At 40.3% G+C, this 571,668-nt stretch overlaps 22 protein-coding genes, 1 long non-coding RNA gene and 1 other non-coding gene across 39 annotated transcripts; 14 read left to right on the forward strand and 10 right to left on the reverse strand.

The window, feature by feature from the left end:
* Positions 1–53,604: 53,604 nt before the first annotated feature.
* On the reverse strand, positions 53,605–69,453 carry GPR139 (G protein-coupled receptor 139). The gene is made up of 2 exons (XM_062588505.1): positions 69,333–69,453; positions 53,605–54,539 (listed from the first exon to the last, which is right to left on the reverse strand). The coding sequence occupies exons 1-2, from the start codon at positions 69,451–69,453 to the stop codon at positions 53,605–53,607; spliced, it is 1,056 nt and encodes a 351-aa protein (XP_062444489.1).
* A 95,968-nt stretch (positions 69,454–165,421) lies between these two features.
* Positions 165,422–194,236, reverse strand: PDILT (protein disulfide isomerase like, testis expressed). The gene is given in 10 exon segments (XM_062588604.1): positions 165,422–165,535; positions 169,492–169,673; positions 170,550–170,670; positions 172,040–172,237; positions 173,229–173,354; positions 176,004–176,141; positions 178,417–178,550; positions 181,541–181,747; positions 192,726–192,878; positions 194,197–194,236. Coding segments are annotated over 10 exon segments (1,413 nt in total).
* A 2,113-nt stretch (positions 194,237–196,349) lies between these two features.
* LOC134147162 (acyl-coenzyme A synthetase ACSM3, mitochondrial-like) lies at positions 196,350–207,258 on the forward strand. Its single transcript, XM_062587999.1, has 13 exons — positions 196,350–196,550; positions 196,786–196,996; positions 198,767–198,974; positions 199,769–199,912; positions 200,908–201,064; positions 201,962–202,041; positions 203,038–203,161; positions 203,704–203,784; positions 203,940–204,041; positions 205,382–205,509; positions 205,639–205,738; positions 206,194–206,313; positions 206,962–207,258. Exons 1-13 carry the CDS (start codon positions 196,350–196,352, stop codon positions 207,046–207,048), a joined length of 1,743 nt encoding a protein of 580 aa, XP_062443983.1. The 3' UTR covers positions 207,049–207,258.
* A 4,612-nt stretch (positions 207,259–211,870) lies between these two features.
* Positions 211,871–220,658, forward strand: LOC134147174 (acyl-coenzyme A synthetase ACSM4, mitochondrial-like). Its single transcript, XM_062588047.1, has 13 exons — positions 211,871–212,071; positions 212,659–212,869; positions 213,291–213,498; positions 213,852–213,995; positions 214,709–214,865; positions 215,511–215,590; positions 216,251–216,374; positions 216,902–216,982; positions 217,084–217,185; positions 217,838–217,965; positions 218,643–218,742; positions 219,453–219,572; positions 220,408–220,658. The coding sequence occupies exons 1-13, from the start codon at positions 211,871–211,873 to the stop codon at positions 220,492–220,494; spliced, it is 1,743 nt and encodes a 580-aa protein (XP_062444031.1). The 3' UTR covers positions 220,495–220,658.
* A 15,100-nt stretch (positions 220,659–235,758) lies between these two features.
* LOC134147177 (acyl-coenzyme A synthetase ACSM4, mitochondrial-like) lies at positions 235,759–244,401 on the forward strand. Its single transcript, XM_062588050.1, has 13 exons — positions 235,759–235,959; positions 236,412–236,622; positions 237,167–237,374; positions 238,485–238,628; positions 239,072–239,228; positions 240,592–240,671; positions 241,300–241,423; positions 241,818–241,898; positions 242,102–242,203; positions 243,227–243,354; positions 243,430–243,529; positions 243,868–243,987; positions 244,315–244,401. Exons 1-13 carry the CDS (start codon positions 235,759–235,761, stop codon positions 244,399–244,401), a joined length of 1,743 nt encoding a protein of 580 aa, XP_062444034.1.
* An 815-nt stretch (positions 244,402–245,216) lies between these two features.
* THUMPD1 (THUMP domain containing 1) lies at positions 245,217–248,755 on the reverse strand. The gene is made up of 4 exons (XM_062588132.1): positions 248,546–248,755; positions 248,095–248,278; positions 247,500–247,748; positions 245,217–246,997 (listed from the first exon to the last, which is right to left on the reverse strand). The coding sequence occupies exons 1-4, from the start codon at positions 248,753–248,755 to the stop codon at positions 246,669–246,671; spliced, it is 972 nt and encodes a 323-aa protein (XP_062444116.1). The 3' UTR covers positions 245,217–246,668.
* A 3,662-nt stretch (positions 248,756–252,417) lies between these two features.
* Positions 252,418–263,044, forward strand: LOC134147113 (acyl-coenzyme A synthetase ACSM3, mitochondrial-like). The gene is made up of 13 exons (XM_062587907.1): positions 252,418–252,618; positions 254,051–254,261; positions 254,984–255,191; positions 255,429–255,572; positions 256,460–256,616; positions 257,543–257,622; positions 258,343–258,466; positions 259,613–259,693; positions 260,394–260,495; positions 261,530–261,657; positions 261,767–261,866; positions 262,313–262,432; positions 262,577–263,044. Exons 1-13 carry the CDS (start codon positions 252,442–252,444, stop codon positions 262,661–262,663), a joined length of 1,719 nt encoding a protein of 572 aa, XP_062443891.1. The 5' UTR covers positions 252,418–252,441; the 3' UTR covers positions 262,664–263,044.
* A 77-nt stretch (positions 263,045–263,121) lies between these two features.
* Positions 263,122–268,716, reverse strand: ERI2 (ERI1 exoribonuclease family member 2). Its single transcript, XM_062588411.1, has 8 exons — positions 268,694–268,716; positions 268,398–268,537; positions 268,065–268,192; positions 267,693–267,849; positions 266,892–266,992; positions 265,604–265,685; positions 264,906–264,994; positions 263,122–264,726 (listed from the first exon to the last, which is right to left on the reverse strand). The coding sequence occupies exons 1-8, from the start codon at positions 268,714–268,716 to the stop codon at positions 263,419–263,421; spliced, it is 2,028 nt and encodes a 675-aa protein (XP_062444395.1). The 3' UTR covers positions 263,122–263,418.
* Positions 268,717–268,935: 219 nt separating this feature from the next.
* REXO5 (RNA exonuclease 5) lies at positions 268,936–292,723 on the forward strand. Of its 2 annotated transcripts, none has more exons than XM_062588812.1 (19): positions 268,936–269,256; positions 271,015–271,136; positions 272,024–272,150; positions 272,983–273,070; positions 274,217–274,366; positions 274,531–274,619; positions 275,436–275,551; positions 276,395–276,533; positions 277,110–277,204; positions 278,029–278,131; positions 278,749–278,885; positions 279,184–279,292; positions 279,647–279,757; positions 279,889–280,026; positions 280,591–280,683; positions 281,120–281,339; positions 281,810–282,003; positions 282,591–282,694; positions 291,601–292,723. In XM_062588812.1, exons 1-19 carry the CDS (start codon positions 269,119–269,121, stop codon positions 291,776–291,778), a joined length of 2,451 nt encoding a protein of 816 aa, XP_062444796.1. In that variant the 5' UTR covers positions 268,936–269,118; the 3' UTR covers positions 291,779–292,723. The 2 variants fall into 2 exon arrangements, with proteins under 2 accessions (XP_062444796.1, XP_062444797.1); XM_062588813.1 differs by lacking the exon at positions 291,601–292,723 and adding an exon at positions 284,683–284,901.
* Positions 286,561–312,070, reverse strand: DCUN1D3 (defective in cullin neddylation 1 domain containing 3). Of its 2 annotated transcripts, XM_062588815.1 has the most exons (5): positions 312,033–312,070; positions 311,375–311,502; positions 301,757–301,833; positions 296,334–296,866; positions 286,561–294,240 (listed from the first exon to the last, which is right to left on the reverse strand). In XM_062588815.1, exons 4-5 carry the CDS (start codon positions 296,762–296,764, stop codon positions 293,754–293,756), a joined length of 918 nt encoding a protein of 305 aa, XP_062444799.1. In that variant the 5' UTR covers positions 296,765–296,866; positions 301,757–301,833; positions 311,375–311,502; positions 312,033–312,070; the 3' UTR covers positions 286,561–293,753. The 2 variants fall into 2 exon arrangements, with proteins under 2 accessions (XP_062444799.1, XP_062444800.1); XM_062588816.1 differs by lacking the exons at positions 311,375–311,502; positions 312,033–312,070 and adding an exon at positions 304,610–304,747.
* A 69-nt stretch (positions 312,071–312,139) lies between these two features.
* LYRM1 (LYR motif containing 1) lies at positions 312,140–329,308 on the forward strand. Of its 3 annotated transcripts, none has more exons than XM_062588811.1 (6): positions 312,140–312,319; positions 317,402–317,490; positions 319,575–319,733; positions 320,810–320,902; positions 322,595–322,854; positions 324,835–329,308. In XM_062588811.1, the coding sequence occupies exons 3-5, from the start codon at positions 319,575–319,577 to the stop codon at positions 322,709–322,711; spliced, it is 369 nt and encodes a 122-aa protein (XP_062444795.1). In that variant the 5' UTR covers positions 312,140–312,319; positions 317,402–317,490; the 3' UTR covers positions 322,712–322,854; positions 324,835–329,308. The 3 variants fall into 3 exon arrangements, with proteins under 3 accessions (XP_062444795.1, XP_062444793.1, XP_062444794.1); XM_062588809.1 differs by having other exon boundaries at positions 322,595–322,707; XM_062588810.1 differs by lacking the exon at positions 317,402–317,490 and having other exon boundaries at positions 322,595–322,707.
* A 199-nt stretch (positions 329,309–329,507) lies between these two features.
* On the reverse strand, positions 329,508–396,660 carry DNAH3 (dynein axonemal heavy chain 3). Its single transcript, XM_062588605.1, has 61 exons — positions 396,628–396,660; positions 395,033–395,134; positions 392,240–392,465; positions 390,622–390,691; positions 389,428–389,617; positions 388,700–388,889; positions 386,486–386,681; positions 385,255–385,380; positions 383,380–383,575; positions 382,013–382,192; positions 381,067–381,203; positions 380,799–380,904; positions 380,012–380,190; positions 378,496–378,680; positions 376,329–376,452; positions 375,585–375,738; positions 373,732–373,876; positions 373,225–373,436; positions 372,826–372,917; positions 372,332–372,446; positions 371,612–371,728; positions 369,114–369,293; positions 367,777–367,913; positions 366,898–367,099; positions 365,576–365,668; positions 365,152–365,262; positions 362,918–363,032; positions 360,829–361,027; positions 359,419–359,527; positions 359,030–359,143; positions 358,518–358,694; positions 357,698–357,789; positions 357,057–357,276; positions 355,966–356,100; positions 354,492–354,603; positions 353,646–353,887; positions 352,950–353,050; positions 352,766–352,871; positions 351,327–351,456; positions 350,576–350,812; positions 350,019–350,122; positions 348,871–349,165; positions 348,234–348,413; positions 347,055–347,178; positions 346,805–346,961; positions 345,726–345,869; positions 344,446–345,112; positions 344,192–344,357; positions 343,632–343,848; positions 342,556–342,738; positions 341,491–341,689; positions 338,416–340,557; positions 337,313–337,538; positions 336,733–336,977; positions 335,780–335,896; positions 334,519–334,673; positions 333,298–333,465; positions 332,233–332,375; positions 331,461–331,665; positions 330,026–330,163; positions 329,508–329,861 (listed from the first exon to the last, which is right to left on the reverse strand). Exons 1-61 carry the CDS (start codon positions 396,658–396,660, stop codon positions 329,508–329,510), a joined length of 12,216 nt encoding a protein of 4,071 aa, XP_062444589.1.
* A 2,658-nt stretch (positions 396,661–399,318) lies between these two features.
* LDAF1 (lipid droplet assembly factor 1) lies at positions 399,319–404,934 on the forward strand. 7 transcript variants are annotated; one of them, XM_062588582.1, is made up of 6 exons: positions 399,581–399,825; positions 399,911–400,037; positions 400,427–400,565; positions 401,430–401,598; positions 402,046–402,184; positions 403,403–404,934. In XM_062588582.1, the coding sequence occupies exons 3-6, from the start codon at positions 400,494–400,496 to the stop codon at positions 403,494–403,496; spliced, it is 474 nt and encodes a 157-aa protein (XP_062444566.1). In that variant the 5' UTR covers positions 399,581–399,825; positions 399,911–400,037; positions 400,427–400,493; the 3' UTR covers positions 403,497–404,934. The 7 variants fall into 7 exon arrangements, with proteins under 7 accessions (XP_062444565.1, XP_062444570.1, XP_062444566.1 ...); XM_062588581.1 differs by lacking the exons at positions 399,581–399,825; positions 399,911–400,037 and adding an exon at positions 399,319–399,408; XM_062588586.1 differs by lacking the exons at positions 399,581–399,825; positions 399,911–400,037 and adding an exon at positions 399,326–399,408 and having other exon boundaries at positions 400,431–400,565.
* Positions 404,935–405,457: 523 nt separating this feature from the next.
* ZP2 (zona pellucida glycoprotein 2) lies at positions 405,458–411,148 on the reverse strand. The gene is made up of 18 exons (XM_062588236.1): positions 411,077–411,148; positions 410,920–410,993; positions 410,686–410,769; positions 410,503–410,597; positions 409,728–409,886; positions 409,325–409,369; positions 408,929–409,093; positions 408,404–408,500; positions 408,146–408,327; positions 407,604–407,733; positions 407,276–407,457; positions 407,105–407,196; positions 406,899–407,023; positions 406,406–406,595; positions 406,028–406,163; positions 405,854–405,950; positions 405,685–405,768; positions 405,458–405,603 (listed from the first exon to the last, which is right to left on the reverse strand). The coding sequence occupies exons 1-18, from the start codon at positions 411,121–411,123 to the stop codon at positions 405,458–405,460; spliced, it is 2,130 nt and encodes a 709-aa protein (XP_062444220.1). The 5' UTR covers positions 411,124–411,148.
* Positions 411,149–415,034: 3,886 nt separating this feature from the next.
* On the forward strand, positions 415,035–418,918 carry ANKS4B (ankyrin repeat and sterile alpha motif domain containing 4B). Its single transcript, XM_062588389.1, has 2 exons — positions 415,035–415,198; positions 417,844–418,918. The coding sequence occupies exons 1-2, from the start codon at positions 415,035–415,037 to the stop codon at positions 418,916–418,918; spliced, it is 1,239 nt and encodes a 412-aa protein (XP_062444373.1).
* Positions 418,395–432,871, reverse strand: CRYM (crystallin mu). Of its 3 annotated transcripts, none has more exons than XM_062588392.1 (8): positions 432,668–432,871; positions 432,320–432,470; positions 431,740–431,802; positions 428,576–428,677; positions 427,854–428,037; positions 425,311–425,432; positions 424,390–424,474; positions 418,395–418,856 (listed from the first exon to the last, which is right to left on the reverse strand). In XM_062588392.1, the coding sequence occupies exons 1-8, from the start codon at positions 432,838–432,840 to the stop codon at positions 418,819–418,821; spliced, it is 918 nt and encodes a 305-aa protein (XP_062444376.1). In that variant the 5' UTR covers positions 432,841–432,871; the 3' UTR covers positions 418,395–418,818. The 3 variants fall into 3 exon arrangements, with proteins under 3 accessions (XP_062444376.1, XP_062444375.1, XP_062444377.1); XM_062588391.1 differs by lacking the exon at positions 418,395–418,856 and adding an exon at positions 421,271–423,716 and having other exon boundaries at positions 432,668–432,867; XM_062588393.1 differs by lacking the exons at positions 418,395–418,856; positions 428,576–428,677 and adding an exon at positions 421,271–423,716 and having other exon boundaries at positions 432,668–432,868.
* Positions 432,872–433,151: 280 nt separating this feature from the next.
* Positions 433,152–444,866, forward strand: LOC134147375 (cytochrome b-c1 complex subunit 2, mitochondrial). Its single transcript, XM_062588479.1, has 14 exons — positions 433,152–433,259; positions 434,446–434,538; positions 434,668–434,817; positions 436,180–436,244; positions 437,237–437,293; positions 437,678–437,802; positions 438,945–439,042; positions 439,463–439,520; positions 439,620–439,715; positions 440,742–440,941; positions 441,214–441,294; positions 441,862–441,938; positions 443,612–443,765; positions 444,616–444,866. The coding sequence occupies exons 1-14, from the start codon at positions 433,224–433,226 to the stop codon at positions 444,697–444,699; spliced, it is 1,374 nt and encodes a 457-aa protein (XP_062444463.1). The 5' UTR covers positions 433,152–433,223; the 3' UTR covers positions 444,700–444,866.
* A 573-nt stretch (positions 444,867–445,439) lies between these two features.
* PDZD9 (PDZ domain containing 9) lies at positions 445,440–454,829 on the reverse strand. The gene is made up of 4 exons (XM_062588607.1): positions 454,706–454,829; positions 450,931–451,107; positions 446,867–447,059; positions 445,440–445,818 (listed from the first exon to the last, which is right to left on the reverse strand). The coding sequence occupies exons 1-4, from the start codon at positions 454,827–454,829 to the stop codon at positions 445,440–445,442; spliced, it is 873 nt and encodes a 290-aa protein (XP_062444591.1).
* Positions 454,830–455,735: 906 nt separating this feature from the next.
* MOSMO (modulator of smoothened) lies at positions 455,736–487,306 on the forward strand. 4 transcript variants are annotated; one of them, XR_009960008.1, is made up of 3 exons: positions 455,736–456,044; positions 468,119–468,500; positions 468,745–469,223. XR_009960008.1 is itself a non-coding variant. In XM_062588555.1 (3 exons), exons 1-3 carry the CDS (start codon positions 455,939–455,941, stop codon positions 487,119–487,121), a joined length of 504 nt encoding a protein of 167 aa, XP_062444539.1. In that variant the 5' UTR covers positions 455,736–455,938; the 3' UTR covers positions 487,122–487,306. The 4 variants fall into 4 exon arrangements, 1 of the variants encoding a protein (XP_062444539.1); XM_062588555.1 differs by lacking the exons at positions 468,119–468,500; positions 468,745–469,223 and adding exons at positions 477,942–478,154; positions 486,937–487,306; XR_009960006.1 differs by having other exon boundaries at positions 468,119–469,223.
* Positions 487,307–491,482: 4,176 nt separating this feature from the next.
* On the forward strand, positions 491,483–526,361 carry VWA3A (von Willebrand factor A domain containing 3A). The gene is made up of 33 exons (XM_062588208.1): positions 491,483–491,677; positions 491,914–492,034; positions 492,276–492,400; positions 492,479–492,553; positions 493,955–494,009; positions 494,815–494,913; positions 495,931–496,037; positions 496,334–496,459; positions 497,779–497,887; positions 499,101–499,166; positions 499,630–499,755; positions 501,491–501,629; positions 501,731–501,834; positions 502,018–502,098; positions 506,180–506,274; positions 507,688–507,807; positions 508,601–508,675; positions 509,412–509,556; positions 510,515–510,713; positions 511,120–511,190; positions 512,172–512,330; positions 513,751–513,838; positions 514,999–515,109; positions 515,525–515,622; positions 515,774–515,926; positions 516,651–516,759; positions 518,052–518,196; positions 518,620–518,764; positions 519,833–519,984; positions 521,686–521,812; positions 521,951–522,048; positions 523,539–523,603; positions 524,813–526,361. The coding sequence occupies exons 1-33, from the start codon at positions 491,610–491,612 to the stop codon at positions 524,893–524,895; spliced, it is 3,639 nt and encodes a 1,212-aa protein (XP_062444192.1). The 5' UTR covers positions 491,483–491,609; the 3' UTR covers positions 524,896–526,361.
* Positions 526,362–537,550: 11,189 nt separating this feature from the next.
* Positions 537,551–554,270, forward strand: SDR42E2 (short chain dehydrogenase/reductase family 42E, member 2). The gene is made up of 12 exons (XM_062588409.1): positions 537,551–537,633; positions 539,855–540,090; positions 542,696–542,791; positions 543,587–543,647; positions 545,647–545,765; positions 547,422–547,497; positions 548,710–548,792; positions 549,356–549,493; positions 550,748–550,813; positions 551,655–551,718; positions 552,234–552,307; positions 553,514–554,270. Exons 2-12 carry the CDS (start codon positions 539,860–539,862, stop codon positions 553,718–553,720), a joined length of 1,215 nt encoding a protein of 404 aa, XP_062444393.1. The 5' UTR covers positions 537,551–537,633; positions 539,855–539,859; the 3' UTR covers positions 553,721–554,270.
* Positions 554,271–557,606: 3,336 nt separating this feature from the next.
* LOC134147345 (putative short-chain dehydrogenase/reductase family 42E member 2) lies at positions 557,607–568,550 on the forward strand. Its single transcript, XM_062588412.1, is given in 12 exon segments — positions 557,607–557,708; positions 557,710–557,958; positions 558,512–558,607; positions 559,598–559,655; positions 560,319–560,437; positions 561,367–561,442; positions 562,969–563,051; positions 564,993–565,130; positions 566,125–566,190; positions 566,897–566,960; positions 567,692–567,765; positions 568,302–568,550. Coding segments are annotated over 12 exon segments (1,374 nt in total).
* Positions 568,551–569,280: 730 nt separating this feature from the next.
* On the reverse strand, positions 569,281–569,362 carry TRNAL-UAG (transfer RNA leucine (anticodon UAG)). Its single transcript has one exon. It is a non-coding gene; the product is annotated as a tRNA-Leu (tRNA).
* Positions 569,363–569,738: 376 nt separating this feature from the next.
* On the forward strand, positions 569,739–571,087 carry LOC134147387 (uncharacterized). Its single transcript, XR_009960000.1, has 2 exons — positions 569,739–570,096; positions 570,250–571,087. It is a non-coding gene; the product is annotated as an uncharacterized LOC134147387 (long non-coding RNA).
* The last annotated feature ends 581 nt before the right edge of the window (positions 571,088–571,668 follow it).

Here is a 571,668-nt window from a genome sequence, read left to right on the forward strand (position 1 = left end):
AGGCTCCCTGCCTGCCTCCAGAACAGGAGCTGTGCCTGTCCCTTCTGCCTGTGGCTGTCACTTCTGTGCAGCCGTCAAGTATTCCAGGGAGGCAGAACATCCAAACGGAGCCAGCCCCGTGCTGTGCAGGTGAATGCATCCTACTCAGACATGCAAAGACTATTTTACTCTGGGGTAGCAAACAAGTAATTTCACTTATGGAAATGCAGCAGCTTAAACATCCCAGAGAGGAGGGAAGAGAGAGGCTCAGCCCTTCTGAGCTTTACGAGCTGTGGCTGCAAGCCTTTCCGCCCAGGAACTGCTGATCTCTGCCACACCTCCCCACCTTCTAGGTGCTGAGCACCCTTTTCTGATTGCTAGATGGAGCCCACCTAAACCTTCTGCTTATGGATCTGTTCAGATATCAGAGAAGGGCAAGATGCAGAGGGAGTTACGGGTCTGTTTTAACTGTGTCACCATAACAAGGACAGGACTGCAGGGGATACTCACCTCGGTTTAGCTCAGGGTAATGAATGAGGTGGTGTGAGTCTGATGGGCATGCTGCCATTCTTCTCTGTGTCCATGACCCCAGCAACAAGGAGGTGATGCAATTTGCCTGCTTAACTTTTTGTGCTGGCAGGTGGTAGAGAGCAGGGGTTTGGCAGAGTCCGGATTTTGGCAATCCTGTATTCTGTTGATCTGCAAAGCTAATATGGACAAATCGGTGAGTGAAATAGCCTTACCTCTATGGTATGTGAAGTGGAGGAAAATGCAACTGAATCTAGCGTGCATTGGTGGGAAACACTCCCACCTATGAGCTATGTGAGATCATGTTTGGTGATATATGGGCAAACACATCAAAAACCAACAAAATTATGAATATCAAAAAAAAAAAAAAAAAAAAAGGAATAGTCAAATAGTAGAGAAAGATAAGCCTTGGATTTGTCAGGAACCAATATATTTAAAACAGCTGCACCCCTACAAGGAATTTGTAGATATCTGGAAAAAAGTTTTGCCTAAGTATTTTTTTCTTTACAAGGTGCACAGAGGGCTGGAGCATTGAGTTAGCTCTGCACTTGTATCTTCCCTTTCACGGCAAGTTTAACAAGAGTCCCAAAGCTACACTTTACAGCTGGGCTTAGAGTGCTGTGTTGTGCATGCCTGGACACACAGAGGGGCACCATCCTCACAAAGGTTATAAATGCTTCTCAGCTGGACAGCCTCAGCCTCATGGCTGATTGTAGAAGGGTCTGGGGAAGGTAATCCCAGATACTGGCCTGATGCAAGCTGGCAGCGGCATTTACAATGTTTGTCTCTTGAAAGAAAAAAGAGGAAAGCAGTGCACTTTAAGCTCCAAGGGTTGCTTTGCTGCTGATGTTTGCATGGATGTCCCATGGATGGCAGGGTCAAGGACAGGCTGAGCATCCTCTTCGCGCTGCCTGAAACCCTGCAGTCAGTACGTGTAGCTGCTTGACACTGGTGGTGCTGCAGAGAGAGGGACTAGTGCCACCTTGTGGCACTTGACAGTGGGGACAATATATATCTTCAAGAATGAAATTAAACTGCTGCATCTTGGACAATAAACAACCACGTTGTGTTTAATCTCTGAGATACCGAGATTGCAGGTTGGCCAAAATTACCCCTGTTCTAGGAATGGGTGCAAAGACCTTCCCATCCTTACTTCCTTGCAGCAAGGCTCAGATGTTTCCTTGCCTTGTCTGTGCCGAATCATTGGGTGCTTGTCACAGGGAAGCTGTTCTGCAGTCTCCACTCATGCACTATTTGTGTTTGGGTAGAAAAAGAGGGGACAGGAGGGAAGGGGGATTTCAGTGTTGCATGTGCTAGGGCAGGGCTGATGGCATTGGGAGTCAGTGGGTGACATTTCTCCTTGCACACGGAAATCAGGCCTGCTTATGGTACCGACTTTGCTCCAGCGTAGCTGCAGCCTGATGATCACTCTGGGAGGAGGGTAGCAGAGTGGCTGCCCAGGTAGCACATTTTGATTGACATTGTGTAGCAGGAGGGATTTGGGTGAAGTCTGTGCCTAAACAGGGTCTGGAGCTGTTGGCTAGGGGTGTGTGGCTGCACACTGTCCTGTGACTTCCACTTTTTCCTGGTCTTTCAGTATGTGGGACTGAGAGATCCATTCCCCCTGCCTCTATCCCCAAATGCATGTTGGGAACATGGTATTTATTCTCGCTGTGCTGTGATACTGAGGTATGGTGACACTTGTCCTAAGGAGGAGGTGATGCAGAGACAGCAGATCTAGAGTGAAGGAAGGAGCAGGAGAGTTAGAACGGGGTGGCTGAAGCTGGGGCAGAGCTACATTTTCTGCCGTGGTCAGGTCACTATTAAGCTGAGTGCAGAAGTGCACAAACACATCTAGCCAGCTCACATGGCCTCCTCATGCTTGCCGCGTGCCATTTTTATGTGAGCACTAGGTCCTTGTAGTCTGCATACGCTGCAAGATGAATTTGCCATTCCTGAATAGTAACGGTGTTTCAAGATGACAATGGGAAAAGCATGAAATATAAAAATATATCCAACTAATGAATTTTATATTCAAATTTACTTTACAGTGCTTGCTTCTGTCACTAGCCAGCCCCTTGTAAAACATATGTGACTCCTGTCACCAGAAAACATTGTTGGGGTTCAGTGTGCTAGTCATGAACTGCCTCTCAAAGTGCTGATCAAATCCCGCTGTTAAAATAGATCCAAGATCTATGTTAAGACAGCAGCCAAGAGCTGATCTCTGAGCTGATAATCCTGCACTGGTTGGCCAGGACATTGATCTAAATGAGCACCCCATCTTTCAGATCCAGTTCCCTTCTCTTATCCAAAGACTGAACTTGCCGTCTTGTATCTCAAAGCTATGAAATGAAATGATTCCTTTTTAGGTCATTTACACCCCTGAAAAGCAGAGACTGGGCTGAATTTTTAGAAACCCAGGAGAGCTCTCTAATGAATGCACCATTAAGTGACCAGTTCCCTTAATAAATGCTGACAGTAAAAATCGATCCCCTCTCCATATAGAGAATGTGACGCCAAGATTAATTCACCCTAAATTAGTTGAAATTACCTAGATATATGTGTAATAGCACTTTGGAATATTAGGAACATTTTGGCTTAGTTTATTTTCACATGAAAATGTTCCTAGTAGATGCATTCATATTACATTCAGAAAAAAAAGTTTTGAATACTGTATCCCCATTAAGTAAATGTCATGTAAAATTGTCCTTAATACTTTGGGCTGGATGGCAGAGCCCTAGCAGCAGTGATGCTTTTACTGTACCTTTTGGGGACAGGTGAAAGAAGCTCGGAAGGCAAACAGACTCCTTTCTTCCGTTCTTTTGAATTTGCCCTTTGAACTCCAGCTTGTAGTACAATATGAGACCAGCAGAAAATACCTGCTTAGCTGGGTATAAAGCAGTACCTTATGCCTAAGACAACCTTGCCACATATTGCAGCTTTCAGGAGAGCCAGACTGCCTGATCTTAGCTTGTCTTGTATCTTGCTCTTACAGAAGCAGCATTGGGCCACAGCTCACACCGGGGTGGGACTGAGGTTTCCCTCTGCCTCCTGGTTTTCAGGATTTGGCCCCGCACTTGTACAGGCACAGGCAAACACTGAGCTCCAGTGGGTCTCCACACAGGGGCCCACTCACACGGAAGCCCCAAATCTGCAGGACTCTTTCCTGCACACCCTGGTGCTCCATGTAGGCTTCTTAATGATTGGGATCTTGGCTAATTCAGACAGGACTGATGCTGTTTACAGTTCTGCAGCAACTGTGTCATTATTCTTGTAGTTCTGCTGCTGCAGTCATCTGAGCAGATGACTCCATTTGTCACATGCAGCCTCCCACGGCAGGGCCCATCAGACGGGCTCATCTCCACTGGCGGTGGCATCGTGAACTCATTTCCTTTCTTCCCAGCACGCCTGCATGGGCCCCCAAATTCCAGCCCTGTAGCCCTTGTTAAAGATGTTAAACCTCTGATTCAGGGAAGTCTGACAGCTAAATTGCATTTTTAGTTTTTTAGGTCCATAGTTATCTTTCGTGTCTGGTCTGGTTTCTGGACACTCCTGAGCTGCAACAGTACTGGAGGGCTGTGAGCACTGGCTGGCCCTTGCGTGAGCACGAGGGTCTGTAGGAGCGTGTCTGGCTGAGAAAACGTGGCTGAGTCACGGTGGTGGAGGATGATGCCTCTCTCCTCCTCTGGAGAAAATGGGATGAACTCAGACAACCTAAAGTCAAGTTAAAGTCAGTCCATGCTCACCTGGTACTGAGCAGGAACCTCTCCACAGCTACCCACTCAAGAGCAAGAAGTCCCCATTTCCACGGCTGTTGAAGCTCAGATTTACCCCCTTGCTTGCGCTCCGCTTTCCCCGGAGCGACAGTGTGCAAGAGGCCGCTCCGCCGAGGGCAGGCCTGCCAGGAGGGTGCGGGCAACGCGATGCTTCGCGTCCCGAGCCAGGCCCGGTGGCACTAGGTGGCACCGTTGGACTGGGAGCAAGACGAGGGATGAGCTGGGCTCGGGAGCAGGCCAAGGGAGCAGAGCCCTTGGTGAGACCACCCTTCTCCTCTGCCACAGCTTTAGTCCCTGCTTCTTTCCCAGCAGCGAGAGCACGTGTTTGAGGAGGAAACCTCTCGTGCCCAGGATGGGGCACCAGAGCCACGCTCACCTCTGCCCCCTGTGCCGCCCTGCCCCCGGGCAGCCCCCCTCTGCTCTCCCCGCGGACCTCGGGGGCTCCCGGCTCCCAGCGAGGCTGCGGGAGCTGCACCGCTGCCTGAGCAAACACGTACCTGACGGCTGAATGTTGCTGCCTCCGCGCTCGCCCCACCAGCACCCCAGCACCCCCATGCTGTGTAATTGGCTCTTCTGACAGCAGCCTGTGCCAGCGGGAGGGACAGGTTTTCCTTACACCTTTCTTACTTTTTCATCTTCCCGTTTCTGGCCTTTTATCATATTCTTATCTTACAGCATTAGAAGCACTTTGCTATAAATTGTGTTTAAACTGGCTTTACTCAAAGCCAGTGTGTACCCAGGGAACTTGCTGTGGTCATATGTACGATAATACAAGCAATATTAGCAATAAGAGCTGCTCCAAAAAGTATTTTTGGATAATAAAACCAGGTGTTTTTATTAGAATATAAGTTTAATCAAAGCATTCACTGGAACATTTAATTTTTTGAAATTGTAAACCAATACATTTTTGGGTTATTTTGGCTGCAGATATTCAACATCATATCTTTCCCCTATGGAAATCAACTTTAAAGTAATAGAAATACAGTGTTGGGGTAAGGAGAGATAATAGATTACACACAGAAAATTCAACAGTAATTATCAAGACTAATGAAAATAAGAAGTTGTTATAACTGAATAGGAATTGATTAGAATTTGCTATTATATTATGAGGACAAACATACTTAAAACTTTCTTTTGTCATAAGAAAAATGATTGAATATAAGTTGCATTATGCTTCTGCTGCGAAGATGTAGAGGATGATACTATTGACAGGCTGGCGGACTTCAGCCGGGGTCACTGGGCCAGTATTGGCTTTCTCTTGTGCTCCGGGGAGGCCCCGGCAGTAACACAAGTCGTGTCGTGGTGGCGTGTGAACAGGGGAGACGCGGGGCTTGGGCAGGCGCCTCGGCTCTCCGCTCCCTCTCCTGATCCGTCCCTCTTGCAGGTGGACACCGGTGAGCCCTTGCCTGCGGAGAGGTGGAGCAGCACGGCCAGGGACGAGCAGGGGCAGCCGGGCGAGGAAGAGCTTTGCAAGGGGCTGCAGCAGCAGCTGGGCACAGCCCCCTTGCCCCGAGCCAGGGGGAGCAGGAGGTAGGACCTCCGGGGGACCTGCGGGGCGGCAGTCAGGGCACCTCCCTCCGGGCTGCTCCGCACCTCCACCCTGCCGTCGGGTCTGTCTGCTGGCACCCTGGCGCCCGCGGGGTCCCTCTCGCCACGCTCTGGCGATCGTGAGCAACCTGAGCAGCGCGGCGTTGCGCGAGCCTGGTGCTACAGGGGAGTGGGGCTCCGGGTTTTGGTGGGTGTCGGTGCCTTCGGATTAGTTGCCGATCCTTCGGGAAGCACACGCAGCCCACAGTGAGCGCTGGAAGCTGCTGCAAGCTGGCTGCGGGCACAACATGCATATCGCAGAGAGGCCTTGCAGCTCTGCGCGTTGCTGGTGAGCACCGTTATTTGGGAGTCAGCTACAGCTTCTTTATGTTTCTGTGTAAACACTTGTCTTTAAAAAGAGAAAAGCTGCTCTTCAGTGCTGACTCATCAAAGATTGTGCTGATGCAGAGCCTGTCCGCTGGTGTGGCTCAGTGTCCTCTGAGTCCTGCTGGTGGACTCCAAGAACAGCTTTCCAGGCCTGGAGAAAATCCCAGCCTAAGAAGGGTGGGACAGCGTGCATCGTGCAGGGGCTAGCAGTCATGGAAACAGCCAGTGAGTCTGTCCTGCTCTATTGCAGTTTGTACTGATGCTTGAGGGTACACGTGGGGCTGATACAAATATATGTGGTGGCCTCTAAGCTAGTGAGAAGGGTGCCGGTGTCTCAGGATTGCAGAGGAGGCTCTACATTGAAAACTCAGGTGGAAACGATCTGTGCTCCAGCGAGTATAGCAGTCAGATTTACACAGTGTGTTCCACCAAGCAGAATGTGGCATCTGATAAAAGTGCTGGTGTCCAGTGTCACAGGCCCTGTTAGACTGTCTCACCGAGAGCAGTTCTTTCACGGTGGAAATTCGGGGTTTCTAAACCATGCTGAGGCTTAGTTGCTCTTGGCTTCCATGTGGTAGGAAAGACTCCAGCGATGGGAGTGACAGTGAGGTGATGGCATGTATAGGTGTTTCCTTGGTGGATCCAAAAAGTTATGTTTGTGTCTAGCTGCACAGAGATACTGCTTGCAGCAGGGCTGACTGGTCTTAAAGCTAGGAAACCTAAGGTGACCTGAAGTAAAGCTGTACCTGTCTTTTCCGTAGAAGCTGTTGGCTGCTGTGCCTTTACTGGACCAGTCCCAGAGCTGCCCAGGGCAGATGTTGGACTGACTCAGAGAATGCAATATAAAAACCCCTATGGCTACTGGTAATACATTACTCTAAGCTTAAGTTATTATTACATTTATTATATAAATACATTATCCTATTACACATTACAATGCTGTAAGTATATATTAATGATATACTAGCATTATATGCTTAGGTAAGGCTTTTTTCAATAGAGAGAGAAGCTTGAATCAGAGGTAAATCACATCGAGCTGTTCCCTCCCTGTCTGTCTGCTGTCTGCTCCGGTCTGCTGCAGTGATGACCCCAGCCTTGTCTGATTCCTCTCCTGATTCCTCTTCCTGGGAACCGCACCAAGTGCAATACAGTGCGAAAGAACTCATTTCCCCCCAAAGTATGAAACACGTCAGTGATTTAGAACAGTTGCTGCGGTTGATGTCTATGCATGATTATTTATATTAAAATGTGTTAAGCATTTTGATTTTTAATTCAGAAAATGTCTGACTGGGAATGATAATAGAGGAGTAAGCGTAAAGTTTTGGTGGTTTGTAGTTAAAAATGTCGAGTGACAAGATTTGGCATCAGGAGTTTTTTAAAAAAGCCTTGCACTATCTTTTTATTGCCATAAAGCATCAGTTAATGCATTGACTAGTCTGCTATATAGGGTATCAGGGCCATGATTAGGTGATTTCTCAGACTTCATCCATCTGCAGAAAGATATGCTCTTGGCATCTCTTCCCAAATAGCTCACTGAGAGATTTCATTTCAGGGAGAGACAGATAAAGTTTTCACTGATTAGAGGAGGGGGTTTGGGAAACCAAATGGTAGGAGTGATAAAAAGTGATGTGTGATGGTGGAGAAAATGCTAAAAGCTGCTAGAAGCAGAACTAGAGACCCAACCAGGGATGGAGAGAATCTGAAGCAAGTTAAAAAAAAAATGGCACAGTACATTTATCCTTGCTTCCTATTTTACTTTTTGCCTAACACAGAATTTATCAAACAGGCTGACCTATCCTAGTACCAAAAGGTATTTAATCACCTTGAAAGTGCAGAAGAGGAATGAAATTTGAAGTCATTGCTCATTTGTGCTTATTGGCAGCAGTATTTAATGCTGCCTGGTGTCAATGATGTTGGCTAGTGAGTCTCGTAATCTGTTATCGTAACGCTTCTTCCTATGGCTTTCACTTTTTAAACGAATTTCTGCTTGCCTGATTGTTGCCTCCTTGTCTGAGCTTTCCTGGCTGCTGTGCAGCTCCTCTTTTCTGTGCAAATGTATTTCTAGGTATAAACCTTAGCCTCCGAGTAGCCAAGTGTTCAGATGAGACTCAGAGGAATGAGGCTGTCACTGAGGATTACTCTCTTGTCACTGTGTTTTCTGAGAAGTGAGGGCAGGGGGTGAGCTCAGCAGAGGACAGGCCAGTAGCCTGTCCTCTTCCCTGTAGGCATCCGTGCTGCGTGTGCTGCTTTGGTTTCCAAGCTTTCCAGGTGCTTGGTGCAAAACACGGCTAACATCAGTCATTGCCTGGTTTTCTTTCATCCATTTCTTGGGAGAAGCACAGGCAGTGCACGAGTGCCTTGCGATGGTGAACTGCTGCTGTTTTTCAATGCATGTGTTGTTATTTATTAGCAAAGGCAAAGCTCAGGAGAGCACCTGCCTCCCTGTTTCCCTTTCAGTGAAAAGCTTTCTGCCAGTACCGAAGACCAAAGGAGCGTATCTCCCCATCTCAGCCTCTGTCCCGGGGCTGAAGGGGAGCTTTCCTAGGCCACGGAGCACATGAAAGACGCAGCTCTTGAACCGAATCCTTAGGAAGCCCACGGACCCAGTGGGTTTGTGTTGCTAGAGAGGTGCACTGCAGCATTCCGCGCTAAAAAGGCTTTAGTGAAATGAACTGATACTGAGATACCTGGGAACTTGCTTGAGGGTGGCAGGCGTGACAGCAGGTAGTAGTTTACCAAAACCAAGTGAACACCAAGTGCTTGTCACAGAGTGGCAATGGAGGCTGCTGCGGAGAGCACAAACAGATCAGCTTCCGCGCGGCGCCCTGGAGTCGGTGTCTGGCAGCTGCATTAACCTCAGCAGGACGTTGCACAGCAAGTATGTCCCAAAGTGTCAGGGTTAAGGAAGAAAGGAATAATGAATGGTCCTGTCATGGCCACTGGCTCGGAAATATTCAGTCTTCCTCCACTTAGGTTCTTTGCTGCACTGAAACAGGTAGTTTGGCAGGCACATTAATATACCCAGAAAAAATCTGAGCCACTGAAAGCCTCACCAGTCTCATTTTAAGTAAATGTTCCCCATTCTCTGCATTAAGATGCTGCACCATTTTTACCTCCTTCCCTTTTGAAAAGGGTCTGTTTTCAGAGCAGAAGGATGAGAAATGGGTGAAAAGAGCTTACTATATGTAAGTGCTGCACTAACAGCTTACGAAGCTGGTCCGAACTAAAACAAAGCTTGGCGCTTGGCGTGTGAGACAGGCTGCCCGTTTTGGGGGGAACAGTAGTCCATCGAGAGGCTGCGCCTAATTCATTTTTTTTTCACAGTTGGCAGAAAAGTCTTTTTAATCTAGCTTGGTTAGACTTTCCATAGTTATAATGCACACCAATTTGCTATGTGTTGTTGCATGTTGTACAATGCATCCAATTTTGCAGTGTTGCCTTATTTTTATTTATTTATTTATTTATTTTTATGGAAATATTCTTTCTAGGATGCTACAGTGCAAATGATTTGATTGTACTTTTTAAAATTCAGCCCTGGCCTTCTAGCCAGAACTCAGTAGAAGCTTTGCTGTTGCCCCAGGCTAGCTTAAAGCTACAGGAAATCTTGCAGATGAGAGCATACTGCTGGGCTTGGTCCTAGTACAGAGAGTGCCTGCCCCAGGTGTCTATATTCTTTTCCTGTTGCGATGCTGGTCAGATAACTAGCAAGTGCTTCTCAGCTTAGACAACAGTGTAGCTGTGTTAACTTGCTCTGTTTCCACAAATCTGAGGCAGAATGTGGTGCTACAAGAGTTTCGCTGCACTGCCATGAAATGCTTCCAGAGAAGGAGTAATGGCTGAGCCCTCCCTTGGAATACCTAGCAGGAGTGTTTTCTTCAAGCTTAATTCAAGCAGGTGTTTTATTCTGGTAATGAACTACACATTTACCTAAAGAAGGCAATGACTTGAAGAACAGTGAGGTAGGGAAGGAAATGCCTAGAAGGAAGAAGGCAAAGGGTCCTGTTGAAGACATTGTGTGCTGGAGGGCAGTTGCTGGCAGAAATCATTAAGGGCTGATCTTGATGATATTAAATCATTCATTAATGAAGCTGGCACAATATGTTATGCTAATGAAGTTTGCTGATAGAACAAGAGAGGAAGGCATTGTCATTACAAAGGGTGACTGGGAAATCTCACCAGAAGGACTGGATGGCCTTGGGGTCTGGAGTGATAAAAATGAGGGAAGATTTTATCAGTGCAAGGTTCTGCACTGAGATAAAATAGCAAGCAGTTCTGCTGGCAGCCAGGAGAGCAGTGGTTCGAAACAGAGGAGAAAGGCAAAGAGCTGGCTGTGTTAGCGGCAGGGTGGCGTGAGCGGTGGCGAGAAGGGCCTGTGGTCCGTGGGGTTTGAGGTGAGGTGTTGCTGCTGATGGAGGGAGCTGTCACCCTGGGTACGCAGCACTGTGCATGGTTTGGGGCACCCTGTCCTTGAAACAGCCACTCAAATGGAGTGGGAGAGGGCTTCTGGCTAGGAGGGAAGAAGATCATACCAGAGGAGACTGTGAAGGTTTTTTTCCCAAATCTCAGAACACAAGGTCTGAGAAGAGAATTTCTCTCCTTTGCAGCTGTATGAGGTGAAGTGGGGTAAGTGCAAGGCTGAGGAGAAGCGTGCCTGCGCTGGGTAAAGCACTGCTCCGCAGGGAGCTGGGCTTACGCAGCTCGGCAGCTTTGGTGGAGTGAGCCGGGATGCTTAGAGCTGCCTTGGGTATCTCTGCCCACCGCTGCTTTGTGCCAGGTGGACGAGGCGCGTGTGACTGAAAAAGAGCTATGCTGACACGCAAACAAATGGTATAAAGTGATTGCAAATACCTCAGAGTGGGAAAGGGAAGGTTGTTGCTGGGTACCCAGATCTGTGAGTCACTAGAACAGCTTCTCAGGAATAGCTAGAAGCAAAAACCTAACAAATGTTATGATGGAGTATGATCAGGTTATGAAGGGGATTGTGTGAAACAGCAGTAACGGGAGACTAACGACTCAGGAGTGCCTGCTTCCCGATCCCACCTTTATCCTGCCTGCCTGCTGGCTTCTAGGGCAGGAGGGACTCTTCCCTGGCTGCGCTGCCATGAGCTGGGCTCCTGCAGCAGACGCTTTGGAGATAGTGGGTGACTTAGGTCTAGGAACAGATCCTAGACTAAGGTCTAGGAACAGAGCCTTACTCTGAGCTCTCCAGCCAAGGTTCAGCTTAAGCTAAGCTAAGCAGCGGCATGACTTTCCCAACATTTCCTTCTCTGGTCAGTCAACAGTGGAAGAGCTGAAATGGAGGAGCTGGTTCTGAGTGGACAGATGGACGCCTGGCACTGAAGACCTGGAGGACCAAATGGGCACCCAGGTAGAAGGCAAAGGGAAGTTGGTCTATGCAGCTGCTCTCCACACTGCTGGAGATATGTAGAGGTATTCAGCAGCTCTCACAATAAAGTCCTTGAAGCATCCACCTCCCTCTGCAGTGTGTAAGCTTCCCCATAGGTGCATAAGTAATAAAAATTGGATGGGCTTTCTTGTAATATTGTTTTGACCTATATATCTAAGGAACTCTAGTGTTCTAGTCCAGATGCCTTGGCCTAGCTGCAGGGTACACGGACCCTGCTGGGCCATGGACCCTGCTATTCTGCAGTTCACCCTGAAGGATGCTAATTTCCTCACACCACTCGCTCCTCTTCCTCTTCCAGAGCATGACAGGCCTGAGACACCCATTCATTCCTGTGAACTGTGTCATCGTAAACCCTGCTCTCTCAGTCTCAGCTAACTGCATCCCAGCTGCAGCTTACAGGACATTTAACACAGGCATTGCCAGGCTCCAGAAGGGTTTCTGGTGGTGGTGCTTGAGCTCTCGGAGGAGTTGTGTTACTGCTGCCGCCGCCCTGGGCAGAGATGCCTCTCTAGGCTGAAGCAGCTCCTTGTCGCTCCGAGAGCCTTCCCCTCCGGGGCTGCCGGGACCCCCGCCAGCTCTGCCGCTTTCTTTATTCACTCTGTGGCCTCAAATCACAAAGGGGCAAGGGAAGCCGAATCCTTTGTGAAAGTGGCCCACAAAGCCAGGCCACCTGAAGTGCTTAAGTGCGGTTTAGAAGGGAGCTAACCTTTAGACTGCAGGTTAGAGCTTTATTAAAACAGCTGGAGCTGTTCTGACAGTTGGCTCCCCTGGGCACTGGAGACAGATGAAACCGATGTGTGCTGCTAATTGCAGATGCTCATCTTGCACTGAGAACCACTATCTTTTAAGGGATCAAGCCACCCCGCTGTCTTCAACATGGGCCAGGCATTGCAGGTCACCAGCAGAACGATGGAGATGCAATTAAGCAGAAGGTTTCTGCATTCGTATTCTCCTTGTTTAGCAAACAGTGCTGAAGGAGCTCTGGCTATTGCTTGTTACAGTGTAGTGCGTTGCTTTATTTTTGTAATATGGAAGAGTTCAGTGCAAATGTAGAGTGGCCTTGAATGCTTCGGGTGCTGAGATTGGGAAGTAAGCCACTTGTAGGTCTGCTAGCCAGAAGTTCAGCTCCACGTCCTCGCAGTGCTTCTGAGACCTTGCAGGAGCTGCAGAGAGCTCCAAGCTCAGGCTGCCACAGCAGAGAGCACTGGGTCACCTTGCAGAGGAGGAAAGGGAAATGGGGAGCCCACAAACTGCCAGAGCATGAATGAGAACTGTGGTGTATTTCTGGGTTTACTTCTCTATTGTTCAGCCTAAGTGGCTGAAATATAAAACAACTCATACTTATTACCAGTAATATCTAATTTTCCCCATCCCTTCCCAAATTCACCCTGCTGCAGTGTGAACCCCATTGCATGGTTAATTAGGAACGGGCCAGTGCCTCCCTTTTATTACATTTTTTTCTGCTTTTTGCCTTTTGACTAGCTACAGTGTCTTTGGGTTCGTGCCAAGTTTGGTTTTAAACCTTTGAAGGATCTTTAATCTGTACAACATAGACTAGCCAATTAGTTTCCTTTCTAAACAATATATATCCATTGAACATAGATCTCTCTTTTTGTTGTTATGAGGATGCTCCCTAAAATGAGATCCATCTTTTTTCCCAATTTTGCTAGGGTGAAAAAATACCTAGGAAATGCACCTCCGTCAGCCTCAGACCAAGTGGGTGGGAGGAAAGATGATAGAAAGGCAGCTGCTTGAGACAGGTCTTTTGGCTGATTGCATCCGGTGTAGAGGTTTACGTTGAGTCCCTGTCAGAATAGTTTCTCTGGAGAGGGCAGATGCTGTGCGTTGTTTTCCCCATTGTACGCACTGGGAATACGGAGCAGAGCAGGGTTGTGACAGGACCAGTAAAGGTATCCCTGTCGGAGCGGCGGGGTCAGGCCCTGCGGGCCATGACTATTCCTGCTGAAAAATGGAACTCTGTGGGGTTGTCCCACACTTGCTCCTTTACTGGGTAGGATTTTCTTTTGTTGTAATTATGCAAGAGCAGAGCCATTTCAGGTGAAAATTTCCATGCTCATCTCTGCATTTTGGTAAAGGTATTATGCTTCTGCTTGGAGGAGAAAGAATTGAGATTAAAGTAAAATCATGTCTGTCCTGGATGAGTGTGGCCACCTGATGGTATGTCACATTTATTTAAGCTGTGGAAGATTCTGTAGCTTTGGCCCCAAACTTAGTCTTTCAGGACATTATTTTCTTAGTGGAAAAGGCAACTTTGTTTTCTTGTATATTTGATGTAGGCAGGTCTGTCCTTGTTACTGCAGAGTTCTTATTTTACTCTCAGCGAGTCCTGTGCTATATCAAAACATTAGCTATGGAATAGGTTCATGCAGATAAAGAACACAAAAGCTCAGATATAACCCAGAGGAAAGAGCAGAGAGAATCTATGAAAAGGTATTTTTTTAGTCGTACGTATTAACATATATAAAACATTATATATATACATATATATAAAAACATATATATATTTACATATAACATACATGTAACATTCCTCTGTTATATATATTATTGAGAAGCAATGACCTAGCAAAATTCCTGAGTCTGGAGCCTCAGAAAAACTCTAATGGCACTCCTCAAAAATTTATAAAGATGCAGGCTTTGCTCTGTTTTGTTCTTCCCTGTTCTGATGTAACATCACATCAAGAAACAGCAGTTCCAGTGACTGTCCAGCCCACTTACAAAAAGGTAAAGAAAGTGCATTAAATAAAAAATAAGACAAATAAAATAAAATAAAATAAATAAATAAATAAATAAAAACTGCGAAGTGGGAAGTCAGAGGGTGCAATATCATCCCTGGTCTTCTCTACCTGCCTCCAAACTAATGGCACTAATATGCTTTCCTCTGGTCCTGCCACAGAACAGTAGCACTGTGCTCGTACGAGGGTGTCAATCAAAGTGCTTTTCTTGCAATAAACAATAACTCTAGTTATCTTGGCAGCTGGTGGCAAGAGTTAGGAGGTTCAGAACTTTCCCAAGGGAGTAGGTAAGATGGGAGTGAGCAAACAGTGCTAATACAGTCTGCTGTCCAGCTGCCTTCGTGAATGGAGAGTTGACAAAATGAATCAGTATGGTGCGTCTGAGGGCGAATCAGAAGAGGTGTCAACACAGGGCCTGCTGAGTCTGTCATGCACGGTGTAAGTGCAGCGTGTGCTGTCCTCCTTGAGCAGACTGTATCTGGGCCAACCAATTTATTGTCAGCAGTATGATTGCAGCAGCCCAGAGATCAGCATAAGGTAACTGTCAAGTATCTCCTCCACTTCCTGGGTGGGCTTTGATTGCCAGGCTCCGTGCTGCTCCGGCTGTGCTGTAATAATTTCAGCTCAGGGTAATTTGAAACTAGCTCAGGTACCGTGAGCTAGTGTCTCTGTTAACCTGAGCGATATGTAGCATTCCCCTGGCCATTAAAGAAAATGGTAAAGAGGTTAAAGAGCTACGTTTGCAATAGCACCTTGAATGTATGCTGCTTACTTAGCCTTTCTTATCAGCAGAGGTATTTACTGATTCATAGAAGTTAAATCCCCAAATAAGTCCTTGCTGATGTTATACTGTGTGTAGTAAAACAGCAGGACTCAGTTGTGAGATGTGTTCCTGTTTGCTCCGCTAATCTTTTCTGTGCTGTACGGATATTCACATAAACCATCAAATCCCTCCCAGAAGTGAAGTCATTCTTGGTAGTGGTCATCTGAGGAAGCTGAGAAGACACAATTAACAAGGTGACTTTAGTACTCTTCAAAAATAGGTCTGTGAAAATGCTTTTAAGGTCTTGAAAAGACTTATGTCATCTTGCTTGGGCATTGTAGGGGAAAGAAAGCTATATGGAAAGGTAAAATGGAAAGTAAAATGGAGGATAGTTCTTATTTAGCTGCTACTGATTGTTTTAAGTGTTTTGGGGTCAGCAGAGATCCGGGCTTTTCATTTGATTATGGCACTGAACAGGTTGTTAATCACACAAATGAGCACCTTATGATGCTTTTAAATAAACAATATATGCAATTTAATGTTTGTGGCTTATAAGCTCTACAAGTTTTGTTACTGTCTTTAGAGCATGGAGATGTGGTTTATGGATTGGTGGTCAGTGCTGCTCTTAAGTGAACGGGGACTTGTGCTAATGAAATCTGGATGTTCCTATGGCATGAAGGCTATTCTCAAGCCCCAGAACAAAATGTTCTGATGATTTTTTTTTTATTTTGGCTTTTTGAAAGCCCCTTATGTGTACAGCCCTGGAGAAGTCCAGGTTTGTATTAAGAAGTGTTTCTAGGGACCTAACGACTTTGAAAAAGACAGTTAGTTTTAATTGGAAGGTTGTTCCTGACCATGTGTTTTTGAAGGAGAGACCCCATTCCCATAGTCTTTACATGCAAGTGATCACAGCTCAGGAGTCTCTGCTACAGAACAACTTTTTAAAAAAGTTTGTTTAAGGTACATGATATGCAGGTAAAATACAGATATTTAACTTTATTTGTGGTGTACTGCATGTGTTTGATGCCTAACCCAAGAGCACGTGCCTTGTACAAAACTGCTAGTTCATGGCACATGGAAGGCTGCATATAAACTTACAGTCTAGTGCAACAGCGTGGCTCCTCTTGTTAGAAGTAGGCCCTTGTCAGCTGGGAGACAGACGGGAGTCAGGGAAGCAGAAGCAGCTGGACAGTGCTAGGTGGTTGGTGAGTTGATTTGCAGGGATCTGTCTGCAGAGGTTGCCATCCTGGGGGTTAGGATATGGTTGTCCTTGAAGCTGGTGGCATCAGCAATGCTTCTGTCCTCATTAAGGCATGCTGTTGCATGCTTGGTGGCTCCTGCCTCCCCCCTTCCCTCCTCTCCCCAACACTCATGGTTTTTAGGTCAGCAGCAGGAACTGGCTCAGGCAGAGATAAGCTGAGACTTCTTTTGCCAGTCTTTTGTCTTCTTTGTCTGACTTCTCCAAACTCCAGTGCTGTTCTCTGCAGCTTTTTACTTTCCCTGCTCTCCTGCCTCTCAGTGCATTCAGTCCCCCAAGCTCCTTCGGAAGAGATGGGCTTTTGTTGCCACAGCAAATGGAGCCAACTACTTTGAGAAGTGATTTTTGGCCCAGACTTGCTGGAGCTCTCTGGTGGGGTTGCCTTTCCCTCTGTTTCAGGGGCTCTGCAGGAAAAGACTAACTGGCAGGGTTGTGGGCAGAGGATGAGCAGCAGAGGGCTTGCACACTTACCACATAGGCAGCACGAAAGGAGGAATCGAATGAGCTGAAGATGATTCTTACAAACAAAGTCTGAGTCTGATTCTTCCTCCTTTCCCTGAATCCTTGCCCTGCTAAGAGCAGACGGGTCAACCACGCTGCCTCCGGCCCTGGTGGGCTCTGTGCTTCACCCTGGCCTGTAAGCCGAGGTGGGACTGCAGTGCAGCACCTCTTTGAGATGGTTTGGTACTGTGGACCTACTGGCTCTGGATGGGGAAGGATTTTTGGTAAGCCAGAACGCTTCTTAATTTTTCTTTGCTCAGGAAGCCGATGCTACTCTGCTTTGCCTTTAGTTCCCTTCAGCCGCTCCCCAGTGCCGCAGGCCCGGCGCAGGCGGGAGGAGCGTGCGGCACGGGGCCGGAGCGCCCGCAGGGGCCGGCGCGCCCGCGGGCTTCCCTGCTGCGCCCCGGCAGACACCCGCGCGAGCCCGGCTGCAGAGCTGCGCGCATCGACGGCAATTCCTCAAGTCAATAATCATTAGGCAACTGCTGCAGAGGTCTGACAAAAAGTCAGATGAGTCTCTTCTCCCTCCCTTTCCTTCCCCCGCTCAGGCCCTTTTGCAGTAGTTTGTGATTTATAGTGCCGACTGGATGTGCCTCAGGAGGATGTCTTTGCCCAAGATGTATGGTACCCGGCGTGCCTTGCCGTGTCGCTGCTTTACAGTATGAGGTAGACCCCGAGAATGGGGGAGATATTCCAGCACAATATTTAGTTTTCCCAGAGATATGGAAGGTAGCAAATGAGACAATAAAGCATATTTCTTACCAGCATAAAAAGAGCGCAAAATGGAGGGGAAAAAAAGTGTGTGTGTGTGTGTGTGTGTGTGTGTGGAAAGGGAATTAAGAAATTCAGCACCTCCCTAATGCTTTAAGTGAAAGTGATGCTTATTTAAAACGAAGTTAATGGTGCTGCCGTCTGGCTCCTCCTTCCCCTGGGGACAGGCAGTGGGCTGCTAGGGCTGCCTGGGAAGGTGCACAGCAGGTCCAGGTAACTCCTTCATAGCAGCGGTGCTAGTGGCAAATGTGTAACTGTGAAACTGAGCTGGGACCAAAAATGCTCCCTCCCGCTCCTGTCCCCACTGCTGCATGGAACAAAGTCTCTGCAGCTGCCCTGATTCCAGCCTTTTTCCAGAGGCAAAGGTTGCTGCGTCCTGTTCCTCCCCCCGCAGCCTCTGCCAAGTCCCTGTTCCTTGCTTCCTTGCTCTCAGGGATGAGCAAGGCAAGAGGAGTCAAATTTACAGCCTGCAATCCTCGTGCAGAAGACCTTCCACCTTTGGGGTTTTATTCTTTCCCATTTATTCTCCTTTCAATTTCAGGCACTTACTGCTGCCAGTAAAACTCATGCTGTCAGAGCGCCTAGCTGTGCCAGATGTAGCATTTTATTTCCAAAATGTTTTTAAAAATCTAGTTTGTTTTATTCTCCATTAAAGATAATTTTCCTTGATAAGGAGGACACAGTAAATTATGATTTGGGGATAAAGAGGTCATGCAAAGGAAGGCAGAAGTTTTGCCTTTCCTGGTAACATCACACAGGAAATAGCCAAGTGCTCTCTGTATTTCTGCTGGGCCATTAGAGGAATAGCAGTAAGTCTCAGCCCATGTTACCTCATTCTCTTGCCTGGACATCAAATCAATGTGTCTTCTCTTGAGCTAGTTTCCATTGATCTGGGTATATTCTCCCCCTCCACATTTTGGGTTTAATGAGATGAGCCTGGAGAACTTTTAGCTACACCATTTCAAGGGGAGCTTTATTTTCCAAGCTGTACTCAGCTGTCTCTTCTGGGTTTAAGAGTGGGTTGCAGATGGGATGGACCACGGTCGCCTGGTTCTGCTGTGCCAGGAGCTCCCTCCCTGGTGCTGAGATGGGCTCCAGCAGGCTGTGGGCACCAGGTGCCCTGACAGAGCTCACGAGCCAGCGCTGGGGCTGGGGAGTACCACCACGAACCTGGACTCCTCAGCACTTCACCTCAACAAGGTTAGGACAAAAGGCTCTCTGGATTTTCATTTTCCAAGCAACCTGCAAGAATATCATTACATGAGTATTTTGTGTACTATGAGAAGAAATAGACAGGTCATGTGAGTAAATCTGAAGCAACCACTTGCTTCACCACCATTAAGCTATCTTATCTTTTCGGGCACTTCCCCCTCACTCTTTATCAGACAAAAGTCTTCATCGAACTGTCTGGTCCTGTCTTAGTCAGTTAAATTTGAAATTGAATTTCATCTCCCTAGAAATCGGGTAGAAATCCACACAAGTTATAAATTGGGGCCATATAACTGAATTAACTTTCTAAGTAGAATCAGTAAGATTACTTTTCATTGGAAAGGGTGACTTGATTGCTCTTTCGTTTGTTTATTTTTGTAATGGAAATTCAAGTGCTGGTGTGAACAAGGCTGACTTGCAGATGAAAACTAATGAGTAAAATTGCTGCATTAATGAAGGAAATGCTACTACCAGCTTCTGAAAAATACTTTAATCATAATTAGTAAGACAAAAAAAAACTGTTAAGTCTTTTCTGGAGTTTTATTTAAAAATTAAGTTTGAAATAAGTCCATGTATGGCACATATGGGCATGCTTTGAAGTACCCATGACAGGTAGCCAGGAGAATGTAACAGTTCTAGTAACTCCTACAGGAAAAAATGAAAAATCCGTGAATTTGTGAAGCTGGAGGGACCATTATGATCAGCTTATCTCATCCGCTATAAATGACCAGTTCCATAAGAGATATGGACTGAAATGTAACATGGAGTGTTCAGGTCCAACCTGTTGTTATACATAGTATAGTTAAATCTGATGGGGCAGATAGCAGAGTTGCTTCAGAAGCTGTTTCTTCTGCTGTTCAGCTACCCTGTTGTTGTGTTAAAGGTGCAGGCTCTTTCTTTGAGGTTCATTTGTCATCTCCTCAGAGCACTACATATCTCCTGCAGAATATATGCCAATGAATGTTGTCCAGTATTTTTTTTAAATCTAGCTTTAGCTACAGTCTAGTTTCCAGAAATCTTTGATTGCAAGATACTGTCATTGCCTGCGGAGGCTCAGAATCCGCAGCGTGGTCCTGAATAGTTTGCCGTGCCTGTGCTTTCTCTTAATACTCAGCTTCTTGATCCCAGACAGAGCACTTAGTTCTTTTGCCTGCTCTCTGCTCCACAGGAATATGTTGAAAGCTCTTCTCCTGGGGTGCTTGTCTTATGTTTATGAAGCTTCCTTCAGAACATATGTGAGAAGTAAAAGGGAGTATGTGAAGATGTACCCAAAGCTGATGGGTGGCTGTAATTTGCAAGCAGCTCTGCAGCATTTGACATTGTCATGACCAAGTTCTACAATGCAGTTTGAGGATGGATGTGAAGCACATGAGCAAAAGCCTGTGGTCTATCCTGTCAAGGGAAAAACACTTAGAAGGAATAGCAGCCTAGACTTCTAATTGCTCTGCTCCAAAACTCTGACAACACGTAGACTAACTGATGTTAGTACATTACAAAGTGAAGTTTATCTGATGGCCACAATCTACATGGTCACAAAGTAAAATGTCAGCTTCATCTCAGTCCAAATGTCGCTCTCAATTTGTCTGCCTCTGCTTCAGAAGTCCAGCATATACTGGGCAGATAGGGCTGGGGCTTGGTTGTCGCATGCAGGCCCATATGCCATAACTTGCCTCTTCTGCACTACCTAAACTTATACAGACATCATGGTTTAACATGTGTTTTGTGGGTGTGTATGGGGGGGGGGGTGCTGGGACTGCAAAGCAGGATGGTATTAGAGATGTGCAGTTGGAGTTATAGCCAGTGATCTGAAAGGTGCGGAGGGGTGAGGGGCAGAGGGTATAGCTAGTATTGCTTTATTGCCAGAGGGGGGATGTAGGACCTGAGATCACCAACAGAGCTTAATTGCCTTGATGAGCCTCACCTGAGGCCTCCCCACACCCTCTGCCAACAGGCCCAGCAGCTCCATTTAAGCTCAGCATTCAGCCTTGCCTGAGCTCTGCTGCAGGTGTACTTCTCCCCTGGTCTGCCTTATGGACTGGCCTTGGACTTGTGTTACAGGGAGCTTGTTTCCTGGACAGATTTCCTTGCACAGATGCTGTTATTTATCTCTGGTCCTGTCTTTCGCCCTGTCTCCTGGAGTGACTTTGGACCAATGTTGCAACCTTGTCTTTGGCCCTGTCTCCTTCTGCTCCTGACTGGACTCCCTGGATGGCTTCTAAATTTGGTTCATTGCTTTCCTTGTTTGGGGCTGTTGATGGACCTTGTTACCAGCACCCAGCTCTGCCTGGCATGTTTGGACTCTCTGGGTGGTTGGAGCACTGCCTGCCTGGGGTCGCGCTCGGCTTTTGTCTCACCTTCCCTGCTCTGGCTGCTTCCTGATATGGAGTTAACTATGGCAAAATCAGAAAGTTGTTTTAGCAAGGGGCCATTCAGAAAGACTGATTGCAGAAGTTGTAGTGGCCTTTGTCCTGTTGTCAATGCTGTCTTGAAATTTCCATTGGAGCCTTATTGAGAGAGAGAGAGCAAATGCTGTTAACAAAGATCACCAAAGAGGAAAAAGGTCAAGTCTAGAAATTCAGGAGGTAAGAAATAAAGTTCTTGCATAGCGCTGGGTGGAACTGAGAGGAGGATGGCAAAAGGGAGACATCCCATGTTGACCTGAAAGGGGCTTACAGCAGAGGGGAGGAAGTTGTCTCTTTTGGCTCATGATGTGTTAACCTCTCTCTCAAAATGTGGGCTTGGGCCCAAACAGCCTTGGAGACTGTAGAAAATTTCCTCTTTGACCTCAGTGAGCTTCCTGTTGTGTGATTATGCCTTGTTTACATATGCTATGCTCTGAAATACATTCACCTTCAAAATGAAATCCATGTGTGTTATGGAGGTTAAAAGCCTGGAGATATGTAAAGAAGCTTGAGCTCCACAGCAGTGAACCATATGCATATGGCTCCTTATGCAATTAGTGCTTCCTCTTAATGAGGACATTCTTATGCACAAAGCTGATGTAACTGCAGGAAGAAGGCTGTGAGATGAAGAGTGTTGAGAACAGTTGTTTTTAGAAGGTCTCTGCCTTTGTCCACATGTGCTTCTGAAGGTTTTTTCTGAAGATGCAGCAAACTGTAAGTAACCACCAAAAATTGGTAGAAAATGAGCTTTGAGCTTGCAGATGCAAATATTCCACCTGAAGTGGTGATTCTGTGTTGCTGTTATCTAGTCAGGGAATAAACAGCTATTCTGAGCTGCACGTCAAATGCAAACTCCACAGCAAAGATTTGAATTTCGGCTCTCACACGCTTGTAGTGTAGTGCTCATAAACAAGTTCCAGATCAGGTCTTAGTCACCAAAACCATTGTGACTACTTCTAAATAAAAAGTTAGATGGGGGGGGGGGGGGAAAGGTTATCTCCTCACGGATCATTTGCAAGCTGAAGAAAATGGTCTAAATGTTATTTATCAAGCTTTATTCTTGCGTAATGTGTCACCACTAGCAGGTGGTAGAAAACAGCACAGCATACCATAATTAGTAATAGCCGTGTATTTTGACATTAGTTTCTGTGTGATTTACTTCCAGATAATTTGAAAATGGAATCAAGGTAAGATACAACTTCCATTCAGAATTTTCTTTCTAGTTAAATTAATTCAAAGTTTATTTTAAAAAAAGAGTAACAAGGAGTAGTATTAAATGTAGGGAGTCATTCCAACTCTATCATCTAATTCACCCAGAGAACAGTCATTACTGAAAGAAATCGTCTATTGCCAAAACCCAGCCATATTTGAGGTAAGAGGGCTTAAAAACAATTAGTGAGACAAAAATACCTTATGCATCTGGTTTAAGTTGCAAAAAAAAATCCCGGTAAGAATGTTTTGCAGCTTGTGGTCAGACTTGTACAGGTTCTGAAAGTTAGCATCCTCACGCACTAAAGGAGGATGTTATGCTTTCATTTCACAGCTCTCTTACAACGCAGTACCTTTGGGCACAGGGCCACCCTGTGGTGCCACCGCTCGGGTCAGAGCAGGGGAAGAGGGACCTGTGCCAAAATCTACCTGTTGCTTCCTGTACTTTCCCTGCAGGCTTGCTGCTCCATGTCCTGACTTGGTCTCACTGTGGTTTGGGAGCACTGACTTAGCAGGGCTCTAGACAGAGGACGACTAGAGTTCATAGGCTAGTAAAGGTCTATCTGGAGAATAAATATGCAGTCTCTTTCCTCTGCCAAGATAAGAAGGAAATTAATTAAACCAAATGGGAAGAAGCACTTGCTGTAGATGAGCTCTTTTGGTCCATATTCCTCAAACCTTCCCTCATGAGAACAGTGCCAAGATCCAGGAGCAGACCAGGTATTGCAAGACACTGCTCTGAGAATTGATTTCCCCCCACCCCTAAAGGTAAGCTGATATCTTCCTCCTCCCTTGGTACTGTGTAGTTGAACTGCTTCTAGTCCCTGATGTTTAGCTGGTTCAAGTTTCTCTGCAGTCACGTGCGATATAGATACGTGCTCAGATACAGGTGAGGCTACTGACCTTCCAACCATGGCGCGCGTGATTATGGAGCCCCGGGATGTTATCTTTTTGCCTTGAGACCTCAGAAAGGGATCTAGTAATGAATGTGTGACCTTTCCCAAATGAACTCAGTAAAGTTTGTTCACAGGAATTTAAAGCTCTGAATAGCTTGCTCCTAGACAGAAGAGGAGCAAAGTAGAAATAACTGGAGAATGTCCTCCTGAGACACAGGCAAATGAGCAAGCCACCTCCCTGGAAACAATTAAAATCGTAGCAAAGGAGGTGTTACCATCTGGTATTTAATGGAGCTAGCAAATGTCAGCTTGCAAATTGCCTTAGTGGGCAGCATGAAAAATGTCTGTGTCAGATTGGGTTGTGGTTTTGCTAGATTTGTTTGATTGAGCTAATGTTTCTATTTCTAGAGATTGTGATATAAGTAATGTTGTCATATTGTCTAGCAGAACTGAGAGTAGGTGTGATAAAACTACACTTAGGAGAGGTAGATAGGCTAGAGACAGGAAATGGGGAGAAATAAAGAACAACTCTGTCCTGGGGTTGGGCACTGGTGGGAAGGAATCACTATGCCTATCAATTCTGGGCCTGAATTTTGAAAGCAACAACCCCCAGCTGCTCATAAAGCTTTTACTTCAGCACCAGTTGCTTTCAGCTGAGCTGTTTGTCAAAGGTGGGATGTTTGAAAGCTGATTAGTAGAAATTAATACAGATATGACAGAAGCCTGTGTAAAACATCTGCTTTATTTTTACATTAATTTAATGAATCAACAAAGATGAGCTTGAAAGAAATATGTAATCAATTATTCAAAAACTTCCTATGCTTTTGAAATGCTAACAACTCAAATCCTTTGAGACTGCTCAATCAGATTAGCGTATCGTACGGCAAATCTAATCGGTTATATCCAGTCCTGAATTATCAGATTTACTAGCTTGACCAAACTAATTTAAGCAGGGCATATAATATGGGTGCTTTGTGTAGCTGAAGTAATGCCAAGTGATTTTAATTAAAAATGCACTCCTATAAAATAGGGAATTCTGCCCAGATTCTCTTCAGTTTTTGGGGAACTTGATATGTTTATTGTATTAGATCTCTGCTTAGCAGCAGTGCTCAAGGTTTCCTTCTGCCCAGCTTGAGACTGTAAATGCCATGATTTATCGAGTGAGCGTCTGGTACTTCCTGACACTCCTTTTAAGGAAAACTTGCATCCACAGTCAAGACAGACAAATTGAAACTCCATTTGAATTTTTAAACTTCGTTGCTTCTCTCAAGCTTCAGGAGTATTTACACTAAAATAGCTGGCTTTGGGAACAGCCAAATGGGGGATGAGGGACAAGAGAAGCAAGTCTGCTGTGAGACCTAAACCTTAGCATCTCCTAAATATTTTGAGTTAGGACAGACTCTTGAAAAAAGTACGTTAATGTTTAGGTATGTGAATCACATTAAGAACGATCCAAACTGGCAAAATATTTAGGTGCTTATCTAAGTACCTTACTGAAATAAAGCTGATAACAGCACAAAGGTCCTTCTCTGCAATATATAGGCTCTGCTCTCTTCAGCAAGAGTTTTGGGATGCAACTTCCAACCAAAGTCACTCACCAGTAACAGTTGTTTCATGCTGGCGGGGGAAACCCCCAGTGAGCATGTTTTTTTCAAGGGATGTGCATATGCTACTTGGGGCTCACAGAGATGTGTTCTCATTGGGATATTTTCCAGGCTTAGGAGAACATGTAAAACACATTGTTTCCAGAACTCTTTGGCTGCTCAGGAGATTTCTTTCAAAGGCTTTAGCTGTGTGTAAGTGGTTGGGATAGTATAGTCTGGCAAGGGGATCCCTGGCGGTACTCATCGCTTTTGGTTTTCATCTCAAAGTACCTCTGGGATAGGCCAACAAGGAAGAAAGCCTCCAGGCCTGCTAGACTAGGCACAGACAGATCTGTGACTATCTGCGGGTTCTTTGTTCTGCCCAGCAGGATGCTGAGATCCAGTTTGAGCTGCTGAGCTAGTGTGGACATGCCTGTCTGCCTTGCACGTACTTCTGCCCTGCTGCAGGGTCAGCAGAGGAGCCCAGACCCGCCATCTCTGCAGAAGCTGAAGTTGTTCTTTCCATGGTGGGGGGAGACTTGGTGCTGTCAGGGAGGCTGCACGGTGGTGCTTAGCAGCCCGATGTTTCCAACAAGATGCCTATTGCAGCTCACCAGATGCTCGAAGCATCTCAGAGAGAAACTTTAATTATCTCTTTGCTTTCTAAAGCAAATAACAAAGAATAGCAAATAGCAAGGAGTCTTAAGAGCCTCTTTTATGCTTTTGAAGACTCTTTACAGGATCCTCTGGCTACTTCTGTGTGCCTGAAGAAATAAGGCTTGAACAGTAAAAACATTCCCCTTTAAAAATGTATTTTCCAGTGCATGACCTGTGCAGATTGATAATACATTTGCGGAGTGAACAAATTCTTTACCAGCTGCAGCAATCCCAATGCCAACTGTGTTTGTTATTCAGGAGCACTTGACACTGACCAGTGCTCTTATCTCATTGCTTGGTGAAGGGGAAGAACGAATGAATCAGTCACCTTTATGGGTAGTAAATGTTCAGACGCAGAGAACAAACAGGGGAGCCGGTGTCCTCTCTGCCTAGGCTGGTCTTTCCACAGAGGGACAGGGATCAGGCCTCTCTCGCAACTTGTGAATGGAGGGAGGGGACAATGCAAACCACAGCTAAACCCAGAAATACTGCTTTCCTCCTTTGCCATCCCTCGTTGAAACCCTCTGGGTAAGTTGTGCTGTATTAGTGTGCTTAGGCAGCAAATCTATGTTGCTTTTGTGTCGATTGCAGAACATGTGAGCAATTCAGATAACTCAAGTGCAGGGTAGTCCTTGGATGATTAGAAGGTGTGACATGAAAATAATCATTTTGTGCTGACCTCTCAGCTCCTCAAACTTCTGTTGTAAGGAATGTGGTACTGAAAGGAAACCGAGATAAACTTGCTTTTGGTTAGAGCCAGTTGTCTACTGGTGATGCTCATTCCTGTGGGGAAGCTGTGGCTGTAATGCAAGCAGTAAGTTACTTCTATACCTCTGCAGTTTGCTGTGCCAGTCTTGACAAAGATTGGCAAGCCAGGCTGGCCCCGCGCCTCTGCGGTCACCCTCATCTATCGATGCAGCAGGGTTGCACTCCAGGATGGTTCTCCCACACCCTGGCTCTGAACTCCTCCTGGGATTGTTTTGCCTGATTAATCTTTTCCTTAAGATTAAGTCCAATGCAAACAATGGCAAATGCTGGTATAAAGGTGGTGCAATAAGATCATCTGGGCCTGAATAAGTCTCTGCCTTTGCAGATGATGGGGCAATGCATGATACTGAAGGTGGAAACAAAAAGTGATGTAAACCAGAGACAATTCCTATGATGTGCTTGAATCCACAGAGGGCAGGCTCTGCAAAGACAGCGCAGGCAGCATGAAGAACTAACAGCCTGTGTTTAAACAGGGTAATGTGTAATGAGATGGCTAGACGGAGAGAGGCACAAGCAGTGCAGTGGAAGACGCGACGGGGTGCTAAAGGCAAATATTGTGATGAGCACTAACTCAGTACAGGGAGTGCTCTAGTACAGTCCACACTTAACGGCAAACAGACCTTCAGCAGAGGGGTCTGCAATTCCTCCTGCTATTTTGGGGCCAGGAGAGACAGATTTGGACAAATACAGGAGGAAAAAAAATCTACTGTTTTGCTGCCCTTGGGTGGGTATGTTCTGAGTACTTATTACTCAGAAGCATCATGCAGTCCTGTTAAGTCCCTGACATAGATCTAGCTAGGTCTGCTGCCCAGTGCAGCAGGGCCACTGAAGCTTGTGCTGCCCACATTTGGCTGGAAAACTAGCTATGTGTGAAGGGGATGCCGCCTGAACCCTGCGGAGTACAGCTTGTCCCTAGAGCAGTCGCATGTTATGCTTCCAGCTGCACCACGACTGAGCCTCCCACCTCAAGGTACCTCTCCACCTCTTTCATCTGCTGTTGTGAGCAAGCTAAGATAGGGCCCAGGCGCTGACTTTAATACACTGATGTTCAGCACATGGACAGTCTTGTTAGCCTGAATTGATTTTTTTCATTTTTAAATGAGACTAGGGACAACTTTGGTCCTTGGATGCAACCAGATGCTGCTGCAGTTCTACTAGTGTGAGCTCTAGCCTGCATCCACAGCTACCTGGCAGCAAAGCCAGGCAGGGCTAGTGCTGCAGCTAGAGACTGCTATCTTATTCCTGCATGTTTGTCCCTTTTGCAGTTAACTTTTTAAAAGTATGAGATGCTTATAAGGCTATCTTGTGAAACAGGAGAGAGGGGAAAAAAAAAGCACGTTGCAGTGTTTGGATGATGTCTTAAGTACCAGCTGGAGAGACAAGCCATTCTCCCATCTTCAGAGCTAGTCGTGGTTAAAAGCTGACCATCTGCAGTGAATAGCAGGCAAGTGGGTGCGCACCTGGCAGATGTTTAATCATTTTGTGGATTCTACCCTTTCCACTTAATTAAAAATCTGCCTACTTGCAAACCTCCGCTGGAGAATATAGCTCCTTCTGCACTTCCGTTGGAGAGAAGTTTGTTTTTTGCCATGATGGATACTCTGATAGTAGGATAATGCTTCAGTCAGAAACAATGGAGCACAGAAGTCTGACTTTTACAAATACCAAATATTACTGTTGAATGTTGAACCAGCCTCGCGGGGCTGGCTGTCCCTACTGCTGTGAATGCTCAGTGTCTGCAAGGAAGTGCTACCCATATATGTGCTATTACTTTCTCTGTGAAAGGGCCTGTGAAATGTTTATCTGTCAGGATGAGAGACTGATCCTGCCTGAGTGCATGGGGTAGTTGAGAGTGGAGGTGGGTGGCACGGGGGATGGGATCAGGCAGTCTGTCCAGAGCCAGCAGGCTGTTACATGGGCTGGCTCACTTGGCTTCCCTGTTTGGCTTTCAGATACAGGTGTACTTGGCTTTTCCATCGCTTCCTATCCAAAATACAGCAGCTGTAACAGTATCTGTTTCTTCAAATGCGCACTTAAACCATTTTGCCAGTTTGGAAAAGGAATTAAATGCATCAAATCTGCTAGAAGCTCATAAATCCTTAGGCTATTTCAACCTGTCTCCAAAGAGCTGTAAAATCCATGGAGGACTCCAGGGGAAGAACGATATACATAATCAGATTAAAGCTCAATGTGCCAAGATCCAATTTGTTGGGAATCATGGCAAAGGTGTTATGTGCTGTCTGGCCAGGGTAACTGCTGGAGATGAGGCTTGCCAGAGCAGGAAAGGAGTGTCCTTCTGCCTTTTCTATTTTTCTGCCAAAAGTTCGTTTAGATCATTGTTTAACTTTGTCATTCAGCCTCAGTTTCTATTTTGAGCAGACAGGTAAGAGAATTCTTTCACTTTTTTCTTTTTTAAAAAAGTAGTAAAGGCTGAACTTCTTTCTTGCTCCACATGATGGCACAGGGATGTAGAGGGCCCAGGGCTGTGCTGTACCTCTCGCCCACCACGGGTGCTGGTGTGAGTGGGAAGGCTTGTAAAGCAGTAGGCTTTCCTCTCTGCCCAAGGTGGTGAGAAGTACTTGGCTGTGCTGTCTGCATGACTCCTACCTGCCAGTGCGGCCCCCTTGCTAATAAGGGGCAGTGTAGTGCCTCTCGGCAGGCTGCTGGTGGCTACCCGTGATGCCCACTTCTGCTCTGAGGGAGCACTGTGGAGGGGGAAGGACCATCCTGAAGTGGGGATGGACTTGGAGGCAATATTGTGTTGACCTCTGTGGGCCTGGCTGAAATGCCAGCTGCAATTTCCCTAATACCACCCTCTTAATCAAGAGATGGTTTCACTTTACAACCCTGTCTACTGTGGGAAATGGACATTAGTAATTTTGGTTTAAATTTAAATCCAAGTCGTCAAAGACAACGCAGTAAACCTGCTGTGAGCGTGTCCCTGCATCCCTCTGCCCTCTTGATGCCGGGTCAGTCCAAGGCAGAGCTCTGACTCTGGTTCAGGAGTCTTGATTAGGGCACTGGCTTCCCACCTTTCTCAGCACTGCCCTGTACCCCCTCCCTCACCTTTGCGTGTTCACTTCCATGCAACCAGCCAAGTTGTGTGGGGCTTTTAATCGATATTCGTATAGCTGGGGATTGCGCCTGTCGCTCACTACTTATCCCAAGTAGTAACTGCTGTACATGCAGGCCATCCTCCCAGATACAAGCTGCTTGCCTTAGTGCTCTCCTCCAGTGCTTAGCAAGCTGCTTCTAGCACATCCCATCCTGCTTGCTGCTTGGCAAGCATTAAAGGCAAGCTGTTTTGTCATATCAAGCATCCTCCTCTCCTTGTTTCGGTCTGAAGTGCCTGGCATGCTCAGCGTGCGTGAATGACTCCTGAAGCAGCAAGGATCTCCCTAAACTGAGGGCAGGTCAGGGTGGGATCGAGTGCTCCTTGCTGCACGCTGCTGTGCGTTAGAGCAAAGCCTTGTGTAGGTGCAGGTGAAGGAGCACGGTCCCTGGCAGAGGAGAGGCTGGTGCTGCCCTCGCCAGCAGGGTTCAGCTGTGAAGGAGCTTGGTTACTCTGCTGAGAGCATGTGAAGTTGTAAATCATGCTGCAAGTGCACTCCACCTTCTCTACTTACTCCTGTGGTGTGTCCAGAGCAGGGTCTCTGTTTCAGGTAATTTGTACTGGTTTGATGCCTGTTATCTAAGGCTTCAACCTTGTTTCTTTCTACTTCCAGGGATTTGATTAGTTCCTGTTTTTCCCAAATAACCATATTAACATCACATCAGAACTAATGGACACATAGTAATGCAGCATAGTACAATTTTTTTTGTGGGCTACTGTTCTAAAATAATTTTTCTGACACTATAAAGTAACACAAGCTCTTAATTCCACCAAGAGTCTTTTCCTTACCTTTATGAAAATTGTCTCTAAACATAAGTTTTGGTTCAGATGCTCAGCCAACTTCATCAACTGTATTAGAGCTTTGATAGAGTTCCTGTGATTATACCAGCAAAGGATGTGGTGTCTTGTCACAGCCCTATCTTTATTGTTGGCTGACTGTGCATAACAGACTAACTAGCTCACACTTTAATTTCACAGGCATCCGTTAGTTCTAACTTTCATTATATTATCTCTTACAGCAGCAAATTTATGCTACAGTGAATCCTTTTGTTGTTAAAATATGCTAGAACTTCTGAACTTTACTTAAATGACACTAAGAACTCCAATGGCTACAGACAAAACACATGCAGTCTTGCTGACATCAGCAGGGTTTCAGTGTGTTTGGAGAGATGCTCCTGTCTCTGCACTGACACTGTTGATGATAAATAGGTATCACCAGAATAGCTGCTGATCATGCACCATGTGCATGGAAATCGTATTTGGTGTGGGGAAAGCATGCATTAATTCTACCACCTCAGCTAGCATGTGCAGTGCTAGCTTGTATTCCCTTGGACTGTATGCAGTGCAGGTTGTGCCAGCTGAGAGCTGTTGCCTTGTAATTAGTCCTCTGATGTGAAGATGTTTGTGAAGACTTGAATTTGGCACATGGGGGAATTGAGATGTGCCTGAATAGGGGGAGACTGTGCACAAGACTACTTGTCATTGCATGAATTAGGTGTCTGGCTATAGAAAGAACATATATATGCATATGTGTGCATGCACACACATACATGCATCAGCCATGAATGTTTCCCTATGCCCTCTAACAAACTTAAAAACTCAACCCCCCATAGCTATTTCAAACCACTGGAGGAAAGCAGAGTACAGCTGATGTTCAAGGTCCTTGCTAGAGCAGGGAATCTGTTAAACAAAAACAAAAAAAAAAATCTTTTCCTAGGAAAAGATCATACTCGACACAGTATTTGATTTCTTTGTGTGATACCACCCTATGCATTATGAACCATAGCCACCAGTTTTAAATGTCTCCCTGTGATTATGTTGAGTGTGTGTATGTATGTGTATATACATGTTTTCCTGGAAGTCTGTGACTGGCCTCAGCATGTAGCTGCAATTTTTACTGATCTTGTATTTTTTGTAGAGGTTACTGTGCTGGATCACGCCAAAAGGCCATGTCTCTTGGCATCCTGTTTCTGGCACTGGCTAGATGGTTAAGAGTCATTAGCTGCTGCTTTTGTTACTTGTTTTCTGTATCTTTTTTTTCAGGAAATAGGTTATCAAAGCCCATGTTTTGCATTTGAAGTAGTCTCTTGGTAAATGGAGATAGTGTTTCTTCAAAGCCCCATTATTGATTCTGTGCCATTCACAAAGGTGTATTTTCAGTTTTCAATCTTTTATTATGTTTTTTGCCTTTTTCCCTTTAAACATGTCCTCTCTATACACAGAGCAACAAAAGGAGTTGTGTAAGTGCAGAATGTGAGTCTTCTGAATGTAAGCACTAAATATACATATTTTTTTCCTTTGTCTTCTGGTTTCACACATGTACACACACTCCTTGGCTGCTGTTTCATTATTCCTTGTTTGGTTTTATTTTTCCCTAGATCCTGACAGTAATTGGTTTGGGACTATTTGTTTCCTTCTGCAGATGTGGTAATTTTCCCCTTTCCAATGATCTGTATTATTGATCTTATATGGTCTGCTTCAGTTTAGTAAATGTCTGTATTCGTATTCCAGTTGGATTGACTTTGGTTTGCTGGTCAGCTGGAGAGCTGGCAAGCTTATAAGTGACTCCTGGTGTCTGCGTAATACAGTGAAAAGCAAGATTCAGTTGTAATGAATCCAAAAGGGGCTATTTATTAAGACTACTAGGTGTTCAGAGGATCTTATGCTATTCTCTGACTTTCTAGCCTTGGGCAAATTAAATTGTTGACTATTGTCAGTTTTCCATAGTTTCCTTAGTCTGGGCTGGGTCTTAAGGGACTATTTAAGTTACACAACCAGCCCTGTGTCCTTAGAGCAAGAGCTTAGCCTGAAAATCAGAAAAAGCTTCCTGGTGGTAACTATATAAAATTGTTATGAAATCCTTATGTAAGGCCCATTTGTGCCAATAAGAGTTCCTATACAAGATTTGTCTTTTTCTGTTAAAAGAAAAAGGGGAAGAAAGAGTGCTATTGCATTTAGTAATAGTTGTAGTGAAAATGATGTGATTGGATCTTTCCCATGTCAAAGGATGCCTCAGAAGAGGTATTGGACAAAAGAGATCTTGGCATGCCAGGGAGAACAGTCCCCTTCTGGCAGACAGGTGCCTCCAACAAGCTACTGAATGGCAAATACTTTAATTTCTACTCCTAAGTCACCTTTTGGGGGTTCTCATCCTGAATTTACATTCCTGTTTAGCTTAACTAGCAATCTCTTCTGATTCAGAATGGGGAAAGCTGACTTAATTTCCTGTTCTTGAAGATGAGCAGTTCTGCTAAGGGGAACTGCATCCAATCAACATCCCTACAAAGTTGCAACTAGGGTCCATTGAACTTGTCTGTATTTTTCCAGAAGAAGCATCAAGATCAAAGTCTCAGAAAACCATTTGATCTTCCAGCTGTAAACAACTACTAAGAGAGAACATATGCCATATTTAATTACTACCAAATAGAGTGCTTGTATCCAAGCTCTGACAAGCTGGTTGAGCAGCTTAACTACCCACTACTTAAAACAAGGGAGAAGGGAAGGAAATGGCATTGCAAAAGGTCGATGAAGAAGGAGTCAAACAAGCTTGTCATTCTGTCCTTCACATTGGACTGGAACTGTTAGAGTGTAGCTGGGGCACTTGTTTTGCTTTGGGAATACACCTGTGAGTGCTTGCTATCCCATTCTTGTACCCTTTGGCTATTCTTTAAAGAGCATCATCCAGAAAGCACGTGTTAACGAGTCCTTGCTCTCACATGTTTTCTTTTATGTGCAGCCTCCTCCAATAATAACCTAAACAGATGGCTAGATCTGTTTAGAACAGCAAAGTTCCCAATTTTATAGTGAATTACCAGAAAGACATTGCTTTTCTTCTCTCCTCCTCTCCCCACACTCATCCAATACTTGAACAAAATGAAATGGCAACTTGAGAACACCATAACTGATGGGAGTTCTGTAGTGAAGATGGAGTCAGGCCTTTCCCATAGAGCACTTGCATGTGTTGAACTATCAGCGTATCGATCTCTGACCTTAATGGAATTATTTGTATACCCAGGTTCATCTCTGTACATTTTGGAGCAGCACCCAGATGTCAAAATTCAGCAGACAGCAGTGGATTTCCTAGATGTGTGAATTACTGTTATGAGGAGTAACTACTCAGTAATAATTGATGTTGTCTTGGAAGGTTGATTCACTGGATAATGAAACTTATCAATCTCGAATATTTTTAATAGCTGCAAACATTAAAAAAGAGAAGGAAGACTTGGCAAGTGAATAAAGGTCCAACACAACAAACATGCATATCTTCCTCATGTGAGGAGGCCTGCTGGATTATTCACTGGATTGAAATCAACCACGCGAATAAACATTTGCAAGATTCAGAGTTTGATGAATTCTGCTTAAGCATTTAATACTCATGAAAAGCAATAGTAAGTGTTTAGGCTAAATTATATCCCAGTAAACCTCTTTCTTCCTCATTCCCCCCTCTCCTAACCTTCCTAGGTATGACTTTTGTTCCAAAACAGTGATGAATAGCCACAAAATGGCTTTGCCCTTTATCACTGCAGCATAGGAGAAAATAAACTGAACAGATCTGTTTATTCATTTTAGAGAAAAAACAAAATTAAAAGGCTTCTGTGTATTGCGGTAATGTAATTCCTAATCAATGACAGTGGGGTTAACAGAGATTTATGGGTTTTTAACTTCTAAGATTAATGGCTACATACATTGATGCTGTCAAAATGACAGTATCACGGTCACGTACTTCATGAAACAGATAGTGACCTCCTGCCAGACACATCCTTAAGGAAATGCAATTATTGCTGCCCATTTTACAGTGCTTAACTTTTTTTTCCTTGGTAAGTGACAACAGAATGGGTTTTGAGAATAAATTAATCTTTCTAGATGAACTGTTAACCCTTCACGTCTAGCAGCTAGTTTTATTAACTCAATGCCTGCATAATGATTTTAGGGATGGGCATGGCAAATAAAATAAAATACCGTCAGAAGTACCATCCGGACCCTTTCTCTAGATCACAAAGCTCCAAGAGGCATGTGAAAGGATCAAATACAGTGTGACTGTTTCAAATTGGACTGCCTTAGTAGTAGTCACTGACAATGACCTAGACACCACAGCTTTTTCTAGTGTGTATTTATGTAAATGAATATATGTGCATGTAGCTTGTAACAAAGTTTGTCATGCATGGAGTAAAACATTTTAGCTTAAACCTCTCTCATTGATGCTGCAAGCCAGCGCAGCTGATACTATATTAAAAGAGGGCTGGGGCTAAGCATGCAGTCAAATGACAGCTGGTTATTTGTTGAGCTGTGGAAACTTGGTGGTGCTTTTGTTTTGGGGTTATGTGTGATGATGAGATGACCTGGGTGCTTGTGTCCTGAGTATTTTCTGCTGGCTGAGAGCTGACCCTGGTTCGCTGCTCTGCTCCAGGTAGCTGAGATGTCCCCTGTGCATGTTCATGGATCACTCACCTCATACTGGGCTGCAAGATGTGCCAGCACAGTCCCTTGTTGGGATTGATAGTGACTTTCTGATAAAATGTGTGCAAAGCATGATGAAGGGACATGCAGGGAGCAAAGAGGGCTTAGAAATCCCAATGGACACCTTAGATTTGTACAGGAGATCAATTGATAGGTAGTGCTGATCCCAGAGCGTGGTGTCCCAGACTCCGATGGGAAGCCTTGTGCTATCCTTTTTTTCTGAGCTAATCTAGCTAATCTAATCTAACTCCTCTCACTTTTGCTTCTCCTATTGATATGACTCCCGAGTACTTAAACTGCAACTCTGTCACTTGGTTTCATAGGATGCTAGCGCATTTAATTTTTGGGGAAGGATCCAGTTAATGACAGCAGGCTTTGTATAGCGTAACAGTTTTCAGATATCTACACGTCTCATTAGAAATCAGTCAACAAGTTCTCATGTTGGGAAGCAGACTCTGCTCTGTAGGTAGTTCATCAAATTATTATAACTTATGGGGAAATCTACTGAGAAAACAGTCAGGGATTTGGTGATAAGTAACAACACTAGAGCTCTTTAAACACCCTGAGAAGCCAGGAAGCTAAGTCACTGATGATCAAGAGACTTAATTCAACATAATTTCCTGCCTGTATCTCATATCTATGGTACTTAACTCTCAAAAGTGAAATACTTGAATATGTGGAAAAAATGTTCATGTCCTAATCTCAACTGCTGCTTCACAGCAGCCTTTTAGATCCTGTTTATAGAGCTGAGGAAGAGAGAGATTAAGGCAAGCTTACATAAGAAATCTGTGGCAGAGTGGAGACCCGAGATTGGAAACCTAACTTCCCTGGCTCACGCCTTTACGTTGGTGTTCCTTTATCATTTCTCACAATACTACAGAGAATTTGCTGCAGTTCCTGTTACCAACACCTGGCAAACTCGCTGCGGAATGTGGCTTTTCTTCTCCACGTGAGTTGTTCGTACTGGTGTAATTACACTAAGGTTAAGCATCAGTGCCTGCAATTGGGCAAATTTCTATTGTACCCAGAAGCAGAGATTTTTTTCAAAAAGAAGGGGGGGAATTAGATGCTGAGTCACCTCCTTTTTGATAGCAGAGTAGTCACCTAAGGGCAACTGGTCTTCGTAATTCACTTAGAATTTTGTCATCTTTACCACTGGTAAGGAAGCAGCAGCAGGAGGGGATTGCAGCACGCTGTATGCCAAGAGAGCTGAGATCTCTCTCAGTGCTTTTATCTGGGGTGCAATAAAAATCAAGCACTCTACTAACAAGTGTGAGATCTAATAATTACCCTATTAACTTGTTAAAAACTGCAGTTAATGTCCTTGCCTTTCTTTACGAGCATAGAGATGTGTTAATATATTTAGCATCGTAAACCTTATTTTTGTGCTTGAATGTTATGTTTGTTCAGAACTTGATATCCCTGAAAAAAAAAACCTTACAGGATGGTAGGAATTCTTACCAATGTGTTAATAGCCATCTTTGAAAAGTACACAGTGTCATAGGCTCTGAGATTTTACAGTCCTGGATCCCTTTCACGGTCAGTAGCCTTCTGTCAGTTTGTAAATTCTAGTAGTGTTTCATATTCACCTTTCACGTGTATTCAGTGCAAAAATTGTAGCACAAAGCTCTTGGCCTCTTCCTATTATTGACCTGGTTTGCTGCATATTGAGGCCCCAGTGCTCTGGAGCTGGCTTCTCATTACAGATTAGAGGAGAGCAATGCAACAAGGCCAGCGTGACCTAAATTGCTGACCTGGATGTCAGCACATGTTCCTTGAAGATATGCAGATTTCTTGTTCCGAAGTCCTTAAATCACTGAAGAATGTGACTTCTTTCTTCTGCAGTTAAGCTACAGGATTGAATGCTGTTGTCACAGAAACTTGTCCCAGGTGAGCCAGATTCATGGCTGGAGCCTTGTTCAGCCTGGTACAGCTCTCTCAAATAGCGTGGATATTAGCACAGCTGTCTCTGTGTGTAAGGCCTGTATTTTTTGTGGCTTCCTGATTAAAAAAGATAGCAGATTCTTCTGGAAATCATGTGTTTACTTTAAAGTGGTGGTTTAATGTGGCTTCATCTATTTGCAGTAATATTTACTGCAAATTTCCAGATGAATTTGCCTCTTAAAGCAGAGTATTCATAAAATGTCAAGGCAGCATTCCTGGGGGGTAACTACATATATGAAGAGCAACTATCTCTCTCAATCCGAAGTCAAGTAAATCTCCATACCTGCTGAGCGACTAACCTGGCCAACTAAACCACAATAGTGTGTGTGGTTCACTATAAACTTTCTTCACAAAGCATTATTGTGGCTGCGGATGTCAGTGTGTCCTTTGTTTGGTTTTGTACTAATTCAACCTTCAGTTCCTTTTTATTTATTTATGTGAAAGCAAGGTTGGGTTTTGAAACTGTAAAGTCCAGATGTCTTGGCAAAGGCAATGCATGTGAGTTAAAGGGCTGATCCAGAAGAGCTGCTTCTGAGATATATTTTTGACCAATAGATATTCTTCTGATCATCTGCTGCTTTTCTGAGAGTTTACTGGAAATCAGTTTATGCTTCTGAAGCCTTGCATATTTAAACTAGATCACAAATTTCATCAATGAGCGTGAGGTGGCAGATGAGACTGTAATATTGCTGAGTGCGGAGACAAGGAGTTGCAGGTGCAACTGGGAGGGAATGGCCTCCTTGGGAGTCTCAGTCAGGGTTGTGGCCCTTCAACGGGCAAGAGGTTGGTATGTTGTTTCCAGAATCTGCCACAAAATTAATTTTCCACCCACTTTCTCCGTAATGTGAGGACTGTGAGACCTCTATATCCTCATAGTCTATGAGGCTTATTCTTCTTCATCAACTTGCCGTAAAAGGCATGTCTGGCTCAAAGTAAGGCTGATGGATGCTCACTAGAGTTCCGAATACACAAATCAACTCTTTAATGACAAGACTAGAGTATCTTTTGTAGGACTACAAAAGGTAGTTGGATTTGCCTCATCTGAAACTACTGAGATAAGTGATTGATTAACAGGAAAAGGATTTGCATTTCTCCTTGTGGACTGGTGATGCATCAGAGAAATGGACACCAGGAATGCGTTGCGGTCCTAGTGTAGTTGTAGGTTAGATGTGTGGCTTGTTGATTGAGAAGGATGTCTGACGGGCTAGGGAGGATGATGATGGCCACAGACACAGGAAGAAAATGTGATGAAAACTAGCCACACACGGAGCTTTGCTTGTTAGACAAAGGAAAGTATAAGAAAGTCTTTTAAACTAAAATTTATACTGATAAGTTTTCCAGAAAGCTACTAGAATACAAATATGCAATGTAAGTTTAAATGTTCAACCTCTTGTTGTACACATGCAAATGAAGAGTTTTGTTGAATACATTTAGTAATTGTTCCTGGAGATGAAAATGTTAAAGCTATAAAACCAGGTATCAGACATTATAAAGGCTAGAAGAGAAAGAGCAAAACTGCTTTTCTTCCAAGCCCAACTTGCAATTTCATCTTTTGAAAAGAGTTAGTAACCTGAATGTATTCGATATAGGAATAGAGAGAGATTTTTTTTCCTCCTGGTGAAAATTCAATTGGACTATGGCTACCTTGTAAGTATGGAAGCCCAAATGTTAGCAGTGACATTAACATAATAAATGATGTAAACACGGTGCAATTTCACTGGGAATGCTTATGGTAAGGGATGGTTTAACAAAAGTCTTGTCTGCAAGGCCTTGAGTCAATGCCTGTTGTTCAGCCACCACCCCGAAATCTGGGCTGTGGTCGTTTCTCCACGGTGCTGAACACCCACAGCAGTGCCTGCGAGGGCTGTGCGTGCTCGGATTTGAGAGTTTGCTGTAAAGGAGCACTTAGAGACTCGGGTCAGGTCTGGACCCACATCATTTTGTGGGTTATGCCAGCATATGTGCTGGTTCTGAAAATGAGAGGTTTTTTGGCAGTCTGCTGCATGAACAGAAAGCACTGGTGTGTTAGGACAGGACCATGGCTACAGTCTGTGCTTTTAGAAGCTTATAAACCTGAGATGAGCAAACTATAAAGGGCAGGTAGGGGATACAATCCATTATATGAAGTTTTTATATACTTTTTGTCATAAAAGAAGTATTAAAATTCTCCAGCTGCCCCTCAGTCTAGCCATTACATGTGACTGATTTCTTAGAGGCACCCAAGCATGAGTGGGGCTGGAGAAGCAATTTCCTTTCACAATTAGGTTTATGAATGTTTTCAATATAGAGTGAAGCACCATCAAACTCAGACTCCAAAGGCAAGTCTTCATTGAGTCAGCAGCATTTCCTCTCTCTCTCTGAACCTGAGGGAGGAGTGAAATGTGCCAGGATTTTTTTTTTTTTTTTTTTTTTTTTTTTTTTGAGACTCCCTGGACACGTGGTACAGATCAAACTTTTCACTGATGTTCCTGACTCCTTAGGACTTATTGTCAGGGAAATAGCCATGAGTTTAGTTTGCAATGGGATCTAAAAGAATACATATCTTAGCTGCCCTGGTCCTTGCAGTAAAGTTAAAGTGCAGCACTTTGGTGGTCTGCGGTACCCACCTGCACAGGTGATTGAGCTCTCCTGCATGAGGACTGCTATTGACTACAGTTGTATTTTATCTGTTGAGTGAGCCTGGCAGAGAGCTGGGAAAGGGGTTATGGGAGCAGAGCCAGGCAGTTTCTTTGTGTTTGGAAACGTAACCCTGGGTCTCTCCAGGCAAATTCGTAGCCTTGTACTGGACTCTCTCCAGTAGTGCCACATCTTTCTTGTACTGGTGAGCCTGGAACTGGACACAGTACTCCAGATGTGGCCTCAGCAGGGCTGAGTAAAAGGGCAGGATCACCTCCCTTGACTGCTGGCAACACTTCCTAATGTACCCCAGGATACCGTTGGCCTTCTTGGCCACAGGGGCACATTGCTGGCTCATGGTCAACTTGTCCACCAGGATTCCCAGCTCCTTCTCCATAGAGCTGCTTTCCTGCAGGTCAATCCCTAACCTCTACTGGGGCATGGGGTTATTCCTCCCTAAGTGCAGGACCCTGCACTTGCGTTCGTTGAACTTCATGAGGTTCCCCTCCAGCCCAGCTCTCCAGCCTGTTCAGGTGTCTCTGAATGGCAGCACAGCCGTCAAGTGTATCAGCCACACTTCCCACTTTGGTATCATCAGCAAACTCACTGAGGAGGCACTCTGTCCCCTCATCCAGGTCACTGATAACTATATTGAACAAGACTGGACCCAGTACTGACACTCTGGGGGACCCCGCTAGCTACAGGCCTCCAACTAGACTGCATTGCTTGCTGATGACAACTCTCTGAGCTCTGCCTTTCAGCCAGTTCTCAATCCACCTCATTGTCCACTCATCTAACCTGCACTTCCTGAGCTTGCCTATGAGAATGTTATGGGAGACGGTGTCGAAAGCCTTGCTGAAGTCAAGGGAGACAACATCCACTGCTCTCCCCTCATCTACCCAAGCAGTCATTCCATCATAAAAAGCTATCAGATTTGTTAAGGATGATTTCCCCTTGGTGAATCCATGCTGACTACTACTCTTTTCCTCCACTTGCTTAGAGATGACATCCACCCACCTTCCATCATCTTTCCAGGGACAGAGGTAGGGCTGACTGGCCTGTAGTTTCCTAGGTCCTCCTCCTTGCTCTTTCTGAAGACTGGACTGACACTGGCTTTCTTCCAGTCCTGAGGCACCTCTCCTGTTCTCCACGATCTTTCAAAGATGATGGAGAGCGGCCTGGCAATAACATCCGCCAGCTCCCCCAGTACTTGTGGATGCATCCAGTTGAGGCCCATGGATTTATGGGTGTCATATTTACCTAAATGATTTCTAACCCAGTCCTCCTCAACCAAGGAAGAGTTTTCTCTTCTCCAGACTTTCTCTCTTGTCTCTAGGCTCTGGGATTCCTGAGAGCTGGTCTTAGCAATAAAGACTGAAACAAAGAAGGCATCCAGTAACTCTGCCTTCTCTGTATCCTTTGTCGCCAGGGTACCCATCCCACTTAGCAGCAGACCCACGTATAACTTGTCCTCATACTTTTACCTCAAACTTTGAGATGGAAAAGATGATGATAAACCTAGCTGTAAAAAACGGAAGCCTATTAGACATTTCTCCTTGCTGCTTCATGGAGGATAACTAGTGCAGAGAGATCTGAATGGAGAATGACTTATTGTCCCCCTTTTGCTTAAATACTTCAGCAGCACTGATTAACTGTCATCTCTGGCATTGCCTTTACCTATCGTTCTGTGGCAGAATCATTCTCTGGGGGTAGATCAGCTTGGCACGCTGCAGTAATTATGCCATTTGCTCCAGCCTTGGCAAACACAGAATGGCTACAGAATAAGGTTTAGTTTCTCTCTTTATATTGAGTGATGCGCTTAATGCCTTTGATTAAATACAGACCCTTTAAATTAATATGACAATATGTGTTTCTCCTGGAGGTTGTGTAGCCTAGGCAGCTCCCTTTCCCTTGGGAGATGAGCAGGGTTTGGATCGGCAGCAGGTGCCTGGGCCAGATAATGGCCGTACTGGCCGTCCGCAGCGAGGTAGGTGGTGTGTTAAGGGATGCAGCAGAAGAGAAACACTCATTCCTCTTCCTCGCTCTCTGCAGAAGCTGATAGCGCTGCTGTTAGGCAGACTCATGCTACCCTTGCTCAGGGCCTGTTTTGTGGAAGGGAGGGGCTTGGGGTGCGTAAGAGCAATGTGCTGAGACTGGGACAGGAATTCAAGATGCAGCCCACACTTCTCTTTGTTAGTGTCCAACACTGCTGTCCCTTCATGAGATTTCCTCCGGCTTGGAGAAGAGCAGCACCTCTCTTGGAACATCTCTCCCTGGTGATCACATCAGTGAGATGTATGTCTGTCTGGTCCTAGTATTTTCCTTTTGACACACAGTTTAGATTCTTTTTCTTTTTATAATTAATTAAACAGACTAGAGAAACACTGATAATTCAGGGGAGGAAGGGGCTCTCAGTCCTTCAGGCCACTGGCCACAGGTTGGTCTCTACTAGGGCAGTTTGTCCTAAGCATAAGGAGATACGCCTGTAAAGGCTTTCCCGAGAGTAACTGCTCCAGAAGAGGAGTGGGAGTGCCACGAGGGCTCCCATGGGACACGCGGGCAGTGTGTGCTACGCTGAGCTCCAGCCATGCTGCCCAAGAGAGCGGGGCACCACGCATTGCTGTGTGCAGTTCCAGGCCAGGACAACAGAGCTGAGGAGGATTTTGCATTGCTTTCTTCCTTTTTGGCTGAGTGCTGGGGCTGCCTGCTCAGTATTTGTGCCAGCAGAGACAGTACCCAATGTTTGCCTGACTGATAGCCTTGCTTGACACCTATTTAACAGCCCTTTTCCAAACAGGACAGGTTGTGTGGCAGTAAAGTTGTAAGAAACTGGCAGTTGTCCTACTCTGTTGCTGGTTGTGGAGCTGTTTGCAAGAGAAAGCTGCCTAAAACTCCCAGTGCACACAAAACTCCTGCCTAGAAGATGCTGAAAAGGGGCTGATCAGGTATTAAAGGACTTGATACTATATTACTCACTTGCCAGAGCTCCTGGTGAGGTATTTTAATGCATCTGCTCTTTTCTGAACTTATGATTTTCTTACCTCTTTCTGCCACGCTTTGAGTGGGTTTTTGGGTTAGGCGTTAGACTGATCCTATCACACCCCAGGATGGACCAGAGGACTTTGGCCAGAGTCTAACTAGGATGCATGAAGCTGAACAAGCATTAATGCCACTGCATGAAGGTAGAGCTGATGAATATGAACCAGAAAAATGGAAGGAGTTTAGCTGTAAGTATAGAGCAGCAATCCCAAGGTGACCTGGAAAGCCCTGCAAGGCAAGAGCTTGAGATCTTGAATTGTGCAAGGATATTAATTTGATAACAGCTGGGGTGCCTATTTCCAGCACTTTCTAAACCAGACACTTGCTATGCCCATGTATATCCAGAGTTTGTGGAGCATGAGCTCAGTCAAACAGAAGGGAAGTAAAAGATCTGAAGTCAGAATAAAGATGGGAATAAATAAACAAACAAACAGACACCTGCCTTCCCAAGCAGCAAAAGGAACAGCAGCAGCAGATACCAAACTCCAATCTTAGGACCATCTGGTTAACTCCAGTAGTTTTATTCATTGTAATTACACCTATTGATTCTTCAGTTCATTCATTGCTATAGCTACCAAACTGTGGTAGCTTAGGTAACTACCTCGGTGCAACCCATGTGTGAGCTTCTAAGGCAGTGCCCTGCTGAGTGATGTAGTACCGGGCGGTTGGCGGCATCCAACTTGCCGAGGAGTGGAAGCCATTGAGATGCCTCCTGGGCACTGTGCGGACATGCGTGGAAGAAATATTTCTTCCTCCGTGATGCAGCTGTCTGAGCTCCCATCTGACAGGTGCTGGGTTGTGCGCAGGATGCTGCCCTGTCCTCGCTGCGTGGGATGCTCTTCCTATCCCCTCTGGCCTTGTTCAAGTTTGACTTGCTAAAGTGCTTTCTTTGCCATTGCCTCTTGGCCAATCCTTTCTCCCTTCAGCCTGGTTAGGATGCTTTCCAGATCTGATTTCAGAGAGCTTATTTCATTTGCTGTCCTTCCAATCCCAGAATATTTGGGTTTTTTTCCTGCTGTATCAATCATCTGGGGCTGCAGCTGCAAGAAGCCTTTTCTGGGACTGTGAGCCTCCTGCAAGCCACCACATCCTGCTGCAGTGCTGTGATCAGCCGTGTGCTTGTGTGGCGAAGGTGCGTTATGAGGCAGCCCCTCATGGACAGCCCCTTGGGGTCTCCATCTGTACATTGCCCTGAATCTGCAGGGATCTGATAGGATCCCTTTGAGCTTGTCATCTAGAGGGAAAAAACGGCCTGATGCTCTGTACCATGGTAGCTCAGTTCTTGCTGTTGTGCCTGTTGGATTTCTCCCTCCCACAGACCCAAACTGAGGCTTTTGAGATACGACGTCTATTATTTATGTTCGTGTGCTACTATATTAGCTTCAGTTCAGCAAAACGGCTGTTTTCTTCCCATGGATTCCCTTATGCTGTTCTTGTTTTCTTGAATCTTGATAATTCCTAGTAGTTTAATTAAACTGCAAATTTTATCCCTTCCCTATTCATTCTCCCTTCTCAATCACTTCTGCATTTGTTTGTATAGAGCATAATGGTTTTGCCTGTTAAGCAGATCTCTTCTTCAGCTAATCTGCAGGTGTATCCTTATCTTCACCCTCTGAGCATTGCTCCTCCTCAGTGCTTCCAGCCTCATATTTGAGGTGCTGCTTTTCCTCATCAGTGTGAGCAAGGCTCGGCTTTTGAGATGTACATTGCTGGGCACGAGCCTTCCCACATGTGGCTGCTGAGCTTTAATGCTGTCGATTGCTGGAGTCTGCACATACGCACTCATAGGAAAGGTCATACCAGTGCGATAGTGGCTTAAATGAAAACTGGTTTATTATGCATGTGTCTGTAACTGCAGGCAGCTGATTAGCCAGCCAGCTGTGGCCAGCTGTCTCTCAGAGATGCTCCAGGGTAAACACATCTTTAAGAGATTGTTTGGATGACTTTTAGTTGAGCTTGTTTGCCAGCTCGGTCGGACTTGTATTGCTTTTTAACGGTCAGACTTGCTTTTTAATGCACTCCTGCACAGCGCTTCTCAGCGGTGCGTGCAGAAGGACTGCTTGTCGTTCACGCTTCTGGCTCGCGGTGCAGCTACCTCCGTGGTTCATTTGCGTGATGCCAGAGCAATGGGCTGTGCTGAGCGCTGAAGGCATTTGTCATTTTAAACACTTTTATATATCTGGATATATCAGGAGAAAGAGACTAGAAGGACCTCTGTTCTCTTTACTCAGTCTATTCCTTGTCTAAGTGGAGTCAGGTGTGATCTATAAAGCAGCTTTCAGCTATTTTTTCCCCAAGTAACTACTGTTAATACTTGTGATAAATAACAATCAATGCCATTTAAAAAGACTGTTTGACCAGATAGATGATGTGATTCATCTGACATCTACAATTTATCATAAAGGTGGTGGCATTCTCTGATCTTGATTTCTGCACACTCTGTCACACCACCAGAGCTGTTTTCCGCCCTGTACTTTAAATCTTCAAGACAAGAGATTGCTCTTAGCAGCACCTCTCCAAACTTTCAGGTTTTTCCCTGCTTGGCCTCTGGCTCCCGCATGCAGCCAGAGAGGGAATGGGTGCGCGGCGTGAACACCGGGTGTTGCACGGAGAAGGCAAAGGAGGAAAGCGGGGAAAGCAGGCGGCCAGGAGCAAGCCATGTGGTAGGAGCAGGGCTCGAGGCTCAGAGAAAGCGTGTTGCTGGTGAGGGCTGGGCTCTGGCGAGCCAGGGCTTGTGTACGTTATGGTTCAGCTTTACTGACGTGGATTTCTTGTCTTACAGAAAATGTGCACAAAGCATTTATCATCTAATGTCACCCAACCTCAGTTCAGCAGGGCCTGTTTAGGATTCACAGCATTATAGAGGGGGTTGTTTTGTTTTTGTTTAAATTGAGCCCCCCAGCGATACAGCTAAAAGATATACAATTCCTTTTCTGTTGCTCCTATATTATCATGCGTAATTATCCCTTCCTCGAAACAGCCTGCAATTCAATTAGATAAAGCTTTTTGCTGAAGTGCTAAGTAGATTAAAAAAGGGGGGGAGATAAAAGGAGGGTAACAAGCAGTATGTGTTTTCTTTTTCTTCATTGAAGGGCATGGGGGGGGGGTTTCCCTCACAAGCATGTAAAAGAAATCAGGGAAGATGTTTTCTGTTGAAGGCCATTCTGAGCAATGTTCGCTAAAAGGAACAATTTGGTTTGGTTGCATCCATGTATGAATTTTGTGTCATGCCTGATCCTAAGTACCCCAGTCACCTGTGATTTATTGTTGGCAGTCACAAGCTCTGATGAATTTGCTCATGAACCCAGTGCCTTAGATTTCAGCTTTTATTTATTTGTCAGTGCCAGAAGCATAGCAGCAGTGATGGAGGTCCATACTAGTGGGACAGAAAGGTGCGAGAGGTCAGTCCAGCTGCATTAGCTGCACTTAAAAAATGAGCATGACAAATGAGTGAGAAGGTACTGCTGGAAACCACCTATCATAGTATTCATAATGATGTTCATTCTTGAAGGCTGAATGCCTCCTAATCCTCTTGCTGTTGTTGGAAAGTCAGGCTCTCCTGAGGCTGCTAACTGTGTCTTGGTTATGAAGTCCAGCAGGGAAAAGTCACAGAATCACAGAATGGTTGAGGTCGGAAGGGACCTCTGGAGATCATCTAGTCCAACCCCTCTGCTCAAGCAGGGTCACCTAGAGCATGTTGGACAGGATCACATCCAGGCAGGTTTTGAATATCTCCAGAGGAGACTCCACAACCTCTCTGGGCAACCTTTTCCCACGTTCTGTCACCCTCACAGTAAAGAAGCTTTTCCACATGTTTAGGTGGAACTTCCTGTATTTCACTTTGTGCCCGTTGCCTCTTATCCTGTTGCTGGGCTCCACTGAAGCGAGTTTGGCCCCATCCTCTTGACATTCTCCCTTAAGGTTTTGTAGACCTTGATAAGATCCACTCAGTCTTCTCTTCTCCAGGCTAAACAGGCCCAGCCCTTGCTGCCTTTCCTCGTAACAGAGATGTTCCAGTCCCCTAATCATCTTCATAGCTGCACTCTATCCAGTAGTGCCACATCTCTCTTGCACTGAAGAGCCCAGAACTGGGCACAGTGCTGCTCCAAACGTGGCTTCATCGCTGTGACTGTGCCCCAGTGAAGTCCCCCACTTCGGGACTTTAGCAGAGCGAATTAATAGCTCTCGGTTCTCATTATGTAAAATGGGGATGGTATGAGTACACTTTCCCTCCTATTCCATGCCTGTCTTGCCTGGCCGTGTTGCCAGATCTTCAGGCTAGTGGCTGTCTCATTATGTTTTTGTACAGCACCAGTATAAGCTGCCCTGCTCAGCTGAAGGCTGTGGTACTGCAGTGTTGCAGGAAACTAGTCTTCTCACTATAATATTCAATGTCATATTTTTAGCAGACTAAGTGGAGAAGATGAACTGAAGGCAAAAGGAGCTGTTGAGGGTGAAATGCATGGAGCACGAATTCTTGCCTGTCTATAATGCAGGAGAACATAATAAGCTTTTTATTTTTTGACACAATTTTGTAATTATAATAAATATTTACATTTCTTTGGTCCACTGTGGCAGGCTAATAGTAAATTCATTTGCAATGCCTATATATTACCAAAGGCTGAGCCTTTCCACCCCCTTGTTGTGTCTGGTAGCTCAGGGGATTAATTGCATGCTACCATAATGGCAGGTCTCACAAAGCCAGCCCAGCCTGCTAATAGGGGGATTATTATTTAACAGCTCAAGTCTCTGTGAGGCCACTTTTTATTCTACTTCACTTGGTGAGTTTAAAGAGATTTTTAAAGAACTGAACAGCTAAAGCAGAAGTCAGTGCGAGTTCAACAGGGAATGCATTAGCAGTGGTCCCCCCTGTTGGTACCGTTCCCAGTGATTGCTTCCAAATTAATTTGTGCATGCATGAATCACTCTTACAAGCAGCTAGTGGATTTCAAGACTCTTGTTGTGACTATTTCCCCCTCAGCAGCAGCCCAAGTGGGCTGAAGGGACTCAGAGGCCACCTCTGCTGCCCTTAGAGCTGATTAGGAAGTACAGGAGGGACCCAAGGCAGGTCAGGGCCATGGGACTATCATTGCTGAGGAGAGATGGTCCCATCCCATTCTGCTGGCAGCTTCATCCCATAAGCCCGTTCATAAATGGAGTGAACTCCATTTAAAACCACTGGGGAGTGGTTTAAAAGAGCCCTGCCACAAAGGCCTTGGCAGATCCTCCCCGCTTTGGTAGTTAGAGACCATCTTCTAATTTTCAGCCTAGATTTACCTGTAGCAAGCTCATAAGCACTTACTTCTGTTTCAGTTCTGTTTCATTATCAAGTACTTCTCAACTATTGCTGTTTACCCCTTGGTATATATGCATATTTCAGATGAAATCTTGCAAAATACTAATACCAACACTATGCTATATCTTTAGAAGTGTTTCTGTGATTAAATTCTAGGATTTTTCTCAGCTGCATTATGTTGGTGACTCATCACTGAAGTCCAGCAAGCCCAGCTGGGTTCTCAATTGTTTCTAGCTGCTGAGGTTTCATAGCAAATGTATTGTTACAGACAGACAAGTGGAGAAACTTGCATTTAATGCTGTTGAATTCATCCCATTTTTATCATGTGAATCTTCAAGGTCATCCAGTTCTTTCTTTGAAATAACTTTCCTTCAGTCCTCTGGCAGTACAAAGTCTTTCGTTTTTTCTTTTTTAATAATTTCTACATTTCATCAGTTTTCATGCTATAGCCATTAATGACAATATTGAGACAGGCAGACCCCAAGCTCCCTCTGTAAGGAATGTCTCTCCAATAACCTCCCTCAAATCTAATGCTGTTCATTTCAACACTGCCCTCTTCCTACTGTTTTTTCTTGTTTTAATTGTGTTCTTCAGAATTTGTTCTGAAATCTTTGATACTGCTGAGGTCTGATGAAGAAGCCTGAAATTATCTGGCTCACTCTCTTCTTTCTTAAATACACGAGTGTTCTGGCTGTTCTGGGGCAGCCTGGTTCCCATGTGGTTCATCAACAGCTCCCTGTGGGAGATGGTTCAGTATTGGGGAAGGGGCTGGACGGGCTCCAGGCTCAGCTGCTTGGGCGCTGTGTTGGATTGACTGCTCTAGCTTCTCTCACCGTGCCCTCATCCTTACTAACCTTTCCGTCTTTGTCTTGGAGGTGCTATGATGGTCTCTATTAAACACTGTGACAGAAGATTCACCAGCTTTAAAAACATCTAATTCATTCTTAATTTCTTACCTTGTCACTAAACAGTAAACTTCAATTTTTATATCTTTGTTCCTGTTTTGTATGATCAAAGAACCTTTTGCTATGTGGTATCTTGCACAAGCTGTAGCTGAACTTGTTTAATGGCAATTTCTTCTTAATCTCTGCCTTTATTGATCTCTAAGACATAGGTCTTTTCTAATCAGTCCTTTCTCTATTTCACTCTACTTACTTTTAACTTTTTAAAATATTCTTTTAATATACTATTACTTCTCCAGGGAAGCAAGGAGTTTGATCTCACAATGTTTTTGCATTTCCTTGGGGTACAAATTTTATGTAGTGTTGTTATTTTTCACTTGGGGCAATTCTGAGCTTTCTCCACTTGCAATCCCTTAAGGTCCTGAATGCAAATTCACTTCACTCAGTTTATCAAATGTCTTTTTGGAAATGAAAACCTTAGTTATAGATTAGTTTTACAGACAAAATAATTTAACTTGTGGTCACTTGAGCTAAAATTATTCTGAGTGTTAGCCAAGAAAGCCAAGTTGAGAATACTGTCATTTCCTTTTGGCTTGGTCCTTATTTGGTGAAGAAATCTGCTTTGTGTGGAATGTGAAATGTTGGAGCCTTACCATTAGGAGCAACGATGGTGTTTTATTTGGAGGTAAGACCTGTCAGCTGCTGAAGAGCTGTTAGCAGTGCGTCTCCTGGTTGAGATGGTAAAAGCTGGTTCAAAGCCGTTAGCTTCTGCAACTGCAGGATGTGATACCACTGCTGAGGCAAGAAGTCATTCTTCTGCTTTGCCCTTATGTAAAAGTTTAACACAGCCTATTCATATCTACGGGGAGGTTCATGCTGCTAATTTTGTCTTTTAACTGCAGTCTGTTAGGGCTCCGTGTCTTGCTCGTTTGGGACTAATTGTGTAGATATTTCATTGTTTTTGATATCTGGGGACAGCAGACCTGATTTCTTAGTGTCTTGGAGGCTCATTTGCACTGTTGGCATCTGCAGGGTGTCACGTCCACGTCAGAGAGGAGTCAGTGATTTCTGTGGGTCGAGCCTTGCACCGATGTTTGGGACAGGGATTATTGACTTCAAAGGCTAAATTTAATTTACAGCACCAGAAGCTTTGGTTCAGAATGAAGAACTGGGCCAGTAATCACTTATGCATCTTGTATTTTAGAGATTGTTTGGACAAATGAGTGAAGACCCACATTTCAAGGTCTTGTTTTACTGAGTAATGATCGCAAAGGCAGGTCCTATTTGTAGTATATCATAAAAATCTATAAAACAAACACAATAGCTCCAAACACTGTAATAAGTTATGCATCATCTCATAATTTATTATAATACAAACAAGTCTGTCAAACACAATATATTGTCTACTTATGAAAATATCAATTTCACAATTTAAATAGGTGATAGGTCTCGTAATTTTATATACCAACAACTCATCTAAAAAGTACTTTGTTCCTAGCTGTGGTCTTCAAGGACATACACCTATAAGTAATTGTAAGACAGTCCACTCACAGCTTATTTTTTCTAATTGTAGATATTTGAAATATAAATTAAATAGAGTACAAAAGACCATCTCTCCAACAAAGATGGTTTTGTCTCCAGGATATTTTCCCCTAAATAATGTTACTGCATGTGCTTGGTTGTTTTTAACTATTGGAAATTTAGGAGGTACAAATAATAACAGCAAGACATTGGCTAGTTAGCAACAGTCATTGCAAGATGCTTCACAAAACCAAAAATAAGGCAAGTATTATCAACAGCAGCTCCCATATGGCAGACTAAAAAGTCCAGGCTTTATTTTCCAGACTGGTCTCTAAGAATGCTTCAAATGTTTGTTAACAAGATATGACTTTATACAAAGCCCTCTTAAATTGATGGTGGTTGGAAAAACAAACCACAGAACCCACAAGCAACCTTCCCTTTGACTCCAAGGGGCTTTAGAAGCAGGCTCTTAACACCCTAAATGATCAGGAATGAAATGACCAATTCACTGTACATGAAAATTGCACCATGTCATTTCTAAAATGATAATGAGAAAGGTTGCAAGTTCTTTTTCAAATGAAGTTGAAATAATTCAATGGGTTATTTTTAGTTGGAAATAAAATATTCACACAAAAAGGTTTAATTTTTAAATACGGTAATTTACAAAAATACATAATCAGAACAGGAAAAATCAGATGATGCTGCTAGTTTACAGGATAAATATTGTGTTACAAAAACTAATAAATCATACTATGTGTATGGCACCATATGCCATGCACTTAATTGATTTTTCTTTTTAATAAATAAAAGCCCTAAACATTCACTGTTTTCTGTAAGGTTACTATTATGTTAAGTAGAATAGTGAATTTCTTTTATAAATAATTTTTTCAATAGATACATTCTCAAAAATGAACCACTTATATAGATATATTGCACTTCAGACTCATTCACATATAACTTAGACTAGCATTCCTCATAACAAATTTAGAATAAAAATAAGATATAAATACAGTATTTTCCTCAAAATGAAACATACAGTACCTTTTTCTTAAGCTAACTTTGGTTATTGTCAATTTACAAAGAAAGAATAGAGAGAGGTTTCTGAGAGTAGGGTAGAAGGCATGGCCACCAAACTAAATCTATCTAAAAGAATAGTGAGGGGAGTAATAGTTTTACCCTTGCAGTGATAAATACAGAAAGGCTGAGCATCCCTTTTACGCCTTATTATTGCAAGTAATTGTGACGTTTTGTTGAGATTACAGGACAAGCAGCCTAGGAGATGAGGGCGTTCTTCATTTCCCTTTGCATCGAGGGAGATTTAGGTGCGTTACGTTCCCTTGGTAGGCCACGCTGGAAAGGGTCAGCTCTTGCCCTCGGCTCGCCCGTTCTTCCAGCCATGCCCCGCTCCTCCGCGGAGAAGCCGGCACGGTCCGCGGGGTGCGTTAGCCCCTTGCACCTCGTGGTGGAAGAGGAGCCCGGCAGCGCGGGCTGCCGAGGCACGGGGCATGCCGCCACAGCAGCTCCTCACGCCCCTGAGTTGTCTTGCTCTCTCCCGAGAAAGCCCTTCCATGCGCGAGCTGACATGTGCGTTGGGCCCGGCTCTTCGGTGTCTTGCACCTCACGTTGCCCTTTCCTCCGGCACAGGGTGGGCTCGGATTTGGCATGGGTTTTACTCTTGTGTTATGCCAGTACAAGTAGTTTTGCAAATACAACCTTCATGGCAGAAGGAAATCAGGCTGTTGTCCTCAGCAGCACTTGTGCAGACTTGGCATTTCTTAAGAGGTGATAATGCACCAAAGCTGAGCCGTCCGTGGGTTTGAGAGATGCTTTCAGCCCTCAGATCCCACCAAAGTGGGACCAATTGGATCTGTTCTAGGAGACCTCAGTACACTAGTCCTAGATGCACCGTGAGTTCCCCATTGGTAATGGAGATGTGCACAGGCACAAACACAGCACTGGCACCAGGCTGTGTTTTGTTTGCAGTTACCGAGGAGCCACTGTGCTCGCTGTCCAGATTGTGCTTGTGTTCACATGCAAGTCTACTCTCGCATTTAGTAAGGCTGCATTAAGTGCCCAACAAGTAAGTAAAACAGCTGTGATACACGTTTTGAGAGACCACATACCAAGATCTAAAAAGAGAGAAAGCAAATGAAGTGCACTCTCAGCCTTGCTGTAAATCTCTTCTCCCTGTTTTCTACACTCAGCGTTACTGAGATGCTATTTTTGAGTGTGATGGAAGAGAATTTAAGCTACTTTAGAAAAGATAAATATTTAAAAGGCTTGGTTCAAGATGGTCAATGTTTTTGCTGTTGTTGGGTATTTAATGTGTTTCCTTCACAAATAGCTTTTTATCAACTAAATGTCAAATCTGCTATAGAATGGCATAATCTGTCAGGAGAAAATCTTAGGTTGAGGGGTTTTTTTTACAAATATTTCCTAAAGGCTGGAACATGTGGGGTGACTGAGTATCTTTACTGATTAAAAAGGGATCTGAAGGCTGTAATCACTCCAAAGCTCACAGGACTAGGTTCAGTGGGGCAGGACTTGGCCTCACACTTGAAAGTCTTTAGACACCATAATTGAAATAGCTGGGAAAATATGTTGCTTTTGTTCTTGGCTCTAGAAACTTCCCTGCCTCCCTCAAGCTCCCCTGTCTTGGTCTCAATCTTAGATAACTAACAGCTTAAAATACATAAATATTGGCAGCTTGCAGGATTGCTTTCCATGCCAAGGCTATAACAGGTAAAATATCAGTCCCTGAGCCTTGTTCAAATGAGCCAAAAAGGTCTTGTCTCAGTTCCAGTGTCTTATAGACTGCCTGCTGCAAAAAGCTCTTGACAGCAGTCTCTGTGTGGTAATATTTCATGTCAGAAACAGGACGATTTTCAGCAAGTGCACACAACAGAAATGGCACCTTCCACAGTACATAAAAGCGTCTGTTTACTCTGTAAATAATGAACATGGTCAAGTACGATTTTTCTGATTCAGTTTTTGGTCTTTTAAGTGGTTGTAATTAAACACTGCTGTGGCTTCCCTCCTCTAATGACTCTGGACTGCACTGGTGCTTGAATCCAAAACATTTGAGTGTGACTGAACACTAAGACTTGAACTCTGAAGCATATTCAAAATGCTGTGTAAGAGACGGAGGCACCTGCCTTCTCACTTTTGCTTCTAAAATCAAGTGCTCCCATTCCCTTCTAACAGTCTGATCCTACCTTAGTCTCCTCAGGAAATGAAATAAAATGACCACTCTTTAAAACAGCCATTTCAGCAAATTACATCCTGAAGATATAACCACTTGAAAAGTAATTGCACTCAGAAACTCCAACAGTTGCCCTTTTCATGGTGATATTTTTATAGGCTTTCCATTCTTATCATACTGGTAAACAAGCATTTTGATGCAATGAGAATTGGCAGGGGAAATCCAAGGGCTGCTTGTTATTGAAAAGTTATGGTTTGTATAGAATTGCACAGGTTGCTTTTGACACTTAAAGAAGGCTTTCAGTGTGGCAGCTGCCATTGTGCGAAACCTTTTGCTAATAAAACAGTAGAGGAAGAAATTAATTGCAGTGTTCAGCAATGCTAGCATATTGGCAATGTCCGACACAATATGTACCACCCAGCTGTTGTTTATAGGCGATACATAGAGGTGATACAGTATCATGATTATTCTTGGTGCCCAAAGTATGGCAAAAATAGAAGTTATAGTAAACAAAATGGCTGTTGTTTTCCCTGTGGAGTACCCTCGCAGTCGGAAATTGCTCTTTCGCCGCAGCTTGTACACAATGATAGAATTCAGAATGAAGAAGATGGAGCAGGGCACTAAGTAAACAGTAAAGCAGTGGATCCAAATAAGGACATGATGCATTGATGTGCTTATGTAGTCTTCAATCCAAATATTGGGCCACCAGTAGTAGGGAATGCTGGTCAAAAAGCAGGTGATATAGACACTTACAATGACCTTTCGAGTACGAGCAGGGTAGGAGACTGTGTGATACTTCAGCGGATGGCACACGGCTATATACCTATCAATTGTTAATGGAACAGTAATCCAAATGGAGGTATGGATGGAAGAAAATTCCAAGACCTCGATTATTTTGTCCAGTACCTGAGGCATCTGTTTGTTTAAGATAAAGTCTTCCATGAGAAAGTCAACAAAGACAATGAAGAACAGAACCAGGATGTCAGCAGCGGCTAGAGCTAGAAGATAGTTATAGGAGGACTTCTGCCTGCGAGCAACGAGCTGGGAAAGGATGATGACTGTCAAGATGTTTGCTGTGGAGACAGAAAAACACAGGTCATTAAGATGTAACATCGGCTTTCTCTGAGCATTTGTTCGGAGCAGCAGCTCCTTTTCAAGCACTTTTCAAGCACTTGGCAACATGATTTCCTCTAACAGAGTACAAGAAACCGAAAGGGAAACACTGGAGCTGGGTCCCTCAAAGAAGCTCTTGTACTGAGAGGAGTATGTGGCCCTGCTCCTAGCTATGGGATATGCTGTCAACCAGGGCCCCCGTGCACCAGAACTGGGGATAGAGAGGAAGTCAGGTCCTTGAATCCAGACATATGGGGTTATGCGGCTTCTGGCAACCCTTTGCCATCTCCTCAGAGCAGATGTACAGAAGAGCTACTGCCCTCAATTTTGATAGGAAATGGTCTTATTTTCATATGTATACTTTTAATAAGAAAAAAATAAATTTGAGGGAAACCTGAATACCTCCCATGCTCCCCACCTCCTTATTTTCCTCTTTACTTTTTTTTCGCTTTTCTGTCTCAGTGACAAATGAGAGAGAAGGGTGAGATGGGATTTGGAGAAGTTTTGTTCCCTGTCCGAGCTTGTGGTGCCTGCGTGTTTTAATTTTGAACTGCAGCTAAAAAAAGCTGAAATGAAAGTGGTCTGGATTAGGTAATTTTCTCTTTACTAAGTGGGATCCCAGCCCAGAGAAGGACTTCTTGGGAAGACAGCATTCTCGGATCTTATGGAGAGCTGGATGTGCTTCTTGGAAGTCTATGGAATTTTCAGATATGCCCAGAATGGGGCTCCTGTAATTAGTCCTGCCTGTTTGACTCGCTTTCCTCTTTCTGACTCTGGAGAACTATCTCTTTTCCTACCACTAGAAGCACTTGCTCCATGAAGAACTGCTTGTTTATGCAGGGCTGCTGTTTAGAAGCAGGTCCTTCTCCAACTGCAAGGGATTTTTCCCCTGGAGTGCTGCCAGCAAGCCTTTAAGGAAATGTGGCTTGTCAAATTAGATATGATGGATGTTCTGATTCAGCAAAACTGTTAACATCCTTGAATTTCCTGAAAACCCCTTTGCTTGCAACTCTGGCCATGGGTACAAACCCATCACCTAAACTATGCCTGGAAGTGTTGCATTACAGTTTAATAAGTGGTAAATGGCTAAAGTATTGTTTCTGTCTTGTCTTGTCTCTGCTATTCTCACTGTCCATTTTGTTTTGGTCTTCTAAATTCAACTTAAGAACGTGCATTACCAGCTGGTTGAACCAGGGCTCTAAAGGATGTTGTACAAGGGCTCGATCCTGCAATCCCAGACTGAGAGAGTTCCCCACAGTGGCTACGAACAGCCCTAGCAGTCCTCAAGTGCCTTCCTGAAGGGTCAAGGTTTAGCCTCATTTAACTTGTTCTACAATTTACCATATAGCTTAACTCAGGAAAAAAATTCTATTGTTCCTAGTAGAAATATGGCTGGAATAAGATAGGTTAGATTGTTCTCATTAGAAGTTTGAATCAGTTGGCTAGAATACCTGAAATAGCAGTTAAAAATCAAAGATCTGATTTACTGTATAACAGACTCTCAAATATTTGTATGTGGCATTTTTTGTAAATGTTCTGTGCATCTAGTGCTTCAAATGTTTCTGCCAGCTTTGATGGATTTTCCAAATCAAATCAAAAATAATTGTAAGGTTTCCTTTAAATTAGAGAGGAAAATACTGGCATTAAAGTAGTAGTGACCTAGGACATACACCCTATCACTGAAAATGTGTATTATTTAATGTTTTACTCACTACTGGAGAAAATCTCCTTGTTCATAAATGCCTTTCAAGCCTGCTTTCTGGGAGCAGAATTTCTGCTCTCAGGGATATGAACTGCAGCAGAACGACTGGCCTGAGTAATAGCCCTTTTAAGTGTCACCTATTTTTGTATTAACTGATTTTTTTAATTTTGTATCTTGGAGGAAAACTAAACATGACAATCAACTTACTGAATCCTCCTGTATATAGAAAAGTATATTCTTTCCAACAGTATTGTCTCAAATCACCTTTAGAGGAATTTTCCTGATTCTGCCTTCTGTTAACATGAGTGGAATTGCATCAGTTTCAGCTTAGAGGGGACCTGGAGGTGATATACTTAGAAGTGCTGTGTCATTTTTCACTTACTTGCTTACGAAATGCCTCTGCTGTGCCTGCTGATGAGCCCTAGAGGTACAGCGAGTGATGTACTGTCAAGGAAATCCTGGAGCTGGAACATTTAACACAGCTGTGCAGTCACTGTTGGTTTTGGCCAGCCGGGCTGAATGGCTTGGCTTCTCGCATGTTGGATGTGACCCATGGCGTTCATCTTCTCTTTAAATTCTTTGGATCTGATTCACTCCAGCAGCAACAGCTGGGGCAAGCATGCAGTGTGTTGGGGGGGGGGGGGTTGTCTGGGGATGCTGGCCCCTGCTAGAGATTTTGGCCTCAATTCTAGGGGAGCTTTAAAGAAGATGATGAATTTGCATCACACCCAGGCATACCAGCAGCTACACCCTCCATGTTCTCCATCCCTTCTGCCCATCCTGGTGGTACTGTTGTTTGGTTCAAAATCCCTCTTTCCTTTTTTGTCTAAAGGAGCAGATTTACGAGCAGTCCCTTTCTCTGTACTTCCCTCCTCCCTTTCTCAGGGTTTCTAGCAAGAGCATTACCAGCCTGTATTGAAGTGCAAGTTATTCCTCTAATGCCAGCTAACTTTGCTTGGTAAGCCGGATTAGAAAATTGATCTGACAGAGTACATGCAAGCTCTATCCAATTTTTCTGCAAGGGTTACAGTATCTTGTATTGGAAATGCCTTCCCTGGAATCACATTAGGGCTTTGCTGCCTGGATGATATGAAATATAGTAATATCATTTACTTAGTGAAAACAGATACATACTGGGGTACAGCAGAAAGCTGCCAGTATGACAGTATCTTAGCACAAGCGTTTGGGAATATTTTTCCTGCTGCAGGCTGTACGGGCAGACTAACAAGCAGCTATGGATAAATTTCTTTCAGTCCTTCACTCATTTCCTAGCCAGCATTAAGTTATTCCTTGGTGTGTCCTCAGACGATGTCTAATGCTCAGCAAAATGGGACATGCGCGAGAAGGCTGTTCCATGCAAGCCTCTGCATCCTTGTGCCATCGTGACAAGGGCTCCTAGATGCCTAGTCTCAGGGCCCAGAGAGCTCTCCTTGGGCAAAAATGACCTACTGGGGCTGAAAGGGGAAGGAAAAGCATTTACCACATTTCAATGCTTTTTAACCTGTTTCTTACACTAATATTGTAGTCCAGGTGGGGAGTATGGCAAGGATGATGATGATGGAGCTATAAAAATATCTGTCTCTACTATAATTTATGTGCAGCTACAACTGCTGGACAGATCAGTGTGCTTAGATTGCCTATTTCTTGCTGTGTTTTTTCTAGGTACAAATCTAGTTAAGATCTTTTGAATTTGAAAAAAATGGATCTCTGTGTTGGGAGTGGATTAGGGGATGACAGGGAATTTATGCCAGCATTGCTTGCTGCAGTGCAGTATTCTGAGTTTATAAATATCTGGTTGAGAACTGAGGCTTGATTAGGGACTACCTGGCTGAAGCCTCAAGAGATGCCACTGGCAGATTATGAGAAACAACTGTAAGAAAAGGCAGTCTCAGTTCTTCCCCTTCAGTCATGAGGTTCTGTTGCCTCTGATATCCAAATACTGCTGGTCTCCAGGAGAACATTTTTCTTTATTGGGCATTTGTTCTTTCAGCTCCAGGTCTTTAGTTCATTCACTGTGGGACTGCAGCTGAATAGGGCGCCCTTCTAGCTCAGTCGGGCTTTGCCCTTGGAGGCTACTACATCTCTCCTTTGACATCTCCAACTTTATCAGCTCCCAGGTACAGGCCGCAGTACTGAAATTCATGTGTTTAGAGGCCCTAGGTATCTGAGAGGGTTCACCCTTTAGTAGTGACCTTAGTTCTTGGTGGATTTGGTTTTGTTTCCCATGCCAAGTTCTTCAAGGTTTGCTGGGTCTCCTGCAGAGCCTGGGCAGCTGGCATGAGACCTTGGTGACAGCTCCAGAAGACAGGAGCCTGATGGGGCTCAGGAGCTAAGCACAACGATTTCCCCCCAAAAGGCTGTGTCTCCTTCATCTCTGCAAGCTTAGCAGTGCACCAGGCCTCAGGGAAAAGGGAGAACGCACCAGGGAGCACAGGCAAATGGACTCTGTGCCCCGGCAAAGGGCAATGAAATGTTCTTCCCTTCTGCCTTCAGAAATGTCATCCGTGCCTCTCAAAAGCAGTGCCTCTGACCTAAAGGCACGATGTATTCCCCAGTGTCTTGGTTTTTGGATTACAATCATAGCTTAAATAGTATCTAACTATGGCCTTTGTGGGGATTTACAGAACTCCTTCCATTGCCTATTATCACTGCATGTGAGCTTGAACAGGAGCAATTGTATGAGTCTAAACAAGAAGGTGGCTTTTTTTCTTTTTCTTTTTTTTTATTATTGAGAGCATTTTGCATGTACGCTGCAGACTCTGCAGTGAAATAGCCTTTATAACGTAAGTGGTAGTACTGCTGCGTTGTGAATAAGGCACACTGTGTGGTTCAGTAGTTCAGTATCATAAACTAGCTAAATGAAGTAGCCGTGAGTGTTGCTTACTGAGTGTGATAAACATTAGGTCACTGAATATAATGGACACCTTTTACCAAATACAGTTGTTGCTAGGATCCCTAAGAACTATTGTGCAATGCATAAAACTACTTTACAGGCCATGCATTAGTCACCTGACTATAACATAGTAGAGAGATTGTTTACGAACATGAAACTTTAAATTGCTTTAAAAATACTTTAGATACAGGGCCTTCATAGATTTAGAAATCCAGCAACTGTAAGTACAATACAGTAAAAATATATGCTAAAAAGGAATGTTCGTGCTTGATGGGAGTAGATGATTTCCTCTAAACTAGCAGGCAATATTAAAATGTAAACATGTACCATGTTCAGTGGTCAAATCTGACTGTGGTTACTAATACAGTCATTTGCCAATAGTTACCAGATTTGAGATCACCATGGCTTTTATGCTTTGTGCGAGTGCGCTCTGGAGAAACTGATGACAACTGGTGATTTCTCACAGATGCTGCATAATAGAAAACATTTTATAAAACAAATGCTGTGGCAAAGTAAACAGCTGTCTATTAATGATGTTGGTTAGAGCAGGTTAGAAGGTCTTTTAAAATGACACGTGGATCCTATTTGGCATTAAAGAAGATGAGGCAGTTCCCTTTTTTTCCCTCTTACAGCCAGTCTAGGTCAAACTCAATGCAGCAGCAAATGGGAACGACCTTTAGGAGCTCTCTGCCTGTTTGTGGCAAATGTAATTTGTTCTTCTCTCATTATAATATCTTGAGATCCTTTCTTAAACACTTGCCAAGTGTAAAGAGCTATTTTGCAGAATATTATTAGGGGAATACAAGTTTTCCCTTCTCTGAGAGTTTCTGTGAGAACTGATTTAAAAGACAATTTTATTTGTGGCTTGGTTCTTCAAGCATCACCGAAGGGGCACCCACCCGCTCACCCCTGGGAGGGCAGAGCAGTCGACCTGCGCTGCCGGTGCGCAGCACATCGCCTCTTGGTGCGCACAGCAGCCCAGAGCCTGAGCCAGGCCTAGGCCACGTGGAGATCTAAGCCCCAAAAATGAGCAGCACAAAAGCTGTAGCATGACTGGATGCAAGACTGCAACTGGAGGAGGCTTCACGCTTTGTAGAAAGGCTCCCGGGTGATTTACACGTAGAAATCCACGTGCACTGACTGGCTATATACAATCTGAGGGTAAAAGGGGAAACGGGAGGTAGGGAACCATTAAACTTCTACCGTGCTGCCTAGGATGACCTAAACTCCCCTTTACGCATGGGCTTGCAGGACGCAAGCCTGCACTCGGGAGTCGCAGGTGAACTGATGAATCGGCGTCGCAGGCTGGAGCCTGACGACGAGATCTGGCCTTCGGGGTCATTTTTCTCATTGACAGCAGTTATTAGCGGAGGCACCTCTGGAAGAACACTGTGAATGGTGTGCTCTTCTCAGTGGCTGGTACTGGCCGTAATTGGGTCATTGAGGCCAGGGGAAGGTTTTAACCAAGCCAAAGCACTTCCTCAGCTGTTCAAGGACACAGATACAGTATTACTGTGGAGAAACCGATGGCCCGTATTCATTTTCTGCCTTGCCAACCACTCAGGGCTGCCTGCGAAGTGCAGTAACTTGTCTGGCAGACAGGTGTAATTACATTGCACTTGCTTCTGGTTTTCCTAGACAGTTGGAGTATGCTTTTTTTTCATATTCTTCACAAAACAGGGCTATTTTTGCAATATGAAAACTGCCCAGAAGGAACACTAGACTAAGACCAAGCAGAGGGTCCAGTCCATACTGACCGGTGGGCACGTGAATGAATATAACAGGGATCTGATTCTCCTCTCACTCTCTTTCCCCTGCTCACCTATGTGAGGGGTCTGCCCTTAATTCATCTGACCTTCTTTGATCGAGAACATGACTTCCATGCTATGTTTTTCACTGCAGCCTCCAGAGCAGCACCATAAGCTCTTCCCAAGAGGTACAATCTCGCCAAGGCTATTTTGGGGGAACGTTCCTTCCCTTTTCTCTGTGTTTACAGGTGACCACAGTGAGACAGGTGTAAGGTTCCAGAAAAAAAAAAAACAGAAGAGGGCACCAATAAGGCTGTTCTCTTCGTTTTTAGCTCTGTAACAATAAATGTAATTCTAGTACACCTTACCACACTGCAAAAGTATATTTGTATATTTTATTTCAAAAGGCTGGCTTTTAATGCAGTCTTCAAGCACATACAGAAACATGAACAGAAATAAGTCTCAAGAGGTGTTACGTCCCTGTGCATTTTTATAGAAGTCAGATGAATACCGAGACAGGATAGACGGAAACACGGATTCACTTGGGCCTGCAATGCAGAAAGCCTATCAAGACTTCTGGACATGCCTCCCCATGAGGCCTTTCTTAGACGTACCCGTGCCTCACACCTTGCTACCAGAGCAATAAAGCTTTTCATTAGAAATCAGTGTTGGGAGGCAAAAAGACAATCTGCAAAATAACACAGAAATCAAAAATAGATTTTATCATTCATCCAACATCTCTGGACAGACTGAGGTTTTCAAGGTGATCCAGATGTCTCATTTGGCAGGTGTCTGTAGGGACTCATGCTCAGGAAAGTTTAAGACATCTTGAATAACCAGAGCTTGAGGATGACAAAATCGTTCGTCCCCTTTAACACTGACGGTCAAAGCACCAAGGTGAGTACTGAAGACATTTGACAGAACGGCTATGATGGAGGCAAGACATGATTTCATAAGGGCAATAGCGTGAATCCTTTACTAAACATGAATAATTAAGAGGATTTTGCCTTTGATTGTGGATTTGCTAAACAAAGTCTTTTGTCTCTCTAAAGCATTAGCTAGAGTTCATGCTTGCAAATCCCATGGTCAAGCTTTCTCATGAGAGGATGCCAATTTTACACAATAGGGAGCAAATTGCAGACTACATAAAAGCATCAGGATTTGGCTTTGTTTCCCCAACTAAGAATATCCACACTAGATATCTGTCCTTTTTCAATGTGGCAGTCTGGATACTGAATGAAACATAACTGTTATCAACAAGGGTCTGCAACATCCCGTTTTGAAGTAACTAACTGAAGTAATTTTACTTGAAACCAAAAGCAACCTCTAGTGGAATGATCCATACAGCCCATGCACCATACGACTATAACGATGGTGAAGGTAAATGAGTGTATGTTCCAGGGACTCTGTGTTTCAGATGATGCAAAAAGAACAATTTCAGTGAAGAAAATGTGTTCAGTGTGTTAACAGGGAGACTTCTTTTCCATAGACAAAGGGATAAAACTCCTTCTGGTCCTCTTCTGTACTGCTAATCCTGGTCCTGCTCGATTGCCTCTCCTTCATTCGTTCCTTTGTCCTCTGCACAGCCAAACCAACATCCTGGGAGGCAACCCAAGAGAATTACAGTCTCTTCCAGTCACATCTCTCTCAGAAATGGCACACAGTGCTCCACACTTTGGGTTTTAGGATTCTTCCATATGTTTGCATCTTTGTGGAATGAAAGTGGAATTGTGTGCAAGGTCTCCTGTGCCAAGGAGTTATTGTGGCTTTGTTTCCCTTTCTTGTATCTTAAAGTTAGTGGGAAAACAGATTAAGGGTTAGGAAAGACCACCTGAAACAGAAGACAAAAGCTTTTGTGGCCAGGGATTGTTTTGCACCTGAGTATGTGACCGCAGAGAGAGCATCAGGTCAGGAAATCTCCCCATTTTGTTTGTTTGCCTGATGGTGAATTGTTTCGACACATGCGGATGAAGACTTGCTCCTTCTGGCTTCTCACTGCTGAGTCACCCCTGTTTTACTGAGGGGAGTGGAAAGAGAGGAGGAGGAGAGAACTGAGTAATGGGGTAGATGAAGAACAGCAGGATATTAGACTGCCTAGTGCTTTTGAATGGCCTGACTTCTTAACAACTCCTGGGGGCTCCGCATTTCCCACCTACCGTGAAAACTGACTGTGCTCTCTCTTTTGTATCGTTGTCATTTCAAAGAAAAATCTCCTTTGGAGCTTTCCCTTCCCAATCCATTTTAGCAGCCTGCCATACAAGGTTGTGCACTTCATAGTCTATTGAACCTTCCAAATATCGCACCTCGTTATCATTACAGCCCTGCCAGTGTTGTTTCCTACTGATCTAGTAGAACCAGACCAAAGTTAGCACTTGTGCTCTGCAGTGGCTTTCACACATGCACAATCAAGTCCTCTTCTGCATTAGCATGGGTTCTGCCATACGCTTCCTTTCAGGCTGCAGGGCCTTAACAGACACATTCTCCAGATGTACTGACAAAAACTAAACAGCTCCCATATGCATGCCTTGCTGTCACTGTTTCTGTGCAGGAACATTGTAATGAATCTATCATTTTTACACAAAGTTTTTTCTTTCCTTAAAGAAAAAGCATTCATTTTACAATAGAAAGTGACTCATTTTAAGCGTGTTAGTAGCAGTTTTGTTCCTCTCTGTCCACTAGTGCTACAGTGTGCTGCAGTACCCTTCAATAGCTCTGTTAGCTGAGCTAGTCATCTGCCAATTCTACTCTTACTCTTGCACAAGTCACAAGTTCTGCCAAATGATTCGTCCTCCTCTAAGCAGGTTGCAATGTACTGGCTTTGGGTCCAGTTCATATTTTCTTAAAGAAAGCATGGAGGCTGAATCAAGCCTCAGATGAGTTCAGAGCTTATTTATTGTGTGAACTTTATCTAATGGACAAGAGCCTAAGTATGCTGTTTTTCCAAGGTCTTAACTCTGCATGTAACAATTCTCTCACTCGTATGTTCAGAATTTCCTTCAGTACTTCTGTTGTTCAGGTGTGATGTTATGAGGCAGGCTACACTATGATTTATTCAGGTGTTGAAAAAGCTCTCTTTAATCAGAAACCTTTATCGTGGTTGGAGAAGAATATGCTATGCAGTAGATGGTAGGAATCCAAAATAGGTCAGACACTTCTGAACAAGTGTGCAGTATGTACACCTACCTATTCCCTGCTTTGGTATTTACTGGGTATTACTTGCCAAGTGGATCAACAAAAATTGCTACTTGTCCCCCTTCCCACTTGTCACACTAACAAGGTCATGGCTGTAAGCAGAGAGATTGCAAAGACACTAAAGCTCTTCAGGTCTTGTTTCCTCTACACCACCAAGGAGCAGAGGGAAGAAGGCTGGGCTGTGAACACACTTGTTCCTTGTACGCTGCTACCCCATTTCCACCTTCTTTTCTTTTACTTACAAGTTCACATCATTTCATATTTCTTGCCCTTAGCCTCACCATCTGGTAAAGCTTTGCTACTATTGACTCCTATGCATTCCCTCCTGCCAGTGGTAACAGCCTTGAGGGATGATTCAAAAGCTTCTCCCACAACCATCTCCATCACCTCTCCTTGCTGCAGTCTTCTGTAAAAACTGTCCATTCTCTCCTCCAGTCCTCTTTGTCTGCCTCTTCCTCCTCCTTCAAATTCTCCTAGAAATCAGCCGGCTAACAATGACTTGGACAATACCCACATCTTTTGCATGTACTTGTGCAATGCATACAAAAGCTGTGAACAGACTGAAAGTCTCTTACCCCGTGTATGTACGGTGTTGTCCTCTTAGTTCAGGAATGCTCAGCCTGCATCCCACTTGGCAGTACGTGCTCTGCCAGAACAACTACCTTGGCTTGCACACCTCTCTGAATAGCTCACTCTTCTCTAAGAAGCACATGGGGAGAAGGCTGCAGGCTATGTGAATTGCTCTGGCAGTGGCAGAAGCCAGCTCCCAGCTGCCATCTTTCTTGAGGGAAGAGGACCTTGTTCTCCATCATTTCATTTTGCCTGTGGCTACATGGCAGTTCTTACAGACAGAGTGCAAGTGTTACACACCAGGTTTGCTGTGTGAGGACAGTTGGTCTGTCACTTGATAGAAGAAGGCTCAGATCATGTAACCCTCCCTTGAGGGTAAAAAGAAGTATGAGGCCTACTGTGTTTGAAAGGTTGGGCAACCTACTGAGCTTACATGCTCTTCTAGACAAGGACTGTTGCTTCCTTCTCGCTGCATGGAGCCCACTGAGTATGCTCCACATATGGCTAGGGTTTGAATGCTATGGCTTGCCCCCACCTCCGTGACACCTTGTTCAGCAGCAGGTTTGACACAAAAGCTGTCTATTCACACCCTCCACTGGAAACACCCATCTGCCAAGCGTGCCCAGGCCTCTTTCCCAAGCCTATGGAGTCCTGAATCTGTGTTTGTGTGTGTGTGTGTTTGTTTGTTTTGTTTGTTTTTAAGCAGAAGCCCAAAACATGAGTAGAAGTAAACTTGTGGACCCTTAAACTGGCTCTGAAAACCACCCGTTTGGAGTGGTATTTCTCTGGGGCATCTGTGTGAGCTTTATCTGCTAGAGGGCTGCTGTAGGGGTGCTGAGTATGTGCTTTTACTTTTTCTCACTGGTATGTGGTCATCCCTCAAGCTGAGACACTTCCTAGGCTGCCTGAGGAGCAAAGTGAAACCAGAGATCAAGCAAATAAGAAAGCCAGATTTTATTCGCTTTCTTAGCACTGCCGCTGGAAGCATAGACCAGGTCAGGCCAAGGCCTAGGAAACGCTGACACTTTTTCCTTTTAGCAGCAGTACGCTATACCCCTAAAAGGGGAAGGTGATTGTATACAAGACATTGCTGCTGCATCTTCTGATAAGGCAGAAATCAGGGTCAAAGCCAGCTCTCTGCAGTGAGCACTACAGCTTCTGTACCTGACCTTCCTAGCTGTGTTTGGTGGCGCTACCAAAACAGGAGCTCTTTGGTGCAGCTGCTTATGCAGCTCTCTGAAAAAGAAACAGACTGGGAGTTGATAACTTGGGAGCCTTGTTGCTCTTTGCTTCCTCACTGTACCAGCCCCTTCTTTGAATCAGAGCAATTTCTTTCCTCCCTCTCATCCAACAACACCTTTTCTCTGACATTTTCTCTTGATAAATCAAGAAATGCTTCCATTAAGCCTTTCTGCACCCCTCTCTTACCCCCTAGCTAACTGGAGATGCTTTAGAAGTCCTCTCCAACTGACAGAAAAAGGCTGAGTACAGGAATGGCAGAGTAGGGACTGCAGAAATTTCAGAACCCACCTCTAACTGTCAGATGCTGAGAGTACGATCCCACTTCTAGTGCTGCTCCCTCCCTCTGCTCCTCACAGATGCACATGCAGTTTCTTATTCTGTCCCGCGTAGCCTGCTCCCTGGACACCCCATTGCTCCTGCCTGTGGGACTAAACGCTTGTGGGCCACCTCTCCAAATGGGAATTGGCACATCTGAACTCCAAAGGACTAACTCACAGAAAGACATTTCAGAAAACAATCTCTCTCTTGTCAGCTTTATATATAGAGGGAAAAAAAGAAACCTCATGCCTCAGCTGAGCATAAGGCACAGTTATGTCTGGAGGAGATTGTAGCCACCCTGGCCTGCAATATCTGACTGAGGTGAGGTTATGGTGCAGTGCTTCAGCTGTCATTGCCCTGCTTGTAGGGTACAGGCTGAGTCTGCTGCTGCTGTTTCAGTGAAAGGGTAGAGAGAGCTCACTTTTCTCTCTTTCCTCCCTGCCTTTTTCGGACTTTCTGGAGCCTGGTTGAACCGGGAAGGAGAAAGAGTCACTGCTGCAAAAAGATTCTGCTCAGATGCCTGCGTTATACAAGCGAGGGGAAATGATGCTTTCTCTGCATACACAATCAGGCCTGGCACAACTTGGCCTCAAAGTGGAGTTGTTGAGTTAGTGAAAATTTCCTTTAGACACAAGAGCAGAAAAGGCAAAAACAGTTAAATGTTTTCCCCTCTCATCAGTCTTCTAAGATTTGTGGCAAGGAGTTAACCATTTCCATTTCAACAAAACATTGTGCTAATGCTGCATTTGAGGATAGATCCTAGATGATGTTTCTTTCACATTTTTTTGCATCACACAAAGCTAATTACTCAGATCCCACAGACTTTAGAGCTCTTTGTCTAACAGATAGATGTTACCTTTACAAATTTCTAACATAAAACTGAAAAGCAATGTCAAATTAAAACATAAGGAAATCTTTCTAAAACTGTTTGCACTCTGTACCACATGCTTGATAAAGCCTGACTCTGTGAGTCTTCCCCTAAAACCTATCATCTTGCTCTCATCTCTGTGCAGTCTCAGAATGAGAGTCAGAAACTTCCCATCCACTACACTTTCCCATACTATTGCATTTACTCAACATACTGTGCATGAACGGTGTTTTCAGGTGCTAGTGCCAATGTTATCCTCAGATAACAAGCACTGAACAAGCTGACACAAATTAACACCTGAGGTAAATCTACTGAACTCAGCAGTGTTACACCACCAAATGTTTTGGCTAGTCCTGTCGAGCACTGTTGTAGGTGCCATTACTGTAATCAAACGGATGTCTGATCTCTTGAGAAATGCATGTCACCATTGCTAATTTGGATCATGCACCACTTTTAACCATGTTCTTAGAGTGACAGTGTTAGGTCTGTAATTACAATGTAGTGTCCTTAGGGAACAAGTACAAGTATGTACAGAACCCTCGTTCATTAACTGATTTTTCTTGCCTGTACATGTAAGACTTTCCCTCGTGTCAGAGACATAGAGGCAAACTTAGCCACAGACTCCTTCATAACAACTTCTTCCCTGGATAATCTTGAGAGGGTCTTGGTCAGTTCCTGGAGAACAGACATTGAAATTGGAGCCTATTATTACTTTGGAGATGTAAGCAGCCCCAGGGAACAGAAAACTACCTTTCCATCCCTGTGGTTGGGTCCTCTCAGGTCAGGGCCGATACTCAATGATGCTGCTGGGCATCCTGGGTCAGGGCTGATACTCAAAGACACTTGCCTATGCCCTGCACGTTCGGTGGGTAAAAACAGGCTTAACTTTCCAGTTCTCTGAGCTGTTAGCCAATCTTCAAAATTTAATTATAAACCAGAGAGGGGAAAAAGAATAACACAAAGAACATCAATTCATATGCAGAGTGGTAATTGCATATGTTCTGCTGAGACAGGGTTCTCTGATTAATTTTTTTTCTATTAATTAATTGCTTGAAGAATATTGTTTTCTAAGCCAAAGGAATTAAGGTGAACAAAACATCCACAAATTGTTGACCTATTAACTATCACTGCTGCTTGCCATTTATATGACACTTTAAGTGTGCAGCCACAGTTATACATAAATACAACCAAGCTCCTGTGCTGCATCCTCAGAATACAGATTCAGCTGAACAAGTCGGACTGCTCCAACTTTTCCCCAGCCCGTTCTCCCTGTCCTCGGGAGCGCTGCGATTGCCGCGAGGCGGGAGGCTCGAGGCCGGGCGCGAGCCGCGACCTGCCCCTGCGCGGGCCGGTGGCTCTGCCTGCTGAAGCCCCCGCGGCAGCCGCAGAGGGGGGCGGCGCGGGCAGCGCCCTGCAGCCCCCCCTGCCACCCCGACCCCCTCGGAGAGCCCCTCCAGGAGGAAAGCCTGCCCAGTCCCCCGCCGAGGCCCGGACGAGGCTGCCGGCGTGACGCTCCGGTGTGCCGGCAAGGCGCCTCGCGGGTGTCTGCGCCCCGGCCCGAAACTCCCCTTCCTTCCCGTTTGGGGTCTCTTTTGCTCTTCTCGCTCCCTGCTTTCCCCAGCATCTCTGGGCTGCCCCTCTCCCCTTTCCAGGTAGAGAATTTGGCTGGCGGTTGCCCAGCCTGGAGGCTGCTGCCTGCGCGCTGGGCACCTCCTTCCAAGGCTCCTACCTGCACTCGGCGAGCGGAGGGCGAACGCTGCGCGCGGCCCCCGGCCGCGCTTCCCGACACCGAGCCTCTCCGGCGCGGCGGGGAAGGCTCCCGGGCCAGCCGCCTCCCCGGCCGGGCCAGCGCCTCGCACGGGGGGCTCCTCGGGCAGAGCCGCCGCCACGCTGCCGCCCGCCCCGGCGGAGCCGCGCGGCGGGCACAGAGCCCGCGCCCGGCCGGCCCCGGCGCTACTTCGTCTTCCAGCGGGCAAACCGATCGCATCAGAAACTCCACTCGCGACCGCGACTTCCGCGTGTCGAGCTCGCAGCGCCCGCGCGGGGAAGCGGCTGCACCTGCGGCAGGGAATGGAAACGCGGGAGCGAGCGGCGGCGGCGAGGACGCGGTCCGGGAAGCGAGCGGGCTCCCGGCGGCGGCACCGGCACCTGCGCGCCGCCGCCGCCGCCGCGCGGGAGCCGGGGCGGGCGAGCAGCCGCCGCCCCCGGGGCGGCACTCACCTGGCAGCCCGAGGCAGAGCAGCAGGCTGTAGTAGACGACGGGGGCATATCCCAGGCCACAGCCATACTGGTGGTGCGCCAGGAGCGAGCCGTTGTGGAGGTGGAGGTGGTTGTGCTCCATGGACCTGCTCGCTCCGCGCCGCCCCGCCGCTCCCGCCGCTCGCTGCGCCGCACGGGCCGCCCCGGCCCCGGCTCCGGCTCCGGCTCCGGCCGCGCCGCCCGCCCCTCGCGCGCTCAGCGGCGCCGAGCGCGGCGCGGCCCCCGCGGCGGGCGGCGGCGGCAGCACATGGCGCGGCCCCCGGCGGCGCGGAGCGGTGAGGTGCCGAGGGGGGCGGCGCCGCCGCGGCCGCTCCAGCCCGGGCTCCCGCCGCCGCCGCCGCCGAGGCGGGGCAGGGCGGGGCGGGGCGGGGGCAGCCGCTGCCGCCGCGCCGCGCCCGCGCCCTCGCCGCGGCCCCTCGGCGCCCCTCGCGTAATGGCGCCGGCCGAGGCGAGGCCGCGCCCGCGGCCCCGCGCGAGGAAGGGCGCGGGCGGCCTCGGCTGCGGGCCGGCCCTTCGCGCCCGCCGAGCCCGCGTCCACGCGTGCCGGCTCCGCCTGCCGAGGGTCTTTGTGGCCTGGCCCCCGCGGGGGGAGCGAGGCCGAGGCGGCAGCGACCCGCTGTTTGCCCGGGGAAGGGCGCCGCGCGTGAAACTCTCCACGTTTAGCCCGCGAGTCAACAGCATGAAAAAGTGCAAGCCGGGTTTACTACCGCTCTGCCCGCCGGTCAGCATCGAAACGGGCTAGGAAGGAAGTAGTAAATCCAAAAACGAGGGCAAATTTTATTTCTGTAAAATTATAAAGCCAGGGTTCAGGGCGCTGCCGCCGGTGCCCGCGAGGCGCCCTGAGGTGCGTGCATTGGCAGGAGCGAGGTACGCCGCGCCGGCGCGGAGCTAGGCGCGCACGCGGCGGCGTGGTGGCAAAGCGCCGGGGGAGCTGGGGCGCCGGGCGGCTCTCCAGCAGTCCCTCGACATTGGCGTGCTTTGGTGGGTAGTCTCGCGGGGAGTTGCAGGGGATTTACGCCGAGGTGGCTGGGCTACGCTGGTGGCGTCCTGCGCTTCACGAGGAAGGTGCTGCTGCCTGTTCGCGGGCTGGGTAAAGGATGGCGTATTGATGTGCTCAGGGGGGTCGTGGCTTAGTAATGAGCTGGATCCTTGATAACAGGGTTTTCTTTCAGCAGAAAACAAGACTTTGATTCAGCAGAAACGTATAGGACTGAGTGCACAACTCAGCCCTGAGTCCTGAACGATTTACACTGGCTTCTGTGGCTGCCAGAGCGGGCCGTGAGGTACGTATGTAGTTAACCTATGTGGCTGCTCATTGAAACGGTTCTAGTGGTATACACACAAGAATATACTAGATGGTTTACAAAACTAAGCAAAGATGTGACCCTTGCACTCTGAAAACACCTGACCGTTTAGTATAAATAACAAAATAGCATAAAAAATGTATTACAGATGGGAAGGTACCATCAGGGCAAGTGTTGTAACAGATCATCAGGTTACTAAGCAAAGACATGCATCTCTGTGTTTCCATGATTTTGTTTGAAAAGTAGCTTAGCTTCTGTTTTATAACACAAACAAGGAGCAGACAAGGCTCTGATCCTGCAAAGACTTGAGGAAGTTACTTTACCAAGAGACTTAAGTGAGTTTATTCACATGCTTAAATCTTTACTAGAAGAGGACTTTGTGAACTATATCTGAATTGCTGTCAGGTTGTACAGGTTAAACATGCTGGAAAAACATGCATCCTTCCTCTGCTTTTTCTTGATGTAAATGTAGACTAAAAGACAGTTAGAGTTTGCTATTACGGTCTTTAAGTTGGACGTGTTCCTTTTAAAAAGAAATCTTTTTAAACAGTTCTTTCAAATACCTGACAGAATTAAATTACATAAAACACTGTCAGGACGTGTAAAGTACAAAGCTCTGTGAATTCAACTGTGCCTGTTTCTTCTAAATTTGCATCCTAAATGTTTTTGTCTTGTTATTTTAAAAAGTGTAATTTCTGATGCTCCTGCAAGAGAGCTGATGAGGAAAGAGAGCTTTTATTGGCTACTGAGCGAGCAGGGGTAGTTCCTGGAATCCTTTCTCAGGCAGCGTAAACACATCGGGAGGGCTGAAAGCATGACTCACCATTTCAAATCTGAGCGAAGTTTATCAGCAAAGAAACGTGCAAAAGAAGGAGATGATGGTGGAGCAGTGGCTCGGCACTGCTACAGTGGTGCCTAAAAAGCCTGACACGCTCCGTTTGCAGCACCCTGACTCTGTCAACTAACTGATTAACGAAAGTGAGATTCCATAGAAGTTAGAGGCTAGGAAAACGTCTCTGTCATCCATTTTCTATTGTGTTTCTGCCCCTGTTCTCTCTGGCCTAGTTTTAAACATCCTGAGCAGTGAGACTTCCCTGGAGAAGTTCCTGTAATAGTTACATTAGTTTCCTCAGAGTTAGAAGTTGTCTCCAGGGCACAGTTCAGGTAGCTGGCAGTGTGCTGGGAAGAACTGTTGGTCATAAGAGAAGGAATCTTATCTTTATGCTTTGAGCTCTCTCTAGAGCCTCCAAGCTGTATTAGACTCTGTTGCACCTGATGCATTTCCTCTGTGTGAAGGGGAAAACTGGAAAACCTGTACAGCAGTGCGTTCACTAACACCTTCTCTAGCCTGCCCTGCAAATGGAGAGACAAGGGCAAATGCATTTGCACTAAATGCAGTGCTCTGGAGCTGAACTGCTCCTGGTACCTCAGTTAGTGTGTTTAAAGCCAGCTGAGGAACTTCATTGCCTCTTCATGTGCAAATCTACTCAAAAAAGATCCATTTCATAGTGAACCAAGAGCTAATACAGAATGGACCAAGTTTCCAGCTCTGATTTGCTTTTATTTCACTAAAGTCAAGTTAATGAAATACTTTGCAATATATCAGAATGACAGGCCCAATATGAGTGTGAAGATTGCTCTTGTATTCAATGTGTAAAATAGATTTGAGGGGGTTTTTTGCCCTCCAGACTGCTTTTTAACTTAAAAATGAAATGACTTTTGCTATACAAGCTTTCTGTATTTTACAGTAAGAGAATCCTGAATATAAATAAATCCAGTTCAAAAATAACCACCATGCTTGCATCTACCTTAAAATGCTTATTTTTAAACTTCTCACTCATTTTATAGCCTATTTCTAAAGAGAAGGCATTTATGAGTAACAGCGGGACTCCAGTGAGAAGAGCTTTGGTCTCCTCCTCAATTAACAGTGATACTGGAACACCTCTGAAATTTATGGGATGATGGTTTCTGAGTCTAGTTGTATCTCATAAAAAGTCACATGCTCAGAACGTGAATGACATTTATTCTTTTCCGAAGAGCCATTTGTTCTTGGTATGATATGCTACATAAGAGATGGGTGTAGTTTGCTTTTAAAATTCCAGAGCCACTTGAACTTTGTTAGTTTTCTGTTGTTCAGAGGAACTGAACCGTCCTGTAAATCGAGGGGCAGTGATCATGGGGGAAGGAAGCATGAGTGACACGAGTTGCATTACACCCCCGCCCCGTCAGATGGTGGAACAAAGCAGTGGGGCTTCAGGAGAGGAGAGCAGTTGACTGGAGGAATCTAGAAAAACTGAATGTCTTGTTCTTGAGACTTGCATGGGTAACAGGCCTGGCAGATAGCAAAGGTGCAGCTGAAAGACTAAGATGGAGTTTGTGTAAGGGATTAGGAGAGGGAACATGAAAGGTGGAGAAAAGTCTCACGAAGGAAGAGAGGTCCTCTGGCCCAAAAAAGGGGAGGTGACAGTTGCAAGAGGCAGGGAACACTGGCGAGAGAACTGGTGTACATCCTGATCAGGGTTTCCTTATCTGTGTAGCACTGCTGAAGGAACCATCTCAGAGCTACTACAGGGAAAATGATAGCTGTTAGATTGACAATTCTTAGATTATGGTTTAGTAGTTTTATTAGATGCTTGTCTGTAATTTTTCTACAATGAAGCCTTTCTCTTTAAAACAACATTTTTGGTTTTCCTTACTGTTACACTTACAGAAGAATTGAGTCAAGTTCTCCTCATTTTGAGTTAAAGGACTGTCGTTGCCAATACTGTTCTGCAGGTCTCTCCAGGCATGCGAGGAGAGGGAGACCTTCCTGCATTCTCATAAAAGTCATTAGGAAAAAAATCTGATTATAATAGTTCTTTACTGAGGCTCCATCAGTGCCTCTGAATCATCAGATTTTAAGAGAGTAGTGAAGATTTTTTTTTTTTTTTTAAGGCATGAAGTTGTGCTGTTGCTTGTTGCTGGGAGGGGCTGAGAGGCCAAAATGCCAATGCATCATGACTTTCTCAAATTGTGCTATAAATTCATAGCCTGAACCCTAAAGCTTCATACTACTACTGACTCCTGTTCCTTCTTTCTTCCTTTGGCCTTGTGTCTGCTTAGAGGGTAACCTCATGAAGGTTATGGTAGATATCAAACAGTGGCTGCAATGGAGCTTTGCCAAATTGAGCCATCTGAAAACATGTTTGAAGCTTTTAAATAACCTTTTTCTTTTTTTCTTTTTTTTTCTAAAATTAAATGTTTATTCCCTGAACTCCCCTTTTGGTTTCAATTGACGAATCTCATTGTAATTCATTTGAGCGCTGTTATGAGTATACTTTTCCAAGGGAACAGAAAACAGATGTGATAAATGCCTGAACATGAGATTTAAGCTAGCGTCTGTTGTTTTAAAGAAGTGTATTGCAAAACAGGAGAGGGTAACCATGTTTTGTTTGGATTTAATTGGTAGATAATACACCTGATTTTCCATAGTATTCTTTTCAGGTTACATTGAAAACATGTAGCAGAAGTGTGGATTGAGATAAACTCGTTTGACCCAGGTGGTTAGCAATGGTTATGGCAAGCTTGCACTATTTTGCAATAGCGTATCAGAAGTGTAAGGTAAAGTTAATCCACTATTCATGATAGAAATGAGACTCTCTTCTGTAAGACAAGGAAGTAAAGAAAATAAAAGATAACAGACAATATTACTGTATAGAACTGGAATCCGGTAGAGCTTACTTGCATGATACTTAACTTTTAAGTTAATGGACTAATTCATATGTTTAGCATAAGCATATGCTTAAGTGCTTTGCTGGATTTAGGCATAAATAAATTAGGATTAAAATGTAACTACTTGACAAATCCTTCAAAAGACAGAGGTTAATTTATCTTTCCTCAAGGTGAAAGAAAAACACATGAGATTCAAGTCACAGAGATTCTTTGCATTTCATCTATTGGAATTTTAGAAGTTGAACAATAAAGTACTTGAATACTTATCTTTTTACTTCAGCTGAAAATTCCGTATGGTTTACCTGTGAAAATGTAGCATGTGCACAAAGCTACCCTGGAATGCTGACAAACACAAGGGAAACTGTATTATTCCATTACTTAGAAAAAGTGAAGTTCGACCTATAAATATCAAAAATAAAAGAATGAAAAATAGGTGAGATTATCTCCTATTTTAAAATAAACACACCAGTTATTTGTACTAATTACTGCAAAAACTGATACATGCATTTTAAAGAAATATTAGGATTTTACTTCAGAGTTTGCAGTTGATGCAAAGCATATCTAGGTTAGCAAGTCATTTTTTCAACCCTTCTTTTTAGCTTCCTCCAAAGGAGAGAATGCTGTGAAGTAAGTGCAAACACTCAGTCTCTTGTCTCTTTGCACTCTTCAGTGCAAAGGACATTTCAGATCAAGTGCTGCCTGTTAACGACACAACAAAGTATTCATGTTCTGTCATGCTAAATCCCATCTCAGGATCCAGTCACAAAGTTATGTATTATGTTCTGTAGTTTTCAGTTTCTCATGCAAAAGAGTTGCTTAGTTGATTTGGTTAAATTCTCCCAGTGTATGTGAAGACAAAGCTACATGATTTTTTGTTTAAGTTTGGACCTCGTCTTCAGTTTAAGAGAATACATAATCATTGCCCACATTCGCTTGTTGATGCCTTTGCGTTGCTGGAAAGCAGCGAGTGCCAGCAGAATCAATGCGCCTCTTCATGCGAGTAGAGCAGGGTTTCTCCGTGGAGAAGTCGTCAGTGCCTGGTAACGAGGCAGACAGAGAGCGTCTTGTCGGCAGCTGTGGCTCTGCCACGCGCGTGCTCGTCACGGGCGGGCGCCGGGGCCGCCCGTGCCGCTGCGGGCAGCCTCTCCACCAGCTCGCGTGGGGCTCCCCGCTGCGAGCCCAAGCGGCCTGTCCCAGGATCGCCGCCGCTGCGGAGGCGGAGAAGAGCCCGGCTGCGTGGAAGTTCAGGCTAATGCAGACTCTGATCTTGTGGCCAGTTAAAGAGATGGTGAGGCCCCTTGTTAACTTCTGCCCATCTACCAGATGAGCAGCCAGCCTGAGCAGAATAAGATTACTTTCTCATTTTACATAAGGCTTTCACATGCTATTCCCCCTATTAATTAACTAGATTAAAGGTTCTGGCTTCCTCAAACTCCTCTTTTCTTGTCTGGTACGCTTTGAATTAGATATAACCATTATAAAACATATATCAAAAGCAAAAGATTAACTTTTTCTCACTTTCTGTGTCTTGCCGGTATTTTTAGGCATTACACCTAGCAAATACAGAAAAAGTACCTTCCTGCAGGTGAAGGTTTTAAATGCCATAAAACCCACTGTCTATCTCACTTTATTTCCTTGAATTAACAATTCTTATTTGAAATTTTCAGTAGGAGTAATCTGGGTGTCAATGGAGGTGTATTTTCCTGCTGTGGACTTGTCTTTCTTTCTTTTTTTTTTTTTTTTTTTTTGTTCTAGATAAGATTTTTTTATTCAAAAAGCAGTGCCATTAAAAAGGTAATACAGGTTCTGAGCTTTGCACCCAGCTTTACATTCATATAGTTCTACTGACTGTGCCTCAATTTCTCTTGATTTACTTTGGCATAAGTAAGAGCAGAGTCAGGGTTGGTTTAGCAAAAGCTATGCTGTAATCTATAAGGCCAGTGAGAACACAAAAATAGCGAATTTGTACATTATCAGAAATCAAATAATGCAGTTTCTATAACTCTCCTGTTACTTGTTTGCTGGTGATATCAAACATATGTCCAAGCCTACAGCAGAGGCAAAACAAGCAGTTGCCTAGGGGAAGTCCAACAAGACCAGCAGTGTGTGTGAGTCCTGAGACTAGAAATGATTTTGATTAAATTCATTTCATTTTATAGGCAGGTGCAGCACTGATATCCTTATGCTTATTCTACAGCTCACCTAGTGCTGTCTAGCAGGAGGAAAAGATGTTGGAACGCATCCCTGATGGGGAGGGGAAGAAAACAAACAAAATTGAACTTGTCAGTATTACCAGGGGAAGTGGTGTAACTGCAAAATAACTGATGCAGTTCAGCTCAACGGGGACGATCTAACAACTCTCTGTGCAGGGACAGAGCTGTAGTAGGCCTATCTTCTGTATGGGGACCGATTTCATTAGCTTCAATAACATCGCTTCACTGAGTAGGATGGGCAGGATTTGGCTTTTAGAAAACTGCAGAGAGTATTATTGCAGGGTTCTCAGATTTTTTCCCCTTCTTAAATTGGCTCAGCAGGCCTTGCAAAAATCCCTGTGGGTTTGAGCAAAAAAAATGATTTGCAGTTTCCTAGTGGCTGACAACTGTTTCTCCTCTAATCAGATATTGCCCTGAAGGAAGATTTGGTTTCCCTGTGGATCAGGCAGCTGTAATCTAAAGTTACTTACATGGGGCCAAATCCTTCTTGCCAGTGTATTTTAAAGACAGTTTTGTGGTTTATTTTACGTTTAAGTCCACAAAGGTACTGGATGATATACAGAGTATGGTAAGATTACATGGCAAAAGTGGCAGTCCTTGATGATACTAGTGCCTGGGCACGCTTTGGACAAAGACATATGGCTGTGATTTTCTTACCTTGAGCTTGAAAGAGAAGTCAGGATTTAATTTTGTGTCAGCACCCGGAGGCTCTTTATTTCTTGCCTTTGCTCTTTATTGCTCCCACACTGCAAACACACACATGAAACTAAGTCGCCAATAATGCAGTCTATGGAAATCAGAAGTGCAAGGTCACACAGTGCTTGTATTGGCCCCTGAAGTCCAACTTGGGCTCTGCTAAAAAAGCAGAGCCTCTTCTACCATTGACTCTTCTCTCTTCCACTGCTGTTGTCTGCGAACACTAGAGCACTTACTGGACCACAGAGCTTTTCTTCCAGATATTTGACGAACAGAATAGTGTTTTCTGAAGGGGCTGCTGATTTTCACCTGGAGTCAGTGGATGCTTTCAGGGATCAGGACTTTCAATATGAGGCCTGAAGTTAATAGAGAGCCAAGCTCCCGCTCTAGACGGTTGATATGCAAGGGCTTTGTTAGACCAGTGGCAAAATTATATTCAGAATCAGACTGGGCTTTAATCTTTTCAGTAGATTTGGGTTTCTATGAGATGGACGTAGCAGACAAGCAGAAGAACCTCATTCCATTTTCCTCTGCTTATGCTGTTCAGTGCCCCTGTGTCAGATAATGCAGATAATCCACCTCCTGTGGATGGAAGTACTGGCAAAGTATTGTGCTGGCAACAGGCTGCCTGCAGCCCATGGTTGGATACTCTTATTTTAGTCTTTGAATGAACCTGCATCTTTCTGAACTTTACTTCTGCTGCATGATACTGGCATCAGATCTTAAAATATGCGTTGGATCAGACAACACAGTGTTTCTTTGTTTGCAGAGATTTGTTTTGTGATGGTTGTACAATGACAGATGAAATGGGCATTTGTTTTTCAGTTTGAGGTAGCTAATGGATTTCAAAGCTATTTGCTATTGTAGTTTTTTGCCTAATTGTTTTCTCATTGTAACTGTATGCCTCCACTTCTAGGATTTACTCTTACATTCCCATGTCATTACATCGATGCAGATTCTGGGCACTTCCACAAAGTGACTTTCTGTTCAGTAGAAATCAGGGATGCAGACAGAGAAGACAGAGGCTGCAAGAGGATTATTTTCATCTGCCACTTGAAATGTAATTTCCAATCTGCTTTGGGAAAAAAATGACACCCCAATATCAGAAAGCGGGTAACGTATCATTTTATGTGGGTGATCATTTAAAACTGCTGGGCAGCTGACTTAACGAGAGTGACAAACAAGCTGTACATGAGTCAAATTTCTGACTCTGTTTTACAAAGGCTTATTTTGCTCTGGTACTGATTTATAGCCAATGTGTTTTGTGAAATCCTTGATTTGGTAAGGCATGTAGGAAGGTTCTTGCAGGTCGTCACCGCATCTAACATTAGTGTGGTATCCAGTTTCTGTAAATATTGATTTCTCTTTAAACAGGTTGTCTTTAACTTGTTTTTAATTAGTAATGGCAGATGTTCAGCTGGAAGAACATCTAGGGATCATTATTCTAATAATATCCTATTAGCTTTTAAACCTTCCTCTTAATGTAAATCTGTAATTAGAGAGCTCTGTCTATCTGCTGTATCCTACTACAGATTCTATCTGTAAGCCAACATACTGGGATGCCAAAAAGCTGCAGGGATTGTAAATTGTGTCTGATGACTCTGTGTTTTGGGTAATTGCACTCTGAGGACAAAGCAGAGTAACACAGCAGAGCTGCAGAAGCAGCCCCTTCCTTCTCCAAGTCCATAGGAAGACATTCCCGTGTGATTCGAGAAGGCTGCCTTGACAGCAAGGAAGGACTGGAGAAGTGAAGCAGTGACTGTAGGCACTGTATCCCAAAGATGCAAACAGAACCAGGTACTGCAAAGCCCTTGAGGCTGGTAGTGGTATCCTCTGAAACACTCTCCTCCCTGCTGGGAGAGGGAGGTTGCAGGGAGGATTTGGTGATGGGATCATCATGTTTCGTGGGAGGGCAGGGAAGGGAATCCCTTGGGAGGATCTCTGAGTTTGGCTGAGGATCTCTGAGACTTCAGAGATCTGAGGCTTTGCATCAGTCCCTGGCTACATGACTGATGCAGTATGTGGTATATGGAAGCCTCTGAGGAGGCTTTCCCTCTGCTGGAAGATTTTTGCTTTGTGCGTGTATTTAGGTGAAGATTTTTTTTTCCCCCTAAGTCATTGTTTTACTGCTTCACGCATTTTCATGGCTCAATTTCCAACAAAACGGTATTGACTCATCATTTCTTCAAAACAATTTTATATCAGTGCAACTGCAGTGACTCACAGCAAGCCATACCACCACCAAAATAGTGTAAAACAGCATTGATTTCAACCATGTGATGTGCCTGTACATGTGTATTCGTAGAATTTATCTTGTTTGGTTGTTTCACCCTTTTAACTTGTGTCTTACAAACAAAAAACAACCTGTTTCATTCACTGCCCTCTGGTGGCATATTCACTCTTGCTGATATATAACCTTTGTGCGTACAAATACAGCATCCATTTCATTTGTTGATCCCAAAAGAAAAGTTAATATCATTATTTGCACGTGGTGAAAATAGATGTGCAGACCTCATTAGTCACCTACAGTAACATCAGCAATGTGCAGACCTTTGGTGGCCCCAGGGACTCAGGAATAGCATGGCAGACCCCTCGCTCCTGCCTCTTCTACCGTGAAAGGTACTGCTCAGTGTATTGCTCCTGAAAGACTAATCCAGTTTTCATTTTCCATCACAACAGAAAATGTGAGTTCTTGCCATCAGGGCATATGTTAGAAGGGTGTATGTGATTGTGTCTATATATTTAATGTTTCCCCAGAGAATACAGTGTCATAAAACTCTTTCAGTATTGAGTCTTAATCATGTATCCACACCAAAATAAAAATGACATGCTAAAAGCTCATTTCATTCCAACTTTCCAGCCTTCTAGAGTTAAACCTAGAGTGGCATAAATCTGCCATGCTATCTGTAAAAAGAGTAGTTTTTATTCTAGCAGTTACATATTCTTTTTGACTTGATATTTGCAAAGATTTCCTTCCTTGCTGTCTTCCCATCATGATCACCATTTCTTTCTTTTCTCTTCCTGCGGGCAGAATGCTAAGTTACTGGTGCAATTTAAAATAAATAAATAATGTTCTAATACATCAGTCAGACTCTTCTGGATCACTCTTGAGAGGTCTCTGCATGCTTACTGGGCGTGTTGAAGTTATCAGACTGAGTCTGCTGGCCTATTTCTCCTCTGCTTTATCCTAGTGTAAAGCAGAAGTAATATCACTTCTGTCAGATTCTCTGACTCAAATCTCAGTCAGCTAATTTTGATAAGGTACTGTCTGCTTATACTATTAGATATCAAATGGACTTAATGGGCAACTGATTTTATACTGATGTAAGATGAGAAAGAGATCCATATCCTTCTTTACATTTCTTTTGCAAGAGAAAGATACTTAGTACTTTTGAAAACCTGAAGGTCTGTTGGTAGTGATAGCTTACGAATTGCCGTAATGATATCCCTGCTGATAGGTCTCTGCTCCCTCTCAGTACACCTTGTGATTTTACTCAGAGACTATCCCATGTGTTACCTCTTGCTGTTTTAGGGAAGAAACTGTTAGGGATATTTTTTGATTGCATTGTATTTCTCAGTGTTTAAGTTCATTCTTTCTTTCAGCCTGTGCTTGAAGCATATCCTGCCTGATATGACTAAGCTGTTGACTCACTTCTTTTATGGCCATAATAAAATTAGACCTAATGACCAATGTCTGGATATCAACCACCAAGAGCATCTGCAAAAAAATCCAGATTGTTCCTTCTCAAGATTTTATTCCTTGGGTATTTACTTTAACATAGGCAGTGAACATGGCCTTGTTGTAATCACAGGATCACAGAATGGTTGAGGTTGGAAGGGACCTCTGGAGATCATCTAGTCCAACCCCTCTGCTCACGCAGAGTCACCTACAGCATGTTAGACAGGATTGTGTCCTGGCGGGTTTTGAATATCTCTGGAGAAGGAGACTCCACAACCTCTCTGGGCAACCTGTTCCAGTGCTCTGTCACTCTCACAGGAAGGAAGTTTTTCCTTATACTCAGGTGGAACTTCCTGTGTTTCAGTTCACAGCTTTATTTTTTTCTTTTCTAGAGATCATCTAGGTGGTTTTAGAATTATTCCAAGTTCTCCAGTTCAGAAAGTGTCAAATAACATTCTTTCAGAGTCTGTCTCAGCAACCATTAGCTCTGATAATTGTGCTCAAAGACTCACTGTAGACAATTGGATTTACGCTGGGCCATAGGGATTCTGTAATTTTATGGTTAGCATCTTGCCTCAATTCTGCCATCAGTTTGGTGTAATTTGAGTGCCTCTCAGCCCCTGCTGTCATCTCAGGTGGGCTATTCCCTGTGATTCCAATCTGCCCGTGCCACGTGAGCTGAGGAATGGTAAACTTATAGCTTCTGTTTGCAGGTCAATCTCCATGAATTTCCTGTTCTGCAGGTCAGAAACTTTCTGTGAATTCAGATGATATTCAGCAAATACTTTGGGCTAGAGAATTGGAGACATTTGCTTTGGAGAAGCTGAGTTACCTTTCTCAAATATCCTAGCTTTTACTTTGATATGGTGTTTGCATTCCAGAATTGAGCTGTTATTAAAAAGAAAAAAAAAGTAAATTAAACAAGGAAGATAAATGAAACCATGCAGGATAATTAAAAAATGTGGAAGGTGCGGGAAGTTTGAATTGTCAAACTAAAATGGCCATATATGCACAACTCTTAATCTAGAAACCTGATTGGAAAGTTTTTGATCTTTGGGGGATGAATGCTGCAGGCAAAGCTGCCCCGTAGAAGTAAATTCAGGCTGGACTTTAAACATACTGCACTGGATTGTGCCTTAGTACCACAGGAGATAAAATCAGCTCTTCTCTCGGTCTGGCCTCTTCCTTCTTAAGGAGAGCAGAGACTTTTTGTGTACATGCGTGCTGTATTGCATGCAGCTTCATTTGTGGCTCATCTGCCACAAACTGAGTTAATGCGAATGCCTCACTGTCCTAGGTCTGGCCAGCAGGGTGTTAAAATATGCATCTAAAGCCTTTCCTCTCTTGGTTGTGGTGGGTGCATGGTGTGGAAGGTCCTTGGGGCAGAGTCCTCTTCTCTTTTTGTACGGTGCCCAGTGCCAGTGAGGGACTTCAGACCCTGCGGGTGTTGACTGGTGGCATTATTCATCTTAGTAACATAACAGGAATGTTTTCAGTGCCTACATGTTGCTCCAACTGTTAGCCCAGGCTGTCGGGAAATATCTGACAGCAGAGGAACCCCTCCATATACCAAGCCTATTTGGAGAAGAGTGCTTATGCTTTATCTGCAGTATTTCATGTAAAAGGTCTGCCTCTGAGTTTCATTAAAGGAAGAGAATGCCTGAGAGAAAAACAGCCTCTTGGAAGTTGCAGGGAAGAAACTGAACCTCACTTTCCTCTGATAAAATGAGCAATGGCTCTGACTAAATTTGAGGCCCTGATCCCACTTTCTGCATGTCTGCGGTTCCTTTTTGATTTCACTGGTGGCACCAAGAAGGTAGCTCTGGGTCCCATCAGGGCCTGTCTGTGCTGGGCGTTGCTCAGACCGAACCTGCGTTTGGGCTGAGACGTGCTGCAGCCAGGCGTTAGTTCCTCCACTGCCTCTGCTGGGAGGCCTAAGGATGTCTCCTGACGTTCGTATTTCTGCAGTTCCTGCAGAGTCCAGATTCCCTGGAAAAAACACACACTTTGCAATGTAGCTCAGTGAGAAGTTTTTATGCTCAGCTGTAAGCAGAAGCACTGGCTTTTGATAAGTGGTTGAGTGGTTTTAAACAACGAAAAATTAAAACAATCATTCAATTAAATGCGAGCAGATGCCCTGAAGTGAACTGGTATGGCTAACTTTACAGTTTTATTGATGATAAGGCTTGGAAGTATTTGATCATTCTTATTTCATGACTCTCTTAATATTATCCTTTTTTATAGCTGGGGTGCTTTTAAAACTAGAGATAATATTTTGCAGCAGCAATACATTTTCTAAAAAAAAATGCAAATCTCTGGGTACAGATTATTTAGCATATACTAAGCCAGAGGGAGTCTTACTCAGTTTTTACTTAGAGCAAGATTTTAAAAGATACTTAGGTGTCTATAGAGGAGACTGTCACCCAGGATTTTCAGAATCACTTAGGCAACAGCCGCCCCATAAGTACATTTGAAAGCTGGCCATTGTACCATATGGAGACACAAATCACTATTAGCAACACAGCCACAGCCTCTTTGCTCCCCTGAGGACAGGAGCAGATCCATCTTAGCACCTGCAGAGACTGGCATTGCATGAAAACAGGATCTAAAGCAATTTGAAAGAAAAATGCCCCTTTTGAAATAAACATTTTATTTGCCTATTTTATGTAAAAATAGAAAACTTCTCAAGAGCCTTCCTCCTAAGCCCCTAACCTCCTTGAATGTAATATATTAATTGATATCCAAATACTTCTTGAGGGTTTGGGTTTTTTAGTTTAGTTTTATTTGTTCAAACTCTGTAAGCTTTATGAGTCCTTATCTGTGGATACGTAGTTGAGCAGTTAGAGGAAAATGATGGGGAGGAAAGAAGGCAGCTCAAGTCTTGGGATCGGTCACGTTATTGCATTCAGAACAGGGAGGAGGGAATATATTCCTTTACTCTGAAGATTAGTATAAAAACAGCTTGGCAAAGATTTCCCAAGTGCGGGAAACTGCCATATTTCATTAACCTGTGAAGTGGAAACTGCAAAGTCTACACTTTCGAGTGTGGTGATTTTGTCAATTTAATTCTTACCAGCTCTACTGTAGACCCATTTCACCTCTCTTGCTTCCCTTCTTCCGCACTTCCGTACTGTGTTCCTCCAGGCCGTTGGAGCAGTGGAGCTAAGCAGGTCCGTCTGAGCATGGCAGCTCTGCACTGCACTTACAGGCACGCTTGTCCCTTGAGTCATCTCTGCCTGCCTGCCCAAGGAGCGCAGGGTTCGCTGAGTGAAGTGAGCTGGAGATGCCTATGTCGAGGTCAGTATGCAGAGTGCCTCAGGGACAGCTGGGGCTGTGTCCAAGGGATCAGAGGGCAGCAGAGCAGGCTCCTCACTGCCATTGCTGGGTCATAGCACACAGGGAGGTGACATTTCTTAAAAGCGGTTTCTCTTGTCACTGGATTTGACCCTTTGCGTACTTCTGATCCATTTTGTTTTGTGTAGCATATCCTCATTATTGCTCTTTCTTTATATGCTGTACTATTTCTGCTGCATTTCTGAATAACCAGACAGTGGCTTCACCCCCATTGCAACTGATGAAGGTGGTGCAAGTACTGAAAAGCAGGAACAGTGCAAATAATGACTTCCTTGGAAAGGTGAAGCGTGGTTTACCTCATTACAGTAAACTAATTGAAGCTGGACTTAAATCTTATCCTTGAGGCTACACATTGATATCTAGTGATAATTATGCTAAGTAAACATAAGTCAGCGGCTAATAAAAGTCCCTTTTCATATTAATATAGCAGAATGAGCTATATGCCTTCCTTTTGGGTTTCCAAGAGTGACTATTAACAATTAGTGGGAAAACCATGTTCTAATGCTTCTACCCGACATTTTACAGCAGTGCACAGCAGTGCGGGATCAGGAAGGAAACACACAGATCTGTGCAAGTATTTGGTGTTCGGGAAGAGACGCCTATAAGGCCACTGCTTCCTAAAGGGGGACTAAGGTGCTATTTCTCTCTGAAGCTACCTCACGCCACAACATGCTCTGAGCTGCTTCCTTGAAGCAGGCTGTCCCTAAGAGGCCTGCGTTCCCCTTCACTAGATGAGGCAACGATTATAGGAAGCTGAAGAGACTTCCCAATCTCTTCCATATTTTCTTGCCTTCTTTTTCGTAATCCAGTACCACAAAGATGCCAGAGATGCTTCAACTGAAGTTCCCTGCACAAGTTGCACTGGGTCCTCAGGGCACAAATTACTCATAGTGCCTCTTTCTCTCTTGGCTCTTGATTCCAGTGGAGTTGTATTTTGAGTTGAACCAGTCTCTAATTATCCGTGTGTCCACACTGTAACACTTCTGGCTCCCAACAAGATTTTCTCATCTGGGATGCAATTGCTTATTATTTAGTAGTAATAAACTAGAAAAGCCCACCTGACCGTACAAGTGTAGAAAAGTAAATGAGATGCTGAATGCCAACAAAGCTAGCCAGCAGGTTGCATTTTTCAGAGCTGTGTGGCATGTGAAACTCAGCTGTAGTCTGAGTAAAAAGAGCAACTGAGAAGCTCTTGCATGCCTGGAAGTGTCGTTTCAAAGGTACTGCTGATATTACTGGCTTTCTAGCCATGCCACTGCTTAGCAACTGCACAGTACAATGTCCAAAATCTCAGTGGCAAGTTGAAAGAGGAGAGACAGAGATGATAACTCCAAAGCAGGAGGCATCAATGCCAGTTTGAAAACCCTGTGGGAATGATCATATGTGATGCTCCAGTCATCTAAGGCCAAATTATCAGCCCGGTGGCCATCTCTTGCAGCTAAGCTGGATTCTTAACAGATGGCAGTGACGAATCCGCCTTCTCATGCAGCTGCTGAGCATTTGCAGGGCTGGTCCGTGGCAGCTGTGGCACTGCCTTTTCCCTGGCTGGTGTGGAGTCATCTGGGGCTCTGAGAAACTAGCTTAGCTGATAGCAGACCTTGAGCTGCTCTGATCCATGCCAAGCCCAGAGGAAAATAAACTAGCAGTCTGAGGAGCTATAATGTTAGTGCAAACAGGGATCAGGGCTGACTGCTATGGACTTAACAGGAGGGGTTATTTTGGCCTTGTGCTCTTCCTCTCTACTAAGCTCAATGTAGAACTCAGTGCATATTGCAGAGCAGCAAATCCTGAAAAAACTTCTGTGAGGGCTACTAACGTGCAGATGAACTGGGGGTCCCTTGCTCTGTCCACTAGACATATCCCCAAGAGATCTAATTTGCAGCATTAATCCTTTGGTTAGCCTTTCTCCAGATAGAAAGGTGATAAAATCATAGATGACATGACGTATGTCATACTGACATTCTGTATTTGCGAATTATATGGGAACATTATTAAAATCATTTGGGATCTGATCCTGCAAGGAACTGAAACACTCCTCTAAGGCAAAGTGAAAAAAAGTCAACATGAAATGTAGAGTCTGAAATTAAATATTCCAATTTGTTTCTGAAACCTTAAACAATTCTTTTTAAAACATCAATCAGAATTTTGATTTTGACAGAGCATTTTCTCATAGAAAATTACTCAGTATAGAATTGTTCAACAAATTCAAGTAGGAGTGCTTTGTTTAAAAAATTCTTTTCAGAGATGCCTAAAGCAGAGGTATTCCTACATCTTCGTCAAGTGGGCACAGTTTGATGTTCATGATAGGACTAAGAGATCGTCTGTTACATATATTCAAGTTATTTTATCAAAGACTCTTAAAATGGAAGGACTATCTATGAAAGAACATAAATCTGTGGAACTGGTTAAATGAAAAAAGCAACATCTGTAAGGTGGAAGTGTGCCTTCATTCCAACAAAGACTAATTGTCAAAAAGACCAGTAGCCATGAACTACATTGTGATAAATTGGGAGCTTCTAAAAATACTGTGTGAAGAGATTGAGTGGTGAGAAAATTGCCAAATGGTAGACAGTGAAAACTTACAGTGAAATGAAGGTGAGCATCACAAGTGCACAGTGTAAACCAGTACTCTTTCTGAGCAGAAATACTCCAGTTAAATAAGCTTAAGAAACCTCACTTGTCTGAGACAGAATCTGAAGAGGCTGTAAGGACGAATCATTTCAAAATGATTACAAACCGCAGGGGAATGTAAGTTTGCCTTGAGATATATAAGCTCAGAGACACTGCTTTGGACTCACATTTTTGTGAAAATTTTTGTGCATATTTTCATGATGTCCCATACTTCCCCCCCCCCTTTTTTCTTGGAATGGTGGCACTAATTTCTGTTGCCACAAAGCTGCAGGTTTTGTCACTGATTATCAGTCCACATCAGAAGGCATTCTCTGGCTTAAATATATGGGAATTTTGCAGAAATCTGGATAAGCAGAGATTTCTTTCATTCAAATTTGACCATGCTACAGATCAACCTATGTCCTTAAGTATTTCTTGTTGTTCTGAAAAAAGTTCTTTAAAAGTAAAAAGGTAAGTTACTAAAGAAGGAAGCATTTTGGTATCTTGGGAGAGGTTAGATAACAACAAAGTCCCAAACCTTTCTCATGTTCATGATGTCTTATATATAATTAACAGGAATGATGAAGAGACCGGAGGCAGAATCCTCTTGAGCGGAGTGTAAGGTGAAATGGTCTCTGTGTACTTTTTGAATCTAATAATTTACATCTCATTGAATCCAATCAAGTTAGCAGTTTATCACATTAGGATTGCATTAAGCTGGCTGTCTCCAGCGAGGCTGAATTATTGCTGGAAGGGACCCTACAGCTCTGTGTCTCAGGCTTTTATAGTCCCCAAGTAAAGAGCAAGACTTTGGCTGGGACACATGCAGCAAGAAGAAAAAAAGCCTTTGGAGTAGCTGACTTGCCTGATGTTCGAAGTCCTGTTTGCTAGTGAGGGAAGAAAGCTGTGAACCATCAGAAAGGGCATGGCTCCACACTCCCCTCTGGTTTTCAGTCATCAAAATGTCACTGAGATTAGTAGGATTGTTTCTTATTTTCATTCTTATGGATGAGATTTGGTCAAGTCGCTTAAATGTGACTGCTGTGGTTTGATGATAGTAGACTTTTGTTAGCCAGGTGTGGAGGTGGATGCAGCTATAGTTGTGTAATGCCACTTTAATGTGTCGAATTCATACAGACTGATATGTTAGCAGGATATTTTGAAAACAAAATTCTTAAATTGATCAGCTGCAGTCAGAAAGAAAAGAAACAAATTGTCCAGTTTCAAAGTGATTAAGAAATGGCCTGGTTGTCAAAGATAACCGTAAAACAAGAGTAAGGGACGCACTTAATCTTAACTGTGAGAATTGGAAGTTAGAAAACAAGGTATTTTGTGTATTTTTTTTACACCTGATCCCCAAGTATTTTTGTAACAAACTCTAACTTTTGAGACAAAACAAAATTACTGTGATCCGTATTTTTGTCTGTAAGAACCAAACCTGTAAAATGGAACAATCTTGAAGAGAATTGGATTCTATAGAAATGACTTTAATGCCATATAGATTTCTATAGAGAATTCCGTCTTTACACTGGAATTCTATCAGATGGTTTTACAGTTCTGTGGAAAAATTACTGTTATTTCTTTGAGAAAGTCATGTAAATGAATAAACAAATGCCTAACTCCTGCTGATGCTGCTGGTAATTAAGTGTGTATAGAGCAAAGTTTATGATGCAGAACTTTAAAGGACAGATGTAGGGTAGCCGAGCTGGGTATGTGCAAATGAATCTTAGAGCATTTTCTTTTAATCTCCTGTTTTTTCTGTCTTGTGCAAGGATTGTCTGCTATAGGATCGACACTGTTTAACCTTACGGAACTGCTGGTATTGTCCTGACCTTATCATTTTGAGTACAATTATTGCTACTTGCGTTGCCTCGAAGGGAGACTGAGCCATGCATTTCCCAAATTCCACTCCTGAACAATTTTTTTCCCACACTATACCCTATTTTACTTAGAGATAGATTGAAGGGAGAGGTATTCCTTTGGAATTGAAACCTGTACCTTTCAGCCAGAAGAGAAAAAAACAAAGGAAGAACATAGTGTGAGAAAGCTAGTTACCATCCATAGTTTACAGGTCTAAGGACAAATATCTACATTGGAAGCAGATTTCTAAATAGCTCTTTTTTTTTGGGGGGGGGGGGAATTATAGCTGCTCGATGAATAATATCATAAAGTTCATTGATCTGAATCTGTTTTCTCTCTGCTCTGCCATTTTCTCACTGCTTTGCAGGCCACTCACATTCTGCTGACTAGTGTGCAGAGAAGGGTTTGTAATATATTTTTAAAACAGCTTGTGGGCAGTTGATGTAAGGTTACAAGTATCCTGCAAATTGGTTATCATTATTTGAACATCAGATAGTGAATTTCTGCCCTAGGGCTGGGGCCAAATAGATATAGTTTTGCTTGAAGATGGTTTTATAATAATTTGAACATGTGCTGGGGAGAGGAGAGGGTCTTCATCTCACTGCCCATATCTCATTAGAATTTAGCCTCGTGCAATGGCTTGGGAGTCATGGGAAAAGACAGCTCTATTTCTTTCAAACACTTGGTGTTATTTCTCTTAGCACTCACAGTTGCTGTAACCCAATTAGATTTGTTTTGGACTGGCTGGATAAAATAGGATTCCACAAAGGCTAAATAAAAATCCAAATATTCCTAAAATTACAGTTCTGGGGTTTGGAAAGGCATTTAAGTATATGCTGTATTTTCAGAAAGGATTTTTGGTAATTCCCTATTTCAGTACTGGAGCTACTAGCGCTCAATGGAATCGCCTTTCAGTAGTGCCTCACTGTTCGTGTCCGCACTTAGTCCAGTGTGAGGAATTAAGGAGCACACTGTGTCTGACCACTTTTTCCAGAGCGCTCTGGACAGCCAGGCTTCCGTTCAGAACCTGCAAGCCTTATATCAGCTGTATTTTCTTCTCAGCTGACATCATATTTGCAATCAAGTACTGCTGTTCGTTCTTATGCGGGCCTTTCAAGCTTTCCAAAGGGTACTCACCTATTCTAACTCAGCCAAATTTTGGTGCAGAACCTGGACCTCAGGGTTCTGGGCTCCCCAGTACAAGAGGGATATGGAGCTACTGGACAGAATCCAGCATAGGGCTATGAAGATGATCAGAGGGCTGGAGCACCTGCCCTATGAGGAACGGCTGCAAGAGCTGGGCCTGTTTAGCCTGGGGAAGAGAAGCCTGAGGGGGGATCTTCTCAATGTGTACAAGTACTTGAAGGGAGGGTGTCAAGGGGATGGGGACAAACTCTTCTCAGTTGACCCATGTGACAGGACAAGAGGCAATGGGCAGAAATTGAAGCACAGGAAGTTCTGCCTGACTGTGAGGGGGAATTTCTTCCCTGGGAGAGTGACGGAGCACTGGAACAGGTCGCCCAGAGAGGCTGTGGAGTCTCCTTCTCTGGAGATCTTCAAGGCCTGCCTGGACACAACCCTGTCTAACATGCTAACATGCAGGTCTAGGTGACCCTGCTGAGCGGGGAGGTTGGACTAGGTGGTCTCCAGAGGTCCCTTCCTACCTTTGTGATTCTATGACATGCGTGTATTGAAGCTTGGCTGGTTTAACAAAAGTGACTTTGAACTGTGAATATATGCTCCTGTAATTGTAAGGTGGTGAGCTCTGAAGGAAAACTGGAAGGGACCAGCTTATATCTGACTGTGACACCTTTCCGTGGCCACCAGTGCTTTGGAGACAGGGGAACCATTAATCCACTGATGTTATGCAAAAAAGGCTTGTAAGGTAGCCATGCTATTTTTAAGTCTGACTTTTACTGACACAGAAGAGGTTTAATGCAGTAGTGAATGGAGTCAGTGTGTCTTAAGATTTGGCCAATGAGCAGCTGGAGAGAAAAGACTTTAAGAAGTCATCCTGTAGGTAATAATGACTTTACTCTGCTGTTCTTTCTATTTGGTTTTGCTTTATACGATAATAAGCACAATTAATTCGGTGGCTGTATTCCAAATCATCTACGTGTTCCTTGCAGCGAAATAATGTGAAATGCTCAGAAGTGTTGTTTCTTTGATTTCTCTTGGAGAGCAATTCAGAAAGGCTGCTGCATTTGGAATAGAGAGAAAAACCAATTTGCAAGGCTGAAAAGATACTGTTTTTTTTTTTTTAAATCAGGCATATTTATTAAACTCATAAAAGTGAATAGAAATAACAAAAAGCCAATAGAATCTGGGGAGGAAGTAACAAAACTCCATTTGCTGGAATAGCATTTTATATTGCTCTCCACGGGGAGCTGGCCAGCCCCTGACCCCGGAGGGAGGCAGGCAGGCTCGGTGGCAGGACGTGCAGGTATGCTTCAGGACAGAATAACTCTGAAAAACATCTCAAAAGACGTGAGCAGCTGCTTGCCACTTGAGTCAGTAATTCGTACAGTCAGCAGAGAGGTGCTGTAAAGCGTAACTGAGCAGCGAGCGCAAGGCGCTTCCCTGGGTTCAGACAAGCAGCCTCCTCCGGCAGGGCGCGAGCCGGTTTGGTAGTCCTGCTGCCTTCGGGTCTGCTGAAGCACCTTCCTGAACCAGGGCTTTCCGGTGGGATTTTCAGCAGAGCTGCCTTGGCTCTGCTCGCATGAGAATCTCATGGACCTCGAAGGGAACAGAGTGAGGTCAGCCTGTTCCGTCTGGAGAGAGCTGCTGTCCTGGCACGGCAGCAAGCGAGGGAGGACCTGGGCTCAGCAGGACCACGGCTGGATCCCCCTCCTGCGTCGTCTCTGCTGAGATGCTTCTTAGTGTCGCTTTAGCTCTAGTCCATGGCTAAGGGCCGGATTATCTCAAAGACAGAGAGCAAACCAAAGTTTCAACGTGTTTCCAAGCCTGAAACTGTATTTTGTCGAAGTGGATTCCATGTTCTTGTTGAACCATTAGCCTTCCAGAAAGTTTAGCAAGTACAACTCCTGCTTCTCTCTGAACCCACTGTAGAGACAATAATTTGCTGGTTATTTACTCTGCTTTGGTTTTTGGGTGTTCTTTCTAGCACTCCGTACTCACCGCAAACTTGGCACCTAATCCAGCAAACAGAACGTGTGGGGCGGCTCGGCTGTAGTAACGGAGGTGGCAGCAGGCAGGCTCAAGGGGAGCAGCTCTCCTGCTTTTCTGAAGTGTAGCAGTGGTCTGGATTCCAAAGCGGAAGTGCGTCCTCTCTTGGGAGTATAAAGATGACATTTACCATTTGGGTCACAAGAAGCAAGGCAAGACCTGTACTTTGTGCCTCTCTGAGATCTGTAGAAGATTAATAGATTCCTGGGAAACAGCTGGCGCCGGGGTGAGAGCACCCTTCACCGAAGGGGCCAGCCGTGACCCTGCTTCTCTGTGCGGCTGTGCCCCTTGCCAGGTGCCTGCCCCGCGGGAGAGGAGCTTCTGCTGGGCTGCTAGTCAGGCTGCCCTGCAGGATGTTCAGTAAGGCCCAGTTGTTAGGAGAATTTATTTCTTTCCAATTAACGTCATCGGGTATAAATCTGCTGTGGGACTCCAGTGATAAAGAAAACTGACATGCACCACTGCAGGGCAATAAATACTTGGGCTCCGGCTCTGGGGATGCCAAATCCGCTCGGCAGCTTGTTATTCTTGAGCCCATCAATTGTGTAGCAGTTGTGCGAAAGACTAAACAGCGATGCTCTGTGCAGAGGCTGGGCACTGCTGGGGAACCAGGAAAATCCTCCAAGCGTGAAGCTTGTGCTTTGCCTCTCTGCACGTTCTCTGTTTTCTCTCATGGAATATGTCCTTTAAAGTCATTTTAAGATCCTGTAATTCACTTACGGGCCTCCATGTCTCAGTATTGACAATTCTAGATTTCAGTTGTCAACACAGGGGTGCGTAAGCATGTACGCACTGCACGTGTGTCTGCACACCCCGCAGTCACGCTGCTGCCTCCCCGAAGGAACTGTGTTTCACAGGTAGCTCAAAGAGGAGACCTGAACACATGAGTGCACCTCTGGGCATCGCTGCGCTGCGCGGCGGGTTGCCACTGCTCGCACGGTGCCTTTGGGGAGACCTTATTCAGCAGCAGCGTTCGAATGCCGTCACACAACTTCCCAGCATGAATGGTCAGTTACATGCTGGGTTTGCACCAGCGTTTCTGGTTTGAGGGCTAGTGTGGGCAGAACTGGCTCAGGTCTTTCTGCCCTCTATGTATTTTGATGGGTCCTACTATGTGAAGTAGCTGTACTGCATTCCTGGGCTCCTGTGTATTCCCAGGCACCTTCTGGGACACCTGGGTATCCCCAGGCTATAGGTAGGAACAGTTTGAACACATCCACTCATGGGTTGTGGTGCAGCTCACAGAAGCAAAGTCTCTCAGCCTTGGGTGCTCTGAAACTTTCTGATATGGGAGAAGTTGAACGTTACTTTCCTTTAAATAAATCACGTTGTTCTCCCTGAGATCCTGGTATTTTGTCCAGCTGGAGTCAGGTTTAATCCAGCACATTAGGCTAGCTAACTAAAGCAATTGCAAAAGCCATGCAGTTCCTAGTGATGGACCATTTGGGGCTTATTCTCATTATAAGCTTTTTTATCATTATTCTTAAAGTAGAAGCCTGCCACAAATAATGTATGTAGTGTCTGGCATGAGCTAACTAATGGCCTGCTGGCAGGGTGACTGTTTTGCTGCCTTCAGTACTTTCTACTTGAATATTCTAGTGGGAAGGGAACTGTCTAAAGTTAACTGTAGTAATGATGGGCTACCTGCACAAGCCTATATATATTTCCCGGAAAACTGCTCCCTTTGGTACTCATTTGTTCGTTAAATACCTTATATTGCCTGTACTTTAGTAGCACCATGATCTGATATTAGAAAAATTAGGAGAAAATTCAAAACAGCCCCTTCAAAGACATGATAAAACTGCACATAAATCATATTATTCATTTCTTCAGAACCACCATTATTTCTTGAAAAGAAGGTGAGGGGCTTTGAGATTTGAAATTTCTTTTCCCAGCAATCCTTATAATTATTTTTATTACATCATGACAGCAGTCCCACCCAAATAAAAATAATTATTTTTATTACATCATGACAGATATCTTTATGGTGGTTGCATTGTGGCATGAAAGATGATGTACCAATACAGGAGAGCTATGACAAAGTATTATTATACTTGGAGAGCTAGAAAAATGAACTGGGTTTTGTGAAGCTTCTGAAAATGCTGTAGTAAGGAAAAAAAAATCCAGGAAAATACAGTTTTAGGAAAGTGGATTTTTTTAACATTTCTTTATCAGCTATTTAGATTTTTTTTTAAATAATATGATTGCTCAAAATTTTCAGCTAACTCTATTGGTGAGCAAACAACTCCAAAATGTTCAGTACAGTTTGTCATTAGGACTGTTGGATCTTTGTCTTTTCCTCCCCTACTTCTCCATCAGCTGTAATAGTGGAAAAATTTTACAAAATTTGAACCCCCACAGGGCAGAGTTTTTACTGAAATTGCCCATTGCTACCTCTATAGGAATGGTGCTATGTCTCAGAAAGCATTTTTGTATTTAAAAGGGAAATCTGAGTTTAATTTTTGAGTGAGAGTATATGCTTGTAAGAGAAAGGTTTGTATTCTGCACGTGCATTATAATTCACATTGGTTTATTTTTGTGTGGCGAGGAGACATGAAGGTATACACAGGATTAACAGTAAAGCACATAGCTTCTTTGAGAGCAAGAGAGGTTCCTAGTTTCTTTAATAAGCATGAGACCAAGCTGCGGAGTAACCGAATAGCAAGTTATCAGTGTTGATTATGTTTCTTCCTTGTTCCTTCCGTCAGAGAATCCTGCCCATGGTCCTTCTTTTTCCTTTCAAAGTAAGGTCCAAAGGAAATATGACTGAACAATTCATGTAGGATATTTGCACACTGAATTGAGACTGTTCAAGCTTATGATATGCAAGAAATGCAGGATCAGGTTCATAAACTGGGATTTTTCTGTTACTTTCTGTCTGTATTTAGGCCACTTAGCTTAGAATCCTCGTATATGTATATGCTTCGGGAGCTACCAGTGCTGTGTAATATGTCAAAAGACTGGAATTTTCCAATTTTTGTTTAATTACTGAAGTCACTTTTTAATAAATTAGGACATTGTTTCACTTCTTGTAAATATGTCTATTTGCTCCTTTTAATTCAAGGAAACCTGTCAAACCGTCTTTATTGCTTGAATTTTGGTTATAACTTTTTATCACTTTCAAGATCATGGAATTTAAATTGGTGATTAAAAAAGGCACCCTCATTTGCTTTTAAGAGCTCTGAAAATACAAGTGGTTCAATTCAGACTTGCCAGTTAAGATAAAGTTGTAATAGTTTCTGGAAATGTGATAGGCACTGCTAATCAGAATAACGCATCCTAATCCTGCATGACTTACATTTAGATTTCCTTTGACTTCAAACACACAGTGGGGATCTTCTGAGCAGAGTCAGATTTGTTTGGGAGGGCTGTACTTAGAAAGTTAGCAGCAAGAGGTGTGAAATGTATGGGTGTCTTTATGAAAAAGCCCTGTATTTTATGAAGCCTTTTTGCCCCCTAGAATAAGATATCGTGTCACTGCTCTCCAATATCATGGAAATCGGTTTAGCTCTTTGGAAATGCACTGGAAATACTCTCTTTATAAGGTATACAGTAGGCAGGAGGGAGAGAGAAGCTGCAGACACTGTTTCAGACACATTTTGTTTTCACTCATTTCTGCATCTTTTTGGTTAATATTTATTTTTATTTTTAGCTGTTATAATAATTCCATACTTCATAAGTACCTAGATAACTAAATACATGTGTAAACAGAGATAAATAGAATTTGATGTTATCTGGACATACTATGCTCTTGCAAGAATAAAGTAAACTATTTATACTGCTCTGAATAACAGCATAAATTATAGATCAGCTAATTATACTATGTGACTGTGGGAAATAATAAGATAAAACTGAACCAAAAAAACAGATGTGGTAGAGGATATAGTTTAAGATCTCTGCTAGTTTTAGGTGGCATAGCTACAGACTCAAGGGGAAGGCTCAGGTATTGTTGATGCCAACTATTCAAATAATATTTATTGCCTTGGATGCCTCTAATCATAGCTGGTGATGAGAGCATGTAGTTTGGATGCAACCCAGACTGACAGCTTTAAAGAGAGTTCTAGCTCCAGAGATCTTAATTCAACTTCCTCCAGATTTCTAGAAAATCTGGAAAAGTCATGTTAGTTTTAAGTTTCTGTGTAGAGATTTCAGTAACGCATCTGTATATAATTTTCTTATCATGGATGTGTTCTTTCAAAACAATGAATTGCCTTTTGGCAATATTTTAATGAAAACTTTCTTACATTTGGCAGGTTTTAAGTGAAAATGAACTTCAAAACCTTCCTAAGGTAACACATTACTGATTCTTCTTCCTTGTCCTTAAATGACCAACTCTCCAAAATGCCTGAGAGAAAATTTGAGTGTTACAGCATGCCAAGAAAGTCCTTTTTCTGCTCTGGCAGAAAAAGGAGAAAATCATTGTCAGAAGGTGAAGAGTTTTCCCTGGTAATTCCTTATCACTGAGCAGGCTTGATTACACCCGTGCGGCTCCAGCACTCCTCCCGCTTGCAGCAATGTAAGGGTGGTCTGATGGCTCTCGGAGGTCTTTCCTGACTTTGTTGTATTTTGGATGAGTTTGGGAAGAAAGACCACCTTTCAGGTCCCAGCCCACCTGTACCGCAGAGCTTCAGGCCTGCTTTTATCCCACCGATGGGAGGGCTCCGGGAGCCGGCGTGAGAGAGCTACATCTTCAGTAAGCCCGGCCAGCGACGCAGATCGTTGCACCTCAGCTTCTCTAGTCATGTTCACACTGATTTTCACTTTAAACTTAAAACCAGCATTTGGTAGCTGATCTTGCCTGCCAAATGTAGAGAGAACTGAGAAGCCTGAAACACCGGAGCTCTTTGAAGTGGTGGCAGAGACACTCGTTGAACGCCGTTGTTAGGTTCCTGTCCTTCCTCGGGACCTTTGGCTGGAATTGCTCTGTTGTTTCCATTTCTGCCAGATGCCCTATTTCATTACGATGCCTCCTGGATTAGAGCGAAGAGCAGTAATAAGTTTAATTATTTAATCATTGATGAGGTTAGGCTAAATTAGACATGAATTCTGTTATGTAATTCTGAATATAGTATTTCGAGATGGAACTGAGAACAGAGCTCGTCCAAAGCCCAGGCAGAGAAGGCAGCAGCCCGGGCTGGCAGGCCGTGGAGGGCATGTCTCCTTGCACTGGACTGGTGGGAATTAGCTCTGGGGAGGGCTAGGAAGAGCCCAGCCTTGCTCCCCAGATCCCACAGCTCTCAGCGGCTGTCACCAGGGGAGGAGTGAGGGGTGGGAGGCTGCCCGGCACCCCCAGAACTGGCTTCATCCCTTTCGCCCTCCTCTCCGGCAGATGGAGCAGAAATTTCTGTTCTCTGTCCTCTCACTGTAGCTGCCCCTTCCTGGTTGTGCCCGTTCCCTAGGACAAAGAGTTGAGATCACAACACCTACCTAAGCAAATCAATCCCTCCCGGTGGGTTATTCCCTAGTGCAGATACAAATAAGTGAGCTGGCAGCATTATAACGGAACAAAAGAAGTCGACATAGACCAGCATAATAATGTAGGCATAGATTTACGTATATTTATTAATTTGATTCATAAGAGCCTTCTGTATTCTGCTCCCCATTTTTATTGACTCATACGCTTGAGTTTGCTTTGCTATGAAGGAAAAATAAAAGATGAGCCGCCAGATATTTTCCTTGTTTATAGTTCTCATATATCTTAGCAAAGCAAAACTGTTACTAGAAAGCCTAGCTACAGAGTGACATTATCTGCAGACTGTTAGATGCTTTTCCAAACAGTGTAATAAATACCCAGAATTGTCACATCCCAGACATTTCCTGGCATTAATAAACTAATACAAAGCTAAGAAGCTAGCCAATCTGAAAATCTAATGTATACAATCTTGATGATTTACAGTATAACTTTTGAAATAATTGAGCAATGCCCTGGGATGTTTTTGTCTGGAGCCTTTTAGTCAACAGTTTTACAACCCTAAGTCTCTGCAGTGAGTGGCTGCTTCAGCTGGTGTAGCTCAGGACAGCTCCACTGAAAGCAGTAAAATAACTCCTGTGTTAGAATAGTCCATTTATTTGTAGGAATTAATTCTTGATTCACTCTATACAGATTTAAGTGTAAATTAAGTGTGTTCATGTATCATGAAGATATTCTGTAGTTGGTAACCTAGCAGTGATCTAGTAACATCTAGGCATCTTTATGTGTCTTTATGTTAATATATTTACCGTTTTGGCTGGAAGAGTGCTAGTGGAGTGCTGCTAGTTGGATGCTGAATATTGTTTTGGGACATAAGGAGTTACATCATATCAGCAAATGTGCAGAAGAATGAGTAAACCAGGATGTAAAAGTGGATGTATTCTTCTCCCACTAGCTAGGAATGCAGTCTAATTTTAATTTGAGAAACCTATCTAGATGGAGGACCCCAAAGACCAATGATAGGGACTGTGATTGCTGGATTGCTGGATTAGAGTAGTGCAAAGACATTGAATTCAAGATCAGTCTGTGCCATGTGACAAAGGTATCTGGTTTTTTAGAGTCACGTATCTGTAGCTCTCAAGCATTGCTATATATACAGCACTATGAAAAAATGAGAATCATGTATAAAGAAGACCTCTTAGATATATATTCTTTGCTGAGGGTTGTGGGGTTGCAGCCTGCCCGCCGGCATGGTGCAGCATGGAGCACACTCCACGCAGTGCCATGCTGCAGCATGTGCTGTCTCAGGCAGAGTCGCGGCTGTATCATAGCTGTTGCTTCTCTCGATCAGTAACAGTTATGTAAACCTTTGCAAATTTGAACTCACTTGTCCTTGCATCACCCCTGAAGTAATATCATATCCATTTTACAAATGGGAAGATGAAGCACAGAAAAACTAGATGACTGTCTCTAGCCTTATCCTCAATCAATGTGTATCAAATTAGTTTAATGTTCATCTGAGTGCACAGATTTGTCTAGGAGAAAGTGTGATCATCACCAGATAATGTCATTCACTTGTCATTATGGTCAAAATGACTAGACAGCATAAAGATCCATTGCTGCTTGTCCTGAGAGCCATGTCACTCAAGCTGTATTTTTCAATGATAAAATTATACTTCCGATCAAGTTCCGATGAGGTTCAGCAGTGATCAGCTCCTCGGCTTTCAGCTGGGACATTATCTGCCGCATCTGCCCACCGCCCCCATTAAGTGTGATTAATGCAGTTTAATATAAGCGTGATAAGACCTTTTTTTGGATGATAAATGCTATTTTCTGTAAAACCAAATGCAGGCTCCCTCTTATATCCTCTATGACAGATAGATAAGTAAATGCGGTCATGCCCAGAAGGTTACCTCTGGCGAATACATGACTTTGCCTACTGGGACAAGGATTAGGGTGTGTCCTAATAAAAGGATGGATGAAATGAGAAAAAAAAAAACCCTCTCATTTTCAAGTCAGAGATTCTGGCTACAAAGCAATTATTCCACATGCTTAGAGAAAAGTAACTCCCTACAGGCTGGCTTTTTTTATTTATTATTTGCAAAACTTTGGACCACAGAAGCACTGTATACCTTCATGGCTCTGTGCTTATAAAGGAAAGATATTAGCTAATCTCATTCCTTAACTTAGAGTACGTGAGTGCACCAGAGGCACCAAAAATGCAGCGACTGAAAGTGCATATGGCTGCTTTCAGCATCAGCAAACTGGCTGCTTCCAGCAATGTTTAGATGGAAAGTGGTTTCCTTTCACCTTTTATCATCCTACACAGACTCTCCCAAAGACCACTGTTTGAAAGCTGCATATAAAGAAGGAAGGGCCAGGAATATATCTGAGTTAGACTGTAATCATTTAGAGACCTAGCGAAGTTTGTAGGGCTGCCTGTAATACTGCATGTTTTGCCTGCAGATTTGTTATGAGCTTGTTTTTTTTTTTTTTTTTTTTTTTTTTATGACAACAGCCTTGCTGTTTACACTTGGAGCAGAAGAGAGACTAGGCAAGTCCCCTGTTCAGCAGTGGAAGGTTTCATTCCTCTGCAAGTGTTAGCTCTGACTAAGCTGTGTTCTGCAGCGGAGCTCGTACCTGCAAATGGGAGAGCTGGAGTGAGAGAAAATTGGAACAAAGAATTTATGAATGCCTAAAAAAAACTGCCAGGGCAGAGGGTGAGGCAAAAATTCAGTCAGAAGCTACTGAGAAGCAGACTGAAATCTAGTTGCCAGAGCGTAGGTTCCTGGATTTCTGCTGGACTTTCTGAATGTGCAGCCAAGACAGCCGTTCCCTCAGGCTTTGTATAACATTCGTGATCTTTTGTTCTGTGTTGTTTCCACTGCTGTGTTTAAGCTTTTTTTTTTTTTTTGTTAATCTGTTATGAGTCCTCTGAAATGTGAAATGTCATGATTTCAAATGGGAAGATGTGGAGGAGGACAAACCCAACCTGACATATCTGTGTAGCTGAGGACCAGGAAGGCAAGAATCATGATAAACGCTCATGAAGAGATTGGGGAAGAGAAAGGTGCTGCTAGCCTTGACATGTAGACTACGAGTGTCTTTTTAAAAGAGTATTTTAGGACTTGTTCTAGTTGAGGACTCTGCTTATTGATTTCTGTGTACATTACTGTCTCTACATGGAGCTGCATGCTTGATATTCCCCTTTGTAAAAGTCAGCGAATGCTCTGTAGTAGGTTTGTGATCCCAGTGAAGTGAGCAGAAGGCAACCTAACATATTCACCTATCTCTTGGTGAATCATTTTAAATCAAATTCTGAAATGACCCCCTTCTCAGTGCTACCTGAAGACTAACACCTGAACTCATTAGTCACATTAAACAGAGGTGCAGAGGTCTACAACTTTCTATGAATTGTATTATTTTTCTCTGCAGTTAGGTTCTGCCCAGCAATCATCTAGGGGACTCATCAGTTCAGCTTGGTCATGGGGATTTCATATTCACAGTTAAGTCCTCAGTGTGACAAAAAGGTTGTAGTCAAGTTTGGATTATAGCAAACAGACTGCAGTAGTCTTGAAGAAAGTGGAGTTTGTGTCTTTCATTAACTTCACTATTGGAGCGTTACCTCAACTGCTAAATATGTAAGTCCAGATTTGGTGTAATTCTCAGTCTCCTGAACTCTATTGCTTTCTTTCTACTCTATTGCTGTATCTTTTGCTTTTTCCCCAGTAAACAGCTTTGAATAATATACTTAGTATGCACAGGCCTACAGGTAGCTGGCTTTGCTGCACAGATGTAAGATGGGTGAGTAGGCTGCGTTTACACCATCGCTCTCGCTGGGTTTTGGATAGCTGCTGAACTACAGCACACGGGGAGCATCACTTCAGTGCTCAAACCTGTCCTGTGAGAGACGGATATCACAGCTATTTCCTGGCTCCACAAGGTGGACTATGTCTTATACTGTATTTCTGACCCAAAGAATTGCTTTGATATGTATTCTGGGAGTACAAATTAGATTCAAGTCTACAAAGTGACTTTGAATATATACGGGAGTTAGTCTCTCTGGAGAAAAGCCCTAGTGATGAGCAGAAGGGAGAAGTAAGTAAGCCGCCAGCCTTCTTCTGGGGAGGAGCATTTGGTGCAGCAGTTTAACACATAGCACAAGCAGGAGGAGACTGTGCCTCTGAGATTAGAAAATATTTTAACCCTGGGATTGCTGGTCAAGAATAGAAGAAAGAAACATCAATGCTACAATGTAAAGCACAAGGTTTGGCAGCCATGCAAGAATACAACAAACACTGACTCAGAAATGAAATCCAATGGCAAGGAACAATATATGCCTTAAAATAAATAAAAGACACTGCATTTACACCCAAAGTGCTGATCTGCACTCTGATTGTATTTATGCTGCCAAATCATGTTTAAAGAACACAGAATAGCTGAAGAACTTTCAAATGCAGTAAGGCGGACTGCAGATGTGCCTTGTAATTGCTGTTACATATCCTGCTTGAGTTTCTCTGCATTGAGACATATGCCTATAGATTTTAAAAGGGCTGCAGTAACATCTGGATGTGTGATGGCATAATGCATTGGTGAAGAGTGTTACTGAAAGTGAGAAACGATGGTCTGCATATCTTTCATCTGTGATTCCAATCTAGCAGTAGTTTTCAAATCATGTTAAAAGAAAGATATCTGATTAATGGTCGTCCAGGCTCTTGTATCAGATTTGCAGTGGAGTTCTCAAGGGGAAAATTCATTAATAACTATGTGTTCTATAAAACTGTGTGTTCTATAATATTTCCTAGATTAAAGTCTGACTGAGTTGTTGGAAACCCAACTCCTGAGCAAGAGTACTGCTACTTTTCAAACAGATTTTACAGCCTTGGCGATATATTGCTAGCTACAAGTGAGATTTTAGAAGCAGCAAAAGAAGTGGAAGCATTCACTTTACTTAATGCTGTCCCATATTAATGAGGTGAAGCTCAGTGTTTGGATATATAAGATGGAAATTTCAAAGGGCACCTATCCAGACTTCTATATACAGGGCTCAGTTGGTGTAAATCAGTACTTTCTACTGCAGTCAGTTGAATTATACCAATTTATACTGGATGCAAGCTGGGTCCTATACTCTAGCAGACTGTATATGTCAGCTTCTTATTTGCAGAAATATGAAATACGGAGCACTATTTTGATGTGTTGCATGATTTTTATCCCTTAGTCTACTTAATTAAGCAGAAATAATAGAAGTATCTTTGCCATTCCTTTCTTGGGAAGTGTGCTGACTCTTTCAGAGATCCCAGTACTAATGAATTTTTACAATATGACTAACGGGAAAAACAATTTACTGTGGGTTTGTTATCTAAATATGTTTTCCTATCACAGAACATGAAGATAGTCCTACTTGTGTAAAGATATAGTCTTGTCTCCAATTACTTCACTGCATCATTTTACTAGCTTTCTACTGAAACATTTTTCCTACGTAGTCCAGGACTACTTTATAGTTATTGACAATGAGAGGGCCTTAAACTTTTCTTTTAACTAGATGTAAGAAAGGTTCAGTAATCTATTTACAAAACAGTAAGTGAAACTCCACCTACTCCAGTTTATTTCATTCCATGTGTATTTTCTTCTATTCATTATGCTCCTGCAATACAACGGCCAGTATTCCTCTCTCTTATCTGTAATATAGGCCTTGACACTGGTATTATTTCTTTTTCTACGCTATCTCAAAATCCCACTGAGAGCCAAGCACCACAGTTGGGATCCTCCAAATGGAGCTTTGAAGAGAATTTTTTCCTCTCAATTTTTATTTACTCACCTTAATGTTCAATACTGACATATAGGGAAGGGGAAGAGCAGCTCTTTCGGACACTAAAGACTGTACACATACCCAGTGCAGTGAACATAAACTTTCTGGAATGTGTCTTTGGTCCATGGAGAGAGCTGTGCCTGTAGAATTCATAGGGAGCTTTGGCCTAGACAGATGTGAGAGGGAGCAAAAAATCTACAAAAATCATCCTAATCATGCCGTGGTGAGCTTTTAAAAGGAAAGAGGGCAGACAGTTGGGTGGAGAGCTTCCTGAGGTGACAGAGCAGCATGTTGCTTTGGCAGAAATGTCCCTAGTTATCTTTTGAACCAGATAGTACCACACCAAACTCACGTTTTTAAAAATTTGTGCCTACCCTATCCTAGAGGTCCTATCTAAATGTTTCTAAATATGGCTCTTGAGGTTGCATATTTTCTGATTCTAATACAGAAGCAGATACAATCAGTGGAAGCTCTGGCACACGTCATTAGTGAGCCAATCAGGTAGATTTTATGCAAACACAATTAGGGCTTGCATGACTCAGTAGCTGGTGTTCTTGCTATCTCCTTCCAGCATTTATTGAGAACCCACTTTTAGTGCAGCTGAGCATATACCAGATACTGAGGCATGCGGACGCTGACTTTGTTTGTGTAAAGTCACTTTTTGGCAAATTGGTTTCACATGCCGTGTTGTGCATTGATAGTTTTCGTCTCTGTATTCAAGCTAAACCCTTAGTACAAAGACAGATAATCTATTTTAAATTAAAAGATTATTGAGAGAGATGACACAGGTAAGCTTAGAGATGTTTCATTAATAAGGCATAGATTTTGTTGAAGTTATAAAATGCTGATGTAGCTGCTCTGGTAGTAACAAATGTTTCCTAGTATCAGTTCCAGAGCTACAGCATGTAAGTGAGAGAGAAATTTGTTTGGCAGGTACCCTGCCAGCATTTAGGAGCTGAGGCTTTCTTGAAAGGTAAATGACTGAAGGAAAAGATCAAGAGTGGCTCTAATTTAGTATCAAATCGCTGTGTTTATAGGCTTCTTTAAGTTTGCTCATCACAATACATCCTGTCAGTGTACTCCAGAGGACGCTGCAGCTGGTCTCCAGCTTAGGAGAAGAACCAAAACAGCATCTGTGTAACTTGGCAATACCCCACCCATTCAGTTCTCTGCACCTTTAATGCTCCTCTGGGTGCCAATGTCACACCCAGCCCTTTCACAGCATTTTGGTCTAGGTCTTCTCACATGGTATGGATGGCCCTGTTCTTCCCATACTTTAGCACGTGCCTTATGGAGAGCTTACCCTCAACTCTTTCCTGTTACTGATATGTTTGCAGGGACTGGTGCAAGTACAGGTGTCAGGAGGAGAGCTAGGCTAAGGAAAGTCAAAGACAAAAGCTTTTTTTGGCTTTCTCTGCTTGTCAGCTGTGTTAGGTAGGAGCTCAGCTGGCTTTGAGGGCAAGGAGGAACTTCTGGTTGTGTCCCAGTATAGTCAGGGTTATCATATTAATCATATGCAAAAGGAAGACCTATGTTCCTTCAGAAAAGCTCAGTGAGGATGAGCGAGTGGCCAAGCAGAAAGATCAAGTGTCTCTAATACAATATTCTCATAAATGCTCACATGCAGAATAGAAACATCATTGTGCTAATGACTTTCAAATCTTCTCCTGCTCCTTAAGACATCCATACCCTCCTTTGAAATGAGAGGGTATGAAGTCTTCTGTTCTATATGAAGACTCTAACAAATTGGATATCCAGGACCATTTTGGAGCAAGAATCACACCAGACTCAGCAAGACTTCTTTGGGTTAATGAAGCCCTTGTTAAACTATAAAAATGAAGATGATACTAGAGAAGTCAAAGGATCAGGATGCTGGATTTGCAAACTGTTTTGCAAGACATACAAAGGGACTGCAGAAAGCCTGGTATAATCTTGCAGCAGGTTGAGATGCTGGCTAGCTAGGGAGCTTTTGCTGTTCTGAGTGTAGTAGTCTCAAATCTTCAAATGGGAGCTTTAGTAACAGATGAGGTAAATAGATTGTATCAGGTATAAATTAGGCATTAGAAGTATAAGATATTCTAATTTTAACTAATTGTTTTGAAATATGGTATCCACTATAAAGGAAGACTCTTAAATTGCATGTGTTTAGTGGACATGCTTTGAAACTCAGTTGAATTTTGCAGTTTTTTTCCAGAGTACCATCGGTGTCATATGATGTTATTTATATAAAGTTTGCTTGGGTTTGGCATTTCTCCATTTCCAAACTCTTAGTTTTATATTCAGGGAAACTGCATCAAATGTATTTACAGCTCATGTAATCTGAGTCTTAAAACTGTAATGATTCAAGAAGCTATGAGATAAGTGACGTGGGATGTGATGAAAGACTGAGTGCAGCTAGAACAGTTGAATGACCCTATAGCAATAGGGCTTCATAGAGAGGTACAGGAACCTCTCTGTGGGCTAAAGCTTTCATTTTTGCTGGCATCTACAGGGCCAGATTCAGAAGGAATGATCAGACCATGAAATCAATTTTTTAAAAATCTATGTCTCTAACTCTAGTTTAAGGTGAAACAGATTTTACATTTCAGAAATCTCTTTCTGACACTGCCAATGGCTAGCAAAGCCAGTTGAAGTATCTATTGATACTGGCAAAATTGGTGCAGGAGATGGCAACTAAGGGATGGAGCGTGGTGAGGGATGAATGGTGAGCATGAGGGTCTCTCCGAAACAGGGCATGAGGATGTGTCCCAGCCATTGACATCAGATGGACAGAGAATGAGAGACTGCAGCAACTTTTGCTGTAAACTGCAGACTTACCGGTTGGAGACAGTAAATCTGAGTATGTTGGTCAACAATAAAATGACAAAGAACTACCAACGTGTCCAGGCTGAAAAGAGCTGACATAATGCTCAGGTGCATCCGTTGTTAAAATATCTTTGTTGACAGTGGGGAAGTGTTTGTACTAATGTATAAGGGCACTGGCAAGATCTCATTTAGAATAGTTGCCAATATGAGAAAAACTGTAAATAAGATGAGACTTAAAAACATCAATGTTTTTAATAAACTAAGAATATTTCAAGTCTGTTAGATTCTTGTACATCAAGGACAAGGTCCATTCATTAGGCTTCTATCCAAAAATCCACAATTCTCCCTTATTAAAGAACATTTCTCAGCTCCTGTGAATTATCCTCTAATTAGAGGTCTACCTTTTATAAACTAAACATACTTCAAAAAAAAAAAAAAAAGGCAACCTACAGTAAGTCATCTTGAAGAGACAAACTTGAAGGAAAAAATAAATGTTTCTCTTTGTGCAGAAAATATTACAACAATTTATCTTTCTATGTTGTGAACCTCTAGGAAGGATGTAAAGCAAGAAAAAATAATGGAGATGCCAGATATTAAGTTTAGAGTTGTAGCACTTCATTTATAAAATGACAGAAATCAAAATGTTCCAAAAAGTCTATTTTGTCATGAGGCAAATGACTGAAAACAATCCCTGTAATGAACTTTTGCACTGGTAAACATTTTGGGAAACTATATGGAGAATTTTCTAAGGCGATTAGTTAAGTTAAATTTAATTTAAAGAATTCATCACTTAATGACTCTCAGAGGTTCTATACATGATGGAATTTTAACAAACGTGAAAAACAGATTTTTAAATTTCTGCTGATCACTCAGCACCTGACACATTGCTAATAAGTAAAAGTTGTGCTAATGGGAGACTTGCCTTTTAAGGAAAGTAAAAGAGGCCACAGAGTCAACTTTTCCTAGGCATGTATTACCATAGAGGAACAACAGATGAATGCACCTGTACAGCATGTCCCCAGGTCCCTCACAGTTCATGTAAACCATCTGCATAGATTGTTCATGCATGTCAGTTTAGTATTGTTTATAACTATTTGCGTACAGCTTTTAAGAGTAAAAGTGAGCACAAAAGTGCATTGTTAAACTGTGCATTTGTTTGCATTCAGAAATGACTATTTGCATGGGAAATTCCCAGTTTTGCATATATTTATGTGTGTGTGAGTATGTACATCAAGAATATTAAGTAAATGCTTAGACTCTTCATTTATCAGGATAAAAAGAACCAATGTGGCCACATGGTGTCACATCCAGTACGACACAGCCTGTAAAACCTTGTCTAGCGGAGGAAATGTTCTTCTGTGCTGCTTAAGAGAACTCAGTTTGCACACACCCAAGATGTGTTTTTGTGTGTGTAATTGCACAGTTGCACTTATACAGATTAGGCTTACTGTTTTGCAGATCTCCCCTCCTTTCAGCCCAAAAACCATTATCAGCTTCAGGTCAAGAAAGTGTACTAGAGAAGATTTCCTATTCTCAGGCCTGATAATCAGTTGGAGCATGTACAACAAAAATACTACAAAAATCATTTGGAATCAAGAGCTATAATAGAAATCTGTGTGTATGCAATTGCATGAATGCTTCCTCGGAAAAGGAGGAGAGGCAGAGGAAGCCAACCAGAACTGTTTTAATAGTATAATATCCAGTTATCACAGTTAATGGAAAAGGCATCATACACAGCATTTAAGAGGAGTAAAGGCATGGACCATAAAGTGAAATTCAGAGTTATAAGTGCAACTTCCAAGTTTAAAACATGTTGGACTTACCTTCTGCAGGTGTAAATCAGCCTTGCTGTACTGCTGTCAATGGAGCCGTACCCGTTTACAGCAGCCAAGGATCTCTCTCATTAGGTTCATCTGACATGCTGTGTTGGAAACTATGTCTTTTGCAAACTTTACAGTTTTTGTTGCCAAAAGCTTTTCAACCTTGAGAGAGTAAAAGAAATGTGTGACAAAACAATTGTACTTTGGGGATAAAGCATCTCCTTAAAAAATCTGTTTTTCTCTGTCCAGTTGCCAAATGCTTCCTCCCACGTAAGCAATTGAAGTCTCATTTGAGCAACTTACCATGAATAGTATAACTGTTGTAAAAATGTGTAGTCTGAAAACCCATCATAAGTATTTAAAACAGCCGTTTCTCAGACCCAAGGGTAATAGCTGCTGACCTTCTCTCAAAGACAAGTTCTAGCCAAATGCGAGGCTGCCAGGAAGTCAGGCAGCCACTTTGAAAATAAACTTTTGTCCTTTCTCTTTCTTCAAACACCCAAACACCTGAACTCTTAAACATACTACAAAATTGATCATGAGATTTTTTTCCCTTTCTGTGTTCAGTAAAAGGATATTCATAAGAATACAGAGTATTTCCTTACTACAGCAGAGGCTGACAGTGATCACGAGGATAATGAGCATCAATAGTACTCTCAGTTTCTAGAAGGAGATAATATACTCTACTCTTCAAAATTTAGAATGACAGATAACTGATATTTTACTTTGTCTTCTAAAATTGAAGTAAAAAGTAAATTTAAACTTTTTTTTTGTCATCTGCTGCATAGGATTTTTATGCATGGAAGGCTTTGTTATTGCAACATTTATGTAGCAGAAAAAGTCCTAATTTATCCATATTGATTTTAACTTTGCCTTACATTTTACACTGTGAGCAAGCATCTTCAAAAATCAATATCTTTACATTTGACAAATGTGTTTCACATGGATGGTTCTACCTATCAATCCCTGGCTTTTGAGCAGCAATAAAATATAAGCAAAAAGGAAAACTAGTCAGCATAAAACCTTCCTCCATGTTAATGTTGGTCACAGTAAGCCTCATTGACCGTATATGGTTTATGCTTTCTGTTAAATGATCAATATTTGAATTTAAGGGCTCATTTGAAGTTATGACATTGTAGGATATCTCACATCTCAATTCACATAATTTAACAATAACAGGAGGGAGAAGCTTTCCAAGTGTATTAAACTTTAAAAGTATATTAAAAATACAGATGACCACTAGCATCCTTGTTTTACAGACAGAGAAATAAAGGTATGTTGAAGTGATAGGAAGGCCATATAACAGATTAGTGACTTTTCTTCAAGTGGATGTGTAGCTTCTGCTTTCGGCACTATATAGTAGAGCACAGGTCTGTGAAAGGAACAGATTGCTTGTATGGGATCAAAATTCTTCCTGGTGAAAGTCCCCAAATCAGCACCATTGCACCAGGTTTCTAATAGTTCTGCTTCATTGCTGCCATTGATAGCCATGGGCTTTTGCCATTGAATTCAACAGCTGCAAAGAGAGCTCCAAAATATTTTGAAATTATGTTAAAAAAAATGGGCTGCTTCCATTAAAACTTCCATAAGACAACATTAACTTTTGTTACCAGCATTTAGCAGGTCATCCTGGGTCCCACTAAAATTGACAGGATTAAGCAAGTCTTAATTTTAATAATGAGAAGCTTGTCAGAAAAGTAATTTCTACTGCTGTTTATTCACAAATGTAAATTCCTCTAACAGCCATTCAGGACTCTGAAGGACATCTGCTGTTGTTTAATTGCATCCAGCAAATGCATATATTATGGTTATGTGGTTCTGCAAGTGAGGAGCATCTCCCTGTGTTCTCCTACAGGGGCCTGAGGAGGAAGGAGGACAGGGACCTTCATGGAAACTTCAGGAAGCCTTGCCTGAGCCACTTAAATTTGCCCAGGAGGCAAATATCTGAGGGTGATGCACACATACCTGCTCAGGACAGACTCATTGGCCAGTTTAGAGAGAGGTAGAGACCAGGATCCAGTATCACAGTTCCCACTGATTTCAGCTGGAAAAAAATGCCCTTTAGTTCACAACATTCCTCAGACGATTTCTGCCAAGCCAATTCCCAAATCCAGAAAGCTGCCCTAGTGAGGCCAACATTAAAGAAAGAAAGAAAGACTGCTGCAGTCGCTGAAGGTAGTCTGAAGTGGCCTGCTCTGCTCCGCATAGTGGTAAGCAGTGGCTGCAGGCGCAGGAGCAATGACATACCAGCAGAGCAAGGGAGACTTCTTGTCTCCAAGGAAATGCGAAGGGGTACCGGTCAGTGCAGCAGCCTTGCCAGGTTTAGCAAGGAACTGTTCTCCTAGAAAAAAATGATAATGTCAGCTGAACTTCCCTGTGAAATCTTTCATGTTTTTCCCAGAAGCCCTACTGGCAGGGTTGTGGCACAAGGGAACGCAGGAAGTGTGCAAAGGAAGAAACTGTCTTTCACCCAGAATGAATGCTGATGGCACATAATGTTTATTGCTAAATCCACGCTGTGTCTGATGGCATCACGCTAGGTAGCTGCACTCAGTTGTCCATTATTCCTCACCCTTAACCAGCAGGAGCAGGAGTGTTCAAGAACCAAATATGCAGTAGCACAGGATACAGGCTTAAGGAGAAAGTGAATCAAGAGCACAAAATGAATTCTGGAGCCGTGCAAAATGAGACTCTGAAATACATATTGCTATTATTTAATGACAGCATTAATCCTCGTATACAACCAACAGTTTATTGCTTCCTGCTCTTACCCCCGCCCTGTAAGGCATCAACTATTCTATTTCCTTATCTGCTCACTGGGTCAGCTGCTTTGGAAAAGTTTCTTAAGCCAACACAGAAAACAGGAAGAACAGCTACAGACAACTCTGTTCTTCCTCAGACCCCTCGCAGTGTCAGTCACTTCACTGGCATGTCCCCAGGAATCGAGGATCTGACTCTGTATCTGCAGAGGAACCAGTCCTGACCCTTTCCTCGGTTCACCTAGAGACAGCGCTGGCCGAGGAACTCACCAGGCTGCTTAAAATACCTGTGATTCTCTGTCAGGTTTGAGATACTCTCAGTAAGTTATGGTGTTTTTCTGATAAAAAAAAATCCCTTTTTCTTTTGAGATTACAGGACAATAGCCTGATTTCTTGTTTGAGAAAGGTGCCCAAGGTGCCCCCAGGCTGTGTTTCAATGCCAAAAAAGAGCACTAGTTCTGACAGCTAAGAGTGGAGAGAGCTTTTCTAATTTGTAGTGCTTCAGTTTCTCTGTGTCCAGTTAGAGGCAAAGGACACCCAAAGGCATGGGTTACGCTTGAAAATCTTGCTCCTGGCATTTTCTTCATCCAGGCTTCAAAACTATTCCTGTGTCCCTGTGCTTTGCTGTTCCTCTTTGTCATTTATCCTAATTGGTAGGCTACATGAAATCTGCTGCCTCTCTGATGTAAGGGATGAGGATCATTTGTCTATGGTGCAGTACTACCCTCTTAATTGTTAATAATATTCATTAATATATAAAAAATGATAACAAGACACTGATTGGATTGCCTTAGTGTGAACTATGTATCCATGGAAAAGATCAACAGATCTTGCTTGCATCTAATTTCATTGTATTTTTTGCAGACTCTCATTTTCTTTTTGTGTTTAGATCAAGCCAAAGAGACCTTGCTTTGCATAGATGTTAAGTAACTTCTTTTTTTTAAATAAAAGGGCTCAGCTAAGTAATTCTGATCATTTAATTGGAAAATACTCTGTATTGCCCTGGCTGACCCCTCTAAGCAAGGCAATATTATCATCAGCATGCAGAAAAGCTCCTGAGAGAAAGCATGCATTCAGCATATCTTTAATACAGTACTAATAACGGGGTAGAAGTGAACTTTGGGGTGCTCCTGCAGTCAAGGCACCGATTTCTCTGAAAGTGCATGCCCTCCTGCCTGCTTCCAGGGAAACACCAAATTGCGTTACCAGCTGCCTTGAATGCACATAGCTGGTGCAGAAATTAAGAGCACCTGACAGCATCGAATGTTTGTTCTGCATTCAAGAGTATCATTCTGCATGGATGTCCCTTATCGGTAATAATGTATGTTTGGTCAGTACGCTCAAATAAGGCCACAGAAGTAGAATACCTGAGGTGGAATCCAGGCTGGGAAGCACTTGGCACAGGCTGAATCACAACAGAGCTATAAAGAGATCTTTTCTGCAGTTCTGGACAGTGAAGACAGACAGAAGACAACTAGTGTGATATAAAATTCACCAGTTTCTGCTCAGTGTCTTGAAACTTACTGTAAGCTTTCTCTGGGTTTTCATCCTAACTTTGTCACTAGGACTAAATGCTGATTTTGTCTCCCTTTGGCTCAGATGTCAGTACCTGAAGACAGCTGGGCTGGTGGTGCTTTGCTCGTGCAGTGCCTGCGGGTGCTCCTCTCCCCTGCCCCCTGCCCACACCGCCGCAATGCTGCCGCCGGGCAAGACCCCGTGAACTGACGTCCTCAATGCAAATACCACCAGTGCTTTACAAGAATGGTCCAGTCCTGAAACACATTCATTTCTGCTGAAGAAAGGTTTTGCTGTTTTGTCAAAATGCTTTGTATTTCTTTTAGATTCACAAATTCTTCCCTAGTAACATTTTTAAATCTAGAATGCAAAAACAACACTTTGGATGTTGGTAGCTTTGTATGTTGCCATGAATATCTTACTCGATGGTTAATACTATGGACCACTGCTCTTCTGTGTTCTCAGGGGTATGAGGCATCACTTCTGTTATAAATAGGAAACATGCAGTTATTTTCTATGCATAGGGGAAGCACTCTGTTCTCAGAGAAAGATGAATTATGTAGTCCAAACAGGTGACACATAGTAGATGTTGTTGCTTTCCATAACCTGAGATGTAACCCAGCTGTGCCCTTTGCTTTTGCAGATGTCAGCTGTACCATCTGCTGATGAAAAAAATTGTGCATCACTGTGGAAACACTAAGCAGTTCTGTGGTCTTTTCTGCACTCTGATCAGGCTGAGCATTTTTAAATAACATGACCTTTATTGATTCTTACAAAAATGAACTGTGCAAGATGGAAAACTTGAAACAAATACTGTCACAGTTTCTTTTTAGTCTAAAGAAAACAATTATATTGCAGAAGTGTTATAACTAGGATGAAAATGGTTCAGTTCATTTGAGAACACTTAGGAGACCCTCAAAAAAAAAAAAAAAAAAAAAAGCAGCAGCAACTGAAAGCAGAGATCTGATAAGAGAGGCAGTGATGGGATGAGAAAAAAACTTTTTCCATTGAAGTCAGTTTTGGCATAGCCTTCCATGGAATGAGGATTTCAACAAATTTGATGTTTAATACACCAGAATTTTATTGCTTTCTGCCGTAAGAATGCTGTGCTCTGAAACTCTTCTCTTTCTGGTAGCCATTAGCTGACTCTTGGTAGGTAGATGCTGTTGAGCACTGACAGGGAAACAGTGAAGAGGCAGTGGAAGTCTGTGGAGTTGTCTGAGCCTTGCTGCCTAGCAGTCTTCCCATTTTAAGCATTTAGGCCAGCTGTTTTCTTCCTCTTCTCAAGAAGGCTACAGAAATGTTTTCTTTGTGCACGAGGCCCTCTGGCTCTGCCATTTCCAGGCACCCCTAGGATGGGGTCTCTCACTCCTGAGGGCTACCAGACCTTCCCACCCTCTATATGTTACTGTTTCCCTGCTTTTTTAATAGCGAGAAGACAGATCAGAAAACATAAGTCTTTTCTCAGCCTCTAGCCTTGTTCATATCCTCCCCTTGCTCCCAGCTGAATCATATCACTTATAGTCTTATTAGTCTCCAGTGACTGACAAACCTAGGAGGTCATGTATGTAAAACACCAGAGCAATTGCTTGATAGTATAAAGGCCATATCAAGGTTTCTTCTTGTTCATTCAATCATGGCTCCAGAAGGAACACAAGTGTCACGTGGATTAGCAGATAACTGGATAGTGCAATGTGCTAGAGAGCACCATAAGTGGTTTTAGTTCTGCAGTCCTGTGCCATTGCTAGCTGTGGATAGCATGAAGTACCAAAAAAGCGTGTAAGTACTCAAATGAAATCACTCGCATGTAACTCTGGAAAATGTGACTGTTCTTTCTGGTTCTGGGATTTTCAGTGTCTCTGTTATTCTGAAGCTAATAGCAAGACCTGCTTCTGCTCTTGCATAGCTTTTAGGTGCAAACTGCATTTGACTAAGTACCCCAAAGTCAAGTCAAGTCTTAACCAACTATCTTTCCTAATTGAAAGGAGATGCAAGACAAATTTAGGAAGTAGTGTGCTGCTTTGTGTCAATGCAAAAAAACAGGCATTCTTCAAACAGCCACAAACAACATCAAGCTCTTCAGACTCCCTGAAGAAAGATAAAAATTGGAAGATCCTCCTAAAAATAGAAAATAGGGACTTGTACATTTAGGCTGGTACTCCAAATAGTCTGAGATAGGCTAGCTAGTGGTAGAGCCAGCTGCTGCATTATTCATCTGCTTTCCTGGCAGCCTGAATGTTCCTAATGACTGACACAGAATCAGGACAATTTCCTACATCTGGTTAGGTAAAGGCTGCTCATGGAAGTTATGACACATTTGTGACAGATATTTCTGAGACTGTTTCTGGGAGATGACATACCATTATGGTAGGTGAAACTATAGACTCTTCCAGAAAAGAATGTTTGATGTCTGACACAGATGCTGATGTAAATGTTTAAGAAGAGTTTGCTGAACTATGTGACATTGCCTGTATGTTAAGGCAGAAATTATATTGCTACATAAAGATATGGTATAGTATAAAAATCAATAGGTGAGGAATGGATGGGGATGGTGCCAAAACAGGGCCACTTCTGTGACAAATGTACTGCCAAGCAAGTGTAGCAAGAACAAAACCTGTCAACTACATATATTCATTCTTAGTGGCTTATATTGAATTCATCACTTTAAGATGCTATTAAAATTAATGCTGTCCTAAGAGGTGCTCTTGCAACTAAGTATGAAATTGCCCAATTAATTAAAAAAAACTCCAACAAGATGATAGATTTTGTGAGAGAAACTGAGCTGTTAAGTACACCACCAGGCACCCATAAAATGGACTCTCTCTGCAGAAGAATTTATTGTCTTTCATTTCTGAAAGCTGCCTTGCATTAGGAACTGAACCAAAGTAGGGACTGCAGGAACTGAAGATCACATCTGCAAATCTTTCACATTTCAGAAGTATTCTTTTTACTTATGTTATTAAAAGAGCCTTTTAATGAATAGATTCCTACCATATACCAGTGGTTTTAATTATGTGAAATAAATTACTTTCCTATTGAAACATGCTTTCATTTACAGATGCAGACCCTGAAGTCACCAGTGTCCATATCTGTGATTTAGATTGACAGTGAAACATGGGGAATCACTGAGATGTTCACCCTTGCACAAAAAAAGTGCAAACATTTTTGAGATCTCTTCTTTTTCTTCCCATTCCAATCCAGTGTAGGACTCAAAACATTTAATGATGAACAAGATCAGTAATATAATCAGAATAATGAAACCTTTGGCCCTATTGGGCTAGCAGCTGATAGGAAAAATCACACATTTGGGAATATCTTAATTTTTCTGTAGGGTAGAATAATCTATGCCCATTTTCATCTGAAGCACAGGGGAAGGTCTTGAGACAGATTAACATTAGAAATAAAGCAATAAGCACTAGACAGGTGCAGGAGTTGACATGGAGCATTCTGCATATTAAGTAATGGAGGGAAATGTTAAAAAGACCAGAAGATGCCTGCGGAGGGATTTATGAGAATGAGAAGGAGACTTCTGTAGGTCTAAGCTCTGATTACTGGGCTTGTGTCAGCTGAGCTTGTTGTCTGACTCGTCACTAAGGTGAGCTCACCAGCCTAGGCTTGCTCCTTCCCCTACCTTTTATGAGTTTTGAGTGTGAGTGATGGTGATGGGGAAATAGATTGAGCATCTCTACAACACAGCCTCTGGTGTTCCTGTACCTCAGCTCCCCAGGTATGAAAATGGAGATTTATTTATCCTTATGACTATCAGTGCTTGTGAGGTATTTGTATTTTATGGCAAAAAGCACTACAGCAAGGCCTATATCTATAATCTTTTCTACTGTAGCAGTACCCAAAGTCAGTAAGTGAAATCACAGCCTTGTATTGATTTTATGTTCTGCTGATAATGAATTTGGGAATCCTCTGGGATTAGGTAAACGTGCTGACATAGAAGTAGGCTGTATGGGGTAGGCTCATATATTTCTTCTTCACAGCAGCTAGCTGCTATCAACACACACGTTTTGTTACAATGATGTATTAAAATTCAATGTGTGTCTTATTTAAAACAAAGCAGAGGAGAGGGCGGAGAGATGTGGTGGGGGAAAAAGATTGGCCTGCTAATCCTAATAAAAGGAAGCCATTCAAATGAATAATTTTATAAACTCCTGTGTACTTGTGCTGAATAAGAAGTGAAGCCTCTTGTTATTAGCTTTGGCAATAACAGAGCTGCTTTGATTATTGAAGCTGCTGTGAGGAAACACCTAGCATCAGAAAGCTGCCAGTGAACCACGTAGTCACTGGTCAAGAGATTCTCTCAGTATATAAATGTGGGGAAACATCTCCTTTAATAAAACAGAAGAAAACTAAATTCCTGTTATATTCAAAGCAAAATTGTGCTGCAAAATGTTAATGTTCCTATCTATTGAATAATCTAAAAGATGCAGTTTTTATACTAGGAGGTATACCTTGCATGGTATGAACACACACACATCAGCACCACTGTGTAGTGCTCGAAATACAAGCAGCAGAGAGAGATAAGGAGAGGGGTGCGCACCAGAAAACCTGGAAGCAGTTCTCTGAGTGGTAGACCCTGCATCAAGCAGACACCGATACAGTCCTCTCTGTGTAAATCAGAAGGACATGGAGCAGCAACCCCAAATGAAGAGCTACAGTAGATATTCAGAACCGTTTGAGAACTGACTTTACTAGTTAAAATCTGATTTTGGTACTTCAGTGATTTGTGTATTAATTCCTGCTTATGGAAGGCAGGGCTTGTAACATTTACAAAGCTCACACAATCTTCAGAATTTGCTGAGACAATGATTTTGAAGGCATGTGCTGCTAATCAATGTGTTAATGATTTCTCCCATGTTGTAATCCATCATTTTATCACAGCACACAGTTTAGCAATTTGCTTATGCTAATTATTACAACACCCAGAACAGTTCTGAGTACAGCTCTAGGCTATGGCTAGAGAAATGTTTGCCGTGCTATTTACATTTCTCTTATTTACCACAAGGAAGGCTCGGAATCCTAGAAGCACTAAGAAAAATTTACTTAGATATTAGAGGTATATATTTTGCAGTCAGCACGTTTCCCTTGGTCATCACTGCAAAGAAGGCTTACAAAGAAAGTTGTTCTTTCTCCAGAATCCATTGCTCTCCTAGATGAAGATGTGGAAGTGAGGCAACTAGGTATCCAATAGAACTTCTTGCACTGATGCTTATACCACAGCGTTGAGGGACCTGGACTGTTAATCACTAGTGCAAAGTAGTCAAAAGAGAGGAGTTAAGCAGATAGAGCACTACGTGGCTCAGATTTAGGCTTTATTTTCTAGCGAAACATCTGATACTGGTGCAGGTTGCTTTCCCATTCTGCATTTTTGCTTTCCTTGTGTTGCCTGTTCAGGCTGTTTTGATCATTTAGGAAGCAGGAAGCATTACCAGAGTGTTCTGTTTTAGTGGGGATGTCCCTAAAGGAAAGATGTCTTCTATTTTGCTACTTATGGCCATTCAGCCTTCCCTATGCAAAAGATCTTTAATAGACTACATTTTGCAAAGGCACGTGAGTGTTTGTGGCATGTAAATGATACTTACATGTTAAGTCTTAGATCTGCAAAGTATTTCATCTACCGTTGCCGGTGTGGTCAGCTGTGCGGGTGAATGAGTGTGTGAGCGTACCTCTGCAGATTTTTGTGCGCATGTAGCTGTTTGTTGAGGAAAACAGAGTTTGTCTCCTTCCCATCTGTACATATAAATTTTACCCACTCTTTATGCACAAGAAGAGAATTTGTTATATCAAACCATTTGTGCAGCCTCCCCATACAGTGACTGCCAGTGAGGAGGAGCTTTCAGGGTGGCGCAATTCAGTAATGGGATTTTAGTCGGCAAGGGTTGATAGCACTGGGCAGGTGTTTTCAGCCAGATGTGGCTGGATGGCTTTTCAACTTACTGATGTGCCCATGGCTTTGCTGAAAACCTGAAGGCAATGTTGAAATTGCAGTCCGTCACAGAACAGTAGTTTTCAACCTCCATCATAATTGCCCTCTTAAAAGTAGCACAGAAGACTTTCCTGACAAGGCCACTACTGCTGAAAGGACAAAGGGAAAGTAGTTAGTTGGCGGTGTTCAGAACTGGGTTATCAAATTAGCTTCAGCCACTTTCAATTACAGAATCTCATGGTTTCGAAATGAGTTCTAAATGAGGGGCTATAATTCTTTGTCTGCAGTGAGCAAAAGAACATAATCATCATTATTTAACAGGGGCCTACAGTCTAGCTCGCTCCAGGATAAGTTTCGTCCAAAAGAAAGGATTCAATTGGCATGAGCAAGGCAAAAGATTATCAGCTGGCCAGACTTCAGTGCATTTCTCCGTCCTGCAGCTATAGAAGTGACCTTGGGACTCATCCAGGAGGGATTTACTCCCAGAGTCATTCTGAACCACTAGCTAATGAAACATAAATACCAAAAAATTAGAGCAGTTCCAGCTTACGTTAGGGTTTTCTTCTGCAGTGACTTCTACTCTGTCTGAAGAGTGTTGTTATGGTAATGGTGGTGGTAAATCCAACTGTCTGGTGACTTTTTGGTGTTACTGTCACATTGTATCACAGTAACAAGTAGGCTCATGCCAATAAAAAAAGATGGTTCATTTTTCTGATCAGGCAGCCTTCCACCTGTTGTTCTCCCTGATGAAGCAGAGAGGAGGAGTGGGTTCTTGCTAGACCTTGCTTCTACAGCTGCTTTGCCCCAGTCAACCAGAGGTTCTGGGCCAGGAGACAAGCTTGGCTGGGGAAGACTGCATTATTCATCACATACGGGATGACCAGCAGCGGATGCAAAACTTCTAGAAATTCAAGGACACAATATACGCTCCGTGCAGGAAGCTCATACCGCACTGTCACCATCCTCAGAGGTATGCAGTCCTGAAGTGTCCTAAATTCAGAAGAGTGGCTGTCCCTATACAGCCTCCAACCCTATGCTGTCAGCAGATAGCCTGTTTGGGGTGTGCAAATCCACTGGTGTCAAGGCAGTGACTAAGATCTCTGAGGCTATCTCCCAAACGCCCTCCTTGAAACAATGTGCATGGGCAACACCAATGAAATCATCCTAGCTTCTTAGTCTCTGAGGGATCTGTTGATGGCATCCACACTGTTACTCGCTGCGTGGTCCATGGCAGCTACAGCTACATAAATTGCAAGAACATGTCATGAAGGCCTTGGTGGGCCACAGGGGAGATCAACAGATAGTTTGGCAGGGATCATCACACAGTTAATGATGCCTATGTGCTCTGTAACTCAGGCTCTGAAACTAGTTTTATTCTGGCCTTTTTTTTCCTCTTATTCACTGGATTTCAAGGGTCAAACTTACTACTTCCTGGCTGTTGCTGTTTGGCCCAAATATCTGGGGGAGGGGGGGAGTTCTGTCTCCACTGAAATCATGGGGACATTCCTATTTATTTCAACGGGTCATTGGTTCTTTAGTTGTTGTTCTCACTGCTGTGTTTCTGAATCAACATTGCCCTCAGGCTTACAAATGTATTTAGATTTACCTGCAGTCATGAATACACACCCAAGTGAAAGTGATGGAGAAAGAAACTGTTTTGTTTCAGGTCCAACAGCTTTTATTAATTTGTTCAGTCCTAGCTCTGTGCACTGATTTTATTTTCAACTAAATTTCTATTCTATACATGTCACAAAATGGCTCTCTGGGAAAAACTCATGCCATTTCACACTAAGCATGTTGTTACTGATGCTGTCAGGAATTTAGACAATGGCTTTTTTAATTTTCCTTGACAGTTTGGTTGGGTTTATTCTGTTCTTTACCATAAATGGAGGTTAGCTGACAACATCTAATAGCTGCTGAAACTGCTTATAAATTTTCCTCAGAAAATACCATAGTATTATCTATGCAAATTAGATTATTGTAAACAGTGGGAATATAAAGGTCAGTCAGTTGTGCAGTAACACATGAAAAGATGCAAAATGTCTTCTTAATGGATGTGTTGCCTGACTAAGGATTATAGCATTTGCCCTCAACTTGCTGGTCAAAATGGCAAGGAACTCTCATTTAAAAAAAAAAAAAAAAAAGTTGTCAGAAAATTAATTTTTCGATTAGCCCTGGACAAAAAGGAGCATTAGTCTCATCACAGAGAGTGACGTAGAACAGCGTTTGGGTACACTGGGATAGGATCTTAGGAAGGCCATCAGAAAAGGAGCTTCACTGAGGCATTGAGTGAACGAGCTGGCCTAGGGTTGATTCCTGGGTCCGTTGGCAGGGTCACATGCTCTTCGCATAATCTTCCCATGCCTCAGTATTACTTCCATGAAATGTATCTTGGCCCTTCTGCTTCCTCGTGTTTTTTCTTTTTTTTTTTTCTGTTTTATCACTTAGATTTTAGGCATTTCATAGGAGACAGAGGGGGTCTTGGGGCCTTAATTTTGTTGGGTCCACTTGGCATTGCTATGAATCAAAACATTATTAATTAAAGACAGTTCTGTATACACCTGGCATGTCCCTAAATGCTAGTTGGCTAATGGAGGACGACCTGTTTTCAACACTCTTAGTACAGGCAAGCTAGTTCCAGTTTTGAACTCTAAACACTGTGGAAACCATTAGCAAACAAGGGATCTGTGAAATTCCCTGCAGTTTCCCTTTCTCTTTGCTCAGAGAGGAATCCCACTACCTCCTTATGCCTCCATGAGCACAGTGCATGCATACTCTCGTGAGCATGCACATGTGCTCATAATCTGTAAGAAGAATCAGCACCTCAGAGGGCAAAAGAAAGGGGCAATTGGTGTGTAGCTGTGTTGTGTTTACACACTTCATCCATGCAAACCTCTGTTAAATAGTATAATGAAACAAGGTGCTTTGAGAAAAAAGCCTATTTAACAGAGTAACAAATCCTATTATGTTCAGTGGAGCTGGAAGTCTATTGGATAATAAATTAACTCTGAATTCATGGCTTTGAACATAAATTTTCAGGTCTAGATTGTTTGATACATTTTTAAGCTTGCATGTAACTTGGCTAATAACCTCGGCATTGTTTCTCCCTCAGATACATTTTACTGGCAGTTCTTCTCCCTTTTTGTTTCTATATGGGCAGCAGTTTTATTGCCCTGTTGTCCTTTTCCAGAAGGAACAGCTGTCATTATTCACACTGCAGGAGCACTCATGCACTTGTGTCAACAGTGAGGCCACAAGATGGAAGGCACCACCCAGACTCGTAAGCAAAGGACTGTCCCTGTCCCAAAGACCTTGCAGTCTGAGGCACTGTAATGCAGTGCACGCATCCATTGATCAGGGAGAGGAGAAATGCTGTCTCTGAGTGACACAATCAACTGTACACAAGCCATTTTAGGCAGGGAGACACTATGGCTGTATATGACTTGGTACTGGGCCCAAACTCGTAAGTCAAGAGATAGGATTTACTAATTTGGATGTAAAACAGCACAAATGTGGCTATACAACTTCCAGGCCTGATTTGGTATGCCCACTGCACTGTGGGAACCCACCTACTTGAGGCTGGTCCAAGTAACACAGCTATGGGCTGTCATGCAGCGTAAGCATATGTTGTCTCCAGTGCAGCAGGCAGCAACTCTTGTCTTGAAATGGTGTTGCTGGCATGTGAAATAGACACCTAAGGGATACAGAGTATTCAGCATGGTAAAATCCTGCTGGAAGAATTCGTCTGAGGAACCTTCCTTTCAGTTATTGTTTCTAATTGATCACAGCATTTACATGCATAAAACAGTGCAGTCACCAAATCAAACCACTTGAATAAAAACTGAATTTCCATCCCGTGAAGCCAGAATGCATCTTCTACTGACAAGACAACTTAGGATATATAATTGGCACCCTCTCAAGCTTTTCATCTTTGTCTGAATGGTACTTGAAAAGGAGTGAAATTCTTTCCTACTCTTGAAAATATCAATGAAACTCGAAGAAAGTGCTTGCTTCTAAATGTCCCACTGATCAGAAGAAGCCAAGGGCACACTGCCTCACTACCAGACAGAGTGAAGTTCTGGGAAGTCAAAAACAAAGCTTCCTTCCTTTTGTTTTTTTTTTTTAATCAATGACTCTCAGAAGCAGACCCACCAAAATTACTGAGATTCCTTGGGTAACTAATTTCTACTCTATGTGATAAAAGAGCTCCAGATCTGATGCAGGGTCTATTTATTTGCAGCGCTTACAAGTGCGGTCTCAGGGACAGCTGAAAAACACACCTCACACACTCATCGTTTGATGTGCTGATGACTTTGTGTAGCCCGTCCGGACATGTTTAGTGGTGGTTTTTGAGCTCTGAACACGATGTTGACAACCTCCCCAGGCCCCAGGTGAGTCTGGGCAGAAGCTTCGCAACAGATCCGGGTGGGGCAGTGCTGCCTGTGCACAGAGGCACGCTTTGGGGGGTGAGTTTGAACAGGCAGTGGGTCCGTCCTTGGGGCAGGCTGGGCACACTCTTCTGAAGGGCAGCAAGGATGCAGACAGTGTGCTACAGTCTGACTTACTGAGGTAAATCAATTCTGGTGCAACTTCATGCATGTCAGTATAATTGCACTCGGTCCCGGATCTGTATGTGCCGAGTACGTCACTGAATTTATTGCTGTCTCATATAGAGGCCACGAGACGCGTGTGCGAGGGGACCTTTCAAGGACAGAACACCCACCCTCCTCCGGGTACAGCAGGAAGGTCCGCAGGAAGGTGCCGTTAAATCTCCATTAAGGTCAGCAAACCCTTTGCAGCCAATAAACAGGCTGAAGAGGCCCCTCTGCTAAGATCTTCTTTTTTATCCTTTTTAAAAAAGCAGTGCACTGCTGCCTGGGGATTCGTTCAACACGTACGCGTCTCCGCTCCCGCCTTCCAGCCGGCCTGGGGCTCGGGCTGTTCGCTGCGCTGGCGGTCGGCCAGCAGGGGTCGGGAAGGAGCGCCAGGAAGTTCGGGAGCTGAGGGCAAGCTGCTACACAGCAGCACACACGTGCTTATGTATGTATAAGGCAGAGCCACCAGGCGCCACCCCGCCCGCGCCCCGCGACGCGCCGCCACGGCCGCATGCTGGGAGGGGCCCGGCCGTTAGGGCGGTGCCCGGGCCGCGGCGGGGGCGGGGCCGCAGCGGTGCATGCTGGGAGGGGCCCGGCCGTTAGGGCGGTGCCCGGGCCGCGGCGGGGGCGGGGCCGCAGCGGTGCATGCTGGGAGGGGCCCGGCCGTCAGGGCGGTGCCCGGGCCGCGGCGGGGGCGGGGCCGCAGCGGTGCATGCTGGGAGGGGCCCGGCCGTCAGGGCGCTGCCCGGGCCTCGGCGGGGGCGGGGCCGCAGCGGTGCATGCTGGGAGGGGCCCGGCCGTCAGGGCGCTGCCCGGGCCTCGGCGGGGGCGGGGCCGCAGCGGTGCATGCTGGGAGGGGCCCGGCCGTTAGGGCGTCGCCCGGGCCGCGACCGGGGAGGCCGGCGGTGCTACGTGGTGGGAGGGCGGCCCTGCCCTGCCCTGCCCTGCCCTGCCCTGCCCTGGAGCAGGGACCCAGGAAAGCGCGGCTGTGTTGTCGCTGAGGCACAGGAGGGAGGTAAGGCCAGTCTGTCGCGGCAGTGTGGGCCGCATGCGCGCGTGGGGCAGCCGATGGCGGCCGCTGCCGTCCTGGCCCGGCACGTGGAGGTCGCTCCCTCTGGGAGCCTCCTGGCCTGCTGTGCGGGTGCCCAGGGAAGCAGGCCTTCCCGGAAAGCTCCCCTTGTTTGAGTGTGCGCTTTGGTACGTTCAACTTCCAGGGTAATGTAAGTTGGTTCCTGCTCTATTTGCCACATTTGGTTGGACTGAAACAAGAAGCTAGAATTAGATCCCCTGGTGGAGAAGGGGTTGAGTTGCTGGTAGAGCATTTTTTTTGCAGGAAAAAAAAGAGAAGGAATTAATAACTAAGTACTTTAGAAAAATCCATGAACAGTATTTCTGCTGTGGTGTAATTCCAATTTGTCAAGTATCCTGCTCAAGAAAAGAGGAGGAAGGTGCCGAGGGATACTTGAGAGATTAAGGCATGATCGGGGGCCTGCAGCTCTGCTCAAGCCACAGTTCCCAGTGCCACGTTAGGGGAGTTAGGAGCTGAGATGGGAAGGAGGAAGGGGGGCTGGATTGCAGAAGTCTCTGTTTTGTGAAGTGAAATGGTTGCTGGCTAAATAGAATTTATTCTTTTCCCTGGTGCTTTAGGCTATGGAGAGCTCTTCAGTATCTGAGTTGAGTATGAGTTACTTCTGTCCCGAAGTCACATAACTGGTGTGATGAACTTGTGTTAACCTTGTCTTCTTTAGCAAGAGCTGATTCATTGTGCCAGCTAGCCTCAATGTCACAGAGAATTGATGCTTGTGAAGTTTAATATTCCTAAAAATGACTATCACCATCTCCCATGAAGTTCACTGCATCTTACTAAGTGTTTCTGCTCTTCTACCATTTGGCAACTTCTGTATTGACATTTTCACTAGTGAATACTATCAACTCCAAACCAATTAAGGTGCATTCTCTTGCTTATTAAAGAGAAGAAAAATTCATGGAGATTATTTTTTTCTTCTTAGTGTGCATATAAGAGCCATATGGGCATCTCCAACCATTGGCATTAAAATTAGTACAATCTTAGGGTAAGCAGAATCAGGACCATGTTTCTAAATACATGAAGTAGAGGTGGGATATCTCTGCTATTCTCACACAGGTTGTCCTTTCAGCTTTGCGGTAAGAAACTCAGTAGCTCTTGGTGAGCATCATGTTGATTATTTTTTAAAAAGTATAACAAGGCATTGAAATGCATGATGTACTTTAAGAGTTGATGGCTGACTCCTGTGGTCCCCCCACGTTTTTTTTTTTTTTAAGGCAAAGTTCAGACAGGGAAAAGCATCTCTCTTACTTTCTTCTGTGTGCATTTCTGTATAGTAGCTTCTCAAAAGACTCCTAAAACAAAACTGTTTACAGTAAGCATTTTAGATGAAAACACTTCTAGGATTGAGCACAACAATTTCAGTATGTCTTATACTTCAGCTCTTGTATGCCTTGCTCTCCTGTTTTGCCCAGAGGCTTGATTATTGTTCCATTGCTGATATAAGCAGAAGAGCTTTTGTTTCAGTTCAAGCTCTTCAGGTAAACTCTTTTCAAGTCATCTTGATCTAGCCATATACTCCTTTAATATCTAGATCTAACTGTGTTGCTTTTTTCTATTTACTACTTCAAATCTGTTTTTTCTGCTCACTCGTTTGAAAACTTGAATATGATAGTATTTCTTCTCTTTTCATCACTGTTCTCCTTGCTTACCATCTTTCTTGCTTTGCCATAGCCTTATGATAGTGTGTGTTACTGGAATTCTCTGCAGTCCAGTTTATACACTGGAGTGTTAACAAGTGTGTTTGAAGAAAGATGCAAGAGAACAGCTTTATAATGCTGGCAGGTTTTTGCTAGATACTACAGAATAGAGTATGCATTACCTTATGCAATTGTTATGATGGCTTATCTGCTTGTTTGGTGTTTCAGTATTGCAAATTTATTGTTCTACAAGTTGCCTCAGTGCACTTTTAAATGAACATGAAGAATTGCCTATTTCCCTGCACTAGATGCAAACGAATCAAGTACTTCTTCTGACAAAAAATTCGTAATAGTAGCAAAAAATGAAAGTGTCATGTCCCTTCTTCACCATAAACTTAGCAGACTTTCTTCTTGGCATTTCTATACATCTATACTGTAGCACACACAAATTACAGCTCTGATTAAAAATTATCAAGAGCATTCTAAAACTCAGTGCTGTTGCAATATCTTCTTGCTTTTACTTAGAATGTAAAATTCACATTAGCTATATTTGTGTATGTCAGAGTCTAGTGAAGTGAAAGTGTCATTTTCCTAATGGAGTTTTGGCCTGTGAGTGCAATACTAATGGCTTGTTCACCCTGCTTCCCAGGAAGGGCCTAATTAAAGATTTGACATTGAAAAAGTGATTAAAATTTGCATGAAGAGATATCCAAGTGGTTTTTTTTTTTGGGGGGTGGGGGGGAAACAGTGGAATAGGAGGTGGAATGGGTGAGTCAATAAGTAATAAAATGCATCTTGGTAAATATTAAGGCTCTGATCCAGAAAACTTACTGAACAGAAGCATCTATTCAAAGGACAACATTTAAATCTCACTAATTTAATTGAGACTTAAGCATGCATTTAAACTTAAGCAGGTATCACAAGGTTTATATCTTGAGTAGGGAGTAAAATGTATACACCAGTTTTATGCAGGATCATATCCATAATTCTCTATTTGTATTTACTTTAAAATGTGCCTTTGGCACTTTAAAGGATAGACCTTCACATAATTTGATGTGTGAATAACTAATATAGGGCTAGATTCTGGATAGCCTTACTTGTACTGAGTAGTACATTCTCCACAAAAGCCTGAAGTAATACAGTATCGAAAACATTTCAGTAAAGCTACCAGAATCCGTCTCATTATTAATATTCTGTGCCAGCCAATAGTAGTCCATGTGCCTAATCTGAAATCACCAATACATGTTAAGAAGGCACTTGTTTTTGCAACAAGCAGTGAATAGGCCTTTGTATGGACACAGTGGTGTAATTTTTCTCTCGGTCCAACTGTATTGGCTTAAGTGAAGTTACAGTAGTCCAAATTAGTCACTGATGTATGTAATAGAAGCTACAGGACTACTGGAGGGAACCTTCTTCCTGCTGTTATATTGTCAGAGAACCGTTTCAGCTACCTCCTCAGCCATGATATACAATGTTTTCAAAAGGATTCAAACCTGCAGGCAACTTCTCTCATCTCTAGTGTTTAAAACACAGCATGTAAATCAGGAGTGCTGCAAACACATGACTAGTTGCTTGTAGGCAAGGACATGCTGTGTGTTGAATGTCCATGGAATTCAACAGTTTAATGTAAATTGTTGCACTGGTACCTCTCTCTGCTCACTGATCTCCTTCTCCAGAGATATTCAAGGCCCGTCTGGATGCAACCCTGTGTAATATGCTCTAGGTGACCCTGCTGAGCAGGGAGGTTGGACTAGATAATCTCCAGAGGTCCCTTCCAGCCTTACTGATTCTATGATTCTATGAAGGAAAAGACTGTTGCTGTTTGTCACAGTTCTGGTTTGGGGCCATCTATGAGCAAAATAAAGTAGAATTATATGATACTTTAAGAAGAGATTCTTTCTATATTCATTTTCTTAATTTCTGTTCCTTTGAAGTATGCCTGAAACATGTGGCTTTAAGAATCTGTAGCAGGTATTTATGTTTTAATGTATCAGGTTTGAGTGGAGACTCTGGTCTCCTGTTGCTGTGTCTCACGTTTCATGTTCTGGTGAGGTGGCATCTTACGAAGACTTGAATACCAGATTTCTAGAAATACAAAATGCAAACATCTGAGGAGCCACTATCTAGCTGAGGCAAACTTCCAAGGCAAAGGTTCCTGTTATTGGAGATATAGTGAGGTAAAATCTGGGTAGTATAATTCTTTTGAGAATTCAAACTTCTGCTGAGAAATTCTCTGTAGAAACATAAAACCTTTTACACAAAGATCTGACCCACTTCAGGCAGTAAAAGCCTTAAATCAGAGTTTCACAAAGGCAAGTAACCAGAATGTAACAAGAATCATTTGGGAGTTAGAAAATTTAAATCTTGTAAACTCGGCTACGGAAAAGTTTTCTTAAATGAACTGGGAAGGTCTCCAGCAATTCTCTGCATTTCCTGGAAACCATCTATCCGGTTACCGGCTGTCCTATTTTCTGACCCCCCTGTTGTCCCATTTAGTCACAATTTATTGAAGCATGTAGTTCAGGACTAGAGGGGGCCACTTACCATAGTGCATACAGGTCTGTACTAGCCCATTGCTGTACGTGGGGCCTCAGGAGCAATCATTTCAGTTGCAGGTAGCCAGAGCAATGAGAGTGGACTTTGGTGGACGTGTGGCACGGATTTTCCACTGCAGCTATAAGGGCTGCTTGTCTTGCGGGGCTGACTGTCCTGAGTTTTGTCTTTGCATCCAGACTGCAAAGAAATGGCCCTTTAGCAGTGCCCTTCCCCACTCTTGCAGCAGGGACCTCATGTGTCAGTGTCCCCAAGCAGAAAACCAAGCCTACACATTCCTGCAGGGAAACTATAATACCATATGCTGTTCTAAAGCTTGTTAAATATTCAGCCTTCCTTCCTTCTCCTCCCCTGCTTCTCTGTGCATGAAAACAAGAAGCAAATGTGGTGGGGGGGTGTGGGAGGGAGGGGGTTCTTTTTTAGTGGACTGCCATCAGACTTTTTATAATTTGTGCTAATAAAACACATGGTAGAAAGTCATCCTTACAATAAATATTTCTCCCGAACATAAAGTAAAAAACGATATAAAAACCTCCCTGTGAGATTGGATTATGAGCTCACTGGTTGGTGATGTTGTTCTTGAGCTGTTTGGGTAGGAAGGCCTTACTTAATCAGTGACAGCTTTTAGGGCTACTACAATGCAAATAAATGCAAACTCTTACTTTCTTTTTTTCTTCCACACACCCAGGTAGACCAAACACTATAGCTGCTCAATCAGAGTGCAAGAGTGAATTAATTTAATTTCTGTAAAAGAAAAAAAAATCATTACATTCAAATGCAACTGAACAGAAATACCCATTTTTTCCAGAGACTTATTAAACTTCCAAAAAGCATAGTACACAACAGAAAGAGGATGTGCTGTGTGTATGTAATTACTGAGCCTCAAATGCTCTGTCTGGGCATGGCTAAGGAAAAGGAAGAAATCTGCACACCAGAACTGCAGTGAGGTGCAGTACACACAATGGCCATGCCTGTCCCATGGGCTCTTACAAAAGTGAGTACTGCGGAAGGTATGGAGCCCTTACATATTTTTGGATTAACAGTGGTTGGTACAGCTGAAAAGTTAGCAAGTGATGAGCTTTTTGGCGTGGGAAATAACTTTGGTTTAGTGGCATGTGGATTCTCCACTCCTACCCTGCATGCATGTATTCAATAGCTGTCCTTGCCTGTAAATAATGATGATAGCGCCTTGAAATTCAGGCTGAGCTGCTTGGCCTTGATATGTCTCTTGTGTGTCACAGCAGTGTTTCCCTCAGCTTGCTCCTCAGTGCTGCACACAACTGTTCCTCTGTGAGGTGCAAGTCTAAAATGCTCTTTGGGCTTGTGTTTGGGCTTGACTCAGTCTCCCTGATGGCCATAGTAAATGAGCAGACGTGGGAGACAGAGCCTGGCAATGGCAATTCATTTGAAATGAATGATGATAAATATGTATAAATAATTCACTTTCTGCAACTCTTACCTCATCCCACACTACACTGTGTACCCCTAAAACCTAACTTCTCCAGCATTTTCAAACATGAATGTGGGAGCCAACCTTGTCTGTTCAGTATTTTACTACCTGGCAAAAATGTTGTGCGTATTAAACAAATGAAAGATGGTGGTGGTTTTAATGATGGTGTTGAGTGCCCCTCACTGTTGGCTGGGACCCAGTATACTAGGCAGTGTACAAATGCGAATAGTCTTGCCCGGAAGAGCTTCCAGTCAGACTATGGATGCTAAATGAATTAGGGCAATGAGAGGGGGAATACTATGATAATAGTTGCGTTGGGTGTCCCAGCCACCTGCCTAGTCATTTTCTCTTGTAGATATCCCAGCAAGAGAGGGATCATCTGAAGAAGAGCAAAGCTGATCTTTGCACATGCCGAGACTAACAATTACTGTTAGATATGAATGCCTATGCAAGAGGAAGAAATGTCTCTGCTTCTCACTGACATGTTCTTTCTGTGCACCCATACTTAAACAGAAAGTGACTGGTAGTAATTACACTGTGGAAAAGAATCATCATAAATAATGAAGGAAGAACTAGCTTTAGGTGACCTAATTAAAAACCTGTACAAAACTCCCTCTATTAGTTAGCAAGGTAATCTAAGTCAACCTCTAGCTCTAAAGATTTTCATTGTACTGCAAAGGAAGTTAAAAGCAAAGGAAATTAATCATCTGTTAAAGAGTATTTTCCTTAACTCTCCACCTTAGCAAAAGAGTGTTGGCTTAGAGTGGACTTGGAAGAAAACAAACAGGTGCAGCTGCAACTATTTCTTTTCTTCTTTTTTTGGATTCAGTGGTTCATTCTTTATTAAAAAGAAACGCCGTGCATGTTGTCTCTTGTGTGGATGGCTGCTAGTACTTCACACTGCATAACCTATATCCAGGGCAAACTCTTCTCATGTGTCCTTTCCCTCTTGAAAAATAAGACAGAAGAACGTTTTTACCAGGTGAATTTTCTACCTGGGAGGCCAAGAAGTAGTTACATGTTTTAAATAGTTATTCTTGTGTTTAAATAGTAGCCCCCACTGGGAAATGTGGGGAAAGAGGAGAAAGCTAATTCTTTAGATGTATTCATGTTTTCAAACTCTCTCTTCTACTGAATGAAGTAGATCTTCATCAAAATTACCACATGCAAACACGTAAGATCCAAATAGTAGAGATATCCCAATGTGTTAAATCTCTGCTGCCTTCCAGCTAGTTGACTTGGATTTAGTAATACCTGTCTTGAGTAGCTTTTTGAATATTTCTCTAATATGAGGATGTTTAAGTGAATAAATGTGTTTAAGAGAATAAATCTCTTCCACATCTTAGCCGACTCCTTGACAGGCTTGCTCTGTCAAAGTGTGTAGGATTTTTATATAAGTTTCCACCAACTGAAAATCTAACCTAGTATGTTCTCTGTGTGTTGAAAGGGCTTTGCAGTTGCAAGTTTTTCTACTACATTTACCTTTGATGTTTCCAGAATAGTTTTTATTTATTGTGTGTAACGTGGGGTTTTTTTTTTTTTTGGGGGGGGGGGAGAAGAAGAGAAGGAGAAAGATAATTAGCATTTACATAGCTAATCAAGCATACCAGGTTCTCTTGAATTATTAAACTTAATTAGTTTCATTTATTATTCCTGTGGGCTACAGTATCTGTATTAAATGCCAATTTAAAGTGTGGAATGTTTAATTTAGTGGAAACATGGATTTGGTAATACACTGCAATTGCCACTAAACCTCCAAATAAACCAGTGGTTCTGCTGTGCTCTTGTTTCATGAATAGCGTGTGTGTGTTTTCATGCAATGCTGATTAAATAATAATAATAATAATAAGATAACGTATTTAGCAATGTGTGATACATCAGTAATCTAGTGAGTGTTTCAGTCTGTGAAACAAGTTGTTTAGGTCCTGGTTTCACAAATATCTTACATAGGTCTAGAACTGTATTCGCTGATTGCAAATACCAGTGCAAAGCCTCTCTGCAGACAGCATTTCTACCAGCAAAGCCTACCTTCCGAAAATTATTTTCTCTTTGGCTTGCAGTCGGTATGTTGTCACCTATCAGGGTCTCAGTTGTGTCACAGTGAATAGCATAGCTATGGCTTTAAGTTGACGAAATACTTCCTCTTGCTTTTACTACATAGATGATTTGATCCTTGCCCCATGTTAACTACATTCCTGGAATAGAAAAAGGAGAAAATACTCTCTTCTAGTTCCTTACCTTTTTGTGATGGGTAAGGAAAAGCCTCTATAGAGAGCAGAGAGCTGGCACAGAGCTTGCCGGTTAGTGGAATGAAGAATTTTCGCCTATAAGAAGCTGGTCTTGACAACTGGGGAGATGTGAGGAAGCAGTAGAAATTAAAAGTTGGCTACAGTCCCTCTGATCATTACCATGGTAGCTAATAATGGCTTCCAGGTGCAGTTTCCTTGGAGACAGATGTTCATGATGCCACTTCTAACATACCACCTCCAACCTTGTTAGTCTGCAACTATGGTATAAGTCCAGGACCATAAAAGGCTTCATCAGGTGGTATCAAGTACTGTAAAAGATGTTGCAAAACGTATGTATGCAACTAGGTAAGTAATTGGCTAATTGGATGTGACATTGTACACTGACTTCACAGGTAACCGTTTCCAACAAGCCATGAAACACATTCAAAGAAGTGGGAGGAGCTCTATAAAGGAATATGGACTGGAAAGGCAGAACTGTGTTAGTTACTTTAAAATTCATTGAAGCCTACAATGATTTAATTTTGCAGTGAACAAAATCTCTCAGTCCAGCTGACATTTTAGTATATTATCTTCATTTTGTAACTCAGGTGATATTTTTCTAACCTTGATAAAAACAAGTTAGTGATTTGGTTCGGATTCCTGCTTCTGACCAAATCCAGGTTAAAATACTGTGTCTTTGGCTCTGTTTTATATTGCAGTAAGTAGATACGGTTGCTTAAAAAAGGAATGGTAACAAAAATTGCTTTAAAGCATGGGCGTATCCCTGGCCATATCAGATGATCCTCATCCTCACTATTAGCTCATCATTTGGCAAGCTGGCATGCACTGCATCTTTTCTGTATAGTAGTTGCAGATTAATTTGTTTGCTTTCAAATATTATTAAAATCAGTGAAAAAGAGAATTCAATTCTTGTTCTGAGGAGTTAGTGCTAGCTAAAAGAGACAGTAATGCATTTAAATGGAAGAAGATACGAATTTTGCCAGAAAATTGAAAGTCTGCCATTAGTTGGGAAGGGAAGTGGTAAGAATATAATGAAATAAATGACAGGGGGCATTGCTACTGGTCAGCTTTTCAGCATTATTTGTATCTGCAGCCCTATTCAGTAAGTGCTGATTTTCAGCCGTATCAGTTGGCTTTTAAATTCTTCTCACATTTCAGGGTTTTCAGTATTCCCATATGACTGCACTGAATTAGTGTTGCAATAATGTTGCAGTCTGCTATTAATTACCCTCCTATATCATTTCAGTCATGTGACTGATTTAGAGTTAGACTTTAATTGGTCATCCTTCTTAATCATCTGTTAGTAATGGTGTATGATTCCCTGTTGTTGTGGGATTTTTTTTTTTTTTCCTAATTTCATACTGGAGTATGCCAAGAGGTTATCAACAGGCTATTTAGCAAGAAACTCTGTCATGAAACCAAAACAGAGTGGAAAGGTGAGTGAGCAACAGTGTCAGACATCTAGGAACATCCTAGAGCAGTAAAAGCTGTGTGCTTTATTCACGTTTATGTCTCCTGAGACATGGGTGCCATACCGTAAGCAAAGGCTATCTGTACTGGGCAGAATTTTGAGGACCAGGGGTTTGGAGAAGAGACTCTTTCCAAGCTTTTCTCACAAACAGTGATCTGTCCTGCTTGGATTGTCTTACTGAATGTGTCCTAAATAGTTTCTGGAATTTCTTAGATCAACAAGGACCTAGTTAGCAATGACACTTCAAATCATCAATATGCTTGACAGCTAATGAGTTCAGATAAGCAGCACAGTTAGCGTGGTGCTTTGATCTGGAACACCAGGCTGTCTGCAGACTCAGGTATACGTTGCAGAGCTGGTCTCCCTTAAAGACAGATTTTTCCCTTCCTGTGCTTTAGATGATGGTCTGAAATGAAATTTTCGATAATTTTGGAATAAGAAGCCTGTATTGACTGAGGACCTGGCCCTTATACCTTTCTAAAGAACAAATCTTGCATGAAGCATTGTTAAGTCCCTTGTATATCAAATATATATATTGCCATAAAGATCTATTTATCAATGAATTATCTGTACTAAAAAGCTGTGTTTCCTTAAACTGTCTTCCAAGTACCATTCATGAATAGAATTGTGCTTTTTCTATAAGGCATGTCAAGACATTTCCTCCTTGGAGGTGAGAGAGAGGATTGACTATGCACAATCTCAGAGTCCCTTTAATGACTTGGTTGACTTAGGCTGGAGGACATCTTTAATATAGGATGAAAGCATAAAGATGATTTTGCAAGGAATTTACTGATATAAACTATAGAGAGGTGAGATGACAGGTAAGTCACAGCTGAGCAATGGCAAATATTTCAGTAAATGAAAGACTAAGGAAAGTTGCTTCTAATGAGTCACAGAGCTAAATCCCTGAGAATTGCACTGAAAACTTACCCGAACAATTTAATTTTTATCTTGACAAGAAAATAAATTCTGTTATGAAACAGCTGCATTTAACCATAATTGCTATATTCTCAGCTATTAGAGTAAATGTTATGCGATACTATAAAATATCCTGAGCCCTTCATGAAAACTGGGCATGGTACAGAGGGTTACTGCTAAAGGGCAGCTCCTACTTTCTCAGAAGTTGTGCCAAACTCTTTAGCACTAATGCTGTGCTGTTAGGGTATATGTGAAAAAGCTGTTTACAGCAGAGTTAACTCTGAACATCTTTAATATCTCTTTGCATTTAAGTTAGAACACAGTGGTCTGATCCTGAATGGTTTTGAGTGCCTACAATGTCCTGTTGATTTTGTTTAGGGTTTGATCCAACTCTGATTCTTGTGGCAATAAATCTGTGTGCTTATCAGTTGCTCAGTTTCTGTCAGGAATTGAACCCTAATTAATGCGTATTTCCATTTTCGTTTTTCTTCTGTGAATGTTTTTCCAGTCTGGATGAAGCTTTTGCATTTAAAAACATTTTCAGTGATTCTGTCTTGTAAATGTGCTTCTTAAAATGCAGTTACTATGTGAATCAGCACTAGTCTCCAAAAGTAAAATTAGATTTTAAATAAAAATGGGTCTGTGATAATTGGCCAGATTTATGTTCCTTCCCAAATCCGTACTGAAAGCCAGACTTCTGTAAGTTGAATGTAATACTATCCAAATCTAAATAGAAGTTAAATATACAGTAAACATATATGAGCTGTTGGAGAAAAAAAAAACATGCTATTCTTCTGTTTTGACTTCTGTTTTAAAAATGGCTCAATTGTTTCAAGAAATCAGGCCAACTTTGGAGAAAAATACTATAGGAAATGTTGTAGGATATCTCACTATGTTCTTGGTTCCGAATTCTGTCATCCAGCATTGAGATGTCTTAGCAGTTACTCTTCCTCGGTCACCTTGGCGTAAGTGAGTGTGGATTTCTGATCAAGGGCCTGGATGTGCTTATTTAATATGAAGTCCAAACAGAACATGACGGCTCTCCCAGCCCCAAAAGCACTCCGCAGTCCAAGCGCTCAGTTTTGCACAACTGTAGTTTTGAGCTCTCGTGCTCTGCAGGAGCAGAGAATCACTTCAGTATCTTTCTGCTTTCTTAACGGAGACCCCTCAGAAGAGCAGCGTTCTGTTTTAGATTGAACGGTGTATCCTGACTAGGCAAAATATGGACTTTATGAAATACTTAGCTGTGGAAAATGTAATACTTGGTATTTCTTTCTAACAAAATGGTAGATGTAACCAGGTAAAATGTAGAGTCAAAAGGGACTTATGCTATACTTATTTGCAATAAAAGTATGAATATAGTGGGACTGAATTGAACTTTCCTCTTAAAAATAGTTGTCTAAGTGTCAAAAAATACCAGAGCTGCTTTTTTTCCAAAGGACTTGATTTCCATCCTTAATGAGAGTAAAAACAACCAAACAAGGAGGATAGGCTATGGAGAAAATAGGCTGGCAGAGAGTGACAAATCTGCTCACTGCAGCCTAATAACTGTTGATTATATCTTATTAGAGGTAATGAGCTTGTATGCAAAACGAGCAACTCTCAGATGACTTTTGGCAGAGGGTAGAGAGAAGAATCCCCAGTCTGCCCTCCTGCTACAAAGCAAGGGGAAGTACTGGATGCTACCTACATGTGTAGATTCACAAGTCAGCACAAGCCTTCTCTTTTTTATTAAAGTGCTAAACACCTCTCCACCATTTCTTATCTGACAAAGCACATCAATACCCTGTTTCATTTCCGCTAATGCAAATGAAATAATAAATGGCGAATTCAGTCAACTGATGCGCTAGTGTGAGAGAAGAGAGGGACTGTATCTTCTAGTACTGTGCACTGATTTTCTGTGCGGGAAAGCAGGCCTCCTACACAATCCCCCACTGTTGCTTTATTTTCTTCATTTTTTAAAATAGATTGAAATAACAAGGAAACTGTATGTTCTGGACTATGTATGATTTTAAAATAAGTTAAGCAAAATCTTGTAATACTACTGTATTGGCAACTGTGTTTTGGAGAGATGCTATTGTTAGCTGCGGAGCTGTCTCTTTTATTATTATGTTATTTTTATTTTTTAACAGTACTTGACAGTCAACAAATGCAGTTGGTATTATGCCTGGGTTTTAGGCAGCATTTATGCCTGGTATTAGGCAGCACAGAAGCATCAAGAAATAAGTCTAAAGAGTAGTACCAACCTACAGCTGATATGGCTAGGATGAAAAAAAAGTCATTAAGAAACCAGTAACACAGGGAGCAAAATTCTTCATTCCAACCTAACTTCACTCTGTTTTCCAGTCTTTTCCACATCTTTTGGTTTATGTTTTGTAAGCTTCAGTCCCACTAGCACTCTGAAGTAGGTAAATTTCGTGGAGAAATCAATTCTGTTAAGAGACAGACCGTGTCTTAGCAGAACATCGGGAAGTGTCTGCAAGTTTTTATAAACCTTTCATGGCAAACACAGTCCTCCCTTTCTCCTTTCTTTCCCCCCTAATAAGCAATTCCTATGAATGCAATACAAGTATAGGTATCACAGAAGCAAAGGTGTATGTCTAGGAAATATAGTGCAGGCAATGGGAACAATCCAGTTCATGCTGGGTTCACAGGTGCTGACTTAGATACGCTTTTCAGTTGTTTGTGCAGCTATAAAACAATTAGAAGTAGAAAACTGTTTGAGTGGTATGTTCAAAGTTTTTGTGTAAAAGGTCAAGATACTATGACTATGTCTAGGAATTTATGAGGTATGTGTAAGTACACAGTACATGCATTTAAGTCAGTCAAGGAATTGCTATGTGTGCATTTAAAAAAACCACCACCAACAAAAAAACCCCAACCCCTAAATGTGAAATATTTGCTGCAAACTAAGGTAAAAGAAGAGAATCAAACACACAAAATTGGCAGCTTTCAGGTTTACTTTGTCTCAGCCTGACAAATGAGCACAGTGGGCTTTGCGAACTTTCCCAAGATGGGAAGATCCTTTGAGTTCTCATTCTTAAGATCTGTTAAATGTCTTTGATTCAACCTTAATTTGAAAGAAGATGTAGATGTTTAGCACTTCTGAAAATTACTCTCTCGCTGAGAAATACATCAGGTACCAATCCTGCACTTGTGGAGGGGCTGGACTTTGCAAACAGTGAGTAGACAAGTTCTTTTGATTCTACAGATCCTTCGAAAGGTCAAAATCTGCAGTAGTGATAAATATCAGATTAGATATTGGAGTGTCACGATTCTGAGCTTCATGTTGCCCTTCAAACTTACCTGTTAGCTTAGAAAGCTTTTTTCCATTGCAGTTACTGCACTGAAACAATGAAAGCAGGAAATGTTCAGTATTTCACAGAAAGCCTCTTTACTTAGTGAGAAGTAAAGCCTCTGTGCTTACTCTAACGACCTCTTAGAGAAAAGCCTTTTACAATAATTTAGTGAACTTATTTTATTCACAACAGGCTAAGGGCCTACCATGCTTCTGATACAAAGTTAGAGGCCAGAACTTGTCCAGAAAAAATTGGTCCGTCAGTTGGAAAGAAGTTGTTGGGATAGTCTGATCTGGCACTGATCAGTAGCAGATACCTCAGAAGTGCAAGTGGTGTCTTCCGTTCTACCTTAGTCTAGGGCTGGCTCTGCAGGATGGCACTTTTGTGTCCTGTGCTGTGGCTGCTGCTATCATCAACAAAGTTTGCATTAGATCTTGAAACAGAAATGCAGGTATTAATTTAAAAAGTATTTAGACGGACCACAATTCTCTTGAAATCAGCAGAAATTGCTCCTGCAAACTAAGGGCTCACACTAAATCCGTAAATGTGCAAAACAACTTGAGGGGGAGAAGAAGCAACTCCTTCAATTTCTGCCTGTGCTACCTGGAAAGATGCCGCATGTGGCAACCATGTCTGGAAGGAAGGAGTTGCCTTTTGTGAGCACAAAGCCTGGAGGTGCTGCTGTGGGAAGAAAACTGTCCCTGGACTAGCAGTTCAGAAAGTGAGATGAGTTTCCTTCTTGCCCTGACAGCACTATGTGACATTTTTATCCTTTAGAGAAGTCTCTGCTTCGCTGCAGTGACTTTTGGCACGTGTTGTTTCCTGGAGCTGCTGTGGGTGTGATATGAAGCTTGCTGTGGACTTGGCAGTGTCACAAAACAGCTGTCACCTGCAATAATCTCTTAGTCTTAAATACTAAAAGTATCCTTTGAAATTGCATTTGAAATTGTCCTGTTGTTGCATTGAACAGATGTGCAGATTAGAACTACTGAAAAGTTTCTTAAATGAGGTCAACAAATGCACAGCCAAAGAAATAGACTTAAAACCACAGGGACAATCTTTAAAAGCATGACAGAATTAATTTTGAGCCTAATTCTTCACTGGTGTAGAGAGGCAGAATTCTGTTTTTTTTTTTTTCTCTCTTTTTTTTCTCTCCCCCACCCTCCAGTGGAGCTTGATCCAATTTTAACTCTCAAAAAACCAGAACTTACTGTTGCAATACTTGCCTGCTTTCAGCAGCATGGCTGTGTGTGCACGCATTTGCAGCTCCTGGTACAGGAGAGCCGTGCTGGCAGAGCACGGTTACCCTGGCAATTTGTTCTCCGTGAATTCAGGCAGGGCTCGGGGAGGACTGTTTGCCTGCGTGGGAGCCTGCATGGGAGCGTTGCTTATTTGAGGATTCAGGGTGGAAACTCTGGAAGATCTCTTACTTTTGAGGTGGGGAAGGAGGGTGTTAGTGAAACTTCTCCAGAACTGGATGAGGTTGGTTATTGTTTGGAAATACAGTCCAGGGTGATTTGAGAGTGGGTTGAGTCAGCCATGTTTTATCGGATCATCCAGGTACATGGAGTGAGAGAGGAAGTAAGTGAAAACGTTATATATTGAGTTTCAATATATTCTTGCAATGTTGCACATTTTATAGTGTTCTTCTTCTAAATACTATGATACTTATCTTCTACATGGGAAAATGACCATACCATCTGTTACCAGCCTATACATCTCTGAAGTGACATAGTATACTATCTCAGGTTACAGATATTTTTTTTTTTTTTTTTGAAAAACCTTTGCTATCCAAAACAGTTAAGTTAGTATCTTGCTAAAGAGAAGCTTTTGGGTTTTTTAGGTTTTAAGAACTTGTTGTCTTAACACCTCGCATGAAGGTCTTAATTTCTTAGGTCATAATCAAAGGGAAGATAAAGAGGTACAAAATGACTTCTGGGTAGATGTTGTGTATAATGAAATTTTAGTTTAGGGATTCATTCTCTGCTCAGTGTTCAAGGCCTGAGTCTGGTTCCTCAGATATGGAAAACAGTCACTGTTCCACTTAAGATCAATGAAAGTGAAATTTCATGTTAAAGAGGAAGCACTGGCCATCTGCTTGCCCCATTCACGCTTGTGTTATTTTACAAATATATTCTTCTTTTCTAATTCTCATTCCTCTCAAATCTATAGAATGAATATACATGACCTATTGCTTTTGATGCTTACTGTGCTCTGTAAACAGTGGTGGGAGGCAGAGTAGATTTGACCTTTTCAGGCTGCTAGATAACTCTCTACATTTCAGTATCCTGGAACCTTCGAAATGCTACATAATGTGAAGATCACAGCTCATTCACATCTCTAATAAGTGTGGGAGGATTTCTGTCTTTCTTTTAATCATTTTGGCCTTGAGCCTGCAGGCTGGGTTACAGTATGTAGCTGACACACAAGAAAACAGCTCTGTTCTGTGAGAATGAGCAGTAATCACCAGTCCTCCCGGTAGATCTTGGCCCATTACAAATCCACATCTCCTTTGACTCATACTGTGCCAGGTTTATGTTTCCTTAAGCTTTCCTTAGTTTGAATGGGCTATAACAGTGTCTTTCCTTGGAGCCACGAGCATGTTTCTGAGCACATTATCAATCTGTAATCTGCTGTGGAGATGGCCCCTAGGATCAATGCCTATTAACCCTACTTTTCAGGGGCCCTCTAAGGTTCTTTTCCTCAGCACCTATTTTCTGAGCCTATAGAGTTTACAGTTCACCTCTCAAAGAGCAGAAGTTGCTCAAAACAGGCAGGCTTTTTAAGGCATTGTCCTAAAATGCACCCTCTAAAAAACCAAGTGAGGACAGGACTTATGATAGCCCTATGCTATCAATGCATCAACAGCAGTCTTCTCATGTGGTGATTTTTTTTTTTTTAATCTCAATCTGGAGGTAAAATATAAGCACAAGGCATCCTTTGATCTTTCAGAGGTCTGAAATCTGCTCTGTATCCAGCACCATAATTAGAAGGGTTTAAGAAGGAGTAGGTAAAATGAATATGCTTTTGGAAACCCTTTGCAGGCATCTGCTGTGGGTCTAGTGTCAAACATGACTGTTACTTTTGTTGAGCAGAAGCCCTTTGCGTATAGAAAGTGATGTCCAGAGTTCAGAACCTGTCTCCCCTCCCTGCTTAGTCCTTCCTGTCAATTTAAATCGTGTATAGATGCTGTGTGCTGTTGATGTCCTGTACCATGCCAAATCCTCTGTAGGGAAATCTGGATCAGCAAGAGTAGTAGTCCCATGTCTATGAAGAGATCTGAATTTCTGGTTACCTTCCAGTGCATTTCTGCAAACGGCTAATACTCAGTTTCAGAGCACATAAAAAATTTAAAGAATCACTAAACAGTAAGTAAAAAAAAAAAAAAAAATACAGTGGAGTTCCCTGCACTGAGTGAAATTATTGAAGCAATAAAGAATAATGCTTTTGCAGATGAGGCTCCAGACCAAGCAGTGCAGAGCAAATCAATAATGTCATAGTTCTTGCCAGAATCAAAATACTTGTGGAAATAGCTGTGGAGTGAAAGGGGAAAAGGTTTGCTTCAATCAATCATTCTGTTGTATAGGGCAATATCATAGGCCAAACTAACTTCTTTGCTGGGGACTTCAAGAGCTTGAAAAGCATTTAACCATTTATCCTGTAAGCTTGTTGTAAAGAGCATGTGGTGGATACAGGGAAGGCAGTCTGAGCCTGTGAGGTTGCATGGGGTCCTGGATTTTTCTGTGCATGGCCTCATGAAAAAAAGGAGATTCATAAAGCTGCAAGCCTGAGTCTTTGTTCAGACCATTGCACTGCATGTGCAGTCTGTGACTGCTAGTGAAACGGTGGGAGAAATGTCCAGTCAGGAGGCACCGGCTGGGAGCAGCTTGCTTGGCACCTTAATGTTTGCAATGTAATATTGCACTGGAGTCCAGCTGTGACTTGGTCCCAACTCTCTGCTAGCTGTTACATGTACATAGCATTAGGTGGTCTAGTTCTTGGGTAATTTACAGTTTAGGCAGCCAGTGTATGCTTAGAGTAGATAAAGCTCTAATGAAATTAAATGACCTGCTCAGAAGACTTGCAGCAGAACAGAGAACTGAATACAGATCTGAATCCTAGTACCCTAACTTATAGGCAAGCTGCCCTTCATGTACAGCCTCAAGCTAACTCAGCCAAACAAACTTTGGATTAGAATTACTCTGTGGACCTTGCTGTGATTGAGTGCAGCTCAGGTTAATGTGTCTAGGATCAGAAGACCATGCAAAGTGATAATAAATTCATGGTATAATAAATAGGTAGAAGATGTACCATGGCCAATACATTAGTATTGCCCAGGTCATGGTTCAGAAGTCACCTTGCAGCTGCCCAGAAACAATTCTGATGCAGATTATCAGACAATGTTCAGAACTTAGGATTGGTTTGTTTAAATGATATCTGTTTTGAATGTGTCCACAGAACCTCAGATTCACCAAATGTGATGTAAAAATATCTTTTATATTTTTTTCCATTGGTTTAAAAAATCTTTTTCTTAGGGGGGAAGAAAGAAGAGGAACATAAGCATTGGCTTCTACAGTACAAAATAATATAATAGAAATGATTGTTTCTTTGAGACGTTCGTTCTCTGAAGAAAGCTAAATTAAGAGGACATGATGATTTCCCTGTTTTGTGATGCCGACGTTGGAGTCGATGAAAGAACAGCAATTCCATTTTTAGCAGCTCCTGAGGTTTTAAAAGGCACACACACACACATGTGCACATGCACAAACACATGTTCATGTGTTCGGGTCATTTTTCAGCCAGCTTCTCATAAGGCAGGTCAAAAAATGCCCAGAAATGTTTACCTCCTTTCTTTATGTCATTAGAGGATTAAATTGATTGCATCATTTTCAGCATCATTTCACAACAGGCAATAATACATCTTCCAAATTGTATCAGTGCCTCATACCATAATACCCATCTGTTTATTAAAAAAACCTACCCTTACCTAGTATACAAGACATTAAAAAATCACCTACAGAATATTATTCAAACAAAACAGTAAAAAGGCCACAATTTACCAGCTCTATTCTCCTGCAAACAGGTTCTTCTGTAAGAATGAAATTATTTGCTGTTCTTTTTTTCCTCCTCTATTACATAGTCTGCATTCACCATTATTTAGAGATCTTTAGATCAGAAGAGAATACACACAGTAACAGCACTGTAATAATCATAGGTACTAACTGAATAAAGCAAAGTCAAGAAGTCAGCATAAAGGCAAGGAGGAATCAATTCTGGCAATGGGCTTTGTTGCACCACTGTGTCCTCTTACCTGGAGGTTTATTTAATGATGGAAGGGGGAAGGACTGCCAGCCAGACTTGGTGTATGCTATGGGGATGAAGCAGGAAAGCCAGGAGGAACTGGAATACAGTTTCACATTTCTGAAGAATTATTTTTACTGACAAACTACAGCACATTTTTCATAACTGCTTCTTGAAAAATGCTCTGTCCCTGACTCAATCTTCTATAGTTGATCCTCCTCCTCCTTAACTTACAGTGAATTAAATATATATATATATATATATACACATATATATATACACACACACACACACACACACACATATATATATATATATATACACACACACCCCTCCAGTTTTATGGCACTTGTGCTGTCATCAAGATCTCCCTGAAAATATCTTCCCCATGAGCAGAGGGGTGCAGTGATGATCTAGAGCAAATGTTGGCTTTCATCTCCCTATCCTTTTTTTCTAGATCTGAACAAAAACCATTTAAGTGTATGTTTTTCTTGCTGGACATCACTGGGAGGAGAACAGATATCAACAGGCTTTCACCAAACATTGCTTCTTTGCAGCTCCCACACCAGTGTTTTCCCAGTTTCCTGTTGTCAGATGCTGCCTGTGGTCGTGGGAAGCTCTGCCAAGGCTATTGCCTAGGTTAAAAGGGAGAGAAAGCATGTTGTCATGTGCAGCAGCAGTTCATCTGTTACTGGCTCATCAGTACTGTTGCCTGTGGGCCAGTAAAGAGTGGACATCATGCTTTTGGATCAAATCATTTCTGCTTTTCTCCTGAGGCCTAGAGTTCCCAGAGTATTAGGGTGGGTTGAAAGCTGAGATAGAAGGCACGTCTCTGTGCTAGCCTGACCTTTCAGTGTTAATTGAACAAGCCTGGGTCTGGACTGTAGGAGTTTCAGTTGCTCAGCCTAAACTTCTGTACTGCATCCCTGAGAGTTTTGCTGCAGCAGTCAGTGCCAACAGCTCGGAATGAGCCCCTGCTGCTGAGGGATTTCTGCTTGCTTGTGGCTTGATGGCTCCTGAGCTGGGAAACATCCTTTCCCAGCAGATTTACAGGATCTTCTGGAGCATTCCAAATGTAAAACATTTACTCATCACTGATGGCTCAAGCCAGAAATGATCCCCCATAGTAAGGTGAAGCTGATAGCAGTGTGTTTGTCTGCAGAGTACTCATAGTATTTTAAGGCTATTGCAAGCAAAGGCAGAAATTTGCAGTTTGTGGTTCCGGTTCTGTAAGGCTCTTGTTCCATGTTGAGCCCAGAAGTCTTGAACAGTAAAGGGCAGGTTTCTTTGCCTCTGCCTGCTCTGCGGCTTGGTTCTTTTCACTTTGTTGTGCTTTTTTTCCCCCACCCATACATGTTGATGTTTGTCTCTTCTGAAACAAGGCTGGGTGGTAGTTGCATGATAAAACTCTGCAGTCCTTTATTTTTTTTTTTTTTTAAAAAAAAAAAAAAAAAAAAAAACACCTTGAATTGCTGTCATGGTATTATTTGGAACAGCTAGTGAGGCATTTAAGAAATAGTTTTGTTATCGCTTGTTGTTGCACTTGGAAATGTGAATTGGCAGTAGCTGGCTGAGTGAGAAATGGCTTGCCTTCCTTTTTGGTCCTGTCCAAAGAAGAAGGTATTTTAGCACCTGGGGACCATCTGCCCGAGGTATTTAGAACACCAGCTCAGCTTAGGCAATGGCTTGGTCAAGTTGCTGCCTGGAAGATGAAGTCTCCTAATGTCTTGTGGTGAGTATTCTCAATCATCACATGGACATGGTTAGGAAGGGAATTCAAATTTAGAGCTATTGAACTTTTTCCTGCTTCTGTGCATCCTCTTCATGCTGAAAACCAGCCTTCAGAAAGTGCTGTCTGTACCTTTTGTCCACCCCTTACCAGAGTCCATCACCTGGAACTTCAGCATTTTGCTTGCCTTCCTGCCACCCCAGTTCCCTGTGGTTCTCCCCAGAGACCCTAGGAATTTTTCAACCTGTAAGGGGCCTACTTCCACATCTTTCCATGCTGAGGACAGTTGCTATAGGGCTTCTTGTATAGAGCAGACATTACAGGAGTATGTTAAATGAGAGGGAAGTCATAGCAGCAGCAATACCCAGTGTCCTGGAGACATCAGCTTGAAGCTGTAGGGATAAACTCTGGCAAACATTAGTATGGCATATGGTTTTGCTCCAGGAAAGCCTTGGATGGAGCAGCTCTCATGTCCTAGAGAGCCTGGTGGTCACAGCAGTGACCACGTGCTGCCAAGAGGTCTGGTGTGGTAAGGAGACTGACCGTCAGTTCCCCACCTTGCAGAGCAGACTACCTCACGGTAGCTCACAACGTGGAAAGCCAGAGGGGATTGTGGTGCTATGTCTCCTTGCACTGGTGTGGTTAAAATCAGAAAGCTGCAATCAAGAGGACTTAATGACTTCAGGCCCACCATCATGCTAATGCAGTTATTCAGCTTCTGGTTTTGGCCCTTGGATGATGGCTGCTAGTTTAGACATCACTGCAGTGTGCTTGCTATGGGACATAGATGTGCTCTGCGTGTAGCAGAGCTCAGAGATAAACTGATGCTAATGCTGCCACTGGCTGGGTGGAACCTGGAAATCTGTAGTATGCTTTCCCCCTCCTCTTTGTGTGAGTCACTGTGACCTAATCTGTATCCTATCCAAAAATGTATGCATTGGACAGCACTGTAACATCCGCTCTTATGGCTGCAGTGCGCAACTGATGCCCTCACACCACAGAAATTGCTGTGTATGTTGATAGAAATCCTCCTGCCAGACCATCTGGCTGCCAAGAGCATGTTATTTTGATCTAGACCGCTGTTAAGAGGCTGGTAAAAGAAAATGCCTTATGGGACTGAGATCCGAATACGGAAAAGTGAGATCTTGATTTAGAAAGGTCTAATGGTGTATTAACCTGTCAGATCAGGAGGTCGCCATCCCACTGTGAATATAAGCATGCTCTTAATGAGAATGTAGAACTGTCAGGAACCACTTTATAAATAAAAAGGACTGCTTTTCTAAGCACTATTATCTGTTAAATTGCAGGATTAGTATTTGAGGTAATAAGGGAAAGGAAGCGGAGTCCTCTGCTTGCCTAAGGATGTCATCATTTCAGGTGTGATGGGAGTTATTTCTGATAAGCTTGCTTGTAACAGTTCAGTCTGCATAATTTCAGTCTTCCTGGAAGTTGATGTAGTGCCAGAAAACAGCTCTCTGGGATGTAAGTGGGAGATACAAAGCTATTAGTGATCATATCCATTTGCCTACAGCTGCTTCACTTGTGTCCTCTCACTCTTCCAAAGGCACATCTAGGCAAATGTAGGAGAAATGTCCCCATATCATGTGACTGGGATGAACCTGTCATTTCAGATTTTTTTTCCCCCACCTCAGATCAGAGCAGTGTCCTGTCAGGAAACATGAGGCACTATTTTCCATGCATAATGTGACTAAAGCTGACAGTGACCATTTTCTGGCTGTAGTACCCATTTACTAACAGGTGGAATGTATCAAAGACCAGATATGGGAAAATGAGAGGTTAAACATTAATCTCTCCTCCCAGAGCCTGCAGAAGTCTGATGTATAAGGTGCCTGGATGTAGTTTGTGCCTCTGATAACAAAGCTTCTCTGAGTATGTGTTGTTAATAGGGCACTGCTTGTGCTGAGTTTACTCCGAAGACCTGCAGTGACACAGGCTTGGCAGTGCAGTTGAGAACAAAAACCAGAACGCGCTTAGGGCCATTTGCTATGCTTGTTCAAGGGACACTTTGGAGGGAGCAGCCTTTGGTCTTAGAGAGCTTGAGGATCACAGCTGTATTCACCTCCAGCAGGTTAAGGGATCAAGTTGACCTTCAAGGCACCCCATCCAAAAGTGCAGGGCAGTGTATAGTTATACTATATATAGTTCCAAATTTTGAGGGTTTTGTTTTTCCTGTCCTAGCTCAACTGTGGAGCAGAGGCAGGCCATATTTGATTAGGAGTAGTGTATCTAATCTATATGCTTCGGTTTCATCTGCCTAGCAGCCTGCGTGCCTCGCTAGGTGCTACCAGTGGTAGACTGATACCATAACCCTCCTGCTTATGTGCCTCATAGAACATAGTTTCATTTTTTAAAAACAGTCTGCTCTCTATTCCCTGGGGGCTATGAGGAGCGTCTGAAAGGAATTGGGACATGTGAATGACTATCACTGTGATATGCCTTTTTGTAAAAACTACTGTGACCTCACGGATTCACCTTGTGAGCCAGGAAGGCCCTTCATCTGATCTTCTGGAAAGCCATAGCGGGTTTTCTATCATGCTCAGCCTCCCTGAGCAATGAGAGGGACTATTTTTATATCATATATCACTATCAGCTGTATCGTGCCCCTCAAGGTTCAAGATTTGCATCTTATTGCTATTATTGTCAGCCGTTACTGTAACATTAGAGCTGTCATTATTTTCTTCAAGACGTATTAACATTGAACACCAGAGACATCTACCTTCGGCAGATCTAAATATTTAAATACATTTTTTTGTGTTTTATTCTTCTACAGCAAATGACAATTCCCTCTAGTAGCTCTCCTACCGTCTCTTTCAGAAATTATAACCGCTGTAGCCTGCATGCCCCAGGAGGTGATCTCTGTAAATTGGCAGCTTTGCTTCTTTGTAAATCTTCTGCCAACTTGTGGAGTTCACGTGGTTCATCCTTTAGGCTAACAGCTTCTTTGTATTTAAGCACATACACATGCGCGCGCGCGCACACACACACACACACACACACACACACACGTAACCATCCTCACGGTGAGTTTTTTAGCTGAACTCATAAAAGCATTGCAACTTTCTTGCTGTGTCATTATACATTAAAATGAAGACTGGTGCTCCCTTTTATTCTGTAGCCACGCTGTTGAGTCAACCAGTACGTTTGATCGCGTGCAATCTTTACTGGGAGAAAGGGGTCCTGGTTTTGACCTTCTGCATGCTGATGCTGGGCTCTTAAGGAACAGTAAATGTGAATGATAGCCGGGGCAAATAACTAATATATGATCATTGTTACATCTGTTAGAATACGTTAGACTCGAACAGTGCTGCACTGTGAACATACACTTGTGTAGCTTGTCAGTGCATCCCACGCTCTACATTGCCCTTCAGAAAAGCTATACCGACAAAAAGAGCAAATATCAGCCAAAAGAGCAAAGCTTAGTGCTGTTCTAGGGCTATGCGTACATGCTCTTAATTAGTCACAGACCTGTTGTATGTCTTGTTTTTAACATGATTGTTCCCTTGCTATCATTAGGTACTGTTCTTGCCTCTTTAAGGCAGTTTTGGTGAGGAGGTACTGACCTTACGGTGCACATAGGACATATATAAAGCAAACGTAGCCCATACTTGAGTATATGGTAGTAAACATTTGCTTCAGAAAAGGGCGACTACTTCAGGAATGAGATTTTTATTGGTGTTTCTGAAACATGATGGATTTATGAAGCCACTGCAAAATTCAGTAGCATGAATTTATGCTAAGATACTGACCTGTACGACAGTTTGAATTTCTTCATAATTTGCTCAACTGCTCTGGCAGACCCTTCACCCTCCACTGCAATATAACTGTTCCCAGGGCCAAGTGCTGTTTTAACTGTCATGCCCCACACCAAAGTCACAAGGACTACTTGGAGCTCAGGGCAGACTGAAGCTGTGTTTTGAGGAGAGTATAATGAGAAATTCACTTGCTTTCCTAAACCTGGAAAGCTCTCTTTCACCCTGTTGCTATGGTAACTTCTCCCATCCACATTCCTTGATCGCAGCTCTCCGCTACCTTTCTTCTACCACAGTCTTGTCATTGTCTCTTCCTATTGCTGTGCTGAAACAAGGACAGAAATTACGGAGGAATGGAAAGAATGGCCAGAAGTACACAAGGGCAGGTTTATTAGCCCTGGGGACAAACTGGTTAGAGAAGGATGAACAAATTGTTGATTGGAAAGTGCAGCTCTTGTTCTGATGAAAAAATTCACTGCGTATCTTGCACGCTGATGCTAGCACTGCAGGTGGCCTTGCTCAGTCCTGTGATATCTGGTGAGTTCCCCTCTGCTTTTCACTTCATCCATAATGACAGAGGAACTCTAACCTTAAGCCGGTGGAGGAAGGGCTCTCTTTCTATGTCTGAGTTCTCCTACAGATTTTACTATGTTTTTAGATCTCCATAGGCTGAGAAGTAGCCTGTCTGATCATTGGCAAGGCAATAGTGCGAGCCCTCTGAAGGCTGACCTCACAGGCTCATTCCCAGACTTGGCTGCTTTTGCTTACGGCCCTGAAATTTCAGGTTTTTCAGGAATGTGTTTCCCTGAGATTTCTCTGCCTTGGATATGGCTAGCCACACAGCCTAGCTAAAGGGCCTCTGGTGAAGGGTTTGTTGCAGAAAGGATGGCGCAAGATCGCAGAGACTGTTTGAAGGGGGGTTAGGATGTAATGCCTGCACTGCCAATTCCCAGGTGTTCCATTCCCTGAAATGATGCCCATAAAGTAGTTGCGATAGGCTTGGCCCGTGTTGTTGAAGCTTCAGTTGTGTTAGTGGTGATCTTTGTAGAGTCTCTTCTTGCTGTAACTAAATTGGTGGTATGGTAATCTTCATTACCACATCATTCAACCTTACAGAGCAGTAAACAGAAGAACTGGATGACTGTTTTGTGTAATACCTTACTGACATACTAACTGGAGTAACCCTCTTGACACATCCTTTGGTTTTAGTAGTTGCACTTTCAATGATAGCTTTCTATGGCTGTTTTTTGGGTGGTGGTATGACCCTATAGCAATGCTAGAAATTCTCTTGCCTCAGGATGTTGGAAGTGTTTTCAGGAGCTGTTATGGTCCATACTCAAAGGTGTTTACTGAAATAGTTTTTGGGAAAGACATAGAAGACAAGGAGCTGTCAGTGGACCAACAACCTCCTTAACAGACAAACTGATGAAGTAAATAAGTGATTAAAAATATGGAAAAGCTGGGAACAGGACGTGGGCAGTCTTAATGTATTCACTATCCAACTGCAGGCAGCCCAGATTCAAACATGCTTGTTACAGACCACCTCCTGCCGTGGAGCTGGGCGTGCTTGCTGAATAAACCTCAGAGGTTGCTTGCAGCCAGGGAGAATGAGAAGGCTGAGTACCAGGGGTGAGAGAGGGCAGAGGTAGGAAATGAGCAGCAAGTTTCTCTGCTGAGGGTTACACTGAGCAAGGCTCCTAAATGGTGAACTCTGAGGCGGAATAGCAGCACTCTGGTGCAGTAGGCTCAGGATAGGGAGTAGGGTCTGTGACCAGCCCATCAAAAATGTGCTGAGCCCTCTACCATTTATATGTTGGTGCTTTCATATCCCAACCTACTCCAAACCCAGATTTAGTCATCTTTTCATGGAATATAACAGCAAAAACCAACACAAATTTTGCTCTAAAAGCAAAAGATTGCAGTTGAACTACTATGCAGAGTATTAGATCTTTCTACTAGAAAATACTTGATGGCAACCAGCCTGGCAAATTCTTTGTGTCGATACTACTTATGTGACCAAATTAATGTATGTATGCTAGTTTTCTAAGCAAAATAAGGCTATAATCCTCTTGGTTTGTTCCACTGCCTTTGCAGTGCTGCTGGTTAGAGATGAGGTATTTTTGGTATGCTCTGAACCTGCATGGCTATGCTACAAAATGGGGAAGTGTGGGCCATGTCTTATTTTGATGCAAAGATTATCTCACATAATTACAAAGTCCTGTACTGTTTCATATCTTTAATTAGAAACACTGATAATTATCTATTGCAAAGTGGATAATTACAGTACTTTTAACTAAAACTCAGTGGTGATTTATAGAATATGAATGAGATCTGTTCTCCCACTCCTGAACACACGTTTTACCTGTCATAGCTCAAAACAAGACAAGTGCAGTCATGAGATGTACTAATTTCTTAGCTGTGCTTGATCTGTTTCCTGACAATGTGGAAACCAATGTACTTGGAAAAATAACCCAGCACAACTTGATATAACATATCTACAGTGCATACTTTATAATTCTAATGGAAACCCCATGGTCAGAAACTGGTTCGGGGAACTGCTGTTACATCATATTGATGGTTTTCACTTCAGGTTTAGCTTTAGGCTCTCCACTGTTTTGTGCTCTTCCAGGGTACAGTAAAAGGACACTGAAGGTACTTCCCCAGAGCAGAGACTTTGTAAATGAAACCTGAGTAATTCTGTATTGAAGTAAGGGCTCTTCTGAGAACATTACTGGACAAGGAGACTTGTGCTGGAAGCTGGTCTTCTGAGTGTGAGCTGCCCCAGGTACAATAAGACTATGCCTTTACGACAAGATACAAAGACTAGCCAGCAGCAGAGCTTCTCCCATGTTTTAAGATGAGTTCTCTCTTTTCTTCATTTTTTCATGCTTATATGTGTATCTCCTCCAATGAGCTTCCCTTGGGCTCTCCTACTTTCTTTTCTTTCTTTCTTTCTTTTTTGGGGGGGAATTTTCATCTTTTTCAGAGTCCATATTTAGTCAGTGGCTTGCTCTCCCACCAGTCCCATGATATCCTTCGTTTCACAAATCTCCCTCGCCTTTCCTGGATGCATTCTACTCTTCCCTCTGAGATATACTTTTCGTGACAGTAGAAAGATGAGGGAGGAAAGGAGAAATACAACATGATGAGAATAAGAGATTTTATCATTTGTTTCCAGCCATGCTTGAGGAAGATTTAGAAAAAAAAAATTTTAGAAAAGCAGTATCAGCAGAAAGAATAGTATGCACAGATCACAGGCTTTTCATATTGACATCTCTTGTGACTCATGCTATGAACCCATAAGCTTGAAAGGGTGGTAGAGATTTTAATCAAATTCATTCTTTTCTCTCTCAGAGCAAGTGGATTGATAGTGTTAAGCTTTGAGGAACACTAGATTCTCCTAAACAAGCTCTTCGGGTCATGCTTACTTTGAAGCCTTATTCTACTGCTAATGTTGTATTCAGTCCACTAAATGTAGATGATTTTTCTGATATTCAGAAATAAAGAAAAGGTAATTAGTAGTGTTTGAGTACCAAAAAAAAGCTGATTTGTGCAGAGAAAACACAAACTCTGCCTCTCATTTCTGTAACAGAAAGCAACTGTAAAGCTATAACATACCAATGTTCCCTCTTGCCTCCTCATGGAGATCAGGAAAGGAGAAAATTGACTTTTTTAGTCAAAAATGTACCCAAAGGAACAGGGAAAAGTTCATCCAACATCTTAAGTAACTTAAACTGAGTATTCTTAATAGCAAGTCATGATCATGAGCAAATGAAAATTCTTAACGCAATGAAATTTCTAAATGCAAATTTCTCAAAATCCACCACTGAAGACAATTTCAATACTAAAAAATTCTCTTGGAACTGGTTTAGGACCAAAAGCAACAACAGCAAAGTACTATTCTGCACAATTGAAATGAAAATAATGCAGCAGCTCTGGTGGCCGGAAAGTGCATTGGATGAGAAACTGTCATAGTGCAGGCTCGCGGAGATACAAATACTGAACACAGAGCATGCTTAGTCGTTTTTAAATGAACTTGTAAAGGTTTTACTTTTAACCAGTTCAAGCAAATGTTAATTCAAATACTTCCTTCTGAGCTACGCTGATGGCAAAATGGTTGTATGTTACTCTCCTTGAGAAATGTTTAAGTGCACTTGAGTGTGACATTAAAATGACAGTAGGGGAGAAGGGAAGTCCCCAAACTTGGTACTGAATGCATAAGGAGTTTTAACACTGTCAGTCAATCAGTTGGTACATTAGAAGCGAATTCTTACTCAAGTTTTTGACCTAGCTCTGAAAAGTGGAGAGAAAACAAAATCAATTGTTATTTCTGTGCTTGGGCTTGATTTTTTCACCACCTAAAAAGAGTTCATCTTGTGCAGCGATCACCTTTGCTCCTTAAAGTGCTACAATTTCAAATTTACCTGTAATGTATTCTGCAGCTGAGTCAGTACATCACTGTCTCTGAAGATGAGCTTGCTGTAGGCAGTAGTGCATAGTCCTTCAAAGACAACAGCGTTAGCCATAGAAAGAAGGGAGAAAATAAAGCCTGTAGGAGAATCAAAGAAGCTAGAGCCAGGAAGTCAGAGAAATGTTAGAGGGAAAAAATGGTAGCAAAGAAAGGGGAAAGAACGGTTGGGCCTGTTTTGGAAACCCTCCAAAATAGGAACACCTTGGAGCAATAAACCAGTGAGATACTAAAACAAAAAAAATTAAAATGAAGACCATGCATAGTGGCTGCTTTTCTAGGATCAAGGAGCTATATTTGGAGGTTGCCCTTGTTGTGAACTTGTCTTGTCAGGACATGGTTTCAGTACAGATGAACTCTATCTTACCCTGTAAACATCAGCGACATAAACACTGCTGTGTTCCAGAGAAGGCATGTTCCTTAAATTGCAGTCTGTTCTCATGATGGACATAGGAGTATCGTGTTTGGAGTATCTTAGTGTATGACCGCTCTCATCTTTCCACTACAAAAGTCAGTTTTCACATGTTCAGTTTCAGTCAATTGTTTTAAACTTGTAGAATTAGGCAAAATGGATTAATACTTTTCAAGAATGCTTTGCTGTATTTTTACATACTCACATGTAACAGTAAGTGTGACATATTGAGGCTTTGAATAGAGGTTGAGGTTTCATTTTTAATTTTCTAATTGGAGAGTTGTGGGGTTTTTTTTTGTTTTGTTTTGTTTTTGCCATGATGCTTTGGTTTGTGAGAAAGTGTATATTATATCAGACCAAAATTACCCCTCTTCTAAATATTTCTATGTCATCGTTAATGAACTGGAAGTTCCTAGTTTCCTGCCTTATTCAAAAATGCACTGACACTTAACTGACTTTTCCAGCAGTCCTAAAGCTTGGTAAGTATCTTAAAAGTGAATATGAAGGATCCCGTAGATCTTCGTTCAGTCTTTTTTTTCATGAGAATATGTGGATGGGTCTGTGACTCATGGGGTCCCCATGGCTGTTGCCCATGAGATCTTTTTCCTCCCAAAGATGGTGGTCTTCGACTCTTGATGCTCCATGTTCTCCTCCAAAGGTCAGTAAGTCCCTTAGGGGGCAAACATGTAAAATAAGATTTTTTGTTTTACCAGCAGGTGGCATTAACAGAGCAGTCAGAGACCCTTTGGGCTTCACCAGTGAAGAAATTAGCTGACTGGTTTCCTGGAAAGTTAGGCGTGTTCTTGTTACCATTTTACTCACCAGTTCAGTCATTTAGACTGCACTTTGCCCCTCTGCTGCTTTTAAATCTTCTGTTGAATAATTGCCTTCAGTTCCTGTTGTCCACCACTCAGTGTGATTTTCTTTCTTTCTTTTTCTTTTTTGTTTTTCCCCTAAATTGAATGGCCTTATTTCTCTCCTCTGAGAGGATGACTGAAGTATGTTACTGTTACCAGGCTTGTGTAAATTACTAGGAACAAACTTGTAAAAGAAACAATTTTGGAAAAGTATTTTAGGTGCTCCCAGTGTGAATGAGAATGTGTATACCTAGATTTGTTACTCATTGAAAACCAGTCACTACAGTTGCTGTCAGATGGAAGAGAAGGTTTAGGATCGTGAAAGCTTTCAAAATGAAGGCATTCTTTCATCCCAATGGATGTTCTTCTCATGTATCTCAAATTACCATTCCCTCTCCCGAGTTGCTGTTAAAGAGAAAGCTAACTTCCATGTCCTTTATGAAGTCCTTTGGTCGATGAGGGAGCAAATTCTTCACATTTCCACATTAATCTGCTCTCGAAGAAAATTTCCAAAAGATCTTATGCCAACCAGCATCTTAGAGCAAAGGTTTAAACTGGGCAAGTGAACTAATGGATTTACAGCAAAGACTAGCAGATTAAAAGGTGTCCAGTCTCTTCTTTCAGAGAACCTTAATAAAGGATTACATATAGGGTAGGATTAATAAAGGAAGCTATTAAAGACTAGAACAAAAATAATTTAGGCTAGAGACACATGTATTTAAAGTGAGTGGGAAGGCTGTTACATATCGCACTTTGCTGTCATAAAGGCTGTGATTGCCACCCATAAACCAAGTACTCCTAGAGGCACTTGCTGATGTGCAGACATTGTAAGAGTGATACGGTGTTTTTTTTTGGTTTTTTTGATTGTTTGTTTGTTTTTTTCCCTATTGTGTTCAGAGTCCTCCAAGTAAATGTAATTTCTGGGCAAATGCCTTGGTCCATTGAAGTCAGGGCAAGTTTTCCCATCACCTTAAGCAGAGCTAAAGTTTGCTCCTTGTGTTTGTATGAGGCATCTAACTGAGAAAGGCATGTGCAGGGACAGACCTAGTGCTGAAACATGTAGATATGTGCAACACTTAGAGTGAAAAAATGGGTTTGGTCTGTGCTTAAGTGCCTGGGGCTAAGGAGCTGGGTGACTTCTGACCTTAGTAGTAACTAGAACCAGAATCTTCTGCCTGATGTAGAAGGGAGGCCCTATCTCTGGGGAGAGCAGTGGGCTCTTGACTCTCAGCTCTGTAACCACCAGAGGCTGTTGAACTACTGAGTTCAGAGCCTGGTAGAGTTTAGGCAGCCCTGCAGGGAGAAATCCTGTCTTCCCAAGCAGGAGAAGCTGTTCTAGTTGAGCGTGGAGACCAGCAGGACTTGTGAACTGGGAAGTCTTGACTCCTAAAGGGTGAGATACCATAAATCAGTAATGCTTACAGTTGAGCACCGAGGGCTCCAGAGCTGGTCTTCTCCCTAAGCTGGCCTGCAGGATCCCAGGGGGATGGCTCCTGCAGGCCTCCCAAATGGGCCCTTCAGAACAGAGCTGAGCTGCTCCATGAATCCCTCCCCTTCTAGCATCAAACATGTTCGTGTGGTAACCTTTCAGCTCTCCCCAGCTTTTCATCACTAGACTGTGGCAAACTGATGCTTAAAAAAAACAAGGTTGGGGGTGATGAAAGAGGTGATGACGGCTTTTTTTCCTGACTCAGCAAATATAAATGCTTTGAAGGAAAATGGAGCAATGTGGAGGCAAGCAGACTTGTCAGTGTCAAAATAAGTAAAGGGAAGTGATAGTTAAGATAGTTAAGAGCCCATTCTTTGAAAGCCACCTTAGGGGCTAGCGGCATGCTTGCATCCATTACTGCTCTTAAAGAACCATTTTTCTGACCACCATGGATGCCATGATGTGGAGGTTAGAGGCCTTCCCGAGGTGCCTGTTTAGCTCGGGAACAATGTCCAAGTCTGTTAGCATGCAGTTTGCATGCTAAGAAATAACCAGCACATATTTGGAAAATGACAAGGTTGGAGAAGGGAATTCTAGGTAGAATTCCCATATTATTTCAGTTTATTAAATGCAAGCTTTGAAAAACTCACACTTCAGCAGTGATGTTTGCACATACCTGTTATTTTGTCTCTGCTGGCTAATTATGATTCTACCTATGTTGTACTTGGCAAGCAGACAGCGTTTGATCAAGGGAACTCTTGCCAGCTATGCTGGTGAAAGTGCTTTTCAATAAGATTCCAATTTTAATGCTTTATTAATATTTATTATTTACTGGTTGCAGTTGTTGGTAGCTTGTATTTGCCCAGGAGAGCTCAAATGAAATGCAGCAAGATTTTACTTGCTGGGGAGGGGAAGAAAATGATTCTTCAGTTGCTTGTGTTTATTATGTGCTGTCTAAGTGCTGATGCAAATCTAACCATGCGTACTATGAGGGTCCCTGTTTAGTAAAGCAGAAGTGCATGTGCTTGACCATGAACAGGAAGTTTAATGGTTTGAAGCAAAATTGGATCCCAGTGTTGAAAGTTACCAGCTGATGATTTATAGGTTTACTAAAGGTACTGTCTGCTGTGATTGCTTTCACCACAAGAACTAACCTTCGTTGAAGATACAAGACCTTGGCTAGGATGTTTCCACCTTACCTAGTCAGTGGTCCTTCAAAGATGTGGCTCATCTGCCTTCTGATGAGAGAAAGGGTATCTAGAGTGCCGACTCAGAGGGGGACTTCCACTCTAGATCTCTAATCTTAGTATGAGGGGAATCCTTCACCCTCTGTCAGCAATTTAAACTAGCTTGTTAGGTGTAGGAAAACCTTCACTGATGCTGTGCAGTAAAACTGTCTTGTATTAGTAACATCTACATACACTGGTTCTCCCATTGCCTGTCTGGGAATTACCCACCCGCCACGCAGTGTAGCATGACCGGCAGGCTCTGGTGGAAAGTCAGCCACCACCTGGTTGCCCAGGTGGTCAGCAATGAGAAGGATGGGCAGCCAGCGCCGGAATGGCACTAGTCCTGTCAGCATTCTACACAAAGCAATGATTTTCAACAGGGATTCTCAGAAACTGAAAAGCGAGGAGACATAGGTTAATACATTTCCATCCTGGTCCAGTACTATGCCAGTAAAAAGAGCTGCCACCTCTCAGACTTAACAAAAAAGCTGAAGTTGGCTTGGCTGTTGCATCACTTTGGCTCCTGAGTGTCTACTTGACTCAACACATTTGGATGTTTTTACTGAAGAGTGGATTGGCCCTTTTTTATTAATATTTCTCTACAAAACAGTTGTAGCTTTGAGGCAGAGGCCCCGTCTTTGCTACCAGGAGTAAGTGTGAGGGAAAAGCAAGAAAGAGTTAAAGGCTTCCTAACATACAGAGTCTGACAATCCCAGTCTTTGAATTAAATGCCTGAAAGTTGGATTCAGACACCTCCTTTGGCCATGCCAGTGTCAGTCTTCAAGCTTATCACACATGTGATCAGCACTTACCAAAACCAGTTTCTGGCCTCCAAGGCAGACTTTTGATTTCTACCTTTCAGTAGGAAGTTGGGTGCACATCAATGTAATTTAATGAATCCAGGAAAAATCTGGGCTTTATTAGTGTGTATAATTACATGGTCTTTTGAGAAAAAGTTGTACTGAATCTACCTAGAAGTATGTTCCTTTAATATATTTTTTTCTTAAATCAGGAAACAGTTAAATACTGTAGGAAGGACAAATATTCTATTATTTCTGTAGCATATTTTCAGTCCTTGAAGCAGCAAAAAATAAACAGGCTTAGAAAGGATTTAGTACCATAAAGGACGAAGTGCTGCAGAAGAGGAAACTCACCTAACCTTTTCTGGAACAGTGCTCCACTCTTATTGTGGGGCTGCATGGAGAGGCAAAGCCATAATGCAGTTTGCCAGCAGTATTGTCCAGGAAGCAGGAGTACCTGGGAAGGAGAGACACAGAGGTTCACTAATATAACGTGTATTTGAATATATTAATATTGAGCAGCAGTCTCCCAATTTTGCCACTTCCTCGCAATCAGGGTTTTTTTGAACTGTCAATACATTTGTTCTGCATTTATATTAATCTCTTCTAATGCAAAGTATCTTTCTTCTGTTGTTATACTGATGACAACTGAGAATAATTCCAGGTGAGTTAAGCTAGTACAAAGCTGTTTTAAAGATGAAAAGAACTATTGCATTTCTCTTTAGAATTGACTGTTTCTTGTGCATCTGAGCATTTAGGAATAACTGTCAATTCTGAACCCCATTTTCCTTCTCCCAGGGTTCTCTACTTAAGAAAAGCTTAAGGAGATGAATTGTTATTGGTGAGATTCTTGAAACTTGAATTTGAAGCAGAATAGGCTGCCAGGTAGTAAAAGATAAGTCAGTGTTTCTTGGGGATACTTTTTATTATAAAAAGATTTCTAGCTGGGAATGTTGTTTTCACTACTCCATCTTGATACTGAAGATTAAGCTGGTTCTACAGTTAGTGCACATTGATACCTTTTTTATACTTAGGTCCTGTCTGTCTTGATTGATAAGGCTTATTTACGTGCACAGGAAATTTTTCGTATGATTGAGAGCTAGTGATATTGGTGTATTCACAGGTATTCATTTTCGGGAGCAATTTGGTTAATAAGCATTGATCTTCATGTGTATTTAAATAATTCATAGAATGTCTGAGCACAGTTACAGTGAAATATTCTTTAAAATTGTAGTTAAACCAGTTCACTTCATATTTAAACTAAAATAAAAGAACCTGAGACTTTTTATTGTCAATTATGCTATATAAAATCTTTTTATTTTTTTAACACTGTTGATGAGAATTCTTATGTCCTAGAAGTAATAGATGCTACCTGAAGAGTTTGATTTCCAGTTCCTAAGCAAATCTGCTTGGAGATCGTTTAGCAGAGTTTCAGTGCCATCGTTATCACGGTAATACACAAGCATTCCCACATCAGTGAACTGCAATTTCTAATTGTCTAAGCAGGCGCTTACTGGTTTGCATGCTTCAGTGGTAACAGAGATGAATCTGGCACTGCGTATAAACAAGGTGATGACATCCAACAAAATTACATGCTTGAAGGGAAAATTGCCCTTGTGTGGAGACTCCATTTTTGGACAGAGTGGAATCCATCGGCTGGGACACTCGTAAAAGGAGTAGTGTTTGACTTAACAAAGCTGGAGTAAGCAGTCTAGCTTCAGGTATTTAGGGCTCAGTTCTGGTGGTAACAGTTGGGGGGCTGCTATAGAGTGTTACGAGCTTTGTACATTAAACTAGAAGAAGTTAGCATGGTAGACAAAACTGGTTTAGTGGGTTAACTGAACCTGGTTAAAACATTTTTGCACTTTAATTTTGAAACTTGATTTGAGTCAGACAGAAAAAGAGCTGATGTGCAAGGCCTGGGACTGAGGATATGTCCTGCCGTAGTTGTGGGTTGGAGGAACACAGGCCAGTCCAACACAGCCAGGCATGAGGCAGGCTTTCTACAACAGGAGGATATGCCTCACTGGGAGACTTTTGCAGATTCTTTAAAGTAGATTTCTCTCTCATGTGTGACCAGAACATGTGTCAGGGCATGGCATATGGATCTGTACTTGACCTCTTGTCTTGAACATCTGAGAGTGGCTGGAATAGAAATGAGATTAATATGTATTAATTAATTAATTAGATTAATTAATATGTAATCCTGCACCTTGTAATAACGTAGATAGCTGTTTGAGGATTGAGTCTCGTATACAGTGAGTAGGAGCAGTGAAAATTAATTTCTATTTCAGTATCTTGAATGGTAAACCCATCTGCCAGACAGAAAGTGATTGCTGTAGATTTTTTTTTCTCCATTTTTCTGTGGGGAAACTAATTAAATGATTATAGCCTATGTGTTAAATAGTTGTTCGAAACATATTGGTGGCACTGCTTGCCATTCAGATTTCATAATATTGCAAGCAGCAAAAGGAAAGCATGCTGACCCTTCTCTCTCTTTGGGATTTCCATCTCATCCTCAATCTAATCTAATCTAATCTCCTATGCTATCAAATGAGGGCTTTTGTTGTTAAATAAATGCCAGTGGTATTTCCAAAATCCAGCAGTGATCAGGCCCCACTGCCAGTGTCCCAGAAAATTTTAATTTGATACCCAAAAGAGAATTTACTGACTTCTTGCATTTTGTGTAATAGATACAGTTTTGCACGCTTCAGGGCTTGAATCAACAAGTCGTTGTTTCTATGTGATATTTTAAAAATAAAATCCCCTTAGCAAGAATGCTGAGAAATACCTACTCTTAACTGTGGTCATTCCAGTTGGAGTGGGAGTTGATGCTGAGAGCAAACGTAGGTTGATCTCTTCCAAAGCAGCACCCTGGTTTCTGGGATCCCATCTGTTCCTGTTGCCACTTGCAAGTCAAACTGAAGTTTCACTTAGTACTGTACTGCAGTTTTATCACAAACTTGTTCTGTCCTAAAAAACATAAGAATTAGATAGTACTTGGCATTTGCAAAGAAGAGTTTTAACAACAGCTCAACTGTGGTTCACAATTACAAGGGAAGGAGTAGGCAGTTCTCTCAGATCTACCACGGTTTGCAGTTTTAGATGTTGCTAATTTTGGTGACTTTTAAAATGTAAGGAATTAAAACATTTTGCCAAAGAATTTGAGACAAAAAGAAGAGTAAATTGAGCATTTGAACCTCTTAAAATACAATGATCAAACTAGGAAAGTAGAGCATGCAAAAGGTGAGAGTTTGGCCAGTCCTGCAGTTAGGGTACTAACTAACCAGCCAGCAGGGTTGCGGGACTGACTGTAGGAAAGGGAGTGGGGCATCATGAGTGCTCCTTTGTGCCCATAGGGTGGAGAGTCAACCTGAAATACAGTGAATGGGTAAGGCAGCAAAGGACACTGCCAGGTGTGGCAACCATATGGACTAGGTGAAATCTTAACCATTTTGGATCCCTTGGGAGTCTAGGCAGAGACTTTACTGGTGCCAGGAATCCCCTGTGCCTTCTCAGCTGTGGGCAGCAGCACCCATCATAATGATTTCTGCATCTCCTAATTTGTTTTCGTAGCATGGATACCAGTGGTGCTGATTTGATTCTTGCAAGAAGAGCCCTAGGTTCTGTTTAGCTTGCGTTCCTCGTCTACACTGCAAGAACTGCGACTGCAGATACGGGCTGTGTCAGAAAGAATGAAACAGAGAGGAGCAGGTGTCTGACTGATCTTACGAACGGCTGGCTGGCTTGTTACTCGTCTGCAATAGTTCTAGGTTGTCTGTGCAGCCGAAAAACAGCAGGTTTGGATTTATTTCAGTTTAGAAACTTTGTCTATGGGGGAGCAGGCTTTGATCAGGACAGTAAGTGACTGGTGGCTGCATCTCCTTAATGAGCACAAGCTTTCTAGGCCTTTGTCTCACCATCAGTAAAAACTGGAGTCCATACTGGAGCATGAGTATTGCAGCACTGGGGGTGGACATAGGCTCCTCGTATGCGTTCCTCCTCTGGCCTGCAGACCATACAAGCCTCCACTGTTGCTCCTACAGTATCCTCCTTGCCAGAAGTGCTGAGGCAGGTGTGGTTAAGGACCTTGAGCTCCATCAGAAGCGATGCCAAAGCCTTGGCATGGGATGCAGCTCCTATGTTGTGAGACCTTGTAATGTAATTGCTTGCTTTGTGGAAGGCCGTTGCCTTCCAACCCATCTAGACACATAGAGGACTAACTCTCAATACAGTTTCTACATGTTTCAGCTGAATGGCAGGATTTTGAATCAAGATAAAAAGTATATGCTGTTATTCCTCCAGCTGCCGTCACAGGAAAGCACAACCCTCTTAGACAGTGATAGGAGACAGTAGTGCGTAGGTGGGTGCCCACTGTGCACTAGCTAGGGTTGGGAGAAGTGTTTCAGAGAGCTTCCTTGACCCCTTGGAGGTGATGGAGTTGCAGTGGGCAGAAACGTAAATGTGAGGAATCTATTTGGTCAGTGATCTTCACCTATTTTAGATATACTAAATAAATTGCTCATGAAGAAAGGTCCAAGACCAAAAAAATACCCCAGGGGACTCTGTGCTCTTGTTAGGAATGCTGATCTGGTACTGGATATGGTTCCACAAGCAGAAGACCATGAGGATTTAATTGTAGTTCCAGTAAAGATTAGCTCCAGCAGAGGTTAAATTGTGCCTGTGAAGTATTGATACAAACTAGTTTTTCTTTCTATGTCCTTGTTGTTAACACTCCCTACTGAAGGCCAACTAAAATCAAAATGAGGTAAAACGTGTGTGTACTGTTACTTACTTGTAAGAACTGTTAAGTAAAGAGAAATTAATATTTCTTCTTCAGTCTCTTAAGTATAAATATTTAATTAAACAGTGCAGCCTGATTAGCAAGCAGGCCGTCTGTCATGAACTGCATTTTTTTAGCAAATATCTGTAAAATGTGAGCGGTCCAATAGTTTTAAAAATCATCCCTCTCTTGTTGGCCTGCATGAGAGAGGTGAAAGCTCAACTATTTTTTCAGTATATTCTTTAGTGCAATGACTAATGCTGCTTCTGTTCAAATACATATTCTTTCACTTCATTAGTTTTCATTTCATTTTTCCTCTACTTACATAGGGAAATCACAGGACCACAGAATCTGAGAATGGTTGAGGTTGGAAGGGACCTCTGGAGTCTTGTCTTCTTCAGTCTAAACAGGCCCAGCTCTTGCAACCTTTCCTCATGAGATACTGCTGTCCTCTAATCATCTTCATAGCCCTACACTAGACTCTCTCTAGTAGTTCCATATCTTTCTTGTACTGGGGAGCCCAGAACTGGTCACAGTACTGCAGCTTTGGCCTCACCAGGGCTGAGGAGAGGAGGAGGATCACCTCCCTCAACCTGCTGACGACACTCTTCCTAATGCACCCCAGGATACTGTTGGCCTTCTTGGCTACAATGGCACCTTGCTCGCTCATGGTTATCTTGTCGTCCACAAGCACTCCCAGGTCCTTCTCTACAGAGCTGCTTTCCAGCACGTCAGCCCCCAACCTGTACTGGTGCATGGGGTTATTTCTGCACATATTTCAGTAGTGTTAATAATTTGGGAACGATGACTTTAGAAATCTGGTTTTGAAATGAAAGTTTAGTAAGTGGTCTTCCCTCTCTTACTTTGCAAAAGAGGATTTCAAGTCTTCAGATCTATTTTTGTTTTATTTAGCCCTTGTTTGAGAACAGTAATTTCTTCCTACAGTTTCACCAGCCGTAACTGTGTGACACCTATGGGGTGGTCAGGGGACCTAGTATAACTAAAATGTGAATCATACCTCCGATCTTGTGTAGTGAGTATGATATTTTTTGTATTGGAATTAAACTAGATCTTAATTTTTGCATTTTCTGCTGCTTGATATAAGTGAAACATAACAGACTGCCCGTTGATGTCATTTTGGGCACTAGCTGCAATTACTTGTTTTTAAGATCATAATAGAACTGTTGTTAGCTGCTGCCTCCTGGGAAGAGTCTCCTTTGAAAAAAAAATAGGGCTATCTCAGGGTAGATCACCATGCAACTGGTTGCAAACCTTTTGCAGATTTTGTTCAAAAAGAATGTTTTTTTGCCTTGATCTCTTTGCCCTGACACACATACCTTTCTAAATAAGAACAATTATATTGCTAATAAAGGCATTATTTAAGCAAAATAGACAATAATTTTGTCGCAATTCATGTGACAGCTGATCCCAGTAAAACCATTAGTAAATTTGCATTCAAAAGAGAGGTCACAAGTAATGAGCCATTGATATTTTAATTCTTTTATTTTTTGATCCAGTTCTCCGTTCACTTGAGAAGATCCAGTCTTTCCTTCCAGGAAGGATTCCCCACAATCCTCAGAATTTCTTTTTCTCTGTACTGTTAAAGTTCTACTTTCTGTGTTACTACATTCTCTTCCTGGCTGAGATTTTCTTTGATTCCTCCTGAAGGATCCTTGCAAAAAAGCAAAGGCAAGAGCAAAACTGCTTATTGCTGACAATCAGAAAAAAGAAAACCCCTTTAGTAATTCTTTACTTTCCAAAATATTTTTAAGACTGTAGGAAATGTGAATTTTCATCTTTTCAGCTGAGGAACTTGAGGGCATGTTAATGAGGTCAGAAGTAGTGCAGCTATTACCAAGAAGTGTTTTGTTTTCACACCTCTACACTGTTCTATGGCAGAGTTTAGATGAGACTTTGTGTGAAGTTTTAAAAGAACTTGGAAAACTTTCATTAAGCTGATGGGCATTTTTTCCTAGACAAACTAAAAGGAAACTACTCGTTTATGCTATTTTTGAATGCTCTGAGGACAGGAGTTACTCCTAAAAGGGGCAGGCACTGTGCTGCAAAAGGCATAATAGTGCACCCCTCTGGGACGATTTGGAGGGTGTCCAGTAAGGATGGAGGATATGAACAGACGAATAAATGCCAATTATTTTCCCCCTTTGCCACACACAACATGGGTGGTATTTCCCAGACTAGCTCGTTTAGTTATCTTTTAATGTGAAATAAAGCACAAAGAGCTGACAAACTATGCACAGCTCTGTAACGTTGCCCATAGGAGACTTTGTGTATGGGACTCAACGGATTTGCAACAAACACATCACTAAAGAACATGCATCAGAGGTAGTCACTGAATTCACGCTGTGGGTATTGGAAAACAGAAGCATGCAATGACAGACTGGGCAGACAGGATGTCTGATCATTCATTGCAGACTTGTGTTTCCCAATATTGGTTTAGTCATCTCCCTCCGTCTGTAACCACCCATCTGAGCAATGACGTCTGGAGTGAATCAAAGCCTTTGGTGGAATCATTTCTTTACCCGCAGACGGTTTTCCTGCTAGTTGAAAATGCAGTGTTAATGGTGACTATTGCTACTTGTGGATTTACTTCTTCCCTTCCAGGCAGAATAGGCTCATGCTTGTCGTACTGGGTGAACAGTATGTCCTTTTGTACATCTTTTTTATTGTCATTGTTACTTGGAGTGGTCTGCACGGGGCTTGATCATGTTGTTCACTTACATTAGGTCTTTTTTCACTCAAAGTCAGGAAAGAAATAATAGAGGTTGATCTGGGGCAGCAGATGCTTATCTGGTCTGCTTTATAGTGAAAGAGAAAAGGCTGAGGAGTTGGGCAATAGTTATAACTAGATTGCCTAGACATTGCCCTCAGTTGTGCCACTGCTTTATGAAGAAAAGAAGCTGCCCTGTGAATGCAGAGAAAGTGGGCCTGGATATTAAAACTGTTCCAACCTTAGCTTAAACTAGTTTAGCTGAGGCTTCCCCCCACTGCCAGCTGAAACACTGATAAGGTCTTGCTTATGCTTTTCAAGGTGCAGGTTCCTTTCTGCCAAGCAGTGCTATCAGTATGTTAGCATGGTGGCTCAGCGTAACGTGAGCAGTGGGAGAGGAGCTTTTGTGTGATGGAAACAAGGATTCAAATGAGAGCAAGCCTGCCAGAGAGTTGTGTGATTGCAGCTGATGTGGTCATGCCAAGCTAGTCAGCTTGTGACTGGTGAAGAGCTGGTAGGAGCAGTCCAGCGCAGCTCTATACTCCAGGGTTGTGCTATAAGCCAGGCCGGATGCATCTATACAAGGTGTGAACATGTCTTGGATTGCACAGCAGACTTATCAGTTTGTGGATCCAGCTCCTACCTTCTCTCTTGTTTCTGCTTTTATCTTGCTTTGTTCTTCTAAGAATTCAGAAAATGCCTTCAAGGTATGTTCCCCAGCATAAGTCACCACCTGGAAAGTTTGAAGATTAAGATTTAACTGTCTGCTCAAAGTGCCTGAAGTCACAGCATGAGCAGTTGAAGGATCTCAGTTCTGTAGATTCACCAAAGTTTAGACTCCCGTTTGCTGCTTAAAAAGCTAGGGCAGAGACACAGCAAATTCCATGGTTATCTGAAAATCAAGTGTAAAGAAAAAATAGATATAGTGCTAAGAAGAAAAAGACTCATACTAAAACCAGAACCATTATTGTATAATACGAGGCCTGGGTCCTGCCAATGATGTGTCCTTCCTATGTATATTGTAAAACAGTTGCAAGACATTTTGAAGAGTAGAGTCTTTTAAGGGTCCAGACATGATTTTTATGGAAATTAAAAATTCTGAAACAGTTTTGAAAACCACTGTCCAGAAGTACCAGCTGTTCCACATCTTGAATATTCAGTTAAAACAGGAGAAAGATGAACAGTAACATTAATTTTCTTATACTTAACCTTAAGTTGGGGGTTTATTGAGGATTTTATTATGGGGATGTTTTAAGGGAAAAAGCACTTTGAATTTAGGGCTTTAAAATCCTCCAAATAGTTCTAGCACCATCCTATATTTTAAAGATTTTTTTTTTTTCAAATACTTTTGCTCTCTGGAAGTCTGAAAAGGATTTTACATGAGTCTTCTAACTAAGATTTGCGGAAGCTCATGTGGTTGATACTGGGAATTGTGTGGTGTTATCTGAGAAATAAATAAGCAGGTGCCTGTTCTCATCTAGGGTAAGCTGCCTTAGGTCCACTGAGACCAACAGTGCTGTGTTATTTTACGCTAGTTGCTGATGTGCCCAAATTGAGTTCAAAGGACTGTAAACAAAACATCCCTATTCTCTGCTGTGTTCAGTAGAAATACACATAGATTCAATTTTTCCCATACAGGGCAATGTTTTCTTATAAGAATTGTAGCAGCCTTGAAGTTATTTTTTTTAGTGCTTGTGAGCTTAAGGTTCTTGACTAAGATTGTTATTTGATTCCTCCAGAGGCAATTAATACTCCCAGATGATAACTGATGACTGCAACAGCAAATTCTCAGAGCCCAAAGACCTGTACAGCCAGAGAAGCAGCTGATCCGTACGCTGAGGAAATCTGTCAGCGCTTCTCATTAGAGCAGTGAAGGTGTAAGGGAATGTAAATGTGACTTTCTCACTTAATACAGAGAAACAAATAGAATCATCTTAAGATCTCTCTGAAAAACTGCACGTTTTCCTCTTAAAACATCTTTCATTTTCAAAAAAAAACATTTGGAGTGAATGATGTAGCGGATGAGTTGTTCATGTGCTCCGCAGGTGTAACTCCCGTGCGGCCTGGCCGCTCCTCCTTCCTCCACGTAATTCAGCAGATTCACTCGCTCGTTCCTTCAACTCTGACTGTAACCGCTGCCCAGCAAACAGCCAAGTGCCAAACGTAATTGTTCCTGGGGAGGGGAGCACAGACTTCTTATCTCACTGTGAGAGCTGATTTTTGCTTTTGACAGGGAAAGTTTTCTCTTTTGTATTGATAGCCATTTATTCATGTGTTAGAATCGGTATATCTATATTGCAACTAAGGGTTACTAAACAGAGCGAGAATGAAAAAACAAACACTGAAGCACTGAGCTGATACTTTGGAAAACTGGGTGCAAAACTTAACTGCCTAACTGTAGATCTATGTCTCTGAGCCCATCTGTCTGCGAGTAATTGCGGTACTAACCCCAAGTGGCTCCTAGTCTGAAAATGTTGTCAAGTACCTAGTTTTGCATCTGCTGAAAATAAGAGGGTGACTGGTCTTTAACTTCGGGAGAAGCTGAATCCATTCTTTAACAGGTGGAAGAGTGACAGTCCACTAGAAAGAAGGCAGTTCTCACCCTGGAGACCTAGGAGGTCTCCAGGTGAGAGTGCCTAGAGGGGGCTGTAGAGTTATGTTCTGTGAATGGCTCTGCCCTTAAGGAGATAAAAGGGCAGGCTGTGGTGGCCAGAGACCATGATATCCCAGGTCTAGAAAACAGATCTCTCTCTCATCTTGTTAGCAATTTCTCCACTGGCAGATCAGAAGCAGGTTTAGAGCAGTTTACATGCATTTGATGTAAGCTTTTTTGAGGGGATTTAGATCATGAGGCCCTTTAGAGTCCTCTGGCAATTATTTCATCATTAAAGTTCCTACTGCTTCTGCTCTAGCATTGAATGCATCCTTAGCCCTTTACCAATAGTAAGGATCAGTAGAGATTATTAGAGTTTCCAGCACCAGCAAAGTACTGAGGGCTAGCAAAGATGCCTGTGTGAAATCACGACTGCATCAGGTGTTGTTACTGGACTGTGTATATTTCTTGTTCTTTCTTCGGAGCATACCATTTTAACTCCTTTGCCCCAAACCCCTTCTAGCCTTCTCTTCTTGGCCAGAATAAGGGAATTTTAGAGAAATTTAATTTAAGAAAGGTGCCTGTACAGTGCAAAGTGCAGTAGTACTCTGACCCTTGGCATGTTCTGATATTACATGTGTATCCTATGTCCTGATGTTGGTAGGACTTTGTGTCCTTAACTTTGGTTAATTTTTAAAAAGTGTACTCTAAAAAAAATGCCTTTTATAACTGATGACTGGGTAGCAATGACTGAGAGCTGTTACAGTAACTGTGCATTAATGCCCTGAGTATGTCTCTGATCATTTATGGCTGTCTGTGGTAAGTAAAGATTTCTGTAACCAGCTGTTCGTATACTGCAGTAAGGAAGAAGGCCAGAACACTTGGATCAGCTGCCACAGACACCTACGAGATACCTGTGCTGGTGCTGAAATGCAGGGTGAAATCTAAAACTGAGTGAACTAGTGTAAAAACAGGGTGTGCAAGGAAGAGCTTGACACTGGAAACAGTATTTAATTTTGGAGTGTTTATAAGTATAATGCAATCCTTTAATGAAAGTTGTTACTATTTTTTTTTTGACAAGCTGACATTTATTATGAGCTTTTAGTGGGTCTCTGATCTTCTGCATAAAGCCTAAGCACAGTGTGAGTATGCAGAACTGCAATTCAATTCATTAGAAGCTGTGCATGCACATCCAAGAGCAAAATCGCTCCCTAAAAGATTAAATGAGGTTATGGACAAATGTCTTGGAATTTGATTGAAGTTTGGAACTAAGAAGAAAAATGAAAAGCTTAGTAATGTCTTAATTATAACAGTATCTTTAGAATTCTTTTTCTTTTTTTTTTTTTCTTTTGCTTCAGAGATGGTATTTCTTAATCAGATTGTCCATGTAGATGGAGGAATATAACTATTTGTCTAATACTTTTGTCTCCTTTCAACAACACTTTCTGAATATGTGGTAACATAGCTGATGTATTAGGTAGCACATTCTGAAAATGATTAGTCCTGGCAACAAATATTTATTCTATATTGAGGCATTTCTGTGATATTGGAATGAAATGAAATTACTGGCATAAGTTAGGAGAAAGTTCCAGGATTTGTTTTCTGTAGCAGTTCAGAGGGCATAACCTCTAAAATGCTAGTACCACACTGTTGTTACAGTCACACCTGCTCTGGAAACAACAGACAGAGTAGTTCTGTGAATGGATTCGTGGCTCAAAGCACAAAGATGCTGCAGTGATTAAGAAGGTATCTGTAAGTTCATTCTGAGTTAAGACTATTACTAGAATCCAAGAGGCTATTCGGAGATTGTTAAACGGATCAGCAGAATGTACTTTCCAAGTCCAAGCTGGTAAATAACAAATGGGCTTATGCCACAACCTCATAAGAAAAGAAAGGTAAAAGGGTTTATCCTTGGCTCAGGTTCTTGGGAGCAAGGAACCCAAAGTTGAGTAGGAGAAGAATAAAGTTGTTTTGCTTAAAAGGCAAAATATGCTTAAAGGCATATCTCACATGCCTGTTTACTGCAGCTTGTACATACATGTATCCTCCCTCCATGTGCAGATGTGCCTCTGCGTTCTCCCCCTTCCACCTCTCACCTGGTAATCAGGGCCTGAAGGAAACAGTCTGAAGAATGGATAGCGATCCAGCACAATTGACAGGATGTCATTTGCTGTGACATCTATCTTAGCAATGATTATATCTTCGCGACTTTGATATTCCTCTCCCAATTTATCCCAGATTGGCAGGAGTTTTGTGCAGTCATAGGACCAAGGGGCATCTGCAGTTTAAAAAGAGAAGTATACAATCTGGGAGAAGAGCACATAGTGATGTTATTACTGGGATGCGTTTAGCCCATAAAGTTCACAGGATTTTTAGATTTGCTCCAACTCACCAATACTCTGGTCATGACCAGTACTTCCCTAGTGGACTTCTGATAGCAGAGCTGCTGTAACTCTGCTTAACCTATCACTACAACAGTAAACACATAGCATGTGTTATACGACTTTACTAGAGACAACCCAAGTAATAGTCTTGGAGTTCAGGGGAGGACAGCTAGTTGTCTGTATTAATTTTCATGCTGCATGTTTCCTATGCTGAAGTAACCAAGGCCCAAGCTACTGCTACTACTGGCTGATAAGGAATAGGGCAGTGGTTTATGCTGGGAAGGGTCAACACGAAAATGACTTCCCTTTGCAGACAGAGGAGGAAGGAAGAGAGTTATTTGCTAACCTGCAGCTCCTTTTTGGGGTTTAATCCTAGAGCACTGTAGCCATACAACCACACTTACTCTACTTCTGACCTTGGAAGCAGCCTGACTTACACTGTATGGCATTTTATAATGCCCCATTTTACAGCATGAAATTCTACTATCACTTTGTCTTTCGACATTGAGATTTGATATTATCTTGACAAATATTTACTTAAGGGATCCAGTGTTATTCAGTGCAACCTTAAGTCAGCAAAAGTATCACGGTGTTTCCGTTAATCTGACACAAGCTTTTCTTTAATGCTTTCATCAGACAGTAAAAATTCATTAAACTGGACTTCTGAAAGAACAAGGTTTAGTTTGGTATGGAAATACAAACTTTCTTTTTTTACCTCCAAATGCTCACATTGAAGCAACTGAGTATCTGAATAGTGTAAAGACACTTACAAAACATTACAAACACAGTCATGGTCTCATTGAAGACAATTCTGTTGAAATTTTTCCCGACAAGCACTTTGACAGGCATCTTGTCCCAGTCTTCTGGAATTTCCTCACTAGAGAGATGTAGCTAATCAGAAACAGAAACACAGCTGTGAAAGCGCAGGGAGCAGTGAGAAACCATACTCCAGTTCAAGTTGACTTGGGACTGACTGGATGTTTCTCTAACCAATGTCCATCATTACTGTACAATACTTTTGCTGTCTCTATATCTTATCCAGCCTTTCTGTGCTTCTCTCTTGAGCAAGGAGCTGGGGTCTGGCATCCCTGGATAGTTGGTAGTCTGGATTACCTATCCCTCTCTTGAATACAGGCATCATAGTAGATAAGCTGAAAGTGACTGTTCAGCACACAGGTGAACTCCTTCTCCTGCATTCTTGTTGTCCAGCGTTCAAAAGCTGGAGTACTGAAGAGCTTACATATCACAGTCTCTCAAAAGAGCGGTGTATAACCCTTAAGAAGATGGGCTATATGTTGCTGCCAAAATTTCTCTCCCCCCCCCCCCCACACACACAGAGTCACCACATCGCTCCTACAATGTCCATTTTGTTTGCTGGCCATTTCTTTTTTTTCACGCTGGCAGTGCGACAAAAGAAACAACATGTTCCCCATGGAAGTTTGTTTCAGAGTGGGAGTGTGTCACTGAGACAGCTCGTATTGAAGAAGGGATAGAGACATCCCCATTTCTTCTCCCCTCCTCCTCCTCCTCCTCTCCCTCAACACCAAAGTCAGGATCTACTACTTGGAATTCTTAAATTCTGTCTGCTGTCAGGTTGAGCACTTCATCTCTTCTCCTTGTTATAGAAACTGAAGTAAATCACCCTGAAAAGCACTGAATAAGCAACACATTTTAATGTATTTTTCACATGGGTGTAGAGGATTACACCTCATTATGACAACAAATGCGTGTTATCAATTGGGAGTGATGCCCTCTGTTAAAATTCCCTCTATGACAAGGAGCACTAGGAGTCACAAAATCAAGTTTTAACTCATTTGCAACAAATGCCAAATCTTACTCTACTTTGAAACTGTCAGTTTTCTATTTACTGGACCTTCCTGCAGCCTCAAAACCCTTTGCAATCAGTCATGAAACTTCATCTCTTCCAAATGGGGAAGAGAAATATTATCTCTGTTATATGATTGGAAAGACTGAGGCACAGAGAAGTTTTAAGACACTAAAATACGTTGGCTGAAATCAACTAAAATATTGGGCCATAAATGATTTTCCCAAATTTACATAGGAGGACTGGAGAACTTTGTAGTCCATTTCAGTTGGTCTGTTAACAAGTGAAGATGAATATAGTAGAGCAACTGTAAATTCGTATACTGATGATCAGAACAGCACACAATATTTTAGTAATTTAAGGAATGTTGCAGCTTTTCAAATTTGATATTATTTTAACTGGTGTAAAGGGACACCTCATTAGTGATAGACATACCTTTGCTTTTCCATCTAGGTAGCTCTGACAAAAATGTCTTAGGTTCTCCACGGTAACCTCATCTGCAGGCATTTTGTACTTTGCATCGCTCGTCAAATTTAGGATTCTCACTGCATGAACATCAGCTTGAGTGATGCGAAAATACTCAAAAACTCATCCATTCCTTGTTTCGTTAGTATCCACAAAGACAAACATTATCTGTTATTAAAGAAGCAATCAAATATTTGAATGAGTCCTCCAGCCGTGGTTCAGACATTTTAGAGAAATGAATCGTGCTTGGGATGGTGAAGACTGGGATCACACCTTATGTGGAAGGAATTGTGTGGAATCAAATATTGGCGTCCAGCAGCTTTGTGGACTTTATGATATTTTGATCCAAGCTCATAACAAATGCTAAAGCAAACAAAAAGAATGGAGGCTTTCCCTTTGTGCTTTTGCACTGGTTTGCTATTGTCTATTAAATTAATTTTGCTAACACATCTAAATTACCCTGCAAAACTCTTATTGCTTGCCATAATAAATAACTTAGAAGGACAAAAGAGCTGAAATACTTGTAGTATAGGTATCTTTACCAATACTAAAATTGAGTGGTCTATTACAAGATGAATTACCATTTTGCACTGTTCAATATATTTGGAGTAGGAGTAGCACCATACTAATTGATGATGGACTGAAATATTGCTGTGTATGACTGCCTATACCTGTTTGTATGTATGAATACCCTTGTGTGCTGTAGGCAAAAGGCTACACAGACTCCTTGCGATTCTCTTCAGGTTTCGTAGTTGGTTTCAACTCTTGATTCAGGTAGCACACCAAGATCCTCATGGGCATTTCCTGGTTGTGACAGAAATTGCCGGAACCCTGCTAAAAATGTCTTTGGTTGGAAGTTGCTCCTAGAAAGTCATGTATGTAAAATCAGAAAGAGATTTATTGGGAGCAGCTAGAATGAGTGTTGGTTTGTGTGATCTTTGTTTTGAAGAACCATTCTCCAGTGAAGTTTATTCTGTGAATTTTCCAGATCATTTGCTAAAGACCGAAGCTGAAAATTGTTTTCCAACTATTTTTAAATGATTTGGTAGACTTAGAGGCAGACTGACAGCTGTGTACTTTTACCAACAGCACTTGTGAGTGTTTTTCGGTTGATCTTTAGGCAACTGGTGTTTTCAAAGCAGGGTTCAGCGTTACAAACCTTTCCTCTAAATTCCGCAGCAGCAGACTTGTAACTTTCGTAAGTCGCATTGAACGTCTGCGAATTCTTTGGGGTGAACAGCAGGATGTGACTTTCAACAGGGACATCAAAGATCTTCACGGATGTCTGGGAAACAAAAGATGCAACATCTGTTCTACTCTTTGTAAGCAGAACAGTGAATCAGATACTCAGAGTATCAGTGCCATTCAGTTCTGGTATTGCAAATTTTACTTTTCAACACTCAGTTCCCAATCATTCCAGATTTGTTTTCTTGTTTTAAAGAAGATAAAAGTGAGAAGAATCAGCAGCTGCTGGGTGTTTGGTCTGTTCCAGAAAAAAACTCATCATTCATAGATTTCTTACAGTCAGAAGGGACCACTCTAGTCTGACCTCTTGTGTGGCATACGCTGAAGAATAAATGCTAAGGATGTGCTGAAAGTAAGAGGCGGTATTACCTTGGGAGGCCCAGCTGCAGCAGCTAGACCTGGTGGGGGCACTTGCTTCACTGCTTCTGGGTGGCATCAGCAGCTTACGTCTCCTGCACAAAGAGCTGTCCTTCTTGTCATCCCACTCCATGTCAGAGGCTACGGGGAAGTAGCAAGTAGCTACTTCCACGTTTTTCCCCTTCTAGCTGCACTAGCAACTGTTACTGCCAGTTCCTTCCTTCCTTGTCTTAGCCCAAAGGGCTGGGTTGCTGCATAGGCAGCATATGCAGGGTTGGAGCCAGGGTAGGGACTGATCTGCTGGGGTAGGAACTGATCTTCCAACCCCCCCCCCCCCCCCGCCACCCCCCATTCCACACAGTTTTTACAGCGGCCTGAGCCTTCACTTTGGCTCTGCACATTCAAGTCACATTCAGTGCTTGACCAGCCATTCCCTGTCTCCTCCAGGAGCCAACATTTTGCCAGAGAGAAGCATTCCCTGGCCTGGATTTGCCAAGAGCTGTCTTTTGGGTTCTGCTGATGTTTCTAGATTTTTTTTTTTTAATGGTTGGCCTAGTCAAACAACAACAACAAAAAAAAAAAACTTCTCAGACACTAGGGAGCAGGTTAGCCAGGCTCAATCTTGATTTCAGCTATTTTGTATTTAGCTGCTTTGAAAAATTGGCTGGATTAGAGCCCCCTAAATCTTTGCTGAGCAGTGCAAGTGACCATGAGCTGTTGGAACTGAGTCTGGGGATCTTGCCAATGTGTATAAGTACCTGAAGGGAGGGTGTCAAGGGGACAGGGACAAACTCTTTCCATTTGTCCCGTGTGACAGGACAAGAGGCAACAGGCAAAAACTGAACCACAGGAAGTTCCGCCTGAACGTGAGGGGGAATTTCTTCACTGGGAGAGTGACGGAGCACTGGAACAGGTCGCCCAGAGAGGTTGTGGAGTCTCCTTCTCTGGAGATCTTCAAGGCCCACCTGGATGCAACCCTGTGTAACGTGCTCTAGGTGACCCTGCTGAGCGGGGAGGTTGGACTAGATGATCTCCAGAGGTCCCTTCCTACCTTTGTGATTCTGTGATTCTTCAAGTGCTCCTCTGCTATTGGGGTCATCACTTGAAGGCAGTGCAAGATAACAGCTGTTAGGACAAGCAGGAGACACAAGAGCCCTCTCCCTCCTCTGAATTTTTCTCTGGAGGTTTTATATCTGGTTTTTCTTTTCCTCATTCCTTTTTTTCCCCCTCCTTTCCCTCCTTCCTTTCTGTAATATATTGTAGAGGTACTACAATTGAAAGTTTGTAGCAAATGGGAAATAGCATATAAAATATGATAGTGTTAACCAAATCCCCCCTTTTGTTCCAGGCCCAGACTTGCCAAGGTGTATATGCAGTACTGTTGATGCTGCCTGTAGCAGTGTATTAGCCTATGAACAAGAAATAAAGGGGGATTTCTGATAGACTCATCTGTGAAATGTTACTGGCCTTCTTTCTCTTTGGCTTTTGTTAATAAAATGAAATAAGCGTACCTCAAGATTATATTCAGTGACCAAATCCAAGGTAAAGGTTTTGATTAATCTTGTTAGATCCAGTTTGTTTTGGCTGCCATCTTCAAGCACTTCGTTATGCACAGGCTTTCCCTTGGATAAATAGTAAAGTTTTGTAAGGTTGTTGGCTTTATCAACTGTAGGAGCAAACATTTAAGACTTTCTCTAACATATTGGTATTCTTCACTTTGCTTTTTTATGATTCTCAGTAACTGAAATTTCATATCTTGTAAAATAAATGTCACAGCTAGGTTACAGAACAAGATTATAGCTAAAATTCAAGATACAGCTGAGTCTTTTAATTTGCTCAGTAATCTTAACATCCTGAAAGATCTTTTCTATATCTGGACACAGATTTGATTCTTCAATCAGGATGTCCTTGGTCTGACTACTTTGTAGCCTAAATATTGCTGCTGCTTCTATGTGGTTTTGTTCTTATTGTTGGGCCCTGATGTGACTTGGAAGAAAAGAAGATTCCTGACCTAAAATAGGCACAAAGAAAAAGATGTGAAAATCTGCAAAACTCCCTGAACCTAGTAGTCCCTATAGATAATTGGTGGGTTATAAAATCAAGCTATTTTATCCAGGTCCCTAAATGTGAATTGGGAACCTGAATGTAGGTAGCCACATTCAAAAGTATCAGTTGTCCGATACTTTTTGCCTTCTCTTGGCTGTAAGTACAATCTTTGTTATGCTAAACTATGTAATTTCCGCTATGAAATTATTTAACCTGTAAAATTCCCCAGCAGCCTTAAGCTGCTGTCGCAGTTACCACACCTTGCCTGTGAGGCTTGTTCTCCTACCTTTTTGAACACAACAAGAGCGCTCTTTCGGATGCCATAGTTAGCACAGACTTCCTCGCTGTTGGTCATCCCAAAAGGCATCTCTGGCACGTCTCTTGCTGTCTCGTGGAAAATGTCCACGCTGTCATCACGAAGTTCCTAGTCCCAGAAACAGTGTTTTATAAAGATCAGTGTCCTTCATCCTGCTAGGATGTGAGGAAGTGAGAGCAATAGTGAGGCAGGCCCCTAAAGGCTTGCAAGGTACAAAGCAGAGAGTAAAGTATGTATGGTTTGCTGTGATTGCCTTCAGGGGAGATCTTCAGCACAGAGGAGTTCAGGAGGAAAGCTGTGACAGCCCTGCTGTTTTCTCCTTTCCAGCTGGTATCTGCTGGGCTGGACTGAGGCAACAGGAGTACTGCAAGGTCCCGACCTCCTTCCTACACTGATCTCCTGCCTTTTACTCCCCTAGCATTTCCATACTTCATGAAGGCAGCTGCAGCTGGGGCAGCTGCTCCCCTGCTGCGGCCTGTCGGCACAGGAGCAAGTGATCCACCTTGACGGGATGTGATGGATGAGAGAGGGGCTGTGCTTGCAAGGGGACCTGACTGATGCGTGTAATGCGCTGAGTGCTGTCCAAGGTGCAGGCCCCTGCTGCTACATCTGTCAAATGCTCACTCTGCTGTCCACCCTCAAACTAATACTAAAAAAGCATGATGAAAGGCAACAGCTCTTCCAGATTTGATTTAATCAGATAACTGTTTCATGCTAGATGAATAGTAATGCTGTTCATCTATATGCTGACACCTCCCAAAACATTCTAGCACTTGTTTTTGTGAGCAGACTGTGACTAATGGGAGGCCAAATCCAACCTTGGATTCACTTGGACAGTATTTTGTTGTTTCTACCCATTACATTTCTGGCATGCCCTAGCTCATGCTGATGGTCATCTATTGTCGCTTCAGCGTCCAGATGAAATCGGAGTCCAGTCAGACACATCTGCAGGCACTATCTGCTATCAGTTTGGCTCAGGGAGCTCTCCAACATCGCTGTGATAGCGAGGTCTTCACAATCTGGCCTGAGACTGGGAAACTGCCTTACTACACAAATGGCTGCAGGCAGTCTGCTGTGAAACAGCGTTCTAGGCACTCCTGGTGAGCATTTTCACCGTTTGTCCATTATGCTGCACATGTTCGCCAACTCCATTACTCTGGAGCAAGTTCGTAATGAATCCTATTTTCCTCATCCATAAAACTTGGTCTATCTACTGTAGCCAGGGTGTTTGGGATCTTATCAGTTCAGATACAAGCTAGACATTGTGATGGTAGCTGGGCAGAAAGATACCAGATTCCTCAGTTAGGAAAAACATTGATAGATTGTAAAGGTTTTAAAGACCTTTAAGGACTGAAGAAGCAGAAAAAAATATTTCTATTTTACAGGCTTCTAACTACATGCCATGACAGCTTGTATTTCCTCTGTACAGTTTGACTGTTGTTCTATATCATTCAGCCTCAAATCCTGAGAACCTTACTCTGTTCTGGAAATTAGTTTGCTTGAGAAAGAACTGCATAAATTGGATCATATATAATGTATTATTTTATGATTTCCTATCTATGCAGATTTCTTAACTGCAAGAGCAAAAAACTGTAGTTCACATGATATTTATGAAACTCTGTTCCAACCCCCCTCAGTTTCACTGAAGCTGTTTAAATCATCAAATAGAAAGATGGAAAAAAAATAAAGACTCTCTTAACGTATTAGATAATATTTACTGTCCTTTTATGGAGCTAAGCAGGAAGGTACCGTTTCTTCACCAGAACAGCCTGCAACTGTTCATGTCTATGATTTTACATTGTCTTTGAATAGAAATTAGCCAGCCTAGCTTTTGAGGGCAGTTAGTACTCTGGGCAGGGATTACAATATTATGCCTTTGGAGAGCCCAGTAACAGTGTATTTGTCACAGCAGCAATGGGATAAGTCTCTCGAAAGGAAAGGGTGGAATAAAATAAGGGTAGGTACATCTATAGCTTTGCCTTATTCCTGCCAGCTACCAAATTTGGGATGATTTGACAAGAGCCTTTTCTGGAAGGACACAGGAGAGTCCACTGTGACCAGGGCTCTGAGAACACTGGTGTGGCATCATGCTCTCAGAAGCTGCTGACAAGATGGTAGATCTCTGTGCTTGGGTACCTATCCATGAAAAATGCAGCTGAGATGAGATGGTCTCACCTCTGCCTGGGCTGCTTATCTTCAAGTGCAAAAATCTAGATAGAAATAATTATATATAATGAAATGCAGAGAGAAATGGAAAATTGATGGCCTACTTTTTCAGACTAATCCTAGGTCTTCGGGCTATCTGCGGCTGGGTGACAGTGGCAAGCAATATATCCTAAGGTCAGAAATCAAACAAGCCTTTTTGATTTTTCCAGTGAATTACCTTAAAAAAACCAATCACTGCCAGATCTTCAGCATTTATCATGGCTTCAGCCTGAGCAGTAGAGTTGATTAACACAGAGCTAGGTCCTGTTCTTCTTTTCACCCATGTAATAAATGCAGAAGCCTCTCTGACTCCTTTGGAAGGAGAAAGCGGTTAAAATGACCATGAGAATGACATGCAGATTTCTGAGCAATCAAGGTAGAAGCAGTGGAGGTGCAGAAGGATGCTAAGTAAAAACAGGCTTGAACTCCTGAGAGCAGAGATCCAAGTTAATTTGAGGTGGGGTTGGGCATCCAAATTCACATTTAGGTCCTAGCCACCATCCAGTCACCATTCTTCTGACTCTTAGTAAATCACTGATGGATCAGCATTCTGCTTTTTGGGACCTTTACAAATTACTGTATTTCTCATTAACTGCTTAGTAACAGATGAAGAATAGAGATGAGGAAATTTGGACAAGTAGAAAACTAGTTCTGTAAGATTTTGTGTGTCCCACAAGTGAATCAAAGTCACAATAAGGTATAAAGAGCTATTGACCTGAGGTTTAATCCAAAATGACTTCCAGCCAATTACAGAGTTTATTGAACTGTCTATTCAATTAAATTAGGTGTCAAAATTGTTCCTTTGCTGCTGCAGAAGGGATCTGATAGGTACAGAGACATGTTAAAATTCCTCTGTGGTGTTGCAGCTTCACTTTTTAGTTTTGACATGAGAACTGAAGCTGAAAACTGTCAAAGTTGCTCTTTAATTCTTGATCGTTCCATCTTTTGGGTCCCAAATTACAGCTGTCAGTTCTGCTGAGTTTACAGTCAGTCTGTTGTATTTGGTTGATTTTCTTTAAGCTTTCAGGAGTTTTAGGACTGTTGAGTTTCTTTAAAATACATAGTTTATAGCTATGATATTTTCAAAAGAGCTATGAATTGAAGCTCAACAGTTGAAAATCTCAGCCTTAAAGTAGCCCTTTCATTTCTGTGTGTATGACACCCTTGCTAAAGTAGAGCAAGAGTCCAGCAAAGAGTTAAGAAAGATGTATATGAAAGAAAATGTGCAGTGTTAGAGTCAAGATGTACAGTACAAGTGAGTTATCAAAAATGCAAGTCCTGGTACTGTGCAATTTAGCAATATGACAAGATCAAGATTGAGTCAGACTAATTTATTTTACTGCCATTAAGTCATTTTGAAGCAGCCTTCTCTGCAACCAGTTCAAAATACTTTTTTTTTTTTTTTTTTTTTTTTTAATGGCTGAGTAGGCATACATCCACTCAGGAGAGTATAGGCTGCAGAGCAAAGCACAGAGCAGTATCTAGTGGCCAAACAGTGTTTGACTTCTGCTGTCTAAATGGGGAATCAAGCTCTTCAGTTTATATATCAGCACATATTTCATTTGGTTAATCTCTCTATTGGTTTGCTTTATATAACCTGTAGTTAAGTTTCTGTGGGCCAAATTCAGGCTTTGGAGCTGTAAATAATGATTTTACAAAGGCTAAGATTTGTCATTCATGTTATGTCCACTGTCAGACAACCATTCAGGAAGTTCCATCAAATACTTGGATGGATTTTTTAATTTAAGCGATGTCTAGAATTTCTTTTGTATTCGTATTTATAGGTTTTGTATAATAGCTCGCTAGGTGGTTGCTGTGCATTTTCAGTTGCCAATTCTTGAGTAGTTTAAAAATTATATCTGATAGGTAAAATTTTACTAGTTGTTGTGTATAATAATTTACCGGTCAACAGAAATAGCTGAGCTATCATTGGTGGTGCATGTGTTCTGAACAGTTAATCTTGTCTTGGGCAAACCATAGAACAGAAGACAGTTTCTTAACTTCTTGCACCTTGTTAGTAGGTGTCCCTTAAATAACTGCTCTCTGCCGAAGTACGACTGTGTGCATGCTGTGTTAAGGTGCTCTGTATTCACTGTTTCTCAAAAGTATATCTGTCAAGTTCACCAGTTTAGAAGATGTTCTCTTGTCAACCCTGTAGATTTAATCAAAGACTCGATTTGGGTGCTTTCATTCTCATGTGTCAGCACTGGTAGTAAATGGTCAGTGGAGCAAATCATACCTTCACTGGCATTTGTGCAGCAGCTGTTGTTTGCATAAATCAAGGTGGGACCTTGGTAAGAAATTCAATAGCTGATATACAAGGAGAAGTAAGTCTCGGAAACACTTCAGATCAGCTTTCATCAGTAGCAGCCGTGGGGAGCTCAGCAGTTAGAGAAATCAGACCCCTCTTTGTGTACATGCTCAGGAGGGCAAGCTTCAGGTCCCTTTTTGGCACCGGGGGTGGCAGGGAATATTGTATGGAACTTGTGACCCAACTGAGCAGATTCCATGAACAGAACAGACACTTGGCTAAGACATGTATTTCTGGTCAACTCTGTTCATCATTTTAGAGGGGAGAAAAAAAAAACTTGTACACATTTTCAATGAGAGAAAAGCTCTAATAAGGGCTAGATTTCCCAGGTTTGTTCAAGTTGGTCATATTCCAATATTCTGGTCTTTGCTTAATGATTTTAAATAAAATAATTATTTTTTTCTTTTCCTTTTTTTCTGAGCCACATATGAGCTCCCTCTGATGGCTAAATGCAAAATTCTTTTAGTTAACTTAGAAGTGTAACCTGTATACTGAGGAACTTAATGTAGTCTAAATTCATTGTTAAAATATGTAGAGTATTACTTCAGCCTACTTCTGTAGAGACACTATCCATGGAAATTGCAGTGAGCTGATAAAAGTGCAAAACAAGCAGGTTTGGGACCATATCCTCCTTTGATATAACTTTCATTCATGCTTATTGTAGTTCATGGGAATAAGTCATCTTATTCCCACTGTTAAAAGTTGGGATGCCCTATCTTGGAGTAATTCACTGCACTCGATAGAATTATGCCAATAATGAATTTGGCCGACTGTGAATTACACATAGAGAAGTATATTCAGATTGGGAGGTGCATTCAAATCCAAGTTCTTGTATGGATACAGAGGTAACTGTACATTTAATATCATGGGCAAAATCAGTTTGGCAACTTGCATATTCTTTATCTGAGCATTTACGTGTTGCCTGCACAAGGATGTAACAGATTAGTTTTCCTGTAATTATATGCCCTCAGCAGTGCAAAAGACAGTTTACCTTTGCAGTCAATGGGATCTTTCCTGCTGCCATCTACAAAAAACTTCACAGAAGGAAACTGCTGGATATTAAATTCTTTTCTCAAATCATGTTGGTCTGTGACATCAATTTTGCCAAATTGGATTCTTGGAGCTTCTTTTTTAAGCTGTCGGGCAGCCTCAGCAAATTCTTCGGACAGGTTCTGAGATAGCTGAGATAAGGAAACATCTGAAAGGGGCCAACCAAGAGAGAATGAGTTACACAGTCTGCAGTGTGGAGCTTACTAGTGGAAATTGTCAAGTAGTAGTTGGAAGAGTTGGTTAAATTTATTTATGGCTCTGAAATAACTGACAAGCTGTCTTTAAATCATCAGAAACTTCTTTCTGTTGATTCTAATTATTCACCATTCCACGTGTGCTTGGACTGTTCACAGTGAACAACCAATAGAACTGGTTGTTTGTTAGAATAGTTTTCAGACTGTTGTTAGAATAGTCTTTTGTAGGAAAAAGATCACATAGGGTTAAAAAAAATAGTTTTACTAACTGAATATGGATATGAGTCATACCTCATGGTTGGATATGAGTTTGAAAGGGGAGTCCAAGGGTAGAGTTAGATATTTTCTTATTGAGACTCTTTGATAAGATACGTGATTTTTGAAAGCACTTCACTGAGACAAACTTTTGTAATGCAGGAACTACTTTTGCCAGATAAGATATGGAGGAGATAAGAAGAGAAAATAAAAGAATATTTCAGAGTCTTTAGAGACTGGCTGTAGATCTAAAAGAACAGATATTTGTGTGACATGTGGCAGCCCATCCTCTAGCTCAGACAGCAGTTGTGTGTTCGGAGAAAGGAGAAGGCGCGTTTGCATCCGGGCTCTGCAATTGTAAGCTATAGACTCATGAAGAAACGCAAGAGAAAGCAACTAGGTGCACATTGCTGCTCCTTATTCAAAGGTAAATAAGAGGTGAAGGCCTGGAGTTTTACCGTTTTGCAACTTGGGTTGAAAAGAAAGTTAATTAAACTTCGTTTAGATAAATTTGGAATGCCCTATCTTGTTAATTTTGCTTTACTATAAAGAGCAAAAGCTTTTTTTTTAGACTCTGCACAGAAACTTTTTAATTTCATCAATATACTCTTCAAACAAGAATATGCAAAAAACGTCCAGTTAGTCTGTTTTCCTACACACATATATGTGCGCTTATTTGCGTGGATATGGATATATATATAGATATACACACACACATATATATATGTTCCAAATCAGAAATCTAGCAAAGTAACTTTCATTCTTTCATAGAATTATATATATATATATATATATATATAATTTTTTCTATAGCCTGCCTGATTAAGACATTACCCTGCATAACTGTAAACAGCAAATGAATAATCATTTCTATACAAGTTTTAATAAATGAATGAAAGATAAAACCTCTGATCTAACTCAGGGATCAGTCACATTTCTTGCATTATTCATCATCATCATTCTTGCTCTGAATCCCAGCCATCGATCATTTCCTTCCACTCAACTGCTACAGTGAGGAGTATTGTAGTGTTAAATAATATTATTTTCTCAAAATATTAACCTGATAGAGCCTTTCAGATTCTTACATGCATAAACTTAGCTTGGCTCAGAGCTTTTATGAACCAGGCACTGGAACAGCTACTCCAGCTGATAATACGCCAAATAGGATCCTTACTAGTAGAACCAAAGTTAGGGATCACTACCATGGTGATGAATAGGAGGTACTTCTCTAAATAAAGTAAACGCGCCTTAAGGCATCAGTCTAAAGCAAATTGTGTTCTAATTGCCTGTAAAATTCCTGTTTCATCAAATCAATGTATTTTGATTTTACAGAGAGATTTTTCTCTGATAGATTTTATCCTAGTTTAAACTTTCTTTTTCCTAATTACAAAAACGGTCTTACCAGCCTTTTCCCCAACAAGTTTGTAATGTGTTATCTGTCATCACTAAAGAGTGGTATCTCAGTCCAGGTGGAGTTTGGTAGATGTAACTACAGAAAAGCAGGCTATCTATTAGAATTTCTGGCCTGTCAACATAAGAAATAGCATATCTAGCATGTAAAAATCTTGTTGTTGATTTGGGATAGTGTTGAGCCTTTATGGAATGTTTTTGCTTAAAATGAGTGTAAAGATATGTGTGCTTTTTAATGGCATAGGATGTGGTGAGTGAGCATGGACTTGCTATGCCCTTTAAGAATGCTAATACTTAATAACTGTACGAATATTGTATGTGACAGAGTCAGCCTAGAGTAGTTGGATTGAGTTATTCGGCTTTCAACTTAGAGGGATATATTGGCTTGAACAGAGTGCTCTTGGAATAACAAGCAAGAAGCCAGTTAGAGACCAGTACCTTGTAGCTAATTCCAAGGCAATGGTTTACACCAGAAGCAATTTCAATATAATAACTTTTTTCTTTGTAACCTGAGATTGCACAGCTGTTTTACCAGAGCTGGGAATTTGGAGCTCAAATGCCAGTGAAATAGGATTCTTTTGGGAAGAAGCCATATCATGGATGGTTAACTCCAGACAGAAGCAAGCCCTAGAGGACTGTCTGAAGATACAGTGAATATACAGTGAATAACAAACTTTATGGACGTTAGACATGTATGTTGACTGGCTGGTATTCTTAAGATCCATTTTCCTCTGAAATATTTTAATCCCACATGAACAGTTTGTTCTGGAAATGATCTCTCGTCACTGAGTGTCCTGAAGAGGCAGAGTTGCAGGTACAAAGCATAACTTGTCTGTTTGGATATTCAGAGTTAGCATTTGTGGACTTCAGGCCAGCTCGTGGTTTGAAGCTGGGAGAGGTGGTAACTGAAATGGAGAAGTGAAGAACCTTCTTCATCAGACAGATAAAGACTGTTTCCTTGACTACCCACAAAGCATGTGGCAGCATCCATCATGCTTCCCCGACTTTCCTGAGTGATTAGACTCCTCTTCAGCTTTCCATCAATTCCTTTTTATTCCACTCATTCTTTGTTTGCCACCTAGGTGCTTTATTTTTCCAGTCACTTCAGTGTTGCAGGAAATCGTCAGTCCATTTATTTGGAGCCTTTTCTTGAGTTTTGTTTCACTTCCCTTGTTTCAGATTTTCTTGACACTGATTGCTTTGGACCTGGGGGCAGCGAAGCTGCTGCCGAGGCTACCCCAGCATCGCAGGCTCGCGCTCGAGGAGAGCAGGGCACCAGCAGAGTACAAGGACAGGTGCAGATGGGACTTGCTGGAGTTAGCAGCAAGATCACCAGCGCAGAGATGCCTGGTGGTGAGATATCTAAGCTCAGACCCCCACTTTCGTATACAGGTGTGCTGTGCCCCAGCTGGCAGAAGTGAGAGGCCCTTGAAATGCTATCACCTTAGTAATGCATTGTATTTAATAATGGGAAAATGCCTTCATTATCAGTAGTTTTATTTTACTTGTAAATAAATAGAGGATAACTTATGGCATTGGGGTTTTTTTTCTTTTTTCCTAGATAGTGTTTTTGACCTCTCTTGCGAGCATCATTAAATTCCCTCTCCCACTGTGTCATTGCAGTTTTGTGAGGTATCCTTTTCAAAACAGACATGAACCTCCCAAGGTGCATTTTGTCAGCGGATGGAGAGAGTTGAGTACTCTGTTTTTCTTTTTGATAAAAATTAATCTGCAACCAGTCACTTTTTTATAAACTTGGTAGGGGAGATCCTGCCTGGAGCACCATTTCTACAGCCACAGACAATCAGAGAGTATTGGCATGTTGCCTTTGTAAGGGGAAGCCACACACTGAAGAAATATGGTCATATTTTTCATCATTTCCCTCGATTTCTAAAGTTTCTCTTAATTTAGATACTGCTGTTTGAACACATCCCTCTAATGATCATGTAGAACAAATCTTAGATACACCCTCATTCCCCAAAGGAGAGATGGAGTGGGAGGATTGCCACATTTTCTATTTCCTGATGTATAAGAAAACCTGCATATTTGAGGATTTAAACATCCTTTTTATATTCTACCTATCTCATATGTCAGCAACTCAAATTTTGCCAGTTTTGTTTTCTGTGGACAACCAGAGAACTTGATTAATGTGAAATCACATCCACTTTCAAAGCAAAGCCTGATGAACTGAAAGAAAATACAGATTTTTGTCAAAAATAGAAATTTTTGTAGCTCAAACTATTAGTACTTTTGTTCTAGACAGTGTAAAACATTCTATGAGAAACAAGCGCTGCTGCTCTGGAGAACTCGGAGCATGACTGCACAAGGATCAGGGTCAAGGGTGTATCGTCAGATGTCATCACCTCTATTTTAGAAAGGGAGTCAGAGTCATAGTGTGTTTTGCTTAAAGCCACATTGAATAGCTGTGGTAAAAGTGGGGAAAAAAATCAGAAATCTCATACTTTGGGAGGCTATTTCTCTTGAACTCATTAACAACCTGAATGAGGCACTGCTGGTTTTTTCATAGCGCAACTTACTGAACTAAAATATTGAAATGTGGGCAGAGGGTGATTTTTGCTAACATATAAATGTTTTTAACAGCCCTAAAGCATTCTTCAAGTGCGTGTACATGTAAGTATGATGAGTTAGTTAATTGGTGTTGGCCTCCGATTTCATCCTGCAGTCTATATTGATGGTCTAGTGATTGCTGCAAGCATTGTGCATCTGCCTGTTGTCATGCTAAATACCGATGATCTAGCTGTTAGTTTCTGGCATGGTCAGGAAATAATTTCAGCAGTCCCACTTTTCATCTTTTACTGTGTGGGCTGCTTTTACAATTTCTCTACAGATATATAATTTTCTCTGTGGAAGGCTCTTGAGAGGAAAGATAGTTTTGTGTTTAATGTAGTAGAGTGAAATTCAGAAAAGCAGGATGTTAATCTTGCTTCTGTTGCAGACTTTCTTGTATGACCTTGAATGAGTTTCTGTTCTCTTTCCCAGAGCCAAATACAGCCCATAATCTCCTGTGTCAACCTCTGTACCTTTAAACTGAGCTAATCTAATGTTTGCAATGTATTTTAAGATCTTCCGCTCTGCAAATACTGAGGATTATTCTAGAATTTGGATCCTTATTCAAAGTATTCAGTAAAGTAAGCGTGTATGAGAGACACCTACCCAAATGGTAAATGGTATGTGTCTCTGCAGCAGGCAAATGCAGCATCATCTGCTGTCTCTTGTACCTGCCCAGACATGTGTTTCCACTGTCCTGCTCATTTTAGTATGCATATTGTGCAAACAAGCAACTCTTCTCAGAAGACTTACTCCTAAGAGGCTGTGATTGCCAAAGCAGCCTACAGAAATGAGGCACCTACATCCCAGTACCTTTCATACTGCATTAGGTTCCTGTAAGAAATATAGTTGAGATGCACCTGCTCTAGGTGTTTTTGAACTATTTGCGTTCACCCAGACAAGCCAAGCATGGAGAGGAAACCACTATATGTTGAAATCAGTTCTTAGGACAGGAATATGTTTTGGATATTGGCTTTGTGAGTGAGCTATCTGGTTTACTCATTGATTTAAAATCAGTTGTGTTCCTCCTGCTCTCTAGAAATCACTATTCTTATGAGCTACTGATCTGGACAACAACTTCTGCTTTTTCAGTAACGTCACCTTCGGCTTCTGTGCCTTCTTGTTTGTCTTTAAGAGTAACCCCCATCTTGCCTGTTTAACATCGCGCTCTCAGCATAGATTGTCAGTCAGAGACTGCAGGAACACTACCGCTGACCCAGTGCCTCGTTGGATGCATGGACCTTGTGTGAGACTAGATAAACATCACTTCCTAAAAATGCAGGTGCACTTCGAATACAAAGCAGCAGCACAAGGTCTGCACACCTTGCATGTTGCAAGGTTATTCCCTATGTATACCCAGGACCAAAGACTTTGGAGTGAACAGGACTGGAGCTGTTACTCCTTAAGGTCTGGGGAGTCAAACTTCCATCTGTGTGCGCGCTCTCCCAGGTGTTTCTAACGTGCTGCAGAAAGTCAGCAGCGCGCATGCTTGGCGGCCAGTCCGAGTTCCAAAGTACGCAACTAGCAGGTTAAAGGATTACAGAGCTACAGCCTGAAGGGGCTCTAACAGGTCATTGATCTGACCTAAGGCAAGCTTAACCATATCTAAATTCTTCTTAACAGCCGTTTAACTAATCTCATTTTAAATATTACCGTGAATAGAGATACCAGAGCCACCCTGGGCATTCTCCTCCAGTCCTCATTTGCCCTCCAGCTCAAAGATGGTCTTTATCCCTGACCATAACATGGCTCTGCTATGTTCAAATTCATTGAATTGCCAGTGCGTATAAAGAACAGTTTAGTACCTGCTTCTTTGCAGGAGCAGTCACTGTCTTTGAATGCATTTAACATTTCTCCTTTCCATCACCATGTGGTCAGTTGCTGCTAGGGAATGATGCACTGCCTTTTACTTTTTGGCAGTAGACATGTTCTGGGGGCTATTCCTGGCTCTAGGGGCTGGGAAAGCCTTAAACATGAGTGGTATTCACCATACAGCTTGGAAGAACTGAGCGCTGTTCTTCCATGGAGAGTCCTGCACAGTCCTGTAAAAACCATTCTGACAGTTGAAAAGGATTTATGGAAGGATTTCCTCCTGTCTTGAGAAATTAATTCAGAGATGTGTTTTTCTGCATTTAGACAGTGCTTGATCACAGTTGCTGTCCTGCTCCTTCTCTACCTGGGAAAATGAGAGGCTAACAGGTGACTTGAAATGTTTACAGTTTGTAATGGTGTGACGTTGTGCTTGTGTTTATGAGTGTACTTGTGGATACAATTTGTCCTCCCTGTGGTGACATATTTTCATCAAAGTGCTTGGAATTTTTTATGTAGTTTTTCCTCCTTCCAAGATGTGCAGGTCAAACTAAAAAGCAACCCTGTTCTGTAATTAAGGTCAACCAAGAATGCATGGTGTAAATAGTAAAACTCCCCCATGCAGACAACACCAATATAAGGTCTATGTTCTGCTGCTAACAAGCGCTCTCTTTTCCCTATGCTAGTAGACCTTTGAGTAATACTTAGAGCTGTTTAACATGTAGGAAGATGCCACAGACCAGGCAGCAGAAGTGTGTGCTTTGAGATTAGGTGCTATTAAGTTACATACAAGGCATGTAACTCAGCGAGGCAGGCAGCTCAGCCTCCGTCTCCAGGAAGGCAGTCACATTGCTGTGTGCAGCTCTCATGGTTTTCAGAGATTGTTCTCTCTTCCTTCCCCAGAACGCAAAGAGAAGCTGGGACGCTGGTTGTTTCCTTGCTGCAGAAAGCAGCTGGGATGAAGGTAGGAGGGAGTCAGATTTCTGGGTTGTTACTTAGTATCTGTGCTGAAACTTCACACTGTGAACTTTGCTCAGCTGACTAGTGTAGCCTCATGCTGCTTGCCAGAAATCAGCCTATCTTTTTATAGTAAATATTGGTTGAAATAAAGCAGACCTGGGACACAGTGAAGGTGGAGCTGGAGGGCACTAGGAGGACTTGAGAGGCACCAGGTAGAAGGCATCAGAGCAGGCTCCACCTGATGAGTATTGTGAGACTGGTAAGTAAGTAATGATATAAACAGGGAGAGGGTTGGGGTGGGTCTAGGCCAGATCCTAGAGCACTGAATCAAAGTTTACAGCTTGAACTTTTTTCCATCTTGGTACAGCACCAGAACAAATTTCACTTTCTAAGAAAGTGTAGAATTCCTTTGCATTCTCTATTTCTCTATAACTGACAACATGTCAAGAGGAGAAGAGTCTGAGGTCTTCCATTAATTCTGAATTTCTGAAACTAATTCCTGGCAGCCCCACAGATTTCTTGTGTGATCTGGGGAATATTACTTTATCTCTTGTTATCCTGTTTTCCCTTAATAGTTCCATGTTCACATAGATTGTTTATTTACATAGCCTATTTTAAAGAGCAGGATGTAAAATACTAGGATGCAAAATATTTTTTGGCCTCTGTGTGCAAGTGCATGTCCACATCTTGTCTTTAGCCTCTCTCTGCTGTGGCAATGCAAATAATTATGGCAAATGAACTAGCTGTTTGAGCGCTGTGAACTCAGGTTTCCCTCATCACTGCAGAGTGGTCTCTCACTGCCCTAGTGGCTAGGTAGTGGCCTGACTCTGAAGGGCACTAGTGGGAATGAGGCTAGTGATTTCCAGGTGATGAATCTGGGCTCTGGAGCCAGTTGGTCTTGTGACTGATTTCATGATTTTCTGCAGGGACTATAGATGACTGTATTGTTTCTGGGAGGAAGGGCAATCCGTAAAGGTAAGCCCTTCAGATAGATACATCAAGCTGGAATCCAATCCAGCATACAGTGAGGATGACTGGAGCAGGGTGAGGTTGGGGAGCAGTATTTCATCTTGGCTTTTTCTGAAGATGAGAAGGGGAAGATCTGTTTGTCCTTTGCTTCTGAAGAAAAAAGTAGTGAGGAGAGTGGGATATCAGAGATATGTAAAGCTTCATAAAATTGTTTTGAGATTGATTAAATGTTTGGTGTGATCAAAATAAAATTATTTTATTAATTCATTAGTCTGTTTTTTTGTTACTGTTGTTGGAAAAAATGCAGATGTTTTCCTTTCAGGCTGACCTATATTTATTTTGTTGTTGTTCAGGTTTGGTAGGGAGGCAAAAGAATAAATTATGCACACTTCTGCTAAATTAGGTTATTGCCTTAATTTCAAATAGCCCTTTCAAATTCAGGATAGCTTGGGGATTTTCAGTTTGTGTGTCTCTCTCTAGCACTTCCTCCAAATGAGCACTAGTTTGAAAGATGTTTATGTAATTTAAGGCTAAGAAGCTATATATGAGTCTGGTGGGTGTGTGTACAGAGCTCAGTGAGCAAGGCACAGTCAATAGTGCAGCAGATCAAGGTTGCAAGCCCAAGGAACAGAGCCAGAGCTTTTGTGGTCATATGCAGATTAAAGAGTCTGTTGCCCATAATCTATAGATACTTCCACAATAAACCTGTCTCAGAAAATACTCCTGTCTTGAGCACTGTCCTTTCCTGTTTGTTTGACAGAAATGGCTCTTCCTGGAAATTTCCATCACTTTTTAGTTACACTGCTGTCTCCTACAGGACTGCCTTATCTCTACTGCTATAACCACGCTCCTCACTGATCCCAGTATGTGGTGTCTAATGGGAAACATGAAGTATCTATGCATTTTGACCTCAGTCCTGCTACAGGCAAAATGATCATTCATGATCCAGCAAAGCACTAAACACAAGGCACGTATGCATGAAATCATAGGCGCATCAGTTCAAGTTCAGCATGAGCTTAAGTGATCATCTGGAGAAGGGATAGAATGAGCATTACCTCGTGAGACTGGGCTCTGGTAGGTAATGTGGAACGAAAGAAAATTGCACTGAAGGAATATTTCAGTGCAAAATCAATACTATCCCTAGGCCACTGTGAATGGGGGATGCTGCATAAAACCCCTTAACATCCTGCACCTTGTGGTGCTATGAGAGGGGGGCTGCAGGAGGGCAGTGTAGCCAGAGCCACTGCATCTCCTTGCATTTCAGTATGCTGGGACCCTGCAAGGTTCAGCACTGCGATAATGGCTAATGGAGGCTAATGGAAGGGCCATAGTCCTCTTTGGATCCAGGTAAAGCCTTGCCCAGTGAGTGTTCACAGCGTCAATATTTATCACATCTTTAAAAGTGTGTTACTGTAAAACACACCAGCTGAATTCTCCTCCAGCTGTGCTGGTTGCTGGGGAATCTGCTCTAAAGCAACGCTTGTTCTCTAATGAGCTTCACACAGATCATAGATGGGCGTATTATGACTAGGGCCACTGGCAAAGAAACTCAGAAAGGCTTTTGAACTCAGCCAACCTCCTTTGATCAGAAAATCATGCCTCTGTGCCAGGCAGAGCCTTTCCTTGTGCCCTGTCACTCCAGCTGCTGCTCTGGGTATGGGAATGCGAATGTGTGACTTTGGGCACTGGCAAGGCATGCCAAATTGCTCTTTTCAGAGGCAACATGGGTTTTCACCAGGTTGAAATGATTGTAATGTGGCTCTCGGATGTAGTACTGTGGTCTAACTAAGCCAGTCTAGCAGCCAGCCATCACTGCGCAGAAAGGCCTAGCTCTCCCACTCAGGCCAGGTATTCCTGTTATTTCCTCAGCACTGGTCAATGAGCCAGTTCAGGGAGCTAAACCAGCAAAGGACCAGGGAGCTAAACCAACCTTCCCCAAAAGTGCTCGGTTCCCTGCCTGCTCAGCCAAATGGGTCAGTGGGAGGGCCAGAGGCACGCTGGTGCTGGGAGGGGTGCTGGGCTGGCTGGCAGGGGCCTGGCTCTTTAGTCCTGGTGGCAGCTCACCATTATATTGCATTACCGGTGCATCAAACAGCAGCCTTAGGCTGGGAGATGGCATGAATTGCAGCATAAAACCCCCTGGAGCTGTTTTGTTCTGGCACTGGGGCTCGCTGCTGCCAGTCGAGTGTCAGGAAATACAGCTCCGTGTTTGTGGAGTGGGAAATGATGCAGCGTCTGAACTTCTAGATGAGTAACATCACAAGGATATAGCTTTTGGCATTTGCTTCTTCCATTTTTTTTCCAGTAAGACTGTGAAATGCATGCAGTTCAGATGGCCAGACCTTCTAACTAATAAAATTACTTAAAATGCCCTGCTTGTTTCCTCCTCTCGTGTAGTACATGAAACTAATAGAAGAACCGCAAGCCTGCCTTCACCTAACCAAGTGCTAATTTCAGGGAAAGAGTCTTACAGACCTGTGTAATGAAATTACAGATACCAGAATGTTGTAAAGAGCTATTCCCTGAAGCCCAAAGACCTATAGAGGAGAGATGCCATGCAGCAAAAACCTCATAAAAGAACTACAGCACTGAGAAAAATGTGAGATAGATAAAAGCCCTCTCTGACTTTTGAATAACTAGAGTTTCACCCATTACTGCTGCAAAACACATGCTTGCAAAATGAAGCTATGGAAGCAGAGAGTGCTGAGTAGGACTGTGCATATGTGTGAACCCATCTTCATATCAATAGCTCTTTTGTAACAGACTGATACTTAACCACCCCAAAAAGGAACAATTGTAGTACAAATGATTGTAGTTTTAGTCAGAAGTAGATACATGGGCAAAACAAGCAAGGACTACTGGAGGACAAAACAACAGTAAAATAAGCATATGTTAATGCCCCAGCACTAGGCATGCTCTGCAGAGCCGTCCGGGTAAGAGGCAGCGGAGATGGGTACTCACAGAACTCCACTAGCAGGTACTTCGTTTCCTTCAATGCTCGATCAAAGTTGTTCTTTTTCAGCAAGAGGACATTGTTCTCCTTTTTGATTTTGGGGAGTTTAGCTTTTTTTGTCTTCGTCTCATTTGGACTTATGCTGTTTACTGCTGGGAAACCTGTGAGAAACAATAATGCCACAAAGAAAAACTGTTGTGTCTTCATCCTGCCCAGCCTTTATTCACACTGGAAAAGGAGCACTAAATGGCAATGTTTGCTGCTTAGATGGCTGTTGCTATATCAGCCAAACTAAGTAGTCGATAAGGCTGATAAGAGTCTACCACCAGTGGAGCTAAATGTACCTTCTCACTGGGAGATTAATGCAGTTAAATTCTTTCTCATTTTTAGCAATGTTTAGAAAAACTGTTCCAGTGGAGAAGGTGAGTTCTTACTATTCCTGTAAATAACCAGAATATCTAGAGAGGAGATAAAAGAGCACATGAAGAAATACTTGGCCAAAGAAGCAGGAATGTTGATTGTTGATGCTCTTTTCTAATAAGAGAACTTGCTTTTGTAGCCATTACCCAGCACAGACCTAGAAACACAGCAGTAAGTGAAGTATCTAGGAAAGTATTTGGTGACTGCTCCTCTGGTTACTATTTGGTTGCCTGTTGCACTTATGGAGCTACTTATTGTGGATCTGATTCAGAAGATGGTGAACTCAGGAAAAAACTGTCATTGCTTCGAATGTGTTTCTCCTACAGTCTGTGAGACTCCAATCTCTGCTTTAAATAAGTGCTGTGTTCCAAGTCAAGTAAGGTACTACTTTGTGGGTTAAACCAGAAGATTTTGCCATTGGCCTTCAGTGGTGGTAGAATTTCACCCTACATGAACAGCTTATGACTACATTAATCATCTAACATCTACACAGTAAACTGAATGTAGTAGTTCAGTCTTAAGACAACTATAAACTGTATGTGTGTGTGTGAGGCCTCCTTAGTTAGTCTTTCCAAAACATGTTAAGAAATATCTTTACAAAAATGTTGAGAAGGTGTCATCTACTAACAAATGGTTATTTCTGTAAATGTTTGACAATCTGTAATTGTATCAGAAACATTTTTGACTCAGCCTTAAACTGTGCTGAAAATTGGGGCCAGACTGTATACCCAAAGCTGTAGCCTCTCTGGAGAGAAGAGTTGGAGACCGGTTGGTCCAGATTAGTAGAACCAAACTGACTGTTTAAAAAGCTTCCTCCAATAAATAACACTTCTTTCCTCTTGGAGAGAGGAAAGCACTGCTTCACTCTTTCATACCCGTAGGCTCAAGGATGAAAAATATGGTATGAGGGTTGAAAGGAAGAAGTGTTCAGAATTGCGGTTGATGTGGTAGTCTCCATATTCTCAGGGGCAGCAGTTTGTTTTCGTGCAAGGCGTGAGTGGGGCTTGATTTCAAGCGAACCCTTTCTTATCACTCTGAAAAGCTTTGGGTCTTTCTTACCACTCTCAAAAGCCTTGGGTTGCAATGCACCTTGAGACATGCCCTGTTAGCCCTCCTACAGGGCACCTAATGGAATAAGGAGGAGCTGTGTATTCAGGCTGCTTGCAGGATAAGATCACACATAAATACAGATGAAACAATCAGGTAATAAAGAAAAAGAAATCAGGAAGATAAGAGTCTCCTGTTTGACCTTGTGGTCCACAACAGGCTCTTTAACAAAGTTGTCTTTCAAGTAACATTCTGCAAGGGTAAAAAAAAAAACATCTTCCAGAAGAACAGGAAAAAACCAACAAGGCCTGTTTGTTTTGTGCAGGTCCTTTTTTAGTCCAGAAGGCAGTGTAGAGCTCCTGGAGCACACACAGGATGACAAAGCCATTTGCTTAGAGAGTTGGTTTTCCCCTGGCTGAAATCAACTCAAATCCTCCAGTTGTGGAATAAGCACAATGCTGGAAAGGGCTGTTTACTTCTATGTCCTGGAAGGAAACTAAAGGAAGGAGAGGCGAATACAGAAGTCAGTCCTGCTGGGACATGTTTCCAACAGGAGATTGAGTTAAAACTTTGCAAAGCTGAACATAAAATTGTAATTTTAGCAGTATAATATTTTGTCTTAGGCATGCAGCAAAATAGGTCTTAATTTCTGCACATTTCTTCATCAATGCTAACTAGATCTGGCACTCTCGTTTTGTGCTTTAGAGTTTGAGTGCTGTGGCAAGTCTGCCTTCTGCAGAGCTCCAGCAGCAGCCAGCGGGAAATGTCAGGTGCACTGTAAATATAATGGTGGGGCCTTCTGCTTTGTGGGCATTCACACCCCAAAAGTTGTTTTGTGGTCGAAAGCCAATTAAACGTTTCATATGTGAACAAATTCTGTTTCCATTTCAGATTTGCCTCAGAAATACAGAGGTTTTAGAATTAGTTACTGTTATTTATTTGAACACTTTGAGCTGCTGCTCTCCAGCTACAGTTGAAGTGTTTAACACAAAGGTGAAAGTAACTGCATAATATCCCTGTAAGATGGGTACACAGTGTTGCCTATAAAACAAGGAGAAGGCCCAGGAAGATTTAAAACTTGCCTCCATTGAGTTGAGGGAAAGGTTCCTGTAGGTTTAACAGGGTATAGATCCTTAAGGGCTTGGTTAGACGCACAGCAGACTAGAGTCTGGATCTAGGAGTAAAGATCTAATTTTGTTGACTTCTGGAGCATGACTTTAAATAACTGTAGCATCATCTAGTCTGTCTCTTCCTGTATTTTGTGTAGGCAAGACTAGGAGAGACTGGAAATGGTAAAATTTTCTTTGCATGTGTGTTTTACCACACACAACTTTTTCAAAGTTGCATGCCTCTGCTGAAGTGAAAAGCAAATGAAAGTCTAGGAGTTTCACCTTCACTTGCCTAGTGTTACACCATTTTTGCTATGGTGGATGTTTTAAGGGAAAGGAAATCAACAGCTTCCGAAAATTTTGTACAAAGGAATAACAGCTAAACTGAAAAAGTATTACAAAAGCTTTTAGGTCATCATGTAGTGACTTATAAAATTTTTGTATTTATTCCATGGCTCCAAAAAACAGAACTCACAAAGAAATAAATAACTGAATTCATCAGTTTTATTGGTATGTGTTTAGTGTGGTAAATCGCCATCTAGTGTATACTTAAGACATAGCATAATTACCTGGATCATTTTAAATCAATGTGGTAAACAAAGTATCTTGAGTTGCACACACTTTCTAACTAATGACAGTGCATTGTTTCATTAGTGTTTTTCCATAAGCAATTAAAAGTAAAACTTACGGGAATCAAGAAGTAGATATTTAGAGAAGAACTAGCATGTGAAACCTTAGAGATGGGGTATGAGATGCATTCAACAGCTGATAAACCAGAGAACAAAGATTATAATGCAAATAGAACAGTTTGCAATCTATTTGCCAGCAGAGGCAGAACACTCATAAAAGTTGCATAAAATCATAGGGGAAAAAGAGGAAGGGACAAAAACAACCTGTTTATTCAAGCTTATTTGCATTAATTCATCCAGCATCACAAACTAGAGAGCTTCCAGTACCTAACTGTTTTTAAATGTTTTGTTTGTTTATTTCAGATGACTGATCCTTGTAAATCTTCGTCTGATTTTTTTACCACTGCCTGATAAATCCTCATTTATCATGAGAACATTCATTAAAATACGGATTCCTCAGTGCCTGCAGATTCTCAGGTCACCTTGCAGATTATTCCATGGATACCACAGGCTTCTCTCATCTCAGATTATTTCATATTATGATTCTATAAACCAGTGTGAAAAGGAGCTACCAGAATATTTCAACTTTGCAAGTGATGTCTTGGATAAGTGGTCACAACTGGAAAAGGTAGTTTCTTTTATTTCCTGGAAATCTCAGATGAAATAGATCAGTTTTGCTGATGGATGCTGGATAGCATTAGCTGCAGAGTAGACTTCAGAATTTTTCTTTGTCAGACATGCATATTACATGCGTATTACAAAACTACTTGCCAAGGATGATTTATTTAGTCTGGAGTAGTTTGGTTTGTATTAAACATTTTAAAGTTTGACTTCCTATTTTAATTTTTTCTATTTCCTTTTAGGATGGAAGACGACCAGCAAATCCAGCTTTTTGGTGGATAAATGGTGAGGGAGAGGAGGTGAGGTGGAGCTTTGAAGAACTGGGATTTCTGTCCAGGAAGACAGCTAATATACTCTCTGAGGCATGTGGTTTGCAGAAAGGAGACAAAGTTATAGTAGTTCTCCCTCGGGTCCCTGAATGGTGGCTACTGAATGTAGCCTGTATGCGAGCAGGTGAGTAACCTTGCTGATCTCTTGAACAGAAAGAAAATAAATAAGAGATGTGAAAAACATACTAAATTAATTTTAAAAATATAAACAGAAGTAGGGCTGCTGTGCCCTGTACAGTTCATCTCTTTGTACAGCGGAAAAATTGGCAGCACCCACACAGGAACTGAAGCCACATTGTACTAGGTGCTATGCAAACACCAATCAGTCTAATTACATCCTAAGCTGAAGCCAGTGGTGGCTGAATGCTTACAGTCTAAGGCCAAATTTGGACAGTCACATTATCAGTGTGAACATTTTTAATGCAGTAAATTATATACCCAGGCCATTTAACAATTCAGTATATTGCAGATTTCAGGTTTTTCATCCCTCATATGAGGAAAGGCTGCGAGAGCTGGGACTCTTCAGCCTGGAGAAGAGAAGACTGACGTGGGATCTTATCAATGTGTATAAGTGTCTGAAGGGAAAAGTGTAAGGAAGATAAGGCCCATACTCTTTTCAGTAGTACCCTGCAATAGGACAAGAGGCAATGGGCAAAACTGAAACACAGAAAGTTCCATCTGAACATGAGGGAAAACTTTTTTACTGTGAGGGTGACAGAGCTCTGGAACAGGTTGCCCGGAGAGGTTGTGGCATCTCTTTCCTTGGAGATATTGAAAAGCTGTCTGTACACAATCCTAGGTGATATGCCTAGGTGATCCCTGCTTGCATGGCGGAGAGGGGGTGGATTAGATGATCTCCAGAAGTTCCTTCCAACCCCAACCATTCTTTGATTCTGATTTGTTATTACAGCACTACTGTCAGTTTTGCAAATTGTTACAAAGAATTTGACCTGTTGCATTTTTAGTAGAAATTGGGTTGAACAAAATATTTGCTAAACACATATGATGGAACAATTTAGCATCAACAGGGATATGACCAGGTGATTTTGTCCCACTTCTAAGCGCTGTGACTCTAGCAGGATACAGGTGGAGCTGAGATTGAGGAAATCTAATTCTGTTAATCTGTCTGAGATTTTCTGCATCATGACTCGGGCATGTCAGTCAGAATCTCAGTGCCTCAGATTTCCAATTGTAGAACTTGAGAGGTAGCCCTGAAGGTGCAGGATGACTGAAATCAGTCATTTAGAACAAGTCTACTATAATCCTTAAGAAAAGGAGGTATAGACACCCAGTAAGTTGATCTTTTCTCTTTGAAAATTTGATTTCAGTTGCATTGTGCCCATTATCCAAACCCACATTTGTTTTTGTTATAAAATTAATCCACACTTGAGGGATGTCTTCACTGTTCTATTTGCATTATAATCTTTGTTCTCCGATTTATCAGCTGTTGAATGCATCTCCTATCTCATCTCTATTTAAATTATTTACACTATTTAAATACTTAAGATACCTGACTTACATCTGTTTATCTCACATCAGTGGTATTAATACTTTATTAAAATGAACAACAGCTTTATTCCAGATGTAAATACAATCGAAATGCTGGCCTTATTCATATACTCAATTAAGTAGATAATTATCTCACCACTGACTTCCTAGGTTATGAATCATAAAGAAGGTTCTGAAAAACACTCCAAATCTAGATGTTATTGATGATGCACGTAACTTTAATATGGGTGACATAAACCCCTGCATCAATGTTGCAGATTTTGGGGGCTTTCAGAACCAGCTAAGATCTGGCAGGTTGGTTCTGCCCAGGTCATGTCATATAATTATATTAAGGAGGTCATTTTTCTAAATTGCTTCTTCCTTTTTTTTTTTTTTTTTTTTTCAGGAATTGTCTTTATTCCAGGAACATCCCAGTTAACAGCCAAAGACATTTTATACCGACTCCAGGCTTCAAAGGCCAAGTGCATCGTTACCAGTGATACACTGGCACCTGCAGTGGAATCTGTCATGCCTGACTGCCAGTTTCTGAAAAGCAAACTAATTGTATCTAAAGGCAGCAGAGATGGATGGCTGAACCTCAAAGAACTCTTTGCGTAAGTATCAGCTGTCTTAGCATCCCTGTGAGATGACGGATGCCTTATCAATTAGGTGATGTTGCTGAGTTCTGGAGGAATCCTTTGTTTTGGAGTTCATTTCAAAAACACAGGTGAGTTAAATTTCTGAATCAGACTGCTTCTGATTCAGCAGCCTGTCAGCTTCTAAAATCTTACTGCTTCCACTATGATCAAAACAAGTGCACAGAGCACTAATCTTGGAAACAGTCGTTTTGTGCCTGGCTTCTAGAGTGCAGCCTACTGACTCTTGAATTCATCGAGAAGATATCCACTGCTGACTCTAGGTGCCCAATAAGCATGGTGTCAATTATTTCTTTTCCTTGACAATCTTGGTAGCCCAGGCAGTCTGGATTGCATGTCAGTCTCTTGAACTTAAATGATATAATGTATATCTGAAACCATAATCAATGCTTGTATATGGTCCCCTTTGGTTTCAGATTGGGAAACTGTCTGTGTTGAGGCAGAAATTCTTTTCGTTAGCCACAAGCACCTTGAGAGTCCTTACAAAATATTTATAAATAAAGACAGTGGAATATGTGCTAGGTGCTCACATCTTGAAGGTTATGATACGCAAAACACACTTGTTGCTAGTAGAAAGTGCTTTGTCACCCCTTTCCTCTGATACCTGATACAACTGTTTGTTTTGTGAGCAAAACTAATTGTGGACCAGACTTTTTCCTATTTATCTCGTAAGCCTTAAAAAATGCTGCTTCCTTTGGAGAAAAAAAAAAAAAAGTTCAAATAGTAACTGTCATATACTTTCTCTTCTGAAGGATGACATCTGCTAACCATGAATGTGTCAAGACAAGGAGTCAAGACCCAATGCTGATCTATTTTACTAGTGGAAGTACAGGCTCTCCAAAAATGGTGGTGCAATCCCACAGCAGTTACGGCATTGGATTTACCGTCAGTGGCAGGTATAACTTACAGTTGCTCCCGAAGTCTTGATAAAATGACATGATCACAATTAAATGAAAATATGATAGTAAAAACTCCAGTAAATGCAGAAATTTCATGAGTGCAGGATCTTACTTTTTTCTCGCCTTTCCCCTCTTGCAGTAAAACACTGGTTATTAAAAGCTTTTTATAGATTCAGTTGAGATTATCAACCAGCTTTCCATTGCTCACAGTGCTTACTGAAGAGCAGCAATCAGGATAACCTGCTTACAGACAAAGTTGAATTCTTCGGTATTTTGTGGGCATTTCTGGAAAACTAAAGCCCTTTGGACTATAGCCTTATCTGTTAAAAGTCATGGTTTGTAGATTCCAGTCTATGGTTTAGCACTGCTTTGCTTTCACTGAATATCCTTCCCTCTGTTTTATGCTTCCCAAGGAGTGAGAAATGTCATGAAACCCAAAGAATGTAGTTCCCAAGGCATTCTGAGTTGGAATTTAGTAGTATTGAGTCAAAGAAGTAATTTAGTTAGTTTCTTAGAGAAATAAGCTGTGATTTAACCTATATCTGTAATCTACAGGGTGGGGAAAGCCTACCCCAAATGGTATGTTCAGTTTTTGATGTGGAATCAGATTCTGTAACAAAAGCCATGGATGTTTTCATAGAATCAGTAAGGTTGGAAGGGACCTTTGGAGATCATCTGGTCCAAACCTCAAATGAGTGGCCTGTACGGGGATTGAACCCACGACCTTAGCATTGTTAGCACCATGCTCTAACCAACTAAGCTAATGTTTTGCATGATTCAGGAGTAAAGCAAACCATGAAAATGTTAAACAGGAGGGAATTAAGGGAATTAAGAGAATGTTTAAGATTATCTTGTGAACTTTGGACTTTCTAAAGACCTTGCTTGCTGACACCACATCATCTAAAGGAAGCCTCCTGTCCTTTCCTGTGACCTGTGCTCAGATCTCTCACACTGTGTGAAGCATTTATTTTTTTTCCTCTCTGCTTTATCAGGTACTGGATGAACTTGACTCCGTCAGATATAATGTGGAATACTTCTGATACAGGTTGGGTAAAGTCAGCTTGGAGCAGTGTTTTTGCTCCATGGATCAATGGATCATGCGTCTTTATACACCATATGCCTCAGTTTAAACCAGCAGTTGTTGCAGATGTAAGCAGAACATTTTATACCATGGATTTTATTTCCATTTTGTGTAACTGAAGCAATCTAACTGGACTCCAATGCTGACCTACCCACTGCTCTGTTTGTAGCCACATTCATGGTATTTCCCACATCTCTCTTCTAAAGCAATTTTACCTTCTTTTGATGCCCAATAAACTAAAGGAACAAGTGGTTTCCCTCCTGGTTAGGCCATGTGACACTGCTGCGAAGTGGAGGAGATGTGATGTGAAAGATGAAGGACGAAATAAGCTCAAGGTTACTGCTGTCCTGTCCCATACTTAGTGTAAAGCTCTCTCTGAGTATGAACTTCCAGCACATTTGGGCTCAGGGCGGGCGTGAGTCAGTACTCAGAATATGATAAAGACCTGAACTGGGGCCCTGTTAACCTCAATTTTCAATTAGTTGCCACCCTGTCTATTCCTCGTCTCTTTTGTTGCTGAGAACCAGTCAGCTGGCCTATTCTCTTCAACATCAGTCTCTTCTGCAGACAGGAGAACCAGTCTTCTCCAGTGAAACTGGAGAAGCTTCATTCTAGTTCACTGTTGTCATTTAGCATTGAGTCTAGGACATAGTTGCCCCAGGAGCTGTTAGGTTCACTCAGTGGTCATACGTTTCCATGAGTGGTGTTTGTTAAAGGGAAAGTATTTTATTTTCTGCAATAGCAGGACTAACTGATAGAGCCACTCCATAGTCAGGATCTCTCATTAAGACACAGTCCTTCTCTGTGTTGAATGTTGAATATATGTTGCATTTTTATGGATTTCATTTTGCAAACATCTGAGTATGTAAGTAAGTCATGTTAATTACCTGCATGTGTGCAAGGTCATATCCTTTATGTTGGCATTGCCTTTTTCCTTTCAACAAAATAATTTTCTCTTTTTCTAGACTCTATCAAAATACCCCATCACCACCTTTTGCACAGCCCCCACGGCCTACCGCATGCTGGTGCAACATGGTTTGAGCAGGTACTGCATGTCTGTCTACTGCAGGGGTAGCAAAGAGAGGCTGGGATATAACACTGTGACAGCTGTGGCTGTTTAGTTCCTTATGTTACTTTATTTTTTCAGTTAAAAGAAAGCTAATTAGAAAAATTTGCTCTCAAAGGAGAAGGCTATGTTCTAAAATGTGTGAATAACTACTCATGCCTTAAGCCATTCAGGCTCCAAGAGTGAGTCTTTGAAAAGAGCACAGTGGAAATAAATGAGTTTTTTAAAGTGTCATTTTTTTTGAACTTAGGGTTCACAGTTAGCTTTAATTTAGGGAGGGTTTTGGGCAGCCCTGGATCAGGGAATTAGTGGAGTATAGTGGAGTTCTCAGATACCTGAAGATGAAGTGAACTGTTAGAGGACTTTCACCTGCTGAGAGTTATTTAGCAGCTGTTCCCACTGACCTGTTACATTATAAAATATTCAACCCAGGAGAAATGCTCAGAATGATTTGTAAGCAGTTTTCACACCTTCAGTAATGCACTGCTTATTCTCTTTCATCTAGACACAAACCAACCTTGTTTTAGTATTGAGCCTAGGCTCTACATTGCTGATATCAGATCCTTTAGCCTTCCTTTTGCTCTAGAAAATTCTAGTTGTCTTATTTAATCTTAGATGCTAGCATATAGCAACATAAATAATCTACTTTCCACTCGTATCTGAAGTGCTTGTCCAAATCTTTTCTACTTTCTTGACAATTCTTCCAAAAAACACCTTTGCTCACTCTCTTTCCGACAAGATGTCTTAATGGTTTCTTGCCCAGACTACTCCAGAGATAAACCACCCTGCCATAAGTGGTAATGAGCAATTTAGGAGCCTAATCCAGGATTGTGTAATAAGATAACTATCGTCATCAGCTTTTGAAGTTTTAGGCATGCAACACCCTTTGAAAGTTGAGGGAGGCTGCTCAGTTAAGGCCATTCACCGCTCTTTTCAGAAGTTAAGAAAATTACTGTTGTTTTTATGCCTCTCAAGCTACAAGTTCATGAGTCTGAAACACTGTGTATCTGGAGGCGAGCCACTCAATCCTACAGTGATGGAGCAGTGGAAAATCCAAACAGGCCTGAATATCCATGAAGGTTATGGCCAGACTGAGACAGTATGTTTGTATTCATTCCCACAATATGCCCTTTCAAAGGTAACAATACTGAAGGCAAAAAGTGCTTGATAAATCAGTGGAAAAGGTGAGAATCATTTACATAAACTTTTGAAATTAGCTCTGTATAATATGATTTTATAGTTTTTAAAATCAGCTAGTTGCATTTTTTTAAGGTTTATAGGAAGTATTATGATTACAGATTCCATCCCCCTGCACAAACTGTGCACAAATCCTGATCAAATAGCTTGTAGTAGATCCCTTCATCATCTTTGTTTAGACAACAAAAATAAATAATTTGTTCTGGGTATCCACTTGCCCTGTCTGAAGTTCTAATGGAAAATATTAAATCAGCTCATATCCAAGACATCTCTGTAACTGAACATAACAGAGCTACCAAAAGTCAGATTTAAGGCATTTTCTCAGCTCCTGATTCAGTCCTTATCATGACACAGTCATGTGGAGGAATTGTTTTGCCTAATCCAAGCCAAAGATAAAGTTTACAAGATGCTGCATAAATAAAAATATTACTATCTATTATGCAGGTAACAATATGTGCCAATGTGAAGGGAATGAAAATTAAACCTGGTTCTTTGGGAAAAGCCTTGTCCCCTTATGATGTGCAGGTATGTTGTTGCTACATTACATCTTCGGAGTTCAGTTGCAGTTGTGAGTACTTGAGTAAGAAAAAGCTGGGTGTTCACCTCTCTGTCTTTCCTGTGTGATATCACAGATATTTCAGTGAGCTAATCCAAATAATAATGATATGTCCTTTCTGCAGATCGTAGATGACCACGGGGCTATTCTCCCTGCAGGAGAAGAAGGCGACATTGCTGTCCGAATCCAACCTAGGAGACCGTTCTGTCTGTTCTCTCAGTACTTGGTAAGTTTGAGTTGGGCTCGCTGTGCCTGTTGAGAATCTCAGGAGAGCCCTAGTGCAAAGCTCTGTTGACTTACAGAATCCTTATTGAGTAGGATTTTGTCCAGCATGTTCACAAGGTCTCGCTAGGCTCCTTGAGCACTTTGAGCCCGATCAGTACATTGTGCTGCTGTTCCAAGGTCAGACTGATTGGCTAGTGTAACTTTAAGATCCAGCATGAACCAGGAGATAACTTGTTCCGAACATGTACCCGGCACAGTTAGGATGGGCTTTATCTTTAGTGGATCACCCCCCATCTATTCCACCCCTATTCTTGGATAAAGATTAATGAAGCACCTCCATAAAGGCTGCTGTAATACACTGTGAGTTCAAGGAGACTCTCCAAAGGACAGAAGAAGCATAGTTTTCCCTTATAAAACCATATGAGGCACCTACAAGCTGATCTTTTAAATCCTTAAAAATTACACATTTCAGTATTTCTGATGTCGGAGCAGGCCTTTGTGTAATTACCCATCACATATGATGTGCATAAGGTAAACAGCACAAAAACAAACTATAGCACAAAACTCTCTAGTGTAGATAACCTATTGGCTTTATCGTAGTGGCATATATAACCTAACGTGACTGTTCATATGGGACTATTTAAATAGCCTGAAAGTGGAATAGGCTAAAAAAATGTGTGAGAAGAATGGTTGTTTTGGTTCAGGTCAAAGATCAGTGTAGGTTAGTATTCTCTCTGGTGGTGCTGAGTAGTAGTATACACTTAAGAAAAAAATAGGATCAGGCAAATATATTCTCGATTGCATTTGGACCGTTATATCAATTAACCTTTAGGGAACGTACCATGTGTTTAATCCTCTTCTGAACCTGCGTCTCTGTAACATACCCTGTCCACAATTTAGCCCCGACAGATCAACGCAGTTAATGGAGATTTTCTTGTAGATCACCTGGTTTGTGCTTTGGTCTTGGAAGTCAGAAGTGAAAAGTTTCCATTAATGAGAAGTTAAGGAGACCCTCTGCAATAATAAATCGTTTATCTAAGGAAAGTAGGTTATATGCTTAAAGAATTCGCTGTGATAGATGGGGATTCTGATGGAACACAGCCTTTTTTCCTTCAGAACATTAATACACATCTTTTCCAGCTCTCGCATATTTCACAGCAAAGCTGCTAATTAATGTGATTCTGTTTCCTTAAATAAAGGCGTAAGATAGGATTGAATATACTAGTTTTGAAAATAGCTATAAAATACAGTCTTGATCATTTTTAGCACCACTACAAAGTGAGAATTAGATTTCAATAACCGTTAGATAAATATTTTGAAATGTTGCTTGACTGTTATTAGGATAATCCAGCGAAAACCGCTGCCACTGTGCGCGGAGATTTTTACATCACTGGAGACAGAGGGATTATGGATGAAGAAGGATATGTCTGGTTTGTTGGAAGATCTGATGATATAATTAATTCCGCTGGGTAAGTCGTTTGCCTTCAAATTTGCTCGTTTTCCTGTTAATGATGATCTATTTTATCATAATATTCAGTTGGGAAAGTCCAATTGAATGGCTAGCTTGCTGCTGCTGTCATACCTACATTTTCTTCTAGATACCGTATTGGTCCGTTTGAAGTTGAAAGTGCATTAATACAGCACCCTGCAGTCTCAGAGTCAGCTGTTGTCAGCAGTCCTGATCCAGTTCGAGGGGAGGTAAAAAATAAATAAATAGGTGTAGAAAGGATTGCATTTTACTCTAAGCATCAAGTGCCCTGTGTGTACCAGGTTTACTGGAATTAAATATGTTGCAGATTTTGAAATTAAAATAGGTTAAAAAAAATGTTTTTAAAAAAAACATACCCTTGACAGATTTTAGAATTTCAGAGTTACTTCCCTGTTTGTAGAGTTTGATATGGAAAAAAGTTTGCATTTTCAGATTTGTTGTGGCATCTTTTTGTCCAAGAAATTATATTCAGGATTTTATTTCTCTCTTTCTGTCACTAAGTATATGAAATGATATCAAGAGCGTGTCATTTTTCTTTTTATGTTTCTCAACTTTGCAACATTTCTTTGGGCTCTGGAGTGAGATTTTCAGCTACTTTTTTTCCTGTTCTGAAACTTTTCAAAAGTTCAGAGGTGTTTAAAGTCCCTTAACTTTTGTGGTACAGGTGGTCAAGGCCTTCATTGTTTTAGCTCCTGCTTTTGTATCACATGATCCAGAAAAACTGACTAGTGATCTTCAGCAGCATGTCAAAAATGTGACTGCTCCTTACAAGTATCCGAGGAAGGTAAGTACGCCACTTTCCCCATCTTCGCCATACAAAGACAGGTCTTCCAGTTGTGCCAGAAATTGAACTGGTTTTGTCCTGTGTCAGCTCCTTTGTCAACTGTTTTCTGACAAATGCTCCAAACATAGTTAAGTAAAATAGAGATAAATAAAATAATCTGTTGTAGCTGTAGCTTTGGGTTTGCTGTATGTGCTTGAAAGGACCCAAAGGGAGGAAATAATTGTGATTTTTCTCTGCCAGGTTCCTGTCTTCCTCTCATAAGATAATGAGATTTTCAAGGAGCTCCAGTAGACAGGGCGTTCAGTTCTCACCAAGTCTTTCCTTGAGCGCTGTTCAGACTCCCAGGCAGAGCAAGAGAGAGATTCCTACTGGCATCAGGGGATAGAATCCATCCCTTATGACCAGGGAAGATGCCAGTAACTCCCTGTCATGACAGCTTATCACTGACCTCTCTGAGATTGCGGTATTTGACCCTGTGGCTGTCTGTACAATCTGACTAAAATGTATAGTAAGGAATTTCACCATCCCAGCCAAGGCTGTGCAGCTTCCCGCCTTTCTACTACAGCCATAATACAGATACGTCTTTCCTTGTATCTTAGAAATTACTCAGAATGTATTTGTCTAAAAGTGATCATTTTTGCCATTCAGATTGAGTTCGTTCAGGCTCTGCCAAAAACTGTTGCTGGGAAAATCCAGAGGAAGGTTCTAAGGAACAAAGAGTGGGGAAGAGCATAATGTGATCCAGAAAAGGAGGAAAAAGTATTTCTACCATCCGTACCAACCATCGCACAGCATTTGGACCTGTCATGTTATCATTACCCAGAGCACTAAGCGAATATGTGAGAGAACAAGCTACGAAAGAAAACAAAGAAAGGAGACAAAACTCATGACTTTTAATGTATGTTGAACAGTAATTCCGTCATAGCTATAACAGGGTATGTGATTTTAGGACCACTTTTGCCATCAATTTACAATTTTTCAGAAGGGAGAAAATACAAATAACTAAGAAGAATGAGAGAGATCAGAAGATTTGGTAGTGTACAAACATTCATTTTTTCTAGAATTAATATAAATAACTTCTTTATAAATAATGTCTAAGTAAAACCTTTTGATAATTACAAATAAATGAGAAATTCATAAATGTCTTTTGTCTTGTACTCAGTATCAGTAGTGATGGCATGGTATTCTCTCCTCAAAAACTGTCACTGAAACATTCCCAAAGCCATATTTTTCAAACTACTTCTCTTTGCCTTGATGAATTCATGATCTACTTAAATGGTTAAAACGGGAGAAAAGAGACAAAGGGCTTTGGGTTAAGGTGCAAACTGTACACATTTTATGCCAGTGTAAATGATTACAAGAAAAAGTATTGTACTGCCTGGTCTGTTTTATATGATGTTCTGTTCTCATCACTTTAAAAGAAGCAAATGATAAAGTAGAAAGGGCTTCTCTACAAATGCTTTTTGATTGAGTGTCCAGATTTCACCTCTCCAAACAAAAGCTAATATTTACTGTACTTCTGGGAAACACGTGAATGAATCAGTGAAGAAGACCAGTGAAGAACCCCAGCAGCTCTCAGTCTATACTGTCCACAGCAAGCAGGTCAGGAAAGTGTTTTGTTTGTCTCAGTGGTACTAGTCATTCAGAAAAAGCAGTTGGTAGTAAATCAGGAATAGTCATTTATGATTCTTGCAGTATTCAGAGGATTCTGCCATTGCTGGATCTTTCCCTCAACTTTCTTATTTCATTTTTACCTCTAAGATTGGAGATGAAAAAGTGTTAAAGCTGTTGAAGGCGCACTCTCAGCAAAAGTTTGAAGATGTTTCTGTGGATCCCTAGGGAATCCTAGGTTTAGAATGTTTTCCTCTTGCCAATCTTGAATACTCTTTCCAATCTTCAATACTGTTCTTGAATAATCTTAATCTCCTCTTTTCTTTACTGCTGTTGTATGAATTTTGTCCTTAAAATGCTGTTAAAAATTGATAGATTGTAGCTGAATCATAGAACTAAAGCAGACTAAGAAATAGGAAATATCTTAATATATATATATTTTTTAATCAAATTTATTAAGCTTTGGTGTTACAGGAATGGGAGAGGATATGTTCTTTTTAAGTGTTAACAGTGTTGGTCGCAACCTCAAAGAAAGGTTACATGAAAAAAAAAAGTTTGGTATTTTTACTGAAAGCTCATTTTTCTTAAACAATTAAAATGAACATATTTTTCAGTCAGAATATTATAGTGAAAGAACTTCAATATTCACTTTTGGTACAGATTTGGGGGGATATTTAAAAGACCACTTTCAACCAACAAAACATTTTTAGATTAATGTTTTTCCACCAGCTTGTTAGTAGAATTTTGATTTAAAATGCAAGTACAATCTAAGCTCTTAATTTTCTGCTTTATAAACCTGATTCTGAAGTAGATGGCATGGTCTCCTATATACCTACCTGTTGTGATGCCTCCAGTGCATGTCCTGTAGCTATCTGAATGCATGCGCTGGTTTTTAACCAATTTTGCCAACCATTCCCTGTATCAAGCGCCCATATGGAAACCTGACTCTCTGTCTAGGGGAAAAATCCTTTCAATACTGTTAACCTGGTTCTTTTATTCTTAATGGGTTTATTTGTTGAGTTGAGGGCTGCTTTACTTTCCCTCACTGTAATAATAACATTAATAATAAAAAAAATTTTTTAAAGAGAAGAGGCACCTAAAGACATAACAATTTTTATATCCATATTCTATGATTTTTGTTCAGGAGCTATAGATTTATTTACAGCTTGTCAGAATTTCTCCATCACCATACTTGACAATGCTATGAATTACTATTGCTTTTGCCAAGATATCTGTTCTGGAGGGAAAAAAGGTGTCCAAAATGCCAGAAAATGCCATTTTATGTGTGATGCTATTTATTCTCTTAAAATAATCTTTTGAATATATTCCAATTTTATATCTTTCAGAAAGCTTTGTAAATCTAAGCAAAATACTTTCTTTTTGGTCACTGAAATGTTTAGTCTGATCAAATTAGTTGATTTTAATCCAAGCAAGTTTTGTACATTTTTAATAGTTCTAGGGGTGCAAGTAGCTCAGTCCTGCCTGAACCCCGCTGATCACCGTGAGCCGGTGTTACCGGGGGTGGACAGGCACAGCCAGGGTGAAGCAGCATTGAGCCCCAGGGGACTGCTGTGTGAGCCCTGGCTCAGCCCTTTCCAGCAGCCGCTGTTACCAAACCATGTTAATCTTTGAGCCTGCTGATTCCAGGGTCAACTAATCCTTGTCTGTTTACATATATATGATGTGCTGCTGGGTTGAATGTATGCTGGGGATTCAGGCACAAAACCAGAGTCTCTGCCCTTGTAAAATTTCCTCATTAATGATATGAGTTTTCCTTCCCTTGGCAAATTAGAAGTGAAGAACCAGTAATTCTTGTGAGGGTGTCTGGTATTACTATTTCCAATGATGAAAACGAATGATTTTGCTAGTCATGAAATGTTTCATCATGATGGAAATGATCATATGTTAGACTGCAGCAGGTCCTGTCTAAGTACAGGACAGTTCCTCTACTGTATATATCCAGTAACTCGTACTTGTTCATTGGGAAAGATACTAATCGCTTCGTTAGAGTTCAGTGCCTCATCAAAGATCACAGTTGTGACAAGACAAATAACTGTTCTGCATTAAGCCCAGCGAATTTTTTTAAAGTTGTCAAATATCACTGAAAAGATTAAATTGTTCAAGCTCTATGTATTTGAATTCATTTTCCTGATAGGCAGATTAAGTATTACTGTGACAGCTCCTGCTGAGGAATAAGGGAAGGAACATGCTGATAAATTAGTTGCTTTGCCTTGGGGAATAAAGGTTCGACCCAAACTGAGATCAGTGTAAGAGGTGATGCAGCACACTGTGGCAAGCAGACAGCTTATGACAGTGACACATGGTGTGAAAAAGTTACGGGCACATCTGGGCAAAGTGACTAAGGTTTGTCAAGGAACTGGTCGGTTCCACAGCAGCAGTTTCATTTGGAGAAGTCTCCTAAAGGTTGCAAGTTCAAAAATGTGATGTAGGATGGCTAAGCAGGATAAAGAGATAATCACAGTGCCATGAACTAACGTTGCAGTTGTAAGACAGTCCCCGAGATCATCTTGGCTCACACCCTTCGGGCACTTTCCAGCTTAGTCTGGCTGCTCTTGGTCTGCTTTGAGAAGAATGCCACCATGAGCGTAGGGAACTAGAAAGAGTTGGTCTCAGGGTTTTGGGGAAGGTACAACATCAGAGACATGAGGGCAAGTAGTTATGGCTGAAGATACGGAACAAGGCATAAGTATAGCGCTGAATAAAAACAACTTTTAAAAACAGGAACAAAGGGCAAAACTCACTGTCTTTGCAACTTCACTCAGGCCGGAGACTTTCCACATGGAAAAGAATTAAATCAAGAGTGTACCTATAAATGTATTCTTTTCCTAGCTTGTGGATAGCTTCCTTCTTTGAGAGAACAGGAAAGAAAATTACACCCGTATATTACTAGCCACTCACTTAACCTTGTATTGATCCTAATTTCTTGTGTTTACTGGTTTAAAACAATGAAAATGAATAGATTTGCCCTGGTTTAGAATCATCATGAGCCTCCAGGGCAGCACTGGCTCCTGCTCCCACTGCAGGATCTTCCAAAGAGAAACCGGGCTTTATTCCATGCTTGATAATGTTATGGACATTTACCAGAAGCTGCTCAATAGCATTAATATCTCATTTTGGCAAGGTCCTGAAACAAGTTTCCAGACTGCTAAAAAAAATTAAAATAAAATAGAAAAAGAGAGTAGCAGTGGAAGGGAAGAGAGTAACTGGACTTCAGAGCATTGTGGTGAGTACAGATGGAAGATGGCATTCACAGTGAACCAATACAGAAGTATCTGAATCAAATTTGGAACCTCTGTGATAGAAATACTGAAGTGTGGGGTTTGGGGATATATGTGGTGAATGGATAAATCAGCAAATGGTCAAGCTAAGGCAGGGAGAAACTTGATGGAAATAGCTTGGAAACATCCTCTAGCTCCTTGTGATGGAAGAGAAATAGAGAATCAGCTACTAGTGCTTTGGTGTAAGAACAAGTAAACTTCTTGCAATACAGACAACACATCTGATCTTGTGTTTGACTAATGAGAGTTGTGGGCACTTAGCAGCCCCAGGGAACACATCGAGAATCCATGAGGATCAGCTGAGCTACAGACAAGATGCCAGATCAATGCAGTGGATTAAGTCCTTAAAAAGCTAGTAGTGCAAAATGTAAAAAATCAAGATGGGGAGGTTTCCATTTAATTGAATGGTTAAAAGCATCAGCTTTGCTGTGATTAGTTTAAGTGACTTCAATTAATAATTCATCAACTCATAACTGGATCACATTTCCCTCCCCTCCCCTCCATTCTGGCCCCTTTTCCCCCCTTCTTTTTTTTAAACTTCAGAATAATGATTGTCTTTTTCATTATTTTTGTTCCAGGGTTCATAGCAACATTCTACCTGATTTATTATATAGTCTACAGCATCTACATATACATCCTCTTCTGCCATGAAGATGTTGCTTAAATTACGGACTTTAAAATCCTTGTGGACTCTGAAGTCTCCTTATAGAATTTTCCATGAACATCCCAGGTTGCTTGCCTCTGATATATGTTCGCAGTATGAGTCTGTCAGGCGGGGTGAACAGGAAATGCCAAAGTACTTTAACTTTGCAAGTGATGTACTGGACAAATGGTCTGAGATTGAAAAGGTAGATGATTTCTGTTATGCAGACGAGATACTTTAGTTCAAATTTTATTTAAAAAAATCGATTACTAAAACCAATTTGCATTAGAAAGTTTTACAAAATATCACTTTTCTGCTTTATTGTAAAAGTGCACTTTACCTCAATTAGCCCCTCTCTTTCTGACTCTCAGGCTAGAAAGAGTCCTGTGACACTGCATCTTCCTGTTGTTTTGTTTTGTCCTCTGCCTATGCTACTTCTGTTTATTAGCATTCCACAACTGTATCCAGAATATCAGGAATATTAGATGAAATATTTCACAATATAGGAGCATTAATACTCAGCATGAGGCTTGAACTGAAGTAGGTCTGGACTAGGACTTCAGTCTAGAGACCACTGGGCTGCTGAAGATTTAGGGTTTAGAAAGGATGAATTTATTGTGAGCATCTGAGCTTGATCTGTAGCCATAGTAAGTCTGCACCCATTACGGACAAAGCTTATGTGTAAGTTATGAAATACTTGGATCTTCATAATTTGCAGATATTTGTGCATTATAATTTCCTGATCTTTCAGAAGAAATTGTTTCTGTTTTGAATCCTTGTGTTGTTTCGTAGGCTGGAAAGAGATCGTCAAACCCTGCCTTTTGGTGGATTAATGGAAAAGGAGAAGAAGTGAAGTGGAGCTTTGAAGAGCTGGGGTTCCTGTCTCGAAAAGTGGCCAATGTGCTGACTAAAGTATGCGGGCTGCAAAAGGGGGACAGAATTATTGTGATCCTGCCACGGGTCCCAGAATGGTGGCTGGTGAACGTGGCTTGCATGCGAGCAGGTCAGTGAGTGTATCTTATGAAACACTTTGAAGAAGTGTTTCGTTATGCAAGTAGATTCAGGTGATCAAGAATTTCTGTTTATGGTTTAAAAAAAAAGTGTAAATAATTAATCTGATCACTGGCCTAGCTACCAAATCTGCAGCCAGTCCTGATGGATTTATACTAAGGGCTAAAGGACAGGTGACCTGTGCAGCAAGTGTGGAGATGACGAAAGGCCATAGAGGTCACCAGATAGGTCTCTGTTTCATTCCTTATGGGAGAGCACAGGGCAGCTACATTACTCCATTGTTACTGTTTGTCCGGATATGTCAGGGCAAATTCATCTCAGAGGTCAGTTTGGGAATAATTAATTGAGTTTGTTCGTAGAAAAGGATTGAATTTAAAAACTGCTAACCCAAAATAACCTGATTGTTCTTCCAGGAATTGTCTTTATTCCAGGGATATCTCAGTTAACAGCCAAAGACATATTATATCGACTCCAGGCTTCAAAGGCCGCATGCATCATCACCAATGATACACTGGCTCCTGCAGTAGACTCAGTGGCATCTGAGTGCCAGTTTCTGAAAAACAGGCTAATCGTGTCCAAAGTCAGTAGGGAGGGATGGCTCAACTTCACAGAATTGTACAAGTGAGTATGCATTAGTAACACAGTGGTCATGATGAAGAAAGCAGAGTTGTCCTCCACAAGTGCTTTTTTCCAGTATTCATTGACTATACTATCATTAAGCCTTTGTGATAATCATAACTTTCAGGTTGAAATATCTACATCAGAGTTGTTTAATAGTAGTGTTTTTTTCTTAAGGGGAAGTTTATATGAGAGTGAAGTTTAACTCTGTGTTATTTTAGTCCAATTTGGTCAAAAACTTCTGTGAAGCTTATTTAGGGTAGAAGTTCTGCAACATGTAATCCGTAGTTACGTTTTGTAACGTAAGTCCATGTAAAATAACTGTTGAAGTCATGGTTACATTTTGTGTTTCAAAGGAGCCAATCTGCTGATCATTCCTGTGTCAAAACAAGGATTGAAGACCCAGTGTGCATCTTCTTTACCAGTGGGACCACAGGTTCTCCAAAGATGGCTGAACATTCCCAGGGTAGTCTTGGTTTCAGACCCCTTTTAAGTGAAAGGTATGAAAGGTTTGGGCCTAGTTGAACATGCATTAATTTGAGCTGCATAGTAGAGCTGATTAAAAAGTACTGAATAAGAAATACTTGATGTAAGGTGTCAGTCTTACTCCCTCTGACATAAGACTAGAAGCTCCAGCAGGTTTCCAGGGGAGTGGGATCTGCCCCTGTATTTTCACTTTTTCAGTGAATGTCTCCTAACCTTTCCTTAGAGTGGTTCAAAGGAAAGCCATCACCTGGGAATAGTCTAGAGCACAGCACCAAGAGATACCATGCTGTTTGGGCTACAAAAAAAAAAGAAATTGTGACATGTAGCTGTAAAGAGGCAGAGTTAATATTGATTTCACAGATCACCCTGGAGCCTCAGAAGCCATACAAGTCATGGTGAAATACCTGGTGTCCAACACACCATCCATGCCTCTTGCTGCTTCAGCTTTATCTTCCTCCTTAATAGAAAGTCACCTTGTTGGAATTCAGACTCTTCTCTTTCCCTTACTCTACCATGTGTTATGACCAGTGTCATTTATTTATTTATATATACACACATACGCAGGTACTTAAACCTTAGGTGTTCTTTTGCCTAATAGCTAGCTCATAAAATGAATTTACTGATAGTGCCCATTGCCCATGTACCTAGTTAAAAACCTTGGGCTTGTATGTTTTTTTTAAAGAAAGCTTTTCATTACCTTTTCATAATTTGTTTTTTGCTGTATTAGGTACTGGTTGGATTTGACTTCCTCAGACATAATATGGAACACATCAGACACAGGCTGGATAGTAACTTCGCTGGCATCTCTTTTTGATCCCTGGGTTTTTGGATCATGTGTTTTTATACACCTCCTCCCACAGATTGAATCAGCCACCATCCTAAATGTAAGGGAAAACTCATGGAGTTGTGTTAGTATGTAGGGAGCAAAGCCAGCTATTAACTGTACATATAGATTTAATTGAAGGTTGTGCACATTGTTTTGTTTAAGACATGGTATCCTTTCTCTAGAGTCTGCATTTAGATTTTTAATATACACAGAATGGACCAGTCCTTCATATTCTTCACTCATAGCTGGCAAGAGCATGAATGAAAATCATCCCAAATGCCAGACTAATTACTGGCCTTTTGTTCCAGTGAATCTGGATCTGAAATAATGTTAGCTAGTACTAATGTAAACTGAAACAGAAGTGGTTCTATTCATGCTGACCAAGATGAAAGTGAATACCTCCCTGTGATATGGACAGAGAAAGGCTTATTCTGCCTATGCTTGAGCTCTGCAGTGTGAATGATGCGTAGACATGTTAGCATGGGATTTTGTTGAATTGAGTATACTGTGATTCTCAGGATGCTACACCAACTGTAGGAGGGTTTCTTATCCCAACAGGAAGCATATACTGTTTTGTTTTGTTTTGTTTTTTATCATAGAAAGGAGAGCTACATTTGCCCCCTACTTTGCTGGTTTATTGTACTTACATGTGGCGATTTTTTGTCTGAACTTCATATGTCCATCTTGTTATTTAACTCGCTAGACTCTCTCTAGGCACCCTGTGGGCGCTCTGGTTGGGGCTCCAACTTTGTTTCGCATGCTCGTGCAGAATGATCTCTCCAGGTATGTCAAGAGATAATTTACTAACATTTAGTTACCTTAACTACGCTTTAATGATCTCCCAGATCTAGCTGTTTAACCCAATATAGGGGAGTAATTTAGTTAAACTATCCTTTGTGAAAAGACAATCATACAAAATGTGTGGATTTTACAGAATTTGGTGATCAGGCACAGAGGAACTTGATTCCCTCAGTGCGTAACTTCATGTGGCCATTGTACATCATCCTCTGCACCAGTTTCTCACTGACTTGGCTGCTGCTCATTCCTCCCTTTTCACACCATTTCATTTGGGCTGTTGCAGAGGATCAACAATCAGGGCTTTGACTCAGCAAATCCCTATGTGATTGGTTATAAACATGTGCTCAAGTCTCAGCTGACTCCAGCAAAAGCTTTACTTTAGGTTTCATGTGCTTTGACTGTTAGTACTGGTGTGCATAATGTTGAGCCCAGACTAAGTCTGGAGCCAAAGTATCAGTAGCCAAACTCGCAGAAATCCCCTGATTTCCACACTCCACGAGAATAGCTGTCCCAGTAGCCAGCTCTCTACTATCATTTGTTTATCCTTGCATACCATTTTGCTACCAGAGACACCTGGAAACTAAACAGGTCCTTGTGTTGGCCAGTAGATTCAAGTCCTCTCTTGGTTTTTAACTCCTTGTTAAGCTACAAATTCATGAACCTGAAGTACTGCGTGAGTGGTGGGGAACCAGTCAACCCAGAAGTCATGGAGCAGTGGAAAAGCAAGACAGGGCTGGACATCCATGAAATATATGGCCAGACTGAAACGGTACGTTTATAGGATCAATATTCTGTTAGATACTGTAATTCTTTTTTGCTTTACTGCATTTTAATGTTTATTTTCCAAGAACACAGCCTGTTTCTTCCTTAGTGTTTCTGTGAATGCTGCAGTAACCTCTTTCACAAATAAGCACTTAAGGAATTGTCTTACATGGCTTTTTTTTTTACAAAACCTGCCAGAAACATGGGTTGTTGGGAGAGGATGCACTCTAATTTTTACATAACTGTTTCTAAGTATATTAAAGTGAATGTGATAGATGAAGGCATAGCTTGTGTCTAAGGAAAAAAGACTGGCTAGGAGGAGGCATGAATTTTGTAGAGGTAAAGGACCAGAGTTCTTTTGGAGAGTTCCTTGATCTTGCTTATTTGTACCATGTGGCACAGACATACAGGATGCTGAGGATCTTAATTCCTCACTTTAGAAGTATGTTAGAGAATACATCTAATGAATTCAATGTGAGTATAGTTTACTTGCTTACTGTAGCTAAAACTTGATTTTGGTTGTGATTTTTGCAGGGAATCATCTGCTCTGTTTTTAAAGGAATGAAGATTAAACCTGGATCAATGGGAAAAGCAGCTCCCTTTTATGATGTTCAGGTTTGTTAATGTATTTTGTTGGCCACTGTTTAGATGGTTTTAATAAGGTTGGGGTTTTTTTTTTTCCACTGGAGTAAAATATATACTGTTTTTCACTCTAGATCATAGACAAAGATGCTAATATTCTGCCTCCAGGACAAGAAGGGGAGATTGCTATCAGAAGCAAACCTATAAGACCACTTGGTTTTTTCTCTAAATATGTAGTAAGGAGTTTATTTTATGCTTCCCCACACACGCATCCCAAGTCTTCCAAAAATATCTCTAATTCCATGGTGGTTACATGGGTACAAAGGCTCTGTATTTTCCTCCAGTTTCCAGACTTACTAGCCTGTCTTTGATTCGTGAACTACAGTAGCAATCTGTCTAGAAAGAATCTGCAAAGATTTAGTTCAGAATAGAATGGGAAAATGTAGATCCAGGCTTCAGTTTATCCCATTCTTTGATTCAGATTTTGGTTCAAAACCTTTAAAATCTGCATCTGAAAAAATAGTTAAAAAGCTTTTCCCTAATATATCCTTACCAGTAATCATGGTCTCACTGAGGAGTACGTACATGCAGTGTACACTATCTGAGAAGCTATTTAAATATCTATGTTGAGGATTGACCAAGAGATCAAAAAAACTAGAGCAGAACTGAGTAACTGATTTGTTTGAATTGGTGGCAATTAGAAAAGGGAAGAGAAGAATTTGTCTGAGGTTGAGGCAAAAAAAGTATTTTCAAGCATTAAAACTGGAAATCTTTTTTTAAAAAGTCAGTCATGAACTTAACAATGAACTTAACATTATGTGTATCATAGCATAATGTATAGCTAACAAATATGCAAAATTTAAACTCCTATTTGTAAACCACTGCAAGGATAACCCTAAGAAAACAGCAGCAACTGAACGTGGGGATTTTTTTGTCACTGGGGACAGAGGGACTATGGATGAAGATGGATACTTTTGGTTTATTGGAAGACAGGACGATATCATCATTTCTTCAGGGTCAGTTTGCATGCTTATTTTCTAAATCTGTTATATAGACTTAAAAGTTGTGCTCTGACAAGTTTCTGACATGGTGGTCCTATGGTAAATGCACTGGCCTGTGACTTAGGAATACTGACTTTTGTTATTAAGTTTTCATATATCTGCAGTATCATCTTGATCATGTCAGTGGCATCCCTGCACCTCTGTTTTCCCTTCAGCATCTCATCTGTTTAAACACAGTGTGGAGATTTGTGGTAGAGGAGGGATATTAAATTATGTGGGTTTTTTTTAACTGAAATTGAAGGTCATTTTTTATCAAAGTCAAAAAGCATTGAAAAGTTTTATTTTGCACATATTGAAATGAAATGATTAGATATTTTATAGTGCTTGGCATGATGAAGCCCTTATATGATGTGATACCATAACATGGCATCAGCTGCTGCTACAGACCCCAGCTGTGTGGAAGATGCAGGCACAGTCAGAAAGCTGCCAAGAAATGGGGAGAGTTAGAAGTAGCCAGTGCCCCGACAGTCCTCCATCACGCAACCATCATGACATGTTCCTGCTTTCTAACACATTTCCGTTTTACCTAAATATTCTGTAGTGTTGTTTTAAAAAACAATTAAAGCAATTAAAAGATTTCTTGATATTGGTTTTCATAAAACTAAATCCTTCATTATTCTCTCCTTATCTAGGTATCGCATTGGGCCATTTGAAGTAGAGAGTGCCCTGCTAGAGCACCCAGCAGTAGCAGAAACAGCTGTTGTCAGCAGCCCAGATCCCCTCAGAGGAGAGGTAATGATGCTGAACAGCAGTTGGGGAAGCCATATGCTTGTTTAAATATGTAGCTATATAAAGCAGTTCCTGCTTACTGAATAATGTACAATTATAAGGCAGTCATGTCACCATGGATAACGAGTAAAAATCTTTCCCATTTACATACCCTACTCTTCTTAGTTTTTGTTCATCCCAAGAGGGTTGTCTCTATAGATAACATTACAGTGACATGCTTTTCCCTCATCAGCCCTTCTTGTTATTAAACACTTACCTACACACTGAAATTGTCTTTTCTAGCTATCTCAGTGTAGCCAAAGTTATATTATAACTGATTCAGCATTAGACTTGGCCTGAATGTATGAGGAAAGCGCAGTCCTACTCTGAGATGATACATGGCTATTGTCCCCAGTGTGAATGTCAGACAAATAAAATATCCCTTAGCTTCAGGGAAAACTCTGCCGAGGTACCTGTTAACCTCTTCTTCTAGATGCCCTCTGAGAGAATAAAGCATATTCTCTTACTGTGAAATGAAGGTCAGAAAACTGCACTTTCAACTTTTCTTTCTTCACATATGTAAGTTGGGCACAACCACTTTATACATTATGCTGGTTTCTTTGTTCCTCCCTTTTGCATGTCATGTGTCAGAGACATACTACTAGTTGGTAAATAGTATATCTTCTCTTAAAAATTGATGGTATCAGATCACTTTTATTGCTTTTATCTTGTAGGTTGTGAAAGCATTTGTGGTCCTGTCCTCCACCTTTTCATGTGGTGACCTGGATAGCTTAGCCCATGAGTTACAGGAGCATGTCAAGAAAACTACTGCTCCCTACAAGTATCCAAGAAAGGTAAATACTTCTGAATAAAATTTTAAACAGAGTGCACATCCATAGATCTCAGGAGAATTATTATTTGGGTTTCCATGACTGATCTGAAAGAGACAATGGTCAAGATTCAGGTAGAGAACTAACTCTAGAAAACCTTTCCTAAATATCATTAGTTTGGTATTTTTTATTTAGAATAAAGTTATTTGTTCAAACCTTACAAATATTTCTAGGCTGAGTGTGATATGCTAGTTAAATCTTCTCCATATTCTGAGTCAGGGTCAAAATCATAATTCTCCATCTTTTACTTCATCTTTAACTAAACACTCTCCAGTGACTTTAGTGGAAGTACATGACTGAATCTGAATAAGGATTTATCCACTGTTCCTCACAGTAAACAAATAGAAAGAATACAGGAGGGTACACATGGTGTTTCTCAGAAATCCCAACACTACAAGAAAGCAGCCACTAGCAGAAGTTTAGTTCACTTGTGCAGAACTCAAAGAAACAAAGTCCAAGACTTTGTTCCAATAACATCCTTTCTCTTTTCTTTTTCCATTTATCTCTATCCTCTGATATCTTTTGGCACTTCATCCTTCCACTCCAGGACATAATTTAGTTAGTGGGGTGGCAGCTACATAGATATTTGGCCATCTAGGCAGCCAAAGAAATTGTTGTACAAGATGTGCATTGTGTTGATGTGCATTGATTTGGCTTGGACTCGATCCTTTAGGCAAGCAGTTCTTACTGATGGTGTGCTCCTAGTTTTTCGGAAGAGCTGAGAGCCAGTCTTGCAAAACCAACTCAGATGGACTTTGTAGAGAGTATGCTACATTGTTTTCTGTCTTTTTTTATGTAGATGGAATTTGTCCAACAACTGCCAAAGACAGTCACTGGGAAGATCAAGAGGAGTGAGCTGAGGAACAAAGAGTGGGGACGGATGTAACATTGTTTGGAAGCTTACAGTTTCTTCCATTCAGTTAACACTGTGTAAATTTCTCTGGTATAACTGCCCTCCTTATCTGTTTTTTTTTTAAAGCTTGAGTATCTAAAATCACAGATAAAGCCAAGATGTAACGTTCAAGTCTGCTTGCAAAGCCTCTAATGTCAAACCATGGTTTCAGCTTCTGAAGCATGGCTGAGAAAAAGAACATGCTGTACAACTCCATTCTAGCCTTGAATGTCCCAAAGATCACCATGAATTGGCTGGTGACCCATCTCTTTAATTTAGCAGCCAGAGCAATGAAAACTTGATGTTGATGGTGACTGCCTAACTCCAAGCTTCAGAAAAGGACAGGGTTGGATCTGAGTGGTTCAGATGCTCTGTTCTTAAAAGGCAGCATACTTTCAGCAGAAAGCAGTCCTCCTAGCATTTACTGAAAGTGGAAAGACTCCTCTGTAGTGATATCACTGTATCACCTTTATAGACCTCTCTGTTTAAAACACATATTGGTAACAAGCGGGGCCACCTTCTCCCATGCTCATCAAGAACTGTCTGATACCAACAGTAGTTACAGCTTTGTTGCTCACCCTCTATACTGATCTTCACACATAGACAAAAGTCCTGTACTGCTTCTAATGGTCTGTGATAAGAAGTTTGCTTTTGGATGACTGATCTACTCTATAGAACAGACCAAAGCTGTTTGCCATGCTGGCTGCTTGCTGGAGGATGAGGCCATCATAGCAGATGTTCAGACAGTAGTGAAACCAATGAACAAACTGCTGTGATCCGGATGGTCACATCTCTGTTAATGTTTAGCTTTATGAAGAAGCATGTACTGACAAGCCTTACTTGTCACAATTGCATGAGCAATAGTGTGCCATGTTTTAAGGTTATACTAGTTCTTAGCTGCTTGACCTCAGGCTTTTTAAAATCTTTTCTACTCAAAAAAATATTTCATTTTCTGTGGTGAATTTTCATTAGTTGACAAAAATGTCTCCAGGCTTCAACAGTTGCATTCATTAAGCAAGACATTGCTGGAGAACAGCAGCATCTCTGAGCAGGAAAGAAAGTCTTTTGCAGCTGTGTCTTACTGCTTGGAGTTCTCTGTCTGCTACCATCATACAGTGAGATTTGGAGAACGCTACTTTTGAGAAAAGAATATATTTTATTTGTTGAGATTAAACACTTCGGTTATGTCAATGAAGTAACTTCTGTACTAGTGACTGCTGAAATGAAAGCAAATGTCAATAAATAGTGTTTACTGCATTCCTCTTTTTTGACAGTTGCTTCATTTTTTCATACTCCTTACTATTTCACAGAGATTTCAAAACACTCAGGTTTTTAGGCACATAGATTATATAATTATAAAACTAATCATCAAATTATCAGTCATCTTTGCCCTCAAATTTCTTGAATGTACGTGTCTGGAAGTGTCACTTGTTGCAGCCTCAATCTCTTTTCTGTACCCAGTTCAGTTTCCTTTTAAAGTCATGTCCTCCTGGACACCCCAGAGTCTCTTTCCATCTTGTAGTTTTTTCTACTTGGCTTTAGTCAAGCATTTTACTCTTACGCACTCAGCCAGACACAAAAAATGGGATAATAAATACCTGTACAGCCTGGGATTCAGAGCCCCTGGAACCTATTCTTTGCCCTGCCCTTAGTCACTTGAGCAGTTAAACGCTAAGTAATATTCAAGGGTTGGGTTTTTGATTTTTTTTTTTTCCTTCCCCAAACTTAAGGGCCTAAAATCAAGCGGCTAAATCCAGAGTTAGGAAAGTAAAAAGTCTAAAAAAAGCTCTGGATGAAACTACCACACAAAAGACAAGTGTTTTACTAATGATTTTGATGTAGTTGAAACTCTTTTGACCTTCTGAATTACTGTGTGGTTAATTAGGATAATTTACTCTAGGCTTCAGTGCTAGAACTTTTGGTCCCTTGTTTAGCTGACCCAGAACTGAGTTTCTATTGTGCTTTGGTTATCTGTTTTTTTGCATGAATGCGCTGGGTTCAAAGTCAAACAACTTGCCAAGTCAGTAATTCCACATCCTGCAGTTGGAGTCCTGCTAAGTGCCGCTGCTCCATGCTCTACCTCTTATTATTAACACTGAGTATAGTTTCCATCTCACATTCAGGGTAGATAGTTTGTTTAATTCTTATCATCAGCTCAGGATCAGAGACTTGCTACTAAATTTCTTCTGATCCATGTGGAATGATTTCAGAGATGCAGCTACAAGCAGTTGGAAGCAAAATAAGTGTCTCTAACATGCAGCTTTCTTTTGAATCCCCAGAGGCTGAAACGTGACTGGATTGTATCCCTCTGGCTGAAATAAATAATTTTCAACAGACTAGCCTTTCCCTTTTGGGCCTCCTTTCACCCCTAGTATAGCCCAGCTTCAGTTTGATATTATTCTCAGAGGCAATAGAAAAGCTAACATTTACATTTCTGTCTCAAATGTATTTTTCCTATTAGGATTTTTCCTTAGGGATGAGCTTCTCATCCAAAGCCTATATAAGTGGCATAGAAATCTTGCTATATATGGTCTCTATTTGTTTTGGAATTGCAGAAGTGCATTATTAGGCTGAAGTTACAAAGCAGCATCCCCCAGGTTTTAATACTGCCAGTGCTTCTGCCTGTCCCCTGTAACTTTTCTGCAAAGACCGTACTGTTTTCCCTTGTTGTATAAGGCTAAACAGAAATGGATCAGGAAGAGGAAGCTGTTGTGTTCTTGTGACTCTGCATTTGTGAGCCATATGCTTCAGAAGATAATTAGCCCTTTTTGTTGGTATTTACATGTTTTTAGAATGGATGACACATCTGTATTAAGGACAGCAAACAAGTAAAATAGCTGATACCTACCATTCTCCTGAAGAGAGTTTGAACAGATAAAAAAGCAGGCCTTACTATCAACATTAGTTATTTTTTGGTTAAAAATAAGGAATATCTATAGTAATTCAGTGATTGAGAAAGCGGAAAAAATTTTGTCGCTCTGTTAAATGACTTGTTTCCTTCTTTTAAAGTTTTACAAAGTAACTAGATAGCTCCAGTTTCAGCTGGGTATGGGGAACATGTTTCCTGTTTGTTGTTTTCCCCTTAGTGGTGATACCAATTTTTTATGATCTGGGATAGTGAAAGCACAAGTTCTGAAATTGTATTCTTTCATATGAGGGACTACTGGTTTTATTTCAGCAAGATTCAAAATCCCCGTTGGTGGTGGTAGTCTGAGAGCCATGTGTAGGACTCCCCTTCTCCTGGTGGCATGGCCCTGGTCCTCCAAGCACTGGCAAGGAGGGGAATTGCCAATGCAAGGTTTGATTGGGAATTTTTGTTGTTGTTTTTTTAATTGTGAGGCATGTTATTAAACGTAATAAAGGAATACTAAATTACACAAGCAACATGTATTTACTAAAGGCTATCTTAAAATGTAGATGAACATAGGACTGCATACTGTGCTTTAACAAACCCTCGGAGGCTAATAAAATGAGAGCAGCAGTATATTTCATTAAGAATCTCCAGAACTGTTCAAAAAAAAAAGCAAATTGAGAACTGAGATTATATGTAGTATATGAGAAATAATTCCTTCATGTATGATGCTATTATAAATCATGAGAAACTAATAATATTGCATATATACATGTATTGCCTATATATTGTGTGTGTGTTTTGGCCCATAAAATTGCTCTGCTTTGCACTAATAAGAAAGTTAATATTTAGTTTTATGTCTAGAAATCTATAATCAGTTTCCAGATGATACTTGGAACTTTGCCTTGCAGATTTGCTGGTTGGTGATTTCTGTGACTTTTCCAGAGTTATTTTAGCCAGTCCATTGAACAGGAGCATTTTATAAGTGATCTACAACTTCATCTCCTTTTCCACATTAGAAAAAAATGGCATAATGAAAAGCAGAGCAGCAATGAGTTTGAGTTTGGTTTTAGTTATTCACAAGGCATTTCATGTTGCTGAAGTTAAACCAATTTTGCCGATACTTGATCCAGATCTAACAGTCCACCTATAAAAATAAACATGAACACAATTTCTAAACAGAATGGCTCTAAGCGAATCCATTGGGAGGAGATTCATTACTGAAAAGATCAACTGGAGAAGACATAATTTGCTAGTTTGTGCCTGGATTTAAGTCCTGGATTTAAGATGCAGACCGAAATTCACCATTGGTGTCTCAGCTTTCATTTTCTGTGGTGGAACACCAGTTTCCAGTGATTGCTTGTTTCCTAGTAGATTCCTCTGCAGTCCTACAAGCCAAGAGAAAATTACCTTCAAGCATGATCTCTCTTGCTTCTAGTGAGAGATAAACCTCTCTGAGTGCAGAAAGTGAAATCTCCTATGAGAGCAAGGAGTTTCTTCAGTATGATTCTACCATAAAAAAATTGAGAAGTTCTCTGTGGTCAGATCTCTGGGCACAGGGGGCTGCGTCCACCAAGGAGCTCGCACTCGCTGCGGCTTCCTAGCCTGGTGCCCGCTTGAGGGAGGCACTTTAAAGCCTCTCCGAGTGTTGCCAAGCTGCTTAGGAACACAGTGCTTCTGCATTGAAGTGAATGAATATCTTGGACATTGCGTGCCTAGGGCAGCCCAGGGAATATGCCATCCCACCCTGCCTGTTCAGCTGAGAGGACAGGCAGGCAAGGCTGCAAGTGTAAACCCAGCAGCTCAGACTCCTTGGGCTGGGGACAAATAAGACGTCTACAGGTACTCACTTCAGTGTGGCAACTGATCTTCTCTGTCTCCAGTTCAGAAAAGTTCAAAGTACAGATACCAAACAGAAAAGACATGTTATAAGTGAATTGTCAGACAACATGTATGGAAAAAAAGAGCTAGGTGGTCTGGGCAGCTGGCAAAAGTCTTCCAGGCTGCAAACTGTTAGTACAGTTTGGGCTGAGAGTTTGTCTGTGAGTATTTAAAGGAATTAGGCCCATTAATGAACAGAAAAAGGGTTGTGTCAACTCACTGTGAATAAACTGACTGCATTCACTTAGTCTTATTTGAAAAATTCCTTTCTTGTTCCTATTAAATGTTTCCTTTACAACTTTTTTCTCATTATTAGCAGGCTAATGTGTAGGCATTGCACTTTTATTTCAATATAGCAGAGGAAAGGAAGGGCTACATAAGCTCTTATTAGTTGTGCAGATACCACTGACTCATGTTTTCATTTACTCTGAGACATGTAGGTGCTTTTGTCAAACATGCTCTGCCCACTTGGGGCAGCGTATGTATACCTACGCCATGTTCGATGTGTACGTGAGCGAGTGTGTGTAGGGTAAGAAGGTCTGATATTTGCTCACAATCGGTCGAAGCTAGGGTGTGGTGCAATATGGCCTCAGAGTTTTCAGTGAGTTCCCAGCAAGTGTAACTCTTCTTTTTAATCTCCAGTCTGTGTTTCCCATCACAAAGTTGTGTGGAACAGCTACTTTTTAGTGCAGATGTTGCAGCATGATCTTACCAGAATTTATCCATTCTACTGTTCCACCATAATCTTGCCCAGTCCACCAAAGCCACCTCCCAGGCTGGTGTTTCCTCCTTCCAGCCCCATCTCACGCTGTCTGGGTCATGCACTCTCACAGTGTAATGATTTCAGAAGCTGGGATCCTCATAGAAACTTTCATGGTTTTGATCTATTTCTGCTTGTATGCAGCTATTTCAAGCCATATTCTTTCATTCTGGAGCCTGGCATGGTGGCAGAATGGAAAAATAAAGCAGGGCTACATATCTGTGAAGATCATAGCCAGACTGAATCAGTATATTTGCAGTCACTCACAGATAACATGTAACTTGCAGATGCCTCCCTAGCAACATCTAGAGTAGAAGTTCCCTGGAAGAAATTTTGAATTCAGATTGATTCTGTTGTGTTGTTCCCTGGAGCCACTTCAGTGGTATAGATGAGGAGAAACCTCAAGTGACATAAATCCAAATTTGTGGATTTGTTAATCTCTCTACAAGAAATATCTGTTTCCCATTTAAAATGCTCACACTAATGACACCATATCCAAGAGCAGTGTTCTGCTGCTGTTTGTACGCTGGTATAAATTGCAGTACGTTTCTGAGAAGTAAATGGAGACAAATTAGTGTAAAGCAAATTTAAATCAGAAGCATTTCAAGCCCAGCTGATTTGACCAGAAACAGCGCTTTGAATGAAAACAGGATTTTTCCGACTGAGTAAGATGTCTGACTGATGTAAGTCAATGTTATTGCATGGATTTCTCCCAGCTGTGCTGGTTTATACCAATAGAGGAACAAGTGCTTGCCTTTAAAATCACAGCGGGGAGCATGTTTTTAAATGAACATCTTTTATCGAGAAGATTATCTAGAGAGTCAGCTGCAAAATTGTCCCTTTGTATAGACAGTTTAGAATGTCTGTTGTAACTGTAAATTGTCCATTTGTGTAGACGACAAACCTCATAAACTCAGTTTTCTTTTACAGGGTGTTGCATGTGCAGCTCTTGAAGAGATGCAAATTAAACCTGATGCGTTAGGAAAAGCATTTCCACCTTACAATGTAAAGGTAACAGTGGAGGGGACAAGAGGTCCTGTCACTAGGGACAGGAGTTATGGGGATGAAGATGGAGAGTTCTGGTTTGGTTTGTTGAGCGAGCTGATGATGTCGGCAGATCTTCTGGGTATGTTTCTGTTTGTTGTCGGAAGGTTCGTAGTCCTCTGTTAGAATTTTGAGTTGTCTGGAAATACAAATTCAGCTGTTAACACTGGACGTTAAATAGTAATGGATTTGTAATAAGAATTTCAACAAAATTGTGACTTAGGGTTGGAACTCTGTGATTTTGAATCTAAAAAAAGAAGAAGAATCACTCAAAATGGTTGTAGTTTTTCATTTGTACCATTCATTTAATTTTTAATTTACAGCATTCGTTTAATGAAACATTGCATTCTGATATTGTTGAAATTGAAAGATTTGACTCTTCTTTTCATTTGAAAGAATACAACTTTTTGTTTGAGTATTCATTTGAATTTAAGAAAAGAAGAATCAAATCACCTCTAAATATTTAACCAAAAAACTCTGCTGTGTTTCATTTTGGCTTGAATGAAATGTTTCAGTTTGAAATTGATTGAAATCTTTTAACTTCATTTTACTAGAAAGAGGGCAAGGAAACTTGTTGAGGTTCATGAGTAGCTGGCTTGCTTTGCTTTGCCTTGCTTTGCCACCAAACCAAAGACTTCAGGATGATTTGCCCAGCTCTACTTTTAAATACTAGATCCGTATTTCCTCCCCTAAGTATCACATTGTTTGAAGTAGAGCCCTGGCAGAGCACCCAGCGGGAGCCGGAACAGCTGCTGTCAGCAGCCCGGAGCCCAACGGAGAGGTGAGGACGTTGCTTTTAAGAGCTACATAAAACATCTGTTGATGAAATAACTGTACCTGTGGGGGGAATCTGGGCTGATACTAACATAGTAAAGATGTAGACAGACATCTTCAAATACATTTAGGAAGACTAAGCATCTAATTTTCCTTGATTGCAGGAAGAATTGGGGGCAGCTAGGCCACTTTGAAAATCTGCCAATGGCTTCTGTGAATCCCAGCGAGATCCAATGCCTTGAAACAGCTATTATTCTTATGAAAGCTGTTAAGCAAGTGTGGCCTGCCTAAGTCACCTTTCTTCCCAAATATCCTTTGAATCCTTGCACTGTTTTGGGGGGAATCCCAGCAGGATTTTCACAGCTCATTCCTGGTGTCAGTGGAGTGTGCAAAGACAAACAGTAACACAGCTTTTGCATATGAGGCAGGAATCAGATTCCATCAACATTGTATCTAAAATGGCTTCAAAGAACCCAGGGTGTCCACACTAAGCCTTAAACGTGGTTAGACTGTCAGGAAGTAGCAGAATAAGCCTAATCTGGATAAACCATGACATACCAGTTGCCACTAAAATCTCTGGACTTGGCCATCTGTCTTTGGCTGTCCTCAATTTCTGCATGGGTTTTCTAGAGACTAATATAGGATATTTCCCTACGCTTCTCTTCCCCTTTTCTGAGTAATAGTTTTTTTCTGGAAAATTAATGTTTATCTCTGATTCAAGCAGTTGGAGATTTTAAGTAGAATTCAATTTTTGGAGGGGAATTATTATAACTAGCATTAGATTTTTAACAGCAATCATAAAAATATGTTGAAATATGTAATCTGGTCATTGTTTCAGAATCTGATTCTTTTTAAGCACATTCAGATTTCGAATATGAGTAAATACTTTCTGGCAAGGTAATCCACTTAACTTTGTCTGAAGTGAAGTAATCAGATTGTTCATGTAATCCATTTATTCTGTGTAAGTAATAAGGTTTTTTTTAACATAATCTAATTATCACCTTGGGAAGTAATTGGGTTAAGAGCAATCTAAAAGATATATTCTGGAAGAGATTCTGGTTGGTTTTGGTACCAGTCTACATGGAGCTTTAAACAGATTTGGCTGGGTTTTCCCCTGGAGCCTGTTCTAATGGCTATGACTAAATGAGTAAATCACTCATTTACACTGGGGAAGATCTGGCCCAGGAGGTTTCCTTTCTGTTGCAGTCACAAAGTTCTCAATGTAAAGATAGGATCAGTCGGACTCACTAGCATGGTAGTGCAGTTTTACAATGTTATAAAATCTTAAACTGAACCTGACCAGCAACCTCATGAAGAAAACAAAACAAAACAAAACAAAACAAAACAGAGTATCAACACGTTTCCATTGGGTGTGGGAAGCAGTCCTAGTGCGCCCTCCTTCACCAGTGTTTTAAGTAGCCTCCTACAGACCCCTTCTTGCTCCCTCTGAAAACCATATTGTGCTCAAATTCAGTGGCGTGTGATTGTCTTATACCGCTGATAGGAAGAATTACTAAGTCACCAAGCCGACACTATTTCCCTAAGAAGTAACTTACTCTTTTTGTTGAGCACTGGCACTGAGGTGCTGCTTGTCGAGTTCATCCTCAGAAGAGCTCATACCTTTTAAAAAAGCAGGCTTGCCACTGAACAGAAAAAGCGTGGAATCAAGCTATATTAAACTGCACGTTGTTATCATTCCTCTGTATGAACTGGGTTGAAGTTGTTGAACAACTACCAAAGATGATCTCTGGGAAGAGCCAAAGGAATAAATTAAGGGAGTGGGGAAGAGCTTAGCTTTGCTGCTGAACTCCCAGTCAGAACATCCTCTGGCATCTTATTCCCTATCAATCTCAAGAGGTGCTGGAAAGCCTCCTGATCAAGAATAGAAGATGCCACTTTTTGTTTTGGCGGTTTGGAGTGTTTCTAAAGCAATATATTCTCTATAATTTTAAACATATACAGGAGAGACTCTATTGAAGATAATGATAAAAGAAGGGAGTCAGACTTTAACTTTTACATTTATTTTCCTGTGTACATTGTTATTCCGTGCTGAAAGGCACAAGTTTTAGAACAACTGCAAGCTTCTGTCAAATATTATTTAGTGAGAGTGTTCTTTAATTGGTTTTAGTGATCTGAATTCCACATTAGATTTAGCCAGTGCTGGGTCACATATAATTTGCGGATTAAATATGATCGAGGATTTTCTGGATAGTTGGTTTAGTTTGTGAGATATTTCTGTAATAGTTAAGCACAGTTACCTGAGTACAAGTGCAGCAAAGAGAGGTTTAGCTCATTCCTGTTAGATCTTGTCTCATGTTTCTCGTTACCCTGCCACATTGCTTGCACCTCACACACGCCTGCTACAGCGCAGCCTATGTACTCTTTATTCTTGCTTCAAAAGGCAGGAGTAGCAGTTCACCTCCATGGCCAAGGCTTGCTGCCTTTACTGGGAGCACAAAAACACCAGTGAACCAAAACACCTAGGGTTATTTAATCTCAGAATTTCCCGGTTCTGCTGTAAACCCACCACGTGGCACCTTTGAGCACATCTGCTGTTGTATGAAGAGCTTGGGAAAAAAGCAAACACGCTTTATAGTAAAGCTGTTGATGACCTTTCAGGCCAACTAATTGCGTTATTAACTGGCAAACAAACACAAGCCCCAGGAGAGGCTGTACAGGTGGGTCTTGCCTCTTTCATACCCTTAAGCTCTGAAATAGGTATTACTTTTTTTTCCCAGCTACTAAGCACATAACTGCCTGAGGTAAAAAACAAAGAGAAAACAAAATACTGCGTCCGTGTAGATTACATCAATCCAAATGGATCTGATCTTGCACTACTGAAATGAGGGGAAAGTTTTAAAATTGATTTCTTTAGGAGCGGAATCAGACCTCAGATGAAAAATGAAACCCACTCTCTGGCGTATTTGCATGCTGTGAGTATTTTGTTTTTAAAGGAAAAGACAAAAGGACAGGGGGCTTATTAATGTGACTGAAAGGACAGGGGATTTATTATTCAGCCCCTTGGAGATTCATTCCCTAGAGGAAATGTTTAGGCTGCCTCCAGTCCAAAGGGTTGTACTGTATCATCTCCCCTCGATGGTTTGCTAATATATTCTCACTGGCAGCTGCTCTGAATCCTGCTTTCTGGGAGCAGGTAGTTATGTTTTGATGAGCAAATGGGAAACTTCTCTGGCTTCTACTGCTGCTGCCGTGAAAATCATTGGTCAGCTGCTTTTTCTGTATGTCCTGTCAGAAGTACAGTCTGTCCAACAGCACTGTTTGAGGGTTGTCGTATTTCTTATTTGTTTGTTCTGGGACTTTGAGGACGAATTAGTCTGCCCCATGTGTGTGTGCTTCGCCTGTTGTTATTGCACTGAATAACGGTAAATGACATTTGCAGACAGTAGCAGCTGTGTCTGTCTCACAGTGCTCTCACACGATGCAGGCAGCCAGAGGGTGTCACTAGAATTGGTGTTGTGAACCCCTGAATGCTCTTAGGAATTTCCCATTTCACCCTGGGAAAAAGGCCGGCGCCAAGATTTGGCAGCCATGCAAACCCATGAGCAACTTGCTCGTTGATTCCAGTCTCTCCAAACTGGGATGATGGCTTAATGCTGTCTCATGCTCAAGTGTTAGAAACACACTGTGTTCAGGACATGTGTTGGGTTTTGTGTGACACAGCTCAAAGGCCACTTACTAACGAAGGTAAAGTGAGGGATGGAAGAAGTCGTTTGCAACGTGGGGAGAGAAGATGGAAGATACTGTCCCTGCTCCAAGGCATGAAGTTCCTCAGACTTCTGCCTCAAATCCCAACCCAAACATTTCTGCATGGAGCTGCCTCCCTGAAAGCTGCTCCCTCTGAATCTCACTGTATCTGCTCCTGAACTGTAAGTACAAAAAACTGAGCACCCACTGTGTTCTTCCCCAGGATTTCACTGGTAGTTTTATGTCATTGTCATTCTCTTGTCCATCATAATTTCTCTGACTGAGTCCATGGGCTTCTAGGCATCTTAAGATTTAGTTATCCTTGCTAACAATCCTACTTGAAAAATGGTAAGAGAAGAAGGAGAACCAACAAAATAGGCCAGTCAAATCAAAAAAAGAGGTGATTCTTGTGTCGCACCTCCTTAACATCAGTTGATTGTGTCACTTCTGGCAGTCTGCTATATGCACTTTTAAAAGAAGTTAAACTGAGAGACAGGTTGTCTATCATTGCTTTAGCTTTGAGTTTCTACTTTTTCAGAATATCAGATGTGATTTACAAAGATGGGGAGGGTCATCTCCTGACAGCAGGTTCCACAGGAATAGTCTGAGAAGTTGGCTCTGAGAAAACATGGAGACAGAGGCTGTGCATTACTGGCACAGAGGCACTGATGCCAAATTGGAAAGTTTGAGTAATTTCAGAGCTTACAATCAGTATGCAAAAATGACTTAAATCTATCAAATATCCCTAATATGTAGCAATTCAGTGATCTTCCTGGAAGATGGGCATATATTGCTGTACTGTGCAGCCGGCAGAGCTCCCAGATGTGAGCACTGACAACCTGATCGTGATTCTCCATTGGCCCCTAGCTGTGCTTGTTGTTTCTAACATCATCTCTGTTTCCTGCCTCTGATCCATAGTGTATGTATAGAGTTTATTGCCTCTCTACTTAATTGTTTATAGTCTTTACAATATATAGTCTATATGTGCATTTATATGTAGCTTTTATTTATTTGATTTTCCCCTTGCTGGACTCGTTGCCTGAGGTAGCATTACTAACATACTATATCATGACTACAATAAATTCATCTTAACTAAGTCTGTCATATTTGAACAGCTATAGTTCGTGTATTGTGTTGTTACCTTCCAGAGAATGAATTTTGTCACCCTGTTTCATAGTAATAGCTCTGTAGTTTGGGTTTTCATTGTCCTCCTCACAACCTCTGAACTGCATGCGTTTGCTCTGCAGAAACTTCCATCTCATGTTACAGGTGATATTTATTGGCATGAGGCTTACAAAAATATTCCTGTATGTTCATCATGCCAATTCTCATTCTATGTTTAACTCCAAGATCCAAAAACAAATCCCCACCATTGCAGTTTCCAAAGTCATCGATGCTGTGGAATAGAGTTGTAGATTAATGTGTGGTGGATTATTCATTCTCCAAAGGCAATGAACCAGAAATGCAGTCATTCATACTCAGGCTATTTCCATCTTGTCTTACCTTTTTCAGTGATTGTGCCTTTCTTCAGAAGGTAATTGGAGAAACAAAAGCTACGTCCTCAGGAGGAAATAATCCCCACCACGGAACGTGACTTGCAATACAAATGAAGAGCTACAGCTGTTCAGAAAGTTAGAGTGAACCTGGAGGGGACAGGGATGCTGCAAAGAGGACATTGTAAGATACATTTGGTAGAGTTAAAAGAAATCTCACTTCATTAGAAATAACATCTCCAGGTAAGGACAACTTTTTTTAAAAAAAACTTCCCAAGAATTTTTTTTTATTATTTCATAATTGTTCAAATACTTAATCTTCTCGAAAACAAAAGGTGCCTTCTGCTAACGTTAAAAAAAATCTGTAGAGCAGATCTAGTTTATTCCTCTTTCTTCACATATCTTTTATGAAGGAGGTTAAGCAGCTGGAGAGCAGTTATACTTTTCTGTTTTGTATCAGGAAAATGGAAGAAGTAGCTTCTCTCTCCAGGAGCAGATCTAAAGGAACAGTAGAACAACAGCAAATTTGTACAAGGATTTCACTGGTTTACAGTGAGTGCTGGAATCAAGCTTTTTCTACATGACATGTTAAGGATGAAGATAAGAATCAATATGTTACGAACAGACAATTCAAAAAATGTAAAAGCCTTCATCTGTCTTCTGGTTTCTGAGGCTGAATGTATCATGAACACCACATTCCCACATACCCAACTCCAATTCAGTTTATTCTTTTGCAAAGCATTTTCAGGGTGATACGTGATTGTAACTGCCATTTTATGAAACTGAATGACTGTGTGTATTTAGGTATAAGTGCAGACATGGTGAAGAGATTAGTCTAGTAAGCCAATTAATATAGAAAATTACCTCTAAGTTATTCATGGTATTTTGGTATTAATTGAATACAATTAATATAATAAAGTTCATAACCTTTTATTTGGGTGCAAGGAAAGCAGAGCAAACAGAGCAATGTAGAGCCAAGTTCTGCTTATGATTATTGCAGTAGCAAGAGAAGCAACAATAAGGAAGTTTATCGAATATCTTCCAAATTGGCTAAATGCACACTCCCCGTTGCAGTGCCCTTGCCCCTCCTTGCTAGCAAGTACCTTGGTCTTTGAATAGTTATGTGTGATGGTCATATCCCGGATTCTGACAGGGACAGAAGATGGCATCCTGTAAACAAATTTGTGTTTGCCAGTGGTAGCCCTGCAGGACCGAGTAAGAGTCCCCTGGTGCCTAAAACATGGGAATAGTGCATCCAAGTCCTGACAAGCTGGCAGCTGAATTGAGGACTAGATGCCAAAAAAGGTCTCATAGATGGGAGGAAGGAATAGAGGTAGGAGGTATAAAAGGACCAGAATGACCTTTAGGTTAACTACACACACACAGAGGTGGTTGTGGCTCTCTGGAACACTTTTTTTCTTTGTCTATTGTAAGTGAAGAAATCCTGGGATGGCGAGAATGAGTTCTGTTTTCCTCCTGGCATCACAAGAGCAAAAATAGGCTTGTGGTGAGGTTTTAAACAGCAACAGTAACACTACAGATGGGCTATGGGAAAAGTACACCAAAGAACATCTGAAGATATGAAGAAAGATGACAGGTTACCCTGGGGCAGGATCACCAGTGTCGTCTTTGTTATGCTCAGGCTAGCAAGGTGGGACCTCCCCAGGCTGGTGCCAGGGCACAGCACTGCATCGCTGCGTGCCCTCGCTGTGCAGGGAGAGGCTGTGGCACCTAGTGCGAGGTGTCCCTACTGGCACCCAGCTGCTAAACTCATGCGACCCCACTGCCTGTCCCTGGTGCTGAGCCACAGCAAGGTTCTTCGGTCTCTTACTCTGGCGTGCACGTTACATCCAAGCAATAAATAACCAGAGTCCCTGGAAGCAAGATTATGGACGTTACCTCAAGAGCAGAGACCGAAAGAAAGAATAGCCAGGGAAGCCATGAAATGGCTGAATATGGGAGTTATTTAAAGATAACAGCAAGAAGAGAAACAAGTAGAGACCAACTAGCAGCCTGTAAAGGGAAACTCTTTTGCTTTTTTGTAAAGCAGGGAACCTTTCCTCAAAGACTTTTTGATTTGCTAGTCAAAAGTAAGGAGGATTTACTAGTCAGTGTCTCAACTGAGAACAGTTTCGCCTGAGTCCGTAGCTGTTTCAGCTGCCCATTTTCCCCCAGTACCAATTATAACTTTCCCAGTACACCATCTCCAGGACTGAGTGAGCAGGCAGTCCCGAGGGGCACTGAGTGTAGTGCTGGGGCACATTTTGTTCCAGGGGTTCATGCTTTCCAATCATGGGTCAAATCCTCATACTGCTTCCACAATCTTTTGGATCCAAGTGTATCTTTGAAACATCCTCCTGCAACCGCACCTGTGCAAACTCAGGCGTCACACAGTGCAGCAAGAACTCTGTCACCTGTGTCCTAAGTTTGGAGTCTCTCCTTTGGCTGAGCAAAAGAGAAATTATCAGTTGGGAGGAGAGTTCTCTGAGTAACTTGTGGACAGCTGAGAAAACAGGAGAGTTAAAAGGATTACTGGGGCTCTAGCTTACCCATTAGGCATAGGATAAGGGTATCATAAAGAGGGGGATTTTCTGCTGTGTATACATCTTTTCCATTTGTAGCTGACAGCTCAATATGGAATTAGTACATTATACTACTATTTTGATGTTTCTGTCTCTCATAGGAAGGAAATAATCCAAAAGCTCTGATGGTTATAATTGCAAAAAAACCTGTATACCTGCTTTTGTGCCATGAAGATTTTCCATGAATTTCAAGTGTTGCGGTCCCCTTGGAGCCTCCAGACACTCTGCAGATTATTCCACCAGTGTCACAGGGCTTTTGCACCTTTGAATTTCTCAGATTATGAAGCCATCGGTCGCCGTGAAAAGGAAGTGCCTGAATACTTCAATTTTGCAAGTGATGTCCTCGACAAATGGACTCAAATAGAAAAGGTTGCGTTTATGACTCTGTGGGTTCAGTATTTTAAGCGGAACTGTGGCCTCCCTGAAGTCAAGGGTAGAACTCACTGATTTCAGTAGGACCAGAATTTCCTCTGGTATTTCTATTTTAGCATGATCTTACATTGTAGAAAAAGGAAAGGCAATTTGCTTTAGCATCAGCGGGGGCATGGTGCTTTGTCTCTCTCTTTATGACTGCTTCAGCAATGTGTGCAGTGCTAGGTTTGTAAAAGCCTCTAAATAATTTTTAATCAGAAATGTCATTGTAAATCAGGTAGATAGATGCACCAAATTAGATAGGTGTCTTTTGAACAAAAGCTAAATATGTGCTTAATATCTCTGCCCTGAAAAGCCCTGCAGTGTCTGCAGTATCACAGAAAATCTACAAGGAACTGCAGGAGCTCCTGGAGTAACCGGCATGTCACTTACCCTTGTGTTGTGTGTAGGAACGAAAAGGACCATCAAACCCAGCCTTGTGGTGGATAAATGGAAAAGGAAGTGAAGTGAAGTGGAGCTTCGAAGAGCTGGGCTTCCTGTCCCGAAAAGCAGCCAATGTGCTTTCTGGCCCCTGTGATCTGCAAAGAGGAGACCGAGTTATAGTGATTCTACCCCGAATCCTGGAGTGGTGGCTGCTGAACGTGGCTTGTATGCGAACAGGTGAATTATGTCATTCCTAGTCATGCGTATAATGCTTGTGCCAAAAGTTGGTTAACAGTTCATTTACAATTACATTTTTTATTTGAAATGTAGTTTGAACCTTTAGTTTGACTTTGTAGTTTGAACTTTTGACAATCAAAGGTGCTGACAGGGGTAGTCCCTTATGACTGATGGAATTACCTTCACTGCTTTTCCTTCGCTTTCTGTGGCTTGTATGGATTTAAAAATCAGTTTGAATTAACTTCAGCTAGACTTTAAGTTAAAGCTGCTAGAGAACTTTGTGGTCCTAAAGTAGTATTTTATACTTCCATTGTGCCTGAGGCAAAGGATCTCATAGAAACAAGCGATTTTGTGCTTCCCACCTGCACATCTGTGTTCAGGTAGAAGCAGAGTCCATCTGCTCGGGGATGTCTGACTCACCTTACTCTCTACCCATTTCTGGGTTGAATGGTGTTGGCATTCAACAAATCAGTGGAAGCTATGAAGTGACTAGGACTGAAAGTGAAAAATATTTAATGTATTTTCCGTTTTATTGCACTTCTAGGCATTATCTTCACCCCAGGGACAACACAACTGACAGCAAAAGACATTTGTTACAGATTGATGACTTCCAAGGCTAAGTGCATTGTTACCACTGATGCACTTGCTCCTGCAGTGGACTCAGTTGCATCTAAATGCCAGTCTCTGAAAACAAAGCTAATTGTATCTGAGAGCAGCAGGGCTGAGTGGCTGAACTTCAGCGATTTGTTCAAGTGAGTGCCTTCTGCCTTAGTTCCACCACGGTTATCTCATACTTGTCTAATATATATTGTTTACATACATTCTTCTGTTTTGTTAAGGAACTAGATACCTTTGAGGATGTGGGAGAGAAGGCAGTTTAGTCATTTTTACGTGAAGAAAGGGAATATTTGGCATCAGCCAATTTGGTAATTAAAAAATAATTACAGTCTCACAACACATACAGTTTTTTACATATGACTAGGAAATAATATGGAAAAAATGGACAGGAAAGCTTCTTTCATTGGCAGCTGTGGCCTATTTACCCTCTAAAGCTCAAATAAAAATATTCTCTACATATTACACCAATCCATTTTCCTAAAACTTGATGATCATAAGATTTATATGGATGGCCTTTCATTAGGAAAGACTGAAAAAAACACATTGCAAAATGATCCTAATGCATTTAGGAATCCACCTCACTCTGTACTGAACTGCAGCTACCAGAATGGGACCTGATGTACTGTAGTTTGTGCACTACAGTTTGTTTGACCGCAAACAAACTTCCTTCCTTGTGGGGAAGGAAGGCAAAATATCCTGCTGCGATGTGCCCAAGGCCTCAGGTGTGATGTTGCCAACTAATGTTTTGTTAAAAGAATCTATATAACTAAAATTATATTCTTTCAGGGTGGAATCCAAGGTCTTCTATCACTTTTAGAGCTTTCTAGGATGTTGCATGTGCTCGAACAGCCACTGAAATCTTAGCTAGCATTGCCTGTACAGCAGTTGTCTCACTGTATTTCTGCCAGCTCCTTCAGACAGTTGCCCACTTCACTGTCACCAAACAGAAAAACCGAGGAAGCAGCAACACTGCATTCTCAAACCTCCTAGAGCTACTGAAATATGATTAAGTGGATTTGATGAATCTGCTCATGCTGGGCTGATATTGCAGGAATCAGGTTCATGGCAGAGGATAACATTGATTTGAAAAAAAATACGTTGTCTAGAACTGCAGCAGTCCTGTAGATACTGTCACTGGCAGTCAGGCAGGGAGCCCCATGGGGGCAAGGCATGGTCAAAGGATCCAAGCTTGATTCGCTGAATACCATCAGCCACTGTTTCATATAACCTTCTTTTTTCCTAAGGGCTGCCCCTGCAGTCCATAACTGCGTGAAGACGAGAAGCCAGGACCCAATGGCAATCTATTTTACCAGCGGCACCACAGGCTCCCCCAAAATGGCTGAACACTCCTATGGAAGCCTAGGTCTGGGATTTTTCCTTTGTGGAAGGTAAAGCATTCAGCTCAGTTATGCCTCTGCAGCTCTGAAATGTGAAGCAAATGGAAAGGTTTTTGTACATGATGCAACTCTGATAGATGACAAGCCTCCCATGGTACTAACATGCAATTTCTTTTGGTGTCCTCAGCTGAATTGTAGCCAGGAAACAAGGATCTTGTTTGACATGGTATATGACACTGTTTTAGAAATGACAGCTTACCTATTTAAAACCAGGCTAAATAACATACTTCAATGAATAAGTTACAGTATCATTTGCTTTTCTTTATCTTTGCCATCAACATAAAGAATAAGCAAAAGGTATTTGTTTTTGAGCTCTGGAGTTCTGGATCAAATAAATTTACCATGCCTTTCTAAGGGGGGGGAGGGAGGGGAAAGGGAATTTTTAAATCTCCACTTACAGACTCCCTCATATTAATCACTGTTGTCTTCAACAGATACTGGATGGATTTGATTCCCTCAGACATCGTATGGAACACGTCAGACACTGCTTGGATAAAAGCAGCTATTGGAAGTGTTTTTGGTCCATGGATCCAGGGTGCATGTATTTTTGTACATGCCATGCCACAGTTTGATCCAAGAGCAGTCTTAAATGTAAGAACACCATGCTGATAATGAGCAGTTAATCATATTTCATACTGTTTTCCAGGCAGGCCACAAATGCTGAGTCTCTTGAGTTTATGGGATTAGCTGCTTTAGGATAGCATAACTACAAGGTGATTATACTCTGAATAGGCAAGTCAGTACTGGAAAACACTGAAGGAATAAGATCAGCTTTTTCCTAAAGGAAATTATGTTCAAGCTTCTTGAGCCAATGTCATATTTAATCTTGTGACATACAGAGAGGAGAGTGCTATTATTAAATGGCTCAAAGCATGTTACATGAAAAATTGTATGTTTCTAACACATAGGGTGTATTTGGGGGGTTTTACCCTCAGTTTCATTTTCTTTTTTAAATGGTGGCTTCTAGTTTGGTTTTCTTTTTTCTATAAATTTATTGGCATTGCAAGCATTTGCTTGCAATGGGTGTGGGGTTTCACATCTCCACACAAAGTGCGGTAGACAGTAGAGACTGATCTACCCATGGTGTGGTTAGAGTGAAGACTGGTGAACGAGAGGCCTTCCCCTTTTATTTCCCTTGCCTGTCCCTCTTGCTAAGTAAATACCATTGAAAACAGAAGCAAGCTAAAAAGAAGGTAGGGCTAAATTCCACCTGAGTGATGATGAATCATCTGCTAGTGTTATAGATGAGAAATTAAGACATGTTAGAAAACAGAGAGCTGAGATCCTTATTTTTCTGGCAGGGTGCTCACATCCTTTGTGTTCAGTTCCAGCCAAAGGAGAGTATGTGTTTACCTGACCAAAAAAATACCCCTTTTAATACAGCATCACTCTTGATCCAGCCTGAGCCCCTGGTGATTCATCTCTGTGCTGCACTGCATGTACAGGCCCTGTGTCAGAGCAGCTGAGGGCCGTGCAGCGTGTCCGAAGCACTGAGGCTGTCCTTCTCAGAGATTATGGGACCAATTGAAAGACTGACATAGGCAAAACGTTCGGAAGAAACCTCTCATTTTTAAGTGCTTATATTTTGAAGTGTCTGATTTTGTCCTACAGTGAAATGTGAGCTCTACTGAAGTCACCTGAAAAACTTAAGTTGTGCTTCCAAAGCCAGGTTTTCACATCAAGGGATTGTCTTTGTTACTAGAGTGAATATCAGGACAAACGTGGCCCACCAGAGATTCACTGCTGTCAGTGTGTCGCTTCTTCAGCTGATACTTGTAGCACTGTAACTGAACGTGGACAGTCACAGACATTACTCTGGCTTTCCATGTAACTGAGGTTACCATCAGGCCTTATAATTTATGCCTGATACAGAAAAGAAATTAATAGTTAGCAGCAACATTTTTTTCCCATAAAATGATGTTGTTTAACCTCTATTGTCTTTTTAATTTGTCAGACCTTGTGCAGATATCCAGTGACAACACTGTGCAGTGCCCCAACCGGCTACCGCATGTTAGTACAGCAGGACCTCAGCAGGTACCTTTCTCCTGTCAATGGTACAACTGTCACATCTGTGTGCTACTGTCTGCTCTCTAGCAGTGTTTTTTATGGGCCCATATAGCCACTTAAACTCAGAGTGGTGGCAAAAAATAATGTGCTGAATGTAGGGGGCTGTCAGAAGGCACAGCCTTTTCCTTAGCATTGCAGAGAGGTGGCAAATCAAGACAGATTCTGAGGTGTCGTAGACAGTAAATGCAGAGGATGGTGCTCAGCCCTGGAAGCTGCATGTGTGGCCATCCGTCCTTGTGTCTGTGCAGCTCACCCTTCTAGCTCCAGTCGAACTAGAGCTCAAGGTGTTCTCTCAACCCTAACCCTCACCTTGCCCTATCCGTAGGCTGAGCCTTAGATAAGCCCCTTCCCATTCCCACCCAGCTATGCTCAGACCATAAAGCACCCAATTTTCTTTGCTGCCCATCCTTTCCTTTGGCAGCCCCATTCCAGCCGCGCTCCAACTGGAGCTCTAGGCTTTCTACCAACCTGAACCCTTACGCTAAGGGAGTCTGGTATCCCCTGAAGTCACTGAGTTCAATATATGGGAGTCAGAGAGGGCAGAGTTTGACCCTGGCTGTTCTCTGATAATCAGCAATGTTCTTTGTCTGTGAAGTTACACATTTAAGGCACTGAAGCACTGTTTGACCGGAGGGGAACCACTCAACCCAGAAGTGATGGCACAGTGGAAAAGGCGAACGGGACTGGAGATCTATGAAGGCTACGGCCAGACAGAAGTCGTATGTTCAGCTTCATTTGTAAAAAGTGTTACAACTCCACTATCACTTAAAATTCTCAGGGGACTTGTGTACAACATTCTTTCTGGTAAATATATATCTGTGCTATAAATATGCGACAAAAAGATCGCATTAGCGTATATGGCAGTTGCCTACAAGAGAGTTTGTTATTTTGCTTACAACTTGTTTTTGATACTGCTTTGAAGACTTCAGCTCTAAAACATTTTGAAATTTTTGTCCAAGACTCTCAGTGAAGTCCACAAACACTTCAGCTCACACAGGTGGAAGATTTAGATCTCAACAGTGAGCACAACAGAAGAACAGCAATAGCCTCAGCAATGATAAGGAAAAGAAAGGGGGGGGGGGGGGCTGATTGATTGTTTCTCTTTTGCAACAGGGAATTATATGTGCAAATACAAAAGGAATGAAAATTAAGCCAGGTTCCTTGGGAAAGGCGTTTCCTCCCTGTGATGTTCAGGTATGGTGGTCTCTGTTTGCTGTTGATTTCTTGTGAAGTAAAACACAGGAAAGTATAACGTACAGTACAACCTTCAGTACTGTACAGTCACATTTAGGACTGTGAGTCAAACTTTGTGTTTTGATCCGTTGGTTGGTTAGTATTTAGACACAGCTCTCTTACAATGGGAAACTATAATCATTCATGTGCCTTTCTTACTGCAGATTATAGATGAAAATAGCAGCATTCTACCTCCTGGGAAAGAAGGAGATATTGCCATCAGAATTGATGCCAAGTGGCCTTTTACGTTTTTCAATCACTACTTGGTAAGCCAACAGTGGATTTCCAGAAAGCTGGTTTAGGCCTGCAGGGTGGAATGTGTTTATACCAATAGTAGGAGGTGTGGCACAAACAAGCCATAGCTCTTCTTTTTGGCTTAGTGATTTTTTTTACTTAAAGGTGTTAGCTTAAGTATTGATGGCAGAAAGATGCAACAGCACAAACTTCCGTAAAGGTATCACCCAAACACTTCCCCCGAGTATCTCGCCTTGACTCCTGTAACACTAGTACCCAAAACAAGTTGCCAAGGTGCAGCCCCTTTCTCCAATTTCAAAAGAAGGGGTGCTTGTTTCTAGCATATTTCCAGGGTGCAGCTCCCCAGCTCCTACATTACTTATTCTTCCCCATTTGCATGCAGAAGTATTAGGCACACCAGTCTTTCACTACTGCTGTCATCTTCATAATCATAGCCAACTCACAAGGCAAGAAGAGCTTCTTGAAATGTACCCCAAATAATGCACAGATATGGAGTATCTGTATTCATTCCTTCCACAGTTTATTTTTATCCCTTTTTGGCCAGAAAAGTGTACAAGGATTGGCTGATAAGAGTCTAAACTGCACTGCTCAGATCTGAACTTCTTCAAACTTAGTTACTCGGCCAAGGTACAGTTCTAAACACCCCAGGGAAAAGCACATGAATCAGGGCAATCAGGATAAAAAGACAGTGACTTTTCTATTGTTTCTTGCATTCCAGCTAAGATACAACCTCATAGGGGCAGTGTAAAACATCCATAGTGTTATAGAAATAAGGTATTTATTTTTGGACTGAGCAAGGACTATGTGATACCTCCCTTCTCTCCCCGACTCTTCTGCAGACCTACTGTTTGACCTTCAGTTCTGTACGTGCCTATGTGATACATTTTCCCTTCTATAAAAAGCAAGCACAAGCTCTTCATAGCCAAGAAGAATGCTATGAAAGATACTGTGGTCTGTGCCCAAAGACACAAAGTTTACCTCTAAGCTTAAGGTTTCTTAGTATATAGAATATTTAATTGTTGCTTTGTCAACAGTATGATCCAGTGAAAACTGCTTCAACAATCCGTGGAAATTTCTATGTCACTGGAGACAGAGGGTGCATGGATGAGGATGGATACATATGGTTTATGGGGAGGTCTGACGATGTCATCATCTCCTCTGGGTTTGTAGCCTTCAGTTATAATGCCAAGAAACTGTATACCTTTCCCCTAGTAAGCGTTTAATTTTCCTCTCCTAGGTATCGTATTGGACCATTTGAAATAGAGAATGCCCTGATAGAGCACCCAGCTGTTGCTGAGTCAGCTGTTGTCAGCAGCCCTGATCCCATCAGGGGAGAGGTAATTAACGGTCCCTTTCCTATTCATAAGGCAGCTTGTGTCACAGAGGTTATACTCATCTTCCACTGAATTCACAAGACTCAGAAGCCCTTTACAGAACTTTCTTACAAATTTGGAAGCAGATTTTGAAACTTTATCTTGTACCACTTAGTACCTAGATGAATGTAAGATAGAAAAATTCTTTGGTCCCAATTTTAAATATGCTTATAGTAGAGGTCGGAAATAGCAAGCCTGTATTGAAGGCAATACTCAATTATTCTCTATTAACTGCCTCATTTGCTAGCTTGCTCTTATTTAATTAATACTGTAATTCTTACTTATTTTCCCTTCCTACCTAGGTGGTAAAAGCTTTTGTGGTTTTATCTCCTTCCGTTAAGTCACAAGATCCAGAGAAACTAACCTGTGAATTGCAAGATCATGTCAAGAAAGTCACTGCTCCATACAAGTACCCCAGAAAGGCAAGTAAATACAAGTGGAAAAAAAGAAAATATACAAAAAGTATTTTAACTAGGGAAAGGCTACGAATAAAAACATTAGACTCACTCATAGCATCAGCTCTTGTAACAGACCAAAAAGCTAAGCATATACTATGCAATAAAAATGAAAAACATTATTTTCAAAGATATTGTGAAAAATAATAGATAACTTACATCTGTTTTCAGATAATATAGTATTTCCCCAGTCATATTATATCTAAGCTAAGTAAGGTGGAGACCTCTGTTGTTCTCAATCAAAATTTTATTAATCAAGTCTATTCATTTTACTTTTTTCCTCTTTTACATCAGATTGAATTTGTCCAGCAGCTGCCAAAGACAATCACTGGAAAAATCAGACGGAATGAACTGAGGAAGAAGGAATGGGGACAGATTTAGTTTTGTTAGGCAATTTAAAAAAAACTTGTCCTAACCAATACCACTCATACTGGAGTTTTTCCATTACAATTTTAAGTACCAGCAAAGGATTATATTGCACCCATTAAACAAGGGATTATGTGATAATGCACAAGCCTCAAAAAAACCCAACTGTATGGACTTTAAATATATGTGTTCTTGCTTAACAAAAATGAGGCCTACCTAACAAGGTATATGCAAACCCAGCCTCTTCTATCCACCTAACACTTTGAGGCCAGATATTTTAATTCACAAGAGGCTTATTACATTTAACAAGGAATTCATGATAGCAGGTAATGAAGTTCCCAGAGAGAGCTATAGATCTTGCATGCATCCAAATTACCTACCCTGTTTGTATGAATCTTGAAAGCCTGAAGATTTTGGGGAATGAATGTATTCACAATGAGTATTTACTAAGATGAATTATGAAAAAAAAAAAAAAAAAAACAGAAGTAGAAAAATGTGGACATCTTTAAGACTACAGATAGGCAGCATCTAAATGTCAGACATAAGCTTGACAAATAGATGGGAGCTGTTCAGCAGTTTCTTCTGAAGACCCATAGATCTTGTATGTAGTAGAGCTAGAGGTAGAAGGAAAAAAAAACCTGAATCATCTGTGGCTCTGTCTTTGTCCTGGGTAACTCAAGTAGGCGATACTGATCATCATCATCATCCACCAATAAACATTCACAGTAGGCCTTTGTGTTTGGTCTCTAATGATTCTTTGCAAGGTGTGACGGAGACATTACTGGTTTTAATCCATACACAAGAAGTTTAAGATTTAAAGAAAACACTAATGGAGGTAAGAAAGCAGATTTTTAATAAAGGGAGAGGAAGGGACAGGACTAGGGGAAAAAAAATCTTCTTAAATTTTCCAATTTCTAAAACAATTCTGAAAGAACAGGAAATTATAAAAGAAACATTGTTGAGACTTGAACACATCCTTTTCATTAAACCAAGACAAGTAACACATGGTGTTCAGGACAAATCTTTTTCCATTTACAACACACAGACTTTTATGCTAGAAATGAAATAGTGAAGCTAGACAGTTGTATAGAAAGCATACTCCAAACTCTATTGGAAAGCAGATTATAGCTATGCTATTTTAGTTTTTTATAAATTCGCTGGGATATCCAAAAAGCTGCTAGCAATGGAAACACGTACCAATAGACATTATTTTCAATGTGACACAAAATTAGTGTTGTAAAGCTAAAGCTATAACCAAAAATTCCCCCTGCCCTCACCCCATCCAATATGGTATAATAGAAAGCTTCTTTTGTAAGAAGTTTCCAGGCAGTATTTACATTCAAGTTTTGAGACCTAGAGAAAAAATAAGATAAAAAGCTATTCCTTCCACACTCCCTGTGGTTATGTCTTTGGAAAGAGCAGCAAAAGGCTATTTGCATGAAGTTATTTGAAAGGATTCTGTTTAGCAACTACATAGAGCATTTGCTATAAGCCAGTAACTGCTGTATATGCAGCTATAGTAAACACACATGTAGTTTTTGCTAAAATTCTTTGCAATGCCTGCATTGTACTTCTACTGTTCTAGAACGGACAATTCTGTTATTGTAAATCCTCTCACCATATTAAAGTATTTTAATCATAGCAGTTCTTCCCATATATTTTTAAGACTTAGCATATCCTTGTAGAAAGATTTGTGTGTGTGTGTGTGTGTGTGTGTGTGTATGTACATATCCTTTCATCATACAGGAAAGGATTGGGATTTTTACCTCGTTCTGTTCACATACGAAAATATATCTCTGAGTTCTGCAGTCACCCAAACTGCCAGATCATTCACTTCCCTAAAAATCCTCTGCAAACAACTGTCTTTTCCAGATCTCCCACTTCTGTCAAAACATCCTGCTAGGGCTGATTCTGCACTGCCTTTTGATTTCTGCAGTCATCAGATACAATAAAGGAGAGTCAGTATATGTCAGGTTGGCCACGTTTACATATGCATGCACACACACATGCTTTTTGTGCTAGGTAAAGGCAATGCAGAACAAAGCTGTACTAGAATGACAGCAAATTTCACCTTTCCCTTTTGAGTATTGTTATGTCTGCAATAATGTCACCTTCACCTGCAGATACACAGCGAGCATTAAAATTCTTTATGTGTGGATTTAAAATATAAGATTTCAAATTAAAACCCACTCTCCTCTTTAAAAAGCCCTTTCAAAACTCTAGGGCAGCTTTCTTTTTTTTTATAGGTTTCCTTTGTTTATCATTCCCTTCTACCGTATTTTTTACACTGTCAGCATATCGTTCCCTTTGGGCTTGGTTTCTAGTTCACCCTCCTCCTCCTTCTCTTGTTTTATTTCTTTTGAGTTCTCTTCCTCCTCCTCCACTTTGGGTTTTACTACCTTTGAGTTTTTTTCTTCTGTCAGGCTTGATGGCTTCTGCTCTGCATCTTCTTTGTTGCTCTTCACCACCTCCTGTAGGTTGTATTTTCTGAATAGAACATAGTCTCTCACCACACTCAAGCAACAGACGTTTTTTATTATTTCCACCACAACAGTATACTGTGGGTTATTAAGATCCACTTTATTTTCTGGATTGAGGCTGCCCACAATACCTATAAAACAAGAAATAGTTTAAAAGATGGACAAATAGCATTAGCATATCCTAACGAAAGAATAAGGTTTAAAAAGGGAAAGCAACATCCTCTTAGTTGTAACCAAGTACTAGTTATTCTAATTGCTTAAAATATAGTTACTGTAATTGCTTAAAATAGCAGAATAGAGCAGTATTCTTATAAGATATCACCAGTAGGACTGGAGTAACTGAAAATCTATTCCACTGCACCTAATAAGCCACAAATACTCAATTAAGGTAGAGCTATTTCATGAGTCATATATTCAGGTGAAATAGCAACAAGTTATTTCAACATAGCATTCAGGGAATTCAGATTCAGTCTTAGAGAAAAAAGCTTTTGTAATTCAACATACTTAGAATTTTAACAACAAAAACGTATGCCCATTAAGCCTACTTTGCAGGAATAATCTGACCTAAGTTATGTATGCAGTAGTGGGCAGCTTATATACTTGTTTTTAATTCTATGTGAAATACATACATACCTGCTAATTCCTTAATTACTTCTTCCCTACTCATATGACTGTTATTACGAGCTTTGTAAACAATCTGAAAAGTACCCTTATTAGGGGCTTTAAACCAAGGCTCAAAAAACGTTTCCGTGTACTTTTTCATATCCTCCATAAAAGCTTTGCAAGTTCCAGAAATGGGTAACATGCGCAGAATGACTCTTGTTTTCTTCTTTTTAGTGGTATGCATATCCTTTAATATATGGTGCACCAGGTTCTCAGGCTCTACAAGAAAAACAGCTAGGTATGAGAAACAAATTGGAGGCATTTTCTTCCCTCCTCCCCCCTTTAACACACGCTTGGCTGCACTGCTGTCAGCATCAAATCCTTTTCTGAAGAGTAGTTTTACTATACCAAAACTAGATAATCTTTGATTATTCTGCCAAAGCCGTACCACTACTACCTGTAGAGGCTCTATAACAACAATGCCCATTGAGGAAGCAAAAGGGAAGGAGAAATCATGTACTTATTTGGTATAAACTAGTTCCTCAGATGTCATGGTCCATGGCATGTCATTAACACTGTCTCAACTGGTTTATCCCCACAGCACTAGGCAGCGCTGCTTTCACACCTATGCCCTGTGTCCTGATAAAGACGACGTTGTTGGCGCCGCTCTCCACTGACTGGAACCGCCGCAGCTTCTGCTCTGTGGAGGCGCGGATCTGGTCCACCTCCTTCTTCAGGGCCGCCTCGACGTCGTCGTCGTCATCCTCTTCCCTCTCGCTCCCAGACAGCCGCTCCTCTTGATCTGAAAACTGTCCGAACAAGTCACAACGCGCCGGTAAGTGCGCAAGGGCAGGACAAAACCCGCCGCCACGCGGGGCCCAGCCTGGCGGGGCCCCTTCGCGCGGGGGCGCCTCACGGGGTCACCGCTGCCATCCGGCAAAGCGGCCTAGCAGCACGGGCCGTTACTTCTATTTTCGGGAAGGATACGCGAGCGTAACTCTGCCGGCACGGGGAGGGCGTCCGGGCCGCGCTGGCGAGGGGCGCGAGGGGCTGAGGCCCGCCGCCGGGGACGTTACCTGCTCGGGCCCGTACAGCAGGTCCCCGTACTCGCCGAGGAGGCTGTAGGCCTCCCCCACGCACTTGCGCTCGTTCATGTTGCAGGTGATGAGGATGCCGCGCATGCCGGCCTCCAGCTGCCGCCCGCCGCCGCGGGCGCGCTTGGCCCGCGCCGCCGCGAAGTGCGTCTTGGGCCGCCGCTTCCGCGCAGCGCCCGCCGCCGCCGCCATGCCGCGCCGCCAGCCGCGCCGCGCGCCGCGATGGCGTCACCGGCGCGCCGCGATGGCGTCACCGGCGCGCGGCGCGGGCCGCGCTGAGGCGGCGCTGAGGCGGCTGGTTGGCGCGCGGCCCCGCGCTCGGGCTCGGGCTCGGGCTCGGGCTCGGGCTCGGGCTCGGGCTCGGGCTCGCGCGCGCCTCGGGGTGTGGCGGCGGGGCGTTTCCTGTCCCTGAGCTGCGGTTCCAGGGTTGAAGTCCGGTTTTTGCGTTAACGGTTCCGGCATTTAACGAAAAGGCGCGCTGGGGTCCCGGCCGGAGCGCGGAGAGCCGGCTGCCTGCCCGTGCCGGCCCGGCGGCACCGCGTTCCCCGGCCCCGGGGCAGGTGCGGCCGGGGCCCGGCCGGTTCCTTAGCTGCCTTATGCGGTTTTCTTGGCGTAAGGTGGCGGGGTGAAAGAGGCGCTCTCTGTACAGGTACTTCAGGCCTGGAGTAGCAAGGAGCATGAGTGGACACAGGAAAAAGCCACGTGGCCCCCAGCCTGGTTTCGGAAGCAGGACTGTCCCGTCAGGGCCCACTCTCCCTCCAGTAACTGTTGAGCTGCTTGGAGAATTTAAGGAAAACTTGCAAAAATTTTAAGAACTTAGAAATTTTGTGAGAAGAGGTAAAGAAGATAGCTAAGGAGATCTGACTGTCACACTGCTCACATCCAGAGAATCTGGCTTGGAGCAGGAAAGAAAGCTCCACGAATTCATGGCAGAATCTGTCAGTTACAACTGCAAAAGCAGATGGCATTTACACCTTGTCACGAGCTTTGTTCCTGCAACGCCTTTGAGGCTGGCATAACTCCACTGTAGTTGTTTGATGTGGGTGAGACCGCTCGCTGCATGTAAATTAAAAGGGTAAATCTTTGCAGGGCTTGAAAGGCTCAATGTTCTGATGAATTACAGTAACAGTTTCTGGAGACAACCACATCAGAACATGCTGTTTGAAACACAAGGAAGATTTTCTCCAGGCAACTCTGAGTGCTGCAGAGGAAAGGTAATGAACCACTCAGAGTTTAACTAGGATACTTCTCTGGCAAAAAGTCCTGAGGGGGTTGGAAATTACTACAAGTGCTCTGGAAAGTTGTTCTGTGCCCCACTAAAACAATGATAAACAACTACAGGAGAGTGGTTGCTATGGAAATCTTGTTTTTCTTCCTAAATTGGAAAACTTCTTCCGCACATGCTCCTGTAACATTCTCTGACTTTCTCATCACAATCCAGTTACTGTCATTTTCTATTTACTTTCCTGCCTCCTTTGGGTCAATGTAATCTTCTGCATAGGGAATTCCTTTAAGGCTGTTCCTCTGCCTTTTCTCCAGGAGGATTTTGTTTTATGCGTTTCAAAGAGGTGTTTATAATTGCGCTCCTGCAGAATGACTACAGTTTTCCCTTATTGCTAGGCAGAGAACAGCTTTGTTGTTTTGACAGACTTGGTTTTGAATCAGTTACTTTCTGCTGCCGCCAGTGTTTCAGGGAGCTGGTTAACGTCTCCTTCGATGCTGCCTGACACAGACACGGGTAGAGCCCCAGCAGGGAGTTCTGGCAAAAGCACGAGGCCTGAATGCCGGTGGAGATGGCAGCATCGTCTTCACTGACCAGCACCCAGAAGATCGTTCTGCTCTGAACAGGTAAATGGTGTCTGCAGCCTCTCTGCTGCCCTTAGAGCCATATTTTGAGGGTGGAGATCATCCCACAGGAGTAATTTAGGGTGCTGACAAGCTGACTTGTAAATGTTGATGCCCAATTTTAAGTTATGGCTATCTCCAGCTCCCTAGCAATTGCCACCCTTACAGCAGAGGCTGAAGACAGAGGCATGTACCAATGCTGCAGCCAACCCCAGTGTTGACATGGCAATGTGCAAGATGCTGCGCTCTGAACTCAGAGGCAAAAGAGACACGTTCTGTCCTTGCAAAAGCTCGCAAGCTCCAGAGATCCCATGATAGAAGCACTAGCTGTGGCCTTGCCAGCAGTGCAGTGAACCGGCATTAGGGAAGCGGGTCTAGGCACTAGGTGCAGCATATCAGGGACTGATAGTCAGCATCCTCATGGCTGAAGTGCTGTGGTTACCTGGGGTGCCCTGGGCTACATGCTGGAGGTTATAGTCACAAAGCCGATCGCAATGCGGTTGCTCCCTGTGCTGTCCCAGCCAGAGCACAGGTGTGGCCTGGATGTAGTGAAGCCTCACCACTGTGTTCCTCTGTGGTGGGAACAGAGCAGGAGAAGGAAACAGAGGGGATTTGGGATTCACACTTCCTGCCTCATCTCTGAGCTGTGCAGAAGCACATTTACTCTTCTCACTGTGCAGGACTTGGCTGCCCCTTGTGTGAGTCCAAAGTTCTTGGAAAGAACCCAGGAATCTGCCGCTAGGCGCAGTAACAGCACAAGAGGAGGCTTAAGTGGTGTGGATGCACAGCCAGGAGTCTGAAATCTGTGTCAGGAGTCAAAGCTGTGACAGATCTCAGAAGATCTGAGAGGGCTCCGTTTCCATGCAAGGCAGAGAGGCAGTAAGTTGGGACTGACAATCTTTTGACAAGGTAACTTGCCCTCTACTCACCCCTGCAAGCTGCTGGACAGGACGTTTTCTGGCCCAGGAACAGTACTGATTTGCCTGTTACTGTCTGTGTTTCCCTTTCTCCCCGTCCCTCTCTTGTCTTTCTTTTGGTTGGGTTTCTCAGCTATGTTTGTTATAAACAGACTGAATGTTACAAATCCAGAAAATGTCCCTTCTTTCACTATATCACTAAAATCGTGTGGGTGTACAGCTAGATAATTATTAATTCAGTAAGGAGCTAGCAGTGTTTATTTTGCTTTGTAAATAAAAAACAGTTGACTGCATGAAAATAGTATAAACTCTAGAGTTTTCAGAACTTCTGCAAATTTGACTTTTTTAAGATAAAATCCATCTTAGATTCTTTTTAGGGAGTTTTTCAAAGTTTCCCCATCTCATAAAATGATGTTTTTTGCTGACCACACATCAAAATGCTGTTTAAAGCATCAATACTTAAAAGCTTTTCAGGACTTTGCTAGCTTCATTTCATTTCTGGCAGCCAGTATGTCCCCAGTGTTGATAAACTAGAAAAACTGGAAATATGATTGTACCAAGTAACACAGTGGTCAACCAGTAACTAATGAAGGATTGCTGGATTAGCTGTGGAATGTCTTGGTCCACACTGTTATTTCTGCATTGTCAAACAATAGGTTTTTTTTCATTTAATTTACGGAAGTCATAATTGAAGTGTTTGGGTAGTGTTCAGTGCCTCTCCACTATGCATGGCAACTGAAATATGATCTACTGGATTAGCAGAGCTTGTGAAGAGGGAAGAAATATGAGTCATGGGAAAGCTACCACTGACAGGACTGGACACTGATGGCTGAATGCAGAATCAGGATCTCAACTGCATGATGGTAACTAGAGAGCAGAGACCAACAGTGGCAGAACTGGAACTGTCCTCAGCAGTTATTCTGGTTAACAGTTGGAAGCTATTCCTGTGTAAGCACAAGGCCTGTATTGCACTCTGTTTGGAAACCGCATGATTAATACTGGGTTTGTATCTGTGTCACTGTAGCATTTCTCGGAGATAATCAGTAAAGAATAACCTTGGAAGAAACCATTATGGTTCTTGCTGCTGTGCATTTTCTACTGAAGGTCCCAAGCGCTATGTCCGTGCGAGCTCCCCTGAGAAGATCTCTCCAACTTTCTAGCCAGGGCTATCCAGTTTGCAGCTCTCTGAACTCTAAGAATTATGAAGCCATAAAACAAGAATATAGACCAGAGGTGCCAGAGTATTTCAACTTTGCAAAGGATGTGCTAGACAGATGGACTGAAATGGAAAAGGTAACAATTCTTTGACTTCTGTAATGCTAACATACTTCTTGCTGGGTTCAGTACCAATCCAATAAGCAAGTCACTGGAGTTGTGTTCTGATTATGATCTGGTGATCATCTCGTGCTAGCTGAGCTTCGAATTTCCATGTGCCACATGGCTGCCCTGTCCATGTGTCAAATTGTTCCTTCCTTGAATCAGTAACTCCAATGAAATCGTGAGTGTGAAAAAATATGTGTATAGTGAATGAGTCTGTGGACTGGGCCACTCTAAATCTGGCACCAGTTCACCCATCTGCCTTTAATTGCACACTACCTGGATGTGCTAGGCAATCATTTTACTTCCATGTGTCTCATTGCCTACCTGTAAAATGGCTAGTGTAGTGTAAAGTCAAACCTCCCCCTTTCTACCTCAAATATAAAGTCTTTGCATCAGGGATTTTGAACATAGAAATCTGGATGACTGTGACCCTCAATGGACATGAGACCTACGCAAGTAAAGGGAATACAGAAAAACCATGAAGGCTTTTGCCTTTGTTACTATGTAGGTCTGGTCTCTATAGATGTGTGACTGGTTTTGCAGGCTCAGGTTGTTCATGATGAGGGGCTAAACACATTTATGTCCAAATTGCCATCAGGAACAAAGCAGGGATATACTCTCTGACACAAGGTTAGCAATCATTCCTTTTGCAGGAATGTAGATTTTGGCAGGCTGTAAACAAAAGGAGTACAGAACAGCCTCTGGAGAAGAGGCTTTGCTCTCCAAAATGCACAGTTAGAATCTGCTCCCCTGAAAATTAACCTTAGTGTTTTTATACCTTCAAACTGATAATAAGGTGCCATGTTCTCACAGCCCTAGTGAGTTTTTCACTGACTTATGCAGTGCTACAACTAAGTTCATTTGGCCTCCTTCAGAGAACACTCTATACAAACATTTTAATTCACTTTTCACGCATCATTTAGGTGAAACATTGATCAAAGGTCATATTATGTAGGCCTATGGTTTTGAACCTTTCTTTTAATCTTAGAAGCACCAATTAGACACAATTCCAGATGAAGCTGGAAGTGACCTCTGAGGGCTCAGGAAACTATCTGAGGCACAACTCAGAGATACCCGCATTCATCAGCTGCTTCTCTGGCATGGCCTGAACCAGAAGCTTTTTCTTTCTCTGAGCTGATTACTGTGCAACCTCTTCAGGGTGTAACACAATGAGCTTCGGAAGGAAATATAGATCTATATTTCTAAAATTGAATTTATGAGCTATGCTTTCTGAAGGATTTTTTTTCTGACATATTTTGAATCAGAGGGAAATTCCAGATGCATCCCCAGGTTTATGCAGCATTCAATAAATAATGGATGTTTTTCTTCCTCAGGCTTAAGTTACAGGCAATATGTTTCTTGTTTCTTAAATGAAACATTTTGACTGTGCCCTGTTGTCCTGTAGGAGGGAAGAAAGCCTAAAAACCCTGCATTGTGGTGGGTAAATGGTGATGGAGAAGAGGTGAGGTGGAGCTTTGAAGAGCTAGGAGTCCTGTCCAGAAAAGTGGCTAATGTTCTGTCCGATGCCTGTGGTCTGCAACAGGGAGACAGAGTTATTCTGATTCTGCCCAGGATCCCAGAGTGGTGGCTGGTGAATGTGGCTTGCATGCGAACAGGTTAGTGAAAGCATGGAAGTGATTTATAGATGCAGATATTGTTACATAAATCAATCATTACTATTTAATATACTCAGAACTACAAACATGCTAATGGTGTTGAACATCACTGCCATGCTGGTCAAGAACACCCTGCATGCTAAGTTTTGTCTTCATGGTACTTTTAGGATATTTTGAGCATGCTCTAGCTGTTAAGGAAATTCTGGGAGTCCGTGTACCTCTGTCATTCTTCTCTTTCCAGCACTTGTGATACATTGCAAATGCACCCTCTTATTAATTTGCAATGAAATTAGCACATACATACCCCAGTGTTTCACGCGTTCCCCCGTGGGCTATGTTAAATACTCAGTTTCCCAGCATTTACAGTCCAGAATGCCTCAGTATCTCACGAACACTGCCAGCATACCCTGTGAGGATGCGTATGTCTGTATTTACTAGTGAGGAATACAAATCCAGAGAGATAGCATGTCACAGTGGAAAGACTTTCAGCCCAAAGAAAGCCCTTCTGTTGGTTTCTTTTGCTGTCCAATGCTGCTAGTATTTTCTAATTTGCATTGATCCTCACGTAGAATTTAATTCAAGAAAAAGAACAGTATATTTACAAAAGTAGAGCCAAATTCTGCTTTTAGCACAGTGCTGTTCCACTGATAAACACAACGTAAGCTGAAGACTGTTTTTAGGTACAAGCATTGTTCTTAAAAATTGAGAGTATTCTCCTTTAGGAACTGTCCTGATTCCTGGCACACAGCAGCTGACAGCAAAGGACATTCTCCATCGACTACAGAAGTCGAAGGCAAAGTGTATCATCACTGATGATTCTGTGGCACCAGCTGTAGACTCGGCTGGGCCTGAATGCCAGTCTCTGAAATTCAAGCTGCTTGTGTCAGAGGGCCACAGAGAAGGATGGCTGAACTTTAAAGAGCTCCTGAAGTGAGTAACCACTATTGTGAAAGTGCCACAGAAACAATGAAAGACAAGCACAATGATCTGCTGTGAACAGGAAATGCTGGCGTGTGCCAAAATATTTTCATCCCTTTAGGACTGCACATTGGGAGACTATCTAGTTTATGACACTTTTCATTGCTGCAGAAGTTATTTTAGCCAAACATTTTTAAGAATGTATAATTCACCCTTTCAAATCACATTATCATTTTGCATATTTTAAAGACATGCTCCTTCTGATCACCACTGCGTGACCACAAAGCATCAAGATCCAATGGCCATCTATTTTACCAGTGGAACTACAGGGTCTCCAAAAATGACTGAACATTCCCACAGCAGCTATGGCATTGGTCTCACAGTAAATGGAAGGTATGGATATCCCTTTAAATCACAAGTGTATTTCTGTAGCTGGTCAAACAGCAGACAGAGAAGAAACGGAAGATCTTTCTTTCACTATTTTAAAAAACAGCAGTTCTATTAAGTCCCAACAAGCCTTTTTTCTGTGCAACAAGGCATAGTTCGAGATTAGCTGCCTTAGTGTGTATTGCACTTGGCAGTCAAACAGAATTGCTAACTGCTTTTTAACACTTTGTTTGACTTCTTCTGCACTCTTCATTGTGTATAATTAATAGATTGCCAATTAACTGAGCATCAGCAAAGAGCAGGTTTATGAAGTGTGTACCATAAAAAGAGGGGAAAAACCCACAGATCTTAGGCTTCTGAATTCATTTGTGTCTGGTTTAGACACAACTCCCACAGGAATAGAATGGTGATAGTTCAGAACATAGGAAAGACTAGATAGGTTCATGAGACCTTTAAGTTTATAAAACTATGTTGGTTAAATACTTGATATAGCAATGCGTTTCATTCTAACAGTCAAAGAATAACAAATCAGAAGAGACCAAACTAAAAAGTAAGTGTACAACAAAAGAAAATCCTTATGCCTAAAAAATGATTTGAACAAAACCACAGCAGTCTCATACGTATGTATTCAGCATCCTGTTTTGAGGTGATATTAGTTTGTCCATCAGTATAATTTTTTCGCTCCTAGAAAAATGCGGCATCAGTCTATCCTGATGACATCTTCACTGCACTGTGACTCACTTCTGCTCAGAAATTCACTCATCTGCTAATCCTCATATAGCCAGGAAAAACAGTGATGGGTTTGCTTCATTGGCACATCTGCTGTTGATATTTTAATATTTGTCCTCTTTCTGCCAAATAGAAATTGTGAACTCTTTCACTGTGTTACCCAGGTATTGGCTGGACTTGACTTCCTCAGATATATTTTGGAATACATCAGACACAGGCTGGGCAAAGTCAGGTTGGAGCAGCGTTTTCTCCCCATGGATTCAAGGGGCATGTGTATTTGCACATAAGATGCCACGCTTCAACCCAGCCATCGTCTTTGAGGTAAGCAAGGAGAGGCCAGCAACAGCACTGTTCCCTCTGGCTGATCTTCCCTGGATTTTCACTTACCCCAAAGCTATGCTGGAGGTCAGTATGCTGCGTAATTGTAACCTTCACGAGCAAGTAACCAACTGGTATTTCACTAGTGTAAATATAAGCCCCAAAACAAGAGTATCTTTGATGTCCAAAAAGTTTCCTTCTGTACTCAGCTGAAAACAGATTCAACTGCCCAAGCCAGCAGACATGCATTTACTAGGCCAAAATTTAAGCACACAAGAAATGGAACAGGAATTGTGAAGTGGTTTGGTGTTGTTATTAAAATGAGTGACAATAGCAGATAATTGAGAATTTTGGTTGCTTGTACTGTATAACTCACCGTTAAGGAGTGAAGAGGCAGAAAGCTAAATTTCTTTAACAAATGGGACCAGTATTATATTCTGTTATATCCTCTGCACACAACTGTGGTAAAGGCCACCATTATTCATTTTACATGGAACCACTTTATGATCATACCCATGTTACTTTGATGGCTGAAAATTGTTTGCTCACATTAGGATAGATGGAAACACTTTATCAGTCGTATACCTACAGAACATTTTAAAAAGTAGCCTTTGGTTTCCTTTGTTTTCTACATAAGTTAGAATTATGAAGAAATTCTGCAAGAGAGACTGCAGAGCTTTCCAGAGCACAAAGCTTTGGTATGTTGAACTAACTGTAAAGATGTAGATTCTGTTTTGAAGAAAAACCTATTTAAATGTAACAGCTGTATATTGGTGTTAGTGAGTTTGTACTAGCTTTTAGAACACTAACATTTTGTTTTTGTGTTTCACAAGCTGAGTACAGAGGTTGTTACATTATCTCTTGTGATGTAGGTGAGACCTCATGTGTTTCAGTAACGACATCTACTTTTTTTTATTCTAATTCTCTAGAGCCTGTCAAGATTTCCCATAACAGTCTTCTGTTCTGCTCCAACTGCCTATCGAATGTTTGTGCAACATAAAGTGTCCAGGTAAGCAAAAGCGAAGTATCTTTATTGGTGTATTTGATCAAAACAGTGGACCATATGCTTTTCTCACCTTGACTTTATTTCAAATTTACAGTGACATTAACAACAGATTTAGTCATGTATTTCTCAATCTTGCATGTTAGGAACAAAGCAAATTTTAAGTACAAATACAAATTAAGTACAAATTTTAACCATCACATATTTCACAAATTATAGCAAACTTGTATGAGACTTTGAAAAGCAGTTTAGCTGATGATATAATAGGATAATAATGATACAATATCATGATTAACATATTTTCCAAAGTGTTTTTGTAGTTAGATTCCCCTTCCCTTTGTTTTTCCCCTGCATTCTTCCAATACCATGATCTACAAGAATAGGGTGTGTCACAGCAGTTTGGCAACTCTCTTGTGACTTTTTGTTATTTTGTTTGAGACTCCAGGTTAGATTCTAAGTTAGAAACAGTGTATCTATTATTACATTTTAAAACAATGCAGAAGTAAAAGAGCAGTTTTTTTTCTTTTGTATTTGCATTTTCGCAGATTTGTTTATGTTTAACTCCACATAATTGAAATAGAATGTATAGGACCCAGTGAAGATTTTATTTGCATGTAGAAAGGACCGCATGATACAGGAATACTGTGGTGAAGGAAACATGGCAGATAGATAGATCACTATGTCTGCTTAACTGTGCCAATTATTTGCTTTCTCTTTCCCACCAAGATATAAATTCAGAAGCCTGCGGCACTGTGTGAGTGCTGGGGAGCCACTCAACCCTGAAGTGATGGAAGAATGGAAAGAGCACACTGGGCTGGATATTCATGAAGGCTACGGACAGACAGAAACAGTATGTTCAGACACTTTACAGATAGAGCAATAAATTCCATTAGGGTTGCCAAGAAAATGTGATTAAAATGATTATACACAGTCATGGCTTCTAGGGGAAAAGTCAATCAGTAGTGGAAAAATATAGCTTTTATAAGTCATAGAATAATCATAACAGTTTCACCCCAAATCCAAGGGCTGCTTTTCATTACACTGGGTTTTTTATTGAGAACTAACACAAAAGAAGTATGTCCCTCATTGCTGAATGCGAAATTTTGCTTTAAAACCTATCTTTATAGCTCTTGTTAGCATTATCTGAAGCTCTGGGCATGATTCTTAGATCTGGGCATTCCTGGAAAGGTTCTAGGTAGGTACACTAAGAACTATTCTCAGGTGGCAAGTCTAGAATCATTCTACTCTCAACCTAGAACTGTTCTAGGTCAGTGAGGTGAGAAACATGTCTGCATCTGGGTCTAGAGCAGTTCTGGACTCGCTGGCCTATGACAGATCTAGGTCAAGTCTAGAGCTATTCTAGGTCATGGAGTTCCCCGTGAAAGATCCAGACTGGGGAATTCCTGGAAATATTTTAGATTGAGGCATTCCTGGAAAGGTTCTTGTAGAGGGCAAGGAGAGATCAATGCAACTAGAACTGTTCTAGGTAGGTGGGGGTGCCTGTGAGTCTGGAACCATTCTAGTTCATAGCATATATAACTGTTCTAGAATGGATCTAGAGCTGTTATAAGTCAGTAGGTGTGTGGCACTATTCCAGGTCGAGGTTCCTTGGGAAAGGTTCCAGATCAGGGAATTCCTGGAAACGTTCTAGGTCAGTGAGGCTCGAATTATTCTAGTTCCATGAGCTTAGATTCCTTCTCAGTCAGGGGCTCTTTAGGAAGATTCTAGATGAGATGATTCCTTGAAAGTTTCTGCAGTGGCAAAATTCCTGGGAAAGGTTCTAGGTCTGGAGATTCCTAGACAGGTTCTAGATTAGGAGATTCATGGAAAAGTTGTCAGTTATTTCTAGAAGTAATCTAGAAGATTATAATGAAGAATTAATTAATATTTCTCATAGAGATCATATTCTATCTTTATTAGCTGAGTATTTTAAACTTCAGCTATAGAGTGAATATACAAATCACAATTTAGTTCTTTTTGAAACCACTTGTTACAGGTGCTTGTCTGTGGAAACTTTAAGGGAATGAAAATTAAACCTGGCTCTATGGGAAAGCCATCCCCAGGGTATGATGTCAAGGTATTGTACCTCGGGTGGCACTACCTCTGTCGCGCTCTCAATCTCTCCCTCTCCGTCATGCTGGCTGCATAACTATCAGAAGAGGTTTGAAAGCTCTAACACAGTTGTACCACGTACCATCATTTAACAGTGCATGAAAAAAAAAAAAATACATGTATTACTGCTCTGAACTGAGTAGGTAAAATAGACAATTGGACTGCTCTGTTGCACCAGCCTCACCAGGATTACAACCTTCTGCTGACAATTAGCTATCAAACTCTTAGATAATGACTGGAATTAAATTGCTTAGTTAAGGAAGAGCAGGACTGAATGTGGTTTCATGGCGAGAACAGAACTACTGAGGCAGATTCTAGCGCTAGATCAATTTGTAATATTGGTAGGATTTTAGTATCTTTCTTTCTGTTCTTAAATTTTCCGACCATATTACTTATCTACTTCTCTGGGGTATTACTAACTTAGTTTCGTGTTTGCATAGTGCTTGGAATTTCTCAGAGGAAATAATATGATGCAAAGTACACTGGATTACTAGTATTATTACAAAGTGGTTGTTAGGGTAAGCCCCCACGTCTCTAAATTGTTTTGCAATGAAGAAAAATAATTCAGTTAGGTATTTTAAATGAGCACCAAGATTCTATAACCTTAATTTAATGTGTTGTCATTTGGTTCCAAGATAATAAAATGGTATTTTGTTTGTTTTTAGATTATAGATGAAAATAATAATATTCTGCCTCCCGGAAAAGAAGGAGATATTGCCATCAGAATAAAACCTACAAGACCATTTTGTCTTTTCACTTGCTATGCTGTAAGGACACTCCTGCAGTTAAATCATATGCCCTGTTTTCCATCATGAGGAACCTGATACCTCCTTTCATTCACAAATACGCTGCTTCCTGGCTTGAAAAACCTATGGGACGGGGACAGGGGTTTTCATTCCTTCCTGCAGATTATGTTCTACTTACATAGAGTCCATCCTACCTGGCAAGCTGAGATCCACATTCTTTTGATAGTTATTTCTTTTATATAAAAAGTGAAAGGCTTGAAGGACCCCTTAGTCACATAATACTGCATAGCCTAATGGCTAGGAGAAGTAGGAGCCCTCTGTTCAAATCCCTTCCCTGAATTAGGGCAGACTTGGGCTCTGTGAAGTGTTTCATGTACAGCAGATTTTTTTTCCTTTTTATGTAAGAATTTTAGTTTTAGCCTAACAGCTAGAAAAAACAAACACATAGTGCTTTTAGTTCTGACAGCTAGAAACCTTATCAAATTTTATGAGTGATATCAGCCTATAGTCAGGTTTTTCAAGTAGTACTAAGCATGTGTACACTGCCTAAATAACCTCTTCGAGGAGTCTGCTACATTTGCTATACAAAGACCGCTTATTCATTAGGCTGTGCTGATCCTAGACTTGTTATTGGAAAGAAAAATATCAGGAAAGGAGACATTATAAATACACAGGGAAAAAAAATTACGGGATAATCACCTAAAAGCAAATTCTCAGTACCCTTTGCTTGCATATTTCTTGCAGCCTTCAGTGGTTCCTAAAGCTGTAAGCCGTAATATGTTGTTATTAAAACTTAAAGTCACAACTAGTAAAACTTACTTATTCATGATTTTTCTAGCCTTGTAGCTTAGTAATGTTGAATTAATAATTCCCCATTATTAATATCCTATGTTACAACTCACTTGAATTTAATGCACATAACCATATGTGCCAGTCTAAGTTGACATTTTCAAATATTCAACTGTACTGTAACTTAAACACTGAATAAGCCAGAATACAATTTTCGCTTATTTTCAGACAGTTTTATGTGTAAAATGCAATTTAATGTTTCCTAGGATGATCCAGAGAAAACTGAGGCAACAATACGTGGGAAGTTTTACATCACTGGAGACAGGGGGATTATGGATGAAGATGGATACTTCTGGTTTGTTGGAAGAGCTGATGATGTCATCAATTCTGCTGGGTAATTTAATGCTGGTAAAAAAAGACATCATTAAACTTGAATAATATTGGTGACTCAGCCATGACATTTTGTTATCAAACAATTAACCCCCCTTTCCTCCATTTTAAAGATATCGTATTGGGCCATTTGAAGTAGAAAGTGCCCTAATAGAGCATCCTGCAGTGGTGGAAGCAGCAGTTGTCAGCAGTCCAGACCCCATCAGAGGAGAGGTAAACAAGTTAAACATGCTTATTGTCTCATATATTGCTTTGTGTGTGGTAGAGGTAATAAAGCCCAACTCCAAATGGATTTATCTAGCCATGGGTTGAATTTTTAAACTAAATTTAAATCAGTATTTGCACCATATAAGACACTGGAGACGCCATGCAGGAGCAAACCATCCAAGATGATTGTCCCATAGGCAGTAAAACAAAACTATCATATGAAGCTTTTCCTGTCACTAAAATATTTACAGTCCTTGGTCTGTATTGAGCATGCATAAACTGTCTCCACAGTCCAGACAAATACTGAGCACAGACTTTGAGAAAGCTATCCAGCCTATACATTAGTTATTCTACAGTTTGTCAGCAAATGGTTTGTTTAAAATTCAGACCTTATTGTTGTGTTATTATTTCATTGACGTTTGAACCCCTGCTCCCTTATTTTTTTAAAAAAGGTAGTGAAAGCCTTTGTTGTTCTAACATCTGACTATATTTCAAGTGATCTGGAAAAATTGATGAATGAACTACAGGACCACGTTAGGAAAGTTACTGCTCCGTACAAGTATCCTCGAAAGGTGAGTACTTATTATTATACATCACGATAAGAGAGTTGGCATTAACTACTATATGACTCACAAATATATGCCACTGAGGTTAAGAAAAAGGTTAATTTAAGTAAATGATCTTATTTTTATTGCAATTTCCTCCCTTTCCAATAGATGGAGTTTGTTCAACACTTGCCAAAAACTATTAGTGGGAAGATCAGAAGAAACGAACTGCGCCAGAAGGAGTGGAGAAAAGTTTAGAATTACTTGCTGCTTTTTTTTTTTTTTTAATATCTTTTACAAAGCAAGATATTGCTGATTTACACTGTAAAGTAAGAGATTATATTAGGACTACCTTAGTTTAGGTTTTCACAAGTTCTTGTCTGAGTCACAGGCTTTGGCTTTCCCACATGCTACGCTAATATCCCGTAGCAAGAAAACAGGCAGACTGAAACAAATTAAATGGGAAATTAACAGATAAAAGCACCACAGTTGGTCCATGTTAAGTAAACTTAATAAATCATTGTAGGCATATTCTCTTTATTGTTACCTAATTTAAGTAAAACAGGAAAAGAGCACTTGTTTCCAGAATCACTTTTCAGAAGTGGAACTACTAAAAAAAATACATTTTTAAAAGTTACAGCTCAATACAAGTATGTTTAGAAAAATGAATATAAGTAAAATCTGTATCATTACAGTGATGTTTAAAGACTGAACTAATAAAGAATTTAAAATACATGATAAAGTAGAAATGTAAGATATTTAACACTAGCTGTTCATACTTTAATTTTAGCACTTGCAGCTTGATCAGTTCTCTCACTTCGTTAATGAGACAGCTTATGATACATGGATACTCCATATACTCGAGCAATTTCCTCTTTTATCTACTTGAACCAAGCATGTCATTTTGCCTCATTCTCAGAATAGATATCTAAGATCATTTGACTGTCCTGATTATAGTAAGCAGAAACAAGTAACTGAGTAAGATTTGAACAACAAAAAAAACTCATCAATTTTCAAGTTCTCATAGAGGGTCTAAGACACAAATATTTCTTGTTGGAAGAATTTCCTAGAGTATTGGAAGAAGTTCCAAGAGAGGTCAAAGTATCTGCTTTCACAGTGAGAACATTAGAAGATTTCTCTTTCAGAAATGCATATTCCCACTTGAAGTATCCACAGCTTTTCTTACTACTTTCATGCTTACCAACAGGACAACAAAAAAATGCTTTGCCATGATTTGGACCAGTATTTGAGACATACAATCTTTTAGCTCTTCGACCACAATTACACAGAGGGGGGGTTGGTTTTTCGTTTTTTGCAGCTCTTACAGATTGATTCAAATTGACTGTGGAGTTCAAAATGGCAGGAGACACTTTGGACAAGTTTGAACTTCTTAAAGGTAAGGAATGATTAAAAGACTCAGTCTTCTCTGTATATATAGCAAAAGACTGTTTTTTTGCAGGTGGATACATTTTTGGACTCGTTGGCTTTCTTTTAGGAGCCTCAGAAGGAGTGGAATGATTTCCAGTTAATGCTGAGTGAAATGAAGTGGCATTTACCTTTGAAGATGGTAATTTGAAAGCAGAAAAATCTGAAGTCTGCCTTTGGACCATTCCTACATTATAGATCGTAGTATCAGAACTTTTGTAAACAATAGACTTCTGAGGTTTCACAGGTACAACAGTTTTCCCCAAACTTTGGAGATTTGAACTCAAAGCTGATACTCCAGAAATTGTAGTTGAGTCATCTTTAAATTGAACATAATCCAAATTGTGTTCATACTGTGATTCTGGTATTAAAGCTACATCTTCCCAGTCAGTCAGCAGAGATAAACAATCAGAACTAGTACTAATATCCTCATCTGATACATTAACTGAGGAGATGGTAGTGGAGACGAGTACTAGTCCTGATCCATGTACTGGAGTGCTATATTTGGCAGGACTCATCAGATGCCCATTGTTGACCCCTTTCTGAATACCTGTACAGCGAGATAGCTGTGGCTGTCCAAGACGTAGAGGAAAACTGTCAGCAGATGCTGTTAAAGAGCTTTGGGCTTGATCATGTAAGTCAGTCCTTGAGCTGCTGCTAGACACAACATGGATGTCTGCAGAGAAATTGACTGTACTTTTCTCCTGTTGTTCTTCCGTTTGTACCTTAGAATTTATCATAACTCTAGTAGTACTGCCATGGTTTTCCTCAGATGGAGAGCTTATGTTACGAGTTGTTTCTCTAGATGTTACAGGTCTGCTATTACTTCCCAGGGAAGTCTTGTCAGTGAAGTTTATACTTGGTGTTCTGGAAATCAGGTTCTCCTTTGGATGTGCCTAGGGAGTCCACAAACAAATGGAGATTTAGGGAAATGAATACCCAGAAGTAGAAATCAATGTTCCAAATTAATAAGCCTGTTAGCTTATTGGTGTTCTGTTCAATTCATAGTTAGGATGCTGGATTGTTTATCTGAATAGCTCACCTTTCATTGGAAAGATGTGAAAAGGTTACTAACCTTATCCAAAGATTTAGTAACCTTCAGCACACACCCATCACAAATCATCCTCCAAGCAAGATGGGCAGTATTCCGAGAATCATCCAACCCTTCAAAGAATGGTTGTATTAATAGTCTTCCTTTTAAACTACTACTGGGGATAGTTATTATTAGGAGGAAAAGTGCATTCAGGTAAGACAAATAAATAAAAGGGATTCACAGAACTTTGACACATGATTTTCTACAGAACAGTTCAGAAAAGGACAGTGGCAGTACAATTCCCTTTGCTGAACATCTAATGGTCATCTAACCAGAGTTTAATGTTGTTCATGATTGTAAGTGATAAAGCACAGATTTTAATATCAGATTTATATTGTGATAATATTCTGACATTAATAAGTTGTCCAGAGCTATCCAGTACGATCAAGTTTCCTCGATTCTTCCTTGATTTCCTTATTCTTCCCCCACTGTTTATTTTGCACCCTAGTAATTTAAAGTTTGACTGTGTTTTGCAACATACATTTAAAGTACTAGGCCAGATTTCAGAAAAAAAAAAAAAAGCATAAACTTAGAGATGATAAACTCTAATCTTTGAAGCATCTAGCCTTTCTTATTTTGATGTTTTTGTTGAACAGAGCATTATGTAACTTGAAACAGTTACGGTAGTTATTTAGCTTTATAAGATATCTGTATTAAAATAAGCATAATATTATACTTGCCAGAATGCTCCCGTCCTGCAAAAGTTATTCCCAAATCCTGCAAAGCACCTTTTAACCCTTTAGGCTTCCTATTATAGAATAGCTAAGAAAAAAATGCAGGTGATTAATACAAAGCATTTCAAAGCCTCTTCACAGTGAAGTAAAAAAGATTTCAGAGATACATCTCACAAGGTCATTGCGCAAGTCAGGTGTCTTTGTTTTACAGTTGGGGTAAGTTAAGCTTAAGAGTAGTAACTTGCCCTATAACAAATCAGAATAGAACAAACCAAGAATCCCCTTCTCTCAGTCTTAAATTAATCCATTCTATTTTAGCCCTGTAACAATTCAGTTGAACTTTATGGCTTACACAAAAACTGAACTGAATAGCCTTGAAGAATACATCTATAAATAATACCTCGGTAATATTTTACTATATTACAGCAAGTGCTGTAGACTGCAAGAGTATAGGTATTAATACAATTGGCACAGATGCCTTTTAAATGAGAAGCAACATATTGCTACTCAGTCCAGGGATCTCATTGGATCACAAGGAGGGGAATATTCACACTGTTTATTTTTAGAGACCTAATTCTGCTGCCTACATTAGAAGCTTAAGTGCTGGCATTGGTGAACAGGTAAACTCCTGGATCTTTTTGAAGTTTCCCCTAACTACACAGGGGAAACACAGGTGCTGTTAGCCCCTACATTAGCACTCTAAAGATCCAAATACCTCTCAAAACACGCATGTTGCAATGTTAAACAAGGACTACATAATACACATTCATTTTTTCAATATACCTTCACATTAATGTAAAATATATATTCATTTTTTCAGTATTACTCATGCTATTCAGAATACACTTATTAGTCAAAGCCCAGTTCACATGCTGGAGCCACTCTCTAAAAAGATAAGGATTACTATCTTCTACACAGCAAGATAGGGCAGTAATGAGAGCATGAAAAAAAGGGAAGTTAAAGCAGCAAGTAGAGCAAAAAATTTCAGAAAAGGAAAAGCAGCTGGAAAAAAATTCTCCTAGGATTATCACTTATTGCAGTGTCATTTAGCAACCATCATCAGTTACCAAGTTGTTTTCCTAGAATTAAGATTTGTATTAAAATTTACATAGTTCTAGGGCAGGGACTTTGACACTGAGTAATAGAAACATATGTGGAAAGCAAACAAGTGGCTAACTAGTCAATAAACTCATTTTATATATATATATATATACAGCATTAGTTTCTAACTGGATACAATTAGCCTTGAGGTGACAATATGGGTAGAAGTAATCCACAGTACTGATTTTCTCACTCTGTATGTTGCTTTGAGATCAATCCAGGAATTTAAAATGTCAGGTTTTCGCAGCTGCTTCCTTTTACATTCATAGTGCAAACACACACCGAGGTCCCAGTCTGCACAAAAGAACACACACAAATAAACTTTTCATTTTTAGTCCTGGTGATTACCAAACAGGTATTTATTATATCTGAAGAAAGTAGAGGTTACTGAAAGCACTAGACAGTTCTGCAAGAAGTAATGTGACCATTTACAAAATAGTGCATGCAGAATATGAGACATTTGTTTAATTGGGCAGGTAATCAGTAACATTACATCCATCAGTAAAGAACTGGCCTAAACTTGGCTTAAAATCTACATAAAGGGACAGAACATAAACATACTAGTAGCATCCTGTACTGCTGGACAGGAAATACCAGGTAACAATATGAACTCTTTCCAGGTGAAAAGTACTAGGGCTGTTTCAATCAAGCATCAGGACAAGTGAGTGACCTTGTAATGGGTTAAGATCTTAAAGATATCATTAAATCATTTAAGCCCATAAGAATGTTGACAAAATACACTATATGTAAAGCAGAAAAATGAGGTAAGTATTGTAGACCATAGAGACAAAGATGTAGTGAACATATCAGAATTTAATATTTTTTCAAATTTTCAGTCTTATCCTAACATGATATATCTTTAATACCTAGTAACAGGATTTTGGACAGACAGGTGTAAGAGAAATTGGAGAGCATCTCACTAGCACCACCAAACGTTCATTTTTTTGTGTCTGTGCATTGCTCCACAGTAAAAGCAAAGGAAAATTGTATTTACCTGTCCAAGTAACAAAGGTACACAGTTTTGCTTCTGACGTAGAATGATTTGGAATATCTGAATTGAATAGAATTTTCTTCTCCTTTTGTATCTTTTGAATCCATTTCAAAAACTGTGATAAGCAAATATTTAGAGGGATCCCTTCATCAACTTGATTCTTTATAAAACAGAACGAGAAGTGTATATAAAGATGTTAGTACGCACTGAAATTAGTCTGAGGCTTACCTCTCAAAGAATGATGCGTTTACTGTACAGTCTCTAATAATGGATTTCCTGTACATAATCTAGGAAATATTTCCTCTAACCTAAGATCCTAAAAGACTCGAGTGAAATTAAAGGCCTCTTTAGAATGCTACTGTAGGTCAGTTATACCTGTGTTATGCCAGTCAGTTCTGTACAAAATTCGGAGAGAATAGGGTGTTCCTGAGGCTGGACATAGGTGTGAAATTCCGATTCAATCTCTCCTGTCGCCGTGTTTAGCAGAACTGCTGGAAATTCAACTGCGACAAAAAAAAAGAGAAGCAAACAAACAAAGGAAAACCAGCCCCGCAGCCGGCGAGCTGCCAGAAGAGTTAACGCAGGTCGCAGAGCCGGTGAGTTTACGTTAATCAGGGGCAGAGACGTCACGAACTGAGGCACCGCGAGGAAGCCCCGGCCTCAGGGCGCCTCCTGGGGCTCCCGCCGCGCCCCCCGCGCGGCACTCACTGGTCTCGGGCCGGCGGCGCCCCGCGTCCCGCCAGCACGTCGCCTCCAGGTCGACGACGGTCACGTAGCCGAAGCGCTGCCCCGCGGCCGGGCCGGGCGCCGCCCGCGCCCCCGCGCTGCTCCGCGCCAGCCCCAGCTGCCTGCGGAGGGCGGCAGCGGCGTCGGGCCAGGCCGGGGCCCGCCGAGGCTCCCGCCAGCCCGGCCCCCCAGCGCCCGGCCCCCCAGCGCCCTCGCCCCGTCCCAGCCCCTCGGGGAGCCCTAGCGGGGAGATTGCCTTCCCGCGGCGCGGCCCGCACCTGGCCAAGCGCTTGGTGGCCATGGCGGCCTCCCTCAGCGGCGGCGGCAGCGGCCCGGGCGCGCGGCGGCCATTTCAAACCTGCCGCCGCCGCCGGCGGCCCCGCCCCCAATCCGCGCCCTCGGCGGATCGGCTGCTCCGGCCTGCGCGCGCGGCGCCGGGGGGGTGGGGGCTGGCTCGTGCTCGCTGCCATGCGGAAGGAGGCCGCGCGCGCGCGCGCCGCCGTCAGGCGCGAGTAGTCGCGGGCCGAGACGGCGCGTGGCCCCAGCAGTGCGGCGGCGGGGACCGGGACCGGGGGCAGCGTCACGGGACCAAGGGAGCAGCAGAGCCCCGAGCCGGCTGGGAGCGTCGCCCGACGCCCAGGCTTGGTGCGGCCGAGCCCGGCGGCCTCAGAGCGGGCCCCGGGGCCGGGGCGGCGGGCGCGCCATGGCGAAGGGCGGCTGCGTGAACGGCCGCAAGAGGCCCCGCGGCGGCGGCGGGGACGTGGAGGAGCTGCAGGGCGCCCGGAAGAGGAGGAGGCTGGAGGGCGGCGGCGGCGGCGGCCCCAGTGGGCCCAGGCCAAAGGTGAAAGCGGCGTCAGAAGCTTATTCGGCTTCGTGCCTGCCGCGGGACCCGCTGGGCTCCCGGGCGTGCGTTACGCCTCCCTGGCGCTCCCTCCGTGGGCTTACTGCACTGCTCAGTGCGGCGCTGGAGACAGCAAAAGCACGTTTTCCTTCCGTTTAACTAGAAATTAAATTAAAGTTAGATAATAGTGCTGTTTCTACTGAAAAAAAAATGTGGGAAATGAACTCATTTGAAGTATTGGTCGTTTATATTTAAGGAATTTGGTTAAAAAATAAGCTCTCCAACACCAGTTGTCCTATAGAAAATAAATCTTGAAAGCAGAGTTGTGTTTGGTTACTTCACACTTGATACAAGTCAGCACAGGAAGGTCTATCTGAACGTAAGGAAAACCTTTGCTGTGAAGGTGATGGAGCACTGGCACCGGTTGCCCAGAGAGATTGTGGAGTCTCCTTCCTCGGAGATACTCAGAAGCTGCCTGGGCAGGGGCCTGGGCAACGTACTCCCTGCTTGAGTAGGGGAGGTGGACTGGGTGAGCTCCAGAGGGCCTGCCCAACCCCAGCCGTTCTGTGATTGCATGAACCTCAGAATTTGAAGCTCACAGTAACACATTAGTCACCCAGATTAAAATTAATTCAGTGCCCAGTATGGGAGAAGAGTAAGCACATATAAGCTGTGAAATGTGTTTGATTTGTACCAGACTAGAAACTGAAATTCGTGTGGTTGCCAGATAGCCTTTGCTTGGTGAAAAAAATTCTGCAGGTTATTTTGCAAATCTCTGATCAGGCAGCATTGAAAACAACAGTGGTATTAGTTATTGGCCTAACTTAGTATGGAAGATGAAGGACTAATTATTAACAGGTGATTCTTAACCACTTGAACCTGAAAGATTGTCAACTCTGTTTAGCTTTCTTACTCAATGACAAACAGCTTCAAGATTAAACCAGCTCAGTCCCACTGGGGCAGGCTCTGTCAGACTTAATGAGCACAGAGCTTATTAGCATGGTGGGGGAAAAACATCTAATGGTGGTTCTTTATTCTGTGGGATTTGATACTCTTTTTTTTTTTACGGTCTCTCTTCCTGCACAGTATGATGTCTTTCCATCATGTAACAAAGATTATCTTTAATGTTTTTGTGGGCGCTCCACTGGATCAGGCCAAATGACAAGTGGACGTCTCTGCAGTCGTTTGTTTACTTCTAGCTTTTAGGAAAATTCATGAGAAATGCGGCTGTAAGAAAGGTTGTGTTGACTTGGGTGGTATAGTCTGCTTTCCCTCTCTTCTATCTGATGCTCTCTTCCTACAGTTTCCTTAGATTTTACTGAAACATTTTTTTTTCCTGCAGGAGTCAGCAAATGTTATCTGCCAAAAAGAGATCACGTAATATAAATGAAGTAAACCAGCTCCATATAACCTTTGTATAAATGCCCGAAGCTCTACAGCAGCAAGTGGGTGAATAGGTTGAGAGAGCAGAACACCGTGTTTACAAACTAAGTAACCTTAGGTCTCCCTGGAACATAATTCTACATATGTTAATCCTTATTAAATACATCTGTGAGATTAGGGCATCTGGGTTATAAATTTAATACTAAAGTATTATCTGAAAGGAAACTTGTTGATAGCGATAGGAAAAGTTATTTTAAATGTAGTTTATTGTACATAAATAGTAAATGGTTCTGTTTTATCATGTAATTCCCTTCATTTTCCATGAACTTGTATGATTACAGAAAACCTTTCTTTATTAGCATTTCCCTTTTACAGGAAAAGTCATCACGCTTGTCTGCAGCATTATTTGGTGAGGACTGTGAAATCAGCCATGACCAGGTGTATGAGTTGTTAAAGTATGCAGCTTTGGGAAAATGCCACAATGCAGCACAACCCAGGTATAACACATTTGGGAGGCTGTTGTGTCTTCGGTCCTGCAGGCTGTGATAACTTATGTAAAGGCATACGGTCATGCTGGTTCGGAATCCTTTCAGCTCGTTGCCATAATGACTGCTTGTACTATAAAGATAACAGTTGTTGCTAGACCTGGCCAGAAACCAGGATTCCTTTGCTGACAAAAATGCATCCATTTCATGCAGTTTTCAAAAACTAAAAACGACGTTTTGTGGAACGATTTTCCTGCTATGAATAATAAAATACCACATCAAAAATATTAACAACGTGTTTTGTGTCAAAAGTAATTGAAACCCCTTATAGAGTGTTTTGGGAGAAACATTTTTAATCACTTTGCCCTTTTTTAACCTGAACTTTTCAGCAGTGGAAGGGAAAAGCTGAGGAGGGTATATACAGGGTATATAACCTTGGATGGGAAAAGTGTGGTTAAATGTAGCAAAACTTGAAATAAAACTTGAGGCAAAATTGTTATCACTTTAAATTAATATTGATTGGAAAATGATTTTGTGAAACATTCAATTCTGATAAAGTCATTTTACTCATCAATTTCGTTGACTAGACTGCATCACTGCAGCTGAACTTATTTATGTGTATTCATGTTCTGATGCATAAAGATGAGGCAGGTTTTGATTTCAAATGCTGCCGATGCAGAATTCAGCTACAGTTCATTCTCTGTCTCCCGTATTCTGTTGCTTCCTGGAATATGTGGCTGGTTGAGATAAGCTATAAAAGCTCCTTCTCATTGAAGTCGTTTGGCACTCTGCCATTGACTGACATGAAAGCTGGACTGGCTCCAAGTTTATTTTTAAGAGTATTTGATAATTGTTTTCCTTATTTTTATTTTTATTTTTATTTTATTTTTTTATTGCAGCTGGTGCCGTATTTATCACCAACGCTACCTGGCTGGGGTTGTGGTTATTGTTCTGCATGAAATGAGCCAACTCCATTTCTACAAATTCTATTTACAGTTCAAACACCTCAGAAAAGTGTTCCGGCATGTAAGTCCCCAAACTGTATTGCTGCCTACTACACTTCTTCCAATCATGAAGCCACATCCCAGGGTTTAATCACTGCAGGGAAATTATTACCTTGCCAACTGGAAGTGGCTATCTTTGAATCACAAAGCAGGAGAATGAGAGCATCCACTGCTGGTAGCTTTGATATTCAGGGATTTTCAAGACTGGTGTCTTTGAAGCCTTAGCAGATGAAATGTTTATACATTGATGTTTCAGCACTCTGCTTTCTGCATCTTTAAGATGCCAAGGAGATTAAAGATACCTCAGTTGATTTGGAATTTACTCTGAGTGTGAGTGAGCAGAATTTCAATAGTTAAGCTATTCCCACCAGTTGAAAATCTCGCCTTTACTATTTGTATTTAATGTCAAGTTTCTCCCCAAAATAATATAATTATTTTAATTTTCTGATTTACAGCCAACATTTCTGCAGGAAGACAGATGTATTTTGATTGAGATTTCTAAGAATTCTCTCTCAACTGCAGCAGATGCAAATCACAAATTAACTGGAAAGTTTGGAACTTGCTTTAGTTTCTGTCAGTGCAAGTCTGAGATTAACCTTCTTGATCATATCAGGCAAGGCAGAGTTATCCTTTAGTACAAAGACCTGTGGTGTATACCATTGAAAAAAGTTTTTTTTTGTTGTTGTTGAGAGAATCTAAAACACACTCTTACTATTATAATTTCATCCTTGTCCTCCAAATTTGGATGGTTTTAGGGATAAAGAGACATCTTATTTATTTGTAACACTCTACTTGATTTTTTTTTTTTTTTTTTTGGTTACAATTCAAAGTCTCTAGTGTGTCTTCTTTTTCAGAGATTCACATTACCACCTTCTTCAGCCAACTTCCTAGCCAGCCTGTATGGAGAAGAAGCAAACGTGAATCCTCAGAGCACTGCACAAGGTATCTTGCTTGGTTTTGCATCATCTCTTTCAACCACAGCGATTCACTTTGAATAGTAGCTTAATGGCTATGCATAGTGTGCAATCCCAACAAGCTGCTATGGTAAACTTGTTTACAAAGGAGAACACATAGTGGCTTAAACCATAAGGCCAGTTACCCTGACTAGTTCATTTGCTCTATGTTGGGCTTATTATCACAAGTAAATGCAAAAAATAGAGAGTTTTTAACAGGTTCAATCCAAAATTCTAATGCTTCCTTACCCATTTTATGATCATTTTATTCTAAGATGAGTATAGTAAAAGATACAGAGATTTAAGGTTCAAGATGGGTAGTTACACATTTGTTATTAATATTCTTTGTTATACTGAGCAGCAAATCAAGGTAAAGAATAGGTGTGTTGACAACTGATTTCCTATTTTTATACTCTTTATAGAGGTGATTGTAATCCTACAGGCTTGTACCAAACCTGCAAGAGACTGCAATGAGAACTTCACTGAAATCTTTAGAAGTGTAACACAAAGAACATTGAATTCAAGTCCTAAATGGGAGAATGAACAGCTGTTACTTTCAATGTGTTGAAAAGTCCTGTAGCATCTGGACTGTAAATCTACTGCACAGTCACAGATCTGAGATGTCAGGTATATTTTCATTTAAGTGTAAACTGCAGAGAATCCCTGCAGGGTAGTCTAACTTCATACACCTGTGGATTCTGGGGTCAATTCAGTGTTTGTTTCTTTGTAAGCCACATGTAAGAACACATTTGCTCCTAATATTTATGGGAAAGAATTTCACAGAGAAGGTATTAAAAAAAAAAAAAAAAAAAAAAAGTGAATTTCTCTTACAACTCACAAAATAAGAGACTGTTATGCTGTGATGCTTCTGAGGAAAGTATGTTCTCTCTGTTACTGAAGGGAACATGGCACAGAGCCTTGTAATGTGGCTTGCTCTTGATCAGCTAATAGTGTCAGTAGCTGGACTGAGAATAAGATTTAGGTATTCTGAGTTTTATAATTCATTGCTTCAGGTAATGTTTTACTTGAAAAGGTGCAGCCTCTTAGCGTACGTACTAAAGGAGAAAACTAACTGCAAGTAGGGATTGCTACCTGAGCTTGACAAATAGTTCTGATTTCTAAATGTATATTACAGGTTTGACTTCCACTGGCAGCCATTATATTCCTAACAGCTCAGATTTGCAGTGGGATCCTGTTATCCAGAAATATGGAGAAGAAAAGCGAGGCCTGACTAGCTATACTTTAACTTCAGAAGAGCTGAAAAAAAATGATTATCCCATGAAAGGTCAGTTTTTGAGAGGTTTTTTAGATTTTTGACAGTTAGTGGCATGTTTGATCATGTAAGATAGGCCTATTGATCCCTTAAATCATCTCCACTGCCTGCCTTAATAGATACATGATGAGTTATATATGAGAGGGGTCTTAATCACAGGTATCTTTTCATTCTAGGCTCCCCTGGGTGTGAGAACTATGTGTACACAGAGTGTGATGAGCAGAGGACAGACAGCAGTCCCCTCTTTGGTCTCGATTGTGAAATGGTAAAAATAAACGTGTGGCCTTACAGAACATGGTCAAGCAATTGGTCTCCTATTAGCTATTCCGCAGAGAGCCACACACTCACGTATTTGCTAAACCACTTCTCACACATTAATGACCACTGCTAGTCCCTTCGTTGGGGCATCAGTGCTAAGGCAGCCACATGGGAAGGACTCAGAAAACAGTTCTGAAGACAAGAAGGAAATGTTACCTTTATCCTGCGCACTGCAGCAGAGTGCTTGGTTCTGCCTTGGCTCAGAACAGCAGCTGGATCCACAAGGCCTGTCCCTCTTGCTGCAATAACCTCCTGAGACTGTTCTGGAATTCTTCCTCCCCAAGTTTGGAAGGGGAAGGATTTCTTCCTACTATACACACCTTTCCTTTCCCCATCACAGTTCTTCTTGCAGCTTGCTGTGGTAAGAACCCTCCCTTAGCATAGTCTCGACCTTGCAGAAATGCCAACTTGACATCACCTTTGGGTGACTAAAGATACAGCCCAGGCTCCACTTTTAAATTATACAACTTCTCCAGAAAAGATGCTCTCGGTGTAAGTTGCATAGTGCAGAGTGCAAACTGATTCTGTGGAACTGACGCTTCTTCGTAACGGCTTTCTCTGTCTTGCACTTGCCTGTTTGTTTGCTATACTTATGGTGGGCCTCTAAACAGCTAGCCGTTTATTAACTGCTAGCTGCAAGTGGCAGGTCTCCAAGTAACTCCTAGGTAGCGGTGCTGGCTGCAGCCAAAGCAGATGTTAGCTAAGGTTTTTTGGTGGCAGGCATCATGCTGATTCACCATCTGCCTCTGCTTCTTTCTGACAGTGCCTGACGGCAAAAGGAAACGAAGTCACTCGTGTCTCCTTAGTGGATGCGCAGGGTCAGTGCCTCTTGAATGAACTAGTCAAACCTGAAAACAGAATAGTGAACTACCGCACCAGGTGAGCTGCATGTACATTTTTTTACCTCTTCATCTTTAAAATCTGCAATCGCTTCAAATTAAGCCTGTTAATCGAGACCTTTCAGAGGGCTTTGGCTTGTATACTTTTGTAATTGTCTGCTGCATTCCATCAGTGTTAAGAATACAGTTCTTACTATGTGGAAAGAATAACTAATAACCACTTTTCTGCTACATAGTGCCCCTGTGTCTAGGCAGAAGCTTTTTCATTCTGCAGTGTTCCAGGAAAAGCTGTGTTATGGGTTAATGATAACACAGCACAGATTACCCTTTCACTACTGGCCTTAAAACAGGTTATAGGGTAAGTAAGAATATGGGATTGCAGCCTGGGTCTTCCTGCTCCACAGCTAAGTATGCACATCTGTAAAAATTGAATAGAGCAGCTCATCAGCTTGCCCATAGCTCTAGGGTTGAGCTCAAGTTTCATAACAAAAGGAGGCAAAACTCAAGCCATGTCTTCTCCAAAGTTTGGCCCAATGTTAGGCTGGAGGTAAAGTGCCAATACCTTCAGGTTACTTGAAAGCATCTACTTCCACATCAGCCTTGCAGTGTTTCCTTACCTGTGCTGTCTGATGCTAAGAAAGAGCTGCATCATTTAAGAATAAATTATCCCTGAGAACAACCTTTCGAAAGAGCTGTGGTAGCACTTACAACAGTTTAATATCTTTGCAGTATGTTGGAATAGTTTTATATAGGAAGCAGTAAATAGCATTCTGTTACTAGTCTGTTACACAGAGTTTGTATTTTACATGCCCTACTTGTAATCTCCTCCAGTAAGTGCTGTTGCTAATGCGTTGCTTTTGCCTGTCGAACTTTTGTTTTGAAGATTCTCAGGAATCACAAGGAAAATTCTTCTTCCAGTGAAAACAAAACTGGCAGACATTCAAACTAGACTAAAAAAATTGCTTCCTCGTGATGCAGTATTGGTGGGTCATTCTTTAAATGCTGATCTTCAAGCCTTGCAAGTGAGTGTGCTTTAAGAGTGTTTTTCCCAAACCGGTGATACTCATTTCAGACCTAAAACTCCCAAACAGTTCCTGATTTTATTAGTAAACACTTGTTAGTGACAAAAGATTACTTTCTGTTATGAAAAGCCTTATGTCTGTAAATATTTAAAAGAGAAGGCCTCCCTGTACCTCTGTAAAACTTGCAAGGTGTTCAGAACGCGAAGGGAAGGAAGGAGTCTGTCCAGAAACAGATGTAGTTGCAACAGCAGATTTACCTCTCTGCTTCAGCCAAGTGCTTTTAATAGCTCTGTCATGAGAAGAAGTTAAGTCCCTTCTACATTTAATTTAACAAACTTAATATGCTTAAGTTATAATTATTCTTTTAACCCAGTCTGGATCTTCCTGACAGAACATTAAGAAGATGATTTAGACCTGTTTCATTATTCCTATCTGCTGCATTTTTGGGTGCCAGTCATCTGTCAGTAAGAAACTGGCAGTTGAAATGAAAAGGCAGAAGTACAGATAGCCAAAGAACTACTACCCAGTTCCATGAGACTGCTGCTATATTAAATGCATGCTGTTTCTCTTCTCCAGATGATCCACCCCAGTGTTATTGATACTTCATTGCTTTTTGCCAGAAATGAAGGGCGAAGATTTAAGCTAAAATTTCTAGCCAAAGCTGTTTTAGGGTAAGTTTATTACTGCATTATTATCTGAAGTATTAGAAACTGCCATTGCAAGTCAAAGGGTCCTGTTCTTCCACCAGCAGCATCAGAAGTTTTCTTTTCTTCAGTAAAACTCAAAAGAAAGGAGAAGGCTATGCAAACAGACATGATAAAAAAAAGACTTTACTGCCTCCTTGAAAGATCAGGCAGTGTAATAAAATGGCTGGTCTTTGGGCAAATGGATGCTGTGACTGACCAGATTTGAGTTCTTGTTTTGTACTTGAACCACATAACTAGCTTTTTTTGTAAGTCTGCAGCACTGTCAGTGTGTTGAATTGTAAAGCCACAAAGGCTTTACAGGATTTATTGCAGTTATCAAGAAAGAAAAACTAAGATATGAAAGTATGATAATACTAACTTAATTGCACTCCTCAGTGTACTAACTACTATTGGATAGTTAGTATGTGTCAGTGATACAGTGCTCTCCATTCGTAAGGTGAACGTTAATACTCTACAGCTCCACATTTTGCTAAGTTGAAGGTTTGATAAATTGTGAATTGGGTCATTGGTTAAGGAAAAGTAAAATTAAAAATAATTGTGCATCAGAATACTGTGTATTACCACTGCTTCTGTCAAACCATGTAAACAGTGTTGTGCTCAACACTGCAAAAACGTTTCTTGCAGTAACTTTTGGGATCATATCACAAGAATGCTTCTGCACAGAATTGAAATCATTCTTGAAGGAGGGAAAGCTATTTTGCCCCAAAAAGGCACAATTTAGAAAAAACACGATGTTCATCAGATTGGGAAAACATAACCTGCCTGTACATCTAAATTTGATGCCCTAGGAAAGAGATCCAATGTGAACAGAAGCTTGGACACGATCCTGCAGAAGATGCTAGAGCTGCACTGGAATTGGCACAATTCTTTATTGAGCAGGGACCAGCAAAGGTATCTATATCTAATTAAGAATTCTGTCTATTTTGTAAAAGGCCTTAATGGCAGAGCATGCAAGTTGTTGCACTTACGGGGAAAAAAAAAATTCTGCCCAGCCTCATTTTGATTTAAAAGAAAATGGAATTGTGATAAACCCTCAATTTTGGCATCTTGTTACTTTTAAGCATATATCCAGTAATCTCAATAATCTGGAGCATTACCAGTGTTTCAGTACTCAAACACTGACACGAATCAGGGTTGCTGCTGATCTCAAAGAAGGACATTGAAGCAAAGACCGATTTGGGCACTTCCAGTCCTCAGAACTGCCTGCCATTTTGCCAGATCAAAGAAGTGGGAACCGTATACGTTTTGTCAGGGAGTCAGCTGTTTTTATTGATTGTCGTTCTTGTGTTGCTGGTTTCTGAGAGGCCTTTCTGGAGGTAATTGCTGTTTATGCTGGGAGTGCTGCATGCTTGAAAAAAGGACATCGGGAAAGGATAAGGCGAGAAGTGCATGACTCTTTTTCTTTAATATGATATGCCTAGGTGACCCATAGAGATAGCACATGCTTTTTGGATAGCAACAGTTAGCTGTAATGAAAGACAACTACTGATCTTCTCTCTTTCCCCAAGGTAGCAGAGCTAAACTTGGAGATGCTTCTGACAACCGAAAGACTGACTGAGGTATCACAAAATAAATCTGCATTACAGCTGCAACAAAATACAATCCAGAAGCAATTGAATGATCCTCCACGTTTATCCAAACCATGGTAATAAGACTCCCAAATACGCATGTCTTTCCTTTGAATCCTCAGTAAAGATCAGTAAGTTATGTTTGCAGAAGCAATTGCTATCTTCAGAGAAATACTGGTAACTGTATAATAGCTCTTAAAAAATTTTCAGAAATTGTATCCTAGAGTTCATAGTATTCTAGGCTTCTTTTGCTGTTGAGGCCAAGAATATTCTTTAAATTTTTCTCTAATGAACTGTACCATTTTTCACTGACAGGCACTTCTTGAAAGCTGTTAACTTATGTAGTGTGATTCATAGCTTTCTTTTGTCTGCTAGTTTTTTAGACTGCTTGCAGATGACTGGCCAAAAACCCCTCCTTTTGGGCAGACAGGAACTAGACTCTTCTGGCTTGTGTCAGAGTAACCTGAGCACTTCAAACAAACAGGTGAATGGACTTAGAGTGGGTTGGTCTAAGCAAGTATCAAAGTAGTTCAAAGTTGTGCTTGTTCAGGGAGGGCAATGATTTCTATTTTAAAAAACTGATTGACAGTAATCTTAGCAATAGTTGTAATATTATGCTAGCTAAATCTGTTTTAACATTTTAGAAATAGGCTTTGATCCTGGACCATCTTGTCATGACTCACTAAGTAAGATTTTCAAAGTGATTCCTGCCTGGGGGGCTTCCTTGCACAGTAATGCAAAATAAAGTTGTGAATTAAGTTTGGGAGCTTTGTTTCTGATTCTTTGCTGTACCACTGCCTTGTACCCCTTTGAGCCTTGCATACGCTGTTCCCTACAGATTCTCCAGAGAGCCCTAAAGGATGTTCCCCTGTCCACTTTCAGTATCATTCAATTCAATTTGGATCCAGAGTATGTTGCACCTCACCTTCTTGCTGGAATTTGTGAAAAGGTAAATTTTTTTTAAAGTGAGAATATTTTTCATTGCTGAGTTTGGAGAAAGAGACTATGAATTTATTTGATGGCACAGGCAGTTAGTTCCTTTGCTTTGTGAAGTTCCTACTCTGATTTGTGTTCCTGCAGGTGAGAAACAAGCTGACTGACATGCTGACAATTTACGCAGGTCCTTTTGATGAAAGCTTTTGCCTGAAGTCAGTGAAGAAAGAATTTGCGAGGTGCGGACCAATCCGATCTCTTACAGTAGTGACCGAAACATACCAGGTAAGAACCAGTCAAAGCATTCAGTTTGCTGAGAGGCAGGGAATTCTCAAGTAATGTCTTGGAAAGATGTGAAGTCAAAAGACTTTGATTTTTTTTTTTTTGGCAGCAGAGCTGTGAGGATTGAGTATATAAAAGCTGTTCTGTACAATGACAAGAATAACAACTCATAGAGCATAACTGTTGCTGTTCAAGCTAGTTTCATAGGGTGACCATGAGCTGTTGAAAAAGCACCACCATTTTAGGGGAGAGGGCTTTAAACTGAGCACTGGGGACTCTAAGATAGTTTCTGGCCTTTCTAGGGGAGAACTGATATGCTAAGGTCTTTAATGGCAAAAGTGGTGTTATTAATTGCTGAGCTAATTGAAACTTGTTTGTAATAGCGTGCTCTCTCTCTCTCTTTTTATGTATGTATATAAAATGGCATGTTACATATAGAATATAGAAAGGTTTGAGGAATATATATATATATATATAAATAAAAACTTATTGAGCTCTATCTTTAGAAAGGGGAGGACTAACGTATTTGAAAAGCCTGAACTGTCTTATCTATCATCCTGTTTCAAGCCCTATGTCTGCATCCAGTACGAAGTGCTGGAGGCTGCCCAACTTGCTGTGGAAAGTCTGAATGGAGCTGAAGTAGCAGGATCCTGCATTAAGGTAAACAAAGCAAATAGCAAAAGCCTAAGTTATGCTAAGCACAGGAACAGCATATGGTGCTGGCTAGCTGTGCTGTTACCATCTCCCTAGGCCACTAGCACACAGGGCATGTTTATAGCCTTTTTTTTTCCTGCCTGCCAGCAGGAGTTCTGACCTGGCATTTGAATCTTTAAAAGAAAGACCTGAGTAACTGGGTGTTAAAATGCCGATACATATCAGGGGCTAATGGTTACAGAGTAGTTCTGCATTCAAACACAATCTCCTTATTTTTTATAAATAATCTAAGATAGCCTTCATTAATCACATTTTTAAAAGAGAGGGAAAATAACAGCTAACCAGTCTTTGGTAAGGAGAAAAAGTAATACAAAACATAAGTTCAAAACACACTGCTGCTTAGACTGACATGCTAACATTTATTCCTGTTGATCCGCTCCAGGTTCAGAGACCTGTCACTGGAACGATGCTGGACTGTGATGTTCTCATAACAGAGCTAGAATTAGATATAGAAAATGAAGCTGTGATTTATGTGGCAGGTCTAAAGAAGTCATTCACAGAGACAGACTTGCAAGAAGAATTCAGCCAGTTGAAAGACCTAGAAGCTTTGTTCCTGCCAAGGGATCTCCAGAGTGGAAAGCACAGGAACTGCTGTTTTCTCAGTGAGTAGCTTTGCCTGCAGCCCATTTATTTCCTTCAGGCTTGTTCAGCAGCTTTTGGGGACCTGTACAGAAACAGCAAGAGAAACTGGAATTCGGTATGCACAAAGTGGTAGTTTCTGAAGTACTCCAGTGAAAGCACAGTGTTGTTTTGCTTTAAGGAGCAGTTTACAGATTAAATTAAAAAAAAATTACTTAAAAAAAAAATCTTCATTTAGAAAAGTTCCAAAATTGGCTGTAGTCCAGAGTGAGAGGTGACTACTATGCAGCTACTTACTGACAAGTGAGGGATGAACAACTGCATGGATGCTGTTGCATTTAACCAGCTGTGTCTATGATTCTGATGCTTACCTGTAGCAAGCTGAGAATCTCCCTATTGCAGTGATTTCAATTTCCCCTCTCCGTCCTGTAGGTGCTATGGAACGGGACAGCAACATCACTGGCAAAGCCTTTTCCTCCTCTTTGTTTTGCAGAATTCCAAAAATCCGAAAGTGCTGTGGATGCCCTTGAAGTTATAAATGGATGGGCAGTGAAAGGCAGCAGGCTAAGAAGCAGGAAGGCTCTTGCTCCAGGTCACCTCTGGAGATGGATTTGGCAAATGGATCACAGCAATGGGAAGCAAAGAGGAGACATCTTATGTGAGGAAAAGGAGCAGCAATCTGACTCTGTGAGTTTAAAGCTGAGCTCATCTTTACTGTAGTTAGTGAGAAGGTCAATGACGTTGACCTGGGTACTACTGTGGGAACCAGAAGTCATAACTTTGAGCAGACTTACGTACAGAGCTGCCTGTAGCAGGGTGATCTCTTTGTGCTGGAGCAAAGAGGCTGCAAAGCAGTTTGGAGACGTGATATCAAGTAAGATAATTTGTGGGGAGGTGTATAACCCAGAAAGCCAGCATAGCTACTTTGGGGTAGCAAGTGGTGCTACACAAGAACAGAAGTCAACCACTTGAGAGCAGGCAGAGCAATACACAGGTGCAGCAAATGGCATGGACATCACAAAGAGAAGTAAGTGACTAGTTGTGTAGTCCTACAGGAAAGAACAGCTCTAGTTACAGTTCTAATTTTTACTGGAGGAAGCGGCAGTGCCATTTAAGTAGGGCACAGGGTTCTCCCTGCTGCTGGGCCCTTGTGCTTCCACATGCCAGCCAGAAACAGAATCATTGGTGTCCTCCCTGACAGTGCCATGGGGTCAGTCTCACCAGAATTACAGATGAATAGAGGAGCTTAATGCATTTATATTGTGTTACCACAGGAGCTAAGGAAAAAGCTGAAGACACTAGACCAGCATATCCGAAAGCTTTATAGAAGTCTGCAGAATAACACCCTGTGCATTGTTCTCTTTCCTGGGGTGAACAGGTAATTTGCCACCTATTTTGCAAAGAGATGAGGAAAATATGTTGCCAAATGTTTTTATCCTAAGCTATGAACCCTACACAAAGAAATTAAAATTAGCTAGGAGAGTGCCTGAAGAAGCTGTTCAACTTACCCAGTCCGACTTTCATGTTAGGACAATAAAACCTGAACAGTAAATCCTGCCCATAAGCCATGCCTGAGCTAGAACCAAGTGCTGAAACCACTTGTGTAGCTGATGGTCCAGATAAGCAAGACTGACGCACACAATGCTAATTAGCAGTATAGTACTTAAAAGGTCACCTACCATCCCTGACAGATGTTTCTTCTCTGTTCTGAAGTCAGTTCAGCTCTTCCCTAGCAAGGCAAGTTTTATGTGCCCGAAAAAAACAAAACCAAGTTTCCACAGCAGACATCTTTTGGTTTGTTGGATTTTTTTTTAACCACCTCTCCACTGCAGCCCAGGCCACCATCTGCCATTTGCAAGAGGACATGCCCTGAGTTGGGCTTCAGCACTAGTATCAGGGACACTGCTAGATGAGGTGGGCTTCCTGAACGTCAAACCCTGAGGTCTGAATTGCCATAGTCACTCAGTGCTTAATAATTAACCAGAAAGTTAAATCTTTCCCAGGCAAGGCCCTAGCTACAGAATACATACTGATTTCAACAGACTTTGTTCTCTTACTGTGCAGTTATTCAGATAGTCAAATACCAGTCACATCTATCTTAGTTTCTCTTCAACAGAAGGGAGAACATTCCTTTGCCGAAACAGAAGCATCTCGCGCTGAAATAGAAGCAGGGAGACAGAGCTGCTCTCAGGAGCATGAATTCAGCATGGTTAGGCAGCTAGGCCAGGTTCTCCTTGCCTACTTGAACAGCTTCTTGAGGAAAAGTGTCATGATACAGTGTTAGCCTCTAGACCAAACACCATCTCTAGAAAGGAGCTGTATTCCCAAGCCAAGAATACATTTAGGCTCAGTGCCATTCATAAACAACTCAGCAATGTTGCATGCCAAGGACTGCTCTTGGCATGTGCTACTTTAAACAGTTCAGTTTCTAACAACTTTTTAAAAATAATTATTATTTTAAACTAACTTGTTTCTTAAGTAAAGATTGTTCAGCTGCTTCTCCTACACACATGCCAAAGGTATCGCTATCATCTCATTTTGTATGCTATTATTCCAACTTACCAGAAAACAGTTGACTGTATGTCTTCTGGTTTCTTGCACAAGTGCTTCATCAATTAACAATATTAGAATAAATTGGTCATGGGAGAGGCCTGAATTGAGAGCTAACCTCTGCAGGTTGTTTAGGAATGTGCTTGCTCCTTGGATCAGCTGCTGGCTGCCTTTAAAGACCGAGCTCCAAGTCAGTCTTTACAAATGACTGAGCAGTCATTTGCTTCTTATCTTCCGGTTTATCACCTTGCTTTGTTTACTAACCTGCCTGCTCCACTAGAAGGGTTTGGACAGGAGGTGTCTGTGGAGTTAGATACTGCCATAGTTCTTCTGGAGCACATTCGGTGGCCTCAGCAGGTCCAAATTTACTTCAAGCGCCACTTCCAACTAGTCTCAGCACACAACTGCCTGTTGTCTAGCTTTAGTAAAGAGCACGAATCCAGCCCATTAGCAGACCAGGTGGTTTCAGGAGTTTGCATCCACAGGGCAGAGACGCTAGAAGCCCTCAAACACTAGGCTCCCATCGCAGGCTGCTTAGTGGCTTGGAAGAAAGGGCACTCCAACCCAGGCTTGGAAGAGTTTCTTGCCAAGTGAAGTTTGTGAATTACTGTTTTCCAGCAACATGACACTTCATAGTACGCTTCTTGTTTAAAGAACAATGCCAAATAATTACTGGAGGGAGAGAAAAAAAAAAAAATCCCCCACCCCGAACCTGCTGACCCTGTGAATTGCAGGCCTCTCAGTACTAGACCATCTACCTTATATACATCAAGACCACTCTGAACAGAAATAACACGCCACTTGTTTATGTTGCAGCATACATGGATCACAGTCTGGCCTTGGTCTGATGGGAATAAAAGACGATGGAGAGAGGAGTGCTTGTTAAATTGCCAAGTTTTTAAGCAGTCTTTTGTTAAGATATTTTTAATTACTTTAAATATTGATGTCTTTGTAAAGGTCTCTTACCATAGGAACAATAGGCTTTCACTCTGTCTCTTTTATAAAAAGCCTAAAAATAAAAGCTATTCAAAACCATCTTAAAGCACAAACCCTTTTCCATTAACCCTTTCTTGCTGTGTCACATTCCCCTGGCAGTGAGCTAGGCAAATGTTTAGGAAGGGCTGGGGCAATGCAGGGGAAATGTTGCAAAGAAGCCTATCAGTACTGGCCTGAAAGACTTAGTTCAGCAAGTGGTTCATGCAGAAGGCTGACATGGCCACTGGGTTGTTTCCACTAAAACAGTGCAGCTCATAAAGCAGCAAACCAAGTTAGAGCAGTACCTGCAGCAGCTGCTCAGAGGTTAAAAGCTGTTCTCAGGAATTGTGGGGATTTCTGGAAATGTGCTGTGCCAGCTGTTGAAGCAAAGTTGCTGCCTGCTTTCTGGGAAAGCACTGTACTTAGTCCATGGAACAGAGGAATTAGTGATTCACACTTTTTGGACAATATCCACTTTCTCCTCCCTCACTGATTCCCTCTTCCCCACCCCTCCCCCCCCCAAAAAAAAAAAAGGTTACACACTGGCTGCAGAGGGAGGGGCAAGGGCCATTTTAAGGAAAATGCTCACACATCATCATGTTTTCAGCAAGGAGCTAAAGTGCTGAGTTACAGTAATATTCAGTGCACCACTACTACTACTACTACTACTGCTTCTGCTTTGCAATCTGATGGCTTTAGACCTGTGCTTTGCAGCCACTGGAGCACTCAGCCCTTTCCCCCTAACAAACACGCTGTCCAAACACAAGAATGCCTAGGAGAGCTCTGGGCACTGAAAAATAATTGGTTACAAGGTTTGAAAACTCAGGAAAAGGGAAGATAGTAGTTCTTGATCTGAATTAAGAGTAGGCTGAGATAAAGCTGAAATAGTTATTTCAGCAATGATAAAATACAGCTGATGATAGACTGTCACCTCCTACTTACTACCTTCCAACCCCAAGTTCACTTTGCTGGGCTGTTCAGCAAAGACCAGTATATGGAGAAATTGAGAACTGGTGCATGGAGGAATAGGCAAAAATACAGGCAAAGGGGATGAAAACAAATGTAACACTGGTGCAGAGGCAGCATTAGTGAACTGGTAGTAAGTGCTTAGATCAGTGTCGTTCGTAGCTCACATTTAATGCCTCAAACTCCTGACATTAAAACTCTTAGACAAGAGAAGTATGGCATATATATTAAATATATATATATATATTTTAAGGTATTTCATCCACTCCAAGTGAGCCTGACATCTTTAAGGCTGTAGCTATCACATGGGGGTGAACATAACACTACCGTGTCAGCACTACTATAAAAACTCAAAGGGAGCCAGTGCCTTCCGCCAGCACTGCCAGCCCCACTGCTGGCCTGAGCACCGCAGAGCGGGTGGCACCAGGAGCCCTGCGGAGCCCTGCCGTGCCACACTGACCTCACGCTTCGTCCCACGGAAAGAAACCGCTCCTGGTAAGACTGCTCACATCCAGCATCTCCTTGCTGTAGCAACTTGCACTGCATAGTTGGAGGAAAAAAAAAAAAAAAAAAAAAAAACCACACAGCTAGGTTTCATCTTACACAGTTGAAAATGATGCAGTCACCTCCTTGCATGGACTATACAGGATTTAGCAAGCATCCAGGATCCCTGCTTGAGAAACTCTGGAGATGACAAATTAAGTTAGCAAGAGTCCTATTTATAGGCATGAAAAAATAATTATTTTTTTCCCCTTTTAATTGAAAATGTAAAAAGGACTTCAGCTTTAAATAAGACATTTTGTACAAAGCTTCAACACACAAAGAAAAAGTGAACACCAAAGTGTGCATTATGTAAACACCACAAATGTTACTCATTTGTTCAGTAATGCAGAGAACAACGTGCAAATTCCCTTTCCAGTGGATTGGATATCTGTAGCTGTTCTCCTCCACTTCCCCCCCCCCAAACCTTACTGGAATACAGGAAATCCAGAGGCTTTGGAACATTCACAAAGCTACAGTAGTCAGGATACATTGGGACTAAAGATTTTTTTTTTTTTTGGTTTTTCTTTTTCCTCCTTTAAGGGGCTGGTCATTTAGATATACAGAAGTACTTGTACAATAATCTCACAGGTAAACGAATGGCAGATTGGATTAGAAAAAGTACCAAAATATTTAATATACATCTGGCACAAATTCCACACAAGTCAGTAATGGACAAACCAATACTTTGCTTGTAAGAGAAGAAAAACTCAGACTGCACTTAATGCTCTTCTTTCAAAAGGGACTCGACAAAAAACATTGCACTCTGAATAGCTATCAAGTAAAGAAAGACAACCGTCTTATTACAACCTATTTGCATTGTGCATTAAATTGCACAGTCTGTAATACGCTGGTTCCATTCTGTTCCAGACAATGGTGAGCAAAATTTGATACAAAAAAGTAACTGTAAAACTACAAAGCAAATGGGACTCAGAAGTAGATGCGTCATCTTGAACTCCTCCCACGTTTTCTATAGATCATTGTTTCAAATTTGGCCACATCTCTTTTTAAAAAAAAATAAATAAAATAAAATAAACACTACATGAAACAGAATTTACTCCAGCCATTTTCAAGCATTACATTTTACAAAGCACCTCTGCTAGTGCTGTCTACCAGAGGAAGCATGTTCTGCTCCAAGACAAGCAATACATTCATCGTTTCCCAGATGTGCTGTATGTCTTAGGTAAATCCAAAAAGGCAAAAATGACTCCTGACACCAACTATGGCAGATTTGATCCTATTTACCTTCGATACATAAGCACTAGAGAGACTGATCAACTAGTTGCATTCACATACAATTCAACGAAAGCCAAAGTTGTGCTTTCATTATTTCCTTAGTTAGAAGTAGTTACTTCTCTGGGAGAAGATGCACTATCAAAACACATTCCTTCCATAAAAAGAGTGACTCGCGATGAGCCTGGGGCAGAGATCCACAAGCAAGTATGCCAAGAAGCCTAACCGCATCAAACAGCGTGTTCACGCTGCCAGGTCTGCCCCGCGCAGCCAGCTAATGTCTTGTGGTTGTTTCATGCCCTCAAGAGCAGCCAGCACAAATCCCAGAATTGCTGGGTTAGAACCTAATCCTGCAAGTCGCACCAACTTCCCTTGAAACTCAAGCTAGCTCAAAACACTCCTGCCAGCTCACTGCCTTTTTAAAAGGCTATTTTAACTAACAGATAAGAGAGAAAACCTATTTTCAAGATAACTATATTTAGTGTGACTAAAAAGTCACAACTTCAAGATATGAAGCACTACGCGAGGACGTCTTCTAACATTAATACACGTGGGAATAAAAAGCAGCAGCCAGCCTGGAGGCCGCCGATGCTCTGTGCAGATTTGCCACCTCTGGTCAAAGAATCTCCCCTCTCATGGGCCCAGAGAAGAGCAAGAGTCAGCAGCTGTAACTGCAGAACATGGCAACATTCAAGTAAACGTACTCGTTCAACAGTAGGCAACCTTTAGTCCAAATACAATTTACAAGAAAAAAAGTTACAGCAAGAACATTTACTGGGGATAAATGTTGCTTCTCTCTGTGTGTAAATTAACATGTTATCCAGAAAGGGCTTATCTGTAGAGTGCAATTACACAGAGATAGAAGCATATATGAACAACAACAACAAAGTTGTAAAACCTCCAGAACCTGTCAACATTTTAGAGCCTAACTACAGAAGGACTGAGGATTGCAATAGTAGTGAGGAACGGCTGTAACTTTAGTGATTTAAGGCAAGCTGTTTGCAGACCTAGTAAATTCATGCTCCTTTTGCCTGTCATCTCCTAAGTCCCCATCCTTCCCTTGAAATATGTGCAAGACAAATAGTGCAAGACTTCACACTCTCTCAAGCAGCCCTAAAGTTGGAAGAATATTTTGGTAGCAACACTTGCTACAGCATGGCATCTATTTCAGATTTACAATGACAGTAACTGCGCTGCAGTTTTCTTTGGGGAGGAGAGGGAAGGAGGCAGATGTGTTGCACGATAAAGAGATGCCACCTAACTGCATCAGTGCATGCAACTGAGCACTGAAAACAGCAGGGCATCTCCAACGCGCTCCAGAGCTCCCAGCTTTGCTCCGAGTGCAAGGGCTTTATCCTGACCGAGCTATTGGCCTTAGGGATAAGAAGGGAAGCAGGTAACCGTTACACTTCCGCAGCCGCCAGCTTCCTTCGGCGGCACAGGCACAGCCCAACGTGGAGCAAACGCACTGGTTTTCATCACAAGACAAACACGCTCACGGCACTGCATCGAGTGGGGTCCGAAAGCTTTGAGGGCAAACGGGCAGGCCGCCGGCCAGCCCTGCTGCCAGTACAGGGAGCCGAGGCAGGCGGCAGACCCCGGGCCGCCGGCGACTCCACTCCGCTCCAAAACCAGCGTCCCGGGGGATTTACACCGCCGTCACAGTCCGACTCGGCCCCTTTTCAACGGTCGACCACATGCAGATTAAACGCAGCAAACCAAAGAGTACAGCAAATAGATAATACTTAACTGGGGTCAATTAAAAAAACAGATTACTCCTCCAGGCATAAAATCCTGGCAGAAAAAGGTGGTAACCTTAAACTGTTCAAGTCTAAGAACAAGAGGTAGAGATACCTATGTACTTCATGGTGATGGAGTTGCAACCTTCTGGCTTACAATTTCAGGTATTTTACTTCAGTTGACAATACAAATCTAAAGATTCAATAGTCCAGAGAGAAAAACTTAACACTGGTGTTTGCGCACTGTAAGATTTAAGCAGACTTCGACCTTTCACTATTAATTTGAAAGTTTTCTCAGTTTTGCAGTAGATTGAGGCACTGCCCTGAAGAACTTTGACTTCCAGGTTGAACACCTTCCTTTCCAATACGAAAGCCTAAAGTCACACACACACATTTCGAGCTGAGCGAGCTCAAGGGCACAATCTGGTACCCGATTTATAAAGAGTTTTCTAAGAAAGGACGACAGCGCAGCACCCAAGGCTGCAAGACCCCGAAGCCTACGACGACTGCTCTCTGCAACGAACGGTCAGCGAATCCCTTCCCAGCAGAGGTGGCTCTGAACTACCCGGCGCTGCTTGAGCTTGGCCGACTTGCTGGAAGCAAGGCTCAGAGCGGCAAGGATGACGCTGGCGTGGACGGCGCCACGCAAACGCTACAGCCGTCAGCGAGCGCACGGCCGCTTCCAGGAACCAGGCGCGACACGGGTTCCTCCAGCTCAGTTTTCAGCGTTTCATGCTCTCACGTACAGCCGGCTGAAAAGCCGCCGGGGCGCAGGGGCCGCTCCGCGAGCGCACCCGCTGCCGCAGCCTGGGGAGGCCGGGGCCACCCGCTCCTACCCCCGCCGCACCCGCGCGTCTTCTCCTGCATTACAGCTGCACAATATTACAGCGCTGCAATTCTCCACACGGTATAGCACCAACAGCAAGTAAACTCACAACTCAACATTCAGCCATGTTTGTGGCCACCTACGGGCTCGATCCTTTAAGCCCTAACTTGAAACAACAGTCTTTGACCTCAGCAACGCACCCCCACAAGTGGGATTTCGCACAGCTGAGCCCCGGTCGACCGAGGAGCCAACTTCTAAAGCTGCCGCAAACGATAAACTTGTGCAGGGGGTCAGTGTTTTATTCCTAGGGAGTAACGTTTACAGGAATCACATTTCGTTAGGTTTATAAGGGAAGGCAACAAAATGCTAGTGTTGATATCAAACCAGTTTTCTAGGATATTACTAAAACAGTCAAAATGCATATCTAGAGTTGTTTACCCCAAGTTGTAGCAGATTTACTTCATGCATCAAGTTTTTTAACCCATACTCAAAAAAAATTTTTTTTAATAGTTCCAACGGTTTCAAGAATTTCATCAGCATCACTACCCACTTACAGTCCTCTGGCCTACACAATGAGGATTAAAATTATATAAAAATGAAGAGTGAATGTATTTGGCCTCTTCCACAGAAATTCACAGCTTAACCATTAAACAGGCATATTTTTGAGGCTCCAATATCGCTAAAGACTTCCCAGAAACATGTACAAACCTCCACTCCCACCACAGACACACCGACATTAAAAAGTAAAGTCTATCGTTGAGAGAGGTTCATAAAACCATCGGCAATCCAAGGCAAAGCCCGATGCCCTCTGCCACCTCCAGCGCTGCAGGAGAGCTGCACCTTGGCTTCAGCTCCTGCTTTAGAAGTTCAAAATTCAGACAGGCCTGGCTTGTATTTTGTAACTTGTAATTCAAAAATGAAATTAGACTAAAAATAAATGGCTCTCGGCTAGACAGATTGTGTGGCTATTTGTGCAAGCAACCCCACGGGCTGGAGTGGCCCCTGCTAGGCTGAGCAGCAGCAGCAGCACAAGGCTTTCCTCTAGCGCTGAAACACGGGACTTCAGCTGCGGACAACTGTACGTCCTTTCCCCAACGAGAAATAAGATTTTTATCTTCCTGTATATTCACCACCACTGTCTCGAGGGGAAACAAAACAAAAACAACTGTAGTACTCTTGATGCACTAAAATGGTTAAACCTTGTTGTATTATAAATTAATTTCCTTACTGCAATCCATGCTCAGACCACAAGACAAATGCTTTCCTTAGAGAACTCTAGCCCTGATCCGTGGCAGCTGCATGCACTGAGTACGCACTTGAGTAGTTAGTTTTCACATTTGGACATTTTAAATTCTCCTTAGGAAAAAAAAAAAAGCGATGAACACAGCATTTAATAGTTGAATGAACGAGTAGTCTCCAATTTATAAATACTGTCTTCCTTTACTATCAAATCAGGTCGACATTTGCAACTTTTGTGAATAAAGCAGCCTCTGTTGGGGAAGAGTTTTTACCCCGTAACAGCACCAGCAGAAGTCTCACCCTGAACGCTTTGGTCTGCCTCGCTCACCAAATCAGAACGCGGCACGGCTGCCAAACAGTGCTTGTGCCCTGGCAGCTGCGAAGGTTACAGTAGCACGGACAAAGCTATGGTGTTTTTACCTGTAAGAAACGAAGATCAGGGCTCCTCTCCTGCAAAGGACAAACTCACCTGTGTCTAGAACAACTGCATTTGTTTTCCACAGCTTAACACATCTCCCAACACAACAGTTTGCAGGAGCAGCATGGATCAAACTCTCCTTTTACCAGGTGAAAGAGATGCCATTTGAGACTTGTGGATTTTTTTTTCTAATAATTTTAGATACCCACGTTTTGTTAGTGATTTGTCTTAGACCCAAGCTACCGCATAGGCTGTGTGCCAGCAAAGCTGATTAACAAATTCAGGCCAATATTTCTATCGCTGCTAACCCTCCCGGGGCACAGCAGATTTGCAAAGCACACCATCTTGAGTCTAATGACAAGCTCTACTTAAAATATGCTTTCCTTTAGCTTTAAAACCTTCATACAGCACAAAAGCCATTAGATGCTATGGACAATTATTCAGTGTTTTTGTTTTGTTTTTTAATTGAAGTCCTTTTATGATCCTGAAATGCAGCTCTGAAAATAAAGATGTGCAATGGAAGCGTATCAAATTCACTAAGCCAATGTTTAGCTTAAGAGAAAGCCTTGGCAATCATCCCTTTTACCAAAAAGGTGTAAAAAAGTTGACATACTAAAATTAAAAAAAAAAGGTAGCATCAATAACCAAAAAAGTTTCAACCAGTGTTAATAAAACTCCCTTTAAATCACAACAATTTCAACAGGCAAATAGTCCCAATACAAGCATTTTAAAATAATAAATCGACTCCTATCCAAATATTTACCAGATCAGTCCAAAAATGACGCATCTACACTTTCGTCATTAAGAACATCTTAAGAATTCACTTTGTCATCAGATGCCAATATTGTTGCTCCAGAAAGTCTGGAGTATTAACTGCAATTTAGCAATTAAACACTGGTTTAAAAATTGTTTTGTCGATATTAATGCAAAAGTTCATTACATAGAAGTACTGTGCTTGCCAGACAAGTAAGATAATACTTTAGGTATAAATCAAACATATTAAAGCAGAATTATACCACAGTTTTCCTTGAAGACTTGGGGTTTGTTTATTTGTTGCTTCTGCTAATGTTTAGCAAACTTAAGAAGCAGAACCTTTGGTTCTTTTAATCAAGTAAAAATATTATCATGTAACCACAAAAATACAACTTCCAGAGAAAATGGAAGTCCATCAAGAAGTCCACTTTCAATAAAACTGAGGTAGTACTGCTCTTTTATTATGTGATGTGTAAGAGATTTAGATACAAATCATTATCTACCACTCAGTTGACTGACAGGTACAGTAGTTTTATAAAACATCCCAACATTTAGTTTGATACTCTGAAAAAAAGGAATGATTTGGACTCATTCACTAAGAGTTAGCTTAAAATGGGAATTAGCCATATTACAAAAAGCTGTGGCTTATGTTGTTTTTAGAGCCTTATTACCAGGGGATTAATGCATTTATAGTTAACAGTTAACACTGCTTTTTATCTTGGTATAAAACCTTAAAATTATTACAGCCTAAAATTTCAACAATGTAAACAGCACTACACACAGTACAGACCTGCCCTGACAGATGTAGTATGAAAAACTTAATCTGGCACTGTATAATTTAGCAATGTTAATTTAACCTAACTAAAAAGATCTACATTGTGCAAGAAATATCAGACTTACTTATACTAATCTGAAGTCTTAAAAAACAATCAAACAAAAAAAAAAAAAAAAAAACAAAAAAAAAAAGAAACTTGTAGCCCGGGTCAAATATTTCAGGGCAAGAGTAAAAGGAATAACCAAATTAAGAAAGTGCCTAAAACATGATACAGCATTTTAGAGCCCTTTCAAATACAAGGCAGAAAAAGGTGTAAAGTAGAAAAATCTGGAGCCTCGGCAATTTCCAGAAACCTCCAGAGTTTACATTTCACGAAGGGCAACAGGTTGCTTTTGTCACTGCTGCTTAAATGCTGAAATGCTGTTAAGTCTGTTCTTCCATACACAGCCCCTCTGTGTCTGAAGATGCAATAATACATTTGGTTTCCTCTTCCTTTTTCCTTCGCTCCATTTCCCACTCCACAAAGGTATCGAAGAGACTAGGCCAGGCCTCGTCTTCACTGTAGTTGCTAAGGTCTGGTCCAATCACCTGAGTAAAATTTAGAAACATGTTCCACGTGTCCCGGGAGATTCCCTTGATTCCTGAGGGGTTCTCGATTAGGAAGTGTAACCACTGGTCCAAAATAGGGGGTTTGTTTTGGGTGAAGACTAACTTCCAAAGGGCAATGGCTATTTCCCGATGTAGCGACCGCTGTCCTTCTTCAGAGTCCAGGCCAAACTGAAAGGTGAAACGATAGAGATCCTTGAATTTATCTTCCTGCTTGGCTTCATTTAGGAGGCTGGGGAACCTTGCACAAATGCCATCAATGCTGTCTGCATTTATTGCTTTGCAGCCTTCGAAAAACTCTTTCCTAGTAAGCAAGAGAAGAGAAATTATTGAGAACACTTCTCATCAACCTCAAACACTGAACAAAGTTCCATCTCTGTTCAGATACACCAAATCAACAGAGGGGTACCCCAGCAATGTGCTGCAATACCAGCACGCTCTCACCCCTCTGCTGGGTGTTTGAAAACTCCCAGCAACTAGAGCTGCCAAGTTTCCAGTTTCTTGTGGCTTGGGGACCACAGTCAGAACACATCCACCCTGCATAGTTGGGGTATTACCAGCATTTGAAAGACACTTTGCTTTATAGCTTTCTGACTACTTGATGCTACCATATCCAGCGTCTTTCATGTAAAAAACCAACCAAACAAAAAGAAGTAAGGGTACCATAGAAGCAGTGCAAATACATCTGAAAACACTACATTTACTCCCTGAAGCCTCATACATAAACCAGCTTGATCTGATACTGCCCATGCCTTAAAGCCCACATTCTGGAAGAACTGTTCAAGGAAAACAATAGTTCAGTCATGGCTTTCCTTCAGTTTTTGGGTTCTCTTCTAACATGCAAAATAAAAGGGTGCCAGCTGTGATGGTCAGCGAAGGCATCTGCTGAAAGAATGGATCAGAGCATGGCATCATGCAGCCAGGCTAGAAGCCAGTATCCAAACATAGTCAACAAACCAGTGTATGAGGTCATGTGGCTTGATGGCTAGCTGTGACTTAGAATCTAACACTCATGAACAAGTGCCTTAGCATATCCACCAGCCAATACCAAGGAAAATCACAGATTCTGACACAGGACGAGATGGAGAGAGGACAGACAGCGCAGAGCCCCAGAGCATGGACAAGTGTGTACACTGCCTTCTGTAACGGGAAATGTCAAAACAGCACTTAGCACTCCATGGGCCATGTCTCCAGACCAATACCAGGGAACGTACTATTAAACACACGTAGCCTCTCACCAGGATATTTGGCTTCTCTCCAAGAGAATCATAATAGTGTTAGTAACACTCAGGCTGGTTGTGCAGAATCGTAGAAACTACTTATCGCTCTCGTATCACCTTAGGGAATATCTGTTCCTTCTGCCCCTTGTAAACCCACATCTGCATTCCACAGAGTAATTCCCTTCCATTTAAGACACACTCACATCCATGTCACCTCCAAAGAGGCAGGAAAAGCTCTCTGTGCTCAGTATGCAACAAAAGGTTTCAAGCTTAGAACACGGAAGTAATTTTAATAAATATTAGCAGTGTTAAAATGGGTAGCATTACTCAAACCGACCTAGATGAGGAGGAAAAAGAAAAATCCCTCTCAAACTGTAGGCAAGGCCCTCCAGGAAGCCTTTATTCGCTCTTACCTGGACAGTGATATACAATCAGGTTTGGGGCAAGGAGGAGTGGGAGGGTTACTGGGTTTTTTGGTTCTCTTTTTGCTGGTAAATATTAGTCCTTCTGCTGTTTCTTGTAGCATCAAGCAAGCTTTATAAGCCTGCACACTGAACACATATTCCGGAAAGACAGACAACACTTTAAATACCAATCGCTGCCAGCTAGCATGAAACAGCTACCACAGTGTCAGAAACTTTGGGTTTATTTCTCTCTCTGTGATTTAACAAAATTAATCTTGAAAAAAGTCATTAAGAGTAACACTAGTTGGGCAGGAAAAATTCTTAGGAAGGAGTCTACTTTTCAGCTTTCATTTTTTCTTTTCCTTTTTTTTTTTTAACAGAACAACAACTGATAGTAATTAGTAAGTAATTACACATATTACTTCAAAATAGAAATTAATTTCAGTGTCCAACCTTGTAATCATCCAGACAATGCTGGATACAGCAAAATTAGTTTGGCAAATCAAGAATAAATTAGTGTCTAGAGAACGTCATTACACTGTCCATCACTACCCACAATATGTCCAAAACTTTCAATTCCAAAATCCACTGTGAGGGGAGGGAGAGAGGACAATACAAAGCTTACCTTCTGCAACGGTAGGAATTAATTTGGTCAAAAACGCAAGCGTTAAAAGAGGTAAGTAAGTGAAGCTAACAAGGTTGTCTCTCCAACATACAGATGATAGGATATATTTTAACATATGAAAATAATTAAAAGTTCTACAGGAACTAACCTTGTAAATTTGCACATGGTAGCAGCCTGGAATTTCCAAGCCAAAACTAGCACTTTAAATTCAGTGGGATCAACACAGAGGTCATTGCAAAATCGTTCCATTCCTTCCTCCAGTATGGCATCTTCCCGTTCATCCTTATATCTCCTGAACAACTCCCCAATCCTTTGGAGTGAAGACTCTTCTGCACTGGAAACAGCGTCTTTCTTTGCATCCCCAGAAAACGTTGGAGGCTGACTAGACTCTACAGCGGCGTCCGTTTTCTTTGTCCCATTGACGAGGATATCCCCTGAAGACTTCCCACAAACCGAAGGATGGTCGTCTTTGTGGACTGCACTCCTTTTACTGTGCGACTTGCTGCCAGATTCTCTTTCCCCGTTTTTGCTGCCAAGAGTGGAAGAAGGGTTCTTGCACTTCGTGACACACTGGCCCATGATGTTGCAAGCCCAGCTTCTAGAGCAGTCCCCTGGCAGTCAGACACACTCTCGGCAGCTGTTCAACGCATTTCACCATGCCCTCAGCGGCAGTCAACTAACCTGGAAAACAGTTTGAGTTAAATCACTGCTCCTACACAAGAGTATTGTAAGTATTAAATACAGAGTAACATTCACAGTGAGTAAGCGATCAACTTCAGAATATTTAAGTTTTACATACTGAAAAGGTGTAGTGTATAAAAAGTTGGCATATGTCATAAATTTTGGGCAATTTCAGGCTCTTTTACCTAGGAATCAATGCAGCTCACTCAGTGGCTGCAATATACTAACAGGTCCTAATAAAGGAAATTCCTAAAATTCTTACTGTAACATAGGTTACAAAGAGGTTGATTCATGTAGAGACTTCATCAAGACAGACTACTCTAACACAGGAATATTTTACAGGAAATAGTTTTGAAAAGTATATTCATATTTTAGATATAAAATACAAAACACTGAAATAAAGCTTTGGAGAAAAGAATGACAGACTTATGCTTTAGAATTTAGATTGTACCTTTGGCAAACTGGCAAAAGCTTTTTTTTTTTTTTTTTTTTTTTTAGTGTTTGGAATCTAGATTTTTTGTTTTTAAAACATACACAGAGCATGTCTGCAGAAAGTAGGCAACACTCATCTTTCATGCAAGATGGTGGTATTTAAGGAATTATTGTTTCAAGTGGGCTCTTGCTCATCAGGTAAGGAGACAGGCAAAGGGGAGAGGGCCTTTTTAATGAAACTTTCAAAGTTTCAGACAGATACACATACAGATAGGAAGAAGCAGTATTTCCAGTTCATTTTTTTCAATGTAAATTGAAATGCCACAATGATTTCTTCACATTCTGTTTTTAGAAATCATAACATTAAAGCCTTGCATATTTGGAAAAGATATTTTACTCACAGAAAAAGGATCTTGAACTATTCCTATTGAAACCAACCAGACTCTCACAGTACCCTATCAGCATGCAGCCATGTCCTCGAATAGGCCATTTCTTAGAAATATCCACTCCAAGAAAGCAACTGCTTATCATATTCCTCCTTTCTCCACTTATTTGCATCTCACCTCTGCTGTCTGTTAGGTAGCAGCCTCCACAGTAAAAAATGGGTTTACTTAGTCTTTTTGCTATAGCTTTTTGGTTATTACTTCTGGGTTACAGAACTAGAAAAAGTCAGAAAAGCAGGATTACAAATTAAATACAAAGAAAGAAAATAGATACAAGCACAGTTTGTGTATTCCATCTTGGGTAAATCCCTTTAGAAATCAAACTCCTATTTTAAGCTCTAAACCAACTTTGAACAGCAGCACTGACAACAGATGAATTCTCCAGAAATTAAGATTACAAACACGTATCTTTTCCTCAGCTCCTCTCAAGTGTTATATCTATTTTGGCAAAACACGGTATATGTAGTTTCAGGAGCAAATAAGATTCCTTTTGCCAATATAGCTTACTACAATGTGGAGCTTGTTTAATCAGCAACAGACCTTTTCCCAGCACAACTGATTTCCTCCCTACCACTTTTTGACCCATATAAACTATACATTCACAAAGAAGTTTCTTCACATAGCAGCAAACCTGGTAAATGCTGATTATCCCTAGAGATACCTCTTAAAAAAAAGAAAAAAAAATCCTTAAAAACAAACTACAGAGAGAGAGGGTGTTTTTTTTTTTTACGTTTTTCTTTTTTTTTTTTTTTTTTTTTTTTCCTTTTTTAATAAGCCTTCAGGTATGGACCTGCAGTTTAAGAAGATACTTCTCTTAGTACAGGTGTAGTCTTTCACTCCTGACCACTTGTTTTATTGCCAGTAGCCAAGCCTGCCCTATAGGTTGAGTGTGATGCACAGTTCAAACGTCCCTCTGTGGAAGGGAGGGGACGTGGAAAAGGGAGAGAGAGCGAGGAAAGGGTAGAGGACAGGCCCCGGAGGGCAGAATGCAGGAAGTAATGCATATTTTCCTGAACTGTCAGCCCAGATATCTACAGAAACAAGGAATTTAACAACTTTTAATATTTAACAACTCATCAGTTATTTTTTTTTAATTCCAATTTGTATAACTATTTTTTAAAGCAGCAGAAAGAACAAACATCTGGTATGTGCTTAAGAGAGGCACTTTGTAACATCATTTTTATGGGCAAGTAAAGTTCAATCTAATGTATTCAAAAATGACTTCTTAGTTGTTTGTATTTTAAAAGATTCATTAAAAGACACATTTCCACATAAATAACCCACAAGGCAGTTTCATGGGTCCTCACTGCTTCTCAGCTCTTTGTGATTTGGAAGAGAACAGCCTGGCCCTGGTTCCAGTGCTCCATTTGAGGAACACTGTCTTCTCAAATTCACATCAGTTATTTTTCCATTACATCAAAACAAATTGGATATTAGACCATGTAAATTATTGATTATTGATTAACTGCCAGATACCAGACTCCCTTCCTTTTTTTCTTTAAATTCATCAGGATTCAAAAGTTCTATTTACACATTAATACTTGTTCTTCCAGGAATGGCTTTTCCCTATGGGTAAGTTAAGGAATAGCTGCTTATTAGTGAATGGCACTTTCCTCTGAAGTAGCAGGTAGCAGATCAGAAGCAGGATAACGGACAGAGATTATTAGTCTAATTCACTTTAGTAACCCCAATTTCAAGTTAAAAGCAAACGAACGGTTTGCAAGATTAACTTACACATTCTATCCTTGTATTTTCTTAACAGAAATGATTCATGCTGTCACTCTTTCTAAGCAACTGTTGTATTAAAAAAAATACCCAGTATTCAAGTCTAAAACTTGACATCACCAGCACGACAAACAGATGAGGGTTTTGTCATTTGCTATCATGAGAAGACAACATTACTTTACACAGAAGGAAGGTCAGTCAGCATTTTTAAACCGCTATACACTGGGAAGCATCCTTATGGCTGCTTCTGAGAACCAGTGGGGAGTACACTGACACTAATCTATACAATGCAAGTTAACCAAGTCCCCACCGATGCACCTCTCCGAACAAGTAACTTTTCTATTCTCCAACCCACTTGCCTTACAAAGGGCCTGAGCTCTGCTAGCATTGGTGCTCCTTGCAGTAACAGAGCTTCTTTCTTCCTCTCTACTGAGGAGATAGTCACAGTAATCCTACTTACTACCAACAAACACTACAAGATACCCAAGTGCAGTTGCTGTAGTTTCTCACTTTTCTGATGCACAAAACCTGATGTCATCTTCCAGATACTTTGAAGCACTCTGCTCCCAAAATAGCAAAACCACCTAAAAAAAAGTTAGACTGCATCTGTTGGCAGTTTGTGCATGTATCTTGCTTTGCAAGAGACAAGTCTTTCAGTGCTCCATGAGCTATCCTTTTATAAAAAGCTTTCACTGTGCCGTGTCCACTTACTAGTCACCTCTGCTTCCTATATGACTCAGGTTTCAAGCCATGAAAACAAGTGCATAGGAAGGTGATGGAAACAAGTGGGAGAACTCAAAGCTTTTTGTTAATGTAGGATGAAGAAGGGTTCCAACTGCAGCATCAGAAGCCACACTGAACTCAGTGTTCAATGAAGATTAAAAAGCACTTTCAAGAAAGCAAATAGAGGTGTTCATTTAACTGCATAGCAAAGCAAATGTCATGTATAGGTCAGGCTGATTATGCCCAAGTGAGCACAAGAACTTTATTTCTCCCAGCTGGATTAGGTACCTCAGGTATAAAGTTCTCATACACACAAAGGCAATCCTGCACTGGTGGCAAAGCACCAATTCCCCAAAGGATCAGTTCTCAAGAGCAAACTTACTGTAACAATTTATACAACTAGACAGTAAGATAGAGAAAGCAGTACTAGCCATTAAGTTTTGCCATTCTACTAATAAAGAACAAAACTCAGGGTTAAAGTTGGAAGCGCAACAGGATACAGGACTCCCAAATAAGTTTGATTACTCAGACAAGTATTGAGCAATAACCTACAGTAAATATGAATCACCAAGATGCCCATGAGGCTGTCTTCCACATAACAGGAACTGCAAAGCATAGATGGACAATGATGCTCTCTATTTCTTACTAGAAGGGAGTAAGCACCTGGAAACACAGGAAGTCTAGCACTGGTGACTACAATCAGTTAAATGAAAGCCACCATTTAAGAACAAAGAATGTGTCAAGCCATACTGCCCAACACATAAGACTGAAAAACTTGGAAAAATTTGGAAAGATCTTGCTAATGGTTGCTTTCTTTTATAAATTTTGTAAGCCCTTCTCCAATGATTTCAAGAGATCAAATCACACATAATTCATGGCGTGAAGGAACCAAAACAGTGAAGTGACTCAGCAGTGATCCTCTGTTGGATACCACAACACAACTGACAACAGTACAACCGGACAGGGCGAGAGCTCGCAGATGTAAAAGGGATATTTAAGTAACCCAGGCAAACATTTTTGTTTAATGACTATAATGTTACTGTAGCAATTACAAAACATAGTCAAGCATTATGCTGTTAATAAAGTGTTGCATCAGAAGGTATTTAGGAGGTGAGCTTACAAAACACAGACAGTATCAGGAGAGAAGAGGGAAAAAAAAAAAAAAACACATTTACAAGAACACCTTAAAGGAAAGTTTAAGGAATCTCATTACAAAAGGGGACATTGTTCAGCCAACCACTAAATCCCTTCCCAAGTAGCAGTTCATCAGCTAAGGCAAAGACAACATTGCTAAAGATCAACTAAGCTTTCACTCAGTCTCAACTTTTTGCAAATAAAGAGTCCATAGCAGAATTTCATTGTGCATTTTTTATCTTTTTGTGGGCAGAGGGCATAACTTCTATAATAGCAGTGTGGGTGCCCCATCTTTTTCTCCCTAGGAACAGATACACAAAGCTGAGCTTTGGGGAGGCATGAGAGGGCCCCGCGACTGCCGAATCAGAAGCAATCCCTGTTCTAACAGTTTATGCTTTGCAAGTGATCTTGTAAGTAAAGATCTAATACTTACATAGTTGCAGAGACACAGAGAATCATTCCTCTAGCTTTTACAGCCTTCTTCAGGCTTCCTGGCTTCTACATGGAACACTGTAAAACAAAAGGACCACACAAATCTTTACATTCAGAAGAGACTACCAAAAAAAAAAAAAAAAAAAAAAAAAAAAAGCCAACAAGTGCACTTAATTGTCTAGTAGTGACTGCATGTATTTAATAAAACTCAGGAACTCTTTTATAGCCAGAACTCATTTGTTGAAAGAGCCATTTTATAGAACTACTTCACTTTTTGATGTATGAAAAAAGTACCATTAACACCACTGACGTGCATTATTATACAAAACATAGAGCATGTATTAAATACAACAGACTTAAGTTCAAACTTTTGTTAAAAGTAAACACACACTTCCATATACTTACACAAGTTCCATCAAGAAGAATTAATTCCTCACATAACCACTCACTTCATACTACATTTGCCAGCCCACAAGCACCAGAGCGATGCTACCTAGCAAGGCATAATTTGGGTCTAGAATGTAATTCGCTTTTTTCATTCTTGAGCACATTCTTCCCCACATTTATTTTCCCATGTTTAAGTCGATCTGGCACTTAGCTTCCTGGCTCTGCAAACGTAACTAAGGAGGTCTGCTAGTACCCAATCCAGAAAACAACCGAGCAAGCTCTGGCAAATCTCGTCTGCTCTACCATACTAACAGAAATACCCAAATGTCTGATTTTTACAGCTCTGAGTACACCTAAGGAGCAGATAACAAAAAGCTGCCTTTTTTGCAAACGTTCTTTTTTTACATGAGAACTACTTTTTCCTCATGGCAGTTAGCATGAACATTAGCTTGCTCCGTGCTCTCTTTAGCAGAAAGCAGGGAACACATGTAGCAGACAACCACGAAACCAACTCCTATTGTACACGCCAGTCTCCCCACACGCCGAGTTCTCCCTGAACTTTGGAGCCCTTTGTGTAGATTGTGCTGAGCGACCAAGAATAAATCCCAGTTCACATCAAGGCTGTTAAAACAAACAAACCACACCACACCACACCACTCCGGGGAACAGGCATTCAGACGCTTCAAGAACCCTACAAACTGCAGGGTGGTATTTTTGCCCACAATACACTCACAGGGCAAAAACATTTCTCCACTGAATCTTTTTTGGATAACTATCCTCCAAGATAGATATTCCAAAAAGCCACTTCCCTTTGGAGTTATACTCTCTGCTTCCAAACCTCACCTCCACACAAACAACACCTGTACCTCTCCCTACAGCCGCACAGCGCTCTCAGAGCCTGCCCCAGCTGACAAGGCAACAACATGTGACACTGCTGAAGGGTGACTGGGAGCAGCAGCACCAATCGCCTTAACGCGGTACGGCCGCATATGAGTTCTCGCCTCTCACAGGGGGAAGTACAAGCTTGCTTTTCTTTCTATTTCACCATAACTTCACATGAATTTCCATGAATTTAACATGTGACACCCCGGGTTAATTTCTTGCAGCCACCTGCAACTAAGAAAGCTCTTTCACAGGTAGGTTGAGGGCTGACGAAGAGACGAGAGCATCGCGTGCTGCATGGCCCCGTTCCCCCTGGTGCTAGCTCAAAGGCAGGAGAGGCAACATCTTAGACTCTACATTTTAAAAATCAACGTCACGGCAACAACATGCAGTCCAGGCTTATTTGGAAGAAGACTAGGAACCACCTAATCTACATTTCCATATGATTCCTATAAAATAAGTCGTTGCTTCTAGTTTGTAAGTTCAAAAAAAGCTGAAAGCTGATGGAGTTAAGGTCTACCTAGCAAGGGCCAAACATTTTCCAGGGTTACATGAAGTAGTTTCCATGCTGGCTGACCCAGAGATATACACAGTCTAGACCCAGGAGCCAGAAATATTAACATCTGCTAGAATTGTCAGCTACAATCCTTCCCCCGTTATTATTTTTATTCCACTGTGTTGCACACCAACTGACACAGGCATCATGGCACAGAGCCATCAAGCACTACAGGCAGCAAGAAATAATTCAGCTAGTTCTGGAACTGCTTGCAAACAAAAATGCTTTCACTTTTTAAAAATATAGTAGCAAGTGTAAACTCTTACGATGACACTTGATTACAGTATGTGAAATAAGGATTTAGAACGAGTTACTAGTTAAAAAAAAAAAAAAAAAAAGGTCATCATAGCTACAGCAGCATGTTTTGACTGACTTTAACCTAAATCATGCAAGACAAACATGGCAGGGGCAGCAAGAAACATCAACATCTTTGCGGCACAAGTTTTAATTCACCTGTAGGTCAAGCTTACAAGGATAGAGGCATCTGCATGATCACAGGGCGTCCCTCCTTAGCAGTGGCGAGTGAGGTGTCACTACCAACACAGCTCGGAAAGCAGGGCGGGTTGTAAGTTAGCAACCCCGCTCTGCAGCCCAAGGGAACAGTAAGTGAGCAGGTGGAGTGCCCCCTTGAGACCATCGGGACCTTTGTTTTGCTCTCCTACCACTTTTTGCACCTGCATCTTCCATCCCTCTGTGGCTTTGACTCTCGAGCACAGGCAGGCAGAAGATCGCCTTACGGACACACTGCTGAGCCAAAGCGGTTATAGCCCTGAATGCTTGTCTGCAGCAGCTTCTCCAGGAGGAAGAGCTGATAATGTTCTCACAAAAGGCAGCTTTCTTTGCTTTTCTGTGCGGAACCTGTGAAGAATTAGCAATATAATTTCACTGTTCAGCAGACAGAAAGCAAGTATATGGAAGATTTTATTGTTATTAGTGTTTTATACTGCAGTAGCAAAGCACTCCTAGCATGAATGAAGCTTGTATCAGCAAAACCATCCCTTTTTGAGAATAGCTTATTGCACATCATACCCTGCAGTGAAACTGTCTCAGCAAAAGCATTCTGCCACCGTTACAATGGGTACATCATGGGCTTTCACCAGCACAGAGAACACCTCACCACATCCCTCAATGAGAGCTGGGCCAGCAGAAGTCTGTAACGCAGGCTCTGCGTCTGTAGCTGCAGAAAACACATTTTTGCAAAATTATTTAAGAGGAAATATAAAAGCAGGAAAAGCCTGCTGCAATTAGTTAAAAAAGTGAATTGTAAGGCTTCCTGCAGTTCAAGAACCTTTCAGGGAACTACAGCCAAGTTATGATTTCAGGAGAATACTGAAGGCAACTTCTGTCAATCGGTTCCAAATCAGCTTAACAACCTATTTCTGATTAGCCCTGCTTTGAGTTTTGGAATCAAACTACAATACTGGGAATCCTGATCAAACCGGATAAAGTTTCTCCCTACAAAACACACTTGGTCTCCAAATAGAAGCCAGTCATATGGATGCATAAAACGGGAGCAGCAGACACACACTTAGGTCCCATTCCCTGACTAACTCTGCAGCCAGCTGTGCGCAGATTGACCATGTAGAATTTCAACAGTCTCTTGGGAGAAGGCTGAGCAGCAGTCAATTGGGAGAACCAAGCTATCTGCAAAAGAAAGTTATAAATCCTTTAATATTATATATTTCACCTTTTGAGAGTGGAATGACTTTTTAGGAGCACTGTACTTTCTAGAGAGCAAATCCAAGAAGAGTTTGATGAAAAATCACTGGTCCAGTTAGCTAAACAGAGCATAACCTTAGAAGAGTAAGTAATGTAAATAAGCTAGTGAACCAGGTCATACAGCAGCAGTACTTGTTTTGAGAAGTGGATTTAGGCTACGAGCAAGGCAGCAGGCAGAGGGGAAACCAAGGCAGTCAGACCATGCGGCCATTCAAGAGCATGTCAGCAGTCTTGGCAGTTTCAGTAAAGATGGAACAAGAACCCAAACCAGACTCCATCCAACTTCCTAGCTAGTACATGTGTTAACTACATGAACAAGCTAGGTTTTTTATGTTTGTTTGTTTTTAGCTACACCTATCTCAAACACTGTCTGACAAGCTTTAAAACCCTCCATCTATTTAAAAACTAATTATCAATCCTCCCTCTCTCCCCTCAGATCCTCCTCAAACCCCACAGACTCTCAAAGTCCAACACTTTTTCAAAAGAAAATCATCACCTACTGCTTCTTCTCCCTCTGACGTGCTGACGATTGTAAAAGAATTATACGTCAGCTTTTTTCCAGGGTTCGTTAGAAAGCTTTTACACAGCGTGACAGACATTCTAGCACTTCAGTATGTATTATGAATATCCAGAGCAGTACATGCCAGGGAAGAGCTACTCTGTGCTCAGATACACCTGGTTCACATCACTACTGCAGAGCCGCCAGTTACGGAACCAACAGAAACCACGTTCCCAGGATATTTGATGCAGATGCATAGTGCTCTATGCAGAAAGTTGCTGTAATACAAACATTTAGGTTACTCTCTCTTTGTCAATTCTATAAATTAATCTACAGAAAACTGCACCTATCCTGTAGCCAAACCAGAATAACTTTGAAAAAACAGGTGTTTTTTCAAAGACTACACTCTACTCTGCAGTTAAAAAATTACTTACTTTTAAACAGAGTTAAGTGTTTGTGGATTTTCTTTTGTACTAAGTTTAGCAAGCAGACTTCACCCTGAACTGGTTGAGACACTTTCATATGTTATGTTTGGCTAAATATAATTTAGGTAGACAACAAGTGATCCGCTTTACAGTAAGATATGTTTAAAACTGTAATGTAGCAAGCAAGTAACTTTGTATTTCTTAGTTTCCAAGAATGAAGAAAGCTACACTTATAAAACAAAAAAGAAAGTCCTCCTACTAGTTCTGGTTAGCAGTGCCCCATCTCCAGAGCAGCCACAAGAACCTTGGGCCACAGAGCAGTCCAACAGGCCTGTGAAGGTATGAGCCTGCAGATGAGAGTCAGAGTGCCTCCTAAGATCAGTTTTGGCAACCGATGATCACAAGGAGTTTACAGAAGTCTGCTTGCCATCTTAAGCATAGCATCATTTACAGGCTGCTAGCCAAAACAATCATTCATTTCATATAGTTGTGTAGGAACTTCACTAGCAGCTGACTATGCAAATATTGGAATAATATTTAAGTTATACACATGGAATTGTTTTAAATAAAAGTGAGCTGAAATCTAAGTATTTTAAGAGCTTATGTTTGGATTTGTAAACTCTGACTGCAGTTTTTAAAGCAGAAAATATATAAAACCTTACCCTGCAGAGACCTCGGTTCTCTCTACAAACTTGAGAATCCTGCTTCACCTGTTACAGCAAACAACAGTAACACCTTACGCTGTACAAACAGTGCAGTCATATTCAGATGTTAATTATCTCAAGAGCTTCAAACAGATGAGAACCTCTGAGTACCTGAACTCATGTCTTCAGCTATAACAGACTCTCAGCTCTCTTCCAGAAGGCTGGTGGCAACATGCATATTTTGTTAATACACTTTTACTTATCTTTCATTCCATTCAGTAATTTTTTGTTTAAGAAAATTGACAATGCTGTGCAGGTACTCCATCCTGCGTCTCACGCAAACTACAACCATAAACTCTAAACATAGGTAACTGTGCTTGAAACTGGTGTATTTTGTATAATCAGACCTTCGGCATTTCTTGACCACCCATCACACTTAAATGATGAATCAGAGTACTTGAGACTCTTCGTACAGACTTATTTGTAACAGAAACACACAAAACCAAGTTTTTGAACATCTCAGTTTTTGAATCTATTGCTAAGCACATATGCTTCCTATAATTATGGGTGTTAAGATTATTTTTCTTCCTCCCTTTAAATTTTAAAGCAAAAGGATGAGACTGACATTAGACATTTCAAAGTGGCAAAAGGAAAGGTTGCATTAAATTACAAAAACACAGAGTAAAAAGAACTGCCACTTCTTTTTTGCTGTTGCTTGGATGCAAAAAAAAGATTTCGGTATTTTTCAGGACCACATAATCCTCACAGTCTAAAAACATTTATGTTCACTAAATAGGAAAAGTGAGGCAACAACTAACAATGCCTGTCATATTATCTTTGGCTGTCTGACTTTTGGGGTATAACAGAAACAGTGACTCAAGCCTGACTATAGCATTCTCACATATTTATAAATAAATTTTGTCTCTTGTAAAACAGACAATCCAGAAGAAACAGCATTTACAACTGGTTTGTGAGACAGGAGAAGATTATCATAGCTTATTCTCTTTACTGGAATCCTATTTGATCCTTTATACTTTTGTTAGTTTCTGTACAATATTCCTACTGCTATAAAAGAGTTCTTTAACACCTATGATTAACTAGTCTCTCAACCACAGATCTTCTAGTGGCCAAACACAGCAATTAAATAACTGTTTCCTAAGATCTGAATTCTCTGTTTCCTTCAAGATACAGATCACTTGACCAGAGAGCTGCTCCACTACACACACAGATGAAATATAAACATACTGAGTCTAATCGTGTTCATGCTCAGATCATCTTTTGTTGCCTTATTTTCTCTATTCTGATTAATACTGAGACCAGAAGGCAAAAACATCACCAAGTTATCCTACGAAAGCTTCCTACAGTAAGGGGAGGGATTTCTTTACATTGACACAACAAAAAAAAAAGGGGGGGGGGGAATACTTCTGCAAGGACAAATGAGAGCTCCCCTTTGGTTTACCAGCTACCATCAGCCCTCAGACTTGCTCACCAAAAGGCAGTTACCAAGAACCGAACAGTTCCAAAAAACCTCTCAGCTGATGGGTGAAGTTGAGGTACAAGTGAACTACGTGAGCACATCTAGAACACCTGGGTTTTCTGTTCCTGCTTTGGGACAGCTTCAGCCAGAACTGTGATTATTTGACTCACGCTATAAAGTAATAAATAAATAAATAAATAAATTTTTAAAAAAAAGACACCTGACTGTTTCAAAAGACGCTTGAGACAACGTACTGTATAGAAAACCATAGACAATTTACTAGTGTCATATGTTTACGGGGGGTAAATTGCAGATGTCTCTACCAGAAGGCAACATTTGCTAATATAAGACACCATGAAATCACCATTGTTTCAAGGCAAGTTACTATGTCATTACTGCTGAATAACTTAGAGTCAAGTATACAATTAATCCATGTCACCAATGCAGATAATCTGCAAACCACTGGAGCCATTTAATCTAGTGTTTTTAAAAGGAGGAAGGGGGAAGAGACAAAAGAAATTATTAGACATTCAGTAACCAGAAGACAAAGCCTATTAGTCAGCGGCAAATAAAGAAAAGGAAGCCAGCAAGATAAGATGCAGACCCCTAGGGAGAAAAAGCAAGAGAGAAGGAGGCCAGTCTGGGAATGCTGATGGAGGCTGTTAAGGGGTTCCCTTTCATCTTCTTGTGCCTAGCAAGTCCCTCAAGTGTTTACAGACTAGTCTTTCATCCTGTAAGAATCCTGGATAGCAATCTTCAGCTCTTGTCTTATTTTTAAGGATGAGGATGAATGAAAGTTCTGTTTTTCTAACAAAACCCATACCTTCACTTTTACAGTTTCTTTTTACCCAGAACAGAGAAGTACTTGTTATGTTCATTACTACAAACCTATGTGCCTAATAGAACAATTACATTATTTTTACACTTCACAAGTTCTTACAAACAGCCCAATCCAAAGACGATGGGTATTCCATGGCTCTAAATTAATTGAATTGATCAACACCTCCCCAGCACCAATAAAGAAAACAGACTGTTACAATCTGGAAAAGTTCTGAACAGTACTAGAGGTACTCACAGTCCTGCAGGCTTGGAACTGCACCTGTTCATATCCAATCCACCTTTGAATCACTTTCTGTCACATGAAACTGCAAGTTTACCGGATGTGAACATTTAGAACAGTAATATCTATCCCTCATTCCTCCACCTCCTTTTCATCCACTTTATATCCCCCTGCCCCAATACACATAGACAGGACACAGAATTTTTTTCATGTTCCTTATGTTGAATCAAAGGAAGCAGCAGAACCAAGCCTCTTCCTCATCCACACAGAAATCTGTTAGAACAAGTCCTTTTTCTCAGAAGTTCATCAAATGTTCTGGTAGCCTTTTCCCCCTCAAAACATACTTCTCCAATTAATTTCAATAAAGCTCTTCCAAAATATCTGTTCTTGGTTGTGTTTCAAAATCACCCTTTAGTTCAGTTCATAACCCTCCCCCTTGATTTTTTTTTAACATAATCCATATTAAGTGGACAGAAGCAGAGTGTAACTATGAATGAACTTCCAAGCTCAAGAAATTTTAAGAACTACTGATGCACATTAGCTAGAATTTGCTACGAACATGTCAATGTTCAACTACACAATAAAGCAAGTAACCGTACAGAGAAGGCATCAAATCCAGCTTCAAAGATCCAGGAGCAGATTATAGATCATATTGCAGGTCATCAGTCTCAACATGAAAATGAGTTTCAAAAGCCTCACATTGAGCTGTCAAGTAGTATCTCAACTATAAGTTCTTCCATGACTAGTTTTGCAAACTTGTTCAAGGATTACAATTATTCATGTCCACATAAAATTTGCTCTTAGGAAATAATCAGTATTTTAGAAATCTTTATAAAAATTGGTATTTCCCGTAAGGTTCTAATGATAGTCATATTTAATGAATTTGAACTAATTCAACACAGATCACAAGCTCTGCTTTTTCTGCTGACCTGCAGGAAATCTTTGCTTTAGACTGTGTGCTGCCTCTCACGTAAAGGGCTATGAAGGTTTTCTATATACTATTAACTAACATCCATCTTTAAAATCTTGTATCTTCCCAGCACAAAGTACAGAAGTGACAAGAATGCAAACCCTTTACTTTCACATGTAGCCTTAATCAAGTGACCATGTTTCCTCTTCTGAGAAGTATCTTATACCTGGAAAACATGCAGCAACAGAGTTGCAGGAGAGTCCAGATGTACTCAAGAAACACTAGTACTCCAACAGTCTGTCTTTCCACTGCTCGCACAAATAAAACGCTAATGCCTTAGTTATACATTAACTGTTTAACAAAGAGGCTTTTAAATAGATAATAAGAACATTTCTAGTGCAGATGTCTTTCAATCATCTATTCTCCAACAACAGACAGACCATGCAGCAACACTAAAACTGACAGTGGGCCCTGATGCAAATTTTCAGAAATGTATGTCAGTCCTGTGCTTTTTTGTCTGTATCATTATACGCCTCTTTCTGAGCACTTAGCCTACTCCTCCTTTAAGTTACAGTGTAAGTAAGGCATTATCCTTAAAAAAAAATGTTACCAGCCGTGGATCACTGCTGTATTCCGACTCTTGGCATATGACTCCTCAGTTATCAATGTAACATTTTGAAGGAAAGCATATCAGCAGTGTTAACTATTTAAAGATAACCAGCTATTCTTTCCAACAACCACAGTGCTAACAGGAAAAGTATAGTCTTTAAACCAATATTTGCTTAAAACAAAAATTATGCCAGTTGCAACTCAGGTTGTTATGAGCGGCTTGTTAGTGTCACCACTGCCCCAAAGAGTAAGAGTGATTAGCACAGATTGCAGCTTTCACAGCACGGGTAAACATGTTCAGGAGAGGGAGACAAAGTTAAAACACAAAGAAATATGGCTGTGCAAATGCAGCATGTTCAGGTTATGAGAACTATCTCAGAAATAAGTTGCTCTACAATTTCATATCTCCGTTTTTTTTTTTTTTTCCTCTCAAAACAGTAGGTATACGCACCTTCTAGCCTGACTCTTTTAAAGGCTGGGTATGACGAATATTTGGGCAAAGTAGATGATTCCGTCTGTCCTAAAGGAGCTGCCTTTCAGCACAGAGACGGCTCGTTTACAGAGAGATGTCTTATGATCCTGTAGATGGCACACCCCAAAAGCCCAACAAGCCCCCGAAGTGAAGCAGCGCGGAGACTTCGGCAGCCACCCGAGCCAGCCGCGGACAGACCGACCCAGGGCACCGAGCGCTCCGCGCCGCCTAAGCTGCTTAAACGGCCTGCGAGCAGGAAGCCCGGAGAAACCAGAACTGGAAAAGCACCCCGGACCGGACAGGACCGCACCGCCCCGGGACGCCTCCCCGGCTCCGCACCCGGCACCGCGAGGCCGCCCGCCGGCGGCGGCAGCTCCCAGGCCCGGCGGGGAGGAGCGGGGGTCCCGGTGCCCCCGCCGGGGGCGGCGGCGCGGCCCGGAGCTGCCCCACGCAGCGCTGGGGCGCGGAGCGGCGCCGCCGCCGCCCCGGTGGCTCCCGGCCGGGCCGAGCCGCGCAGCCCCACTCGGCGCGCGGAGCTCCGGCCGCCGCCGCCCACCGCAGCGCCGCCGCCGGCCCCCGTAGCCCGGCGCGAGGCGCCCCGGCACGGACGGGAAGAGACATGGTCCAATTCACTCACCCTCCGCGGCGCCCAGCGAGACGCTGCCGCTGCCCCCCCGCTCCCGCCCCCTCCCTCTCCTGCATCACTTCCGGGGATGAGGAGTCAGCTGGCCGCGCCGCGCCGCGCCGCGCCACGCTCCGCGACGTGCCTGACGCCGCACGCACGCTGAGGGCAGAGCGGGCAAGGGGCCCGCGCCGCCGCCGCCTCCTCCTCCCTCGCCCACCGGAGCGGGGGGACGGGGCTTGGCGGCGCCGCACTACTGCGGGAGGGAGGGGAGCGAGGCCCCAGCGCGTCTCTTCCCAAAGGTAAAGAGCGGCGGCGGAGGACGGATAAGGCGGCGCAGGGAGGGAGAGGGAGGAGGGGGAGGGCAGGGAAGGCCAGAGGCCTGGGGACTGGCCATCCCCCCACCCCACCCCCCCCCCACCCCCCCCACTGCCCGCGTTGGTTTAGCCCAGCCGCGGAGCCTGGCGCTCGCGGAGGGGGCAGCGCCGCCCGGCAGCCAGGGGGCGCCACCCCCCCGCGCCGGGCCCCTCTGGGCAGCGCCGCGGGCAGGGGCGGGGCTGCCAGCGCCATCTTGGAGTCCGGCGCCCGTGCGCCGGCGCTGCGGCGTGTGCGCGGGCCCCGGGGCTGCAGCTCCTGTTACGCCGGCGGGACGCGGCTTCGTGGCCAGAGCCGGGGGGGCCCCGGGGCAGCCGCTGTGCTTGAAGACCCCTAGGCCTCGTTCGGAGGCCTGTGGCCTCCGTGCCCCCAGCTCCCTCGCCACGGGTGGGAAGCAGCTCCCTGTCCTCACCTCGCCCCCCGGGCTGTGGGTCCTCTCCCGACGAAGGGCGAGGGCGGGCCCGTGTGCCGTCGGTGAGGCAGCGACAGCAAACAGCTGTGCCAGCAGCTTCCACGAGTCAGCAAAGGGTTTAAAGCTCCTTTAAAACCTAGTACTGGTGAAGGCCCCGAAAGCTAATCTGTGCACCACCTCAGGAGAATCTAATGTAAATACTGATAAGGCCATTGTCAGGGAACTTCTGAATTTGAATTGAATTCATACATTTGATTTCAAAAAAAAATTTTTTTCAAAATATACTCTTAAGTATAGAGTGTTCAAATTATGACTAAAAATTTTCAGTAGTGTATGTCCTGGGAGTGAAGTTTCAGAAAATCAAAGTACAGTGTTTGTGACAGCTTTATTAAATGAACCAAGGAATGAAGAAAGAAAGGGGAAAGGGAGGATTGTTCCTCTGCTGTGTTAGTACACATTTTCTCAAGTTTGGGAGCTGTTCCAGTGCTGGGAAATAACTTCTGTTCAGGCAGGCAGTTGCATTTGGCTGAAAGCCAACATGGGTATAAGGTACATAAATCTATACTGGGTTTTTGTGTCCCTGTAATATTTCTATATGTCTCTGTATTATATAAGTGAGGTCAATCAAGGATACCTGAGATTTTATTGTTTCCACTAAATTTCTAGCACTGCATTAAAACTTTTCTCTGCTTGTGACTAATAGCTAGCTCATAGCTAAAAAAAGGAGAAAAAAAGTGTTTCTAGATCTGTGAAAGCACAAGTGACAGTGTTGCACAGGACTACGGTTGGATTTATATTCCTTCAGACTTTACCTGGAAAATGTCTGCTTTTAGGAGAAACCTAAGAAATATTTAAAGCAATTTGCTGTTTTCCCTTTTTCCTCTCCCTCCCTCCATAGTCTTAAGTTAGCATTTCTAGTCCTCCTGAGGCAGCTACTTTATTGAAATGGAGGAGGCACCCCCAGAATAAGCTTGTGTATGTCATACCAATACCAGCTAATGCCTCAACAACCACAAAACTAAGAAAATGAAAACTATGTGATCTAAAGGGACTAGTTAAAGGTTTCCACTTCCATTATCCAAATTTAGAAAATGTTACAGAATCCTAATTGTTTACAAATTCACTTATTTGAAATGACATAGGAAAAACATGGAAAAACTCACACCTTTTACCATTTAATTACATTCTCTTTGCTTTCAGTTTCCTTTCTTCTGATCAAAAGACCACTCTCTGTATAAGGGTGATCCAAGTTCAGTCCCAAATCCCAGGCATGAATAGAATGGCAGAATTTGCACTGCACTGATGGACAGTAAAAGTACAAAGACTTAGAGAAGGTAGTTCAGAGGTGGTGATCAGTGTTTCAGATCACTTCAGTTTGCCAGCTGAAAGATAATGATATAACAAAATCTAAAACCATGTGAAAGTCACCTTGTTTTCAGATGTCGCTACCAAACATAAAATGGTTCTTTTTCACCAAAGCTGTGTAGGTTGTAGATGGAAATAACGAGGAAATACTTAGAATCAAATTCATCCCTAGTGGGAATTTCTTGAAACCTACAGGGTTGCATCATTGGTAGAAATTGAGGATGTGACACCATCATGGAAGAATATGATCTCTCTTAGTTTGTTTTTCACCGTGTGAATATTTTGGCTCTGGTTTTGCTATGATTTGGGTTTGACTGAATCTTTGGTGGGGGGAGAAGTGTGAATACTAAATCAAAAATGAAAACCCAGTCGAGTTGCCACTTCTCTAGGTATACGCTGTAGTCACATGTGGTCAAATGTTTGCAGTGTACTAGCTGTCACAGGCCACTAAATCCTGTTGATTTGAGTAAAAGAAGGTAAGATGACTGTTGTGGAAAGTAAATCTTGAGATTTAGTATTACTGGAAGGTCACTTGGGTGATCTGCCCAGTTATCACAAGAATCCTTGATCCCCTTTCTTTCCCTGTGCAGGCACTGACTGTTCTAGCTATTGTCCCACATGGAAATGATAGGCCAAAATCACTGCTGCTGTAAGATTTACACAAAGGACGGATCTAAATTCCTGACTGTAGTTGCTGTAAATAGCTGTGAAATGAAGTGAATTTTTGATTATCATCTGTTGCATTAGCAGCAGGAAAGAGATGACAGGTGGAATAAGTAAGCTTTAAAATAAAATTAAAAGCCAGATACAGATTTTGTTGGTGGGGGCATTTCTTTAAATAAATGTTAGTCACAGTGTGGATTTGAAAATATGAGATACATATTTCCATACAGGCTGAAGTTTACAGTTTTTATATTATAGTGTTGATGCATATCTTTTTAAAGTATGTCACTTATTTCCATAACAGAAATGTGATGATAGCTTTGATTCAGAAGGCAGTCGCCCAGCAGTTTGTCATTGCATCTTTAAGACTCCTTGCCAGTAGCAAAGCAGCTGTCAAACAGAAGTTATGTTGTCCCTAAATAAAACAATTTACATATGAGAAGCTCAAAGCTGCTTTTTCAAATTATTTCACCCAGAGTTCTGTTCCCCACCTTCTCTTTCCTTTGGCAAATATGGTTACAGCATCAGCACTAAGTGTCTGAACGTTACTAATGAGTGCCCTAGTTAGCTCAGATGTAAGAGAAGAGATCCATTGTTTTAAAATATTCTTTCTTTTTCCCCCACGGGCTATTATGTTCACCCTTTGTTTCCTAAAATCCTCTATGCACTGCTGGCAGATTTGATGTTTAAAGTCAGTAGATGATACTTGACTTGAAAAGAAAGGATAAAATAAAATAGACTTATAACTTCAGTAGAGGAACTGTACAAACAGGAGGAAGATGCTAGACACACGTTCTTATTTCAGCCCTCTTCCCTAGGACACAGCCGTAATTTGGCTGCTTCTATATGAATATTCTCCTTGCAGCTTGCCCTCTGTCCTAACTTTGCTTTGTGTCTGTGCTGTTGGGGGACACTTTATAGTGCAGTTGACAGATTGCGTGACTTATATAAATTTTTAATTTAAATTCTATACAAACCTGCAAATAGCAAAAGAATATAGGTGTTTCAGATTATTGAACTTTTGCATCAACCATCCCAAAAAAAAATGTTTCCTGAAAAAAAGCTTGTTATTATATTTTACAGTCTAAAGGATTATTTGTTTTAATTATCACCAAAAACATTTGCATTTTCATCATGCAGTAACTCGTTAACTACTCAAGCCTCCTTAGCAGGTTTGGGTACAATGGGATATTTCATGTGCTTGATCTGCATGTTGATAACAGGGGTTTGCATGTAGATCAAAAGAATGATACAACCCTGTATTGTCAGAACTGTCTGCCACAGCATCCAGCAAATGCTTATTTGGGAGCCAATGCATGGCTCACTTCCAAAGACTTAATTCTAACAGTCAACTCAAAAGAAGCCTGTAACCTAACACTTTTACCACTGATATATTTGTGCACGCAGACCTACCTTTGACCCCTACCAGTTTGTTTTGTTGCAGTCAGCACCTGAGATTTGCTCAGCTAATACAATAGCCATGTACTTTTGGACAAAAACGCTTGTGGTTAACCTCCGTGGGCTGCATTCTGCAATGAAATGAAGGGCGGTAGAAGTTAAACCATGGGTGTGACTGCCACAAGATGAGTGTTAGTGGGAAAGTGGTGTAACATCCACTTAGCATTCCGGAGATGTGTGGTGTAATTATAATTTAAATGCCAAAGATTTAAGTAGCAAGATGAGTAACTAAAAGGACATAAAAGCCTCCCTTATCTTTCTGTCCCACTCAGATTAATTTTGCACACCCACAAAACTAATACAAGTAGTGTCACTTGACACCTAATACATGATCTGTACCATCACTTACATTTCTGTAGGTGTAAGCTCTGTTTATATCAAAGAAAAAATTCCAATCTCATTTATAGGTTTTTAAGTTGAAAATAATTCTGCGCCCTTAGTGGAATTATCCATTTTCACATTGTCACGCAGATCAGAACTTGACCCATGGTTTGGCTTTTGTCCTGTTTGTTCTCATCCTTGTCCTTGATAGAGGGGGAGGGAAACTTCTCACACCTGCATTTCTGCATCTCTGCAGGAACAGTTTATGAGCAGGTCTGTAATGTTAGAAATTGTTAATTAAAGTCAGCAGTAGGAGCAGCTCATTGCTAAGTATATATGAAAATCTGCTTAATGTCTTTTACAGCATTTAGTGCATGCAGCAAGGAAAGCAATAATATGAACCTGCAGCCTGTCTCTGTACCAGGGGGGCATAGGCAATGGATTACACAGCCCTGTATTAATTTCAGCTCTGAGAAAATTAAAAAAAAAAAAGAAGAAGAAGAAGAAGAAGTAAGTTCTAGGCAAGGGAGGAGAAGCAATTAGTGGTAAAAATAAATTACAAAATTTTAAACAAAATCTTTATAGATGCAAACAAACTCTTGGTAGTGCTCATAATCCAAAAGTGACAGGTGTGATTACAGCTCTAAACAGAGGGTGTGCATGGTCCCAAGTTCTGGCCTCTGAAATTCTGATTTTTTGAAATTCTGAAATCTGATGCTTAGGTCAGAATTCAAACTTATATTAAAAGCTTTGTTTGCCCCCAAGGTATTCCTCCTATTTGTCTTTTTAGATTACAAGAAAAACCTGAGCTGAAAGTCTCCAGTGCTACCTTCTGTTAGCTATCAGCAGGGGAGAAGAGTATTTCCAATTCAACCAGAGGTGAGACCTTGGAATAAAAGCAGAGGGGTGAGGCCAGGAGGGGCTGTAGGTAAGGAGAAGATTTGGGACTTAAGGTTGTGCTAGGTCAGTTCTTGTAACTGGAGTGTTTATAATCTATGTAAAATAATGCACTCTACAGAGGAAGACAGTAATTCTTCAGATACAAGTGCATGCATAGCTTTGTGTATGAGTAATTTTATTGCCTGAAATGGAGCTATAGAGTGGATAATGCAAAGTATTTATTCCAAAATGTTTGAAGAACAGGGACTGTTCCTCTCTTTTATTGTGCGTATTTTGTTTCCAAGAAATACCATAAACATTTACTAGAAAAATTTCTGCTGTATATGAAGAATAATTTTTATCTCTGGAGGGAAATATATGATTGCTTAAACATTTTAAGGGAGGAACAGCAAATAAAACTGCTCTCTCAAGAATCGGAGAAAGACAGTTTTATGTCAGTAATTCTTAAAATCCCTAACAACATGAAACAACAAGAAGTCTTTAGATCATAGCGATGGTTAACACAAAAAGGAGTATAGGTCAAATCCTGCCTTCAGGTTAGCATCTGTGATTCCAGTTTTGGTGAGGGGAAGATCACGTGAATGTCTGAAGTCACAGGAGGACTGTACTGAAAAGAAAATATCTGAAGGTTAGCAGCATTTGAGATTCAGCCACTTGAGACCTCTATGGCCTGAGAGGTGTTTGATTAATAAACGTTCTTACACTCTCCACAATACTAGTAATTGTCAAAGACTGCAAGGACATAGGGCGGTATCCACATCATCCAGTTTTTCACAGTGATTTGGGTGCATGAATAGGGAAGCCGATTTTCCTTTATCGCCACGTGAGAGAGTGCTCCCTCCAGAGAGCAGTTCAGGCCGCCTAGGTTACCCTGCTCCAGAGGAGCTATCCTCCCTTTATACTTACCAGAGCACAGGTCTGATTTCAGAGCAGATTCAGCCACAACAGCTAGAGCTCCAGGTTGGCAAATGGATCCTGAGACAGTCAGATAAGGTCCTGTCCTTGACCCTTGTTTCTCATTGCATCCGTAATAATTTTTTTACTTACTCACTTTGCAGTGTCCCTGCATTTTACTTCTGGACAGTAAGGCATCTCTGACAGCTCTGATTTTTTTTTTTTCTCGTTTTTTTTCCTGCAAATCTAATCCATGATAGATTGGAATTTGAATTTGGAGAGGAAGCCATCTTGTTCTTCTAGCCATGTATTTATCACAGGGGTATTCAAGGTCTGGGATGAAATATTGGTATCACTTTAATGACAAAATACTCATTTACATAGAATGAGAATAGGATTTCATTCCTGATTTTTCACAAAGATGCCTAGCAAAATTGTAGGCTTATTCAGCAGGATCAGGAGGTACTCAGATTTCTGAAAAACAGGACAGTCAGGACTTCTCTAAAGCCACAATGAGAGTCTGCAACACAGCAGCATTTCTAACCTCTCCTGTAATGCTTAGATCAAACTGCTTTCATCATCTTTTAAGTGTCAAACTCCAGTGTGAATCATTATTACACACTGTAATGGTATCACAAATGAGTTTCTTGGCACCTGAAACCCACACTGGTTTTCAGCAGTACTGTAGTGGCTTTGTCATGTGCTCTGTTCACAGATTTCAAGGTGCTTTGCGAAGATAGGGTAGGCATTGTTATGGCAATTTTACAGAAAGAGGGATGCCTGGTAAGAGTTTCAGTGACTTGCCCAATGTCTTGTTGCAAAATAGCAGTGAAACACAATCCAGGTACCCTGGATGCAGGATTGTGATTCATCAAAGCACTAAAGCAAGCGCTTAATTTTGAGCAAGAGCTTAAGCTGTTTGGATGGAGACAGGTTTAAGTGTCAGTTTACATACTTTGCTGCATTGAGTTTTCAGCTTTCAGCAGCTAACTTATATTTACAGCTACTTCAGTTCTCCTGTAAGCAGATTTTTAGATGGATGTTGAAAAATTTAGATAGGTGGAAATATTTTTAAACTAACTCAATTGTGTGAAAAATGTACTGCTTTGTGGCCTTTTAGCAAGCCAGTGGTCATGCATATGTTTGGAATTTTGTGTTTTTTTATTTAGATGACACTAGTTACTCGACGAGAAGTTCTTGACCTTTACCGCAAGATATTCCGAATAGCCAAAAAATGGCAGTCTGCATCAGGACAGACAGAAGAAACTATTAAAGAGAAACAGTACATTATAAGTGAAGCCAGAACATTATTCCGAAAAAATAAAAATGTATGTGGGTTTCCTTGTGCCTTTCATTTTCTGAATGATTCTCTCCTTGTGCTGTGTTCTCTTAGTGATTGGACGTTAAGATGTTAATACCAGTTGATTTCCCAAAATTCATTCACCTTAAGAACGGGTGCGAACACATTATAAGGTGTATTTAGCTTATAGTTTAAATTTCAGCCCAAAATAATAATTAAAAAAAAAAATCAGATCTTCTTTAACCTCTTCAGAAGGCTAAAGGATGTAGGGCTTTCATTAAAAAATGGCAAGAAAAATCTTAATTCCAAAAATATTGCCTATGAAATTATCTGAAGCCACTTTTGATCTTTTAGAAAGCTAGCTAGGTATATCATTACCAGTGTGATGGCAAGCAGAACTCAGTAGATTGTTATGCTTTCTTTTCAAAGCAACAATAATTGGCACTTCTTTAAAAGAGGCATGCCTTTAATTTTTTTTTTTTTTTTAAGATACAGGCATATCTTGATATTGCAAACTTTTTTCAAGAGGGGCAAATACAGACTCCACAGTAATCAAAGTTTTTTTTTTTTAACCATCACAATATTTATTGATATATTATTTTGATATAGGACAGAATTCAGCTAATGAGTGAATTTAAGACCCACTTTATACCACATTTCTGACTTCAAAGGGAGTTTTCTACACGGAATGATAACAGAATGTAGCCCGAAAGGTCTCTCCGCTTTTCCCCTAGCTACCTTGCAATATGAATGGGTCAGTGTTGTTTTTCATGGAGATAGTAGTAGTTTACACGTGCATTGTCTTTTTTACTAAGAAAATGCCATGTTTGGGTAAAAAAACCCTCCTTTCAGAGCTTCAGCTCTGACATACTGTGGGCCTTAATATCCAATGCCATCAAGCCCAGAACTGTTGAGTCAAGGCAAGTGCTAATGTTACCTTTTATGGATGTGAAAAATGCAATCTCTGTATGCTTGGGGGTTGCCAAAAAAACAAGCAAAAAAAAAAAAAAGTCATGTGGCTGTACATCACTTACACTTGAGCTTCTAATTGCTAATTGCTGTACTTTTTCTTTTCACAGTTGTTTTAACTCTGTGTTATCTTAGGTAACAGATCCAACGCTGATTAAACAGTGTATAGAAGAATGTGAGGCAAGAATAGAAATTGGACTTCACTATAACATCCCCTACCCAAGACCTGTGAGTATAAATCTAGTCATAAGTCTTCAATAAAATCATAATTTCACATCACTGTCACTACACGGCATTTTAAAATAAGCTTGTACTTAAGTGCTGTGATAAATCGGAACCAAATGAGCCAAGTATATATTGAAATATTCTCCATTTGCGCATTGGCTAATTTCTTCTCAAATTAAAGAGTCAAAACTGCAATATCATTGCATGAGGTGATCTCTCAGGGACTGCAAATATTTAGGTAGTCTTGAGTGACCAATGAATCATAATGTGTAGAAAAAGATGGTAATGAAATCAAATGGAATCAAATCTGTTAATCTTTCCACATGAGAAAATAAGACTATTTAATTATATTACATTTGTGATGGATACAATAATTTTCATAGTCTATACCTCTTGTTAAGTGTTCTTGTAATAAATTGGGTCTTGTGAGGTGCCTCTCTGCCTATCTTGTTGCTCCTGTTCATCTATTCCTAGAGAAAAACCTGCCAAATATTACTGAGATTGATGGAAGTCACGTCTTCTATTGCATCATTCAATATAGTTTCCTTACTGCCCTGTCATTTGTGTCTGTATTACTTTATGCTGCCTCCCATAGAGACTTCTTCTCTCTTTGTATTGATTAGTTCACATTGTCACTTATATAGTTTCCTTATCAGGCAGGTCACAGTCATAATTAATTTGTATCATCTTCATCTTTATTTATAAGATGCTTGCTGAGGATACAGTCACTGCTGGCTTTCACATATACTTTGTTCTTCTTCTCAGTGTACAGAATAACAATGCACGTGGCAAGTAATGCTCCTAGGAATGGGCTTAAAATGTATGCTCTGCAGTGGCTTGCAAATCCCGAAGGACCTCTCTTGTAAAAGACTAAGACCTCTAACGCCTCTCTTGCAAAAACTCAATGATCCTTATTTTTCATATTTTACCATATCTCTACTGCTTTAGTCAGTGCTTTTACTACTATTTGCAGCTAAACAGCTATCTTAAAGGGTGTCAGCCTCAGCAACAATAACATCTGACTGCTAACACCTACAATTTTCAATCACTTTGGGGGGAGTATAGCTGTATGACTCCCACTAAGTCTTATGAAGTGCAAAGACTTTGTCAATCAAAGCCTAAGCCTGTCACCTATTGCTCCTTATGCTCGTGGAGTCAATGACATTGATTGTGCATTTCAATATGGTATATGTAATCATGACAATAAGAAGACAATCTTTCAGTACATACACAACTTGGAGTTATTTTGTGGCTTGTTAGCTTGGTATGAATAAAGCACAGCCAGCTTAACTTGCAAGACTTCTATGCAGGAATTTATAGTGTTTTCTGGGTCTTCTAAAGGCCTTGTTCTGGAATACTGTATGCAGTACTATTTCAACAAATGTTTTTCATCGTTACCATCTGATCTCAAACTACAAAGTTACTAAAGCTTAAAATTTACAGAATTTAAATGATTGCCAGTGTATTTTACACAATAAATACAATATTTAGGGCCTGAAAGTTAAATCACTCATCACTCTGAGCCAGCTGTCCTCCAAAAAATCTAAGAAAATAATCTGGTTTGAGACAGCATGGTTATGCTCTCCCAAGTGTGAAGAAATTATTTAAAGCTGCATGAAACCTAGTCTGTAGATAAGGCTTCTTTTTTTTGTAGCTTTTCAACATGCAACTAACTGGTGGGATTCTGTTTTCTAGATCCATCTGCCTCCTATGGGTCTTGCCTCTAAACAAGGCCGTGCATTTCGACACCAGGAAAAACTGAGGAAGTTTTCCAAGCCAATATACCTGAAATCCCATGATGATATTTCGTAAGCCATCATTTAAGATGTGAGGTGTTTGGATTGTAATTCTGCAACAATTTTTTGTCCAACTGTGAATGAAGCTGTTTTGGTCACAATCTCACACATTTCCTGAGGCCAGAAGGCTAACTGAATACAATGCATATGATGGATAAGGTTGGTCTAGTATTTATTACAATTCAACCACTGGCTGATCAATAAAAGTAGTAGTTTTCAAGGAGTGAGGTGTGATATGAAGATTACTTTGACATCAGGACAAATTACAGCAGTTTCTAATACCGTGCTGATCCATAGCAGGGTATTTGATAGTTGGAATGGAGACTATATATGTTCAATTGTGGTTCAAGGTAGTGCCTTATATAAGGGTCAGCAAAAAGCAGAGTGTCCAGGAGAATCAAGTAGGCATAGTGCCGCCTTCTGAATTTCTTCCCTTTGGAGAGGGTGAGTGTTGAAAGGTAAAGTTTGGAATTCCATTACACAGCTAAGAGTAAAACATTGCAGTGTTGGGTTCCTCACGTTCTCATGAATGGATGGAGGGAAAGCTTTTCCCCTCATAGTAGCAATGCAGGAGTAAACTTAAGGTGCTTTGTGTATCATCACCATGCATTTTTACATAGCTTTTCAACATGGTCAGCACCCAGGCTTTCTCACATTGCGAAAAGAACCCTGATTTCTTAAAGTATCTGCAACTACCTTTTCAATTGCTTGAGTTCAGAGGATATTTGTGTTTCCTTTGTCTCCTGTGAATGGAAGTGAAATGAAATTCTTTTCCTCCCCTCACTGGCCACAAATTGTTTTGGCTTCTTCTGATTCCTTTGGCTTTACCAGGCTGTCTACAAAGTCTCTTCAGGAAAGTTATGGAAGTTCAGGAAGTATGTCCTTCAGGCTAGAAATACCAATGAGACCAAGCTGTGGACAAGGGTTGCACTGTACTGGGAGACTGTGTAAGCACAGCTGAGAGCTGCTTTAAGGACAAAGGGCATAAGCAGAGACCTATTCTATCCTGAAGGTAGTGATAGCAAAAAAAGTAAATTTGAAAAATGCAGTATTTATTATTTCCTGTTAAAGTGGGCAAAACCAATGAAATCTCATTTTTCAAGATCTCCAACTGATCGGTAAAACCCTAATGGAAGATGGCAAAGAAATAACCGTAAAAAAAGGTTAAAACTGATCATGTATGGAGGAGCAAAACAGTTCCTTCTCCCAGAACGTACTTTTAACAGTGAAAGAAATACAGGCCAATGAATAGGAAAGTACAAGGAAACAATCAGAAGTGCTAGTCAGCATGACAGGTACTGGCTAGCCCAATTCCTGACTACCCTTAATAGCTTCAGTCCACAAAGGTATCTGTTCCCATGTAATTATTTCCTCATGTGGGAAATAACCTCTACTGAATATGTAAAATGTCATTGTTCTGCCTCTTATTGGGAACTTTGCAAATTTATTGCTACCAGGAAAACACAAAACTCCTTTAGCCTAAGAAGAGGGGGAGGGAGTACAGAGACAGTTAAAAACAACATGATTATACATTTCTTAATCCTTCACTCAAAGAAGTCTAAATAGAGTCTTTTACCATCCTCATTTTGATACACCAGCGTGGAGATAGGTCAACTCAGCCAAACCAAAATGTGTAGAGACACGGAAGCTTAGACTCAGTCTTTGTTATGAAGCTATGACTTGAAACTTTTCAATTTTAAAATTAATGTGGCCAATTAAGGTAGTGATGCCGTGATTCATCAGGTAAATAAACAGGCATGTATATGAGCAGTCTAAATATACTGCCTGTATTATAGTCACAACTCTTTATAGAGCACATACTATATATGCTGTGGATGCTCTAGATAATTTCTAAAGAATGCCCATAAAAGTACAAAAGATTTACACCGACTGAAAATAACACTATAGGATTGAGTTTATTTCTTAAGGGACATATTATTATGCAATTTGTAAAAGGCTCAAGTAGTCTAAAGTAATTCAGGTGAGTATCTAACTTGTTTAACTGAAAATCCAGTAACCTGAACTGCAATAACAGCATCATATTATTAGAGATATTTTAAAATGCTTAACAGTCCATTAATTTTTCAAAGTGTTTGAGAAATGATGGATTAACTAGTGCTTGATCCTCTTCATTTTCAGCACTGGAAGGCCAAGACTGAAATTTGTTACAACCTCTGGCTCCTCAGCTGAATGAAGGCATAGACCCGCTCTATTGTTAAGTCTGGAGAGCAAACCTTTCTTTCACAGCCTAAGTTAAACTCTGTATGGAAGGGAGAACCTGCCTCCAACAGTATCCTTTTGTCAAGCTGTTAAACTACCGTGCTGATGGAGTTTCATAAAAAGAATATCTTCTGTAACTCACTCCAGCTGGTCACTGGTACTCATAAATAACACCAAGGACCATAGCCCTCTTGCAAAATACAACACCAGGTTCTCTGACAAAGTATCTCAAAGATACTGCAATATGTCATTTCTGCACATTGATTTTATTTGCAAAAAGATGCTGCCCTAAAATGCCTTTGAGTTCTTGAGAATTTGTAATGCACTGTACTGCCTTAACTTCCATACTCCCCTTACAATAAATCCTGTCTTTTTCCAGTTTATCATGCTAGTCAGGAGATGCTTTAGAATTTCAAATTATTTAGAATTTCAAATTGTCTGACGGGTTATTATTCTATAGAAATAAAAACCTGAGTCAGCTGCTTGAACTCTCCTGTAAGCTAACCCATAGGCAATGCAGTGGTAATTTGTTGACATGACATCTGCCCTTAAATATCCAGAAACACCGCTTTTCTAGAAATTGTCTAACGCTATCATTAATAAGGTCATAACTTACAAAACAAAACAATTAAGCCAAATTCAGCAGTAACATTACCGAGCACACAACCATTTAAGCAGATGGGATTGGCACCTGCTTATTGAGTGTACTCCTTCATGTTTTATATGAGTGAAGAAGCTCTCATTAAGTTACAGCAATGACCCAATCTATTCCAAGGGAAGTATCTTAGAACAGAGAGATGGTTAAGTTGGATTAAGTCATTCCCACTAATACAAGTTTGTTCTTGTAATACATTTTATATCTGGAGAAAATAAAGGTAACTTGGACTTTGGCCTCTTGGGCCCCACTATGTATTGGTCAGAACTGATGTCAATAGAGCCATCTTTTATCCACAGACAGGTCACTTCTTTGATCATACCTATGAATTCATTTTCAAGAATGTTAATTACAGGAAGAGACCTTCACTTTTCACTAATTTTTCTAATCCTATGAGCCAAACATTCTAACTTACAGGAACTCATAAGAGGACAAATTGGGGGCCTTTGCATTGTCTTTTTGCCTTTTCACAGTATAATTTTCTCTTTTAGCAGCCCAGCAGTGTCATGATCAACAGGCACTTTCTGTTTCTAAAATGGCTTTTTTTGTAAAGATAAGATTAGAAAAAAGCTTCCATCTCCTGAGAAAATGTTCCAACTCTACTGGTCTTTCAGCATCACTAGCTGAAAATCTGTCCCTGCCATTTTTAAAGGCACAAGTGTCTGTTGCTCCCCAGTGTTTGTGTACTGCTCCCCCCCCCCTTCCCCAGCTTGGGCTGATTGGTGAGGCTGGGCATTTATGGTCTGCAGTAATTACGGGGGGGGGGGGGGGGGGGGGAGGGGTTGTTTAATGTGAGTTTCTCACTGAGAAATAGAAGTACTAAACCTGTAAAACTAAGAATTCTAATACTACTACTATAAGGAACTTCATTTGCCTGCAAATGTTTTACATTTTAATCATGAAATTAAAATTCATCCAGCTAACAGCTGAGTTGCCTTTTTTCCCTCTTAACTCAGCCAACAAATGTTGTCAAGTCTCATGCTCTGCCAGTTTATCATTCTTCAGAAAACCCTAGATAAAACACAGCAAATAAGGTTGAGAAGCTCACTTCAAAAAAAAAAAAAAAAAATCACAGAAACATATCTCTAAGACAGATATCTCTCACAGTAAGTTCCACTGTTTTTTTTTTGGTTGTTTGTTTTTTTGTTTTTTTCTCTTTAATAGTAAGAGCAGCTCAGGAAATCACATACTTCTTCAAGAATTCAATAACCATGAAATAAAGCAACTTAGCCATACCTGATTTCTCCTGAAGGGGACATAGCAACAGATAGATGCGTGAACCTTCTTTTACAGCCTTTTTCCATACCTAAATCCTTCAGTCACATCTACAAAAGCTTGAAATAAATCTTTATGTTCTAATAGATGCCTTCATCTCCAGTCTAAATATCAACACAGAAGAATTTAGAAAATTACCACAATAGCAAAAGCATTGCGCACAATGGAGCAAAGACACTGTATCTTCACAAGAAAAGGAAGCACAGTAACTGTGTCATTCAATAAACTACCCATTAGTGTTTGTTCCTGAAAAGACATTAACCAGAAACCCACATGGCAAGCTACCACAGAGTATTTTCCAATAGTTTGAAAGTAATTTATCTCCACAGAATGTAATTTAGTTAATACTAGTGAGTCTCGTTTTTAATTCGTAATGGCTTAATTTATTTAGAGGACTTTGTTCACAAGACTGGCATTATCTGAAGGAGGATGCAGAAACTCAATCTTGTTTTCGATTTTTCAGTTCAGTGTTTTAAGAATTTTCACTGTACTGTTGCCCCAGTCTCCCTTCCAGCAGTGCCTCAGGACAGGGTATTATCACAGCAGGTAAGCTGTCACCAGGGTCACTTAGAAGCATAAGTTCAAGTCTAAACAGAAGGATCCTTCAGAGAGCAGTGGCTGAGCAGAGCCAGCCATGAGGATGGATCTGCTACATAGGTGCAGCCTCCCTGGGTCTGCGCCTCAGCACGAGTGTTGCATGCAGAGGGGCTGGAAAAGGAGGCTGCTGAGTGCTTTGGTCTCTCTGATGTTGCAGTGGCCTAATTAGTGATCTGAAATGTTCAATGCGATTTTGCTTGCCATACATATCACCGTAACAGACACAGGTAGCAATTTAAAAATACAGTAATTACAATGTTTCTTCAAACATATGCACTAACTTTCAATTAACTTTAACGATACAAAAAGTCAAAAGCATCTGCAATATTCCATTAAGACAACTAGCAGGAAACTGTATTTTTAAAAGACTACTTTTTCATTATTTTTAATTTTGATTTACTTAGCTCTTCAGAAACATAACTCCCCTCTCAAAAAAATCTTATCAGTTTGGGTGATCATGCTGTAACAATAATATACAATGAGATTTATTTATGCTGCACATGCTAAATGTAATTCCATCTGAATTTTGTTAAGGCTAGTTTTTCCCTGTCAGTAAGCTGAAACACCTATACAACTCTATCAACTTTTTTTTAACAAATATGCATTAAGACTTCAGATCTGTCATCTTTGCACTAGTAAAAATGTAACAATATGCACCAAATGCCAACTTACTCTACTGCTTAAGAGGCATCAGATATGGTAGATAAAAATACTGTACTAATTACCTATGTATATTATATGCAGAGCAGCAGTATACAATGTACCTGTAGCATAGCTTGCTTACCTGTATGTTACCATTCTTAAAAGTTACTGGTTTATAAATATCTATATAAAACATAAAGCAGTGGTTAATAAAACAATAATGAACACTGTTTTCTCTTATAATAACTACGCACAAGACAACAGATAAGTTCCTATGATAAGATCTGCATGGTTTAATTAGTTGTAGCAGCATAACTTAATGATTGTAGCATAATACTGGAACTGCTGAATTATAGCTGTATCTGACTTTTTGAGACCTCAAGCAAGTCATTAAGATGCTGCAATCTGGGCAATCAAAAAATGAAGAGACCCCAAATTAGGGGATGTTTGTGCTTTTTTTTTTTTTTAATGTTTGCCTTGATCTTTGCACTTCCCTTGCACTGTGTATAAAACAAATCTAACGATCCACCATCAGTACCTCCTTGGCATGCTGTGGGGATTAATTAATGACTGCACAGCTCTTTGAAGATGTTCAGGGCTATTTTATTTTTCATTAATGTTTGCAAGTTACTTTGAGCTTCTCTGATGAAACAGCTTAAAACAAGTACAAAATAGCAGGTGGTTATTAGTCCAACATGCAAGAGGGCAAGACAAGGAAGTAAAATCAGACTGTGAGGGAAAGGAAGCTTAGCTCCTTTCAGGCACCTTATATGTGTAGGTAAATAAGACTGAAATAAAAAATTAAAACATCATGAGACAAGCATGCTGTTCTGAGAAATGGCAGGCTCCCAACACATGTGCTATCTAGAAGTTTTCCATAGAAATTCTGGGGCAAATCTTCAAGGACTATCAGTTACTATAGCTTCCTAATACAGCTCTGGCAGTTTATTCTAGCTGAGGATTGGTTTTATATGTTGTGAGCAAACTATTCTTGTCTCCTCCCTCCTTGACCTACACACTCCTGGGATACAGAAGTGGTAGGCAGATCCAGAGAGAGCTGTTTGTAAGAGTTGTGGACTAGGTTCCCATTAAAATCAGCAGCAAAACTCTATCAATAATCTCTTCGGACCCAATCTTATAAACAAAGAAGCCCCATGAGTGCAGCAAGGTGGAAATTCTGTTCATTCCGATCTATTGCAAAATAAAGCCTAGACCTTTGAAAAATGTTTCTGTGCTCTTTCTTTAATCACTCTTCCCTAGTAGGTGAGAACAGCTAAAAACCAAAGGAAACTGGAGCTGCTTTAAGGTCAGCAGGAAGTACTGATAAAAAATAAATAAATAAAAAAATAAAATAAAATGCAGCCCTTGGGGAGTAAAGTACATCTTTTAATGGCAAAATGTGAGTGTTTTGACTTGCAAACACTCAGTCATCTAACTGGCATAGTGCTGCCACACCTCGATTTATCCAGTGTTTCTGGGGCTTGTCTGAAGGGAGCTCAACTGAGAGAACATAGTTGGTGGAGTGGCCCGTAGTGGATAAGACACCTCTTCTTGCACTTGTCTTGTATACAGGACATGAATAGATGTTCTCATGTAGAAATGTGGAACTTTCTCCAGGTTTCAGCCAAATTATAGGCAAAGAATCATAAAGGATTTTTGGAAGTGATTCTCCAATCAGCAAGGATTCTCTATCCCATCGTGCACCTTCCAAGAAAAGGCCTTTTACATATGCCCCATCTTCTGGCATTTTCTCCATTGTATGCTCCTGTTTCATCACCTGGAACAATTAAATCATTTGTTTTATTTTTATATTGTGTATACTAAATCCTGTAAGTGACAGTCAAACTATTCTTTTAAATGACATTTCATTTAGAAACCCTATTCACTGCTGCCTCAGACCATATTTCAAAATACTCAAAAAAATCCTCTACATTTTCTTACCTCAAATTCAAATCCAATATGATCGATTGGGATGGTGTATTTTCTAGCATAGTTCTGTGAAACACCTGTCAAAAAAGACTGAGTGAAGTAGAATCCTGATATCCAGAAGACTGTGGGTGGTCCATGGATGACCCAATCCTGATTATGGGAGAAAAAACAAACAAGAAAAAACATATTTGTGAGCTTCACATTGTAAATTCACTACCAAAGGGATGTCTTTCCAGATGTACTTGAACAACACCATGAGTCCTCAGACTTGTTTGGAACCTTTGGATGCTACCGTTAGATAAATATTATTCAGAAGCAACAACAAATCACAGAAGTCAGTTGTTTACAATGGTAATGAAAATAATCACTCATTCTGTAACAAGCAGAGCTCAGTGCTACTGAAAAAAATTTAAAAGGTAAATATATTTTGAGAAGTCCAGATACTAGCCAGGAAAGAAGAAGGAAAAAAAAAAAAAAAAAAAAAAGGAATTTGGGCACTTTTATCAAAATACATTTACTGTCTTGTAAATACTAATCTATTATGAAAAAGGACCAGATTTTCCTACACACTACCTTCACGCAGCACTGTGAGGGCAGTCTGCCACTACAGCCAGTATATACAGCTCCTCCTGGAGGAAATAATGAAGATGCCAGCCAAGGAGATCTTGGGCCAATATCTTTGGATGTATAGCAAAAAGGCAGTAGGAGAAACAGGGCAAGGGCAGAATGTCCCCATAATATTCTGAGCCATCAGGAACCAAAATAAATTAGAGAAGCCCACATGATACTCTAATCCAGCAAATGGGAAACTCTTCTGCTTAAAAGAATTTTCCAGACGCTCTTTTTCACCTCTCTCCTCCCAAGACTTACTGTATGACGTTCCAATACATTTATCTCAGTACCTCAGTTGTTTAAAGTACATCTGAAATTTTAAGTAATTTTAAAAGTACAGTAAGAATGTGTGGAATACTTACTGGAAAGGTGAGTAAAGAATTAAATAGCCTGTTGAAGAAGCTGTGATACCACTTTTTATTGAACTTGGAAGAGATTTACAGGCACATATATAAAAGTCTAGCAGTGCCTGTTACATACTATAGGATTGTTCCTAAAGCATTCTTACTCCTGATTCGGACTACTTTGAGCAGGGAAGTCATTAAGACATTGATGCAAAGTAAATCTGCATCTTCTAGAAATAGAAATATGGGATCTACCAAATGCTGCACTGTATTCGGGCCAAAGTACATGCTCCTGACTCACCCTGCTATGCAGTTGCAGAGTTAATTCCAGTGCTATTAATTCTGTGTATATTTGGTCATGAATGTGTGCAAACAGTTCACAATCTGGAGCTGTACAAGTACTACTGAATGAGGACAGTACTGATACACATTTTAGCCATTTAGCTTTCAGCTACTCATCCCATAGACTTGTCAGGCTCAGTTTAGCGTACCTGGAAGAAGACCAAACGAGAGAGGAGATCAGATACGTAGCTTCCCAGCGGCTTCAGTGATGGATAGGATTTGGCAGCCCACATTGGCGGTACTTTTCCCATTAACATGCTATTGAAAACATCTTCAAGTTCAGATGACATTAACACCTGGCCTTTGATGGCTCTGCCTAAATTGACAAGGCTGCTCCGAACAACTTCTGTAAGCCTGCAGATCAAAAAAAAAAAAAAAAAAAGTAACTGCATTATTTACTTCCTATTTCTTCCTATCTGGCAAAAGACCTCTGAGTCTGACGTGAATGAAGACTTATTAAAGCTGCAGAATGCCTTGTTAGAAATTCCTTATCCTGCCTGAAGTTATCAAAATTATTATTTATCTAGGGAAAAAAACAAAAAAAACACAAAAGTCAAAAGATGTTGAGATTTCTACTTTTAGATAAGGGAAATAAATGACAAAAGCTTTAAGATTCAGGCACAGGCACTACCTAACATTTCATTTTGTGAATACTGGGAACTGGATGACTAAAAAGGAATAAAGTGCCTCATCTCAACAAAACAAAGTCAGATCTGATTTACGCTAACACTGCCAGAATATAGGTACCATTTCTACATTCCGATAGTCACCTGCAGCTTTTAAAAAGGAACATTCAAAGCAGAATCTATTGGGTTAAGAAGAATTTATTGTAAAAGGCTTACAGTTGTTTATAAAGCTTGTGAGCTGCTAGCACAAGCATATTTCAGTATTAGTAATGTTACGCAAAACACTGAGTCACACCTGTTGAATCGGATCAATTCTTGCCTAAGCACTGTATTCATGGACTCCTCATAAAGTACTGGGTATTTCTTCATAACCTCTTCAACATTAAAGTCACTTGGTAATTTGGATAGGATGTCCCGTGCCAAATCTTCAACAGTTTCCTGAAATCACAAGTTTGCATTGAATGAGCTTTTTTTTCCCCCCTACTTTTTATTAAATCAATTCATCAAAACTACAGGTTTCATATTTTTACTATGTAACTACAAAAACATTTTAGTTCATTTTCCTAGACAAATAAAGCTTACATGATCATACTCTCTTTGTACATCAACCTGTCTGTTTGTGCATGTGCCTGCTTTTCTTCCCAATAATTCAGAAACTGTTAGTAACTTCAGTGTAATTTGCAAAGGAGTTTTGACAACTTTTGAAGAAACAGGCAGCAGAGCAAACAAGCACAGTCCTACTATTGCCACAATGAAGGAAAAGCCAAGGTGTGCAGCATGGGGGAATGACAGGAAGACCACAGGAATAACCCAGCCATGGGAGAAGCTTTACTCACTAGTCAACCTCACAGGAAATGAGGCTTCATTGATTCCACTATTCAGCAATCTACTTGTATACAAAATGTAGGAAGTCAAATCCTTAGGGGCTTGGAAGCTCATCTCTGTGTGTCCCAATAGGGCATGGATTTGACCTGAGTGACCTGAGGAACTGCCAGGATAGGATAAGGAAAGAAATTCTCAGCATCTCCACTGTCAGGTCTCACAGAGGTATAGATAACGGGGAGGACTGGGGTCCAAGTGACTCCATTCTGCAAACTGCCCCTTTTCTTTGAGCCATACAAATTACTCAAACGCAATTACAAGTTTGGGGCTGTAGAGATTGAAGCGGCAAAAATTGCATCTCAACAACTGAACATTCAAGGAATAATAATATAGAGTGGAAGTGCTGTTATAGCCCAGACTTCCCTAGGAAGGAAGCCTTCAGTCATGTAATGAGAGGTGTTAGATTCCTCTGAAACCTACGGCATGACAGGAAAGAGCATCTTTCCAGAGTGCACGTTGATCTTTCTTCACCAATTACCTGAGGAGACTTGCCACCTCCCCCTGCTTCTCTAGGCAAAGTCAGGAGCACTCCACTAAAAAGCTGGTTAGTCTCTTGGTTATCCTTGGTAATGTCTGCATTTTCATGAAGCCCAAACACTTCAGGGTGTGTTGTAATTGGTAAGCCTCGTAGGAATTCAATATAAGACTGTAAAAGAAACATTTAGGTACCAAAAGTCATGCAATGATATATTCATAAATGATCAATAAATACAATCTATCTTTGGCAGAATATTCCCATTCATAATCAAACACAAAATCCCAGTTAAATCACCCATAAATTGCTTTGCCCTGCCCACAGAGATAAATATACAAGTTTTGAATGATTCAAAGACTCGCTGAGGATTTGTCCTTACCGCCCTCATGCAAGTAGCAAGCTCACCTAATTTCCTATGTTGACTAATAAACCCGGCTACATTTCATATGCTGCTGCTGAAATCCAGTGTCAGCAAACAGTTTCAAAAAGCTGAAAGAGCTACATCTAGACAAGCCAGAAAACATACATTTTTATAAGTATACAATGAACACAATATGCACATACTTCCAGATTCCAAACACAAAAGAGCCCAGCATTTGGAAAGACTGTACTGCCTCATCCGTTCTGTACAGAAAGCAAGAGAAGGGAATGTTCATAACAAATATGCAAGGAGCACTGGTAGGAGTTACAGGAAAGGCTAGGATGCTGAGTGTATCAGCCCTACAACCCTACAACTGCAGGTTATACTAATGGGTGGGATTTAAGCACATTTGTTACATCCAAGCAGCTGGCAAAAGGGAAAAAGAGGAAAGAAACTGAGGCCAGTGAATCTGTGCACTCATGTATATAGCTGTCATTCTACCTCCTCACTCTGATCACTTCTGTCGTAACAGAAGTGGTTGCAAGGGGACACAGAATTCCCCTGCAAAGTCCTGAGCTCTGACTCGTATCAGCTCTTTCAGAATTGTATTGGAAACCTGCACAGGGATGGGTCTCTGCACTGACAAACACTGGAATATCAGAAGATCCCTACATCTGCATTCATGTGTGTTGTTCCAGATCTGTATTCTATACATTAATGATACATTCTGGTATGGCTTTGTGACCTTACGGGTTTTTTTTTGTTTTGTTTTGTTTTCTGTTTGTTGTACTCAGAGTCTCAGAGCGCACAGATAGGCTTTTTCTAAATGACTTTGGGAGAACTTGTATCTATTATCTCCTCACCTCGTATGGACCGTGTGGTGGTATGTAGTAGTCATCTCCAGGTGCAAGCATATATTTGTCCTGCTCTATATCCTTGTTATAGACTATGGAAAGAAGGGACAGGAGAAGACGCCTGTCTTTATCATCTGTTACTCTCCCACCATAGTTACATTCTCCTGGGAAAGGACACAAAATCAGGATGAAAAATTGAAAGTCAATGAACATATAGAAAGTGTTTAGCATTACTGAATAACTCCAGTAAGTTGAAGACCTGAAGGTCCAGATCTTCAAAAGTTTTTAGGCACTATACTTCCACTGATTCAACAGAAATTAGATTTGTGTGTTTTGATAGTGAAAGGTATAAGAAACATACCAAGCTGGTCTGGGAAACTGCTTTTCATGTCACCGTGAAAAATGTCACTTTCCAAATGGCAGCTTGTTTGCTTTAAATTCTCTTAGTAAGAACTTTTTAAGCCAGCCAACTTTCAAAATTTGCACAGTGCTATATAGCTGCTCTTCCTCTCGTCCCTTTCATGTAAACTCAAAACTCATTATATATGTATGCAATAGAAAAGAAAGGATTACAAATATGCAGAACCACTGTGCAGAAGGGTTTGGAGAGTTCTAAGTAATGGGCAAGCAATGAGGGGAGATATGTCACTTGACTAAGAGGAAATAAATAGCATTGACATGAAGTGAAGGAAACAGCTACAAATTCAGTTTATTATTTTTTTCTCCTTAATCCTGACCCCCCCCAAATTATTTTTATAAAGCTAAACATAATATTTGATATATTAAAAATTGAGAATCATCTTTTTAAGCGTGAGAAAGAAGGTGCCAATAACTAGCCATCCTTCTGAAGAATGAGAACTAAACAGCCACAGTAATCAAGAAACATCTTACTAGTTATTTACACAGGCCAACACCTATTGCTTTAACCTGATGAGGATTATCACATCCTCCAGCAAACCACCAGTGCTTACTCTGTCAGGATCTGACATATTGATCAGCTAAGGTGAAACAAAGGCCACTGATGTTTTGATTCGACAAATGCGAAACAAAGACCAGGAGGTTTGCTGGACCATTAGTAACTCTTGCAGGTAAGTGAAGAGAGCAATCAGATCTGAGGGCTTGGGATCCAACTTGTCTGGGTGTGAAAGACCAAGAAGGTAAACCTGAATGGAATCCACTACATCTGCTTATCAGTATGTATCAGTTTATCCCTGTATCAGTTGAAAGTGCATAGCAAGTCAACACGTGTTAGCAAGTGCAACATCTATACCTGTTAGATATGTCAGAGCTTCAAATGGGATTTCTTCATATTCATTCAGAAACATCTGGATTTGTCGCATACTGATTCTGAGGTCAGATTCATTGAACTCATATGGAATATTCCACCCTGTCCAATTCAGAAAAGATGTATCAGCAATGGTGCATTACACTGATAACCATGCTCAGGAAATGTTGATAGTATTAGACAACTTCTACAGAAAAGAAGATAACAGCTGCCAGACAACACCTAATGAAGCCATGGCATTTAGCTGGCTGTGTACTGCACAAGTGAGAAATACGAAATGTGCAAGCTTTACATTGTTACAAAAATACTTATAATTGCATATATTTCTATATTTTATGAAAAACATCAGAATTCTATCCTGTTTTCTAAATATATCGTGGTCTTTTAAGAGTATTTATAAATTTAGTAAAAACTGAATCACATCTTACTTATCTTTTCATTGTTGTGTTACAGTCAATACAATGCAACTACATAAATTTTAGTCTCACAGCACACAAACATATGCATTAGCTTTTCTAAAACAAAACTACACACACAAATAACAAACTATTGCTGAAGAAGATGCATCTTTAATGATGAAAATTTAAACAGAACTGCTTTTGATGAATGAATTACTATAGTTGGTGAGAACCACAATAATATACCAATACTAATCGATTAACTTACAATTTAATGTAAATAGATTATGATATATTTACTTGGGAAATTGCACTTTCTAGTCCTCACCTAGATTAATATTTTAAGTAGCTTTGCTTGAGTAAGAATCTATGCAGTTTGTAGCTTTTAAAAACTTTATTCTGTTCTGTGGAATACAGACTTTACTTTCATTTTGCTGTATTCTTGTAATGACAATACTACCTTTTCACAGAGAGGGTGTAAAAATGCATACTAAAACTCCTAATCCATTTAAGACAATGTGCAGATCATCTAAGCCTTACCCAATGGTCCAAAGTGCCTCCTTTCCTGCACCAGAGCATGGAAAAAGCAAAGGCCAAAAAGCATTTTTTGCCACATTTCTGGCTTTTGGCAACTGCTAAAGAACACAGGGTCAGAGATGGGGTCATTAAGATACGATCGAAGGAGGTTTGCTCTAACCCCTTTTGGAGGTTCGTTTGTCATTTTAATGCCATTCTGGAGGATACTAACAGGAAACTTTTCTGATGGATAACTGGTTAACCACAATCTGAAAAGAATAAAAAAGCACATCATCATCATCAAAAAACTATCAGTATTGACAAATCCTCAAGATCGATCTGCCGAAGACTGAGTTTTGTTACCTGTTTAACTGTAATGTTTAGATAACATCTAAGTTTGGTCTAAAATGCAGGCATATAGTAGATGATGTTGGACAAATAGAAAAGATGGTGTCATGATTCGGTATCTTTATTTTTTATTGCACATTAAACAACATAAATGTTACTCTTAGTTGTTCGTACAAAAGATGTACTTTTTTTTTAACTAGTATCTCCAGCAAACAATAAATACTCATTAAAAAGATCAAAACATGAAAAATCCTACCTGAACTTATCATTGGTATTCTCAGGCACTATAACTTCCTCACAGATTTTTTCCAGAGTGGGCATCCAGCTGGTTGCAAGATGGCAGTTTTGTAACACTACCCAGGTTCCATCAGTAATTGCCTGATAAATCATATTTGCTGCTATTGGGCCCTGGCCCTGTCCAAGTGAAATAGTTTGAATGCTTGTGCCTCCCATGCCAAGATCATCAGCAAATTTTAACAAACCTGCGATGGCAAGTTTCACACATGTGAAGAAAGACACAGAAGTCAATATATATTTTACTCAAATACTAAAAACAACAATCCAGAAATGGTATCTAATGTGATATCAGTCACTGTGTTCCTTAGGCACTTGCTAAAATTTAGTTGTATAAAGCAAAACAGAAAGAGATACTAGCCAGGTTAAGTGCCTGTCCTCTCCTTCAGTCCTGACTGCTCATTCTCAGTCTGCATTACAGCTCTCCACTCTCTCTATTTTCCTGGTACAATTGTTTACAGGGTGAGCTGTAAACTGGAACTTTAGATCTGAATTAAAAACAAACCTTCAGCTTTGCCATCAAAGCCAGCACCTCCTGGAAATATATTCTTACAGTGTGGTTCCATATTATAATTCTTCTGGCAGAAAAACAAGTTTAAAAATAACTTTTATTATTATTATTATTATTTTAAGGACATTTAACAGAAGTGTTTTAAAGCATAGTCATACACTCCATCACCATCAGCAACCAAGAGAGGGGAAACTTTCTGGAGGAGGGGCTGCAAAAACACTAAGGCAAGTCCCAAAAACCCATTGGCATAATTGTTAAAAAAAGTATGAATAAGAATCTGGCCCGGATGTGAAAATCCATTAGACCTCTGCAGAGCTGCTCAGAGATCTAGACATTTCATCACCAGCACCTCCAGACACCCCCGCCAGCAATTTTACTGTCATTTCATACGCATGGACTGATGCAACTATTTGAAACAGAGGCTAATACCATCATTGTCATATTGTACTATAAAAATCAAACAAAAGGACCTGTAACTATAAGTTTAGTCTCACTCAGTGTCATTTAATCAGATAAAAAAAAAAAAAGATTTTTTTTTTTAATACCAATCTCACCTGCCATAGGATCAGCACCTGGTGATAATACAAAAATCAAAGGGGCACAGCAATTGGAATCATTGTAACTTCCTCCCAAATCAAAAGTAGGTGGTTCAATGAATGTTCTTCCCATATTTTCTATGATGAACACCCGCACTGCTGGAACAATCTTGTCAGGTCTCAAACATCTGAGAATAACCATACGATCTAACCCCATTACTGTGTTCCACACATCTGGGAAAGCTTCTTCATGGGGTCTTACAGAGTCATATATTAGTTGCCACTTTGAAACATTCTCTCTTACGTGTTCCATTAGTCCCTGAAGGTTTGTCAGACAAGATGCACGTACTAGCTCAGCCCACGATTTGTCAGATAGCCATTCTGGAGCTGGATTGGGGTGAGGATTATCAAGAGCAACACCTCCTGTCAGAAGGAAACGCCAAACCTCATCATCTATTTGGTCTTTTCCCTTCATAATCCCTACTGTCAGGAGGAAGGAGAATAACAGTTTGTCTTTCTCAAACAGTGAACGACAGACATTATTATAGATGCTTATTGTGAAATGCTCAATTATATTTTTTATTCTCTCTTCCAGATCGTCACTCTTTTTGCTATTAGCAATAGATTGAACATACAAGTTAATGAACCAAATCAACGAATACTGATACATAGGTTCAATGTTTGCCAGATCAGAAATGCAGAAGAAGACAATAGCTGAATGAACAGCAACTGGTTTATACCCCATTCGAGTAGAATCTATTTGCATTTCAGTTACAGAAGCAATTTCTTGCTTTTCAGAGATTTCTTCAGATAACTCTTTGGATGAAGACAAAATATTAATTGCTGTTTCATCTTCTAAGATGTTTCCTTCTGACTTTGAAAGGACCTCCAGGATTTTATCTTCTATTTCCTTTAATTGTTTCTTGTTGGCTGCACTTTCTATAATAAGTTTATTTTTCTTTTCTTCTAGCTCAGGCTTTTCCTTTGCAGCTACAATTCCAAGAAGTTGATCCTGAAGACCCAGAGGTGTAATTGTGAAGTTGAGTAGACAAACTTTTACAGCCACTTCAGGAAGATAATGAGGATTTCTTAAACGGGTTGTTATGTAAAACCTGAAATCTCTTGAATATTCAATTATATTTTCTCCTAACCTCATGTATTCTACTCCTTGTTGTTTGAATGTTAGCTTTAATAAAATGGGTTCTAAGAAAGCATCTAGTTCTTCACCAATATTTTCTAGCAAGACGGGTGTTCCAAGCTGAATAGCATTTTCCAAAGTCCTCACATAATTTGTGTCAGATAATTTGCTAACTGACAGCCTGTTATTTTTCTCCATATTTTTTACCCACTTGTTAGCTTGCCTTTGAGGATCTATCATTAAAGCCCATCTTCTTGAGTTCGAAACAATTAAGCCATTGTCGATGGAAAAAGAATCAATTGGCAATCCAGCAATTTGCCATGCACGAATTTTGACTGGATCCCCAAGGGTATTACTTAAGCTAAAATCACTGGAGCATGGTATGTTCTTCTCATTGCACAGGACTTGCCACTGCTTTTGACATTCTAGGCGATAATCTACACTGAAGGCTCCCAAATAAGCAACTGTTCCTGAAGATAACAATACATCTCCTGTAAGGTCTACATATCGGATTCCTAACAATCGTGCAGCTTCTGTCCACCTGTCTTTCTCTCCACCAAGACCACTAATTAGCTGTTCAGCTCTCACAAGCTTTTCTGAACAGATTTCTATACTATTTTCTAATTCTCTCTTCCGATCATTCATGCTTTCCAACTCATCATTCAAAGCTTGAAGGTGATCAACTACCTCCTTAAGTTCTGCTCGTTTTGTTTTTAGCTTCTGCATTTGAATGTCTAATAATCCTTCTGCATCTCTCAAACGCTCACGCTTTGGGGCAACCACTTTTGCAACACGATCATACACCTCCATGGCTCGCACCCACTTGCATAGTCCTTCACAGGCAGATGATACATTTTTAATGACAGCTGGCTGAAAATCTGGATGACTAATAAACCTCTCTCTAATTCTCTTCATTATAGCAGGAGGAATATTATCCTTGTCATATGTCTTTAAGCTCTCAAGGAATTTCAGATCTCCAAGAATTTTTCTAGAAGGTCCCCAGTAGTCTTCCAACATTTTACCTATATTGCACATAATGTTAAAATCAAACTTAAATTATGAATGTTCAAACCGAAAAAATACTTGAAACATAATATGAAGAATTAATATCAGTGATTTTGCAACAGAATTTTGCTATACAATCACTGTTAAAGAGTTTAAGAAATTCCTTACCTTCAGAAATTCAGACAGGAACATTAGCACCATTAATCTATGTCACACTGGAAACTAGTACATATATGTATTAATTACATATTAATTCTAAAAATCAGTCAAAAGCAAAATAAAGAAAACATTTCTATACACTCATTCTTAGTTGAGCTTATTATATAAATCACTAACTGTAAAGGAGTTTCTTGCTAATCTATGTCGGACAGTTTTGGATGAAAGATACGATTACGGAAGTCCTACTTCAGTAATTAAGAGTTAAAATGCAGGGGAGTAAGGTAGAAGGAAAGTGGAAGAAACAAATCCCTTTCCTTCCCTACATCATAAATCCTGTGCAATTTTATAATACTACCACAACCAGCACAGAAAGAGATGGTTGGAGTAATTATCTATGGCTGAGGACAGCCAGAAATCGGTCTCCCAACATAGGAGATGGTGTTTGGTAACAGGGATTAGAATGCAAAATACAGGTGAATGGTGCACAGCAAATCTCAAGCTCCTGGAGTTTCTCCAGGCAATGCAAATCAAAACAGCTAAAAGTAAGCTGGAGAAGTGACTTTTTGCTAACTAGGAACATATTACAAAGTTTATGTTACTGTGCCAAGCAAGTGTAATATGTTACAGTTGCAAAATAAGCTCTTAGCTGTACAATGTTATTACAAGTCATTGCTAGCAAAAATTCACTTTTGGTGCATGTGGCTGCAGCCACACCAGAAGCACTTCGCAGTACAACACAGCAGTACCCCAAGAATTCCTAGGGCAAGGGTAACACAAATACCCATCATTACCACTGCCACTTGGATCAGGCTTTCTCTCTGGTTTCATTCCCTTCATGACACAGATACTCTCCATGACAAGCTTAACAGGACCCGGTGGGTTCTGCATGGATTTCACAAGAGAGATGTCTGAAGGATTCAAGGTATCAAGAGCTGCAAGCGCTGCCTCCAAAGCTGGCATGGCCTCAGCAAGGTCTCCTTCACATTCATCCTGTAAAGACATTGTGCACAAACCTGTAACCCTTCATACAATACCAGACCCACAAGCTGACTACTCCACTCTGAGAAATTCCCACACAGCATCAGTGAACATTCTGTGCTTGTAAGCACCCAGTCAAAAGACTCTTCACAACATTGGGCTTCTTCCACAGACAACTACTTTCACAATCTGTTTGATGCTTAGAGGAAGGGCTTGTAGAGAAATGCAGTAACTTCCATTAGGTGAACTGATAGCTGAGAAAGTCAGACAACTTATCAAATTCAAAGTTCCTTCTGATCTGACAAGGAGCAATAAAATGCATATTAGACACAATTACTCCTAGTTAAATCTTACAGTGCTAAACACGAAGAAAACATGCGTCAAGTAGCTTAAATCCTTTATCATGCACATGTTGCTATTAGAGCAGAATGCAACAATTATGCCAGATCTCAGCAATTACACATCACCGGCATTCCCAACTAGCCACAAAAAACACTGAAGAATCCTGCAGCTTCTGGCAGGAAACTTTGTGCTATAGACATCTGTCTGTGGTCCTGTCTCTTAAGTTATATCTAATAGGGCTCAATGCAATGCTATGCCAAGTTACCTCACCTAAGTCTGAATCAGTGTCTCGGGGCCTGGAAACAGTATCACCTAACTACTCAGCATAATCAGATCTGCTGAGAAGGAGAATATATTAGTACAGAAACAGCTGCTATATAGCCACCAAAATTTACCTTGTTTACATTAGGAACATCTCTTGCAACTTCGATACTTTAGGAGCTTGGATCAGCCCATTAACACACCCTCACAACTCTCATTTATTTGGAAAGAAGTTGGAACCCATTGCATTGCAGGCTTATGCCCTTGTAAACTACCTTAATAGCTTTAGCAACAGCTGCAGCTTTATTAGCCTCTTTTTCATCTGCAGACACCAGTTCTTTTTTTGCATCTACTGCAACTGTTTCCTTTTCAATCTGGATCATCATTTTCTCTGTTTCTGCAGAAGTTCGTATCAGTTCAGGCTGAAGGGCAGTTAGTTCTTTCTGCATCTCTACAACCTGATCAACATAACAGGAAATCAAAAAAAAAAACTTGTAAGCAATTGTATACACTTTTCCTTTATGTCTTAGGAAGATCAGAAGATGCTATATTAACACAATCTAAAAAGGGATCTACAATAATTATCAAAATAATGCTCTAGTCTATTTTTACTAAGAGCTGTTTTACATAAGGAAATAGAATTTTAAAACACTGATTCAATATATTTTTTCTCACTGTGAATTTTAGTTTATGGAACCTAAAATAATTCTTTCTTATGCAGGTGGATAACAAATCCAGAAGAAACTAGGAAGGGAGCATAGAGCTAGTGACAGCAACAGCTTCAAACAGGATGTTCCTCATCAGGTAAGTGTCTGGCAGCCCCTTTACTTTGTCTGTTGGAGGGAACCCCTGGATCATCTGGGTTGAGAAAGGAGAGGTTTCACAGGGGATCTGATCAGTTGCCTACTGGGAATTTGCACAGGAATTAATTTTCGTTATCATCTTACAATCTTCACCTTCTCCCCTATTTTGAAAAGGGTAATAGGTACTAGGATGCTGAGCCATGGATTCTCTATATAAGGATTTGAGAAAACAACTAAATTTGTATGTTTTTTTCCTTGTACTTTTGGTAAGTTCCATCAATTTCTTTTAGCCTTCTATTAAATGCTATGATCCAAAGTTACACACCACTTTTTTTTTTCCTTTTCTTTTTTCCCTTTTTTTTTTTTTTTTTTTTTTTTTTAATGGCTAACTTTTCCTGGTGGTCTTCTGAAGAAAATTGCTAATAGGATGATGAATATAGTGAAGAGGGAATAAAACTTATATTTAATTAGATTTAATTAGCAAATACAGATGCGCTGTACTAAAGTATTTATATGCCATGCATTCAGTGTTTTCAGCTGAAACTTACTTGTGAAGATGCAAAGTCAAGTTTCTGAAGTCCCATAAGATAACGGTTTCTCATCATGTCAACTTCTTGCCTTTTGCTATGCAGCAGAGTCTTAAAGGTGAGAATCAATTCTAGATAAGAAGTTGGTGTTACATAGTTGTGTCTTCGCAAGGTACTGTAATAGCTGATGGAAAGCTCTCTCACACTTTCTTGGAAATACTTGCACACTGACACAACCCTAGAGAAAATTTATCCATATTATTATGTAAATACAGTCTGTCACGAGGAAACTGCTCTAAGTCTGTGAAACTATATGAGTCTTAGTAAAGGCAGAATTGTTTTTTCCTCATTACAAAAATATTTTGGACAAAATCCTCCTTGCATGGAGTGGCCTGATTTTCAGAAACATCAGCTATATATAGCTAGGTATCTTTGACTCCCACTGAAGCCAAAGAGTTGGCTTAGCTTGGCCCATTTATGAGGACAGTTTGCCCATTTATAAGGACAGTTCACTGATTATGCATGTTTGGTAAAGGGGAGGTAACCCTCTGCTTCATACATTTCTTGAGATAAACTCATACCCTTTTCTAATGTCATCTTCGAGTTCAACATCCTCTAAAAACTTGTCAGCAACCATTTCCAAAGCATCCGTAGGCCAGGTTTGGAACCAATCAATGGTGCAGCAGTTTATCAGTGAAGGGAACATTCGTAACCGATTCCTGAATGCATTTCCAATAGGGCTCATTGCTAGAAAAAAAAATCTAATCATTACCTAAGTTTGCTTGCAGTTAGGAAGCAACAAAAATTACCCTAAGAAATAATACACTATACAGACCTAAGACAATATGCAAATTTTTCTTCACCCTTTCAATAAAGAAATTGTACATAGCAAGGGGAGTGGCTTCAATTTTCCTGTTCTCTGTCCTTGCTGCACCTTGCATTTTCTCTACAATTTCAGCTTTCTCATCAGCTGCAAAGATATTAGGCACATCACCGGTATTTAAAAGCATATTGATATCTTCTACAAATGCTTCATCCTTTATTTGATTATCACAGAACAAAAAGGACACATTCTTGTTAGCAACACCAGCTTTCAGCAGGACTCGTTTAATATCCTCTTTCCATTCATTTATTCCATAGGATTTTGTAATTTCAATTTGAAAGAGCTCAAAGGTATTCATGTAGGTGGCCAGCTTGGTAGCACTTTGTCGGCCACTCCCACCAATTCCCACCAACAACAGATGCCCATTGTCCTGCTTTAGTACCCTGCATATCCTTGAGATATGCTCAATAGCAAATTTGAACATGACCAACGACATTGGTGCTTTGCTGACATTGTTGTACTCCTCAAGGTAGTATTCCATCACGGTTGTCAGTTGCTTTAAGTTCGTGATTTCATCATACACTTTTACGTTACTGTCTGGCTTCAAATAGTCTCCAAAGAACAGGCTGCGAATATTATCATCAGAGATCTTGCCAGTAGGTGAGAGATGACTCAGTACCTATAGAAAAGACAAGAATCAACAGATAATTCAGACTACTATAGAATTATTTTCCTTAAAGTAATAACCATCCTTATCCACCTAGAATACTGTGGGAAGCACTCTTTTATAGCTATTCTGGTTACTATCTTTGTCTAAAAAAAAAAAAAAAAAAAAAAAAAAGAACACTGCACCACCTAAATGGAGTAATAGACTGTAGGCTGACATGCAAGTTTCCACCTGTGCATATCTCACAGAGTGATTTTGCTGTCAAATATAGGACAAGTTCCCAAAAGGATTCTCACAAATCACCCACTACTCCCATAGGCTCTTTCAAATCCTAAGTTAACCAAGAGCACAGATAAATATTGGTAAGACACTTATTCCATATAGTCCCCTGTACCTACACAGAATCCTTTTGAAGTCATGAGTCATTCTTATATGGAGTAATTTGTACTAACTTGCCTAAGAATATGTATAATACCTAATATAAATAGAAGCCGATCTAAACTTTGTAGATGCATTGCTGGAAATCATTCAAAATGTGTCCAATACTAATACAGTCTCAAATGTCCAAATATTTCTGAAAATGTGTCAGTCTCGTTCTTGGGCCCAGCACATTACCCTAAAATACCTTATCGATGCTCTGCTTGAAGCTATTTGATGTTGTCTCTTTTACCATCTGAAAGAACACCTTTCTGTCCTCCTGATCAACTAAGCGATCATAGAAAACTCGGTAAACCTCATGAATCCAAAGTCTGATCAGCTTATCTCCATCCTGCAAATGTAAGCACAAAAAAAATAGGTATATATAGCTAAGATAGAATTTGTTTGAAAGTAGAAGGATGGAAATGTCCATTCGGACTCAGACATATCTTTTGATAAACTCAGTGGGAACCTTCCAGCTTCAAGCCATTCAGCACATGGCTCAGCATCTGCTAACCTAACTGGCTTCCTCACCTAATAACCATCTTATCTTTCCTGCTAACACAATCTGAGACTCTTACGCCAACTCATTTTTTTCTACTGTATCAATCTCCTCCCAGCATAAACAATAAATCTTTCTATGGGATGGCTCATGGGCTGTAATCCTAGCCTTGCTCTAACTCGGTTGCTGGCTAAGATGCCTGCTGAATAGCCTGTAGCTATTTAGTTCTGTTTCTGCAACAGCAACATTCCCCCTGATAGAAGTAAATCTTTTAATACTTCTCTAAACTGCCATTTTAGTGTAAATAGATGAAAAAAATAGAAGGATAAAAGTCATACACATCTGTCAGTATTTATTTCTGGTTTGTGATGACAGCTAGAAGCATTTCTGGGCTACATTATTTAGTCTTCTTCACTGATTCCCACTTGTGAAAGAGAGAAAATAAATCTTTTCTCACATTTTTTTCTTTTATGTATTTATTTTTCAAATACAAGAGATGGGACTGTCTAACTTGATATACAACCCTTAACAGGTGGACCTTGGACTTCAGGCCTGACTGTAATACATATAAACAATATTAATGTAAATGACAGCTGTCTACTTCAGTCATAGAGAGACAAAAAGCACATAGCAAGGTATTCAAGAGCTAGCCTGATTTTTATAATGTAAATATATTGAAAACATAATTCACATATTTTATGAGGTGTTTGTTTACTAATATTATACCAATAACTTAATTTGTCCATTGCTCTTTCTTTCAGGAATATAATAAAAAAGGAGCTTACTTGCAAGTGAGTGTGTGGACAGAGCAACACCCCTTTAATAACTCGGGAAAAATCCCGTAGATTAAAGACATAATGGGATTTGGAAGGAGTTGGGAGAAAATTCTCAACTGCCATTTTATAAATTGCCATTGTAGCATGGACCATCGTCTTGCTTAGCCTTAAAAGGGAAAAAGAGATAGAATTATGAGATCTGAAGATAAATTACAGGAGAAAATACGACAAAGGTGTTACTAGAAATGCATCGTATTACCTTAGAAACACAGACTCAAAGCCTTTGCTAAAGTGCCAGTCAGCAATTGCAGTAAAAATCTTGGCTAATATGTCATCATCAAAAGAACATATAGATATAATATTCAAGTGGCGTGTGAAGCGTCCTATAATACACAGAAAAAAATGCATAAAGATCTAGGAACATCCAGGCTTTTTTGCACCTTACAGCTAGCATTTGCCTAGGATTGGTTCTCAAAAGAGTGCGACTCAAACAACACTTGAATCAGGCTTCAGCTCCAGGATTCTGATACTGGCAAATTTCTGCACCAGCAGTGATACAAAAGGAATATAAACTCATTCACATATTTTGTGTCAGTACTTCTCTTAGAAGAACTTCTGTTTTTAATATAGAAGACGTGAACCTCCACTACGTTAAGGTGGTTACCTCACAAATTTAAATTTCAGTTCACATTAGCCCAGTTGGTTATAATATGGCACAGTAAAACTTCACAAAACCACCTTGTTCTCAGTTTCAATTTAAAAAATCCAGTCAATACAGTAGCAAATTTTACAACTTTAGCTGTATCAGAATAGTTATTGTGATAAAGCCTCCTCAAAGCACTGTTAGAGTGTTTATATAAAGCAAAATAAGTTATACTACCGTAAAGTGCCTTATAACAGTATAGTTCTTAATGCATTAGGCCTTTTATTGACATAACTTTTGCATTAAAAGGTATCACCTCCCTTATGCTGATACGACAGGAATGAAGGACTTGCAAGGATCAAGCTACCTCTGCAGTAAGTACAGACAGCCCAGCTTAGCAGCAGGAGATACAGTTTCAGATGAGAATTGACATGACAGCCAAACAGACCTAGCAAGAAAATGTATTCTCATCCCTTCCCAAAGGATAGAAAATGAAAAAAGTGTCCAATTTTTCAAAGGTTAGTATTATTTTCATCATTCGTTTCTAAGGTTGATTAAACTCACCCTAAAGAAAGGTACAGATTTAAACTTGAACACATAGACTTCTTCTGTTTGGAATGACCCAGATAGTCAATGTATCTGTAGATTTACAAGTGACGGATAAACGCAGACTTTGTCATCAGCAAAATCAAACCTACCTCTTAACTTCAGTCAGTTAGATAACAAGTCGCCATCATGGTATATTTTTCTGTTACGCTTACATATGCTTTGTACTATACTTTATAGATTTCCTACCTGTAATATCATTCCTGCCTCCCCCAGGTGGGCCCATGGCTGAAACAAGCAGGACATCTATGATATTAATCTTGGATGTATCTTTCTTGTCATACCAGTGACCATGATCAATCCACTGTCTGAGAAGTTCAATAGGTGGCTGGGCTCCATACACTTCCTTTGCAGGCATGTTTAGGTCATCTACACAGGACAGAGGTATTGAGGAAAAAACCCTTAGTGCTCAGGAATCATATCTTATAAATCTATGATGAAAAAACAACTTAGATAGGGGTAGAAAAAAGTTATTTCTTGTTATATTTTCTTCCCATTAAAATAACCAGAATCAAATGACATTATACTTCACAGGTATGTGAAGGTGATGTTTTAACTTAATTTGGCTGGTATTTTTTTTTGTTTTATTCTTATTTCAGATCACACTGCAAAACATTTAAAATGAGTCAATGAACAATAATATTCTGAAGACAAATGTCGCTTAATCAAATAGAAACGTTTCAGCAGGGGGCAGTGCTAATCCTTCTCTGGGTGCCCTAAAAAACCAAAAAGCACTGAGGCATAAATTACCAGTCTCTGTGAATCGCTTCCTTTGTCCAAAACCAGAATTTAAATTATATAAAAACATGAAAAAAACCTGTCTTACCCACAAATAATATAGCTTTTTTTCCCACAGGAGGCCCAAATAATCCTTTTCGTCTTCTGTCCAGTTTAGACATAATAATATCCTGGGTTTGGGTAGCAGAGGTTCTTGCAGAGAAGTTGATGAAGCTTGGGATGTATTTCTCCTTTGGAAGTTGTAGCAGAAAATTATTTGTGATAACTGATTTTCCAGTGCCAGTGGGACCCACAAAAAGCAAAGGGACATTATGCTCCACATAAGTTTTAAGAAAAAACATTTGTCGGGCAGTTTCCATTGTTGGAATGATTAGATCAGATACCTGTTACACATGTAAGTAAACCAGCACATGAAAATCAAACATCCAATATGATAATCAACACCATTATTTACAAGCAACTAACTAAAGCAAGCCTGTAAAACAAATCCGAAATTCATTTCTCTGTGAAAATCTAGGTTACAAGAAGGTTCTGATAGATACTACAGACGACGCTACTTTTTGTTCAATGATTATACGGTAGCTAGCAGAACAGGTATTTGTTTATATTATGGCTCATAGACACTATACCAAATCCACAAGGAAGAACTGCAGGGTTAACCATGGCTTAATTCTCTCTACTGAGCAGTGCTATAGAAATTTCTTTCCCTTCCATATATCATTAGTAGGGCAGCTGTGCACTAAATATCAAGAAAAGATTTTAGACAACAGAATAAAATGTAATCTTACATCTCTCATGTACTTAACAGACAAAACCGTTGTACCTGCAATGGAACGAGAAGCTGAACAAACATTAATTATCTTGAAATGATATCTGCAGGATAGGTACCTACGGAGCTCTGCTGCACCTACCCTTTCCTTGAGTTCAAAGCTGCCACAAAATCCAAGTGCCTCCACTTGAAAAAGGAGGGGATTTGGGACTTTTCAGTATTGTTCTCCCTATCCCAAAGAAGTAATAACTATGTTTGCTTGGTTTATCTCATTATCTCATTTTATAATATCACAGTATCAAACACAGAAGCCAAAAACAAAGATGCAGAGCCTGCACAGGTTAATCGAATGTTGTAGATAACCAGACTAATTCAATGGAATCGGAGCTAGCAAAGGTTGCTGATGTATACCTCTAAATCATTTTATCAAATAATTATTGTTTAAAATGAAAGATATCAATGTGAACCTTAGCCACGGGAGAGATAACTTGCTCTTCTTTAGTGATGTAATTAGTCCACATGTTCCACTGCCCACTGCCATGCTTGTAAAAATAGAAGTCAAAAACACTCCCTGTTAATTGAAAAAAAAAAAAGAATAAGAAAATTCACTGATTAAAGAATAGAAATAAACTCTTTATCATTTTAGTGTGCGAAGTTCTGAAATTTTTCTTTTTCTTTTCATCCCTTATTTAGAAATAACTTCAATATGAGACATTTTGGCCCTTTAAACAGTCCACCCTCATGAGATAATGAAGGTCTTCCAGCACAAGAGAACTTCCCCTACCCACTGCTGTTATTATCAGAAAATCATTTTAGGGCCGACTGAGCTACGTTGTCTGAGGGCAGTCTGAGGCATATGCTACTCCTGGTTTGAACAGTGGGGAAAGGGCACTCCACTGTGCTGCCCACAGCTCGGCAAATAGCAGTTCTGCTGCAGAGTTAAAATCTGCCAGGCATCCCTTACAGTGCTGAGTCTTCTTATTGTTTTATAAAGAACCAAGCAAGCACAGTTATGAAGAAGCACCTTTTTCTGGGAAGATATTGTTTTTGGTGAGCTTCACACTTTTGGGGCGTGGGTTTCCATCATCCATTCCCATTAGCAAGTTGCGGTAAAATAAATCAAATCTTTTTCTGCTGTCTGCATCGATGGTCCCAGCAACTGTCCAGACCAAAGCAAAAAGAAAAAGCCCCTGTAGCCACAAGAAGATCTGTTGACTAGACATGCTTTCCTCCTCCTCTTCATCAGATTTCTTTATTTCATCTAAAACACATATTTTGAATTTTGGTTAAATGTCACAAGCATAAATAAGCATAAATCCCAATCCAAAATGCTTTTGGTAAAATTACTCTGAGACAAACCTAGAGCATTGTCTTCAGGGAAACAAAGCCAATCTACATAGAATGATGATTTCACCTTCACCACATGTGTAAAATACTGCCTTCAAATAAAAACAAATGAGAAGGAAAATTATTTACAAAGAATCCTATATTTTTTCTTCTGACATCAGCAAACTGCAAGCAAAACCTATGCAATACACTCACAAGATCATGTTCCACTTTGTAAGGACACTGATGTCCAAATGTGAAAGCTCTGTATGCTAGCCAAAGTGTTACTGTTAATGCTAATCAGTGAGAAAGGACTTGGGTCTTCTGATCCCAAGCAGTAAGGGAATTTCTTTGATATTTCCTTGCATCTGATGACCTGCATTTTTTTATGAGACACATAAGGAAAAAATGAAATTTGAAATAAAAAGAATAATGCTTAGGGTACTTACCAAGAAGACAAGTATAGAGTTTCATCATGCTGTAAGTCAGGTGAATAGAGGATGTCTGAACTATGACTTTGCAGTGAAGATGAATGAAGTCTAAACAGGGCTGGACTAGCCACATAAACATGTCATTGACCTGCCAGGAAAAAAGAAATGGTTTTAAAACAATTGAAAATTGCCGTATATCCCACTGCCATAAATGCATCAAAAATTCTCCCGGAGTTGAGAGAGGGAAGACGAGGAAGGAAGATAGGAATGTCTCTATGTGAGACAAAAAGAAGCAATCATAAAGCCACATTCTCATTAACTTACAGCGAAAATAAGCAGCTTCTGCCATAGAGGGGATTTCAACAGGAATTTTGTTATCTACTTACTAATCCAAACAGCAGAGCACTGCTTCTGCCTACGGAGACTGCTGCTCTGCTCAGGCAATGAGAAAATTATCCCAAAGGAAACAAACACAAAGGCTTCATCATCCCTTAAAAAGGACTGGCTTCTACAGAGGGCCTACCATAGCTACTGTGCTGCAGCAGGCGTTCCAGAAAGCACTGACTGGTACCTGTGGGAGCTCCACAGCGTGCAGGGCAGTAATGAGCAAGGCTGATGGTATCTGCTCCATGGACTCAAGCAGGAGAATAAGAGAGGTATCTCAACCCAGCCCCTTCCCAGGGACTGTTACTCAAGGAGAAGCACTAAAGGGTCAAGTTATTTGCTGGTTAAGAAATAATTATTTTGCTTTGATGAACTAAGAAGACTGCTTCAATAAAGAGCTCTTCTATTGTTCATACTTCTTTTGGATTTGGTCCCAGTTTCCTGCAAAAACTCAAAGGGGGTCTGTCAGATCACAGAAGTCAAAGCTTTTTCCAGCTATACCCCTTCTGTGGATTGATCTTTCTGATTCTTTTACTTTAAATGCCCAATAAATAAATAAGAAAGGAATTTTACTCTTGATAAGATTAAAAACTGATTCCCACTAACACATTCTTTTGTTCATATCTACACTGAAGATATACTATAATACACAACTCAAAGTGGTCTCACTCATGCAAGCAATCCAGCTCACAAAGGATGATTTAGCAAAGATTATTGAGGTGAATAAGGCTTTTCAGATTAAGTTCTTAATGAAAATAGTGCTATTATAAGCATTTCTCAAGCTACGCTCTAAATATCTCAAGCAGAAGGATGAGTTCAAAAAATTTCTTGTCTTTCATTCTTTCCCAAATTTTCTTTCAAGTACCTGTGGCCTGTAGCAACACCTGACATACATTATCACAAAATAATTTACAACAGCCTCTAGGAGGTCTGGGACCTCCTAAATCATGAATGTACTTAAAAATTTTGATCCTAAATGGCTGCCTTCAAGTCAGCACTGCAAGCAAACTGCGCACATCCCCTTAAGGTAAGTCCTCTAAGTGAGACCTTTGCCAAAAAATTAGGGTTCGCACCAGCTCTCGGTGTTCCTCCTGCAGGTTTGGAGGCAGTGTATTCATGTAGGAATCCTTCAGTGGCTTCCAGCCTAACTGCTGTGGGTCCATATAGATCATACCACACCTGGGAAAAACAAACAACTGTGGTACAGGAATAGCTACTCAAGGTGGGATAGTTCAAGCTTGAGCGCTTTCACGTTACCTGCTGACAGTTGCTGGAGATGCCTCCTCTAAGTCTGCTGGCTCAAAGATTAAACTCATTTTTGAATTCATCTGAATTATTTCACCACTCATTAAGCACAGCTAGAAGGAAAACATCACGCAAACATGATTTAGTCATGTCACTGCTGATCATTCAGTGAAAGCAATGCTTGTCATAAAATCACTGAACATCCCACTTAGTGTCACTTCTCATTCACTCATTCATATTCTCATAGCATGTGATATTTTCTGACCTTGTCTCAACTTTTCCATCTGTTATTGTAATGGCTGGCAGAAACAGAGGGAATACTGCTAAACCTTTAGCAAAAGCAGTAATGACCTGCAGCTTTTTTAGTTAATTTACTCATTAAGTAATTTAAGTAACTTCAGTTTTCAGTTTCAGAACTGAATTTATGTGTTTCATTTTCCTAAAAAGGTCAATAAACAAGTCACAGTAAATAACCTCACTTCAGTAAAGTAGGAGCAAGACAAGGCTTCTAAGAATAAATAATAGCCTAACAGCATCTACTAGACCACATGATATAACTAGAGACAAAAAGCCATGCTTTCAAGCACGTAAAACTTTTCCTGAGGCTCACACCTCACCTTGTTTTATATCCCTAGACCATCACGGTCACAATACTGCTACTACTAAAATAAAGTCCACGTATCAAGTAACTGGCAAAAATTAGTCTACCTTTTTATTATCATCCAGCACAGTGTTCATGTTCTCTATCCAAACGGCATCCACTGGGCCATCAAATATAATCCACTTCCGATCATCTGTGGTAGAAGACGCTTGTTCCCTGAAGGCATTTGCAAGAACTCCATCTGTCCATTCGTGGCTTACAGGATCAAAACTACCATACAACTGTCCCATAGAAATTGCTTTGGGATTAATAATTTTATATTCAACAGCAAATTCATCCATGGATTTTGCTGTGTAAGAAAACAAATGGGTTAGCTTGAGAAAGCTGATAGGTTAGTTTCATGCAACAAATGAAGTACAGAGTAAGAACATTCATTCCTGTGAGGATCACACTTTAGCTGCCTGGCAAAGGCAAAAAAGAATGGACATCTGGAAGCTAGACAGCAGTAAATCAGAACTTCTTTTAATTGTACGAGGAAAGTGCAAAGTACTATGTGCAAAAGCACTTGAAATAAAGGAAGAGCAGAGCAGAAGCGAGTTTATTCATTTATGAGATCTACCTACAATCTCCTCAGAGTAGATCTCTTGAGTGAAGTGACATTATCTTTATTTAGTAACTTTTCAGAAACTTAAAATGCTATTATTTGATGAGAATAAACATTAACAGTGGACCTAGTTTTGCAAAAGTATAATGCATGAATACAATGCTTAGCAAAATCCATAAAAGCATTAAATGTATTAGTATGCTTTCCTGTATTCATTTAAGACAAAAATAACTCAATTAATAGAAAATTTCCAGTAGAAAAAAGCAGAATACACCAGAATTAACCTGGGTATATCTCTGCAAAAAATATTAGTCATAGAATTAACTTCGTTTAAGGAGAAGTTTGTTACCTGCACACAAATCACCAAGGGCTCCAGCTAGCACTTTGTATGCACATGTCTTCCCACCCAAAGGATCTCCAACAATCATGAAACCATGGCGCACCAACATCATTTCATATATCTGTATCAGTGACAAGAGACTGGTTCTTTATCAGAGAACAGATTTAAGTATATTGTATATGAAACTACAGGTATCTTTCCTGCATTCAGATGCAGCAGAACAAAATATCAGCCAAGCACCTGCACTACATTAGGCCTGGCTGAAGTGTTGACTCAAATTAGAGGCAGTTACACTCTTATGACAATTCATGCTGCTGTAATTTAAGAAGTCCTTGCCTTCACTTGGCCTTTCTTTCTCCTTACTAGAGATCATCCCTCAAATGTACTAGAGTTAATGTTCTGGAGGTGAGTGCACTCATCAGCCATTGCTGTTCGCAGCCCAATGTATAAGCATAAACTGAAATCAACGGTTATCAGTGAAGCTAACACACAAGGATATGAACTACAGTTCTGAGGATCTGATCTAAACCCAGTCCCACCAAGGTTGCTCTTGGACTACAGGGCTGGTAACTTCTTCAGTTTCACCACCAGAAGTTGTCAGAACTCAATTCAAAGCCTTCAAATAGAAGATTTTATACTTTCCTCAACCTCAGTGGAACTTTTAAAAGTGGAACTTTTAAAAATTCAGTTCAATCTTACCCCAGAAAAAAGCACCAGTCAAACAACAAATATCTTTTCTCCTCCACTCAACCTGAATAAATTCATGCAAACCCCTACGAAGATATTCTTTGTCCTACATTAAGGCTGATATTTTATGGTTTAGTTTAAATTCTTAGCCAGTTCATAATTCTCTGTTTAAATGAAAAGTAAAGCATGTTTTGTAAAGTAACATAAGCAAATTTAATTCTGTTGCAGGGGCCTCTCATGGTCCTGTCCCAGCCTACGCATTTCTGCCCTTTCCATTACACTGGCATTAGGCTGTGTTACTCATAAGGATGAAAAGTTAATCATTCTTTAAAGGTCACCAGCACTAGCACAGAGGAAGCAAGAGAACACACTGAGGACAAGCAAGGGTGAGAAATGCCATCCCTTTCAAGACTTCTCAAGACGACTGTGAGCAGAACCAGGAACAGAGCCTGACCCAGTCTGACGTGTTATTCATTAGGCTACTTGGCCTCATCTGTTAAGAGATTCAGTTTAATTTCTATCCTGAATTTCTCCCCTAAGCCACTTTAAGATGCGGCTGCAGAGGTTAACTCCTTTACAGACTGGCTGAATTCAGAAATCACTGTGATCAAAGCAGACTTTTACTCCACGATTTTTTCTCAGTAAAGATAGGCTGTTTGTAATGTCCTATTAATTGCTCATTTAAACTATTAAATTATTCATTCATTCATGACAAAAACAGTAAATAAAGAATGTTTCTTAATCATCTGTTCACACTTTTTTTTTTCTCCCCAGAAGCAAGCACATGGAAACAAACCTGAATAATTTTCCCAATGAACCATGGAACTGGCTGAAGATCCATCTTTTTTATATTTTCATTTAACGCTTGGACAAACAGCTCATAGTCTGGTGTAGGAAGAACCACTCCAGGAAACAGGTCTGATATAATACCCTGTTAAGGAAAGATGGACTAGAATACTATTTAAACACAGATTACAAAAAAGGAAGAACTCCCAAAGCATAAAAATCTAAAAGGAAAACAACACTCATATAAGTCATAGGAGCAGAAGATGAAATGTCTTCGGAAGGACTAAATTAACTTTCAGGCACAAACTGTAGCCATGAAAGTGGATCTTTGCTGAGAAAGAATTCAACTGCTGTGCTTTTAAATGACTTGCGTTTATCCTTCACCAGCAAGGGTAAGTGTATTCTGTATTGCATGAGAGAGAAATCAGTCCCTGTATTTTTCATATATATCTCGATACTATAAAAGGAAGCCTAACTTTCTGCAATTTTGCCCCAAAACATATTATGGAAAAGAGTGAGAAAGTGGCTGGAGGAATTTAAATGATTAAATAGAAAGGTATGTGCTCTGCTTTTTTCAGAGCAGTGACTCTGCATGTGCTTGTACCCTAGCACTTAGGTCTTTAAATTAGTATTGATTGCTCTGCACCTTAATATATTCATTACTTTCTACAAAAGCAGCAGAGAAGCAGAAACTTCACTGCTTTCAATCTGACTTCAAATTTCTAATTGATATAATTTAAGTCGTCCACATCTCTCTTGCAGCACAAAGCTAGAATGTGAATTGCAAGGAATGGTTTCCACTGATGAAATAGAAATTACATTTTAGCAAAATATTGTATATAACATTTTACAGACTAACTTAAAAAGTAAACTAAAAGTTTGTTTTTCAAAACAATACTAACTAAACCAAAGAATATCCTCGGCTAGATCAGCGGAGTGAAGCAACTGTACAATAATAAGGTAGCATTTGAATCAAATTGTTCTAAATGAAGATAACAACCTGCTTCTGCAGGTTCGTATAAGAATATTCAAAATAATCCTTGGTGAAATGCCACATATCTCATCATCACAGAACTTGAATACACCCACTTGATACCTTACCTGAAACAATGGCACATCCTGTGCCAAGAATTTGGCCAAGTTAACATCCAGCAAAGCCCGAAGTAACAACACACTTTCATTTTCACTTGGGTACTTCAGTTTTAAGTTTCCTGCTGCTGTTAGGACAGATTTGACAGCACGCATTCCATAATCATAGTGATGTTGAGATGATAGTTGCTCTGAGCACAAACGGTAAGTGGCAACAATTTTCTGGGCAAGACTGTGGGTATTAAAAAATCACATGTAGAATGAAAATATCTCACCAAGCAAAGAAAATACTGAAGAAACTGTATGCACAATTTCAGTGGAGTGACTATCAGGTGTATCAGTTAATAATATGGCCCAAAATGCCTGGGAGGTAAAGCTATAGACTGTGATGTGTCAGAGAATCTGTGCACAATTTAGTTCTGTTTGATATTACAATACCCCAATGGTTCAGTGTAGAGGTACATATCTGTCAATATGAAGTGGTAAATGAGGACTGATGATAAAGCAGGAGATTAAAAAGTATTTTCTGAAGAAACAGAAGAGAGAAAGCTTCCTGGAATCATATATCTCAAACATACATAGTCATGCATGCCTTGCACAGGAATGAGAGGCATTTCAGACTCAATCAACATGGAAAATTCAGTGTGTCTTACCTCCGAGAATCCAAAAATCCCATTGAATAAAGTGAATTTTCTCCAATCAAAGCATAATCTGGAACCATCATAGCAACTGTTCGGAACAATGCCTGTAACAAAACAGTAAGAGATAAGCTTAGACTATGGAATAACTCGTGCTTGTTTTGTGAGTATATCAGTTCTCCATAAATTCATGAAGTTCTATACTCCGTACTCCATTTCATGACTTTAGGAATCATCTGAAATCAATAGAACGGCATTATAATTATTACCAGAACTGTGACCTCATTGAGAGGTCTGCACTAAGCACTGTGGGTATGCCTTTAAAAAGATGCATAATCCTAAAGAACTGTTAATAGACAAAAAGGGAATTATTATTCATTCCACATTTATAGTGGATAAACTACCACACAGACTGCTTAAATGACTTGATTAAGGTCATGCAAAAAAATCAATAAATAAACTGGGAAAGAAAAGTAGCACTATATCAGTCTTTTTGCAGTGTATCAGCAACTTGTATAGAGATAATGGATTTAAATTGGGATTTGAATCTCCAAGCCATTGTAAAGAAGGAGAATTCCTATTTAAAGAAAGAGGAGTTAAAGCTGTAAACTGGTAAGTTTACAAATAAACAGTAAGATAAGACTGAGACTTTCTCTCCTTGCATTCTGTACAATCCTAAACATATTATTAAAGCTTAACTACTAGCATAGTAGAATACACTTGAATGGGTTATATCATCATATTACTCAATTGCTTTCTTTCTATTCTTACTACAATAGACCAGAAGTTGCAAATTCTGTCCAATTTCTACAGGAAATCAGGACTGCAGATTTACCTTCAGATTATCAGGCAGCTCTGCCCGTCCAGCATACCCAGGATTCATAGTGATGAACACAGCACAAGTTGGATTGAGAGAGATCTCTGTGCCTTCAAAGATGAATGTTTTGAGTTTGCGAATAATAGCTTGCTGTATACTAAGTATTTGTTGTGCAACTACAGATAATACTTCAACCTAATAAAAACAGAACAGATCAGAAAACATAAGACACCTGGAGATAATACGAAAAATTTCTATTTATATACTTTGATGGTTGTATATTGAATTCTTCCAAGTAAAAAATCATCCTATGTAAGATCCAGTCTGATAACTTAGTCTAAATATTAGGTGTCCATTGAAGCAGTCCTCTGAAAGTTAGTGCCCCCATTGCCTATTCAACCAAGGCACAGAGGTCTATAGAGACTTCCGAAAGCCTTCAGAGGAAAAAAAAAAAAAAAATCTGCCTGAACGTAGGCATTTAAGCTAGGTGGACAGGAACTCTCCCCTGGAGGCTTCAGTTAAAAAGTTACCTCAATTCTGTTGAACTCATCAAAGCAGGACCATGCACCAGATTGTGCCAGCCCCTTGAAGAACTTGCCCATTGCCTTGTAATCGAGACCATCCGAGCAATTAAAGACCACACACTACAACAAAAACACACAGAGAGCATCTCTCAGAATTAACACAAAATTCATAGCATAAAAATTCTTAGAATCTAAAATGGGAAGTAATTATTACTGCTAATTTTGAATGACAGTAATAGTACAGACATAGTCCTAAATGTAAGCTTCCTGTTAACTATGTCTGTGAATAGAGAATAGGTAAAGAAGAGTGGTGCTTTCTTATGAATAGCAATTCAAGAAATATCCACATCTCCAAACACAAACAACCCTAAGAAAAAATGTCTGTATTTCGGTACCTGCTTAGCTAGCGCTTTTGCTAGATCTTTTGTTGTTTCTGTTTTGCCAGTCCCAGCAGGTCCTTCTGGAGCACCACCAAGATTTAGTTTCAAGGCACCCATTAATGTCCTACAAAAACAATAATATATGCATTAGAAGTGCAGAGTCTCTAATGGTGAATTGTTTTTGAAGGGATGGACCAGTATGAGCCTACATATGTTCCACTGGTAATGACTTACTTGCCTCCTAATGACTTCACATCTTGCCCTATCAAACCAGCGTTTTCTCTTAACTGATTCCCAGATGTGCAAACTCACATTTATCTGCTTAGCCTACAAGGTACCTCAAGAATTCTCAATACATGCATTCATCATCCATATCTTCAATTGCTCGAACAAATGCAGTACCATAGGAAAGATGGCAGAATTTGCAAAATATGCTTCCATCAAGTGGCTCTTCATGACAAGAACTTGAAGCTGGCTTTCTAAATGAAGTCAATTTTCAGAAAGGCCTGAGAAAGTATACGAGTTGCTCCCATAAACCTGAGAATCTTGCTCTCTAAGTGACCATCATACTAAAAACACACTCCCCATTAAAGAGTGGAGACATGTAACAATTTCCTGAATCTACAAAAGCCTTATTTAAGGGCTTCGGCCCAGAAAGTGGTTGTTAAGTTCTGTTGAACGGAGTCTGCTTGCTCACTGCTCGCACTGCAGCTTCATCTGGCAAAGGTGAACCCATAGCCTTAGCTTAGCTCTAGTTAACACCAATGACCATAATGCCCCGTTTGCACCTAAGCCACCAGCTCATGGCTCTTTTGACATCATTGTGAATGCTAGTGTACAGCAGAAGAGGAAGCCTTTGCCAGCACAGGAAATGAAAGCACATCACCACAAGCTGTATGTGATGTGATGGTGAGTTCACAGTTGCTTAGCCCCGAAGCAAAACAACATATATTTGCCTAAAATTACCTAGTGAGATGACCTGTGCCCCCAAGGCACACTAGAAGTGAAATATCAAATCTCCTTAAGGGATGAAGTGGAACTGGAAACTAACTGCAGTCAACATCTGTGAACAGCTCTATAATTACCTCCCTTATTTTACAGTCAGGCTCACCCTATCTGTATGTCTTATTTCAAATATATTATGAAAGCTACTATACAGTTCTTCACAGTTCCATTATCGTGAGCTGCTAGGCTTTTTTAGAAGTGCATTCTTGGATACAACAGACTATAACTCTATTAGCATAGGAATCTGTATATTGTAACTATTTATACCATATTTGGGCAAAGATATATAAGACTTGCCTCCAAAACTTACAGGAAGATTTTAGGTGCTGAGGTTCCTGCTATTATTAACCGTAACAATTGAAATTAAACATAGGTCAATCAAAAAAATGAAAACATTATTCATAGACAACATGGCTTTACCTATAACATCGATCTGTCAGTGGAGTTATAACCAGGCGTAGAGAATTGCCCAGATACTCGTATCCATATTTGGCTTCTGTTGTAATCATTCGCACCATTACATCCCTATCTTCCCAGTAATATCTCAGCTGAGAAATCCACTGGAAGTCATTAAGATCTGTGATTTTGTCTTCAGCCAGTTTTGCAACCACATCACGAGCTGCAGAAAAAGAGATAGCTTATTAAAAGATCCAAACTCATCTACCACTCTAAATGTTAGTTTACTCAAAACAATGTTTAAGTAAAAAAGTTACTTATAACTAAATATAAGTGAATCAACATTTAGAGCAGTAGGCTGGCTTTCATTTCAGAAAGAAAGATGCATCTGTTTTGTTTAGGGAATCATCTTAATTTGATCTATAGTGCTTGTTCTAAGTAGATGAGAGAGAACTGTGCAGGGTTGAGAAATCTCCATCAGCCTAAAAAAGCCCTGCAATCACTTTGTAAAGGATGCTTAAAGCTAGTAGCTGAAGGAGCCTACATGGAATACTTGCTTCCCACTACTACATGAAAGAAGAAAAAAAGAAAAAAAAAAGAAAAAAGCTTCAGTTAAATAGTTAAATGCTTGATAGGGTACAAAGTCCCATCTCTTATGATCAAGTTCTACCCTGACAAACAAGCCGGGAAAAGCCAAAGAAGTGACAAATTCTGTTTAGGACATAGAGCAAGATTCTCAACTGCTACACAGTAGCATAGTTGACCACTAAATGATGTTTAAATACTGTTAAAAGCTCATTTTCCCTTCCTCTTTTCTTTATATGTTGGAACAACCCAGGAGACAAGTTTAGTCTTATTAAACATTAAACTGAGCTGAAGAGAGTTTCAGTGAAGACTGCAAGCACTCGAAGAAAAGTTCTGCTCCAGTACACAAATCATAGTATTATGTAGTAAAATAAAAAGTGAAATAATTTTTATTTCAGCGTCCTTGGATGATCTAGCAACATAAGAAAATATTTTAGGGGGATATAATTACATTTTTAAGGCAGAGTTTTAGATTTCTGACTTTTGCTGAAATAACACATTTAGCAGTACAACATTTCCCAGCAGTTGAAATGCAGTTCTTTTCTGGAATTTGGTTTGAATATTCTCAAACTTAACCCCACCTCCCCACCCTTTAAGAATTAAAAACATGATCTCAAGATGGAAAAGAAACAAAAACAAAAAACTTGAAAAGCCCAACAGATGAGCAAGATGTATACTAACATTGTTGCATTTAATAGTAACATTGCAATCAATGCTTAATAGGTAATCAAATGACACCTTTCTGCTGAATCCTATATTGTATATGTATAACACCTATTTAAATATCTCCAGAGGTAAAACTGCTAATACTCTACTTGGACCAGGATGATAATTTCAGGGTCCTCAAATTACTAGTCTGAATTCTTCCCAATATCAAAACTTCAATAAGCACAGAGTAGATGGTGAGAGGTTTCAGGGATCTCTGTTGTGTTTTTTTTGATCCTTAACTACACATCTAAATTCTCTAATCCCAAGCCCCTAAGGGACCTGTCACCAGTGGAAAGCATAGTAGAGGTCCATTCCACCAAGGATCAAAGGTACCATTTCCTTTTTCTCTCCAGTAAAGGTAAAACAGCAGTTACACTGCTTCTGCTAGCTTTACTCTGCCAGGGAGATTACAAATACAAAGAGCACAGCCCTTTTACTCCTTTTGAGCATGAGAAATGCAGCATAGCTAGAGAATGAAGCCTGCTATTCCCAGTCCTCAATCCTGCTGCAGGAAGGAAAAGGAGGATCTAAAATGTGCTGAGACTAGGCAGCTCACAAAGGTTGCTGACAGTTGCTCAGCCTGCTAGCCCAAATAAATAACTAACCGGCTCATGCGTGAGTCTAGTCTGTTTATCTAGTTTACATCTCCTGGAAATGAAAATGAGTAATGAAAATCTTTACTATAACCCTTTAACTCATTTTATGGCATGGTACTTTTGCTGGAGAAAACATTCTAGCTGCCTCTTTCAAATAATTCACCAAAATAATGACAGCAGCTCTGCCTCAGCTGTAATGACAGTACCAGCAACTGCACATTTACCGTGTACATCAATGACCGTAAGAGCCCCAAGAGTTAGCCGAGCTCCACTGGACAGCTTCCCTCTCACTAACTCAACGATGTCTCCAATTTGTAGATTGCTCTTCTCCAGGAAATCCTGTCACAGAAATAGGACATAGGTGTTAATGCAATGCTGCAGCTAACAGTTCCTGACCTCCCATGGATGCAATCATTATACACAGCCCTTCCAACAAAACATAGTAATGGAACTCCCGGCACTAAATTCTCCTTCATATATCGCCATTTGATTTTACTAGGAACAGTTCAAAAAGCTTCACGGTCTGAAAGAAAGGAAAGTAGAAGCCTTTTATTTCTTCCTAATAGAAATGACAACATTCTGTAACAGAAGATGGAGCAGATCATCCCCATTGAGTAAATCTGGATCCAATTTCTTTTAAAACTAATATTCAGCAAACTGAAGATTTTCCTACCTTTACTATAAACATTTGGAATTACTTTCTCATAAGTCTTCATTAATGGCCTAGACAATGGGACAGAGTGCACCCTCAACAACTTTGCAGATGCAATAAAACTGGGAAGAGTGGCTAATAGGCCAGAGGGGTGTCTGCCATTCAGAGAGATCTTGACAGGCTGGAGAAATAGGCCCACAGGAATCTCACAAAGTTCAGCAAAGGAAAATGCCAAGTCCTGCACCTAGGGAGGAATAACTTCATGCTTCAGTACGCTCTGGTGGACAACCAGCTGGAAAGCAGCTTTGCATAAAGGGCCTTGGAGATCCTAGGGGACACCAGTTTGAACATAAGCCAGCAATGTGCCCTTGCGGTAAAGGAGGCCAACGGTATCCAAGGCTGTATTAGGAAGAGCATTGCCAATAGGTCGAAGGGGGTGAGCCTCTACTTAGCACCTCTGAAGCCACATCTGAAGTGCTGTGACAAGTTCTGAGCTTCCTAGTAAAAGAGAGACATGGATATAGGGGAGCAAGTCCAGCAAAGGGCCATGAAAATGATTAAAGCATCAGATCATCAGTTATATGAGAAGAGGCTGAGAGAGCTGGGATCATTTAACCTTGAGAAGAAAAAGCCTAAGGTGGGGGGGGGGTCTGTCAGTGTGTATAAATACCTGATGAGAGAGAGTAAAGATGTTGCCAGACGCAGAAATTTAAATAAAAGAAATTCCATTTAAAAATAAGAAAAAACTTTTGCAGTGAAGGTTGTCAAACATTAGAACAGGTTGCCCAAAGAGGCTGTAGAGTCTCCATCTTAGGAGATATTCAAAACTGAACTGGACATGGGCCTGAGCAACCTGCTCTAGTTGATCCTGCTTTGAGTAGGGGAGGTTGGACTACATGATCCCCAGAGGTCCCTTCCAACCTCAAGAATTCTGTCATTCTGTAAAGTCCTTTTCATTTTTTTTAATCTATGGAGTGTTCAGGAGAATTTATTTGAAATCAATAAATATTTTAAGTTCATCCTATTCTGACTGGATTCATGGAATAAGGTCTTCAATTGGTGTTAAACAACGCAGGTAAGTTAATTCTGGGATACAGAAACAAAATGCTAACACTAAAATCTAGCATTTGGTGTAAAAAATAATTTAAATTTCACTATTCCAATATTTAATAAGCAGCTAAAACAACCTGTTGATAGAGTTAATGCCAAAATAAATCTTACACCATCTACCTAGTTCTGTTAGGATCTGAGAAAAGCCCGCTGAACTGAACAGAAATTATATCTATTACTTGAGTGTACTTTTGATTAGCTTCGAAGAAGTAATACCCAAGACTCTCTTGATGACAAGGGCCCTTCAAATGCACAAGGAAAGCCCCTCGTGCAAAATAACAACCTTGGCTGCTATACCTTTATTATGAGGAGAATCTAGCAATCACCAGTCAGATAACTACCATCCTATTAAAAAGAGACTTTCTGCCTACTGGCTCCCTTGCGGCTTCAAATGTAAGGACAAGAATTATAAATAAAAATACCTGGTGTCTGATAGCAGTTTATAACTTTTTGTTTGGCATTTTTATTTATACCAGAACATCTTGTGACATGATTTCCTTCAGTGGAACAACTGATTTACACAGAAATAAACGAGAATGAGTCTAAGACATAAGAAAAAAGAAAGTAGAAAATAAAGCACACTATGTGAGCAAACTGTAATATGCTGCTAACAGAGGATTTTCTTTGTTAGGAGGAAATTGTTATTATTAGCACTAAACTCTGATTAATTAATAAAAAGATAAAAGATAATCTTACTAGTAAAGTTCCCTTGCTTATAGCTTCAGACACTTCTTTTGTCCAGTAAATGGATGAAACACAAATAACCACCTGTCCAGGCCACTGAAGCACCCATGTTTTTCGAGGAACCTTAAAAAAAGAATCAATTCCAGACAGACAAAGCCATGCAAACACACTAGACAATGGCATTGATAGCAATTCTTTCCACAAAGGTTTTTTTTAAGTCTCATGCTGAAAATAAGTGAGAATCAGCATGGAAAGCTTGGTTAATTTTCCTTCCAGAAAATCAGATGTGAAACTTTATCTGATACTACTGAATAGGGAGATCTGGATTCCACTTAGCTTCAAATAGTTTCCTGGTTAATTTGAATTTGAGCAACTTATTCATGGGATGTTGCTTGTGAAATCTATTATATACTATAATTTAAAAACAGATAGTTACCTTAACATATCCCCTTATGCCATCTTGAAGAACCTTTCTTACACTAGCCAGCATCATTTCCTCTACTTGCAAAAGCCATTTTTCTACCATGCCCTTCAAACAAGAAAAACAGACGAGTCGATATACATTTCTTGATTAAACTCTGTAACTCCATTTAAAGAGCAATTGTGTTAGGCACAATTGAATTGTGTTAGACTTAAATATGCTTTCTTCTGTTCTGGGTGTGGTATATAGGGGGGGGGAAATGGAAAATCCTTAAATTCTGACAGCCCTACCGTAGTGTAACACTGCCTGGTGGCAGGCAAATTAGGCTAACACTAAAGGCAATCCAGCTCAAGAAACAGACAGGCTTTCATATAAACATGAAGAGGAAATGAAGATCACAGCTTGCAAGGTCAGTTAAGCGTGATCATTTTAACACTGGGCATGTTTTGTTCCTGGAAGATGAAGGGAAAAAAAGCGATGTCTGTAACTCCTCTCTCTCTCTCTCTCTCTCTTTGGTAATCACTCAGCAATTCAGCTGCACACAATTGCATGGGGAATAGCAAAAAAATCAAGAACTGAACTACATCTCCAAACTTAGAAACCTGAAGTCTGTAATGGTACAATTGTGACGACCTAATCTTAATTTAAACAATCTCATAATTAGCTTATATTTACAATGTACCATCATACCTTAAAGTTCAATTTATATTGTGAATCACTACCAGTTTTAGCAGCAGCTAAAATGGTATGAACTACTCCTTTAACACAACAGTGGGAAACATCGTTAGTGTGGGAGTAAAGTAACGACGATCCTGTAGCTTCAAGATCCAAGGTACCTTCCTTTTGTCTTCCTGCCATTTTCTATACCAGCCCAGCTCCTCTTCTACTTTCTGTAGACACTGAATAATCCAGGTCTCACAAGCCTAATAAAACAGTGTTCAAATAACGCTCTCACTCTTGTATGACCTCGTGTGCAGTGTTCCTTTACTTGGCTAGATGGCACTATTTCTACTCAGCTCCCTTTAACACTAATGCTCTGCCTCTTTAGTGGCAACCATTCATCTTTTCTTCATTCCTCTCTGTTTCTGCTGTGCCATGTAATGTTACATATATTTTAGAAGTAGTAGATGCATACAGATGCAGAAAGTGCTTGGAGGAATTTACCAAAAAGATGGAATGCCTTAGTCCTTTCAGTAGGAAATCCTTTTTGTATGAGATGGTACTAGTCTGCACCTTCACTTCCTAAGCACTTTCCATGATTTGATCCTAACACTATTCCCCCAGAAACTTACACTTTAAGCAAAGCATTAGTTTAATATTATAGTAAAAAACATTACTTTTGCTTTCACTGGATAGATTTTATCTATGAAAGGAACGACTTCCTTCTCTGAGCTGATCATGCCTATGATCTCCAGGACTTCTGTGAACTCCAGTTTAGCAATTCCTTCAAAACACTTCTTTAAATGTGGCTGCACTCGAAGAGGATCCTTTGTTTCAGACAGTATTTCAAGCAGCTCATCATTAGACAGGAAAAAGAATCTGTTAGAAGAATATAATTAATGAACACGTGTTTTCCAAACATGAAAACTATGCCAGGTGAATGTAATTGTTTTTGTTACTTAGAACATCAGTATAACAAAGGAGCAATCCCTTTTCTTAAACAGTTTTTAACATTATAGATCTCATTAGACCTGTTTTTTCAGAAGAATCTCAACATGTCCATCTTCTCATGCAGAGGAAGAGAGAAGGTTCTTAAACTCACTCAGGAAGGACTAGATACATCTATGCAGCCAGAAAAGACCTTTTTAAAAACTTACATGATTATTAGGAGCAGGACTGTATAACTTCTATGTATTATATGCCTCTGCACAGCTGAAGAGGGTAGGGCAAGGCTATAACTTGTGAATCAGTCATGGAAAGGTGGTAAGTTCCCTCAAAAATTCCCTGTAAGTGATAATGTGTTTCTAATCACAAGTTTACACTGTGCTGAGAGAGATTGTGCCTCCCCAGCTCTGCGTGTCCGTGGCATTGCAAATTTAGCTGGAGCTAAGGAAGATGAATTTAAGTCTAGAAAGAATAGGTTTTCATTCTTTATTATGTGGGAATGTGCTTACGAAAACATGTGCTTATGAAATGATACTTACCAGCTCAGTAGAAATAGTTTCAAAGAGTTTATGCCTTTTTGTCTCTTAACTTAGGCTGTTTAATTAATTTACCTTGGGAAAAATAATCTTTTCTTCTCCAAGTAAGTATTCAACCCCTTTTGAATTTCTTCTAAGAGAGTATTTGCTTCCTGAAGTCTATCCAACATCATGGGTTGTTCAGTTGCAACAAGTACCTTTGTGTCTTTAGCCTTTATAAAAACAAACACTCAGTATTAATTGCTACAAGTTTATATTCAATATGATTAGTATATGTCATTTTACACTGAAATTGTTATCAACGATTACATAAGTTGCAAGAGGCTAAAAAGCTAGATATTGTTGTCTTTGGTGTGTGGCTTTGTATTATTAAATATAACTAATATAAATATATATTATTTGATAGCTTTTGCTTTTTCACACAATCAGTTTTACCAATTTGAACTATACAGACAATACTTCAAAACAGAAGCATGCACAGGAATTAAAATCTTTACCATTTTCTCCTGTATCTTGGGCTTGCTACATTTTTTCCTATTCACAAGTAAGTTTCGTCAAACATAGTCACAGCGTGTCACATTTATTTTCTGTTCTTGATATCTAAGTTGCATTTGCACTTTCTGATAACACTCTTAATGCTCAAGGCTACACAGCTTTCAGAACAGGCTTCATCATTCACAGGATTTGAGCTGTTATATAGGTCTCAACTTCTGTTTTGTTATACTGATTATTTCATTATCTTCATCACACACTGCTTAATATTTTTGTGAAAGATCTCAGCTCACACTGCCACTAAGCATCTGACTTTTTAACCAGCATCTTACCTATAGGAAGATGAAAAAAGGTCCCCAATTGCATTTATTACCCCTATGGACTTACCCTGACCCCCCTAACAGCCCAGTATATTTTTACAAAAGTTTCTAATAACCATCTCACCACATACCAGACAACAATCATACGCAAAAAGAACATTTTAGTTGCTCTAATACTGTGTGAGCCTTTAAAATCCTAATCCAAAATCCAATTAAATCAAGAGGAGACTTTCTACAGATTGTCAGTGAACTCTGAAGCATATACTGCAAGCACAAATCATTCATCTTTCTACCTAATTCTCATCATTTTACTGTACAAAAGCTAGTATTTTAATTCTAAATTTTCTAACTGAGCTGTACTTCATCCTGCAATATCCAGCCTCTACACAAATCTCAAAACAGTAGTGATTTAATCTACCACTCCTACTGCAAGGCTAGATTTTCGTGGGCCTTAGCAAAGGATTTTTCACTTCAGATTACAATGTCTGGAGTGATTTAAATCCAAGCATCCAACGCCAGAAAAGCTAATATATCTTTATAATAATAATAATCTTATCAATATACATAAAAACTCATGATATATTAAATATAAGCCCTTACCACTTGTGACATGATGTCCTTCCAGTATGTATCCACAATCCCAAACTTTCTACCTTCTTCAGGCATTTGAGCTATAATGTCTTCAGAACTAAAAATTGGTTCCAAATACAACCATGTTGCCTGACATTTTAACCAGCTATCTAGAATATCTTGCATTAAAACAAGCTTTTCTTCCCAAGCCTGTAACGAAAACATTTAACACTTAAGACTTCTAAGAAATCACTTTAAATTGTATATTGACTGAGTGACCATGTAAAATCCCAAGTTATAATTTAATTTAATGTAGTGTCTTTAGCATCGCATTCCTGTGTGGCTACTCTCAAAGCACTTTAAAAACATACCACTCTATTAGTTTTCTCTGTATTACTAGAGCCTTACAGGAAAGAAACTCTTTAAAAACCCGTAAAAAGTCAGGCACTGACAATCCAACACTGACTCATATCTTAGCCCTACAAATAGTCCTATCAATATTACTTCTATGAAGGAAGACTTCATGTTTTAACACTGTTTCGGGACTGGTTTCTCCTTCTCTTTAAAGTAATTGATTAGAAGATAAACAACTCTCCCAAGTCTGAAGGAACACCAGACCACAGCGAATACTTCCAGGATTCTTCAAGGATATTCTCTTTACAGGAGTTGCTTTGGCTGATGTACATCTACTTTTACCTTTAGCTGACAACCTAATGAGAGGATACGCAACATCTTAAGGAAGCACATATGCACACTTGGAAAAACCAATAACCATATCAAAGGAGAAGGGAGCTTTTAAAGTACTTACACAAGACACTGTTTTTCAGTAGTGAAAAGTAAAGCCATGTGTTTCAGTCCCAAGTGCCTAATCTGTCCTACCTATAGATCACCATGCTCCTCTTGGAGAGAGTATAGTTCAGCACTTGTGCTAGCATCAGTTTGTAGAGATGACTAAGCAGACTTTGCAAGGTGATCAACATTAAAAATAATCCGTAATTCTTTTTTCTTTCTGAATCTAGAGCATTTCAGTCTCAAACCAAATTTGGAACAGGTATGCAACAGGACATATCAGTTATCAGGACAACCTGCTGTTGTCATCAAAAAGATGAATCATGTAACTTACAAATGTAGCTTTGTCATTTAAGAGCTAAAAACTATTTTGATTATTGAAAGAATGGGTATTATCTTCCACCAAAAAAAGCAAAATTGTATCAAGAATTAATCTACCCGTGGCAATCAAAGGACATGAATCATTTGGCATATTAACTTAGAAAAAACCCTATTTGAACATTTTTTTAAAAAGGGAGAAATTTTAAACCAAAAAAAAGCCCCCAAAACTACTGAATATTCCTTATAAAAAATGGACTCACTCTTGCACAAGCATTTTTTAAGCAAGTTCTGGGAGAGCAACCTAAGAAAGAAGTGCAGGGGTGACCAGCAGGGCCAGAATCTTGTCTTTTGGAGCTACTTGTGTACTTTCCATCTGATCAGTAATGAAAAGATAGTAAGACCTTGACAAGGCATCCATCAGAGTGAGTAAATATCAGCTCACAGACACTATATACAATAGGTCCAATCTTTGGCCCCAATGCAGCTATTTTATGCAATCAGCAGTATAAAGCCATTCTAAAACCAGGTGGAGATTCTTCTGGAATAAAGGATTTCAGATAGTGTTGCTTTTGTGCCTTTCACAGTCTATCATGTAAGGTATATGCCAGGGAATGTATTTGGCCAGACTGTATTCATTAACCTGCAAGGGGTAAATCAAGACTGTTAAGGTAGCTCTACATTAATAGTTTCCCTTCATCACCCCAGCTCTCATGGGCAGCACCTGTACCTAGGATTGGGCTTAATGTCCACAGGAAGTGATGGGATTTAGGGCTTAGAATTGCTTACAAATCTTTGGAATTAGCCAGAAAAATATTCAAGTGGTATCAGCTACTCATGGGTAACAGATTTCTGCCTTCTGCACAATCCTCTCTTTAGATTTTTTTTTTTTTTTAAACAAAAAGGAATTGCTACAGGAGGCTCTGTTTTATCAGTCCTGTAGGAGATTACACCTGTACAAATAGGAGGACAGCTAACAAAAATCACCTTGAAACGCGTAAGGATTGTGCCAGTTCCAGAAGATTACAAATGCATTATCTCTTACAAATGGCAGACCTGTGTCTCATTATACAACACAATAGTATTTGTTTAAATCGCCTTTCCCAACACATTCCCAAGACATAAAACTAAAAAATCATGCTTATAATGACTGATTTAGCAATTCAGCGGTTGCAGCTGTATTAGCTAATGTAGCAAATACATTTTCTTTAGCTGCAAAGGAAGCTTTGCACATGCCTTCTCTGGAAACCATTCATTCAAAGCTCCTGGAGAAAAATACAAATATTTGTGCTCCGTAGAAACAGTTAAAATTTGTGTAACTCCTTATCACGCCAAAACACCTTAAAGCACTTGGGGAAAGCAGATTTACGAAAGCATATTATGAAACACATGTAAGCTCAATAAAACTAGCTGTTTCTTACCCGGCATTCAGCTTCTATTGGTTTGATGAAGGGAGAGCCACACATTGTCTGAGTCTTAACAATGTGATCATCCAGCAAAAGCTGGATGTCATCAATTGCTGACAGGATGCTGGTATTCTGTAAATACATCATATTTTGTTAAGGCAAATGAGAGTTGCTTCATCTCACTGCTCTTCAAACACATTCATTCAGCTTCCTGTTTCCCCCTTCTAACTGAGGGTTGAAGGTAAGAAAGTAAGAGAAGCAAGGCATCAAGAAAGACTGCAACATGTTTGAAGATACAAAATAGTATCTCCACTGTATATCTCTATTTCACTAAAAGACAAGAGAGAAAACAGTGTTGTGAATGGGAAGTTAGCCAGAGATTCCAGAGACTTCTAACTCAATCTTCTACACTGTATGTAATTTCCTGTGCCTTCTGGACAACTTAAAATTTCACTACAAATCAGTTTGCCATACCAAACTCGTAGAAGTTCTCAAGCTCATAGCTTTCTTAGCACAAGGATGTTGAGACTGTGAGTTATCCAGATGCTAAGGTAACATCAGTCACCTAAATACAAGCTAAGCTAATGGATAAGTTTGCCCAGACTCTTGGGTATGATTCCACTTTCCATCACGCAACAGTAAGTCAAGAGTAACTTCCCTCTAACTTCGGAACTGCTATTGAGAGTAAAAATAATTCTTTTTAACAATGTATCTACTGATTTGGTGTTTACTCACAGTATCCCTGTATTTCACCAGACTGAAGTGCAGGCTGACCCATTCTAATTTCATTTTCTCCATTGATTTCTCTAAGGAATACTCCTTACTAGCAGCTGCTCCAACAGGTTCCAGCCTAAATTGGAATGAAATGTATCTTAGAAATGTTTTTGCAGCACAGTTGAAGATAATATCATACACTCTTATTTCAGGGAATATTTTGGACTTTCAGGATCATCAAGTTCATTAAGAGATCTTAATCACTAGAATATTAAGCTGGAGGTCAAACATGGACAGAAAATTGTGAATGTATGTGTAAATGTGTTTTAAGAGTTTGACCGGGTTTTGATGCCTTTGCTCCACAAGAACTTTTGGCAATTCCATCCTTAGCTTGATAAAATACAGCTGTGAAAACCTGAAAGTTATTAACACAAAAAAACCCTCAAAACAAACTAGAATCTGACATAGTAAACACACTGATTGCTAAAAAATTGAGATTACAGTAAGCTTCTTACTCATCAATATGTTTTGATAGCCCATATTCCAATATGTTTAGAAGGGTGGTAGTTTCATCAGGTATGATTTCATATCCTACAATTTCACTGATCTGAAAACAATATAATAAACAAAAATTATTATTAGGATGTATGTTTGTAACAGACATCAAACAGCAAGAAAGAAAAGCTAAGGAAATATCAGTACAACTCCCCCAGTTTGCTTTTCTGCCATAAATTATTAATTCAAAGAAGCTCCTGCCTGTACCATTATAAATTTCTAAATTGGATTTACTACATGACAGGATAAAGAATTTTCTCACTGTGAAATTCAGAACTATTACTAATATACGAACTAGTACACTGAACTATCAGTTTTGGAGGTAGACTACTTCCGCAGTTAAAGCAAAGTTTAAGTACCTGCTTCCAGTGTCTCTCTTTCATTCCACGATTGCAGACAATTGACAACACAGGAAGATGCTGCTTAAATTTATCAAGTTTATATTTCATATTTTCTGCTAAACGTCTAGGGCCAGGCAAATCTGGAAAACTCTTAGTGAGCTTGTATATAGTTCTCCACATATTCCCAATTTCTTCTGTGATTTCATCAGCGTTCAATTCCTGGAGAGATCCTGAATACAGCAGTGTAAAAGAGCACAGAGAGAACTCACTGTAAGGGTATTACAAAAGAGATTTATTTACACATATTTATAATCTTTCTCCTTTAACAGGAAAACAGTTGTGTTACAAAAAAAATCTTAGTGCAAAGTGCAAGTCAGAAATTGTATTTCATACTGCTTAACAGTGTTTATTTCTTCAAATTTGTTTCTCACAACCAGTAATCAACATTTGCAGTTTCTACTTTCTTCATTAAAACTTAACTAACTGAAAATGACACATTTCAGCAAATGAACACCAGAGCCTCACCATTCATCCACTCCTCAGATTTGGTATGGAAATCATATGCAGTTATCCAAAGTTGCTCAAAGGGTTGTTTGTTTGTAATTATAGTTTGCAGTAGAGGAAATTGACTCTTCTCCTGTTCAAGTAATTCCTCTTCTTTATTAATAGCCTTTAAGGAAGAAAATCTTATTTCCATCAAAAATTCCTACTGTTATTTAAACGTTTTAATAGGTAATATTGAATACAATTTTTATAGATCCTAAAGCTTGTCAGTTTTGTAGATTTAGGCCTGCAGATTTTAGGTAAAGAAGTTGACTGTGTTCTTGAAAATTACCCTAGTTACTTGTTGGTATCATTTGCTACTCAAATACCTTTTAAAATCTATTTCCATTGAGAAATAAGCAATAAGAAATAAGTTATGCACCATGGCATTCATTAAAACTGAGGTTCCCAGGGTACCAAGCCACTTTGAACACTGGCTGTAAGCTCCTCAGTTCATAGGCTGGTGGGAATTCTTTCCAATCATGACTACTTGTTTCTAGCTTGTACTACAGAAACATTCAGGAGCTCTAATCAAAGCGGATGCTATTTGCAGTGCCAATATATAGTAAGAGATTGTCTTTGCTTACAGTATAAATCAAAACGAAAAGATTTAGAGGGGAAAAAACCTGCCATCTTCATTTTACAGTTGGGAAAATGAAGCACAGGTAAACACTGTCTGAAATGCAGACATTGAACTCAGACAGAGTCCCAGGTCTCTGTTTTAATAATGCCAACAGACAATTTTAATCATTCCATATGACACGCAAAGAAACTTAAAGATTTACATTCCAAAATAATTTCTAATTTTGTATATTCACTACACCAATTGTAGTGACATTCAAACTGCATATATCATCCCCCCATTGTAATCATATATTAAGAACTTTACCAACTTAACTACTTATTCTGATATACCTGTAACAAACATAGCAATGCAGTTTACTCACATTAAATGAATATACTACATGCCTTTAAATCAGATTAAAAGTCTTAAGAGTCTTAACATGAAGAGATTGTGGCAATTTATTTAGGTCCTAAAGTGATTTAATTGGTCCTTTTTTTTTTTTTTTTTTTTTTTTTTGGAGTGGAAAGCTTGATCCTTGAGCTCCAAGTATCTCATTTGTCTCACTGTCATTTCAAAATACTAATTAAGCCTCACAGTACCCATGAGATCTCTCAAAGGTAACCAAAGGTTCTAATTTCCCAGTAGAGAAACAACCAAGATGAACTGTTTTGCCTAGAAGCACATGGGAAATTGGCTGCAGATCTCTGAACAGAACCCAGGAACCTTGAGGTTCAGCTGTTTCTCCTAACACCAGCTAACTTCCCTTTCCCTGATGCAACACTTATTTAAGGCCTATAGGTAACTTTCAGAAACGATACAAACAATTGGAAAACATCTTTTTTTTAACTGAGGACCAAGCAGAGGGACTGAAATGTAGCTTTAGCAGCACAAACTCTGAATCAGGGAAAAAGCCACTTCCCTAACATCTCCCTCCTGCCACTTCTGCTGAAGAATTCTGTTCTCTGTAGGCAGAATCCTGCTACTACAGACTGCTTAAAAACATTTAAATTCAGTATTTCATTTAAAACATTTCTCTAAAGAACCCCCACCCCCACCACCAAATACACTCTTCAGCTCAGCTGTAATGCTGCATAATGGCGACAAGATATTGGCAACATGTTTGTGAATGTGGAGCCACCTTGACAGAATATGCCCAGAGCCCAAAAAAAATAAAACAAAACAAAAACAAAACAGGATAGGATCAAAACTTTCTCTCATCCAACACATTGCAAACCCACTCTGTACTTCAGTTGGGCAAATAAATACTAACCTCCAATTCTGTTACTGCATTATCCAGATTCTTGTTTAGCTCTTTAAATTTCTCAGCATTGTTCTTCATTTCTTCCATGGTCATAACATCTCGCTTTCTGTAGCTTTCTACTTCTCTTTTATAACTTTCAAGAGTTTCCTCAAATTGAGAACACCTGAGATAAAGTTAACCAAGGTAATTTGATTTCTGTTTCGTTCCCTTTCAGATTTTATTTTATGAATTAAAACAGGCACTGTCAAATGAACTCTGACCTCAGTATTAGTTTAAAATAAATACAGTTTCCACTGAAAACACACTAATTACTCAGTTAAATCAATACTACTCAGTTTACCCCCATTTAGAATTCAGGGATCATTTTAAAATCCCTCAATTAATCTAGTTCACTTATATTTGCTGCCTTAGCTACCCAGAGGAAATAAAGAAAGAGTGAAAACAATATGACAAAATATTTATAATACTGCGCAAGGCAATACAACAGAATAAAATTGTGACTATTCCACCACATCCTTCCTTACATCTTTCAGACTTATTTGAGGATTGGAATATCCTAATCTACCCTGATAACAATACTTTTCCGAAATCTCCACAATACTGCAAGCCAGATTTCTCCCTTGGTTTCTCACTTCTCTTCCAACTTTACTTATTTGACATCACTTTTTTTTTTTTTTTTTTTTTAAACCAACATTGAGCTTTTTTTTTTTTCCTTTTGTAATGCCCAGTGAAAGCAAACATTTGACACTATACCTTTTAAGCAAAGCCATCTCTGCACGGTTCCTCCTGTTATATAGCTGGGTTCTACTATCTTCAAAGATTACCTCAATTTGATCAGGCCAATGGAAAACAGTGCTATTCAGCTTTATGTCATCCGCTAAAATTAAAACAAAAACAAAAACATATATACACGTCCTTAAGAAGCTATCCTGTAAGCAATGAACTAATAGAGTAGGTGCTGTGAAGAGTAAGCAAAATAGCTAAACTGCATTTAGGAAGAAGTTATATTTCTTTTCTAAACAGCTATGTATTTCAAACTGCAAAGAGAACTGTTCCCTAAAATATGTTAGGCCGATAGCAAAACTCTAAAATCAAACAAGCATGTGAAATTCTGTGAATGATAGCTTAGCTATTCAGAGGTAATTGATAAGAACGCCTATTCCAGAATAACTGTTTCACTAAACTATATTCCAGTTCGGCCATACAGAGAGACAGACTGTTCCAAACTAAATAAATATAATATAACTATACATAGTGAATAAAAGTAATATTTTCACTTCACAATGTGAAAAATGCTGAATTATTCATAAAAGCTACAGTGCAGTAGCTACAATCAATAAAGTCAACAAGCAGACACTTCTGTCTTCATATTTGTCTATCCGTTCAGTGCACTTAACTCATTATAACTAACTGCAGGACAGATGCTTCAGACCCTGCTATATAGAATATATAATTATGAAATACTGTGCAGGCAAACACTCCAGTCCAAAACATGACCAAAAAATGTCCCGGCTTCCCTGGGCATCCTCATTGCCATTAGAAATAAGTTCTAACAATCATGGTATATCCTAATTATCTCAATCACTGTTTGATCTGAACACATATTCTCTCTAAGGAGAAAGGATCATCCTGCCACTAAAAGGGATACGAATTAATAATATTATTTTTGGCTCTATATACTAGTTATGGCACAATTTTGCTTTGAATATAAATTCAAACTAAAAAGGAATTTCTGCAATGTTTCCTAAACTTGGAGAATAGCCTTTATATTAACTCAAAATAGCAAAGCATCACAGCTTTTGATATTCAGCAGCAGAGATGCAAGTTCTTACACTTCCCAAAAGGTGTCATAAAGCCTTTAAGACATGACTTCCCAAATGTTTTTTTCACTGAAGTTTTTGTATTGAATATCCTAGAGATAAAACATCATCTGACCAGCCTACAAGGCATTAATCTGACAATACCTCAGCCATTCTCTAAACCATTAAAAAAGCACTGTCTCATAGGGTGCTATTTCTCTAAATATATAGCTAAGATCAAGTAGAAAATGACTGTATTTTTTAAATCATATTTGTTACACATTTTCAGCACATTTGGTAAAACAAATATTACAGCCAGCCTCATATTAACATAAAAATTGATCATTCGGAAGCACAGTATATTCTGTTCCTAGCTCCACCAGCAGGTACGTTAGGGAGTTCCCTCCCAATCAAATGAATGGCACAAAGCCATTTATCCTTCTTACACAGAGGTTGCATTTCACCCTTCGGTTAAGTATAAAGAGTATATCAGGCGTTAGTCTCTCTGAAATACTGAAGCTCATCTGTGAAAAGAAATTTGCCAAAAACATACCAAAATATTCTTTTTGGTGTGAAGGTGCTAGTTGAATTTTCTCATATTGGAGAACATTTTCTACATTTTGGCTTGCTCCAAAATTATCCCAAAATTATTATTCCATAAAAACTATTTCAATGCACTTCCAGGTACAGAAAAACCTTTGCTGTGCATTAGTTTGCATTTCTAAACTATCGTGTGATTATTCTCAAAGTCCTTCCAGCAATGAATAGAGTAGTCAGAAACTGCTTTTATAAAGGACATCCCAGACTACTTGATTTTGGCAAGAAATAGCATTGGTTGAATTATTGCCTATTCTATAAAAAAGTTAGAAAGTATTCTCAATATGCAATCTTTCATCTGGAAAGGAAGAAAATTTTTTTTTTTCTTTTCTCCTTCCCACAGCGGTGCAGTGGTACATTTTTGCCTCTTCTGAATTCTTATCATTTCCTATCTGTCTCATTTGGAACTTTCCATTAACATTTTTGAAGATGAAACATTTATCTGTGTAGAGCCCAATATCCATATAGATACACATATATGCATATTTCCCTGGAGATTTTTATATTCTGCAGTTTAGACATACAAGGAAGATCAGCATAGTCCATGAGGAATTCCAGTCTGTATGTTGCTTCAGAGATCTGCTGCCTCAGTTTAAAAACAGTAACTTCACTGGACTTCTTTAAGTATGCAGTAAGTTCCACTAACTCTTCAGTGTTCGAAGGCACCTCACTCACTCTCTCTGCAATTATGTTATATTCATTGCAAATGCTACAACAAAAATAAAACCAACATGTCACTGGGGTCATAAATGAAAAGAGATGCAAAATCTTAATCATTAAGTTTTTCTTTTAAATATGAATACCAAGCATCTTCATAAAATAAGTATTTATTTATTTAAAGTATTCATCTTAATTAAATACTAACATGAATACCCACAGCAAGTTTACTAAGGATGCATTTATTAAGGATGTTATTTTACTCTACTCAGTGAATTCAATTGTCCTACCATGTTTATGAGAACTGGTATATATGTGAATGATTGTTAAATTGGTTCCAGATTACCTCACACAACATATGAACAGGTTCCTTCCCACAGGTTTAGAATTTCCTGTCTGACTTGCTACAGAAAAAGAGGTTTGAATGCAGTAAGCAACAGCTCAGTTAATCCCCTCATAAAAACAAAATTAAGTGTATGGCGTTAAACAAACTTATAAAGAGAAAAATTACACAATGATCAGGTTTATTTTATTTTGCTCAGGAAAAATCCTGTTATTTTCCCTCTTCTCAGTGATACATTTTCTACAGATTCCAGATCGTACCACAAATATCTACAACAAACAGCAGGCGCTTTAACAGCAATCACACATGAAGGAGGGGTTCATTTAAACGAACTCAAGCCTCCAGAACGTTAGGTGCTTGGCCTAAACTAGTTGTCTAGACACCCTCTATACTAAGCAGAGACACAGAGGCCTCACTAGAGAACAGTTCATCTCCATATGAGAGATCTTTTTCAGACCAGTGGAATGAATCATTTCCTTGTAGTGATTGTCCCTCTCCATTCACTATAGAGGAATTCTTTTCTTGCTAGTCTTTTTTAATACATTTTTAATTCAGAGAGCTAGAATTATCTCATTCCACTAGAGTCAAATTATATTTTAAAGTCCCCCCCCACACACTTTTTTTTTCCTCTCTCTTCTTTTTCCTAACTTACCAAGCTCTGAAATCAGGACAAGTGGTTCCCTAGAAAAAAAAGTCAAGGATAGCACAAACGCAGAGTTGCATAGCACATTCTTTACGATGCCTTAGCTGGGCACTAGCAAGGGAAGTAAGGACCCCAACTCAAATCCTAGGTCAGCAAAGGATGAGTGAACAGTAGCGTATTTCCAGTGTAAGCTTTACGTATACCCCATATCAACTAAGCTTTATATTTTCTTAAAAGCATTTCTGTACTTGTTCAATTTTAAATATCTACTTTAGTGTCCTTGCACATGGCTGGTCAGCCCTAGAAAACCCAGCAGATGAACAAAGCTCTCTCAGGTACTGATCTACATTGTCAGTCCACACATCTAGCAATAACTATGCATGCTAACAATAGGTACCTGTTATTTAATGTTCTGTTTTCCATCACTTCAAATTCAATCAATCTATCTTTAAGATTTTGGGTCCTATTGCAGAGTTCCTCATTCAATTGTACTGCATCCAGACAGAACACAGCCAAAGGGACAGTGACATGCATGGAGGCGATCTCCCTTTTCAGTTTTGTTAAACTGTCAATCTTCTACAAATGGAAAAGAATAAACCTGTAAGTCTTCCTTAAAATCTGAACATGAAAAATGCTAAGCAACATCTAATTGTCAGCCAGAAAATGGGCAATATATTTCAAACAGAAGGAAGAATTCATTTTTGTATCTTCAGAGCTCAACTTCTGCCCACAGAATCCAGGGCTGAAAGCTCTGCACAGTACATAAAATACCGTATTTAAGAAATATCACAAATTGCCCCTAAGAAGTATTCAGCCAGAAGCTAACCTGGGAATAAAACAAAAAAAAAAAAAAAAAAAAGTGGACAGTGTTGACTACAGGCAAGAGTCAAAAGACCTGCAAGGTACACAGTTCATAATATACTCTGGGTAGTCCTTCACTGGACTGCTACAAGGAGCTTAACCTAACCAAATCCGTTGCAGGAGACTGTAGAGAAACCTCCTTCCCCCTTGTCACAGCAGTCCTGCAGCAAAGGGCTATGTAAACTGAGATGCTTCCTCTAATGTTTTTCAGGGTAAAACAAGCCATTAATATGGAAGTTCTTTGGAACAGGCAATGTAATAGGAAGTTTAGTGTATGTGTTAGCTGCTTTATGAACATGTAGCAGTTGTCAGATAGATATTACCTTACTAAAAGCTTCTAATGAATGACCCTCTTTCAGAAAATCAGTAATGTCTTGCTCTGCATTGTTGTTCAAAAGATCGCTGTATTTCCTGTACACGTTTAAATACCTTAAAAAGAGAAGATCACAAAAGCAAACACAAGATTCCAACATGAAGATCCTCCATAACAGGTAACAAATCAACTCAAACAGTTGAATGTTTGAGTCAAATAGATAATGTTATGAATCCGAGGATTTGGATGGGCAAGGGAGTTAAACAGCCAAAACTTACTTCTGTGGGCCAAGTATGTTGCTCTCAAAGATCTTTTCAAGTTTGTTCATAAACTCTAAAAACAACGATTCATCTGGTTTGACTGCACTGAGAGTGAGATCATCTCTATTTAGTTTTGGAAATAGAAATCTTTCTACCTAAGGAGAACCATTGCAAATACTGTGATACCACATACAATAGTGAAGTAAAGTACTCTTACCACCCATTCACCCGCCACTTTAAAAAAATGTATGTATGATTTGGCAAAGAGATTGTAATGTAGAAAGGCTCTGATTCATATTTAACACTCACTTCAAAGCACTCTTTGGTGTTTTCCTGGAAAAAGGTCACAGTCAGAAGCAAACTTGGGACTTTAATGCTATGTCTCTGGAGCTGAAACGTCATATTGTTGAATGCTCAAACCAACTTTTATAGGCATAAAATCTGAGCTCAGTTACTCACACATTTACATCATAAGTACCAATGTGAGAATGCAAATGAAAGATTCATATGTGCTCTTGGGCCCTGTGCCTGACAGCTGCATGAGTTGTTCCCCATACTTCAATTAGAAACGATAAAATATCCCAAAGGCTGTTGCACAACAGAATGGAATAAATTAAATATATCCAAGTACATAAATTATTTCTGGTGCAGAAAAAATTATTGCTCTAAGAAAAATTGTAGCAACAAAGCAGTAATTATGCCTGAATAAATTTTCACTTGGTTACACACATTGCTTGCTTGTGAAAACTATATGAAAATTAAACTGGAGCTTTAATATAACTTGAATTTGAAAAGCAGCAACTGTTATTCTATCTTCCACAATCACAAAAGCTCACACAGTTCCTGACATATGACCCTCACCTTTATCTTCTACATGTCAGGTTTCTGCCTCATTCAGAACTATGTATCATAGACAGCTTTTATTCACACTGTATTTTGTAAGCAGCTATAACTTATCCAATACCTTTGGAAGTTCCTCAGCGCTTTGTAGGATCTCCATGAAGCAATGGCTGATTAAATCCCAACATTCTTTCAAAGGTGGCTCAAAGACAATCCTGGGTTCTTCCACACTGAGTTTGACTACTAGTATCTGAGGTACAAAGAACTGCATTTCTTGATATGGTTCTGTAAAATCATTTCCATCCTTAGGGAAAAGAATGAAAATTGTACATGCGAAAGAAATCAACTATAACTATAATCATTTAAAAATGATTCAAACTTCCCCAAGTCTCTTTTAACTACACAGCATGAACGAGATCTTCTTTACTGATTCTTATTCAAAACACTGATACTCCAATACACAAGATTTTTACATGCCAACTCCTAAACGAAACTGGAATCAGGGAACTGAATCTAAGCCTAATTGCCCCAATTCCCACTAAGGTAACAGAAGTAAAACACTAGCTACCATATAGAATCAAAATTCTAAAAAAGATCCTTAATGCCTGACAGAAATAAAATCCAGCATCAATTGGAAGATTATTTTTAATTGCTTGGATGATGAATAAGAACTGTTGTACATCCAAAATCCTTTTACAGTAATAGAGTCCTAATTCATGACTAGACTCCTAAGGTAGATGCTCTAATAATAAAAATAAATCCTCAGCAGCACCATCATCATTCGGATAGAAGGCTTAGCATAACTTTGACAGTGTTACGTGTGATCTTCTTGCTACAATGCAGTATTTCATCTCCCACATTCACTCCACTTAAATACGTTTCATGTTGTTTTATCATGATAGATCCTGGATGACCTAATATTAAAGAACGCATTTCCCCTAAGAGACAACTTTATAGTAGCCAAAACAGTAACAAAAACTCTCATAGTCTAATGTTTATTTTTATAATTAAATGTATTACTTCAAATAAAAAAGGGCATTCATCTGGTACCCAGAGGGACACCACATATATCAATTGTCTCTGCAAAGGATTACATGCATGTCTATGCACACTTTTGACTTCAAAAGAGGTATTCATCTGCTTTTAGAAAAACACACTTAAGTCTTTTGCCAGATGAAAGCCAATAAAAATAAAATTTTTAAAAGCCTGAAAAAAGCACACCCATTGAAGATAGAGCTGAAAACTCTTACAGACTGCTAATTATAAGCCTATTCCTGCAAATGACTTTTTATGCAAGTAGTTCTTGATCATGCAAAAAAAAATCCACTGAGTATACACAAAAGCTTGAAGGATTCTGCCATTCTTCTTATGAAGGCAAGAGCTATCTGGAATATTTTAGCATTTAAGGATATTTTATTTTACAGTTTTATGGATTATTATCTCTACATAACACTGATAATCATAAGCATAAATATACTTCAAAGCATATACCTTGTGGATCATGAAAAATGCAAGAAGATCTTCTAAAGAATTAATAACCATCTCACGTAATTGCAATGACATGAGACTTGCTACTGAACCAAAATAACTTTCAACTCGCTGAGAGGAATCACAGTTACGTTCAGGAGCAAAATGAAGCCATTTCCTTCTCTGGTCAAGGAAAAAGGATACACAAGTTGGGATCCACCTACAATAAAATAACAGGAACAAAGTATTTAAAAGCTTATTAGTCCTACCTTGCTCCTGACAATTAAACCTAAGCTCAGTAATTACACAAGAATAAGTAAATTCAGAGGGCTAGTAGAAAATAATTAACTGGTTGTCAAACAAAACTGTAAAAAGACATTGAGAAAAGTTGATTTTTTTAAGCTAAGGATGCTTGTTATCACTAGGCTCTAGTATTGGTTCAAATGAATATTAATAGACTAAACACTAGTGACAATATTAAATTATTATCATTAAATGGCAACTTTGAGATTGGAAGAGATCTCAGGTGGCAGAATGCAGTCACCTACTACCACAGGCTATGGCCTCTAAAAATCTTTTACTTAAATTGAACAGTTTCTACAACGAAACAAGTTCCATTTTCTCTCATCCCTACTATAGATTTAGATATTAGGCTGGTTTAGACCCTACTGCTCTCATGATTAGAAAATTTCTAATTTCCAGTCTATATTTATTCATAGTCAGTTTATTCTCATTTGTTCTGGCACGTGCACTCTCTTGCAGGTTCAACAGCTCTTTCAGCTTCCAGGTGTTTATTGCTCTTCTGTACGTCAAGAGAACAACCATATTCTCCCTTTGTTTCGTCAGCCTTGCGGCTGGGACCTGTGTCATCTTAGTCTACAATCTGCTTTATAAAGCTTCCTAGTTTCTTCCTGATTTTTTATGTCTTTTAGTAAACTGAAAAACAAAAACAAACAAAAAACCCTGGAGGCTCTAAGACCTGTAGGATACAGAGTTTATTAGACCAGGTATTTTTCAGCCTGAGCCATTCAACAGCTTTCCCAAAAATCCTTTGAAAAAGATCAGGCTCAAGAAGAATTTGCAGTGAACTGATGATAGAAACAGTTTTAAAAAGGAAACATTTCTATTCACAAATAGACCCCTTTCAAACCTCTCTGTGAACAGAACAAAATCCAAGAGCCATTTCCCTTGCAGTCTAAGTTCAATTGATTTCAAGAGTTTTACACAGGAGAAGCAAAACGACTCAGGCTGATGCCACAAGTTTTGGATAAACATTTGCGGCTGAAATTTAATGGCTTAATTTATTCTAAATTGACTGAAGTAAATAAGGATGTCAAGTTGCCTTTAAAAAATATTCTTTGAGGTGCAAAGCTGTAAGATCAATGCAGCCCAAAATTTGTGATCTCTAAGAATTTTCCACATTCCTAACACTTAGAAAGCTTCATTCATTAGATCATTTATTTTCTCACTGGCAAACAGTGAACAAGCCTATAGTGCTGCAGGCTTCCACTTTACTAATGTTGGCAGGTTTTCATACTGTCTCTGCTTACATATTTACTTGAGACAGTATGAAAACCTTATAAGCAGTTAGTCACCACCTGCCCCAAAAAACTGATTTACTTCTCTTGCAATTAATGCATTAATTATATTTGCATTAATTATTATTAATGCATTAATTATATTAATTGTATTAATGGACATCCACAAGCAATCACATCCACACTAAAACTAATGAAGTCAGGACTCATAAGGTTTTCTATACACAAGTTAAATATGACAACTTTAAGTATTCTAACACAGTGTTTCATGTTAGAGGACAAAATCTTAACATGCAGTTCTTTGTGTAAATCAGAGCCTAAGAGTCTCTATTCTTCTGCTGTTACTGCCGTTGGCACTGACTTGTTCTGAAGAATATCGCGAGCTTCCACACAATGTCTTCGAATGAGATCCTTAAACTCAGTAGGCAACAGCGGCAAGTCACCACAAAGCATTTCTTTTGTGCGAACAAACCTTAGATGACTATACCTATAGAAAGTAATACAAAGAGCAGATACTTTAAGGAATTCCGTTAAAAAATATAAAATGGAATCAGGAAGGTCTTGAAAGTACTTAAAAGCAAAAATAGTATTTGTTTCATTAATATACGTCACTTCACTGCAAAGTTGCAGAATGAGTACACTTCCAATATATATTTTCTTTTGCTCTTAGCAAACGTTAAGGGCCTCATGAATTTCATTTTGTGTTGGCAGTACTTAAAATTCTGTTAATTTTTTTCTTAAAATGGTTGGTAGCATTTCTGTCCCTTTCCTAGATTCATTAGTGCATCCAGACATTAAAGAACATACAGAATGACAATTCCTGCTTCTATTCCACATTAATAGCAATAAGATCTGGCTACCCTGTACAGAAAAAATAAAAATAAAATTTCATCAACATTGCAGGCATTTTAGTTATTTGTTACAGACTGTGATATATGCAATGCTACTTAAACACAGAAAGCAGTTCTCAAGATTACTAACTATTATATTTAACTCCACAGGAAAATATGCCTCTCCATTTTTGGAAGTGCTCAGTGATTTCACACCTCCAATTATAGACATTTGAAAGTGACTTAAATTTAAGAGAGATAAAAGCTCTCCATCTGCCAGTTTCAGTTTCAAAACAGGAATTCCAAATCATCCTTAATCTGAGGAGGGAATCTCACTTTAACAGTAACATATTTAACACAGGGGTCACCTTTTCATAACACAAAGTTAAGTATTCCTGACTGTTTGTAGACACGAAATACATACTTGTGCTTGCTTTCAGAATCTGCAGGAAACGATTATTTTATGCGGAGATTCTTACATGTTCACTGTTTCGGGTGGGAGAGAAATCTTTAGAAGACAGAACACATTTTGTCACTTTTCCCTATAAATATCTGAATCATCTTTGTGTGCCATGAAGAGAAGAAAAAAAAATATCCATGGAAAAACTCTAACCTTGAATGCTTGGTTAGAGAAGCAGAAAGAGCAGACTCCACCAGGATCTCAGTAGCATATATAAAGAAGTCAGCAGATGCAGTCTCTAACCAAGCCACAAAATGGAACATTCTCAATTTAATTATGATCCTACACATAAGACCCCTTACTCAGAAAGCCAGAGCTGTTGCAAAGTATGCATCAATGGATTCACTGTGAATAGATTGGTTTCATTCCAGCTTTTCACTTCCTTGTAAGAGCTATGCCATGGGACGGGGGCACGGACCACTCTCTGAGGAAAAGGGCGTGGGGTATTTTCAATAAATAATCTCTCTCTCTCAGCTGGATCCATCAAGATGTAATCAACTAAAACAAATCATATATAAGACTGTGAGATTGCATGTCAAGCCTGCATATACAAACAAAATATCTTCACAGTTCAGAAAGTCATAGAATTTTGCATATTTAAAACACACAGTATCATATAGTTACTTCTATGCTTTTAGGATGATATATAGCACAACAATGAACTTACCAGAAAAGACAAACTAAAGGGGACGTAGAAAGATATCAGAGGTTATGAGGTTACAGAACTCAGAGTGAACACTATTCACTCTTTTTATGTCAAACTAATAAATGAATGAGAGGCTGCAACTCATAGGTCAACATATTTAAGAAAATTAAACAGAAGTATTACATAGCTGGAAAACCCAGGAGCCAAATGCTGCATCTGAATTTTAAGAGGAAATGGATAATATTATTCATTCAATGTATTAAAGGGGGGAATAGATTTCATTCCTCCAGACATATGTCATGTGCAAGAGTCGGGAAGCAGTTGTAACTCACTGCACAGTTAACGTTTGGTCTTATCTGAAGGAGCAGAAACTGGTTAATTCCAGCATATCAGTTCTGAGTGATCATATATTCCATCTGGAAACCAGATCTCTGATTTTCTAAACTCTGGAACTAATTCTTACCTAGTACCATTTTAAGAAGATAATCTCTATTGTTACAAGCATGTTTGGCACTCTACAAAATACAACCAAAAGAAATCTTTATCACCAAGACACTCATCACAGCTTCATTTTCATTTATTTTACTAATATAAGGTAAGTTTTTCATGAACAGCAGATCCAACAAAACCTAGCTACCTACAGCTTGCATCTCACAGATGGGGACCCCATACAAATTCTCTACTGTCTGCTTTGAGGTCACCTCCTTCTGTAGTTCTCTGAGTGACAATTAATAGCTCTCACATGTATTCATAAAATGCACACTGAATTTCTCTGAAGTCACAGCCCATTATCTAAAGTCATTATCCACTATGCTGAATTTCTTTGAGATTATCTAACAGGAGAGTGGTATTGAAATAAAGACAGATATACATGCACAAGACAAGGGACTGCATAGCCTAATTCCTTATGAAACCACTTCCCTCTTGGCCATAACGTAGATACAGGTCAGCCTAACACTACTATGAAACTAGGTGCTCAGAGGGAACATACTGCAGCACCAACTGACCTTACATGCTCAAGCTACCCTGAGATACAATCTCATTCTCTGAAGACTACAATTTATTAGCAACACACAGCCATCACCCAGCCCTTCAGCCAAGACAATTTCCATGTCCATTTTATACGTCAGTAGAATGAATCACTGATTTACAACACAGTACAAAGAGAAAGGACCAGGTAAGAAGGCCGCCAGGCTAACGCCGAGTGTCCCCAGTCCTTTGATAAGAAGCAGATTAGCTGAAGTGACCTCTGAAGTCCAGTGACAGCAGTTTGGACAAACTATGTTTTTTTCCTGCTCTAATGTTATTTTTCAAATGGGTATTTTCTACTGAAAGAGTTCTTTCAATTGCCAAGTGTTGAATAGTAGGAAACACCCATCACATCAATATCCCCCCAAATCTACTAGGCAAAGTAATCTCATCTTAAGCAGCCAATTTATTTCTGAATTACTGAATCCAGTTTCACACAGTTCTCTACATGCTAATTACATATATTAGTCTGGACCATTTCCAGCTACCCCATTAACAGATCATCTACCTCACAGATACCTCTCTCTGAGACAGATACCTGCCAATATCACACAGTATGTTCAGAGCAGGGCTATCACTACACTAGCTCACTCCAGATCCAGAATTAGGAACAGGACTAGTATTTTTCTGCCATAGTGTAAACCACTTTCCAATGTCATAGTTAGAAAAAATATATATTATTTCACAAAACAAGTAACTGTACAGGGAGGTATTAGTCCTAATATACATTATCATAAATTCTGGGATTGGGTCACCTTGATTGTCATAGAGATAGGAAAAAATATAAACATAGTACAAAACATTCATGCATTCTGAACTACTAGTAAGTTTTGACTCTTACCAATGGCCTTCATGAGGTTGATACGATAGTCTGCCTTAATCTCTTCTTTTAAACTTTCAAGTAAATTCTCCAGTTCTGGATTAGTAAGAATATGAGCCGGAATACGCTTTAAAATTACATTTATCACTTCCTTGTCTTGAGGTGCAAGCATGTCTTCTTGTACTCCATTATATATGTAGTAACAGTATCTCTACAAAATAATGTTAAAATATTATGCTTATTGTATGACTTTTCTAACATACAGTGAAATATTTTTAGTTTTTTATTTCTTGAAACCTTTTCACATTGAAAGGCTCTTGCATAGCATGTATTTTGGCTATCGCTGTCTCTTGGTTCTTTGTAAAGCACTGCCAATGCCTCACATTCTTACAGTACTTCCCTCTGTTCTGGTGCAAGCAGTTATGTCAAAAGAACCAAGTGCAGTGTATTAAATTACTGATGTCTGGTGCACAAGCCAACAGCATGCAAGGTTAAGAATTTAGCAAGATAGTCCTAGTTGCAGACGCATTAGAACGAAAAGCAGACCGAGCAGCTGGAAAGAAACAAACAGGAAACGTACAGAGTTGACATAAGATTTAACAGCAATTAGCTACAGTGAATATTTACATCTTCTAAACCTCATGCATTGTCTTCCTCTCTCAACTGTTTTTAAGTAAACAGTTTACAGATATATATTGCTGATGATTATTTTTGCTACTTTTCTCAACCTTTAAAATTAGAGTAAATACCTCTATATCATTTTCTGAAGGTGGCTTTTCTCGTTCGTGTATCTCTTCCTCATGTAAGCGCATGACAACCAGCTGTTCTTCTGGAGTTAATGGTTGGTTGTCTGTATAATGTATGACGTTTAATTGTGGCAGATGACCAGGTACACATAGTGAAAAGCGCTCTGAACTGTTTAACAATGTTGATGTACTTCTGAAACAAAAGAACACAAATATAGTGAATAAAGAAGCTAGAATGGATTCTTGAATCAATGTGGACAAATGACAAGCATATCTAGGCCAGTGACACTGCACTGAGGATAAGTGTAGCCTATGATGAAGTATTTAAATTACTCGTTAAAAAAACTCAGTAAAGTTATATAGCACACTGTATCACTTTAACAGAAAGAGTACAACATGCTGTTTTAATGTCATAAGAACTTCTCAGGTGTGTCACTGTCACTGAGACAGGCAGCATCCTAAAGGCAACTCCACCAGAGGCAGACCTGCTAGCACTGTTTTCAGGTTTATCTTACCAAACTCTTAAGAGTCTGAGCCAAAAGTCTGACTCAGCTCATTTGCATATACATGTTATATTACAGTCTTCAGTTTCATAATTATACACTATTTTCTATATGACTTTTGTCCCCACTGCTTAGGATGAACAATATTCAGCCAATAAGCAGTTATTCAATAATTTTTACCTTGTTTTTCAGTATGTCGCTCTATTCTTTATTTACTCCACATTATCAAGTCCTTAGTTGAAAAGAAAATTTAAACATCCCATCCCTTTTATGCTACTCACCATCATTTTATCTTAATAAGGAATAAGTTACTGTCATAGCACTTTCAAAGAGGATTATTTCTCTCTGTTTCACAGATGAAGAGAACAAGCCTCAAAATACAAATATTCAGCCCAATTGAGTGACTTTATTTCTACAAACTACTTTTTTATAAACTAAACTCTAGGTTCTCAAGTCAGCAGTCAGAAAGGAAGGCCTTTTGGTTAGCATGCCTAAGAGTGAAATTTGCCCAGCCTCAAAGCAGCAGTGAAAGGTGCTCATTTAGCACACAGTGGAATTTCAAACTCGAGGCATACACTTTTTGTAGACACTTAACATTTCATCAGCATCCACATCAAAACAAAAATTAAAGCACAGTTCAGATACATAAACTGAGTGTAATAATCTGTATCTTTTTAACATTACAGTACATTACCTATCAGAATCACACTGACTTCTTTTCATAAGTTTGAGCCTTTTTACAGAAGGGGAAAATTCTTTTGAAGCTTTAAGCACTGGTTAAGAAAATCACATACAGGAATGCTACTTCAAACAGGGTATTACTTCAGACTGTTAAAAAACAGAGCTGAGTCAAGGTAATGAAAAAGCTGAGTCAGGTAACAAAATAACAGAAAAATACAATGTCACAGAGAAAGTTTTAGTATTGACTTAGGCCTTAGCAAAATGTTTTGAACATATTAAAGATTTCGCCAAGTCTGGGCCCATAATGTAGGTCTAGGAGAGCATTCAGCATATGCTTAAGACTTCAGTGCTTACATACCTTCCGGCAAAACCCCCTGTTTTCAGCATTCGGACTTTCTATTTTAAACTTAAAAGCAACATGGTAAAATATATGTAGTTCCACCAGATATGCTGCACATGAAAAATCTGAAGAGTACAAACTATTAGCATGTGTTTTTCAGAGTAAATAAGCAGGCCTTTTGAACAAATTAACACATCATGCCTTTACTCCAAGAAATGCACTGTGGCCTGCCTGCCACATCCTATCCATGTAGCAGAAGTCCAGTGAGCAAAGGAATCAGGTACATGATAAAGAAACTGTTAAGAGATATAATGAGCAAAACCAAACCATTCTTAAGTAATGTGCAAGGGGAATAAGTGGATATGGAAACTAAAATGTCTCATCTACTCCATGGAAAGGAAACTGAATTTCTAACACTTCAGGGAAGCAAAGCAACTATGCAGGATGAGTATATTAACAGGTAGACTGATGAATGGTATGGACTTTTTACCCTGATACAGAAAACATTTAATCAGATAATTAGTAAATAAAGTTCATGACATAATTGACTGGTTTTGGAACTTGTACAGACTAGGTAATGAAGTTAGTTTGACACTTGCAACTAGTAAGACACTTCATATATATATAAAAAAAGTTTCTTAGGCTTTGCTGTATGTATTGGCAAGCTTAAATAGCACAAGTTTTATAACTCCTAAAAACTTCATTTGCATTATATCACAATGTCATGTTGAATCAACAACATATAGTATCTCATATTGTAGGATTACATAGATATGCATCGTTTGCTAACAAACACATCAATTACGTGGTTTAGACATAAGCACTGTATTAATTCCATTTGCAGTTGCTCTTCAAGGGAACACTGTGCCAATTCCTGTGCCTATCTCCCATCTTGTTTTCTATGCTAGGCTTAAGAGTATGAGCATAACAGGTGTGTATGCTGAACTTGTTTCTGCACTTTGTTGTTGGAACTAACTTTATTTCTAGTAATAACAACAGCTAACTTGTATTTTGTCCAGTTTCGGTTTTGCAAACAACTCCCTACAATAACTGCAGGCAATTGTTTGGAGGAATGAATCTAACAAATTAATCAGAAACTGGCTTTACCTTTACTGAAGTTATACTTAACTTTGGAAAATTGTCTATAATGACCACGAGGTGATAAGCTTGTGAGCCTTTACCAGGAAAGAGCAATTTTGCCAGGGATGATGCTTTAAAGGATAAGCAATTAGGGATAAAAATGCACAGAACAAACAAGGTTAAACTCATGAGCACATTCAAACATGGATACACGGTGAGGCTGTTCTCTGCTTTGCTGAAGCCAGTGATGCACTTGCCACAGAGGAGGACTCTACTCTGTGCACATTTTTCAGTTTCAAATCCCGTGCAGTAAGAGTGTAGTTATTAGCTATGGAGTCACTTGGGCTCCGGTAGTAACGTTGTTCTTTGAATGGAACTGCCAAAGTCCATGACACTCGCTGCATCAAAGGAGGATAACAGCTGTTCTTAAGGACAAGCTGAAATTGGGGGGAAAAAAAAGAATCACACACTGCATAGTGATTTTAAGAGGCTTCTTAGAGATCGAACAGGGCTAAAATTCAATTAGTATGAAGAGAAAATACACCAATCTCACTCAGTGAGAGTCATTTGATCACAATTTTATTCTTAGATCCTAATGTTCCACACACACATGAGTAATTTTACATAGCTCTTCTGTGGTAGAATTCATGCATTTTTGCATAATCAAGATATTTTTATAAATAATAGAAAGTACTAGTACATTATTTAGTACCATTTATTCCCACCACATCTCCCTCTTGCTTCTTCTCTTTTCCTTAAGTTTGGTTAAAGTTAAAAAAAATCCTTTTTTTCTCAAGCAACATCAGTTAACAAATTCAGCTATTATCTTTCTCTCTCTCCCATATCAATAAAAGATTTGCAATAGATATCTTCTGTCTCTTCATTTCTTGTTCCTTCTAGGGTGACTCAGTATCTATTGACTGGCTTGTCATCAGTCCCAATGTTCAAACTTTAATGAGACAATTCACAGTAAAAAGGAACACGAGATCAAGAAATATGAAGATACACTCATCCTCAGGGAGAAAATGTACATAAGAAAGAACCATTAATGTACTTTATATCATGGTTCCTATAACTCTCATTTTAAATTTATGTTTAGCTTGTTTTGTATCACATCTTGTTCAGAGATTTTTTTTCTTAGTTGGAATAATGAGCCATATCTCTATCACTCATTTTTTCCTTTTTTAGCACAGCATTACTACCATCAATTTTAAATCATTCTTTAAAAAAAGCTTCTAAATACATTCATGATATCCCATCTTTGGTTCCCTAATATCTCTTGCCTTTCCCTAGGAGCTGCTATTAAACTCATCTCCTCAGCTGATGAGCATGTTACAGCCTCTGAAAGGACAGTGTATTAAAGCACAGAATAGCTGCTTTCCATTTATCCCACAGATGCAGCTATGAATTTTCTCTTAGTCTATCATGAGCTTTAGTGAGAATGATAACAAAAAAGTTAGTCAATTTGAAATAGGTGATAAGGTAATATTATTACTTCTGCTTTGCATTTTTCTTCCAACTGATGAGGCTAATCTTATCAGCAAAGAAAAAGGCATTCACGCTTTTGCTAAACTGCAGTCATACTCCCTAAGTCAGCTTCTGCAACTTCACAGAATCTTTTCAGTTCCATTTCTTCCATCCGCTTTGCACCTGAAAGCTTTCCAGAAAGGCACGGAGCAATGCAAATAGTACAGAAGAGTATGTCCTTGAATTACAATTTTGTGGAACAAACTGGTACATGAATTAAAAATAGTTCAGAGATTTGGAGCTTTTTCCCTGGGAAGTCACTGTACATCTTGGGAACTGCTGAAGTCAGCATAAGCTCTGAATTCTCAGCAACCCTCCTAATTAGATCTGCTTTTTAAATTGTATTTTTTTCCCTACTAGGAACAAGAACTTCCTGCATGCAGCGCAGATGCCTTGCTAATGGTGATACCAAAGGGAATCCTGGCATAAAGTGGACCAGAAAAAGAAACAGCTATTCCTGGAGAAGAACAAAGAATGACACCTGGCAAAATCTACCATTTATGTAACAGATTTGACATGACACAGGAATTTCAGGTTTGGCTAAATCCTGTCCCATGTATCATATAAACCTTTGATGCACACTTATGAAGTCTGATTGATTTTCAGGTAAAATAAAAGAGTTTTATACAAATCTTCATCAAATAAAATACATTTCCCTTTTTTACCCTTAGAGTATCTTTTTCAGTAAGTAGCTTTTCCCTAATTTTAACAAAGTCCAAAATAACACATTTTCCATCAGAAGTTAGTCTGGTATCTTCACAAACCTTATCTTTCTAATGCAAAGTATTCTAGACAAACTGAAGTACTGACACAAACTTTGCCACATAAGTAACTGTGGAGCGTAGGGCGTAGGCCATCTCTTTTTTCTTCATCTCGTAAGTGCTAGTATGGGTAACTTTTATTCCTGTGTCATATAGTACTGGTTGTAGTTGTGCAGCTGTACAACTCTTTAGATCAAGGCTGTACCTGTCAAGCTCTCAGTTGGTTTTAGAACAGCATTCTAACTCTTTTTGTGTGTGTGTGTGTATGCTCTGCCTTAAAGTACTTACATGGAGAAAAAAAAATCACAATTTGTTTGGAAGAAGAATAAAATATTACTATTTGCTTAATTTCCCAGGATCTTTAAATTTATGGTCCAGTAATATTAGTATTTTTAAAATTCTGAATTGTTTTGATTTTTTTAATTTCACAATTAAAGTCAAAATTAATTTTAATTCAAAATTTAAAAAATACTAATATATTTAAAGATAAATGTATAGATTTATCTTTAAATGTATAGGTCATAAATTCAAAGATCAGTTTTAAAACTTCCAAAGTGTAATGTCCAAATCATGATCGAAGCAGTCATAACACTTTTAATTAAGTATCTGACAACATGTTTAGTACTTTAACTTAATAATTTAATTAGCTTTTCCTAAAATCATTCTAGCACCTGTGATTAAATGGATACCCTGCTGAAAGTGGGGATAGCACATACCTGATACAATTCTGAAGGCACAGCTGAAGTAGAAGCAGGTAGAGGTGGTAATTCCGGTATGCCTTTTGAATGACTCATGTTATATACAGAATCATTTTGCAACTAGAGGGAATTGAAAACAAATTCAAAACATTTACGAAACTACAGTGCTTTGAAAAAGATTCATTCAAGAAAAAAAGAGACTTTCAGTTTGCATTGAAAATGACATACTGCAGCTTTTCTAACGTTAAGGAAAAGGACATTCTGCAGAGTGGGTTACTCAGCAAAATAGGCTTTCAGGTTACACTGTTCTCTAGTCATCTGATAAACTATCCATTTACTAACAAATATCAGAGTTAAGAAGAAACATTAAAGTATTTCTATACCACCAAAAATAATTCAAACATTTTAAAATATTTTTAGCTGAATACACGTTGTATTGAGTTTGCAATAGCATAAACACTGGAAATCATAATATTAAAGCCTATCAGACCGTCAAACTGAAAACAAAATAGTCCAAGCTGTGTGAACTGCAGAACAGAAATGCAGGGCTTTACTGGAGTGAAACAGAATGTTTATGTTAATAACAACTCAGTTCCAGAAGAAGCTGTACTGCCAGTATGCAAAGAACATAGTGAAGGGACAGATTACTCATAAGGGCTCTGCAAAGTGTTTTAACCGAAATGCAAGAATATCTAACATGTCTCAAAACTACGTTCTACCTCCTCAAGGAGATGGTACTTTGAAGTACCTTCCAGAAAACTAAACAAAGTTCTCAAAGGATACTTTCTCTTCTTGTATTTTTTCAGAATTATTTAGCCCCACAGTGTTTTGGGATCTTTTTTCATTAGCAACTTTCCTTATTAGAGGCTCAAAAATTGCTCCTATTCTGCTTCAAACTTCTCTAAACCACATTTCCTTAGGAGAGGTATGAGGTACACATTTCCAAAAACACAAAGTGACATAGCAGTAAAAAGAGGTGGAAGTATGCAGTGTCTGAACACCAGTGCATTAAATTATCGTGGGAAAGCAACTTATTACCCAATACAATTATTTCAATAATGTATAAACATTTTTACATAATTTTAATACATTTTGGCAAGTGGTTGTTGACTTCTGATATGTGACTGAAAAATTGGGCTCCCAAAACCTGGTTTTCAAGTAGGAAAAATTGTGTTTTCCTCAGTTTCAAAATATGGTCCATTCAAAAATAAAATCTGAGAACAGAGTGATATGATTTACCTCTGGTATTCCCAAGCACACGCGTGCAGACACACACACACAAACACACACACAGACGTTATCACTGCCAAGCATATTTTACTATAGGCAGCAGAAATTATCTTTGATTAATAACCAAAGGATTTGGCTTTTAGGGTACTTTTAAAATGAACATAAGTTAACCCTTCCTACTTTAAATGCTCAAGCAAAGAAATTCTTAATAAGGAATACTTTATAAAGGCTAAGGTGCAAAGAATATAGAACAAAAATTTTGAAGCATCTCCAAACAGAGTTCTTCTTGATGCCAAAGCATAAGCCATCAGTAATGGCCAATTTCAGATGAAGTTTTGAAACTATTATCAATCTTTCACACAGCCCCAGTAGCAAGAACTTACCCTCAGCAGCCTTGGGGTCTGTGCTGGCTTCATTGTGCTTTATCTTTCACCAGACTGCCTGCTGCTTAGTTAAAAGGTTTTGGTGTCACTCTTCCACCCCCCTCAAGATGAACATCCATGTAGTTACGTGCACTGAAACAGAATTAGAGAATCGTTTCAGCTACTACAGAAGCATCAAACCACGTAGCTTCCTATCCAAACTGCCGTGAAGAAAATCTCTCCCCCAACTCTCTTATTCCTTGCTCCCGTCCTTTTCCCAGGTAGCCCTCCGGAGCATATATTCTTTTTTTCCATTCCTCTCCAAGTTCACTTTTCACTTTCAACTTCCTAACACTCTCTAAATATCTTTTAAACAAGTTTTTTCCACCTTATCCTCCCCACTTTCTCCAAAATCAGGTTCCTTCCCACTGCCTGTTCTCTTCTGATGGCCTGGGGCCTTTGGGGCCCAAATGGTAATTCACAGCAGATGGACCCACACACTTCTTGCCCTGGGAGACAAACACACACCAAAAGGAAAGGGAAAAGAGGAAGAGCGAGATGCCCAGTACGCCTTACGCATCCACTGGGTGCATGCGTGAGCAGGGTAAAAGCAAGTACTACCTGCGGACGCCCTCGCTACCCGTCCCTCTGCCTGTTCCAGCTCCAGGAGCTGCTCCGACGCCGCTGTTCAGTCCTCAGCCTTGTTGCCAGAGTTACAGCATTATGGTGCTAGGAGACAGGAATGACGGCAAACAGCCCCTTTCCACGCAGCGTTGCTTGAGGCTGCAGTCACGGAGATTCAGTTCCAGAACCAACATGCTATTGTGCAGGTTCATTTTACCTCTGAAAGCTCAAACAGATTCTCCCAGAACATTGTATGAGCTAAACTAAACACAGCAAGGGAGCTCCCACAACAATAAAGGCAAGCTAAATGCAAATTTTCACAGCAAGAAGTGGAGAAAAATATTAAGGATTCAAATTCTTGAATCTAAACCTCTCTAGCACTTTTTCATGATTCTGAATGAAACTCTAGAAATATCCAATGACAGCAGGTGCCATACTTATACCCTCATCTACTCCAAGTCTCTTCCTGTGTGCTGGCCTCCCGTTCATGGCTATCACTGCATTCAGAGGCCTCCTTCAAAATCCTTCATGGATCTGAGCCGTCACTACCAGACATAGTATCTGGAGCAGCCTCATTACATTGACCCTCAGCAAAGGCCTCACACCAGGTGCTCTGCCTAACCCAGCCAGCCCTCCAACCCAATGCGAACTCTTTACCAACATCTTCAGATACCATTTTTCATTCTGTTTTCTGCAGACGGTGAGAAAGGCTGATATCCCTGACATAACGGCATTGTTTTCCTTGTGTTCGGTGTTAGGTCAAGATAAAAGTTCAAAGTTGTCCTTTCCTGGCCACACGTGAAAGCTTCTGCCATAACTTCAGCTGCATTTGGAGCACAAGATGTCTCGCCCTGCAAGCACAGGGGGGTAAAGACACGGCTCTGCTGGTTCAGGTGTGAGCAGCCACGCAGCTAGTTCGCGTGGGAATTCTCCAAACACCCTGTTGCTGGTTTGCAACACATGTATTTTCCTGCTAATTCAGGCTGATGCTGGCGTGAAGACAAGCTCAATTAAGCAACAGTTATGTACACAGAGGAATGACAGTCACCAACGCAGATGTTTTTATATGCATGCCCTTTAAAGTTAAATAAGTTACTTGTGCTGCTTGGGAAGCACTAAAAACAATTACTTTATACAGAAAAAAATTATATATGAATTTTTAGCAGAATAAATAATTATGCATAGTAGGAAAACAAATTACTGAGATGTAGAAAACTAATTTTCAAATTGCAGCTACAGCATGTTTTCAAAACATGCCAGAAATTTAAAGTCTCCAATACAGTTCTAAAGACCATAGAGCCATTAAACTTTATACTGCCGTTATCACCGGATTGTGTCACACTATAATTCTACCAGTTAGTTTTTCCCTATACTCCCTTTAAAAATACATATAAAACCGAAATTTTAAATTCCCTTTTATATATAAACCAGTCTTCTAGGAATGCTATTATGCCCTTTATTAATGTCAGATACAAACAACCTAGCAGCTTAAGCAAAATAAATTCTCCCTCACCACTGTCTTCTCTTTGTTATCTTGTGCTGTGCTTTTAGCGTTAAAATAGGTTCTCATTTTTTATTTCCTCTGTCTAAACAGATCCTTACACCTGAAGAGCTCGTTGAAATCAGCACCTCAAAGACAGGTGGTGGAAGAGTCAGTCGAAAGTCACACAATTAATAAAAGCGCTCTTTGCCTTACAAAACTGGCATGCTCCAAATTAAACACGCTATTTATTTCGTTGCCTTTAAAATTAATGATGAAACCATTAACACTCAGTTTTGCAACACTCCCACGGGTGGCACCACTCCAAAAGGCTGATGAACAGCGGCCCTGAGAAACATGAATATTTTGCTCATTTGTGACTGTAGTTCGCCGCATTAAAAATCCTCGGTGGCAGAAAGTGCTGGTATTCACCGGAGCTTGGGGCTGCCACGCACGAGCATCGCGGCGACGCTCACAGCGGCCAGGCCGAGGCGCGGCGCGGCGCCCGCAGCGAGCGGCCGCCGCAGCTCGGCGAGGCGCCTTCTCCGCGCGGCGGCGGCGGCGCCGAGGGCGCCAGGCCCCGGCCCGCGCGGGGAGGAGACAGCGGCGGGCGGGCGGGCGGCAGCAGCGCCGCTTCCCTCAGCGCCGGGCGGGCCGCCCAGAGGGGCCTGCAGGCCGGCGGGGGGCCGCCGCCGCAGGTGAGAGGGGCCGGGCCGGGCCGGGCCGGGCCGGGCCGCGGCGGCGGCGCCGCCCCGGGGCTGCGCGGGAGGCGGCTCTCGGCCGCGGCCCGGCGGGCAGGGCCGGGCCGCGCCGCTCGGGGCAGGCCGCGCCGCCCGCCGCCGGGAGCGGAGGCCGCCGGGCTGGGCCGGCCGGGAGCGGGCGGTGCCTCGGCCGCAGCCCCGGGCGGCGGCTCCGCCTCGGCGGTAACCGTGTGGGTCCGCTCGCCAGCGCGGCCGCCGCGGGGCCGCGTAAGGAAAACGTTGGCGGTGGTTTCGTTAGCAGGAGCACGCGGGACTCCCTTTGCCGAGTTCTGTTCTTGTGCTAGGAGAAAAAGGCGTATGAAAAACCCTGCGAATAAAGGGAGGGACTGAGTACAAAATAGTAACGTTTGCACGGTAAGCGCTTAGAACAAGCAAGAAAACGCGTCGGTTAATCTCCGGCGACGATGTTCTCCGTAGCAACAGTAGATTCAATTTGCAGAGGAAAAAGGTCTTTCACTGGTGCTGTTTTTTAAACTTTGACAACGAAGTACATTCAGAGCGTTGAAAAGCGTTTGGCCTTTACCTGTTGAGTGTTGAAGCTGTACGGTCTCCGGTTTCAGTTCCAGGTATGAGGCTACTTGCAAAAGCGAACTATTGTACACGTTAGAAGTTTGCAGAACTCATAGGGATAAATTGTCCAAACAAATAGATCTGAATTGTTACTGGTAACTTACTGGTAACGGTACCCTCACCCTTAATTATGGGATTAATGTTACAAGGGAAGGAGAAGAGAGTCACTTTGTATCTGGATACTTGTTCTGGCTTTGGAAATGCTTCACAAGAGCTTTCAGAGACAGAACCCCTGCAGTAAATTTAATCTTGCAAAGAAATGTTTCAAACTGTATGGATCTCATTGACACAATCTACATTATCTGGTTTTATGCAAGACAAATATTTGATTTTTTTCAGAAAACATATTCATGAGCCTGTTATTAATTTTACCTTTGTTTTTAAGGAAGGTTGGGTGGCTGAGTGAGAACTCGTCATCCTGAAGATTCACAGTTGTCACTGAGGATTCCAGCATGTCTAAAGAAATGCAGGAGCTGCAGAAGCAGTGGCACTCCATGGTACAGTCCATCCACAGCAACTCAAAGGTGGGTTCTGGATTATATTTTATATAACATGTTTATGAAGATGCTCCTTTTATAATTTTGCAGTATCAGATCCTGATTTATTTAAATGGAATTCCAAAATCTTTGTTTAAAAAAGGGAGTGCTAATTTTCTAAAAAAAAAAAAAAGATTGAGGAGCCTATGGGAATGACTGTCCTAACACATCTTCAGCAATAAGAAGGGAGGCTTATTCTGCATTTCTGTGTTTTACTGGTAAAACCATTTTTTTTAAAAAGTGGCATTTTAGTGAAATGGTTGTCCCGCTATAAAAATAACTACTATACCTTTTTCCTGAAGGAAATCCAGTATATAGTATGACTGCCTTTGTAAAAAGGATTTTCCCATCTACTTGTAACATTAGAAGTAAATTCTTACCATTTCCTGTGGCACAGACATGACTGTAGCGTCCTTATGCTCAATACAGGAGCAGGTTGCCAATACTAATGAGACGTAAAAAACAGTTCATCATCTTTCTTTGAATGTAATGGTGTTTTTGTTTTCTAAAGACTTACAATTCTCTAGATCAAAAAATCATAGGTGTTGAAACATCACTGAAATCTGAGCAGTTAAAGCATGACCTTGTATGCATGGGTTGCTTTGGTGGGGGTTAACTTATACAAGAATGAGACTGGGAGGTTGATGAGATGTTTGGGTAGGGTTATATTTACTATGCAGTTATGTACATTTCCAATAAATCCTCATGCTCAGAAGCAATGGTTACTTCCTTTAATTCAAACCCCATCCTTACAAAAAGGATGGTATCCATAGTTTTCAGTGAAGTAGCTGTGACACAATTTATCCGTGACAAGTAAAAATAAAATCTGAAATATTTTTCTTTCATCCACAGGTTGTTGCATTTATGAACTCTCGTTTTGGCCAATACTTAGATGACCATCCTTTTGTTGCCTTATCACTCCTGATGTTTGTTGCAGTGTCCGCTATTCCTGTTGCATTTTTTCTGATTTTTGTTGTTACAACAGCCATAATGGCCTGTATTGGTGTGATAATTATGGAAGGTATTGTATGTGGGTATGCATTATTTGTTTCCCTTTTAGGGCATGACATTTTTTTTTTCTCCCCTCTCTTCTACCTTCTGAAATTCTTAGGAGTTCTAAGTTGCTTTCATTAAGTATAGTCCTCAGCTTTCAGCAGTAATCAAAGTCTTAACACAAGAATAGTAATCTAATTAACTGTAGCCTATTCAGGGGAAATCCTATTTTTAGCATCAGCCACGTGGATGTAACTAAACCAGTTATTTTGGCCATACAGCTTTTATTTCTGGCTTATGGAGTCTTTTATGGGAGAGATTTTTATAGGTTTCTTTCATTTTGTATAACATATCAGGGATTAAAGTCAGCTAATTGATTACAGTAGATAATTTTGCCTAATGGTTTGAATTCGGGAGAGAAGTTACATTCTTCTGACATGTAAACTGTTCAAATAAACTAGTTCTCTTTTATTAGGTGTTGTAATATCAATAGGTGGCATAACCCTCCTTTGTGTACTGTGTGGCCTGGGCACACTTTCACTGGGAGTTTCTGGAGTCCTGAGTATTTGTTATGTCATTCTTTCAACTCTGATCAACTACTGGTATGCTCAGAAGTAAGTAAAACATCTTGATCCATTCTCTGACTACACTGATCACTGTTTTCCTAAAATATCCAAAAGTAGCTGTTACTGGTAGTTTTTTGAACGCTAGAGCTTCTTTGGTTACCCTAATGATTTAATATACAGCATAGGGCATATGATAACTTAAAATATACTGATGGCTAGCCATCCCTCTTTTCTATATAGGGAAGAAGTAGTCCTTAACTGTAAATTTGATAACACACAGCATATCAGCAATAAAATAACTGTCTCATTCAGAATAAACCTTGTTCTAACAGTTATTAAAGCATTTCCACCTTCGACTCTGCAGAGAGAATGAAGCTTTCGCTCAATTATACAATAGAGTTCCTTCTGCATGATGCAGTGCCAACTATCTCAACTTACCTGCATTTTATAGAGTAACAGGGGACCAAAACTGTAGCTTTGGAACAAGTAGCTGGGTAGTTAAAAGGGATGCCATGACCAAAGTTACAGACTTTTGTAAAATAAGTTCATACAAAACCCAACATTAATACATTTCTTCAGATACTTTTAAAAAAGACTTTATTGCTTTGTTTGCATACACATATTTCATTTATAAAACAGGCTGCCGAGACACACTGTCTCCCTCTGCTCCTTGAGCTTTGTGATTAGAGGCCTATTTCAGTCACCATTACCTTAGTCATGCTTTGCCAAGAATTTAGTTAAAACCCTAGCAGCTTGTGCTGGAGTGCCACCTATTGCCTGCTTAAATTGCTAGCAGGGAATTAAGAACAGTAATCACTTAAATATAGGGAAGGAAAAAAAAAAATCTAGATGCTCCCTCTTAGTACTTACTTTCTCAGTTTTTCTTCACAGCAGTACTTTTTGCACAGCTCTCAGGGATACATGGTACTGCCTGTGGAGACCATATCTTCAGGAACACTCTGCAAGGCCCAGTGTGTCTGTATTTGTTCCAGGGCTCCGTGGTGCTCTCCCTGGACATGGTGCCAGGTCTATATCATTGCCAACTGATTCTAGAAGAATTCTCTTCTATATCATAATATATAACCCAGCCTACAAACCAGTTGTTTACTTAAATTTTGATATTAAGCAACATCTGGTAGATCCCTGTGTTAGACCATCAGTTCCAGAAGTCCCATACTTATTTTATGTTGCTCATCATTCTTTGGGAGAGGTTAAAGGACAATAATCTTCTCAAAGACTATAAACTATTCTTCTCCTGTTATACAGGGGTCAGATAAAGAAAGAGGAAGCTAATGGAACTTCACTACAGAAGAGTCCTTCCATCTTGGAGCTCTCTGCCAATAATGGAAAGTGCGAGTAAATGGGATTCTCAGCATTTCATTGATAGGCACTTAACTGTACAATTCTGACCTTTACAGTGTAATTGTTTACCTGTTGAACAGTCAAGCTGTGTTCACTGGTTATAGAAATTGGAAAAAGAGAATATGCTTGTTACTATAAGACAACTAGTAACAGTAACTATTAAGCAGTGCATTGTGATGAAGTCTTAGATGCATGATGAGATGTTCCACAGAATTTGGAAATATACTCATGACTACTGTTAAGTCAGTGACGGGTGAAAAGGGGGTTAGGCAGGTATTTGATTTCTTATTTACTATTAGTTTCTAGATGGAGCATCTTTCAAAATTTGTATGCAGCAGTTGGCTCTTTTGCTACATAGTAAGTCTCAAAGTTCAGCAACACCCAAAAGGTTTTATGAATGTTGAAAAAAAATATATTTCTAAGCCTTAAGTCTTTGTTGAAGGATTACAAGCAAACCATGCTAGTGCTTTATATTATAAAAGGGGAAAATTGAGTTTTGTTGTATGTAAAACATAGTATAAGCTTTCACATACCTTTAAATGCCACATTATTCTGAAGGGGTGTTTTCATTATTGCTTCATCACATCTATGGCATGCAATTAGATCTTACATTGTCATATTTGTTTAGGTATTTAAAGTGCCTGTTTTGCTTCTTAGCATTTGCAAAAAGGTTTAAACAAAATACATAAGTTAAAACTATACTGCTTTTAAGCATTAAATATCTGACTATATTAGTTTAATAAAGTGTTGTTTGTTTAGCCAGGTTTTCTTGTTTTTATATTTAGGATAAAATAAAGAGTTCTCCAGATCTTTTAAGGAGGCTGTACTTGAATTTTTCTTCCTACTTGTTGCTAAAGTATTTTGGCTGGCCAATACATGCCAGGTCACAAAAGTGCATCCAGTTTGTATTATACAAGAGTACTCTGCTTTTCATACCTACGGAGTGAGAGCAGACTCCTCAGGAATGTTAATACAAAACTGGAATATTACAATAACAAGCATGCTGCAACTCCAACAGGATATTAGAGCCTAGGTTTGCTGTGGCACTGTACCCACTTCCTGAGCTATTTGTGATCCAGTCTACAGTATAGGCCCAATGAAGTGGTTTTGGCCAGAGCATGAGCACACACGCAAAAAAAGCTACTCTTCCTTTGAACAATCCGTTTTATAGTATAACCTTCCAAAGATGGCAGGGCACTAAACTCTACTGAACAAGTTCCAGCCTTCTGTGTCTGCTTATACCAGCTGTGTCATGTGGTAGCAACATCTGAGCCAAGAAAAGAACACTTGTTTGATACAAGTCTTCAGTTTTTCCCATTCTTCCAACATCTTTTGGTCCATATTCCATTTACCATTTTGTGATTTCAATACATGCAAGTACCTGAAGATCCACTTGTATCAGAACCAACATATTCTAATAAACATTTGCTAAAGCATTTTCAATTGTATTAATTAGAAAGTGATCAAACTACTTAAAACCTTAGCTGAAGTTAAGGCCCTGCTTCACACCTGCTGATACAAGTACCAGGCTGCTTTAATTCCACTGGGCAGATGTCTAACTCTCCTTAGGTATCTTTAAGAGTTCCAGCATGATTCTTTAGGAGATAGATGTGCTCGAGTCATCAGTGGAAATCAAAGAACATGACCTGTCTGGTTGCCTGGTGTGATTTGTTTTCCTGTCTGAAAATGGGACCAGTGACAGAGCTACCCATGAAGTAGCACAAGAACTATTCTTAAGTCTTGGGGCTCAGACTTTTAAGTGCATTAGTTATAGTTTCAGCTAACCACCATAGCCAACTGAGACTCCCAGATCAGTGCCACTGTTCATAGAAAGTGGCATCTGTCTTTCCAGTTGAGTTCCTTGAACACTACAGAGCCACAAACAAGTCTAAAACTATATACCTCATCTGAAGTAGTTCCAGTCACATTTGTAATGCAAGTTTATTTGTAGAAAATACACTAACATACCACATTTACCATAGACACCCTTCTCTTTAGGCATCTAAGGAAAGCTAAGAATAGCAGTACTATGGCCATTAGAGAAAGAATACTAACAACAGTCACTGTCACATTGGCCCATGCTTCCTTGCTGAAGTGAGTGCTCCCTGTGAAGCAAGCAGAAAGGTAGGTTCAGAGGAGAGCTCCTTCCCTTAAACTAAGCAACATACATTAGCAATTACAAATACCTTGGTTTGCAGACCATCCTTCTGGCACAAGGAGAACAGGACCCCGTAAGCTCACCACAGAGTTCATGCCTTGCTTCCCACTCTCTGCAATAATAATGTGAAAGAAAGAGTCCCACAGGGCAGCAGATTGGTTGCTCTGTTTTTACATTAAAACCTGCTTGGGCATTACCTCGCTTGCTTCTAGATGGCTTAGGGCATCTTGTCAGGCATAGAGGGGAGTCTGGCTGAAAGCGGTTGCAGATGAGGACACTGCAATGAAAGTATACCTAGGACAGAGAATGAGTTACATTTAGACACACTTACTATTCATATTTATTGCTCTAAGTAGAAGAATGTCACCTACTAGACCAGGGAGGGCTTTGTCATCAGACATAAAGGCAAAGGTCTTCACTTCCAGCCTCTGGCGATAGTTAGCATAACTGACACCGTGCCCCACAGGATGAAACACAGTCCTGTAGCTGTCCAAATCATACTCGCACCTACCAAAAGGTGAGAGGAAGCAAGTCAGAAGGGCTGGGCAGAGCTCAGTGCAGAGATCCTGCTATCCTCCAAGCTCCAACACACCAGGGTGCCATCACTGAAGTACCTAGAAGGCCATCTCCAGTAAAAGCCCTGTACACAAGGCTCTGCTCCCAAAGGGTGCAAGGAGGGAGTAGTCAGGGATATCCCCCCCACCCACTGCCAACAGTGGTTTCATTCACACCTATAGCAAAATACTTACCCATCCACAACAATATTCCACTGGGGAAGTGAGCTTGGTTCTTGTGATGCTGTTGCCCAACAGTCATCCAACACCAGCTGAAGGTTGGGGTCATTGCGGTTCAGAACTTGGACTTCCAAGAAGATGGGCTGCCGCAGGTACCTTACTATTGGGTACTGGTCATCACGGTATGGATGTCTGTATGAGTTGTCTACAAGAGCCAAAGCCACATTAGGTAAGCCAGCATGCAACAAGAAGGTCCTTGAAGAGCTCTAGACCAGAGTTTCTTCAGACCAGCCAGCTCACCAGCTACAGTTCATCCCTAGAAGCTAGGCAGTATCACTGGTTTAAGACCTCTACCTCAGATACCATTAGAGAAAGCACATCCACTCTATGGAAATACCGAATTCATTAGAAGCCCCATGCACCAAGCCAGCACACTACATATGAACTCTCCCTTCCACCACAAGCTCCCAGTGCTTCCCCAGCTACCCAAGTCCAGAGCCAGCCTTACCCGGATAGCTTAGAAGAGCTAAGGAGAGAGGACCTTGATTCATTGAAGAAGCCAAAGGAGGAAGACTGTCTACCTTTATAGTCAGGGAGGCATCACCATTACTGAAGAAGCACAGTACTGTTAGCCTAAAACAAGAAAGCAGCAGGTAGGTCTCACATTCAGACACACAGGGCTAGAAACTGTCCAGGGAGAGTTTCCAGGCATACCTTAGTTCACTGTCCCTTGAGATCCTGTGCAGTGGAAGGTCTGCCCAAAGTGCCCTCACCTCATTCTCATAGACGATCCTCTCCCCATCAAACTGAGAGGAAGATTAATAGCATTAAGAAGGCATCTCCAGTCCATGAGGCCCTCCCCACCAGCACTGGATAAATGCTTACCCAGTATCTGGTCCCACATCCATTCAGTGGGACATGAAACCAAACTCTATCATTCAAAGAGGACTTAAAGGCTGGCTTGCATGCAGGATCTCTGAGTCTAAGTGTATCCAAGTTTAGTGGTGGTTTGGTACTGTCAGCAAGGACTTCAAAATCCATGTACCCATCCTGGGTGCATACAGCAGCTGGAACAGAGGTTTACACAAGATGTCACACCCAGTCTGAGTAGGCAAACAGCTATTACACTCTAGCTAGATAACCTTTCTAGGCTATTAAATGACTAATTCAAGAACAAACTGTACTGAAGCATTGCAATCTGCAAGTTAATCACCTATTGGTGTGCGCTGGTCACAAGGGCATTCTGGGTGCATCACCATTGCCACAGTCTCCCCATGGAGGTGAAAAGCCAGCTTCAGAGAGGACATGTAAGCTTGAAGTCCTGAGCAACTCTCCCCATGTAGCTGAAAGACAAGAGTTACTCTCCTGGCACATCAACACAAGATCTTCAATGCAGATGTGCTAAAGGCCAGAGGGTAAGGCAGCTCCTCATACAACTGGTTTGCTAATTTGCATGGCTGTAGACATGTCAAATACCAGCAAGCTTCAAGAGAAGCTTTTTTTACCTCCAGTTGTTTATGCTAGAAGACATCATGAAACTCAAGTCACCTTTAAGTGATGCCTATGTGCTAGAGTCAGGTCATGTCCTACAGTTTACATTAATCTTGCTCCCAAGTGCCTTTGGCATACATAGGACACATGGTTGCCCTGACAGATGTTTGAAGTCTAAAGCTGCTGTGCTCTAGCTCCCAGTAAGCACCAGGGAACTGATTATGCCAAGAAAGCTTCTTATGATTTGAGAATCTATGAACTCACCCTAGATTTCAGAACTCCCCTGCTAACATGCAGCTTGACCCCTCTCTTCATGTCTAGAGTAATCCCATTTTCCTGGAGCTGGTTGATGGGAATGGTCCTGTCCTCTACACCCACAGCCTTAAGAGTCCCTGGAAAGGCTGGGATGGCAACAGTCATGTGTGTTGCATTACAGACTGCTGGACCTGCAATGACATCTTTGTTATATCTTACACCACTATCTCCAAAGTAGGAGAAGGCCAAAGCCCCTCCACGCATTACCTGGTGCACAAATCATTCTTGACTCCACTGTCAGCCTGCGTTCGGGAGGTCCATACGTGAGCTTGAGCGCCACAGTATAGAGTACCTGGTCATTTTGCTGCAAAAATAGGTAGAGTCCCATTAGGAAGGTACTGGCTCAGGGTCCATTGCAGGAACACCAGTACTACATGCTGTAAGTCTAGCTGGTGCTGTTGAAGTCTGCAGCAGCAGTTTTCCCCCATTTCAATAACCTTTCAAAATGGACTCGCTAATTAAAGGTCTGATCTTCACAGGACAGATTAGAGCCAGACTCTCCACTCCTCTCCAGTGGAGCCTATCGGCAGAACTGATATGATCAGTCCCCATTTTAAAGGGCTGGATTGTCCAATGACAACTGCACAAGGCAATACAGTTTTGCATGCACCAGCTAAGGCAATGCATCAGCTTGATACTGCTTCTGGCCATAACCTGCAGGCAATTTCCACAGGCCTAGTTAAGTGATATCTAGACTCTGATACAGCAGCTATCTCCTCCACATGCCCCTACCTTGTAGGAGACAACTCCAGTTGCACTGAAGGCCACCTGGAAAACCAAGTTGTGTCCATCAGCTAGAAAGCTATAGCCTTGCTGCATGGCTTGTCCAAGACTCAGCTGGTGTATCTTAGTTCCATCATCAATTGACAGAGTCCAGGTCATTGGAGTTACTGGAACCTGCAGGGATGGAGATCCTGCCTTAGGAAAGCACAGCAAGGCATTATGCAGTTCCTCACTCCACAGGGCTGTCACTTAACAGCTTTTACATTTAAGAGCACTGTAAGGCTAACACTGAACTAGGCTTCCCAACAAGATGGGAGCGCCTGTGGTAGCCTATCTCTAGGCTGGAGCAGTTCCTAAAGGAAGAGATGGGAAGATCCAGGAAGAGGGAAGGCTGAAGGCACCTACCATATGCTCATCACTGAAGCTTGGAATGAGTCTTGGGAAAGTAACCTGAAACAGAGCACAAGGGTTAGACCACCAAAACAGAAAACAATCAGTAAGTCACCTATAACAGAAATTCCTGCTTCCCAATACTACTGCTGTCAGCAGAAAGCAAGACAGGAGCATCCCAGTTTCCCCTGCAACAGGGTTGGAACCAGACCATGTGCATCATTAATGGCCATCTGCAGACTAGCTCTTCAAAGCAGCTAAGGGTCATGCCAAAATAGGGTTACAGCCAACAAATCTCCCTGAAGCTGGCTGGAAGCTTTTTTCCCTGGCTTTCTGCAGATCCCAGTCAGTCTGAAAAACATATCATACCCTGCAAGCCTGCCAGCATCACCTACAGCACCCCCATTCCCCTACTTACTGCCATGAAGTCTTTTGTACAGTTTGTTGCACCAGTAAAGAAAGGAGGAATAATTTCATCTGCATGAACAACATTGCAGTGAGCACTGTAGGTTATGTTCTTCTCCCCTCCTGTTGTGTCATTCACCATCAGCTTCAGTCTCAGCTGGTGCTGGCCATGCTGTAGGCAACAGAAAACGCTAATCAGAAAGAAGCAGATCTCACACTGTAGTATGAGAATAAAAGCCTTTGAGATTAAACTCTGAACTTTAGAGCAGTTAGTTGTTCACAGTAACAGGGGCAAGGACAAGATTAGCTGTCATTTAAAAAGAAAAAAAGAAAAGCCCTTATGGGAAGGGATGGGTTCCCTAAGAAAGCATGGAGCTGCAGAATAGCTGAAGAGTAGAAAATACTGGAAGAACTGCAGGAATCACAGGGAAATCATTAAGGACTAAGTAGTGGGCTGTAGGGCCAGAGAGCTAGCTGTTATTCCCTTGTTTTTTGATGACAAAGATCAGAAGCAGAAATCTAAGAGCCCTTTTTAAAGCTTAGAAGCAAATGATGCCGGGAAAAAAAAAAAAAAAAAAACACAACACTCTGCTTTCAAGGATATAGTTTGGATTAGCCTCTCAGTTATTGTTTTCACTTAACTAAGTTTATAGCTAGTATTAGTTGTTACCTTTGCATACCTATGCACATTGCTGATTAAAACAATACTATGAGACTCTTGAACCTCTTCCATCTCCCTATAGGTTATCATTAGTTTTTTTTAAACAGAACTAAGCAGTTGACTTCACCTCCAGACTAGTGCAGTTCACAAACAGGACACTGAGCAGTAGCTTCTCATAGTCCACCAGGTAGTCACAGGACACCATCTCCTCACCACTTGCATCTGCAGAGAAACGCAGCATTAGCCCTGCAGGCACCCACCTTCAGGCTGCAGCCAAAGGAGACCAGCTCTGGCCAACAGCAATACATACCTACTACAGACGCTTCCCAGGAGTAGTTGCCCAGCTCTCTGGAAAATTCAACTTCCATCCTGTCCCTGTGACAGGTCACACTCTCTGCAGAGGGAAAGCTACAGTCAGCTCTACCAGCACACACCCTGCCAAACCCACCAGCAGCCACCCCCTTTCCATGCCTGCAGGGGACAGCCCCAGGGGCACCTGAAACCCTCACCCAAACCCCCTAGCAGCCTGCAGAGGCCTCATTACCCAAGAGGTCCTGATCCCCCAAGCCACCAGCACAAGGGGCTAAGGGCAGCAAAAAGCCAAACAGGAGCAGCAACCTGCAAGCAAAAGAGATCCAAATGAGATAGAGCAAGGAGGAAAGGACCCATCTCCTCACCCCCAAACAGCAAGCCCCACTTACCACATCCTTAAGGTGCCTAAGCACTGCTGCTCCAAGACCAGCCACATCTTCCCACTGCCACCACCAAGCTTACTCTGAGCTGCCCTGGGGAGGATTATATAGGCCCTGGCTCAGCCCCCGCAGGTGCAGCCCTGCCGCTGGAGGGGCCCAAGGGTTTGCACCTGCCTCTCGTTAAGCTGCAGTCCTGGAGCGGGGAAGAGGAGGCTTGCAGGAGACCTTAAGGTGATCTTAAGTCTTAGGCTTTGACTGCTGACTCAGCTTCTAAGGCATTTTTTTTCTCTGACAGTGTTCTCCCTTTATTCCCTTGCCAGATGTTGCACAGCAAAACACAGACATTTAGGCACTTAGTTTTTTAAAAAAGAGATTTCTTTACCTCTGAGATATTCTGATGATTTAAAACAATTCCATTGTTGGAATTTGTGTGTAATTGAGAATATTTTGTTTCCCTGTATTGGCAAATCTGCAATGATGATATAATTTTAATTAGGAGGGAAAGATGACTGGGAGATTAAGGAGGAAGAGAACAAAGTCCTAGGTCAGATCTCTAGGCTGGACGCTCTCTGGAGGCATAGGCTAGAACATCAGCACCCAAAGCCATGGGAAGAGGCCTGGCAGAAAAGAAACTCAGATTTGTTATTTTTCAGCTTCCCCAACGTCTTTGGATTCAGCAGGACTTGTGAAAAAAAACAAGATCCATATTTTTAAAAGTAACTGAATTCTTGAGACTTGAGAAAGTGAAAAGATAGATCTTAGGAACAGAAGAAAATAAATATGACAGATGGCAATTTAGGAATGGGATGTTAAATTGGGTTTCAGAGAATAACAAGTTTTGTTCACGTGTATTTAACTGTCTTTTTGCAGTTAGAGACATACGCGTAGAGCAGACATTGGGAGCTCCCAGAGTCAGTGCCAGTAGCCTCATTTCTCTAAAACGTTTGTAATTTTGAGAAGAGCTGATCTATCAGGTGCCAGGGTGCTAGGAATGTCGTGGGGACAAGAGCACGGGGGGAGGCAGGCGGCTGGCAGTGTGTGGGTCTGTCATCAGCATGCTCTGGAGCAAAATAATATAATTTTCCTGAAAGCAGAACACATGATTAGTGTAAGTATTTTTAAATTTTACATTATTTAGAAGCATCTCTTTAGTGGGAAAATGGCAAGCACAGAGTTAAAGCTATGGTGCAAGCGGGGGTGTCAGGCGTGCACTATGCCCACAGGCAGCTCCAGGTAGAATCCGTAACTGCACCCGAGCAAATTGCACCCCGTGTTCCTAGTGCAAAAGGAAACAGGGCTTATAGACACAGCAAAATCCGGTAACAAATCAAAACTGCTAGTTAAGTAATTCATTAGTTTACAAGGACACGCACCATCACGACAGAGCTGCTTCTCCTGGGCCTGGTAAGACATTTCAATTGGAAGTGAAATGCTGCTGAAGTTCTTTTCAAACCCAGAGAAAAGCTTCATTCTAACTATGCTGGGAGTTTAAAAAGTTCATAGTTTTGAGCCCTGGTCTCAAAAGAAAAATCTCCACCTAAGCTGAGAAATTTAACTCTCTCAGGCTGAGAAAATTAACATCATTTGATGTTAAATCACTTATTGCATTTAATTTGAGGTTTTTAGGTGGGACAAGGATTAACAAATACCAGGATTTTAGAAATAGACGGAGATGTTGTTTGATCTGTTTTTTCTCTTTTTTTGTGGTGCCCCTTTTGTGACACAAATGATAAGAAAGTTTGCAAAGTCCTGGAGCTTCTCTCCAGTTGAAGTGGGTTTTGCTTTATCTCCAATTAAAACTTGCAACAAAACCTTTCAACTTAATATTAGATAAAGTAACTTTTTAAAAATAAACATTTTCACATGTTACATGATAAAACTACTCCGAGATCACCGTTTTGCATGCTGAATTGATTACCAGAAAAGCTAATGAATGTACTTCTATAAAAGAAAAGAGCAATCTTGGAAAACAAAACAGAAATTTCTCCTTTGCCACAAGGTCCCATTCAGGGGTTTAGCCAACAGTGTGAAATTTAAAAGCACAGGAAGAAATCTTGTCTTCTCTCCGATACCGGGCACTGGTGGTATGTGCAGTGCCTGCCTCGGTGATCCACTCATGAGACACCAAGAGCTTACAATACCCGGCAGAGGGAATAAAATCCAGTGGCATCAAGCAACAGCCAATCTAATATATTCATAACAAAGTATATTTAATCGTCTTGCAACGCTTTTTTTCCAGTGCTGCACCTGGTTAAATAGAAAATGGAATAACTGGTCTTGCATTTGTGGTTAGAAAAGTGTCAATGGCAACGCAGGGAACTTGAAAAAGGGTGAAGGCAAAACTATCTTCTGATGCTGGGATGGAGGTTGGCCCGGGTGAAGCCCGGTCCTTCCCCGCTGTGCTGACACTGCAGGGCAGCAGCTGGGGACGGCTGCCGCTGAGGACGACGTGCAGGAAAACCGGGGCTTTACTCCCGTGTAGACTTGTTTATTCAAAGATTAAGATGTTACAAGACTCTCCTTGTCCTCATGGAGGAAAATGTAGGTAAAAGTTTGCTCTTGAAGAACTCTGTCTGAGAAAATAATTAAGCGAGAAAGTGTGTTTGGAGAGGTGTCCCGTGAATTAAGTGGGCAGCGTTTCGGCACGTGGATCAGGTTGCTCTCCAGCCAGTAACTGCACCAAGTCAAGACAGTGACTCCGTTTGCGACTGCTGCTGCCTCCGAAGCAGGGGACATAACAAGCAGCAAAACCCCATTGCTAATTGCCAAGAGTACGTTCTCTAAGATACGGGTTAATTCAGTTAGTGGCAGAAAACAGCTTGACAAAAAGTAACATTTAGCTGGCAGCTGTCCTGAATGTGGCCGGAATAGCAGAGAGCCTCCAGCATTTTGTTAGGCTTTCTACAATCTCTTACTGATTTCTCCACAGCTACTGTTTTAAAACTACTATTTTACTTAGTTTTCACTTAGTTACTCTTTCGAATCTCAGAATCAGAACTATGGTCTAATTCCATAAGCCTTTACTTAGAGAGGTAGCCCTTAATCCCGCAAGCAATTCCAGTGAAATCGGTGGGAGCAATTGCTAAAGCAAGAGGTAGGTACGTGGAAAGGGGCCCTGCTCCGAGGTGGGGAGCGCGGAGGAGACCAGGGCAGCAGGCGCAGGCGCTTGCTGCGCAGGCGCAGGGCGTTCTTGAACTCCCTGTGCGAAAATCATTCTCATTTAAAATGGAGATACCAATACCTGTCAGAGGAATAAATCAGTATTTGTCATGTGTTTTCAGATCTTCTGATGAAAGGGAATTTGAGGTTGAAGGACCACACCTCGGACTGCGGTTTTGCCTGCTGGGACTGGTGGAGCCGCTGGCCAGTTGTAGCCGAGCACCACGCCAGCCCCGGCAGGGCTCTCTGCCACCCACCCATCGGTCCATGTGCACAAAACAGCTCCAGGGATGTGGCCAGTTTTGCAGGGCCATTTTTGCAGGCTTCTTTTTAGACGCAGTAACCCAACAAATGCGAGGTTGCAAAGGACGCCACTGGTAAAGGTAGCTGCTTACGCAGTACTTCATCTTATCAAAAATCAGGGATACTTTGCTACAGAGGGTGAAATCTGGTCAAATTCACATCAGAAGTAAATCTCCCTTTCAAGTCGGTTGTCCCAGAACAGGTCGGCAAAAGCAGCCAGGACAGCGAGAAGACGAATGGCCCCGTTCGAGCGGTCGGATGCTGCAGTGAACGGGCAACGCGGCGGCGCCTTTCGGAAAACAGAAGTGTTAAACGTCCCGCTGCCCTGCTGCCAGCACAGAGCTCCGGAGGAGCTGCCTGCCGGGGTGAACTTCGCCTCCTCGTTTCCAGCCTGAAGGTGACGTCTCCACGTGTAATTATCGATTTACTAACCCTGTAACGGAAGGGCGGCTCTGCAGTCTGCCTGCTGCTCAGAGCTGCTTTGGGAAACTAGAAGTCACTGAAAATGTCCACCAGGTACCACAAAGCAGCAGCTGACGGCAATTTGGAGCTCCTGAAAGAAGCCACCAGGAAGGATCTCAATACTCCGGATGAGGACGGGATGACGCCCACGCTCCTGGCAGCGTACCACGGGTATCTGGAAGCTCTGGAAATCACATGTCGGAGAGGGTAAGTGAATCAGGCTCCATTTCTCAGAGCTTGTGGCACAAAACGATAAATAGCACGTAGAGCCTCTAACGCTGCCAAGATGTCGGGCCCAAAAGGCCGAACATCCTGGTAATTTCTTCCCATGTGCTGTCAAAAGCTGTCTCTCTTCAGTCACACTGGCTTAGGCCACGAACCTGCAAACAGCCTGTCAGCACAGCCACATCAACAGCCGTGGGACCCTGCACGGACACGGGGTACGCAGGGAGCAGTCGGTATCTGCTCTGGGATGTCGCCCTAATGGAGGTCCAAGAAAACCTACTGTTTGTCCTCTGTGGAGGTTGACTATGTCCTTTGAGGATAATACACCTCCGAAACGAGCTCTATAGGGAAATGGCTCGTTGGAAACATTTTGAGCAAAAAATCTCTATCATTTGCTTCCAAAGGGCAGTCAATAACTGTGAAGATCTGATGCTTTTCTGAGGCAAGTCACAACTGATAGTTTTGAGATAGTAGTACCAAACATTGTTATTTCTCTTTATAATATTAGCAACTAAAAAGTTCATGATACTGTTTCAGGAGCTCAGGTAGGATCCTTGCAAACTAAAAAATAAAGGAAAAACAAATAAAGGAAGGTTTTCTACAGGTGTATTTGCTAGTAGTAACGTTTGATTGGAATCATTTAAATATACTGCATGCTTAAAATATATTATTGAAAAGGTCACTAGCTCCCCGTCTCATCCTCCGTACTTTCTCTGCTTTGAAGCCTATCTTTTAAGCTGTGGTTCTGCAAAAATATCTAATAGAAGAGAAGCTTTTCATGTGCAGAGATGCAGTAAAGAAAATGTTTTTTTCTCGGCTGAGATGAAGATTAAATTAAATTGACTTGTATTTTCACTTGTAATAGCTGAAAGAAGACAGGAAAAAGTTGAATGGCTATTTGAATGTATTTCAGTTTTCTTTTCTTAAAAATAGAATTGAAAATATAGACTACAAATGGGCTTGTAGATTTGCTTTACAGCTCATCGAGCTCAGGTGTGGTTGTAATAACACAATAAAAAAGACCTTTGGACTGTATGGTTATTGCTGTGTCCCCTAAAGCAGCAAAAAATAGACCAACAGATTTTCAACTTGTATAATTAATACAGCTCCAAGAAAATATCTAGAGTCAACACAGGTTTGTCTGTGAACATATACAAGACAGAACATCTAGCCAAAAAGAAACAATAACAAGATAATCTACTTCAGAATTTAAGTGAAAATATATATATTTTACCATGTATGTTGATAGAAGTTACAGCAGATGACGCAAAGATCAGAATTTCTATTTATTAGTATTTATTAGTCAGTATATTTCTGACTCTATTTTTCTTGGTGTAGGACAACTTTGGGATACTATTGCCCTCAAAACCTTCAAAAACATGCATTCGCCTCTATTTTATTCCAAGATTCCTTGACACAATTCATAGCCTGAAGCAGTCAGAGATACCCCTGTAGTCTTACTCGTCCCTGCTTGGCCTCTGGAGAGAAACTGAATTGTGGAAGATTTTCCCTATTCTACAGGCCTGTAATGTTTTCTTGTGAGAAAGTATTTCAATTATTTTTGACAAACTCTTCCTTTCCTTGAAGCAAAGGTGGTTTCAGGGCTTTCCTGACAAAGGCACTCAGCTGCAGGAGGATTTTCTTTAGAGTTGTTACAGATTTTAGGATTCTGAAGCCTGCAACACACTCAGCCTCTGGAAAACGTGGCAATATCAACAATTTTCATCTTCGAACAATTTGTCTTCCTAGACATTAAGACCTGCGTGCTGTGCAGGTACATGGCCAGAGACAAGACCAAGCAGCAGACAGCAAGCAGCAGATCCACTCACTTTTGTGTGAGCCTCCTTCTTCACACTTAGGAAAGGAGAGGAGTATGAGAACCTTAAGTAGATGTCAGACTTTACCCGAAGTCCCACTGAGTAGGGAATCAACTCTCTAGCTTGTGAATTGTTCGAGAGCCAAAGGCTGGAAGGCTCCACAGGGAAAAGAAACCACAAATAGCTACGAAAGGGTCTGGGGGGGATGGATGAGGCAGCACTTCCTGGCACTTCTGGGCAAGATGCGGGACAACGCAGGACTGTGGGGATTAAGGAATCAGGTTTCTGGGGGCAATTCTCTAGAGCAGAGTCCAGAAAGCAGAAATATGTACATGTTCGCCATATGTCTAAGACAAAAACTTTGACCTCAGCTGCCACCTCCTTGCAGCAATGCCCGTGCTCTTGCAGCCCAGCGCACTCCGACTTGCTGTTGTTTCTCCACGGGAGCGGGTTCTGTGTCTGGGTCCACAGGGGTCACAGTCTCCCTCTTGCCTCCTGCTGCTGTGGCATTTTAGTCTGAAGGATGTTTCTGCATTTACCCCTCCTAAAACGTGGGGATCTGCAGTCACACTCAGCCCCAAAGAGCGTAATTCAGAGAGGGCCAGGACGGAGCACGGATGCCACACGTGCAGCCAAACTCCACCCTAGGGCAAGTAGGTGCAGCTCCAGTCTAGAGAATGGAGCTAAATCAAATCATTTTGATTGGGGCTGTACTCCTCATAGCAAAGCTGAGCTAACCTTTTAGTAACTGATCCCCGTGCAGTCTTTGTTGGCTATGTCCAGCTCACTGTGTGCTACTTTCCTTCTCAGAGGTGATCCTGACAAATGTGACATCTGGGGGAACACTGCTCTCCACCACACTGCTTGCAATGGTCACGTCCACTGTGTTTCTTTTTTGATCAAGTTTGGTGCCAATATATTTGCTCTGGACAATGACTTCCGCACTCCTCTGGAGGCAGCTGCCAGCAGAGATCGAAACGAGTGTGTCAGCATCCTAGACAAAGCTGCCACCGAACAGAACATGCTGAACCCAAAGAAAGTCTCCAAACTCAAAGCGCAGGCGCAGAGGAATGCAGAGAAACAAATCAAGGAATGTGAGAAGCGCCAAGAGAAACACCAGCATGAAATGAACCAGAATTATATGAAAGAAAAGCTTGGCTCAGTAAATTCTTCTAGAGGGACACACTCCAGAGGAAAAGTGTCTAGTCTCTTTGCTTCAAATACAAGTTCTTTCTCCAAAAATCTGAAAGATACCTTCAGATTGAAGGCAAAAAAGACAGCTGATAATGCAGGAAATGAGGAAACAAAAAGCAATGGCCAAGGGGATAGCATGGATAGAAGAACAACTGTGATGCATTTATTTGATGAAAAAGAGGAGGATGAATTACTGAATGACCTTAGAGAGGCAAACCTTTCTGACAATGACAGTCAGCTCTCTATTTTCAAGCGGCCAGGTCTTGGCAAGATTGTATTTGGAAGAAATTTGGCTGCAAATGTAAATCCAGAAGGCATATCGTCAGGGAAAGAGAGTATAAGCTTCAAAATGTCCAGTGAGCTCTTTCAGCAGGAAAATGCTGAGAATGGCAGAGAAGACCATGTTGGAAACGAAGCTAATGTTCCTTGGAACGAGGAGGAACTTGTCTGGGATGATGAGGAAGGGGAGAGCACCCCCCTGGAGGTCTTCCTGGCATCACAGATGTTGGATGAGTTTCTTCCAGTCTTCATGAGGGAAAAAATCGATTTAGATGCCCTGATGCTATGTTCTGATGAAGATCTACAGAGCATTCAAATGGAGCTGGGGCCAAGAAAGAAAGTCCTGAATGCTGTGGATAGAAGAAAACAGGCACTCAAGAACCCGGGAAAAACTACAGATACTCGCTTATAAATAAACATATCGGTTGCTGTACCCTGCACACTCATTCATTATCTTTTGCTCTTTCACAATAACACGCGGTTCTTCTCAGATACCCACTAAAGCAAAAGGCAAGAGGTTACTACTTCCTTTAGAACAGAGAGCAAGGCCAAAATGCTTCTGCCTGGGTAGATGACCGCAGTGCACAGGACAAATACAAACATATTCTGCCAAAAGAAAGAATTTGAAAGGTAAAAAACCAAAACAAACAAACAAAAAACCCATGTAGATTTAAAACTTTCTCTCCCTGAAGTGTCTTATGGGGATTGGATGTATTCTGGTCCAAATAATTTCAAGTATTAGCGAGGGCCAGGCAGACTGCATTCCTTAACAAAACCCTTCACTTCTTCTCCAAAACCAAAGTGCAGAGCATTCCTGCAGCTAGGGAGCTTGGGGTTTTCTCTGGTGATTCCTGCTAGATTGTCCTTCCTGCTCCTAGTGAGACTTGAGAAATGGAATCCAGATCTTGATTTTGGCTGTCGTCTATTGACTCTAATAGCCTCTGAATGAATGTAAATAAAACTATTTTAAAATGATCTTCATGTTCCTACAGTCAAGTTTCTTGCTCCTGTATTGATATTCATTTTTGAAATGTATCATACATCCGTGATGTTTGGTATGATCTTTTCTCTCATCTCATTAGAGTGGAGATTAATAGTTAGTTGCTAACAATCACATCCTAAACGGATAATACCTTTAATGACAAAATTTAAGATTTTTTGATCTTTTTGGCTTCGGTTTGCTTGCTATGGGAATCATTTGTCACACAAAGTCCCAGAAAGTAAGCACTTAGCACTTTGTTGGCCGTTGCCTGCCTCCACCCCAAACCTGCATGTAAAGAGGTGCTTGTACAGCAGCTCACAAAAGGGAAAGAGAACGATGTTGAGCTCCTGGAGAAGCTTCTGGTGGTTACAGCCCATCTGGAGGCACTCACAGCTGGGCTCCCTTCCGCTGCCTAGGCCCATTCCCCAGGGAAGCCAGGACCATTGGATATGAACTAATCACTTGCACCAAGACACGTGGGTCTAGCTATGTTGTTGTAGCAGCTATGCTCTAAGAGCTCAGATTTTAGAGACACAGTTACTTATCAACAGGATTTAAATCTTTAAGTATTTTTGAAAAATCTCTTCCTACCACCCTGATCCATTAGTCAGCTGGGACCCCCCCCTCTTCCCCCAGGGGTGTATTGCATTGATGAAGACTAACTCTAGTTAATAATCCATTTTCATGCTTTGTCTTTTCCAAGTCCCCTTTCTTCCACTTTGATCTGTTAATTATAACTGCTTTTTCTTGGCTGGACTTCACACAGTATTCTTCTCCCCTTGGACTCTTGCATCTCAGTGTGTTGACATTTTCTTCTACTAAGCTAACATACCAATTCCTGTGCTCAGCACAGTAAGTAAATCTGTGTCCATGACCCCTTCCCCCCCAGCCTGTTATTAACCTGCTGGGTGTTTTGTTTTTGTGAAGAGACTCCTGAACATTTAACAAGGCAATCAGGAAATGGCAAATTTTACATCTTTGAAAGCATAGGACAAGTGGATGTTGCAGGGTTAAATCCTGTCATTCTTGCTCACACCACTGATTTGAACATTCAGTGCAGTTTGCTTGACTGGGCCTATAATCATCATTCTCCAGCCTGATTTACCTACCAAGCCGTATAGGCATTTCTTTTGGTCTCCTAGAGTTGCAGCTACAAACAAAAGAGGAAGCTCCAGGGCATCTCATATGACATTTTAGGCAGCTGATTTGACCCCAGTATATCTACTCTTCTAAAATTAAATAAATGGGGGGGGAATGCAATTCTGCTAATCCACTTCTTGGTGGGTGGTCTTGGAAATTGGCTCTTAATATAAAGCAGACATCTGGAACAATTTCAGAAGAAGTATTTCCAATCAATTCCCTTGTTCCTTTTAAAATTTTAAGTCTTTAGAGAGTCCTAAATCTGACTCATTAGCAACATCTGTATAGGACCTTCCAGTTAGATGGACTTTATGTATCAAGTGCAATCATACAATCCAGTTCAAATAAACTGTAAACCCATGGGATCACACACCCATAGACATCAAGAGGAAATGCAGTGGACAACTACAAAACCCAGCACCACTGTGCAGCAGAGCCATCTGAATTTCTTTTTCTTTATATCCAGTGAGCACATTTATCAAGAAAGAAGTCACCAAAGCTGCTTGATACTTTACTGATGAACTGAAAGTGAAACTTTTCTTCCTCATTTTAAGGGAAGAAAAAAAAAATCCACAAAAACAGCTACCACCAAACCAACCCCACAGCACCCCCACAAAAACAAATGAACAACAGACAACAAAATGAATGCCAAAGTAATAGTATGCATTTAATTAACATGTATGTAAGTTACAAATTAAAGGTAGTCTTCAACAAGAAAAAAGGGAAGGAGTCACAGAGCTAAGGCTAAAGTTTCCAAAGAAATTTAAAGACAACACCCAAGCAACTCCCATTGTAATTGAATCCAGTCATTTTTATGAATTCAGGCTATTCAGAGGCAAAATGCTGAAGCCAGGCTCCTAGAACCTCCTGCTGCCAAGGGAGGCCAGGAACACAGTGGGTTTTCTGAACCAGGTCTTTGAACTGGCTCTATCTACTTTTCAGAGTATATAGTCCACAGCAGAGTACATGTGAAAAAGTGTATGCTTCTTTCTAAACAGTATGCCTTACTGCAAATCGCAAACTGTTTCACACAGGCACAGAACTGTGATAATACTGTTACAAATAGCAAGTCATTGTTTCCATACAGCTCTTGAATGTGACAGACATAGATGCTCCATAACTCATCTCATGAATGGGACAGGACAGGAGTTCCCCATTACTGAAGTGAGAGGATGTGTCAAATACACATTACTGAGCACTTCACAACTGACACGGCAGGGGGAGGGAGCATGTTAAGAATTGAAAGGTAGTTTTGCTAAAATTAAAAAAAGTAAAAGCTAATAGGGAGCTTAATGGTTCACTGGAGTTTTTCGTAACTTTTACCCTCATAATACATCCTTTGGCTCAATTCAATCATGGGTCTGGAACCCTTCCATGCTACAAACTGTGCAAATTACAAGTTCTGCCACTTATGGCCCTATTCCAACTAGTTTACACCAGGCTTAATTTGGAGTATTATTTACGTCACACCTGCACTGTGCTCATTAACTTCTTCTATACTTACGTGCCATCAAGGGTTTTAACACTACCTGCTTCTGAACCTTCTTCCTATTGCTCCAGTGTACTCTACTGGCATCAATATAAAATGACCATGTCCTGTAATTCTTTTACGAAATAAAGAAATACTTAGCAGCCTACATGAAACAATATGCAAGTATAAACAAAATTTCATAAGGCACAACTCTAGCCTGAGACAGGAATCTATTCAGCAGCAATGGCTATTTTTCATCAGATGCTCATTCTTTTGTAAAGTTGTTGTGCAACAGCAAAAAAAAAAAAATGGAACTTTTCCTTAGTCCTGTGTAGGACATCACTGAGTTCCTCCACCAAAAATGTGGATGCTTATGGAAAATCCTGCCCCAGCAACACCCACCAGGATAGATGCCAATTGATGCATGGTACAGCCAAACTGAACATATTTGCCTGTATACTTAATGTTTACATCCCTGTAATCAGTTTACAAAGTTGCTTTAAGTTTGGACCTGTGTTAAGAACTTAAACACCATAGACTAATACCAAAATATCCCTACAGGACATAAGTTTAAACAAAACACATTTACACTATTCACACTTTGGATAACTGTTTTAAACAAGAAAACGGCAACACCACACCCAGGAACCTACTAAGGAACAAGCTGAATACAGTTCCCTCTCAGTTAATGCACGCATAGTATTAGAATCATAGAATTGGTAAGGTTGGAAGGGACCTCTGGAGATCATCTAGTTCAACCCCTCTGCTCAAGCAGGGTCACCCAGAGCATGTTAGACAGGGTTGCATCCAGGCAGGCCTTGAATATCTCCAGAGAAGGGGACTCCACATCCTCTCTGGGCAACCTGTTCCAGTGATCTGTCATCAGCTGTTTTTTTTGCTGTCTTAAGCCTTCTTGACCCAGGTGCTTTATGAAAACAGGGAGACAAATCTAATTGTATGGAGATATCATTATTAAGTCCCACTCAGGAGTATGCTCTCAAATTAGCAACTACATGGTTTGAGGGCAGAGCAAGAGGAACATGGCGGGGGGGGGGAGGGGGAAGTAAGGTCAATGACTTCCAGAACTGAGGCTAAGTAGTCTCCAGGAGTCCAGAGTGGACCGCATTGCCAGGAGAGACTGCAGACTAAATCACTGTCCATGATAACACTGGAACCAGTTTCATTTATCACAGGTAACATGTCAAGCTCAGACTCCAGTCTCCAAACAGACTTACTTTACTCCAGCATGAATTACCTCTCTACAAACAATCCACCCATGGTTTTCTGCTATATATGTTGCTGAGAAAGAAAGGTGTTGATTCCAAAATGGTATCAAAATACATACAATACTTGTTAGTAATACTGCAAATACCTAATATTTGCCAGTAGAAAACAGTAGAAGTGGTCTATTACTGAAGTTTGATTTTGGTTTTGAAAGTTCTAGAAGCACTACATTCAGCTAGGATTGTCAAAGTTATTGTTAAAAAAATTGAAGGAAACTAAGCACAAATCATTTTCTTGGTATTTTATGACCTTCTTGGCATTGTAGACTTTAGTTACCAGCTGACCATGAATCATAAACAAATTTCGCTGCTACTGTATCTTCAACTGCCATCCCTGAAATATAAGTAAAGTCAGCTTCAAACAGTGTCTCAGGTATATAAAGCAATTTAGACTTAGATCAGAACAGTCCAGAGGAATACCTAGACAGGAATCTTTCACTTCCAAAACATCTACAATGTTATATTCAAAGTTTAGAGCCATGATTTACCCATAAGGTGTCCTATCTGAAGTTAATGTTACAGTATGAACCTAACTTTCAGTGTTCACGTTGCGACTCAGCCCTTTTGAGCAAGTTTAGCTCAGAGTTTGGTAAGCCATCATTGCTCCTGCTCCTTCCCCCCTTCCTCTCTTTCTTCCCCCCTGGCCACATTGGCCTCAACACCACTGTGCACTGTCACACTGTCTTTAGGTCAGACTTCACAACAGCAGCACTTTCATGTTGGGGCTGTGTTTATAAACTAAACTACAGCCATGTGTTGAATAATTTTGGAATGGAAAACATATTTTTCCTATTGCTTGTTGGCTTTCCTATCACTTTTCATTACATCATTCCTAGTAGACTCAGAAATAAAAAGGGAAAATGCAAATCACATTCTAGTTTCTTCTGGGGAGTGCGTTGCCACAGCAGTTTTGAAGATGATCAGCAGTTTTCCCATGCACAGGGGACCTATTAAATAACAAGGCATTGTTTTCCCTCAGACTTGCATGCAGGAGGGGCTGTTCTTACCCAGTGATTTAAACACTGTTGTTTTCTCACGCAGGGCTGGTTTTGTACCCTTCAGTACCTCTCCCAGTTCAGCAAAAATCTCCGCCTGTGAACAAATATACATTGAACAGAAACAAAGCATTGATCCATACATAGAGAAATAAAGTCACTTGAGGGGGGAAAAAAAAATCAGAAGAAATAAAACTTTTCCAATTTTTATCACTTAATGGATCCCATGGTGGAAGAGATAAGCAATCAGACAAATAACAAAAATGGGACAGAAATCAGAGGAGTGGAATATTTTTCAGACAAAAAACAAGCAAAGACAGCTGACACTTTCCTCAGTTAAATAAAAGCTTTTTAGAATTTGACAGTCTTGCTACTTATCCAAAAAAATAAAGTTACACACACTTTACAGAATCTGGACCTCTTATGCTAAACCTCCAAATCTCTATTTATTCTGCACAAATAAACAAAAACCCCACTTTAAAGGCAGTAACGAATATTTAAAAAAAAAAACACAACAACAGAAAAAAAAAAACTGTCTGCAAGACCACTATCCTTCATTCTCTAGAGGCCTGGTGCATGTCAATCACATTGATAGGTTTCAACAGATTTGGAGGGGGGTGGAAAACAAAACAAAAACCACACAAACTACAGAACATTCAGGAAAACACGCTTTTGAAAGATTTATCATAAGCAAATAAACAAAAGGCCAGCGCTGAAAATGTGCTGATGTGATGTGCTGTTACGCAATAGTTGAAACAAGTTTCAAGATTCTAGCATAGATATCTAGAATATCTGTTTTTCAGCCTGTGTGTGGAAAGTTTTAGCGTCTACATTTGATGCTCTAAGAAGTTTTAGCACAGCACACCATGAATAACAGCTCATTTCAAATAAGCCACTTACATAAAAAGGGCCTTCATTTGAAAAAAGTCTTACCCCTGATAATATAATATCTCCTGATTCAGTAAGAGCAGCCTCTCTGGAATCCACAAAGAGAACACAATTCTTCATCAGTTCATCATCCAGTTCTCTCCAATCTGGTCTGCTTGCTCCAACAGCTAAGACAATAAAATTGATGAATTTGAGAGGAATTTCTAACAAATTCAAAACATGTTTTGTCCAAAAGACATGTAAGTAACAATAGAGATCATTGGGGAACTAGAACACACACAAAAAAAAAGACATTAGCAGAGGAGGCGTATTTATTGATAAGGGGAGGGAAAAAAAGAAAAGAAAAAGAAATGCCAACCAGGATGTGCCTGAACAATTGGGAAAAACCCTAGACTTCTCTAAACTTGGCCTCACCTGTTACACTGAGGTATACATGCCCTGTTTCTATGATGTGTCAAACCCTTTAGCTTCCACTACTGACAATAAAGCATGACATTGGGTGCAGCTCTCCAGAAGGGTTACAGTTTATTACAGTGTGCAGTATCCTTAGCCTTTAGTAGTCAGATTCTGATTCCACTGAAGGTCTTATGCTCAAGATAAGCAAAACAGAACAACGGGAATCAATGGGTCTTTCTGTATTTCAACTTGCTAAAGAACTAAACTTAAGCAATTCTTCAAGAAGTTAGTCTCACAGAAGGGAAATTCTTTGCTGGCACTGTCTCCACTTTAGTGGACTAGTCAAACTGTTCCTTCCAAATAAGGCTGACAGTATAGCAACAGACATGGGGAGGTAGCTCTGCACCACCCTTCATCATCTCACATCTGTATAAGAAATGTAAGAGTACATATAACTATATGTAGTTACAAACCAAACAAGCCTTTGTTAGCAGCCTTGAAAATTATATGAATTAAAAATAAAGTGTCTTTTCTGCTTATAGAAGGTTCCATTACAATGAGATTTGATCATCTGGCAAGACAACCCCGGAAGCTACCTTAACATTACACAGACAACATCTCTTCTGCAGACAGTAACCTCAGCTTCTGGGACTGTCAGGTCACCAATTTTCCTCAAAGCCTTTCCCCTTCTCAAAACACACTCTACACAGCTCCAAGATATTCAGTATTAGATCTGTCGTAAAAAACACCCTTGCCAGCAGACCCTGGGTAACTGAGGCATGAGAAAATCTGATGAAAGGGGAGGATAAGAGGTAACAGACAGAGGGAGATTATTTCCAAACACCCTGAATGTTATAGTCCTTTTATTTGATCCAGATTGTCTTTGTTATGTGTCTAGAGAAGGGGGGGGAAGCGATTTAAAGGCTCTCTCAATTATCCCGAACAAATCAGAACCAAAGTATTTTGCAGAAACCGGTAGATCCAGACAGGTGGAGGAATGCTATTAACTAGGATTTTTAAATCCATAGCTTCTATCATTTTCTTTTAACTTTAGAAGCACACCAAGTGGAGGAATTACAGATTAATTTTTCTAGAAAAATTGAAAACAAATCAAGGGCTATTTTTTTTTTTTTTTTTGATATAGCAAAACTACTATAACTTCTTCAGGGCTAACAAAGAAGCTATACTGTACAAAAATGTTTTTTAAAAACATTTCACTGCTATGGAATAGTAATATTCCACATGGCCCAAATGCCTCCTCAAATAGCAGGAATGTCTCAGTGGAGAGAGGCAGAGATGGGGGGGAGGGGAGGGGTCTTTGTGTATGTGTTGCCTCAGTGACTGTAGACCTTAATTGATTTTGGTTGTACTTCTGGCTTCCATGCCGTGACATACCACAGACAACAACATTCAATCAAAGGACTAAATTGAGTCTGAAAAATTGGTAGGATGTTGCTGGATTGTGGGAACTTCCTTTAAATTGTCCCCTTTGACAAGCTGCTTTTGTCTTATTACAAAGCCATTTGGAAAGAGCACAAGGGCATCTGAAAAAGGTCCAAAATTAATAAAATAAACAAATGGCGACATGTCCAGGGACTTTACATAGTAGTGCAGCAACATCATTATCAGGCAGGAGGCGGGGGGGAGGAAGAAGTCCTCCAAACCTCACCATAATTAAAAGCTCAAATTGTGAGGTTCTTAATTTCTGTACCCTTTTAATTCAAGTAAGTTTAAAAAGAAAGAGAGAGAGAGAGAGAGAGAGATCCAGCTCCAAATGAACAAATAAAGGAGCTTACCAAAAAAAAATCAGGTGAAGAAAAGATGACAGTCACAAAAGAAACAGTAGCATGAATAAAATCACTTTGGGAATAATACGTTTGTATGGGGTTATTTAAATAGAGGACAAAGTGAACATCAAGTTGGCACATGATGGCAAAAAAGGACTCCACTAAGATTATGTATAAAAAAAGGGGGGGGGGGGAAAGCATATCTCACACTCTAGAAAGTATCTAGTGCTGGAATATGTGGGAATTCCAGACACTCAGGAAACCTAGGGCTATGAAAAGGGGTCCTCACTAAAGGGAAAGAGTCAAAGTGAAAAAGCATTTACTCTGAGAAATAAGTATTGCTCTCCAACAGTTTTTAGTACTAAAAAACATTAAAAAGGTTACTTAAATGAGAACATAGCATACCGTTGACATGGGCACCTGGTTTTACCCACTTTCCAAATAAAACTGGTGTTGTTGCCATGGTGACTGTTACAATGACGTCAGCCCCAGTAACTGCCTCCTGAGTAGAGGAACAGACCTTCACTGGACCATTAACAGAACATGCAAACTTCACCGCGTTCTCCTTGGTGCGATTCCATATCCTGACCTTTAGGAAAAGGGCCATACATCACAACCTAGAAAAATTCTCCTTACTGACACTGAACAGACTTTGTTTCAGTTTTAAGGTGATGATTACATCTAACCTAAAAGGTTTTTTTTTCCCCCTTTAACGTTCCCATCAAATAAGTGATTGAATTTACTGCATGGGCAGCTATATTTGAATGCTTTCTTTGCAATACCAGGACAACAGCTCCTGGTAGAGCTGTATTTATAAAATCTAAATATTTTGATCTGATGTATTTAGGAGAAAGTCAAAAGAAAGCTCATTCAAATATGGGAGACATAGTATGCTTTCCTCATGCAAAGAGAAAGACAACTGAAACTTGACTGTTTCCAACCCTGAACATGTAGTATTTGCTGCTCAACTATATTGTTTTAGAGTATTAGGTTTTCTAGAAATATAATCAAAACAGGTTTAATTCCTTAACCGAAACTTTATTGACTGCAATATGCTTTATCTATAGTAAGTGCTCCTAAAACGTAACAGAGGAAAAAAATGTATTTTGCTAAGATGAGTCCATTACCTCCTTAAACGTGAACAGCTCTGTGAAGATATCATAATGGCTATATGCTTGAACACCAGCTCCCAAAATGCACAGCACTTCTGCAGAAGCTGGCATTAATAACTAAAAACAAAAAGTGTTTAAATAAAATAGCAAATATTAACTTATCAAAATACTACAAAAACAGCATCTTTAGTCCTTTAAAGAAAAAAATCACTTAAATGCAAAAGCCAATATCAATTCACGTTAACATAAAGCAATATTCAATACTGTAACAATCGATTTCGTGCAAAAGCAAGCATCAATAGCATTAAAGTACCCCTAAGCTTGATTTTGGTGTTTAATTGTCCAGCTCTTGAAATTCAGACTTTGACATGCAACACTGTGAGCCAAACTCAAATTCTGGAGCCTCTGTACACTCAAATATTAGTACACTGCATTACACCCGTGATTAATCAAGTGTAGAACCTCAGTGTTGATGTTCTGCACTGGCTGAAAATAGGACTCAACACCGAAAGCCATCAGTACCAGAAGTGAAAGCTGTGCTGGCAGACCCAAGCTAAACCTTCTTTTGCAATTCACTGAGGCCACAAATCACAGCAGATGTACAGTTCAGCACTGCAAAAGGCGATCCTTATGCAATCAATGTTAGTAGATCATACATTGTGTTGATGCAGATAACACTCTAAAAAAAAGGGTTTTTATTTGCAGCCCCTTGAACATCCTAATATTGCACAGAAAATACACTGCATCACTAAAGAGTGGCTTTTACCACAGTCACTGGCTTCCTTTGGAAAGATTTTCTTTACTGGCACTCTCTGCAGCTTATTATTTCCACTTCAGTTTGTCAAAAGAAACTAGTCTTGTCTGCTTTTGAGAGAGGGAAAAAAAAAGAGAAAGAAAGAAAAAGAAAAAAAGTTGTTCCTGAGCATAAGTAACAAATGCTGGTTCCTGGAGATTTTTGTACTATACTACCAAGCTTGTCCTTCCAAGTATGATAGTATCACCTCCGTCTACTGTCCCATACCTGTCTTTTCATTGGGATGTCCTGAGGTCCTGTTTCCCACAGATCCACTCAACACTACTTGCAGGGACCAAAGTGTACTTTGTGGCTGGACTGGAGCTATTCAGAAGCAGATCATTTCTTGGTTGCCAGCTAGTTGCAAACCAGTCAGGTAAGAATTAAGCTCTTTCCCTCAGTAAAACACCAAGAGAATCTTTCTCTCCTACTCGGCTGTCAACATTCACAAAGCTTTTAGGAACTTCGTACATTCGTAGATTTTACTTCTGTTATATTTGACTGAAATTGGTTCACAGATTTGATGTTAATAGGGCACAAACAAAACAGTCACCACAACCTCATTTCCTTAGAAATTAACAAATCTTTCTTTTTCCCATTTTCCTACCGGTTTACTTCATCCATGTCCACATTTGAAGTTTAGACAGTAGGGGACCTGCTCAGCACTTTTTTCAGCTTCAGTCAATTTTTTCTCATACATAAAACATTGCCCTAGATATCCTGTATCCCTACATATACTTATCCTTATCTCAACATACCATATCTTTAGATGCAACAGATAGTGAAACTCCTGACTTAACCAGTAACTGGTACAAATGCATTTTTTTAAAAAATACAGATGGTTCTGAGGAACAGATTTTAAAATTCAGTCCTATGGTTGCTTCTCATTTTCTGGTTTAGTTTTTGCCTGTGATTCATCAGTACTTGGCAAGGGGGAGGGCTGCTGGAGTCCAGCCCCAAGCTATCCTTGTGTGTTGTTCATGCATTTGTTGTGGTCGCTCAATTCTGCATAAAAAGCTTTTGAACCATGTAGTCTCTCAACTCTTATTCTGCTGCAAGAAATTAAAAAAGAAAAACTCATTGATCATATTTTCAGCAGCAAGAACTCTTTTTAACATTCCTTTCAAAGACACCAACACTCATTTCAAAGGCTTCCTACATAAAGGCATTGGATCTTTGAAAAGCAAGTGCCATAAAGGGAACAAAATGACAACTAAGAGCTAAACTCAAACACTCCTGAGAATTTCCCAAAGCAGTAGATAACAATTAAGGGTCTGATTAAGTCCCTTGACCAGCCTAGCTCCTTTGAAACTAGTAGAGCCTTGACTGCATAAAAACCATCAAAATTGGCCAACCATAGAATGGTTGAGATGAATGAAGTCCTATAACCTAATGTCTGAGGAATTCATTGTGAATTGTTTTGTTCCTTGTACCAGGGGAAAGCTTTCGGGACAAGTTCTTCACTCCAATTTTATGTCAACTTAGCTCTAACGCCTTGGAAAGAGTTACATGGCATGAAGACCACTAATAACGAAGTAGAGAGGCCAATCTTCAGTCTGATGTAAGGCTGATCAGGAAAATAAGAAGCTCAGAGCTTAAAAATACTTTTGTTTTTTGCCTATTCTTTGAGGTGAAGACCAAGACTTTACTATGCAATAGATGGCAACTTGTTGCTTTCAGATTCTTCTTTAAAATAGTTTTTGGCTGGACTTTTAATAGTTGGAGGAAAACAACTTCCAGCTAAGACTGAAATAATAAGAAGCAACCTACAGCAGGATTTACTTCATCTGTTCCTCAGGCACTGAAGTTTGAGATTGTAGTCAGGGCTAGTCATGTGGAAAACCTCCAGCAACAGCAAATAGAGACACAGACAGACATCTCTGAACAAGTCATCCACCTACCTTAAGACAGGCTATATTGTCACCTGGAAATGTACCTTTTTATCATTCTCCAGTGAATCCCACTTACCTTTACCAGAGAAGGCAAAATGTTCACCTAAACAAAACTGAATTTATCCCTACATCTGTACTGCCCAAAGCCACAGAGAAACACATTAGGAAAAATACAAAAGGGGCAGGGAAAAAAAAAAATCAGAGGAATACACTTCAGTAAATTCCCAAAAGAGTTTGTAGCATGAACCACAAAAACATAGCTCAAATATCTTCTTACATCACACACAAAAATATTAGAACCAGGCATTACTCAAAAGAGGAAAAATGCATTTTATGTTTTCCCTGAAGGTACTTACATTATCATAATTGTTATTTAAAACTATATTTGAAGAAAACTCACATGGACTGAAAGCCGTTTACGTCATTCCCTCTAACTGTTCTGTATATCACACCACTTATCAATTCTATCCTGACTTAGGACACAGGAGACATACCTTGGTAGCTATTGCAGAAACTGCAGCTGTTCGTTTTGCTGTAATGACACTGCCATCTAAAACCTTAAAAAAAAATAAAATAAGCTCCAAGTATTTTTTTTACCTAACATAATAACATGTAATCACATGATTCATAAGAGGCACAGATGAAAATATGGTTAATAGTCAAACTCCAAATAAAACAAAACCACCAACAGCAAAAATACCACAAAACAGACCCTAAATACTATTTTCTCCAAGGCCAATTGTAAATCTCTTCAGATTTAGACTTAAAGATGATGCAGGACCAGTTCCTTATTCAGCAAGGTTTCCTCCTCCCCTTCACAGGTAGGGTAAACTTTTCCTCCTTATTTACTCTCTTCCACTCACCCTCTGAGTCAACAGTTTCCCTTCAAATCACAGCTCGCAGGAAATACCAGAGGAAAGGAAACAGTACACTTTCACACACATGAAAGATCTAAGGCCAAATGCCACTAAACTTGTGCCAGCTTACACAAGCTCCCACTTCTGAGAAACAAGTCAAAGGGCAAAGAGACAGGACGTTAACAGAGGAGAAGGCAGAGGCATACAGCAGACTCACAGCCTTGAGAGTGCCGTTTCTCGGATCAAACAAGAGGACAGTCGCTTGGTGAGAAGGCACAGAAGAATCTTTGTGGTGCGCGTAGAAAGTCACCAGCTTGGTCGTCAGCGCGTCGTCCGCGGCGCTGTACGCGGGCATCACTCCCAGGAACCTTTAACGAGGGTAATTTGTAACTGGAGCGTGAGAGGCCGAAGCTGCGCAGCGGTTAACACCGAGCAGCTCCCGGCCGGCGGAGCGGACCCCCGCGGCGGCTTTCGCCTCCTCCGGCGGGTTTCTGCCCCGCTCCCCCGGGGAAACGGCCGCCGGCGCTGCGCCGCGCCGCGCCGCACCCGCCGCGGCCCCGCTCACCCGCCGTGCGGCCGCACCGGCACCACGGTGCGCACCGGCTGCGCCACGCCGCCCGCCGCGCCGCTGGAGAAGTTGGCCAGCGCCGCCTCCAGCGCCGGCAGCAGCAGGCTGCCGCGGGGCAGGTGCCGCTCCACCTCCTCACAGCCGATGAAAGCGGGCGGGACACAAGCCATAGCGAGCAGCGACAGCGCTATGCCCTGCCCACCCGCCCCGGCCCGGCTCTAAGTACCGGGCGAGACGCCCCCGCCCCCGGCCTCGCCCCCCGCCGTCGCCGCTCGCCGCTGGGCGCCTCAGGAGCCGCCCCCGCCCCGCCCCCTCTAACGGCCCCAGCCCCGCGGAGGACGCCGCCACCGCCTGCGCATGCGCACAGCCGCCCCGGAAGTCCGGGGGAAGACGCTCTGTCTTCAAGGCCTAATTCCAAGCGCGAGCAGTAGAGTTTTGACATGGTATCGCTAGAAGGTCGAAGCGGCGCGGGGTGCGCCGGGAAGGCAAAGTCTTCCTCCGGTGGAGCCATCTTGTTCTTCTCCGGAGGACTCGGCGGAGGGGAGCGGGGAGGATGAAGGGTTTCCCGGCTGTGGCGAGCTCCCTCTCGGTACGCGCTGCGCGGGGCGGGGGGCAGATCGCGCCCCCCAGAGGGAAGGGGGGCGGCTTGACCGAGAAAGCCGCTGTGCGGCTTTGCCCTCCACCGCCTGTGGCGTGGCGGTGCCCTTGGGAAGCCGGGGGGCGGCGGGCCGGGCCGGGCCGCGGCGCGGAGGGACCGAGCCGGCGCTCCCGGGAGGCGCGCTGAGCCGGCACGGGGCTGGGGGCGCCTCGCTGGAGGCGGCGGGTGCCGGCGGGAGGTGCGCTCGCAGGTAGGGTGAGGAAGCGCTTCTCAGTTGCACGGCTTTTCGGGGTCAGTTTTAGGCACGCGCTGCTAATTAATAAGAAAGAAAGCTTGGAGCCTGGAGTTGGATGTCTTACCAAATTCGGGTGGGGAGGGATTTTTCCTAGGTTTGAAATATGTGGAACAGAGTCTGTAGAAGAGAAATGTTGTTGGTACCCTTACTGTTGAGTTTATTAGTATTTTTGTTGCTCAGTTTTTAGTTTGAGATGTTAGAGAATCTCTTATATGAAATCAAGAGCAATAAATAAGTAGATTATGCAGATATAAAAACCTTCCAAGAAGGGTGGGGGGGAATAGTGTTTCAGGCTTGAAATCAACAATATTTGATTTCAAGGGAACTCCCAAGAGCTTTCTGAAGGGGAGGCTCTAGTGTTGCTGACTGCTTCAGTTTGAAGGCCTACTTCTGATTTGTGCTTCTGGGACTCGCATATGTATCTTCTTTCCAGGCAGTGGTCAGTGTAGATAAGTTAGTATTCCGATACGGGACTCCTTAGAAGTCGAACTGCCTACACCAAATAAACAAGAAAAATATGTCCAAAGTTGTGTTCTGCATTAGTACAGTATTTGTTCACTTAATGGCTATACAGTGATCCTGCAGGCTGTATAGTGTCAGCAGAGATTCACAGTGCACAACAGAAAAGGAGGAAAAAAAAAAAAAGCTTTCTTACGGTGGTACTTCTTGAACTTCTAAAGACCTCATGTAAGTCACTGAGTGATTTCCAACAGGGATATGGAAATGATCAGAGGAATTACAAGGGCATTATTATTCTTGTTCTGAGGCTTGAAGTCAGTCATTGTGTTTCTGCTTTAAAATCAGTTGTTCTTCAGTATGTAATAGAGCATGTTATGAACTAATTCAGAAGCTCCATTTTCTTTGTTATGCCTTCTCTTCTAGAAGAGACTTTATTCACTTAAAGTAGCTCCTAAAGTTGCAAGCTCAGCAAAAGCAGAACGAGTGAAATTATCTCCAGAGACACAGGATCTTGAGGTCAGTATGACCATTTAGGGGGAATATATTCCCCCCCCCCCCTTTTTTTTTTAACTTAGTCGATAAAGAAGGCAGAACATGACAGTACTAACAGTGGATCACTAAACCATATTTCTATTCTTGAAACAGATTACAAAATTACCAAATGGCTTAGTTATTGCGTCTCTGGAAAACTTCTCCCCAGCTTCAAGAATTGGTGTATTCATTAAAGCAGGCAGCAGATATGAAACTACCAGTAACTTGGGGACCGCACACTTGCTTCGTCTTGCATCTAATTTGGTAGGTGTTTATTCTGTTTGGTACTATTTTGACAGTAGATGAAATGCTGGAAGGTTCATGACTGCAAAAAGACACGATAAATAAAATTTAAGAGATCTGATAAAGTAGATAACAATATACATTGATTCATGGTTACCCAGCTCAAATGACATAAATGACATAACTTCCTGGAATAAAAATGCTCATATTTATTCAGAATTGTGCTCTCTAGCTGTCTCTTAAATGTATATAAATTTAAGACTATAGTTTATTAAACTGTGTACATATATTTTGTAAGCTGCAGTAAAAGATAATTGCAATGTTTGATATGAGCTTTCCCCCCTCCCCCGGAATATTTCTGAATATCTTTTCTTATTACTGTAATCAAGATATTTTAAGCTCCCTTTTTCCCTTCCTGTTTTACGGCTAATTGCAGTTCTGCCGGAGGCTGCAGAGGCAGATACATATCAGCAGGTTCAAAAAAGGATTAGACAAATTTATTGACAACAGGTCCACACACAGTTGCTAAAAGGAATAGGTAGGAGTGTACCTTCTAAAATCTCTGCTATATCTATTACAGGTGCTGTAGAAATACCAGTGGATGGATGGTGGGAGGCTGTTCTGTTGTCATGTCAGATAAAGAATATTGGGCTAGGTAGCCCTTTGCTTTGACCCGGTTGTTTTTCTTGTTCCTGTTTATCTGGCTGTGGCTGTAAACACAGCATCTCTTGCATACTGGCCAGGCTGTGGTGATTAGAGGCACTAAAGGCATGTCTTTGACTGCTGTTGTGTGTATTCAATCCACTTCAGTTTCAGAAAGGAAAAAAAAATTATCCCAGCTGCTTATTACCTCCTTCCCAAGTGCTCCTGGAAGTTACTTTCCCCAGAGAGCTGTCAGCATAATAGTGTGTGCAGGCATTCCTTGTCCTGGTTGTGTCAAGCTCATCTACTTTCAAGGATCCTATTAAATGTTCAAGCAAACCTGGATCATTCTCACAGAATGGGGCTGAGGAACAGCTGTGTGAGCAGTCATATTGGCAGGTCAGAGAGGATGATCAACATGAGGGGGAGCAGGGATGCAGTAAGTTGGCTGTACTCGGTTGCAGCCTGAACAACAAGGATGACTTACCTACTGTTGGCCTCTTTGCTTTAACATTTGAAGAAGTCTATGTATTGGGGGTTTATTTCATTTGATAGGAACAATGTGTCTTCAAAATCCTGAGGTTTTTTTTTTCTTCTCTATGTTCTAATGAATTTGATTTCTGTATAAATGAATAGACAGTGTTTCAACTTTGCTTAAGCACTGAACAACCACAAGCAAATCTGTTCTTAAAGTAATGAAGATTTTATGTAGCATTTGGGTTTTTTTTTTTTTTTTAATAGACTACTAAAGGAGCATCTTCTTTCAAGATTACTCGTGGCATTGAAGCTGTTGGGGGTAGCCTGAGGTTTGTAATTACACAAATAATCTGTTTTAGTAAGATGCAAACAAACTATATGACAAAAGAAAACTTAAAACAATAAGCATTATAGTATATAGGTGGATAACATCAATATAATAATGGTCCTTCTGAATTGTACACATTGACAAAGAATGTCTTTTGTACATATATCTCATTTTATTAAAGTTCAAGAGTGCATCTATGATTTTATTTTAAAAATACCTCTTAATTAAGGAAATATAAATGTTGTGTACGTGGAAGAAATATGATTTGTACAGAGAACTTGATGTTCTTCCAGCCTTTTCGGTCTTCAAAATTAAACTTTCTGAAGTCTGTAGATTTTTTTTCCAGTATTTTCAGCTTTGGTGAATAGATAACACTGATGTTATTGCAGTGTTGGGAGCAACATGGGCAGTATCTGGCTTCTGTGATTTGACTAGTTAAAGCCTAAAAAAAACAAGCATCAGAAACACATGAAAGGAATCTCACTACGCATGCTTTGATGCAATGTATCTTAACATTGTTCTGTATAGAATTTGGTTAAAAGCATTTTAAATAACTATAAACTCTATCTTTTTTGTTCTCTTCAAGCAAAGGACGTTGGAAGCAAGTGGAAAGGATAGACTATGTTGTCTACTCAGAAAGAATAATTTCTAAATTGCCTTGTTTGCTACTTAGACACATTTTTTATTCAAGTTTTACTGTTCATCCTAATTTGAATTATCATGATATCGTAAATTCTAATGATTAAAAGACATGTATTATTACCAAAATTTTTAAGGCATGAGTTTTATGTGCATCTGTTTCTGCTGTTAGCACTGTACACATTAAAAGTGCTAATACATCGCTCCTTCAAACAGTCACCTTGAACAGATTTAAGGTGAACTAGATGTTCTAGTCAGTATCTTGTGAAGATTTCAAACAGTGGGGAACATGTTAAAATCCCCCTCTTTCTGTTTTCTCTACTGAAATGGCTTTTATATTTCTTTCTCATTCAGTGTGTATTCAACAAGAGAGAAAATGACTTACTCTGTTGAATGCCTGCGTGACTATGTGTAAGTACCCAGGCATACTGTGAACTGAATTACTGCATATTTTCTATCAAGCTAGTCTATAGTAAAATTACATAGACCTATCATTTTAAAGGGTAGAAGTAACACTAATTTTAATGTCTATATAGTAAAATCAATAAATTACCATATTAATATTCAGCTTCTGTATTCATTTCCTGAGCATATGTATGCCATAGAGCTGAAAGTGAACTCTCATATCCTGTACAGTAGTGCTGATACCTACTCTGACTCCAGTAATAGGTTTTGTTGTTAATGTGTTTGGTTATGTATTGGTTTGAATTGCTTTTCACTTTAAAAGAAACATATGCCACTTCTGTTTTTATTTTATCTTTTTTTCTTAATCTTTTTGTAACTTCTTTCATCTAGTGATACAGTAATGGAGTACCTCCTTAATGTCACTACAGCTCCAGAATTCAGGCCATGGGAAGTAACTGATCTTCAGCCACAATTAAAAGTTGACAAAGCAATTGCATTTCAGAACCCACAAGTTGGTAAGTGTATTTTCTGATCCACTGTGTTGTCTTCATGGGAGGATTTTTTGTAATGTATTCAGATGTAAACAGTGTTCTGTAAAAGGCTTGAGTTTGAAAGACTGCTTTGTATTTTGATATAAAAACTGTGTTTAGTTTCATTACCTTGAAAATGCATTCCTGTTTTAGGTTTAAATTTAGGCTAGAGAGTTTTTTAAAAAATGCAAACAAATCTTAAGCTAAATTGAACCTATTCCAACATAGCTGCCTTACTTGAGATTTAATCATCCAGCTCCACCAGATAATTCTGCACAATAAACATTATTTGTACTACTCTATTGATCTGAATTATGCTCACTTTTGTAACCCGTTATAGGTGACAACATGATGTTGCAATTTGGAAAATGACCTATATTATATTTGGCTGATATTGAAGTGATACTGTCTTAGAAATTTGTATTATTGTTTCAAATTTGTATCAAATACAATAATTTCTTAGTAATATTTTTAGTTAAAATCATGTATTCAGAAACATAACTATGAAAAGAAGAATGTCAGCTTTGTCTTGAGGGAATGATATGTATGAACAAGTAAAGGGGATGTATCAAAAAATAAGTACAATGCTATGGAATACAAGAAAAATAAAATGAGAAAGAAATTAAAGACATTAGAATCCTTCATCTGAATACAGATGTGCAAGACATCATACAAAGCTACAAATAATATTAAAACGATAAAGTCTGTTCTTTCTTCATCTCAAGAAAAAGGGATGCTTACAGTGAAGAAGATGAATCTGAAACTAATTTAAAGAGTTTGATTTTTTTGTTGTTCTTGTGCTTTACTACTTTCCTTTCTCCCACACTCACAACATTGCTGGCCTCTATAATATGCTGTTGAGGTTGAAAGGGGTTGAGCAGCTCATTCAGAATTTTTATAAGTTATAAAACAATAGAAACTCTCAGGCCACATTCTGTAACCTAAGGATTTGGATGAAACTTTCATGCATATTAGATTATTCCAGACCTGCTTTTGCAGATTTTGCAGTTGAATGCTTTAAAATGGACCACAGCCCTGTTTCAGTAGGGTAGCATTTAGTTTCATTCATAATCATCCTTAAGATTAGCTATTGTTAATCATCTTCATTGATCCTTTGCTCCTCATAGGCGTTCTGGAAAACTTGCATGCTGCAGCTTATAAGAATGCTCTGGGAAACCCCTTATATTGTCCAGATTATGCAATTGGAAAAATTACCTCTGAGCAGGTAGGATTCTTTAACTTCTGTTACAAATCTGTTCTTCAAGTTTCTTTACTGAGGATACATGTCAAGGAAATGAATTTAGGAAATAGTATCTATTATGTTAGTAGCCTGGTGCTAAAATACTTCATTTCCTTAAGCATTCAGTTTTCAGAATAGAATTCACATTTACAAAAGCTGTTAACATCTGTAGCTTTCTGTTGATAGTAAGACTGTCAGTGAAATGCCAGTGTTCATATAGGGAGGGGTTTTATAGCTATCACTGAAGAATGTGTGAAATGCTATTCCTTAGTTCCTTTTGGAATCATTGGGGTTTGATGCATCAAGATTTACCAGATCTGAACAGTGGATGCAGCAGTGACAGAAGTACACTTGCCATCTTTGTTCTTATTTTAAATACCCTAAAATGTGAATTTACTGTTGCAGCTTCACCATTTTGTACAGAACAATTTTACAAGTGCGAGAATGGCACTTGTAGGAATAGGTATGTAAAATATTAAGGTACCTTTAAAATTTATTTTTATGTAACTGCTGTAGCTTTCCAAAACCATTATATTCTTTGGAATAAACTGTTGTATTGCAGGTGTGAACCACGCTGACCTAAAGCAAGTTGCAGAGCAGTTTCTGAATATCAGAAGTGGAGCTGGTTCTTCTGGTGCAAAGACTGTCTATAGAGGAGGTAAGCACATTTCTTTTATTTGTTCTGAATGATTGATTTTCTGATTATTATAACTATAGTATTGTTCAAAGATAGACTTGAAAACTGCAAGTATATTACATGTGGTATGTGGGAAGGATATCTTCTATAGGAGAGGATGAGAGAAAGCAAATACCCTTTCTTCTTTCCCTGACATGAAAAGTTCTGGGATAAAACTGAAAACTCAATCCGTATCTCCTGCAAAGCTTTAACTACAAGATCATTTATTCCATAAAGTGATAAACAAGATGGCATACAGATGCTCCTGTCATTTTTGGAAAGATTCCCTCAAGAACTGGATGAAATGGGGAATAAACTAAGGACTGACTAGATGTGGTGGAAGGCCTTCTTTTGGAGAAGACATATTGACTGTGTTAAGTCTTTCATATGAGACAAAGCAATGCTTAGCTTTTTCAAAGCAGTATCTTGCATGAATACTAACAGCTGTCTTTTAGTTAGGATGTCAGACTACTCTGTAAACAGGGGAAAATATATAAAGTTTCCATCATTTAATATATTAATATATATTTGACTGAAATAACTTCATTTTTTTTTTAACAGTCATTTTTATGAACAAATATTATCTGGAGCCTCACTGAATTTTATTAGCGCATACTATGTGTGGTTCTGGATCGGATTCAAATAAGGCGTAATAACATATTTGGTCTTCTGCTTGCAAGAATTTTTTTTTTTAATGTAAAGAACTTTTTAACGCTCTTTTCAAAGAGTATTTTTATAAGAAGAATTAGTTAAAAAAGAAAATTATGAATGCCTCTTAGGACTGTCAGTATAAAGGAGAGCTAATGGTTAGGAAGCTAGTGTATGACCTGCGACTTACTGACAGCTTCTTGCTGTCTTCCTGAGTGGACATGCGGTAAGTTCGCACCACCTGGCTTTTTCCTCATGAAATCATTCCTTGCTAGAAATGCTTGCTTTTCATTCCAGTGAAGATATAGTAGTTTTTAACTGAACGCTTCTTTACTCTTTATTCTGCTATTATATTTTTAGGAGAAGTCAGAGAACAGAATGGTGATAGCCTTGTCCATGCTGCTATTGTAGCAGAAGGAGCTGCTGTTGGAAGCGCAGAAGCGAATGCATTCAGTGTCCTTCAGCACGTTTTAGGTGCTGGACCACTTATCAAGAGGGGAAGCAATGTTACCAGCAAACTCTCCCAGGGTATTGCCAAAGCAACTACCCAGCCATTTGATGTAAGTTGAAAGGATTACTGCATTTCATGTTTTAAGTAAAATGTGTACTATCCTTTGAAAGGTTAGTATTTCCACCTAGACTCCTTATTAGTTCATTCTTGCCCAAATTAAAAATATTTCACAAAAGACCTTCCAACCTGATTTGTTTTCCTTGCAGAGATGGAATCTAGCCTCCCGAATTTCAGCACTTCAAATCCTGATAGTAATTATTTGCCTTTGCTTGATACTGAGTTGCTATGATATTTGAAACATTGCTGGTGTTTGTTTTGCAGGCTTCCGCATTTAATGTTAATTACTCTGATTCTGGGCTCTTTGGTGTTTATACCATATCTCAGGCCCCAAATGCTGCAGAGGTGAGTTTCTGATTAGAGTTTAAGTATTAAATTCCTATTAATATTAATAACATTACTCTCCAGTGTTTTGATTTGTGAGTGTCTGATTTAGATCAGAAGTCAATTCATCTGGTTTCTTGCATAAGAATGTTGCATGTTCAGTTATGACTTAACTCCATTACCTGGGAATGAGACTTGCTTTCTGGGAAGTAAAATTGTGCAATATGAACTTGAGCTAGTAAAGTACCTTGAATTGCTCATGGTAAGGCTTTACAGGTGTACGTCTAAATAGATTATGAGGAATGTATTGTCTTTTGAAGCTGGCAGAACTGAATACTCTCATGTAAGTGTGAGACTGTACAAATCAACATGGTTTTAAAATCTAAACCCACATTGCTTTTTATTGAACTTTGGTATTTGTTACAATGCTTTTTAGTTTTATTCTGAAGATGCTTAGTGTTGAGGTCAGGGTAGCAACCCTAACACTGTCAAATGCTTTCTAAAATGGTTGTTCTAGTCAGATAATAGAAATAACTTGTTGGAGATTTTAATGTTGGAAGAAATTTAAAATGCTTTAATTTTCCTCAGGTCATTAAAGCTGCTTTGAACCAGATTAAGGCAGTTGCTCAGGGCACCATCACAGATATCGATGTCACAAAGGCAAAGTAAGTGGGTAAAAAGAAGATCTGTCTATAATGTGTTACAAAAAGAAGCTACTTAACATACAGCTATTTGTCAAGCACTTAGACTGTTCTGTACAGCAAACCTTGTAGAAGTCCTGTAACTATTTCTGTTGCGAAGTGCTAACTATTCTGTTTTAAAACTAAAACCCTATCAATACTCTTGCAGAGAATCATTGTAGCTTTACTAGCAGTAATTCCTAATAGAAGCTTGTTAAATCAGTGTGAATGTTTTATAACTGTTGCTATGTAAGAAATTGGTAAGCATCAGAAGATGCTATTTTAATCATGCTCAATAATACTGAGATGTATTTAAATTAGAATCCTAAATTGCATTATTTAGGTAATTCCCTTTGTGATCACACTGCAGCAATTTCCAAAGCAGTCATTTAAACAACCTTACTCTTCTGCATCTTCAAAGAATAGTAATAATGAGGGTCTGCAGATGTAAAGCACTGAATTAGTGACACTACATCTCTAATAAGTGCTCTAAATACATGCCCCAGGAGTATTTTGAGATGGGGAAGATTACTGTGCCATTAGAGATGCAGTAGTATCAACGAAGTTTGAGAGTTCCTGATTTACAGAGTTATGCACATAAGTGAGATGGTACTTAATCTTCAAGCAGTGTTAAACTGCACTGAATGTCTAAAGCTGTAGTTGCACAATACAACAATATTGTACAGGTTCACTCAAGTAGAAGAATTAAAGTATTAATACTGTTGCATGTATAACACATAAGATATCAAGTAAAGTTTGATTACACAAAACATGATTATCTAGATATGATTGATTGTGCTGTAGTTATCAGTAGCTAAGTGTTGAAATACCTGCTTTCAAATTTGGCATTATTAGTTTTCTAAAAAAGGACCTCACTATTTCTAGGAGTTACATACAATGTGGGGCATTTTCTTCTTCCTTTCTGGTTTGATTTCATTTTTTTACACATCTTCTATATTATTCTATAGAGACAGGTCAAAAAAAGAAAAAGTCAATGATACGTGCACAGAGGTTTGCAGTCTTGCAATTCAATCAAAAATATCAAACTACTTAAACAAGGTTCTGTAGAATATGATTTCAATTAAACCATTTTCTATCATTTCAACTTTTTAAAAATAGAAGCACTAGTTTTTAGAAATAAAATTTGCATTTGTAGCAGTGAGACTGCCTGAAAGGGAACAAAATTACAGTATAAATCTGCCATCTTCTGAAAGACATTGAACTACTTTAAAAGGAACCCAACCACTTATGTTCATCACTTCTTTGTACCTTACATAAAATTGCTCTGCATTAATCTGCTCTTGATGAGAAACTGGAATCAATTTTAAAACTAATTCTTGAACACATGCAGAATTGATTATTCTGTCTAATTCCTGAAATACTAGCATTAGTTACTTCAAATGGAAGCAAGTTTTGAGCTAGAGGTCTTTTGACTGTGTGTGGTGGCTGATTGTTCCAAAGCAATAGGTGTTTCAACTTTGCTGTCCCTTTCCTAGCCACAGAATCCTTCTATGCTTGAAAAGGAAAACCTCTCAGAGAAGAATCTTGAAAATATAAAAGGCACTGAAACCTTCTTGCACTTGCACTTGTGTGGAGGCAGAAATAGGTAATAACACAACTTACATGCTCAGTCATTCTTTATGTTTTTTTGATGGCAGAAATCAGCTGAAAGCCACCTATTTGATGTCAGTGGAGACCTCAGAGGGATTACTGAATGAAATTGGCTCAGAGTCACTGGTTTCTGGCACACACACATCGCCATCTGATGTTGCTCAAAAGATCGACTCTGTAGCCACTGCTGATGTTGTGAATGTAAGTATGTGTCAGCATCCACAGGTGTTCCCTAATCACTGTGTAAGTTTTTTTAATACTAAACTGATGCTTACTTGTGTGTGTTTATAAACACACATGTATACTATCCTTAAAAAAGCAGTAACTTATCTATAAATCATAGCTGGCTATCTTTTGAGGCCTCTTTATTAACAGAAGACCCTTTAAACCCAATACGTTGCAGAACTTGTGTAGCTGAGAGTACATGTAATACTCTTCTACATCAACTAAATTGACCAAAACTACTAACTAATATTCATGAAAACTTGGTATTAGTTCCAGTGCAATCACTTCTAATACAGGCTTTGGGAATTCCTCAGTCTAGACTATTTGGTCTACATACTAAAACAATTAGGCTTTCATTGAAAGTTGACATATGTCTTGCTTTTTAAAATTATCTTACTGCTTATACATGAAGCAGATTTCACCCAGAAATCCATCAGAAAGAGATTCTAAGATAGTAAACTTGGTTTTTGTTTTCACAATAGTCACTTATTTGTGTTGTAGTAACAACTAGCAGCAGTATTTGTAGTAAGGAGATAAACACTGTATCTTGTGATATAACAATAATAGGCAGAATACTATTTCCAAATAGTTTATGCTTTTCACTTCTGACTGTCATGCTGCCATGCCTGTTTAGACTATATAGTAATGAGCTGGATTAGTAGCAAGTCAGTTTAGGCAGCAAAATTAAAATTATTGACCTGATTACCTACTACAGTAGTATTGCACTTGGTGGGTTTTTTAGTAACTTGAGGCAGAGGCTGTGAGCAGCAAGATAAACTCTGTGGTGAATATTTTCTTATATCCAATCTTTCTCATCTGTTTTCAGGCTGCAAAGAAGTTTGTCAATGGGAAGAAATCAATGGCAGCTAGCGGGGATTTGGGAAATACTCCTTTTCTTGATGAGTTGTAGGAAAAAAAAAAGCTGCGAGGCAGATTCAGAGTGGATCAGAGCTATAAGTCACCTGTGTTCTAAATAAATTGCTACTAACTTGTTATTTATGAATTCAGTTCTTTCAGAAAATTATTCTGGAGTAATTGTGGGCTTGCACACATCAAATAAAGTGCTGAGTTCATATACTTTGTCTTGAGTCTTTTTCACTGAAAATGGTATGTAAAAGCTGATAACTGGCTCTGTCCATTGAAGATTAAACTATGGTGAGAAAATGATACAGATTTAGCTGACATAAGAAGGAATATCAGAAAAGATCCTTGTGATGCAGATAAAACTTGTAATTGCCAACAATTCTCTGTGTATTCTTGTATATTCAAGAAAAACTCTTGATAAACTTTCTGCCTGTGCCATCCTTCTATCAAATAAATGAAGACACTTACCTTCAAAAACAGATGAATGTATTTTGGCTCTTAGAGCTTGCATGCTTTACTCTTCTAGGTTTAGCAGAGTTAATGCATTTGAATGTCTTCTCCATAAGTAGCATGGATAGACCTCTTTGACAGTAGAGAGGGCACTGCTAGAAGAGACAGCTTTGTGTGGCTACTGTATTGTTTTAAATATCCTAGGATGCTTAGATTTCTGTAAGTCTAAGCATGGTTCACCATCATCTTCCAATGTAATGAACTTCACTATCCAGTATTAAAAGTGAACTAGTATAATACGACTTCAGAAATCTTTTGAAGAAGTCAGGTTTTGAGCTATTCCAAAGGAAAGCCAAATTCTTCCAGCCATAATGCATCCGATATGGAAGAGAAGGAGGAAGAGGAACTGGTCTCATTCTTTTCCACAGTCCAGTAAGAAGTAGATCTAATGCCAGCAGTATTGAATTCAGAATTGCCCAATGCATCAGTGTCATTATGAAGTATAATGTCACATCCAATGTCTTTGCCTACTGTAAGTGTGTGGCTTGTATCAGATGTGTGCCAAATCTTGGATAGGGGTGGTAAATTACCACCCATATGGGTGAATTCACAACATGATGATTGGGAAGATTTATATTGAAAAGTTTCCAAGTCTACATCATCATCGCTACTAGTCCCACTGTCATCTTTGTCTTCCGTGTCTTCACCTGATGTGCTGAAAGTATACAAAAGGGCATTACTCTGACATACTGTAATTCCCCCAGACATCTAGTTAACTTGCCTAATCATCAAATCTCTTTTTAGTCAATATTCGGCTTAAAAAACAGTTCATTAGTTTTCAAGATGCTCTAATATGAAACTGATGCTGTTCATAGTTCTATACATACTGTTTCCCTAGGGCTCCTAATGTAACAGCTAAACGGTAATCTGGGCAATAGAAAAGCAACCTATCCTTTTTCTGTTCCTTCAGAATAGTAAATACTTTGATTTATTTAAACATAAGATTAGAGGTTTAATCTTTTTGGAAAACCCCCTTGCTGCTTGAGCTTCCTTTCTGTCTCATTGCAGTTCTAGTCTGATTTGCTCTTTTTACTATTTCTGCTCCTTGCCCTAGATCTGAGGTTACCTTTCTATTAAAATTTTGGGCCTCAGGAAAACTTATAACTGCCTTGTATCCAATCTAGATTAATTATACTTACTATATGAGCCACCTTCAGGATTGAGAGCAGTATATTTTTTTAAAGCTTTTGCATGCAGTTTTTGCTCACACAACAAGCTGCTTTTTTCCCCTCAGGAGTTTAAAAAGTCATGATCGTTAACTGCTTTCAGTAGTTTGACTGATTAAGAAACAGTAATGCTTTTTACATAGTTGTAGGAAGTCCTCCATCTCGACCTCATCAGCTCCTTGTAATTGTTTGGATCCTTGGCTATTGTAAACGGGCATGGCCTCTGACTTCAGAGAAGTTACTGCCAGCCAGTCTTTTTTACAATCTCTGTGGAGCTGGGAAGCAACATGTTTGAAATTAATGTTTATCCTGACCCTGTCTTCATTGTAACTAGAAAAGTGAACACTCTTTTGGTATTTCTTTACTTCAAATCACAGTTCTCCATCTTCTAAAAATGTATGAGAAAAAAATAAATCTTTACAAGCTCTTCAATATTTTATCTTAAAAAGAAAGAGCTAATATACTACTTCCTGTTTCTCTCTAGAGTAATAAGAAAGGTGTGAAACTTGATAGTTATGTACAACACTTATTTCTTACTCTGCTGTCGTAGGAAGCTTTACTTCAGGTATTAAGTCAGACACATTTTGCCAATGTTGAGGTACTTCAAGAAAATCTCTGTAAACCCTGATCTGTAGACTAGTTCCTACTGGAATATTGTGCAAGAGTTGCCTCAGCTCTCGCAGAGTCCATCCTAATACATTAGCATGTCCAATTTTTATTAGAATGTCACCTGACAAGGGAAGAAAATTGACAGTAGTCAGCTTAGAAGACTTTTTCAAATTTACTGCATTCATATTACAAAATATGTAATCTTAACCACTCTACTTTCACATATTTACACGAAAATGCATGCATTAAGCAGCTCTTCAAACCAGTTGGATGGAGCTTTGGTTTTGCTTTCTTTTTTAATGAAAGATCCTTCAGCAGTTCTGTTGAGAAATAATCTTTTCAGAACACTAAGGAAAGCTACAGATATTTACTTTGGGATTTGTCTAAACGAATGTGCTAAATTTTGGATTGCCTACTCAGTGCTGCCTTGCATTTCTGGGTTTTTCTAGGAGAGAAAAAGGTACAATGGTGAATACTCTGATCAGTAATACTACTTTGGACTTACTTTGGAGGTAAGACTCCAGCAAGGTTGTTGAGGTTATATAGCTGCACTGCTAACAATTCTGCCATTGGCCTCTTTCCACTGCTTCCTTGTATCTTTTCACAGCTGGAATGGCATGTCTCTGTGTATCTGCTGTCTACGCTTGGATTTCATCTTGTTGTATATGTGTGTTTGTATGGAGCCAAGTAGGCCCCTTCCTGATAGTGTCTAAGTTTACCTGTGTGGAGTCAGGGAATCTGTGCAACTGCTGTGTCACCTTGAGTTCATCCCAGCCCCAGGTTTGACTGTCCTCTGTGCCTGGCCCTCTGCTTTGAAAATGACCGACACATGGGCACGCTGCAAGATGCTGTCAGGGCAAGGGGGAGATGTAGGAGATGCCCACGGGAGCTGGTCATAGTGCATAATTTAACTGAGGAGTTCCAACAGAAAGGTATATTGGTTGTGGGTATCTTTTTTCCTTTTCTCTTTTCTTCTTCTTTTTCTCTTTTCTAAGGGGTAAGGCAGCAGGCAGTATTCTTAATACAGGCCCTCAGTGGAAAGCATGGAGCGGCAGTTTTGCAGAAAGCAGTACTGTAGCCAAGAACGATAGAGCAGACAAAATATATATGCTGGGGAATTATAAAATGGGCTTTGAGGGATTGGTTGTAGGGGTTATAATTACTGGGTAAGCCTGTAATTTTGGAGATAGCATAAAGCAGGCAGAATGAATCTGCGACAGACTAGAGCTCTATCTATCAGCACCTTGTCAGAAACTGTTGCACTGAGGAGCAGTATCAGTAAACATTATGTACTGAACTGCTACAGAACAGCATAGGTGATTTAAACAAGCAGTACAGCTGTCTGCAGCCATATTAGGCTGAGCACGGAACCTCTCTCCATCTGCTCTATTTTTTAAACCCTTTTGGGTTAAAAATGCCGGTGCCAGGAACTGTGACAGTAAGTCATAAAATTGTTTGTCTGAACTACTGGCTACGACTGCTAGTTTTCATCCACTACTTTCCACTAACTTTTCCTTCTACTCCAACATCATTACCCCCTCCCTCCACACCACCTTCGCTCACGATGTTAGCTCTACTTGGGTGCAAACAAAAAATTCTGGAACATGTACAAGGACAGCAGACACAGAAAAAGCATGAGAACATAGTTTGCCAACAGTTTTATGTAAGTTTTCAGCCCCAGCTAATGGAAAGGTAAGCCACCCAGATTACATGTTTCAAAATGTGTAGACATAAATATACTTAGGCTTTAAAATATATGCAGGATATTGTTGGCATTAGATAGATTTTTCAGAATTGTTCTGTTTTTCTGCCCATATTGGCCTGATCTGGAGATGTCAAATCTAAGTCAAAGATAATATTGTTTGGGCAAGTCAAAGCCATTTCTGATCTGCAGACAGATAATTTTGCTTCTCTGCTCCACCGCCTACAGTCTGAAACACTACCCAGCTTTTCAATTTATCTATCAGTTTTTGATCAATATCCTTCAGTGGCCACCAAAGATTTGCCTTTAGATAACCTCTTGCAGAGTAAAGGAAGTTTGAAGAGGTACATGTGCTAAGCAGTCCTTTTTCTTCTTGTTGGCATGCAGAACAGGGCATGCATATATACATGTTTGCTGAGTTTAACTGTAGGATTTTAAGATATTAGTGCCTCTCACTACCTCTGAATTTTTATCCTCCTCCCCTCCCTTAAGGTCAGCAGAACGGCACAAGCTCTTTCAAGCTATAAGTAGTGCTAATATTCATTTACTTTCCAGGTTGAAATTGTGCAATAATACTCAGCCTACTTAACAGAAAAATGAAGTCCATAAAGATAAAAAACAATTCATAAGAAAACCTTCTAAGCAGGGTTTTTGTGTTGTCCTTTTGTCAAGTCCCATGCATCACAATAAGCGTGCTGTTTGCAGTACGATTAAGAGATGGATCATCTACAAAATACTGTTTTCACTGTGAGAATGTATAGCTTTAGTCTTAAAGTTTTTATAAGTTCACTCTAAACATGAACTGAATAAATTCAGCTGCTTGCTATCTTTTTTTTGTGGAATGTGCTGACTTAGATCCAGGTGCTCCATGAAGCATGCTCAAATTGTTTCTTTTGGCTGCAACTAAGATCAGCTACAAAGGCACAGTGTTTGTTACCAGTTGTCAGTCCCCTTAAAAACAGTTCAGTACTTGCTGCAGTAAACCAAAGGCATCACATGTCATAAATAAACTGACTCCCTGTTTTTGCAGCCTTTATTGAAGATGCCTTTGTAACTTATATTTTTCAAATCGTTTCAAACAGAACTACTTGTTTCCAGTGATTCCTCTTCTATTTTATGCTTTAGATGTATAAAAAAGTATAACATACATGTCTTTGTATACAAAGTTTTTTCTTATGAATAGCTAAAAACCATCAGCTCCTCAGATGATAATACAAAAAAATACACTTAGATGCAAATCCACTTCTATTTTATGCTCAGGATTTTTCCATTGATTTTTATACTCAAATCAAAAATGCAAACCCCTTTTACCAGTGTAAAACCCGGTAGCTTTTACTTCATCAAACAAGTAGATCTTTTCTCTTAGTGCTTGGAATTCTAATTCTCTCTGAAAGGCATGAGAAGAAAGAGCTGCCCAAACTATAAAGACAATGCTGGGAAAATTGCTCTTGTTTAAAGATACACATTTTCAGCAGACAGCCAATATATTTCTAAATGAATTCACTACCCTCAAGTCTTTGCTTCATGGATTTCCTTATCAGATATAATTCAAAATTTAGTCATAACAGCACATAGTCATTCTCAAATTGTATTTCATAAGGCTAATGCAATTGGTCTGGGGACCTATATGAAGCAGTCAAACTTATAGAGCTTTCAATTACAAGATTAATATAGATGTCTGGTGTTCTACAAGAAACCTTAAGGATTAGTAATGATTTGTTAGTACTGTTACAGCACATTTTAGGTTCAAAGTATTTAGCAAACAACACCTGCATGAATTGATAGAACACAGAGACTATTGCAATTACTGTAACTATTCTGTATAATAAAGAGAAGTAAAAAGCAAACAATAAGGCAAAAAACTTAAAGCTTTCAGAAAGGTTTGCGTTGCTTGTAGAGTGAAATCTGAACAAGACTCTTAACAAAATCAAATAATTAAAACTTTAGTTACTATATAGAAGTAATAGTCAAACTATTTTTGGAAAAATCTGCTGATGAATCAGCAGGAAATCATTTTTCCTGGAGAACAATGTACAGACTTATATCTTGATCTGATTATGAAATAGTCACCCATAACAGCTATTTTAAGATCACAGGTATTTCATTACAAAGGAGTGCTAGCATTGAGCTTTACAGAGTTTGTGTCAGTTTCTTTTTCTCTGTAATTTTAATTGAGTTGCTTTTGATCTGCATAGGTGTAAAGAAAATCAGAAGTAGGCACAAAACATAAATGCAGGACAGGAATATTTTAATGCTACTAAATTTGAATATTAGTGTTGTTTGTTTTTACCTGGTTTTAGCTTTCCATTGTGAGCTGCAGAGCTTTTCTCAACAAGACTTGTTATCTGGAGATACGGCCCATTCTGAATGATTATAAGACCTAGTCCTTGTTCACCCATCCTAATATTTGCCTTTAATGTTGCACTCAGTATGTGCTGAGAGATGTTTTCCAGTGCTGGCAATTGCCCTTTGAGAGATGAGAAGAAATTTTTACTTGTTGAAAGCGTGATATCATTCTTCAATAAAATGTTTAAGAAGACATTTGAGCAGGTGCTGAAACACATTCTTAATTGTCCAGTTAAGTCCCCCATCCTTCATTGCTTCTCTAGATATGCATTGCCTGCTGAGTGGCTGCCAAAAAGCCATACTAACAATACTTACAAAAAGTTAGTGTAGTCTGGAAGCTAGCTCTCTGCAAATAAATATTCTGAAAGTAGTTTTTACACAGTAAACTTAACTTATTAATTCTTAAAAATTCACGCACATTACCAAAAGAAAAAGTAATACTGCTGTTACTTAAGTATTCATTACAAATGGCGATACATTCAGGGAATGTAAAGAACACAGAATAGAATAACAGCACAGAGGAGTTGTCAGCTGTTAAGGATTTCAAGAAAGCTTTGAATTCCTATCAAAAATGGATTTTTCATAACAATATTTATAGAGGAGATTAATTTCTAAATTCCCATCAGATTGGTTTCACACCCTACTGCTGACATGAAGGAAGGGACTGTACTTGCCAAATTTAGCACCTACAGAAATAAAATACTCTTGAGCATCCACTATCCATTAAAATGCATAATACAAGTAATACAATATAAATGACATTATCCCAGTGTCTCCACCAAGAAATATAATAGGATAATAAACTAAATCCTCCATCTCTCAAGCCTGCTTCTTTCATGAAGAGCCAGGAAAATTTAAGACTGAAACACAAGTGCTTGAGCCTCCTACAATAAACTATCTTCCATTAAAATAGACTTTTTAAAGTGTTCTGTTTTAAGAAGAACTAATCTCTAAATGTAACTTCTAATAGTAGGGTAGCAATAACTTTAAATGCTACCCTACTATCTCCAAAGTTTTCAAATCATTTAATGAACATTCTGACCACTTTACCCTTCCTCTGTAAAGTACAGAAACCTGATTATCTTTCCAATGGCTTTGGTAAGCTTTTGATCAGGCCCTAAATGACAACATACAAAGTCTATAAAAGAATTTGGATTAAAAGTAGGGCAATGTGAAAATTTGATTTGTCAGTTTGGCTGTTGAACTGAAAAACACAGCGAAGCAGAAATAGTCTGAATTATTTTTTTCCTTCCCGATTAAAAATGCAGGCTTTTTAGTTGATGTTGAGAATATTTTTGAATGTTGAGAACATTACATTTGATTTGAATAAAATATTTAAGTTTCATAATCATGTAAGAAAAGGAAACAAAGTAAGACCCACTTTGGAACATACTTTCATCTATTGATAGTTCTGAGAAGTCAGATATCTAACCTGCTACTGTTTCTCCAATGAATGCCTAAGAATTTATGCAAAGTGGAACATGATCAACAGAAGGTATCAAAACCTTTCCCATGGTGATTTTGGTCACTTTTCAAGAAATGCATGTTTTGATCTTTTCCAGTCAGAGCAGGGAACTGAATCCTACTTTCATACTTCCAAAATGAGTACTCAATTCCCAGGTCAGTAAATGTAAACAGATGATATCGTGAAGCAAGGCTACTTTTTATTATTTTCTAGCCAGAATTATTCAGCAAATTCTATTAAAATTCATGAATGACTGTAGGTCAGCTAATGATCAGCATTGAGACAACAAAAAAAAAATGCTAATAACAGATCCAGCTAACTCTAATTAGAAGCCAGAATCCCAGTTTTAAACTTATTTTTATTACATTAAGTTATCTTGCTACATAAGAGACTTACAACTGCAAAACTGTGACTAACCCAGAGCCTACAAAACATCTAGGAGAAATGCCATGACTTCACACTTTTAGATGTGATTCTTGATTTTTACAATACCTAATATCAGTCTGTAGTTTCCAAGGAAAGTGTCTGGATTTTCTCTTCATTCTTTGCTGGAGAAGACTGACACACTTGGCAGAACTTACCTTACAGTTATCCTACCATTGTCCTCATTTTTTTTCCAAGCTCACTCTTAAATTCTGCTGTTTCTGCAGTAGCATGTGGTATCAGGCTATTCTATTCTATTGAAGTAACATCCTTTCCATTTTGTCATCCACCTACTATACCACTCCAAATACTCAATCACAAGTGCAGAAATGCCTCTTGATACTAAGAAAATTTGGGGCACTAGGGATCTTTGAAGCAGATAAACTTTCTAGTCCTAGTAAAAGGACTTAAAATTTTTGAGGTTACCTGAAATACAGGACTGGAAGGAGAACACTGAGGCAGCAGTGAGGAGATGAAAAGAGCAAGAGAGACAAACAGAGACCAAAAGTCACGAGTTTCATCCCCACCTGTTGGTGCGGCAGAAGACTGGGTATGTTCCATTGAGCCGAGGTGAAGAAATCTTCTATGCAGCCAAAATCACTGGGCAAGCGCTTAGTCTCCTGGAAATGAGCTGCTGCTCCATGATGGCCTGTGGAGGAACAGTAGGTTGGCAGCTAAGGAGAGGGCTTCAAGCCCCGCGACCGTTTAGAACATGACGGCACATGGGTTCTGGGCACCCACGACCTGCGGTGAAAGGGCCAGCAGGACCCGCACAGCAAAATCATCGGTGGCACCTGCGTGGCGCAGCAATTGCAAATCTGCCTACTGGCCAGGGCTCCACTCTAGCGACATAGGCATGGGGACAGATGCAAGGGAAGTTTGGCTTTTGGCAAGTGAGGTGGTTGTACTGAGCACATTGTTTCAGCATAGGGGAGAAATTCAGTTTAGGCTGCCTGTTAGTGAGTACTGCAGCTCAGACCCTCTGTCTGGGGCCCCACAACTTCCCAGGGAATGCATAGGAAGCGGAGCATCCCTCCCAGCCAACACCTGTAGGTACATAGTCATCTCTTAATAACCTGGGAAAGATGAAGACTGGATTCTGTCATTATCTCTGACTTCAGATTTGCCTGCATATTGGAAGCCCATGAGAAAGACATCTTCTTTTTCTGTCCCCTCTCTACGCTGCCTTCCTTTATTTCCTTTGCCATGAAGCTTATTGAGAGACAAACTCATTTTGAGGCAGACTTTTACATAATGCTTGTATTAAAAACTATTTAAATACCACTCAAAACCAATTTATAGGATCGTTAGAGATCATTATTGGAAATAATTTCTTTTCAAGACTGTTGGATTTCCATTGTTAGTGCAGTATAATTTTGAAGTTTCTTAAATAAAAATCACTTCTCCCATTTCTGCCACACACCAATTGTTCCCTATTTAAAGGGAACAATTCCAGCTGGTTTTCATCAAAAGTCATACTATTTTCTCCACCCTTAATAGATCTATCCAGGAGACTTCAACAGAACCTAAATACAGCTCTTGTCCTCCAAATAAAAATTCCTACTGATTCCTCTTGCATGCGTCAAGGTTTCTTTACTAATATCTCCCTTTCATAGGGTGCCATTGAATAACTGACCCGATCATAAGTGATTCTCAGTATCTTTACAGCTACATGAAAGACTTCCATAAAAATAAACAGTACAGACAATCGCTTGTTTGGTTTTCAGATATGTTTTGTATACACCACAGTTATGCTTGTCTGTAAAAATAGGTGGGTATTCACTGCTAGCAGGAAAAAGGCACTTTGTGCGATTAAATATTTTGCAAGTACCTGTAGATGCTGCCACACTAACAATTACTAGTTCAACACTGCCATGCTGGTGGGAGAATCGGGAAGGCAAAGACCTGCCGTGGTCAAAGCGAGGTTCACTTCCCACATTTAACAAACTGTCCATTTATTGGCTCCACGGACTTTTTCCCCTTGAATGAAGTTTATTCCATGCAACAACATGCCATCAAAAATCACTGTTTTGGGGTGATTTTTCTAGCCAAGATTAATTTGGCAGCAATGCAACACAGCATTTTCGCATCGCTCCACATCCTTGAGGAACCTGCATGATCGGTCCTTCCACCTTCCTTGTTTTTACCGTTGCTTTTGACCCTATGGAAACAACCCTCAAATTTAAGCCACTACCCAACATCTCAAAAGGATGAGGACTGGCAGAGACTATCAAACACGGTGTTTTTTGAGATGAGGGCAGATCTACGACCGCTCCGCAGCCGCCTTCATGCAGCGCTGACCAAGTTGCTTATTGTCATCCCTCCACGAGAGGCCTCACCGGAGCCATCCTGGGGCCGCGGGGCCTCGGCTGAAAGGCGCCTTAGGGGATGCGGGCGGACGGGGGCGCCGCGGGCCACCGCGGAGCAGAGCCCGGAGGGGCCGAGCTCAGCCCCGGCACGCAGCTCGCCACCACACACCGCAGGCCTCGCCGCCCCCCCTCCCCCCCGCCCACTCCCAACGGTCGCCCCCGGCCCGCGCGGCCCCGCCCGCGGCAGCGCCCCCTGCAGGACACACCCCGCTCGCGCCCCGCCCCTCCCGGAGCCCCGCCCCTCTTCGCACTTCGGGCGTTCGCCCCGCCTCCTCTAACAGCCTGGTGCCCGCCTCGTTCATACAAGCCCCGCCCCCGGGCAGGTCCTCCCCGCCCACCGGGGGAAGCCCCGCCCTGCCGCCCCTCTCCCTAGAGAAAGCCCGGCGCGGCCTCCCGGGAGCTCCCGCCCCGCCTGGGCGGCGGCCCCGCCCCACGCCGAGCGAAGCCCCGCCCCCCCCGCGAAGCCCCGCCCCGTCTGGGGGAGCCGGCAGAGGCGAGTGGGTTTCCCTTCCGGAGTTCACCGCCGCCCCCCCGCCCGCCGGGTTCGCTTCCGGCTCCGTCCGGGGGGGCCGCTGCTGGCGCCGCCGCCGAGGGGAGCGCGGGCAGCCCGGGGCCCATGGAGCCGCGGCTGTGAGGCGCCCCCGGCCCGGGCCCGCTGCGGGAGCCGGAGCCGGGAGCCGCGGGAGCCGGAGGAGATGGATAAACTGACCATCATCTCAGGATGCCTCTTCCTGGCCGCCGACATCTTCGCCATCGCCAGCCTGGCGAACCCGGACTGGATCAACACCGGCGAGTCCGCAGGTGAGGGGCGCCGGCGCGGCGGGCGGCGCGGGCCCGGCGGCTGCGGGGGCCGCTCCGCGGGCCCTGCGGCAGGAAGCCCCGCGGCCCTGGCTCGGGGGGCGCGGGGCGGCTCCCGGGGCCGCGCTCGGAGCCACCCCCGGCCCGCGGCGCGGCGGAGGGGCCGGTGGGCGCCGCGCAGCCCGGCCCCTGGGGCCGCAGCGGGAGCGGACGGTCCCCGTCGGCGGTGTGCGGAGCGCGAGGGCCCGGGGAGCGTCCGCGCCCGTCTCCCGGGGGTTGGTCACCTTGGACAGAGACTTCAGCCGGCCTCTTCGCTTAGTTTGTTGCAGATCTTGACTCTTTCCTTTTCTCTTGGCATTTCCTTTGTTGCAGGGAGCTTTGGATCTTGTTCTCCCTCCTTTTTTTTTTCCAGAATATTTCCTGCATGCTGATTTTTATCAGCTTTTAAGCCTCGACCACATATGTTTTTTGTTTGAGAATATGATGTTGTTTTCATTAAAAGAGCAAGGATTTGTACATCTGCCTTTTCACTAATGATGTAATTGTTTGTATTACTAATTCATTTCAGCCCCTTGATAAGGACGCACATGTTCTGTTGAGTTGTGTAGGGCCTGGTAATCGGAGGATGGTTGTTCTTTGATCTTGTATCCCAGAGAAGCCTAGATTGCCATATTGGGGAGGGAAGCCCTTCTTACCAGAAACGGAGCTAACTTAACCACCCTTTCATAAACTTCTAGTTTCTAAGCAAGCCCCAGGTACAGAATAGAGAAAAATGGTGTTAGGATAAAGGTTTCTGTCCCAAATTCTTGCAAAGATGACTTCTTTTATCTTACATCTTTCATGCTGAGTGCTCTGTGCACAGGAGAGGGTAAACCTGATTCAAACAGGTCATGTGTCCTTTATTTTGATGAAATAGAGCATTAGAAATATGTCGGCTCTTGGGGGTTGATGACTGGCCTTCCCAGTGACCAGATTGTCCTTCATGTTTATATGCTTGAATTGCTTCTAGTTGCCTATTCTAGAATCTGGCTTTTCCTAAATGGTCCAAAGGAGAGGAACAAGACAATTTCCTTCCCCAAGTGCAGCATTCAGGAGCTCGCTTGGTGACTTCACGTTCTTCCTATAGCTAGTAGTGATGATCTTACTGCCCGTGGCTATATAAAATAGCTTGTTCTTTCCTCTTATAGTTCCACCTAGCAGCAGTGCTGTGGTAATGACCCCTTCCTTAGGGGATGAAAGTCAAATAAAATAATCTTCATTTTAAATATTTAAGTACATCTTTCTTAAATCCTTCATCATGTTAATAATTCCTGTGCAATGAGTAAGATGTTGCACTCTCTGCTCATATGGGAATGAGACAACAAAAAGTATTTGGAAGAAATCACTGATGGAAAAAGGTCTTTTGAAAACTAAGCATAGTGCATTAAAATAAGTGTTAAAGAAAAATGTTTAATATCTATTCATAATACAAAAATTCAGAGATATTAAACCTAGAAATCATTAGTTCTTAGTTACTTGACAGATGATTACTTAAAGGTTGGCAGCCGTTTCTATCCTATACTGCTTTACATGCAGACAACAGTTTTACTTTTAATTAGCTTGAAACTTGGCAAATGTGAAATCTATATGGATTTTTCTAAAGGACTTGACCATTCAGATAATGTTTTGACAGACTTAAAGTTTTTTCCCTTGTGTTGTGGAGCCAAAGAAACTGTTGACTTGATAAAAATCTTAAAGGAGAGCTGTTGTTATGCTTCCTTAATGACTGTTCTGTAGATTTTTTTTTATTGATGTGGAATACATCAGACTTCACAAGACTTCTGCCTAAAAGCATGTATAAATGTATATTTCTAGTACTTAGACCTTCTAAGATGAGCCTTTCACCCTCATTGCAAAGAAAGGAAGTGCTAAGATGCCCATTCAATCAAGGACTTCCTGTCACAAACACTGTAGTATCGAATTATGAGATAAATGCTTTTATGACTGCTATTCATTACCCAGGGCATGCCATGGGGAAGTGCACTGTAGGAAGACGCTGCCCTGGTGGAAACCCACTCCCAGCTGCTAGCAGGATTCAGGGACTCTTGGCCGACTGCAATACTTGGATCATGTTCAAACCCTCCAACTTTCATATGTACCCCTAAGTCGTAGCATTTTTTTGCAACATCCTGCTTTCATCTGGTGAAAGAAACTTTTTGTTTGCATAACCTCTGTGTTTTTTAGATCCCTCTCCTATGGGTATAATTCTAGATTCTGCTTCTACAAGTAAGCTTAGTACCAAGGAGAAAGAGTATTGCAGTTTCTCCCCTTGGCTGTTGTCTTCAGGGTTTTGAAAAGCAGCATGAAACAGCCTGGTCTTCTCAATACTGCAGCTGCTTGAGAATCGCATAGAGCAGAGGTCTTGGCAAATCTGGGAAGAAAGCACTGCATTGGCTCACTCGGAGCTGTTTACAGCCATTAAGATTGGAAACCTGGGCTTATGCTTTCAGGAAAAAAAGATCTATTCTGATATGCTGAATGCTAAACAATATGTGCATCTTATTCCAGTAGTAATGATGATTTTCTGCTAAATTAGATAGCCAAATAAAATAGCTGCTTAAATGCTTTTTCTTCCTTTTCTTTTAAAATATAGATTGTATTTTTTCTTAAAGAAGCTTATGTTCTGGGAAAATGGATTGGGGGAAGGGTGATTCTTCTCCTACATTTCATTCTCATAAAAAGTTTTGTAGTCATTTGAAAGATGTTGGCTATAAAAATTTGTCTCCAGCATTGTAATTAAGAGCAAATGAGATCCTTGAAGGTTTCAGGTGCTTAACTCTCTTTAGACCAGAGAGGAACTCCACCTTTGTGGATCTAGTTTCAAGTCTCCAGCTGACGCTTTTTCCTTTTGTAGTTTTCTAAGAATTGTTTGTTAATTTGCTTCAATGTATTTCATATATCTTTATAAGGAAAAGCTGAAAAGTAAATGGATTTATTTTTCAGAGAGGTCTCAGTGAGGTTTAGTTATGCATACAGAGCTCTGCAAAGTCAGATCTGGAAACCAGTGACTTCTCAGTATTCTTACATTGACAGTCCCAAACCAATATTCTGTGCAGGAAATAAGGACAGAGCTGGCTTTAATTTAAGCCAATGCCCAAACTCCTATTGTTTTCAGTAGTAAAGAATTTTGCTATTATATCTGTACACTTCTTTTGCAATGAACTTTAAAAGCTTATAGTTTTGTCTCCGTATGTTCCATTTTGTGTGGGAAGGTCTCTAATGATTTTTTTTCTTCAGTATGAGGAGAGGGGGATATAAATTATTCCAGCTTCAGTGCTCAACATTTTTGTAGGTAAAAGAGCGTGAATAGTATGCACAGTTGAAATTAGACATGCCAAAAGTTGTACATGTAGGGGAGGTTGAAAATTTAGAATGCTTTCAAGGGAGGTCAGTGCTTTTTATAAGAGCAGTCATTAAGTCAATATAGATGACAGAATTTAAGGCTGCTAAATCTTATCTTATTTATTAAATTGTATATATTTTTAAAGTAAATATTTATCATATTCCCCTATGTTATGTACATCACAACAAGGTATATAGCATAAACTTACAGCCATGGTGCGTATGTCCAACAATGTTGACTTGGGTGAAATTAGTGTTGAATAGAGCTTCTTGTTTCATCTCACCTCTCTGACATAAATATTGAGGTCACTTGTGTTAACAATAACGGTTTTCATTTAAACTACCTTGTACATCATGCTGTGCAGCAACAGTAATGATAGTAAGTTGTGAATCTACAACATGCTACTTATTTTCAACTGTCTCTGCTCTGTTCACAAATGCGGGCTTGCCATGTATCTTCCAAAGGTTTATGTGTAAATGGTTTTATGGGTTTTTCATAGAGTAAACTATACCCAAGAGGCTGTTCCCAATAAGGGCGTTAACTTTCACCTCCTGAGGAATAAGCTGGCTAATACTACATGGCAGATTATTGCTGTTCAGTGTTATTCTTCTGTCTGAGCCAGGTCTTCCTGAGGAAGTTTGCTCTGCTGTTCCCACAGGAGCTGTTGCTTTGTTGGGATCAGTTTATGAGGGATCATTAGTGCTATGATCAAGCAGTGATTTCCAGCTCCTGCTGAGCCTGAAACCATACCTCAACTAAAATATTTTTCTCTACTTGGAGTTCTGGCTGTATATGAAATAATCCCAAGACCACATGAAGGTACTTGAAAAATCTGTAAAGAATCAGTATTTCAAAATAAAGGATCAAGAACTTAGCACTAGATACAAACTTCTATTCCAGCTAGCAGTGTTGTTCAAAATGCAGTTGTCTGATGAAAAAGTATGATATGATATGTAAAAATCAGTATGGCATATTATCACTTCTGCCCTTCAGGGCCAGAACTGAGAACCTGGTAACACAGCACTCTTCTATGGAGGAATTGAGGAAGAGAGCAAGCAATCATTCTGCTATCCACTAGAAGTAGTTCTTCAGGTTTGGGCTTTTGGGGGTTTATGGATAGCTGGCTTTTCAAAAACTACCTGCAAAGGAGTTCTGGTGATCATTAAGCACATAAGTACAGTTAAGCACTGTACTCTATATTTGTATATAAACCACATCATGCTTCTCCCTGTTCTTACCAGTAGAGAAAGAGAGGATGTGATAGGAAGCAATTATATAAAATTATTTTTTCCTAATGGTGTTTGCACCACCTCATGTAGGGACTGCAGTAGAAGTTGTTTGCTTTTCATTGACCTCTTTGGATTCTGTGCTGAGACTATAGAAGAGGGGTGGGGTGATAATACAGGGAGTGAAGAATTCTGTCCCATGCCCTAGAAGGAGTGACTGCTAAAAAGCAATCTGCAAAACCATCATGAAAATCTGAGGTGTTAAAATTAGGTTCTTAAATATCATTTTCCAGCATATACTCTCCTTTTGATAGAGGGTCCAGGTGTGTGAGCGAGGAAGGAAAGGTGGTGCTCTGTGATGTTTCACTGATCTGGACACCTAGGGGATTAAGAACCTGCCCTGAAGTGTAAATGCTGCTAAAAGTACTTGCATTTTTAGAGTTGCTCCCAGTGCAATAAAAAAACCAAAGTGCTAGTTAAGCACCAGCAAAAGATCTAGAAACATAATAATATGAATACTTCAGCAAAAGTAGTCTGTTACTAGGTGTGCCCGGATTGGGAGTGTCAGTGCCACCCGTAAAGCTAACATTTCCATTGCAGTTCACGATTGCGTGTGTCTTTCGAGTGGATATAAGAATCTGACAAAGCTGAGACCTGCCATTGTGTTTGGGGTCTATAAGTGAGCAGGCCTTAAGGCACAAGAAAAGCTAATAGGAAGGCATTGTTGTAACAGAACTAATTTTGTGCTTGCTCAACCACTCAACATCTAAACATATGGAACTATTTTATGTGTAGGAAGAATGTCGTGAGAGTGAGCTGTGTCAGCCTGGCTATTAAAGCCTGCCAGAGCAGAGATGAGAGATCTGCTCATGCTTTTGGTCCATAGAGGAACTGGTGTTTTTTATATTTGCTTTTTAACAAATCTGAATTAACACTGCTTCTGTTACGTGAACATTTTGCGTTCTCTTTAGTGTGTGAAGGTACAAAACTATCAGTTTATGTATCAAATCCTGTTGAATTCATCAAACTCTTGGTGTTAAAGAATTAGGTAAGAAACACCTAATTTACTGAGGATGCATCTTGAAGCCAGTTACTTGTATTTTCTTTTTAGATCTAACATCTGTCACCTTGGATTTTGGAAAGTTATTATGGTAATACCTCAATTTCCTCATAAAATACAGATAATGCTTACAGGAGTTTCTGTCATGAAGACTAGCAGTAAAGTGCTATATATATATATTTATATATATAATACACACACATATGTACATACATACGCACACACAAATATAATTTCCATTTATTTCTTATTACCGTTTATTTTACCAAACAGAGAGGAAAAAACTAACTACAATTTCTTCTATATTTTGCTGGTAGTAGATGCTTTTACCAAGTTGCTCGAGTTTCAGGTATTTTGAATACCTTAAGCAAAAAAAAAAAAAGTTATTTCCTTCACAGCAACCTGTATGGTTACTACAGAATTAAATTATATTCAGTGTGCGCTGATGTGTGTTTTGTTTTCCTTCCATCCATACTCCAAGAAGTATATGCTTCTAGATCTGCCTTATTGACAGTATAAATTGTAGAAAAGGTACCTTGCAATGACTTTGTGGCTTCAGGAACAGTTTATATTTTGCTAGTAGTAATGATTGTTTTTTATTTGTATTTATTTATTTTAGTTACCATGGAGCTGATTATAGATGCTTGTTGACACAATACAGTGGTGAGATTAATACAGGATTCACTTAAATATATGGGTGTTAAAAGTAAGGATTCAATAATATGTACCAAAGAAAAGGATTTAAAGTTGTCTGAAATGAGAAAAATGGATTCCCATTAATGACTTATTAGAAACATTTGCACTGTTTAGTTTCCAGCCAGTGCTCACATACAGGCGGCATTATGTAAACTCCATTTGTACTTTTGCCGAAGCAAAGATGATCAGTAGGCCAAACTTTTAAGTCTGACTTACATTTTTATAGGTACCTCACAGCAGTTCAAATTGTTCCAACTTTTTTCTTGCTAATTTTGAAACAAAGTAGACAGAACTAACTTTTCTTGCTTGCTGAAACACAGTCTGTAGGATTACAATTTATGCAGAGATGCTTGTCCTTTTTGTTGTAGTAATCTTTTCCAGCAGTATTGATAGCTGTGTATTTCAGAAGAAGGTAACTAGAGTGATTCATGGATGGGGAGGAATATTAACCTCTAAGGTGAAATATTGCTATCTATTTTAGAATCAAATAGAAAACTGTATTTGTAGTATCATGGAACAACAGTGCTGAGGCTGTTTTTATTTTTTGTCCAAAGCAATATAGGAAAAATTATAAATGATCATAAATAGCTTATAAATTATTTATAAACAATTTATAACATTTTAAAATAAGTTTATTGCAATAATAATGATTTATAATTATTTAATATTTCTGCAGTGCCTACAAATTAGTAGTGGGCTGAGACTCCTTTTATTGGTAGCTAAATGGTAATCCGTGGTAATGTTACTGCAATCTCCTTTTGTGTGCTGCTGCCACCCTTCTCAAACTCCCTTTTCTTCCTCCAGTCTCTGACTCATTGAGATACACACAGACCTGAAGAAAATGGAGATATGGCCAAGAAAAGGATCTGTGCAGGGATGTGCCTCTTTCAAGGAGCGAGGGAAACGAACTAGAAACTTTGACTGGCAAAGCACTTATTTGCATGGTTCCTTAGGAATCGGTAATGAAATAATAGTCATAGGGTACGTCCTTTCTCAGAATGAAGCTCTTCATTTCTTCCTATTATGAATGTGTCATATTTGATGCACTATCTTGTACATGTTTATAAATCTTGTAATTAGAGCTGATTACAAGAGTTCAGGCTCTTTCAGGTGCCTAAGGAAAAGTAATTTATGATAGTCTGGCTGTTGGATAGGCTAATCAAATAAGAAACACTAGCTGCTAAGATTTAGAGGTTCAAAATTCCAGAGCATGCAAGGTCCAATTCCTTTCTTTGAGCAAGATACACTTGGTTTATTATGTCTGGGTCCTTTAGAAGAATTAAGTGCTCCCCTCTGTGGACATCAAAAGCCTCCCGGGGATTTACTGCAATATCAGATGCCAGCATTTCCTATCCATGCAATGTAGTGTGATATGCAACAGTTGGCTGCTACCCAAGAGCCTTGTGGTAGCTGCAATTCTGTGGCATATATACAAATTACAAAGCACACTGGCATTATTAAGGATGGCAGTCTCTCAAGGTGTAATGATTAATAATCCATTGCTATGTTTAAATATTTGTCAAGTTGAAGACAGCTCGCACTAGATCTTGAATTTGACCATGAGCAATTCTTTGTGCAGGTATTTGGGCACTGCATCAATAGGGCTGAGCTGTCTTTTGAGCTTGGTATTTCCAAGAACTTAATCAAATGGCGATGTTCATAGGTAGTAAAGCCAAGTAGTTTAGCTTTGTAACACTCATCACTGAGCCAACTTCCCAATTTTTGGAAGTTTTGGAAGCTCAAGTTTTCTTGTTGCTAGTGACCACTTTCAGCTCTTGGCAGTCTATGTCACGCTGGAGAAGCAGTATTTTCTGCTGGTGATAATGTGGGAAGGGCAGTGTGGCTTCTTTTAAGACAGACGAGTACAGAAATAGGTGCTGGGGCACCTATGATAGAAAGTAAATAACCTTCACTGCTGATAGAAAGCCTTCCTTCGGGAGACCGGGAATTCTTCATTCTCACCCATAATATTCATCTGCAGGTCACAGGTTTGTGCTTGGCTTTGAACTATTGGAGTGGCTGTCGGGGAATAGTGATTTGTAGGAAGTAAACAGACAGTGTCTGTGTGGTTCTTACTGAAAAGTGCCTGAATTTTAAACAGTATTTCTCCAGCTGATGCATGTTGGCCGTATCTACAGAGCAGAACCTGAGTTATCTTCCTAGACCACCCTGAAGTAACTGGCTGTGGTGGTATATCCTGAAAAGAAAGTTCTGTCACCATTGTGAAAATAAACAGAGGACTTCTACATTCTGGCTTCCAACAAGAGACAGTTTTTCTAACTTATCTCATGGGATCAGAAGCATGAGTCTTGCTCATTTGCAGCAGGATGAGTTCCTTGGGGATTCTGAAAATTCTTCACAAGCACCAAATATGTTTTAAAGGAACAAAACTGATATCGCAGAGTGGAACACTGAAGAATAATTTTGGTTTTCCACAATGGACAACTCTTTTTGTAGATGCCCCTATAGATAATCTATAGGATCTTCAGAACCTTGTGGCATAGAATTACACGTTACTCGGGGGCTGCTAAATAAAAGTACAGGTAGTCCCAAGAAACACTCAGGCTCACAAAAAAAAATTAGTACCAGTTATCTTAAATATTACGAAACAAAATCCATGAAAAGGGGAATGGTTCTGTTTTTGAAAGGAAGCACTTCCACTAAGGTAACTCTTCTTAGCAGCTCTATATTGAAAAGCTGAGTGACATTTTAGTTTTATGGAGTTCTGCACTTTGTTTCTTAATTTAATTGGTGTTGATGACAAAGTCTATACTCGGGGACCCTGTTTTTCTGTGGCATTATCCATAGACCTGGATCTGAAGCTTGCTTGCTTCCCCTTCTACCTGTTTCCCCTTCTCCCCACCATGTAATTTAGTTACATTTTTAAGGAACGAGTATGGGATCAAAATAACAGAATGGGACAAATTGCTTTTTCAGTGTGCTTCAGCAGTAAATCTAGGTTCTCTTTCCACTTTTTAAATTGATGGACAAAGACGTTGATATTATTACAAAGTCTCAATAAAGCTGCTTGCTTTCCATGATAAAATGTTTGTATACATCAAAAAAGAGATTCACCCTGATTTCCATATGGGTGAGGCAGGTGATTTGTTTGACTTCTAAGTATTGCTACAGCTTGCCTCGCCAAAGCTTTTGCTTTACTACGTAGTCTTCTCTTGTGAAAAATGGAGGTACCTCTTAATGCTGCAATTCTGCCTTTTTTTTTTTAAGGAAAAAAAAAAGCATACATAGCAGCGTTATTCCTGCGATCAGTGCGATAGTGGAAGTGTCAGCCCCTGAGCTGCCACAGTAGAGGAGGATTCTGATGCCTGCTCTATGTAAAGGAGAAAATGCACTGCACCTTCGGGGCCTGCTGCTGAAAGCAGTGCTGTAGGCGTAGCACAGTGGGGGAAGAGGAGTCACAAGAGTGAAGAAAGAAGTCGCTTTTTTCCTTAGGTTGAATTCCGTTCTGAAACGAATCATGCCCCTAAAATCGTGTGTTAATGATGCAGTTCTTCATTGTAAAAACTTGTGTGGGAAGAAGCATGTTTCACTTTGTTTTTTAAACCCACACTTAATTCAACTTTAAAACTAGGCAACAAGATTGTACAGGAAACTTGAAAAGATTGACTGGCCAGGAAGTTCTTATGTGGTCTGAGTCTTTCAGTGGACTGTTTTGAATCTTTCAGCAATTACAAAAAAGCACCCTGAATTTTAATGTATGGAAAGAGTGGAATAAAGGGAGTAAAGGCTCGAAGTAGTAGTTGCTGCTGTTGTTTTTTCAAACTGAACTCTGACTAAGGTCCAATGTAATCAGAAGTAAGTACTTTCTGTAAGTGTGCATTCAGTAAGATGAAGTTAGCAATAAAGATGGAGCGTTTCTTGCCTGTTTATATTGAATCTAAAATTAGAGAGAATTCTGTCTCAGAATGTCAGTATAACAACTGTATAAACATATGTTAACAGATAGGCTCTTTGGAGAACTATAACATCTGATTGCTTTTTAAGAATAGTCCCACTTGTACAGAAAGGACTAAGCTCTGCTGTTAAGATAAAGTCATATTTTTATCTCACTAAAGTGCACATTTAACTGTTCATGAGTAGTCTATCTTCTCATATTCTATCCGAAAAAGTCTCCAGACTCTTTTACAGTCTATTTTTGTAGATGCTGTTTTGTGATGAGGATGGTGGAGGGAGAAGGTGTTTTTGCAATGTAGATGGCTCTTGTTAATTGCCCAAATAAACCAGGTTTAAATTCGGCAGGTTTCTAAAACAGGGATTTGCTTTGGCAGAAGGGATAACAGTATAACTTTAGGATAACTTCTGAGTGTGCTCTCTTGACTTCCTCTTCTTTGATTTTAATGCTTTTGTTGTGATAGGAACAATGAGTAAATGCCTACTTCTAAAAATTATCACTGCAGAGGAAGAAACATTAATTTGCATGAAACATTTGCACTGTTTAAAGTGGAGGCTTAAAATATTAGTCTACTAGGAAACTACATGGTGGCTGTTTTGGAAGACAGGTTCTTTGTAGTTAAGATGTATGTCAGTCTCTTGCAAAACATGAAGCATTACTTGTAGAGAATAAATTCCTTGGACCTGTGTCTAATCTCTATTTAAAGTGTAGTTTAACCTGTATTGCCAGTTGTTACCAGCATGTCATATGCAATTTTGGCAAATGTTAAAAAGCGCCTTTAGGAATCAAAACTAAGATCAGGTTTTATTCTGCTTGAAATATTACTTTAGTTGCTATGAAAAACTGTCTTGGGACATTTAGGTGGCATTCTTTAATTGGCAAAGGTGTCTTACAGAGTAAAGCAAGTCTAGTAGACAGAGATAGTTAGCTTTTGTTTCCCTGATTTGTAGAGTGGAGGAAACTTATGTGCCCGAGGAAGGGCTTACATGACTAAAACTGTACAATTTTTTTCCTTTTGTGCTAGTTGGTCTAGTAATTCTGCCTACAACCTTGCTTTGCCCATCTCCTCACACTGCTAAAAATACAATCCTGCCATGAGTTGCATGATTTGAAACATCGCCTCTAAATTGCTAATACATTTTATTTCCTTTCTGAGTATTTTGTTATTTTTCAATGTCCATTGTACTCCATGGCAACCTGAGCCTAGAATTTGTTCTCTGTTCTCGGGAGAAATTTAGGTTCAGCCATAAGAAAGCATTCAAGCACGTAAGGTGTGTTTAGGCAGAGTGTTTGCAGAGGCAGCCACCTAAAATCTGCAAATGCATTTCTAACCATATAAAAACCAAAAGGCATTTCAGCACTTCTTTCACCTAAAGCCACTGGGTGATCCGTAAGACTGTGGAGGAGCCAGATCAGTGGGTGTCCTTGGAGCACATCTGACACAAACTGAGATCAGCACAAAGCACAACAGTTTTGTCTGACAGGAAGATGATCCTTATTCCTCTTGAATTCTGCAGTCATTTGATAAAAAGCACAAGCAATTTTGAGGGCAGAATCAGAACCTAGATTTTTGCTCTCCCCTTGAATGCCCTTGTCACCAGTCTGGGGAAACTGTTTCAGATTTTAAACAGGAAAGTTGACAGATATTCCCTCTTCATAAATAGATAGATAGAGAGAGAGAGAGAGAACAAGCTGATACTTTGCTTGATGTGAATTTTGGGTTTTGGTGCATCTGTCCTGATCAGCTGGGACATCTGTTAAATCGAAAAATCAAATGACTTGATGAAATAATGCTTTTAGGTATGCAAGAGGAGTTAAAAACATGGCCCTGAGACCCAGTTGTTGCCAACCCATGGACAGGCCAATGTGAGACAGGACTTCCTATGTGGAAGGAGAAGCAGTAAAATGCGAAGATCTGGAGTTTTGGCATTGCTGCTGGGAGCTGCGCTGCTGCTGCAGGAGATGCTGCTGCTGCCATGACCGAAACAGCCTGCCCACCTCCTGTCGCTGGCACATCAGCACTGCGGTCGCGAGGCGATGAGCAGAGCGCTTCGGAGAAGGCTGCGATAGCTCTCCATTGACCTCTCTCCACTCAGTCCTATCATTTTACAGCTCTGTCTGAAGCCAAATATAACTCTGTTAAAAAACACAAGCTCATCAGATGTTAAATGGCAGAACAGCTGTAGGTGTCATAGCTTCTGGCTTTCTACAGAACATACGGTAGAAAACTGATGTAGCTGACTAGAAAAATCACTTAAATATTGATACTGCCTCTTTTTTTTTTTTTTTCCTTTTAAGAATTCTGTCAACTTTGAATAGCTCTTTTTTGGTTGGGGGAAAATGGTAAATAATTACAGGGTTTTTTTTTGTTTGTGTTTAAGCTAAATAAAACCTTAAGTTTGTTTAAATTAAATCTTTTTTTCCAGGCCATTGCCACTTGAGTTACTGCAAGGATTCTAATCCTCACTGACAACGCTATCCTATTGTGCAAATGTTTACGGTGTCAAAAATAAACCGCCAGAAGGATGGAACTTATTAGAGATCCTGTTTACTGACATTTAATTAATGCTGTCTTCTGAAGTAGGGAAGAACACCTTCAGCGTGGGCAGATTTCTTGGCTCCACTATGCGAGAACACACAGAGCCTTTGTTACGTCCTCAGGAGAGCTGTTCCTGCGTTGTTGCCGGAGGATAACTCTTTCAACGTGTGGGGTGGTCCATCTCTATTTCTTTCTTATTTTCAGTATCATGCTTTAAAAAAACTTACATGTTGGAATCCAGAAATAAACTTGTGTCTTACTGGCCCAAATGTCTGTAATTTAAGTAGGTCACAACTCATATCATAATGATTGTTGTCTATAGTAATAAACTTTTCTAATATATGTGAGCCATAAGGCTCTTTCCCAGTTTGTAGCTCTGTTTTCTTTTTCCTTTTTATAACTCTCTTCACTTTTTTTGGTGGGGAAGGGAGGGAGAAGACTTTTTGTGGAGGGTGGGATTTGGTTTGAATTAGGAATGTTACAAGTACTGAACTGAGAATTTTTCAGACAACTCAGGCACCAGATGGTCTTCAGCAGCAAGGCAGGCTTTTATGCTAATATGCCACAACCCTTTAATATTGAGGTTGGCCTTTAAAAATCATCTTTAAAGATGATTCTTTCTTTTAAAAAGTCAGTGAGCTTTGGAGTTGCCTGAGTGCCAAAAATGGTTCACTAATAAATCAAGTTTTTTGGGCATTATATTGTTAAATAGAATTAAATTAATAGGCTCATCGTTGCTATCATAAGCTGTGTTTGAATTTAGGTATTTTTGAATTTATTGGTAATACAGGTATTTTTAAGAAGCTCACTTAGTCCCTCAAACACAGGAACATGCTTCTACTGCAGGAGGAATGGTGAACTTCAAAGGAGGCTTGAATTGGAGAGAACATTCTGATTTCAGAGAGGAGACTAAACAGAGTAGGAGAGAAATGGTGGCATATAAAAACATGCTCTGTCTTGTAATTTTGATTTGAGTTATTCTTGAGTAGATACATTCTAGATATTTGCAAAGTTCTTGCTGTAAATCTAAGTATTAAATCTGATCTTTTAACATTCAATATGTACTTTTTAGGTGCTTTTTACTTTTCTGAACAACAGATACATAATGGGTGTGTGAACTGATTGTGCATCTGGTCACTTAATAAAATGATGCTGGTCTGCTTCAAAGTGAGAAATTCCCAGGCTTTTGGTCCAGGGTTACAATAATCATTAGATAATTCAAAAAACAAATCACAATGAGTTAAAAAAAAAAAATCTGTAAATGACAAGAAAAATAGTCATTCAGAATCCCTTTGTTTTGTACTCCGGAATATTCTCCATCTTTGCAGTTAATCCTTTGTTACTTTTTTTAAGCCTTTATCTAGATCATCCTTAAAGATTCATAAATCTTACTTCAGCAAGTCTGAACTTGGTTGACTCTTAGTCTATCTGAACAACATACTAAAACATCCGCAGTAAAAGAATCAATCCATCCTGCCACATCCTGAATACAGTACTTGCATGGTAACCTCGAAGTTATTTTAGAGATGTAAGTGCTAAATGGCATCTATTCAAACTATTCCCCCCCACTTTCTCCACAAATGAATGAATTCTTTATGTAAGAACAGATACAGTATTCTCATACTTGACTGGAAACTGGCTACTGATCCTATCTTATATTTTGGTTCTTCTGTATGTCAATTATAGCTGTTTAAGTGATTTACATATTATACTGTCCTATAACATGGACCTAAGCAAAAAAGTGGAGGGAAGAAAGGTGGTGTTTGACCTGTTTACAGTTAACTGCAGAGAATTGCATGTATGTGCTAGTTTACAAAATGCAGCAAGCTCGCATTGTTTTAGGCTGTAAACATTTTAAAGTTGCCTTAGTGAGTCAATAGTCTAAAAATTAGATGAAGATTAATTGCATTTCCTTTTAAAAAATCCTCTAATTCTGATCATTTTGAGATGGACAAAAATTCTCTGAGCTCTGCCTGTGGGTATCGTTGGGTGTCACCTTACATACAGAGACCCTATAGTTCTGTTTGACTGTTGCAGCATCTGCCATGCCTTTTAGAATCAACATCTTCCCCAGTCTTTCTTTCCATCTCATTTTTGAAGTGCTTCACAAATCAACTGTATCTTTTCCTCCTGCCAGGGTGGGTGCATATCCTGCAAAAGCATAGCTTCTTCACTAACGTTCTGCATAGCTTGCTTAGAAGCATGTCTAATCTCCTCAAAACAGAGGTTGCAGGGCCAGAATTAAGCTTGGCTTTTACCCTGAAATAAGTAGAACTGGCTCTGTGCAACCTGGAGCAACCTCCCAGGCTATGGCAGGGATGGATCTGCAGTGTCAGTTGTCTGGATTTTGGGAGAGACAGAAGAGAGATTGCTCTGTTTCCAGGGAGCTCGTACCTTGACTGTAGAATTTATGGAAATTTCCCCCAAAACAAAATACATATAAATAAACCTAAAAAAGTCATTCCCTCTTCACCCCTGCATAATAACATCATTTTAAATTCTCCATTGCAGGAAAATAAATTCCGTATGTAAGGCTGGGAAACATCCCACTTAAGAAACTGCCAAATTCCTCAGATGACGCCGAAAAATTTCCTTGGAAATATATCCTCCTTATTTGGTGTTATAGGCAGTTATGTTGGACCTATTCTTACCTTACTCTGTTGCTTGTTCCTCTCAGGAATTCCTCGCCTGTGCTTCGCTGTCAGGGAGGTTTGGTTGCAGGCAAGGAGCAGCAGACACGTTAAAGGCAAGGTGGCCACAGTCAACTTGATGGTTATCCTTAACATCAGTTTACGCAGTTAATCTGCCATGACCAAATTGCTGCATTCTCCTTAGACCTTTAATGTTTCCCCTCTGATCAAGTGGCAAGCTACAGCTATGCATTAGAGAGCTGCAGTCAGTTCCTTCTCTTAGACGGACCTAGACCTTTTCCAATTCAGGTTTATTAATTGGACAGAACTTAGAAAGTTTCCAAGAACAACTTCCTTTCCTCCTGCCCTTGCCTGTGGCCCAGTAAGAGTTACAGGAATGGTTTAATGAAGCTGCCCTTATCTTACGTATGTAGTTCTCTGGCATGTGACTGTTACCTAACCAGCAGCTATGAAAGTTTTAGTATACTCAAATAACATAGCTCCATGTACTGTATTCATTACTAAAACTTCTAGATTTATTGGTGTCCTTGTCACATTGGGAGTGCTCTAAGATTTACCTCACCAAAACCTTATTAGGAATAAAGCCCTCATAAACTGTGCTTTTTGCTGAGTGAAGGTAATTTAACAAGTCCATGGCACACTAAAGAAAAGTACCTTTTTCAAACAGAAATTGTCTAGTGATCAGAGCTGGGGTTTCTAGCAGAAGCATGCCATCTCATGAGGTCTGCGAGACAGGGAGGGCTGAAACGAGTAGTTCGATATTTTAACCTCCTCAGTAGGCATAATAGCCCATGATATTTTTCTGATGTTAGTAATAATCATTTGGTCAAGGATGTGGTTGATAGATGGAAGGTAAAAGTGAGGAAGCCATGGTCAAGGAATATGAAGGGTTACAAATGCATTTAAAACCACTTTCTCTAAAAGGAGAGGAAAGAGTAAGGGCATTTTAAAGTGGCGAGAGTAGGGGAGGACAGAGGAAGGACAGGCACCCCGAGCTGCTAGGAGGAAGAGCAGGTCTGAGGACTTGGTGTGTGTGTTCTGCGACAGCCCTGTGCATGCCTGCTGAGCTTTGTGTCCTTCTGATATCTGAGCCCCACCTTGTTCAGCACACTGTGCTTTTACCATTTTTTTTTTTCTTTTTATACTGCAGGCTCTTCAGGGCAGTGGCCCTTCTGTGTCCGTCTGGCACGCTGTTGACTCTGGGCATTTTGGCAATCAGATAACAGACAAACAGCAAATATCTGAATAGCTGTTTCTGTGCCGCTGCCTTGCAACCGTGGTACCACTGTGCCACTCTTAATAATTCAGAAGGGCTGGGCGAGGTGGGAGGTTGCAGGGGCTGCGGCAGTCTTTGCTGCTCTCCGGCGCAGTGCACGCTTCCTCCTCGGTGGCCCTGCGGTTTCCAAGGAAACGGGAGACGGGTGGCACAGCCCGCCGGGCCGACTGGGACCTGTGGGTCGGCCGAGGGAGCGATACCTCCGCACGAAGGTGAAACGCCACGGCTTGCCTTTCCCTGCTTTCTTTTCACCTCCTTCTGTAAATGATTTTGTGAAATTTAATTGTTAAAGGTGATAGTCCCCAGTTTTAGTGCAATTGTAAAGAGTCTTTTTAGAAGTGATTCCAGAGGAGATACTAATAGAAATATTCAGTGTCAGAAAATGAGGGTTATTGATGTCCTGGAGGAGTGGCATGATGGTCCAGAGGACAGCACAGGAACTGAGTCATGAAATCGTCATTAGTATAGATTGGAGCCTGGGAAATAGCCACGCTGTCACCACTGAAAGGTTGTTTAACGTGTTTGAAATGCACCGGTACTTCATGGAGCACATTTATTGGAGAAGACTAAGGGCCCTTCATTTGCTAAATGCAATGTTCTCTGTTTTGATCAAGGCTGAATCTCATTTTTAGCAATTATAAATATATATCCTAGTCACCTCTAGCACTAGCTACACTGACCTGCATTGATGCCAGGCTCAAAAGCCAAGGAAGAAGAGCCATAGGAGAGAAACAGAGCAGCCCTCCGTGTCTCCAGGTTGTCCTTATAGCTCCTGATGACTGTGCATTAATGGCATCGGGAGGTGGAGGCTGGGTAGGCACAGTTACTCCACTGTACGTGTTTTAGGGCTGTAGAGCGTATCCATTTCTAAGCTGCCTAATCTACTAGCATTAAGTGTTCTTTGTTCTATACCTGTGTTACGTGCTTAGGTTTCAGTGATTAAGCTGAAATTATTCTGAGGGAATTGACCGAAAACTGTTTTACCTAGAGATAGAATGGGAGTTGATGACTGCCTTGAGATGGGCAGTCGGGCTGTTGACAAGCTACAGGTGGAAGGAAGCTATATTCCATTCAGTACGTCTGCTCTTCCATTCACTGATGGACTTGGTAAGCAAGGCTTTCCATACCCAGTTAGTTTGTTGGCAACTGTCCAGCAAGTGTTTGCTTCCTTGCTTTGGAGATGGACCACATAAACCCACTCTTTTGAATTCTGTGGCAAATAAGTACTCTTTTTCCATGCCAAAGAACAGCCTTACTTATGGAACCAAAGGGTATGTGTGCATAGGTAAGTGGCTGGCTGGCTGAGTGATTCTAGCTGGCTCACATGAGGTTCTGTGGCCTCTGGGGTTGATTCGCTGTGGGTCCAGTCTTCTGCTGAAGTCTGCATTCAACAGATTTGTCACTATGGGAGCAAGCTGTGAAGTTTAATTTCCTTAAGGATCAGCTTATACATACAGCTAGCAGTGGTACACAGGCAAAGTATCCCTGTAAAGTGAATTAAGTTTGAACTTAAACTAAACTTATGAGTACATAATAAGCTTGTTTCTCCTTTGTGGAACCTTTAGAAATAATCTACATGCTTTGTCTGCCCTCCTGCTGACTTCCAAGAGTCTGCAGACTCAGGTTCAAAACCCTGAATAGTATATCTGCTTCAGATTTGCAGTCAGGAAGAATACTTAAAAGAAAGTACTAATGTGTTAGCAAAAGCTTAATTCTGAAGTGAAGTTCTCTATTGATCCTCCAGAACAGCAGATCATGAATTTCATTTGCTGATGCTTTAAAAATGTATTAAAAAATAAAATAAAAAGAAGAAGAAGAAAAAAAGGATGGAGCATCACACTTGGGCACCCGAAGTGATGTACTTAACAATTTGGGAAACTCTGCTCTGAGTGGTTCCTTACAATTAGCTTTTTGTCTTGAAAATAAATGCTACTCTGGTTCTCACAATTCAGAGGTTTAAATTACTCTCTTTTTCTCTTTGCAGTTTTGTTTTTTGGAGAAAATCAGCCTTTGGAAGAGTAGCTTGACAGCAAAAACTTTGCTCTGAAAAATAGCAAAAATCAAAATGGAGTTCTCTAAATGTGGCACTGCAGGGCTTACCTTTCGTCCCCACTGTATCTGACATGTCAAATGTGCTCATTTTACGAGAAAAAATGTTTTCTATATACATTCAGTTCAGTAGACTGCATCTGAATTCTGAAAGATGAGTTTAGTTGTCTCTTTCTAATGCATCCTCACCTGTAGCAACTGTTCTGCAGTCCAAAGTAAAGCTCTTAGTGACCAGGTTGCTTACGGTGGATGTGCAGGTATGTGCCTGATTAGGAGGAAAGAAACAGTTTTGTTAATACACAGAAAGGAATAGAATCCAGCACAGTGGTGCTTAGCAGTGTTGGTTTTGTTAAAGCATACTAAGTGCATTATCGTCAATGAATTCAGAAGATGTCTCTGAATTTAGAGAACAGATTTATCGAGTGCATAATGTAATATTTATGAAGTCATTCTTTAGTTTAGAACTGCATTTTAGATAATACTGACTTTTGCTACAAGTATAGTAAAATTGTGGCTAAATCCTTGTCTTGCAGAGTGATCAGGATTGACTTCTTGTTGTAAGACATGCAGTAGTGTATGGCCTTTTCATCCCAAAACTGCAAGAAACTACTTAGTATTTTGTATGAGGTTCTGCAATGAGTGTGTTTCAGGGAGACTGACATGTGCACGACTCCCTTCTACCCTGCAGCTCATGTAAAACTAAAACGTTACAGGCTATGAAAAAGAACCCGAGAAGCAATTCATGTAAAACTGTGTACTGCACAGGTATGTGAGCTCTGCAAGATTACCTATGTAATTCTGCCTAAGTTCTCTGTAATCCTAGTGTACAGCAGTGATGTGATTGATGTATACCTAGAATAGAAACTGCCAGTTTTGTAGTTTTATAATTGTCAGTTTTGTAACTGACACCTTCTTTACAAAAGGATTTTGCTTAAGTTTGTAGCTGAAAATTCATTTCTGAATCTTTTTGTTGTTGAATATGTAATTAAAAGGACATATTTTAGCAGAGTGAAGATTTTTTAGCCTAAGCAAAGGTTACAGAAAGCCTTCAAAAGAATTGATTCCTTAACGCTATTGCTCTTGGTTCTTCACTTCCTCTAGGAGTGTTTCAGAAGCACTAAATCTAACATAACATGGTATTCTGCCTCCTGACACAGTGGTCCTAGGCTCACAAATTGATGCTGCTGGTATTCATTGCCAACGTATAAGCAGACAAGACCTGTACACTTGGAGAAACTGGCTCCAAGGTCCTAGGACATCCATGCTAGGACTTGCTAGGACCCTTTTGACTATTAACTTACTTCTTTGTTTCATGCTTTTTTCAAAAAAGAAGGTAAAAAGTATAACAATTATTTCTCCCTTCAGAAGACTCCATTTCCCAGGCTCACTATAATAAGTTTTCCCTCTCTCTATCTTAAACAGTTCAACTAAAAGAATATTTATTTCCAGTAATTTATGGAGCATGATATTCACTTTAATAATATCCACTCGTGATTTTTACTCCTAATTTAGATAAAGAGCAGTTGTGATTATTTAGAAAGTGATTTAGAAGAGGGGACAAAATTGAGAAATACAGGACTTAATATTTAAGAGACACTGTAAAAATGAATTTTAATCTTGCATGTTAAGTTGGTGCTAAAATTTTCCAAATGAAGGTAACTGCATTATTAAAGTCCACTAAAAGCTTATTTAAGAGTCCTGAAAACACTAAATTGGATTTTAAATCAGAACTGTTTGGATTAAAAGGAAATATCTAATGTTATGCCACTTACAGAATTTTGCAAATTGTGATGTGTCTTACATTCAGCCAATTAGTTACCTTCCAGTTTGCTATTGGAATTGTAATTTTAAAATTATTTTGGTTGGCTTTTCTGGTAAACTACCACTGCGACAAAATATTATGGTTCCTGTAACAGTCTTGCCCTTTTTCTGCAACCTTTTCTACTAGTAAAGTAGATATCCCAGTTTGTGTGTGTAGAAACTGAATTGTCCTAAGGCTCTTGCATTGAAATATGCTTAAATACTCTGTCAAGAGGCATATTTTTGAAAAATGTATCTAAAACCAAAGTGTGATATAAATGCAAATTCTGTTGCAGGGCTTTATGGAAAAAAAGCTGTACTTACAGATAAGGGGAAAAGGCATTAGACAATTAAAAACATTTTAGGGTGCTACAATCCATTGGGAGGGCTCTTTCAGCTCTTTCAGTTCAGTTTCCCCCATCTGCGCTTTTGTTAGATGATAAAAGTGTTTCTTCTTGCACATATGGGGAAATGATCCAATCTACAACTCAGCTACTACTTTAGCTGATACTGGCAGGCTTCATAGGAGAGATTTATCCCTCTGTTTAGACCTGGAATGCCATTCAGGAAGCAGGTACAGCTTGTGACCATCTCACTTCAATTTGTGCAAGTGTGTCATGAAGGAAATCCATACCTGGAATGCTGTGTCCAATTCTGGGCTCACCAGTACAAGAAAGACTTGTAGGCTTATTGGACCAATGTCAGAGAGGGCCACAAAGATGATTAAGGGACTGGAATATCTCTCATACAGGGATTGAGAGAGCTGGAACTGTTTAGCCTGGAGAACAGAAGGCTTGGGGGAACCTTATCAATGTTTATAAGTATCTGTAAAGAGGTGTAAAGAGGATGATGCCAGAGTCTTCTCAGTGGTGCACAGTGACAGGACAAGAGGCAATGGACACTAACTGAAACACTGGAAATTCCACTTGAACGTAAGAAAACACTTTACTATAAGGGTGGTTGAACATTGGAAAAGGTTGCCCAGAGAAGCTATGGAATCTCCATCCTTGGAGATATTCAAAAGCCGTCTGGATGTAGTCCTGGGCAACCTGCTCTAGCTAGTTGAGCAGGGTATTGGACCAGATAATCTCCAGAGGTCCCATCCAACCCCAACTATTCTGTGATTCTGTAGCATGAAGATACCTGTTTCAAGCATGCTGCTCTTATCCTCTGTGTTTGAAAGGCCTATTGGGGCTGATCAGAGAAAGAATACCCTATTTTTTGACAATCCTAAGTTTTGGTTTGCCATTGAGCACCCCTCAGAGAGGGTTTCAAAAGTTTATTTCCCTCTCTGCTATGTATTTTCAGGTGCTCTCACAGTCGGCCTTGTGCGACAGTGTCAAACCATCCATGGACGTGACAGGACCTGTATTCCTCCACGGCTGCCTCCTGAGTGGGTCACTACGTTATTTTTCATCATTATGGGAATCATTTCACTAACTGTCACATGTGGTTTGCTGGTGGCTTCCCACTGGCGAAGAGAAGCTACTAAATATGCTCGCTGGATAGCATTCACTGGAAGTAAGTGACCTCAACTACACAGTTGACCTGTATGCAGGATGAACTGGTGGAGTCCAGAACAACACAACCAAAGGGCAAATTAAGCTGTTGTACAGCTTTGTCAGGGAACAGTGGTAGAAGGTCTCTTTTCTAAAACACATTCTTTCTCTTTAAATACCATATTTGAGAGAAAAATAACATTCTTCAACATTCAGGAGGTTGATATCTTAAGTGACTGATAATTGAGAGAAATTAACAGTTCATGGGCCAAAGGTGAGAGAAAGGAAAGCCTCACATTCCCTGACCCTTTTGCCTTCCTTGGGCAATGCCATTAATTGACCCCAAAAAATGAGCAGAGACAGAAGAGGTCAGTTATAAAGCATGTCACTGATAATCTTTCATCCCTCTCCACTCCCATATATCCAGTAATTACTTCTAAAAGAATGGAATGACTTAAAAATCTCTCCCCTAGAAAGCGGAAGCAGTTGATGGATCTGAGACTTACTACATTCTGAAATCCATCCCTCCTTGAGGTGTCTCATGAATACCTCATGAAGGGTTGATGCTGGTTCAGTCCTGCTTTATGCTCACAACGGATGTTTTATTCGGAATATCTGCATCCTAATTGGCTATGCAAGAGGATTGCCCACTGCAGAGCATCTGCTCTGCTTCATAGCACTGAGAGTTTTTCTTCCACTAAGTGACCCGCAGCAGTGCCTTAGCTAGAGGAGGAGTATTAGTGTTTTTCTACCTCCCTGGATTCTGTTCTGTGTGAGCACCATCATAAATCCTCCTGGCCAAGGCTGAGGCTCCTCTAGCAACCCTGTGTTTCTGCAAAGGGAACATACCCTATGACTACTGTTACAACGAGTAAGGGGCATAATTTTCAAATTTCCTTTTCTTGATGTGTATGTGTGTGCTACAGGCTTAGCCCAACAATGAAATGGTGCATTAATAGTGGGGATGCCAGCATGAAGAAACTCAAAACCTGAGAGCTTTTAAATCGGTTTGAATTGTGACATACCACTAAAGGTAGCATGAACACTAACTAGGCAGTGCAAGCTTGTGGTTTACACAGACATAAATCTGGTTTAATGGGAATCTATGACATCTAATATGAATGAGAGTTAAACTTGTTTTGGGGGAGGGGACAACAACATAGAAAGCACTCAGCTTCCACAGAGGCACACTGAGACACTTGCACAGTCAAAGCCGTCCTTCTGACATCTTTGCTGCATGGCGTATTAAATTGATAATGTGGCTTTTGCAGACAATGGAGCTATTGAAATGCAGAATCCATTGTGACTGACTTTTATTTTCCAGTGAATGATTAAAATAGCAGACATAAGTGTTACTGAATGTTCCACCCCAACTTTTTCAGTTGCCCTGGTTTATCTGTACATATTTCATGTACATCTAATGTGTGCAGGGAAGGTTTAAACTCAGAATTCCATATAAAATTCAGATGCTTACAGTGAGCTGAACTCAAAGCTCCAAGGGAAAGAGATTTTTATTCGAGTAATATATATTAACAGTTGATACCATAGGAAATTAACTGAGGGTTTTTTCCTTAATTCACAGCTTGTATTTTGGGCTTTAAATATTTTACTTTTTAAAAAAATTATCTCAAATCATCACATGCTTGCATCTTCAGTTCTCTATAACTGTGATGGTTGGCTCAGCAAAAATTCTGATGCCCTAAAGCTGCTTTTTCCTTTACATTCCTTTAGGCTTCCAACATGTCCGTTACTAGAAGTCTAGATATAGAAGGACATTGCTTTATTTCAGCAGTTGCTTTTGCCTTTTTGTTATGAGATGTTTAATAATGAAATATATTGTTTGTTCTCTTAGAATTATTCAAATTCTGTTAACATGCGATCACTGTATTGTTGAAATTCCAAAACTGAACATCTTTGATATTTATCTCCAATATGTAAGAGTTTGTAACTGTTGTAGTCCAGTTAACAATGAGTATTGGAAATTTTATTGCTTAAATCACATTTAAGAAAAGTCACTTTAGGGAAAGAAGAGTGCCTGAAAGGCAGAGCTCCTTATTTTTCAAACAGTTGATGAGAGTGACTTCTATGATTCATTGGTTGGCAACCCTAATTATCTGTTTGTAGATTACTGTTAGTGAAACACAGAGCCATGTGGAATAAACTTGAAATACCATGAACATGTCCTTCCTGTGAAATGGCAAAATGCTGTATTATAAAATCATGTAACTCATTAGAAGAGGGTAGGGAAAACATCATAGTTGTATAATATCTCTTCCACAGGCAATTTCAAGACGCAAAAGGCCAGTACAGCTACTAGCAAATATTCTTCTCACCAAAATTTCTGAACAAAACACAGGACATGCTATCTTAGGTGGCAGTAAAATCTGCTGGGCTTGTCAAAGGCAGCTCTGGGACTTGCAACTCCATTCTTTCCAAATGCAAGGGGGTGTAGTTTAAACCATACTATCTAAGGGCAAAGAAATCTTCCTGCTCAGGCCTCTCCTTCCAGCTCTGACAACAGCACGGAGAGCCTGGTAAGAGGCTGCTCTTTCCCAGTTCCTGATGGAATTTGACCCCACTGGATAGAGTCAGTTTGTATCCAGATTCTCTCTAAGAGCCCTTCTGTCCAAGGGAGAGGAATGCTGTTCAGAGAAGTCATGAGAAAGTTTCCTCCTACCCCTAGATGACTGTCTGAAATACCTCTTTTTGGAGGAAGAGGATGAAGACCTCCCTTGCAGAAGAGAAAGGTCTTGGAAGTGCAGACCCCTGTAGTTGTTCTAACACCATTACACAGGGAAAGAAAAGCTAGTTGATTCCCTTGTCTTGATTCATGACATTCCTGTGAAAGACCCCTAGGGACCATTTGATGTTTTTTTCAAATATATATATCTGTGAAGTACAACCATGCAAACATTCCTCAGCACTTGGTTCCTTTGCTCACTTTACAGAGCACAGTATGGTAATTCAGGGAAGAAGAGTCCAGGTCATAAACTAGTGCTGATTGCTCTGGCATGCCTATACCACCCCTTCAAAGAGAAACAAAGGTAGGATGGAGATTTTCTGCTACACCTAAAAGATCAAGATAGTATTAGATTGTTGGGTTTGGACATTGCTTTGGATTGTGGTGACTTAATACCCAGGCAGCTTGTCTCAGCTTCTGTGACATCTGCAGTTTTCTTTTTCATTTCTTACTGTTATAATGGCTGTGGATTGGATCCATAGGTCTTTGAGTGACTGTCTTCACCCATGTCCCTCTGTACTCAGCAGATTTTGTTTCTAGTACTGATTTAGCAGAGCTTTTCTTTCTGTTTCCAGCAAAGATCACAAGCAAGTAGCTCTCTAGTATGAATCAGAACTTTTTTTTTTCTCAGCAAATAACAGTTTCTCTCCTTGGTAGATCATATTTCTTAATCATATTGAGAATAAGGTTTGTAGTTTTCTTAAGAAAAATTAACTGCACTTTATAGTCTCTTATATTTCTTGTAGAACTTTTGCTTATAATCTTGTAGATGGCTCCGGATTTCAACAATGCATCTACAATCAGTTACTGCTGAGAGTGATCCTGTCAGTCTTGTTTAGCTAACGGACACATGAAGGACACAAGTTTGATCTGTTAATCCTCTGTTGTATATAGGCGATGCATCTGAGAGAGTATTTACTAGCACGCCTTTTGTATCCTTCCACAGCCATTGGTGGTTTTATTGCATGGAAACTTGTCTTTCTGGCTTCTCTGTAAAAGGGCTTTGTGGAGAGCAGAGGTATTTCCCTCCTCCAGATCATACTGTGAGTGACAGAAATCTTCTAAAGGCAAATGCAGTTTTCTTTCTTTTGCTATAGGAAAGTGTCTTTCAAGTATGAGAGTATTTCTACTGATGTGACAGGTATTTTTGCCTTGGCCATAGATGCCATCAAAGCTATCATTGCTGTTTCAGTCCCATTAACCGTAGCATGGAATTTGCACAATGTAATGAAGAATGGATTCCTTCTCGGTATTCATGGTATTCTTGGTACTGCTTGGGTCTTTATGTGCTTCTTCTTCCGAGAAAGAAGCACTGCAAACTCTGAGCTGTGCCTGTGGCTCATGTGTTGATAGCAGCCAAAGATCTAGTCAGTTATTTCATTGCACGGTATTATTTACCTGCTGCACAAGTATGAGTTAGTGGCCTATTACGATCTCAGTTTCTATACTGCTTCATCACTAACTAGGCTCTGACATAGCGATATAGTGACATAAGTTGATAGCAGACAAGTACCCAGCTTTGGTATTGTTCCAGGTATCTCCGAAACTGCTTCTTTTTTGCTCGCCCAACTTTCAATTTCTCTAAAACACTTTCTTTCCAGAGTAATTGTTACGCAATTTACTATTTTAGAAGATAGGATATGATGAATCTATGAGAAATCGTAAACACTGTAATCCCTCCTGCCCCCAGTCTGTTCCTAGATACTGTTAGGTTCCCTAATTAAAAACTCTGTCCAGAGCTTATTATCTGTGGCGGCCACATCGCTGGTTTTCCGTATATTGTAACAATCTTAGCTATTGCAGGAATGCACAGAATATCCCACCAGACTTGCTTCTGTCTTACACAGATTCAGGTCTCCACTATCCGCTCAACTAGAAAGGAACTTCTGTTTTTGCCACCATTGGGGTAGATGTACCTCTGAGATGTATCAAGGGAGGAGATGCTGGACAGAATACTTAATATTTCTGCCTTCTTTCCAGCAGTTATCAGAGATTTCAGTTATTTCCTTTGTCTGAGGATCTGAATGTTCATGAATATAACTGACTTGATTTTGGGAACACAAGTAGCAATGGGGCAGGACAATCACATTGTTAACTAATATTGGCTATCTGCAAACATCTGTCCCTGGTGTTCCCTAGTGAATGAAATGCTTCTTGAATTATTGAAAGATTTGCAGCAGATGCTGGTTTTTATGTTATGCATCTCTAAAAAGGCCAGCAGGTACTACCACAAGCCCTCCTAAAGACTACACTATAGCTTTTTCCTTCTTTTAATATGCTGTATCCTGAATTCTTTGAAATTGCTGTCATTGGATGCTCAAAACAATGTCATGCTAACGATTTAAAGGAACTTGTTCTTTTTTTGACAGCACAATTCAGAACCAGATTAGAGATGATCATAATATTTGTCTTAAGAGAAACTGTAATCATCAGCTGCCTTTTTTCGCAAGTTCTCCTACCCAAGGAAGAATCTGAAATCATAAGGAGTACTCTTGAGTGAAAGGTTCCTTGTAGATTGCTAGAGATGCTGCTGGCAATTCACTAAACTAATACTACCAGATATGGAGATTTACAGTTGTGTTTACAGCTTATATAAGAAATTCCTATCCTCTAGCCAACATGTCTCCTTCTAAGAGAATACAAGCTAAGTTAGCCGAACACTTCCTGTCTTGGATTTTTTTCTCTTTAGTTTCTATTTTTTGAATTAATTTGTCATTCAGTCTTTTCTTAATGTCTTCTCAAAACTTTTCCGTAGTTCAGGCTTCCTAATCTGACATAGACTTTGGTGAATCAGGTTCTCATTTGCTATCTCTGTAGACTACAAGTTCAGATCACACAAAGGAAAATTGCCTGGAAGCCCTTACAGCTGAACATGTGCGCTGCTATTTGGAAAAGAAGGGCTGGCCAGTTACATGTGCAATAAATGTTGTTTGAAATGAGTATGCACATCAGCATTCTGCACACATGCAAAATTCATTCAAATTTTCTCTTGTTGCTAATGGAGGGAGAGGTGAGGTAACTGCACCCTTCTGTCCTCAGATGAGAACACAAGGAGACACTGCACACGCTTGACCTGGCAGTACAGAGCTGATAGCAGGTCTCAGATCTAGTGGCATTGGTACGTGTATGTACTGCACACCACAAAGACCAGTTGCTTAGCAGAGACAAACAAAGATACGTTCTTCTGACATATGCGTGAAGCCATCAAAGCTTTTCCAGCTGTGTAGTTCTTGATGGTAATAAAGCAGATTTAATCTCGAAAGTGCAGATGGTGTTTTCAGAATCCTGAACCTATTTCCTGTAAGTGTATTATTGTTAAAATATAATAGAAATTTTGTAAATACCTGGAGTGCTCTTCAGAGAAAAACTAGATGTAATAAGAAACATGATGAGTTATGATAATGTCACTCATCCTCAGAATATTGTTGAAAGTGTTCTAATTAAACATTGTGTTTCTAATTGTATATTATCAACTACCATCTTCTGGACCACTCAAGTACAGCACCTTTCTGTGCTTACACACACAATCTGTTCAACAAACACATACCCAAGGATTCTCTCTTTACCTAGGCCATTTATTGATTATATAATATATACTTTAAAAGGGGGAAATATTCCTTAAGGATTATATTTTGTAGTAAGGAGTTAGGTGGACCAATAATCATGGTGATTAAAAACTTCTAGATTATGTAAATTTAACATCTGGTTTTTGGCTCCTTGGCTTTACTTTAATAGGCAGCCTAGTTAGATAGCACTGAGTGAGAATTTACTTGCAGTTGCCCGATATTTTTTCCTTATGAGCTCTTTTCTTCCACTTTAAAAATAATTTGCTAGTACCGTTATATTAAAAGCAAGGTACAAGCTCCCTCTAGTGGCTTATATGATGTGGATCATGATTTAAAAAACTGGTCTATTTTGTTTATGCCCAAATCTCATTGGACATTTTTAAAATTCAGATTCATCATGCCCGTAACTATTTTCTTTTACAGAACATGAGTATTTACCCTCAAAGCTTAGACGTGCACCGTGCAAATTGTAAACTTTAAGCCTTAAGGTGTAAAAAGATGTGATAAACAGTTGGTCATGGGTAAACATCAAATTCATAAAAATGCTGTTAGTACTGGCATGTAACACTCCAGCAAGACAAACTGGAGCATGTATATTTAGCCAGGAAGAATGGTAGAGAAATTACATTTAAAAATACTAGAGGCTGCTCCAGCCCATCATTTCCTCATTTGAAAAGACGAGAGACCTTGTCCTGTTAAGGGCTGAGAGCTCAGGTAAGCTACTGAATTTGTTTTAGGTATTTGTTTTAGATGTTTTGGAAACAAAAGCATCTGCAGTGCTACTTAACCATCACCTTAATCCCTGGTTCCTGTGCAGTTACTGTTGCCACTGTTTTTACTGTTGCTTGTTGAAGTTTGACTTAAAGTAGAGAACAGAGCATCCCAGGAGTTTGCTCTGTCTGTTGTTGTGGAGAAGCAAGATGGAAGACAAGGACAACACCTCTGCCCCTAACTAACAAATGATAAGCAGCAGTTTGTGTTAGCTGAGTAAATAAATTAGCATGCAATGCACCATATTCAGGCAGGGACATTGTGGATTGGCTTGAATTTTCTTTTTCTATGGTTAAGTTTATTTGTAGACTTTGGGGACTGAAGTATATTTCAGTGTTAGCTGCACATCATGTTAGGAGATGGTCGTATGTGTACTTGTAAGTTTGGTGGGAGAATAGAGCAGATTCACTGCCTCTGACCTCCAAATATAATTTAGGTTGTTGGTTGAATGGATATTGGGAAGCCATGCTCCACTCATAATAAGTGTTTGAAATAAAGTTAATATATGTAGAAGTGAAAAAAAGAATAAAGCACTAATAATTGACTTAACTGCCAGAATCAGATAAAGTTTTGTGTCATTCTAATATAGAATAAAAAAATGTACATTCCTGAATATGCAGTCAGTTCAAAAGCTAATCCTTTTTATCGTGAAGAATGCCTTACCTCTTAGAGAAGCCATATTTAGAAGTCATTCTTTTGGCCAAGACAATGGAGTCCTATGTATTGCCAGGTTCAAATTAAACAGAGGCATTCAAGAGGTATCTTACAGGAATACTGAAATTGTCAACTGAGACAGATTACAATACTGGATATTTGCGGGGCAGGTTTAGATCAGTTGGTTAGAGCGTGGTGCTGCTAATGCTAGGGTCGCAGGTTCAATCCCCGTATGGGCTATGCTGAGGGCTGGACTAGATGATCTCCAGAGGTCTTCCTAGATGATCTTCCAACCTTACCATTCTATGATTCTCTGTTAGATCTGGGCGGAGTCCTGAAATGTGCTCCAATGAATGTTGGTCACTATTATCTGAAGGCCTGTGAAATCCATAATGTAATCTTAATGAATGGCTTTAATAGGGATTCTGGTTTGTTTCTTTGTGTCTCCACAAAGAATCAGTTGCAAGCACAAATCATTCAAATTTTCCACTAAGATGCTTAGATTAAATTAATTCAGAAATCTTCCTTTGGACTCCAGTGAAAAAAATCTTAAGGCTATCTTATTAAGGAAACATTCATGTAACTTAAGGAAATGATGGTATATTTTAGTCTAAAGGAAACTGCAATGACAAACTGGAAAGAAGACAACTTGGAAGAAGACAACCCTTTGATAACAGAAAAGGAGTTTCTTCAATGTTGAATGCTAGTTTCTTACCTTGACTTTCGGGGAAAATGACACTGAAATAATGAACTCTGTGATTAGACCTATGGGTGCTGGTAGAAGTATATCCTCTAAATTTGCATTATGTAAAGACAGTTCATGATACAATGAATAGAACTGAAATTATAATCAAAATGGAGGCGGTTTAGTTGTTGGTGGGAGTAGACATGGGATCTTTCAAAAGGAAGATACAGACAGACTACTCAAGCATTTTAAGCAAGTTAGGCACTGGAGTATTTCAGCTCTTCAAGTTGGTCAAAATAGTTGACTTCCATTTCTGTACTGCACTATAAACTGGTAAGTATTTTGACTTTTAATATAATACTGATTTTTTTCTTTTTTTTTTCCCTAGTGATTCTATTCTGTATGGCAGCCCTAATATTTCCAATAGGATTTTACATCAATGAAGTTGGAGGTCAACCATATAAACTACCCAATAACACAGTGGTTGGGTCTTCGTATGTACTATTTGTCTTATCCATTTTCTTTACAATAGTGGGACTTCTATTTGCTGGCAAAGTTTGTTTACCTGGCTGATGAATGTCTGAACTGCAGGACTTTATGTTGGAAAAGAGCAAGACATCAAAGTTGCATTCTCAAGTTGATGCCTAAATCAGACTATCAAACACTTAAAAGAGGAATGCTTTGACTTGTTCTCACTATGCACTTTGGATTAAAAAAGGAGAGCCTTTCCATAACCAAATACAGACAACATTGACTAATCTCCTGAGCATATTTAATGCAGTCAGGTCTGCACTGTGATAGGAACTAGTGAAGAATGCTTTACACTGAGAAGCATAAGGCCCCACGTTACTGTACTGTTCCTGTTTTTAATGTCTAATGATTTGGAATTCAAAGTATTTATGAACTTTGTGGTAGACCAGAGGGTTGCAGAGGAATTCAAGTGAGGCTGGCCTCGCTGTTTAGGAGATTAGTATTTTACATCTTCCTTCTGATGAGCAAAGCCTTTGGCACCAATATGGATCAATCTTGCATTACTGCACCAAGAAGCCAATAGATCAAACATGTTCTCTAAAATGTGTGTAATAACAAGAAGACATACATCCCTCTTCCCCATCAGCTCTAGAAAAACACTAAGGAACATTTTAGAGGGGGAATTCTTCCTTATATTTATATAAATATATATATAAATATATATATATTTTGCTGATGCAGTATACAGTGTGTGTGTATGTGTGTGTGTGTGTATATATATATATATATGTATATATGTATATGTATATACACACAAATGGTTCCTGGAAAAGAACTCAGAACGCTTTGCTAGCAAAACACTGTGGTGTGCAAAACTAGAACTCAATAGAAAAAAGCCATTTCTCTGAAGGCCACATAGCTGAGAGTCTTCAGTTTACCTCATTCTTTGTAGCAGCCCTTGATTTTAACAGTTTTTTGTAATAGGTACAAACGATCCCATGCCTTTCTAGGTGCAATTTTAAGTTAAGCTAAAATTCTTTTTATGGTAATTTATTTGTATATGAGGGTAGAAGGTGAGATCATGTCATACCTTAAAGTTAAAATCTTAATTTTGGGAAACTGACACTATTTAAATTATTAGCAACTGTTGTACAGAAAGTCTCTTTTTCTACTGCTTTGTTACATTAACATTCATACATGTTCAAGCACAGCAGTTTTCCATAGATAAGCATTTGTCTAGCACATGTAAAATGCAATGTTCAAATACTGCAAACACTATTCCACTGTAAAGATGGATGAAGTTAATTTTCATGTGAGCATTAATTCATCTTTACAAAAACTGAGCAATATAATTGTTATAATTGTTACATGCCTTGTTCACTAAGATTGTTACTATAAAAATTGATTTAAGGACTGTCTAAATTCGGAGTAAATATTCTTCACTGAAAGTAGCTTTATTTTTTCACACAAAAACAAACCTTTGGATCCATAGGTGGTGTTATACTTTGCTACGCAGTCTAACCTTCCGGAAAGAAAAAAAATTGTAAATGTCCCTGGGAAGTTGTCTGCAGTATCATTCTTTATTTCCCAGTTAATACATGGTTTACCATTCTGAAGTACATTATGAAATCAAAAAAAAGAGTCTGTTTCACGTGCTGTCTTGTTGAGCTTATTAGAACTGCAGTACTAAACTCAGATTTTTCTAAAATGTAAGTGAAAGTGTACTTTAAGAATGAGGATGTTGTTTTTAAAATATAATTAGCTGTTTCCAAAATAATCACTTACCAGATAAGCTTAATTGTTTGAAAAGAAGACTATTTGCACAATTATTTTAAACTGTGTGCCATTCAAACCCTAATGGGTCCCTGTCCTCTGCCTCTGCCTCTGCCTCTTCCTTCTCCTTGCCCTTCTCCTACCAAGGTATTTTAATTGAAAAAAATGCTGAATTAAGTATGTTTCTCTTTTGACATTTTTGAAGCAATTTGTCACTAGAATGCTCTATAAATGACTTTTTTTCCAGTCAGTTCACTCACAGGTGGAAGGAAATGTTCACAGAAAACTAAGTTTTTCTAAAGTATTCTAACCTGTAAATATAGCCAGATTCCTACATGGAATTACTGGTTTAAATTTGATTTGGTTCCTAATTTAAGCCTTGATCTGCATGGGTAGTCTGATCCCCAGTGATGTTGATGGAGATGTGTATGAATATCAAATGCCTGGTTCCGTTGCAGGATGGGTTTCAAAATTTCAGCATTATCACTAGTGTTTCCTAAGGTACAATATTGACTAAAACTTAAATCATAAATTACAATGAAAAATAGAGCTGCTTCTTTTTTGCAATGTCAGTCTTGTAAATACTTCTAGAAGATTTTTTTAACTGGAACACAGGCTTGAGGGGGAGAGAGTTTCTCAGCTGCTAAGATTTCCCCCCCAGGTTTACTAATTTCAGTTACAGTAACATCATATATACAGTGGATTTAGGCTTTGATTAAATGGATTATCATTTAATCAAAAATATATACATTTATGTCAGAGCCTGTCTGTGGCCGGCTGGCTGCCTGGAACTTTATCTGATCTGCCAATGCTATTGCTATGAATTATTAAATGATAGCATAGATTTAATTAGCAGATTGTTTGATTAAATATTTGAGCATTTTAAATCCAGAAATAGATAGAGCCATCTGCATTAAAAAGAACACCCTGTAAATGAAAAGAGACAGCTGTCAACAGTTGCTTTTAATAAGGTCACTAAGTACTATATAGTACAGTATTAATTTATAGCAGAAAATCATATCTTGTAAACTGTATATAAAACACTGTTTTATGGTGCAATCATTTCTCAAACTTATGTCTGTTACTTTTGTTTTAAAGTTGTGTGCATTTTTTTCATAACTAAGAGCATCACTGTAAAATCTGCTGAATACTATTTATAGGTTTTATTTGCACAATGTTTAAACTACAGGAAGTTCGTACTGAACATGCCTAAACATCTGTAGACTTTTTCAGTTCATGAAAAGCAAATGTTTCCATATGAATTTTCTCCAAAGGTAATCCCGTATTTTATGTTGAGTGTTTACAAAATCTTTTCTGATTCTGCCAGCCATTATATATAATTTTTTGAAGGACAGCTCACTTCATGTGTCATTAGAAATTCTTAGTCATTGGCTTTAAAATTCCCCAGGTCTGACATCTTGTCATAATTTATTTGAGCACGTTTTATAGTTTATTTGGCTAACACAATGTAAGATCAGAATCTTGAAATACCTGCAGAAGGAGAGAACTAGTTAATTTATCTGTATAAATTCTTGAGCTGAACTCAGCCGAAATAATCCCCCAGAAGCTGTTTGTCTCAGATATACTTCCTTGAACGTATAATTGTTTAACGTTCAGTTTTCAGTTACCTTGCTGGCAAGTGATCCCGTTTTATCCAGCGTGCTGGCAGTGTGCGACACCACCTGAGCCTAGTCCTCTGGTTAGGGCCCTCCGACCTGTAATACCTGTGTTTCAGAGCCGTTACGTAACCACTTCAGAACACAACTGTAGATTACTGTTTGCCCCCCCAAAAAGTGAAAGCTGTCCTTTAAAAACTTTGTGAAGGATGAAAATAATGAAGGAAAATGGTATCTGCAGATGGGTTGTCCTGCCGGGAGGCCACAGCCTCCCCATCCACCCCGTCCCACCCCGCCCTTTATTAAGAATTGTTTTCTAATTGGTTAGAACATTTTTCAATTAATGATTTCCGAACAAATGTTAATACAAAATGTATAAAATGAACATAATTTTCTTCACTTGTATTTTTGTTATTGAGCAAGTTTATCAAAATAAATTGTCTACTAAAGCGCCTCGCCCCGGCTGCGCTGACTGGAACCCGCCGCCGCCCTCCCGCGCGCTGTGCGCACGCGCCGCCCCCCCCCCCCCCAGCGCCCCCTCCCCCGGCGCGGGCTCCGCCCCGTCTCCCGCGGCAACGCGGTAACACAGCGGTGCCGCCGCCGCGGGCCTAGAAGGGGCTGCGCGGTCTCGTGCCCCGCCGCGGGCGGGAGCGGTGAGGCGCTGGGGCAGGAGCGACGGGTGGTGCCCTCCAACGCCCCCGGGGCGCCCCCCGCGCCCCCCCCCCCACCCTCCGCGCCTGAGGGAAGCGCGGGCGGGCGGGCGCGCAGCGAGGTGGCGGCGCCCGACGGAGTGAAGAAAACAGTTTAAAAGTCGTTGCTGCTTCGAGTTCCTTAAGTCCGAGCGGCTGCTCGTCGGGGTCTCCCGGCCCTGCTTGCCTCGGGCTTTACCCCCCCGGCTTTGCCTCGGTTCCTCTGCTGGGTGAGCTGTGGAGCCAGGCTCCCAGCTGCGGTGGAGGTGTATAAATGAGTAAAATACTTTAGCAGCTCTTACAGAGCAATTTTAAATACAATTTCTATAGACTGGTAACTGTAACTTCTCCTTGCAGCTGCTTTTTTTTGTTTTTATTTTGCTTTTATTGCATGTGAAATGTAATTATATAAACTGGTTAAATTAATACCTTTCAAAACATTGAATATACCTGATGTTTTAAACTTTAATATGATGCCTTTTATTTATTTTTTTTAAGAAGACTGTCTCTGTATGATGGATGCATGCATCAGGAAAATGACACAGTTGTTGGACAATGATCAGTTTTTGGAAAAAGTTGGGTAAGGGTACTGTTAGAAAATCTTACTTGGAGTTATAAGTAGATACAGAATAAATAATTGTAGGTTGTATAAACTATGTACTGTTTTCTTTGAAGCATTTCTGGTACCTCAGGTGGTGTGTCTAAGCAAATGCCAAAATACAACTTTCCTTTGTGTGAAGTGTTTTATAAAGGCTTTATGACAATAGGGAATATTATAAGTTACACAATCATCCGATAAAACTTATTGTCCTGTAGGGTAAACACAAAATCCTGTCTACTAAGTGACCACCCACTATGGCAAGATTCTGCTGTGACTGACCTAGAGCAAGATAACGGACTATTAGTAACACATATCAACCAGGCACATGATCTACTGGTAAGCAAGTTTTCCAACTAAATAGAGCAGTTTCACAGGTAATACAATACAGCTTTTTTACTCTTGCTTGTCCTAAAGTCTGCCGGGTGTCAGATGTGGTTTGTAGCAGTGTCTAAAATTACGTTGTTCTTCGATACGCACTGCCTAGCTGCAGTCATTCCTGGGACTTGTGTTTTTGTCACGTTTGAACAGTACATCTCACCTCTCGTACTGCATTTAGTATTTCTCATTTGATCTACAGAGAGTACAAATGATGAAAATTCAGTCAAAAAAGGTGCAAACCACAGAAGAATGGCTAAGAAACTATAGTTTAGAGTCCTTACAATTAACGCTAGAGCACCTAATAAACGAAGGCAATATTATTTTGTAAGTATGATACTGCTCTTTCTTCTAGCAGTCTTGATTTGTGTGCATCTCTGATGCTAATTATGCATAACGTTCTAGGAATTCAAGAAATGCTGTCGAAGAGATAGAGTTAACAGAAGAGACAGTTACTGACTTTAAGTGCAGACTTTCTGAGTAAGCACATACCTTGTTTAAGATGTTGAATTGTAACTGATTGTATACTGTCTTCTTTCTTTATGTACAGATACATACTCTCTTTTTCTCAATACTAATCTAGTGTCTCTAGGAATTTCAGACTACTTCAGTACTAATTCCTATCTGCTGAGATTTAGAGTAGATCGTAATTACAAGTCAGTACAGTGGAGAATTTTTGTTTTTCATAAGGATACTTTAAAAGTTCAGTTTTCAACTGAAGCAATAAGCTCATTTTAGAAAGGCAGCTAGTGAATGGTTGGGTTTTCTCAGATAGTATGCATCTGTGAGTAATGTATTTCATATGACTTGGATTAGTTTCAAACTGTTGATCTAATCGTGAAAGGCAGCATTGCTTGGTTTTCTGTTCAGTGAACAGAATAGTGAAAGGAGTTTGTATTAGAACTAAGAAGGAAGGAAAAGGTGTAGCAGATATTTGGATGCTGACATTTTCTAAGTAAATTTTAAGTGTATGAAACCAAGCAAACTTGTGTTGAGAAAGAGATTTAATGAATAGATTCAATAGGCTGTATAATAATCATAACATTTTTGCCAGTCTTTCTAATACTTTTGTTAGTCTATTGCTAGGAATTGCATTAGTCTTCAAGATCTGGACTCTTCAGAAGGTCCATCTTCAGTACTTGCAGCTTGTGCCATCTAATTGAACTTCTCCAAATGCAGTTTAAAAAAGAAATTGCTTTTGTATTTTGAAAGGGCAAAAAGTTTTTTTCCCCTTTGAAATGTTGATTTTATGTTCATCAAATTAATGCACATAGTATTTAAAAATAAGTTGCTGAAAATAAAATGATTTTGGAAGGCATTAAGTGCTTTACATTGCATCAGTTTGTACCTCTTCTAAAGTTAAATTCTTGATAGTTGTGCTACAGTTAGATCAGAACTTCAATGCATGGGCTGCCTTCCAATCACAGATACATCTTTCTTAAGTGTTTTAAACAATTGTGTAGTTTGTATTAAATACATCTCCAGACAGTAAGCTAAATAACTGCAATGAACTAAACTGTATCTTACCAGAACTTTTCATTGCTTCATGCATATGCATGTTGAATACTCCTCTCCTTTCTCTGAATAGAACATCAAGCAACTGATTAGAAGCCATTTTTAATGAACTGGTTTTCAGACTGTTATCTGTCTAATTGGTTAAACTGCTCTAGGGGAAGAGGAATTTAAATGGTCTGCCCTGCAACCAGTTGTGTAAGAGCACTGAAAACAGAGGTTTTCCTTTTTTTTTTAATTAAAAAAAATGGTGACTAGGCACCTGTGAGAAAAAGGACATAACGAAAACAAATGTTTGAATGTGATGTTGATGCAAGATATTGGTGCAAGAGAATGCCTTAGCTAAACGTGCACTATGCCTTTTGTCAGAGCGGTTGAACTTTATCAGCAGCGAATTCAGTGGCTATTGGAGGACAGCAAAAAGGTAACTTTAACTTTGCAGTGCGTTTTTAGAGGGGAACTATGTATGGTATTAAAGAATAAATTAACCTTTGAATATAGTACAAAGTGGTTTCCAGAAAGCGTAGTTGTTTTTCCTTATGCACTATGAGTTGCATGTAGTGTACAGTGATACTTGTCTTTACAGTTTTTTTTTCTTAGTCTTTTATTAGCATGTGGTTTTCTGCTTTGTAGATAGTCTTTTTCTTTCTGTTAGCAATCAATTTCTCTTAATAATCAAGACCTCTCAAGGCCATTTAAACAGGACCAGACAGTGCTGAGCTTTCCTCTGACTGGAGCAGGGGTGTCTTACAGTCAAGTATGCCCTGTGCTGCACAGCAGGCTGGTCACCTGTTATACCTAGTAGCACTAATGGTTGGATATGGGAAAGGGACATTTTAACTTCCTCTCAAAGGGGATGAAAAAGGAAGCAGCATCTCAAAATCTAGGTTCCACAAAGCTGGTTTGTTTAACCTGTAGGAGATGCTGTAGACAAGATATTTCTCCCTCTTCTCAAATAACAAGATAAAATTAAAAAATCATTTTTGGAAAGAGAGAATATGACTTCCTGATAAGAGCAAACTGAGAGCCAGTAGTCCTTGTTCTTGTTTTTTTCTTTCTTTTCTTTTTTTTTTTTTTTTTTTGCTTTGTCACTGACTCTTCTTTACACTAAAAAGCTTAAAGTGAAAATAAACATGCAGTATTTAAATTGAAAATGGTATTGTACAGAATAAACATTCTTTTAAAACTTCAGATAAGCTTAATATTTGCAATGACTTTACTTTTTTAAGATGTTTGGCCTTATAAAAGGAACTAAAGTTGGACTTGTGGTGGATGTATCTGGTATGAGTTGCAGACCAAGATTGATGAATTTCCAGAAAGATCTTTTGGTAAGTAATAATGAAGGAGACTTTGGCCACTATAACATTAATCAAGCCTCTGTATAATTACAAGCAAGGAACTAGATGGGGAAAAAACCTGCTTACATTCATAATATATAATACAGTAGAAGTTTTTTGTTGTAGAGAAGTACATTTCAAGTGCCTTTGAAAGTCTAGTCTTTGCTGATGTCTAAAAATGAAGAAACCCCTGTTGATACCACATTAAAATATTTCCATCTTTTTTCATTTATCAGCAACCTTCTATTTAATAGACTTCCCTAACAAACAGCTGTAAGACCTAGAATGAAGTTGTGTATATGGCTATGTATGTCAAATGAAATTTCTTATGGCTCTGTTACAACACTAACTTCACTACTTTGGTCAGAACCTTGGTGTGTTAACCCCTTCCTAAAGTTCCAGAAGAAACTTGTCTGTTATTGTGCTAGATATCTTTATAAAGTATTTCTAGTGAGGAAGATATGTGGCTGTTTTATTACCTAACTTCATTTCCTACATTCGGAATTATTTAAATTTGATTTGTATTAGCTCCACTTTTCTTTATTTGTGCGTTTTATATAAAACCACTTAAGGAGAACTCAAGTTAACAGTTGCTCTGATTGGCTTAGGTCTAATGTCTGAACTGTTGTTTAGCCTTATCCATGAACACGTATTAAATATCTTCTAGTAATTGCTCAGTGTGTGAACATGTACATTAACTGAAGAGGAAAAAAATGATACCAGTACAACAAATACTTCCTGCCTGCTGCCCCTAATTAATGAATTTGCTGCATTAGCACAGATTTTTTTTTTTCAGGTTTTGTCTCAATATCCTTACTAAGTGTTGAATCTGTATATCTGTATCTCTTGGAAGCTTTTATTTTTTTTATTTTTTTTTCCTGTGGCAGCTTGGTAGCTGAAAACACAGGAATTTCTTTAAAATAGTTGACTGTGATTTTTATTATTTGCATAATAACTCTGCTAGTAATAGCATGGATGCTAAAGCTTAACACATTTTTAATTTATTAGTGCTTAATAGATGAGCAGCTGTGTCATAAGAAGCAATTGTACTGCCTTTCATTCAGTACTGAAGTTTCATCTCTGTGGGAGAGTCCAAAAAACATCAATGTTCATGTGTAAGTTATCTACTCAGTAAAATAAAGGCATTTCAAATAAGGTTTCCATTTAATTACAGCAGTCTCATGTTGATAATAAATAAAATTCTGGGTCTTGTGCCTGTAGTGATTTGTAAAAGGAGGAGGGGGGGGGGGAATTAAGTGCCATTAGTGATTTCAGGTGTCAGTGATTTTGGGTGGCTCATTCACAGGACTTGCTAAGGTATCTAATGCAAGATTTTTAGTAGTCTTTGTGATCTGTTTTACTCAGGATCTGCATGTAAAATGTGCATGTTCTCCCCCCCCCCCCCCCTCAGGCTTCATGAAGCAAGACAGTGGGTGCAACAGCTGGAGCCTGGTGGAGGCTGTAATTTGCTGAAAGCCTTAAAACACGCCCTTACAGTGAAAGAACTGGATTCCTTGGTCCTTATCGTAGGAAGCTGGTAGGTGCATTATCTTTCCTAGCAACCAGTTTTAACTTGATCAATTGATACAAGAATCTGAACTCGATACAGAAATAAACAGAAAATTTAAGATCCAGGTTTTATCTCTTTAAGTTGGTATCACTAAATTCCTTTAGTTCTTCCCTCTTTCACTATTTATAAATCTCTCCTGATACAAAATTGGAGTTTTCCTTTGCAGATGAGTTAATAGACTCTCAGTGGATTAGTGTGATTAGCATTACATCAGTAAAAATCCTTCAGTATCATTGAGGATCTTGCTGAAAGTGCCCATGCTTCTGGGAAGATTAGACAATTAGCTAGATTTTACTATGAAATAACACTGAACATTCAAAGTTAATCATCTTTGTGTAATCTTAGTGATGCTGATGAAAAAAATTAAAATGTCTGATTAAATGAACAAAAACAGTCAACAAGGGCTGCTGAGACAGAATAAATTTTGGACTTAAATTCTGCAGTTCTGTTCTAGTTATTTGAAAAATTGCCTTACTGAAGTCATGGTTACAAGAAAAAGAGACCACAGTAAAAGTTCTGGGAGTGTTACTGTACTCCTTTATTCATTATGTTTGTTCTAAATGTGCAAACAAGGGATGGTGTAAGCTTGGCAAGTTTGATAGTGTGTTTGGCATTACATTTCACCTGACTTACTGAATATAGCATTCAGCTAAAAGGTTCCAAGTTCTGCAAAAGTCTGCTTTGAACTGTAATTAACAATTATAGTGAGTTCAAGTGAAAACTTACTTGATTTTTGTTCCTGGTGGAAGTTTAGCTAGAGGTAAAGATTTTTACTTGCCATGAAGAACCACCAAAACTTAGAGAATGAAAGCTGTGTGGGTCATTAAGCTCTAAAGAAAAAGCAAAGTTTTACTTCCTTTGGTGCCTTTAGAAGAAAGCAGTCTTACGTGCCCTCGCATAAAGCTGAAGATCTGAATCGAAGACTTCTGTATCACAGTTTTTCAGAGGGGTCAAAACCATCATTCATGATTCTTAGTTCTCGGCTAGCAAAGATTAAATTTGGAGCCCTTCATCCAAGACTCATTATGAACCAAAACAGAATCTTCGTGCTTTTACTTTAACTCAGGTTTTTCAAGGCTGAGTTAAACTCCAGTAGTGGTATCCCAATAATGGTTAAAAGAGGGAGAGGGGGTCAAAGTATGCTAGTGATTGGATTACATTCCCATGATTTCTTATTTCTTTCTCATTTAGCATTCATTTTCTCTGTCATTTTCTTCAACATGGCCTTTTTTTCCCTGTTTGATTCGTATTGTTGTTAATATATTTTTTTCTTTCTTTTTAATCAGCCCTGATCAGTCATTGGAAATACTGGCTGACTATATTCAGCAGGGTATGCTTGGGAGAAAACTGCTGATTCATGCTGTTACATATGATTGTAGCAATTCTGCCTCTCTTGTAAGTAATTGTGTTAATACATATTTCCTTAAGTATCTAGTTATATATTTCCTGTTTAGCTGCAGTGTCTTTTTCATAAACTTGCAGAGATGTTAGACTGCTCTTTGACTAGTTCCTGAGATGTGCTTTCTTTAGAACTGGTGAAAGGTGAAAGAACAAGGTGAAAGAACTTGTTTGGAGCATCTTGATTTCTTCATCGTAGTTGGTACCAAAGCCAGAAGTGCCAATTAAATACACTTGCATTGCTTGGTCCCCAAGTGATGTTCACTGACTGGGCAGCTTAGCATCAGCAGTTATTTCCAGATAATGGTCCTGTATGTTTACAGGGAGATTCTGTGATTAAGAGCTCTTTTGCAAGTGGAAGCAGAAAGGTAGGGGACTTCACGTAGGTAATACCACAAGGAGGAAGAGTGGGAAGCGAGTTGGATCATAGTAGGGAGGCAGAGACTTGAAAGTGAGGTCATGGGAGTATGGCAGTCTTTGAGATAAGAATATTTTTGTGGGGCATAGCATCTGTTTAAACCCTACAGTCCTGCTCAAATTGCACTGCAATGGTTGATGAAGAGCAATGGTGTGTATGTTAGCAATGACGACAAGTTTGAAGGAAGAAGAGGGCAGAAAGATAAGCAGTTCGTCTTGATTAGTTTCTGCACAGAACCTTGCTTTCAACTGTTGATTGCTAGTTTAAGTGTATCCCAAAGGCAAAATACGGATTTCAGTAGTAGGGAGGACATAGTTGAAATCGTGATTTGGAGAGAGGAGATGAGACATATATGGGGTAAGGGCATTGCAGTAGTGGGAAGAAGGATTGTAGATAGTAGAAGAGGAAGAAATAAGTGAAAGGAGGAGCAAAGCACTTAGGCTGATATGTGTATTTCTAGACTTCAATGACATGCCCTTGATCTGCCTAACACAAGCTTGCCTTGAGAGGAAAAGCAGTTAACTTTGGCATTTTAACACAGAGTGAATGAACTCGTCCATTTCTATCTTTTTTTTTTTTAATTTCTTTACTGAGTTAGTTTTCCCCATATTCTTAAAATAAAACTAGTAAGAAAACAATTAAAGCATCTTATAGTGATATTGGCTTTCTCAATATATATACCTTAAAGATTCTTTCTCCATTTCCAATTAAGAATTGAATAGCAGCAAGCCATGTTGTCAAAGGAGATAACCAAATCAAAGTAACTGTTTTTCTTCTGATCTGTGTATGTAGGCAGTTCTAAAGAACCTTGCAGAAGTTGTAAGAGGCCGTTATCATTGCTACTCTTCAAAGGGAGAGGTAGGTGAAGGCAAGAAGGACAAAGGTTTTTTTTTCCTTTGTAATTCTTCACTCTTGGAAGGTAAACTTCTCATAATCTGATCGACAGTTTATAGCAAGACAGAGTGCCAAAAGTTGTCTTCAAGAAAGTGCTGAGGATGTGCTCAATAAACATGTGTTTAAGTCTTTCTACCATTGAAAATGCTTTCTTAAAAGTGCAATAAATTTTTGCAGAAGTTGCTCATTGACTCAAAGCTGGTACATAGTGTGAAAGCAATGGCAGGCTTATTGTAGAGCAATTCAAGAATTCCTTGTTTATAGAATAATGATTTCTATATACAGTGCGTTGGATGCATTTACACTTGATTTGACTATGCCAGGCAGTCTTATAAGGATGAGTGTATGTCAAATCAGGAAAGCTGGGATTGGTTGATATTCAAATAGCAAGTAACTTTCTTTTTCACCTTTGTTTCTGTATGTACAGAATTTTGATAGTAGTGATGTTGATCTACTGCGTCAGGAATACCAGAAGGCTAAAGACTTAATCAACAGCATCAAACAGATTTTTCAGAGACGAATCAATGGCTCACTTATTAGTAGAATAGCGGATGTATGTATTGCATTTGTTATTTTCGTATGTACTTTGAAGTACCACGAGTAGAACTCTGCAATGCTCACAATGTGAAAATATTTATACAATTACTCAGGTATTTGGATAAATAAACTTAGGATATCATGTACTGGCATCTGTTGTAAGACTAAATGAATGCCAAAAACTGCAAAGGAGGCATTTTGCTAGGCATTTCTCTGAAATGCAGCAACTTTTGCAAACCAACCAAAATATAGTGGAAGAATAAGTTATACTGTGGTCATAATGAAAAGCTAAGAAAAAATCCTTAACCTACCTGTGAGCATGATCATTTAAATGAAGTTCCAACAATCCTTTAAATTAGTAAAAAGATACTTATTCCTATCTGATTAAGGCGATGCTTACACCAATTGCAAGACTGTAAGAAGTTGTCTAGATCCATTACTAGTGATATAGTTTAGAAGCTACAGTCTCTTACACAAATGTCTCTGTGTTGGTCCTTACTGCTACAACTTGGCATCATTCTTTCGGTAACAGTTGTCTTGGTAATATTTCTATCTTCCTGCCTTATATGACCAACATACCAGAGAAATCTTATTTTCTCCAATAAGATAATTTCTAAATGTTCTTGATAAAGAATTTCCTGTCACTTTTCTTCTTCCTGTGGAATGTTTGGAGAATTTCTCATTCTGCTTTACTTTGGTAGAGGGATTATATGTCTTTCTTTCACCTTGTGCAAATAAACATATTAAGTGACTATTCTGGCATACTACTCTCATCTCTGTACTTTCTAAGGGCCTGGAAGTTTGTAAAGTGGCTCAGTTCAGCTATGATTGCTAAGCTTTTATGCTAAAAACTCAGTAGTGCTGTTTTACAAAGCTATGGCTACATAGCAATTTTTTGTTATTAAAACAGTCTGCTCTGTCACAGCTAATATGGGCAGTGGTGTGAGGTGAATAGGTCAACTCTGGCAGAGGGACTGAAAACTTCCATCAGGTGTCACTGAGTATTTGGTCATCTGACACTCCAGGCTGCAGACAAACTGCTTGTGTGTGAATAATATTTCTAGTTCTGTTCTCCCTCATGTTTATGTGTCATGTAGTAGTAGTATGTAGAATTCTTTTATGTTTCTTTTCCAACTTCATAATTCATACAAACTTCCTATAGAGCAGAAATCATCCAGAAATGACTTAGAGGTTGCATATCTCTAAAGTAATAAAAGCTTATCATTTTTGGAAACTTACTGGTCAGACCTTATCTAAGAAAAAAATCATTTCCACAGACTTCTGTCCACTCATTAAGCAAAGGTCTTTTCAAATAAGGGCATTTGAACACCTCACCGGAATTTGTTTGTTTGTTTCCACAAGTGTGAATGAAGGTAGTGTGTGTTTCACTTTGACTCTATGCTCAGTGCAGATAGCAAAATGGAGAAATCAAATTGATTTCTCCATAATGAAGATCCTTTTCCTACTTACTGGCAGACCTTTCTTTAAGAAAAGTATGTGCAGCCGTGATGTTTTCATTTCCTGGAAGGATTTTTGCATTGGAACTAATACAGTAAAGTTAATGGAACACTGTCCCCCAAAAGCTATTTTTAAGAGGACCTATGGTAGTTATGTTCCAAGTATTTCACTTGTTGAAATCCCAACACTTCAGTGAACATAAGTAAAACTAATATTCTTTACTAGATATTTAGTACTGAGGGGAAAAAAGTATACTGATACTTACAAGCGTCCGTCTTAAAAATCTATTTTAGATTTCCACAAAATACACAAGTACAACACCTTCCAACTTCTTACCAAAGCCTCCAAAGCATGAAGAACCATTAGTTATTCGAGTACCAAGCTTCCCAGCCAAAACCTCAAGAGACTGGTTAAAGACAAATGGATTGAAAGGTAGCACAGGGAAGGAAAAAAAAAAAAAATCCTAACTTGTATGAAACATAACTTGAAGATAGAGCATATGTTTTATTTAATTTTTTTGTTCCTTTCTACAGCTAAGAAATTAAACCTTTATCAGGTTTTGGCTCCTAATGCTTTCTCTCCTGTGGAAGAATTTGTACCTATTCTACAAAAGACAGTATCATCAACTCTACACGAGGCAGGTGATGGGGACCCTTTGCTTACTTTTCCCTATTTTAATTTCTATTGCTGCATTGTTCTAGTCAAAATCAGTCCTCTGTAAGATAGTGACATTCTAGAGGCTTTAGCTGAAGTTAATCTCATGCTCATATAGCTTATATAGGCTTCTGTAAACACCTAACTTCATTATTTGTCTTTCTAGAAAGCCATGATGCAATTTGAATGGCATGATGGAACTGTGAAAAATATCCACGTTGCTCCACCGGTATTATATAACTATCAAGTGAGTTATCTGTGGTGACTGGGCCTTATCAGGACTATGTTACTATCTAATTATTCCACTGCTAACTGTCCTGTTACATAAGTATGGACAGCCTTTGCAATATAAGTCAGCAGTGATTTGGTCAGACTGAGGATCCAGATTCTTACAGTATTTTGGAAGGAGACCAGAGAAGAAAGTTCAGCAGCACTGTTCAAAAATACAGCAGTGTGTACATTTTGTGATTTATGTGTAAGGTAATATTTGTGTTATTTTTCCCACATGTTTATGAATTGTTTAAGCTATATACTGAAAGGATACAGACTGATAAAGTACTCCTGCTTGTTTTAACAAAACTGTCCCATTTTACTTAGTTTAACTGCAAAAAAATGTCTGTTTTGTTTTATCTCTCTGAAAATCAGCAAGTCCCGTAAATAAGTGTCTAATCATTATTGGTTAGATCAAGAGAGACCCAAGGCATAGGAGTGTTCTAGGAAGCAGTGTAGCAACAAGCTTGGATGATTGTTGCGTGTTATGAAGGATTATGTGTAAAGGCACATCACATAGTGGCAAACCAGAGCTTATCCATGTTGTGGCAACTTCATCCAGCAGATGTGCAGGAAAGAGTCAAGACAAAGGATTATTTTGAAATCAAAAGCTTGATCTTAAACTGTCAAATAATCCATAAGACTTACTGAAAAAGGGATAAAAGACATACTGTGACAGAAGTTTATTTGGTAGTTGAGCTTGTCTTAATTACATGAGCAAGTGGTTGAAGGGACATGAGGAGAATAGTGAAATAAGATTAATGAGAAAAGATATAGTATTCCAAAACAACAGTGTTGATTTTTGCATGTGGGGAAGATAGCAGAAGCATATGACAGTCTACATAATGAGGAAACTCACAAGAATAAAAATAGAGTTGCCTGGGTCATGGCCTAGCACGAGTATGTATTTTGCATTTGGACAGTATTTACGTACGTGTGAGTTTCTGTCCCCTGTAGTTTGAGTTGCTTTCCACAACATCCAGCACCAAGTGTCTTTCTACTTGAAATACTGCTGTAACACCTAAAGATGAGGAATATGGTACAGTACATATAGAGATGCTGGTAGGACTTGGGAAATACAATTTATATTCTGCATCTGATCTGTACTTTTAGATAAATTATGTTAAACTTTTCATTGTGAACCCTTTGCTCTTTTCTTGTGGGAAGTAGTTTGTATTCTTCACTGTCAAATGATAAGCTCCAAATTTAAAAAGCTCTACGTGATTGCCAGATGTTAATATTCTTCAGACAACCACTTCAGAAATAATTCACTTTCTAGTGCATAGGAACTTCTTCATGACTGTGAATAGGATTTCAGCCTTGATAGTGTTCCTACAACAGTCTTGTCGTGCATCTAGACAGAACATATTTTTGCTAACAGGAATGTCAAAGGCAAATGATCTAGATGTATCTTTGGTTTAACCAAACCTGCTAAGAATCAGAAAGCAAAATTTTTTTCTAATTACTTTATAGAAGGTTGGCATACTTCGGCTTTACTCAAATGTGTCATATATGTGCAAGTTGTGCAAGCTGGATATTTTAGTATACACTCAGCCCATTTTTTATATTTCATGTGAATTCTGAAAACTCTGCCAGCGTAGTGCTACAAACAATATTATTTAAAAGCCGTTAGTTGATATTACACTACACTTACCTCTGAGCATATTGGTCTGTATCTGCAGAATTTTTTTGTGCTTTGGGTGAGTATTCCTTTCTCTGATGTACCACCTGGGAGGAAACTTGAACAATGTGTGACAGGGCCACTGCTACTACATGTCTCTTGAGAAACCATGAGGACTGGAACTCAAATTCTCAAGTTTTTCTAGTTTACTCAGTCATCTACATCTTGCTCTCATTTTTCGCTCTCTCTTTTTCCAAAGTGAATGTGGTTTTTGAGGAAGCTCTGCCTGAAGCTGAGTCTTCAGGCTCGTCTGGGTATGTTTGGACATTGATTGTAGAAGTTTTGGTTTTAAATCTCTGTGTGGAAGATGAAATATCACTGTGTAGGGTTTGAGTCCTGGGAAAAACAAAGGATTATGTCACTGTATAACATGATATGAGCAGAGATACCCAGTTCTTCCTGATCCTACAGGTGTGTAACGTACAGTTTAGACAAGACAAGAACTGTTCAAAACAGGCAAAAAGTAACAGTTGCCAAAGGGAAGTCTGTAAGCAGCTGGTAGAGCCTGTTTTGTAGACTCAGAAAGTTGGAGAGGATTCAGAGGAAAGTAGGTTTGTCCAAAGCCCCATTTAGTTTGAAGCATTTGCATAATGCTTATAAAATACCTACTCCTTGACTTCCAGCATGCAGTTATATGTATAAAGGATATTTCTCAATAGCTTTCAGGCCTTTAGGGATCCCAGTAATTTGTTTGATGTAGATGTCTGGTCCAGAAAGTTCATAGAATCTTGATTTTTCAAAAGTTCAGAATTCTTCATTAACCTGGAATTACTACTGCTTTTCTGTAAATGTCTAGGCCATTCTTCATTCTTTGCTCATATGACTTTTGAAGCATCAGCAGCTAGAAGAGGAGAGCTGTTTAACCTTTGCATGTGTGGATTAAGAAGCAGTGCAGTTTGCCATAGAATATTGAAGGAGTTGATGAAAATGATTTAACAAAACTAAAAGTAAAAACATCCAACTTGTCTCTGAGAGACAGAGAAATAGGTTGGTTGTTAAATTATGGAAGGCTGAAAGTAGGCTGGGTAATTATTCCTTTTGGGTGGCATACTCTAAATTGTAATTCTAATTAAGTAGCAGAACAAGATGATACCTCAGTCTCTAGCAATATACATTAAATTTTTTTGAAGAACCACATTCAGTGGTGCTCTGTAACACATCATCTTACCTTTCTTTCCAGTTCCCTCTAGCTACATTCCACACTGCTCTCTGGCATCCCTCACGTTCACCTTAAGCGTCCCTCACATTCAACTTAAGCTTTTGTACTCACTCCACAAACACATCCTGCTTTGCAATTGCTTTCAGCCTGGTAGCTGCCATACTTTCTGCAAGAGGATGGCAAGGCTACTAGAGGTTTTGTTCTCAAGCTTGCAGATGAATTAAGAACATTCTTAGATGTGGGATATTAGCTATTTATATATATATATATTTTTTTATATATATATATAAAAAAAATAATTTGCCACGGTCAGCGTAAGTATATAACCTTAAAACTACTAGTGCATAAGGAGAGTGCTTACACTGTACAGAATATTGCTGATTTGTACAAGCACTTTGTTAGATCTTGTAATCACAGAAGAAGTGGGAATAGATATTGTGTATATGTGTGTGTGTGTTTGTTTTATTTATTTATTATTTATTCATTATATATATTTTTATATATCTATATAAACTTTTAATATACACACACTCTCACACAGGTAATGCATGAAAGTCTGCTGCACTTTTTCCTGGCAGTAGTGATTATTGAGGGCTTGTCCCTTGGTTAGAATGCAGTGTGCCAAAGAAGGGAATGAGTTTGGCAAATTAGAAGTTGCTTGGGAATATTGTCAGCCTAAGATGTGTAATGTAGTGGTTGGCTGGTTCTTTTTTTTTTTTTTTTTTTTTCCCTCTCCTCTGTACCCCTCCAGTGTTCCAAGGAATGTTTCAAGGCGTTAGGACAAAGATTAAAAAAAAAAAAAAAAAAGAGAGAGAAAGAGGCTGAGAAATCTGTAAAGCTCTATAGTTGAGGAAGCATACATGGTCAAAAAGATTTTATGCTTTTTTTTTTTTTTTTTTGTAAACTGTATTTTGAAGCAGTTTACTTTTTTCTGTTTTTATGTGCTTGGCCACTATTTTGGGCAGGATAGCAAGGGGAAGGTGAAGAGGAGGATATAGATTTTTAGACACTTTGAGGTTTTTTTTTTTTAATCATTGTATATTCTCCTCATGGACTTTTCTTTTACACTTTTTATTCATTTTGACAGTGGCATTTTGTTCTTAGTTATTTGTTTCATTACTATGCTGTCATGTTGCTTCTCAATTAAGCGTCTGGCAATAAGAAGACTTACTTGAACTATTTATTTATAGCTTAAATTTTCTATATTTTTATCTGCAGAAACTCCTTGGTAAAATGGTAAGAATCTATGAGAGACGAATTGACTGGCTATCTGTTGCTAGCAGAAGAATATGGGGAAGTGTTTGTGAGAGGAGGTATTGTACTTTGACAACCCTTTTTGCGTGTGTAGGCAGTGGTTCTTACTTGCTAGCCTTTGCTTTGTGTGTAAGTGAGCACCGAGGAATACAGGCCAGAAAATAGTCAGAGGTAGTGGCAACAGTTGCAGGTATCACTAGTGCAAGCAATCCACTTTTGAAAACATTAATATTCAGCATTTTTAATGATTCATCGAATTTAGCATCATCAGTCAATACACAAAACTGCGATTTCTGTGAGGTAGGTTGAGACTCTTAAATTTCAAGTTATCTAGCAAGTAAGCCTTTGGGAAATGTTCTGTCTTAAATAATACATTAGCCAGAATCATCAGGTTCTGTTTAAGGTTTACAGTCAGCTTTCCAAACCCATGTTATTAGCATTTATACCTGGAGCATTTCAGCACATAGGGCTTCTTATCAGATGAGGTTCAGCCTATCAATTACCTTCTGCTGCCACCACTTGCTGAGGTATTCTTGTGCCAGATGTCAAATATCAATGTAGATATACACTAAAATCTAATGTCTTTCCCTGCATGAGGCCTGAGGTCTGTACTTGACTCTGTATTTGGAGGTGATGTTTATTTACATTGTATCTGAGTCTCTACCACATATTCCACCCAGCTCTAGTTGCACAATTTGTTCCATTTACCAACCTTGAATATGAAGTTTCAGAACACAGGAAGATAGAAGAGACAATTGTTACTTAAGATTTTCTTGTTCGTTCATCAAGGATTGAGTTAGTGCTACTGGCCCTTCTGTTGCGTGGGGAGCTCATTTCTCCCTGGCTGTCCATTGCACTTGTGACTCCATTCATAATCACTACTCCCAAGTTACTGCCTGTCCAGTAAATAAGACAAGCCTGCATTTTATCTACAAGCATGACTTTATATGTGACCATAATGAAGAAGGTCATTGTTAACACTTTTTCACAAAATAGGCAATATATGTGCCAGATATCATCAGCCAGGCCATAGCTGAGCAACCAGTCTATCTGTCACTGACTGACTGGGAGAAGAGTTACCATGCATCTTTGGAGTCATGCTGCATATGTTCTTGGAGTAATGGCCAAGGAGAGGGCAATGAACTGTCCAACAGCTTCTCTTCTTGGATAACTTTAACATGTTTCAGCCATGTTCTGGGTATTCCGGTACTGAGAAGGAAAAGGACTTATTTAAGGGTCAACAGCCAATATGGTGCTACGAGTGCCAGCACCCTGATTATCCCATGGCTTTATAAAGAGGATAGTTTCCTTTATTGAGCTAACATTTTTGCAGATTTTTTTCTATATGTTCACTGTTCATACATTTTTATTCATGGTTAGAAGATACTTTCCTCAGTGAATTAAAGATTATAGTAAAGATGAGAATATGTAATTAAATACTTTTTTTGATAAATAACATGTTTCTTATGTAGGGTGGTTATACTCGTTGATGTATCAATGACAAACTCTATGTATATCATCCACATTCAACATTCTTTGCGACTTTTGCTTGAAGAACAAATGTCAAATAAGGATTACTTCAATATCATAGCGTAAGCAGACATTTAAGATTCTTTTATAATAACTGTAACATCGTGCAAGAAGTATGGTGATTAAATTTACTAATGAGTGTATTTTAGATTTTTAAAAATATTTTATGGTGAAATATTTGTAAGAATAATACTGATTCATCTTTATTGGATAAATTTATTGATGAGATATACAGAGTTTAAGTTATTAATTAAAATCCTTGTTTTGTGTGAGGCTCACTGAAGTTAGATACATCATATGTATAATATTCTCTTCCTATTGTATTGTTCATAACAGTACCAATTCAAATGTCAGAAACTTTTTGTAGAAGAGAATTTTGGAGATTTCTCAGGTGCCATTACTGAAAATGCCCTTTAAATTTTACAGTCAAGTTTCTGAATGGCAGGTAACAGTGAGAGGCAGCAACTCCAGAGTCCCAGAATCCGTGGGAGAGCAGAGCCTTTGTTTCACAGGAAGGACACAGCTGTGGGCTGCATCTCAGGGTTGGGATTTTGTATGTTTGGTTGGTGGGTTTGGGTGGAGGGGAGGACAATCCTTCCTAGCTTCTGCTGAGCTTTTACCAGGTCATTTAGCTTCCGCTCCAGGAAAGAAAAAAGTATTCAGGCCCACTGCCTTGAAAAGCCATCCCTGGGCAGTGGATAGGTGTGAATAATTAAATGGTTTGAAATATAACTTAACATCAGATAATTTTACATTTGTAAAATCCCAAGTCATTTTTTTAGTGAATTTACTCCATGCATTTGTATGTTGTAAAGTATAATCTGAACATTAATTGCTGTTATCTCTCTTTAAAAGATTTGGGAATGACATTGTGCCTTGGCAGCCAGAACTGGTTCCTTCCCAGTTGGAAAACTTACAAAATGCTTGGAGGTAGGATCAAATAAATTAGTCATACTTTGTAATTAAGCAAATGTAGATACCATAAAACAAGTATAACAGAGTATCAAATTTAATCCAGTGTTGTGAACTGTTTAGAAAATTGAAAAGTTGATTATATTACAGAAGTAGTTCATCATGAACTGTTCTGCACTGTTTGTTCATGATGGTTTGTTATGAAAACAACATCATAACATTTAATGTCCAGTGACTTTATTTCCAGTGTTCAACCTATGGGTACAGAAGTGTCTATGTAAGAAATGCACTGGTTACATGAAAAATTCCCCCTAACTTCGAATTCAAGTCAGATCTGAAAGCCAAGGTGTTTTTTTGTTATTTTTTTCATTGTTCCCTCCCCTTCACCCTCCCTCCCCCCCCCCCCCACACACACACACTGGAACCAAATTCAAAGTTTCTGCCTGTGGATTATACTTCAATGATATCTATGTAGTTTTACTTTATTCCATATTAATGCTGTAAGTTCTGCTATTACAGTTATTCCAAATAAAATGCAAAGATAATTCTTATCTTAAGACCTAAGGTGCCATGGTCACAAACCACAGTGGCAAGGTTATTACATAACCTGGTTTTGCTGGCTGTCGTTGTTAAAACTTTGAGACTCTAGTGCATTGTTATTTAGAATTCTTAATGCTCTTTTTTTCTGCTTAAAGCAATAATTTCATTGCTTCATTCTTTAAACTGTGATTATTTGTAAAACTTGTCCTTTTAGGTGGATATTGAGCTTGCAGTGCAAAGGGAGTAGAAATTTCATGACTGCTCTCAGGAGAGCTGTGGAAGTAGACTTCAAAGACAAAGATAAACACAAATCACAGGGGATGTATCTGCTTACTACCGGAATACCTGATCAGGAAACAGTGAGTATCATCATAGGCTTTGCAACTGTTAGTAAATTCCTATAACAGTTAATCTCAACTTAATTCTTCTCTCTCCTTTTTTTCCTTCATGCTAGTCACTGTAGTTTGCTGGCAGAATATTTCTCCTTCACCTGTCTAAGCCAGCACAAATCTCAGACTTCAACTTCTATAATTGTTGTTTATGTTGTAGGTAGTAAACACTGATCATGGGTAAATATTAATCATAGATAATTCTGGAGATATTTTGGGGATTCTTCTCTCAGTCCAGCTCTGGCTTTCATTTCACTAGCAAATTTGAGTGTGAAGAAGTCAACTCTGATTTTTCATATTATGATATTGTTATCTTATAATCCATGGGGAAAAAAGCTGCAAGTAATTTGACAATGGAACTTTATAATACTGTGTATAGAGAAAGCTGCCATTTTGAATAACAGTAATCCATTGCTTGCACTTGTGTTTGTAGCACATGCGCTCTGTGGCTGCTTAGCCATGTGCACTGCCTGGAATTTCCAAACGTAAGGTAGTCCTACCTGTGAGTGTTCAGCAGGGTCTCTTGCTCTCACTACCAAACTTCTTGAAATTCTGGACAAACATAAGAAATCAATAAAAAGCCTATGTGGTAAACAAGAAGTATGTGTCCAGAAAATCCAATGAATGGATCCATGTCTACTTCTTTGCTTTAGTGCATAGCTACCTTGAAGTCTGTGACTCAATTCTTTGCCTGTATCCATCCACATCTTGCATCATGGCTGCAGCAATACTAATACCATTGCTTCTAGTAATGGTAACAGCAGTAGTTTTTTTGTATATGTGTCATTAGAAAAGGCATTCAGCTACTCAAGCTTTATTCCTGTACTGCACTGCTCAGGTTGGCAGTGTTTGTACCACAGTTAAGGAACTGGTTGAGTAAATAACTTCTCTGAGGTAGGGAATCACTACTGTGTTTTTTGTCTTGCAGCACACAGTTAGTGCTTATGTGGCTGAGACTTGCAGAGGTTGTGATTTGCAGCTTCATGTCTGTCTGTTCAGTGTAATGGAGGATTTTGACTCCAATGGCATTATTCCAGCTCGCTATGCTAATCCAACTGAAGCTGCCATTGCTTTTAAAGAAATAGTACAGGCAGCTAATGGAAGATTTCATTGGTTTGGAGAAACAGGTATGTGAAAAGGAAAGCTGACAGATACTACTTTTTCATTAGCTAATATTCTTTTATTATTGCATCTTTTACTTTCTAGGATATGACAATGATATACTTACTAGCACTGAGATATAAACAGGCCTTAGTCTAATCAAGGCTTTCAGTTATATTGCAGAATAAATATTTTATTATAGTGCACCATTAATGCAAGAATTTGAATTTAATTAAAGTAGATATAATTCTGCAAACTATTTTCTGCCAGGTGTTTTCAAGATGACCATTAAAATATAGTTACTGATGTAGCAGGTTCAGAATGCTAGGTACACAAACAGACCTTTTTCTTGTTGTTACTTTTTGGTATGCTCTAAAAGTTGTTGTACACGTAAGTTATTTGTCTACTGATAAGCATATATTTGACTATCAGGTATTTTTGAAAGTGATGATATCAACATTATTGTGACTGAAATGGAAAAAGCAATCAACTATTCTCAAAAGGTATGAATGTTATGTTTTTCTTCAGAGGGGGGGAAAAAAGGAAAAAAAAAAAAAAGAAAAGCAGTGTTTGCTTAGCTGACAGCGCAGAAGATGAGATGTAATGAAAATCCTTATGAGGACTTAGAATGTGAGAAAATAGTCAAAGTTTATTAAATATGGACTAGGAAGCAATTATATAATAATGCTGATGGTGGTTGATGTTAGACTGTCAGTAATTCCATATCAAATATGAGGAGATTATGGTTAAAGTGATTCTCCTCTTTGTTGCTAATTACATGATTTTCAAGTACAATTAATTGTTTGCTTATTCCAAATAAATCACAGTGGAGGGAGGAGGTGTTGTTATTGGCAAAGTGTATTTGTTCATTTCTAAAACAATTGTTTTCACAAATGTACTAAGGATGTAGAATTAGACAAAACAATATCTCTACCTATTGTATGCACTTTTTCCAGAGAGATCTAGCAAAGTAGTTGAGGTAGTATAGCCAGCCTTTCTGATAGCTGCTGCTTACAAAAATGTAATTAGAAAGATGTATACAGTGAGATTTCTGTCCAGAGGTTGGACTGGTTGTTGCATGCAAGCTTGAGCCACAGAGGGGTGGGTTTTTTTTGTTTTTGTTTTGTTTTGTTTTTTGTTAAGAAAAGTCAGGTGTAGGAGGGAGGGAATGTTCAATGGGATTTTATGCTATTATATATTATTACTTAATGCTTGCATATGTTTGGTTCATCTTCCTCCCATTTGTTATGATTTTGATTGCTTTCTAGAACATATACTCAAAGCAGGGAGAATTTCCCACCTATGTGTTTGAACAAGCGTAGCATGAAGAGATTCTTTTTCCTTTAGAGGTGCTAAGCATTACCAAATTAATTTGGTATTAAATACATGTACTATTTTAATAATAAATATGTCTGTCTTTCAAAATGTTATTTGCTTAAATTGCCTGTGTATGAGTTATTTAATAATCTGAATTTTCGTTTCAGTGTGCACTCCTAGTGAGATCCTTAAAGCAACGTTCACAAAATCAGTCTGTTAATCCATTTATGCAAGAAAGAGACTCAAAGATGCTTGCGAAAAAAAAGAAAAAAAGGCCACAGAAATTGCCATCTCCAAAACCCACAGCTCTGAGTCTGGCTAGAATGGTTTGAAATGCTTCAGTGTCCCATTTTTAAAATGCTGTCAGTTTTTATCAGTGATCTTACCTGAGTATCAGATGAGTATCTCTTTTTCAAGACAAGTGCTCAGGCTGAAAATTTGAAAAAAATGGAATATTACTGTGATATTACTCTGAATTTACATTTTAACTTACATTCAAAATGTTACATAAACAGAAAATAACATCTTTCTTACTCCTGCTGAGTGATTAAATATGATAGACTGTAGTGTCAAAAGTTGTTTAAACAATCCCTCCTCTGACCTAAAAAACTTAGTGTTTAATGAAGATAAAGGCAGAGCGGAAATTTACTTTGCCAAGTTGCCTCTATTTCACAAGACCTTCTAGTGAATATTGAATTGTATGATATTCTGTTCATTTACATATAGGGCAGATGAAACTGAGTAACATACAGCTAGGATTAGAATTCAAACAAAACCTCTTGGTTTTGTTAATATTTTCCATGTTAATTTTACCTACATACACATCTATTTTGAGTGGGTGTGCAAATCTGTCGGTGCTTACACTTCAGTATCTCTATGTGACTAGATTCAGAACTTTTGTTTCAGAGGATATACTTAACCTTTTGATAGGAAATTCTGAGGTCTCGTCTTTGAAATACGAATAGCACTTTCCAGTGTAACTGTGTTCATGTTAGAAAGACCTTTCGAGGTAAGCTAACAGGTCTTCTGTGTTATTTTATCAAAAAACATTATATACTCAACACCATCTCACACGTGCAGGAAAAAAGTCATCACTCAGATATGAATACATAGCATAGTTTTATAAGAATTAAACCTGTAGAAAACAGTTACAGGTTAGTCTATAGCCGTCAAGTATTTCTTTCATCTGGTTTTTACAGTAGAGCTGTATAATAAATAAGAAAATTTGATATCAGTTATTGGAATACTATGTCCCAGCAAAAGTCTGATCTTACAACAGCAGTAAAAAAAGTTTTCAGGTTGTTCAGTAGAGAGTACTCAGACTTAGAGGGGTCAGCCATACTTAAAGGCAAAATTACTGTTTTCAGCACTGGATTTCCAATACTCAATACAACTCTTAGCACAATTTTATAGAATATACTATATAGTATTTTTTTTTCTATTACTATTATAGACTGCTTCTTCAAGTGGTAAAAATGATCTAAACTTGTTTGCCTCTAAAGAGGTTAATATTCAGTTTTTTGGCAACATTTGGAATTGGCAAGATAACTGAAGCAGCAATTAATTACTTGACTTAGCAAGAAGTCACAAGTTAACAAGTCTATATTGCTGACTTGTCAGAAGCACCAGAGTAAATCAGGAATTGGAGAATAATGAAGGATAGTTCTTGTTTTGAGTAAGTTATGCAGTTCTGATCTAGCTGAAGGGTGCTTTTTGTTTTAATTTGTGTGTTTCCTGTGCTTATAGCTTAAAGACAACCATGGGGAAGAGAGAAATGCTGAAATAAGAGCACTGAAATGGCATCCTACTAGTGCCAAAGCAGAAATTCCACCAGGTCCGTATGGATTAGGGGATTTTTGGTCTTCTGTTTGTTAAAGAAGTATTAAATTAAAAATGAGAGTTTTAATTTAAAGTTTTAGAAATGTTTGCAATTTTACATCTTTAACCAAACTCATAGGAAACACTGCAGTTGTTGTTTTGAAAGTACGTCTGTATTAGTTTTAACTGTAATGTATCAAGCTTTCTTTTAGGTTGGAGGTAGAAGGGAAGCTTTGTAGTTTTGTAACTACCTTCAAGTCATTTGACTGAATATACATCCTATATAAGGAAATGTCAAGTATGTGTGGTGGGAACTGTAGCCCCTCTTTGTCCTGTGCCTGAAATAGTATTTAGAACCTTGCTTCTTTTGATTTTCAATTTCCATTTCACTTTTTCTCAGAAGTTCAACAATTCAGCTATTTTGTATAAAACTATTAACATAAATCTCTATCGTAATAATATTATAACCCATTTTTATTAATACACTGTTCCTGTTCATTTGTGTGTGATCCAGTAATGACAGAAACTTTAATACAGTTGTCAGGTTATACCTGACAACTGGCTACTGCTCCTGCTATACAGTACAGCTTCTAAATTGGTTCTAGTCATTGTTGGTCCCTTAAAGTCCTTTTATTCTCATTCTCTCTCTCTCTCTCTCTCCCTCTCTCTCTCTCTCTCTCTCTCTCTCTCTCTCTCTCTCTCTCTCTCTCTCCTGTTTTCATACTTTTTCTGTGTTGTCATTCTCAGACTTTGGTAATATCACCAATTTTAATTTTTGCATTAAATTTGAGCATTGATAATCTACTATTAATGAAACCAGATTGCTCATGTGACGTAATGTTTAAAAATCTGGATTCATTTTTGCATGTGAGGTGCTGTGTGAAATGCTAGTAGATCTTTCACTAAATTCTATGCTTATTCTAACCCCCTAATCTTTTCAAATTTTGTCCTGTGACATACTTCCTGATGGTAATTTATTAATTCCTGAAGGTTTTGCTTGCCATTTGTATGAAAGTAGCATGAGCAGATCTATAATACGGATTTTTCTTAACCAGGATCTAAGAAAATTAATATTTATGTCTGTGGTAACAGCAAGCTATAAACTGAAGAGAGTTGCTTGTCAGAGTTTTATCCCTAGCTGAAACAAAACTTTTTTTTTTTTTTTTTTAATTGTAGCACAAACAGTAAAAGAATGGCCTCAGATTGGGAATAAAAGAAAACATAAATCAAGGAAACAGCCAGAGTTCTCTATGTCAGTATTTTATACTGATAAAGGAAGAAATGTGGGTAAGTGTTACCAAGATATGGCAGGTAAACATACCAGCTTTTTATTATAAAAATATTTGAATGTTAATGCACCGATAAACAGTCAGCTTTAACTTGTGAATAGAAACGAGTGTGCATGTGTGTGAAGTGCTTTGAGATCTCCTGTCAAAGGTGCTATAAAAAAAGATACACTGTCATTGTGATATAGAAGATTAGAGAAGGTATGGTTTGGAATCTTCTACGTAAATTGAGTTTTAAAAATAAGTGCCTTCTTATGTACATTGTTTTAAGGCAACTTTGATGCATTTTGTCAAATGCAAAATTCTGTGAAATGACAGTCTTTTTTTTCTGATGGAAAGACTCTCATATGTGATTTCAAAGGGACTATGACTTTAACCCAAGGCTCACATTATTACTTTATTCATGTTCTTACGAGGTGCCGTATACCGAAAGTATCCAGAGACAATAAGTGTAAGGAAGTCTGTTCCTTCTGTTGCATTACCAAAAAAAGAAGAAATTTGTTCAAGCAAAGAGGTATTTCAGTTCCTTACTAACAAACTGCCATTTTAGAAAAATCTTCATATGAATTAATACGAACATGATAACTTATTTTGATTCTTCTGTACAATGTATTACTTAATCAGTCTTGATATTTACTAATTCCCCCATTTATTTGTCTTCCAAGTGGCTAGCCAAGTACAGTATTAAGAAGCTTAAACTGGAATTGCCCAGACTGGTGTTTGGTCCACACTGCACCCACCAAAAGAAAATTGTGGAGTGTCTGCACAAGCAAGTGTCAGCAAAATATTGTACTATCATCCCTAGTGTAGAAATAAATGTAAGCTTTTGCAGATATCATATATGAACATCAATGAAATAGCTTTTGTATTTGTTGAAGACAATGCATGTTGATCACTGATTGTGGTTTGTTAGTGTGCTGTTCATCCTTCCATTTCCTGCTGTTCTCTCTAAATTACCCTGCCAGCAAAAAACACCAAAGTGTTTTGGTTTTTGTTTGTTTTATTCAGTACAAGAAATATTTAGTAAATTTGAAGTGCAAACTGCATTGGATCTTTAGACTGCATGGAATCTCCTCTGCTCATACAGTTTGAAAAACATTTTAAAATAGGGACTTATTTTGGTAAAGTGTTTAGAAGTCTTATGTGAGTGGAAACTAGAAAGCTGTTGGATCTTGATGATTGTGGTTTGTGGAATGACTGAAGAGAAGCATAGCAAGTTAAGTCTGGAATGTTACTGTTCTATTGCCTGTATAAAACTATCACAAATAATGCAACAGATGCACCTTGGCCAGTCAAATTATATAATTTTGTTGCCCTGAACAACTGGCTGAGATGAGAATAGGCTTTCTTAATTTTAGTAAACCAATTATTTAGTAGCAGTAGTCACAAAAGTTTTTTTTTTTTTTTTTTCTTGTGTTCTCTCGTATATTTAGAGACAAAAAAACCTAATCTCCCTGATTTCTAATGCAGATAATGTGAGCTCGGCTGCTCTATATGCATTTGCTGAAATGAAATGCTCCTATACAAATTGAATTTTTACAGGGGGTTGTGAAACACCTGCAGTTTCAACCTAAAGAATTGGAAAGCTACGCTGAACAAATAGAGAAGGTGTTCAAGCGCTATATACAAAGAATACAGTGGCTTCTGTCAGGTATTGCATCAATTTTTCTGTAAAGCATAATTTAAACATACAAAAAAAATCTTATCTACTGTTTCTACTAGGATTAATCTGGGCAGGTAGTGACATATGAAGTTCAAACAAAGACCTGTTCTGCCTATTCTTCTATGATTTGTAGCTGTAGAATCATTGCAAAATTCCCTTTCCTGTTTGCTTCTTGTTGCAAACTGTTCTCTGGAAACAACATTTTCATTTTTCTTAAAAAAATTGTCTTGGTTTATGAGCATTTGGTTGTGAGCAAAGTCATTAATGAAGTTAAGCTTGATATGCAGGCAACAGATCTGAGTGATGCCAACTGCCTCTGTTAATACTAATAAATTGTTAACCTTGAGCCTTAATGCAATGGTTTAAATGAAGATTTTATTTCACCTTTTAACACTTGTTTAATATGTCAATGCCACCATTCCGAGACAGTTTTTCATAGTTCCTCAGCTCTAGATATCTTCACTGTTTACTGTCCAGCAACTTGAAAAGTAGAGCAATTTTAGCAAATTCCTCAGAGCAGTACACAAGTGTTGTTATAAAAATGTCCATTATACTGTAATTGTACAAGAAATGTAAACAGAAAAGTTTATCATCAATGTAATAGTACTTGTATTATTTTGATATCATCTGCTTTGCATTTCGTTGAACTGATTTTAAAAAAATATTTGGATAAAGGTAAAGCAGGCTTTCTAGTTTACGTGATTGATACAGGAGAATTCAGCATCTCTGTAGCTGATATGCTTGTAGCTTGCTGTGAAATAATTAGTGCTGTAATGTATATTCTTATTTTTTATGTTACTTTGAATACAACTAGACAGATGTTCCTACTGTCAGAATTTTTCTGTCAAAGGAACATACACAATAATGTTTCTATGCAGAAGAGTGGGTTTTTCCTCTTTTACTAAGAATGGACACTACTCAGAAGTTCAGTATACCTGTTGATAAAAGTATTTGATCTTTGTTGCTGATAAAGGTGTTTGTTGTGAAATACTCTTCAATTCAGCAAAGAATTAATCTAACATCAGCAAATACTTTAATGGAAGTTGCCACAATTGGCTGATAATAAATACTTGATAGTGCTGAATTTGAAATGGCAGAAGACTTCTCTGTTACCAGCCTTTGAACTGCCTAGTTTACTGTGCAGATTAAAATTTGTTACACAGAAATGTGCCCAGAATAACTCTTAAAAATGGAAGATTTCACGGTATGCTTAAAAATGATATATTCAGTAAAAGAAGCCTATGAGGTGACACTTAATTAGTCTTAATGTTGTGATCCAGGAAGTCGAAGATTGTTTGGGACCATTTTGGAAGCAAATGTCTGTGTTTTGATTGATACATCTGGTTCCATGGAGCCTTATTTGCCACAAATCACAAAAGAACTTACCTCCCTCATCTGGGAACAACTGAGAAAGAATGAAGTCAGGCATGTATAAACTACTGATAAAGACTGAAATATGTACTACTTATTTTTATGTAACATAATTAGTAATTACTAATAAAACAATATTGAAACACAGTACAAGTAATTGTTATATGGTAGTGTATAATATGCATATGATATGAACTGCTTTTTTGTTGTTCTTTGTAACCAACTTTTGATTCTCCACTCTAATTTTGGGGCCTTGTCTGCCATTGATGATGCCGTTTATCCTTTTGGGTGCATTATTCTCATGGTATTTTCTGGTAACTCAGAACGAGATACACTTTCTGACACTTCCAAAGCTGAAGAATTTATTCCAGTGTTAAGAGTGTTAAGCTGCTGCATTCTTTATTTCAAAACTGTTTTATCCAGGATGATTGATAATACTGATTAGTGTTAAATGTTGTGGGCCATTTTTCTTCCTAGGTTTAACCTACTGAGCTTTGCAGAAAATACAGAGAGTTGGAGGGAGAATCTTGTGGAGGCAACTGATGAAACATGTCATGATGCTGTACAGTGGGTGTCCAAATTCCAAGCTTATGGTAATACATGCATCCTTACGGCTTTACAGGTTAGTAAACTGCATATTATCTTGTAATGGTGTATGGTGATGATTAGAATACTGCTATCCAACAGATAATACTTTAGGAAAATTATTTGCTAAAAGTGCACAACACTTCTTACATACAAAACATTGAACAGATCCGGAATCAAGCTGCTGTTTCTGTCTCCAGAACTCATAAATACTAGAATTCATTGCTTGTATTGAATTTAGGAAAAACATGAAACGTCGGTAGTTGCATTAACCTCTATGCATTCAGAGTACTGGAGAAGGAAAATAGTTCTTCAAAATGATGTTTATGTAAAACTATTGATTGTAATGTATCTGCTCAATGCCAAATGGGAACTTGCACAGAAGCAGTGGTTGTTAGAACAGCATGCACATTGAACTTCAATAACAGATGAAGAAATTTTTCTCCTATAAAATTTCTCAGTGTAGAAATTCACTGCAATAATTCAAAGCAGGGACTGAAATGGCTTGCAATTTAATGAAATTTAAAATTTAAATCAAAAGAGAAATGTTGCCTTAAATGATTGATTCTTGTTTGAGATACCCCTACAGAATCTCTGTGTGAAGTTTCTGGGATTTACGGTAAATCAAATGCAGTGGAATTTTAAGACATGTCTATGTTAGAAAAAAGTCTACTGAGCCAATCACCATAGCAAGCTTCTGTAATATAGGAAGACCAAGCCCTAACAGAATTGATTTGCAGGCATTAAACATCTATAACTCCCAGCATACAAAGCGTGGTCTAAAAATCTCCTGTCAGCAGTTGTCTAAAACTACATCAGTGGACCCACTCACTTTTAGTTTATTTCAGTGAGTCAGTTTTGATGAGGCCTTTCCCACAGATTTATTGGTTATGCTACAGAAAAAATCTACTTTTAAGAAGTTACATCTTTGCTAAGCAGTAAGAACGATCTTTCATACCTAGTAAAAAAAAGAAAAGACAAAAGTAACTTCATTTATAATGTGGTAAATACACAGTTATATTATTGGAATAGTGTTTTCATTCTTAAATGTAACTTTTTTTATAAAATGTCCTAATTATTTAAGATTATTTTTCTGCCTTTTCAGAAGGCTTTCAGTTTTCGAGATATAGAGGCACTGTATGTATTGACGGATGGAAAACCAGATACCAGTTGCAGTCTCATTTTAAAAGAAATAGAAAGATTGAGAAAGAAACAAGACATTAAAATTCACACCATTTCTTTCAGCTGTACGGACAGGTATATGATATTTCTCAACCTCCCCCAAAAAATCTTTAAAATTACTGGTTTGTTTACTGTCAAAGAGGGCTATGTTGTCATGCTATGTACTTTAGCTCAGTGGACACCAGGATTGAGCTAGGCCTTTATACAGGTGGGAACTAAGTGGGGTATGAGTGGGGTATGGTGACACAGGTGTTTGCCATGTAGACTACATCTCCCACAGTTCATATCCTTGAGAGAATTACCTTGAAATACACAGAAGTGATGTGATCACTAGTCTGCAGCACTGGTGTCAGTCCTGTTCCGCAACAAGCCTTTCATACACACATCCCACCACTGCTCTAGAGATCTAGAGAAGAGTAATATACTTACCCTGGATTGGAGTCAGGAGCACTAACAAAGTGCTGATGCAGGCCATGGTAGGGTGTGGGTTAAAGATACATCCCTGCATGTTCCTTTGCAGGGATGTTTGCACAGTTCAGAACTGGAAACCCTGGAGCAACATCATGAAAGTATGTGCACCTCTGGATTCTCCTGCATGGTGGCTGTATGGCCCAGGGAGTAGATAGCCACACAGGCAGCAGGCTTTCCAGAATAGGTGCACGTCTACTGCCACCCCAAAATGCAGTTGTGCCAGGTCTTCAAAAAACCGACCTTTGTTTTCTTGAATTTAATGCAGCATTGTCTGCCAGCCATGTTGTCCTGAGTGGCAAACATGGGGTTAGCAACTTCTGGATAATGCCACTGGATTATCAAGCTACTACGAGAAACTTTTGACCCCCATAGCACAAATTGACAAGCAGTATTGTTGGGTGAAAGGTTGCATTCCTTTGAATTCTGGGATGGATGTTGCAAGGTAAATCTTCGAGTTATTGGTGCTAAGATGAAAATGTCAACTTTAAGTGTATTTATGAAGAGTTGTCTGTCATTAATATTTTAAGTTGGTTAAGTGTATCGTTTGGTTAACTGGTCAGTAATCAATCATTGTCTATAAAGTAAGTCGGCTCATAAAGGAGACGGATGTCACGAATGACTACAAGTTACTTTGAAATAAGCTGCTGCTTCCTTTTGGAAGAAATGTACTAGTTGTTATGGTGATTTTAGTATCCAGTTCTAGAATTTAATCCATCCTTGCAGCTTGATTGAAGTTAACGGAGGTATGACTATTCACACCAATAAAGGTGCTAGAAAGGCTGGAAGAGAGGACTCTAAAGTGATATAGAAAAAATGTAGTAAGGGTGTGTGATTTATCATACTTGTAATGAGAATATAATAACAACTGTATTAGTTATCCCAAAGGCTCATCTTTGGGGCAAGTAAGGGGGGTTACAAAAGAATATAAAAAGTACATCGCACAAAATGCTCCTTCCCCTTATGGCGTCTCCCAGCTTTTGACTTCTCCTGTGTAAAATATTACTACCTTTTCCTTGCCAGCTGGGCTTCTGAGTTCTTTTGTTTAGTTTCACTTCTTTTAGTTCTGTTGTTGTGCTGAACCTCTTGTCCAAAAATAACTTGGTTTTGGAGGTTATGACAGCTAGGCAGTATATATTCTTTTTTAGAAGTGGAAGATTAGAAATGGCATGGAAGTTTTATAATCAAGTCCTCTGAACTACTTGTTTGGACATAAGATTTTTTTGAGAAGCTCTTATGAAATTCTTCTATTGTTGTTGCTGTTAGAATACAGTTTTCCTAAGTAACTTACTGCTTTATTGTCCACAGAAGAGCTAATGAGTTTCTGAAGAAGCTTGCTTCCCAAACAGGAGGGCGCTACCATTGCTGTTTTGGAGATGTGGATGGACAGTTAGCAGCACACAGAATGTTGACAGAGGGGCTTGATGATGATGATGTATGTTAAGTGGTTCTTTGGTTTGTTTAATTTCAACATAGTTCATCAATATTCAAAACTGCATTTAAAAAAGAAAAATCATTAGAAGATAAATGCAAGACTCTCCAGATAAGTATAGTATTTTAATTCTGTTTTCAGAATCCAGTTTTCCCGTGCTTTGAAGGAGATGATTTAAAGAAACTTACTCAAGAAATAACGAAAGCCAGAAGATTTTTAAAGCAAGCAAAGTCTTTGAAGTGAGTATTTGTAAGGAACCTTTCAATATTTTTTTTTTTTTTCTTTCATGAAGGGAGGACAAGAATATCTGACTTAGTGTCTATCTTTTTTTATAAAAGAATCACTTTCTTCCCTATACTGTCAATATTAGTATTTTCTTTTGACTTGGGGAAAAAACATGCAAACAGACTGGCTGCTTTAGAGAGATTTAGTTCTAAGGCCTTATTAGCTACCACCACAGTAGAGGATCTGAGCAGATTCTAACAGTGTGTTTAATTTCAGGGCTATTTTTCTGTCATTAGTGGTCCCTTGATCTCTTGCTCCTATTTGAAATAGAACTCAGCAGGGAGAGAAACAACTTCATGTAATTTCTGTCATCTGCAAATCATTGTATTTCTCTTCCTGTGTGTTATTAAAACCGTTATTAATGCCATGCAATGTCCTTCTTAGTACCTCTTCCTTTGGTCTGACCTATTACTATTACTAAAACCTGCATGGGCCTCTTTTATCCTACCTCTTATCCTAGGCTTCTCTAACTGAACCATCATCCTGTCTCTACTGGAATTATGTCCTCTGCATGAAATAATGTCAGACCTTTCTTCAGTTCTCAAACAATCCTATCTCAATCCATCTACTTTTCTAGTTACCATCCATCTCTCTTTCTCTTTGCCCCTAACAAGCTGTAAAATGTTTATTTCTTCAGCATGACTGAAATTAAGAAAATTTCTGCTAACTCTTCTGGGCAGATCCTAAGCCTTCCTATTTGCTTTTCTTATGTTTCCAGATTCACCAGGGCATCTGACAAAATCATTCTCTTCTCAGAAAATCTCATCTCTGTCATTTTTTGCTTCCATAGATTCTCTTTTGACTCTTTAATCTTTTTTCTTTCACGTAATTCATCCACCATAACTTGTAATGCATCTTCCTCTCTTTACTACTTTACTGCAGTCTACTCCTCACTTTTGTATCCCTTTCTTCTTCATCTCCTCTTCAATATCCTTCCTTGGCATGAACTTTTTCTCTCTTTGCTATTAACAGTTCTGTAACAGATAATAGTACAATCTAGTGGCAGGTAGAGGTATTTCAGCTATCTCCAAAGGAGCTAGGTTAGTTCCTGGGAGCAGGATAGCCATGATAGCATTATAAGCTCCATCTGTATCTCAGTAGGTTGAATTGGCTGAGGTGGCACATCATTCCCTGCTGCTTCTAGTGTCACTCACTCAGAGCTAGCTCTGATAGCAACCTAGAACTGGAGGGAAGGGCAGTTAAATTGCATTAATCCTGATTTTCCTTCAGTGTTATGCTTCCTAACTACCATTTCAGAGCCAGAAAGTGCCATTCAATGATAATAGCTGGCCAAAGTGTTTGGGAAGAGCTTTACAATTCATTATACCTCCACAATGATAAGGTTTTCCATTACACAAAGGCATGGCTAAGCAGAGAGAGATACCTAGCCACTACATGTCTCTATGAAAAGCTGCTGTAATTTTGGGGGTTTTCTTTTTAATAGGTTATTGATAGAAAAATGGAATGTAAATGAAAAGGACCATTCTGTCTTTAAAAAAAAGTGCTCAGGTAAGCAGTCACCATAAATAGATCATACTTTATATATTGTCTCTGTATGTCAGTATAAGGGTAATGTTTCTAAGCTTTGTGTAAATAAGTATTCATTTCTAGCTGTGACTTTCTCCAAAGTTGAAAACATTGTAATGATTGCAGTGTCTAGCTTAGCTAGTTCCATGTAGAACTTAACACACACACAAACAGTTCAAAGAGAACTATTCTGTTTGGGCTAGGCAGACACATGTTTGCATTTATGAATGGTTTTGTTCTTTTCAAGAGCAGCCTCCTAAGCACAGATTAGGACCAGATGTAATGGCTGTAATAGCAATTGCTATACTCCATTAAATGAACAGAACTGACTGGAAAAAGACCCCATTAACAGTAAAGACATGGTTTGCAAATGCAGAACTGTTGCCGCAAGGCAGTGGGAGAGGCAACTGGGCGAACAAAACGTCTCAGCCAAGCTGCTGCTTTTAAGTTAGCAAAGCAAAAATTACAGGAAAAGATAATTGCTGAATGAAACGCAATGACCCTTTCTCAGGGGAAATGAGGAAAGGTAAGAGCTGAGAGAAGCAGTTGTCACAGAGCGTTGTTTAAGCAAAAAAATAGACAGGTGGACAACTGCAAAGGCCACTAGAGAACTTGGGCCTGCCAAGATGTTCATCAAGAATTAGGTAAGGCAGATACATAGTAACACTGTTTTAAAATCCTTGTTTCTATAGCTGTAGTTTGTATTTTGGTTTACAAACATTGCCTAGTCATTCAAAGAGAAGAAAAAAGTCCTGTCAGACCCACTCAGTGAAGAATACCTGCTTCACAGAGAACAGAAGCTGGTGCTTGGTCAAATATGTGCAGAATTTAGTGTATAGAGGCTGATTGCTGAAAAGAGACTTGGAGGAGAAACAGGTGTGTAACCATTCTGTAATAGCAAGAAAGTTATTACAGGCATGTAGAGACAGAAGCTAGTGTTCCACATCTAGCTCAGACTTTCATCCTTCCAAGGTAAACTGTATTGCTTGTAAAATGTATAGAAAAACATTCCTTTTAATATATTTAAAAAAGTACATGGCACTGTAGCACAGTTAAGCACATAAAGTCAGGAAAACTGCAAGTTACTCAATTTATACTGTTTTTCCAGTGTCATTTTTATGAAGTGTGATAGTGAGCCGTTGTGATTCATACATTTTGATTTGTATTTAAAAACCTATTCATGTACTTGAGTTGTAGGATTAAAAGACCAACAAAGGATGCTGAAGAGATTTGGAGTGGCACCGCTAACCAGCTTCTTTTCAGTACGGGGTTAAAGATTCCAGCTTCAAGTGGAAAGAGTAGAAGAGGTATTCCTTATCTCTGAACTTCTGGCAAGAGGATAGGTTACAGATGACAAGTACTGCTGACTTACTCTACTTGCAAACTTCACGGATCTCAGAAATCAAGCCCTGAACTCTCCAAAGGTTTAAACATAAGTAGAGAATAGTTATCAATAAAGGTAGAACAAATTATAGAAAATAGAGTGAATTTCTAATACAGTTAGTAGCTACACAGGTCACAACTCTTTGTTTCTCCTGAGACAAGGGAAAATTATTGTACTGCGTCATACTAAGAATTGCTTTGGTCAGTTGTCAGTATGTCCAAGATGTCTTTTCGGTAGTTGGTTTGAGATTTGATTGCTAGTGCTTATCATCTCTGACAGATGGCTATGATAGTAGAAAGAATATTCCTTATGCCAGTTTTGAATTTAAAAATTAAGAAACAACCTTAGTAGAGCAAACAAAGCTTGGAATGAAGCTTTTTCCAGAAGTTTACTAATAGTTATTTCCAGTCTTTATTTTTTATGTTGTCAATAGTGAAGGATTTAGAGTGGATGATTCAGGAATCTGCAGAAGTGTAAACAAGTAATACCCTTGTCTTCACAGAAGTTCTGTTAAATTCTTACATAAGGATTTCCTGCCCTATGAAGATTGAAAATGTTGCCAGAACCTTATGAGAAAAATCCAGTTTAAATTATTTGCAATACTCTGAAGCCCATATTTTCCAGTTGATTTTTAAAATATGCATTTTTTTAGTGAGGAACTTGGTGATGACAGCTCATTAGTATTTTGTAGATGTTTACTGGGTAGGTCTTTAAGAGGGTTAGGATTTCATACCAAATGTTTGACATATGTAATATTTAAGGAAAATGGGTTCAGACTACAAAATTTAGATCCTGGAGCTTAGTTTACTTAGGAGTCATTCTTGCTCCTGAGTGCCAACTGATGGAAATGATTGGATATACTTTGATCTGGAAGATATTTTCTTTGCTTTTCGTCCAGTTTCTCTCCACAAAGAATTAAAAACTGCTTACATCATAAAAGTCTCCGTGGTGTTGTATGCTCTGCACCAGCTTACTCCTGCATTCCATATTAGTTCTAGTCCACTGTATAATACTCCAGTTAAAGATTCTTTGTGCAGAGCATCAGTTTGTGATTTTAGTGCATGTATTGGTATCTGTATAACTTCTGAGATGCTTTGATATGAAAATGTTAATTAGAAATGAGTAGGATTAGCTACATTTTTATTGGGGGTATATATTGCCCACCTGGAAAATTTTAACCTGCCTACTGCCTCAGTCTGAGAATTATTTAGTCAGAAAAACACTTTAAGTAGGTGGATCATTAGTGATCACCTGATTGAGTGCTCTGTAATGATTTTTCTATGTTAATCTCATATATGTAATTTGTCTTCCTGGTTTGCACTTCCTGGAATTCAGTTCATTGTATTTAAGACATAATAAAAGGAGTTCTATAACTGACAAAGACATATATTTTTCTCCCAGCTTGTTTGTAAGTCATGTCATTGGTATGACTCATTGAATATCTTGATTTGCATACAAAGGATTAAAGGCAAACAGTTAAACCAGTTACTACCTTCAGGAATGTGGCCTACCACCTACCACCTGGTTTTGCAGCAGGGGTGGGTAACCTCAGTGTGAAACAGCTCATGTACTGCCATAATCAACAGCTTCCAATTGTTGTGCCAAAGTAAACTGGTACAGGTGTTCCTGTTAGCTTAGTCTGTTGGACTGGCGGCTCAGTCGCTCCTTTACGTATGGTTCAGTCTTACCTGCTTCAAGGGAAAGTGGCCTTCAGAAGAAGGGAGAGAGAGCTGGGAACAGTAACAAATTCTGCCATCTATATATGTCTGTATTTGTAAGTCAGCACCTAAAGCCTCCCATGACATGGAAGCTCATGCTGCTCCTGAGGAATCAGTATTACATTTGTGCTAGGCTCTGTCCTTTGGAACTCTGTCCAGTAAGAATTTCTCTGTGCTTTTTAAGTATGTTACCTATTATTGGCATTTATCTAGAGTTGAAACTACAGAATTCCAAGCTTTAAGCACCTAAGCACATAAATTCTAGAATACAACTAAATCACAAGGGTTTTCATTGATTCATTTTAACACTTCTCAACCAGTTAGATGTATGCAGGGTACTTTTCATTCCATCAAACTTCAATGCTCTCCAGAATCCATTTCTGAGATATTGGCTGCTTCTATTGTTATGGCCAAATTCAACATGATACTGAGACTCTTTATTTCCTGGTTAATTATTTCTTGAGTAAGACCCTCATCTTTGAAGTAGACTCTTGGGGGGGGGGGAGGCCTTTTTTCTTTCTATTTGAAAAGTTTTTCATCTTCCTGTATTAGGATTTTTGTATTAATAAGAACAATAGATGGGAATGTAATTTTGTAAATGAAACTTTAGAAGTTATGTAATCATAAAACTTTAAAAGGTATCTAACTGACATATTGCAAAATAGGTCTTATAGATGCAATACTGTCCTGTGGGGATAAATGTCTGCCTGCAGAATGAAAAGAACTATTGAGTTAAAGCATAAGGCCTTCATTGCAGTGGAGGCCTTAGTGACAAGAGGCAGAGACTACCTGACTGTATTCTTGGATAAGCTTTTGTCAAATGTGGCAAGGTGGTGGTTCTGCTTGATATAAAATAGCCCATATGCACAATTTCAGATGGAGTTCATGTAAAATGATGATAAATGCCTTTTTCACAACACAAGCCAAATTGACTTGGCTTTGTGTGGAATTGATTCTTAATTATTCACTTAAACTATTGAATCCTGTGCTAAATGTTTACAAAAAGCAAGTTCAGAACAAAATATTCTTACGTTCTCATAACTTAGCCTAATCGGATTTTGCCTCCAAAAAGGAAAGCTGATTGACTTTAGTCCACCAGTTCCAAACATGAGCTGTGTTTCTCTTCTATTCACCAAATAATCCCAAATTGCAGTGAGTAGATTTATATAAAAGTCTAGTCTGTTACTAATGGAGAATATTACATGGAGTATGCTTTTCAACACTTTGTTTGACAATATATTATTGACAATTATATGACAATATATTGAAGTATAGTTTCCAGAGGGAAAAAAGTTCCTTACATAAATTCAAAGGTGATATGAGATGCTCCAAAAATTGTTGATGGATGTATGAGAAATGACAGTGTAGTGTGTTTCACTTCATCTGCAATGTCACGAGCAAATCAAGTGAATGTAATTTTCTTGCATGTCTCCTGTAATTCTGTGTATATTAGATCTGTAGTTAATCTAATGTTGTGTCAGGTTCCTAATCCACTTTGTGATCTATTTAAAGAGACAGTTTGTAACTTTTTGTAAGGAAAAGTATTGAAAATATACAAACACCAAAATCTTACTTTATGGGGGGGAAGAAGGAAGCTTTTTTTTTTTTTTTTTTTTTTTTTTTTTTTTTTTTTTTTTTTTTTTTTTTGAGCCAGTGCAAAGGGTATGTAACAAGCCTTTGTTTTAGGGAGGTGCTTGGAGGCCTGAAGAAAAATAAAACTCTCTTATCCTAGATATGGAGCAACAGCGATGAGCCTCAACTCTTTCCGCTTAGCGCTACATCTGGAAGAAGTGGTCAGTAAGTTTAGGCTGCAGAGTCAGCGCTTGAAATAATTCTTCTTCTCTTCTATCCGTCCTAAGGTGCTTCTCATGCGCTCTTAATTCCTCTGCTGTTTTTATGGGCATGATAATAAAAACAGCAGTGATGATGATGTAAGCAGTGATGATGATCTGTACTTCTATCTTCCAGTGCAATGACAGTTAAAAACTCTTTGCATTTGGAAGGAATCGCATTAGAATTTTTCTTCAATAATGTTTTCTAAAATCTGCATACATAGTGCATGAGTTTTTTTTTTCTTTTATCTGTGATTGCTATATGTAAGAAGCCAAGCTGTTGTCCCTATTCTTTATACTGAATGAAGGCTTGTTTCTGTATAAGTTAATGCAGTATTTTCATTGAAGATGCATTTGTATTTCTTTCCTTCAAATATTGTATACTGCCCCCTTTCTCACAAGACCTAAGAGCTGATAAAGGGCATGTCCTTTACTTCCAGTATTGCTACTGGAAGTTTGCTTTGTTGCCGTCTAGTTTCTTCCTACAGTTTCTCCTTAACTTGACAGTGCAGTCTCACCGTTGTTTCATTTAACCTGTAAATTAACTTGTATAGAATGCAAAGCAACCGCAGAATGCAAAGTAAGTGAGAACAACGTATTTTGAAAAGCATTTTATATGACACGTTCCAAGGCAATACTTGTAGTTGAGCAGTTGTTTCCTTCCAAGAGGAAATGTCGAATTAGGGAGAATTAGAACATACAATAAATACACAAAGATGCAGGAGAAAAGAAAGAATAGAATGAGGTTGTTTATGTATGTTAATAAAGACTGAGGGGTTTAAGAAGAATTTCTTCTTAAAAAGGGATTTAAGAACTCTCAGCTTTGCAGCTAGCTGTCTGAAGTATGGAGAAGAAAGCTCTGATTCTCAGACTTTTTTAAGAGAGATTTAAACAGACTTTTCTGCAACCAGAAAATCTTGTTTAAAATATGAGATAGACTTGTGTTTTAGAAACAATGTATCTGATTGTATTAAAAAGAGAAAGCCATTGACATACAGCTGGACATGAGAAAAGCAGACAAAACGTAGTTTAATCTCTTTGAACACTATATATCCGTAGCTTAATCGTTATTATTCAAGAAAAAAATTACATTTCTCTTTGTATAAAGGACAAGCTTTTGAAATGCATGTTGATGAGCATTTAATGTTCTTTTGCTAAACAGATAATCAGATGGAGCTCACCACCCAGAGCATCTTAACTTAATGCTAACATAGAATTGTTCTTTCAGTGCTAGCCGTAGAAGATGTGCTGTTTGTGTAATAATGGGAATAAGAACCTGCATCCTCTTTCACCTTTTGCCAGGGGCTTACAGCATGATACTGCATAAGTTTCTTAGATGCTGTGTCTCACTTTTCTGGCTTAGTAAGGAATGTGAAGAATGCTGTACTATTATAACTTCAGTTGCATTTAAGATGTTGGATTGGGATGATACATACTTTTGGTTTTAGATTACATCTCTTGTTGCATTAATATGGCATTATAATGCTGTTTTAAGGGCTACTTCACTCTTTAGAAGTATTTGATAAGTGCCAGTGTTTATCAGTAGATTAAATTTATATGAAAAATATTGTGGCCTGTCCCAGATTCAGATCCCATGATTTCTAGGTTTTGAAGCACTGATAACATGAATAAATTGGACTAATGCATGCATGCATGCATGCACTGAATTGTTTCTTTTGAAATGTGTTTGTATTCTAAAGGAGCATGTCACTATATTTGTTATTCTTTCATATTGATCAGCACAATGAAAACAACTGCACATCAAATATTGCTACCAGCCTGATAGAACTCCACTAGCAGGTATATACTTTTAAAATATGACAATATTAAATTGTAAACTCAACTAGGTTTTTGGGGGCTCAGAGGATCTAATGATATCGCATTTGATCATGTATGGATGCTTCTAGCTTTTAACCAAATGGTAAATGACACCAAAAAAAACCAAAACAAAAAAACAAAACAAAAAAAAAAAAAAAAAAAACAAAAAAAACCCCACTAATTTAGGAAATCTTCCTTTTTACTTAGAAGAAATCTTACTCTTTGGACTTGCTGTGCAGTTTAGATTAGTGGATCTTCTTTATTCATATTTGCATTTTGTCATCATTTCTGAACTTTGAAAAATTAGGATGGTCAATTGTAGTGAGATGTTGCTGTCAACTGCTAATTTAATGTCTTCTGTCGGTCAAAATATGATGATTCCTTTGTATGCAAATTTGCTAATCTACAGTAGTTTTCTCTATGTGTAGCTTTAAAAACTGTCACCTAGCTTTTCAAGCTGAAAACTATTTCATCAGAATTTTTTTCATTCTGTCTCTGAAGGTTAAATAATAATTTCCTGAAAAATTCTAAGCATAGGAAGATGTGATGTTTAGAGGAGAGTCCTGTTTCTGTCTCTAAGTTCCATTTTTCTTTTCCCTAAATTTGAAAACACTTCAGATCTCTGTTCTGATTGAAATGTATTTTGACACTCTGTTATCACTTACTTAAAACACAAATACCTCACCACTGTCACTTCTGTCATCCCTCTGTTGTTTTAGGGTCAGTATTTGTTATAAGAATGGTTGTTCTTGTAGTCACAAGTAGCTAGCTGCCCTTCATCACAACTACTTATGCCCTATTACAGATCTGTCCAAACTTTTTTGGAGCTGCAGAGAGAATCAGAGATTTCATACATGGCCCAAATCAGTCAGGCCACTCTGAGATCACATTTGTCAGTTGTACATATGACTAGGGACATGGATGTGAACAAGTGCGCAAGAAAGTGTTCAAAACCACATGTGAACAACCCTCCTTTAGAATAAAAAAAAAAAAAAGTGAAATAAATGAAGAGGATATCTTTATGCTAGAGTTATTTTTGCAAAATTCTAGAACTGTTGTGATACTTAGAAAACAAACATTATATTGCTAAATAGTAATAATGCAGAGCAACAGCTCTGCATGAGCTTGATAAAGCAGAGGAGTGGGGATAATAGATTCAATTTATGTGTATGTATTTCTTTGCTCATCTTTCAGTTTGTAGGTGCTGAAGACTGCTAAAACTCACAACCTCTGACTGTATACAACTTGTGAACAACTGGAATATCACCCAAAGAAGTATAGATTTTCAGAATGTGCTAATTATTGCCTGAAACAGGGCAATAGCAGAGAGGTAAAAAACCTCAAAACTGCAGCGTGTGATGATAGATATATTTGAGTACTGTACTACTACAAATTTATCTTTTTTTTTTCTGGAGCTCTTCTTTTCTTTTTGTGTTAAATATCAAGAATTCCTAGTGCATTAAAAACAGAGCGTATATTTATCTTTCTCCAAATGCCATTTCCACACGCAATGTAATTTATTCCTATTAAAAATGACAACTTTCATGCCAATTTTAGTAAAAGACTGGAAAAACCCAAGTGCATTAGCTTCTAGTCACAGTACACAAAACTAAAGAGGAGAAGCCATATCTTCAGACTACTAGAATCTTTCAGACTTCTGCATAGCTCTGTAATGATTTTATTATGCTTTATTTTTTAGAAAGAATTAAGACAAATGGCATAAAGTTTTATGTAGTCATTTATAACTGTAAAAATCAAATGATTTAAGTATATATTTTTTTAATACTAATTTTGGTAATATTCCTTAGTCAAGGCTGGTAGCTGAAATTCAAAGTGATCTGAAAGCCTGGGAAAGAGCAGCAGGAAAGCAAAACAGGAGTGCTAGAAAAGCCGGATACCCAAAGAACCTTCAGAGACTTTAGCAAAGAGCAAGATGTATCAAATGGCAGGACAAACTGCCTCAGAGCAAAGATATTTCTGCTACAATCAAGTATGAAATTTGGGAGAATCCAGAGTGGATGGGGAGCCTGCATACTGATATGCTATCATGTAGGCTCTCAGACAAGGTAGGACTTTCTCAACATAGAAACCTTGTATTTAAAGAAAGATGGAAGAAAAGGCTACTGATTCAAAAGAGCTCGGACAGGATTAGCCTCAGCCAACAAAAAGTGAAACTTAAATAGTTGCTTCTCAACTATTTAAGCCACAGTATCCAGGTTGTTTGTAAAGTGTCCCCCCGCCCCCCCCTTCTAGCTCATACGGAAAACCTCTTCATTTTAATTATTCATGAGAGCTAATGGCACTACTGCTCATAAAAATAAACAGCTGAAGTATTTTATAGTATACCTTGAGGTTTGGTATACCAAACCAATGAGCAACTTTTGTAAAATCAGTCCTTTTATTTTAATCTCACAGTCTGTCCTTCCTTCAGGCTCTGACTGTTCTGTATGTTCACAGAGAGAGGGTACATAGGTTTCCCAACTTCCTGGTCTGAATGTGCATCATCGCTGCGTGCTGATTTAATGCTGAGACAATATCCAGATATGTGTCTTCCTCTACATACCCTGGTTCTCACACAAGGAATCTTAGGCACGTGAACCCAAAGTCAGCAGCAGAGCATTTCAACTGGTCTGTAATTTAGAGGACCGGCAATAGCCACAAATATGCAGCTTCTCTGATGATTCCTAATGTTCACAATCAGCTCTTTCCACATTGTACGCTGTAATTCGGCTAAATATTTTCTTTGCTTGTCACAGCCTTTGATCCCTCTACAGTCAGAGGAAATCAAAATTGAAAGAAACCACAATGATATTTTCTTACAGCTCTTTTAACTAGCTGGACTTCTGAGGCTGTCTCATGGTGAGAAGGCAACTTCCCCAATTCACCCTTTCTATGCATACTAGGGCAAGGACAGTCAAGACCAACAATGCATCTGATTTCAGGATAGGGTCACATGCTCATCATCTTAAAATGTTGTTCTCACTTGACTCAGTATTTGTTATCTTCTTTTCTCCCCTCTAATTGCTTCCAGAGTGTGGCCTTAGGAAAATCACCATCTTCAACTTTTCATCATTATATCAACTTATCTCCCTCCTCTGCATAATCTCAAACACAATAACCATTTTATGCTGGCAGCTCACATAGCTACTTCAGTCTTTCAAATCTCATTCCTGTGTTCTTGACATAACTCTGACATTTCCTTGAAGGGATAGCCCTCAGCTCTAGCTGAAGATAGCTTAGAAAGAGAGCTCATTCTGTCTCTTAAGCTTTTCTGTTATTCTTCTGCCCTTGGGCACTGTAGAACATACCACTCTACCTATGACTCAAGTCAAATATCCAACTGTCATTTTAACTCAGACCTCTCTCTAGCTTTTAATGCTTAAGTTGCATCTCTGTTAAAGGATATGTTTTGCATAATACCTTCCACACAAATAAAAGCCCTCTTTCATTCTAGTACCTCACATTTGCAGTACTGCTCCTTTTGTTCTGGCCCGAAAATGCAGTCCTGCCTTGTTCCTACCTACCCAGCATGCTCCTGCTAAAATGATCTTTCTATCCTGTCACTTTCTTTATATCCTTCCAGCGACTCCTTATTTTTAACGTAACCCAATATAAGCTATTACTTTTACTTTTCTAATCTCTCTTGATTCTCATATCTACCATTCCATGATGAATCAACTGCAGATTGACCCAAGATACGCACTATTTTCAGATACCCTCTTACTTATTCTCTGCTCTCTAGACTCACGAAAAATTCCCATAACCATCTGCACAATTATTTGTTTTTATTCAAATCTTGACACCATTAAACAACCTTAAAACACCATTGAATACCTAAAAAAAAGACACCGAGACCATCGTCAGCTATGATAACTGTCAGGGTCTCCCCTCTCTAGCTACCTGTTCTTTTGTTATATTCTTAAAAAGTAGGTCCACTGAAGAAAGATTCATCTCCAATTTTAACTAATGTATTTAGGAAAGAGTTCTAAAGGCATACTCCCTTGGTAATTAACCTGTTAAAGAAATATGCACACCTGTGTCTGTAATATGAGTGTTTTCAACCTGATGGTTATGAAGTTCACCTTCTTTTCTTTCAGCTTTGAAAGATTTTTAGTTTTCACTATCTTCTAAAATTTTATACAATTTTAAAGGTTGTCTTTGTCTTTTCTTGCATCTCAAATGATGAACTGAAGACTAGTAGATGCATAAATAGCTTTGTCTTATGTACTTAAAGCTTTTATATGAAGCAATAGTTTGAGCAATGACAACTCTGAAGGAAAATAAAGGTTGACAGACTACTAATCACTAGGTTCAGGAAGCAAAACACCTAGGCTTCAAGGTAGAATACAAACACAATTGTTTGCCCATTATCTCTAGACTGGCCTTAGGTTTCTAACGCGCTTATGAAGTGATCTGCTGCATAATTCCACCATTACATTTGATGACAAAAAGCCCAGCAGTGGGCTGAAAATAAGCGCTGTATAGGGAATAAAGTATGTATCCTTTTTACAATACAAGTACAAAAGGTCATTCAGAAAAATGAAATGGTAGAACATAAACTGATAAATATTTCAGAATACAGAATAGATTTAAGATATAATTAAGGCATTTTGCAAGAGTTTAGAAAGTGTTTATTTGCATGGGTAAAACAGCTCTAATTTAATTTCATGTGAGATTTTAAAAAATGATTAAGGACTTCAAGGCATATCGTAGATTCTATTAGTAAAGAATTAAATCATTTCTGTATATCCAAATCTACTTGTAAAAAGCAGAAAGTCTTCTGTTTTATTCAGTTGTATAATTCTAGTAATGATCCTATTAAGTCATATATAGTTAAGAAAAAAAAGTATACTATCTCTTGTCTATTTGATTTTTTTATCAGAATCAACCTAAACAGAACTCAAATGTGTTCCTGTATGGACTTTTTAAACATAATTGATAAGCCTGTATTTAATCTATGTGCAATACTAGCAGCTGTCATCTGTTAGGTCTGCTGCATTCAGGAGAATATAGAAGGTTTGTCAACATTGCTCTGAACTGGCTCCGTCTCAGCTAGATCCCAAACTGACAAACCTACCAAGTTAATGAGGCCTGCTTAAGAAATAGCCAAAGCCCCAAACCCCTCACGTCCCTTTTGTAGGACGTGACCATGACCCTCCCTGGCAGGATACAAAGAAGTGGTGCCCACAGAACTGGCAAGGGGACAAACATGTTCCTTTGAATACTGGGGTCATGTACTGTCTTGTTTTTCTCATGCTCTGAATCCTACACAGTTCTTTAAGTGTATTGTTACGCAGTTTGGATTTATCAGGGGATTTATCAGCACGCAATTTAAAATTAACTTTCGTAATTCCTTCGTGAAATAGTGCAATTACCTTTCAACATTGCTTTGTAATCTGGATATGAGTAGCATTTTGATAAGCCAATATGATATTTCAGAAGTGTGGATCTTTTCTGTGTAAACGAACCGGCAAACATTTTGATACTTTCCTACTGTAGTCTATACAGTCATCTCCTAGAAGAAATGTTGTGTTTTGTTTTGTTTTGTTTTTCTGTGTGCCTACGTGAATTGTGGGTGGTTATAGGAGTAAAGGTAGAAAATGGTGGCAGGATAGAGTTGGTTATTCAAGACAGAAGGTAAGCGTAAGACCTAATGCAGCAGCACTTCTCATAGTACATTTAGTTTCTGTTTATTTCAGAAAGACTTAGCAGGATGTAGCAAATAAAACACTCGTTATCTTCCTGAGAGAGAAGTAGAAAATATCAGTTTTTCTGAGCTGTCTGCTTCTGGATAAGATGGAACCCAAGGCCACTTTAAGGTTCAGTTCACTGATTTTCACTGAACAATTACCGACTGATACGCTATAAATATGTTGGCCAGCTGCTTTTATTTGGGGAGGGGTTCTTTAGTAGACAGAAATGAATAGCTAAACCACTTTCTTTTTCGATAAAATGATAAAAGCCGTCAGTGCTGTAGATAGCTCAAAAGAGAGGATTCCGTATTCTTGGGAGTTTTAATCAGAGCTGGGTTTGTCGCACATCTTGCAATTTGAGAAATGCAGATTAGCTTGACATGTCCAAACATTTTAATGCAGACTACAAGGACTTAAATACATATATATTATGCTAAACTATATTTGCCTAGGTGTCAATTTGAGTTCTTGCCAACAAGTGACTATTGTAAGGCTTAAATTACATTTAAATTTCAAAGTCACCTCTGAGCTTGTGACATGTCTAACATACTAAAATTTAAATTTGTAGTCATTTATATTTAGGTTTGGGAGTGTTTCTTTAACATCTTAACTACTGCTTTGAAATCTACTTTAGGCACACCCATTTAAAAATGTAAGCTTTGAGTTCTCATTGTTTAATTTGTGAAATGATATGTGTTTAAAAAGTGCTTTAAAATCTTATGGTTAGAGAACTTAATTATTAATCAATTTAGTATTCATTTAAAATTCATTATTTAAGAGTAAATCTCCTTTTTCTGTTCTTTTGTCTACCAGTTAGTTTGCTACCTGCTCTTCACTGGTCTTGGGAACAGAACAACCCTTGCCTTGTGGCTACTGTTAAGCATCTTTGCAAATACTTAATTTGACTGGGGGTGAAGATAGAAAAGTCAGAATGAAAGTGCTAAGTATCGCTCCCAGACACCATTTTTTTTTCATTCATCTCTGTATCCAAACTTAAATTGAAAACTCTAGGTAGAAGGAGAAAGTACTTCCGTCTTCTGTTGTTAGATGAGATGAATTCTACCAAAGTTTCACAAAACTACGAGAGATTCTCTTCTGCACATTAGTGTTGTCTTTCTTATTCATTTTTTTAAATGAAGAACTTTTTTCTGTGTATTTTTTGAAAACCCTGAGTGAGACATTTCTGTATGCACAGATCTAGTGATCTACTACAATTTATCTGCAGAATGAGGGTAGCAGTGGTGTATTCATGTTATCTGGTGTATCTTACTAATGCTTTTACCAGTTAACAATAAGAAAGGGTCTTACAGGGAGACAACTTGTCATTTTTCTCTAACATAGAAGGTAAATTATCTACAAATTAAGCCCTGCCCTCTTACAGCTCCTAGCCCAGCCTCCAGTTACAAGGGAGCAGGAACAACGGAAGGACCTGAGCGCACACAAATATCTCTTTGAGTCTGAGTACCTGGTGCCCTTGTGTGACGGACTGTCCAGCAAAGAGAAGTGTCACCATCTTACTTGGAAAAGAAGAACTGGGAAAACACTAACATCCAGGAATCTTCCAACGGTAGTACTACTTCTCTAGCTCTTTTAAAAAACCCGAAATGTTTGACTCTTGTTTTCTTTGTGGAAGTCATTTCTACTGTTCTAAAATTTGAGATGATGGTAGGGGAGCTAAGAGGAACTCATAACACGTGAACTGAGTAAGATGTAAGTAGACTCATCATGCAGGATGCATGAATAACTTGAAACAGCTGCTATAAATTTAGAGGAACAGAAGAAAGTTACTGAAATAAGTATTTACTTGCAAGAAATTGTATACATTGAAAATTTGGCAATTATTTTTTAATTCCATGAATGTACTGATGATATTAGTGCTTTTTAAGAAAGATTTCTAGTAAAATCCTCAAATTTTTAAGATGTTTTTCAAGACTGTCCCCAGCTTAAAGCACACTTAAAGCAGAATGTAAGGAGATTATTAATGACAGGTGTCAGTATTCAAATGTATGCCATCTTTCAAATATGAGATAAAAATGATGCCTTTATATCGCGTGTGTGACAAGTTTGAACTTAGCTGTCCTCACCATGTATAAAAATGCACTGAAAGGTGCATTATTATGGAAGACAAAGTGAAAGAGTTTTATATGGCTTAAAACTACAGCACAGCATAATTCAGAGATACAAATTTAAATTTCTTTAATTTAACAGAAGAAACATACTTGTCTTAGGTTTACCCTATTGTTTTAATCTAATTTTTATTTGGAAATGTGGATTGATTTTTGGTTTTAAAATGTCTGAATATTTTTCAGTATAAGGAGTTTACGTTTTCGACTGTGTTATGCCATTGTCAGCTCTCTGAATTCAGTGAGGTTACACTAGTGTTAAAATGGTATAGCAGCATGGAGAATCTGCTGCTTCCCTCTGATTAGATTTAAAAAAACAGAATAAAAAAAATATTACAAGCAAAAAAATATAAAAAGTTAACTATGCAATGGCAAAAATAGTCTGTAACTTCGCATTTTCTTTTGCTTTTCTGCTTTTTTTTTTGTCACTGGGAAGTGATGCAGCTTATCATCATGCCCAGTTTCTGCATAATCTCTGCTGAACCCTGGTATAAATGGTTGAGAGTAAGCTATGCTTAACTATATATGCACAGCTGGTGTAAGATTTCTCCAAATACTCTCCTGCATGGGGATGCTGCTACAAGGACCCACTCTAACTATGAGAGAACCATAATAATCTGCAGGAACCTGACCCTGTATTAGAATTACACGCACCCTGTTTTGCTCGTGCTTAGATAAATTTTACAGTGATTTAATTTGACTGACTTTAGGTAAATGTATTCAGAATTTATATTTGGAGACTTAAGAGCCTAGATCCTAATTTGTAAGGGCCATGCTAAAAATCAAAACAATGGGAATTGTCTATGTGGGAAAATTGACTGGACTAATTTCTCCTAAGTATGTTATAATTTGGAATACGAGTCATTTTAACTGCAGAATGTGAGAATATTTCCAAAGAGAATTTATTATTGTAGAATAAACACACTTTTAATACAGGATAAAGTGTGCAAACAGGTAATTCCCATCAAATTGCTTATCACAGAATGATAATCTAACCAGTTTTCCCAGGTAAATGAACCCATAGGGCAGATGGCTTACCCATTCTGTTCCTTGCCAATCTGTCTGTATATGAATGCCCTGATGAGAACAATGCAGGCAAAAGTTGGTAACAACTAGACAGACATCTAAACCTGTTGTCTTTGTAACCAAACAAGTTTAAAATGGTAAGAAATTTTTGCCATTACTATTCTAAAGAACTTGACCTAGAAGTGAAATAAAGTAGATTTTAAAAGCAGAATCAAGTCTTGTATTCCTTATCTAATAATTTCCTGTCTAGTAGGCTAATATATGTTTGAATAAATAACTCAGAAGTCAGAGTCTTCAAGGAGAGAACGTTTGATATACTGAATATTAAAAAACGTAACTGTTAAGGTTAGGTAACTGTATAATGTTTGTAAGATCTTGTAATTTCCTCTGAGCTCTATATACCGTGAAACCTCTGGGAAAGAGGAGAACACTAAATCTTGGAATATAAAAGTATTAATATTCATTATTCATTACATATAGAAATTCCATAGCTAAAGATATGAATTTATAAATTTTAAGCATGTTAAGATAATAAAAGCATTACAGTCCTGAAAGGAACATTGTAACATGAAACTTACTGAAATTATTTACATCCTAGAGTACTATGAAGGAATTTTCAAGACAACTTTTATCTTGTAGTTGTGATGCAAGAAGAATCTACACAGGAGCTCCATGGGAGCCAACTGTATGACAGCAAACTAGAAGACCATGCTGGGCCACTGATTAAAAGAAGCAGGAAAGCAATGGTGACAGGAGGTGGAGGCTATTTGGGATACAGTCTGGGATGTGCTCTCATCAGGTCAGGAATTGCTGTTGTTTTATTTGATGTACAGAAACCTAAATGGGAAATTCCAAATGGAGCAGATTTTTTCAAGGTATGTTGAATTTTTTTAACTGTAGTAAAAAAGTTGGTCTATTTTCATGCATATTAGCAAGTTTTCCTCTTAGGAATTTTTGATAAAGATATTTTTCAAGGCTTTTATGAATGATAAGTCATGATAAGAGGTCCTCACATGCAGAAATAACTGATTGAAAGGTAGCAAACAGTAGGAGTCCAAGTGGTCAGTTCTCTCAGTGTCACCATTGAAGTCCAGAAAAGTCCTGTGTTGGGTTGTGCCATTCAACATATTCATGGCTGGCCTAGATGAGGGAGTGAGCAATGAAGTTTACTGCTCAAGCAAAGTTATTTACAGTAAAAAGATGAGAGCAGACTATAGGAAAAAAATAGGGATGAGCTTATAGGACTGAGTGAGTAGACAATAAAATGGCAGATGAAATTCAGCGCAATGCAGATGAAAAGAAGTCATATGCATGCAGAGGAATAATCCACACTTCAAAAAAATTGTTGGGGTCTGATCTGACTCTTACTACTCAGGAACAAGATCTGGGGGTTGTAATTGATAGTTTCATGAAAACATCATCTCAGTAGTGTTAAGAAATGATGTAAGGAAATAGTATTTTCTATTAGGAAAAGAGCTGAGAGTAAAATACAAAGCATTATTATGTTTATGGTTCACTCACACCTTGAATACTGTGTCTAGTTTTGGTCCCTAACCTCAAAGAGATATATTAGAATTGGAAAACATCCAGGACAGGGTAATAAAGATGATCACAGATATAGAACAGCTTCCATGCAGAGTGATGGAGGAAACTAGGACTTTGCAGTCTAAATAGACAAAATAGGCTGAAGAAGTCCTCTGAATGAAAGTACTTGGAGGCTGGAAGTATTGTGGGAGGAAGTGTCACATATGCTTGCCCTATTCCTACTCTTCCCTGGGCATTCATTTATGAGCACTGATTCCCTCTGAGTCTTTTCGATTTCAGAAATGTGTAATGTCTGCAAAAGAGGGAGGCAAAAATATTAATGGCTCACAACTGTCTGGGGAGGACAGCATCCCCCATCGCTCCCTGACATAGGGGGACACTAACTCCTCATGGATGCTTCACCGACTCAGGTTTGGGGTCTTCGGCACAGGGGTGTACTGGCACTTCGTGCATGTTCCTGTCATCTTACACAAATACTGCCTAGGCATAGGGCATCATTCAGCTGATCTTCTCTAAGTGCTTAGCACAAGAACTCTTCGGTAGCACTACCCAGAAAGCTGATGGCAAAGTGGAAGGTGATCACAAGATCCTTGTCCGGTAGGTGACCGAGGTGGTGCTAGTTTTGCTCATCCTAGCCATGTCACCATGACAGGCAGTGAGGGGGATGCAAGAAGGTGCCCTGCGTGGCTCTGCAGTGGGCAGACTGCCAGGCTAGGCAGATGTTTAGTCTGACCAGGGATGGCTGCTCTTACGTTGAATTTCATAAGTAGCTTGTATATAATATGGAGCAGTGACAGAATATTAACAAGGAACTGTTCAAAAGGCATAGGCATAGTTTGTAATTGATGTAAATCCACATAACTTGATTTAAGTTAGTGGACTTTAACTAACTAAGGAGACTCAAGGGATGTGACTGTGACTCGGGGGATTTTCTGAGAACGGGTTTTTTAGAATTCAATTTAGAAAGAATAAAAATTTCAAAGTGTAGATGAATTACCTATAGCGTGGAACTAATGGATTTCTGGCAAATAAAGTAACAATTTACTTCAGAGATCCAAAGCTTAATCAGCGATTTAGAGATTACTAATAGGATTTATACTATTTATCTATTTCAACATTTGCCAACCTCAGAGGAAAAATTTAAATGTCAAAGATTGATTAGTAACCTCTTAACATTACCTCCAACTATATCTTTTGTAATTATTCTATCAGTTTCCTCACAGTAAATTAAATATCTAATACAAAAATGTCATCATTTCATAAAATAAAGGTACTATACTTGTATTGAAAAATGTATGCATGTAGAGTATAGTATTCCATACATAGTACAGTATTTGATACTAGATATGGTGTGTGTGCATATAACACAGTACAATATTCACTACTCTATACCACACCATATAAATCAATTATAATGCAACAGTACACTAATACAATATTAAATGCCTGTTCTGCATAATCTTTAGTTTTAACCTTGTACAAAACTATGTTTAAAGTTTGTCAGTCTGTGTGACTTAGAAAAAGCTTAAGGTGTGATCGCTTACAAAAAACGGGGTTCTCATGCTGATTCCATGGTGAACAGCTGAATCCTTCCTGCTATGATTTACTGTCATTTTGGCATGATTCTCCAAGCCTCAAGCATATGCTGCTCCCATTCAAGTCAAACAAGTTTTGCTAGCCTGCAGGCCTAAGTGTGAAAATATGCCTTACAATTGAGGCCAACAAGAGTCATACTTGCTTTTCAACAAAATATTAACAAAATTCTTAGTCACATTTATTGCTCTACATGTTTGCAATGTTTTATTTAATGCTAATTAAATATTGTGAAAAATAGATCAGAATGACTAGATTTTCTTTAATTGCCATAGTTAATACTAATTGTATGGAGAATGTAATGAGCTCCAGTATTCAAAATCTATTTTTTTCATTTTACAGGGTGATGTGAGGGATTATGATGCACTGTTCAAAGCATGTGAAGGAGTTGATTGTGTTTTTCATGTGGCTGCATGTGGAATGTCAGGACTAGAACAAGCAAGTACAATTGTCTTAATATTTTCTCTACTCTTGTGATAGAAAAATTTTTTCAGCATATATAAGTCAAGGAATGTGATTAAATGATATTTATTTCAGACAGCAGTTAATTATAAGGGTCAGGTCACCCACTCGGGGAAACAGAGAGGTGTTTCTTAAACAATAAATGTCAAAGCATGGAACTAATGCACTACTCAAAATACTGTTGCAAATGAGCTCATAGATTTAGGATCTTGCATACGAAAGCATATCCTTTTTCCTTAATCTGAAGAGGTGTGACAATGTTGCTGTAGAACTAACATCGAAGCTTCTCCTAGTGAACTCGTTGCAGCCATTGAGACACTGACTAGCAACTCAGTATAGTTACGCTAAATATTGATGATATTCACAAGGGAGGTTTATTAAGGCATTCATGAAGCTACTAATTTATTTCTGGGAGTAGGACAGATTGCCACTAAAACAAGAGTTTGTGAAAGCTTTCAGGGAACATAAATCCTGCAGTGATTCCTGTTTCTACACCATGGATTATCTGGGGCAGGACAGAAAATTGAAGCACCGTAATTTGCTTCAAGAGGCATTTTAACTTTTTTTTTTTTTCCAATGTTACTTATTCACAAGTTGATCAGGAAAATAAAAATGAGATTGGAAGAAATCAATGTATGGCAGAAAGACAGAAAACTGTACACGTACAGAGCAAAATGGCCACAGCTGGTTCTAAGTCTGGCAATTGCAACTGTTGTATTGTGAATACAAATTGTTAAATTAATCAGGTATTGTGCAAACTTTTATTTCTAGCTTCAGAAGAAAGACCAGATTGAATCCACAAATGTTGGCGGCACAAAACTAATAATTGATGGTATGTACCTAAATTTTCTTCCTTTGCACCTATTTCAAACCAGCTGAAATCAGTGAAGAGATTCCCTGTAAATTCAAAAAACTCTTAATTGACTGTTTCTTATATTGACTTGGCAGTTAAAAGAGGTTCTTCTCTCATTACTCACAAAGTAAAATGTGAATCTAGGTTTGCAGAAGCATTCCCTGATGTAAGATACCTACAATAGATCTAAAGATACCTACAACAGATTTAAAGTATTTCTTACTTCTAATAAAGACGATGAATGTTTTGGCTGGAATGACACTCAGGCCCCATTAAAACTGATAGGACATTTGTCACTAGTTTGAACTGAGGGCAGATTTTCACTCTGGACTGCATCTTTTGCCAAACCAAATTAAATTCCCCTCAATGTACCAGTTATCTTTTCCCTTCACTGTGTAATGCAGAGGTATTATTCTTTCCTCATAGAAATATCATGAGAGATATAACACTGTTTGTTGTCATGTAAACATTTGCTAAAGGTGCCATAGAAGTGGTAAGTATATTTAGCTATTATTTTATGACATTAGTATAGTAAATTGTCCATCCTTTTGACCACCATTCAAATGTAACCCCTTTTAATTATATATTATTTTTAACTACTCTCTCAAAAATGATTGCAGATTTTGTCAAATTCAATTCCAGATAGAACATTTTGAAGTGTACTGTAAATGCCAACTCTACTTTCACTTTGGTTTTGCCTGAAAAGACAAACGACAAAGCAAATCAAGAAGCAAAATGGCAACAGGAGCTTTAATTTAGACCCGGTTTAATGCTGCCTGTTGATTACTGTGGACTCTGATTACTGTGAAAAAAGCAGGATTAATTAAAGTGGTAGACAGGTAAAACTCCTAATGAGATAGAGGGAAGATGTTGCCACATTTTTCCTTTTTCTTACCCAACCTCTGAACCCACAGAAACATGTCATGTCATTTTCTATGGGCTTCCAACAAATCAAAAATCTAAGAGGAGCACGAACCCTGAGACTCCGTGTTAGTTTATATTTTATGAATACATTTTATTATTGTTTTTTTTCCAAGTATTTATAACAAAATAATTACTTTCAAAATGAGTCAGTAAGCCAAGTGGACTGACTGCTATGCAGATTCTGAAAGCTATCTCCAGACTTTGTGAATATTAATTCATTTAAACTTTAGAAGCATTGTTAAATCAAAATGAAATTCATCTTATTCAAGTTTGCAGTGACATATATGCAGCTGAATTTAAACATAATATCTTACAGTCTAATGACTGGAATCTCTAATTAAAACTTTGTTTTGTAAATATTAATTTCATTTGTACTGAACATACTACTGCTTATATACTTTCCTAAAACAGTGTATATTTTCTGCTAAAATATGATTTGTCACTATTACACAAATGCAATTTTGTCACACACTGGAGAGAGCTAGCACATTTTCATTGTCAGGACATGTACTGGACTCCATGAAATTATAGTAAAAGAAGCAGTACTGCTCACTGCTGAAATAAAAGCAGAAAAATGGTCTGTAGGCAGGCTGCTGTCCACAGCACTATCCTACAGAAAGAAGCAGGGAGTTTTGTGTGGTATTTTGTCACCCAAGAAATGTTCATGTTGATATTCTGTTTATTCAAGTCATAAAATGAAAATGTTTTAGGAAATAATTCTGAAGTAAAGAAGGATGGTTACTTTTCCCTCCCAAGAAAATCTCTCCACCTGATGACTACATTTTAGTGGTGATATGAGTGTTGCAGGTACATAATCATAAAATATTTGGTGACCATAATATGTAATACTTAGATAGCAAATACTTAGAGTGAAAAAATCTACCTGAATAAAAGGTAATAATATGATGCTAAATGATAAATTACTGTTAAAAGATTACCTTTATATATATAATATATATAATGATTATTTTCAAAAAGAGAAGTTTCCAGTTCTTACGGTTTTTCTCACTCTTTAGTTTTGCTTTAAAACAATTTATTTTGTATACCATTGCAGTCTGCAAACAAAGGAATATCCCTAGACTGATCTATACCAGTACCGTGAACGTGGTGTTTGGAGGGAATCCTATTGAAGAAGGAGATGAAGAAACTGTGCCATATTTTCCACTGGAAAAGGTACTCTGTTCATGTGATGGAATGGCATTTTAGTGTGCTCTGAACTAGGCTATGTGAAGGCCGTTCTGGGAACAGAAGATGTTCTACCATAGTTCAGATCAAATTCTATGAAATTATTTTTCATAAATGAAAATTGACCCATGATAAATAGAGGGATACTCATATCACAGTTACCTTAGCCTGCAATAACTAGACATATTTGAAATGGTAAAATACATAAAAATGAGTAAGGAAAGTGAATTTGACATTTAGCAAGAAGATTTTGGGGGCAAGATCTTCCAAAGAACCATCTGCTATGTAAAAGTTGAACACTATGGCCCCCTATGAGCTTTTGCACTGAAGAATGTTGTTAAATATCAGTTCTACATCTTCACTCACACTCATTTTTGCTTCTTTCAAGTTCCCAAACTTTGTTTTATTGCTGCAGGCCAGACGCTAGTTACAGTCACCACAAGGCTGCTCCAAAATACTACTTCCTACTTTGCTATGATCATTTAGAGAATGTTTCCCAGCCAGAATATGGAGCTCTGTGTTCTGGTCACTCTTGTCCTTTGCTCTTCCTGCTCCCAGCATACTGCCTGCACTTAGGAGCTGTAATTGTGGACTGCACATCCTGCTGAATATATATTTGTGTCCAGGAATCCTAACTAGGTGTGACTACTGCTCCATTTCGGCCTCCTGAGATATTTAGTTGGAAATGTCGGTTGGTGCACAGCCTTCATAGCATCTCAGACTTCTAAGAAAACATTTCAGGAATTTGCAATTAATTGCACGTGTCTGAGCCCTAATCATGTTTGCTCCAATGGTGACCATGTAATGGCGAGCAGGAGAGGTAAGGTAGGGCTTGGAGAAGGCAATGCAGGAGGATTAAGCCATCTGAGAGTAGAAGAATTTTCGAAGGTGTGATTTTTAGCTATATTTTCCAGTCAGAGTATTTGATCAAAGCGTAAATATTGGCATATAATGGGGATGTCTCTTTTAAGACTGTATGTAGTATGGTAATACAAAATTCAAAAGATGCATAAATAAATAGTGTGGATAGATAGTTGCTTAACCAGTATGTACTAAATGTGTCCATAATCTTATTGCTTAAATATACTTGGACGCAATTTTTTTTAAGTTAACAGTAAATAATACAGTTGGGGGAGAACCCTGGCAAGTAGTCTCAATAGGAAATGGAAGCACTTTTAGGAAAATCTAAACTTTTCATTTCACATTTAAGTTAATATTTTTTCCCCAAATTCTAAATGAAATTATTAGACCAAACAGAACATTCAGCTTAATATTTTTTTTCAGTACATCTAGCACAAAAAGTAAGTTACATAATTCCATTTTTGTCACAAGTATCTCTCTTCATGAAGAATAATCTGAACCTTAATAAATTTTATAATCAATAATTTTCTTTATGTAAAAGTAAAAACTAGTGGATTTCAATTTTCTGGAAAGCTAAACTTATGCAAATAAAATATAAGCCTGATAATTTTTGTCATAAACAAATCATATGTGCCATATCTTGTCATTAGATCTTGTTCAGTTTTACTCAGCTAGTCTACAAACTGGTAAGATTTAAATGTTATCAGATATAAACAATAACTTTGCATTTACAGATACAATAATGTAATTAAAATATTGATCATATTCTGCCTTTCTTTATAGCATTTTAATCATTATTCTAGAACAAAGGCAATTGCAGACCAAATGGTTCTTGCTGCTAATGGAACTTTACTCAAAGGTACTTATAAAACATTTGTTTTTTCCCGTCATTAGTAGTGCTAATGAGTAGTCCTTTCTTTGATTACTGATTTATCAATAAGTAGTGTATTTAAATTAAATAAAATAAGGATTTTTAAAAATTTTGTTTCTCTCTTCAGTGGATGATTAGTTTTTGTATGTGTATACACAGACAGGTAGGAGCTTATATACAAACAACAGATTGGAAAATTCAGAAAATTTATCCTTGCTTCTTTAAATCATTTTGAAAGTTTAACAATTTTACTGTAAATACAGGAGTTGCACTTTCATTCCCCATTCAGTCTATTATTTTAAGCTTCTCTAATAATACCAGCAGTCTCTAAGCTCTTTCCAAGAGCTCATTCTTATAATCCCCAAAGCTTTACAGGTGTCTTGCACTTGCTGCTGCTTAAAACAGATTGGCAATGTCAGGGTTGTGCCATGGCTAAAGTCAAATGTGCATGAATAGTTGTATACATAGCAAGGGAAGCATTTAGCTTTGCTTTTTCATACACATTTTGATACTTTTATCAACTTCTATGGACTGAAAAGTTCACAGATACACACTAGATGAGGATGCAATCTTAGCATCCTTGAATAATTAGTGAGTAAATGCCTGCCCCCTATTAAACTTGCCCACATACAAGGGTGATTGTGCCTGTTACCAGGAGTGTGCTCAGTCTACTTACTAATTTGCATGTAGAACTTAAAGTATTAATTTTGATTTAGAATATTCTGACTAATTTGAAAACCTCTATCTGGGGGACCTTTTCCACTCCTTTGTGGTGCCATTGAGCTGCAGTCAGGCAAAGTGGCTAAATATAGCTAGCTGAATGATTTGCTTCCTGTCTTGTATATGCCTGTGATTCTGGATGAAAAATGTATTTTATAAATTTACATAAATAACAGAAAACAAAAGTCTATCAAGCAAGGGGCATACCTGTAGAAAAGTACAACTAGTCCTGTCCTTACGAAAACTCTCCTGTGGTCAGAGTGATTCAGTTTTGCAGGTTGCTCACCTAGAATCTTTCACTAGTATTGAATTCACTTTTACACAGAGATGAAAACAAACTACTAGGTAGCAGAATCACATAGAATGATCAAATTTGATCCTTTACTTTCACAGTATAAAAATTCAAACAGTATATGTGGTTTACCTGCAGTATGATGATACCAGAGCTATTTGACAATCACATGTTGTTACCTCTTCTAGGAGGCGACAAACTCCGTACATGCGTGCTTCGCCCACCAGGTATATATGGACCAGAAGAGCAGCATCATCTGCCACGAGTAGCTGTATGTGTTTTATAATTAGCTCTGGAGGACAGTACAAGTAGATAGTTGTAAGGGTGTAAGGTTGTAAGAGGGAAGTATCTTGATTGCAGATCTTAACAATTTCCCCCACCAAAAAAAATACTGTGAAAGCTTGGTGACAGGTCATGTAGCACAAGATTACAAATAGCATGATATGGTCATTGCAGAAATGGAAAGGATCAAGCTGTACTTTTAAGCGAAAATAAAAAAAATCAATAGCTAAAATGTCATGCTAGAAGAACTAAGTTTGCATCCCTGAATTTGTAATGAAAATATTGTTTTATAAATATATATTTGAGTTTCAGAATAATATTGTCTCAACCAAATGCTGTAATGTCATCCTATTTTACCACTACAGATAAGTGCAACAGAACTTGATTTATAAAACCACCAGCTACAGTTGTTTTGTGACAGTTGTATTGTATTTTTATGCAAATACAGCAAATTATTATCTTTAAAGCATTCAGATTGAGACAAAATGAATAACATGCTGCATAAGAAGAGACACTCTTCATGTAACTATTTCATGTTTTATGTTTCTACAGGTCAATATCCAGCGGAGACTATTTAACTTCAAGTTTGGGAATCACAAAGTTCGAATGAACTGGGTTCATATAGGAAATTTAGTACAAGCTCACTTACTAGCTGCTGAGGCTCTCACCTCTGAGAAGGGTTACGTAGCTGTAAGTAAACAGTATAGACATCCTGTCCCTGTAGCTATAGTTCTCAGATAAGTTGAATTATTGTTGCTTTGAGATCAAATGTTCTTAGGCTATCTGCTAAATTCTCAAAAATGGTGTGTGGTTTCATAGGTATAAGCACAAGCCCATGGAATGTGTAAATGCATGCAAATGCATTTGTTAATATTTTTATAATGTCTTTTTTTCTGTTTTGAAAGTGTACCATTTCCTGCTTGATTAGAGCAAGTAACATTTTTAACCAGGTTAATGTGTTTACCATCACACAATTCTATATTATCTGCTATTCTTTTAAAAATAAAACAGATTCTGATTCTAGATGCATAAAATTTAGAGCAACTGTTCTGAGGCATTGTCAGTTTAATTTTTAGAGTTGAAGTTTACAAAAAGAAATGTACAAAATTAATGGATGCTTTGAAAGTTTTTTTTTTTTCTTCATACTGCTCAGAACTGTAACAACCTGAGGACTGTGAAGCACTGCCAAACCAACAGTGTTGCAGCAGTTGCTCCATTCACAGCTCCTGAAGGGTCGGTGTATGCACATACGAAATAGGCGTGGATACCTCTGAACATCCCTCCATGTGCTGTCAACTAGTTAAGTGTTTGGAAGCTGTGCAGCTGTATTAGACTAACATAATGCCCAAACTCTTGGGCTCTGCTTGGGTACTCAGGTGTTTGCAGCACTTACAACTGGATGGACTCTACATCCAGCTCATAGCTGCCAAGAAAATATTGCCTGCACATTCAGAAGGCTGGAGGAAGACAGACTGGAAGCCAGAAGTGGATTAAGGCACTGTAACGTGTCCCACAAAATATATAAAATGGATTTGTTTTAATCAGAAGATCAGTCAGATTTGGAACTTGACCTTGAAAAGCTATATGTGTTAATGTGCTGTCAGTGTTGCCACCTCTGCTGAACTCATGAAAATTCTGCCATTGTTCATCATGAAGAACAGCTTAACACTCTAACAGTTGGGTTACTACACAACCTAACCAAGCTCTGACCTATATTACAGCACAGTTAATCATAATAACTGTTACCACACTAAGGTTACCAAAAGTAAGAGACTTTGAGATCACAGTGAGGTCCAGTGAAGGTAGTTTGTTGACCTGATTTGTGTATATTCACTGTATGTGTGCTGCTGTGTCATTCCCAAAAGCAGCAAAGTCTGAGAGAAAGGAAATGCTGTCCTGTGCACAGTGTTTTTTCTAATGTTTTTTTCTCTGCTTCTTTAACAGAGTGGTCAGGCATATTACATACACGATGGTGAAAACGTCATATTTTCTGAATGGATAGTCCCTTTAGTATGTATTGCGCATACATTAGCTCTAATGCAGTAAATGTAACCTAATCATATAATTAACTAAAAGACTGTGCTAACTAAATGAAGATCTGGGCATATTAATTACTGAATTAACAAACACTAAACTTAAATCAGTCCTGTTCTCCCTGCATATTCTGAAGTTCCACTGTCTTTAAAGGAAGTTTCAGGTATGCATGAAAGTAGAATTTGGCCCTTACTGTTTTGAGAGAATTTTGCTAATCAGATATAGAACCTGACTCTTCAATATTATGCATCTCTTACCTTATGTAGACAGCAGCATTTGTAAAGCAAGCCCACGGTGCGTGTAAGCTTCTATTACCAGCTGGCAGCCTTTTTATACCCGTTGTTTAATTCTCTCTTCTGCTGTCAACAACAGCAAAAAAGGAAGGGCCATTTAGACCATTTCATATCTGTAAATCTAAAATAGAGGCTACATTATGTTTTCATTATTAGCAGGCTAGGATTTTAGGAACATGCTAGAGTACTGATCCTACAATGCCAACACAACTTCTGGGGAAATAGTTGTGGTAGAACTATGGGACTGTATGTAAATACAGACAAGTATCCCAATCTGGGTCACCTGCCACTTGGAAACAGGTTTGTTTCCCATATACTAACTAACTGTATTTGAAAGGTCAGAAGTGAATGGGAAAGAGTAGGTTTCAATTGTATTTCTTATTATCAGTACTGATCAGAAGATTAACTGGAAAAAGTTTAGATATATATTTTATCAATATTCATTTTTCCATTTTTGCACTTCATTGATATCCCTCAGTTTGATACTGATTCTCTGTTCTTCTTTCATTTTGTACCCCTTCCAGTTTGAAAAATTGGGCTACAGGAAACCATGGATACATATTCCTGTTCTCTTTCTTCGTATAGCAGGTAAAAATAAAAATACACATTTGCTTATTGTGCTATTTATTTTATAATTTGTATTATTAATAGGAAGGTACATGATACTTCTGTAAAATTCAGGGACAAAACTATAGAAATTATGTAACTTAACATTATTACAATTACTTAAATATTGCCTTTAGGAATTTGGAATTAATAATACCAAACAGTATCATGATAGACAATAGATGAAGTTTAAAAGCTATTAATAAACTGAGTTCATCGTGTACCCTTTATAATACTTCAAATTTTATAATACTTTATATATTATATAAAAATTATAATATTCTATAATATATATTATACTGTATGTTTATATTATATATATAATACTTTAAATATATATACCTTTATAATACTTAAAATACTGCCTATAAATTAAACACTCACAGAATCTTAATTACATCCTCTGATGTCAGTAGGAATTATAGGATGTTCAGTGTCAGCATTATCTCAGTTTATTATTATCCAGCTGTCTCATTAAGTAACTTTCTATTTCACAGCCACTGTGATGGAATATCTGCACCTGGCACTGAAGCCATTTTTTAGCTTTACACCTTTCTTGACAAGAAATGAGGTAAATACATACAAAGAGAGAATTCTTACATATTTCTGATCAAAATTGTAATAAAGTATGTGATAAGTCCACTGGATACAGACAGGATTGTCTGCATTAGAGCTCTATTTTTCTATTCAAGGCTTAGTCCATTTAAGGCTTTGACAGTCATTCTGTAACATCATTTTTCCATCCTGTCCTGGCCACTCCCCATGAAATCATCAGAAATGAATCCTTACTTGAAGATTAGATGATCCAGAAGAACATCCTAGAGGCACAAGACACTAACTAGCACGGAGCTGGCACACAGAGGAAACAGGCACCACACAGTCATTTCCAATGAGCTGTCCTGTGCTGTGGAACTGCTCATTAAAGGAAGGTGTTCCAAGAGTACAGACCAGGGGTCCCTGGCCAAAGGGGTAGCAGTCATCATAAGATAGGGTGAGGCAAAAATTAGAAAGCCCACTAAAAAGTAATTCTAAACTGGAATGAAAAGTCCATTTCCTGCAAACAAAAATTGGGTAAATTCATTTCAATCTTCTATATGATGTTATGATTTCTAATGTAAGTCAAAATGCTTTAACTGATCTATATTTAAAGTATCTATATATTTAGTAACTGATATATATCTCAAACATATTTTTTCAATTATCCCACACTTTATCTATCTGTTTTTATACTTACTTATACATTAATTCTACATCTGAAACACAAATCGTTAAGGCTATGCAACTTGAGTCCTTTCTCAGGTCCCATGCTTTCAGAGATGGAGGATATACTCTCCAAAGTGCCTGTCTTCCCCTCTTTAGATACGCATTTATGACAAGTTGAGAAGCCTGCCGCGCACCTCCAATGCACTTATCCAATTCTATTGCACATTTCTCTGTACAGAAGAGCTAGTTTGAGGAAACTACACTGATTTGTTGCATGCAATTTCTTTATTTCTTTATCAACCATTCACAAGTAAGAAATCACTGTCATAGATGCCATCTGTGCCCAGTCTACAGAGGATGTTGTTACAAAGCTTTGGTGTTTTACCTGTAAGCCACAGAAACTCATTCTATTAGCTCTTGGACAACACTTGACTCCTAAACACTCAAAAATGTACATGTTTATCTTCATTCATGTTTTAAATTCCTGCATGATATTATTGTTGATATATTTTCATCCAAGTTTTAGGACACCAAACATTACAGTCACTTCCATAACCATTTTTTTGGATTTTAGGTGTGGAACGTTACTGTAACGCATACTTTTCGAATAGACAAGGCACGAAGTCAACTTGGTTACAAACCAAAGAAATTCTCACTAGCGGATTCTGTGGATCATTATCTTAAAACAAGACCTATTTGTCAAGACGATCATACATTCCTTAAAATGTTGTTTGCTTTTGGCATTTTGTTAAGCTTGGTCTGTCTGTCTTTCTTCTCCTAAAACCTAACAGGTACCCATCTGTTCAATAAAACTTAATGTTGGTTTTGAGTATTAATGATCTGGTCACAGTACATTCCTGTTACTATTGAATTCATTATTCATTGTTCTTATTATATGACCACTCCTCTCTGATTTAATTTTTTTTAAAAAAGAAAGAAAACATAGGAAACATCAGTAACTGTCCTGAAAGGATAATGGGATGTCACAAAATTAAAGGAGTTCACCACTGATAAGTGCAAAAATTCATGAATCTATTGTTTCGTAGTGAGAATAAGTTTCTAAAAATGATAATTTAAAATGATAAGAAATTGGAAGAAGAGGAGCATTGTAGGACAGCAGTGCTGAACAAGACCAGTAGCTCTGATGAAGAAAAGGTTGACTAGAAACTCCTCTGATGAAGCCACTGCTACAGCTACTGCATATGAGTGTGAGGAATACTGAAGACCTGAGAAATAGTACAAAAACTATGGAAAATATGTATTTATAAATAGTACATGGTGAGTGGACCAAAAGTTATATTTGTTGTTCAAAAGCTATGTAAAAGATGCAATAAAATGGTATTATGTGTATCTGTAAATAACTTTTTTGGTGTGAGAATAAATAATAATTGGACCAATTACTATTTGTAAGGAGTACGTGGAAGCAGAGGACAGAGAGGGTGCTGGAGTTCAGCAAGCAGGTGAACTATCCTTTCTTGGAAGGGAAGCCAAGTCACGTCATCCGTGATCCCGTACCCAGTGCGGTGTTAGCACTCTGTCTGCTCTGTTCATTCAGTGAATTTCCCTTTCAGGGTGAACAGGCAGACCAAGCACTCCGCCGTGTGCAAGGATCCAGCCTCTCTCTTTTCCCCACCTTAGCACTTATGTTAGATGCCACTTGGGTGGCCTGTACTACCTGAGCAATATGATGTGCATCTCTGATAGTTTTCCCGTGTAAGTTGTACCTTGTGCCTGTGTGGATCCGCAGAAGATAATGATGTCCACTCATTATTTACCCTCCTCTTGTATTAACGCTTTCCAGCATTGGTGACGGCTTTCTCATCTCATCTTTAAATTCGCAGGGTGCACAGGAGAACTAACAGCCTCTCTACGAGGATGAAACGTTACTATATCCAGATAATAGACAGTGACAGAAAATGTGAGCAACCACAAGTTACCACTGCAGCTTATGTGAGCAAAGATTTGTTTTACTTCTCTCTCTTTTCTGAGCAAATAGTTCTGTGAGCAGCGAAGCCAGTGCAGCCCACTCCCGCGTAGATCTGCTTTTTGATACTGTCCTTGCCCATACGAACTGAGCTCGTACTGCCCCCCTTCCCTTCGCGGGGTACTGCCGAGCCTCTCCCCTGTTCCTCACCGCCTCTGGTCAGGAACTTCCAGAATATCGGTATGTTTGAGACCCTTATGGACTCAGTCAAGTTTGGTTAAAACAAGCTAGTAAGTTCAAAATTTATCGGAGGAGAGGTGCAGCTGGCCGGCGGGCGCACAAGCAAGCACAGCACAAGCCACCGCCTAAACCGTTTCGCTGGAAATGTGGCATTAGCGTTCCAACTCTGTGCACACGTATTTAACCCGCTTTTTAAAGCAGCTATTTATAAACGTTTCATAGGTCGTTTCGTGGCTTAGGACTGCCCCGCAGAGCGCGCCGGGCTCCGCGGGAGCGGGGGCAGCTCGGCGCCCTGCGGCCGCGGCGCTGCCGGCTGCGGCGCGCCCGGTTACGCGCTTCTCCCCGCAGCGCAGCAGCGGTGCCACCAACACCGAGCGGTCAGTGTCCTGGGCGGTGTAAAGCCGGCAGTAGCGGCAGTCACTGAGACCGCTCTTGGCGTCAGCCCGAACAGCCGTTCTCTCGTTTCGGCCTGCTTCGAGCTGGCTCCTACCGGGGTCACTTTAACAAACATTGGGAGCGTGTCCTAAAATGATTAAAACTTAATTTGAGCGTTCAGACGCGGCGCAGCTACAGCGGCGAGGGCAGAGGCGCCGAGGGCTGAACCGCGGCGGGCTCCGCGCCGCGCCGACCGCGCAGGCGGCGGCAGCGCCGTGCCGGATGCTCCGCGTCGCCCCGCGCCGAGCCCCCGCACCCACCATCCGGGCGGCCACGAGCAGACGCCGCTCCCGGCCGCCAGCAGCCCGCCCAGGGGGAGCCCGGCCGCGGGCGGCATGCCCTGCCGCCGCCGCCGCCGCGGGCAGGCGCGCGCAGGTGAGAGCCCGCGGGGGCGCTGGGGCCGGCGCGGGGCCGCGCAGCGCGGGCGGCGGCGACCCCGGCCCGGGGGCTCCGCTCCCGCCCGCCTTCCCGCCAGCGTCCGCGGGACGGGGCGGGGCGGGGCGGGCAGCGCGGGGGCCGGGGCCGGGCTGCGCCTGCGGGGCCGAGCGGGCTCGGCCGGGGCGGCGTGTTTGTACGGGCGGCGGCGGCGCCCCCGGCCCTGCCGCCACCGCCGCCGCCGGGCCCGGGCCCCGGCCCCGGCCCCGGCCCAACCGCGCCAACGGCCGCCGAGCGGCCGCGGCCGCCGCCACCGCGAGGTGCTCATTTGCATCTGCGGTCCTATTGGCTGGCTGCCCAGCGAGGCGCCGAAGGAGACATATTGCCGAGAGGGGATTGGCCGGCGAGGGGTGGCGGGGCGGGGCCATGGGCGGGGAGGCACCGCCCCTCCGCCGCGCCGGGCCCTGCCGCCCGCCCGCCCGGCGGGGCGCGGAGCGGAGCGGCCGTGGAGTGCGGGGGCTGCGCGGAGGCTGCGCGGAGGCTGCGCGGGGGCGGGAGGGGCCCCCGAGGCTCGAAGCAAGGAGGGGCTGCAGAGCCGGAATGGGATCGAGCCCCCTAAATAAGGGGCGCAGTTGCTGCTAATGCCGAGAGTCTTGGCTCTCGCCTGAACCGAGGCGGCCCGGGTCCCCGCCCGCCGGGCTCCCACGGCCCGCAAAGCGGCCGGCGCTCGACAGCGGCCGGGGAAACCAGCGGAGGATCCGACCGCGAGCATGAGCTTTCCTGGCTTCCAGTATCTCGTTCTAAGTAGCGGGTGCTTTCCATGACAAATTTGCAAGTGAGATGCACTGAAAACCCGCAGGCTCTCGGGTAGCTCTTAATCTTTCATTAAGGCACAATGAAGCGATATGGGTAACTCAGTACTCAGAGCCTCTGACGTGCTTTGCCTTTCAGTGATGAACACTGGATGGACGATAAAGAACCTCTGTAATTAAGAAATAAGTGATTCGGTATCACTTTTCTTAATATACTCGTTGACCTGATTTTTCTCTTTCTCTCACTTGGCCGTTTTTTTAATTTTAGATCCCATGAAAAGTAAGGGATTCGATAGCCTTGTCCTGTGACAAGGCCATCAAGATACAGGAATCAGGCATGCCTCATCCCATCTGAAAGCCTCCTGCATCTCAACTCCAACCACTGCCACTGACAATAACTACGTATTCGTAATTTACAGTCAGTTGTTGACTGATCCTTAGAATGGAGCAACAATTTCTCTCCCACAAATAAAAAATTTCATCTGTTCCATTATTAGTTTTGACCCACATGCAGCGAACATCTTCGTTCATGCACACCGAGTTAGGGGAAAGTTGGTGTTCTTCTTTTATTATTCTGAATATCACTTGCAAATAGCTAATCCAAAATATGCAAGCCTTTTTTAATATGTTTTCAGGATGTAGACTATAATATAAAAGTACATGCTCCAAGTTTTAATAGCCAATTCATATTAATTTTTAAGGTTTGTATAATATGAGAAGTATGATTAAACAAACTCAAACAATCTAAGCAAAAATTTTAAACTGGTCTTTTAAAAGCAGTCTTTGAAGCCTGGAAATCTTGTACCTAGTGTTATGCTTTATCTCTCTTAAACAGGTTATGTTAAAGTAAAACTTTGCTGCTGCAAGTAGAGATTTTTAACATGAAACTTACTGGAATTGTCTGCATCCAGGAGCACTATGGAGCAATTTTCAACGTGGAGAAGAAATTGTTACATGTGTCTGGTAATAGAAGATGATGTTTCACTTCATAGGAATGACACAAAACTTGTACTGAGTGGGATAGCAACACCCTGGCATGAGAGCTCTAATTCTAACCTCAGTGGAAATGCTGGAGCACTGAATGAAAAAAGTATGAAAGCAGTGGTGACAGGAGGTGGAGGCTATTTTGGATACAAGCTGGGATGTGCTCTTGCCAGCTCAGGAGCTTCTGTTGTCCTGTATGACACAAACAAGCCTATTTGGGAGATTCCCAGTGGAGTAGTGTGTATCCAGGTATGAAAAGCTGTTTTTTTACAATAGGCAAATAACATTAGTTAATTCACCTTTTTTCCATGAAGTCTTACTAGTCTTAGTTTTCACAGAATCTAAATACTCTTAAATGTCAAGAAACTTCTTAAAAGTTTGAATATTCTATGCATTTGTTGTCAGCTGGATTTTAATTTGCATCTGAAATACATATGAAAGGAAAATAATGACTTTTCAAATGCATAGTACAGAGCAGTTCTTTTTATTTCTGACTCTGAAAGTATTCTCATGACCAAGTCACTTGACTCATCTGTGCCTTATTCACCTACAAAATGAGTATTATATTTCTGTATTTCCTTGGGGTATTATGAGGCTTAATGAATATTTTTAATATCCTTTGAGTTCCATGGAAGAAATCTGTTACTATCAACAAATACTAAAATTGGCCTGGTTTTCAGTCCCAGGATGCACAGTAAGTACAACTATGTATATACATTCCCTTTGTGTTAACCCACTATGTGATAAATGCTAACCTACAGTTTTGAATTCAAGGCCAAATGTCTTTTCGTATGTATTACAGGCAGATGTCAGGGATTATGATGCCATTTTTGCAGCCTGTGAAGGGGCTGACTGTGTCTTTCATGTAGCTTCATATGGAATGTCAGGAAGAGAGCAAGTGAGTCCAAATCGTTTTTTATTTCTCTGTGTAATTTTCTGCACTGAGTTAGGCTGGGAGATGTGATGCTGTAACACTGTTCTAGACTCTGTCTCTTCCGATTACCTGAGAGCATGAGTCCATGCCCGTGCTGTTTCGGTGAACTGCTCTGCGCAAACTGATGTTCTAGCTGTGGGCAGTCTGGCTATAGTTCAGTTTCTCTGGCTGTGAAATAACTTCCTCACAATTAGAGGCTTCAGCAATTAGAGCCTGAGAGGGATTTTGAGCCAGAAATGGTATTGAAGAGTTCTGTAATAGCAAGAGGACAGAAGGAGTGGCAAAGGAGGTGGCTTCCCTCCACAAAACCTGAGCCTTCCCTAAGTCTTTTTACATTGAACTCCTAGCTGTGAGGTCACTGGGAGGAGTGAAGCCTGAAGTAAATTATAAGTTAATTTATATAATTAAATTATAACAACTGCTCTATGTCAAGTCTTGATTGTTTGCCATTTTAGATAAAATGCTCTAAGGATCTACTTGATTTAGGGCTCTGGGACACATTTTGTATGATTAAAATTACACCTCTCCCCTTCCTACCGTATGTATTATAAAGAACTTCAACACCTACCTTAGCTAGATAGCTCATCAGAAAATTTTTGCAACTATGCAGTGCATACTTACGGAATTACTCTAGGTATAGCCGACTGGCCACTGAAGTGCTACTGAAGCATGGATATTTAACATGTTTGTGCAAGATTCATAACCACTGGAAATGTTTGTTCAGAAGCATTATGATTCTCTTTGTTTCAGGCTAACTACTCTGTAAAAATAAAAGAAAAATACAAGTGTAGTTTTAAAGTAACAATTTGACTTCTTGAAGTCTCAAATGTCAGTCTGAACAAGCTTTTTTAAAAAACAAAGCACTAAGCTCATTAGTTTTGCTTCACTGGGGGACACCTAGTGAATTTTAAATGTGTTACTATTCAGAAATGCAGAATTTCTCTATTTTCCTAGCTTCACAGAAAAGAGATTGAAACTGTAAACATTGATGGAACAAAATTCATCATTGACGGTAAGTATCTAACCTTGCCTATGAGTGTTGATATAACACATCAAAACATACCACTTAGGAAAAAAATTATGGGCATACACTATTTTTTCACCAGACACTTTACATTTTTGGCAGAAGATGGGGAAACATGATTGTTTCTTTTATGTTTGATTCTGGCATAAGGTGTGATACGAGAGCCAGCACCATAGTGCTGGCTGCTTCAGCCTTTCATGTCCATGTTTGACCTCCTGTCAGAATCTGTATCCACATAAGGAGTTGATTGTTTCCATGTGTATTTTGCAGCAGTATGCCTTGTTTCTACCAAAATAGCTTGTGGACAGCTAGTTTGTGTGGACAGCCCCTGAGGAAGAAACACTTCCAGTAGCCTGCCTGGCTAGAGCTGAAGCCCCATCCCAAGGCAGTGGCGCCAGCCCTCCCAAAGGCACTCTGTGTTTGCTTCCAACACCCAAATTAGGACATGCCACACTATAACGGACTTGGTTCTCAATTGGTATCTGCCATTTAAATAAGCTCTGCATATTAAATAATCCAATCATAAAATGGAAGGATTTGTTCTTTTAAGATTGGACAGTTTCTGAAAGGACCCATTGCCAGTTCACACAATATTTTCTTTTTCCATATTTCAGTTCCAACTCAACTAATTTACTTTATATATTGTCACAGCCTGCAAACAAAGGAACATCCCTAGATTGATATATACCAGTACAGTAAATGTGGTGTTTGGAGGGCTTTCTATTGAAGATGGTGATGAAGAAACTGTGCCATATTTTCCCATAGAAAAGGTATTTTGGCTGTATTTCTTTTTCATGTTTCCTCTTTGTTTACTTGCTCATTTCTGAAAAATCCTGGAATTTTCATGACCCTATCTTCCCTGATGGCAGAATCTAGTGCCAAGGAAGAAACAGAATACTCTTTACACTCTTTGTAGATGCTGTTTGCAACCTTAACACATCAGTTTTACGTAAATGTCAAAACTCTTTGTTTGCTATCAAGGCATTGATTTTTTGAAAAAAAACCCATACACTTTCCCATTAACAAAATTCCACCTGAACAGAAGGATTGTGTTATATGGCTTGGTGCCTCTTTGACCATTTATCATTCATACAATTTAGCTGCTTCTCCCTTATTGAAGATGATATATATTCAATATAGAGCTGATATGGGAAAGCAGGCCATTTTTATATGGTTACGTTGCGTTTAATTAAAAAAGAGAAATTAGTTCTGGTTGCTTTGCATACATTGTTGATTTCTCCATCTTCTCTCCATCATTACTTCAGTGTTTCATGAAATAGAGATGGGTAGATAAAATATTGAATAATATTTTCTCTGGGAGTGTACCATAAGAAAGTGAACAGGAGAGTACAGACTAATCATAATGTCCACAAAACTTGACTTTTGACTTTTCCATTACTTTAAAAACAAATCCAAATTGCAAAGTACTGATCGATTACATTCTTGGCAGCATTCAGAGCATACATATATTTATTACTTCTCAGATAGGCTAAAATTAATTAACTGGATTTGCATAAACAAAAATGCTTGCTTACATTAGCAACAGGTATGTGATTTATCCGAAAATAATACCCCACAGATTCTTAATTTTGAGGTGTTTGTTGCCATCTGCTTTATAAAAACTAATGGAGAAGAGATGCCTCTCTGCTCTGTTATTTCAAGAGTAGATAAAAACATCATATTTGCTTTTTCTCTGTAGCATGTTGATCATTATTCCAGAACCAAATCAATTGCAGAACAAATGGTACTAGCAGCTAATGGAACTCCACTAGCAGGTACTTCTGTGTTAGAATGAATTTATAGTGGAATTTATTCCTCTTCTTCTGCCTCCCTAACATCCTGCATGTATTTATATCAGTCCTTCAGTGGACAAGATGTCCAGCAAATATGAAATAGTTACCTACTGCTCTCCCAACTGTAAGATTTTTCTCTAAAAAATCACTTTTAAATGCCTGTAGTTCCCATGTTGCTAACAAAAGCTTTTAGTGTGGTAGCAGTGAGTTCACTTAGTTGAAAAGATGAAGACAGCTTTAAATTCAAGAAAAACAGAAGTGTTTAATATCACCTTATTACACAACATAAGTAAAACATGAATGTTGATTAAATTGTTACCCCCCAACACAGTTATATATTAAAGTCCAAAGGTACCTGATACTGCAGCCTGGAATTATTTATTAGTACTTCCCAAAGTTTTCCATGTTGAAGGAGCCAGTTATACACTTGAATACTTAAGCTCACCTGTGAGATACTATAACTGCCAGGGCAAAACAAATTAATGTAAAGTGCAATGTGATTCCATGTGACCAAATGATACTGAGCTAAATTTAGCTGTGGACAACTTATCGAAAGACTTGATTCACTTGATACTTGCAGAGTAATATAAAGAAATATAAAATTATTGATGTGTGTTTCATCCCAGTTGGATTATTCTGTTTTTTAAAAAAAGGGGGGGGGAGAAGGTTTATTTATTTCCTCTTCTGTCAGCAGCTCTTCACATCAAAGATGCTCTAATTTTAGAAGCAATGTACTGTCCTGCATTTTTCGATGAAATTAGAAGCTTACACTAGTTTATCTATATAAAGGATGAAAATGATTAGCCACTGTTCCAAACATCCTGTTTTGATTCTGTGCCAGGATTCAGTATTGTACATGGTATCAAGATCTTCTACCACTACTATTAAGAATAACTACTAGAAGATGATGAACCAGATAACTGATATGCTTGGGGAAAATAATAAGGATTTTATGGTAGTCATTATGTTCTCGCACTAAAGTTATCAAGAACTTCTACAGTAGTTTCAGTGGGAGTAGGATGTCCTACTGTTAAGAGCCTTTCAGCTCTATCTTGTACTGCTCATAAGTCATTATTTTCCTTCAGTAATGCTATGTAACATTAGCTTAGTTTCATCCCACTTTTTTTTAATCAATAACTTGTTCACATCAGCAAACTTATCATCACAGTTGGCATATTTGTCGATTGTTTTGGCACAGAGACAACAGGTTAGACAAAAGTTCTGAAATATTTAATAATTCCTAGGAATACAAATATGTCAGGGCTTTGAGTGTTGCTGACAGGAGTTTTCTGGATTTTATCTTGTTATTCTGCATGTTGTGATTCTGCCAACATAATATCCAACTATTAAGTCAACACTTTTTTTGTGAATACTATTTTTTTTAGCTGGTGAGATTAATTTATTCCCGAGTATGTTCACTATAGCAGAGCCTTCATAAAACCCAAAAAAGTACTGATAATGTAGTCTTATGAAAATCACTTTAAGAACAGTCTTATAAATTCTTTTAGGAGGCGGTATATTCTATACATGTGTTCTTCGCCCACCAGGAATCTATGGACCAGAAGAGCAAAGACATCTGCCACGGCTAGCAGTATGTATTTGATTTTTTTAGTCAGCAGAATTTTCTGTAAATACACAACAGCTTCAGTCATTAGTGTTATGAACTGACTGACCTGCTTATCTGGCAACAATTCAACAATTCAGTTGTCTGTTGAGGATATTCTGACCTTTTTAACAGGTGTTGTATTACATCTATAAAGAAGTATAGTATGTTAAAGCCTTTTCGAAATACAAGCACGTGTAAGTTTGTAATTTATGTTTTCTATAATTAAAAAGATTCAGGCCAATCTGTGATAATTTCAATTGTCTGTTTGCATGCAACTTAAACCAAATGTTTTAAAATATTAATGAAAAGAGATAGGGCAAAATATCTTATTTCCAGTCTCAACCATTAACAGTTTTCACTATCCAATGAAATAAGCAAAGGAGTCAGAAGCACCTTCTAGTACAATAGGTTACTAAAGGACAGACAGCTAAGGTGCTCATGTTTTTTTTGTTTTGTTTTTTTCCTCGCTTGCTCTCTTTTAAATTGTAGGACAGTGTTTAGAAAATGATCCCTGCAGAGTTACAGAAGTCAGTTATTTTAAAGGCGTCAGTACAATACAGTTATGTACAGTTTTCATGAAACAATACACTCAAACTTACCACATAAGTTTTTATTTTTATTTTGTGGCTGAGGTGGGGAATGTTGTTCAAGTCATCTGAAATCCATTTTGTCATCTTCTAAATAAAGTATTTTTAAATGGCATTTCAGTTAAAACTGAAATGTATTTTTTATACTTCAAAGAAATATCGGCATTTTAAACTTTCATTTAAAATTTTAAACTTATTTATTATGAGCTCATTTTAAAATACTGTGCCACTGACACATTTTGCAGTTTCTAGAATGGATCAAATAAAGTGATCCATTTTTTGCTTCCATTGTTCACATCATTGGCTTCCATTTTTTTCAGTGTAAGCTAACTGTTAAGTTTGATCCAATTTTGTGAATACTTCTGATCCATTCAGAACTCCATTTTACCTTACAGACAACATTTTACTGAGCTTTAAAATGGATTTTATTTTTAGAAATGGAGTGTACTGTGTTTAAAAGACAGGATTCAATCAAGATGATAGATGAGAGGTTTGAAAAAGACATTATGTTTTTATTTGCAGATGAAATATAGGCAATGCAAACTTTGCAGTGTTGCTCTTCTGATCTGCCTCAGTCCTGCTATCAAGAGATTATTTATTAGGGATAGAGATGAACTTATTGCTGGACACATGAGTCCAGGTAATTTACACTTGGGTTTAGGAGGGAAGAGACATTCAAGCAGAATGTCTTCCACTTTCCCAAAATATTTTTCCACAAATCAATGTGGTATATCATAGTACTGCTGAATTGTTGGAACAAAATAATTTCCACACCTGTGCGAGGGAATTGCTCTAAAATCATTTGTGGGTATATCATCTAATGTGACAGAATTATTAGAAAACCAGGACTAAAAGAGGACCTTGGAGTCATGTAGTCCATCTCCCATGCACAAGATCGATTATATTTTGACTGTTACTGACAAACTCCATCTAATCCATTCTAACCACATCCAGTGGTGTAGCCTGCAATCTTCTGTAGGCAGTCATTCTTACCTATCAGAAGTACTTCCCTACTAGATAAATTGCAATGAGAGATACTTAGGTATGTCCATTACTTCTTATACTATTCAGCACAGATTCACAGAGCTGGCTATAATATATTCTTCTCTTGATTCTTTTTAATTGATTTGTATCTCTCACTGCAATTTATGTCCATTACTTCTTATACTATTCAGCACTAATTCACAGAATTGGTTATAATATAGTCTTCTCTCCATTCTTTTTAATTGATTTGTGTCTTTTTTCTAAGTGGAGACAAAAATTACACTAGGATGAACAACAAAGTGTAGTGTACCTCATTTAAAAATGCAGCTTGCTGTGGTTTTGTTTGTGTCTACAGAAGAATATTGAGAGAGGGCTACTTAGCTTCAAGTTTGGGGATCCTTCTGCTAAGATGAACTGGGTACATGTGGAGAACCTGATACAAGCACAAATCCTAGCTGCTGATGCTCTCACTCCTGAAAAGAACTATATAGCTGTAAGTAAACAATAAAAACACCACAGCTTCATTTTACAGCGGATCCAGCAGGATTAATGTTTGTGTCATGGTCGTTTAGCGTATATAATCTGTTTTTGATTGACAAATGTTCCGCTAACAGTATGGTACCAGGCAGCACTGGCTGTGTCGTGTGTTAGTAGTTGGAAGGCTCAGTTTGTTTTCTTTAAGAGTATCTCCTCCTTTGCATTTTTGTAATATTATGTTTGCCATTACTGGAAGAGGAGCAAAGAATGTCTGATATATCAGAAATGAAACTGGAAATTCTGGCAAATTTATCCTGTTTCCACTTTACATAGATCCAAACTTAGTGTTATGAACTGTGATAATCAGTTCTTCTCATATCATGTATGAGTAAGAGCCATCACCTCACCACAGCTGAGATTTCACACATTTATTTCAAAAGTAGTTGCAACTGTTTTCCTCCTTGTAAATACTATTCTATCTGATGAAGAAGAACCACCCTTAAAAGTATATTAGAAAGATTTTCAGAGTAGATTAAACTACTTTTTCTAGAACTCTAAAAGTAAAATGGAAAGAGGTAACTTGCACCTTGGTTACACAGATGGAGTCATGTGGATTTTCGTAAGCCTTAACTGGACAGAGAGCTGAACATATTCCACCATTCGAGTACATTAAAAGCACAAATCATATGTAGCTCTGCTCTGAGTGCAATTAGTAATCTCAATAAAATCAATATAGTCATTCTTTACAGGCATATCTGTAATAAATAATTCATACTACAGTATGTTAATCACATAAACCATCTCTCTCTCTCAATTTCACTGCACATAGAAGGGAACCTGATTGGAACATAATGCAGGTAGTTTGTTGATTTGTATGTCCATCTATGTGCATTTTATACTGCTGTATCTTTTTTAATTTTTAAATCTATTTATAAGAGGTGAGATAAAAGAAGTCAACATGTATGTAGTAGTATTTTCACTAATATGTTTCTTCTTTCCCTCTTTAACAGAGTGGTCAGGTGTATTTCATTAATGATGGCGAAAAATTCAACCTTTTCGAATGGTTAACTCCACTAGTGCGTACAATGTATACTTTAAATACATTAATTTCTTTGACGGTATACAACTATGGCTTTTGTGTGCATGCTAGGGATTTGGTATGTTTGCTTGGGCTGTAAGAGTGTTCTGAATGTGGGCTTAATTCCTGCCTACAGTTCAGTGTGATCAGTGCTGCAACAAAGACTACCTAAGGTATAACATAAGGTGACTATCTTCACTGAGACCAAAGGTCCACCTGAACCAGAATCCTCTTTCAACTAGCCCTTATGGCATCTTCATTTCTTGAGCATTCATCTGTTAACAGTGGATATTTTGGGGGCACAAAAATACAAATCCTAATTATTAACCTGTAATATTTATTACTTTCAAAAAAAATTTTGCTGTTAGTGACAGGCTCAAAACCATAAATATGTTACAAAGTTAAGTTGGGTATCAGTGCACCACAATACATGCATCAATTTTTATAAGCCTTTTTTTCCTCAATTTTTAAGGCAGAGTGGGACTAGGGATTATTTCTCACATAGACTGCCATTTGAAAATTAGATAGCTTCTGCCTGCGACATTTAACTGGAAACTCCTGAAGAAAGAAAACCTAAACTATAACAGCAAAGATGCAGTTTTCTGTTCCATCAGTAAATATTTACTTCTTCTATTCTGAAACTTTAAAACTTGTTTGAGTTTTCTACTTCTTTTTTTTTAATCACTGTTTTTAATCCCTCTCAGTTTGAACGATTAGGTTGCAGTAAACCATGGATACGTATTCCTACTTCCTTAGTTTATGCATCAGGTAAAATATTTTATTAACATTTCTCTCTGTGCTGCCCACATTACCCCCATTTCTTACTGAAATATAATTGTTAATTATGAGTTGTTTTAATTTCCCCACAATTTTTACTTTCATGTGTAAAAGTAATATGTGTAATTTTTATTTTTGTGTATAGAAACAATATGCTTGGGGCTCACCTAGTATACAATATTTAGGGGTGGAGGAGTGCATGCACTATGCAGCATGCTAAAACAAGAATGATTGGTTATTTTAAGTCCCATTAATAAGCATTTTAAATCCTTATCAGATGTATAACTCTAGAATTAATATTATAAATATAGCAAGTTAAATGTAAAATTCTCTGATTCATGAGATATGCTGAAGAGTGTCTGCTTTACTTACAATTTCTCCTTCTCCTATACCCAACACCCTCTCCAAAATCAACCTCTATCTGCAACTCAGAATCCAACTTTGCATAGTTTGTTGTTACCACATTTGTGTGATGTCCCACAGTCTTTTCACTAGAACTACCACCACCGCTCCAAACCCTTTCCACACGCACCCACCTGATTCAGTCTGATTGAGGTATGAAAGATTAAATCCAACTCTGTGTAAGCAAGTAGTCCTGTCAATGCTAGTAATAGTGACTAGAGCCCTTAGACATACAGTTATCCTTCACTGAGATATGCTGCAGTCATGACGGTATAGCCATTTAATATTCTTACCTCAAGTAATGATCTTTTGTTATGCAGCGATAATAATGGAATATCTTCATCTGATGCTGAAACCATTTGTTGAATTATCACCTCTGCTAACCAGAAATGAGGTAACGTGTGTGTTTATACCAGGGTCTTAATTCTCACGGGATGCACATTTGAGCTTGTCAGCAGAAAATGTCCCCAGTACTATGTCACCCTCCAGTTTTCAAGGAGGTATGTGCAAGGAAGTGCATTTTAGGCAGTATGTCATGTTTGTTGAGAAGAAAGATAAGAGTTTATGCTTGCAATTTGGGAGAGGCTGCTTCAGGTCCTTCCTTGGCCCCAGTAACCTGTATGGCTTTGGCTGGCTAGATGCAACCTAATTTTTAAAGATACTTAGGTTTTTATCTGCCTCCTTATATAGACAAACGAGTACAGTACACTTCTTGTGGATGTTTTCAAGACTAGAAGATTCTATTTTGCAGACTTTGCTTAGTCTTTGGGCTTTCAAGATCCTCCTTTTGGGCGAACATTTTGAAAGACAATGTGACATATGTCAATAGGACATGGTGTTTTTAATTTTCCTTTAACTGGATTTTACTACCATTTACAGGCTTTGGCTCAGTTTCCTGTATATTCACATCTGCTGTTTTTTGTCCTGCAGGTACAGAACATTTCCATAACCCACACGTTTCGCATAGACAAGGCACGGCACCAGCTGGGCTACAACCCAGAGAAGTTTGCATTTGCCGATTCTGTGGACCACTACATTAAAACAAGACCAGAAGCCCCGAATCATCACGCCTTCCTCAAAGTTTTGCTTTCTTTAATGGTTAGTTTAAGTTTGATCTTTCTTTCTTTAAGATTTGATGGCCTTTCAGCTCTGCATTTTTTCAGAGAAATGCAACGTTGACCTGCGTAATGGGCTGCTGCGGATCCCTCCCATCTCCACGCTGCTTATGGCCCCTGTGCAGCAAACAGGCAGTTACTTTTCAGATTGAAGGACAAAATTTTAGCGTGGCAGCAGCCGCTCTTAGGCAGCAAAGCGCAGGGAAGGCCAGCGACCATCACTGAAACGCACCGGAGCCGCGACCGTTGGGTGCGTTTGCCTCACACGCACCAGCCTTCCCCGCGGACTGACGGCCGGGCCGGGCCGCGCGCGGCGCCTGTAACGGCCGCGCGGGGGCAGCGCGCGCGCGGCTCCCTGTGGTGATTTCCTCGTGTCACTGCGCGCGCCGGGAAATAAAACGTGCGTGGAAGTGCTACGCTTGCTCATGTGCTGTAGCGGACACCCGCCTCTCCCCCTCGGGCTCTGCGACAGGCGACGCCGGGCCCTCCGCGGCGAGGCTGCCCCCGGACGGCGCGGGAAGCCGGAGCAGCTGCGGAAAGCGCCCTCGCCGACCTCAGTCGAAGCCGGTCGGTGCGTAACGGCGCGGAGCCGCCTTCCCCGGCGCTGCATTCCCGGTTGAGCGTTTGGTTTTACTGTTTCCCGGCCGCCCACCCTGCGCGCGGCTCTGGCGGCGCCCCCGCCCCGCCCGGTGAGGGCTCCGCCTCGCTCCCCTCCGGGCACTCTCCCCGGCTCGCCGCCGCCGCCTCGCTCCCGGGGGCGAAAAGGAGCCACCGCGGCGGCGACAAAAACTTCTTGGCAGCGGTGGGATTCGAACCCACGCCATCGAAATGACTGGAGCCTAAATCCAGCGCCTTAGACCACTCGGCCACGCTACCGGCTGGGTGCTGTGCCGCCCGCGAGGCCCATATGAGGAGGGCGGCGCGCCCGCCTTCTGCCCCCACTGCCTTCCCTGCGCGCTCCTCGCAGCGCCTTTCGGCGCCGCCGCCACCCCCCGGGGAAGCGCCATTAACGCAAGCGGCACGGACTCCACGGAAGCGCCGCCGGGAGCGCCCCGCGGCCCGCCGAGGACCCCGCGGCCTCCCCGCGCCCGGCAGGTGGCGCCGCCGCCGCGACCCCTGACCCCAACGGCCGCCGGGCGGCGTCGCGGGGAGCCGCGTTGCGCGGGCGCCCCCTGCTGCCGCGGCCCTCGGGGGGGACGCGCGGCGCGGCACGCGCGCAGGGCGGGATGCGGCGCGACGCCGGCGCGGCGCCTCGCGGGACGGCCTCGGCGCCGCCGCTGCTCCCGCTTCCCCACCGGGCCCGGGAGGGCCGCAGCCTCCCGCAGCACCGGTCCCGGCTCTGCGGAGCCGCTGACCTCCCCCGCCAGCTGCCTGCCGCAGCGCGTTTTCAGCCGGGCTGTTCCCACCCGAGGCGGGAGGCCCTTTCCCCTTCGTGCCGGCCTGCTTAGTCGACATGGGGCCGCCCAGGCCAGTGCTGTAGTGGTGGCAGCCTGGTCATCTGTACCTGCAGCGCTTCGTGCTTGCTTATCTGCTGCTGCTGAGCTGGGGCCGGGTGCAGGCAGGTGCCTTACCACCGCAGGCAGGGATTTACCAAATTTGGGCTGTCGTCGGTGAGTAGGATGTCGAACGGTCTTATTATGAGATGCCTGCCTAGAGCAAAGAAATTTCTTTTTGGAGAGAGCTAAAAACTTCAGAGCTAATTGCAGGACGATTAAAACACTAATACAGATAAATGATGTCTTCCTTTCCTATTTTTCCCATAGGAAGTCAAGCAGTGGTGCTCAAGGAAGCTTTATGCGTGTATATTGTACACCTGCCTTCTGGCTCAAACAAGGTTTATGGCCCAATGGATTTACCATAAAAGAAAGGACTGGCACAGGAGTTTGTTCAGGGAATGAAATTATTTACAGGCAATTATTCATCTGGATTTTCAAACTAATCCAGAGCAAAACTGCTCTGAAAGTAAATACTGTTTGGGATGTGTTTTCTGTTTTCTTTTCAAGAACTGTCATTCTCCAGAACAGCAGTTTCTAAACAGAACCTCATTTAACATGCTGGAACTCTACAGGCTTCACTGCTATTAGAAAAACATGTACACACTGCTGAGCATATTAAATGAAAGAATAATATGCTAAACTTGCAGGTTATTAGTTTCCAATTTTTAATTTACTTTAATGTTTTCAAGCAAAAAATAAGTGTGAATTAAATTCCTTAAATGTTAAAGTAATAGTAAGTAGCATCTAAATAGAAAACTAAAAAGATAAAGCATGTCTGGAATAATACTATCTAATTTTTAATTTCAATATATATCTTGTTCAGCATTTTATTAAACACTTTTTCATCACCAGTTGGCCTTTTAAGATCACTACAGAGAAGAGAAGTAAAAATATAACCCTGAAAAGTACAGCCTTGCATCAGGTTGCCGAAGTTGGCTTATTTGAAAGCAAAGGTGTAGCTTGAGCCAGTGTAACCTAATTGTATTCCTAAACTGGCAAAATATTCTCAGTAAGGATATGTAACATAATACAGCTACATGCCATGAGGTCTCTTCTAGTCCCAAACTAAGCTGTGTGTTTAAATAATATTAAAGCCAGTTACTCATGTGATTTGTTCTTCATATAATTGCTCTCATATATCACATTAGTTAAAAATTCTGCCAGTACTAGCACCCTACAATAGCAGATGGTGATCTTCTTTTAATGATTATCAGTGCATTTTTGTGCATTGAGAACAGGGCATCTGGCCTCAGCCAGGCCTGTGTAACTAGTGTGACAGGTCTCTCCAGCACTGCTCTGTGTGCAGCCACCCATGCCCTGCTCAGCTCCAGGGTGCACAGGGCACGCTGGACTGACTGCCCAAGAAATGGGGATATAACCAGGGGTGGGGTGAAAGAGCTCTGTTATTGATAACCATTAGTATTTACGTCACTGATCAGTAGCTGGGAGATGAATAGGACCTCAGAAGTTTTCTTCACAATCCATAAATGCTGTAAATGTGTTTTATTTAAACTTAACATCCACAGGCTACCCAGAAATGTGCCAGTAGGAGAAAGCATTAAGCAATGGCTCAATCTAGTCTCTGCCATATATTCCTGAATGAAATCCGCATCCTTAAATTCATCTGGTGAGTTTTGTCAAAATTACAAGTATCCCGGAGTCATGGGCTGCACTTCAACACGTGTG

Source organism: Rhea pennata, chromosome 15 (genome assembly GCF_028389875.1).
Source record: "Rhea pennata isolate bPtePen1 chromosome 15, bPtePen1.pri, whole genome shotgun sequence".
Classification (NCBI taxonomy): domain Eukaryota; kingdom Metazoa; phylum Chordata; class Aves; order Rheiformes; family Rheidae; genus Rhea; species Rhea pennata.

What these genes read in the sequence shown, in the direction of transcription:
- GPR139 (XM_062588505.1), bottom strand. Translation starts at nt 69,453, where the DNA reads ATGGAGCACAACCACCTCCACCTCCACAACGGCTCGCTCCTGGCGCAC. An exon ending in GCTCTGCCTCGGGCTGCCAG is followed by an intron (nt 54,540 to 69,332) that starts GTGAGTGCCGCC and finishes CTGTCTCCACAG; the next exon opens with CAAACATCTTGACAGTCATC.
- THUMPD1 (XM_062588132.1), bottom strand. Translation starts at nt 248,755, where the DNA reads ATGGCGGCGGCGGCGGGCGCTGCGCGGAAGCGGCGGCCCAAGACGCAC. An exon ending in TGCTGTACGGGCCCGAGCAG is followed by an intron (nt 248,279 to 248,545) that starts GTAACGTCCCCG and finishes TTGTTCGGACAG; the next exon opens with TTTTCAGATCAAGAGGAGCG. An exon ending in AGTAATTAAGGAATTAGCAG is followed by an intron (nt 246,998 to 247,499) that starts GTATGTATGTAT and finishes CTTGTTTTATAG; the next exon opens with GTATTGTGGGCAGCCTCAAT.
- DCUN1D3 (XM_062588815.1), bottom strand. Translation starts at nt 296,764, where the DNA reads ATGGGCCAGTGTGTCACGAAGTGCAAGAACCCTTCTTCCACTCTTGGC. An exon ending in ACCATGTGCAAATTTACAAG is followed by an intron (nt 294,241 to 296,333) that starts GTTAGTTCCTGT and finishes CTTGCTTACTAG; the next exon opens with GAAAGAGTTTTTCGAAGGCT.
- LOC134147375 (XM_062588479.1), top strand. Translation starts at nt 433,224, where the DNA reads ATGAAGGGTTTCCCGGCTGTGGCGAGCTCCCTCTCG. An exon ending in CTGTGGCGAGCTCCCTCTCG is followed by an intron (nt 433,260 to 434,445) that starts GTACGCGCTGCG and finishes CTTCTCTTCTAG; the next exon opens with AAGAGACTTTATTCACTTAA. An exon ending in TTCGTCTTGCATCTAATTTG is followed by an intron (nt 434,818 to 436,179) that starts GTAGGTGTTTAT and finishes TTTTTTTAATAG; the next exon opens with ACTACTAAAGGAGCATCTTC.
- REXO5 (XM_062588812.1), top strand. Translation starts at nt 269,119, where the DNA reads ATGGCGAAGGGCGGCTGCGTGAACGGCCGCAAGAGGCCCCGCGGCGGC. An exon ending in CCAGTGGGCCCAGGCCAAAG is followed by an intron (nt 269,257 to 271,014) that starts GTGAAAGCGGCG and finishes TCCCTTTTACAG; the next exon opens with GAAAAGTCATCACGCTTGTC. An exon ending in TTGAGCAGGGACCAGCAAAG is followed by an intron (nt 278,132 to 278,748) that starts GTATCTATATCT and finishes TCTTTCCCCAAG; the next exon opens with GTAGCAGAGCTAAACTTGGA.
- ZP2 (XM_062588236.1), bottom strand. Translation starts at nt 411,123, where the DNA reads ATGTGGCTGGTCTTGGAGCAGCAGTGCTTAGGCACCTTAAGGATGTG. An exon ending in GCTTCAGTGATGAGCATATG is followed by an intron (nt 409,094 to 409,324) that starts GTAGGTGCCTTC and finishes CCATCCCTGCAG; the next exon opens with GTTCCAGTAACTCCAATGAC. An exon ending in GATGTGGGACCAGATACTGG is followed by an intron (nt 407,197 to 407,275) that starts GTAAGCATTTAT and finishes TCTTCCTCTCAG; the next exon opens with TTTGATGGGGAGAGGATCGT.
- LOC134147113 (XM_062587907.1), top strand. Translation starts at nt 252,442, where the DNA reads ATGTCCGTGCGAGCTCCCCTGAGAAGATCTCTCCAACTTTCTAGCCAG. An exon ending in ACCCAGCCATCGTCTTTGAG is followed by an intron (nt 256,617 to 257,542) that starts GTAAGCAAGGAG and finishes CTAATTCTCTAG; the next exon opens with AGCCTGTCAAGATTTCCCAT. An exon ending in CAGACCCCATCAGAGGAGAG is followed by an intron (nt 261,867 to 262,312) that starts GTAAACAAGTTA and finishes TTTTTAAAAAAG; the next exon opens with GTAGTGAAAGCCTTTGTTGT.
- LOC134147162 (XM_062587999.1), top strand. Translation starts at nt 196,350, where the DNA reads ATGAGAACATTCATTAAAATACGGATTCCTCAGTGCCTGCAGATTCTC. An exon ending in GTTATGGCCAGACTGAGACA is followed by an intron (nt 203,162 to 203,703) that starts GTATGTTTGTAT and finishes TCTATTATGCAG; the next exon opens with GTAACAATATGTGCCAATGT. An exon ending in CTGATCCAGTTCGAGGGGAG is followed by an intron (nt 205,739 to 206,193) that starts GTAAAAAATAAA and finishes TTTGTGGTACAG; the next exon opens with GTGGTCAAGGCCTTCATTGT.
- ERI2 (XM_062588411.1), bottom strand. Translation starts at nt 268,716, where the DNA reads ATGGCCACCAAGCGCTTGGCCAG. An exon ending in GCGCCGCCGGCCCGAGACCA is followed by an intron (nt 268,193 to 268,397) that starts GTGAGTGCCGCG and finishes TTTTTGTCGCAG; the next exon opens with TTGAATTTCCAGCAGTTCTG. An exon ending in TGCAGGACGGGAGCATTCTG is followed by an intron (nt 264,995 to 265,603) that starts GCAAGTATAATA and finishes CATTCTTTGAAG; the next exon opens with GGTTGGATGATTCTCGGAAT.
- LYRM1 (XM_062588809.1), top strand. Translation starts at nt 319,575, where the DNA reads ATGACACTAGTTACTCGACGAGAAGTTCTTGACCTTTACCGCAAGATA. An exon ending in ACATCCCCTACCCAAGACCT is followed by an intron (nt 320,903 to 322,594) that starts GTGAGTATAAAT and finishes TCTGTTTTCTAG; the next exon opens with ATCCATCTGCCTCCTATGGG. An exon ending in AAATCCCATGATGATATTTC is followed by an intron (nt 322,708 to 324,834) that starts GTAAGCCATCAT and finishes CTTCATTTTCAG; the next exon opens with CACTGGAAGGCCAAGACTGA.
- PDZD9 (XM_062588607.1), bottom strand. Translation starts at nt 454,829, where the DNA reads ATGGACAGTTTGTTAAATGTGGGAAGTGAACCTCGCTTTGACCACGGC. An exon ending in TAGTGTGGCAGCATCTACAG is followed by an intron (nt 451,108 to 454,705) that starts GTACTTGCAAAA and finishes CATCTCTCAAAG; the next exon opens with GGCAATTGCCAGCACTGGAA. An exon ending in AAGCTTCCTACGACAGCAGA is followed by an intron (nt 445,819 to 446,866) that starts GTAAGAAATAAG and finishes GTATACTTTCAG; the next exon opens with CACATCAGGTGAAGACACGG.
- LDAF1 (XM_062588581.1), top strand. Translation starts at nt 400,494, where the DNA reads ATGTCTAAAGAAATGCAGGAGCTGCAGAAGCAGTGGCACTCCATGGTA. An exon ending in TGGTGTGATAATTATGGAAG is followed by an intron (nt 401,599 to 402,045) that starts GTATTGTATGTG and finishes CTCTTTTATTAG; the next exon opens with GTGTTGTAATATCAATAGGT. An exon ending in AACTACTGGTATGCTCAGAA is followed by an intron (nt 402,185 to 403,402) that starts GTAAGTAAAACA and finishes CCTGTTATACAG; the next exon opens with GGGTCAGATAAAGAAAGAGG.
- DNAH3 (XM_062588605.1), bottom strand. Translation starts at nt 396,660, where the DNA reads ATGAAGCCAGCACAGACCCCAAGGCTGCTGAGG. An exon ending in ATCTGAGGAGTGGATGAATG is followed by an intron (nt 373,437 to 373,731) that starts GTGAGGCTCTGG and finishes TGCTGTATTCAG; the next exon opens with GATCTCTCCAGGAATTGAAC. An exon ending in AGCTCTGACATATCTAACAG is followed by an intron (nt 334,674 to 335,779) that starts GTATAGATGTTG and finishes GTCCTTTCCCAG; the next exon opens with GAGAATGTAACTATGGTGGG.
- VWA3A (XM_062588208.1), top strand. Translation starts at nt 491,610, where the DNA reads ATGATGGATGCATGCATCAGGAAAATGACACAGTTGTTGGACAATGAT. An exon ending in TATTGGAGGACAGCAAAAAG is followed by an intron (nt 494,010 to 494,814) that starts GTAACTTTAACT and finishes TACTTTTTTAAG; the next exon opens with ATGTTTGGCCTTATAAAAGG. An exon ending in AATACAGTGGCTTCTGTCAG is followed by an intron (nt 516,760 to 518,051) that starts GTATTGCATCAA and finishes GTTGTGATCCAG; the next exon opens with GAAGTCGAAGATTGTTTGGG.
- LOC134147177 (XM_062588050.1), top strand. Translation starts at nt 235,759, where the DNA reads ATGAAGATTTTCCATGAATTTCAAGTGTTGCGGTCCCCTTGGAGCCTC. An exon ending in AATGGACTCAAATAGAAAAG is followed by an intron (nt 235,960 to 236,411) that starts GTTGCGTTTATG and finishes TGTTGTGTGTAG; the next exon opens with GAACGAAAAGGACCATCAAA. An exon ending in GTACAGCAGGACCTCAGCAG is followed by an intron (nt 240,672 to 241,299) that starts GTACCTTTCTCC and finishes TTGTCTGTGAAG; the next exon opens with TTACACATTTAAGGCACTGA.
- CRYM (XM_062588391.1), bottom strand. Translation starts at nt 432,840, where the DNA reads ATGGCTTGTGTCCCGCCCGCTTTCATCGGCTGTGAGGAGGTGGAGCGG. An exon ending in GAAACGGCACTCTCAAGGCT is followed by an intron (nt 431,803 to 432,319) that starts GTGAGTCTGCTG and finishes TTTTTTTTTAAG; the next exon opens with GTTTTAGATGGCAGTGTCAT. An exon ending in AACAGTGTTTAAATCACTGG is followed by an intron (nt 423,717 to 424,389) that starts GTAAGAACAGCC and finishes CTTATATTTCAG; the next exon opens with GGATGGCAGTTGAAGATACA.
- LOC134147174 (XM_062588047.1), top strand. Translation starts at nt 211,871, where the DNA reads ATGAAGATGTTGCTTAAATTACGGACTTTAAAATCCTTGTGGACTCTG. An exon ending in AATGGTCTGAGATTGAAAAG is followed by an intron (nt 212,072 to 212,658) that starts GTAGATGATTTC and finishes GTTGTTTCGTAG; the next exon opens with GCTGGAAAGAGATCGTCAAA. An exon ending in CTCCCTTTTATGATGTTCAG is followed by an intron (nt 216,983 to 217,083) that starts GTTTGTTAATGT and finishes TTTTCACTCTAG; the next exon opens with ATCATAGACAAAGATGCTAA.
- MOSMO (XM_062588555.1), top strand. Translation starts at nt 455,939, where the DNA reads ATGGATAAACTGACCATCATCTCAGGATGCCTCTTCCTGGCCGCCGAC. An exon ending in CAACACCGGCGAGTCCGCAG is followed by an intron (nt 456,045 to 477,941) that starts GTGAGGGGCGCC and finishes ATGTATTTTCAG; the next exon opens with GTGCTCTCACAGTCGGCCTT. An exon ending in CTGGATAGCATTCACTGGAA is followed by an intron (nt 478,155 to 486,936) that starts GTAAGTGACCTC and finishes TTTTTTCCCTAG; the next exon opens with TGATTCTATTCTGTATGGCA.
- ANKS4B (XM_062588389.1), top strand. Translation starts at nt 415,035, where the DNA reads ATGTCCACCAGGTACCACAAAGCAGCAGCTGACGGCAATTTGGAGCTC. An exon ending in GAAATCACATGTCGGAGAGG is followed by an intron (nt 415,199 to 417,843) that starts GTAAGTGAATCA and finishes TTTCCTTCTCAG; the next exon opens with AGGTGATCCTGACAAATGTG.
- SDR42E2 (XM_062588409.1), top strand. Translation starts at nt 539,860, where the DNA reads ATGCAAGAAGAATCTACACAGGAGCTCCATGGGAGCCAACTGTATGAC. An exon ending in ATGGAGCAGATTTTTTCAAG is followed by an intron (nt 540,091 to 542,695) that starts GTATGTTGAATT and finishes TTCATTTTACAG; the next exon opens with GGTGATGTGAGGGATTATGA. An exon ending in TCTCTTTCTTCGTATAGCAG is followed by an intron (nt 551,719 to 552,233) that starts GTAAAAATAAAA and finishes TCTATTTCACAG; the next exon opens with CCACTGTGATGGAATATCTG.